Source organism: Amia ocellicauda, chromosome 14 (assembly GCF_036373705.1).
Source record: "Amia ocellicauda isolate fAmiCal2 chromosome 14, fAmiCal2.hap1, whole genome shotgun sequence".
NCBI classification, from domain to species: domain Eukaryota; kingdom Metazoa; phylum Chordata; class Actinopteri; order Amiiformes; family Amiidae; genus Amia; species Amia ocellicauda.
The window spans coordinates 19,156,967-19,696,339 of NC_089863.1; the positions used below are offsets into that span (position 1 = coordinate 19,156,967).

At 42.7% G+C, this 539,373-nt stretch overlaps 11 protein-coding genes, 2 long non-coding RNA genes, 51 other non-coding genes and 20 pseudogenes across 77 annotated transcripts; 20 read left to right on the forward strand and 64 right to left on the reverse strand.

Annotated features, from left to right (window-relative positions):
- Positions 1–18,064: 18,064 nt before the first annotated feature.
- LOC136769099 (U4 spliceosomal RNA) lies at positions 18,065–18,206 on the reverse strand. Its single transcript, XR_010822079.1, has one exon. It is a non-coding gene; the product is annotated as a U4 spliceosomal RNA (small nuclear RNA).
- A 1,670-nt stretch (positions 18,207–19,876) lies between these two features.
- On the reverse strand, positions 19,877–20,018 carry LOC136769100 (U4 spliceosomal RNA). The gene has a single exon (XR_010822080.1). It is a non-coding gene; the product is annotated as a U4 spliceosomal RNA (small nuclear RNA).
- Positions 20,019–21,688: 1,670 nt separating this feature from the next.
- On the reverse strand, positions 21,689–21,830 carry LOC136769101 (U4 spliceosomal RNA). Its single transcript, XR_010822081.1, has one exon. It is a non-coding gene; the product is annotated as a U4 spliceosomal RNA (small nuclear RNA).
- A 1,670-nt stretch (positions 21,831–23,500) lies between these two features.
- On the reverse strand, positions 23,501–23,642 carry LOC136769143 (U4 spliceosomal RNA). The gene has a single exon (XR_010822121.1). It is a non-coding gene; the product is annotated as a U4 spliceosomal RNA (small nuclear RNA).
- A 1,670-nt stretch (positions 23,643–25,312) lies between these two features.
- LOC136769102 (U4 spliceosomal RNA) lies at positions 25,313–25,454 on the reverse strand. The gene has a single exon (XR_010822082.1). It is a non-coding gene; the product is annotated as a U4 spliceosomal RNA (small nuclear RNA).
- A 1,670-nt stretch (positions 25,455–27,124) lies between these two features.
- LOC136769144 (U4 spliceosomal RNA) lies at positions 27,125–27,266 on the reverse strand. The gene has a single exon (XR_010822122.1). It is a non-coding gene; the product is annotated as a U4 spliceosomal RNA (small nuclear RNA).
- Positions 27,267–28,936: 1,670 nt separating this feature from the next.
- Positions 28,937–29,078, reverse strand: LOC136769145 (U4 spliceosomal RNA). The gene has a single exon (XR_010822123.1). It is a non-coding gene; the product is annotated as a U4 spliceosomal RNA (small nuclear RNA).
- Positions 29,079–30,748: 1,670 nt separating this feature from the next.
- LOC136769146 (U4 spliceosomal RNA) lies at positions 30,749–30,890 on the reverse strand. The gene has a single exon (XR_010822124.1). It is a non-coding gene; the product is annotated as a U4 spliceosomal RNA (small nuclear RNA).
- A 1,670-nt stretch (positions 30,891–32,560) lies between these two features.
- LOC136769103 (U4 spliceosomal RNA) lies at positions 32,561–32,702 on the reverse strand. The gene has a single exon (XR_010822083.1). It is a non-coding gene; the product is annotated as a U4 spliceosomal RNA (small nuclear RNA).
- A 1,670-nt stretch (positions 32,703–34,372) lies between these two features.
- On the reverse strand, positions 34,373–34,514 carry LOC136769104 (U4 spliceosomal RNA). The gene has a single exon (XR_010822084.1). It is a non-coding gene; the product is annotated as a U4 spliceosomal RNA (small nuclear RNA).
- Positions 34,515–36,184: 1,670 nt separating this feature from the next.
- On the reverse strand, positions 36,185–36,335 carry LOC136769158 (uncharacterized; annotated as a pseudogene).
- Positions 36,336–42,343: 6,008 nt separating this feature from the next.
- On the reverse strand, positions 42,344–42,489 carry LOC136769151 (U4 spliceosomal RNA). The gene has a single exon (XR_010822125.1). It is a non-coding gene; the product is annotated as a U4 spliceosomal RNA (small nuclear RNA).
- Positions 42,490–44,159: 1,670 nt separating this feature from the next.
- On the reverse strand, positions 44,160–44,301 carry LOC136769106 (U4 spliceosomal RNA). The gene has a single exon (XR_010822086.1). It is a non-coding gene; the product is annotated as a U4 spliceosomal RNA (small nuclear RNA).
- Positions 44,302–45,971: 1,670 nt separating this feature from the next.
- LOC136769107 (U4 spliceosomal RNA) lies at positions 45,972–46,113 on the reverse strand. Its single transcript, XR_010822087.1, has one exon. It is a non-coding gene; the product is annotated as a U4 spliceosomal RNA (small nuclear RNA).
- Positions 46,114–47,783: 1,670 nt separating this feature from the next.
- On the reverse strand, positions 47,784–47,925 carry LOC136769108 (U4 spliceosomal RNA). The gene has a single exon (XR_010822088.1). It is a non-coding gene; the product is annotated as a U4 spliceosomal RNA (small nuclear RNA).
- A 1,670-nt stretch (positions 47,926–49,595) lies between these two features.
- On the reverse strand, positions 49,596–49,737 carry LOC136769109 (U4 spliceosomal RNA). Its single transcript, XR_010822089.1, has one exon. It is a non-coding gene; the product is annotated as a U4 spliceosomal RNA (small nuclear RNA).
- A 1,670-nt stretch (positions 49,738–51,407) lies between these two features.
- On the reverse strand, positions 51,408–51,538 carry LOC136769154 (uncharacterized; annotated as a pseudogene).
- A 6,032-nt stretch (positions 51,539–57,570) lies between these two features.
- Positions 57,571–57,716, reverse strand: LOC136769153 (U4 spliceosomal RNA). Its single transcript, XR_010822127.1, has one exon. It is a non-coding gene; the product is annotated as a U4 spliceosomal RNA (small nuclear RNA).
- Positions 57,717–59,386: 1,670 nt separating this feature from the next.
- LOC136769110 (U4 spliceosomal RNA) lies at positions 59,387–59,528 on the reverse strand. Its single transcript, XR_010822090.1, has one exon. It is a non-coding gene; the product is annotated as a U4 spliceosomal RNA (small nuclear RNA).
- A 1,322-nt stretch (positions 59,529–60,850) lies between these two features.
- On the reverse strand, positions 60,851–60,992 carry LOC136769111 (U4 spliceosomal RNA). The gene has a single exon (XR_010822091.1). It is a non-coding gene; the product is annotated as a U4 spliceosomal RNA (small nuclear RNA).
- Positions 60,993–62,314: 1,322 nt separating this feature from the next.
- LOC136769112 (U4 spliceosomal RNA) lies at positions 62,315–62,456 on the reverse strand. The gene has a single exon (XR_010822092.1). It is a non-coding gene; the product is annotated as a U4 spliceosomal RNA (small nuclear RNA).
- Positions 62,457–63,778: 1,322 nt separating this feature from the next.
- On the reverse strand, positions 63,779–63,907 carry LOC136769161 (uncharacterized; annotated as a pseudogene).
- An 11,329-nt stretch (positions 63,908–75,236) lies between these two features.
- On the reverse strand, positions 75,237–75,378 carry LOC136769113 (U4 spliceosomal RNA). The gene has a single exon (XR_010822093.1). It is a non-coding gene; the product is annotated as a U4 spliceosomal RNA (small nuclear RNA).
- A 1,668-nt stretch (positions 75,379–77,046) lies between these two features.
- LOC136769114 (U4 spliceosomal RNA) lies at positions 77,047–77,188 on the reverse strand. The gene has a single exon (XR_010822094.1). It is a non-coding gene; the product is annotated as a U4 spliceosomal RNA (small nuclear RNA).
- A 1,663-nt stretch (positions 77,189–78,851) lies between these two features.
- On the reverse strand, positions 78,852–78,993 carry LOC136769115 (U4 spliceosomal RNA). Its single transcript, XR_010822095.1, has one exon. It is a non-coding gene; the product is annotated as a U4 spliceosomal RNA (small nuclear RNA).
- Positions 78,994–80,315: 1,322 nt separating this feature from the next.
- On the reverse strand, positions 80,316–80,405 carry LOC136769168 (uncharacterized; annotated as a pseudogene).
- A 7,546-nt stretch (positions 80,406–87,951) lies between these two features.
- On the reverse strand, positions 87,952–88,093 carry LOC136769117 (U4 spliceosomal RNA). Its single transcript, XR_010822097.1, has one exon. It is a non-coding gene; the product is annotated as a U4 spliceosomal RNA (small nuclear RNA).
- Positions 88,094–89,415: 1,322 nt separating this feature from the next.
- On the reverse strand, positions 89,416–89,557 carry LOC136769118 (U4 spliceosomal RNA). The gene has a single exon (XR_010822098.1). It is a non-coding gene; the product is annotated as a U4 spliceosomal RNA (small nuclear RNA).
- A 1,670-nt stretch (positions 89,558–91,227) lies between these two features.
- On the reverse strand, positions 91,228–91,378 carry LOC136769159 (uncharacterized; annotated as a pseudogene).
- A 3,470-nt stretch (positions 91,379–94,848) lies between these two features.
- Positions 94,849–94,914, reverse strand: LOC136769149 (uncharacterized; annotated as a pseudogene).
- A 1,322-nt stretch (positions 94,915–96,236) lies between these two features.
- LOC136769160 (uncharacterized) lies at positions 96,237–96,387 on the reverse strand (annotated as a pseudogene).
- A 3,470-nt stretch (positions 96,388–99,857) lies between these two features.
- LOC136769150 (uncharacterized) lies at positions 99,858–99,923 on the reverse strand (annotated as a pseudogene).
- A 1,322-nt stretch (positions 99,924–101,245) lies between these two features.
- On the reverse strand, positions 101,246–101,387 carry LOC136769119 (U4 spliceosomal RNA). Its single transcript, XR_010822099.1, has one exon. It is a non-coding gene; the product is annotated as a U4 spliceosomal RNA (small nuclear RNA).
- Positions 101,388–102,709: 1,322 nt separating this feature from the next.
- On the reverse strand, positions 102,710–102,851 carry LOC136769120 (U4 spliceosomal RNA). Its single transcript, XR_010822100.1, has one exon. It is a non-coding gene; the product is annotated as a U4 spliceosomal RNA (small nuclear RNA).
- A 1,322-nt stretch (positions 102,852–104,173) lies between these two features.
- On the reverse strand, positions 104,174–104,315 carry LOC136769121 (U4 spliceosomal RNA). The gene has a single exon (XR_010822101.1). It is a non-coding gene; the product is annotated as a U4 spliceosomal RNA (small nuclear RNA).
- A 1,322-nt stretch (positions 104,316–105,637) lies between these two features.
- LOC136769123 (U4 spliceosomal RNA) lies at positions 105,638–105,779 on the reverse strand. The gene has a single exon (XR_010822103.1). It is a non-coding gene; the product is annotated as a U4 spliceosomal RNA (small nuclear RNA).
- Positions 105,780–107,101: 1,322 nt separating this feature from the next.
- LOC136769125 (U4 spliceosomal RNA) lies at positions 107,102–107,243 on the reverse strand. Its single transcript, XR_010822104.1, has one exon. It is a non-coding gene; the product is annotated as a U4 spliceosomal RNA (small nuclear RNA).
- A 1,322-nt stretch (positions 107,244–108,565) lies between these two features.
- On the reverse strand, positions 108,566–108,716 carry LOC136769165 (uncharacterized; annotated as a pseudogene).
- A 2,592-nt stretch (positions 108,717–111,308) lies between these two features.
- Positions 111,309–111,370, reverse strand: LOC136769166 (uncharacterized; annotated as a pseudogene).
- Positions 111,371–112,692: 1,322 nt separating this feature from the next.
- Positions 112,693–112,834, reverse strand: LOC136769126 (U4 spliceosomal RNA). The gene has a single exon (XR_010822105.1). It is a non-coding gene; the product is annotated as a U4 spliceosomal RNA (small nuclear RNA).
- Positions 112,835–114,156: 1,322 nt separating this feature from the next.
- On the reverse strand, positions 114,157–114,298 carry LOC136769127 (U4 spliceosomal RNA). The gene has a single exon (XR_010822106.1). It is a non-coding gene; the product is annotated as a U4 spliceosomal RNA (small nuclear RNA).
- A 1,322-nt stretch (positions 114,299–115,620) lies between these two features.
- Positions 115,621–115,762, reverse strand: LOC136769128 (U4 spliceosomal RNA). The gene has a single exon (XR_010822107.1). It is a non-coding gene; the product is annotated as a U4 spliceosomal RNA (small nuclear RNA).
- Positions 115,763–117,084: 1,322 nt separating this feature from the next.
- Positions 117,085–117,226, reverse strand: LOC136769130 (U4 spliceosomal RNA). Its single transcript, XR_010822109.1, has one exon. It is a non-coding gene; the product is annotated as a U4 spliceosomal RNA (small nuclear RNA).
- A 1,322-nt stretch (positions 117,227–118,548) lies between these two features.
- Positions 118,549–118,690, reverse strand: LOC136769131 (U4 spliceosomal RNA). The gene has a single exon (XR_010822110.1). It is a non-coding gene; the product is annotated as a U4 spliceosomal RNA (small nuclear RNA).
- A 1,670-nt stretch (positions 118,691–120,360) lies between these two features.
- LOC136769162 (uncharacterized) lies at positions 120,361–120,489 on the reverse strand (annotated as a pseudogene).
- An 8,983-nt stretch (positions 120,490–129,472) lies between these two features.
- LOC136769169 (uncharacterized) lies at positions 129,473–129,562 on the reverse strand (annotated as a pseudogene).
- Positions 129,563–137,128: 7,566 nt separating this feature from the next.
- Positions 137,129–137,270, reverse strand: LOC136769132 (U4 spliceosomal RNA). The gene has a single exon (XR_010822111.1). It is a non-coding gene; the product is annotated as a U4 spliceosomal RNA (small nuclear RNA).
- A 1,670-nt stretch (positions 137,271–138,940) lies between these two features.
- Positions 138,941–139,082, reverse strand: LOC136769133 (U4 spliceosomal RNA). The gene has a single exon (XR_010822112.1). It is a non-coding gene; the product is annotated as a U4 spliceosomal RNA (small nuclear RNA).
- A 1,670-nt stretch (positions 139,083–140,752) lies between these two features.
- LOC136769134 (U4 spliceosomal RNA) lies at positions 140,753–140,894 on the reverse strand. Its single transcript, XR_010822113.1, has one exon. It is a non-coding gene; the product is annotated as a U4 spliceosomal RNA (small nuclear RNA).
- A 1,668-nt stretch (positions 140,895–142,562) lies between these two features.
- LOC136769135 (U4 spliceosomal RNA) lies at positions 142,563–142,704 on the reverse strand. Its single transcript, XR_010822114.1, has one exon. It is a non-coding gene; the product is annotated as a U4 spliceosomal RNA (small nuclear RNA).
- Positions 142,705–144,374: 1,670 nt separating this feature from the next.
- On the reverse strand, positions 144,375–144,516 carry LOC136769136 (U4 spliceosomal RNA). Its single transcript, XR_010822115.1, has one exon. It is a non-coding gene; the product is annotated as a U4 spliceosomal RNA (small nuclear RNA).
- Positions 144,517–146,186: 1,670 nt separating this feature from the next.
- LOC136769137 (U4 spliceosomal RNA) lies at positions 146,187–146,328 on the reverse strand. The gene has a single exon (XR_010822116.1). It is a non-coding gene; the product is annotated as a U4 spliceosomal RNA (small nuclear RNA).
- A 1,670-nt stretch (positions 146,329–147,998) lies between these two features.
- On the reverse strand, positions 147,999–148,088 carry LOC136769170 (uncharacterized; annotated as a pseudogene).
- A 4,372-nt stretch (positions 148,089–152,460) lies between these two features.
- Positions 152,461–152,534, reverse strand: LOC136769147 (uncharacterized; annotated as a pseudogene).
- Positions 152,535–154,202: 1,668 nt separating this feature from the next.
- On the reverse strand, positions 154,203–154,292 carry LOC136769171 (uncharacterized; annotated as a pseudogene).
- A 4,379-nt stretch (positions 154,293–158,671) lies between these two features.
- On the reverse strand, positions 158,672–158,745 carry LOC136769148 (uncharacterized; annotated as a pseudogene).
- Positions 158,746–160,413: 1,668 nt separating this feature from the next.
- LOC136769138 (U4 spliceosomal RNA) lies at positions 160,414–160,555 on the reverse strand. The gene has a single exon (XR_010822117.1). It is a non-coding gene; the product is annotated as a U4 spliceosomal RNA (small nuclear RNA).
- A 1,670-nt stretch (positions 160,556–162,225) lies between these two features.
- On the reverse strand, positions 162,226–162,367 carry LOC136769139 (U4 spliceosomal RNA). Its single transcript, XR_010822118.1, has one exon. It is a non-coding gene; the product is annotated as a U4 spliceosomal RNA (small nuclear RNA).
- A 14,975-nt stretch (positions 162,368–177,342) lies between these two features.
- Positions 177,343–177,488, forward strand: LOC136769155 (U4 spliceosomal RNA). Its single transcript, XR_010822128.1, has one exon. It is a non-coding gene; the product is annotated as a U4 spliceosomal RNA (small nuclear RNA).
- A 4,729-nt stretch (positions 177,489–182,217) lies between these two features.
- Positions 182,218–442,946, reverse strand: LOC136767321 (E3 ubiquitin-protein ligase TRIM39-like; annotated as a pseudogene).
- On the forward strand, positions 223,372–234,915 carry LOC136767886 (zinc-binding protein A33). Its single transcript, XM_066721947.1, has 9 exons — positions 223,372–223,487; positions 227,184–227,288; positions 227,507–227,551; positions 228,455–228,583; positions 228,953–229,075; positions 229,513–229,533; positions 229,893–229,919; positions 231,519–231,545; positions 233,679–234,915. Exons 1-9 carry the CDS (start codon positions 223,409–223,411, stop codon positions 234,221–234,223), a joined length of 1,101 nt encoding a protein of 366 aa, XP_066578044.1. The 5' UTR covers positions 223,372–223,408; the 3' UTR covers positions 234,224–234,915.
- On the forward strand, positions 241,140–247,324 carry LOC136767896 (zinc finger protein 239). Its single transcript, XM_066721960.1, has 2 exons — positions 241,140–241,292; positions 245,703–247,324. The coding sequence occupies exon 2, from the start codon at positions 245,890–245,892 to the stop codon at positions 246,886–246,888; it is 999 nt and encodes a 332-aa protein (XP_066578057.1). The 5' UTR covers positions 241,140–241,292; positions 245,703–245,889; the 3' UTR covers positions 246,889–247,324.
- On the forward strand, positions 255,531–271,326 carry LOC136767885 (zinc finger protein 391). 7 transcript variants are annotated; one of them, XM_066721946.1, is made up of 11 exons: positions 255,531–255,958; positions 259,882–261,152; positions 267,542–267,587; positions 268,182–268,235; positions 268,499–268,527; positions 268,938–268,997; positions 269,189–269,217; positions 269,399–269,427; positions 270,408–270,434; positions 270,624–270,656; positions 270,913–271,326. In XM_066721946.1, exons 2-3 carry the CDS (start codon positions 260,074–260,076, stop codon positions 267,564–267,566), a joined length of 1,104 nt encoding a protein of 367 aa, XP_066578043.1. In that variant the 5' UTR covers positions 255,531–255,958; positions 259,882–260,073; the 3' UTR covers positions 267,567–267,587; positions 268,182–268,235; positions 268,499–268,527; positions 268,938–268,997; positions 269,189–269,217; positions 269,399–269,427; positions 270,408–270,434; positions 270,624–270,656; positions 270,913–271,326. The 7 variants fall into 7 exon arrangements, 4 of the variants coding, with proteins under 4 accessions (XP_066578043.1, XP_066578042.1, XP_066578039.1 ...); XM_066721942.1 differs by having other exon boundaries at positions 255,533–255,958; positions 268,182–268,222; XM_066721943.1 differs by lacking the exon at positions 255,531–255,958 and adding an exon at positions 256,354–256,368 and having other exon boundaries at positions 268,182–268,222.
- LOC136769200 (small nucleolar RNA SNORD74) lies at positions 267,394–267,471 on the forward strand. The gene has a single exon (XR_010822158.1). It is a non-coding gene; the product is annotated as a small nucleolar RNA SNORD74 (small nucleolar RNA).
- Positions 268,044–268,109, forward strand: LOC136769206 (small nucleolar RNA SNORD75). The gene has a single exon (XR_010822164.1). It is a non-coding gene; the product is annotated as a small nucleolar RNA SNORD75 (small nucleolar RNA).
- On the forward strand, positions 268,797–268,874 carry LOC136769198 (small nucleolar RNA SNORD79). Its single transcript, XR_010822156.1, has one exon. It is a non-coding gene; the product is annotated as a small nucleolar RNA SNORD79 (small nucleolar RNA).
- Positions 269,034–269,117, forward strand: LOC136769201 (small nucleolar RNA snR60/Z15/Z230/Z193/J17). The gene has a single exon (XR_010822159.1). It is a non-coding gene; the product is annotated as a small nucleolar RNA snR60/Z15/Z230/Z193/J17 (small nucleolar RNA).
- On the forward strand, positions 269,252–269,336 carry LOC136769202 (small nucleolar RNA snR60/Z15/Z230/Z193/J17). Its single transcript, XR_010822160.1, has one exon. It is a non-coding gene; the product is annotated as a small nucleolar RNA snR60/Z15/Z230/Z193/J17 (small nucleolar RNA).
- Positions 270,471–270,545, forward strand: LOC136769199 (small nucleolar RNA SNORD47). Its single transcript, XR_010822157.1, has one exon. It is a non-coding gene; the product is annotated as a small nucleolar RNA SNORD47 (small nucleolar RNA).
- On the forward strand, positions 270,722–270,797 carry LOC136769196 (small nucleolar RNA SNORD81). The gene has a single exon (XR_010822154.1). It is a non-coding gene; the product is annotated as a small nucleolar RNA SNORD81 (small nucleolar RNA).
- On the forward strand, positions 275,351–297,325 carry LOC136767858 (zinc finger protein 239-like). Of its 4 annotated transcripts, XM_066721904.1 has the most exons (3): positions 286,890–287,109; positions 293,037–293,103; positions 295,592–297,325. In XM_066721904.1, exon 3 carries the CDS (start codon positions 295,786–295,788, stop codon positions 296,761–296,763), a length of 978 nt encoding a protein of 325 aa, XP_066578001.1. In that variant the 5' UTR covers positions 286,890–287,109; positions 293,037–293,103; positions 295,592–295,785; the 3' UTR covers positions 296,764–297,325. The 4 variants fall into 4 exon arrangements, with proteins under 4 accessions (XP_066577999.1, XP_066578001.1, XP_066578000.1 ...); XM_066721902.1 differs by lacking the exons at positions 286,890–287,109; positions 293,037–293,103; positions 295,592–297,325 and adding exons at positions 275,351–275,569; positions 280,578–282,820; XM_066721903.1 differs by lacking the exon at positions 293,037–293,103 and having other exon boundaries at positions 286,898–287,109.
- Positions 302,965–308,491, forward strand: LOC136767877 (zinc finger protein 180-like). Its single transcript, XM_066721932.1, has 2 exons — positions 302,965–303,197; positions 306,511–308,491. The coding sequence occupies exon 2, from the start codon at positions 306,705–306,707 to the stop codon at positions 307,851–307,853; it is 1,149 nt and encodes a 382-aa protein (XP_066578029.1). The 5' UTR covers positions 302,965–303,197; positions 306,511–306,704; the 3' UTR covers positions 307,854–308,491.
- LOC136767767 (zinc finger protein 271 pseudogene) lies at positions 314,812–321,684 on the reverse strand (annotated as a pseudogene).
- LOC136767808 (zinc finger protein 436-like) lies at positions 335,276–338,881 on the reverse strand (annotated as a pseudogene).
- LOC136767841 (E3 ubiquitin-protein ligase TRIM39) lies at positions 347,409–373,880 on the forward strand. Its single transcript, XM_066721876.1, has 11 exons — positions 347,409–347,696; positions 350,044–350,148; positions 359,756–359,842; positions 361,791–361,937; positions 365,108–365,191; positions 365,731–365,835; positions 366,031–366,153; positions 367,735–367,761; positions 368,152–368,178; positions 371,056–371,082; positions 372,875–373,880. The coding sequence occupies exons 1-11, from the start codon at positions 347,564–347,566 to the stop codon at positions 373,408–373,410; spliced, it is 1,401 nt and encodes a 466-aa protein (XP_066577973.1). The 5' UTR covers positions 347,409–347,563; the 3' UTR covers positions 373,411–373,880.
- Positions 378,724–408,401, forward strand: LOC136767843 (nuclear factor 7, brain-like; annotated as a pseudogene).
- On the reverse strand, positions 383,739–385,589 carry LOC136767967 (uncharacterized). Its single transcript, XR_010821914.1, has 3 exons — positions 385,449–385,589; positions 385,012–385,088; positions 383,739–384,015 (listed from the first exon to the last, which is right to left on the reverse strand). It is a non-coding gene; the product is annotated as an uncharacterized LOC136767967 (long non-coding RNA).
- On the forward strand, positions 409,426–438,476 carry LOC136767872 (zinc-binding protein A33-like). Of its 3 annotated transcripts, none has more exons than XM_066721924.1 (10): positions 409,426–409,525; positions 424,905–425,041; positions 426,462–426,596; positions 427,472–427,558; positions 429,260–429,406; positions 429,626–429,709; positions 432,452–432,478; positions 432,858–432,884; positions 434,851–434,877; positions 436,591–438,476. In XM_066721924.1, the coding sequence occupies exons 2-10, from the start codon at positions 424,936–424,938 to the stop codon at positions 437,133–437,135; spliced, it is 1,185 nt and encodes a 394-aa protein (XP_066578021.1). In that variant the 5' UTR covers positions 409,426–409,525; positions 424,905–424,935; the 3' UTR covers positions 437,136–438,476. The 3 variants fall into 3 exon arrangements, with proteins under 3 accessions (XP_066578021.1, XP_066578023.1, XP_066578022.1); XM_066721926.1 differs by having other exon boundaries at positions 426,492–426,596; XM_066721925.1 differs by lacking the exon at positions 409,426–409,525 and adding an exon at positions 423,765–424,213.
- A 1,855-nt stretch (positions 442,947–444,801) lies between the features above and the next one.
- On the reverse strand, positions 444,802–444,943 carry LOC136769142 (U4 spliceosomal RNA). Its single transcript, XR_010822120.1, has one exon. It is a non-coding gene; the product is annotated as a U4 spliceosomal RNA (small nuclear RNA).
- A 7,157-nt stretch (positions 444,944–452,100) lies between these two features.
- Positions 452,101–458,985, forward strand: LOC136767968 (uncharacterized). The gene is made up of 2 exons (XR_010821915.1): positions 452,101–452,420; positions 456,346–458,985. It is a non-coding gene; the product is annotated as an uncharacterized LOC136767968 (long non-coding RNA).
- Positions 458,986–460,756: 1,771 nt separating this feature from the next.
- LOC136767876 (zinc-binding protein A33-like) lies at positions 460,757–482,765 on the forward strand. Its single transcript, XM_066721930.1, has 10 exons — positions 460,757–460,879; positions 466,893–467,029; positions 468,579–468,683; positions 469,541–469,627; positions 474,023–474,169; positions 474,573–474,656; positions 478,621–478,647; positions 479,042–479,068; positions 481,796–481,822; positions 482,211–482,765. Exons 2-10 carry the CDS (start codon positions 466,924–466,926, stop codon positions 482,753–482,755), a joined length of 1,155 nt encoding a protein of 384 aa, XP_066578027.1. The 5' UTR covers positions 460,757–460,879; positions 466,893–466,923; the 3' UTR covers positions 482,756–482,765.
- Positions 482,766–489,051: 6,286 nt separating this feature from the next.
- Positions 489,052–492,848, forward strand: LOC136767322 (E3 ubiquitin/ISG15 ligase TRIM25-like). The gene is made up of 5 exons (XM_066721092.1): positions 489,052–489,057; positions 490,478–490,493; positions 490,733–491,307; positions 491,561–491,656; positions 491,917–492,848. The coding sequence occupies exons 1-5, from the start codon at positions 489,052–489,054 to the stop codon at positions 492,037–492,039; spliced, it is 816 nt and encodes a 271-aa protein (XP_066577189.1). The 3' UTR covers positions 492,040–492,848.
- A 4,177-nt stretch (positions 492,849–497,025) lies between these two features.
- LOC136767817 (zinc finger protein interacting with ribonucleoprotein K-like) lies at positions 497,026–501,862 on the reverse strand. The gene is made up of 2 exons (XM_066721829.1): positions 500,909–501,862; positions 497,026–499,513 (listed from the first exon to the last, which is right to left on the reverse strand). The coding sequence occupies exons 1-2, from the start codon at positions 501,192–501,194 to the stop codon at positions 498,321–498,323; spliced, it is 1,479 nt and encodes a 492-aa protein (XP_066577926.1). The 5' UTR covers positions 501,195–501,862; the 3' UTR covers positions 497,026–498,320.
- A 552-nt stretch (positions 501,863–502,414) lies between these two features.
- On the forward strand, positions 502,415–529,054 carry LOC136767831 (zinc finger protein 723-like). 3 transcript variants are annotated; one of them, XM_066721863.1, is made up of 3 exons: positions 502,415–502,896; positions 518,519–519,475; positions 528,798–529,054. In XM_066721863.1, exons 1-3 carry the CDS (start codon positions 502,632–502,634, stop codon positions 528,920–528,922), a joined length of 1,347 nt encoding a protein of 448 aa, XP_066577960.1. In that variant the 5' UTR covers positions 502,415–502,631; the 3' UTR covers positions 528,923–529,054. The 3 variants fall into 3 exon arrangements, with proteins under 3 accessions (XP_066577960.1, XP_066577959.1, XP_066577961.1); XM_066721862.1 differs by lacking the exon at positions 528,798–529,054 and having other exon boundaries at positions 518,519–521,971; XM_066721864.1 differs by lacking the exon at positions 518,519–519,475 and having other exon boundaries at positions 502,428–502,896.
- The last annotated feature ends 10,319 nt before the right edge of the window (positions 529,055–539,373 follow it).

The window sequence follows — 539,373 nt, forward strand, 5'->3', positions numbered from 1 at the left end:
ACATTGCAACCCGACCAGAAGGATTCTCCTAGGGTCCAAGTGTCCCGGAGATCTTTATATTCTTTTTGGAACGGGATGCCGCACTCCTGCAAACAAATAATGTCCGCCTTCATTCCAGCCAGAGAGTTTAAAACATCGGTCCTCTTTTTCACCTCAGCAATGCTCCTCACATTTATTGAAATAATAGTTAATGCCATAATGGCTGTGAGGGCAATTACCCGCTCCTTAACAATCATGTAAAGAAACCTTTCCCTTCCCCACTCCTCTCTTCTCCCTCACCTAGCTTAGCGCTAGCACCCATCATTTCAATCATTTGCCTCACCGCTTGATCCTCTAGGAGGACTATGGGGGGGGCTCGGCTCCCGCCACCCGGTAAGGCTGGCGAAACTCCACTGGGCTCAGGGACCGTGGTGCTGGAGGTTCTCCCTGGTTCCTTTGAGGCCGAGGCCCGACGAACAGATGGCAGGGCAGAGGCTTTATGTACAACTGGGGAGAAAACTGTGTAGACCCCGCTAGTTGTTCTTTTAACTAATGATGGGGGAGGGGGTGGTCTCTCCCTTCCCGGCTGTCTGCCGCCGCAGGCCTCCTCCCCCAGCGCCAGTGACCTTGCCATTACTTCCCTGATGTCTTTATGGGAAAGGACACTGGCGCCGACTCTCGTCTCTTGAGGACCTGCGGCTCTCCCACTACTATTTTATTGGATTTAGTATTTTCTTTTCATCAATAAAAACAATTCGATTTTTAATACTTATGATTAAAAACATTGACATATCAATCCTTAAAATCACTTAAAAATTTTAAAATCTTTGTGATTTTAACAAAACTAAAACAATTAACTTTAAAATAAACGTGCTCAAATCAAATAAACAAAACGTGATAAAAGCAAAAAATTGCACACCAACAAAAGAGTCAGATACATTGAAAATAACTGAAAATGCATTAGACAAAATAAAGAAACAATTAAAAAGGAAAAAATAAAAAACAAACAAAAAAAGTCTAATGCATTTTAAATTAAACCCAAAACGGTCAATGTATCTGACAACAAAATATAACAAAACTATACCAGAAACCCTAAACAATTGTGATTTAAAAACAACTAAGTCTTTAAAAACAATTAAGATTTGTTATTTAAAATCTTCTTTTAAAAACAATCATTCATAAAATCTTTAAAAGATCTTTAAAAGATCTTGGACTCGGGCTCCAGCAGGGGGAACTAACCGTCCCCGGAGGTGGGTCCCATCATGGGATCCTGAGCTCCCCCAGATCTTGTATACGCCAGTTCTTAAAGGCTTCCTCCTTGCCCCTCTGATGGACCTCCAGATTGACGTAGTCTTTTACAAACACCATGCCCCTCCGCGCGATGACGATCGGGTCCAGCTCCTGCTTATTAAACAAACAGATGTTCCGTCCCTCCCACAGTGCCTGCTTCACTGCGCAGACGACACGCCACCAGCACCTCAGGGTTGATGTTGAAATTCCCCTTGCCGGACCGTATAGGATCTGCTGGGCGGTCGCCCGCGCAGGAACGGCGAACCTGTGGAGGAACGGAGAAAACAGGAGCCAGACCCTGTGGGCGGAGGGGCACTCACTAAAAATGTGAGCCTCCGTCTCCTTCCCCAAGCAACCCTTATAGGGGCAGGTGTCATAAGGAGCTATGCCCCTTCTGTGCATGAACACTCGGGTGGGGAGACACCGACTCACAGCCATCCAGGAGACATCTTTCTGCGTGTTCGTGAGGCAAACGTGCGTAGCGTTAGCCCAGATAAACCGGCAGGTTTCGGGAGGGAAATCTTCTATCCGGCTGGTCTCCTGGGCAGATCTCATCTGACTACAGATGGTCTTATAATCCCAGGAGGCCAGCACGACTTTATGGAGGCCTACTTCGAGCGCAAAGGCTCGGAGCGCCCTGTAGAACGGCGGGGGATCCCACGAGTGCGGCTTGGTGTTGTCCATGGCGCAGAGGCCGAATGGTCTCAGGCTGCTGGCAAAATAAAAGCGGTTCATGAAACTCACTTTCTTGCCAGCAGCCTGGATGTTCTTGACCACATAGGCCAGCCCCTGCGCCTTTATCAGCCGCACAACGTCCGGGACCCCCCTGCCTCCATCCAGGGTACCCTTCACCATCTGCACTCTTTTCAGCCTCTCCATTTTGCTCCCCCAGACAAACCGAAATATAATTCGGGTCACTAGTTTTGCGATAACCTTGTCTGGGGGGAAGATCATTCCTACGTAGAGGAGTATCGGGAAGAGGATGGCCTTTACGACCAGCACCTTACCAGCCATCGTCAAGGTCCTTGTGCTCCAGCCGTGGATCTTCCTTTGGACCTTTGCTATGGCCTCCTCCCAGCTCCGGGTGCCCGTGTTGGTCCCGTCGATCGTGATCCCCAGAACCTTGATAAACGGCTTCACAGGGAACACGGTCGGCGGGCCCCGGCCGACAGGCCATGCCCTGGAGAGGTAGACCTCGCTCTTGGCCTTGTTCACAGCGGCCCCCGTCGCCCTGCAGAAGCCGTCCAGCAGTTCCTCGACCCTGGCCACGGACGGAGCGTCCGTGCAGACCACGGCCACGTCGTCCATATAGGCCAGGGCCTTCAGTTGCTCTCCGCCGGAACCCGGGAGATGGAAACCTGTCACCCGGACGTCCCGGCGGATCGCCTGCATGAACGGCTCCAAGCAGAGGACGTACAGCAGGGCCGACAGGGGACAACCCTGCCGGACCCCCGACCTGACCGGAAATGGTTCGGTCAGGTGGCGGTTCACAAGGACCCTGCTGCTTAGGCCGCTGTAGATGATCTTGACCCACTTCCTCAGGCCAAGAGCGAGACCCATCCTCTCCATAACGAGCTGCAGGTATTCGTGGCCCACTCTGTCGAAGGCTTTCTCCTGGTCCAAGCTGATTAGGACCAGGGGAAGCCCTCTCTCGTTCGAGTAGGCCACGACATCCCTGAGCAGCATGGCGTTGTCGGCCGCCGATCTCCCCCGGGCACCACAGACCTGGTCGGGACCCACGACTTGAGGGAGTGGCCGCTGCAGCCGGAGCGTCAGTGCTTTGGCCAGTATCTTGTAGTCGGTGCACAGGAGGCTGACTGGCCGCCAGTTCCTCAGATCTTTTGGGTCTCCCTTCTTGTGAAGAAGGGAGAGGATACTTTTCTTCATCGAAGGGGCCAATCTGCCCTCTCTGTACATCGACCCCAGGACCTGGCCCAGATCTTCCTTAAGCACCTCCCAAAAGATCTTATAGAACTCAGCAGGGATCCCATCGGGACCCGGTGTCCTTCCAGAGTTAAGACTCTTTATCACCTGGGAGAGTTCAGTGGTGGTGATCTCTGGATCCTCCTCCTCCTCCTCGTCCCCCTCATTGCGGGACTCCAACAGGGACAGAAAGTGATGGATCAGATTTTGATCCACCACCTTCTGGTCGTACAACTCCCTGTAGAAATCCCGCACCACTGTCTCAACAGCCTCTCTGCCCTCCACCTCTTGCCCCGAGGAGTCGATCATGGAGGACATTGCAGGCCGCCTCTCCTTCGTTTTCTTGAAGAAGAAGCGGCTGCATTTCTCATCGTCCTCCATGATGCGGACCCTGGAAAGGACCTTGATCTTTTCTTGCTCCTCCCGATAGAGGGCGGAGAGACTCAGTTTGACCCGGGCCACCTCCTCAGCTAGGTCGAAGCCTCTGAGCTGTAAAAGACTCAGGCGCTGGAGGCGGGCGTTTAGATGGGAATATCTCGCCCGCCTCTTGCGAGCTTTCCGTTTCCCCAGCTGAATGAAGTAGCCCTTGGTTCTTTTCTTCATCATCTCCCACCACTCTATGGGAGAATCAAAAAGGTCCTTCAGGGTCCTCCACTCCTCGAGGCGTCTGCTAAAGGTCTTAATCACACGAGGGTCATCGAGCAGAGAGGTGTTGAGCTTCCAGACCCCAGGCCCCGACTCCCGTGTGCTCGGAATGAGCACCTCTGTCGTCAGGAGCCTGTGGTCTGAAAAGAAGACCGCCTCCGAAGACATGGCGGTCCTCTCCAGTGGCTTACTGAGGAGGACGAGATCTATCCTGGAGAAGGAGGAGCCAGAAGAACTCACCCAGGTGAACAAGGGGACCAGGTCCCGACCTGCGTCGCAGAGTTCAAAGTCCTCCACGAACGCAGCGAGGTCCCTGCTGGATCTATCGTTGCGGGGCTTACTCCGGTCTACATCCCTCAGAGCACAGTTGAAATCACCTGAAATGATAACTGGCAAGGTGCCGATCAGGAGCGGGCGTAGCTGAGGGAGAAAGAGGACTCTCTCTCTCTGGCTGGTGGGGGCATAGACATTGACCAGCCTCAATACAGCCCCCTTGTATTTAAAATCGAGGCTGGCCAGTCTGCCCGCCTCTATAACCTTGAATGTTTTAACTATTAAGAAGGGGTTTTTCAGGAGTACGGCAATCCCGTCCGCTCGGGACACATTGGACCCCGACCAGAAGGATTCTCCTAGGGTCCAAGTGTCCCGGAGATCTTTGTATTCTTTTTGGAACGGGATGCCGCACTCCTGCAAACAGATAATATCCGCCTTCATTCCAGCCAGAGAGTTTAAAACATCGGTCCTCTTTTTCACCTCAGCAATGCTCCTCACATTAATTGAAATAATGGTTAATGCCATAATGGCTGTGAGGGCAATTACCCGCTCCGTAACAATCATGTAAAGAAACCTTTCTCTTCCCCACTCCTCTCTTCTCCCTCACCTAGCTTAGCGCTAGCACCCATCATTTCAATCATTTGCCTCACCGCTTGATCCTCTAGGAAGACTATGGGGGGGGCTCGGCTCCCGCCACCCGGTAAGGCGGGCAAAACTCCACTGGGCTCAGGGCCCGTGGTGCTGGAGGTTCTCCCTGGTTCCTTTGAGGCCGAGGCCCGACGAACAGATGGCAGGGCAGAGGCTTTATGTACAACTGGGGAGAAAACTGTATAGACCCCGCTAGTTGTTCTTTTAACTAATGATGGGGGAGGGGGTGGTCTCTCCCTTCCCGGCTGTCTGCCGCCGCAGGCCTCCTCCCCCAGCGCCAGTGACCTTGCCATTACTTCCCTGATGTCTTTATGGGAAAGGACACTGGCGCCGACTCTCGTCTCTTGAGGACCTGCGGCTCTCCCACTACTGCCGGGAGGGCATACCTGACCCCTCCCCTGGGAAAGTCTCAGTTGTGGGGCAGGAGGAATGTTATTTCTAGGGGGCCTCTCATCCACCAGGCTGCCCACTTGGGGCAGTGGAGAAGGCCCACTGCTCTCCTCTCCGGAGTCAGAGTGGGGCGTGTAGAAATTAGAGGGAGAGGTCTCTGCAGCGGGGGAGGAGCCGGCAGGGGGGATAGAATCTGCAGAGTGGATCCTTTTTTTCATCATACCCCCCCTACCCATGCTCCTCTTCTCTGCCCTCCTCCTCTTCCCCGCTACCACTGTCCACTCCCCCTCTGCCTCCACTTCTGATCCAGAGTCAGAGAGGGAGCCTATGAGGCTCCTGAGGATTGTTTCCTCTCTACCCTCATCTTGGGGTATCACCTTTGGAGGAGCCTCCACTTGATTTTCTCTCTCTCCACCACCCCCAAGGGCCCGCGCCCTATTTGCATAGGAGGAGGGACAATTCCTGAAGAGATGCCCTCCCCCACCGCACAGGTTGCAGGCCCTCTCCTGCTTGCAGGCCCTGGTCTGATGTTCTCCGCCGCAGACCTTGCACTTGACAACAGTGCAGGCTGCGGCTAAATGACCCAGGGCCCCGTAGTTCCTACATAATTTGGGCATGCCATGGTAGAAGACAAGCCCCCTATTTGCTCCTAATACCACGGTGCTTGGCAGATGGCGTACTCCGCCGATGGCGGCCACTTCCACCTGCAGGCGCACCTGCCACCGCCGAGCACCGGTCCAGACCCCATCCTCATCATTAACTCTCCTGCTTTCAGACAGGATCTCACAGTGTCTCCTCAGCCATACTTCTACATCATACTCTGCCACTGCTTCGTTATAGAACTGAATAGTTACTATTTTGATCTCTCTATCTGACAGGGCGTCGACCACAAAGTCACTCAGGGGCATACTGTCTTTTTTCTCCCTATACAAATTCCAGAAACTCTCCAGCACTTGAGGGTTCTTAAAGCTCACCTCAAACACGTCCCTAGGTCCAGGCAGTTTAACCACACAGTTCAGCTCAGAAGGGGCAAAGCCCAGGCCCCTCTGCAGCACGGACCTGCTGAACTCCAGCCGGGTGAGGGCCGCGGTCTCGGCTCCAGCCTCACGGCTGAAGCGCACCGCATTATGGCGCCTCACACCGGCGGTTCGCTGGGCCATGCTGCGCTTTCCTACCTGGGAGAAGGGTCGGGAGGCTCTCAATCCGGAGGTCGGGGCAAGTCCACCTGGCTGGGGAGCAGCTTCCACCTCCGGGGCTCTTGCAGGGAGCGGGCCTTGCGGGGAGAAGTCCGGGCCCTGGCTGCAGGAGGCCTCCCTCAGGGACGTTGCCGATCGGCCTGGTCGGTCCCTGGAATCCGAGGCCTCTCCTGGATCCTGGCTGGTGACGTCAGCAGGGAGCAGTCCTGGTCAGGCCGGGCTCCGGGTAGATGGTCGGCCGGGCTTCTGTGTGGGACCCACTCCGTGAGGAGTCCGCCGACTCCTCTGGCTAGGTCCCCTGTCGCTCCCGGTCCGTCCCAATCTCCACTCGCCTCGGCCTCCGGACCGCTCCAAGGACCCAGGACTCTGCAGCTCTGTCAACCGGCACCTCCCCGTCTCGTCTGGTCTGGCCTGATGGATCAGCTCCCTGCAAGGAAATACTATTTTATTGAATTTAGTATTTTTCTTTTCATCAATAAAAACAATTCAATTTTTAATGCTTGTGATTAAAATCATTAAAATAACAGTCCTTAAAATCACTTAAAATTTTTAAAATCTGTGATTTTAACAAAGAACAAAACAATTAACTTCAAATTAAACGTGCTCAAATCAACAAGACAAACGTGATAAAAGCAAAAACTGCTCACCAACAAAGGGTCAAATACATTGAAAATAACTGAAAATGCATTGAACAAAATAAAGAAACAATTTAAAAAGTAAAAATAAAAAACAAACAAAAAAAGTCCAATGCATTTAAAATTAAATCCAAAACGGTCAATGTATTTGACAACAGAATATAACAAAACTTAAACCAAAAAACCCTGAACAATGTGATTTAAAAACAACTAAATCTTTAAAAACAATTAAGATTCATTTTTAAAATCTTTTTTAAAAACAATCATCCATAAAATCTTTAAAAGATCTTGGACTCGGGCTCCAGCAGGGGGAACTGACCGTCCCCGGAGGTGGGTCCCATCATGGGATCCTGAGCTCCCCCAGATCTTGTATGCGCCAGTTCTTATAGGCTTCCTCCTTGCCCCTCTGATGGACCTCCAGATTGACATAGTCTCTTACAAACACCATGCCCCTCCGCGCGATGACGATCGGGTCCAGCTCCTGCTTATTGAACAAACAGATGTTCCGTCCCTCCCACAGTGCCTGCTTCACTGCGCAGACGACACGCCACCAGCACCTCAGGGTAGATGAAGAGATTCCCTTGGCCGGACCATACAAGATCTGCTGGGCGGTCGCCCGCGCAGGAACGGCGAACCTGTGGAGGAACGGAGAAAACAGGAGCCAGACCCTGTGGGCGGAGGGGTACTCACTAAAGATGTGAGCCTCCGTCTCCTTCCCCAGGCAACCCTTATAGGGGCAGATATCATAAGGAGCTATGCCCCTTCTGTGCATGAACACTCGGGTGGGGAGACACCGACTCACAGCCATCCAGGAGACATCTTTCTGCGTGTTCGTGAGGCAAACGTGCGTAGCGTTAGCCCAGATAAACCGGCAGGTTTCGGGAGGGAAATCTTCTATCCGGCTGGTCTCCTGGGTAGATCTCATCTGACTACAGATGGTCTTGTAATCCCAGGAGGCCAGCACGACTTTATGGAGGCCTACTTCGAGCGCAAAGGCTCGGAGCGCCCTGTAGAACGGCGGGGGATCCCACGAGTGCGGCCTGGTGTTATCCATGGCGCAGAGGCCGAATGGTCTCAGGCTGCTGGCAAAATAAAAGCGGTTCATGAAACTCACTTTCTTGCCAGCAGCCTGGATGTTCTTGACCACATAGGCCAGCCCCTGCGCCTTTATCAGCAGCACAACGTCCGGGACCCCCCTGCCTCCATCCAGGGTACCCTTCACCATCTGCACTCTTTTCAGCCTCTCCATTTTGCTCCCCCAGACAAACCGAAATATAATTCGGGTCACTAATTTTGCGATGACCTTGTCTGGGGGGAAGATCATTCCTACGTAGAGGAGTATCGGGAAGAGGATGGCCTTTACGACCAGCACCTTACCAGCCATCGTCAAGGTCCTTGTGCTCCAGCCGTGGATCTTCCTTTGGACCTTTGCTATGGCCTCCTCCCAGCTCCGGGTGCCCGTGTTGGTCCCGTCGATCGTGATCCCCAGAACCTTGATAGACGGCTTCACAGGGAACACGGTCGGCGGGCCCCGGCCGACAGGCCATGCCCTGGAGAGGTAGACCTCGCTCTTGGCCTTGTTCACAGCGGCCCCCGTCGCCCCGCAGAAGCCGTCCAGCAGTTCCTCGACCCTGGCCACGGACGGAGCGTCCGTGCAGACCACGGCCACGTCGTCCATATAGGCCAGGGCCTTCAGTTGCTCTCCGCCGGAACCCGGGAGATGGAAACCTGTCACCCGGACATCCCGGCGGATCGCCTGCATGAACGGCTCCAAGCAGAGGACGTACAGCAGGGCCGACAGGGGACAACCCTGCCGGACCCCCGACCTGACCGGAAATGGTTCGGTCAGGTGGCGGTTCACAAGGACCCTGCTGCTTAGGCCGCTGTAGATGATCTTGACCCACTTCCTCAGGCCAAGAGCGAGACCCATTCTCTCCATGACGAGCTGCAGGTATTCGTGGCCCACTCTGTCGAAGGCTTTCTCCTGGTCCAAGCTGATTTGGACCAGGGGAAGCCCTCTCTCGTTCGAGTAGGCCACGACATCCCTGAGCAGCATGGCGTTGTCGGCCGCCGATCTCCCCCGGGCACCACAGACCTGGTCGGGACCCACGACTTGAGGGAGTGGCCGCTGCAGCCGGAGCGTCAGTGCTTTGGCCAGTATCTTGTAGTCGGTGCACAGGAGGCTGACTGGCCGCCAGTTCCTCAGATCTTTTGGGTCTCCCTTCTTGTGAAGAAGGGAGAGGATACTCTTCTTCATCGAAGGGGCCAATCTGCCCTCTCTGTACATCGACCCCAGGACCTGGCCCAGATCTTCCTTAAGCACCTCCCAAAAGATCTTATAGAACTCAGCAGGGATCCCGTCGGGACCCGGTGTCCTTCCAGAGTTAAGACTCTTTATCACCTGGGAGAGTTCAGTGGTGGTGATCTCTGGATCCTCCTCCTCCTCCTCGTCCCCCTCATTGCGGGACTCCAACAGGAACAGAAAGTGATGGATCAGATTTTGATCCACCACCTTCTGGTCGTACAACTCCCTGTAGAAATCCCGCACCACTGTCTCAACAGCCTCTCTGCCCTCCACCTCTTGCCCCGAGGAGTTGATCATGGAGGACATTGCAGGCCGCCTCTCCTTCGTTTTCTTGAAGAAGAAGCGGCTGCATTTCTCATCGTCCTCCATGATGCGGACCCTGGAAAGGACCTTGATCTTCTCTTGCTCCTCCCGATAGAGGGCGGAGAGACTCAGTTTGACCCGGGCCACCTCCTCAGCTAGGTCGAAGCCTCTGAGCTGTAAAAGACTCAGGCGCTGGAGGCGTTTAGATGGGAATATCTCGCCCGCCTCTCGCGAGCTTTCCGTTTCCCCAGCTGAATGAAGTAGCCCTTGGTTCTTTTCTTCATCATCTCCCACCACTCTATGGGAGAATCAAAAAGGTCCTTCAGGGTCCTCCACTCCTCGAGGCGTCTGCTAAAGGTCTTAATCACACGAGGGTCATCGAGCAGAGAGGTGTTGAGCTTCCAGACCCCAGGCCCCGACTCCCGTGTGCTCGGAATGAGCACCTCTGTCGTCAGGAGCCTGTGGTCTGAAAAGAAGACCGCCTCCGAAGACATGGCGGTCCTCTCCAGTGGCTTGCTGAGGAGGACGAGATCTATCCTGGAGAAGGAGGAGCCAGAAGAACTCACCCAGGTGAACAAGGGGACCAGGTCCCGACCTGCGTCGCAGAGTTCAAAGTCCTCCACGAACGCAGCGAGGTCCCTGCTGGATCTATCGTTGCGGGGCTTACTCCGGTCTACATCCCTCAGAGCACAGTTGAAATCACCTGAAATGATAACTGGCAAGGTGCCGATCAGGAGCGGGCGTAGCTGAGGAAGAAAGAGGACTCTCTCTCTCTGGCTGGTGGGGGCATAGACATTGACCAGCCTCAATACAGCCCCCTTGTATTTAAAATCGAGGCTGGCCAGTCTGCCCGCCTCTATAACCTTGAATGTTTTAACTGTTAAGAAGGGGTTTTTCAGGAGTACGGCAATCCCGTCCGCTCGGGACACATTGGACCCCGACCAGAAGGATTCTCCTAGGGTCCAAGTGTCCCGGAGATCTTTGTATTCTTTTTGGAACGGGATGCCGCACTCCTGCAAACAGATAATATCCGCCTTCATTCCAGCCAGAGAGTTTAAAACATCGGTCCTCTTTTTCACCTCAGCAATGCTCCTCACATTAATTGAAATAATGGTTAATGCCATAATGGCTGTGAGGGCAATTACCCGCTCCGTAACAATCATGTAAAGAAACCTTTCTCTTCCCCACTCCTCTCTTCTCCCTCACCTAGCTTAGCGCTAGCACCCATCATTTCAATCATTTGCCTCACCGCTTGATCCTCTAGGAAGACTATGGGGGGGGCTCGGCTCCCGCCACCCGGTAAGGCGGGCAAAACTCCACTGGGCTCAGGGCCCGTGGTGCTGGAGGTTCTCCCTGGTTCCTTTGAGGCCGAGGCCCGACGAACAGATGGCAGGGCAGAGGCTTTATGTACAACTGGGGAGAAAACTGTATAGACCCCGCTAGTTGTTCTTTTAACTAATGGTGGGGGAGGGGGTGGTCTCTCCCTTCCCGGCTGTCTGCCGCCGCAGGCCTCCTCCCCCAGCGCCAGTGACCTTGCCATCACGTCCCTGATGTCTTTCTGGGAAAGGACACTGGCGCCGACTCTCATCTCCTGAGGTCCTGCGGCTCTCCCACTACTGTTTATTGGGTTGAAGTATTTTACATTGCATGAAATAAAAACAATTCAATATTTAATACTTATGATTAAAATCGTTAAAATACCAATCCTTAAAATCACTTAAAAATTTTTAAAATCTTGTGATTTTTAACCAAACTAAAACAATTAACTTTAAAATAAACGTGCTCAAATCAAATAAACAAAACGTGATAAAAGCAAAAAAATTGCACACCAACAAAAGAGTCAGATACATTGAAAATAACAGAAAATGCATTGAACAAATTAAAAAAACAATTAAAAAGGAAAAAATAAAAAACAAACAAAAAAGGTCCAATGCATTTTAAATTAAACCCAAAACGGTCAATGTATCTGACAACAAAATATAACAAAACTATACCTAAAAAGCCCTAAACAATGTGATTTAAAAACAACTAAATCTTTAAAAACAATTAAGAATCATTATTTAAAATCTTCTTTTAAAAACAATCATTCATAAAATCTTTAAAAGATCTTGGACTCGGGCTCCAGCAGGGGGAACTAACCGTCCCCGGAGGTGGGTCCCATCATGGGATCCTGAGCTCCCCCAGATCTTGTATGCGCCAGTTCTTAAAGGCTTCCTCCTTGCCCCTCTGATGGACCTCCAGATTGACGTAGTCTTTCACAAACACCATGCCCCTACGCGCGATGACAATCGGGTCCAGCTCCTGCTTATTGAACAAACAGATGTTCCGTCCCTCCCACAGTGCCTGCTTCACTGCGCAGACGACACGCCACCAGCACCTCAAGGTAGATGTAGAGATTCCCTTGGCTGGACCGTATAGGATCTGCTGGGCGGTCGCCCGCGCAGGAGCGGCGAACCTGTGGAGGAACGGAGAAAACAGGAGCCAGACCCTGTGGGCGGAGGGGCACTCACTAAAGATGTGAGCCTCCGTCTCCTTCCCCAGGCAACCCTTATAGGGGCAGGTGTCATAAGGAGCTATGCCCCTTCTGTGCATAAACACTCGGGTGGGGAGACACCGACTCACAGCCATCCAGGAGACATCTTTCTGCGTGTTCGTGAGGCAAACGTGCGTAGCGTTAGCCCAGATAAACCGGCAGGTTTCGGGAGGGAAATCTTCTATCCGGCTGGTCTCCTGGGCAGATCTCATCTGACTACAGATGGTCTTATAATCCCAGGAGGCCAGCACGACTTTATGGAGGCCTACTTCGAGCGCAAAGGCTCGGAGCGCCCTGTAGAACGGCGGGGGATCCCACGAGTGCGGCCTGGTGTTGTCCATGGCGCAGAGGCCGAATGGTCTCAGGCTGCTGGCAAAATAAAAGCGGTTCATGAAACTCACTTTCTTGCCAGCAGCCTGGATGTTCTTAACCACATAGGCCAGCCCCTGCGCCTTTATCAGCCGCACAACGTCCGGGACCCCCCTGCCTCCATCCAGGGTACCCTTCACCATCTGCACTCTTTTCAGCCTCTCCATTTTGCTCCCCCAGACAAACCGAAATATAATTCGGGTCACTAGTTTTGCGATACCCTTGTCTGGGGGGAAGATCATTCCTACGTAGAGGAGTATCGGGAAGAGGATGGCCTTTACGACCAGCACCTTACCAGCCATCGTCAAGGTCCTTGTGCTCCAGCCGTGGATCTTCCTTTGGACCTTTGCTATGGCCTCCTCCCAGCTCCGGGTGCCCGTGTTGGTCCCGTCGATCGTGATCCCCAGAACCTTGATAAACGGCTTCACAGGGAACACGGTCGGCGGGCCCCGGCCGACAGGCCATGCCCTGGAGAGGTAGACCTCGCTCTTGGCCTTATTCACAGCGGCCCCCGTCGCCCTGCAGAAGCCGTCCAGCAGTTCCTCGACCCTGGCCACGGATGGAGCGTCCGTGCAGACCACGGCCACGTCGTCCATATAGGCCAGGGCCTTCAGTTGCTCTCCGCCGGAACCCGGGAGATGGAAACCTGTCACCCGGACGTCCCGGCGGATCGCCTGCATGAACGGCTCCAAGCAGAGGACGTACAGCAGGGCCGACAGGGGACAACCCTGCCGGACCCCCGACCTGACCGGAAATGGTTCGGTCAGGTGGCGGTTCACAAGGACCCTGCTGCTTAGGCCGCTGTAGATGATCTTGACCCACTTCCTCAGGCCAAGAGCGAGACCCATCCTCTCCATAACAAGCTGCAGGTATTCGTGGCCCACTCTGTCGAAGGCTTTCTCCTGGTCCAAGCTGATTAGGACCAGGGGAAGCCCTCTCTCGTTCGAGTAGGCCACGACATCCCTGAGCAGCATGGCGTTGTCGGCCGCCGATCTCCCCCGGGCACCACAGACCTGGTCGGGACCCACGACTTGAGGGAGTGGCCGCTGCAGCCGGAGCGTCAGTGCTTTGGCCAGTATCTTGTAGTCGGTGCACAGGAGGCTGACTGGCCGCCAGTTCCTCAGATCTTTCGTGTCTCCCTTCTTGTGAAGAAGGGAGAGGATACTCTTCTTCATCGAAGGGGCCAATCTGCCCTCTCTGTACATCGACTCCAGGACCTGGCCCAGATCTTCCTTAAGCACCTCCCAAAAGATCTTATAGAACTCAGCAGGGATCCCGTCGGGACCCGGTGTCCTTCCAGAGTTAAGACTCTTTATCACCTGGGAGAGTTCAGTGGTGGTGATCTCTGGATCCTCCTCCTCCTCCTCGTCCCCCTCATTGCGGGACTCCAACAGGGACAGAAAGTGATGGATCAGATTTTGATCCACCACCTTCTGGTCGTACAACTCCCTGTAGAAATCCCGCACCACTGTCTCAACAGCCTCTCTGCCCTCCACCTCTTGCCCCGAGGAGTCGATCATGGAGGACATTGCAGGCCGCCTCTCCTTCGTTTTCTTGAAGAAGAAGCGGCTGCATTTCTCATCGTCCTCCATGATGCGGACCCTGGAAAGGACCTTGATCTTCTCTTGCTCCTCCCGATAGAGGGCGGAGAGACTCAGTTTGACCCGGGCCACCTCCTCAGCTAGGTCGAAGCCTCTGAGCTGTAAAAGACTCAGGCGCTGGAGGCGGGCGTTTAGATGGGAATATCTCGCCCGCCTCTCGCGAGCTTTCCGTTTCCCCAGCTGAATGAAGTAGCCCTTGGTTCTTTTCTTCATCATCTCCCACCACTCTATGGGAGAATCAAAAAGGTCCTTCAGGGTCCTCCACTCCTCGAGGCGTCTGCTAAAGGTCTTAATCACACGAGGGTCATCGAGCAGAGAGGTGTTGAGCTTCCAGACCCCAGGCCCCGACTCCCGTGTGCTCGGAATGAGCACCTCTGTCGTCAGGAGCCTGTGGTCTGAAAAGAAGACCGCCTCCGAAGACATGGCGGTCCTCTCCAGTGGCTTGCTGAGGAGGACGAGATCTATCCTGGAGAAGGAGGAGCCAGAAGAACTCACCCAGGTGAACAAGGGGACCAGGTCCCGACCTGCGTCGCAGAGTTCAAAGTCCTCCACGAACGCAGCGAGGTCCCTGCTGGATCTATCGTTGCGGGGCTTGCTCCGGTCTACATCCCTCAGAGCACAGTTGAAATCACCTGAAATGATAACTGGCAAGGTGCCGATCAGGAGCGGGCGTAGCTGAGGGAGAAAGAGGACTCTCTCTCTGGCTGGTGGGGGCATAGACATTGACCAGCCTAAATACAGCCCCCTTGTATTTAAAATCGAGGCTGGCCAGTCTGCCCGCCTCTATAACCTTGAATGTTTTAACTATTAAGAAGGGGTTTTTCAGGAGTACGGCAATCCCGTCCGCTCGGGACACATTGGACCCCGACCAGAAGGATTCTCCTAGGGTCCAAGTGTCCCGGAGATCTTTGTATTCTTTTTGGAACGGGATGCCGCACTCCTGCAAACAGATAATATCCGCCTTCATTCCAGCCAGAGAGTTTAAAACATCGGTCCTCTTTTTCACCTCAGCAATGCTCCTCACATTAATTGAAATAATGGTTAATGCCATAATGGCTGTGAGGGCAATTACCCGCTCCGTAACAATCATGTAAAGAAACCTTTCTCTTCCCCACTCCTCTCTTCTCCCTCACCTAGCTTAGCGCTAGCACCCATCATTTCAATCATTTGCCTCACCGCTTGATCCTCTAGGAAGACTATGGGGGGGGCTCGGCTCCCGCCACCCGGTAAGGCGGGCAAAACTCCACTGGGCTCAGGGCCCGTGGTGCTGGAGGTTCTCCCTGGTTCCTTTGAGGCCGAGGCCCGACGAACAGATGGCAGGGCAGAGGCTTTATGTACAACTGGGGAGAAAACTGTATAGACCCCGCTAGTCGTTCTTTTAACTAATGGTGGGGGAGGGGGTGGTCTCTCCCTTCCCGGCTGTCTGCCGCCGCAGGCCTCCTCCCCCAGCGCCAGTGACCTTGCCATCACGTCCCTGATGTCTTTCTGGGAAAGGACACTGGCGCCGACTCTCATCTCCTGAGGCTCTCCCACTACTGCCGGGAGGGCATACCTGACCCCTCCCCTGGGAGAGTCTCAGTTGTGGGGCAGGAGGAATGTTATTTCTAGGGGGCCTCTCATCTACCAGGCTGCCCACTCGGGGCAGTGGAGAAGGCCCACTACTCTCCTCTCCGGAGTCAGAGTGGGGCGTGTAGAAATTAGAGGGAGGGGACTCTGGAGCGGGGGAGGAGCCGGCAGGGGGGGGAGAATCTGCAGAATGGGCCCTTTTTTTCATCATACCCCCCCTACCCATGCTCCTCTTCTCTGCCCTCCTTCTCTTCCCCGCTACCACTGTCCACTCTCCCTCTGCCTCCACTTCTGACCCAGAGTCAGAGAGGGAGCCTATGAGGCTCCTGAGGATTGTTTCCTCTCTACCCCCATCTTGGGGTATCACCTTTGGAGGAGCCTCCGCTTGATTTTCTCTCTCTCCACCACCCCCGAGGGCCCGCACCCTATTTGCATAGGAGGAGGGACAATTCCTAAAGAGGTGCCCTCCCCCACCGCACAGGTTGCAGGCCCTCTCCTGCTTGCAGGCCCTGGTCTGATGTTCTCCGCCGCAGACCTTGCACTTAACAACGGTACAGGCTGCGGCTAAATGACCCAGGGCCCCGCAGTTCCTACATAATTTGGGCATGCCATGATAAAAGACAAGCCCCCTATTTGCTCCTAAAACCACGGTGCTTGGTAGATGGCGTACTCCGCCGATGGCGGCCACTTCCACCTGCAGGCGCACCTGCCACCGCCGAGCACCGGTCCAGACCCCATCCTCATCATTAACTCTCCTGCTTTCAGACAGGATCTCACAATGTCTCCTCAGCCATACTTCTACGTCGTACTCTGCCACTGCTTCGTTGTAAAACTGAATAGTTACAATTTTAATCTCTCTATCTGTCAGGGCGTCGACCACAAAGTCATTCAGAGGCATGCTGTCTTTTTTTTCCCTATACAGGTTCCAAAAACTCTCCAGCACTTGAGGGTTCTTAAAGCTCACCTCGAACACGTCCCTAGGTCCAGGCAGTTTTACCACGCAGTTCAGCTCAGAAGGGGCAAAGCCCAGGCCCCTCTGCAGCACGGACCTGCTGAACTCCAGCCGGGTGAGGGCCGTGGTCTCGGCTCCAGCCTCACGGCTGAAGCGCACCGCATTATGGCGCCTCACACCGGCGGTTCGCTGGGCCATGCTGCGCTTTCCTACCTGGGAGAAGGGTCGGGAGGCTCTCAATCCGGAGGTCGGGGCAAGTCCACCTGGCTGGGGAGCAGCTTCCACCTCCGGGGCTCTTGCAGGGAGCGGGCCTTGCGGGGAGAAGTCCGGGCCCTGGCTGCAGGAGGCCTCCCTCAGGGACGTTGCCGATCGGCCTGGTCGGTCCCTGGAATCCGAGGCCTATCCTGGATCCTGGCTGGTGACGTCAGCAGGGAGCAGTCCTGGTCAGGCCGGGCTCCGGGTAGATGGTCGGCCGGGCTTCTGGATGGGACCCACTCCGTGAGGAGTCCGCCGACTCCTCTGGCTAGGTCCCCTGTCGCTCCCGGTCCGTCCCAATCTCCACTCGCCTCGGCCTCCGGACCGCTCCAAGGACCCAGGACTCTGCAGCTCTGTCAACCGGCACCTCCCCGTCTCGTCTGATCTGGCCTGATGGATCAGCTCCCTGCAAGGAAAAAAGAAAGACTGTCAAATACAGCTCAAAAAGCCCCCTGCTGGACAAAGGTTTCTCTCACTATTGGAGGGAAACCCGAGTCCAAGATGTCATTTAGTATGTTTTGTTCATTTTCCTGTTTAGGCAGACTTGTGCTACTTTGAGGATGACTTGAATTCACTTTCCTTGTACAATAGCCTGGCGTTATTTCAATCATGTGAATGCCTCAAGCGGTCTACTAATAGCATTGTTTAATTGAGGAACTTCAAGTCAGACTTGCACCATTCATACAATCATGCTATACGCAATCAGAATCCGACTTCAGATTTGCGTCATATAATGGTTGTATGTGACAGCTGGAATGACGTCAGACGTCGTAACATTGACATTATTCTGAGGTCATTCCAACTTTCATAGACAAGCATTGTATGAGCACAATCTGATGTCTAGGCAACGTCATTCCAACTAACTGTGGCACCTGGAAAGGACCACGGCATATGACATCTTCTTCAGTAAACCTTATTCAGAAACAAATCGAAGCAGGGAAGCTTTTTTCGGTACAATAGCTTGAAATGGTTCAATGCTTCGGAAAGCTTACTTTCCCCCATCACTAGTTTTCAGCGATCCTTTATAAAGATCTTGATTGAGCCTGATGGGAATCATTGCGTTTCTATCATTTGAAAGATGATACAGGGAGTCCAGCGTACAGCGTTTAAATTGAGGAACGCATTAGCTACGCTCCTCGGATACCTTGACCTACACGTTGTAGCCAGTCGTGAATCTTCTGTTTTTCCACAAGAAAACCAGTCTCCCAGGAGACTGTCAAAAATTGCCGGCACCAGCTATATTTCAAGCCAGTGCAAGCGGGGTATTGGGTAAAGTTTTCAACTAGCAATAATCGCGCCTCGGATCAACCTCATCAGCTACGATACTGCCACTGCGCAAAGATAAAGCACTGTCAGGGACGCAAAACCAACCGTCTTACAACACGAAGCAAGCGTGTCGTGGTGATGTCTCTTAAATATACATTATATTTTAAATACAATGATATTGAAGTATATAAAGGGTCATTATATAAGCATAAACAACGTAATTGGGATGTATGAGAAAACAGTTCAGTCAAGGGCATTACATACATCTTTTAAAGATAACCGGGACATCATGGGATATAATATTATGCAAATGTAGAGGATGGAAGGAGGGTAGATTCTTGTGCTTGTAAGTAATGCTTGTGGGAAGCACCGGCACTTCTGATGTGAATCTTTTCCCATTAAGTTCAACGCGTTGAATGTTGCCTAATGCCTATGACACACATTTAGTTGAGGATCATTGTACCAGTGACACGGAGTCTGAAGCAGAAGTTGCCAGTGCAGACCCTCTGAATCACTGATGGTATGTCAGCAGCACTCTTGAACACATATATGTCAATGTGTGTCGCACCCTTCATTGTGACGATGCTTCCCTTTTTGAACTAAATATCAGAAAATGTTGGCAGTGAATAGGAAAACGAATTTTTGTGATATCAGAATCTTTCCATTGCTGCACGGCTTGACAAGTGGAAGACATAGAAGACTGTGAAGCAGGTGATATCCACGGGGCCACCAAGTTTTCACCACGAAAGTGTTATCAACACTGCAGAAAATTGGACGTTGACATAACTTGATTTTTATTTCAGTTTTTTTCTTTATCAAGTTTCTTAGTGTATACTGTGCTTAACTCGAAACTTCCTTTTTTAAAGGATTGCAAGACTCGGATTGGGCAAATGATTCGTTCAGTTACGTAACTGATAGCTCAGCTGGAACAAGAAACAGAATGGGTAGGGAGTCCTGCAGGACCAGGGCTGTGAACCACTGGCCTAGCTACATGGCAATGTGGGATTATTTGATGCAGTTACCCCAGTTTTATGGCTGTGTTTCTGTGTGTCATTTAGTATGTTTTGTTCATTTTCCTGTTTAGGCAGACTTGTGCTACTTTGAGGATGACTTGAATTCACTTTCCTTGTACAATAGCCTGGCGTTATTTCAATCATGTGAATGCCTCAAGCGGTCTACTAATAGCATTGTTTAATTGAGGAACTTCAAGTCAGACTTGCACCATTCATACAATCATGCTATACGCAATCAGAATCCGACTTCAGATTTGCGTCATATAATGGTTGTATGTGACAGCTGGAATGACGTCAGACGTCGTAACATTGACATTATTCTGAGGTCATTCCAACTTTCATAGACAAGCATTGTATGAGCACAATCTGATGTCTAGGCAACGTCATTCCAACTAACTGTGGCACCTGGAAAGGACCACGGCATATGACATCTTCTTCAGTAAACCTTATTCAGAAACAAATCGAAGCAGGGAAGCTTTTTTCGGTACAATAGCTTGAAATGGTTCAATGCTTCGGAAAGCTTACTTTCCCCCATCACTAGTTTTCAGCGATCCTTTATAAAGATCTTGATTGAGCCTGATGGGAATCGTTGCGTTTCTATCATTTGAAAGATGATACAGGGAGTCCAGCGTACAGCGTTTAAATTGAGGAACGCATTAGCTACGCTCCTCGGATACCTTGACCTACACGTTGTAGCCAGTCGTGAATCTTCTGTTTTTCCACAAGAAAACCAGTCTCCCAGGAGACTGTCAAAAATTGCCGGCACCAGCTATATTTCAAGCCAGTGCAAGCGGGGTATTGGGTAAAGTTTTCAACTAGCAATAATCGCGCCTCGGATCAACCTCATCAGCTACGATACTGCCACTGCGCAAAGATAAAGCACTGTCAGGGACGCAAAACCAACCGTCTTACAACACGAAGCAAGCGTGTCGTGGTGATGTCTCTTAAATATACATTATATTTTAAATACAATGATATTGAAGTATATAAAGGGTCATTATATAAGCATAAACAACGTAATTGGGATGTATGAGAAAACAGTTCAGTCAAGGGCATTACATACATCTTTTAAAGATAACCGGGACATCATGGGATATAATATTATGCAAATGTAGAGGATGGAAGGAGGGTAGATTCTTGTGCTTGTAAGTAATGCTTGTGGGAAGCACCGGCACTTCTGATGTGAATCTTTTCCCATTAAGTTCAACGCGTTGAATGTTGCCTAATGCCTATGACACACATTTAGTTGAGGATCATTGTACCAGTGACACGGAGTCTGAAGCAGAAGTTGCCAGTGCAGACCCTCTGAATCACTGATGGTATGTCAGCAGCACTCTTGAACACATATATGTCAATGTGTGTCGCACCCTTCATTGTGACGATGCTTCCCTTTTTGAACTAAATATCAGAAAATGTTGGCAGTGAATAGGAAAACGAATTTTTGTGATATCAGAATCTTTCCATTGCTGCACGGCTTGACAAGTGGAAGACATAGAAGACTGTGAAGCAGGTGATATCCACGGGGCCACCAAGTTTTCACCACGAAAGTGTTATCAACACTGCAGAAAATTGGACGTTGACATAACTTGATTTTTATTTCAGTTTTTTTCTTTATCAAGTTTCTTAGTGTATACTGTGCTTAACTCGAAACTTCCTTTTTTAAAGGATTGCAAGACTCGGATTGGGCAAATGATTCGTTCAGTTACGTAACTGATAGCTCAGCTGGAACAAGAAACAGAATGGGTAGGGAGTCCTCCAGGACCAGGGCTGTGAACCACTGGCCTAGCTACATGGCAATGTGGGATTATTTGATGCAGTTACCCCAGTTTTATGGCTGTGTTTCTGTGTGTCATTTAGTATGTTTTGTTCATTTTCCTGTTTAGGCAGACTTGTGCTACTTTGAGGATGACTTGAATTCACTTTCCTTGTACAATAGCCTGGCGTTATTTCAATCATGTGAATGCCTCAAGCGGTCTACTAATAGCATTGTTTAATTGAGGAACTTCAAGTCAGACTTGCACCATTCATACAATCATGCTATACGCAATCAGAATCCGACTTCAGATTTGCGTCATATAATGGTTGTATGTGACAGCTGGAATGACGTCAGACGTCGTAACATTGACATTATTCTGAGGTCATTCCAACTTTCATAGACAAGCATTGTATGAGCACAATCTGATGTCTAGGCAACGTCATTCCAACTAACTGTGGCACCTGGAAAGGACCACGGCATATGACATCTTCTTCAGTAAACCTTATTCAGAAACAAATCGAAGCAGGGAAGCTTTTTTCGGTACAATAGCTTGAAATGGTTCAATGCTTCGGAAAGCTTACTTTCCCCCATCACTAGTTTTCAGCGATCCTTTATAAAGATCTTGATTGAGCCTGATGGGAATCGTTGCGTTTCTATCATTTGAAAGATGATACAGGGAGTCCAGCGTACAGCGTTTAAATTGAGGAACGCATTAGCTACGCTCCTCGGATACCTTGACCTACACGTTGTAGCCAGTCGTGAATCTTCTGTTTTTCCACAAGAAAACCAGTCTCCCAGGAGACTGTCAAAAATTGCCGGCACCAGCTATATTTCAAGCCAGTGCAAGCGGGGTATTGGGTAAAGTTTTCAACTAGCAATAATCGCGCCTCGGATCAACCTCATCAGCTACGATACTGCCACTGCGCAAAGATAAAGCACTGTCAGGGACGCAAAACCAACCGTCTTACAACACGAAGCAAGCGTGTCGTGGTGATGTCTCTTAAATATACATTATATTTTAAATACAATGATATTGAAGTATATAAAGGGTCATTATATAAGCATAAACAACGTAATTGGGATGTATGAGAAAACAGTTCAGTCAAGGGCATTACATACATCTTTTAAAGATAACCGGGACATCATGGGATATAATATTATGCAAATGTAGAGGATGGAAGGAGGGTAGATTCTTGTGCTTGTAAGTAATGCTTGTGGGAAGCACCGGCACTTCTGATGTGAATCTATTCCCATTAAGTTCAACGCGTTGAATGTTGCCTAATGCCTATGACACACATTTAGTTGAGGATCATTGTACCAGTGACACGGAGTCTGAAGCAGAAGTTGCCAGTGCAGACCCTCTGAATCACTGATGGTATGTCAGCAGCACTCTTGAACACATATATGTCAATGTGTGTCGCACCCTTCATTGTGACGATGCTTCCCTTTTTGAACTAAATATCAGAAAATGTTGGCAGTGAATAGGAAAACGAATTTTTGTGATATCAGAATCTTTCCATTGCTGCACGGCTTGACAAGTGGAAGACATAGAAGACTGTGAAGCAGGTGATATCCACGGGGCCACCAAGTTTTCACCACGAAAGTGTTATCAACACTGCAGAAAATTGGACGTTGACATAACTTGATTTTTATTTCAGTTTTTTTCTTTATCAAGTTTCTTAGTGTATACTGTGCTTAACTCGAAACTTCCTTTTTTAAAGGATTGCAAGACTCGGATTGGGCAAATGATTCGTTCAGTTACGTAACTGATAGCTCAGCTGGAACAAGAAACAGAATGGGTAGGGAGTCCTGCAGGACCAGGGCTGTGAACCACTGGCCTAGCTACATGGCAATGTGGGATTATTTGATGCAGTTACCCCAGTTTTATGGCTGTGTTTCTGTGTGTCATTTAGTATGTTTTGTTCATTTTCCTGTTTAGGCAGACTTGTGCTACTTTGAGGATGACTTGAATTCACTTTCCTTGTACAATAGCCTGGCGTTATTTCAATCATGTGAATGCCTCAAGCGGTCTACTAATAGCATTGTTTAATTGAGGAACTTCAAGTCAGACTTGCACCATTCATACAATCATGCTATACGCAATCAGAATCCGACTTCAGATTTGCGTCATATAATGGTTGTATGTGACAGCTGGAATGACGTCAGACGTCGTAACATTGACATTATTCTGAGGTCATTCCAACTTTCATAGACAAGCATTGTATGAGCACAATCTGATGTCTAGGCAACGTCATTCCAACTAACTGTGGCACCTGGAAAGGACCACGGCATATGACATCTTCTTCAGTAAACCTTATTCAGAAACAAATCGAAGCAGGGAAGCTTTTTTCGGTACAATAGCTTGAAATGGTTCAATGCTTCGGAAAGCTTACTTTCCCCCATCACTAGTTTTCAGCGATCCTTTATAAAGATCTTGATTGAGCCTGATGGGAATCGTTGCGTTTCTATCATTTGAAAGATGATACAGGGAGTCCAGCGTACAGCGTTTAAATTGAGGAACGCATTAGCTACGCTCCTCGGATACCTTGACCTACACGTTGTAGCCAGTCGTGAATCTTCTGTTTTTCCACAAGAAAACCAGTCTCCCAGGAGACTGTCAAAAATTGCCGGCACCAGCTATATTTCAAGCCAGTGCAAGCGGGGTATTGGGTAAAGTTTTCAACTAGCAATAATCACGCCTCGGATCAACCTCATCAGCTACGATACTGCCACTGCGCAAAGATAAAGCACTGTCAGGGACGCAAAACCAACCGTCTTACAACACGAAGCAAGCGTGTCGTGGTGATGTCTCTTAAATATACATTATATTTTAAATACAATGATATTGAAGTATATAAAGGGTCATTATATAAGCATAAACAACGTAATTGGGATGTATGAGAAAACAGTTCAGTCAAGGGCATTACATACATCTTTTAAAGATAACCGGGACATCATGGGATATAATATTATGCAAATGTAGAGGATGGAAGGAGGGTAGATTCTTGTGCTTGTAAGTAATGCTTGTGGGAAGCACCGGCACTTCTGATGTGAATCTTTTCCCATTAAGTTCAACGCGTTGAATGTTGCCTAATGCCTATGACACACATTTAGTTGAGGATCATTGTACCAGTGACACGGAGTCTGAAGCAGAAGTTGCCAGTGCAGACCCTCTGAATCACTGATGGTATGTCAGCAGCACTCTTGAACACATATATGTCAATGTGTGTCGCACCCTTCATTGTGACGATGCTTCCCTTTTTGAACTAAATATCAGAAAATGTTGGCAGTGAATAGGAAAACGAATTTTTGTGATATCAGAATCTTTCCATTGCTGCACGGCTTGACAAGTGGAAGACATAGAAGACTGTGAAGCAGGTGATATCCACGGGGCCACCAAGTTTTCACCACGAAAGTGTTATCAACACTGCAGAAAATTGGACGTTGACATAACTTGATTTTTATTTCAGTTTTTTTCTTTATCAAGTTTCTTAGTGTATACTGTGCTTAACTCGAAACTTCCTTTTTTAAAGGATTGCAAGACTCGGATTGGGCAAATGATTCGTTCAGTTACGTAACTGATAGCTCAGCTGGAACAAGAAACAGAATGGGTAGGGAGTCCTCCAGGACCAGGGCTGTGAACCACTGGCCTAGCTACATGGCAATGTGGGATTATTTGATGCAGTTACCCCAGTTTTATGGCTGTGTTTCTGTGTGTCATTTAGTATGTTTTGTTCATTTTCCTGTTTAGGCAGACTTGTGCTACTTTGAGGATGACTTGAATTCACTTTCCTTGTACAATAGCCTGGCGTTATTTCAATCATGTGAATGCCTCAAGCGGTCTACTAATAGCATTGTTTAATTGAGGAACTTCAAGTCAGACTTGCACCATTCATACAATCATGCTATACGCAATCAGAATCCGACTTCAGATTTGCGTCATATAATGGTTGTATGTGACAGCTGGAATGACGTCAGACGTCGTAACATTGACATTATTCTGAGGTCATTCCAACTTTCATAGACAAGCATTGTATGAGCACAATCTGATGTCTAGGCAACGTCATTCCAACTAACTGTGGCACCTGGAAAGGACCACGGCATATGACATCTTCTTCAGTAAACCTTATTCAGAAACAAATCGAAGCAGGGAAGCTTTTTTCGGTACAATAGCTTGAAATGGTTCAATGCTTCGGAAAGCTTACTTTCCCCCATCACTAGTTTTCAGCGATCCTTTATAAAGATCTTGATTGAGCCTGATGGGAATCGTTGCGTTTCTATCATTTGAAAGATGATACAGGGAGTCCAGCGTACAGCGTTTAAATTGAGGAACGCATTAGCTACGCTCCTCGGATACCTTGACCTACACGTTGTAGCCAGTCGTGAATCTTCTGTTTTTCCACAAGAAAACCAGTCTCCCAGGAGACTGTCAAAAATTGCCGGCACCAGCTATATTTCAAGCCAGTGCAAGCGGGGTATTGGGTAAAGTTTTCAACTAGCAATAATCGCGCCTCGGATCAACCTCATCAGCTACGATACTGCCACTGCGCAAAGATAAAGCACTGTCAGGGACGCAAAACCAACCGTCTTACAACACGAAGCAAGCGTGTCGTGGTGATGTCTCTTAAATATACATTATATTTTAAATACAATGATATTGAAGTATATAAAGGGTCATTATATAAGCATAAACAACGTAATTGGGATGTATGAGAAAACAGTTCAGTCAAGGGCATTACATACATCTTTTAAAGATAACCGGGACATCATGGGATATAATATTATGCAAATGTAGAGGATGGAAGGAGGGTAGATTCTTGTGCTTGTAAGTAATGCTTGTGGGAAGCACCGGCACTTCTGATGTGAATCTTTTCCCATTAAGTTCAACGCGTTGAATGTTGCCTAATGCCTATGACACACATTTAGTTGAGGATCATTGTACCAGTGACACGGAGTCTGAAGCAGAAGTTGCCAGTGCAGACCCTCTGAATCACTGATGGTATGTCAGCAGCACTCTTGAACACATATATGTCAATGTGTGTCGCACCCTTCATTGTGACGATGCTTCCCTTTTTGAACTAAATATCAGAAAATGTTGGCAGTGAATAGGAAAACGAATTTTTGTGATATCAGAATCTTTCCATTGCTGCACGGCTTGACAAGTGGAAGACATAGAAGACTGTGAAGCAGGTGATATCCACGGGGCCACCAAGTTTTCACCACGAAAGTGTTATCAACACTGCAGAAAATTGGACGTTGACATAACTTGATTTTTATTTCAGTTTTTTTCTTTATCAAGTTTCTTAGTGTATACTGTGCTTAACTCGAAACTTCCTTTTTTAAAGGATTGCAAGACTCGGATTGGGCAAATGATTCGTTCAGTTACGTAACTGATAGCTCAGCTGGAACAAGAAACAGAATGGGTAGGGAGTCCTGCAGGACCAGGGCTGTGAACCACTGGCCTAGCTACATGGCAATGTGGGATTATTTGATGCAGTTACCCCAGTTTTATGGCTGTGTTTCTGTGTGTCATTTAGTATGTTTTGTTCATTTTCCTGTTTAGGCAGACTTGTGCTACTTTGAGGATGACTTGAATTCACTTTCCTTGTACAATAGCCTGGCGTTATTTCAATCATGTGAATGCCTCAAGCGGTCTACTAATAGCATTGTTTAATTGAGGAACTTCAAGTCAGACTTGCACCATTCATACAATCATGCTATACGCAATCAGAATCCGACTTCAGATTTGCGTCATATAATGGTTGTATGTGACAGCTGGAATGACGTCAGACGTCGTAACATTGACATTATTCTGAGGTCATTCCAACTTTCATAGACAAGCATTGTATGAGCACAATCTGATGTCTAGGCAACGTCATTCCAACTAACTGTGGCACCTGGAAAGGACCACGGCATATGACATCTTCTTCAGTAAACCTTATTCAGAAACAAATCGAAGCAGGGAAGCTTTTTTCGGTACAATAGCTTGAAATGGTTCAATGCTTCGGAAAGCTTACTTTCCCCCATCACTAGTTTTCAGCGATCCTTTATAAAGATCTTGATTGAGCCTGATGGGAATCGTTGCGTTTCTATCATTTGAAAGATGATACAGGGAGTCCAGCGTACAGCGTTTAAATTGAGGAACGCATTAGCTACGCTCCTCGGATACCTTGACCTACACGTTGTAGCCAGTCGTGAATCTTCTGTTTTTCCACAAGAAAACCAGTCTCCCAGGAGACTGTCAAAAATTGCCGGCACCAGCTATATTTCAAGCCAGTGCAAGCGGGGTATTGGGTAAAGTTTTCAACTAGCAATAATCACGCCTCGGATCAACCTCATCAGCTACGATACTGCCACTGCGCAAAGATAAAGCACTGTCAGGGACGCAAAACCAACCGTCTTACAACACGAAGCAAGCGTGTCGTGGTGATGTCTCTTAAATATACATTATATTTTAAATACAATGATATTGAAGTATATAAAGGGTCATTATATAAGCATAAACAACGTAATTGGGATGTATGAGAAAACAGTTCAGTCAAGGGCATTACATACATCTTTTAAAGATAACCGGGACATCATGGGATATAATATTATGCAAATGTAGAGGATGGAAGGAGGGTAGATTCTTGTGCTTGTAAGTAATGCTTGTGGGAAGCACCGGCACTTCTGATGTGAATCTTTTCCCATTAAGTTCAACGCGTTGAATGTTGCCTAATGCCTATGACACACATTTAGTTGAGGATCATTGTACCAGTGACACGGAGTCTGAAGCAGAAGTTGCCAGTGCAGACCCTCTGAATCACTGATGGTATGTCAGCAGCACTCTTGAACACATATATGTCAATGTGTGTCGCACCCTTCATTGTGACGATGCTTCCCTTTTTGAACTAAATATCAGAAAATGTTGGCAGTGAATAGGAAAACGAATTTTTGTGATATCAGAATCTTTCCATTGCTGCACGGCTTGACAAGTGGAAGACATAGAAGACTGTGAAGCAGGTGATATCCACGGGGCCACCAAGTTTTCACCACGAAAGTGTTATCAACACTGCAGAAAATTGGACGTTGACATAACTTGATTTTTATTTCAGTTTTTTTCTTTATCAAGTTTCTTAGTGTATACTGTGCTTAACTCGAAACTTCCTTTTTTAAAGGATTGCAAGACTCGGATTGGGCAAATGATTCGTTCAGTTACGTAACTGATAGCTCAGCTGGAACAAGAAACAGAATGGGTAGGGAGTCCTGCAGGACCAGGGCTGTGAACCACTGGCCTAGCTACATGGCAATGTGGGATTATTTGATGCAGTTACCCCAGTTTTATGGCTGTGTTTCTGTGTGTCATTTAGTATGTTTTGTTCATTTTCCTGTTTAGGCAGACTTGTGCTACTTTGAGGATGACTTGAATTCACTTTCCTTGTACAATAGCCTGGCGTTATTTCAATCATGTGAATGCCTCAAGCGGTCTACTAATAGCATTGTTTAATTGAGGAACTTCAAGTCAGACTTGCACCATTCATACAATCATGCTATACGCAATCAGAATCCGACTTCAGATTTGCGTCATATAATGGTTGTATGTGACAGCTGGAATGACGTCAGACGTCGTAACATTGACATTATTCTGAGGTCATTCCAACTTTCATAGACAAGCATTGTATGAGCACAATCTGATGTCTAGGCAACGTCATTCCAACTAACTGTGGCACCTGGAAAGGACCACGGCATATGACATCTTCTTCAGTAAACCTTATTCAGAAACAAATCGAAGCAGGGAAGCTTTTTTCGGTACAATAGCTTGAAATGGTTCAATGCTTCGGAAAGCTTACTTTCCCCCATCACTAGTTTTCAGCGATCCTTTATAAAGATCTTGATTGAGCCTGATGGGAATCGTTGCGTTTCTATCATTTGAAAGATGATACAGGGAGTCCAGCGTACAGCGTTTAAATTGAGGAACGCATTAGCTACGCTCCTCGGATACCTTGACCTACACGTTGTAGCCAGTCGTGAATCTTCTGTTTTTCCACAAGAAAACCAGTCTCCCAGGAGACTGTCAAAAATTGCCGGCACCAGCTATATTTCAAGCCAGTGCAAGCGGGGTATTGGGTAAAGTTTTCAACTAGCAATAATCACGCCTCGGATCAACCTCATCAGCTACGATACTGCCACTGCGCAAAGATAAAGCACTGTCAGGGACGCAAAACCAACCGTCTTACAACACGAAGCAAGCGTGTCGTGGTGATGTCTCTTAAATATACATTATATTTTAAATACAATGATATTGAAGTATATAAAGGGTCATTATATAAGCATAAACAACGTAATTGGGATGTATGAGAAAACAGTTCAGTCAAGGGCATTACATACATCTTTTAAAGATAACCGGGACATCATGGGATATAATATTATGCAAATGTAGAGGATGGAAGGAGGGTAGATTCTTGTGCTTGTAAGTAATGCTTGTGGGAAGCACCGGCACTTCTGATGTGAATCTTTTCCCATTAAGTTCAACGCGTTGAATGTTGCCTAATGCCTATGACACACATTTAGTTGAGGATCATTGTACCAGTGACACGGAGTCTGAAGCAGAAGTTGCCAGTGCAGACCCTCTGAATCACTGATGGTATGTCAGCAGCACTCTTGAACACATATATGTCAATGTGTGTCGCACCCTTCATTGTGACGATGCTTCCCTTTTTGAACTAAATATCAGAAAATGTTGGCAGTGAATAGGAAAACGAATTTTTGTGATATCAGAATCTTTCCATTGCTGCACGGCTTGACAAGTGGAAGACATAGAAGACTGTGAAGCAGGTGATATCCACGGGGCCACCAAGTTTTCACCACGAAAGTGTTATCAACACTGCAGAAAATTGGACGTTGACATAACTTGATTTTTATTTCAGTTTTTTTCTTTATCAAGTTTCTTAGTGTATACTGTGCTTAACTCGAAACTTCCTTTTTTAAAGGATTGCAAGACTCGGATTGGGCAAATGATTCGTTCAGTTACGTAACTGATAGCTCAGCTGGAACAAGAAACAGAATGGGTAGGGAGTCCTGCAGGACCAGGGCTGTGAACCACTGGCCTAGCTACATGGCAATGTGGGATTATTTGATGCAGTTACCCCAGTTTTATGGCTGTGTTTCTGTGTGTCATTTAGTATGTTTTGTTCATTTTCCTGTTTAGGCAGACTTGTGCTACTTTGAGGATGACTTGAATTCACTTTCCTTGTACAATAGCCTGGCGTTATTTCAATCATGTGAATGCCTCAAGCGGTCTACTAATAGCATTGTTTAATTGAGGAACTTCAAGTCAGACTTGCACCATTCATACAATCATGCTATACGCAATCAGAATCCGACTTCAGATTTGCGTCATATAATGGTTGTATGTGACAGCTGGAATGACGTCAGACGTCGTAACATTGACATTATTCTGAGGTCATTCCAACTTTCATAGACAAGCATTGTATGAGCACAATCTGATGTCTAGGCAACGTCATTCCAACTAACTGTGGCACCTGGAAAGGACCACGGCATATGACATCTTCTTCAGTAAACCTTATTCAGAAACAAATCGAAGCAGGGAAGCTTTTTTCGGTACAATAGCTTGAAATGGTTCAATGCTTCGGAAAGCTTACTTTCCCCCATCACTAGTTTTCAGCGATCCTTTATAAAGATCTTGATTGAGCCTGATGGGAATCGTTGCGTTTCTATCATTTGAAAGATGATACAGGGAGTCCAGCGTACAGCGTTTAAATTGAGGAACGCATTAGCTACGCTCCTCGGATACCTTGACCTACACGTTGTAGCCAGTCGTGAATCTTCTGTTTTTCCACAAGAAAACCAGTCTCCCAGGAGACTGTCAAAAATTGCCGGCACCAGCTATATTTCAAGCCAGTGCAAGCGGGGTATTGGGTAAAGTTTTCAACTAGCAATAATCACGCCTCGGATCAACCTCATCAGCTACGATACTGCCACTGCGCAAAGATAAAGCACTGTCAGGGACGCAAAACCAACCGTCTTACAACACGAAGCAAGCGTGTCGTGGTGATGTCTCTTAAATATACATTATATTTTAAATACAATGATATTGAAGTATATAAAGGGTCATTATATAAGCATAAACAACGTAATTGGGATGTATGAGAAAACAGTTCAGTCAAGGGCATTACATACATCTTTTAAAGATAACCGGGACATCATGGGATATAATATTATGCAAATGTAGAGGATGGAAGGAGGGTAGATTCTTGTGCTTGTAAGTAATGCTTGTGGGAAGCACCGGCACTTCTGATGTGAATCTTTTCCCATTAAGTTCAACGCGTTGAATGTTGCCTAATGCCTATGACACACATTTAGTTGAGGATCATTGTACCAGTGACACGGAGTCTGAAGCAGAAGTTGCCAGTGCAGACCCTCTGAATCACTGATGGTATGTCAGCAGCACTCTTGAACACATATATGTCAATGTGTGTCGCACCCTTCATTGTGACGATGCTTCCCTTTTTGAACTAAATATCAGAAAATGTTGGCAGTGAATAGGAAAACGAATTTTTGTGATATCAGAATCTTTCCATTGCTGCACGGCTTGACAAGTGGAAGACATAGAAGACTGTGAAGCAGGTGATATCCACGGGGCCACCAAGTTTTCACCACGAAAGTGTTATCAACACTGCAGAAAATTGGACGTTGACATAACTTGATTTTTATTTCAGTTTTTTTCTTTATCAAGTTTCTTAGTGTATACTGTGCTTAACTCGAAACTTCCTTTTTTAAAGGATTGCAAGACTCGGATTGGGCAAATGATTCGTTCAGTTACGTAACTGATAGCTCAGCTGGAACAAGAAACAGAATGGGTAGGGAGTCCTCCAGGACCAGGGCTGTGAACCACTGGCCTAGCTACATGGCAATGTGGGATTATTTGATGCAGTTACCCCAGTTTTATGGCTGTGTTTCTGTGTGTCATTTAGTATGTTTTGTTCATTTTCCTGTTTAGGCAGACTTGTGCTACTTTGAGGATGACTTGAATTCACTTTCCTTGTACAATAGCCTGGCGTTATTTCAATCATGTGAATGCCTCAAGCGGTCTACTAATAGCATTGTTTAATTGAGGAACTTCAAGTCAGACTTGCACCATTCATACAATCATGCTATACGCAATCAGAATCCGACTTCAGATTTGCGTCATATAATGGTTGTATGTGACAGCTGGAATGACGTCAGACGTCGTAACATTGACATTATTCTGAGGTCATTCCAACTTTCATAGACAAGCATTGTATGAGCACAATCTGATGTCTAGGCAACGTCATTCCAACTAACTGTGGCACCTGGAAAGGACCACGGCATATGACATCTTCTTCAGTAAACCTTATTCAGAAACAAATCGAAGCAGGGAAGCTTTTTTCGGTACAATAGCTTGAAATGGTTCAATGCTTCGGAAAGCTTACTTTCCCCCATCACTAGTTTTCAGCGATCCTTTATAAAGATCTTGATTGAGCCTGATGGGAATCGTTGCGTTTCTATCATTTGAAAGATGATACAGGGAGTCCAGCGTACAGCGTTTAAATTGAGGAACGCATTAGCTACGCTCCTCGGATACCTTGACCTACACGTTGTAGCCAGTCGTGAATCTTCTGTTTTTCCACAAGAAAACCAGTCTCCCAGGAGACTGTCAAAAATTGCCGGCACCAGCTATATTTCAAGCCAGTGCAAGCGGGGTATTGGGTAAAGTTTTCAACTAGCAATAATCGCGCCTCGGATCAACCTCATCAGCTACGATACTGCCACTGCGCAAAGATAAAGCACTGTCAGGGACGCAAAACCAACCGTCTTACAACACGAAGCAAGCGTGTCGTGGTGATGTCTCTTAAATATACATTATATTTTAAATACAATGATATTGAAGTATATAAAGGGTCATTATATAAGCATAAACAACGTAATTGGGATGTATGAGAAAACAGTTCAGTCAAGGGCATTACATACATCTTTTAAAGATAACCGGGACATCATGGGATATAATATTATGCAAATGTAGAGGATGGAAGGAGGGTAGATTCTTGTGCTTGTAAGTAATGCTTGTGGGAAGCACCGGCACTTCTGATGTGAATCTTTTCCCATTAAGTTCAACGCGTTGAATGTTGCCTAATGCCTATGACACACATTTAGTTGAGGATCATTGTACCAGTGACACGGAGTCTGAAGCAGAAGTTGCCAGTGCAGACCCTCTGAATCACTGATGGTATGTCAGCAGCACTCTTGAACACATATATGTCAATGTGTGTCGCACCCTTCATTGTGACGATGCTTCCCTTTTTGAACTAAATATCAGAAAATGTTGGCAGTGAATAGGAAAACGAATTTTTGTGATATCAGAATCTTTCCATTGCTGCACGGCTTGACAAGTGGAAGACATAGAAGACTGTGAAGCAGGTGATATCCACGGGGCCACCAAGTTTTCACCACGAAAGTGTTATCAACACTGCAGAAAATTGGACGTTGACATAACTTGATTTTTATTTCAGTTTTTTTCTTTATCAAGTTTCTTAGTGTATACTGTGCTTAACTCGAAACTTCCTTTTTTAAAGGATTGCAAGACTCGGATTGGGCAAATGATTCGTTCAGTTACGTAACTGATAGCTCAGCTGGAACAAGAAACAGAATGGGTAGGGAGTCCTGCAGGACCAGGGCTGTGAACCACTGGCCTAGCTACATGGCAATGTGGGATTATTTGATGCAGTTACCCCAGTTTTATGGCTGTGTTTCTGTGTGTCATTTAGTATGTTTTGTTCATTTTCCTGTTTAGGCAGACTTGTGCTACTTTGAGGATGACTTGAATTCACTTTCCTTGTACAATAGCCTGGCGTTATTTCAATCATGTGAATGCCTCAAGCGGTCTACTAATAGCATTGTTTAATTGAGGAACTTCAAGTCAGACTTGCACCATTCATACAATCATGCTATACGCAATCAGAATCCGACTTCAGATTTGCGTCATATAATGGTTGTATGTGACAGCTGGAATGACGTCAGACGTCGTAACATTGACATTATTCTGAGGTCATTCCAACTTTCATAGACAAGCATTGTATGAGCACAATCTGATGTCTAGGCAACGTCATTCCAACTAACTGTGGCACCTGGAAAGGACCACGGCATATGACATCTTCTTCAGTAAACCTTATTCAGAAACAAATCGAAGCAGGGAAGCTTTTTTCGGTACAATAGCTTGAAATGGTTCAATGCTTCGGAAAGCTTACTTTCCCCCATCACTAGTTTTCAGCGATCCTTTATAAAGATCTTGATTGAGCCTGATGGGAATCGTTGCGTTTCTATCATTTGAAAGATGATACAGGGAGTCCAGCGTACAGCGTTTAAATTGAGGAACGCATTAGCTACGCTCCTCGGATACCTTGACCTACACGTTGTAGCCAGTCGTGAATCTTCTGTTTTTCCACAAGAAAACCAGTCTCCCAGGAGACTGTCAAAAATTGCCGGCACCAGCTATATTTCAAGCCAGTGCAAGCGGGGTATTGGGTAAAGTTTTCAACTAGCAATAATCGCGCCTCGGATCAACCTCATCAGCTACGATACTGCCACTGCGCAAAGATAAAGCACTGTCAGGGACGCAAAACCAACCGTCTTACAACACGAAGCAAGCGTGTCGTGGTGATGTCTCTTAAATATACATTATATTTTAAATACAATGATATTGAAGTATATAAAGGGTCATTATATAAGCATAAACAACGTAATTGGGATGTATGAGAAAACAGTTCAGTCAAGGGCATTACATACATCTTTTAAAGATAACCGGGACATCATGGGATATAATATTATGCAAATGTAGAGGATGGAAGGAGGGTAGATTCTTGTGCTTGTAAGTAATGCTTGTGGGAAGCACCGGCACTTCTGATGTGAATCTTTTCCCATTAAGTTCAACGCGTTGAATGTTGCCTAATGCCTATGACACACATTTAGTTGAGGATCATTGTACCAGTGACACGGAGTCTGAAGCAGAAGTTGCCAGTGCAGACCCTCTGAATCACTGATGGTATGTCAGCAGCACTCTTGAACACATATATGTCAATGTGTGTCGCACCCTTCATTGTGACGATGCTTCCCTTTTTGAACTAAATATCAGAAAATGTTGGCAGTGAATAGGAAAACGAATTTTTGTGATATCAGAATCTTTCCATTGCTGCACGGCTTGACAAGTGGAAGACATAGAAGACTGTGAAGCAGGTGATATCCACGGGGCCACCAAGTTTTCACCACGAAAGTGTTATCAACACTGCAGAAAATTGGACGTTGACATAACTTGATTTTTATTTCAGTTTTTTTCTTTATCAAGTTTCTTAGTGTATACTGTGCTTAACTCGAAACTTCCTTTTTTAAAGGATTGCAAGACTCGGATTGGGCAAATGATTCGTTCAGTTACGTAACTGATAGCTCAGCTGGAACAAGAAACAGAATGGGTAGGGAGTCCTCCAGGACCAGGGCTGTGAACCACTGGCCTAGCTACATGGCAATGTGGGATTATTTGATGCAGTTACCCCAGTTTTATGGCTGTGTTTCTGTGTGTCATTTAGTATGTTTTGTTCATTTTCCTGTTTAGGCAGACTTGTGCTACTTTGAGGATGACTTGAATTCACTTTCCTTGTACAATAGCCTGGCGTTATTTCAATCATGTGAATGCCTCAAGCGGTCTACTAATAGCATTGTTTAATTGAGGAACTTCAAGTCAGACTTGCACCATTCATACAATCATGCTATACGCAATCAGAATCCGACTTCAGATTTGCGTCATATAATGGTTGTATGTGACAGCTGGAATGACGTCAGACGTCGTAACATTGACATTATTCTGAGGTCATTCCAACTTTCATAGACAAGCATTGTATGAGCACAATCTGATGTCTAGGCAACGTCATTCCAACTAACTGTGGCACCTGGAAAGGACCACGGCATATGACATCTTCTTCAGTAAACCTTATTCAGAAACAAATCGAAGCAGGGAAGCTTTTTTCGGTACAATAGCTTGAAATGGTTCAATGCTTCGGAAAGCTTACTTTCCCCCATCACTAGTTTTCAGCGATCCTTTATAAAGATCTTGATTGAGCCTGATGGGAATCGTTGCGTTTCTATCATTTGAAAGATGATACAGGGAGTCCAGCGTACAGCGTTTAAATTGAGGAACGCATTAGCTACGCTCCTCGGATACCTTGACCTACACGTTGTAGCCAGTCGTGAATCTTCTGTTTTTCCACAAGAAAACCAGTCTCCCAGGAGACTGTCAAAAATTGCCGGCACCAGCTATATTTCAAGCCAGTGCAAGCGGGGTATTGGGTAAAGTTTTCAACTAGCAATACTGTTTATTAGGTTTAGTATTTTTACATTTCTTAAAATAAAACAATTTCAATTTTAATGCTTGTGATTAAAATCATTTAGAATATCAATTCTTAAAATCACTTAAAATTTTTAAAATCTTGTGATTTTTTTGACAAAACTAAAACAATAAACTTTAAAATAAACATGCTCAAATCAAATAAACAAAACGTGATAAAAGCAAAAAAATTGCACACCAACAAAAGAGTCAAATACATTGAAAATAACAGAAAATGCATTAAACAAATTAAAAAAACAATTAAAAAGTAAAAATAAAAAACAAACAAAAAAAGTCTAATGCATTTTAAATTAAACCCAAAAACGGTCAATGTATTTGACAAAAAAATATAACAAAACTATACCTAAAAAGCCCTAAACAATGTGATTTAAAAACAACTAAATCTTTAAAAGCAATTAAGATTCATTATTTAAAATTTTCTTTTAAAAACAATCATTCATAAAATCTTTAAAAGATCTTGGACTCGCAGCAGGGGGAACTAACCGTCCCCGGAGGTGGGTCCCATCACGGGATCCTGAGCTCCCCCAGATCTTGTATGCGCCAGTTCTTAAAGGCTTCCTCCTTGCCCCTCTGATGGACCTCCAGATTGACGTAGTCTTTCACAAACACCATGCCCCTCCGCGCGATGACGATCGGGTCCAGCTCCTGCTTATTGAACAAACAGATGTTCCGTCCCTCCCACAGTGCCTGCTTCACTGCGCAGACGACACGCCACCAGCACCTCAAGGTAGATGTAGAGATTCCCTTGGCTGGACCGTATAGGATCTGCTGGGCGGTCGCCCGCGCAGGAACGGCGAACCTGTGGAGGAACGGAGAAAACAGGAGCCAGACCCTGTGGGCGGAGGGGCACTCACTAAAGATGTGAGCCTCCGTCTCCTTCCCCAAGCAACCCTTATAGGGGCAGGTGTCATAAGGAGCTATGCCCCTTCTGTGCATAAACACTCGGTTGGGGAGACACCGACTCACAGCCATCCAGGAGACATCTTTCTGCGTGTTCGTGAGGCAAACGTGCGTAGCGTTAGCCCAGATAAACCGGCAGGTTTCGGGAGGGAAATCTTCTATCCGGCTGGTCTCCTGGGCAGATCTCATCTGACTACAGATGGTCTTATAATCCCAGGAGGCCAGCACGACTTTATGGAGGCCTACTTCGAGCGCAAAGGCTCGGAGCGCCCTGTAGAACGGCGGGGGATCCCACGAGTGCGGCCTGGTGTTGTCCATGGCGCAGAGGCCGAATGGTCTCAGGCTGCTGGCAAAATAAAAGCGGTTCATGAAACTCACTTTCTTGCCAGCAGCCTGGATGTTCTTGACCACATAGGCCAGCCCCTGCGCCTTTATCAGCCGCACAACGTCCGGGACCCCCCTGCCTCCATCCAGGGTACCCTTCACCATCTGCACTCTTTTCAGCCTCTCCATTTTGCTCCCCCAGACAAACCGAAATATAATTCGGGTCACTAGTTTTGCGATACCCTTGTCTGGGGGGAAGATCATTCCTACGTAGAGGAGTATCGGGAAGAGGATGGCCTTTACGACCAGCACCTTACCAGCCATCGTCAAGGTCCTTGTGCTCCAGCCGTGGATCTTCCTTTGGACCTTTGCTATGGCCTCCTCCCAGCTCCGGGTGCCCGTGTTGGTCCCGTCGATCGTGATCCCCAGAACCTTGATAAACGGCTTCACAGGGAACACGGTCGGCGGGCCCCGGCCGACAGGCCATGCCCTGGAGAGGTAGACCTCGCTCTTGGCCTTATTCACTGCGGCCCCCGTCGCCCTGCAGAAGCCGTCCAGCAGTTCCTCGACCCTGGCCACGGACGGAGCGTCCGTGCAGACCACGGCCACGTCGTCCATATAGGCCAGGGCCTTCAGTTGCTCTCCGCCGGAACCCGGGAGATGGAAACCTGTCACCCGGACGTCCCGGCGGATCGCCTGCATGAACGGCTCCAAGCAGAGGACGTACAGCAGGGCCGACAGGGGACAACCCTGCCGGACCCCCGACCTGACCGGAAATGGTTCGGTCAGGTGGCGGTTCACAAGGACCCTGCTGCTTAGGCCGCTGTAGATGATCTTGACCCACCTCCTCAGGCCAAGAGCGAGACCCATCCTCTCCATAACAAGCTGCAGGTATTCGTGGCCCACTCTGTCGAAGGCTTTCTCCTGGTCCAAGCTGATTAGGACCAGGGGAAGCCCTCTCTCGTTCGAGTAGGCCACGACATCCCTGAGCAGCATGGCGTTGTCGGCCGCCGATCTCCCCCGGGCACCACAGACCTGGTCGGGACCCACGACTTGAGGGAGTGGCCGCTGCAGCCGGAGCGTCAGTGCTTTGGCCAGTATCTTGTAGTCGGTGCACAGGAGGCTGACTGGCCGCCAGTTCCTCAGATCTTTCGTGTCTCCCTTCTTGTGAAGAAGGGAGAGGATACTCTTCTTCATCGAAGGGGCCAATCTGCCCTCTCTGTACATCGACCCCAGGACCTGGCCCAGATCTTCCTTAAGCACCTCCCAAAAGATCTTATAGAACTCAGCAGGGATCCCGTCGGGACCCGGTGTCCTTCCAGAGTTAAGACTCTTTATCACCTGGGAGAGTTCAGTGGTGGTGATCTCTGGATCCTCCTCCTCCTCCTCGTCCCCCTCATTGCGGGACTCCAACAGGGACAGAAAGTGATGGATCAGATTTTGATCCACCACCTTCTGGTCGTACAACTCCCTGTAGAAATCCCGCACCACTGTCTCAACAGCCTCTCTGCCCTCCACCTCTTGCCCCGAGGAGTCGATCATGGAGGACATTGCAGGCCGCCTCTCCTTCGTTTTCTTGAAGAAGAAGCGGCTGCATTTCTCATCGTCCTCCATGATGCGGACCCTGGAAAGGACCTTGATCTTCTCTTGCTCCTCCCGATAGAGGGCGGAGAGACTCAGTTTGACCCGGGCCACCTCCTCAGCTAGGTCGAAGCCTCTGAGCTGTAAAAGACTCAGGCGCTGGAGGCGGGCGTTTAGATGGGAATATCTCGCCCGCCTCTCGCGAGCTTTCCGTTTCCCCAGCTGAATGAAGTAGCCCTTGGTTCTTTTCTTCATCATCTCCCACCACTCTATGGGAGAATCAAAAAGGTCCTTCAGGGTCCTCCACTCCTCGAGGCGTCTGCTAAAGGTCTTAATCACACGAGGGTCATCGAGCAGAGAGGTGTTGAGCTTCCAGACCCCAGGCCCCGACTCCCGTGTGCTCGGAATGAGCACCTCTGTCGTCAGGAGCCTGTGGTCTGAAAAGAAGACCGCCTCCGAAGACATGGCGGTCCTCTCCAGTGGCTTGCTGAGGAGGACGAGATCTATCCTGGAGAAGGAGGAGCCAGAAGAACTCACCCAGGTGAACAAGGGGACCAGGTCCCGACCTGCGTCGCAGAGTTCAAAGTCCTCCACGAACGCAGCGAGGTCCCTGCTGGATCTATCGTTGCGGGGCTTACTCCGGTCTACATCCCTCAGAGCACAGTTGAAATCACCTGAAATGATAACTGGCAAGGTGCCGATCAGGAGCGGGCGTAGCTGAGGGAGAAAGAGGACTCTCTCTCTCTGGCTGGTGGGGGCATAGACATTGACCAGCCTCAATACAGCCCCCTTGTATTTAAAATCGAGGCTGGCCAGTCTGCCCGCCTCTATAACCTTGAATGTTTTAACTATTAAGAAGGGGTTTTTCAGGAGTACGGCAATCCCGTCCGCTCGGGACACATTGGACCCCGACCAGAAGGATTCTCCTAGGGTCCAAGTGTCCCGGAGATCTTTGTATTCTTTTTGGAACGGGATGCCGCACTCCTGCAAACAGATAATATCCGCCTTCATTCCAGCCAGAGAGTTTAAAACATCGGTCCTCTTTTTCACCTCAGCAATGCTCCTCACATTAATTGAAATAATGATTAATGCCATAATGGCTGTGAGGGCAATTACCCGCTCCGTAACAATCATGTAAAGAAACCTTTCTCTTCCCCACTCCTCTCTTCTCCCTCACCTAGCTTAGCGCTAGCACCCATCATTTCAATCATTTGCCTCACCGCTTGATCCTCTAGGAAGACTATGGGGGGGGCTCGGCTCCCGCCACCCGGTAAGGCGGGCAAAACTCCACTGGGCTCAGGGCCCGTGGTGCTGGAGGTTCTCCCTGGTTCCTTTGAGGCCGAGGCCCGACGAACAGATGGCAGGGCAGAGGCTTTATGTACAACTGGGGAGAAAACTGTATAGACCCCGCTAGTCGTTCTTTTAACTAATGGTGGGGGAGGGGGTGGTCTCTCCCTTCCCGGCTGTCTGCCGCCGCAGGCCTCCTCCCCCAGCGCCAGTGACCTTGCCATCACGTCCCTGATGTCTTTCTGGGAAAGGACACTGGCGCCGACTCTCGTCTCCTGAGGACCTGCGGCTCTCCCACTACTGCCGGGAGGGCATACCTGACCCCTCCCCTGGGAGAGTCTCAGTTGTGGGGCAGGAGGAATGTTATTTCTAGGGGGCCTCTCATCTACCAGGCTGCCCACTCGGGGCAGTGGAGAAGGCCCACCACTCTCCTCTCCGGAGTCAGAGTGGGGCGTATAAAAATTAGAGGGAGGGGACTCTGGAGCGGGGGAGGAGCCGGCAGGGGGGGGAGAATCTGCAGAATGAATCCTCTTTTTCATCATACCCCCCCTACCCATGCTCCTCTTCTCAGCCCTCCTTCTCTTCCCCGCTACCACTGTCCACTCTCCCTCTGCCTCCACTTCTGACCCAGAGTCAGAGAGGGAGCCTATGAGGCTCCTGAGGATTGTTTCCTCTCTACCCCCATCTTGGGGTATCACCTTTGGAGGAGCCTCCGCTTGGTTTTCTCTCTCTCCACCACCCCCGAGGGCCCGCGCCCTATTTGCATAGGAGGAGGGACAATTTCTAAAGAGGTGCCCTCCCCCACCGCACAGGTTGCAGGCCCTCTCCTGCTTGCAGGCCCTGGTCTGATGTTCCCCGCCGCAGACCTTGCACTTAACAACGGTACAGGCTGCGGCTAAATGACCCAGGGCCCCGCAGTTCCTACATAATTTGGGCATGCCATGATAAAAGACAAGCCCCCTATTTGCTCCTAAAACCACGGTGCTTGGTAGATGGCGTACTCCGCCGATGGCGGCCACTTCCACCTGCAGGCGCACCTGCCACCGCCTAGCACCGGTCCAGACCCCATCCTCATCATTAACTCTCCTACTTTCAGACAGGATCTCACAGTGTCTCCTCAGCCATACTTCTACGTCGTACTCTGCCACTGCTTCGTTGTAAAACTGAATAGTTACAATTTTAATCTCTCTATCTGTCAGGGCGTCGACCACAAAGTCATTCAGGGGCATGCTGTCTTTTTTCTCCCTATACAGGTTCCAAAAACTCTCCAGCACTTGAGGGTTCTTAAAGCTCACCTCGAACACGTCCCTAGGTCCAGGCAGTTTTACCACACAGTTCAGCTCAGAAGGGGCAAAGCCCAGGCCCCTCTGCAGCACGGACCTGCTGAACTCCAGCCGGGTGAGGGCCGCGGTCTCGGCTCCAGCCTCACGGCTGAAGCGCACCGCATTATGGCGCCTCACACCGGCGGTTCGCTGGGCCATGCTGCACTTTCCTACCTTGGAGAAGGGTCGGGAGGCTCTCAATCCGGAGGTCGGGGCAAGTCCACCTGGCTGGGGAGCAGCTTCCACCTCCGGGGCTCTTGCAGGGAGCGGGCCTTGCGGGGAGAAGTCCGGGCCCTGGCTGCAGGAGGCCTCCCTCAGGGACGTTGCCGATCGGCCTGGTCGGTCCCTGGAATCCGAGGCCTCTCCTGGATCCTGGCTGGTGACGTCAGCGGGGAGCAGTCCTGGTCAGGCCGGGCTCCGGGTAGATGGTCGGCCGGGCTTCTGGATGGGACCCACTCCGTGAGGAGTCCTCCGACCCCTCTGGCTAGGTCCCCTGTCGCTCCCGGTCCGTCCCAATCTCCACTCGCCTCGGCCTCCGGACCGCTCCAAGGACCCAGGACTCTGCAGCTCTGTCAACCGGCACCTCCCCGTCTCGTCTGGTCTGGCCTGATGGATCAGCTCCCTGCAAGGAAAAAAGAAAGACTGTCAAGTACAGTTCAAAAGCCCCCTGCTGGACAAAGGTTTCTCTCGCTATTGGCTAGCAACTAGCAATAATCGCGCCTCGGATCAACCTCATCAGCTACGATACTGCCACTGCGCAAAGATAAAGCACTGTCAGGGACGCAAAACCAACCGTCTTACAACACGAAGCAAGCGTGTCGTGGTGATGTCTCTTAAATATACATTATATTTTAAATACAATGATATTGAAGTATATAAAGGGTCATTATATAAGCATAAACAACGTAATTGGGATGTATGAGAAAACAGTTCAGTCAAGGGCATTACATACATCTTTTAAAGATAACCGGGACATCATGGGATATAATATTATGCAAATGTAGAGGATGGAAGGAGGGTAGATTCTTGTGCTTGTAAGTAATGCTTGTGGGAAGCACCGGCACTTCTGATGTGAATCTTTTCCCATTAAGTTCAACGCGTTGAATGTTGCCTAATGCCTATGACACACATTTAGATGAGGATCATTGTACCAGTGACACGGAGTCTGAAGCAGAAGTTGCCAGTGCAGACCCTCTGAATCACTGATGGTATGTCAGCAGCACTCTTGAACACATATATGTCAATGTGTGTCGCACCCTTCATTGTGACGATGCTTCCCTTTTTGAACTAAATATCAGAAAATGTTGGCAGTGAATAGGAAAACGAATTTTTGTGATATCAGAATCTTTCCATTGCTGCACGGCTTGACAAGTGGAAGACATAGAAGACTGTGAAGCAGGTGATATCCACGGGGCCACCAAGTTTTCACCACGAAAGTGTTATCAACACTGCAGAAAATTGGACGTTGACATAACTTGATTTTTATTTCAGTTTTTTTCTTTATCAAGTTTCTTAGTGTATACTGTGCTTAACTCGAAACTTCCTTTTTTAAAGGATTGCAAGACTCGGATTGGGCAAATGATTCGTTCAGTTACGTAACTGATAGCTCAGCTGGAACAAGAAACAGAATGGGTAGGGAGTCCTCCAGGACCAGGGCTGTGAACCACTGGCCTAGCTACATGGCAATGTGGGATTATTTGATGCAGTTACCCCAGTTTTATGGCTGTGTTTCTGTGTGTCATTTAGTATGTTTTGTTCATTTTCCTGTTTAGGCAGACTTGTGCTACTTTGAGGATGACTTGAATTCACTTTCCTTGTACAATAGCCTGGCGTTATTTCAATCATGTGAATGCCTCAAGCGGTCTACTAATAGCATTGTTTAATTGAGGAACTTCAAGTCAGACTTGCACCATTCATACAATCATGCTATACGCAATCAGAATCCGACTTCAGATTTGCGTCATATAATGGTTGTATGTGACAGCTGGAATGACGTCAGACGTCGTAACATTGACATTATTCTGAGGTCATTCCAACTTTCATAGACAAGCATTGTATGAGCACAATCTGATGTCTAGGCAACGTCATTCCAACTAACTGTGGCACCTGGAAAGGACCACGGCATATGACATCTTCTTCAGTAAACCTTATTCAGAAACAAATCGAAGCAGGGAAGCTTTTTTCGGTACAATAGCTTGAAATGGTTCAATGCTTCGGAAAGCTTACTTTCCCCCATCACTAGTTTTCAGCGATCCTTTATAAAGATCTTGATTGAGCCTGATGGGAATCGTTGCGTTTCTATCATTTGAAAGATGATACAGGGAGTCCAGCGTACAGCGTTTAAATTGAGGAACGCATTAGCTACGCTCCTCGGATACCTTGACCTACACGTTGTAGCCAGTCGTGAATCTTCTGTTTTTCCACAAGAAAACCAGTCTCCCAGGAGACTGTCAAAAATTGCCGGCACCAGCTATATTTCAAGCCAGTGCAAGCGGGGTATTGGGTAAAGTTTTCAACTAGCAATAATCGCGCCTCGGATCAACCTCATCAGCTACGATACTGCCACTGCGCAAAGATAAAGCACTGTCAGGGACGCAAAACCAACCGTCTTACAACACGAAGCAAGCGTGTCGTGGTGATGTCTCTTAAATATACATTATATTTTAAATACAATGATATTGAAGTATATAAAGGGTCATTATATAAGCATAAACAACGTAATTGGGATGTATGAGAAAACAGTTCAGTCAAGGGCATTACATACATCTTTTAAAGATAACCGGGACATCATGGGATATAATATTATGCAAATGTAGAGGATGGAAGGAGGGTAGATTCTTGTGCTTGTAAGTAATGCTTGTGGGAAGCACCGGCACTTCTGATGTGAATCTTTTCCCATTAAGTTCAACGCGTTGAATGTTGCCTAATGCCTATGACACACATTTAGTTGAGGATCATTGTACCAGTGACACGGAGTCTGAAGCAGAAGTTGCCAGTGCAGACCCTCTGAATCACTGATGGTATGTCAGCAGCACTCTTGAACACATATATGTCAATGTGTGTCGCACCCTTCATTGTGACGATGCTTCCCTTTTTGAACTAAATATCAGAAAATGTTGGCAGTGAATAGGAAAACGAATTTTTGTGATATCAGAATCTTTCCATTGCTGCACGGCTTGACAAGTGGAAGACATAGAAGACTGTGAAGCAGGTGATATCCACGGGGCCACCAAGTTTTCACCACGAAAGTGTTATCAACACTGCAGAAAATTGGACGTTGACATAACTTGATTTTTATTTCAGTTTTTTTCTTTATCAAGTTTCTTAGTGTATACTGTGCTTAACTCGAAACTTCCTTTTTTAAAGGATTGCAAGACTCGGATTGGGCAAATGATTCGTTCAGTTACGTAACTGATAGCTCAGCTGGAACAAGAAACAGAATGGGTAGGGAGTCCTCCAGGACCAGGGCTGTGAACCACTGGCCTAGCTACATGGCAATGTGGGATTATTTGATGCAGTTACCCCAGTTTTATGGCTGTGTTTCTGTGTGTCATTTAGTATGTTTTGTTCATTTTCCTATTTAGGCAGACTTGTGCTACTTTGAGGATGACTTGAATTCACTTTCCTTGTACAATAGCCTGGCGTTATTTCAATCATGTGAATGCCTCAAGCGGTCTACTAATAGCATTGTTTAATTGAGGAACTTCAAGTCAGACTTGCACCATTCATACAATCATGCTATACGCAATCAGAATCCGACTTCAGATTTGCGTCATATAATGGTTGTATGTGACAGCTGGAATGACGTCAGACGTCGTAACATTGACATTATTCTGAGGTCATTCCAACTTTCATAGACAAGCATTGTATGAGCACAATCTGATGTCTAGGCAACGTCATTCCAACTAACTGTGGCACCTGGAAAGGACCACGGCATATGACATCTTCTTCAGTAAACCTTATTCAGAAACAAATCGAAGCAGGGAAGCTTTTTTCGGTACAATAGCTTGAAATGGTTCAATGCTTCGGAAAGCTTACTTTCCCCCATCACTAGTTTTCAGCGATCCTTTATAAAGATCTTGATTGAGCCTGATGGGAATCGTTGCGTTTCTATCATTTGAAAGATGATACAGGGAGTCCAGCGTACAGCGTTTAAATTGAGGAACGCATTAGCTACGCTCCTCGGATACCTTGACCTACACGTTGTAGCCAGTCGTGAATCTTCTGTTTTTCCACAAGAAAACCAGTCTCCCAGGAGACTGTCAAAAATTGCCGGCACCAGCTATATTTCAAGCCAGTGCAAGCGGGGTATTGGGTAAAGTTTTCAACTAGCAATAATCGCGCCTCGGATCAACCTCATCAGCTACGATACTGCCACTGCGCAAAGATAAAGCACTGTCAGGGACGCAAAACCAACCGTCTTACAACACGAAGCAAGCGTGTCGTGGTGATGTCTCTTAAATATACATTATATTTTAAATACAATGATATTGAAGTATATAAAGGGTCATTATATAAGCATAAACAACGTAATTGGGATGTATGAGAAAACAGTTCAGTCAAGGGCATTACATACATCTTTTAAAGATAACCGGGACATCATGGGATATAATATTATGCAAATGTAGAGGATGGAAGGAGGGTAGATTCTTGTGCTTGTAAGTAATGCTTGTGGGAAGCACCGGCACTTCTGATGTGAATCTTTTCCCATTAAGTTCAACGCGTTGAATGTTGCCTAATGCCTATGACACACATTTAGTTGAGGATCATTGTACCAGTGACACGGAGTCTGAAGCAGAAGTTGCCAGTGCAGACCCTCTGAATCACTGATGGTATGTCAGCAGCACTCTTGAACACATATATGTCAATGTGTGTCGCACCCTTCATTGTGACGATGCTTCCCTTTTTGAACTAAATATCAGAAAATGTTGGCAGTGAATAGGAAAACGAATTTTTGTGATATCAGAATCTTTCCATTGCTGCACGGCTTGACAAGTGGAAGACATAGAAGACTGTGAAGCAGGTGATATCCACGGGGCCACCAAGTTTTCACCACGAAAGTGTTATCAACACTGCAGAAAATTGGACGTTGACATAACTTGATTTTTATTTCAGTTTTTTTCTTTATCAAGTTTCTTAGTGTATACTGTGCTTAACTCGAAACTTCCTTTTTTAAAGGATTGCAAGACTCGGATTGGGCAAATGATTCGTTCAGTTACGTAACTGATAGCTCAGCTGGAACAAGAAACAGAATGGGTAGGGAGTCCTCCAGGACCAGGGCTGTGAACCACTGGCCTAGCTACATGGCAATGTGGGATTATTTGATGCAGTTACCCCAGTTTTATGGCTGTGTTTCTGTGTGTCATTTAGTATGTTTTGTTCATTTTCCTATTTAGGCAGACTTGTGCTACTTTGAGGATGACTTGAATTCACTTTCCTTGTACAATAGCCTGGCGTTATTTCAATCATGTGAATGCCTCAAGCGGTCTACTAATAGCATTGTTTAATTGAGGAACTTCAAGTCAGACTTGCACCATTCATACAATCATGCTATACGCAATCAGAATCCGACTTCAGATTTGCGTCATATAATGGTTGTATGTGACAGCTGGAATGACGTCAGACGTCGTAACATTGACATTATTCTGAGGTCATTCCAACTTTCATAGACAAGCATTGTATGAGCACAATCTGATGTCTAGGCAACGTCATTCCAACTAACTGTGGCACCTGGAAAGGACCACGGCATATGACATCTTCTTCAGTAAACCTTATTCAGAAACAAATCGAAGCAGGGAAGCTTTTTTCGGTACAATAGCTTGAAATGGTTCAATGCTTCGGAAAGCTTACTTTCCCCCATCACTAGTTTTCAGCGATCCTTTATAAAGATCTTGATTGAGCCTGATGGGAATCGTTGCGTTTCTATCATTTGAAAGATGATACAGGGAGTCCAGCGTACAGCGTTTAAATTGAGGAACGCATTAGCTACGCTCCTCGGATACCTTGACCTACACGTTGTAGCCAGTCGTGAATCTTCTGTTTTTCCACAAGAAAACCAGTCTCCCAGGAGACTGTCAAAAATTGCCGGCACCAGCTATATTTCAAGCCAGTGCAAGCGGGGTATTGGGTAAAGTTTTCAACTAGCAATAATCGCGCCTCGGATCAACCTCATCAGCTACGATACTGCCACTGCGCAAAGATAAAGCACTGTCAGGGACGCAAAACCAACCGTCTTACAACACGAAGCAAGCGTGTCGTGGTGATGTCTCTTAAATATACATTATATTTTAAATACAATGATATTGAAGTATATAAAGGGTCATTATATAAGCATAAACAACGTAATTGGGATGTATGAGAAAACAGTTCAGTCAAGGGCATTACATACATCTTTTAAAGATAACCGGGACATCATGGGATATAATATTATGCAAATGTAGAGGATGGAAGGAGGGTAGATTCTTGTGCTTGTAAGTAATGCTTGTGGGAAGCACCGGCACTTCTGATGTGAATCTTTTCCCATTAAGTTCAACGCGTTGAATGTTGCCTAATGCCTATGACACACATTTAGTTGAGGATCATTGTACCAGTGACACGGAGTCTGAAGCAGAAGTTGCCAGTGCAGACCCTCTGAATCACTGATGGTATGTCAGCAGCACTCTTGAACACATATATGTCAATGTGTGTCGCACCCTTCATTGTGACGATGCTTCCCTTTTTGAACTAAATATCAGAAAATGTTGGCAGTGAATAGGAAAACGAATTTTTGTGATATCAGAATCTTTCCATTGCTGCACGGCTTGACAAGTGGAAGACATAGAAGACTGTGAAGCAGGTGATATCCACGGGGCCACCAAGTTTTCACCACGAAAGTGTTATCAACACTGCAGAAAATTGGACGTTGACATAACTTGATTTTTATTTCAGTTTTTTTCTTTATCAAGTTTCTTAGTGTATACTGTGCTTAACTCGAAACTTCCTTTTTTAAAGGATTGCAAGACTCGGATTGGGCAAATGATTCGTTCAGTTACGTAACTGATAGCTCAGCTGGAACAAGAAACAGAATGGGTAGGGAGTCCTCCAGGACCAGGGCTGTGAACCACTGGCCTAGCTACATGGCAATGTGGGATTATTTGATGCAGTTACCCCAGTTTTATGGCTGTGTTTCTGTGTGTCATTTAGTATGTTTTGTTCATTTTCCTATTTAGGCAGACTTGTGCTACTTTGAGGATGACTTGAATTCACTTTCCTTGTACAATAGCCTGGCGTTATTTCAATCATGTGAATGCCTCAAGCGGTCTACTAATAGCATTGTTTAATTGAGGAACTTCAAGTCAGACTTGCACCATTCATACAATCATGCTATACGCAATCAGAATCCGACTTCAGATTTGCGTCATATAATGGTTGTATGTGACAGCTGGAATGACGTCAGACGTCGTAACATTGACATTATTCTGAGGTCATTCCAACTTTCATAGACAAGCATTGTATGAGCACAATCTGATGTCTAGGCAACGTCATTCCAACTAACTGTGGCACCTGGAAAGGACCACGGCATATGACATCTTCTTCAGTAAACCTTATTCAGAAACAAATCGAAGCAGGGAAGCTTTTTTCGGTACAATAGCTTGAAATGGTTCAATGCTTCGGAAAGCTTACTTTCCCCCATCACTAGTTTTCAGCGATCCTTTATAAAGATCTTGATTGAGCCTGATGGGAATCGTTGCGTTTCTATCATTTGAAAGATGATACAGGGAGTCCAGCGTACAGCGTTTAAATTGAGGAACGCATTAGCTACGCTCCTCGGATACCTTGACCTACACGTTGTAGCCAGTCGTGAATCTTCTGTTTTTCCACAAGAAAACCAGTCTCCCAGGAGACTGTCAAAAATTGCCGGCACCAGCTATATTTCAAGCCAGTGCAAGCGGGGTATTGGGTAAAGTTTTCAACTAGCAATAATCGCGCCTCGGATCAACCTCATCAGCTACGATACTGCCACTGCGCAAAGATAAAGCACTGTCAGGGACGCAAAACCAACCGTCTTACAACACGAAGCAAGCGTGTCGTGGTGATGTCTCTTAAATATACATTATATTTTAAATACAATGATATTGAAGTATATAAAGGGTCATTATATAAGCATAAACAACGTAATTGGGATGTATGAGAAAACAGTTCAGTCAAGGGCATTACATACATCTTTTAAAGATAACCGGGACATCATGGGATATAATATTATGCAAATGTAGAGGATGGAAGGAGGGTAGATTCTTGTGCTTGTAAGTAATGCTTGTGGGAAGCACCGGCACTTCTGATGTGAATCTTTTCCCATTAAGTTCAACGCGTTGAATGTTGCCTAATGCCTATGACACACATTTAGTTGAGGATCATTGTACCAGTGACACGGAGTCTGAAGCAGAAGTTGCCAGTGCAGACCCTCTGAATCACTGATGGTATGTCAGCAGCACTCTTGAACACATATATGTCAATGTGTGTCGCACCCTTCATTGTGACGATGCTTCCCTTTTTGAACTAAATATCAGAAAATGTTGGCAGTGAATAGGAAAACGAATTTTTGTGATATCAGAATCTTTCCATTGCTGCACGGCTTGACAAGTGGAAGACATAGAAGACTGTGAAGCAGGTGATATCCACGGGGCCACCAAGTTTTCACCACGAAAGTGTTATCAACACTGCAGAAAATTGGACGTTGACATAACTTGATTTTTATTTCAGTTTTTTTCTTTATCAAGTTTCTTAGTGTATACTGTGCTTAACTCGAAACTTCCTTTTTTAAAGGATTGCAAGACTCGGATTGGGCAAATGATTCGTTCAGTTATGTAACTGATAGCTCAGCTGGAACAAGAAACAGAATGGGTAGGGAGTCCTCCAGGACCAGGGCTGTGAACCACTGGCCTAGCTACATGGCAATGTGGGATTATTTGATGCAGTTACCCCAGTTTTATGGCTGTGTTTCTGTGTGTCATTTAGTATGTTTTGTTCATTTTCCTGTTTAGGCAGACTTGTGCTACTTTGAGGATGACTTGAATTCACTTTCCTTGTACAATAGCCTGGCGTTATTTCAATCATGTGAATGCCTCAAGCGGTCTACTAATAGCATTGTTTAATTGAGGAACTTCAAGTCAGACTTGCACCATTCATACAATCATGCTATACGCAATCAGAATCCGACTTCAGATTTGCGTCATATAATGGTTGTATGTGACAGCTGGAATGACGTCAGACGTCGTAACATTGACATTATTCTGAGGTCATTCCAACTTTCATAGACAAGCATTGTATGAGCACAATCTGATGTCTAGGCAACGTCATTCCAACTAACTGTGGCACCTGGAAAGGACCACGGCATATGACATCTTCTTCAGTAAACCTTATTCAGAAACAAATCGAAGCAGGGAAGCTTTTTTCGGTACAATAGCTTGAAATGGTTCAATGCTTCGGAAAGCTTACTTTCCCCCATCACTAGTTTTCAGCGATCCTTTATAAAGATCTTGATTGAGCCTGATGGGAATCGTTGCGTTTCTATCATTTGAAAGATGATACAGGGAGTCCAGCGTACAGCGTTTAAATTGAGGAACGCATTAGCTACGCTCCTCGGATACCTTGACCTACACGTTGTAGCCAGTCGTGAATCTTCTGTTTTTCCACAAGAAAACCAGTCTCCCAGGAGACTGTCAAAAATTGCCGGCACCAGCTATATTTCAAGCCAGTGCAAGCGGGGTATTGGGTAAAGTTTTCAACTAGCAATAATCTGTTTATTTGGTTAAAGTATTTCACATTTTACAAAATTATAAACAATTCCAATTTTAATACTTATGATTAAAATCGTTTAAAATATCAGTTCTTAAAATCACTTAAAATTTTTAAAATCTTTGTGATTTTTAACAAAACTAAAACAATAAACTTTAAAATAAACGTGCTCAAATCAAATAAACAAAACGTGATAAAAGCAAAAAATTGCACACCAACAAAAGAGTCAAATACATTGAAAATAACAGAAAATGCATTAAACAAATTAAAAAAACAATTAAAAAGTAAAAAATAAAAAACAAACAAAAAAGTCTAATGCATTTTAAATTAAACCCAAAACGGTCAATGTATTTGACAAAAAAATATAACAAAACTCTACCAAAAACCCTAAACAGTGTGATTTAAAAACAACTAAATCTTTAAAAACAATTAAGATTCATTATTTAAAATCTTCTTTTAAAAACAATCATTCATAAAATCTTTAAAAGATCTTGGACTCGGGCTCCAGCAGGGGGAACTAACCGTCCCCGGAGGTGGGTCCCATCATGGGATCCTGAGCTCCCCCAGATCTTGTATGCGCCAGTTCTTAAAGGCTTCCTCCTTGCCCCTCTGATGGACCTCCAGATTGACGTAGTCTTTCACAAACACCATGCCCCTCCGCGCGATGACGATCGGGTCCAGCTCCTGCTTATTGAACAAACAGATGTTCCGTCCCTCCCACAGTGCCTGCTTCACTGCGCAGACGACACGCCACCAGCACCTCAAGGTAGATGTAGAAATTCCCTTGGCTGGACCGTATAGGATCTGCTGGGCGGTCGCCCGCGCAGGAACGGCGAACCTGTGGAGGAACGGAGAAAACAGGAGCCAGACCCTGTGGGCGGAGGGGCACTCACTAAAGATGTGAGCCTCCGTCTCCTTCCCCAAGCAACCCTTATAGGGGCAGGTGTCATAAGGAGCTATGCCCCTTCTGTGCATAAACACTCGGGTGGGGAGACACCGACTCACAGCCATCCAGGAGACATCTTTCTGCGTGTTCGTGAGGCAAACGTGCGTAGCGTTAGCCCAGATAAACCGGCAGGTTTCGGGAGGGAAATCTTCTATCCGGCTGGTCTCCTGGGCAGATCTCATCTGACTACAGATGGTCTTATAATCCCAGGAGGCCAGCACGACTTTATGGAGGCCTACTTCGAGCGCAAAGGCTCGGAGCGCCCCGTAGAACGGCGGGGGATCCCACGAGTGCGGCCTGGTGTTGTCCATGGCGCAGAGGTCGAATGGTCTCAGGCTGCTGGCAAAATAAAAGCGGTTCATGAAACTCACTTTCTTGCCAGCAGCCTGGATGTTCTTGACCACATAGGCCAGCCCCTGCGCCTTTATCAGCCGCACAACGTCCGGGACCCCCCTGCCTCCATCCAGGGTACCCTTCACCATCTGCACTCTTTTCAGCCTCTCCATTTTGCTCCCCCAGACAAACCGAAATATAATTCGGGTCACTAGTTTTGCGATACCCTTGTCTGGGGGGAAGATCATTCCTACGTAGAGGAGTATCGGGAAGAGGATGGCCTTTACGACCAGCACCTTACCAGCCATCGTCAAGGTCCTTGTGCTCCAGCCGTGGATCTTCCTTTGGACCTTTGCTATGGCCTCCTCCCAGCTCCGGGTGCCCGTGTTGGTCCCGTCGATCGTGATCCCCAGAACCTTGATAAACGGCTTCACAGGGAACACGGTCGGCGGGCCCCGGCCGACAGGCCATGCCCTGGAGAGGTAGACCTCGCTCTTGGCCTTATTCACAGCGGCCCCCGTCGCCCTGCAGAAGCCGTCCAGCAGTTCCTCGACCCTGGCCACGGACGGAGCGTCCGTGCAGACCACGGCCACGTCGTCCATATAGGCCAGGGCCTTCAGTTGCTCTCCGCCGGAACCCGGGAGATGGAAACCTGTCACCCGGACGTCCCGGCGGATCGCCTGCATGAACGGCTCCAAGCAGAGGACGTACAGCAGGGCCGACAGGGGACAACCCTGCCGGACCCCCGACCTGACCGGAAATGGTTCGGTCAGGTGGCGGTTCACAAGGACCCTGCTGCTTAGGCCGCTGTAGATGATCTTGACCCACTTCCTCAGGCCAAGAGCGAGACCCATCCTCTCCATAACAAGCTGCAGGTATTCGTGGCCCACTCTGTCGAAGGCTTTCTCCTGGTCCAAGCTGATTAGGACCAGGGGAAGCCCTCTCTCGTTCGAGTAGGCCACGACATCCCTGAGCAGCATGGCGTTGTCGGCCGCCGATCTCCCCCGGGCACCACAGACCTGGTCGGGACCCACGACTTGAGGGAGTGGCCGCTGCAGCCGGAGCGTCAGTGCTTTGGCCAGTATCTTGTAGTCGGTGCACAGGAGGCTGACTGGCCGCCAGTTCCTCAGATCTTTCGTGTCTCCCTTCTTGTGAAGAAGGGAGAGGATACTCTTCTTCATCGAAGGGGCCAATCTGCCCTCTCTGTACATCGACCCCAGGACCTGGCCCAGATCTTCCTTAAGCACCTCCCAAAAGATCTTATAGAACTCAGCAGGGATCCCGTCGGGACCCGGTGTCCTTCCAGAGTTAAGACTCTTTATCACCTGGGAGAGTTCAGTGGTGGTGATCTCTGGATCCTCCTCCTCCTCCTCGTCCCCCTCATTGCGGGACTCCAACAGGGACAGAAAGTGATGGATCAGATTTTGATCCACCACCTTCTGGTCGTACAACTCCCTGTAGAAATCCCGCACCACTGTCTCAACAGCCTCTCTGCCCTCCACCTCTTGCCCCGAGGAGTCGATCATGGAGGACATTGCAGGCCGCCTCTCCTTCGTTTTCTTGAAGAAGAAGCGGCTGCATTTCTCATCGTCCTCCATGATGCGGACCCTGGAAAGGACCTTGATCTTCTCTTGCTCCTCCCGATAGAGGGCGGAGAGACTCAGTTTGACCCGGGCCAACTCCTCAGCTAGGTCGAAGCCTCTGAGCTGTAAAAGACTCAGGCGCTGGAGGCGGGCGTTTAGATGGGAATATCTCGCCCGCCTCTCGCGAGCTTTCCGTTTCCCCAGCTGAATGAAGTAGCCCTTGGTTCTTTTCTTCATCATCTCCCACCACTCTATGGGAGAATCAAAAAGGTCCTTCAGGGTCCTCCACTCCTCGAGGCGTCTGCTAAAGGTCTTAATCACACGAGGGTCATCGAGCAGAGAGGTGTTGAGCTTCCAGACCCCAGGCCCCGACTCCCGTGTGCTCGGAATGAGCACCTCTGTCGTCAGGAGCCTGTGGTCTGAAAAGAAGACCGCCTCCGAAGACATGGCGGTCCTCTCCAGTGGCTTGCTGAGGAGGACGAGATCTATCCTGGAGAAGGAGGAGCCAGAAGAACTCACCCAGGTGAACAAGGGGACCAGGTCCCGACCTGCGTCGCAGAGTTCAAAGTCCTCCACGAACGCAGCGAGGTCCCTGCTGGATCTATCGTTGCGGGGCTTACTCCGGTCTACATCCCTCAGAGCACAGTTGAAATCACCTGAAATGATAACTGGCAAGGTGCCGATCAGGAGCGGGCGTAGCTGAGGGAGAAAGAGGACTCTCTCTCTCTGGCTGGTGGGGGCATAGACATTGACCAGCCTCAATACAGCCCCCTTGTATTTAAAATCGAGGCTGGCCAGTCTGCCCGCCTCTATAACCTTGAATGTTTTAACTATTAAGAAGGGGTTTTTCAGGAGTACGGCAATCCCGTCCGCTCGGGACACATTGGACCCCGACCAGAAGGATTCTCCTAGGGTCCAAGTGTCCCGGAGATCTTTGTATTCTTTTTGGAACGGGATGCCGCACTCCTGCAAACAGATAATATCCGCCTTCATTCCAGCCAGAGAGTTTAAAACATCGGTCCTCTTTTTCACCTCAGCAATGCTCCTCACATTAATTGAAATAATGGTTAATGCCATAATGGCTGTGAGGGCAATTACCCGCTCCGTAACAATCATGTAAAGAAACCTTTCTCTTCCCCACTCCTCTCTTCTCCCTCACCTAGCTTAGCGCTAGCACCCATCATTTCAATCATTTGCCTCACCGCTTGATCCTCTAGGAAGACTATGGGGGGGGCTCGGCTCCCGCCACCCGGTAAGGCGGGCAAAACTCCACTGGGCTCAGGGCCCGTGGTGCTGGAGGTTCTCCCTGGTTCCTTTGAGGCCGAGGCCCGACGAACAGATGGCAGGGCAGAGGCTTTATGTACAACTGGGGAGAAAACTGTATAGACCCCGCTAGTCGTTCTTTTAACTAATGGTGGGGGAGGGGGTGGTCTCTCCCTTCCCGGCTGTCTGCCGCCGCAGGCCTCCTCCCCCAGCGCCAGTGACCTTGCCATCACGTCCCTGATGTCTTTCTGGGAAAGGACACTGGCGCCGACTCTCGTCTCCTGAGGACCTGCGGCTCTCCCACTACTGCCGGGAGGGCATACCTGACCCCTCCCCTGGGAGAGTCTCAGTTGTGGGGCAGGAGGAATGTTATTTCTAGGGGGCCTCTCATCTACCAGGCTGCCCACTCGGGGCAGTGGAGAAGGCCCACCACTCTCCTCTCCGGAGTCAGAGTGGGGCGTATAAAAATTAGAGGGAGGGGACTCTGGAGCGGGGGAGGAGCCGGCAGGGGGGGGAGAATCTGCAGAATGAATCCTCTTTTTCATCATACCCCCCCTACCCATGCTCCTCTTCTCAGCCCTCCTTCTCTTCCCCGCTACCACTGTCCACTCTCCCTCTGCCTCCACTTCTGACCCAGAGTCAGAGAGGGAGCCTATGAGGCTCCTGAGGATTGTTTCCTCTCTACCCCCATCTTGGGGTATCACCTTTGGAGGAGCCTCCGCTTGGTTTTCTCTCTCTCCACCACCCCCGAGGGCCCGCGCCCTATTTGCATAGGAGGAGGGACAATTTCTAAAGAGGTGCCCTCCCCCACCGCACAGGTTGCAGGCCCTCTCCTGCTTGCAGGCCCTGGTCTGATGTTCCCCGCCGCAGACCTTGCACTTAACAACGGTACAGGCTGCGGCTAAATGACCCAGGGCCCCGCAGTTCCTACATAATTTGGGCATGCCATGATAAAAGACAAGCCCCCTATTTGCTCCTAAAACCACGGTGCTTGGTAGATGGCGTACTCCGCCGATGGCGGCCACTTCCACCTGCAGACGCACCTGCCACCGCCTAGCACCGGTCCAGACCCCATCCTCATCATTAACTCTCCTACTTTCAGACAGGATCTCACAGTGTCTCCTCAGCCATACTTCTACGTCGTACTCTGCCACTGCTTCGTTGTAAAACTGAATAGTTACAATTTTAATCTCTCTATCTGTCAGGGCGTCGACCACAAAGTCATTCAGGGGCATGCTGTCTTTTTTCTCCCTATACAGGTTCCAAAAACTCTCCAGCACTTGAGGGTTCTTAAAGCTCACCTCGAACACGTCCCTAGGTCCAGGCAGTTTTACCACACAGTTCAGCTCAGAAGGGGCAAAGCCCAGGCCCCTCTGCAGCACGGACCTGCTGAACTCCAGCCGGGTGAGGGCCGCGGTCTCGGCTCCAGCCTCACGGCTGAAGCGCACCGCATTATGGCGCCTCACACCGGCGGTTCGCTGGGCCATGCTGCACTTTCCTACCTTGGAGAAGGGTCGGGAGGCTCTCAATCCGGAGGTCGGGGCAAGTCCACCTGGCTGGGGAGCAGCTTCCACCTCCGGGGCTCTTGCAGGGAGCGGGCCTTGCGGGGAGAAGTCCGGGCCCTGGCTGCAGGAGGCCTCCCTCAGGGACGTTGCCGATCGGCCTGGTCGGTCCCTGGAATCCGAGGCCTCTCCTGGATCCTGGCTGGTGACGTCAGCGGGGAGCAGTCCTGGTCAGGCCGGGCTCCGGGTAGATGGTCGGCCGGGCTTCTGGATGGGACCCACTCCGTGAGGAGTCCTCCGACCCCTCTGGCTAGGTCCCCTGTCGCTCCCGGTCCGTCCCAATCTCCACTCGCCTCGGCCTCCGGACCGCTCCAAGGACCCAGGACTCTGCAGCTCTGTCAACCGGCACCTCCCCGTCTCGTCTGGTCTGGCCTGATGGATCAGCTCCCTGCAAGGAAAAAAGAAAGACTGTCAAGTACAGTTCAAAAGCCCCCTGCTGGACAAAGGTTTCTCTCGCTATTGGCTAGCAACTAGCAATAATCGCGCCTCGGATCAACCTCATCAGCTACGATACTGCCACTGCGCAAAGATAAAGCACTGTCAGGGACGCAAAACCAACCGTCTTACAACACGAAGCAAGCGTGTCGTGGTGATGTCTCTTAAATATACATTATATTTTAAATACAATGATATTGAAGTATATAAAGGGTCATTATATAAGCATAAACAACGTAATTGGGATGTATGAGAAAACAGTTCAGTCAAGGGCATTACATACATCTTTTAAAGATAACCGGGACATCATGGGATATAATATTATGCAAATGTAGAGGATGGAAGGAGGGTAGATTCTTGTGCTTGTAAGTAATGCTTGTGGGAAGCACCGGCACTTCTGATGTGAATCTTTTCCCATTAAGTTCAACGCGTTGAATGTTGCCTAATGCCTATGACACACATTTAGTTGAGGATCATTGTACCAGTGACACGGAGTCTGAAGCAGAAGTTGCCAGTGCAGACCCTCTGAATCACTGATGGTATGTCAGCAGCACTCTTGAACACATATATGTCAATGTGTGTCGCACCCTTCATTGTGACGATGCTTCCCTTTTTGAACTAAATATCAGAAAATGTTGGCAGTGAATAGGAAAACGAATTTTTGTGATATCAGAATCTTTCCATTGCTGCACGGCTTGACAAGTGGAAGACATAGAAGACTGTGAAGCAGGTGATATCCACGGGGCCACCAAGTTTTCACCACGAAAGTGTTATCAACACTGCAGAAAATTGGACGTTGACATAACTTGATTTTTATTTCAGTTTTTTTCTTTATCAAGTTTCTTAGTGTATACTGTGCTTAACTCGAAACTTCCTTTTTTAAAGGATTGCAAGACTCGGATTGGGCAAATGATTCGTTCAGTTACGTAACTGATAGCTCAGCTGGAACAAGAAACAGAATGGGTAGGGAGTCCTCCAGGACCAGGGCTGTGAACCACTGGCCTAGCTACATGGCAATGTGGGATTATTTGATGCAGTTACCCCAGTTTTATGGCTGTGTTTCTGTGTGTCATTTAGTATGTTTTGTTCATTTTCCTGTTTAGGCAGACTTGTGCTACTTTGAGGATGACTTGAATTCACTTTCCTTGTACAATAGCCTGGCGTTATTTCAATCATGTGAATGCCTCAAGCGGTCTACTAATAGCATTGTTTAATTGAGGAACTTCAAGTCAGACTTGCACCATTCATACAATCATGCTATACGCAATCAGAATCCGACTTCAGATTTGCGTCATATAATGGTTGTATGTGACAGCTGGAATGACGTCAGACGTCGTAACATTGACATTATTCTGAGGTCATTCCAACTTTCATAGACAAGCATTGTATGAGCACAATCTGATGTCTAGGCAACGTCATTCCAACTAACTGTGGCACCTGGAAAGGACCACGGCATATGACATCTTCTTCAGTAAACCTTATTCAGAAACAAATCGAAGCAGGGAAGCTTTTTTCGGTACAATAGCTTGAAATGGTTCAATGCTTCGGAAAGCTTACTTTCCCCCATCACTAGTTTTCAGCGATCCTTTATAAAGATCTTGATTGAGCCTGATGGGAATCGTTGCGTTTCTATCATTTGAAAGATGATACAGGGAGTCCAGCGTACAGCGTTTAAATTGAGGAACGCATTAGCTACGCTCCTCGGATACCTTGACCTACACGTTGTAGCCAGTCGTGAATCTTCTGTTTTTCCACCAGAACACCAGTCTCCCAGGAGACTGTCAAAAATTGCCGGCACCAGCTATATTTCAAGCCAGTGCAAGCGGGGTATTGGGTAAAGTTTTCAACTAGCAATAATCGCGCCTCGGATCAACCTCATCAGCTACGATACTGCCACTGCGCAAAGATAAAGCACTGTCAGGGACGCAAAACCAACCGTCTTACAACACGAAGCAAGCGTGTCGTGGTGATGTCTCTTAAATATACATTATATTTTAAATACAATGATATTGAAGTATATAAAGGGTCATTATATAAGCATAAACAACGTAATTGGGATGTATGAGAAAACAGTTCAGTCAAGGGCATTACATACATCTTTTAAAGATAACCGGGACATCATGGGATATAATATTATGCAAATGTAGAGGATGGAAGGAGGGTAGATTCTTGTGCTTGTAAGTAATGCTTGTGGGAAGCACCGGCACTTCTGATGTGAATCTATTCCCATTAAGTTCAACGCGTTGAATGTTGCCTAATGCCTATGACACACATTTAGTTGAGGATCATTGTACCAGTGACACGGAGTCTGAAGCAGAAGTTGCCAGTGCAGACCCTCTGAATCACTGATGGTATGTCAGCAGCACTCTTGAACACATATATGTCAATGTGTGTCGCACCCTTCATTGTGACGATGCTTCCCTTTTTGAACTAAATATCAGAAAATGTTGGCAGTGAATAGGAAAACGAATTTTTGTGATATCAGAATCTTTCCATTGCTGCACGGCTTGACAAGTGGAAGACATAGAAGACTGTGAAGCAGGTGATATCCACGGGGCCACCAAGTTTTCACCACGAAAGTGTTATCAACACTGCAGAAAATTGGACGTTGACATAACTTGATTTTTATTTCAGTTTTTTTCTTTATCAAGTTTCTTAGTGTATACTGTGCTTAACTCGAAACTTCCTTTTTTAAAGGATTGCAAGACTCGGATTGGGCAAATGATTCGTTCAGTTACGTAACTGATAGCTCAGCTGGAACAAGAAACAGAATGGGTAGGGAGTCCTCCAGGACCAGGGCTGTGAACCACTGGCCTAGCTAAACTAGCCAACTTTCATAGACAAGCATTGTATGAGCACAATCTGATGTCTAGGCAACGTCATTCCAACTAACTGTGGCACCTGGAAAGGACCACGGCATATGACATCTTCTTCAGTAAACCTTATTCAGAAACAAATCGAAGCAGGGAAGCTTTTTTCGGTACAATAGCTTGAAATGGTTCAATGCTTCGGAAAGCTTACTTTCCCCCATCACTAGTTTTCAGCGATCCTTTATAAAGATCTTGATTGAGCCTGATGGGAATCGTTGCGTTTCTATCATTTGAAAGATGATACAGGGAGTCCAGCGTACAGCGTTTAAATTGAGGAACGCATTAGCTACGCTCCTCGGATACCTTGACCTACACGTTGTAGCCAGTCGTGAATCTTCTGTTTTTCCACAAGAAAACCAGTCTCCCAGGAGACTGTCAAAAATTGCCGGCACCAGCTATATTTCAAGCCAGTGCAAGCGGGGTATTGGGTAAAGTTTTCAACTAGCAATAATCGCGCCTCGGATCAACCTCATCAGCTACGATACTGCCACTGCGCAAAGATAAAGCACTGTCAGGGACGCAAAACCAACCGTCTTACAACACGAAGCAAGCGTGTCGTGGTGATGTCTCTTAAATATACATTATATTTTAAATACAATGATATTGAAGTATATAAAGGGTCATTATATAAGCATAAACAACGTAATTGGGATGTATGAGAAAACAGTTCAGTCAAGGGCATTACATACATCTTTTAAAGATAACCGGGACATCATGGGATATAATATTATGCAAATGTAGAGGATGGAAGGAGGGTAGATTCTTGTGCTTGTAAGTAATGCTTGTGGGAAGCACCGGCACTTCTGATGTGAATCTTTTCCCATTAAGTTCAACGCGTTGAATGTTGCCTAATGCCTATGACACACATTTAGTTGAGGATCATTGTACCAGTGACACGGAGTCTGAAGCAGAAGTTGCCAGTGCAGACCCTCTGAATCACTGATGGTATGTCAGCAGCACTCTTGAACACATATATGTCAATGTGTGTCGCACCCTTCATTGTGACGATGCTTCCCTTTTTGAACTAAATATCAGAAAATGTTGGCAGTGAATAGGAAAACGAATTTTTGTGATATCAGAATCTTTCCATTGCTGCACGGCTTGACAAGTGGAAGACATAGAAGACTGTGAAGCAGGTGATATCCACGGGGCCACCAAGTTTTCACCACGAAAGTGTTATCAACACTGCAGAAAATTGGACGTTGACATAACTTGATTTTTATTTCAGTTTTTTTCTTTATCAAGTTTCTTAGTGTATACTGTGCTTAACTCGAAACTTCCTTTTTTAAAGGATTGCAAGACTCGGATTGGGCAAATGATTCGTTCAGTTACGTAACTGATAGCTCAGCTGGAACAAGAAACAGAATGGGTAGGGAGTCCTCCAGGACCAGGGCTGTGAACCACTGGCCTAGCTAAACTAGCCAACTTTCATAGACAAGCATTGTATGAGCACAATCTGATGTCTAGGCAACGTCATTCCAACTAACTGTGGCACCTGGAAAGGACCACGGCATATGACATCTTCTTCAGTAAACCTTATTCAGAAACAAATCGAAGCAGGGAAGCTTTTTTCGGTACAATAGCTTGAAATGGTTCAATGCTTCGGAAAGCTTACTTTCCCCCATCACTAGTTTTCAGCGATCCTTTATAAAGATCTTGATTGAGCCTGATGGGAATCGTTGCGTTTCTATCATTTGAAAGATGATACAGGGAGTCCAGCGTACAGCGTTTAAATTGAGGAACGCATTAGCTACGCTCCTCGGATACCTTGACCTACACGTTGTAGCCAGTCGTGAATCTTCTGTTTTTCCACAAGAAAACCAGTCTCCCAGGAGACTGTCAAAAATTGCCGGCACCAGCTATATTTCAAGCCAGTGCAAGCGGGGTATTGGGTAAAGTTTTCAACTAGCAATAATCGCGCCTCGGATCAACCTCATCAGCTACGATACTGCCACTGCGCAAAGATAAAGCACTGTCAGGGACGCAAAACCAACCGTCTTACAACACGAAGCAAGCGTGTCGTGGTGATGTCTCTTAAATATACATTATATTTTAAATACAATGATATTGAAGTATATAAAGGGTCATTATATAAGCATAAACAACGTAATTGGGATGTATGAGAAAACAGTTCAGTCAAGGGCATTACATACATCTTTTAAAGATAACCGGGACATCATGGGATATAATATTATGCAAATGTAGAGGATGGAAGGAGGGTAGATTCTTGTGCTTGTAAGTAATGCTTGTGGGAAGCACCGGCACTTCTGATGTGAATCTTTTCCCATTAAGTTCAACGCGTTGAATGTTGCCTAATGCCTATGACACACATTTAGTTGAGGATCATTGTACCAGTGACACGGAGTCTGAAGCAGAAGTTGCCAGTGCAGACCCTCTGAATCCCTGTTGGTATGTCAGCAGCACTCTTGAACACATATATGTCAATGTGTGTCGCACCCTTCATTGTGACGATGCTTCCCTTTTTGAACTAAATATCAGAAAATGTTGGCAGTGAATAGGAAAACGAATTTTTGTGATATCAGAATCTTTCCATTGCTGCACGGCTTGACAAGTGGAAGACATAGAAGACTGTGAAGCAGGTGATATCCACGGGGCCACCAAGTTTTCACCACGAAAGTGTTATCAACACTGCAGAAAATTGGACGTTGACATAACTTGATTTTTATTTCAGTTTTTTTCTTTATCAAGTTTCTTAGTGTATACTGTGCTTAACTCGAAACTTCCTTTTTTAAAGGATTGCAAGACTCGGATTGGGCAAATGATTCGTTCAGTTACGTAACTGATAGCTCAGCTGGAACAAGAAACAGAATGGGTAGGGAGTCCTCCAGGACCAGGGCTGTGAACCACTGGCCTAGCTAAACTAGCCAACTTTCATAGACAAGCATTGTATGAGCACAATCTGATGTCTAGGCAACGTCATTCCAACTAACTGTGGCACCTGGAAAGGACCACGGCATATGACATCTTCTTCAGTAAACCTTATTCAGAAACAAATCGAAGCAGGGAAGCTTTTTTCGGTACAATAGCTTGAAATGGTTCAATGCTTCGGAAAGCTTACTTTCCCCCATCACTAGTTTTCAGCGATCCTTTATAAAGATCTTGATTGAGCCTGATGGGAATCGTTGCGTTTCTATCATTTGAAAGATGATACAGGGAGTCCAGCGTACAGCGTTTAAATTGAGGAACGCATTAGCTACGCTCCTCGGATACCTTGACCTACACGTTGTAGCCAGTCGTGAATCTTCTGTTTTTCCACAAGAAAACCAGTCTCCCAGGAGACTGTCAAAAATTGCCGGCACCAGCTATATTTCAAGCCAGTGCAAGCGGGGTATTGGGTAAAGTTTTCAACTAGCAATACTGTTTATTGGGTTGAAGTATTTTACATTGCATGAAATAAAAACAATTCAATATTTAATACTTATGATTAAAATCGTTAAAATACCAATCCTTAAAATCACTTAAAATTTTTAAAATCTTGTGATTTTTAACCAAACTAAAACAATTAACTTTAAAATAAACGTGCTCAAATCAAATAAACAAAACGTGATAAAAGCAAAAAATTGCACACCAACAAAAGAGTCAGATACATTGAAAATAACAGAAAATGCATTGAACAAATTAAAAAAACAATTAAAAAGGAAAAAATAAAAAACAAACAAAAAAGGTCCAATGCATTTTAAATTAAACCCAAAACGGTCAATGTATCTGACAACAAAATATAACAAAACTATACCTAAAAAGCCCTAAACAATGTGATTTAAAAACAACTAAGTCTTTAAAAACAATTAAGAATCATTATTTAAAATCTTCTTTTAAAAACAATCATTCATAAAATCTTTAAAAGATCTTTAAAAGATCTTGGACTCGGGCTCCAGCAGGGGGAACTAACCGTCCCCGGAGGTGGGTCCCATCATGGGATCCTGAGCTCCCCCAGATCTTGTATGCGCCAGTTCTTAAAGGCTTCCTCCTTGCCCCTCTGATGGACCTCCAGATTGACGTAGTCTTTCACAAACACCATGCCCCTCCGCGCGATGACGATCGGGTCCAGCTCCTGCTTATTGAACAAACAGATGTTCCGTCCCTCCCACAGTGCCTGCTTCACTGCGCAGACGACACGCCACCAGCACCTCAAGGTAGATGTAGAAATTCCCTTGGCTGGACCGTATAGGATCTGCTGGGCGGTCGCCCGCGCAGGAACGGCGAACCTGTGGAGGAACGGAGAAAACAGGAGCCAGACCCTGTGGGCGGAGGGGCACTCACTAAAGATGTGAGCCTCCGTCTCCTTCCCCAAGCAACCCTTATAGGGGCAGGTGTCATAAGGAGCTATGCCCCTTCTGTGCATAAACACTCGGGTGGGGAGACACCGACTCACAGCCATCCAGGAGACATCTTTCTGCGTGTTCGTGAGGCAAACGTGCGTAGCGTTAGCCCAGATAAACCGGCAGGTTTCGGGAGGGAAATCTTCTATCCGGCTGGTCTCCTGGGCAGATCTCATCTGACTACAGATGGTCTTATAATCCCAGGAGGCCAGCACGACTTTATGGAGGCCTACTTCGAGCGCAAAGGCTCGGAGCGCCCTGTAGAACGGCGGGGGATCCCACGAGTGCGGCCTGGTGTTGTCCATGGCGCAGATGCCGAATGGTCTCAGGCTGCTGGCAAAATAAAAGCGGTTCATGAAACTCACTTTCTTGCCAGCAGCCTGGATGTTCTTGACCACATAGGCCAGCCCCTGCGCCTTTATCAGCCGCACAACGTCCGGGACCCCCCTGCCTCCATCCAGGGTACCCTTCACCATCTGCACTCTTTTCAGCCTCTCCATTTTGCTCCCCCAGACAAACCGAAATATAATTCGGGTCACTAGATTTGCGATACCCTTGTCTGGGGGGAAGATCATTCCTACGTAGAGGAGTATCGGGAAGAGGATGGCCTTTACGACCAGCACCTTACCAGCCATCGTCAAGGTCCTTGTGCTCCAGCCGTGGATCTTCCTTTGGACCTTTGCTATGGCCTCCTCCCAGCTCCGGGTGCCCGTGTTGGTCCCGTCGATCGTGATCCCCAGAACCTTGATAAACGGCTTCACAGGGAACACGGTCGGCGGGCCCCGGCCGACAGGCCATGCCCTGGAGAGGTAGACCTCGCTCTTGGCCTTATTCACAGCGGCCCCCGTCGCCCTGCAGAAGCCGTCCAGCAGTTCCTCGACCCTGGCCACGGACGGAGCGTCCGTGCAGACCACGGCCACGTCGTCCATATAGGCCAGGGCCTTCAGTTGCTCTCCGCCGGAACCCGGGAGATGGAAACCTGTCACCCGGACGTCCCGGCGGATCGCCTGCATGAATGGCTCCAAGCAGAGGACGTACAGCAGGGCCGACAGGGAGGTCCCTGCTGGATCTATCGTTGCGGGGCTTACTCCGGTCTACATCCCTCAGAGCACAGTTGAAATCACCTGAAATGATAACTGGCAAGGTGCCGATCAGGAGCGGGCGTAGCTGAGGGAGAAAGAGGACTCTCTCTCTCTGGCTGGTGGGGGCATAGACATTGACCAGCCTCAATACAGCCCCCTTGTATTTAAAATCGAGGCTGGCCAGTCTGCCCGCCTCTATAACCTTGAATGTTTTAACTATTTAGAAGGGGTTTTTCAGGAGTACGGCAATCCCGTCCGCTCGGGACACATTGGACCCCGACCAGAAGGATTCTCCTAGGGTCCAAGTGTCCCGGAGATCTTTGTATTCTTTTTGGAACGAGATGCCGCACTCCTGCAAACAGATAATATCCGCCTTCATGCCAGCCAGAGAGTTTAAAACATCGGTCCTCTTTTTCACCTCAGCAATGCTCCTCACATTAATTGAAATAATGGTTAATGCCATAATGGCTGTGAGGGCAATTACCCGCTCCGTAACAATCATGTAAAGAAACCTTTCTCTTCCCCACTCCTCTCTTCTCCCTCACCTAGCTTAGCGCTAGCACCCATCATTTCAATCATTTGCCTCACCGCTTGATCCTCTAGGAAGACTATGGGGGGGGGCTCGGCTCCCGCCACCCGGTAAGGCGGGCAAAACTCCACTGGGCTCAGGGCCCGTGGTGCTGGAGGTTCTCCCTGGTTCCTTTGAGGCCGAGGCCCGACGAACAGATGGCAGGGCAGAGGCTTTATGTACAACTGGGGAGAAAACTGTATAGACCCCGCTAGTCGTTCTTTTAACTAATGGTGGGGGAGGGGGTGGTCTCTCCCTTCCCGGCTGTCTGCCGCCGCAGGCCTCCTCCCCCAGCGCCAGTGACCTTGCCATCACGTCCCTGATGTCTTTCTGGGAAAGGACTCTTGCGCCGACTCTCGTCTCCTGAGGACCTGCGGCTCTCCCACTATTGCCGGGAGGGCATACCTGACCCCTCCCCTGGGAGAGTCTCAGTTGTGGGGCAGGAGGAATGTTATTTCTAGGGGGCCTCTCATCTACCAGGCTGCCCACTCGGGGCAGTGGAGAAGGCCCACCGCTCTCCTCTCCGGAGTCAGAGTGGGGCGTATAGAAATTAGAGGGAGGGGACTCTGGAGCGGGGGAGGAGCCGGCAGGGGGGGGAGAATCTGCAGAATGAATCCTCTTTTTCATCATACCACTAAAGATGTGAGCCTCCGTCTCCTTCCCCAAGCAACCCTTATAGGGGCAGGTGTCATAAGGAGCTATGCCCCTTCTGTGCATAAACACTCGGGTGGGGAGACACCGACTCACAGCCATCCAGGAGACATCTTTCTGCGTGTTCGTGAGGCAAACGTGCGTAGCGTTAGCCCAGATAAACCGGCAGGTTTCGGGAGGGAAATCTTCTATCCGGCTGGTCTCCTGGGCAGATCTCATCTGACTACAGATGGTCTTATAATCCCAGGAGGCCAGCACGACTTTATGGAGGCCTACTTCGAGCGCAAAGGCTCGGAGCGCCCTGTAGAACGGCGGGGGATCCCACGAGTGCGGCCTGGTGTTGTCCATGGCGCAGAGGCCGAATGGTCTCAGGCTGCTGGCAAAATAAAAGCGGTTCATGAAACTCACTTTCTTGCCAGCAGCCTGGATGTTCTTGACCACATAGGCCAGCCCCTGCGCCTTTATCAGCCGCACAACGTCCGGGACCCCCCTGCCTCCATCCAGGGTACCCTTCACCATCTGCACTCTTTTCAGCCTCTCCATTTTGCTCCCCCAGACAAACCGAAATATAATTCGGGTCACTAGTTTTGCGATACCCTTGTCTGGGGGGAAGATCATTCCTACGTAGAGGAGTATCGGGAAGAGGATGGCCTTTACGACCAGCACCTTACCAGCCATCGTCAAGGTCCTTGTGCTCCAGCCGTGGATCTTCCTTTGGACCTTTGCTATGGCCTCCTCCCAGCTCCGGGTGCCCGTGTTGGTCCCGTCGATCGTGATCCCCAGAACCTTGATAAACGGCTTCACAGGGAACACGGTCGGCGGGCCCCGGCCGACAGGCCATGCCCTGGAGAGGTAGACCTCGCTCTTGGCCTTATTCACAGCGGCCCCCGTCGCCCTGCAGAAGCCGTCCAGCAGTTCCTCGACCCTGGCCACGGACGGAGCGTCCGTGCAGACCACGGCCACGTCGTCCATATAGGCCAGGGCCTTCAGTTGCTCTCCGCCGGAACCCGGGAGATGGAAACCTGTCACCCGGACGTCCCGGCGGATCGCCTGCATGAATGGCTCCAAGCAGAGGACGTACAGCAGGGCCGACAGGGAGGTCCCTGCTGGATCTATCGTTGCGGGGCTTACTCCGGTCTACATCCCTCAGAGCACAGTTGAAATCACCTGAAATGATAACTGGCAAGGTGCCGATCAGGAGCGGGCGTAGCTGAGGGAGAAAGAGGACTCTCTCTCTCTGGCTGGTGGGGGCATAGACATTGACCAGCCTCAATACAGCCCCCTTGTATTTAAAATCGAGGCTGGCCAGTCTGCCCGCCTCTATAACCTTGAATGTTTTAACTATTTAGAAGGGGTTTTTCAGGAGTACGGCAATCCCGTCCGCTCGGGACACATTGGACCCCGACCAGAAGGATTCTCCTAGGGTCCAAGTGTCCCGGAGATCTTTGTATTCTTTTTGGAACGAGATGCCGCACTCCTGCAAACAGATAATATCCGCCTTCATGCCAGCCAGAGAGTTTAAAACATCGGTCCTCTTTTTCACCTCAGCAATGCTCCTCACATTAATTGAAATAATGGTTAATGCCATAATGGCTGTGAGGGCAATTACCCGCTCCGTAACAATCATGTAAAGAAACCTTTCTCTTCCCCACTCCTCTCTTCTCCCTCACCTAGCTTAGCGCTAGCACCCATCATTTCAATCATTTGCCTCACCGCTTGATCCTCTAGGAAGACTATGGGGGGGGGCTCGGCTCCCGCCACCCGGTAAGGCGGGCAAAACTCCACTGGGCTCAGGGCCCGTGGTGCTGGAGGTTCTCCCTGGTTCCTTTGAGGCCGAGGCCCGACGAACAGATGGCAGGGCAGAGGCTTTATGTACAACTGGGGAGAAAACTGTATAGACCCCGCTAGTCGTTCTTTTAACTAATGGTGGGGGAGGGGGTGGTCTCTCCCTTCCCGGCTGTCTGCCGCCGCAGGCCTCCTCCCCCAGCGCCAGTGACCTTGCCATCACGTCCCTGATGTCTTTCTGGGAAAGGACTCTTGCGCCGACTCTCGTCTCCTGAGGACCTGCGGCTCTCCCACTATTGCCGGGAGGGCATACCTGACCCCTCCCCTGGGAGAGTCTCAGTTGTGGGGCAGGAGGAATGTTATTTCTAGGGGGCCTCTCATCTACCAGGCTGCCCACTCGGGGCAGTGGAGAAGGCCCACCGCTCTCCTCTCCGGAGTCAGAGTGGGGCGTATAGAAATTAGAGGGAGGGGACTCTGGAGCGGGGGAGGAGCCGGCAGGGGGGGGAGAATCTGCAGAATGAATCCTCTTTTTCATCATACCACTAAAGATGTGAGCCTCCGTCTCCTTCCCCAAGCAACCCTTATAGGGGCAGGTGTCATAAGGAGCTATGCCCCTTCTGTGCATAAACACTCGGGTGGGGAGACACCGACTCACAGCCATCCAGGAGACATCTTTCTGCGTGTTCGTGAGGCAAACGTGCGTAGCGTTAGCCCAGATAAACCGGCAGGTTTCGGGAGGGAAATCTTCTATCCGGCTGGTCTCCTGGGCAGATCTCATCTGACTACAGATGGTCTTATAATCCCAGGAGGCCAGCACGACTTTATGGAGGCCTACTTCGAGCGCAAAGGCTCGGAGCGCCCTGTAGAACGGCGGGGGATCCCACGAGTGCGGCCTGGTGTTGTCCATGGCGCAGAGGCCGAATGGTCTCAGGCTGCTGGCAAAATAAAAGCGGTTCATGAAACTCACTTTCTTGCCAGCAGCCTGGATGTTCTTGACCACATAGGCCAGCCCCTGCGCCTTTATCAGCCGCACAACGTCCGGGACCCCCCTGCCTCCATCCAGGGTACCCTTCACCATCTGCACTCTTTTCAGCCTCTCCATTTTGCTCCCCCAGACAAACCGAAATATAATTCGGGTCACTAGTTTTGCGATACCCTTGTCTGGGGGGAAGATCATTCCTACGTAGAGGAGTATCGGGAAGAGGATGGCCTTTACGACCAGCACCTTACCAGCCATCGTCAAGGTCCTTGTGCTCCAGCCGTGGATCTTCCTTTGGACCTTTGCTATGGCCTCCTCCCAGCTCCGGGTGCCCGTGTTGGTCCCGTCGATCGTGATCCCCAGAACCTTGATAAACGGCTTCACAGGGAACACGGTCGGCGGGCCCCGGCCGACAGGCCATGCCCTGGAGAGGTAGACCTCGCTCTTGGCCTTATTCACAGCGGCCCCCGTCGCCCTGCAGAAGCCGTCCAGCAGTTCCTCGACCCTGGCCACGGATGGAGCGTCCGTGCAGACCACGGCCACGTCGTCCATATAGGCCAGGGCCTTCAGTTGCTCTCCGCCGGAACCCGGGAGATGGAAACCTGTCACCCGGACGTCCCGGCGGATCGCCTGCATGAACGGCTCCAAGCAGAGGACGTACAGCAGGGCCGACAGGGGACAACCCTGCCGGACCCCCGACCTGACCGGAAATGGTTCGGTCAGGTGGCGGTTCACAAGGACCCTGCTGCTTAGGCCGCTGTAGATGATCTTGACCCACTTCCTCAGGCCAAGAGCGAGACCCATCCTCTCCATAACAAGCTGCAGGTATTCGTGGCCCACTCTGTCGAAGGCTTTCTCCTGGTCCAAGCTGATTAGGACCAGGGGAAGCCCTCTCTCGTTCGAGTAGGCCACGACATCCCTGAGCAGCATGGCGTTGTCGGCCGCCGATCTCCCCCGGGCACCACAGACCTGGTCGGGACCCACGACTTGAGGGAGTGGCCGCTGCAGCCGGAGCGTCAGTGCTTTGGCCAGTATCTTGTAGTCGGTGCACAGGAGGCTGACTGGCCGCCAGTTCCTCAGATCTTTCGTGTCTCCCTTCTTGTGAAGAAGGGAGAGGATACTCTTCTTCATCGAAGGGGCCAATCTGCCCTCTCTGTACATCGACCCCAGGACCTGGCCCAGATCTTCCTTAAGCACCTCCCAAAAGATCTTATAGAACTCAGCAGGGATCCCGTCGGGACCCGGTGTCCTTCCAGAGTTAAGACTCTTTATCACCTGGGAGAGTTCAGTGGTGGTGATCTCTGGATCCTCCTCCTCCTCCTCGTCCCCCTCATTGCGGGACTCCAACAGGGACAGAAAGTGATGGATCAGATTTTGATCCACCACCTTCTGGTCGTACAACTCCCTGTAGAAATCCCGCACCACTGTCTCAACAGCCTCTCTGCCCTCCACCTCTTGCCCCGAGGAGTCGATCATGGAGGACATTGCAGGCCGCCTCTCCTTCGTTTTCTTGAAGAAGAAGCGGCTGCATTTCTCATCGTCCTCCATGATGCGGACCCTGGAAAGGACCTTGATCTTTTCTTGCTCCTCCCGATAGAGGGCGGAGAGACTCAGTTTGACCCGGGCCACCTCCTCAGCTAGGTCGAAGCCTCTGAGCTGTAAAAGACTCAGGCGCTGGAGGCGGGCGTTTAGATGGGAATATCTCGCCCGCCTCTCGCGAGCTTTCCGTTTCCCCAGCTGAATGAAGTAGCCCTTGGTTCTTTTCTTCATCATCTCCCACCACTCTATGGGAGAATCAAAAAGGTCCTTCAGGGTCCTCCACTCCTCGAGGCGTCTGCTAAAGGTCTTAATCACACGAGGGTCATCGAGCAGAGAGGTGTTGAGCTTCCAGACCCCAGGCCCCGACTCCCGTGTGCTCGGAATGAGCACCTCTGTCGTCAGGAGCCTGTGGTCTGAAAAGAAGACCGCCTCCGAAGACATGGCGGTCCTCTCCAGTGGCTTGCTGAGGAGGACGAGATCTATCCTGGAGAAGGAGGAGCCAGAAGAACTCACCCAGGTGAACAAGGGGACCAGGTCCCGACCTGCGTCGCAGAGTTCAAAGTCCTCCACGAACGCAGCGAGGTCCCTGCTGGATCTATCGTTGCGGGGCTTACTCCGGTCTACATCCCTCAGAGCACAGTTGAAATCACCTGAAATGATAACTGGCAAGGTGCCGATCAGGAGCGGGCGTAGCTGAGGGAGAAAGAGGACTCTCTCTCTCTGGCTGGTGGGGGCATAGACATTGACCAGCCTCAATACAGCCCCCTTGTATTTAAAATCGAGGCTGGCCAGTCTGCCCGCCTCTATAACCTTGAATGTTTTAACTATTAAGAAGGGGTTTTTCAGGAGTACGGCAATCCCGTCCGCTCGGGACACATTGGACCCCGACCAGAAGGATTCTCCTAGGGTCCAAGTGTCCCGGAGATCTTTGTATTCTTTTTGGAACGGGATGCCGCACTCCTGCAAACAGATAATATCCGCCTTCATGCCAGCCAGAGAGTTTAAAACATCGGTCCTCTTTTTCACCTCAGCAATGCTCCTCACATTAATTGAAATAATGGTTAATGCCATAATGGCTGTGAGGGCAATTACCCGCTCCGTAACAATCATGTAAAGAAACCTTTCTCTTCCCCACTCCTCTCTTCTCCCTCACCTAGCTTAGCGCTAGCACCCATCATTTCAATCATTTGCCTCACCGCTTGATCCTCTAGGAAGACTATGGGGGGGGCTCGGCTCCCGCCACCCGGTAAGGCGGGCAAAACTCCACTGGGCTCAGGGCCCGTGGTGCTGGAGGTTCTCCCTGGTTCCTTTGAGACCGAGGCCCGACGAACAGATGGCAGGGCAGAGGCTTTATGTACAACTGGGGAGAAAACTGTATAGACCCCGCTAGTCGTTCTTTTAACTAATGGTGGGGGAGGGGGTGGTCTCTCCCTTCCCGGCTGTCTGCCGCCGCAGGCCTCCTCCCCCAGCGCCAGTGACCTTGCCATCACGTCCCTGATGTCTTTCTGGGAAAGGACACTGGCGCCGACTCTCGTCTCCTGAGGACCTGCGGCTCTCCCACTATTGCCGGGAGGGCATACCTGACCCCTCCCCTGGGAGAGTCTCAGTTGTTGGGCAGGAGGAATGTTATTTCTAGGGGGCCTCTCATCTACCAGGCTGCCCACTCGGGGCAGTGGAGAAGGCCCACCGCTCTCCTCTCCGGAGTCAGAGTGGGGCGTATAGAAATTAGAGGGAGGGGACTCTGGAGCGGGGGAGGAGCCGGCAGGGGGGGGAGAATCTGCAGAATGAATCCTCTTTTTCATCATACCCCCCCTACCCATGCTCCTCTTCTCAGCCCTCCTTCTCTTCCCCGCTACCACTGTCCACTCTCCCTCTGCCTCCACTTCTGACCCAGAGTCAGAGAGGGAGCCTATGAGGCTCCTGAGGATTGTTTCCTCTCTACCCCCATCTTGGGGTATCACCTTTGGAGGAGCCTCCGCTTGGTTTTCTCTCTCTCCACCACCCCCGAGGGCCCGCGCCCTATTTGCATAGGAGGAGGGACAATTCCTAAAGAGGTGCCCTCCCCCACCGCACAGGTTGCAGGCCCTCTCCTGCTTGCAGGCCCTGGTCTGATGTTCCCCGCCGCAGACCTTGCACTTAACAACGGTACAGGCTGCGGCTAAATGACCCAGGGCCCCGCAGTTCCTACATAATTTGGGCATGCCATGATAAAAGACAAGCCCCCTATTTGCTCCTAAAACCACGGTGCTTGGTAGATGGCGTACTCCGCCGATGGCGGCCACTTCCACCTGCAGGCGCACCTGCCACCGCCGAGCACCGGTCCAGACCCCATCCTCATCATTAACTCTCCTGCTTTCAGACAGGATCTCACAGTGTCTCCTCAGCCATACTTCTACGTCGTACTCTGCCACTGCTTCGTTGTAAAACTGAATAGTTACAATTTTAATCTCTCTATCTGTCAGGGCGTCGACCACAAAGTCATTCAGGGGCATGCTGTCTTTTTTTTCCCTATACAGGTTCCAAAAACTCTCCAGCACTTGAGGGTTCTTAAAGCTCACCTCAAACACGTCCCTAGGTCCAGGCAGTTTTACCACACAGTTCAGCTCAGAAGGGGCAAAGCCCAGGCCCCTCTGCAGCACGGACCTGCTGAACTCCAGCCGGGTGAGGGCCGCGGTCTCGGCTCCAGCCTCACGGCTGAAGCGCACCGCATTATGGCGCCTCACACCGGCGGTTCGCTGGGCCATGCTGCACTTTCCTACCTTGGAGAAGGGTCGGGAGGCTCTCAATCCGGAGGTCGGGGCAAGTCCACCTGGCTGGGGAGCAGCTTCCACCTCCGGGGCTCTTGCAGGGAGCGGGCCTTGCGGGGAGAAGTCCGGGCCCTGGCTGCAGGAGGCCTCCCTCAGGGACGTTGCCGATCGGCCTGGTCGGTCCCTGGAATCCGAGGCCTCTCCTGGATCCTGGCTGGTGACGTCAGCGGGGAGCAGTCCTGGTCAGGCCGGGCTCCGGGTAGATGGTCGGCCGGGCTTCTGGATGGGACCCACTCCGTGAGGAGTCCTCCGACCCCTCTGGCTAGGTCCCCTGTCGCTCCCGGTCCGTCCCAATCTCCACTCGCCTCGGCCTCCGGACTGCTCCAAGGACCCAGGACTCTGCAGCTCTGTCAACCGGCACCTCCCCGTCTCGTCTGGTCTGGCCTGATGGATCAGCTCCCTGCAAGGAAAAAAGAAAGACTGTCAAGTACAGCTCAAAAAGCCCCCTGCTGGACAAAGGTTTCTCTCGCTATTGGAGGGAAACCCGAGTCCAAGATCAGAATCCGACTTCAGATTTGCGTCATATAATGGTTGTATGTGACAGCTGGAATGACGTCAGACGTCGTAACATTGACATTATTCTGAGGTCATTCCAACTTTCATAGACAAGCATTGTATGAGCACAATCTGATGTCTAGGCAACGTCATTCCAACTAACTGTGGCACCTGGAAAGGACCACGGCATATGACATCTTCTTCAGTAAACCTTATTCAGAAACAAATCGAAGCAGGGAAGCTTTTTTCGGTACAATAGCTTGAAATGGTTCAATGCTTCGGAAAGCTTACTTTCCCCCATCACTAGTTTTCAGCGATCCTTTATAAAGATCTTGATTGAGCCTGATGGGAATCGTTGCGTTTCTATCATTTGAAAGATGATACAGGGAGTCCAGCGTACAGCGTTTAAATTGAGGAACGCATTAGCTACGCTCCTCGGATACCTTGACCTACACGTTGTAGCCAGTCGTGAATCTTCTGTTTTTCCACAAGAAAACCAGTCTCCCAGGAGACTGTCAAAAATTGCCGGCACCAGCTATATTTCAAGCCAGTGCAAGCGGGGTATTGGGTAAAGTTTTCAACTAGCAATAATCGCGCCTCGGATCAACCTCATCAGCTACGATACTGCCACTGCGCAAAGATAAAGCACTGTCAGGGACGCAAAACCAACCGTCTTACAACACGAAGCAAGCGTGTCGTGGTGATGTCTCTTAAATATACATTATATTTTAAATACAATGATATTGAAGTATATAAAGGGTCATTATATAAGCATGAACAACGTAATTGGGATGTATGAGAAAACAGTTCAGTCAAGGGCATTACATACATCTTTTAAAGATAACCGGGACATCATGGGATATAATATTATGCAAATGTAGAGGATGGAAGGAGGGTAGATTCTTGTGCTTGTAAGTAATGCTTGTGGGAAGCACCGGCACTTCTGATGTGAATCTTTTCCCATTAAGTTCAACGCGTTGAATGTTGCCTAATGCCTATGACACACATTTAGTTGAGGATCATTGTACCAGTGACACGGAGTCTGAAGCAGAAGTTGCCAGTGCAGACCCTCTGAATCACTGATGGTATGTCAGCAGCACTCTTGAACACATATATGTCAATGTGTCACACCCTTCATTGTGATGATGCTTCCCTTTTTGAACTAAATATCAGAAAATGTTGGCAGTGAATAGGAAAACGAATTTTTGTGATATCAGAATCTTTCCATTGCTGCACGGCTTGACAAATGGAAGACATAGAAGACTGTGAAGCAGGTGATATCCACGGGGCCACCAAGTTTTCACCACGAAAGTGTTGTCAACACTGCAGAAAATTGGACGTTGACATAACTTGATTTTTATTTCAGTTTTTTTCTTTATCAAGTTTCTTAGTGTATACTGTGCTTAACTCGAAACTTCCTTTTTTAAAGGATTGCAAGACTCGGATTGGGCAAATGATTCGTTCAGTTACGTAACTGATAGCTCAGCTGGAACAAGAAACAGAATGGGTAGGGAGTCCTCCAGGACCAGGGCTGTGAACCACTGGCCTAGCTACATGGCAATGTGGGATTATTTGATGCAGTTACCCCAGTTTTATGGCTGTGTTTCTGTGTGTCATTTAGTATGTTTTGTTCATTTTCCTGTTTAGGCAGACTTGTGCTACTTTGAGGATGACTTGAATTCACTTTCCTTGTACAATAGCCTGGCGTTATTTCAATCATGTGAATGCCTCAAGCGGTCTACTAATAGCATTGTTTAATTGAGGAACTTCAAGTCAGACTTGCACCATTCATACAATCATGCTATACGCAATCAGAATCCGACTTCAGATTTGCGTCATATAATGGTTGTATGTGACAGCTGGAATGACGTCAGACGTCGTAACATTGACATTATTCTGAGGTCATTCCAACTTTCATAGACAAGCATTGTATGAGCACAATCTGATGTCTAGGCGACGTCATTCCAACTAACTGTGGCACCTGGAAAGGACCACGGCATATGACATCTTCTTCAGTAAACCTTATTCAGAAACAAATCGAAGCAGGGAAGCTTTTTTCGGTACAATAGCTTGAAATGGTTCAATGCTTCGGAAAGCTTACTTTCCCCCATCACTAGTTTTCAGCGATCCTTTATAAAGATCTTGATTGAGCCTGATGGGAATCGTTGCGTTTCTATCATTTGAAAGATGATACAGGGAGTCCAGCGTACAGCGTTTAAATTGAGGAACGCATTAGCTACGCTCCTCGGATACCTTGACCTACACGTTGTAGCCAGTCGTGAATCTTCTGTTTTTCCACCAGAACACCAGTCTCCCAGGAGACTGTCAAAAATTGCCGGCACCAGCTATATTTCAAGCCAGTGCAAGCGGGGTATTGGGTAAAGTTTTCAACTAGCAATAATCGCGCCTCGGATCAACCTCATCAGCTACGATACTGCCACTGCGCAAAGATAAAGCACTGTCAGGGACGCAAAACCAACCGTCTTACAACACGAAGCAAGCGTGTCGTGGTGATGTCTCTTAAATATACATTATATTTTAAATACAATGATATTGAAGTATATAAAGGGTCATTATATAAGCATAAACAACGTAATTGGGATGTATGAGAAAACAGTTCAGTCAAGGGCATTACATACATCTTTTAAAGATAACCGGGACATCATGGGATATAATATTATGCAAATGTAGAGGATGGAAGGAGGGTAGATTCTTGTGCTTGTAAGTAATGCTTGTGGGAAGCACCGGCACTTCTGATGTGAATCTTTTCCCATTAAGTTCAACGCGTTGAATGTTGCCTAATGCCTATGACACACATTTAGTTGAGGATCATTGTACCAGTGACACGGAGTCTGAAGCAGAAGTTGCCAGTGCAGACCCTCTGAATCACTGATGGTATGTCAGCAGCACTCTTGAACACATATATGTCAATGTGTGTCGCACCCTTCATTGTGACGATGCTTCCCTTTTTGAACTAAATATCAGAAAATGTTGGCAGTGAATAGGAAAACGAATTTTTGTGATATCAGAATCTTTCCATTGCTGCACGGCTTGACAAGTGGAAGACATAGAAGACTGTGAAGCAGGTGATATCCACGGGGCCACCAAGTTTTCACCACGAAAGTGTTATCAACACTGCAGAAAATTGGACGTTGACATAACTTGATTTTTATTTCAGTTTTTTTCTTTATCAAGTTTCTTAGTGTATACTGTGCTTAACTCGAAACTTCCTTTTTTAAAGGATTGCAAGACTCGGATTGGGCAAATGATTCGTTCAGTTACGTAACTGATAGCTCAGCTGGAACAAGAAACAGAATGGGTAGGGAGTCCTGCAGGACCAGGGCTGTGAACCACTGGCCTAGCTACATGGCAATGTGGGATTATTTGATGCAGTTACCCCAGTTTTATGGCTGTGTTTCTGTGTGTCATTTAGTATGTTTTGTTCATTTTCCTGTTTAGGCAGACTTGTGCTACTTTGAGGATGACTTGAATTCACTTTCCTTGTACAATAGCCTGGCGTTATTTCAATCATGTGAATGCCTCAAGCGGTCTACTAATAGCATTGTTTAATTGAGGAACTTCAAGTCAGACTTGCACCATTCATACAATCATGCTATACGCAATCAGAATCCGACTTCAGATTTGCGTCATATAATGGTTGTATGTGACAGCTGGAATGACGTCAGACGTCGTAACATTGACATTATTCTGAGGTCATTCCAACTTTCATAGACAAGCATTGTATGAGCACAATCTGATGTCTAGGCAACGTCATTCCAACTAACTGTGGCACCTGGAAAGGACCACGGCATATGACATCTTCTTCAGTAAACCTTATTCAGAAACAAATCGAAGCAGGGAAGCTTTTTTCGGTACAATAGCTTGAAATGGTTCAATGCTTCGGAAAGCTTACTTTCCCCCATCACTAGTTTTCAGCGATCCTTTATAAAGATCTTGATTGAGCCTGATGGGAATCGTTGCGTTTCTATCATTTGAAAGATGATACAGGGAGTCCAGCGTTTAAATTGAGGAACGCATTAGCTACGCTCCTCGGATACCTTGACCTACACGTTGTAGCCAGTCGTGAATCTTCTGTTTTTCCACCAGAACACCAGTCTCCCAGGAGACTGTCAAAAATTGCCGGCACCAGCTATATTTCAAGCCAGTGCAAGCGGGGTATTGGGTAAAGTTTTCAACTAGCAATAATCGCGCCTCGGATCAACCTCATCAGCTACGATACTGCCACTGCGCAAAGATAAAGCACTGTCAGGGACGCAAAACCAACCGTCTTACAACACGAAGCAAGCGTGTCGTGGTGATGTCTCTTAAATATACATTATATTTTAAATACAATGATATTGAAGTATATAAAGGGTCATTATATAAGCATAAACAACGTAATTGGGATGTATGAGAAAACAGTTCAGTCAAGGGCATTACATACATCTTTTAAAGATAACCGGGACATCATGGGATATAATATTATGCAAATGTAGAGGATGGAAGGAGGGTAGATTCTTGTGCTTGTAAGTAATGCTTGTGGGAAGCACCGGCACTTCTGATGTGAATCTATTCCCATTAAGTTCAACGCGTTGAATGTTGCCTAATGCCTATGACACACATTTAGTTGAGGATCATTGTACCAGTGACACGGAGTCTGAAGCAGAAGTTGCCAGTGCAGACCCTCTGAATCACTGATGGTATGTCAGCAGCACTCTTGAACACATATATGTCAATGTGTGTCGCACCCTTCATTGTGACGATGCTTCCCTTTTTGAACTAAATATCAGAAAATGTTGGCAGTGAATAGGAAAACGAATTTTTGTGATATCAGAATCTTTCCATTGCTGCACGGCTTGACAAGTGGAAGACATAGAAGACTGTGAAGCAGGTGATATCCACGGGGCCACCAAGTTTTCACCACGAAAGTGTTATCAACACTGCAGAAAATTGGACGTTGACATAACTTGATTTTTATTTCAGTTTTTTTCTTTATCAAGTTTCTTAGTGTATACTGTGCTTAACTCGAAACTTCCTTTTTTAAAGGATTGCAAGACTCGGATTGGGCAAATGATTCGTTCAGTTACGTAACTGATAGCTCAGCTGGAACAAGAAACAGAATGGGTAGGGAGTCCTCCAGGACCAGGGCTGTGAACCACTGGCCTAGCTAAACTAGCCAACTTTCATAGACAAGCATTGTATGAGCACAATCTGATGTCTAGGCAACGTCATTCCAACTAACTGTGGCACCTGGAAAGGACCACGGCATATGACATCTTCTTCAGTAAACCTTATTCAGAAACAAATCGAAGCAGGGAAGCTTTTTTCGGTACAATAGCTTGAAATGGTTCAATGCTTCGGAAAGCTTACTTTCCCCCATCACTAGTTTTCAGCGATCCTTTATAAAGATCTTGATTGAGCCTGATGGGAATCGTTGCGTTTCTATCATTTGAAAGATGATACAGGGAGTCCAGCGTACAGCGTTTAAATTGAGGAACGCATTAGCTACGCTCCTCGGATACCTTGACCTACACGTTGTAGCCAGTCGTGAATCTTCTGTTTTTCCACCAGAACACCAGTCTCCCAGGAGACTGTCAAAAATTGCCGGCACCAGCTATATTTCAAGCCAGTGCAAGCGGGGTATTGGGTAAAGTTTTCAACTAGCAATACTGTTTATTAGGTTTAGTATTTTTACATTTCTTAAAATAGAACAATTTCAATTTTAATACTTATGATTAAAATCGTTTAAAATATCAGTTCTTAAAATCACTTAAAATTTTTAAAATCTTGTGATTTTTTTAACAAAACTAAAACAATAAACTTTAAAATAAACGTGCTCAAATCAAATAAACAAAACGTGATAAAAGCAAAAACTGCACACCAACAAAAAAGTCAAATACATTGAAGATAACAGAAAATGCATTAGACAAAATAAAGAAACAATTAAAAAGTAAAAATAAAAAACAAACAAAAAAAGTCTAATGCATTTTAAATTAAACCCAAAAAACCGTCAATGTATTTGACAACAAAATATAACAAAACTATACCTAAAAAAACCCTAAACAATGTGATTTAAAAACAACTAAGTCTTTAAAAACAATTAAGATTCATTATTTAAAATCTTCTTTTAAAAACAATCATTCATAAAATCTTTAAAAGATCTTGGACTCGGGCTCCAGCAGGGGGAACTAACCGTCCCCGGAGGTGGGTCCCATCATGGGATCCTGAGCTCCCCCAGATCTTGTATGCGCCAGTTCTTAAAGGCTTCCTCCTTGCCCCTCTGATGGACCTCCAGATTGACGTAGTCTTTCACAAACACCATGCCCCTCCGCGCGATGACGATCGGGTCCAGCTCCTGCTTATTAAACAAACAGATGTTCCGTCCCTCCCACAGTGCCTGCTTCACTGCGCAGACGACACGCCACCAGCACCTCAAGGTAGATGTAGAGATTCCCTTGGCTGGACCGTATAGGATCTGCTGGGCGGTCGCCCGCGCAGGAACGGCGAACCTGTGGAGGAACGGAGAAAACAGGAGCCAGACCCTGTGGGCGGAGGGGCACTCACTAAAGATGTGAGCCTCCGTCTCCTTCCCCAAGCAACCCTTATAGGGGCAGGTGTCATAAGGAGCTATGCCCCTTCTGTGCATAAACACTCGGGTGGGGAGACACCGACTCACAGCCATCCAGGAGACATCTTTCTGCGTGTTCGTGAGGCAAACGTGCGTAGCGTTAGCCCAGATAAACCGGCAGGTTTCGGGAGGGAAATCTTCTATCCGGCTGGTCTCCTGGGCAGATCTCATCTGACTACAGATGGTCTTATAATCCCAGGAGGCCAGCACGACTTTATGGAGGCCTACTTCGAGCGCAAAGGCTCGGAGCGCCCCGTAGAACGGCGGGGGATCCCACGAGTGCGGCCTGGTGTTGTCCATGGCGCAGAGGTCGAATGGTCTCAGGCTGCTGGCAAAATAAAAGCGGTTCATGAAACTCACTTTCTTGCCAGCAGCCTGGATGTTCTTAACCACATAGGCCAGCCCCTGCGCCTTTATCAGCCGCACAACGTCCGGGACCCCCCTGCCTCCATCCAGGGTACCCTTCACCATCTGCACTCTTTTCAGCCTCTCCATTTTGCTCCCCCAGACAAACCGAAATATAATTCGGGTCACTAGTTTTGCGATACCCTTGTCTGGGGGGAAGATCATTCCTACGTAGAGGAGTATCGGGAAGAGGATGGCCTTTACGACCAGCACCTTACCAGCCATCGTCAAGGTCCTTGTGCTCCAGCCGTGGATCTTCCTTTGGACCTTTGCTATGGCCTCCTCCCAGCTCCGGGTGCCCGTGTTGGTCCCGTCGATCGTGATCCCCAGAACCTTGATAAACGGCTTCACAGGGAACACGGTCGGCGGGCCCCGGCCGACAGGCCATGCCCTGGAGAGGTAGACCTCGCTCTTGGCCTTATTCACAGCGGCCCCCGTCGCCCTGCAGAAGCCGTCCAGCAGTTCCTCGACCCTGGCCACGGACGGAGCGTCCGTGCAGACCACGGCCACGTCGTCCATATAGGCCAGGGCCTTCAGTTGCTCTCCGCCGGAACCCGGGAGATGGAAACCTGTCACCCGGACGTCCCGGCGGATCGCCTGCATGAACGGCTCCAAGCAGAGGACGTACAGCAGGGCCGACAGGGGACAACCCTGCCGGACCCCCGACCTGACCGGAAATGGTTCGGTCAGGTGGCGGTTCACAAGGACCCTGCTGCTTAGGCCGCTGTAGATGATCTTGACCCACTTCCTCAGGCCAAGAGCGAGACCCATCCTCTCCATAACAAGCTGCAGGTATTCGTGGCCCACTCTGTCGAAGGCTTTCTCCTGGTCCAAGCTGATTAGGACCAGGGGAAGCCCTCTCTCGTTCGAGTAGGCCACGACATCCCTGAGCAGCATGGCGTTGTCGGCCGCCGATCTCCCCCGGGCACCACAGACCTGGTCGGGACCCACGACTTGAGGGAGTGGCCGCTGCAGCCGGAGCGTCAGTGCTTTGGCCAGTATCTTGTAGTCGGTGCACAGGAGGCTGACTGGCCGCCAGTTCCTCAGATCTTTCGTGTCTCCCTTCTTGTGAAGAAGGGAGAGGATACTCTTCTTCATCGAAGGGGCCAATCTGCCCTCTCTGTACATCGACCCCAGGACCTGGCCCAGATCTTCCTTAAGCACCTCCCAAAAGATCTTATAGAACTCAGCAGGGATCCCGTCGGGACCCGGTGTCCTTCCAGAGTTAAGACTCTTTATCACCTGGGAGAGTTCAGTGGTGGTGATCTCTGGATCCTCCTCCTCCTCCTCGTCCCCCTCATTGCGGGACTCCAACAGGGACAGAAAGTGATGGATCAGATTTTGATCCACCACCTTCTGGTCGTACAACTCCCTGTAGAAATCCCGCACCACTGTCTCAACAGCCTCTCTGCCCTCCACCTCTTGCCCCGAGGAGTCGATCATGGAGGACATTGCAGGCCGCCTCTCCTTCGTTTTCTTGAAGAAGAAGCGGCTGCATTTCTCATCGTCCTCCATGATGCGGACCCTGGAAAGGACCTTGATCTTCTCTTGCTCCTCCCGATAGAGGGCGGAGAGACTCAGTTTGACCCGGGCCACCTCCTCAGCTAGGTCGAAGCCTCTGAGCTGTAAAAGACTCAGGCGCTGGAGGCGGGCGTTTAGATGGGAATATCTCGCCCGCCTCTCGCGAGCTTTCCGTTTCCCCAGCTGAATGAAGTAGCCCTTGGTTCTTTTCTTCATCATCTCCCACCACTCTATGGGAGAATCAAAAAGGTCCTTCAGGGTCCTCCACTCCTCGAGGCGTCTGCTAAAGGTCTTAATCACACGAGGGTCATCGAGCAGAGAGGTGTTGAGCTTCCAGACCCCAGGCCCCGACTCCCGTGTGCTCGGAATGAGCACCTCTGTCGTCAGGAGCCTGTGGTCTGAAAAGAAGACCGCCTCCGAAGACATGGCGGTCCTCTCCAGTGGCTTGCTGAGGAGGACGAGATCTATCCTGGAGAAGGAGGAGCCAGAAGAACTCACCCAGGTGAACAAGGGGACCAGGTCCCGACCTGCGTCGCAGAGTTCAAAGTCCTCCACGAACGCAGCGAGGTCCCTGCTGGATCTATCGTTGCGGGGCTTACTCCGGTCTACATCCCTCAGAGCACAGTTGAAATCACCTGAAATGATAACTGGCAAGGTGCCGATCAGGAGCGGGCGTAGCTGAGGGAGAAAGAGGACTCTCTCTCTCTGGCTGGTGGGGGCATAGACATTGACCAGCCTCAATACAGCCCCCTTGTATTTAAAATCGAGGCTGGCCAGTCTGCCCGCCTCTATAACCTTGAATGTTTTAACTATTAAGAAGGGGTTTTTCAGGAGTACGGCAATCCCGTCCGCTCGGGACACATTGGACCCCGACCAGAAGGATTCTCCTAGGGTCCAAGTGTCCCGGAGATCTTTGTATTCTTTTTGGAACGGGATGCCGCACTCCTGCAAACAGATAATATCCGCCTTCATTCCAGCCAGAGAGTTTAAAACATCGGTCCTCTTTTTCACCTCAGCAATGCTCCTCACATTAATTGAAATAATGGTTAATGCCATAATGGCTGTGAGGGCAATTACCCGCTCCGTAACAATCATGTAAAGAAACCTTTCTCTTCCCCACTCCTCTCTTCTCCCTCACCTAGCTTAGCGCTAGCACCCATCATTTCAATCATTTGCCTCACCGCTTGATCCTCTAGGAAGACTATGGGGGGGGCTCGGCTCCCGCCACCCGGTAAGGCGGGCAAAACTCCACTGGGCTCAGGGCCCGTGGTGCTGGAGGTTCTCCCTGGTTCCTTTGAGGCCGAGGCCCGACGAACAGATGGCAGGGCAGAGGCTTTATGTACAACTGGGGAGAAAACTGTATAGACCCCGCTAGTCGTTCTTTTAACTAATGGTGGGGGAGGGGGTGGTCTCTCCCTTCCCGGCTGTCTGCCGCCGCAGGCCTCCTCCCCCAGCGCCAGTGACCTTGCCATCACGTCCCTGATGTCTTTCTGGGAAAGGACACTGGCGCCGACTCTCGTCTCCTGAGGACCTGCGGCTCTCCCACTACTGCCGGGAGGGCATACCTGACCCCTCCCCTGGGAGAGTCTCAGTTGTGGGGCAGGAGGAATGTTATTTCTAGGGGGCCTCTCATCTACCAGGCTGCCCACTCGGGGCAGTGGAGAAGGCCCACCACTCTCCTCTCCGGAGTCAGAGTGGGGCGTATAAAAATTAGAGGGAGGGGACTCTGGAGCGGGGGAGGAGCCGGCAGGGGGGGGAGAATCTGCAGAATGAATCCTCTTTTTCATCATACCCCCCCTACCCATGCTCCTCTTCTCAGCCCTCCTTCTCTTCCCCGCTACCACTGTCCACTCTCCCTCTGCCTCCACTTCTGACCCAGAGTCAGAGAGGGAGCCTATGAGGCTCCTGAGGATTGTTTCCTCTCTACCCCCATCTTGGGGTATCACCTTTGGAGGAGCCTCCGCTTGGTTTTCTCTCTCTCCACCACCCCCGAGGGCCCGCGCCCTATTTGCATAGGAGGAGGGACAATTTCTAAAGAGGTGCCCTCCCCCACCGCACAGGTTGCAGGCCCTCTCCTGCTTGCAGGCCCTGGTCTGATGTTCCCCGCCGCAGACCTTGCACTTAACAACGGTACAGGCTGCGGCTAAATGACCCAGGGCCCCGCAGTTCCTACATAATTTGGGCATGCCATGATAAAAGACAAGCCCCCTATTTGCTCCTAAAACCACGGTGCTTGGTAGATGGCGTACTCCGCCGATGGCGGCCACTTCCACCTGCAGACGCACCTGCCACCGCCTAGCACCGGTCCAGACCCCATCCTCATCATTAACTCTCCTACTTTCAGACAGGATCTCACAGTGTCTCCTCAGCCATACTTCTACGTCGTACTCTGCCACTGCTTCGTTGTAAAACTGAATAGTTACAATTTTAATCTCTCTATCTGTCAGGGCGTCGACCACAAAGTCATTCAGGGGCATGCTGTCTTTTTTCTCCCTATACAGGTTCCAAAAACTCTCCAGCACTTGAGGGTTCTTAAAGCTCACCTCGAACACGTCCCTAGGTCCAGGCAGTTTTACCACACAGTTCAGCTCAGAAGGGGCAAAGCCCAGGCCCCTCTGCAGCACGGACCTGCTGAACTCCAGCCGGGTGAGGGCCGCGGTCTCGGCTCCAGCCTCACGGCTGAAGCGCACCGCATTATGGCGCCTCACACCGGCGGTTCGCTGGGCCATGCTGCACTTTCCTACCTTGGAGAAGGGTCGGGAGGCTCTCAATCCGGAGGTCGGGGCAAGTCCACCTGGCTGGGGAGCAGCTTCCACCTCCGGGGCTCTTGCAGGGAGCGGGCCTTGCGGGGAGAAGTCCGGGCCCTGGCTGCAGGAGGCCTCCCTCAGGGACGTTGCCGATCGGCCTGGTCGGTCCCTGGAATCCGAGGCCTCTCCTGGATCCTGGCTGGTGACGTCAGCGGGGAGCACTCCTGGTCAGGCCGGGCTCCGGGTAGATGGTCGGCCGGGCTTCTGGATGGGACCCACTCCGTGAGGAGTCCTCCGACCCCTCTGGCTAGGTCCCCTGTCGCTCCCGGTCCGTCCCAATCTCCACTCGCCTCGGCCTCCGGTCATTATATAAGCATAAACAACGTAATTGGGATGTATGAGAAAACAGTTCAGTCAAGGGCATTACATACATCTTTTAAAGATAACCGGGACATCATGGGATATAATATTATGCAAATGTAGAGGATGGAAGGAGGGTAGATTCTTGTGCTTGTAAGTAATGCTTGTGGGAAGCACCGGCACTTCTGATGTGAATCTTTTCCCATTAAGTTCAACGCGTTGAATGTTGCCTAATGCCTATGACACACATTTAGTTGAGGATCATTGTACCAGTGACACGGAGTCTGAAGCAGAAGTTGCCAGTGCAGACCCTCTGAATCACTGATGGTATGTCAGCAGCACTCTTGAACACATATATGTCAATGTGTGTCGCACCCTTCATTGTGACGATGCTTCCCTTTTTGAACTAAATATCAGAAAATGTTGGCAGTGAATAGGAAAACGAATTTTTGTGATATCAGAATCTTTCCATTGCTGCACGGCTTGACAAGTGGAAGACATAGAAGACTGTGAAGCAGGTGATATCCACGGGGCCACCAAGTTTTCACCACGAAAGTGTTATCAACACTGCAGAAAATTGGACGTTGACATAACTTGATTTTTATTTCAGTTTTTTTCTTTATCAAGTTTCTTAGTGTATACTGTGCTTAACTCGAAACTTCCTTTTTTAAAGGATTGCAAGACTCGGATTGGGCAAATGATTCGTTCAGTTACGTAACTGATAGCTCAGCTGGAACAAGAAACAGAATGGGTAGGGAGTCCTCCAGGACCAGGGCTGTGAACCACTGGCCTAGCTACATGGCAATGTGGGATTATTTGATGCAGTTACCCCAGTTTTATGGCTGTGTTTCTGTGTGTCATTTAGTATGTTTTGTTCATTTTCCTGTTTAGGCAGACTTGTGCTACTTTGAGGATGACTTGAATTCACTTTCCTTGTACAATAGCCTGGCGTTATTTCAATCATGTGAATGCCTCAAGCGGTCTACTAATAGCATTGTTTAATTGAGGAACTTCAAGTCAGACTTGCACCATTCATACAATCATGCTATACGCAATCAGAATCCGACTTCAGATTTGCGTCATATAATGGTTGTATGTGACAGCTGGAATGACGTCAGACGTCGTAACATTGACATTATTCTGAGGTCATTCCAACTTTCATAGACAAGCATTGTATGAGCACAATCTGATGTCTAGGCAACGTCATTCCAACTAACTGTGGCACCTGGAAAGGACCACGGCATATGACATCTTCTTCAGTAAACCTTATTCAGAAACAAATCGAAGCAGGGAAGCTTTTTTCGGTACAATAGCTTGAAATGGTTCAATGCTTCGGAAAGCTTACTTTCCCCCATCACTAGTTTTCAGCGATCCTTTATAAAGATCTTGATTGAGCCTGATGGGAATCGTTGCGTTTCTATCATTTGAAAGATGATACAGGGAGTCCAGCGTACAGCGTTTAAATTGAGGAACGCATTAGCTACGCTCCTCGGATACCTTGACCTACATGTTGTAGCCAGTCGTGAATCTTCTGTTTTTCCACCAGAACACCAGTCTCCCAGGAGACTGTCAAAAATTGCCGGCACCAGCTATATTTCAAGCCAGTGCAAGCGGGGTATTGGGTAAAGTTTTCAACTAGCAATAATCGCGCCTCGGATCAACCTCATCAGCTACGATACTGCCACTGCGCAAAGATAAAGCACTGTCAGGGACGCAAAACCAACCGTCTTACAACACGAAGCAAGCGTGTCGTGGTGATGTCTCTTAAATATACATTATATTTTAAATACAATGATATTGAAGTATATAAAGGGTCATTATATAAGCATAAACAACGTAATTGGGATGTATGAGAAAACAGTTCAGTCAAGGGCATTACATACATCTTTTAAAGATAACCGGGACATCATGGGATATAATATTATGCAAATGTAGAGGATGGAAGGAGGGTAGATTCTTGTGCTTGTAAGTAATGCTTGTGGGAAGCACCGGCACTTCTGATGTGAATCTTTTCCCATTAAGTTCAACGCGTTGAATGTTGCCTAATGCCTATGACACACATTTAGTTGAGGATCATTGTACCAGTGACACGGAGTCTGAAGCAGAAGTTGCCAGTGCAGACCCTCTGAATCACTGATGGTATGTCAGCAGCACTCTTGAACACATATATGTCAATGTGTGTCGCACCCTTCATTGTGACGATGCTTCCCTTTTTGAACTAAATATCAGAAAATGTTGGCAGTGAATAGGAAAACGAATTTTTGTGATATCAGAATCTTTCCATTGCTGCACGGCTTGACAAGTGGAAGACATAGAAGACTGTGAAGCAGGTGATATCCACGGGGCCACCAAGTTTTCACCACGAAAGTGTTATCAACACTGCAGAAAATTGGACGTTGACATAACTTGATTTTTATTTCAGTTTTTTTCTTTATCAAGTTTCTTAGTGTATACTGTGCTTAACTCGAAACTTCCTTTTTTAAAGGATTGCAAGACTCGGATTGGGCAAATGATTCGTTCAGTTACGTAACTGATAGCTCAGCTGGAACAAGAAACAGAATGGGTAGGGAGTCCTCCAGGACCAGGGCTGTGAACCACTGGCCTAGCTAAACTAGCCAACTTTCATAGACAAGCATTGTATGAGCACAATCTGATGTCTAGGCAACGTCATTCCAACTAACTGTGGCACCTGGAAAGGACCACGGCATATGACATCTTCTTCAGTAAACCTTATTCAGAAACAAATCGAAGCAGGGAAGCTTTTTTCGGTACAATAGCTTGAAATGGTTCAATGCTTCGGAAAGCTTACTTTCCCCCATCACTAGTTTTCAGCGATCCTTTATAAAGATCTTGATTGAGCCTGATGGGAATCGTTGCGTTTCTATCATTTGAAAGATGATACAGGGAGTCCAGCGTACAGCGTTTAAATTGAGGAACGCATTAGCTACGCTCCTCGGATACCTTGACCTACACGTTGTAGCCAGTCGTGAATCTTCTGTTTTTCCACAAGAAAACCAGTCTCCCAGGAGACTGTCAAAAATTGCCGGCACCAGCTATATTTCAAGCCAGTGCAAGCGGGGTATTGGGTAAAGTTTTCAACTAGCAATAATCGCGCCTCGGATCAACCTCATCAGCTACGATACTGCCACTGCGCAAAGATAAAGCACTGTCAGGGACGCAAAACCAACCGTCTTACAACACGAAGCAAGCGTGTCGTGGTGATGTCTCTTAAATATACATTATATTTTAAATACAATGATATTGAAGTATATAAAGGGTCATTATATAAGCATAAACAACGTAATTGGGATGTATGAGAAAACAGTTCAGTCAAGGGCATTACATACATCTTTTAAAGATAACCGGGACATCATGGGATATAATATTATGCAAATGTAGAGGATGGAAGGAGGGTAGATTCTTGTGCTTGTAAGTAATGCTTGTGGGAAGCACCGGCACTTCTGATGTGAATCTATTCCCATTAAGTTCAACGCGTTGAATGTTGCCTAATGCCTATGACACACATTTAGTTGAGGATCATTGTACCAGTGACACGGAGTCTGAAGCAGAAGTTGCCAGTGCAGACCCTCTGAATCACTGATGGTATGTCAGCAGCACTCTTGAACACATATATGTCAATGTGTGTCGCACCCTTCATTGTGACGATGCTTCCCTTTTTGAACTAAATATCAGAAAATGTTGGCAGTGAATAGGAAAACGAATTTTTGTGATATCAGAATCTTTCCATTGCTGCACGGCTTGACAAGTGGAAGACATAGAAGACTGTGAAGCAGGTGATATCCACGGGGCCACCAAGTTTTCACCACGAAAGTGTTATCAACACTGCAGAAAATTGGACGTTGACATAACTTGATTTTTATTTCAGTTTTTTTCTTTATCAAGTTTCTTAGTGTATACTGTGCTTAACTCGAAACTTCCTTTTTTAAAGGATTGCAAGACTCGGATTGGGCAAATGATTCGTTCAGTTACGTAACTGATAGCTCAGCTGGAACAAGAAACAGAATGGGTAGGGAGTCCTCCAGGACCAGGGCTGTGAACCACTGGCCTAGCTACATGGCAATGTGGGATTATTTGATGCAGTTACCCCAGTTTTATGGCTGTGTTTCTGTGTGTCATTTAGTATGTTTTGTTCATTTTCCTATTTAGGCAGACTTGTGCTACTTTGAGGATGACTTGAATTCACTTTCCTTGTACAATAGCCTGGCGTTATTTCAATCATGTGAATGCCTCAAGCGGTCTACTAATAGCATTGTTTAATTGAGGAACTTCAAGTCAGACTTGCACCATTCATACAATCATGCTATACGCAATCAGAATCCGACTTCAGATTTGCGTCATATAATGGTTGTATGTGACAGCTGGAATGACGTCAGACGTCGTAACATTGACATTATTCTGAGGTCATTCCAACTTTCATAGACAAGCATTGTATGAGCACAATCTGATGTCTAGGCAACGTCATTCCAACTAACTGTGGCACCTGGAAAGGACCACGGCATATGACATCTTCTTCAGTAAACCTTATTCAGAAACAAATCGAAGCAGGGAAGCTTTTTTCGGTACAATAGCTTGAAATGGTTCAATGCTTCGGAAAGCTTACTTTCCCCCATCACTAGTTTTCAGCGATCCTTTATAAAGATCTTGATTGAGCCTGATGGGAATCGTTGCGTTTCTATCATTTGAAAGATGATACAGGGAGTCCAGCGTACAGCGTTTAAATTGAGGAACGCATTAGCTACGCTCCTCGGATACCTTGACCTACACGTTGTAGCCAGTCGTGAATCTTCTGTTTTTCCACAAGAAAACCAGTCTCCCAGGAGACTGTCAAAAATTGCCGGCACCAGCTATATTTCAAGCCAGTGCAAGCGGGGTATTGGGTAAAGTTTTCAACTAGCAATACTGTTTATTAGGTTTAGTATTTTTACATTTCTTAAAATAAAACAATTTCAATTTTAATGCTTGTGATTAAAATCATTTAGAATATCAATTCTTAAAATCACTTAAAATTTTTAAAATCTTGTGATTTTTTTAACAAAACTAAAACAATAAACTTTAAAATAAACGTGCTCAAATCAAATAAACAAAACGTGATAAAAGCAAAAAAATTGCACACCAACAAAAGAGTCAAATACATTGAAAATAACAGAAAATGCATTAAACAAATTAAAAAAACAATTAAAAAATAAAAATAAAAAACAAACAAAAAAGTCTAATGCATTTTAAATTAAACCCAAAACGGTCAATGTATTTGACAAAAAAATATAACAAAACTCTACCAAGAACCCTAATCAGTGTGATTTAAAAACAACTAAATCTTTAAAAACAATTAAGATTCATTATTTAAAATCTTCTTTTAAAAACAATCATTCTTAAAATCTTTAAAAGATCTTTAAAAGATCTTGGACTCGGGCTCCAGCAGGGGGAACTAACCGTCCCCGGAGGTGGGTCCCATCATGGGATCCTGAGCTCCCCCAGATCTTGTATGCGCCAGTTCTTAAAGGCTTCCTCCTTGCCCCTCTGATGGACCTCCAGATTGACGTAGTCTTTCACAAACACCATGCCCCTCCGCGCGATGACGATCGGGTCCAGCTCCTGCTTATTGAACAAACAGATGTTCCGTCCCTCCCACAGTGCCTGCTTCACTGCGCAGACGACACGCCACCAGCACCTCAAGGTAGATGTAGAAATTCCCTTGGCTGGACCGTATAGGATCTGCTGGGCGGTCGCCCGCGCAGGAACGGCGAACCTGTGGAGGAACGGAGAAAACAGGAGCCAGACCCTGTGGGCGGAGGGGCACTCACTAAAGATGTGAGCCTCCGTCTCCTTCCCCAAGCAACCCTTATAGGGGCAGGTGTCATAAGGAGCTATGCCCCTTCTGTGCATAAACACTCGGGTGGGGAGACACCGACTCACAGCCATCCAGGAGACATCTTTCTGCGTGTTCGTGAGGCAAACGTGCGTAGCGTTAGCCCAGATAAACCGGCAGGTTTCGGGAGGGAAATCTTCTATCCGGCTGGTCTCCTGGGCAGATCTCATCTGACTACAGATGGTCTTATAATCCCAGGAGGCCAGCACGACTTTATGGAGGCCTACTTCGAGCGCAAAGGCTCGGAGCGCCCTGTAGAACGGCGGGGGATCCCACGAGTGCGGCCTGGTGTTGTCTATGGCGCAGAGGCCGAATGGTCTCAGGCTGCTGGCAAAATAAAAGCGGTTCATGAAACTCACTTTCTTGCCAGCAGCCTGGATGTTCTTGACCACATAGGCCAGCCCCTGCGCCTTTATCAGCCGCACAACGTCCGGGACCCCCCTGCCTCCATCCAGGGTACCCTTCACCATCTGCACTCTTTTCAGCCTCTCCATTTTGCTCCCCCAGACAAACCGAAATATAATTCGGGTCACTAGTTTTGCGATACCCTTGTCTGGGGGGAAGATCATTCCTACGTAGAGGAGTATCGGGAAGAGGATGGCCTTTACGACCAGCACCTTACCAGCCATCGTCAAGGTCCTTGTGCTCCAGCCGTGGATCTTCCTTTGGACCTTTGCTATGGCCTCCTCCCAGCTCCGGGTGCCCGTGTTGGTCCCGTCGATCGTGATCCCCAGAACCTTGATAAACGGCTTCACAGGGAACACGGTCGGCGGGCCCCGGCCGACAGGCCATGCCCTGGAGAGGTAGACCTCGCTCTTGGCCTTATTCACAGCGGCCCCCGTCGCCCTGCAGAAGCCGTCCAGCAGTTCCTCGACCCTGGCCACGGACGGAGCGTCCGTGCAGACCACGGCCACGTCGTCCATATAGGCCAGGGCCTTCAGTTGCTCTCCGCCGGAACCCGGGAGATGGAAACCTGTCACCCGGACGTCCCGGCGGATCGCCTGCATGAACGGCTCCAAGCAGAGGACGTACAGCAGGGCCGACAGGGGACAACCCTGCCGGACCCCCGACCTGACCGGAAATGGTTCGGTCAGGTGGCGGTTCACAAGGACCCTGCTGCTTAGGCCGCTGTAGATGATCTTGACCCACTTCCTCAGGCCAAGAGCGAGACCCATCCTCTCCATAACAAGCTGCAGGTATTCGTGGCCCACTCTGTCGAAGGCTTTCTCCTGGTCCAAGCTGATTAGGACCAGGGGAAGCCTTCTCTCGTTCGAGTAGGCCACGACATCCCTGAGCAGCATGGCGTTGTCGGCCGCCGATCTCCCCCGGGCACCACAGACCTGGTCGGGACCCACGACTTGAGGGAGTGGCCGCTGCAGCCGGAGCGTCAGTGCTTTGGCCAGTATCTTGTAGTCGGTGCACAGGAGGCTGACTGGCCGCCAGTTCCTCAGATCTTTCGTGTCTCCCTTCTTGTGAAGAAGGGAGAGGATACTCTTCTTCATCGAAGGGGCCAATCTGCCCTCTCTGTACATCGACCCCAGGACCTGGCCCAGATCTTCCTTAAGCACCTCCCAAAAGATCTTATAGAACTCAGCAGGGATCCCGTCGGGACCCGGTGTCCTTCCAGAGTTAAGACTCTTTATCACCTGGGAGAGTTCAGTGGTGGTGATCTCTGGATCCCCTCCTCCTCCTCGTCCCCCTCATTGCGGGACTCCAACAGGGACAGAAAGTGATGGATCAGATTTTGATCCACCACCTTCTGGTCGTACAACTCCCTGTAGAAATCCCGCACCACTGTCTCAACAGCCTCTCTGCCCTCCACCTCTTGCCCCGAGGAGTCGATCATGGAGGACATTGCAGGCCGCCTCTCCTTCGTTTTCTTGAAGAAGAAGCGGCTGCATTTCTCATCGTCCTCCATGATGCGGACCCTGGAAAGGACCTTGATCTTCTCTTGCTCCTCCCGATAGAGGGCGGAGAGACTCAGTTTGACCCGGGCCACCTCCTCAGCTAGGTCGAAGCCTCTGAGCTGTAAAAGACTCAGGCGCTGGAGGCGGGCGTTTAGATGGGAATATCTCGCCCGCCTCTCGCGAGCTTTCCGTTTCCCCAGCTGAATGAAGTAGCCCTTGGTTCTTTTCTTCATCATCTCCCACCACTCTATGGGAGAATCAAAAAGGTCCTTCAGGGTCCTCCACTCCTCGAGGCGTCTGCTAAAGGTCTTAATCACACGAGGGTCATCGAGCAGAGAGGTGTTGAGCTTCCAGACCCCAGGCCCCGACTCCCGTGTGCTCGGAATGAGCACCTCTGTCGTCAGGAGCCTGTGGTCTGATAAGAAGACCGCCTCCGAAGACATGGCGGTCCTCTCCAGTGGCTTGCTGAGGAGGACGAGATCTATCCTGGAGAAGGAGGAGCCAGAAGAACTCACCCAGGTGAACAAGGGGACCAGGTCCCGACCTGCGTCGCAGAGTTCAAAGTCCTCCACGAACGCAGCGAGGTCCCTGCTGGATCTATCGTTGCGGGGCTTACTCCGGTCTACATCCCTCAGAGCACAGTTGAAATCACCTGAAATCAACTAGCAATAATCGCGCCTCGGATCAACCTCATCAGCTACGATACTGCCACTGCGCAAAGATAAAGCACTGTCAGGGACGCAAAACCAACCGTCTTACAACACGAAGCAAGCGTGTCGTGGTGATGTCTCTTAAATATACATTATATTTTAAATACAATGATATTGAAGTATATAAAGGGTCATTATATAAGCATAAACAACGTAATTGGGATGTATGAGAAAACAGTTCAGTCAAGGGCATTACATACATCTTTTAAAGATAACCGGGACATCATGGGATATAATATTATGCAAATGTAGAGGATGGAAGGAGGGTAGATTCTTGTGCTTGTAAGTAATGCTTGTGGGAAGCACCGGCACTTCTGATGTGAATCTTTTCCCATTAAGTTCAACGCGTTGAATGTTGCCTAATGCCTATGACACACATTTAGTTGAGGATCATTGTACCAGTGACACGGAGTCTGAAGCAGAAGTTGCCAGTGCAGACCCTCTGAATCACTGATGGTATGTCAGCAGCACTCTTGAACACATATATGTCAATGTGTGTCGCACCCTTCATTGTGACGATGCTTCCCTTTTTGAACTAAATATCAGAAAATGTTGGCAGTGAATAGGAAAACGAATTTTTGTGATATCAGAATCTTTCCATTGCTGCACGGCTTGACAAGTGGAAGACATAGAAGACTGTGAAGCAGGTGATATCCACGGGGCCACCAAGTTTTCACCACGAAAGTGTTATCAACACTGCAGAAAATTGGACGTTGACATAACTTGATTTTTATTTCAGTTTTTTTCTTTATCAAGTTTCTTAGTGTATACTGTGCTTAACTCGAAACTTCCTTTTTTAAAGGATTGCAAGACTCGGATTGGGCAAATGATTCGTTCAGTTACGTAACTGATAGCTCAGCTGGAACAAGAAACAGAATGGGTAGGGAGTCCTCCAGGACCAGGGCTGTGAACCACTGGCCTAGCTAAACTAGCCAACTTTCATAGACAAGCATTGTATGAGCACAATCTGATGTCTAGGCAACGTCATTCCAACTAACTGTGGCACCTGGAAAGGACCACGGCATATGACATCTTCTTCAGTAAACCTTATTCAGAAACAAATCGAAGCAGGGAAGCTTTTTTCGGTACAATAGCTTGAAATGGTTCAATGCTTCGGAAAGCTTACTTTCCCCCATCACTAGTTTTCAGCGATCCTTTATAAAGATCTTGATTGAGCCTGATGGGAATCGTTGCGTTTCTATCATTTGAAAGATGATACAGGGAGTCCAGCGTACAGCGTTTAAATTGAGGAACGCATTAGCTACGCTCCTCGGATACCTTGACCTACACGTTGTAGCCAGTCGTGAATCTTCTGTTTTTCCACAAGAAAACCAGTCTCCCAGGAGACTGTCAAAAATTGCCGGCACCAGCTATATTTCAAGCCAGTGCAAGCGGGGTATTGGGTAAAGTTTTCAACTAGCAATACTGTTTATTAGGTTTAGTATTTTTACATTTCTTAAAATAAAACAATTTCAATTTTAATGCTTGTGATTAAAATCATTTAGAATATCAATTCTTAAAATCACTTAAAATTTTTAAAATCTTGTGATTTTTTTAACAAAACTAAAACAATAAACTTTAAAATAAACGTGCTCAAATCAAATAAACAAAACGTGATAAAAGCAAAAAAATTGCACACCAACAAAAGAGTCAAATACATTGAAAATAACAGAAAATGCATTAAACAAATTAAAAAAACAATTAAAAAATAAAAATAAAAAACAAACAAAAAAGTCTAATGCATTTTAAATTAAACCCAAAACGGTCAATGTATTTGACAAAAAAATATAACAAAACTCTACCAAGAACCCTAATCAGTGTGATTTAAAAACAACTAAATCTTTAAAAACAATTAAGATTCATTATTTAAAATCTTCTTTTAAAAACAATCATTCTTAAAATCTTTAAAAGATCTTTAAAAGATCTTGGACTCGGGCTCCAGCAGGGGGAACTAACCGTCCCCGGAGGTGGGTCCCATCATGGGATCCTGAGCTCCCCCAGATCTTGTATGCGCCAGTTCTTAAAGGCTTCCTCCTTGCCCCTCTGATGGACCTCCAGATTGACGTAGTCTTTCACAAACACCATGCCCCTCCGCGCGATGACGATCGGGTCCAGCTCCTGCTTATTGAACAAACAGATGTTCCGTCCCTCCCACAGTGCCTGCTTCACTGCGCAGACGACACGCCACCAGCACCTCAAGGTAGATGTAGAAATTCCCTTGGCTGGACCGTATAGGATCTGCTGGGCGGTCGCCCGCGCAGGAACGGCGAACCTGTGGAGGAACGGAGAAAACAGGAGCCAGACCCTGTGGGCGGAGGGGCACTCACTAAAGATGTGAGCCTCCGTCTCCTTCCCCAAGCAACCCTTATAGGGGCAGGTGTCATAAGGAGCTATGCCCCTTCTGTGCATAAACACTCGGGTGGGGAGACACCGACTCACAGCCATCCAGGAGACATCTTTCTGCGTGTTCGTGAGGCAAACGTGCGTAGCGTTAGCCCAGATAAACCGGCAGGTTTCGGGAGGGAAATCTTCTATCCGGCTGGTCTCCTGGGCAGATCTCATCTGACTACAGATGGTCTTATAATCCCAGGAGGCCAGCACGACTTTATGGAGGCCTACTTCGAGCGCAAAGGCTCGGAGCGCCCTGTAGAACGGCGGGGGATCCCACGAGTGCGGCCTGGTGTTGTCTATGGCGCAGAGGCCGAATGGTCTCAGGCTGCTGGCAAAATAAAAGCGGTTCATGAAACTCACTTTCTTGCCAGCAGCCTGGATGTTCTTGACCACATAGGCCAGCCCCTGCGCCTTTATCAGCCGCACAACGTCCGGGACCCCCCTGCCTCCATCCAGGGTACCCTTCACCATCTGCACTCTTTTCAGCCTCTCCATTTTGCTCCCCCAGACAAACCGAAATATAATTCGGGTCACTAGTTTTGCGATACCCTTGTCTGGGGGGAAGATCATTCCTACGTAGAGGAGTATCGGGAAGAGGATGGCCTTTACGACCAGCACCTTACCAGCCATCGTCAAGGTCCTTGTGCTCCAGCCGTGGATCTTCCTTTGGACCTTTGCTATGGCCTCCTCCCAGCTCCGGGTGCCCGTGTTGGTCCCGTCGATCGTGATCCCCAGAACCTTGATAAACGGCTTCACAGGGAACACGGTCGGCGGGCCCCGGCCGACAGGCCATGCCCTGGAGAGGTAGACCTCGCTCTTGGCCTTATTCACAGCGGCCCCCGTCGCCCTGCAGAAGCCGTCCAGCAGTTCCTCGACCCTGGCCACGGACGGAGCGTCCGTGCAGACCACGGCCACGTCGTCCATATAGGCCAGGGCCTTCAGTTGCTCTCCGCCGGAACCCGGGAGATGGAAACCTGTCACCCGGACGTCCCGGCGGATCGCCTGCATGAACGGCTCCAAGCAGAGGACGTACAGCAGGGCCGACAGGGGACAACCCTGCCGGACCCCCGACCTGACCGGAAATGGTTCGGTCAGGTGGCGGTTCACAAGGACCCTGCTGCTTAGGCCGCTGTAGATGATCTTGACCCACTTCCTCAGGCCAAGAGCGAGACCCATCCTCTCCATAACAAGCTGCAGGTATTCGTGGCCCACTCTGTCGAAGGCTTTCTCCTGGTCCAAGCTGATTAGGACCAGGGGAAGCCTTCTCTCGTTCGAGTAGGCCACGACATCCCTGAGCAGCATGGCGTTGTCGGCCGCCGATCTCCCCCGGGCACCACAGACCTGGTCGGGACCCACGACTTGAGGGAGTGGCCGCTGCAGCCGGAGCGTCAGTGCTTTGGCCAGTATCTTGTAGTCGGTGCACAGGAGGCTGACTGGCCGCCAGTTCCTCAGATCTTTCGTGTCTCCCTTCTTGTGAAGAAGGGAGAGGATACTCTTCTTCATCGAAGGGGCCAATCTGCCCTCTCTGTACATCGACCCCAGGACCTGGCCCAGATCTTCCTTAAGCACCTCCCAAAAGATCTTATAGAACTCAGCAGGGATCCCGTCGGGACCCGGTGTCCTTCCAGAGTTAAGACTCTTTATCACCTGGGAGAGTTCAGTGGTGGTGATCTCTGGATCCCCTCCTCCTCCTCGTCCCCCTCATTGCGGGACTCCAACAGGGACAGAAAGTGATGGATCAGATTTTGATCCACCACCTTCTGGTCGTACAACTCCCTGTAGAAATCCCGCACCACTGTCTCAACAGCCTCTCTGCCCTCCACCTCTTGCCCCGAGGAGTCGATCATGGAGGACATTGCAGGCCGCCTCTCCTTCGTTTTCTTGAAGAAGAAGCGGCTGCATTTCTCATCGTCCTCCATGATGCGGACCCTGGAAAGGACCTTGATCTTCTCTTGCTCCTCCCGATAGAGGGCGGAGAGACTCAGTTTGACCCGGGCCACCTCCTCAGCTAGGTCGAAGCCTCTGAGCTGTAAAAGACTCAGGCGCTGGAGGCGGGCGTTTAGATGGGAATATCTCGCCCGCCTCTCGCGAGCTTTCCGTTTCCCCAGCTGAATGAAGTAGCCCTTGGTTCTTTTCTTCATCATCTCCCACCACTCTATGGGAGAATCAAAAAGGTCCTTCAGGGTCCTCCACTCCTCGAGGCGTCTGCTAAAGGTCTTAATCACACGAGGGTCATCGAGCAGAGAGGTGTTGAGCTTCCAGACCCCAGGCCCCGACTCCCGTGTGCTCGGAATGAGCACCTCTGTCGTCAGGAGCCTGTGGTCTGATAAGAAGACCGCCTCCGAAGACATGGCGGTCCTCTCCAGTGGCTTGCTGAGGAGGACGAGATCTATCCTGGAGAAGGAGGAGCCAGAAGAACTCACCCAGGTGAACAAGGGGACCAGGTCCCGACCTGCGTCGCAGAGTTCAAAGTCCTCCACGAACGCAGCGAGGTCCCTGCTGGATCTATCGTTGCGGGGCTTACTCCGGTCTACATCCCTCAGAGCACAGTTGAAATCACCTGAAATCAACTAGCAATAATCGCGCCTCGGATCAACCTCATCAGCTACGATACTGCCACTGCGCAAAGATAAAGCACTGTCAGGGACGCAAAACCAACCGTCTTACAACACGAAGCAAGCGTGTCGTGGTGATGTCTCTTAAATATACATTATATTTTAAATACAATGATATTGAAGTATATAAAGGGTCATTATATAAGCATAAACAACGTAATTGGGATGTATGAGAAAACAGTTCAGTCAAGGGCATTACATACATCTTTTAAAGATAACCGGGACATCATGGGATATAATATTATGCAAATGTAGAGGATGGAAGGAGGGTAGATTCTTGTGCTTGTAAGTAATGCTTGTGGGAAGCACCGGCACTTCTGATGTGAATCTTTTCCCATTAAGTTCAACGCGTTGAATGTTGCCTAATGCCTATGACACACATTTAGTTGAGGATCATTGTACCAGTGACACGGAGTCTGAAGCAGAAGTTGCCAGTGCAGACCCTCTGAATCACTGATGGTATGTCAGCAGCACTCTTGAACACATATATGTCAATGTGTGTCGCACCCTTCATTGTGACGATGCTTCCCTTTTTGAACTAAATATCAGAAAATGTTGGCAGTGAATAGGAAAACGAATTTTTGTGATATCAGAATCTTTCCATTGCTGCACGGCTTGACAAGTGGAAGACATAGAAGACTGTGAAGCAGGTGATATCCACGGGGCCACCAAGTTTTCACCACGAAAGTGTTATCAACACTGCAGAAAATTGGACGTTGACATAACTTGATTTTTATTTCAGTTTTTTTCTTTATCAAGTTTCTTAGTGTATACTGTGCTTAACTCGAAACTTCCTTTTTTAAAGGATTGCAAGACTCGGATTGGGCAAATGATTCGTTCAGTTACGTAACTGATAGCTCAGCTGGAACAAGAAACAGAATGGGTAGGGAGTCCTCCAGGACCAGGGCTGTGAACCACTGGCCTAGCTAAACTAGCCAACTTTCATAGACAAGCATTGTATGAGCACAATCTGATGTCTAGGCAACGTCATTCCAACTAACTGTGGCACCTGGAAAGGACCACGGCATATGACATCTTCTTCAGTAAACCTTATTCAGAAACAAATCGAAGCAGGGAAGCTTTTTTCGGTACAATAGCTTGAAATGGTTCAATGCTTCGGAAAGCTTACTTTCCCCCATCACTAGTTTTCAGCGATCCTTTATAAAGATCTTGATTGAGCCTGATGGGAATCGTTGCGTTTCTATCATTTGAAAGATGATACAGGGAGTCCAGCGTACAGCGTTTAAATTGAGGAACGCATTAGCTATGCTCCTCGGATACCTTGACCTACACGTTGTAGCCAGTCGTGAATCTTCTGTTTTTCCACAAGAAAACCAGTCTCCCAGGAGACTGTCAAAAATTGCCGGCACCAGCTATATTTCAAGCCAGTGCAAGCGGGGTATTGGGTAAAGTTTTCAACTAGCAATAATCGCGCCTCGGATCAACCTCATCAGCTACGATACTGCCACTGCGCAAAGATAAAGCACTGTCAGGGACGCAAAACCAACCGTCTTACAACACGAAGCAAGCGTGTCGTGGTGATGTCTCTTAAATATACATTATATTTTAAATACAATGATATTGAAGTATATAAAGGGTCATTATATAAGCATAAACAACGTAATTGGGATGTATGAGAAAACAGTTCAGTCAAGGGCATTACATACATCTTTTAAAGATAACCGGGACATCATGGGATATAATATTATGCAAATGTAGAGGATGGAAGGAGGGTAGATTCTTGTGCTTGTAAGTAATGCTTGTGGGAAGCACCGGCACTTCTGATGTGAATCTATTCCCATTAAGTTCAACGCGTTGAATGTTGCCTAATGCCTATGACACACATTTAGTTGAGGATCATTGTACCAGTGACACGGAGTCTGAAGCAGAAGTTGCCAGTGCAGACCCTCTGAATCACTGATGGTATGTCAGCAGCACTCTTGAACACATATATGTCAATGTGTGTCGCACCCTTCATTGTGACGATGCTTCCCTTTTTGAACTAAATATCAGAAAATGTTGGCAGTGAATAGGAAAACGAATTTTTGTGATATCAGAATCTTTCCATTGCTGCACAGCTTGACAAGTGGAAGACATAGAAGACTGTGAAGCAGGTGATATCCACGGGGCCACCAAGTTTTCACCACGAAAGTGTTATCAACACTGCAGAAAATTGGACGTTGACATAACTTGATTTTTATTTCAGTTTTTTTCTTTATCAAGTTTCTTAGTGTATACTGTGCTTAACTCGAAACTTCCTTTTTTAAAGGATTGCAAGACTCGGATTGGGCAAATGATTCGTTCAGTTACGTAACTGATAGCTCAGCTGGAACAAGAAACAGAATGGGTAGGGAGTCCTCCAGGACCAGGGCTGTGAACCACTGGCCTAGCTAAACTAGCCAACTTTCATAGACAAGCATTGTATGAGCACAATCTGATGTCTAGGCAACGTCATTCCAACTAACTGTGGCACCTGGAAAGGACCACGGCATATGACATCTTCTTCAGTAAACCTTATTCAGAAACAAATCGAAGCAGGGAAGCTTTTTTCGGTACAATAGCTTGAAATGGTTCAATGCTTCGGAAAGCTTACTTTCCCCCATCACTAGTTTTCAGCGATCCTTTATAAAGATCTTGATTGAGCCTGATGGGAATCGTTGCGTTTCTATCATTTGAAAGATGATACAGGGAGTCCAGCGTACAGCGTTTAAATTGAGGAACGCATTAGCTACGCTCCTCGGATACCTTGACCTACACGTTGTAGCCAGTCGTGAATCTTCTGTTTTTCCACAAGAAAACCAGTCTCCCAGGAGACTGTCAAAAATTGCCGGCACCAGCTATATTTCAAGCCAGTGCAAGCGGGGTATTGGGTAAAGTTTTCAACTAGCAATAATCGCGCCTCGGATCAACCTCATCAGCTACGATACTGCCACTGCGCAAAGATAAAGCACTGTCAGGGACGCAAAACCAACCGTCTTACAACACGAAGCAAGCGTGTCGTGGTGATGTCTCTTAAATATACATTATATTTTAAATACAATGATATTGAAGTATATAAAGGGTCATTATATAAGCATAAACAACGTAATTGGGATGTATGAGAAAACAGTTCAGTCAAGGGCATTACATACATCTTTTAAAGATAACCGGGACATCATGGGATATAATATTATGCAAATGTAGAGGATGGAAGGAGGGTAGATTCTTGTGCTTGTAAGTAATGCTTGTGGGAAGCACCGGCACTTCTGATGTGAATCTTTTCCCATTAAGTTCAACGCGTTGAATGTTGCCTAATGCCTATGACACACATTTAGTTGAGGATCATTGTACCAGTGACACGGAGTCTGAAGCAGAAGTTGCCAGTGCAGACCCTCTGAATCACTGATGGTATGTCAGCAGCACTCTTGAACACATATATGTCAATGTGTGTCGCACCCTTCATTGTGACGATGCTTCCCTTTTTGAACTAAATATCAGAAAATGTTGGCAGTGAATAGGAAAACGAATTTTTGTGATATCAGAATCTTTCCATTGCTGCACGGCTTGACAAGTGGAAGACATAGAAGACTGTGAAGCAGGTGATATCCACGGGGCCACCAAGTTTTCACCACGAAAGTGTTATCAACACTGCAGAAAATTGGACGTTGACATAACTTGATTTTTATTTCAGTTTTTTTCTTTATCAAGTTTCTTAGTGTATACTGTGCTTAACTCGAAACTTCCTTTTTTAAAGGATTGCAAGACTCGGATTGGGCAAATGATTCGTTCAGTTACGTAACTGATAGCTCAGCTGGAACAAGAAACAGAATGGGTAGGGAGTCCTCCAGGACCAGGGCTGTGAACCACTGGCCTAGCTAAACTAGCCAACTTTCATAGACAAGCATTGTATGAGCACAATCTGATGTCTAGGCAACGTCATTCCAACTAACTGTGGCACCTGGAAAGGACCACGGCATATGACATCTTCTTCAGTAAACCTTATTCAGAAACAAATCGAAGCAGGGAAGCTTTTTTCGGTACAATAGCTTGAAATGGTTCAATGCTTCGGAAAGCTTACTTTCCCCCATCACTAGTTTTCAGCGATCCTTTATAAAGATCTTGATTGAGCCTGATGGGAATCGTTGCGTTTCTATCATTTGAAAGATGATACAGGGAGTCCAGCGTACAGCGTTTAAATTGAGGAACGCATTAGCTATGCTCCTCGGATACCTTGACCTACACGTTGTAGCCAGTCGTGAATCTTCTGTTTTTCCACAAGAAAACCAGTCTCCCAGGAGACTGTCAAAAATTGCCGGCACCAGCTATATTTCAAGCCAGTGCAAGCGGGGTATTGGGTAAAGTTTTCAACTAGCAATAATCGCGCCTCGGATCAACCTCATCAGCTACGATACTGCCACTGCGCAAAGATAAAGCACTGTCAGGGACGCAAAACCAACCGTCTTACAACACGAAGCAAGCGTGTCGTGGTGATGTCTCTTAAATATACATTATATTTTAAATACAATGATATTGAAGTATATAAAGGGTCATTATATAAGCATAAACAACGTAATTGGGATGTATGAGAAAACAGTTCAGTCAAGGGCATTACATACATCTTTTAAAGATAACCGGGACATCATGGGATATAATATTATGCAAATGTAGAGGATGGAAGGAGGGTAGATTCTTGTGCTTGTAAGTAATGCTTGTGGGAAGCACCGGCACTTCTGATGTGAATCTATTCCCATTAAGTTCAACGCGTTGAATGTTGCCTAATGCCTATGACACACATTTAGTTGAGGATCATTGTACCAGTGACACGGAGTCTGAAGCAGAAGTTGCCAGTGCAGACCCTCTGAATCACTGATGGTATGTCAGCAGCACTCTTGAACACATATATGTCAATGTGTGTCGCACCCTTCATTGTGACGATGCTTCCCTTTTTGAACTAAATATCAGAAAATGTTGGCAGTGAATAGGAAAACGAATTTTTGTGATATCAGAATCTTTCCATTGCTGCACAGCTTGACAAGTGGAAGACATAGAAGACTGTGAAGCAGGTGATATCCACGGGGCCACCAAGTTTTCACCACGAAAGTGTTATCAACACTGCAGAAAATTGGACGTTGACATAACTTGATTTTTATTTCAGTTTTTTTCTTTATCAAGTTTCTTAGTGTATACTGTGCTTAACTCGAAACTTCCTTTTTTAAAGGATTGCAAGACTCGGATTGGGCAAATGATTCGTTCAGTTACGTAACTGATAGCTCAGCTGGAACAAGAAACAGAATGGGTAGGGAGTCCTCCAGGACCAGGGCTGTGAACCACTGGCCTAGCTAAACTAGCCAACTTTCATAGACAAGCATTGTATGAGCACAATCTGATGTCTAGGCAACGTCATTCCAACTAACTGTGGCACCTGGAAAGGACCACGGCATATGACATCTTCTTCAGTAAACCTTATTCAGAAACAAATCGAAGCAGGGAAGCTTTTTTCGGTACAATAGCTTGAAATGGTTCAATGCTTCGGAAAGCTTACTTTCCCCCATCACTAGTTTTCAGCGATCCTTTATAAAGATCTTGATTGAGCCTGATGGGAATCGTTGCGTTTCTATCATTTGAAAGATGATACAGGGAGTCCAGCGTACAGCGTTTAAATTGAGGAACGCATTAGCTACGCTCCTCGGATACCTTGACCTACACGTTGTAGCCAGTCGTGAATCTTCTGTTTTTCCACAAGAAAACCAGTCTCCCAGGAGACTGTCAAAAATTGCCGGCACCAGCTATATTTCAAGCCAGTGCAAGCGGGGTATTGGGTAAAGTTTTCAACTAGCAATAATCGCGCCTCGGATCAACCTCATCAGCTACGATACTGCCACTGCGCAAAGATAAAGCACTGTCAGGGACGCAAAACCAACCGTCTTACAACACGAAGCAAGCGTGTCGTGGTGATGTCTCTTAAATATACATTATATTTTAAATACAATGATATTGAAGTATATAAAGGGTCATTATATAAGCATAAACAACGTAATTGGGATGTATGAGAAAACAGTTCAGTCAAGGGCATTACATACATCTTTTAAAGATAACCGGGACATCATGGGATATAATATTATGCAAATGTAGAGGATGGAAGGAGGGTAGATTCTTGTGCTTGTAAGTAATGCTTGTGGGAAGCACCGGCACTTCTGATGTGAATCTTTTCCCATTAAGTTCAACGCGTTGAATGTTGCCTAATGCCTATGACACACATTTAGTTGAGGATCATTGTACCAGTGACACGGAGTCTGAAGCAGAAGTTGCCAGTGCAGACCCTCTGAATCACTGATGGTATGTCAGCAGCACTCTTGAACACATATATGTCAATGTGTGTCGCACCCTTCATTGTGACGATGCTTCCCTTTTTGAACTAAATATCAGAAAATGTTGGCAGTGAATAGGAAAACGAATTTTTGTGATATCAGAATCTTTCCATTGCTGCACGGCTTGACAAGTGGAAGACATAGAAGACTGTGAAGCAGGTGATATCCACGGGGCCACCAAGTTTTCACCACGAAAGTGTTATCAACACTGCAGAAAATTGGACGTTGACATAACTTGATTTTTATTTCAGTTTTTTTCTTTATCAAGTTTCTTAGTGTATACTGTGCTTAACTCGAAACTTCCTTTTTTAAAGGATTGCAAGACTCGGATTGGGCAAATGATTCGTTCAGTTACGTAACTGATAGCTCAGCTGGAACAAGAAACAGAATGGGTAGGGAGTCCTCCAGGACCAGGGCTGTGAACCACTGGCCTAGCTAAACTAGCCAACTTTCATAGACAAGCATTGTATGAGCACAATCTGATGTCTAGGCAACGTCATTCCAACTAACTGTGGCACCTGGAAAGGACCACGGCATATGACATCTTCTTCAGTAAACCTTATTCAGAAACAAATCGAAGCAGGGAAGCTTTTTTCGGTACAATAACTTGAAATGGTTCAATGCTTCGGAAAGCTTACTTTCCCCCATCACTAGTTTTCAGCGATCCTTTATAAAGATCTTGATTGAGCCTGATGGGAATCGTTGCGTTTCTATCATTTGAAAGATGATACAGGGAGTCCAGCGTACAGCGTTTAAATTGAGGAACGCATTAGCTACGCTCCTCGGATACCTTGACCTACACGTTGTAGCCAGTCGTGAATCTTCTGTTTTTCCACAAGAAAACCAGTCTCCCAGGAGACTGTCAAAAATTGCCGGCACCAGCTATATTTCAAGCCAGTGCAAGCGGGGTATTGGGTAAAGTTTTCAACTAGCAATAATCGCGCCTCGGATCAACCTCATCAGCTACGATACTGCCACTGCGCAAAGATAAAGCACTGTCAGGGACGCAAAACCAACCGTCTTACAACACGAAGCAAGCGTGTCGTGGTGATGTCTCTTAAATATACATTATATTTTAAATACAATGATATTGAAGTATATAAAGGGTCATTATATAAGCATAAACAACGTAATTGGGATGTATGAGAAAACAGTTCAGTCAAGGGCATTACATACATCTTTTAAAGATAACCGGGACATCATGGGATATAATATTATGCAAATGTAGAGGATGGAAGGAGGGTAGATTCTTGTGCTTGTAAGTAATGCTTGTGGGAAGCACCGGCACTTCTGATGTGAATCTTTTCCCATTAAGTTCAACGCGTTGAATGTTGCCTAATGCCTATGACACACATTTAGTTGAGGATCATTGTACCAGTGACATGGAGTCTGAAGCAGAAGTTGCCAGTGCAGACCCTCTGAATCCCTGTTGGTATGTCAGCAGCACTCTTGAACACATATATGTCAATGTGTGTCGCACCCTTCATTGTGACGATGCTTCCCTTTTTGAACTAAATATCAGAAAATGTTGGCAGTGAATAGGAAAACGAATTTTTGTGATATCAGAATCTTTCCATTGCTGCACGGCTTGACAAGTGGAAGACATAGAAGACTGTGAAGCAGGTGATATCCACGGGGCCACCAAGTTTTCACCACGAAAGTGTTATCAACACTGCAGAAAATTGGACGTTGACATAACTTGATTTTTATTTCAGTTTTTTTCTTTATCAAGTTTCTTAGTGTATACTGTGCTTAACTCGAAACTTCCTTTTTTAAAGGATTGCAAGACTCGGATTGGGCAAATGATTCGTTCAGTTACGTAACTGATAGCTCAGCTGGAACAAGAAACAGAATGGGTAGGGAGTCCTCCAGGACCAGGGCTGTGAACCACTGGCCTAGCTAAACTAGCCAACTTTCATAGACAAGCATTGTATGAGCACAATCTGATGTCTAGGCAACGTCATTCCAACTAACTGTGGCACCTGGAAAGGACCACGGCATATGACATCTTCTTCAGTAAACCTTATTCAGAAACAAATCGAAGCAGGGAAGCTTTTTTCGGTACAATAGCTTGAAATGGTTCAATGCTTCGGAAAGCTTACTTTCCCCCATCACTAGTTTTCAGCGATCCTTTATAAAGATCTTGATTGAGCCTGATGGGAATCGTTGCGTTTCTATCATTTGAAAGATGATACAGGGAGTCCAGCGTACAGCGTTTAAATTGAGGAACGCATTAGCTACGCTCCTCGGATACCTTGACCTACACGTTGTAGCCAGTCGTGAATCTTCTGTTTTTCCACAAGAAAACCAGTCTCCCAGGAGACTGTCAAAAATTGCCGGCACCAGCTATATTTCAAGCCAGTGCAAGCGGGGTATTGGGTAAAGTTTTCAACTAGCAATACTGTTTATTAGGTTTAGTATTTTTACATTTCTTAAAATAAAACAATTTCAATTTTAATACTTATGATTAAAATCGTTTAAAATATCAGTTCTTAAAATCACTTAAAATTTTTAAAATCTTGTGATTTTTTTAACAAAACTAAAACAATAAACTTTAAAATAAACGTGCTCAAATCAAATAAACAAAACGTGATAAAAGCAAAAACTGCACACCAACAAAAAAGTCAAATACATTGAAGATAACAGAAAATGCAATAGACAAAATAAAGAAACAATTAAAAAGTAAAATAAAAAACAAACAAAAAAGTCTAATGCATTTTAAATTAAACCCAAAACGGTCAATGTATTTGACAAAAAAATATAACAAAACTATACCAGAAACCCTAAACAATTGTGATTTAAAAACAACTAAGTCTTTAAAAACAATTAAGATTTGTTATTTAAAATCTTCTTTTAAAAACAATCATTCATAAAATCTTTAAAAGATCTTTAAAAGATCTTGGACTCGGGCTCCAGCAGGGGGAACTAACCGTCCCCGGAGGTGGGTCCCATCATGGGATCCTGAGCTCCCCCAGATCTTGTATACGCCAGTTCTTAAAGGCTTCCTCCTTGCCCCTCTGATGGACCTCCAGATTGACGTAGTCTTTTACAAACACCATGCCCCTCCGCGCGATGACGATCGGGTCCAGCTCCTGCTTATTAAACAATACTGTTTATTAGGTTTAGTATTTTTACATTTCTTAAAATAGAACAATTTCAATTTTAATACTTGTGATTAAAATCATTTAGAATATCAATTCTTAAAATCACTTAAAATTTTTAAAATCTTGTGATTTTTTTAACAAAACTAAAACAATAAACTTTAAAATAAACGTGCTCAAATCAAATAAACAAAACGTGATAAAAGCAAAAACTGCACACCAACAAAAGAGTCAAATACATTGAAAATAACAGAAAATGCATTAGACAAATTAAAAAAACAATTAAAAAGTAAAAATAAAAAACAAACAAAAAAAGTCTAATGCATTTTAAATTAAACCCAAAAACGGTCAATGTATTTGACAAAAAAATATAACAAAACTATACCTAAAAAGCCCTAAACAATGTGATTTAAAAACAACTAAATCTTTAAAAGCAATTAAGATTCATTATTTAAAATTTTCTTTTAAAAACAATCATTCATAAAATCTTTAAAAGATCTTGGACTCGGGCTCCAGCAGGGGGAACTAACCGTCCCCGGAGGTGGGTCCCATCACGGGATCCTGAGCTCCCCCAGATCTTGTATGCGCCAGTTCTTAAAGGCTTCCTCCTTGCCCCTCTGATGGACCTCCAGATTGACGTAGTCTTTCACAAACACCATGCCCCTCCGCGCGATGACGATCGGGTCCAGCTCCTGCTTATTGAACAAACAGATGTTCCGTCCCTCCCACAGTGCCTGCTTCACTGCGCAGACGACACGCCACCAGCACCTCAAGGTAGATGTACAGATTCCCTTGGCTGGACCGTATAGGATCTGCTGGGCGGTCGCCCGCGCAGGAACGGCGAACCTGTGGAGGAACGGAGAAAACAGGAGCCAGACCCTGTGGGCGGAGGGGCACTCACTAAAGATGTGAGCCTCCGTCTCCTTCCCCAAGCAACCCTTATAGGGGCAGGTGTCATAAGGAGCTATGCCCCTTCTGTGCATAAACACTCGGGTGGGGAGACACCGACTCACAGCCATCCAGGAGACATCTTTCTGCGTGTTCGTGAGGCAAACGTGCGTAGCGTTAGCCCAGATAAACCGGCAGGTTTCGGGAGGGAAATCTTCTATCCGGCTGGTCTCCTGGGCAGATCTCATCTGACTACAGATGGTCTTATAATCCCAGGAGGCCAGCACGACTTTATGGAGGCCTACTTCGAGCGCAAAGGCTCGGAGCGCCCTGTAGAACGGCGGGGGATCCCACGAGTGCGGCCTGGTGTTGTCCATGGCGCAGAGGCCGAATGGTCTCAGGCTGCTGGCAAAATAAAAGCGGTTCATGAAACTCACTTTCTTGCCAGCAGCCTGGATGTTCTTGACCACATAGGCCAGCCCCTGCGCCTTTATCAGCCGCACAACGTCCGGGACCCCCCTGCCTCCATCCAGGGTACCCTTCACCATCTGCACTCTTTTCAGCCTCTCCATTTTGCTCCCCCAGACAAACCGAAATATAATTCGGGTCACTAGTTTTGCGATAACCTTGTCTGGGGGGAAGATCATTCCTACGTAGAGGAGTATCGGGAAGAGGATGGCCTTTACGACCAGCACCTTACCAGCCATCGTCAAGGTCCTTGTGCTCCAGCCGTGGATCTTCCTTTGGACCTTTGCTATGGCCTCCTCCCAGCTCCGGGTGCCCGTGTTGGTCCCGTCGATCGTGATCCCCAGAACCTTGATAAACGGCTTCACAGGGAACACGGTCGGCGGGCCCCGGCCGACAGGCCATGCCCTGGAGAGGTAGACCTCGCTCTTGGCCTTGTTCACAGCGGCCCCCGTCGCCCTGCAGAAGCCGTCCAGCAGTTCCTCGACCCTGGCCACGGACGGAGCGTCCGTGCAGACCACGGCCACGTCGTCCATATAGGCCAGGGCCTTCAGTTGCTCTCCGCCGGAACCCGGGAGATGGAAACCTGTCACCCGGACGGTTAGCAATAATCGCGCCTCGGATCAACCTCATCAGCTACGATACTGCCACTGCGCAAAGATAAAGCACTGTCAGGGACGCAAAACCAACCGTCTTACAACACGAAGCAAGCGTGTCGTGGTGATGTCTCTTAAATATACATTATATTTTAAATACAATGATATTGAAGTATATAAAGGGTCATTATATAAGCATAAACAACGTAATTGGGATGTATGAGAAAACAGTTCAGTCAAGGGCATTACATACATCTTTTAAAGATAACCGGGACATCATGGGATATAATATTATGCAAATGTAGAGGATGGAAGGAGGGTAGATTCTTGTGCTTGTAAGTAATGCTTGTGGGAAGCACCGGCACTTCTGATGTGAATCTTTTCCCATTAAGTTCAACGCGTTGAATGTTGCCTAATGCCTATGACACACATTTAGTTGAGGATCATTGTACCAGTGACACGGAGTCTGAAGCAGAAGTTGCCAGTGCAGACCCTCTGAATCACTGATGGTATGTCAGCAGCACTCTTGAACACATATATGTCAATGTGTGTCGCACCCTTCATTGTGACGATGCTTCCCTTTTTGAACTAAATATCAGAAAATGTTGGCAGTGAATAGGAAAACGAATTTTTGTGATATCAGAATCTTTCCATTGCTGCACGGCTTGACAAGTGGAAGACATAGAAGACTGTGAAGCAGGTGATATCCACGGGGCCACCAAGTTTTCACCACGAAAGTGTTATCAACACTGCAGAAAATTGGACGTTGACATAACTTGATTTTTATTTCAGTTTTTTTCTTTATCAAGTTTCTTAGTGTATACTGTGCTTAACTCGAAACTTCCTTTTTTAAAGGATTGCAAGACTCGGATTGGGCAAATGATTCGTTCAGTTACGTAACTGATAGCTCAGCTGGAACAAGAAACAGAATGGGTAGGGAGTCCTCCAGGACCAGGGCTGTGAACCACTGGCCTAGCTAAACTAGCCAACTTTCATAGACAAGCATTGTATGAGCACAATCTGATGTCTAGGCAACGTCATTCCAACTAACTGTGGCACCTGGAAAGGACCACGGCATATGACATCTTCTTCAGTAAACCTTATTCAGAAACAAATCGAAGCAGGGAAGCTTTTTTCGGTACAATAGCTTGAAATGGTTCAATGCTTCGGAAAGCTTACTTTCCCCCATCACTAGTTTTCAGCGATCCTTTATAAAGATCTTGATTGAGCCTGATGGGAATCGTTGCGTTTCTATCATTTGAAAGATGATACAGGGAGTCCAGCGTACAGCGTTTAAATTGAGGAACGCATTAGCTACGCTCCTCGGATACCTTGACCTACACGTTGTAGCCAGTCGTGAATCTTCTGTTTTTCCACAAGAAAACCAGTCTCCCAGGAGACTGTCAAAAATTGCCGGCACCAGCTATATTTCAAGCCAGTGCAAGCGGGGTATTGGGTAAAGTTTTCAACTAGCAATAATCGCGCCTCGGATCAACCTCATCAGCTACGATACTGCCACTGCGCAAAGATAAAGCACCGTCAGGGACGCAAAACCAACCGTCTTACAACACGAAGCAAGCGTGTCGTGGTGATGTCTCTTAAATATACATTATATTTTAAATACAATGATATTGAAGTATATAAAGGGTCATTATATAAGCATAAACAACGTAATTGGGATGTATGAGAAAACAGTTCAGTCAAGGGCATTACATACATCTTTTAAAGATAACCGGGACATCATGGGATATAATATTATGCAAATGTAGAGGATGGAAGGAGGGTAGATTCTTGTGCTTGTAAGTAATGCTTGTGGGAAGCACCGGCACTTCTGATGTGAATCTTTTCCCATTAAGTTCAACGCGTTGAATGTTGCCTAATGCCTATGACACACATTTAGTTGAGGATCATTGTACCAGTGACACGGAGTCTGAAGCAGAAGTTGCCAGTGCAGACCCTCTGAATCACTGATGGTATGTCAGCAGCACTCTTGAACACATATATGTCAATGTGTGTCGCACCCTTCATTGTGACGATGCTTCCCTTTTTGAACTAAATATCAGAAAATGTTGGCAGTGAATAGGAAAACGAATTTTTGTGATATCAGAATCTTTCCATTGCTGCACGGCTTGACAAGTGGAAGACATAGAAGACTGTGAAGCAGGTGATATCCACGGGGCCACCAAGTTTTCACCACGAAAGTGTTATCAACACTGCAGAAAATTGGACGTTGACATAACTTGATTTTTATTTCAGTTTTTTTCTTTATCAAGTTTCTTAGTGTATACTGTGCTTAACTCGAAACTTCCTTTTTTAAAGGATTGCAAGACTCGGATTGGGCAAATGATTCGTTCAGTTACGTAACTGATAGCTCAGCTGGAACAAGAAACAGAATGGGTAGGGAGTCCTCCAGGACCAGGGCTGTGAACCACTGGCCTAGCTAAACTAGCCAACTTTCATAGACAAGCATTGTATGAGCACAATCTGATGTCTAGGCAACGTCATTCCAACTAACTGTGGCACCTGGAAAGGACCACGGCATATGACATCTTCTTCAGTAAACCTTATTCAGAAACAAATCGAAGCAGGGAAGCTTTTTTCGGTACAATAGCTTGAAATGGTTCAATGCTTCGGAAAGCTTACTTTCCCCCATCACTAGTTTTCAGCGATCCTTTATAAAGATCTTGATTGAGCCTGATGGGAATCGTTGCGTTTCTATCATTTGAAAGATGATACAGGGAGTCCAGCGTACAGCGTTTAAATTGAGGAACGCATTAGCTACGCTCCTCGGATACCTTGACCTACACGTTGTAGCCAGTCGTGAATCTTCTGTTTTTCCACAAGAAAACCAGTCTCCCAGGAGACTGTCAAAAATTGCCGGCACCAGCTATATTTCAAGCCAGTGCAAGCGGGGTATTGGGTAAAGTTTTCAACTAGCAATAATCGCGCCTCGGATCAACCTCATCAGCTACGATACTGCCACTGCGCAAAGATAAAGCACTGTCAGGGACGCAAAACCAACCGTCTTACAACACGAAGCAAGCGTGTCGTGGTGATGTCTCTTAAATATACATTATATTTTAAATACAATGATATTGAAGTATATAAAGGGTCATTATATAAGCATAAACAACGTAATTGGGATGTATGAGAAAACAGTTCAGTCAAGGGCATTACATACATCTTTTAAAGATAACCGGGACATCATGGGATATAATATTATGCAAATGTAGAGGATGGAAGGAGGGTAGATTCTTGTGCTTGTAAGTAATGCTTGTGGGAAGCACCGGCACTTCTGATGTGAATCTTTTCCCATTAAGTTCAACGCGTTGAATGTTGCCTAATGCCTATGACACACATTTAGTTGAGGATCATTGTACCAGTGACACGGAGTCTGAAGCAGAAGTTGCCAGTGCAGACCCTCTGAATCACTGATGGTATGTCAGCAGCACTCTTGAACACATATATGTCAATGTGTGTCGCACCCTTCATTGTGACGATGCTTCCCTTTTTGAACTAAATATCAGAAAATGTTGGCAGTGAATAGGAAAACGAATTTTTGTGATATCAGAATCTTTCCATTGCTGCACGGCTTGACAAGTGGAAGACATAGAAGACTGTGAAGCAGGTGATATCCACGGGGCCACCAAGTTTTCACCACGAAAGTGTTATCAACACTGCAGAAAATTGGACGTTGACATAACTTGATTTTTATTTCAGTTTTTTTCTTTATCAAGTTTCTTAGTGTATACTGTGCTTAACTCGAAACTTCCTTTTTTAAAGGATTGCAAGACTCGGATTGGGCAAATGATTCGTTCAGTTACGTAACTGATAGCTCAGCTGGAACAAGAAACAGAATGGGTAGGGAGTCCTCCAGGACCAGGGCTGTGAACCACTGGCCTAGCTAAACTAGCCAACTTTCATAGACAAGCATTGTATGAGCACAATCTGATGTCTAGGCAACGTCATTCCAACTAACTGTGGCACCTGGAAAGGACCACGGCATATGACATCTTCTTCAGTAAACCTTATTCAGAAACAAATCGAAGCAGGGAAGCTTTTTTCGGTACAATAGCTTGAAATGGTTCAATGCTTCGGAAAGCTTACTTTCCCCCATCACTAGTTTTCAGCGATCCTTTATAAAGATCTTGATTGAGCCTGATGGGAATCGTTGCGTTTCTATCATTTGAAAGATGATACAGGGAGTCCAGCGTACAGCGTTTAAATTGAGGAACGCATTAGCTACGCTCCTCGGATACCTTGACCTACACGTTGTAGCCAGTCGTGAATCTTCTGTTTTTCCACAAGAAAACCAGTCTCCCAGGAGACTGTCAAAAATTGCCGGCACCAGCTATATTTCAAGCCAGTGCAAGCGGGGTATTGGGTAAAGTTTTCAACTAGCAATAATCGCGCCTCGGATCAACCTCATCAGCTACGATACTGCCACTGCGCAAAGATAAAGCACCGTCAGGGACGCAAAACCAACCGTCTTACAACACGAAGCAAGCGTGTCGTGGTGATGTCTCTTAAATATACATTATATTTTAAATACAATGATATTGAAGTATATAAAGGGTCATTATATAAGCATAAACAACGTAATTGGGATGTATGAGAAAACAGTTCAGTCAAGGGCATTACATACATCTTTTAAAGATAACCGGGACATCATGGGATATAATATTATGCAAATGTAGAGGATGGAAGGAGGGTAGATTCTTGTGCTTGTAAGTAATGCTTGTGGGAAGCACCGGCACTTCTGATGTGAATCTTTTCCCATTAAGTTCAACGCGTTGAATGTTGCCTAATGCCTATGACACACATTTAGTTGAGGATCATTGTACCAGTGACACGGAGTCTGAAGCAGAAGTTGCCAGTGCAGACCCTCTGAATCACTGATGGTATGTCAGCAGCACTCTTGAACACATATATGTCAATGTGTGTCGCACCCTTCATTGTGACGATGCTTCCCTTTTTGAACTAAATATCAGAAAATGTTGGCAGTGAATAGGAAAACGAATTTTTGTGATATCAGAATCTTTCCATTGCTGCACGGCTTGACAAGTGGAAGACATAGAAGACTGTGAAGCAGGTGATATCCACGGGGCCACCAAGTTTTCACCACGAAAGTGTTATCAACACTGCAGAAAATTGGACGTTGACATAACTTGATTTTTATTTCAGTTTTTTTCTTTATCAAGTTTCTTAGTGTATACTGTGCTTAACTCGAAACTTCCTTTTTTAAAGGATTGCAAGACTCGGATTGGGCAAATGATTCGTTCAGTTACGTAACTGATAGCTCAGCTGGAACAAGAAACAGAATGGGTAGGGAGTCCTCCAGGACCAGGGCTGTGAACCACTGGCCTAGCTAAACTAGCCAACTTTCATAGACAAGCATTGTATGAGCACAATCTGATGTCTAGGCAACGTCATTCCAACTAACTGTGGCACCTGGAAAGGACCACGGCATATGACATCTTCTTCAGTAAACCTTATTCAGAAACAAATCGAAGCAGGGAAGCTTTTTTCGGTACAATAGCTTGAAATGGTTCAATGCTTCGGAAAGCTTACTTTCCCCCATCACTAGTTTTCAGCGATCCTTTATAAAGATCTTGATTGAGCCTGATGGGAATCGTTGCGTTTCTATCATTTGAAAGATGATACAGGGAGTCCAGCGTACAGCGTTTAAATTGAGGAACGCATTAGCTACGCTCCTCGGATACCTTGACCTACACGTTGTAGCCAGTCGTGAATCTTCTGTTTTTCCACAAGAAAACCAGTCTCCCAGGAGACTGTCAAAAATTGCCGGCACCAGCTATATTTCAAGCCAGTGCAAGCGGGGTATTGGGTAAAGTTTTCAACTAGCAATAATCGCGCCTCGGATCAACCTCATCAGCTACGATACTGCCACTGCGCAAAGATAAAGCACTGTCAGGGACGCAAAACCAACCGTCTTACAACACGAAGCAAGCGTGTCGTGGTGATGTCTCTTAAATATACATTATATTTTAAATACAATGATATTGAAGTATATAAAGGGTCATTATATAAGCATAAACAACGTAATTGGGATGTATGAGAAAACAGTTCAGTCAAGGGCATTACATACATCTTTTAAAGATAACCGGGACATCATGGGATATAATATTATGCAAATGTAGAGGATGGAAGGAGGGTAGATTCTTGTGCTTGTAAGTAATGCTTGTGGGAAGCACCGGCACTTCTGATGTGAATCTTTTCCCATTAAGTTCAACGCGTTGAATGTTGCCTAATGCCTATGACACACATTTAGTTGAGGATCATTGTACCAGTGACATGGAGTCTGAAGCAGAAGTTGCCAGTGCAGACCCTCTGAATCCCTGTTGGTATGTCAGCAGCACTCTTGAACACATATATGTCAATGTGTGTCGCACCCTTCATTGTGACGATGCTTCCCTTTTTGAACTAAATATCAGAAAATGTTGGCAGTGAATAGGAAAACGAATTTTTGTGATATCAGAATCTTTCCATTGCTGCACGGCTTGACAAGTGGAAGACATAGAAGACTGTGAAGCAGGTGATATCCACGGGGCCACCAAGTTTTCACCACGAAAGTGTTATCAACACTGCAGAAAATTGGACGTTGACATAACTTGATTTTTATTTCAGTTTTTTTCTTTATCAAGTTTCTTAGTGTATACTGTGCTTAACTCGAAACTTCCTTTTTTAAAGGATTGCAAGACTCGGATTGGGCAAATGATTCGTTCAGTTACGTAACTGATAGCTCAGCTGGAACAAGAAACAGAATGGGTAGGGAGTCCTCCAGGACCAGGGCTGTGAACCACTGGCCTAGCTAAACTAGCCAACTTTCATAGACAAGCATTGTATGAGCACAATCTGATGTCTAGGCAACGTCATTCCAACTAACTGTGGCACCTGGAAAGGACCACGGCATATGACATCTTCTTCAGTAAACCTTATTCAGAAACAAATCGAAGCAGGGAAGCTTTTTTCGGTACAATAGCTTGAAATGGTTCAATGCTTCGGAAAGCTTACTTTCCCCCATCACTAGTTTTCAGCGATCCTTTATAAAGATCTTGATTGAGCCTGATGGGAATCGTTGCGTTTCTATCATTTGAAAGATGATACAGGGAGTCCAGCGTACAGCGTTTAAATTGAGGAACGCATTAGCTACGCTCCTCGGATACCTTGACCTACACGTTGTAGCCAGTCGTGAATCTTCTGTTTTTCCACAAGAAAACCAGTCTCCCAGGAGACTGTCAAAAATTGCCGGCACCAGCTATATTTCAAGCCAGTGCAAGCGGGGTATTGGGTAAAGTTTTCAACTAGCAATAATCGCGCCTCGGATCAACCTCATCAGCTACGATACTGCCACTGCGCAAAGATAAAGCACTGTCAGGGACGCAAAACCAACCGTCTTACAACACGAAGCAAGCGTGTCGTGGTGATGTCTCTTAAATATACATTATATTTTAAATACAATGATATTGAAGTATATAAAGGGTCATTATATAAGCATAAACAACGTAATTGGGATGTATGAGAAAACAGTTCAGTCAAGGGCATTACATACATCTTTTAAAGATAACCGGGACATCATGGGATATAATATTATGCAAATGTAGAGGATGGAAGGAGGGTAGATTCTTGTGCTTGTAAGTAATGCTTGTGGGAAGCACCGGCACTTCTGATGTGAATCTTTTCCCATTAAGTTCAACGCGTTGAATGTTGCCTAATGCCTATGACACACATTTAGTTGAGGATCATTGTACCAGTGACACGGAGTCTGAAGCAGAAGTTGCCAGTGCAGACCCTCTGAATCCCTGTTGGTATGTCAGCAGCACTCTTGAACACATATATGTCAATGTGTGTCGCACCCTTCATTGTGACGATGCTTCCCTTTTTGAACTAAATATCAGAAAATGTTGGCAGTGAATAGGAAAACGAATTTTTGTGATATCAGAATCTTTCCATTGCTGCACGGCTTGACAAGTGGAAGACATAGAAGACTGTGAAGCAGGTGATATCCACGGGGCCACCAAGTTTTCACCACGAAAGTGTTATCAACACTGCAGAAAATTGGACGTTGACATAACTTGATTTTTATTTCAGTTTTTTTCTTTATCAAGTTTCTTAGTGTATACTGTGCTTAACTCGAAACTTCCTTTTTTAAAGGATTGCAAGACTCGGATTGGGCAAATGATTCGTTCAGTTACGTAACTGATAGCTCAGCTGGAACAAGAAACAGAATGGGTAGGGAGTCCTCCAGGACCAGGGCTGTGAACCACTGGCCTAGCTACATGGCAATGTGGGATTATTTGATGCAGTTACCCCAGTTTTATGGCTGTGTTTCTGTGTGTCATTTAGTATGTTTTGTTCATTTTCCTATTTAGGCAGACTTGTGCTACTTTGAGGATGACTTGAATTCACTTTCCTTGTACAATAGCCTGGCGTTATTTCAATCATGTGAATGCCTCAAGCGGTCTACTAATAGCATTGTTTAATTGAGGAACTTCAAGTCAGACTTGCACCATTCATACAATCATGCTATACGCAATCAGAATCCGACTTCAGATTTGCGTCATATAATGGTTGTATGTGACAGCTGGAATGACGTCAGACGTCGTAACATTGACATTATTCTGAGGTCATTCCAACTTTCATAGACAAGCATTGTATGAGCACAATCTGATGTCTAGGCAACGTCATTCCAACTAACTGTGGCACCTGGAAAGGACCACGGCATATGACATCTTCTTCAGTAAACCTTATTCAGAAACAAATCGAAGCAGGGAAGCTTTTTTCGGTACAATAGCTTGAAATGGTTCAATGCTTCGGAAAGCTTACTTTCCCCCATCACTAGTTTTCAGCGATCCTTTATAAAGATCTTGATTGAGCCTGATGGGAATCGTTGCGTTTCTATCATTTGAAAGATGATACAGGGAGTCCAGCGTACAGCGTTTAAATTGAGGAACGCATTAGCTACGCTCCTCGGATACCTTGACCTACACGTTGTAGCCAGTCGTGAATCTTCTGTTTTTCCACAAGAAAACCAGTCTCCCAGGAGACTGTCAAAAATTGCCGGCACCAGCTATATTTCAAGCCAGTGCAAGCGGGGTATTGGGTAAAGTTTTCAACTAGCAATACTGTTTATTGGGTTGAAGTATTTTACATTGCATGAAATAAAAACAATTCAATATTTAATACTTATGATTAAAATCGTTAAAATACCAATCCTTAAAATCACTTAAAATTTTTAAAATCTTGTGATTTTTAACCAAACTAAAACAATTAACTTTAAAATAAACGTGCTCAAATCAAATAAACAAAACGTGATAAAAGCAAAAAATTGCACACCAACAAAAGAGTCAGATACATTGAAAATAACAGAAAATGCATTGAACAAATTAAAAAAACAATTAAAAAGGAAAAAATAAAAAACAAACAAAAAAGGTCCAATGCATTTTAAATTAAACCCAAAACGGTCAATGTATCTGACAACAAAATATAACAAAACTATACCTAAAAAGCCCTAAACAATGTGATTTAAAAACAACTAAATCTTTAAAAACAATTAAGAATCATTATTTAAAATCTTCTTTTAAAAACAATCATTCATAAAATCTTTAAAAGATCTTTAAAAGATCTTGGACTCGGGCTCCAGCAGGGGGAACTAACCGTCCCCGGAGGTGGGTCCCATCATGGGATCCTGAGCTCCCCCAGATCTTGTATGCGCCAGTTCTTAAAGGCTTCCTCCTTGCCCCTCTGATGGACCTCCAGATTGACGTAGTCTTTCACAAACACCATGCCCCTCCGCGCGATGACGATCGGGTCCAGCTCCTGCTTATTGAACAAACAGATGTTCCGTCCCTCCCACAGTGCCTGCTTCACTGCGCAGACGACACGCCACCAGCACCTCAAGGTAGATGTAGAAATTCCCTTGGCTGGACCGTATAGGATCTGCTGGGCGGTCGCCCGCGCAGGAACGGCGAACCTGTGGAGGAACGGAGAAAACAGGAGCCAGACCCTGTGGGCGGAGGGGCACTCACTAAAGATGTGAGCCTCCGTCTCCTTCCCCAAGCAACCCTTATAGGGGCAGGTGTCATAAGGAGCTATGCCCCTTCTGTGCATAAACACTCGGGTGGGGAGACACCGACTCACAGCCATCCAGGAGACATCTTTCTGCGTGTTCGTGAGGCAAACGTGCGTAGCGTTAGCCCAGATAAACCGGCAGGTTTCGGGAGGGAAATCTTCTATCCGGCTGGTCTCCTGGGCAGATCTCATCTGACTACAGATGGTCTTATAATCCCAGGAGGCCAGCACGACTTTATGGAGGCCTACTTCGAGCGCAAAGGCTCGGAGCGCCCTGTAGAACGGCGGGGGATCCCACGAGTGCGGCCTGGTGTTGTCCATGGCGCAGATGCCGAATGGTCTCAGGCTGCTGGCAAAATAAAAGCGGTTCATGAAACTCACTTTCTTGCCAGCAGCCTGGATGTTCTTGACCACATAGGCCAGCCCCTGCGCCTTTATCAGCCGCACAACGTCCGGGACCCCCCTGCCTCCATCCAGGGTACCCTTCACCATCTGCACTCTTTTCAGCCTCTCCATTTTGCTCCCCCAGACAAACCGAAATATAATTCGGGTCACTAGATTTGCGATACCCTTGTCTGGGGGGAAGATCATTCCTACGTAGAGGAGTATCGGGAAGAGGATGGCCTTTACGACCAGCACCTTACCAGCCATCGTCAAGGTCCTTGTGCTCCAGCCGTGGATCTTCCTTTGGACCTTTGCTATGGCCTCCTCCCAGCTCCGGGTGCCCGTGTTGGTCCCGTCGATCGTGATCCCCAGAACCTTGATAAACGGCTTCACAGGGAACACGGTCGGCGGGCCCCGGCCGACAGGCCATGCCCTGGAGAGGTAGACCTCGCTCTTGGCCTTATTCACAGCGGCCCCCGTCGCCCTGCAGAAGCCGTCCAGCAGTTCCTCGACCCTGGCCACGGACGGAGCGTCCGTGCAGACCACGGCCACGTCGTCCATATAGGCCAGGGCCTTCAGTTGCTCTCCGCCGGAACCCGGGAGATGGAAACCTGTCACCCGGACGTCCCGGCGGATCGCCTGCATGAATGGCTCCAAGCAGAGGACGTACAGCAGGGCCGACAGGGAGGTCCCTGCTGGATCTATCGTTGCGGGGCTTACTCCGGTCTACATCCCTCAGAGCACAGTTGAAATCACCTGAAATGATAACTGGCAAGGTGCCGATCAGGAGCGGGCGTAGCTGAGGGAGAAAGAGGACTCTCTCTCTCTGGCTGGTGGGGGCATAGACATTGACCAGCCTCAATACAGCCCCCTTGTATTTAAAATCGAGGCTGGCCAGTCTGCCCGCCTCTATAACCTTGAATGTTTTAACTATTAAGAAGGGGTTTTTCAGGAGTACGGCAATCCCGTCCGCTCGGGACACATTGGACCCCGACCAGAAGGATTCTCCTAGGGTCCAAGTGTCCCGGAGATCTTTGTATTCTTTTTGGAACGAGATGCCGCACTCCTGCAAACAGATAATATCCGCCTTCATGCCAGCCAGAGAGTTTAAAACATCGGTCCTCTTTTTCACCTCAGCAATGCTCCTCACATTAATTGAAATAATGGTTAATGCCATAATGGCTGTGAGGGCAATTACCCGCTCCGTAACAATCATGTAAAGAAACCTTTCTCTTCCCCACTCCTCTCTTCTCCCTCACCTAGCTTAGCGCTAGCACCCATCATTTCAATCATTTGCCTCACCGCTTGATCCTCTAGGAAGACTATGGGGGGGGGCTCGGCTCCCGCCACCCGGTAAGGCGGGCAAAACTCCACTGGGCTCAGGGCCCGTGGTGCTGGAGGTTCTCCCTGGTTCCTTTGAGGCCGAGGCCCGACGAACAGATGGCAGGGCAGAGGCTTTATGTACAACTGGGGAGAAAACTGTATAGACCCCGCTAGTCGTTCTTTTAACTAATGGTGGGGGAGGGGGTGGTCTCTCCCTTCCCGGCTGTCTGCCGCCGCAGGCCTCCTCCCCCAGCGCCAGTGACCTTGCCATCACGTCCCTGATGTCTTTCTGGGAAAGGACTCTGGCGCCGACTCTCGTCTCCTGAGGACCTGCGGCTCTCCCACTATTGCCGGGAGGGCATACCTGACCCCTCCCCTGGGAGAGTCTCAGTTGTGGGGCAGGAGGAATGTTATTTCTAGGGGGCCTCTCATCTACCAGGCTGCCCACTCGGGGCAGTGGAGAAGGCCCACCGCTCTCCTCTCCGGAGTCAGAGTGGGGCGTATAGAAATTAGAGGGAGGGGACTCTGGAGCGGGGGAGGAGCCGGCAGGGGGGGGAGAATCTGCAGAATGAATCCTCTTTTTCATCATACCACTAAAGATGTGAGCCTCCGTCTCCTTCCCCAAGCAACCCTTATAGGGGCAGGTGTCATAAGGAGCTATGCCCCTTCTGTGCATAAACACTCGGGTGGGGAGACACCGACTCACAGCCATCCAGGAGACATCTTTCTGCGTGTTCGTGAGGCAAACGTGCGTAGCGTTAGCCCAGATAAACCGGCAGGTTTCGGGAGGGAAATCTTCTATCCGGCTGGTCTCCTGGGCAGATCTCATCTGACTACAGATGGTCTTATAATCCCAGGAGGCCAGCACGACTTTATGGAGGCCTACTTCGAGCGCAAAGGCTCGGAGCGCCCTGTAGAACGGCGGGGGATCCCACGAGTGCGGCCTGGTGTTGTCCATGGCGCAGAGGCCGAATGGTCTCAGGCTGCTGGCAAAATAAAAGCGGTTCATGAAACTCACTTTCTTGCCAGCAGCCTGGATGTTCTTGACCACATAGGCCAGCCCCTGCGCCTTTATCAGCCGCACAACGTCCGGGACCCCCCTGCCTCCATCCAGGGTACCCTTCACCATCTGCACTCTTTTCAGCCTCTCCATTTTGCTCCCCCAGACAAACCGAAATATAATTCGGGTCACTAGTTTTGCGATACCCTTGTCTGGGGGGAAGATCATTCCTACGTAGAGGAGTATCGGGAAGAGGATGGCCTTTACGACCAGCACCTTACCAGCCATCGTCAAGGTCCTTGTGCTCCAGCCGTGGATCTTCCTTTGGACCTTTGCTATGGCCTCCTCCCAGCTCCGGGTGCCCGTGTTGGTCCCGTCGATCGTGATCCCCAGAACCTTGATAAACGGCTTCACAGGGAACACGGTCGGCGGGCCCCGGCCGACAGGCCATGCCCTGGAGAGGTAGACCTCGCTCTTGGCCTTATTCACAGCGGCCCCCGTCGCCCTGCAGAAGCCGTCCAGCAGTTCCTCGACCCTGGCCATGGACGGAGCGTCCATGCAGACCACGGCCACGTCGTCCATATAGGCCAGGGCCTTCAGTTGCTCTCCGCCGGAACCCGGGAGATGGAAACCTGTCACCCGGACGTCCCGGCGGATCGCCTGCATGAACGGCTCCAAGCAGAGGACGTACAGCAGGGCCGACAGGGGACAACCCTGCCGGACCCCCGACCTGACCGGAAATGGTTCGGTCAGGTGGCGGTTCACAAGGACCCTGCTGCTTAGGCCGCTGTAGATGATCTTGACCCACTTCCTCAGGCCAAGAGCGAGACCCATCCTCTCCATAACAAGCTGCAGGTATTCGTGGCCCACTCTGTCGAAGGCTTTCTCCTGGTCCAAGCTGATTAGGACCAGGGGAAGCCCTCTCTCGTTCGAGTAGGCCACGACATCCCTGAGCAGCATGGCGTTGTCGGCCGCCGATCTCCCCCGGGCACCACAGACCTGGTCGGGACCCACGACTTGAGGGAGTGGCCGCTGCAGCCGGAGCGTCAGTGCTTTGGCCAGTATCTTGTAGTCGGTGCACAGGAGGCTGACTGGCCGCCAGTTCCTCAGATCTTTCGTGTCTCCCTTCTTGTGAAGAAGGGAGAGGATACTCTTCTTCATCGAAGGGGCCAATCTGCCCTCTCTGTACATCGACCCCAGGACCTGGCCCAGATCTTCCTTAAGCACCTCCCAAAAGATCTTATAGAACTCAGCAGGGATCCCGTCGGGACCCGGTGTCCTTCCAGAGTTAAGACTCTTTATCACCTGGGAGAGTTCAGTGGTGGTGATCTCTGGATCCTCCTCCTCCTCCTCGTCCCCCTCATTGCGGGACTCCAACAGGGACAGAAAGTGATGGATCAGATTTTGATCCACCACCTTCTGGTCGTACAACTCCCTGTAGAAATCCCGCACCACTGTCTCAACAGCCTCTCTGCCCTCCACCTCTTGCCCCGAGGAGTCGATCATGGAGGACATTGCAGGCCGCCTCTCCTTCGTTTTCTTGAAGAAGAAGCGGCTGCATTTCTCATCGTCCTCCATGATGCGGACCCTGGAAAGGACCTTGATCTTTTCTTGCTCCTCCCGATAGAGGGCGGAGAGACTCAGTTTGACCCGGGCCACCTCCTCAGCTAGGTCGAAGCCTCTGAGCTGTAAAAGACTCAGGCGCTGGAGGCGGGCGTTTAGATGGGAATATCTCGCCCGCCTCTCGCGAGCTTTCCGTTTCCCCAGCTGAATGAAGTAGCCCTTGGTTCTTTTCTTCATCATCTCCCACCACTCTATGGGAGAATCAAAAAGGTCCTTCAGGGTCCTCCACTCCTCGAGGCGTCTGCTAAAGGTCTTAATCACACGAGGGTCATCGAGCAGAGAGGTGTTGAGCTTCCAGACCCCAGGCCCCGACTCCCGTGTGCTCGGAATGAGCACCTCTGTCGTCAGGAGCCTGTGGTCTGAAAAGAAGACCGCCTCCGAAGACATGGCGGTCCTCTCCAGTGGCTTGCTGAGGAGGACGAGATCTATCCTGGAGAAGGAGGAGCCAGAAGAACTCACCCAGGTGAACAAGGGGACCAGGTCCCGACCTGCGTCGCAGAGTTCAAAGTCCTCCACGAACGCAGCGAGGTCCCTGCTGGATCTATCGTTGCGGGGCTTACTCCGGTCTACATCCCTCAGAGCACAGTTGAAATCACCTGAAATGATAACTGGCAAGGTGCCGATCAGGAGCGGGCGTAGCTGAGGGAGAAAGAGGACTCTCTCTCTCTGGCTGGTGGGGGCATAGACATTGACCAGCCTCAATACAGCCCCCTTGTATTTAAAATCGAGGCTGGCCAGTCTGCCCGCCTCTATAACCTTGAATGTTTTAACTATTAAGAAGGGGTTTTTCAGGAGTACGGCAATCCCGTCCGCTCGGGACACATTGGACCCCGACCAGAAGGATTCTCCTAGGGTCCAAGTGTCCCGGAGATCTTTGTATTCTTTTTGGAACGGGATGCCGCACTCCTGCAAACAGATAATATCCGCCTTCATGCCAGCCAGAGAGTTTAAAACATCGGTCCTCTTTTTCACCTCAGCAATGCTCCTCACATTAATTGAGATAATGGTTAATGCCATAATGGCTGTGAGGGTAATTACCCGCTCCGTAACAATCATGTAAAGAAACCTTTCTCTTCCCCACTCCTCTCTTCTCCCTCACCTAGCTTAGCGCTAGCACCCATCATTTCAATCATTTGCCTCACCGCTTGATCCTCTAGGAAGACTATGGGGGGGGCTCGGCTCCCGCCACCCGGTAAGGCGGGCAAAACTCCACTGGGCTCAGGGCCCGTGGTGCTGGAGGTTCTCCCTGGTTCCTTTGAGGCCGAGGCCCGACGAACAGATGGCAGGGCAGAGGCTTTATGTACAACTGGGGAGAAAACTGTATAGACCCCGCTAGTCGTTCTTTTAACTAATGGTGGGGGAGGGGGTGGTCTCTCCCTTCCCGGCTGTCTGCCGCCGCAGGCCTCCTCCCCCAGCGCCAGTGACCTTGCCATCACGTCCCTGATGTCTTTCTGGGAAAGGACACTGGCGCCGACTCTCGTCTCCTGAGGACCTGCGGCTCTCCCACTATTGCCGGGAGGGCATACCTGACCCCTCCCCTGGGAGAGTCTCAGTTGTTGGGCAGGAGGAATGTTATTTCTAGGGGGCCTCTCATCTACCAGGCTGCCCACTCGGGGCAGTGGAGAAGGCCCACCGCTCTCCTCTCCGGAGTCAGAGTGGGGCGTATAGAAATTAGAGGGAGGGGACTCTGGAGCGGGGGAGGAGCCGGCAGGGGGGGGAGAATCTGCAGAATGAATCCTCTTTTTCATCATACCCCCCCTACCCATGCTCCTCTTCTCAGCCCTCCTTCTCTTCCCCGCTACCACTGTCCACTCTCCCTCTGCCTCCACTTCTGACCCAGAGTCAGAGAGGGAGCCTATGAGGCTCCTGAGGATTGTTTCCTCTCTACCCCCATCTTGGGGTATCACCTTTGGAGGAGCCTCCGCTTGGTTTTCTCTCTCTCCACCACCCCCGAGGGCCCGCGCCCTATTTGCATAGGAGGAGGGACAATTCCTAAAGAGGTGCCCTCCCCCACCGCACAGGTTGCAGGCCCTCTCCTGCTTGCAGGCCCTGGTCTGATGTTCCCCGCCGCAGACCTTGCACTTAACAACGGTACAGGCTGCGGCTAAATGACCCAGGGCCCCGCAGTTCCTACATAATTTGGGCATGCCATGATAAAAGACAAGCCCCCTATTTGCTCCTAAAACCACGGTGCTTGGTAGATGGCGTACTCCGCCGATGGCGGCCACTTCCACCTGCAGGCGCACCTGCCACCGCCGAGCACCGGTCCAGACCCCATCCTCATCATTAACTCTCCTGCTTTCAGACAGGATCTCACAGTGTCTCCTCAGCCATACTTCTACGTCGTACTCTGCCACTGCTTCGTTGTAAAACTGAATAGTTACAATTTTAATCTCTCTATCTGTCAGGGCGTCGACCACAAAGTCATTCAGGGGCATGCTGTCTTTTTTTTCCCTATACAGGTTCCAAAAACTCTCCAGCACTTGAGGGTTCTTAAAGCTCACCTCAAACACGTCCCTAGGTCCAGGCAGTTTTACCACACAGTTCAGCTCAGAAGGGGCAAAGCCCAGGCCCCTCTGCAGCACGGACCTGCTGAACTCCAGCCGGGTGAGGGCCGCGGTCTCGGCTCCAGCCTCACGGCTGAAGCGCACCGCATTATGGCGCCTCACACCGGCGGTTCGCTGGGCCATGCTGCACTTTCCTACCTTGGAGAAGGGTCGGGAGGCTCTCAATCCGGAGGTCGGGGCAAGTCCACCTGGCTGGGGAGCAGCTTCCACCTCCGGGGCTCTTGCAGGGAGCGGGCCTTGCGGGGAGAAGTCCGGGCCCTGGCTGCAGGAGGCCTCCCTCAGGGACGTTGCCGATCGGCCTGGTCGGTCCCTGGAATCCGAGGCCTCTCCTGGATCCTGGCTGGTGACGTCAGCGGGGAGCAGTCCTGGTCAGGCCGGGCTCCGGGTAGATGGTCGGCCGGGCTTCTGGATGGGACCCACTCCGTGAGGAGTCCTCCGACCCCTCTGGCTAGGTCCCCTGTCGCTCCCGGTCCGTCCCAATCTCCACTCGCCTCGGCCTCCGGACTGCTCCAAGGACCCAGGACTCTGCAGCTCTGTCAACCGGCACCTCCCCGTCTCGTCTGGTCTGGCCTGATGGATCAGCTCCCTGCAAGGAAAAAAGAAAGACTGTCAAGTACAGCTCAAAAAGCCCCCTGCTGGACAAAGGTTTCTCTCGCTATTGGAGGGAAACCCGAGTCCAAGATCAGAATCCGACTTCAGATTTGCGTCATATAATGGTTGTATGTGACAGCTGGAATGACGTCAGACGTCGTAACATTGACATTATTCTGATCATTCCAACTTTCATAGACAAGCATTGTATGAGCACAATCTGATGTCTAGGCAACGTCATTCCAACTAACTGTGGCACAAGGAAAGGACCACGGCATATGACATCTTCTTCAGTAAACCTTATTCAGAAACAAATCGAAGCAGGGAAGCTTTTTTCGGTACAATAGCTTGAAATGGTTCAATGCTTCGGAAAGCTTACTTTCCCCCATCACTAGTTTTCAGCGATCCTTTATAAAGATCTTGATTGAGCCTGATGGGAATCGTTGCGTTTCTATCATTTGAAAGATGATACAGGGAGTCCAGCGTACAGCGTTTAAATTGAGGAACGCATTAGCTACGCTCCTCGGATACCTTGACCTACACGTTGTAGCCAGTCGTGAATCTTCTGTTTTTCCACAAGAAAACCAGTCTCCCAGGAGACTGTCAAAAATTGCCGGCACCAGCTATATTTCAAGCCAGTGCAAGCGGGGTATTGGGTAAAGTTTTCAACTAGCAATACTGTTTATTGGGTTTAGTATTTTTACATTTCATCAATAAAAACAATTCGATTTTTAATACTTATGATTAAAAACGTTTTAAAATATCAATTCTTAAAATCACTTAAAATTTTTAAAATCTTGTGATTTTTTTTTTAACAAAACTAAAACAATAAACTTTAAAATAAACGTGCTCAAATCAAATAAACAAAACGTGATAAAAGCAAAAACTGCACACCAACAAAAAAGTCAAATACATTGAAGATAACAGAAAATGCAATAGACAAAATAAAGAAACAATTAAAAAGTAAAAATAAAAAACAAACAAAAAAGTCTAATGCATTTTAAATTAAACCCAAAACGGTCAATGTATTTGACAAAAAAATATAACAAAACTATACCAGAAACCCTAAACAATTGTGATTTAAAAACAACTAAGTCTTTAAAAACAATTAAGATTTGTTATTTAAAATCTTCTTTTAAAAACAATCATTCATAAAATCTTTAAAAGATCTTTAAAAGATCTTGGACTCGGGCTCCAGCAGGGGGAACTAACCGTCCCCGGAGGTGGGTCCCATCATGGGATCCTGAGCTCCCCCAGATCTTGTATACGCCAGTTCTTAAAGGCTTCCTCCTTGCCCCTCTGATGGACCTCCAGATTGACGTAGTCTTTTACAAACACCATGCCCCTCCGCGCGATGACGATCGGGTCCAGCTCCTGCTTATTAAACAAACAGATGTTCCGTCCCTCCCACAGTGCCTGCTTCACTGCGCAGACGACACGCCACCAGCACCTCAGGGTTGATGTTGAAATTCCCCTTGCCGGACCGTATAGGATCTGCTGGGCGGTCGCCCGCGCAGGAACGGCGAACCTGTGGAGGAACGGAGAAAACAGGAGCCAGACCCTGTGGGCGGAGGGGCACTCACTAAAAATGTGAGCCTCCGTCTCCTTCCCCAAGCAACCCTTATAGGGGCAGGTGTCATAAGGAGCTATGCCCCTTCTGTGCATAAACACTCGGGTGGGGAGACACCGACTCACAGCCATCCAGGAGACATCTTTCTGCGTGTTCGTGAGGCAAACGTGCGTAGCGTTAGCCCAGATAAACCGGCAGGTTTCGGGAGGGAAATCTTCTATCCGGCTGGTCTCCTGGGCAGATCTCATCTGACTACAGATGGTCTTATAATCCCAGGAGGCCAGCACGACTTTATGGAGGCCTACTTCGAGCGCAAAGGCTCGGAGCGCCCTGTAGAACGGCGGGGGATCCCACGAGTGCGGCCTGGTGTTGTCCATGGCGCAGAGGCCGAATGGTCTCAGGCTGCTGGCAAAATAAAAGCGGTTCATGAAACTCACTTTCTTGCCAGCAGCCTGGATGTTCTTAACCACATAGGCCAGCCCCTGCGCCTTTATCAGCCGCACAACGTCCGGGACCCCCCTGCCTCCATCCAGGGTACCCTTCACCATCTGCACTCTTTTCAGCCTCTCCATTTTGCTCCCCCAGACAAACCGAAATATAATTCGGGTCACTAGTTTTGCGATACCCTTGTCTGGGGGGAAGATCATTCCTACGTAGAGGAGTATCGGGAAGAGGATGGCCTTTACGACCAGCACCTTACCAGCCATCGTCAAGGTCCTTGTGCTCCAGCCGTGGATCTTCCTTTGGACCTTTGCTATGGCCTCCTCCCAGCTCCGGGTGCCCGTGTTGGTCCCGTCGATCGTGATCCCCAGAACCTTGATAAACGGCTTCACAGGGAACACGGTCGGCGGGCCCCGGCCGACAGGCCATGCCCTGGAGAGGTAGACCTCGCTCTTGGCCTTATTCACAGCGGCCCCCGTCGCCCTGCAGAAGCCGTCCAGCAGTTCCTCGACCCTGGCCACGGACGGAGCGTCCGTGCAGACCACGGCCACGTCGTCCATATAGGCCAGGGCCTTCAGTTGCTCTCCGCCGGAACCCGGGAGATGGAAACCTGTCACCCGGACGTCCCGGCGGATCGCCTGCATGAACGGCTCCAAGCAGAGGACGTACAGCAGGGCCGACAGGGGACAACCCTGCCGGACCCCCGACCTGACCGGAAATGGTTCGGTCAGGTGGCGGTTCACAAGGACCCTGCTGCTTAGGCCGCTGTAGATGATCTTGACCCACCTCCTCAGGCCAAGAGCGAGACCCATCCTCTCCATAACAAGCTGCAGGTATTCGTGGCCCACTCTGTCGAAGGCTTTCTCCTGGTCCAAGCTGATTAGGACCAGGGGAAGCCTTCTCTCGTTCGAGTAGGCCACGACATCCCTGAGCAGCATGGCGTTGTCGGCCGCCGATCTCCCCCGGGCACCACAGACCTGGTCGGGACCCACGACTTGAGGGAGTGGCCGCTGCAGCCGGAGCGTCAGTGCTTTGGCCAGTATCTTGTAGTCGGTGCACAGGAGGCTGACTGGCCGCCAGTTCCTCAGATCTTTCGTGTCTCCCTTCTTGTGAAGAAGGGAGAGGATACTCTTCTTCATCGAAGGGGCCAATCTGCCCTCTCTGTACATCGACCCCAGGACCTGGCCCAGATCTTCCTTAAGCACCTCCCAAAAGATCTTATAGAACTCAGCAGGGATCCCGTCGGGACCCGGTGTCCTTCCAGAGTTAAGACTCTTTATCACCTGGGAGAGTTCAGTGGTGGTGATCTCTGGATCCTCCTCCTCCTCCTCGTCCCCCTCATTGCGGGATTCCAACAGGGACAGAAAGTGATGGATCAGATTTTGATCCACCACCTTCTGGTCGTACAACTCCCTGTAGAAATCCCGCACCACTGTCTCAACAGCCTCTCTGCCCTCCACCTCTTGCCCCGAGGAGTCGATCATGGAGGACATTGCAGGCCGCCTCTCCTTCGTTTTCTTGAAGAAGAAGCGGCTGCATTTCTCATCGTCCTCCATGATGCGGACCCTGGAAAGGACCTTGATCTTTTCTTGCTCCTCCCGATAGAGGGCGGAGAGACTCAGTTTGACCCGGGCCACCTCCTCAGCTAGGTCGAAGCCTCTGAGCTGTAAAAGACTCAGGCGCTGGAGGCGGGCGTTTAGATGGGAATATCTCGCCCGCCTCTCGCGAGCTTTCCGTTTCCCCAGCTGAATGAAGTAGCCCTTGGTTCTTTTCTTCATCATCTCCCACCACTCTATGGGAGAATCAAAAAGGTCCCTCAGGGTCCTCCACTCCTCGAGGCGTCTGCTAAAGGTCTTAATCACACGAGGGTCATCGAGCAGAGAGGTGTTGAGCTTCCAGACCCCAGGCCCCGACTCCCGTGTGCTCGGAATGAGCACCTCTGTCGTCAGGAGCCTGTGGTCTGAAAAGAAGACCGCCTCCGAAGACATAGCGGTCCTCTCCAGTGGCTTGCTGAGGAGGACGAGATCTATCCTGGAGAAGGAGGAGCCAGAAGAACTCACCCAGGTGAACAAGGGGACCAGGTCCCGACCTGCGTCGCAGAGTTCAAAGTCCTCCACGAACGCAGCGAGGTCCCTGCTGGATCTATCGTTGCGGGGCTTACTCCGGTCTACATCCCTCAGAGCACAGTTGAAATCACCTGAAATGATAACTGGCAAGGTGCCGATCAGGAGCGGGCGTAGCTGAGGGAGAAAGAGGACTCTCTCTCTCTGGCTGGTGGGGGCATAGACATTGACCAGCCTCAATACAGCCCCCTTGTATTTAAAATCGAGGCTGGCCAGTCTGCCCGCCTCTATAACCTTGAATGTTTTAACTATTAAGAAGGGGTTTTTCAGGAGTACGGCAATCCCGTCCGCTCGGGACACATTGGACCCCGACCAGAAGGATTCTCCTAGGGTCCAAGTGTCCCGGAGATCTTTGTATTCTTTTTGGAACGGGATGCCGCACTCCTGCAAACAGATAATATCCGCCTTCATTCCAGCCAGAGAGTTTAAAACATCGGTCCTCTTTTTCACCTCAGCAATGCTCCTCACATTAATTGAAATAATAGTTAATGCCATAATGGCTGTGAGGGCAATTACCCGCTCCGTAACAATCATGTAAAGAAACCTTTCTCTTCCCCACTCCTCTCTTCTCCCTCACCTAGCTTAGCGCTAGCACCCATCATTTCAATCATTTGCCTCACCGCTTGATCCTCTAGGAAGACTATGGGGGGGGCTCGGCTCCCGCCACCCGGTAAGGCGGGCAAAACTCCACTGGGCTCAGGGCCCGTGGTGCTGGAGGTTCTCCCTGGTTCCTTTGAGGCCGAGGCCCGACGAACAGATGGCAGGGCAGAGGCTTTATGTACAACTGGGGAGAAAACTGTATAGACCCCGCTAGTCGTTCTTTTAACTAATGGTGGGGGAGGGGGTGGTCTCTCCCTTCCCGGCTGTCTGCCGCCGCAGGCCTCCTCCCCCAGCGCCAGTGACCTTGCCATCACGTCCCTGATGTCTTTCTGGGAAAGGACACTGGCGCCGACTCTCGTCTCCTGAGGACCTGCGGCTCTCCCACTACTGCCGGGAGGGCATACCTGACCCCTCCCCTGGGAGAGTCTCAGTTGTGGGGCAGGAGGAATGTTATTTCTAGGGGGCCTCTCATCTACCAGGCTGCCCACTCGGGGCAGTGGAGAAGGCCCACCACTCTCCTCTCCGGAGTCAGAGTGGGGCGTATAAAAATTAGAGGGAGGGGACTCTGGAGCGGGGGAGGAGCCGGCAGGGGGGGGAGAATCTGCAGAATGAATCCTCTTTTTCATCATACCCCCCCTACCCATGCTCCTCTTCTCAGCCCTCCTTCTCTTCCCCGCTACCACTGTCCACTCTCCCTCTGCCTCCACTTCTGACCCAGAGTCAGAGAGGGAGCCTATGAGGCTCCTGAGGATTGTTTCCTCTCTACCCCCATCTTGGGGTATCACCTTTGGAGGAGCCTCCGCTTGGTTTTCTCTCTCTCCACCACCCCCGAGGGCCCGCGCCCTATTTGCATAGGAGGAGGGACAATTCCTAAAGAGGTGCCCTCCCCCACCGCACAGGTTGCAGGCCCTCTCCTGCTTGCAGGCCCTGGTCTGATGTTCCCCGCCGCAGACCTTGCACTTAACAACGGTACAGGCTGCGGCTAAATGACCCAGGGCCCCGCAGTTCCTACATAATTTGGGCATGCCATGATAAAAGACAAGCCCCCTATTTGCTCCTAAAACCACGGTGCTTGGTAGATGGCGTACTCCGCCGATGGCGGCCACTTCCACCTGCAGGCGCACCTGCCACCGCCGAGCACCGGTCCAGACCCCATCCTCATCATTAACTCTCCTACTTTCAGACAGGATCTCACAGTGTCTCCTCAGCCATACTTCTACGTCGTACTCTGCCACTGCTTCGTTGTAAAACTGAATAGTTACAATTTTAATCTCTCTATCCGTCAGGGCGTCGACCACAAAGTCATTCAGGGGCATGCTGTCTTTTTTCTCCCTATATAGGTTCCAAAAACTCTCCAGCACTTGAGGGTTCTTAAAGCTCACCTCGAACACGTCCCTAGGTCCAGGCAGTTTTACCACGCAGTTCAGCTCAGAAGGGGCAAAGCCCAGGCCCCTCTGCAGCACGGACCTGCTGAACTCCAGCCGGGTGAGGGCCGCGGTCTCGGCTCCAGCCTCACGGCTGAAGCGCACCGCATTATGGCGCCTCACACCGGCGGTTCGCTGGGCCATGCTGCACTTTCCTACCTTGGAGAAGGGTCGGGAGGCTCTCAATCCGGAGGTCGGGGCAAGTCCACCTGGCTGGGGAGCAGCTTCCACCTCCGGGGCTCTTGCAGGGAGCGGGCCTTGCGGGGAGAAGTCCGGGCCCTGGCTGCAGGAGGCCTCCCTCAGGGACGTTGCCGATCGGCCTGGTCGGTCCCTGGAATCCGAGGCCTCTCCTGGATCCTGGCTGGTGACGTCAGCGGGGAGCAGTCCTGGTCAGGCCGGGCTCCGGGTAGATGGTCGGCCGGGCTTCTGGATGGGACCCACTCCGTGAGGAGTCCTCCGACCCCTCTGGCTAGGTCCCCTGTCGCTCCCGGTCCGTCCCAATCTCCACTCGCCTCGGCCTCCGGACCGCTCCAAGGACCCAGGACTCTGCAGCTCTGTCAACCGGCACCTCCCCGTCTCGTCTGGTCTGGCCTGATGGATCAGCTCCCTGCAAGGAAAAAAGAAAGACTGTCAAATACAGTTCAAAAGCCCCCTGCTGGACAAAGGTTTCTTCTCGCTATTGTGCTTGTAAGTAATGCTTGTGGGAAGCACCGGCACTTCTGATGTGAATCTTTTCCCATTAAGTTCAACGCGTTGAATGTTGCCTAATGCCTATGACACACATTTAGTTGAGGATCATTGTACCAGTGACACGGAGTCTGAAGCAGAAGTTGCCAGTGCAGACCCTCTGAATCACTGATGGTATGTCAGCAGCACTCTTGAACACATATATGTCAATGTGTCACACCCTTCATTGTGATGATGCTTCCCTTTTTGAACTAAATATCAGAAAATGTTGGCAGTGAATAGGAAAACGAATTTTTGTGATATCAGAATCTTTCCATTGCTGCACGGCTTGACAAGTGGAAGACATAGAAGACTGTGAAGCAGGTGATATCCACGGGGCCACCAAGTTTTCACCACGAAAGTGTTGTCAACACTGCAGAAAATTGGACGTTGACATAACTTGATTTTTATTTCAGTTTTTTTCTTTATCAAGTTTCTTAGTGTATACTGTGCTTAACTCGAAACTTCCTTTTTTAAAGGATTGCAAGACTCGGATTGGGCAAATGATTCGTTCAGTTACGTAACTGATAGCTCAGCTGGAACAAGAAACAGAATGGGTAGGGAGTCCTCCAGGACCAGGGCTGTGAACCACTGGCCTAGCTACATGGCAATGTGGGATTATTTGATGCAGTTACCCCAGTTTTATGGCTGTGTTTCTGTGTGTCATTTAGTATGTTTTGTTCATTTTCCTGTTTAGGCAGACTTGTGCTACTTTGAGGATGACTTGAATTCACTTTCCTTGTACAATAGCCTGGCGTTATTTCAATCATGTGAATGCCTCAAGCGGTCTACTAATAGCATTGTTTAATTGAGGAACTTCAAGTCAGACTTGCACCATTCATACAATCATGCTATACGCAATCAGAAACCGACTTCAGATTTGCGTCATATACTGGTTGTATGTGACAGCTGGAATGACGTCAGACGTCGTAACATTGACATTATTCTGAGGTCATTCCAACTTTCATAGACAAGCATTGTATGAGCACAATCTGATGTCTAGGCGACGTCATTCCAACTAACTGTGGCACCTGGAAAGGACCACGGCATATGACATCTTCTTCACTAAACCTTATTCAGAAACAAATCGAAGCAGGGAAGCTTTTTTCGGTACAATAGCTTGAAATGGTTCAATGCTTCGGAAAGCTTACTTTCCCCCATCACTAGTTTTCAGCGATCCTTTATAAAGATCTTGATTGAGCCTGATGGGAATCGTTGCGTTTCTATCATTTGAAAGATGATACAGGGAGTCCAGCGTACAGCGTTTAAATTGAGGAACGCATTAGCTACGCTCCTCGGATACCTTGACCTACACGTTGTAGCCAGTCGTGAATCTTCTGTTTTTCCACCAGAACACCAGTCTCCCAGGAGACTGTCAAAAATTGCCGGCACCAGCTATATTTCAAGCCAGTGCAAGCGGGGTATTGGGTAAAGTTTTCAACTAGCAATAATCGCGCCTCGGATCAACCTCATCAGCTACGATACTGCCACTGCGCAAAGATAAAGCACTGTCAGGGACGCAAAACCAACCGTCTTACAACACGAAGCAAGCGTGTCGTGGTGATGTCTCTTAAATATACATTATATTTTAAATACAATGATATTGAAGTATATAAAGGGTCATTATATAAGCATAAACAACGTAATTGGGATGTATGAGAAAACAGTTCAGTCAAGGGCATTACATACATCTTTTAAAGATAACCGGGACATCATGGGATATAATATTATGCAAATGTAGAGGATGGAAGGAGGGTAGATTCTTGTGCTTGTAAGTAATGCTTGTGGGAAGCACCGGCACTTCTGATGTGAATCTTTTCCCATTAAGTTCAACGCGTTGAATGTTGCCTAATGCCTATGACACACATTTAGTTGAGGATCATTGTACCAGTGACACGGAGTCTGAAGCAGAAGTTGCCAGTGCAGACCCTCTGAATCACTGATGGTATGTCAGCAGCACTCTTGAACACATATATGTCAATGTGTGTCGCACCCTTCATTGTGACGATGCTTCCCTTTTTGAACTAAATATCAGAAAATGTTGGCAGTGAATAGGAAAACGAATTTTTGTGATATCAGAATCTTTCCATTGCTGCACGGCTTGACAAGTGGAAGACATAGAAGACTGTGAAGCAGGTGATATCCACGGGGCCACCAAGTTTTCACCACGAAAGTGTTATCAACACTGCAGAAAATTGGACGTTGACATAACTTGATTTTTATTTCAGTTTTTTTCTTTATCAAGTTTCTTAGTGTATACTGTGCTTAACTCGAAACTTCCTTTTTTAAAGGATTGCAAGACTCGGATTGGGCAAATGATTCGTTCAGTTACGTAACTGATAGCTCAGCTGGAACAAGAAACAGAATGGGTAGGGAGTCCTGCAGGACCAGGGCTGTGAACCACTGGCCTAGCTACATGGCAATGTGGGATTATTTGATGCAGTTACCCCAGTTTTATGGCTGTGTTTCTGTGTGTCATTTAGTATGTTTTGTTCATTTTCCTGTTTAGGCAGACTTGTGCTACTTTGAGGATGACTTGAATTCACTTTCCTTGTACAATAGCCTGGCGTTATTTCAATCATGTGAATGCCTCAAGCGGTCTACTAATAGCATTGTTTAATTGAGGAACTTCAAGTCAGACTTGCACCATTCATACAATCATGCTATACGCAATCAGAATCCGACTTCAGATTTGCGTCATATAATGGTTGTATGTGACAGCTGGAATGACGTCAGACGTCGTAACATTGACATTATTCTGAGGTCATTCCAACTTTCATAGACAAGCATTGTATGAGCACAATCTGATGTCTAGGCAACGTCATTCCAACTAACTGTGGCACCTGGAAAGGACCACGGCATATGACATCTTCTTCAGTAAACCTTATTCAGAAACAAATCGAAGCAGGGAAGCTTTTTTCGGTACAATAGCTTGAAATGGTTCAATGCTTCGGAAAGCTTACTTTCCCCCATCACTAGTTTTCAGCGATCCTTTATAAAGATCTTGATTGAGCCTGATGGGAATCGTTGCGTTTCTATCATTTGAAAGATGATACAGGGAGTCCAGCGTACAGCGTTTAAATTGAGGAACGCATTAGCTACGCTCCTCGGATACCTTGACCTACACGTTGTAGCCAGTCGTGAATCTTCTGTTTTTCCACAAGAAAACCAGTCTCCCAGGAGACTGTCAAAAATTGCCGGCACCAGCTATATTTCAAGCCAGTGCAAGCGGGGTATTGGGTAAAGTTTTCAACTAGCAATAATCGCGCCTCGGATCAACCTCATCAGCTACGATACTGCCACTGCGCAAAGATAAAGCACTGTCAGGGACGCAAAACCAACCGTCTTACAACACGAAGCAAGCGTGTCGTGGTGATGTCTCTTAAATATACATTATATTTTAAATACAATGATATTGAAGTATATAAAGGGTCATTATATAAGCATGAACAACGTAATTGGGATGTATGAGAAAACAGTTCAGTCAAGGGCATTACATACATCTTTTAAAGATAACCGGGACATCATGGGATATAATATTATGCAAATGTAGAGGATGGAAGGAGGGTAGATTCTTGTGCTTGTAAGTAATGCTTGTGGGAAGCACCGGCACTTCTGATGTGAATCTTTTCCCATTAAGTTCAACGCGTTGAATGTTGCCTAATGCCTATGACACACATTTAGTTGAGGATCATTGTACCAGTGACACGGAGTCTGAAGCAGAAGTTGCCAGTGCAGACCCTCTGAATCACTGATGGTATGTCAGCAGCACTCTTGAACACATATATGTCAATGTGTGTCGCACCCTTCATTGTGACGATGCTTCCCTTTTTGAACTAAATATCAGAAAATGTTGGCAGTGAATAGGAAAACGAATTTTTGTGATATCAGAATCTTTCCATTGCTGCACGGCTTGACAAGTGGAAGACATAGAAGACTGTGAAGCAGGTGATATCCACGGGGCCACCAAGTTTTCACCACGAAAGTGTTGTCAACACTGCAGAAAATTGGACGATGACATAACTTGATTTTTATTTCAGTTTTTTTCTTTATCAAGTTTCTTAGTGTATACTGTGCTTAACTCGAAACTTCCTTTTTTAAAGGATTGCAAGACTCGGATTGGGCAAATGATTCGTTCAGTTACGTAACTGATAGCTCAGCTGGAACAAGAAACAGAATGGGTAGGGAGTCCTCCAGGACCAGGGCTGTGAACCACTGGCCTAGCTACATGGCAATGTGGGATTATTTGATGCAGTTACCCCAGTTTTATGGCTGTGTTTCTGTGTGTCATTTAGTATGTTTTGTTCATTTTCCTGTTTAGGCAGACTTGTGCTACTTTGAGGATGACTTGAATTCACTTTCCTTGTACAATAGCCTGGCGTTATTTCAATCATGTGAATGCCTCAAGCGGTCTACTAATAGCATTGTTTAATTGAGGAACTTCAAGTCAGACTTGCACCATTCATACAATCATGCTATACGCAATCAGAAACCGACTTCAGATTTGCGTCATATACTGGTTGTATGTGACAGCTGGAATGACGTCAGACGTCGTAACATTGACATTATTCTGAGGTCATTCCAACTTTCATAGACAAGCATTGTATGAGCACAATCTGATGTCTAGGCGACGTCATTCCAACTAACTGTGGCACCTGGAAAGGACCACGGCATATGACATCTTCTTCACTAAACCTTATTCAGAAACAAATCGAAGCAGGGAAGCTTTTTTCGGTACAATAGCTTGAAATGGTTCAATGCTTCGGAAAGCTTACTTTCCCCCATCACTAGTTTTCAGCGATCCTTTATAAAGATCTTGATTGAGCCTGATGGGAATCGTTGCGTTTCTATCATTTGAAAGATGATACAGGGAGTCCAGCGTACAGCGTTTAAATTGAGGAACGCATTAGCTACGCTCCTCGGATACCTTGACCTACACGTTGTAGCCAGTCGTGAATCTTCTGTTTTTCCACCAGAACACCAGTCTCCCAGGAGACTGTCAAAAATTGCCGGCACCAGCTATATTTCAAGCCAGTGCAAGCGGGGTATTGGGTAAAGTTTTCAACTAGCAATAATCGCGCCTCGGATCAACCTCATCAGCTACGATACTGCCACTGCGCAAAGATAAAGCACTGTCAGGGACGCAAAACCAACCGTCTTACAACACGAAGCAAGCGTGTCGTGGTGATGTCTCTTAAATATACATTATATTTTAAATACAATGATATTGAAGTATATAAAGGGTCATTATATAAGCATAAACAACGTAATTGGGATGTATGAGAAAACAGTTCAGTCAAGGGCATTACATACATCTTTTAAAGATAACCGGGACATCATGGGATATAATATTATGCAAATGTAGAGGATGGAAGGAGGGTAAATTCTTGTGCTTGTAAGTAATGCTTGTGGGAAGCACCGGCACTTCTGATGTGAATCTTTTCCCATTAAGTTCAACGCGTTGAATGTTGCCTAATGCCTATGACACACATTTAGTTGAGGATCATTGTACCAGTGACACGGAGTCTGAAGCAGAAGTTGCCAGTGCAGACCCTCTGAATCACTGATGGTATGTCAGCAGCACTCTTGAACACATATATGTCAATGTGTCACACCCTTCATTGTGACGATGCTTCCCTTTTTGAACTAAATATCAGAAAATGTTGGCAGTGAATAGGAAAACGAATTTTTGTGATATCAGAATCTTTCCATTGCTGCACGGCTTGACAAATGGAAGACATAGAAGACTGTGAAGCAGGTGATATCCACGGGGCCACCAAGTTTTCACCACGAAAGTGTTGTCAACACTGCAGAAAATTGGACGTTGACATAACTTGATTTTTATTTCAGTTTTTTTCTTTATCAAGTTTCTTAGTGTATACTGTGCTTAACTCGAAACTTCCTTTTTTAAAGGATTGCAAGACTCGGATTGGGCAAATGATTCGTTCAGTTACGTAACTGATAGCTCAGCTGGAACAAGAAACAGAATGGGTAGGGAGTCCTCCAGGACCAGGGCTGTGAACCACTGGCCTAGCTACATGGCAATGTGGGATTATTTGATGCAGTTACCCCAGTTTTATGGCTGTGTTTCTGTGTGTCATTTAGTATGTTTTGTTCATTTTCCTGTTTAGGCAGACTTGTGCTACTTTGAGGATGACTTGAATTCACTTTCCTTGTACAATAGCCTGGCGTTATTTCAATCATGTGAATGCCTCAAGCGGTCTACTAATAGCATTGTTTAATTGAGGAACTTCAAGTCAGACTTGCACCATTCATACAATCATGCTATACGCAATCAGAATCCGACTTCAGATTTGCGTCATATAATGGTTGTATGTGACAGCTGGAATGACGTCAGACGTCGTAACATTGACATTATTCTGAGGTCATTCCAACTTTCATAGACAAGCATTGTATGAGCACAATCTGATGTCTAGGCGACGTCATTCCAACTAACTGTGGCACCTGGAAAGGACCACGGCATATGACATCTTCTTCACTAAACCTTATTCAGAAACAAATCGAAGCAGGGAAGCTTTTTTCGGTACAATAGCTTGAAATGGTTCAATGCTTCGGAAAGCTTACTTTCCCCCATCACTAGTTTTCAGCGATCCTTTATAAAGATCTTGATTGAGCCTGATGGGAATCGTTGCGTTTCTATCATTTGAAAGATGATACAGGGAGTCCAGCGTACAGCGTTTAAATTGAGGAACGCATTAGCTACGCTCCTCGGATACCTTGACCTACACGTTGTAGCCAGTCGTGAATCTTCTGTTTTTCCACCAGAACACCAGTCTCCCAGGAGACTGTCAAAAATTGCCGGCACCAGCTATATTTCAAGCCAGTGCAAGCGGGGTATTGGGTAAAGTTTTCAACTAGCAATAATCGCGCCTCGGATCAACCTCATCAGCTACGATACTGCCACTGCGCAAAGATAAAGCACTGTCAGGGACGCAAAACCAACCGTCTTACAACACGAAGCAAGCGTGTCGTGGTGATGTCTCTTAAATATACATTATATTTTAAATACAATGATATTGAAGTATATAAAGGGTCATTATATAAGCATAAACAACGTAATTGGGATGTATGAGAAAACAGTTCAGTCAAGGGCATTACATACATCTTTTAAAGATAACCGGGACATCATGGGATATAATATTATGCAAATGTAGAGGATGGAAGGAGGGTAGATTCTTGTGCTTGTAAGTAATGCTTGTGGGAAGCACCGGCACTTCTGATGTGAATCTTTTCCCATTAAGTTCAACGCGTTGAATGTTGCCTAATGCCTATGACACACATTTAGTTGAGGATCATTGTACCAGTGACACGGAGTCTGAAGCAGAAGTTGCCAGTGCAGACCCTCTGAATCACTGATGGTATGTCAGCAGCACTCTTGAACACATATATGTCAATGTGTGTCGCACCCGTCATTGTGACGATGCTTCCCTTTTTGAACTAAATATCAGAAAATGTTGGCAGTGAATAGGAAAACGAATTTTTGTGATATCAGAATCTTTCCATTGCTGCACGGCTTGACAAATGGAAGACATAGAAGACTGTGAAGCAGGTGATATCCACGGGGCCACCAAGTTTTCACCACGAAAGTGTTGTCAACACTGCAGAAAATTGGACGTTGACATAACTTGATTTTTATTTCAGTTTTTTTCTTTATCAAGTTTCTTAGTGTATACTGTGCTTAACTCGAAACTTCCTTTTTTAAAGGATTGCAAGACTCGGATTGGGCAAATGATTCGTTCAGTTACGTAACTGATAGCTCAGCTGGAACAAGAAACAGAATGGGTAGGGAGTCCTCCAGGACCAGGGCTGTGAACCACTGGCCTAGCTACATGGCAATGTGGGATTATTTGATGCAGTTACCCCAGTTTTATGGCTGTGTTTCTGTGTGTCATTTAGTATGTTTTGTTCATTTTCCTGTTTAGGCAGACTTGTGCTACTTTGAGGATGACTTGAATTCACTTTCCTTGTACAATAGCCTGGCGTTATTTCAATCATGTGAATGCCTCAAGCGGTCTACTAATAGCATTGTTTAATTGAGGAACTTCAAGTCAGACTTGCACCATTCATACAATCATGCTATACGCAATCAGAATCCGACTTCAGATTTGCGTCATATAATGGTTGTATGTGACAGCTGGAATGACGTCAGACGTCGTAACATTGACATTATTCTGAGGTCATTCCAACTTTCATAGACAAGCATTGTATGAGCACAATCTGATGTCTAGGCGACGTCATTCCAACTAACTGTGGCACCTGGAAAGGACCACGGCATATGACATCTTCTTCACTAAACCTTATTCAGAAACAAATCGAAGCAGGGAAGCTTTTTTCGGTACAATAGCTTGAAATGGTTCAATGCTTCGGAAAGCTTACTTTCCCCCATCACTAGTTTTCAGCGATCCTTTATAAAGATCTTGATTGAGCCTGATGGGAATCGTTGCGTTTCTATCATTTGAAAGATGATACAGGGAGTCCAGCGTACAGCGTTTAAATTGAGGAACGCATTAGCTACGCTCCTCGGATACCTTGACCTACACGTTGTAGCCAGTCGTGAATCTTCTGTTTTTCCACCAGAACACCAGTCTCCCAGGAGACTGTCAAAAATTGCCGGCACCAGCTATATTTCAAGCCAGTGCAAGCGGGGTATTGGGTAAAGTTTTCAACTAGCAATAATCGCGCCTCGGATCAACCTCATCAGCTACGATACTGCCACTGCGCAAAGATAAAGCACTGTCAGGGACGCAAAACCAACCGTCTTACAACACGAAGCAAGCGTGTCGTGGTGATGTCTCTTAAATATACATTATATTTTAAATACAATGATATTGAAGTATATAAAGGGTCATTATATAAGCATAAACAACGTAATTGGGATGTATGAGAAAACAGTTCAGTCAAGGGCATTACATACATCTTTTAAAGATAACCGGGACATCATGGGATATAATATTATGCAAATGTAGAGGATGGAAGGAGGGTAGATTCTTGTGCTTGTAAGTAATGCTTGTGGGAAGCACCGGCACTTCTGATGTGAATCTTTTCCCATTAAGTTCAACGCGTTGAATGTTGCCTAATGCCTATGACACACATTTAGTTGAGGATCATTGTACCAGTGACACGGAGTCTGAAGCAGAAGTTGCCAGTGCAGACCCTCTGAATCACTGATGGTATGTCAGCAGCACTCTTGAACACATATATGTCAATGTGTGTCGCACCCTTCATTGTGACGATGCTTCCCTTTTTGAACTAAATATCAGAAAATGTTGGCAGTGAATAGGAAAACGAATTTTTGTGATATCAGAATCTTTCCATTGCTGCACGGCTTGACAAGTGGAAGACATAGAAGACTGTGAAGCAGGTGATATCCACGGGGCCACCAAGTTTTCACCACGAAAGTGTTATCAACACTGCAGAAAATTGGACGTTGACATAACTTGATTTTTATTTCAGTTTTTTTCTTTATCAAGTTTCTTAGTGTATACTGTGCTTAACTCGAAACTTCCTTTTTTAAAGGATTGCAAGACTCGGATTGGGCAAATGATTCGTTCAGTTACGTAACTGATAGCTCAGCTGGAACAAGAAACAGAATGGGTAGGGAGTCCTGCAGGACCAGGGCTGTGAACCACTGGCCTAGCTACATGGCAATGTGGGATTATTTGATGCAGTTACCCCAGTTTTATGGCTGTGTTTCTGTGTGTCATTTAGTATGTTTTGTTCATTTTCCTGTTTAGGCAGACTTGTGCTACTTTGAGGATGACTTGAATTCACTTTCCTTGTACAATAGCCTGGCGTTATTTCAATCATGTGAATGCCTCAAGCGGTCTACTAATAGCATTGTTTAATTGAGGAACTTCAAGTCAGACTTGCACCATTCATACAATCATGCTATACGCAATCAGAATCCGACTTCAGATTTGCGTCATATAATGGTTGTATGTGACAGCTGGAATGACGTCAGACGTCGTAACATTGACATTATTCTGAGGTCATTCCAACTTTCATAGACAAGCATTGTATGAGCACAATCTGATGTCTAGGCAACGTCATTCCAACTAACTGTGGCACCTGGAAAGGACCACGGCATATGACATCTTCTTCAGTAAACCTTATTCAGAAACAAATCGAAGCAGGGAAGCTTTTTTCGGTACAATAGCTTGAAATGGTTCAATGCTTCGGAAAGCTTACTTTCCCCCATCACTAGTTTTCAGCGATCCTTTATAAAGATCTTGATTGAGCCTGATGGGAATCGTTGCGTTTCTATCATTTGAAAGATGATACAGGGAGTCCAGCGTACAGCGTTTAAATTGAGGAACGCATTAGCTACGCTCCTCGGATACCTTGACCTACACGTTGTAGCCAGTCGTGAATCTTCTGTTTTTCCACCAGAACACCAGTCTCCCAGGAGACTGTCAAAAATTGCCGGCACCAGCTATATTTCAAGCCAGTGCAAGCGGGGTATTGGGTAAAGTTTTCAACTAGCAATAATCGCGCCTCGGATCAACCTCATCAGCTACGATACTGCCACTGCGCAAAGATAAAGCACTGTCAGGGACGCAAAACCAACCGTCTTACAACACGAAGCAAGCGTGTCGTGGTGATGTCTCTTAAATATACATTATATTTTAAATACAATGATATTGAAGTATATAAAGGGTCATTATATAAGCATAAACAACGTAATTGGGATGTATGAGAAAACAGTTCAGTCAAGGGCATTACATACATCTTTTAAAGATAACCGGGACATCATGGGATATAATATTATGCAAATGTAGAGGATGGAAGGAGGGTAGATTCTTGTGCTTGTAAGTAATGCTTGTGGGAAGCACCGGCACTTCTGATGTGAATCTTTTCCCATTAAGTTCAACGCGTTGAATGTTGCCTAATGCCTATGACACACATTTAGTTGAGGATCATTGTACCAGTGACACGGAGTCTGAAGCAGAAGTTGCCAGTGCAGACCCTCTGAATCACTGATGGTATGTCAGCAGCACTCTTGAACACATATATGTCAATGTGTGTCGCACCCTTCATTGTGACGATGCTTCCCTTTTTGAACTAAATATCAGAAAATGTTGGCAGTGAATAGGAAAACGAATTTTTGTGATATCAGAATCTTTCCATTGCTGCACGGCTTGACAAGTGGAAGACATAGAAGACTGTGAAGCAGGTGATATCCACGGGGCCACCAAGTTTTCACCACGAAAGTGTTATCAACACTGCAGAAAATTGGACGTTGACATAACTTGATTTTTATTTCAGTTTTTTTCTTTATCAAGTTTCTTAGTGTATACTGTGCTTAACTCGAAACTTCCTTTTTTAAAGGATTGCAAGACTCGGATTGGGCAAATGATTCGTTCAGTTACGTAACTGATAGCTCAGCTGGAACAAGAAACAGAATGGGTAGGGAGTCCTGCAGGACCAGGGCTGTGAACCACTGGCCTAGCTACATGGCAATGTGGGATTATTTGATGCAGTTACCCCAGTTTTATGGCTGTGTTTCTGTGTGTCATTTAGTATGTTTTGTTCATTTTCCTGTTTAGGCAGACTTGTGCTACTTTGAGGATGACTTGAATTCACTTTCCTTGTACAATAGCCTGGCGTTATTTCAATCATGTGAATGCCTCAAGCGGTCTACTAATAGCATTGTTTAATTGAGGAACTTCAAGTCAGACTTGCACCATTCATACAATCATGCTATACGCAATCAGAATCCGACTTCAGATTTGCGTCATATAATGGTTGTATGTGACAGCTGGAATGACGTCAGACGTCGTAACATTGACATTATTCTGAGGTCATTCCAACTTTCATAGACAAGCATTGTATGAGCACAATCTGATGTCTAGGCAACGTCATTCCAACTAACTGTGGCACCTGGAAAGGACCACGGCATATGACATCTTCTTCAGTAAACCTTATTCAGAAACAAATCGAAGCAGGGAAGCTTTTTTCGGTACAATAGCTTGAAATGGTTCAATGCTTCGGAAAGCTTACTTTCCCCCATCACTAGTTTTCAGCGATCCTTTATAAAGATCTTGATTGAGCCTGATGGGAATCGTTGCGTTTCTATCATTTGAAAGATGATACAGGGAGTCCAGCGTACAGCGTTTAAATTGAGGAACGCATTAGCTACGCTCCTCGGATACCTTGACCTACACGTTGTAGCCAGTCGTGAATCTTCTGTTTTTCCACCAGAACACCAGTCTCCCAGGAGACTGTCAAAAATTGCCGGCACCAGCTATATTTCAAGCCAGTGCAAGCGGGGTATTGGGTAAAGTTTTCAACTAGCAATACTGTTTATTAGGTTTAGTATTTTTACATTTCTTAAAATAGAACAATTTCAATTTTAATACTTATGATTAAAATCGTTTAAAATATCAGTTCTTAAAATCACTTAAAATTTTTAAAATCTTGTGATTTTTTTAACAAAACTAAAACAATAAACTTTAAAATAAACGTGCTCAAATCAAATAAACAAAACGTGATAAAAGCAAAAACTGCACACCAACAAAAAAGTCAAATACATTGAAGATAACAGAAAATGCATTAGACAAAATAAAGAAACAATTAAAAAGTAAAAATAAAAAACAAACAAAAAAAGTCTAATGCATTTTAAATTAAACCCAAAAAACGGTCAATGTATTTGACAACAAAATATAACAAAACTATACCTAAAAAAACCCTAAACAATGTGATTTAAAAACAACTAAGTCTTTAAAAACAATTAAGATTCATTATTTAAAATCTTCTTTTAAAAACAATCATTCATAAAATCTTTAAAAGATCTTGGACTCGGGCTCCAGCAGGGGGAACTAACCGTCCCCGGAGGTGGGTCCCATCATGGGATCCTGAGCTCCCCCAGATCTTGTATGCGCCAGTTCTTATAGGCTTCCTCCTTGCCCCTCTGATGGACCTCCAGATTGACGTAGTCTTTCACAAACACCATGCCCCTCCGCGCGATGACGATCGGGTCCAGCTCCTGCTTATTAAACAAACAGATGTTCCGTCCCTCCCACAGTGCCTGCTTCACTGCGCAGACGACACGCCACCAGCACCTCAAGGTAGATGTAGAGATTCCCTTGGCTGGACCGTATAGGATCTGCTGGGCGGTCGCCCGCGCAGGAACGGCGAACCTGTGGAGGAACGGAGAAAACAGGAGCCAGACCCTGTGGGCGGAGGGGCACTCACTAAAGATGTGAGCCTCCGTCTCCTTCCCCAAGCAACCCTTATAGGGGCAGGTGTCATAAGGAGCTATGCCCCTTCTGTGCATAAACACTCGGGTGGGGAGACACCGACTCACAGCCATCCAGGAGACATCTTTCTGCGTGTTCGTGAGGCAAACGTGCGTAGCGTTAGCCCAGATAAACCGGCAGGTTTCGGGAGGGAAATCTTCTATCCGGCTGGTCTCCTGGGCAGATCTCATCTGACTACAGATGGTCTTGTAATCCCAGGAGGCCAGCACGACTTTATGGAGGCCTACTTCGAGCGCAAAGGCTCGGAGCGCCCTGTAGAACGGCGGGGGATCCCACGAGTGCGGCCTGGTGTTATCCATGGCGCAGAGGCCGAATGGTCTCAGGCTGCTGGCAAAATAAAAGCGGTTCATAAAACTCACTTTCTTGCCAGCAGCCTGGATGTTCTTGACCACATAGGCCAGCCCCTGCGCCTTTATCAGCCGCACAACGTCCGGGACCCCCCTGCCTCCATCCAGGGTACCCTTCAACATCTGCACTCTTTTCAGCCTCTCCATTTTGCTCCCCCAGACAAACCGAAATATAATTCGGGTCACTAGTTTTGCGATAACCTTGTCTGGGGGGAAGATCATTCCTACGTAGAGGAGTATCGGGAAGAGGATGGCCTTTACGACCAGCACCTTACCAGCCATCGTCAAGGTCCTTGTGCTCCAGCCGTGGATCTTCCTTTGGACCTTTGCTATGGCCTCCTCCCAGCTCCGGGTGCCCGTGTTGGTCCCGTCGATCGTGATCCCCAGAACCTTGATAAACGGCTTCACAGGGAACACGGTCGGCGGGCCCCGGCCGACAGGCCATGCCCTGGAGAGGTAGACCTCGCTCTTGGCCTTGTTCACAGCGGCCCCCGTCGCCCTGCAGAAGCCGTCCAGCAGTTCCTCGACCCTGGCCACGGACGGAGCGTCCGTGCAGACCACGGCCACGTCGTCCATATAGGCCAGGGCCTTCAGTTGCTCTCCGCCGGAACCCGGGAGATGGAAACCTGTCACCCGGACGTCCCGGCGGATCGCCTGCATGAACGGCTCCAAGCAGAGGACGTACAGCAGGGCCGACAGGGGACAACCCTGCCGGACCCCCGACCTGACCGGAAATGGTTCGGTCAGGTGGCGGTTCACAAGGACCCTGCTGCTTAGGCCGCTGTAGATGATCTTGACCCACTTCCTCAGGCCAAGAGCGAGACCCATCCCCTCCATAACAAGCTGCAGGTATTCGTGGCCCACTCTGTCGAAGGCTTTCTCCTGGTCCAAGCTGATTAGGACCAGGGGAAGCCTTCTCTCGTTCGAGTAGGCCACGACATCCCTGAGCAGCATGGCGTTGTCGGCCGCCGATCTCCCCCGGGCACCACAGACCTGGTCGGGACCCACGACTTGAGGGAGTGGCCGCTGCAGCCGGAGCGTCAGTGCTTTGGCCAGTATCTTGTAGTCGGTGCACAGGAGGCTGACTGGCCGCCAGTTCCTCAGATCTTTCGTGTCTCCCTTCTTGTGAAGAAGGGAGAGGATACTCTTCTTCATCGAAGGGGCCAATCTGCCCTCTCTGTACATCGACCCCAGGACCTGGCCCAGATCTTCCTTAAGCACCTCCCAAAAGATCTTATAGAACTCAGCAGGGATCCCGTCGGGACCCGGTGTCCTTCCAGAGTTAAGACTCTTTATCACCTGGGAGAGTTCAGTGGTGGTGATCTCTGGATCCTCCTCCTCCTCCTCGTCCCCCTCATTGCGGGACTCCAACAGGGACAGAAAGTGATGGATCAGATTTTGATCCACCACCTTCTGGTCGTACAACTCCCTGTAGAAATCCCGCACCACTGTCTCAACAGCCTCTCTGCCCTCCACCTCTTGCCCCGAGGAGTCGATCATGGAGGACATTGCAGGCCGCCTCTCCTTCGTTTTCTTGAAGAAGAAGCGGCTGCATTTCTCATCGTCCTCCATGATGCGGACCCTGGAAAGGACCTTGATCTTCTCTTGCTCCTCCCTATAGAGGGCGGAGAGACTCAGTTTGACCCGGGCCACCTCCTCAGCTAGGTCGAAGCCTCTGAGCTGTAAAAGACTCAGGCGCTGGAGGCGGGCGTTTAGATGGGAATATCTCGCCCGCCTCTCGCGAGCTTTCCGTTTCCCCAGCTGAATGAAGTAGCCCTTGGTTCTTTTCTTCATCATCTCCCACCACTCTATGGGAGAATCAAAAAGGTCCCTCAGGGTCCTCCACTCCTCGAGGCGTCTGCTAAAGGTCTTAATCACACGAGGGTCATCGAGCAGAGAGGTGTTGAGCTTCCAGACCCCAGGCCCCGACTCCCGTGTGCTCGGAATGAGCACCTCTGTCGTCAGGAGCCTGTGGTCTGAAAAGAAGACCGCCTCCGAAGACATGGCGGTCCTCTCCAGTGGCTTGCTGAGGAGGACGAGATCTATCCTGGAGAAGGAGGAGCCAGAAGAACTCACCCAGGTGAACAAGGGGACCAGGTCCCGACCTGCGTCGCAGAGTTCAAAGTCCTCCACGAACGCAGCGAGGTCCCTGCTGGATCTATCGTTGCGGGGCTTACTCCGGTCTACATCCCTCAGAGCACAGTTGAAATCACCTGAAATGATAACTGGCAAGGTGCCGATCAGGAGCGGGCGTAGCTGAGGGAGAAAGAGGACTCTCTCTCTCTGGCTGGTGGGGGCATAAACATTGACCAGCCTCAATACAGCCCCCTTGTATTTAAAATCGAGGCTGGCCAGTCTGCCCGCCTCTATAACCTTGAATGTTTTAACTATTAAGAAGGGGTTTTTCAGGAGTACGGCAATCCCGTCCGCTCGGGACACATTGGACCCCGACCAGAAGGATTCTCCTAGGGTCCAAGTGTCCCGGAGATCTTTGTATTCTTTTTGGAACGGGATGCCGCACTCCTGCAAACAGATAATATCCGCCTTCATTCCAGCCAGAGAGTTTAAAACATCGGTCCTCTTTTTCACCTCAGCAATGCTCCTCACATTAATTGAAATAATGGTTAATGCCATAATGGCTGTGAGGGCAATTACCCGCTCCGTAACAATCATGTAAAGAAACCTTTCTCTTCCCCACTCCTCTCTTCTCCCTCACCTAGCTTAGCGCTAGCACCCATCATTTCAATCATTTGCCTCACCGCTTGATCCTCTAGGAAGACTATGGGGGGGGCTCGGCTCCCGCCACCCGGTAAGGCGGGCAAAACTCCACTGGGCTCAGGGCCCGTGGTGCTGGAGGTTCTCCCTGGTTCCTTTGAGGCCGAGGCCCGACGAACAGATGGCAGGGCAGAGGCTTTATGTACAACTGGGGAGAAAACTGTATAGACCCCGCTAGTCGTTCTTTTAACTAATGGTGGGGGAGGGGGTGGTCTCTCCCTTCCCGGCTGTCTGCCGCCGCAGGCCTCCTCCCCCAGCGCCAGTGACCTTGCCATCACGTCCCTGATGTCTTCAACTTTTCAACTAGCAATAATCGCGCCTCGGATCAACCTCATCAGCTACGATACTGCCACTGCGCAAAGATAAAGCACTGTCAGGGACGCAAAACCAACCGTCTTACAACACGAAGCAAGCGTGTCGTGGTGATGTCTCTTAAATATACATTATATTTTAAATACAATGATATTGAAGTATATAAAGGGTCATTATATAAGCATAAACAACGTAATTGGGATGTATGAGAAAACAGTTCAGTCAAGGGCATTACATACATCTTTTAAAGATAACCGGGACATCATGGGATATAATATTATGCAAATGTAGAGGATGGAAGGAGGGTAGATTCTTGTGCTTGTAAGTAATGCTTGTGGGAAGCACCGGCACTTCTGATGTGAATCTTTTCCCATTAAGTTCAACGTGTTGAATGTTGCCTAATGCCTATGACACACATTTAGTTGAGGATCATTGTACCAGTGACACGGAGTCTGAAGCAGAAGTTGCCAGTGCAGACCCTCTGAATCACTGATGGTATGTCAGCAGCACTCTTGAACACATATATGTCAATGTGTCGCACCCTTCATTGTGATGATGCTTCCCTTTTTGAACTAAATATCAGAAAATGTTGGCAGTGAATAGGAAAACGAATTTTTGTGATATCAGAATCTTTCCATTGCTGCACGGCTTGACAAATGGAAGACATAGAAGACTGTGAAGCAGGTGATATCCACGGGGCCACCAAGTTTTCACCACGAAAGTGTTATCAACACTGCAGAAAATTGGACGTTGACATAACTTGATTTTTATTTCAGTTTTTTTCTTTATCAAGTTTCTTAGTGTATACTGTGCTTAACTCGAAACTTCCTTTTTTAAAGGATTGCAAGACTCGGATTGGGCAAATGATTCGTTCAGTTACGTAACTGATAGCTCAGCTGGAACAAGAAACAGAATGGGTAGGGAGTCCTCCAGGACCAGGGCTGTGAACCACTGGCCTAGCTACATGGCAATGTGGGATTATTTGATGCAGTTACCCCAGTTTTATGGCTGTGTTTCTGTGTGTCATTTAGTATGTTTTGTTCATTTTCCTGTTTAGGCAGACTTGTGCTACTTTGAGGATGACTTGAATTCACTTTCCTTGTACAATAGCCTGGCGTTATTTCAATCATGTGAATGCCTCAAGCGGTCTACTAATAGCATTGTTTAATTGAGGAACTTCAAGTCAGACTTGCACCATTCATACAATCATGCTATACGCAATCAGAATCCGACTTCAGATTTGCGTCATATAATGGTTGTATGTGACAGCTGGAATGACGTCAGACGTCGTAACATTGACATTATTCTGAGGTCATTCCAACTTTCATAGACAAGCATTGTATGAGCACAATCTGATGTCTAGGCAACGTCATTCCAACTAACTGTGGCACCTGGAAAGGACCACGGCATATGACATCTTCTTCAGTAAACCTTATTCAGAAACAAATCGAAGCAGGGAAGCTTTTTTCGGTACAATAGCTTGAAATGGTTCAATGCTTCGGAAAGCTTACTTTCCCCCATCACTAGTTTTCAGCGATCCTTTATAAAGATCTTGATTGAGCCTGATGGGAATCGTTGCGTTTCTATCATTTGAAAGATGATACAGGGAGTCCAGCGTACAGCGTTTAAATTGAGGAACGCATTAGCTACGCTCCTCGGATACCTTGACCTACACGTTGTAGCCAGTCGTGAATCTTCTGTTTTCCCACAAGAAAACCAGTCTCCCAGGAGACTGTCAAAAATTGCCGGCACCAGCTATATTTCAAGCCAGTGCAAGCGGGGTATTGGGTAAAGTTTTCAACTAGCAATACTGTTTATTAGGTTTAGTATTTTTACATTTCTTAAAATAGAACAATTTCAATTTTAATACTTATGATTAAAATCGTTTAAAATATCAGTTCTTAAAATCACTTAAAATTTTTAAAATCTTGTGATTTTTTTAACAAAACTAAAACAATAAACTTTAAAATAAACGTGCTCAAATCAAATAAACAAAACGTGATAAAAGCAAAAACTGCACACCAACAAAAAAGTCAAATACATTGAAGATAACAGAAAATGCAATAGACAAAATAAAGAAACAATTAAAAAGTAAAAATAAAAAACAAACAAAAAAGTCTAATGCATTTTAAATTAAACCCAAAACGGTCAATGTATTTGACAAAAAAATATAACAAAACTATACCAGAAACCCTAAACAATTGTGATTTAAAAAACAACTAAGTCTTTAAAAACAATTAAGATTTGTTATTTAAAATCTTCTTTTAAAAACAATCATTCATAAAATCTTTAAAAGATCTTTAAAAGATCTTGGACTCGGGTTCCAGCAGGGGGAACTAACCGTCCCCGGAGGTGGGTCCCATCATGGGATCCTGAGCTCCCCCAGATCTTGTATACGCCAGTTCTTAAAGGCTTCCTCCTTGCCCCTCTGATGGACCTCCAGATTGACGTAGTCTTTTACAAACACCATGCCCCTCCGCGCGATGACGATCGGGTCCAGCTCCTGCTTATTAAACAAACAGATGTTCCGTCCCTCCCACAGCGCCTGCTTCACTGCGCAGACGACACGCCACCAGCACCTCAGGGTTGATGTTGAAATTCCCCTTGCCGGACCGTATAGGATCTGCTGGGCGGTCGCCCGCGCAGGAACGGCGAACCTGTGGAGGAACGGAGAAAACAGGAGCCAGACCCTGTGGGCGGAGGGGCACTCACTAAAAATGTGAGCCTCCGTCTCCTTCCCCAAGCAACCCTTATAGGGGCAGGTGTCATAAGGAGCTATGCCCCTTCTGTGCATAAACACTCGGGTGGGGAGACACCGACTCACAGCCATCCAGGAGACATCTTTCTGCGTGTTCGTGAGGCAAACGTGCGTAGCGTTAGCCCAGATAAACCGGCAGGTTTCGGGAGGGAAATCTTCTATCCGGCTGGTCTCCTGGGCAGATCTCATCTGACTACAGATGGTCTTATAATCCCAGGAGGCCAGCACGACTTTATGGAGGCCTACTTCGAGCGCAAAGGCTCGGAGCGCCCTGTAGAACGGCGGGGGATCCCACGAGTGCGGCCTGGTGTTGTCCATGGCGCAGAGGCCGAATGGTCTCAGGCTGCTGGCAAAATAAAAGCGGTTCATGAAACTCACTTTCTTGCCAGCAGCCTGGATGTTCTTAACCACATAGGCCAGCCCCTGCGCCTTTATCAGCCGCACAACGTCCGGGACCCCCCTGCCTCCATCCAGGGTACCCTTCACCATCTGCACTCTTTTCAGCCTCTCCATTTTGCTCCCCCAGACAAACCGAAATATAATTCGGGTCACTAGTTTTGCGATACCCTTGTCTGGGGGGAAGATCATTCCTACGTAGAGGAGTATCGGGAAGAGGATGGCCTTTACGACCAGCACCTTACCAGCCATCGTCAAGGTCCTTGTGCTCCAGCCGTGGATCTTCCTTTGGACCTTTGCTATGGCCTCCTCCCAGCTCCGGGTGCCCGTGTTGGTCCCGTCGATCGTGATCCCCAGAACCTTGATAAACGGCTTCACAGGGAACACGGTCGGCGGGCCCCGGCCGACAGGCCATGCCCTGGAGAGGTAGACCTCGCTCTTGGCCTTATTCACAGCGGCCCCCGTCGCCCTGCAGAAGCCGTCCAGCAGTTCCTCGACCCTGGCCACGGACGGAGCGTCCGTGCAGACCACGGCCACGTCGTCCATATAGGCCAGGGCCTTCAGTTGCTCTCCGCCGGAACCCGGGAGATGGAAACCTGTCACCCGGACGTCCCGGCGGATCGCCTGCATGAACGGCTCCAAGCAGAGGACGTACAGCAGGGCCGACAGGGGACAACCCTGCCGGACCCCCGACCTGACCGGAAATGGTTCGGTCAGGTGGCGGTTCACAAGGACCCTGCTGCTTAGGCCGCTGTAGATGATCTTGACCCACTTCCTCAGGCCAAGAGCGAGACCCATCCTCTCCATAACAAGCTGCAGGTATTCGTGGCCCACTCTGTCGAAGGCCTTCTCCTGGTCCAAGCTGATTAGGACCAGGGGAAGCCTTCTCTCGTTCGAGTAGGCCACGACATCCCTGAGCAGCATGGCGTTGTCGGCCGCCGATCTCCCCCGGGCACCACAGACCTGGTCGGGACCCACGACTTGAGGGAGTGGCCGCTGCAGCCGGAGCGTCAGTGCTTTGGCCAGTATCTTGTAGTCGGTGCACAGGAGGCTGACTGGCCGCCAGTTCCTCAGATCTTTCGTGTCTCCCTTCTTGTGAAGAAGGGAGAGGATACTCTTCTTCATCGAAGGGGCCAATCTGCCCTCTCTGTACATCGACCCCAGGACCTGGCCCAGATCTTCCTTAAGCACCTCCCAAAAGATCTTATAGAACTCAGCAGGGATCCCGTCGGGACCCGGTGTCCTTCCAGAGTTAAGACTCTTTATCACCTGGGAGAGTTCAGTGGTGGTGATCTCTGGATCCTCCTCCTCCTCCTCGTCCCCCTCATTGCGGGACTCCAACAGGGACAGAAAGTGATGGATCAGATTTTGATCCACCACCTTCTGGTCGTACAACTCCCTGTAGAAATCCCGCACCACTGTCTCAACAGCCTCTCTGCCCTCCACCTCTTGCCCCGAGGAGTCGATCATGGAGGACATTGCAGGCCGCCTCTCCTTCGTTTTCTTGAAGAAGAAGCGGCTGCATTTCTCATCGTCCTCCATGATGCGGACCCTGGAAAGGACCTTGATCTTCTCTTGCTCCTCCCTATAGAGGGCGGAGAGACTCAGTTTGACCCGGGCCACCTCCTCAGCTAGGTCGAAGCCTCTGAGCTGTAAAAGACTCAGGCGCTGGAGGCGGGCGTTTAGATGGGAATATCTCGCCCGCCTCTCGCGAGCTTTCCGTTTCCCCAGCTGAATGAAGTAGCCCTTGGTTCTTTTCTTCATCATCTCCCACCACTCTATGGGAGAATCAAAAAGGTCCCTCAGGGTCCTCCACTCCTCGAGGCGTCTGCTAAAGGTCTTAATCACACGAGGGTCATCGAGCAGAGAGGTGTTGAGCTTCCAGACCCCAGGCCCCGACTCCCGTGTGCTCGGAATGAGCACCTCTGTCGTCAGGAGCCTGTGGTCTGAAAAGAAGACCGCCTCCGAAGACATGGCGGTCCTCTCCAGTGGCTTGCTGAGGAGGACGAGATCTATCCTGGAGAAGGAGGAGCCAGAAGAACTCACCCAGGTGAACAAGGGGACCAGGTCCCGACCTGCGTCGCAGAGTTCAAAGTCCTCCACGAACGCAGCGAGGTCCCTGCTGGATCTATCGTTGCGGGGCTTACTCCGGTCTACATCCCTCAGAGCACAGTTGAAATCACCTGAAATGATAACTGGCAAGGTGCCGATCAGGAGCGGGCGTAGCTGAGGGAGAAAGAGGACTCTCTCTCTCTGGCTGGTGGGGGCATAAACATTGACCAGCCTCAATACAGCCCCCTTGTATTTAAAATCGAGGCTGGCCAGTCTGCCCGCCTCTATAACCTTGAATGTTTTAACTATTAAGAAGGGGTTTTTCAGGAGTACGGCAATCCCGTCCGCTCGGGACACATTGGACCCCGACCAGAAGGATTCTCCTAGGGTCCAAGTGTCCCGGAGATCTTTGTATTCTTTTTGGAACGGGATGCCGCACTCCTGCAAACAGATAATATCCGCCTTCATTCCAGCCAGAGAGTTTAAAACATCGGTCCTCTTTTTCACCTCAGCAATGCTCCTCACATTAATTGAAATAATGGTTAATGCCATAATGGCTGTGAGGGCAATTACCCGCTCCGTAACAATCATGTAAAGAAACCTTTCTCTTCCCCACTCCTCTCTTCTCCCTCACCTAGCTTAGCGCTAGCACCCATCATTTCAATCATTTGCCTCACCGCTTGATCCTCTAGGAAGACTATGGGGGGGGCTCGGCTCCCGCCACCCGGTAAGGCGGGCAAAACTCCACTGGGCTCAGGGCCCGTGGTGCTGGAGGTTCTCCCTGGTTCCTTTGAGGCCGAGGCCCGACGAACAGATGGCAGGGCAGAGGCTTTATGTACAACTGGGGAGAAAACTGTATAGACCCCGCTAGTCGTTCTTTTAACTAATGGTGGGGGAGGGGGTGGTCTCTCCCTTCCCGGCTGTCTGCCGCCGCAGGCCTCCTCCCCCAGCGCCAGTGACCTTGCCATCACGTCCCTGATGTCTTCAACTTTTCAACTAGCAATAATCGCGCCTCGGATCAACCTCATCAGCTACGATACTGCCACTGCGCAAAGATAAAGCACTGTCAGGGACGCAAAACCAACCGTCTTACAACACGAAGCAAGCGTGTCGTGGTGATGTCTCTTAAATATACATTATATTTTAAATACAATGATATTGAAGTATATAAAGGGTCATTATATAAGCATAAACAACGTAATTGGGATGTATGAGAAAACAGTTCAGTCAAGGGCATTACATACATCTTTTAAAGATAACCGGGACATCATGGGATATAATATTATGCAAATGTTGAGGATGGAAGGAGGGTAGATTCTTGTGCTTGTAAGTAATGCTTGTGGGAAGCACCGGCACTTCTGATGTGAATCTTTTCCCATTAAGTTCAACGTGTTGAATGTTGCCTAATGCCTATGACACACATTTAGTTGAGGATCATTGTACCAGTGACACGGAGTCTGAAGCAGAAGTTGCCAGTGCAGACCCTCTGAATCACTGATGGTATGTCAGCAGCACTCTTGAACACATATATGTCAATGTGTCGCACCCTTCATTGTGATGATGCTTCCCTTTTTGAACTAAATATCAGAAAATGTTGGCAGTGAATAGGAAAACGAATTTTTGTGATATCAGAATCTTTCCATTGCTGCACGGCTTGACAAATGGAAGACATAGAAGACTGTGAAGCAGGTGATATCCACGGGGCCACCAAGTTTTCACCACGAAAGTGTTATCAACACTGCAGAAAATTGGACGTTGACATAACTTGATTTTTATTTCAGTTTTTTTCTTTATCAAGTTTCTTAGTGTATACTGTGCTTAACTCGAAACTTCCTTTTTTAAAGGATTGCAAGACTCGGATTGGGCAAATGATTCGTTCAGTTACGTAACTGATAGCTCAGCTGGAACAAGAAACAGAATGGGTAGGGAGTCCTCCAGTACCAGGGCTGTGAACCACTGGCCTAGCTACATGGCAATGTGGGATTATTTGATGCAGTTACCCCAGTTTTATGGCTGTGTTTCTGTGTGTCATTTAGTATGTTTTGTTCATTTTCCTGTTTAGGCAGACTTGTGCTACTTTGAGGATGACTTGAATTCACTTTCCTTGTACAATAGCCTGGCGTTATTTCAATCATGTGAATGCCTCAAGCGGTCTACTAATAGCATTGTTTAATTGAGGAACTTCAAGTCAGACTTGCACCATTCATACAATCATGCTATACGCAATCAGAATCCGACTTCAGATTTGCGTCATATAATGGTTGTATGTGACAGCTGGAATGACGTCAGACGTCGTAACATTGACATTATTCTGAGGTCATTCCAACTTTCATAGACAAGCATTGTATGAGCACAATCTGATGTCTAGGCAACGTCATTCCAACTAACTGTGGCACCTGGAAAGGACCACGGCATATGACATCTTCTTCAGTAAACCTTATTCAGAAACAAATCGAAGCAGGGAAGCTTTTTTCGGTACAATAGCTTGAAATGGTTCAATGCTTCGGAAAGCTTACTTTCCCCCATCACTAGTTTTCAGCGATCCTTTATAAAGATCTTGATTGAGCCTGATGGGAATCGTTGCGTTTCTATCATTTGAAAGATGATACAGGGAGTCCAGCGTACAGCGTTTAAATTGAGGAACGCATTAGCTACGCTCCTCGGATACCTTGACCTACACGTTGTAGCCAGTCGTGAATCTTCTGTTTTCCCACAAGAAAACCAGTCTCCCAGGAGACTGTCAAAAATTGCCGGCACCAGCTATATTTCAAGCCAGTGCAAGCGGGGTATTGGGTAAAGTTTTCAACTAGCAATAATCGCGCCTCGGATCAACCTCATCAGCTACGATACTGCCACTGCGCAAAGATAAAGCACTGTCAGGGACGCAAAACCAACCGTCTTACAACACGAAGCAAGCGTGTCGTGGTGATGTCTCTTAAATATACATTATATTTTAAATACAATGATATTGAAGTATATAAAGGGTCATTATATAAGCATAAACAACGTAATTGGGATGTATGAGAAAACAGTTCAGTCAAGGGCATTACATACATCTTTTAAAGATAACCGGGACATCATGGGATATAATATTATGCAAATGTAGAGGATGGAAGCAGGGTAGATTCTTGTGCTTGTAAGTAATGCTTGTGGGAAGCACCGGCACTTCTGATGTGAATCTTTTCCCATTAAGTTCAACGCGTTGAATGTTGCCTAATGCCTATGACACACATTTAGTTGAGGATCATTGTACCAGTGACACGGAGTCTGAAGCAGAAGTTGCCAGTGCAGACCCTCTGAATCACTGATGGTATGTCAGCAGCACTCTTGAACACATATATGTCAATGTGTGTCGCACCCTTCATTGTGACGATGCTTCCCTTTTTGAACTAAATATCAGAAAATGTTGGCAGTGAATAGGAAAACGAATTTTTGTGATATCAGAATCTTTCCATTGCTGCACGGCTTGACAAATGGAAGACATAGAAGACTGTGAAGCAGGTGATATCCACGGGGCCACCAAGTTTTCACCACGAAAGTGTTATCAACACTGCAGAAAATTGGACGTTGACATAACTTGATTTTTATTTCAGTTTTTTTCTTTATCAAGTTTCTTAGTGTATACTGTGCTTAACTCGAAACTTCCTTTTTTAAAGGATTGCAAGACTCGGATTGGGCAAATGATTCGTTCAGTTACGTAACTGATAGCTCAGCTGGAACAAGAAACAGAATGGGTAGGGAGTCCTCCAGGACCAGGGCTGTGAACCACTGGCCTAGCTACATGGCAATGTGGGATTATTTGATGCAGTTACCCCAGTTTTATGGCTGTGTTTCTGTGTGTCATTTAGTATGTTTTGTTCATTTTCCTATTTAGGCAGACTTGTGCTACTTTGAGGATGACTTGAATTCACTTTCCTTGTACAATAGCCTGGCGTTATTTCAATCATGTGAATGCCTCAAGCGGTCTACTAATAGCATTGTTTAATTGAGGAACTTCAAGTCAGACTTGCACCATTCATACAATCATGCTATACGCAATCAGAATCCGACTTCAGATTTGCGTCATATAATGGTTGTATGTGACAGCTGGAATGACGTCAGACGTCGTAACATTGACATTATTCTGAGGTCATTCCAACTTTCATAGACAAGCATTGTATGAGCACAATCTGATGTCTAGGCAACGTCATTCCAACTAACTGTGGCACCTGGAAAGCACCACGGCATATGACATCTTCTTCAGTAAACCTTATTCAGAAACAAATCGAAGCAGGGAAGCTTTTTTCGGTACAATAGCTTGAAATGGTTCAATGCTTCGGAAAGCTTACTTTCCCCCATCACTAGTTTTCAGCGATCCTTTATAAAGATCTTGATTGAGCCTGATGGGAATCGTTGCGTTTCTATCATTTGAAGGATGATACAGGGAGTCCAGCGTACAGCGTTTAAATTGAGGAACGCATTAGCTACGCTCCTCGGATACCTTGACCTACACGTTGTAGCCAGTCGTGAATCTTCTGTTTTTCCACAAGAAAACCAGTCTCCCAGGAGACTGTCAAAAATTGCCGGCACCAGCTATATTTCAAGCCAGTGCAAGCGGGGTATTGGGTAAAGTTTTCAACTAGCAATAATCGCGCCTCGGATCAACCTCATCAGCTACGATACTGCCACTGCGCAAAGATAAAGCACTGTCAGGGACGCAAAACCAACCGTCTTACAACACGAAGCAAGCGTGTCGTGGTGATGTCTCTTAAATATACATTATATTATATCTTGGTCTCGGGTTTCCCTCCAATAGCGAGAGAAACCTTTGTCCAGCAGGGGGCTTTGAGCTGTATTTGACAGTCTTTCTTTTTTCCTTGCAGGGAGCTGATCCATCAGGCCAGACCAGACGAGACGGGGAGGTGCCGGTTGACAGAGCTGCAGAGTCCTGGGTCCTTGGAGCGGTCCGGAGGCCGAGGCGAGTGGAGATTGGGACGGACCGGGAGCGACAGGGGACCTAGCCAGAGGAGTCGGAGGACTCCTCACGGAGTGGGTCCCACCTAGAAGCCCGGCCGACCATCTACCCGGAGCCCGGCCTGACCAGGACTGCTCCCTGCTGACGTCACCAGCCAGGATCCAGGAGAGGCCTCGGATTCCAGGGACCGACCAGGCCGATCGGCAACGTCCCTGAGGGAGGCCTCCTGCAGCCAGGGCCCGGACTTCTCCCCGCAAGGCCCGCTCCCTGCAAGAGCCCCTGAGGTGGAAGCTGCTCCCCAGCCAGGTGGACTTGCCCCGACCTCCGGATTGAGAGCCTCCCGACCCTTCTCCCAGGTAGGAAAGCGCAGCATGGCCCAGCGAACCGCCGGTGTGAGGCGCCATAATGCGGTGCGCTTCAGCCGTGAGGCTGGAGCCGAGACCGCGGCCCTCACCCGGCTGGAGTTCAGCAGGTCCGTGCTGCAGAGGGGCCTGGGCTTTGCCCCTTCTGAGCTGAACTGTGTGGTTAAACTGTCTGGACCTAGGGACGTGTTTGAGGTGAGCTTTAAGAACCCTCAAGTGCTGGAGAGTTTTTGGATTTTGTATAGGGAGAAAAAAGACAGTATGCCCCTGAATGACTTTGTGGTCGACGCCCTGACAGATAGAGAGATCAAAATAGTAACTATTCAGTTCTATAACGAAGCAGTGGCAGAGTATGATGTAGAAGTATGGCTGAGGAGACACTGTGAGATCCTGTCTGAAAGCAGGAGAGTTAATGATGAGGATGGGGTCTGGACCGGTGCTCGGCGGTGGCAGGTGCGCCTGCAGGTGGAAGTGGCCGCCATCGGCGGAGTACGCCATCTGCCGAGCACCGTGGTATTAGGAGCAAATAGGGGGCTTGTCTTCTACCATGGCATGCCCAAATTATGTAGGAACTGCGGGGCCCTGGGTCATTTAGCCGCAGCCTGTACCGTTGTTAAGTGCAAGGTCTGCGGCGGGGAACATCAGACCAGGGCCTGCAAGCAGGAGAGGGCCTGCAACCTGTGCGGTGGGGGAGGGCACCTCTTTAGGAATTGTCCCTCCTCCTATGCAAATAGGGCGCGGGCCCTCGGGGGTGGTGGAGAGAGAGAAAATCAAGCGGAGGCTCCTCCAAAGGTGATACCCCAAGATGGGGGTAGAGAGGAAACAATCCTCAGGAGCCTCATAGGCTCCCTCTCTGACTCTGGGTCAGAAGTGGAGGCAGAGGGAGAGTGGACAGTGGTAGCGGGGAAGAGGAGGAGGGCAGAGAAGAGGAGCATGGGTAGGGGGGGTATGATGAAAAAAAGGATCCATTCTGCAGATTCTCCCCCCCCTGCCGGCTCCTCCCCCGCTGCAGAGTCCTCTCCCTCTAATTTCTACACGCCCCACTCTGACTCCGGAGAGGAGAGTAGTGGGCCTTCTCCACTGCCCCGAGTGGGCAGCCTGGTGGATGAGAGGCCCCCTAGAAATAACATTCCTCCTGCCCTACAACTGAGACTCTCCCAGGGGAGGGGTCAGGTATGCCCTCCCGGCAGTAGTGGGAGAGCCTCAGGAGATGAGAGTCGGCGCCAGTGTCCTTTCCCAGAAAGACATCAGGGACGTGATGGTAAGGTCACTGGCGCTGGGGGAGGAGGCCTGTGGCGGCAGATAGCTGGGAAGGGAGAGACCACCCCCTCCCCCACCATTAGTTAAAAGAACAACTAGCGGGGTTTACACAGTTTTCTCCCCAGTTGTACATAAAGCCTCTGCCCTGCCATCTGTTCGTCGGGCCTCGGCCTCAAAGGAACCAGGGAGAACCTCCAGCACCACGGGCCCTGAGCCCAGTGGAGTTTTGCCAGCCTTACCGGGTGGCGGAAGCCGAGCCCCCCCCATAGTCTTCCTAGAGGATCAAGCGGTGAGGCAAATGATTGAAATGATGGGTGATAGCGCTAAGCTAGGTGAGGGAGAAGAGAGGAGTGGGGAAGAGAAAGGTTTCTTTACATGATTGTTACGGAGCGGTATTATTTGTTTGCAGGAGTGCGGCATCCCGTTCCAAAAAGAATATAAAGATCTCCGGGACACTTGGAACCTAGGAGAATCCTTCTGGTCGGGGTCCAATGTGTCCCGAGCGGACGGGATTGCCGTACTCCTGAAAAACCCCTTCATAATAGCTAAAACATTTAAGGTAATAGAGGCGGGCAGACTGGCCAGCCTCGATTTTAAATACAAGGGGGCTGTATTGAGGCTGGTCAATGTCTATGCCCCCACCAGCCAGAGAGAGAGAGTCCTCTTTCTCCCTCAGCTACGCCCGCTCCTGATCGGCACCTTACCAGTTATCATTTCAGGTGATTTCAACTGTGCTCTGAGGGATGTAGACTGGAGTAAGCCCCGCAATGATAGATCCAGCAGGGACCTCGCTGCGTTCGTGGAGGACTTTGAACTCTGCGACGCAGGTCGGGACCTGGTCCCCTTGTTCACCTGGGTGAGTTCTTCTGGCTCCTCCTTCTCCAGGATAGATCTCGTCCTCCTCAGTAAGCCACTGGAGAGGACCGCCATGTCTTCGGAGGCGGTCTTCTTATCAGACCACAGGCTCCTGACTACAGAGGTGCTCATTCCGAGCACACGGGAGTCGGGGCCTGGGGTCTGGAAGCTCAACACCTCCCTGCTCGATGACCCTCGAGTTATTAAGACCTTTAGCAGACGCCTCGAGGAGTGGAGGACCCTGAAGGACCTTTTTGATTCTCCCATAGAGTGGTGGGAGATGGTGAAGAAAAGAACCAAGGGCTACTTCATTCAGCTGGGGAAACGGAAAGCTCGTGAGAGGCGGGCGAGATATTCCCATCTAAACGCCCGCCTCCAGCGCCTGAGTCTTTTACAGCTCAGAGGCTTCGACCTTGCTGAGGAGGTGGCCCGGGTCAAACTGAGTCTCTCCGCCCTCTATCGGGAGGAGCAAGAGAAGATCAAGGTCCTTTCCAGGGTCCGCATCATGGAGGACGATGAGAAATGCAGCCGCTTCTTCTTCAAGAAAACGAAGGAGAGGCGGCCTGCAATGTCCTCCATGATCGACTCCTCGGGGCAAGAGGTGGAGGGCAGAGAGGCTGTTGAGACAGTGGTGCGGGATTTCTACAGGGAGTTGTACGACCAGAAGGTGGTGGATCAAAATCTGATCCATCACTTTCTGTCCCTGTTGGAGTCCCGCAATGAGGGGGACGAGGAGGAGGAGGAGGATCCAGAGATCACCACCACTGAACTCTCCCAGGTGATAAAGAGTCTTAACTCTGGAAGGATACCGGGTCCCGACGGGATCCCTGCTGAGTTCTATAAGATCTTTTGGGAGGTGCTTAAGGAAGATCTGGGCCAGGTCCTGGGGTCGATGTACAGAGAGGGCAGATTGGCCCCTTCGATGAAGAAGAGTATCCTCTCCCTTCTTCACAAGAAGGGAGACACGAAAGATCTGAGGAACTGGCGGCCAGTCAGCCTCCTGTGCACCGACTACAAGATACTGGCCAAAGCACTGACGCTCCGGCTGCAGCGGCCACTCCCTCAAGTCGTGGGTCCCGACCAGGTCTGTGGTGCCCGGGGGAGATCGGCGGCCGACAACGCCATGCTGCTCAGGGATGTCGTGGCCTACTCGAACGAGAGAGGGCTTCCCCTGGTCCTAATCAGTTTGGACCAGGAGAAAGCCTTCGACAGAGTGGGCCACGAATACCTGCAGCTTGTTATGGAGAGGATGGGTCTCGCTCTTGGCCTGAGGAGGTGGGTTAAGATCATCTACAGCGGCCTAAGCAGCAGGGTCCTTGTGAACCGCCACCTGACCGAACCATTTCCGGTCAGGTCGGGGGTCCGGCAGGGTTGTCCCCTGTCGGCCCTGCTGTACGTCCTCTGCTTGGAGCCGTTCATGCAGGCGATCCGCCGGGACGTCCGGGTGACAGGTTTCCATCTCCCGGGTTCCGGCGGAGAGCAACTGAAGGCCCTGGCCTATATGGACGACGTGGCCGTGGTCTGCACGGACGCTCCGTCCGTGGCCAGGGTCGAGGAACTGCTGGACGGCTTCTGCAGGGCGACGGGGGCCGCTGTGAATAAGGCCAAGAGCGAGGTCTACCTCTCCAGGGCATGGCCTGTCGGCCGGGGCCCGCCGACCGTGTTCCCTGTGAAGCCGTTTATCAAGGTTCTGGGGATCACGATCGACGGGACCAACACGGGCACCCGGAGCTGGGAGGAGGCCATAGCAAAGGTCCAAAGGAAGATCCACGGCTGGAGCACAAGGACCTTGACGATGGCTGGTAAGGTGCTGGTCGTAAAGGCCATCCTCTTCCCGATACTCCTCTACGTAGGAATGATCTTCCACCCAGACAAGGTTATCGCAAAACTAGTGACCCGAATTATATTTCGGTTTGTCTGGGGGAGCAAAATGGAGAGGCTGAAAAGAGTGCAGATGGTGAAGGGTACCCTGGATGGAGGCAGGGGGGTCCCGGACGTTGTGCGGCTGATAAAGGCGCAGGGGCTGGCCTATGTGGTTAAGAACATCCAGGCTGCTGGCAAGAAGGTGAGTTTCATGAACCGCTTTTATTTTGCCAGCAGCCTGAGACCATTCGGCCTCTGCGCCATGGACAACACCAGGCCGCACTCGTGGGATCCCCCGCCGTTCTACAGGGCGCTCCGAGCCTTTGCGCTCGAAGTAGGCCTCCATAAAGTCGTGCTGGCCTCCTGGGATTACAAGACCATCTGTAGTCAGATGAGATCTGCCCAGGAGACCAGCCGGATAGAAGATTTCCCTCCCGAAACCTGCCGGTTTATCTGGGCTAACGCTACGCACGTTTGCCTCACGAACACGCAGAAAGATGTCTCCTGGATGGCTGTGAGTCGGTGTCTCCCCACCCGAGTGTTCATGCACAGAAGGGGCATAGCTCCTTATGACACCTGCCCCTATAAGGGTTGCTTGGGGAAGGAGACGGAGGCTCACATCTTTAGTGAGTGCCCCTCCGCCCACAGGGTCTGGCTCCTGTTTTCTCCGTTCCTCCACAGGTTCGCCGTTCCTGCGCGGGCGACCGCCCAGCAGATCCTATACGGTCCAGCCAAGGGAATCTCTACATCTACCTTGAGGTGCTGGTGGCGTGTCGTCTGCGCAGTGAAGCAGGCACTGTGGGAGGGACGGAACATCTGTTTGTTTAATAAGCAGGAGCTGGACCCGATCGTCATCGCGCGGAGGGGCATGGTGTTTGTGAAAGACTACGTCAATCTGGAGGTCCATCAGAGGGGCAAGGAGGAAGCCTTTAAGAACTGGCGCATACAAGATCTGGGGGAGCTCAGGATCCCATGATGGGACCCACCTCCGGGGACGGTTAGTTCCCCCTGCTGGAGCCCGAGTCCAAGATCTTTTAAAGATCTTTTAAAGATTTTATGAATTATTGTTTTTAAAAGAAGATTTTAAATAATGAATCTTAATTGTTTTTAAAGATTTAGTTGTTTTTAAATCACATTGTTTAGGGCTTTTTAGGTATAGTTTTGTTATATTTAGTTGTCAAATACATTGACCGTCTTTGGGTTTAATTTAAAATGCATTAGACTTTTTTTGTTTGTTTTTTATTTTTTCCTTTTAATTGTTTCTTTATTTTGTCTAATGCATTTTCTGTTATTTTCAATGTATTTGACTCTTTTGTTGGTGTGCAGTTTTTGCTTTTATCACGTTTTGTTTATTTGATTTGAGCACATTTATTTTAAAGTTAATTGTTTTAGTTTTGTTAAAATCACAAAGTTTTTAAAATTTTTAAGTGATTTTAAGGATTGATATGTCAATGTTTTTAATCATAAGTATTAAAAATTGAATTGTTTTTATTGATGAAAAGAAAATACTAAATCCAATAAAATAGTAGTGGGAGAGCCGCAGGACCTCAGGAGATGAGAGTCGGCGCCAGTGTCCTTTCCCAGAAAGACATCAGGGACGTGATGGCAAGGTCACTGGCGCTGGGGGAGGAGGCCTGCGGCGGCAGACAGCCGGGAAGGGAGAGACCACCCCCTCCCCCACCATTAGTTAAAAGAACAACTAGCGGGGTCTATACAGTTTTCTCCCCAGTTGTACATAAAGCCTCTGCCCTGCCATCTGTTCGTCGGGCCTCGGCCTCAAAGGAACCAGGGAGAACCTCCAGCACCACGGGCCCTGAGCCCAGTGGAGTTTTGCCCGCCTTACCGGGTGGCGGGAGCCGAGCCCCCCCCATAGTCTTCCTAGAGGATCAAGCGGTGAGGCAAATGATTGAAATGATGGGTGCTAGCGCTAAGCTAGGTGAGGGAGAAGAGAGGAGTGGGGAAGAGAAAGGTTTCTTTACATGATTGTTACGGAGCGGGTAATTGCCCTCACAGCCATTATGGCATTAACCATTATTTCAATTAATGTGAGGAGCATTGCTGAGGTGAAAAAGAGGACCGATGTTTTAAACTCTCTGGCTGGAATGAAGGCGGATATTATCTGTTTGCAGGAGTGCGGCATCCCGTTCCAAAAAGAATACAAAGATCTCCGGGACACTTGGACCCTAGGAGAATCCTTCTGGTCGGGGTCCAATGTGTCCCGAGCGGACGGGATTGCCGTACTCCTGAAAAACCCCTTCTTAACAGTTAAAACATTCAAGGTTATAGAGGCGGGCAGACTGGCCAGCCTCGATTTTAAATACAAGGGGGCTGTATTGAGGCTGGTCAATGTCTATGCCCCCACCAGCCAGAGAGAGAGTCCTCTTTCTCCCTCAGCTACGCCCGCTCCTGATCGGCACCTTGCCAGTTATCATTTCAGGTGATTTCAACTGTGCTCTGAGGGATGTAGACCGGAGTAAGCCCCGCAACGATAGATCCAGCAGGGACCTCGCTGCGTTCGTGGAGGACTTTGAACTCTGCGACGCAGGTCGGGACCTGGTCCCCTTGTTCACCTGGGTGAGTTCTTCTGGCTCCTCCTTCTCCAGGATAGATCTCGTCCTCCTCAGCAAGCCACTGGAGAGGACCGCCATGTCTTCGGAGGCGGTCTTCTTTTCAGACCACAGGCTCCTGACGACAGAGGTGCTCATTCCGAGCACACGGGAGTCGGGGCCTGGGGTCTGGAAGCTCAACACCTCTCTGCTCGATGACCCTCGTGTGATTAAGACCTTTAGCAGACGCCTCGAGGAGTGGAGGACCCTGAAGGACCTTTTTGATTCTCCCATAGAGTGGTGGGAGATGATGAAGAAAAGAACCAAGGGCTACTTCATTCAGCTGGGGAAACGGAAAGCTCGCGAGAGGCGGGCGAGATATTCCCATCTAAACGCCCGCCTCCAGCGCCTGAGTCTTTTACAGCTCAGAGGCTTCGACCTAGCTGAGGAGGTGGCCCGGGTCAAACTGAGTCTCTCCGCCCTCTATCGGGAGGAGCAAGAGAAGATCAAGGTCCTTTCCAGGGTCCGCATCATGGAGGACGATGAGAAATGCAGCCGCTTCTTCTTCAAGACAACGAAGGAGAGGCGGCCTGCAATGTCCTCCATGATCAACTCCTCGGGGCAAGAGGTGGAGGGCAGAGAGGCTGTTGAGACAGTGGTGCGGGATTTCTACAGGGAGTTGTACGACCAGAAGGTGGTGGATCAAAATCTGATCCATCACTTTCTGTCCCTGTTGGAGTCCCGCAATGAGGGGGACGAGGAGGAGGAGGAGGATCCAGAGATCACCACCACTGAACTCTCCCAGGTGATAAAGAGTCTTAACTCTGGAAGGATACCGGGTCCCGACGGGATCCCTGCTGAGTTCTATAAGATCTTTTGGGAGGTGCTTAAGGAAGATCTGGGCCAGGTCCTGGGGTCGATGTACAGAGAGGGCAGATTGGCCCCTTCGATGAAGAAGAGTATCCTCTCCCTTCTTCACAAGAAGGGAGACACGAAAGATCTGAGGAACTGGCGGCCAGTCAGCCTCCTGTGCACCGACTACAAGATACTGGCCAAAGCACTGACGCTCCGGCTGCAGCGGCCACTCCCTCAAGTCGTGGGTCCCGACCAGGTCTGTGGTGCCCGGGGGAGATCGGCGGCCGACAACGCCATGCTGCTCAGGGATGTCGTGGCCTACTCGAACGAGAGAGGGCTTCCCCTGGTCCTAATCAGTTTGGACCAGGAGAAAGCCTTCGACAGAGTGGGCCACGAATACCTGCAGCTTGTTATGGAGAGGATGGGTCTCGCTCTTGGCCTGAGGAGGTGGGTTAAGATCATCTACAGCGGCCTAAGCAGCAGGGTCCTTGTGAACCGCCACCTGACCGAACCATTTCCGGTCAGGTCGGGGGTCCGGCAGGGTTGTCCCCTGTCGGCCCTGCTGTACGTCCTCTGCTTGGAGCCGTTCATGCAGGCGATCCGCCGGGACGTCCGGGTGACAGGTTTCCATCTCCCGGGTTCCGGCGGAGAGCAACTGAAGGCCCTGGCCTATATGGACGACGTGGCCGTGGTCTGCACGGACGCTCCGTCCGTGGCCAGGGTTGAGGAACTGCTGGACGGCTTCTGCAGGGCGACGGGGGCCGCTGTGAATAAGGCCAAGAGCGAGGTCTACCTCTCCAGGGCATGGCCTGTCGGCCGGGGCCCGCCGACCGTGTTCCCTGTGAAGCCGTTTATCAAGGTTCTGGGGATCACGATCGACGGGACCAACACGGGCACCCGGAGCTGGGAGGAGGCCATAGCAAAGGTCCAAAGGAAGATCCACGGCTGGAGCACAAGGACCTTGACGATGGCTGGTAAGGTGCTGGTCGTAAAGGCCATCCTCTTCCCGATACTCCTCTACGTAGGAATGATCTTCCACCCAGACAAGGTTATCGCAAAACTAGTGACCCGAATTATATTTCGGTTTGTCTGGGGGAGCAAAATGGAGAGGCTGAAAAGAGTGCAGATGGTGAAGGGTACCCTGGATGGAGGCAGGGGGGTCCCGGACGTTGTGCGGCTGATAAAGGCGCAGGGGCTGGCCTATGTGGTTAAGAACATCCAGGCTGCTGGCAAGAAGGTGAGTTTCATGAACCGCTTTTATTTTGCCAGCAGCCTGAGACCATTCGGCCTCTGCGCCATGGACAACACCAGGCCGCACTCGTGGGATCCCCCGCCGTTCTACAGGGCGCTCCGAGCCTTTGCGCTCGAAGTAGGCCTCCATAAAGTCGTGCTGGCCTCCTGGGATTACAAGACCATCTGTAGTCAGATGAGATCTGCCCAGGAGACCAGCCGGATAGAAGATTTCCCTCCCGAAACCTGCCGGTTTATCTGGGCTAACGCTACGCACGTTTGCCTCACGAACACGCAGAAAGATGTCTCCTGGATGGCTGTGAGTCGGTGTCTCCCCACCCGAGTGTTCATGCACAGAAGGGGCATAGCTCCTTATGACACCTGCCCCTATAAGGGTTGCTTGGGGAAGGAGACGGAGGCTCACATCTTTAGTGAGTGCCCCTCCGCCCACAGGGTCTGGCTCCTGTTTTCTCCGTTCCTCCACAGGTTCGCCGTTCCTGCGCGGGCGACCGCCCAGCAGATCCTATACGGTCCAGCCAAGGGAATCTCTACATCTACCTTGAGGTGCTGGTGGCGTGTCGTCTGCGCAGTGAAGCAGGCACTGTGGGAGGGACGGAACATCTGTTTGTTTAATAAGCAGGAGCTGGACCCGATCGTCATCGCGCGGAGGGGCATGGTGTTTGTGAAAGACTACGTCAATCTGGAGGTCCATCAGAGGGGCAAGGAGGAAGCCTTTAAGAACTGGCGCATACAAGATCTGGGGGAGCTCAGGATCCCATGATGGGACCCACCTCCGGGGACGGTTAGTTCCCCCTGCTGGAGCCCGAGTCCAAGATCTTTTAAAGATCTTTTAAAGATTTTATGAATTATTGTTTTTAAAAGAAGATTTTAAATAATGAATCTTAATTGTTTTTAAAGATTTAGTTGTTTTTAAATCACATTGTTTAGGGCTTTTTAGGTATAGTTTTGTTATATTTAGTTGTCAAATACATTGACCGTCTTTGGGTTTAATTTAAAATGCATTAGACTTTTTTTGTTTGTTTTTTATTTTTTCCTTTTAATTGTTTCTTTATTTTGTCTAATGCATTTTCTGTTATTTTCAATGTATTTGACTCTTTTGTTGGTGTGCAGTTTTTGCTTTTATCACGTTTTGTTTATTTGATTTGAGCACATTTATTTTAAAGTTAATTGTTTTAGTTTTGTTAAAATCACAAAGTTTTTAAAATTTTTAAGTGATTTTAAGGATTGATATGTCAATGTTTTTAATCATAAGTATTAAAAATTGAATTGTTTTTATTGATGAAAAGAAAATACTAAATCCAATAAAATAGTAGTGGGAGAGCCGCAGGTCCTCAGGAGACGAGAGTCGGCGCCAGTGTCCTTTCCCAGAAAGACATCAGGGACGTGATGGTAAGGTCACTGGCGCTGGGGGAGGAGGCCTGCGGCGGCAGACAGCCGGGAAGGGAGAGACCACCCCCTCCCCCACCATTAGTTAAAAGAACGACTAGCGGGGTCTATACAGTTTTCTCCCCAGTTGTACATAAAGCCTCTGCCCTGCCATCTGTTCGTCGGGCCTCGGCCTCAAAGGAACCAGGGAGAACCTCCAGCACCATGGGCCCTGAGCCCAGTGGAGTTTTGCCTGCCTTACCGGGTGGCGGGAGCCGAGCCCCCCCCATAGTCTTCCTAGAGGATCAAGCGGTGAGGCAAATGATTGAAATGATGGGTGCTAGCGCTAAGCTAGGTGAGGGAGAAGAGAGGAGTGGGGAAGAGAAAGGTTTCTTTACATGATTGTTACGGAGCGGGTAATTGCCCTCACAGCCATTATGGCATTAACCATTATTTCAATCAATGTGAGGAGCATTGCTGAGGTGAAAAAGAGGACCGATGTTTTAAACTCTCTGGCTGGAATGAAGGCGGATATTATCTGTTTGCAGGAGTGCGGCATCCCGTTCCAAAAAGAATACAAAGATCTCCGGGACACTTGGACCCTAGGAGAATCCTTCTGGTTGGGGTCCAATGTGTCCCGAGCGGACGGGATTGCCGTACTCCTGAAAAACCCCTTCTTAACAGTTAAAACATTCAAGGTTATAGAGGCGGGCAGACTGGCCAGCCTCGATTTTAAATACAAGGGGGCTGTATTGAGGCTGGTCAATGTCTATGCCCCCACCAGCCAGAGAGAGAGAGTCCTCTTTCTCCCTCAGCTACGCCCGCTCCTGATCGGCACCTTGCCAGTTATCATTTCAGGTGATTTCAACTGTGCTCTGAGGGATGTAGACCGGAGTAAGCCCCGCAACGATAGATCCAGCAGGGACCTCGCTGCGTTCGTGGAGGACTTTGAACTCTGCGACGCAGGTCGGGACCTGGTCCCCTTGTTCACCTGGGTGAGTTCTTCTGGCTCCTCCTTCTCCAGGATAGATCTCGTCCTCCTCAGCAAGCCACTGGAGAGGACCGCCATGTCTTCGGAGGCGGTCTTCTTTTCAGACCACAGGCTCCTGACGACAGAGGTGCTCATTCCGAGCACACGGGAGTCGGGGCCTGGGGTCTGGAAGCTCAACACCTCTCTGCTCGATGACCCTCGTGTGATTAAGACCTTTAGCAGACGCCTCGAGGAGTGGAGGACCCTGAAGGACCTTTTTGATTCTCCCATAGAGTGGTGGGAGATGATGAAGAAAAGAACCAAGGGCTACTTCATTCAGCTGGGGAAACGGAAAGCTCGCGAGAGGCGGGCGAGATATTCCCATCTAAACGCCCGCCTCCAGCGCCTGAGTCTTTTACAGCTCAGAGGCTTCGACCTAGCTGAGGAGGTGGCCCGGGTCAAACTGAGTCTCTCCGCCCTCTATCGGGAGGAGCAAGAGAAGATCAAGGTCCTTTCCAGGGTCCGCATCATGGAGGACGATGAGAAATGCAGCCGCTTCTTCTTCAAGAAAACGAAGGAGAGGCGGCCTGCAATGTCCTCCATGATCGACTCCTCGGGGCAAGAGGTGGAGGGCAGAGAGGCTGTTGAGACAGTGGTGCGGGATTTCTACAGGGAGTTGTACGACCAGAAGGTGGTGGATCAAAATCTGATCCATCACTTTCTGTCCCTGTTGGAGTCCCGCAATGAGGGGGACGAGGAGGAGGAGGAGGATCCAGAGATCACCACCACTGAACTCTCCCAGGTGATAAAGAGTCTTAACTCTGGAAGGACACCGGGTCCCGACGGGATCCCTGCTGAGTTCTATAAGATCTTTTGGGAGGTGCTTAAGGAAGATCTGGGCCAGGTCCTGGGGTCGATGTACAGAGAGGGCAGATTGGCCCCTTCGATGAAGAAAAGTATCCTCTCCCTTCTTCACAAGAAGGGAGACCCGAAAGATCTGAGGAACTGGCGGCCAGTCAGCCTCCTGTGCACCGACTACAAGATACTGGCCAAAGCACTGACGCTCCGGCTGCAGCGGCCACTCCCTCAAGTCGTGGGTCCCGACCAGGTCTGTGGTGCCCGGGGGAGATCGGCGGCCGACAACGCCATGCTGCTCAGGGATGTCGTGGCCTACTCGAACGAGAGAGGGCTTCCCCTGGTCCTAATTAGCTTGGACCAGGAGAAAGCCTTCGACAGAGTGGGCCACGAATACCTGCAGCTTGTTATGGAGAGGATGGGTCTCGCTCTTGGCATGAGGAAGTGGGTCAAGATCATCTACAGCGGCCTAAGCAGCAGGGTCCTTGTGAACCGCCACCTGACCGAACCATTTCCGGTCAGGTCGGGGGTCCGGCAGGGTTGTCCCCTGTCGGCCCTGCTGTACGTCCTCTGCTTGGAGCCGTTCATGCAGGCGATCCGCCGGGACGTCCGGGTGACAGGTTTCCATCTCCCGGGTTCCGGCGGAGAGCAACTGAAGGCCCTGGCCTATATGGACGACGTGGCCGTGGTCTGCACGGACGCTCCGTCCGTGGCCAGGGTCGAGGAACTGCTGGACGGCTTCTGCAGGGCGACGGGGGCCGCTGTGAATAAGGCCAAGAGCGAGGTCTACCTCTCCAGGGCATGGCCTGTCGGCCGGGGCCCGCCGACCGTGTTCCCTGTGAAGCCGTTTATCAAGGTTCTGGGGATCACGATTGACGGGACCAACACGGGCACCCGGAGCTGGGAGGAGGCCATAGCAAAGGTCCAAAGGAAGATCCACGGCTGGAGCACAAGGACCTTGACGATGGCTGGTAAGGTGCTGGTCGTAAAGGCCATCCTCTTCCCGATACTCCTCTACGTAGGAATGATCTTCCCCCCAGACAAGGGTATCGCAAAACTAGTGACCCGAATTATATTTCGGTTTGTCTGGGGGAGCAAAATGGAGAGGCTGAAAAGAGTGCAGATGGTGAAGGGTACCCTGGATGGAGGCAGGGGGGTCCCGGACGTTGTGCGGCTGATAAAGGCGCAGGGGCTGGCCTATGTGGTCAAGAACATCCAGGCTGCTGGCAAGAAAGTGAGTTTCATGAACCGCTTTTATTTTGCCAGCAGCCTGAGACCATTCGGCCTCTGCGCCATGGATAACACCAGGCCGCACTCGTGGGATCCCCCGCCGTTCTACAGGGTGCTCCGAGCCTTTGCGCTCGAAGTAGGCCTCCATAAAGTCGTGCTGGCCTCCTGGGATTATAAGACCATCTGTAGTCAGATGAGATCTGCCCAGGAGACCAGCCGGATAGAAGATTTCCCTCCCGAAACCTGCCGGTTTATCTGGGCTAACGCTACGCACGTTTGCCTCACGAACACGCAGAAAGATGTCTCCTGGATGGCTGTGAGTCGGTGTCTCCCCACCCGAGTGTTCATGCACAGAAGGGGCATAGCTCCTTATGACACCTGCCCCTATAAGGGTTGCTTGGGGAAGGAGACGGAGGCTCACATCTTTAGTGAGTGCCCCTCCGCCCACAGGGTCTGGCTCCTGTTTTCTCCGTTCCTCCACAGGTTCGCCGTTCCTGCGCGGGCGACCGCCCAGCAGATCCTATACGGTCCAGCCAAGGGAATCTCTACATCTACCTTGAGGTGCTGGTGGCGTGTCGTCTGCGCAGTGAAGCAGGCACTGTGGGAGGGACGGAACATCTGTTTGTTCAATAAGCAGGAGCTGGACCCGATCATCATCGCGCGGAGGGGCATGGTGTTTGTGAAAGACTACGTCAATCTGGAGGTCCATCAGAGGGGCAAGGAGGAAGCCTTTAAGAACTGGCGCATACAAGATCTGGGGGAGCTCAGGATCCCATGATGGGACCCACCTCCGGGGACGGTTAGTTCCCCCTGCTGGAGCCCGAGTCCAAGATCTTTTAAAGATCTTTTAAAGATTTTATGAATTATTGTTTTTAAAAGAAGATTTTAAATAACGAATCTTAATTGTTTTTAAAGATTTAGTTGTTTTTAAATCACATTGTTTAGGGCTTTTTAGGTATAGTTTTGTTATATTTTGTTGTCAAATACATTGACCGTTTTGGGTTTAATTTAAAATGCATTAGACTTTTTTTGTTTGTTTTTTATTTTTCCTTTTTAATTGTTTCTTTATTTTGTCTAATGCATTTTCAGTTATTTTCAATGTATTTGACTTTTTTGTTGGTGTGCAGTTTTTGCTTTTATCACGTTTTGTTTATTTGATTTGAGCACGTTTATTTTAAAGTTAATTGTTTTAGTTTTGTTAAAATCACAAAGATTTTAAAATTTTTAAGTGATTTTAAGGATTGATATGTCAATGTTTTTAATCATAAGTATTAAAAATTGAATTGTTTTTATTGATTAAAAGAAAATACTAAATCCAATAAAATAGTTGATCCGAGGCGCGATTATTGCTAGTTGAAAACTTTACCCAATACCCCGCTTGCACTGGCTTGAAATATAGCTGGTGCCGGCAATTTTTGACAGTCTCCTGGGAGACTGGTTTTCTTGTGGAGAAATAGAAACTGAAGTATTTTTGTGTGGAAATATCGTGTGAATAAAGATAAAACCAGAGTCTTTATGAAAGAGTCGCTGCAAACCCCGTCGTAACCAGATATAAATGTCTTGTGGATTTGTCATTTCACTTTGCGTCTACACTTAATTAATTTATATATATATATATATATAATGATATATATATATATCATTGATATTGTGTTGGTTTTTGCACTCCCTTCACTCTCCCACTACTGCATTTGTGTGTTTTATGTTACATCCCTCTTATCCCCTTATCAGCCACTTGGGGTCGTAACATAATTGGTGGCTCGTCCGGGAGGTCTATTCTTTCCCGTAGTTGCACGCAAATAGTGGTGGTGTTTGTGTGGGTGTCGTGCTGTGCAGGTGGTGTGTTTATATTATTGGTATTGGTTTTTGCGGTGTATTTTGTCACAATTATGGCAAGTTTTGATTTAAGTGCTTTTCTGAGTGTCCCGTCTCTGGATCAGCTTGATGTGTGTCTCAAGGCTGATTTATATGCTATCGCGGATCACTTCTGTTTCACAGTTCCGAGGAACATTGTTAAAGCTCAGCTTAGACAGATCGTCATGGATAGTAAAATACTGTTTTATTGTGTATAGTATTTTACATTTTCATATAAAAACAATTCAAATTTTTAATACTTGTGATTAAAAACTTTTAAAATCAATTCTTAAAATCACTTAAAATTTTTAAAATCTTTGTGATTTAACAAAAAACAAAATAATTAACTTCAAATAAACATGTGCACAAAACAACAAAACAAACGTGATTAAAGCAAAACTGCTCACCAACATAAAAGTCAAATACATTGAAAATAACTGAAAATGCATTGGACAAAATAAAGAAACAATTAAAAAGATCGTCATGGATAGGTTGGCGGAAGGGCGAGTGCTCATCGTGCCTCCGGTGTTGCCCGATCCTGCCTCTTCCCCGGTCACCCTGGTGATGCGCACGGTGGCCCCGGTGGTGTGGCCCGTGCCCGGTCTGAAGGAGTGTGCGGGCAGCGCGGATGTGGAGGCACATGCTGCCATAGAGGCCAAGGCTCTGGTGACAATGCTACACTTTGACCCCCTCTCCCCGGGGTTTTCTGGGTCCGCGGCGAGTGGTAGACTAAAGATCCGTCTGGCGCGTCTTCATCTAGAGACGCAGGACAGGGAACGGCAGGCTGAACATAATCTGTGGCTGGAGATCCGCAGGATGAAGATCGAGGCAGAGAAAGAGGTACAGCTGTGGAAGCTTGAACTGGAGGCGACGTCCCTCGCAGCTGGCACTGCGGGGCGGGCACTTTCTCCGGTAGCCTGGCATGCATCTTCTCCGCCAGCTCATCCCGCTGACACCTTTGATCTAACTAAACAAATCGCTTTAGTTCCCCCATTCCGTGAAACAGAAGTCGATTCCTATTTCGGTGCATTCGAGCGCATTGCGTCTTACCTGCGATGGCCTAAAGACACGTGGCCTCTTTTGCTGCAGTGCAAGTTGTCCGGGAAAGCACAAGGGGTGATGTCTGCTCTCTCTCTGGAGGACAGCTTGTGTTATGACACTGTTAAGGCTACAGTGCTCCGTGCTTATGAGCTTGTACCTGAGGCTTACAGACAAAGGTTTGGGGACCTCAAGAAGTCTCCTAACCGGACTTTTGTGGAGTTTGCTAGGGAAAAAGAAACCCTGTTTGACAGATGGTGCACTGCCAGTAAGGCTACTGATGTAGTTTCACTCCGAGAGTTAGTGTTACTGGAGGAATTTAAAAATAGCTTACCTGACCGTTTGGTTACTTATCTAAATTAACAAAAGGTAACATCATTGGCACAAGCAGCTGTGTTAGCTAACGAGTTTGTATTAACACACAAAAGTGTTTTTGTATCGTCCCGTAGAGCGGCTACCTCCACTCCCGGCTCCCCGGCTCTGATCGGTCGTCCCACAGTGGGTCTTCCCCACAAGAGAGAGGAGCTGGAGTGTTTTTATTGTCACCAGTTGGGCCATATTGTTGCCGATTTCCCAGCCCTGAAACGCAAATCGCAGCCACCTTCCTGTCCACCAAAAGCAGTGGGCTTGATTAAGATAATTTCTCGCCCCACGACAGTTAGGTCTGAGGTTACGTGTATTTCTGATTCACCACATCTCAGTTACAAATGGTCTAGTGTCATTGACAGGCGATCAGGAAGATCAGCGACCTGTTCGCATTCTGAGAGACACTGGTGCCGCGCAAACATTTATAGTGTCTGATCTCTTGCCCTTCTCCGATGACTCGTCCTGTGGGGCGAGTGTGTTGGTTCAGGGCATTCGGGGACGTGATCAACCTGTCCGACTCGGTTCTTGCCCCAGGGTTTGTAAACGGTAGCTTGAGTTCCCCCTTGTGTCCAAATGAATCCAATGTGGGAGCATTGCTTGCTGAAACGAATGTCCAGGCTTTGCAGTTGAATGTCACCCGTGAACAGCTTGTTGTCTCACAGCAGGCGGATTCCAGTCTTATTAAGTGTTTTTCTGCCACTGTTGCTCCAGAAGGAGTTATCAATGAAAACGTGACTTATTTTGTTGATGACGGTCTTCTAATGCGTAAGTGGACCCGCTTCATTAAAGATAGTGATTCGGGTACAGTGTATCAAATCGTTGTCCCCACTTCCTATCGTCAGCATGTTTTGTCACTTGCTCATGATTACCCATTGTCTGGTCATTTAGGGATCATGAAAACCTATGACCAGGTTCTTTGGCATTTCTTTTGGCCAGGGTTGAAGGCAGATGTGGCACGGTTCTGCCGTACATGTCATGTATGTCAAACTATCGGTAAACCTAATCAGGTAATTCCTCCTTCTCCTCCATGTCCTATCCCTGTCCTGGGGGAACCATTTGAGCATGTGTTGGTCGACTGTGTAGGACCGTTACCAAAATCGAAGTCTGGCAACCAGTTTTTGCTTACAATGTGTAATGTGCAATGTGTATTGCTACCTGATATCCCGAGATATCTACCTGATATCTACGCAGAATTACAGCTCAGTCTGTTGTAAAAGCCCTAATTAAGTTTTTTTTTACATTTGGGCTCCCGAAAATTGTACAGACAGACCAAGGCACAAATTTTCTCTTGAATGTTTTCAAGCAGGTATTACAGTCCCTCTCCATTGTACACCGTGTCTCTAGTGCATATCATCCGGAGTCACAAGGTGTGCTAGAGCGTTGGCATCAGACACTTAAATCTATGCTGCACCACTGACTCCTCCACACCCACAAATGTGCTGGATAATGTTAGTCGTTTTCGTGAGCGGTTACATAAGGCGTGCGCTCTAGCAAGAGACTCCCTTTCCTCTTCACAGAGGAAAATGAAGTGTCACTATGATGAGCACGCTGTCACACGTTCTCTACAGCCAGGTGACCAGATTCCGGTTTTGTTGCCTATTCCAGGGTCCTCTCTGCCCGGTTTTCAGGTCCATACCTGGTTGATAAAAAGTTAAGTGACACTGATTATGTGGTTCAAACTTCCGACCGCAGGCGCCAGTCTCGAGTGTGCCACATTAACATGTTAAAGTTATATCACTCGAGACTGACTGCTCCAGTAAAGTCATCAGAGAAGATTGCAGAGCCTCTGCTGTCCCAGCCTCTGTGGTTGACTCTATGGAGGTTAGTTTTGGTGATGAGGATGGCTTGGTGTTGCGAAACACTCCTCAGCAGTGCGCTCAGTTGCTTAATTCTGAAATGTTGCTGGTTTTCCCTTCCCAATTAGACCATCTACCTAGTGAGCAAAGAGAGGACATTATGGAATTAATCAAGGATGTCCCCACTCGCACTACAATTTTGGAACACGATTTAAACGTGGGACACGCTGCTCCTATTAAACAACATGCCTATCACGTTAATTCTACCAAAAGGAACATCATGAAACAGAAGGTAGTATATCTGCTAGAAAATGGTCTTGCTACAAGGAGTTCTAGTCCCTGGAGTTCCCCTTGTATTTTGGTCCCAAAACCCAATGGTACCTTCCGATTTTGTAAGGATTACCGGAAGGTGAATGCCATGACTGTCACAGATTCGTTCCCGTTACCAAGATTAGATGATTGCATAGATAAGGTTGGTTCCGCCATCTTTGTCAGTAAGCTGGATCTCCTGAAAGGTTACTGGCAGGTACCATTAACCCCTCGTGCCTCTGAGATCTCTGCTTTCATGACCCCAGATAACTTTCTGCAGTACTCGGTCATGCTCTTCGGCATGCGCAACGCTCCTGCCACTTTCCAGCTTTTGGTGAATTTAATCTTGTCTGATGTTCCACACTGTGATGCATATCTGGATGACTTAGTCGTCTATTAATCTGACTGGTCGTCTCATATCATAATGTTATGAGCTGTATTTGAGCGTTTAGCCCAGGCATCATTAAAACTCAACCTGGCTAAATGTGAATTTGGAAAAGCTATGGTTTCCTACCTTGGCAAACAGGTTGGCCACGGTCAGGTGCGTCCACTGGACGCCAAGGTATCTGCTATTGTCTCCTTTCCCACGCCCACGACCCGGCGTGAGTTATATATATATCTCATTGATATTGTGTTGGTTTTTGCACTCCCTTCACTCTCCCACTACTGCATTTGTGTGTTTTATGTTACGTCCCTCTTATCCCCTTATCAGCCACTTGGGGTCATAACAGGGAAGAAGCTGTCAAATCACAGATGTGCAATAATAATTTATTTTGACAAAAATAGGAAACTAATATCATTTAATTATATTACTGAAAATAAGTAATATTAAGCTTCTGCTGGATTACAGTAAGAAACAGATAATACCCATTTTCATCTTTCTCCTCACAGTACAGCTTATAGGCCAGTCTTATCAGGCAGGAAGCGGTGTGTCTCTCTCTGTCTCTTCTCTCCAGCTCTGTCTTGTGTCTCGTTGCAGGATGAAGAAGTTAAGAGAACTCATATTCTCTTTGTTTTCCCTTTTTATAAGGTTTCCTTCCAACCAATAGCATTTTGCCACCACCATGACTTGGGTGTCTTATGCTAAAGTAATCTAGAAGTGGGGGTCATTTTGAATTTGGCTAAGAGCCAATCAGAGGACCGGTCCTTTTTGGTCTCTGGTCATAAAGATAGGGTTACCAGGGCTACCAGGGGCTACCAGGGGAAAGGGAGGAGGTCTGTTTCCTCTACCAAACCAGATGGTATAGAATTTCCCATACATAATAACAAATAATATCTTACAAGTGGGTATAGTCAACATGAAGATGAAGAGGTTACATTTCACCATCCCGTTTAAAATGCTTTTGCCTTATAGGTGCTCTATAAGCTTAACAGGGGTGCTTGCAAATCTCTAGTCTGTTTCAGATTTCACAGTTGATGAATGCACACTGTTTCGTGAGGATGTGAACAGTGGCTAAAATCCCTAAAGCAGTGTGAGTGATGAATCATGGGGTGCTGGTTTCTTCAGTATTTTTTAAGCGCATCTGTCACATGAGTGATCTATCACTGTAGCATATGCAACCTTTCATGTCAGTGATAAGCAATAAACAGAAATAGTTGACACTCTTATACTCTTAAAAGTGTAAGCAGATGCTTTATTTAGTAGAGAAATGTTCTTTAACTCACTTGTATCAAGAAAGTTTTCTTCTCTGGTCAAATGGTCCCTGCTGTTGGGTAAAGCAGGAGATTTTCATGTAGAAATTGTATCATTGTACGTTTTTCCCTTGACAAGCAGCATTTGCCACCTTCAGTGTCACCCACCAGAATTTCCAGGAACCCCAAAAATAAACTTAGATTTCTTATCACAGCCTAACCCAACCATTTCCAAGCAACCAAACAAACTCATTTAACCCCTGTGCTGAAATAAGCCACCTTTAGAATAAAAGTTTTCACATTCTGGAACAAACTCCCCAGCAATGTGGTTGAAGCTGAAAATTTGGGAATAGACTGGATAGGATCCTTGGATCACTTAGTTATTAGTTTTCTCCAAACAAGCACAATGGGTCGAATGGCCTCCTCTATTTGTAAACTTTCTTATGTTCTTATAACCTCTACAGAACAAGTAACAAATCTAGGTTAAACATGTGAAACAATGAAAAAGCAATGAAGAATCAATTTTTCTTAAAAGCCTGTTTTGCAAGTACCAGAATTCACAAACCAGGACATACTTCTCTCTTCTTTTTCAAGAAAGAAAATGCCATATAGAGAATGTGAAGAGAATATAATCACTGAGACATCCTTCAAATTAAGGGAGCTTAGTGTCCTGGAATGAGACAGAATTCAGTCCTAAATTGGCTGATTCTTTTGTTTTGTTTTCTTGAGAAATCAATGTTGTGTGAGCAGTGTGTGAGCTGGAACTGCCCATTCGGAGTTTATTTCTTTCCACTCCATTCTGTTTTGTACAGCACAAGATTTACCAGACCTTCCTAGTTAATAAGGGTCGTGCCAGCTCACATGCCACCAGGTTTATATACCTGTATTTAATCCAGTGGGTCTGGGGCTCAGACAGTGCTGACCCCTCTTCTGTGGTAGTGTATTTAGTGGGGAGTGCCGTTTAATACAATAATAAAACACACTATAAACTCATCATATTTATTGGAAGTTTAATTTTAATCTGCCGAAATTCCAGCCTCCTGACTGATTCTCTTCCACCCATTTTAGACATTCTCTTCTGTCACATTTTGGGCTCCTTATCATTATTATTATTATGTTTTGTTCCTTTTAACATTCTGTGTCTATTTGTTAGAATTAAAATAATTAAACTAATCAGATTTACTGTTGTCAACACTTTATTCAAGGGGAGGGGAAGATAGTTATGTTACTGCAGTTCAGCCTTATGGAGCATGTGCTTTGTTTGCAGCACAGGATACAGGTTTGTACTTTATGATTTGCGGGTCAAAGCTTTGATTTGGTCTAGCCCATAGTTTACTGATTAAGTAGTACAGTACATTGGCACTCCATTGAAATAACAAGCAGATTACCTATAGAAGCCTTTATGCTACTATATGGACATCCTATAGATACATTATAGCTTATTATAACATATCTGGAATATTTCTTACATAGAATCTGATGTGAATATCTGTAGAATCCTAGTTATATTTACAGAACCCTACATGTTATAATGCCTTAAATACTATCCACAGCATGTTGTGTTTTGTTTAGGATTCTGTAGAGAGTATCTGTCGATTTCTATGGCACTTTTATATGATTCTGCAGATATTTCTATAGATTTGCATAGATATTGTTTAAAGTTATTCATTTGAAATGTTGTACATATTCCTTCTGTCAATATCCCTTCTGACAATAGATGTACAATTATATTCTCTATCAGTGTAACACACAACAAAAGGTCAAATTGATATCAAAACCGCTAACTGAAACTATTTTAAAACAGACTTTCTATAGGGACTGTATGTTACAACATGTTATGAATTCAGAAATGTGTATAAATAGTTCTGGGTATACCTCACTTGTTGACAAATGATGTGTTCCTAAATGTAAACTGAAATGAAATGTATTTACACATTCTAAGAAATAATTTTGAATATGACAATTAGTAATAAAGCGATGCATGTCCCGTTAAATTAATGTCCATAGTTGCTGCCGCCTAATCAGCCTGGTAATGCACCTTAATAGACTGATTGATTGAGATGATTAAAGGAATTGGGAGCTTATTAATCAATACGTGCTTTAATTAAGCAGACTGCATGACCACTTTGCGCTGGGAGTAATGAAGTGCAGCCTTAAAAAGCAACTCTCATACCCTGCTAACACACAATGTTGTCACAATGTTGTAGCAATGTAATTTATAGTGTTATGGCAATGTTGTGTGTTAGCTGGGATAAAACACAGGGACCTAGTTAAAGACGGTAGAAAGATTTATGTAGCAGATAAGAAACATAACGTAGAATTTGATGTGAAGTTCGCCAAAATAATGTTTTCTATATTTTTGTTTCTTGTATTCTATAATACTAAATATAAAAAAGCAGGGTTCTGGGTAAATATTGACCACTAGTGGTCAGAGGCAGTCTCTGTGTGGTGTTTGTCAGCCTCCTGTCATCTTCTCTTCAGTCCTGTTTTATGAACTGGAGAGACAGGCGGGTGAAAACGTCTCTCTGCTCCTTTTACTGTAATAAACATCTTAATTGGAATTCAATGATGAACACAATGTTATATAATCAATATAATGGCAAAACGGAGTTGTATAAACTGATTTATGTTTACTTGGGATTGTATTGTATTGTATTATTTCATTTAATTGCAAATGGAGGTGGCTATGTGTATTTTAAATAACAGTTTTGCATATGGAGTTGGAGAGTGAACTCATCGCATCCCTCTGACGGTTTATGTATTGTGTCTTTTTACCCAGTAAACATTTGAGCTCCAGTAGGCCGTGTCTGCTGCATTATTTCCACCGCACAAATAATGTCAAAGAAGTTGAGCAACTGCATAACGTCAATGAGGTTACTAAGATACCCCAAAATATCACAGACTCCTTCTTTGTCATCAGTTCTCTATATGACCTGGAATTAAAATGTTTTTTGTTTTTTTTAAATCAGCTTCACATAAACTGTGCTGAACCTGGCCTGCCCGGAGCAATACGCAGATGTGCAAACTGCACATGATTTACACAATCTTGCTGCAACAGAAATACAAAGAGATTACAGAGGAGATTAAGAAACCTCAAGAGGCACTAAAGTCAAGGTAAATCAGCGCAGGAGACACTGCAAGATCAACCCTGAAGGTCACCAGTGGAAATTAGAATCAGGGGCACTGAGATCTGAAAACAGGAGGACATGCTTTACACAGAGAGGGATGGGGGTCTAAGGTCATCACTACCAGGATACAAACATATTTAATGATCTCATAAATAAGGCAAGACTGAATGCTGGTAAGATTTGTCTCATATAGAAACATGTAAACATATTAATAGCAGGAGGGGAATAAAAGGCTTCAACCCAGTAGCCTGGTTGATTTTATCTTGTTACATTAAAACAACATTATACTACAAAATGTTTGTGTTGCTGTGTTTCATTGACATACCAGCACAGAAACAAACATTTTACCACCTTCATTTCATTGTGAGTTGTAGGTCAGTCTGTAGGTCAGCTGTACATGACAACTCACCAGCTGGAGATAATCAGGTCCCTGTCCTTCACTGTCAGAAGGTTAATAATCAGACAGCAGTTGTGTTGTGTTGGTGGCTGAATGATGATTCTTTAGATCTGCTCCATTGAAATGACTGGACTGACTGCTGGAGGTTTCAGATTGTCTCCGGCTGGCAGGTCATTTCAGTTCACCTGGGAATTTCACACCTGATATAACTGGTCTGAATATCATTGTTATTACTCTCACTGGTTACTGTTTCTGCTCCACACCACAGATAATCTGCCCCTTCAGTCTGTGTGATGGACAGGAGAGATGATCAGTGGGGCTGCATTTTTACCTCCAATATGGAAGTAGGGGCTGAAATATGGATAGAGTTTCTCAGTGAAGGTGTCAGTGAAAGTGTAGATATGAGACCTGGCCTCCACATTGTAAAAGGAGACCTGCCCCCCCTCATAATCCAAAAACACCCCCACCTTCCGGGGCTTCAGGCTGAGGAGGAGGAGGAAAGGGGGGTCAGCAAGAGCCTGGTACTCATTCCCAAACCTCAGCCACACAGTCCAGTAACCATTCTTAGGAGTATATGTAATATCCCCCTTCCTATTGATGGACTCTCTGGCGACTCCTAAAACCCACTTAGTTTTCTCCCCCACCTCCACCTCCCAGTAGTGTCTCCCTGAACTGAGACCTTCCTTTCCCAGGACACTGGGACAGGGATCAAATCTCTCTGGGTTGTCAGGGAGAGCCTGTCATTTGTCTCCCAGTCTCACTTGTTTCCCATCCTCAGACAGGATGAGACTGGGCTGAGCTGTATTGGGGTCCAGAGTCACATCCACTGTGGAGCAGAGAGGACATGATGAATACAGTCTCACTGGTTTACATTTTAGTTTCTTCATTTGTATTTAAAACATTGTGTGAGAGAGACAGAGAGATGATAATATCAGTTATTTTACGAATCTCCACTGCTGCCTTAAAATAAAAGTCACAATTTATGTTGTTTTAATTCCTCTCCAGTCATGTTAGCTTTGATCCCCAGAGTCACTGAACCACATACAATGAAGGCTGATGAGCTGTTAGGCCTTCATTCACAAATAATGCATCTCTACTTCAAAATCGATTTTAATCGCATTCAATGTCAGTGAATATCAGTGCACATCATTAATGAGGAGTTTATATAATCTGCACTGCCTTTCCATTTGTCTTATTATGGCAACATGAATTGAGTTGTTGTTGGTTTGTGATGACATTTCTATTTGCCAGATGAGTAATTCTGTGCCAATAGCTGCTGAAGTGACTCCCAGGTTAATGGCTGCAGGTGTTGTTTGTGAGCACATTGCCACACATTGTCTGTGTTCCTGTTTGTAAAGCACTGGGGCTCAACACTGTAACACAACACCCTGTCTGCCTTTTTCATTCACAGCTGAGAAGCCAGTCCAGAAGCTCATTGTGTCAGACACTTTACCAGTCTAACACTGGAGGACGACAATGTAAGGAGAAACATCACAGAGCAGACACAGTAGAGGCAATAGATAAAGGTCCCTATTTAGTATTGTTCACAAACTCCAAACACAATTGTGAGACAGTGTTTCAGACAGTAAAGGGCTCCAGAGTCAGGTGACCAAACAGACTTATGTGATGTTGAATGATGGTTACTTAATCCACCCGCTGTGCTGTGATTGGCTGGGCGCTGTCTGATGAGCATTAGTCCACGCCTACAACATGACTTCTAAATCACTTGCACCCTAGTGACAGTGGCCGGGTTTCCCCCGCAAGACTGTTGCAGATTACCTGTATTATTTAATAGAATGTATTATGCAGGGTTCTAACATTAACACACTCTGACTGGTCAGACTGATCAGATGTCTTGTTTTCTTTGGTCCCTACTTTCTATATTTGTTTTATTTATTTAGTAGTCCTTCCTCCTTATTGTAGCATTAAATATTTAAGGATCTAGCAGCTTGATGACTCTGCAACAGACAATATAAACTGGAGCAAGTCCATGTAAGCCTTTAAACACCATTAACAAAACCTTGTATTGAAGGTGATGTGATGCTGGAACGTTTCTTTGTGCCAGTCAACAGTCTGGCTGATGCATTTTGCATCAACTGCATCCGCAAAAGCAATTTATTGGACAGTCCCAGATACAGAGAATTACAGTAGTCCAGTCTGGATGAGATAAACGCATGAATCACAGTTTCCATATCTTTAAAAGACAAGAAGCCTTTCAATTTGGCAAGACCCCTCAATTGATAGAAGCTACCCTTCAATACGGCATTGATTTGTTTATCAAATTTCAGCTCAGAATCAAAGATCACACCAAGGTTTCTTGCCTTAGTGTTAACATTGTGGTAGCACTGTGAAGTAGTGGTTAGGGCTTTGGACTCATAAGTGGGAGGATGTGGGTTCAAATGATGTGGAGCAGCGCTGTTGTACCATTGAACAAGGTACTTTACTTAGATTTCTCTAATAAAATACCCAAATGTAAGTTGCCCTGTAATGTAAGATTGGTGGCTAAAGGATGAAGATGAAAGGAAAGCTGATTGTGTTACTTAGATTACCACTTCAGATGACAAAAAATGTATTAAAAAAATATTACCTTCAGCTTCATGAATCCATTTCCACACTGAAAAAGAGAGGCAGACTGATTTGTATCACCCTCATACATATTTATGTATATATTTTTCTGCATTGTTCTCTATAAGCCAGCAGGGCTTATTAATTGAAGCCCACAAGGTTCTGAATTATCAGTTATAACTAATTATTTGTTTGTCTGAACCAGTGGGACCTATTCAACACATTGGCAGTAGACAGTGATTTACAGAGACCTATGAGGCCCACAGTCCTGCAGCTGAGGAGCCCTGACTTAAATCTGGATTAGTGCACTTCCACTGCAACCCATTCTGATGCCTCTTTGGGTCTCATAGAGACAAAAATATGGATATTTAACACACAATACCCCTAATTATTTATATGGATTCCAACACTATGCATTGCTGATATCCAACAAGTTGACCAGTAAAGGGCACTTAACCTTCAGTAATGAATGTAAATGTAATAGTCTATACTAAATATATATTTATTGAGAGTGTTAGTTAGTTAGGTAGTGCAAAGTCCTTATTTATTTCTGTGAAATCTAGGATTATTTTGAAACCAGAAACATAAATCACATCATGCAGTTTCCCTATTAGATGGTCAGTTACATGTATTGTTCGATTTACCTGATTCACTGACAACCCCCTGTTTTCCTGTTGAGAAGCAGATACAGTGTTACAGGTCTGTTGTGTTTCTATCCACTGTTCTAATGTGATGAGACTTTCTGAACATCAAAGACAACACTAGTACTCATACACAACACATCACATTTGATTTGATTATAAACAAATGGAAATAATGTCTTCTGCTTTCCATACTATGGTGCTGAAATGTTCTTATAAACACAAAACTCCAAAACCCATCTAATATTTCCTGGACTGAAAATATATAGTTTATATTAGTGACAAGGTGTTGCTTCTTTACAAAATATGTTTATGAATTGGTTATGTTATATAATAAAAATACATAAAAATAAAAAATACTGAAATATCAATAACTGTTAAAAACAAGCGCAACTTACTCGAATATACAATTTCACATCTTGTCATATTGCTTTACATGAAATAAAGACGAATGGGTTACTTTGTGGGTTCAGAAAACACATGCACTTTACTGGCTCTAATGCTATATTAATTTGACATGATTTCCAGGATATCTAAGTAAATTCTAGTACTAAAACGAGAAACTGTCCATCCATTTTCCATGTGTGAGTAAAGGCACAAAAATGTGAAATAAAGGTCAGTGCAAGACTGATAAGAGTGTCAGTGATCATCACAAGTTATTACAGTTTGACCCTGTATAATAGAGTTTGACTGTTAGGACTTCATACAGAAATCTGTTTAAAACATTATTGATTATTAGTGTGTATTCTGCTATATTTGTATTGTCAAGTGTGCTTAATCTGGTAAAATTAGATAATAACTAATTTTGCCTTTACTCAAATATCTTTTTCCTTTATCAGGGGCAATCTAGCACTGTAATTGTCTGTGTCCGTGAAAACTGTGCTTCTGTGACACAGTTGAAATATTTATTTATTTATTTAGAGGATCATGCAGGAAAACCTAACATGACAGTAAAGGTGAATATGTAGGTTGGAAAGTAATTTCTAAAACCATAATAAAGCACCCAATTTGATTGTCACCAATAAAGTTACTAAATAAACCATTGTAAAGGGGTTTCTCTAGTAAGATATTATTTGTTAGAATGTATTTTTCTATGGGAAATTCTATGCTATCTGGTTTGTTAAAGGAAACAGACCTCCTCCCTTTTGTCCTAGTTCCCTACATTCCAAAAGATACCTGTCCTCTGATTGGCTCCTAGTCAAAGGCAGGCGTCAACTGCTCCTGTGTTCCGCTTGTGGCACATGAGATGGTTCCTGCACCCCATGGTGTATATAGTGTGTTTGTACGACATTTTAAGTTGTCAGCACAGTGGAGCTCTCTGCTCTGTATTGTTCAGTTGAGAAGGATGCTCCTGTGCTGTGTGGAGGCAGCGTGAATGTTCCTGCTGCCACGCTATACATACTGTTGTTTTCAGCTCGACTTCTCTGATTGACTAGCCGGCTGTGTATTACATTGATTTTTTTGTGGGTCTGTGGCCCTGCTCCTGTTGGATCAGGGGTCCACAGCCATGATAATGCATTTTTCAATGCATAATTCTGACAGCACTTGTAAAATTAGTCCTCTAATCCTGCTAGATAGCACTTCAGCTTATTATGCTCCTCACGTTCTTGATTGTTTTCCTCCTTGCTCCCTTTGATTACATTATTCAGACATTCAAAAGCACTCTATGGCAAACACACATAGATATACATGAATACACACCATCACAGCCTGTCTTCAAACTGCTGTATCTGCTCTGTAGATTGGAGATTTCATTCTCCTTGTTCTGCAGTTGTTTCCTCAGCTCTAGGTGACAAAGACAACAACAGCATTACTGTATATTACTGAACACACTATGACATCATAAATGGACCTACTTCACCCCTGGATTAGTATCAGAACACCCCCATTCACAAACATTACATTCCCAGCTCTCAACAGCAGTCCTAGTGCATGTCAAATTACAAAAACTAAAAATGTATACAAAAATAATGATACGTGTGGTGATTGGGCAAGAGCACAGCATTGAACACAGGGTATATAGAATGTAAGAACACTATGTTGATCAATCAAACAAGACAGACACTCATTCCAGTTGTACATTATCCCTAATAAAAGAAGAACAAATTGGACCAACATGACATTTCTGAGTTCTATCGATTTTGAAATCCTGCTACTAATATAGTGTTTCAATTTGAATGCCTAATAATTATAATGACATAAGACAACTGATAATAAAACCCTTTCTTTTAAAAAAAACACCAGTGGAATTCAGAAAAATGTCCATACAAGACTTCAGGATGTTTTATTTGCTGGCCTTAAACCTAAAAAGAGTGCTCTATATCACGATCCTATTGTAGCTTACTGGATTATGAACTGGAGAACTGCAGAGCAGCATAATGGGAATTAAAATCAATTGGCATCTACACTACCCTCTCTGGCACAACAAAAATCTTCTTTCCAGGAAACAGACTTTTCAAACTCTTGGTCTAACAAAGGTATTAACAAGTTTAGGGGATTAAATTAGATTAAATGGGATGGTCTTCTCAGTTTCCAAGGACTTTATTTACTTTTTAATTTACCTGGGACACCTTTTCACATTTGTTCAGCTCTGCACGCTCATGGGGTACTTTAATACATGTCTGACGGGAATGCCCTCATGTTTATATAGTTTTTTGTTCTGGGGTCATGTGACTTTACTTTATCCAAAGTAATCAGCAAGGCGTTACTGCTAGAACCACAAGATTAACTACTTAAGGATGAATCTGTCCTTCACTTATGTGAACACATATGCAAGATTAGGTTGGCTGGATTAACAGCAGCAAAACAATGACAGTTCAACTCTGGCTCCCACCTCTCCCTGCCACAATGGCTATTTAATAACAAAACTACTGGGTGCCAGTTTTCTGCTCTCTGACAGAAACTTTCTGTGTCTCTCTGTGGTATTAGACCCCTTGCCTCTGATTTTGTTTTGTGGCCAGTAAACACACTGATCTTTCAGATGCATTTTATATTTAATACTGAAATAATTACCAGTTTTCAGCTTGGTCCAGTTTGTTTGTAGATCATACAATTCTGTTTCCACTGCCTCCTTTATTGATTTCATTTGAGAAGCTGTAAAGATGAAGAGATTGAAACCAGGGCAGACCCTGACTATTGAACATTCACTTTGGGGTGTCATTACTTTCCCCTATGACACTGAACTTTTATTTTATACAGAAAGCAGACAGCAGATCAGTGTTGTGATGTGTTAGAATACTATTCTTATTTGTTCTTTCTGATTTTCTTTGTCACTGGAGTTGACCATCCCAGATATAAACCGTTTGAAGGCTGAAGGAAGAGTGCAGGGGCAGCAGAATGGTCTTTAGCCTGCGCCACAGTGAATTACTTTACAATGTAATGTCCTTTCATTTAGCTCTGCAGTGTCTTTGAATGGGGCGTTACCTGGCATGATCAGATAACATGGCATCTAACAGTCCATCACCAATCATGAATGAACCCATAAGATTCCTTGTGATAATCTGTCATCTGGCGATATTATTATTATTGTAATAAACCTAAGTATTGTCTATCAGTACATTGTAAAACATTTTCAAATATAATAGTTTCATAGTATAAATGAACATCATATAACACTTCAGACATTAGTTCAAGCTCTACTCTAGCTAGGCATCTGAGGGTGAATTCCCTATAAAGACTCACAGTAAGCCAGGAGACCAGGGAGAAGGATCAGCAGACACACCCAGAGCAGCCACTCTCTCCTGTGACCAGATCCTCTGCTGGCTTCTCTCTCCTGAGACCCTGGAAACACACACACAAATACCAATTACAGTCAATGCTCAATTTCACTTCTGAGACTAATGTCCAGCACATTGTTCTTTCTTTGATGTGTTTCTCCTTTAGTGTGATTCAGACAACATTGACAACAGACAACGTTGACTGCAGTCGCAAGTATCTTATAACAATGTAAGACATTATTATGTTGCACAAAATTATGCATAGTCCTCCATCTAATCTTCAATTGACTTGAGATTATGTTACCCAATTTAATATTAAAAAATCTATTTAAAATAGATACTCAATTAATAATCCATTAGCTCTTTTGGTGGTGAGTTCTAAAACAACAATTATCACCTAGTTTCAAAGCTTTGACACCACTTGAAACACACCTGTGAAACTTTGTGCACATTATTGCCTTATTTCCTACTTTTATAGTTGATCAACAGCACACAGTTGCATGGTTGTTACAAATAATAAACCCCATGATACTGTGAGAAAAAGGGACTGGGTCCCTTTAAAAACATGGCAGCTGTGCCTAGACACTGCATTGTCCAGAATCCACTGCTCTGGCATTATTGAGGAAGGTGGAGCCAAGTGGTATATAAGGAAGCAGTGCAGAGCAGTCAGGCTGGTGGCTGGGTGGAAGAAGGTTGTATTGGTCTGCTTGAACAGAAGAACAGAAGAACAGAAGAACAGAAGAACAGAAGAACAGAAGAACAGAAGAACAGAAGAACAGAAGAACAGAAGAACAGAAGAACAGAAGAACAGAAGAACAGAAGAACAGAAGAACTTTCCCAACATTGCTAGGGGTTAGATACACAACCCCATGTTCAATGTAAGAACAGTAGAGGTGAGGAGTTCGATTTGTGTTTAGTTTATTTAACTGTTTTGAATACTGTTTGTAATTTATTCTCTATTTACTGGTGTAAAAGTATGTATGACTGTGAGAGACAAGCCGGGAAACCTGTACTCCCCTGCTCAAGACTGATACTCCAGCAGGGGCGCTACATCCTACACTCCCTGCTATAAGCAGAGCTGATTGTGAAGCGAGTAACTGCTGCCTTGATCTTGAGAAGACACACCCTAGTGGCCCAACTACAGTTGGGGTCAGTCACACTTGGTGGTAGAGTGGGATTTCTGAGACAACGGCCAGCAACTCCATCTCACTCATGTTAAGGAGGGAACATGGTGGAGCTAGATACTCTCGTCAGAGCACTGGTAGCAGCAACAGCAGCACAGCAAGAGAATACCAGGGTGCAACAGCAGACCAACCGTATTCATGCTCAGCGGCTTGAGGTTACCTGGCAGGAAGTGGCCTCTATAACGGCCCAACTGGTTACAATGGCGACTCCTAGTGCTGGAGCTATAAGTCCCTCCCATGTCTTGACGACAAAGGAAGATGATATGGAGGCCTTCCTTGCTGGCCTTTGAGAGGACTGCTTCCAGGGAGGTGTGGCCCCAAGCTAAATGGGTGGGGATTGTGGCACCTTTGCTGTTCGGGGAAGCCCAAAAAGCCTACCATGATATGGCTCCAGATCTTGCAGACGACTACAAGCACCTCAAAGCCGAGATCCTGGCTCAGGCTGGGTCACTTCAACTGTAAGGGCTCAAAAGTACTACGCCTGAGCTTATGTTTCCAGGATCCCACCCAGATCACAAATGTTTGACCTGATTCACCTGGTGACCCGATGGCTACAACCTGAGCTTAATAGTGCTGAAAAGATGATGGAAATATTAGTCATGGACAGGTACCTGTGAGCTCTGTCTGCCCCCTTGAGAAAATGGATGGGTCAGGGAGACCCAGCCAATGTTAATGAGTTTATGAATCTGGTCTAGTGTCAGCTTGCCACAGAGGAGCTCTCGTGCCAGCCCCAGCCCCAAGCCTCCAGGAGCAGCACTTCATGGAAACCCAGACCTATGGGGAAGGCAGGGAAACAACCGGCAGTGCTGGGGGGAGGGGGCGAAGAGCAGCCTAGTGCCGTGAAGGGACTGTGGATAGAGCGGGAGGTGGCTCAGGGGGGCCTGATTATAGTCGGTACAGGTGTTTTAAGTGTAATAACTTAGTCAAGTCACATAGCAAAAATGTGCTCCACAGTAGAAAATATGGAATGCAATGTTTTAAATAAATTTTGCAGAAAAATTATTGTCAAAACTACCAGAGAGGACCACCCCTACTTAATCAAAATAAAAGTGAACGGGAAGTGGGCCTAGGCCCTCGCAGATTCAGGCAGCGCATTAATGCTGGTCACACCCGGATTTCTGACTGAGGCCCACTTAGACAAAGGGCTCCAGACTAGTGTTATCTGTATCCATGGGGATCTCAAATATTACCCAACTGCACTAGTCACTATTGAGTGTGGTTCCTGGAACACTGAGCTATGGGTTGGAGTAGTGCCTCGTCTACCCCTTCTAGGACGAGACTTACCAGGTTTCCAGGAACTGGTACAATTTCAGGGGGAATTGGTGATGCCCAAAATCTATAATGAGATCAAAGTGGAGCCTGCAGGGAGTCTATGCTGCCTCTCCCCTTTAAAAACTTGGCAGCTGGGCCAGCATTTTCCAGAATCCACTGCACTGGCATTAGTGTAAGTCGTAATGTAAGTCACCCTGGATAAGAGCGTCTGCTAAATGACAAATAATGTAGTGGGGAAGGCGGAGCCACGTAGTGTATAAGGAAGCAGTGCACAGCAGTCAGGGTGGTGATTGTGGGGAAGAGGGTTATGTTGGTCTGCTCAAACAAAGGACAAAGGAAGCTTATGTTTTGGCAAAAAACATATATATAATACAAAGTGGAGAAGAAATTGGCTATATATTAGCCATCCATCCCCAATAAGAGAACAGTCTCCCTAACATCGCTGATCAGAACACAAACCTCTCTTCTCCAATTTCTTCAGTTCCTCCTTGATTCTCGCCTTGATCTCAGTCACAGCTTTGTGCAGTCTCTCTGAAGAATCGTTGTGAAAATTAATATCAGTCCAGTCCTTACTTTGTGGAGGGTTGCACAAGGATGGATAACTCTACAACAGGATAGAGGATAAATTAGTCTTTAGTGCAGTGAGAGGAGACTGTGGGAGGACTGGGAAAAACATTATCACCCAGCGACTCTTAACTGAAGCCATATTTTAAAATGCATCAGGACAACAAAGGCAATTTCCAGTTGCTCAAACAATAGTATTTCAGCAATCGCTTAAATATTTAAAAAATATTCAGTCATAAAGATTCAGTAGATTAATGCATATTCATGAGACAGTTTATTAGTTTATTAAAGTTTTTTTTCAAGTTTGTCAAATAACTGAAGATTTGGGTTCCATATTTGGAGAACAGAAGGTTTACTGAGATTCTTTAATTATTATTGTTTTATTAATACTGAGTATTACAGTCTCTGATTAATGGTAATTTCATAATTGTTTCTCAGTAAATACAGTGACCTGTAGGAAGTAGATGTGGTCCTCCTCAGTGCATCTGCTCTCCAGCTTAGTGATTTCCTGCTTCAGCTTTTTAATGAGTGCTTCAGCCCCCTTCTCTGCCACTCTCTGCTTCTGATCAATCAGCTCTCACAGCTCAGACTGGCTTCTCTTAATGGAGCGCACCAGAGCACCGAAGACCTGCTCACTGTCCTCAACCTCTTTCTTGGCATCAAGCTGAGGGGACACAGGAACATACAGAAGAGCAGGACACAGTGTCAGTGAGACACACAGACATTCATTCAGTTATTAGCGGAGACCTCGCTGGGAGCTGAGACAGCATCAGACACATTCTGTTCAATCAGCTCTATTCCTTTGTTTGAACAGTCTCCCTGAGAGGGAGCAGTACAGCCCTCAATGAGAAACAAAACAAGAAAATCTAACAGAGAAAGTAGTGAACCAATACCAGCACTATAGTCTGTATGAGAGAGAGAGAGAGCAGTGCAGCCCGCATTGCCACATTCAATTCAGTATAATTAGACTCCTGACAGGACTCACTCTGCTGAGCTCCACCAACTGTCTGATCTCCTCCACCTTCTTCTGTCCAGTCTGGATCATCTGTTGTACTTTTGCCTCCATCTTCCCCAGCTGAGCCTGTGGACAGACACAGAACACAGGCACTTTAAGATTCATGTTGGCTCACTTAGTGGGATAATAAATCAAATAAGGGAACAATGCAGGAATGGAAGGCATTACAAGTGTCTAATTTCTCATTCAAATCTGAATGACAAAACGCCTCAGCTCACTGTAAATTGTCGGCAAAACTCACAAGTGATAAGGGACTCATTATCAACAGAGATTAAACAGCACATAAACATGTGCCAAGAGTAGGCAACTTCATCACTTTTACTACATGCATTGATGGAATTAAATCCATCCTCTAATACATGTGTTTATACTCACCTTCTTCTCACTGCATTCTTCCTCTAAAGTGAAAGTTGTGGTGATGACATGATAAGGACAACTTGTTACGGTAATGACATTTAAAGAGTTAAGAATGGATTTGAAACATTATTTAACAGACAAATAACACTGCAGATTCTCAAAAATGTTTTTATTGTAAATATTTGTATTTCAGAACACGCAATCATAAAAATGACTGCTTTTTAACATTCTAACAAAACAAAGTTGTTACAGTAATTACAATTTTGAGCATTTGTAGGTGTAGGAAAAATGTAGGTCTACACATCCTGACCTCTTTTTATTTTGAAGACAGAAACCATAAAGTAATTGACATTTACATTAATTTATTTAAAAATACATGTACTTATCATGCTAAACCATGTTAAGGTAATGACGAATAATAAACCTAACTCATGATTTTCATTTGACATTTTAAGTAATTTTTAAAACAAGTGTTTGAAAGAGATCTACTCAATTTGGAAAATGATATTACCTCTTCTTATTTTCACATGATCAAGGGGTATGTACAGTTAGGTCCATAAATATTTGGACAGTGACACAATTGTCATCATTTTGTCTGTGTACACCACCACAATGGATTTGAAAGGAAACAATCAAGATGTGCTGTTACTGGTTCCCTTGTATTTATTGATGATGTGACTGCTGAGAAAAGCAGCAGGATGAATTCTGAAGTGTTTAGGGCTATATTATCTATTCAGATTCAGCCAAATGCTTCAAATCTCATTGGACGGCAGGAACTAAAGACAGCTGCAGTGCAGGCCTGGCAGAGCATCACCAGGGAAGAAACCCAGCATCTGGTGATGTCTATGGGTTCCAGACTTCAGGCAGTCATTGACTGCAAAGTATTGAAAGCCCCTAAAATTGGGGGACCACACATATAAATGGGTGTAATTCCTACACTGTTCACCCAATTTGGATGTAACTACCCTCACATTAAAGATGAAAGTCTACACATTAAAGCATATCTTGATTTTTTCCTTTCAAATCCATTGTAGTGGTGTACACAGCCAAAATGATGACAATTGTGTCACTGCTGTTTGTTTTTGTGTTTCTCTTTTTGTTTTTGTGTTTTTCTTTTGGAATTTGTGTTTTTCTTTTTGTTTTTCTTTTTTTTTCTTTTTGCAATTGCATGTTTCTTTTTGCATTTGTGTTTTGCACTTCAGGGCCTCCGTAATTGTGGGATAGTGCTGTGTATCGTTTTAAAAACAAAGACAGAAAAAAACACCACGAGCGATAGAGCCTGATGTGAAAGTGATTTTTGTGGCTATTTTATTATTTCTGCTTTACATGATTGGCATTATAAATACATGTGTCTGTTAAGAAATATCAGGAAGACAAAATTTCATTCAGACAAGCATTATGTTACCGTAAGAACTTTTCGTGCAACAATACAAATAATATTTGCTATTTTGTATTAATTATTTTTGTTATTGTAATTATTGTAATTATCATCAAGATATGTGCTGGTAGATATGTCTTGTAAACGGAACAACTTGACTCCCTTGACTTATTACTCTTACTACAGATTTGTAACTGCAAACGACACTTTTTGTCGTATTATTTTTAATTGATTTAGCAGATGCCCTTAACCAGGGCAAGTTACAGTTGAAACAAAATACACACATTTCATGATTAATCATACAGTAACAGCAGCTACAATAGGGGAGAATGGGGTAAGATGAGCCACCCCAAGTATCTAAGCAACCATAAACAAAATAAATCATGTGACAACATTGTCAGAAAGACGCAACCACTTCATTCAATCTATGGTAGAAGAGAGATCATTGAGAATGTGGAAAGTGATTTATGTCCAAAAATGTGACAGACAGGGCTGAAGAAAATCATAGAAGTTAGCCTTAGCTTGTTGTGTGAACCAGTTTTTTCAAAATGGTGGTGGTGGGGTAAGGGCTGGATAAGGGCGTCTGCCAATAAATAATAATAATAATAATAATAATAATAATAATAATAATAATAATAAAATGAGTCACCAGGCCTGGGGCAAGTTGAGCCATTGACTCATCTTACCCCATACTTATGTCATGTGCAATGCATTATGCTTCCTGTCAACATGCCATACAACTCCAAAATGAATGTACAGACATGATTTATTTCTGATATTACATTTCATGATGCCACGATTTTATGAAAGGAAAATGGACAGGGGATCAACTTCTCTTGAAGATTTAGAGCAAGCAATAGTGTGGAAGAAATAGGGAGTCAAACATTGGTTGGATGAGTCTTAAAATAAGTCTTGATAAAAGAAAGGAAGGAGATTTCAAGACAGGATATGCGAGATTAACACGATTGCACATGGTGTTTACTGTTCCACAACTTTTTAATACACTCGGATATTAATAGCATAAAACTGTAATTTGTGAGATTATATCTTCTGACATAATGTAGCTGATGTCTTCCCTGTCTGTCAAGTCCAGCGCACAAAGAGTAGTGTTTCCTCAGTGGGTGATGCTTACGGACGTCTGGCAGCTGATAGTTAACTGGCCACAAAACACGGGTGCTGAAGCCAGTGGAAACGGGGCACAACCCACATAGCACATGACGTTGGACCGACGTCGGATTATGGTTGGCATGGTCGGACAGCAGTAGGTCGGGGAGGTGGAGGATGACCAACGTTGGATTATGGTTGTCACGGTTGGACTGCTGTTACGGTCGGCGAGATGGATCATGTTCGGACAGATACGATATCAGTGCAACTTGTTTCAATGCATTGACTTTTAAACTTTAAAATATCATACGTATGAATAATAATGATAGTAAATATTTTTGATACTGTGAATAATAATCATAGTAAATATATTTGATGCTGTGAATAATAATCATAGTATATTTGATGCTGTGAATAATAATCACAGTAAATATATTTGACACTGTGAATAATAATCATAGTAAATATATCTGATGCTGTGAATAATAATCAGTAAATATATTTGATGCTGTGAATAATAATCAGTAAATATATTTGATTGAAAGTGCATGAGCCCACAGGTGTCTCCTCAGATGACATCACACCGGAGAGCCGCTTTAAAGTAAGTTCAATTATTATTTAAATTTACAGTTTAAATGTATTGAAAAGTAGAATATGTAATTGTCAGAAGTACCGGTTGTATGTATGACACATTAACTGTGGTTATTTTCTAAATAACATTTTTAAAATATCAATGATAGGCTTCTAATTGTCTGTATCGCGGAATGGCTTAAAGTGTAAATGACAATATATAGCCAGTTGAGTAATGAATTATGTACCGAATGTATTTCAATTGGTAACTAATTTGTCAGAAGTGAAAAACAGAAGTGTTCACATTTTCTCCACATTGTATTTTTCTTCAGTGAGCCGGTTTCACTAAGTCCAGGTGTTGTGAGTGAAGATGCCACAGAAACGAGTTGTTTGTTGGTATTTGTAAGAGGACACTGAATCAGCCACACATGTAACTTAATGGCTACAGGACAGAAGGGAACATGCATACTGACAATTAAAATTACAGTTATAAGAATGAATACGGCTTAAATGCCTTGTAGTTTAGCTATTTTTTGTTTATCTGTTTATCTAAAATTGATCAGACGTGTATCGTTTATTCTTTTAAATGTTTAATCTACTATTTGTGAATAAAATTGGTGCGTGTTATTCCTTAATAATCCCAGCAGGCACTCCACGTTATTTCAACGTTGTTGAAATATATAATTTTAATGGAAATAAAGCATTTTCAATATATTTGTAACTTGTGCGTTATAATTTATTTACACAGCAATAATAATAATAATAATAAAGTCAACAATAATAATAGTACCAATAATACTAGGATGATTAAAGCAACATTTTGGCCCCCAAAAAATTAATAAATAAAACCCAACAAATTAGTTATTTTATAACCCAATTTATTGGGTAAAACTTGCTACCCAATGCATTGGGTTAAAATGTCGGTGCTATATCAACCCACCATTGGGCTATGTGTTGGGTCATTTTTAACTCAACTGATTTTAGTGAGTATGGAGGAAGGGTTTCTCAAGTAAGAGTGTATATATATTTTTTGTGTAGGCTATTGAAAGGGTCTTTGCTGCTTAAATATTTAACTGCTATATACTGTAGAAAATGATGAAGGTATATAATTAGAATTTAAGCGCATTCCCCAAAAGGAAAAATATTTTTGAGTTTCGTTAATTTAAAAAAGTAATTAACGGCTAGTTTTACTAGCAAAATATTTCAGTGCAGGATAACAAAATTGTATTATGTGTGCATTAATCGAATGTATTATCAAAATAGTAACTACAATTAAAATATTTTATCAGTGACCGTTGATGAAATTTGAATGTCGGTGCATAGTTTGTTTTTTTCTTTTTTTTTAACTTCAACTTTAATTCAACTGGAGACCTGTATAAAACATATTGGAAAACTGTAGGTGTGTATAAAAGTGCTTTTTTTTATAGCATTTTTAAAATCTGTTTTTCAGGTTTAATATACATTGTAGAAATTCTACACAAATAATGTGTTAATAGTACTATGACACATTTTGTGTTATTTTCTACACAATATGTGCAGGGTACATGAAAATAAAGAAATTTCAGCCAACATGGAGTTGTACAATGTTTTTTTCCTCTACTGTTTTTGTATAGATAACACAAAGAAAGTGTATTTTAGTTGTTTTCTTATCTTCTCCCCCCAGATTAACTCTCTGTCATCACTCACCCTCTCTCTTTCTGTGGTTGTTTGCATTTGCTGATTAAATTGATGTTGAAGGAATGTTGACAATTGAATCCAACCAATTTGCCAACTAAATTTCAATGTTGTATACATTAGATTACATTAGAAAAAACGTTGTTTCAACGTCATATTTCAACGTTGAATATACATTGAAAATTGATTGGATTTGCAAATGGAATCGACGTTGAATTTTCAACGGTGAATCAACTGCGGTTGATTCAGTGGCTACTGCACATTTACTTATTTCACTGGTCTTGGTTCTGCTGAACATGTATAAGACTTAAGGTTTTCAAATAAATGTGTGTATTGGATAATACAAATTTTAGAAATACTGTCAAGCTTCCTGCATCAGTACCTCACAGGGAGAGAAAACGAAGCAGCATTGACACACAGTGTGACTGTATCTGCTCTTCTGCAATATATTTCTACAACAGCAAGACCCGGCTCTGAAACACTGCGGCTACAGGACGAGGACGAGCAACACTGGAAACAGGATGAGAACAAATGATACTTTTGGGATGAACATTTGCATGTCAAAACACGGATGTACCGACCGACATTGGATCGTCGTTTTGCTCATCGGGCTAGTGTTGGCCCGACGTCATAGTGCTGTGTGCTATCTGGGAAGTTATAAACCCTGTGTGATTGTAAACTTAGCATGCTACTTTATAAGCAGTTACATCTCCTGATTGAGGACCTAACAACTAGTCACTATCCATTTACTAACAGCAACACCAACAGTGGCCGTTCTAGACCATTTCAGCTGGGGGGGCCTGGCCGGAGCCAGTTGTATTATAGGGGGCCATCATCATCCCCGCGGTTAGCCGAATTAGTAGGGGGTGCTGACGGTGTTTTGTCCGTCCGTGTTAAATCCCCTGTATTATAGCAAGTTGCTTGATCCATGTATCTTCACACATAAAACACTTACAATTTACGGATAAAATGCCTATTTAAGCATTTTACGATATCAGTGATTAGTAGAAAACTGGAACCAACACCTGCATTAATAACGCGGTCATCTTGAGGTCTGCTATTCTGTTGGTGTTAACTCTCAAGATTACTTTCGCTTTCATGTTGTCGTGATGACGTACGACATTGTCAGTATCCTGCGCTTCATCGCAAATTCAATGTGTGTGTAGATGTTTAATCTCTCTTCCTCTTAGATACAAATTACAGTCAGTAACAACGATACTCTTACAATCTTAAAGTGCATGTTTTGGCATTTTCAGTTTATATTTATTATGAATACATTTTAAATTGAAGATTTCTTTCTTCTTTTTTAAAACAAAAGTACAAGTTGTACTGTGTCAGATTCAGTCCCTTTCTGTGCCATCCGTCCTGCTGTGTGAGGGCAGAGCTCCCTCAGTGCCTCACCTGCTCTCCCTCTCAGAGGACACAGCCTCTGCCCGTCCCTCAGGAGCGCCTCTCTCTCCCTCCCTCGCCTGCACCGCACTGGCCCTCTGTCTCAGCCTGCAGTGGAGCAAATGGCGCTGAACTCGCTGAACTTCCTTAATGAGCCACAAAACTCTGTTTTTAACTGTCACTTTCATTTTCAGTTTGACAGCTTGCACATAATTGATTATCGTCATCCAAACTGGGTTTTATAATATAATATAATATATAGCCTAGTTTTCTGTGCTATCATGCATTCTTGCTCTGCTGTGGGCTCCTATAATACAACGGATGAGGTTTTTAATCAGTACCTATGTGGGAGGCAAAAGTCCTCCATTTTAAGATTTTTGTTTTTTGGGGGTAGTATTATAACCAGCTACATCAGAGGCGTCATGCCGCTTAATGTTTTGAGAGAACAGTCGGAAAACAATAACTTTTATAACAAATGGCTGGTATTCAGTGCTTTTAACTACATCTATAGGGTACTCTGTTATTTTAATCAAGTGCACTTTAATGTACTGCTCTACATACATATTCAGTAGTATTTTGCTTACCTCCTGGCGTCTCTCGGCTTCGGTCCAGAAAGCATCTCTAACAAGCGCCAGGTCTGCTGAGCGAGTCCTCTGCTTCTACAGCCATTGTCATCAGGTCATTGAAGTGTCTTGTGTCATGGTGGTTTCTAGACAGCTTTTTACAAACTTTAAAGCAGAGAAGTTTCTCCCGTTATTATTATTATTATTATTATTATTATTATTATTATTATTATTATTATTATTATTATTATTATTTCTAATTCTTGGCAGAAGCCCTTATCTAGGGCGACTTACAACATAAGTGAAAATCAAAGTGCAAGAATACAGTTAACCAATTTATACAGTTAAGTACAATAAGTGCGGACATACATCCAAGAAAGTAAAGCTAAGTGCTGTCAAGATGTAGGGTCACAGTCAAGGGTTACGGGAAAGGGAGCAAGGAGGAAGTCAGTCAATAACGCAAGAAGCATGATCAAATGCTATGAAGTGCTATCTAGCAGGGATAGAGGACTAATATTACAAGTGCTGTCGGAAAAGATGCGTCTTGAGTAAGTGCCAGAATGAGGTCAAGGACTCTGTTTTGACTTCGGTGGGCAGGTCGTTCCACCACTTAGGGTCCAGGGATGAGAAGGAGCGGCTCTGGAGGAAGGAGAGTGGAGAGGAGGCAGAGTTAGCCTTCTTGGACTGGAGGAGCACAGTGGTCTGGAGGGGATGTATGGAGAGACGAGTGTCTGAAGGTATCTTGGTGCAGTGTGGTCAAGACAGCGGTAGGTGAGGGTCAAAGTCTTGAACTGAATGTGTGCCGCTATCGGGAGCCAGTGGAGGGAGCTGAGCAGTGGAGTATCGTGTGTGAACCGGGGCCGTTACTGTAAGATGTTACAGAAATGTCAGGACTAGTTTGTATAACTTTGCAATTTCTTTTTATGCATTTAGCAATTTACCACTGAGAAACTGATAGATGTCTTGTAGCATAGTTGATGGATGTGACTCCTTCTCAAGTCTGTGGATCAGAAGCACGTACAGTGAGGGAAAAAAAGTATTTGATCCCCTGCTGATTTTGTATGTTTGCCCACTGACAAAGAAATGATCAGTCTATAATTTTAATGGTAGGTGTATTTTAACAGTGAGAGACAGAATAACAACAAAAAAATCCAGAAAAACACATTTCAAAAAAGTTATAAATTGATTTCCATGTTAATGAGGGAAATAAGTATTTGACCCCTTCGACTTAGTACTTGGTGGCAAAACCCTTGTTGGCAATCACAGAGGTCAGATGTTTCTTGTAGTTGGCCACCAGGTTTGCACACATCTCAGGAGGGATTTTGTCCCACTCCTCTTTGCAGATCCTCTCCAAGTCATTAAGGTTTCGAGGCTGAGGTTTGGCAACTCGAACCTTCAGCTCCCTCCACAGATTTTCTATGGGATTAAGGTCTGGAGACTGGCTAGGCCACTCCAGGACCTTAATGTGCTTCTTCTTGAGCCACTCCTTTGTTGCCTTGGCTGTGTGTTTTGGGTCATTGTCATGCTGGAATACCCATCCACGACCCATTTTCAATGCCCTGGCTGAGGGAAGGAGGTTCTCACCCAAGATTTGACGGTACATGGCCCCGTCCATCGTCCCTTTGATGCGGTGCAGTTGTCCTGTCCCCTTAGCAGAAAAACACCCCCGAAGCATAATGTTTCCACCTCCATGTTTGACGGTGGGGATGGTGTTCTTGGGGTCATTCCTCCTTCTCCAAACAGGGCGAGTTGAGTTGATGCCAAAGAGCTCGATTTTGGTCTCATCTGACCACAACACTTTTACCCAGTTCTCCTCTGAATCATTCAGATGTTCATTGGCAAACTTCATACGGGTCTGTACATGTGCTTTCTTGAGCAGGGGGACCTTGCGGGCGCTGCAGGATTTCAGTCCTTCACGGCGTAGTGTGTTACCAATTGTTTTCTTGGTCACTATGGTCCCAGCTGCCTTGAGATCATTAACAAGATCCTCCCGTGTAGTTCTGGGCTGATTCATCACCATTCTCATGATCATTGAAACTCCACAAGATGAGATCTTGCATGGAGCCCCAGACCGAGGGAGACTGACAGTTATTTTGTGTTTCTTCCATTTGCGAATAATCGCACCAACTGTTGTCACCTTCTCACCAAGCTGCTTGGCGATGGTCTTGTAGCCCATTCCAGCCTTGTGTAGGTCTACAATCTTGTCCATGACATCCTTGGACAGCTCTTTGGTCTTGGCCATGGTGGAGAGTTTGGAATCTGATTGATTGATTGCTTCTGTGGACAGGTGTCTTTTATACAGGTAACGAGCTGTGATTAGGAGCACTCCCTTTAAGAGAGTGCTCCTAATCTCAGCTCGTTAGCTGTATAAAAGACACCTGGGAGCCAGAAATCTTGCTGATTGATAGGGGATCAAATACGTATTTCCCTCATTAACATGCAAATCAATTTATAACTTTTTTGAAATGCGTTTTTCTGGATTTTTTTGTTGTTAGTCTATCACTGTTAAAATACACCTACCATTAAAATTATAGACTGATCATTTCTTTGTCAGTGGGCAAACATACAAAATCAGCAGGGGATCAAATACTTTTTTCCCTCACTGTACCAAACAAGTACTCCATCAATTATGCACATGTTGCCAGTTCAGGAATAATTTTTTGGGGGTTAGACGGTCTTGGCATGGCTGCCAGACAGTTGTTCCCTCATTCAAGAGTGGAAAGCCAAATCTCATTTAAATGTATCACTCACACAATAGTTGTAAACTACTGAAAGAGACAATGTTCAAATTAAACAACCTTAAAGGTCAACCTGTTTCCACATGAAAACATTAATCTGTGGCCATGTTCTTCCAATACAGGATGATGCTTGTTCTCACCTACAGGGTGCACTGAAGGAGTCAATACAACCCAGTTGAGAAACCTCCATTAAGCTACATAGGAAACATCATCACTTCCTCATCACCCACTTAAGCCATGAACAACTCCAGCACCTCTCCATGTGGCATTGACTTCACTGCTGACCAGATCTTCCTCCCTGTGCTCTACGGCTGTGTCTTCTGCATCGGGTTGCCCACCAACTGCCTGGCGCTCTATGGCCTGTACCGCCTGATCAGGGCCGACTACACCCTGCCCGTCTACGTCATCAACCTCCTGCTGTCCGACCTCCTACATATCGCCACCCTGCCCTTCTGGATTGACTACTACAGCAGGGGGCACGTGTGGCGTTTTGGGAAGGTCGCTTGTGAAATCATAAGCTGCATGTTGTCCATTGGCCTGTTTGTCAGTATCTTCTTCATGTGCTGCACCGCACTGGAGAGATACCTGGTCATCGTCCACCCCTTTTGGTTTCAGAGCCAGCGCAAGATCAGAAACGTCTACCTGCTGAGCCTGGTCATATGGGTCTTCTTCATTTCTTCAGTTACTGTGGGCTTTAGCCTCGGATTTAAGGGTGATGCTACAGGAAGCCTTTGCAGCGAGCACTTCCCTGCCAATACAGAGTTTGCAGCCTATCGGTTGGTTTCCATCCCCATCACCTTCCTCCTACCCCTCCTGTTCCTGCTGTTCGTGTTGTTCCGAGTCCGGCGCAGCCTGGCCCAGTCGCTGTCCATCCCAGAGCAGGAGAAGAGAAGGTTCACAGGGCTGCTAATCCTGATCATGCTCATGTTCCTTCTGATCTTCGGGCCATACCACCTGGCCATAGGCGTCAGATACACTTGGGTGATTGTTGCCACAAACAAGTGCCAGTTTGAATCAAAGATCTTCCTCGGTTTACAGATCTCCTGGGGACTGATCAGTGTGAATGCTCTTCTGGACCCTGTCATGTACATCTTCATCTACAAGAACACCAGGAAGAGAATGCTGGACTGCTGCCTTTGTTTTCAGAGGATAAGCAGGTCCACGAATAACAACAACACACTTATAGGGGACCTTAATAGCAGGCCACCAGTCCAGACAGTGTCATAACACGACTACATGACGAGCTCTCAAACACTGCACTTAATTAGGAAATACAGCATATGTAAGGTATAAGTCACTCAACACTGCTGTCAAACTGCTTTTAAGTAGACTAGACCATTAATTAGACTATTAAGAAGTGCAAATGTTCTGCATCTTTCTAGATTTCACTGCATTTGAAAGAATAAGAAGATGAAGATATAGTGTCACAGAAGGTGAAACTCCGTAAATACACTAATTATCTAATTATATATCTTTTGAGCACTTTACTGTATTTTTCTTTTAATCATGTGGTTTTGGAGTGTGGTTCATGATTATTTTGCTTTTTCGTTCTTTTACTGTTATTGAAACCTCTGTTGCCGTTCGTCCCCCAAGATGCAATCAAGATCAATAATAATTGGCAAGTTTCTATGAGTGCTTGTCCTCACCATTTGTGTTCAACTTTGTGGACGGTCTACAGAGAGAGAGAGAGAGAGAGAGAGAGAGAGAGAGAGAGAGAGAGAGAGAGAGAGAGAGAGAGAGAGAGAGAGAGAGAGAGAGAGAGAGAGAGAGAGAGAGAGAGAGAGAGAGAGAGATTTTATTATTAATGCCCATTTTTATTAAAGGCATTTTAGCATAGATTGTATACTGCTCTTGAGATTCTCACTGTGATTATTTATTCTGTATTTATTGTGCCAGGCAGCTACAGACTTCATGCCCTGTTCTGCTGATTGATTGTGTGAACTTATTGAAGTTATTGGTGTGCTCAGATCCAATGGTCCTGCATGGGGAGGGTGTGGTTGAGTTATCGGACTCATCAGAGTGGCGTAGTCCTTTAGTTAGTGTCCTGAATTATAATACACATAATAGATCAGGACAATAACTCAGTTCAGGGCTGTGTTGGAGAGTTGTATGCCATCCTGCCACATTGACTGACAGACTAGATTAATAGGGTTTGGTTCCCTCATCTGCAAACTAATTTGAATGGCACAGGTCACCTTTTGTCTGAATAAGGAACCCAGGACAGAAGATAACACACACAAAGAAAGCAGTATGATGAATCATGTAAACATAGAAACCAATGGCATGGCAGTCAAACTATGTACACACCCCCTTGACATATCACCACAGTATACTGTTTACAGTAATTTCTGAAGAAAAATAACCAAGGATGTTTTAAAATATCACAGTTTCAGATCAAAGATTGCCTTTACAGTGTCTCTCAAAAGTTTTCACTCCCCTTGGACTTTTTCACATTTAATTGTGTTACAACATGTAATTAGAATGGATTTAATCAGGAGTTTTTGATCTGATCAACAAATGTCCCTAATGTCAAAGTGAAAAATATAATCTGCAAATTGTTCTAAATTAATTACAAATACAAAACAGAAAATAACTGAATGCATAAGTAATTATCCCCTTTGCTATGAGTAAAGTCCATTATTAAGAAATAGAGAAAATATGGCACAACTGTGAATCAGCCAAGATCAAACCGTCCTCAAAAACTGAGTATCCGGGCGAGAAGGGCACTAGTCAGGGAGGCCATCAAGAGGCCTATGGCAACTCTAAAGGAGTTACAGTCTTCCACAGCTGAGCTGGGACACGCTGTGCATACTGCAACAATAGCCCGGGTGCTTCGCAAAAGTGGCCTTTATGGGAGAGTGGCAAATGAAAAACATTATTGAAAAAAATGACAACACATTTTGGCTACAGTTTGCCAAAAGCCATGAGGGACACTCTGAGACCAAGTGGAGGAAGATTCTATGTTCTGATGAGACAAAAATAGAGCTTTTTGGCTCCTTCTCATCCCTGGCCCCTAAGTGGTGGAACGACCTTCACACTGAAGTCCTTGACCTCCTTCTGGCACTTACTCAAAACATATCTTTTCAGACAGTACTTAATATCATTATCTCTCTGGTAAGATAGCACTTATACAACATTTATCATACTACTTGACTTGCATTACTAGTACTTGTATTGTTTATTTTGATTTCCCCTATGCTCCCTTCCCCTGGCCCTTGACTGTGACCTAACATCTTGTCTGCACTTATCAGCTTTTACAATCCAGGATGTAAGACCTCATATATTGTGTAAATTGGAATTTGTAAAATGTATTATGCTTTGAATTGCACTGTATTATGTGAATTGGAATTTGTAATATTTTATGCCTTCTACTGCGCTGTATTTTTGCACTTTGTATTGCGCTTATATTTTGTAAGTCTCCCTGGATAAGGGTGTCTGCTAAGAAAGAAAGAAAGAAAGAAAGAAAGAAAGAAAGAAATAATAATAATATTGTTTGGCACAAGCCTAACACCGCACGTCATCCTGAGAACACCATCCCAGTGGTGGCAGCATCATGCTATGGGGATGCTTCTCAGTGTCAGGGCCTGGAAACCTAGTAAAGATAGAGGGCAAAATGGATGCAACAAAGTACAGAGAAATCCTGGAAGAAAACCTGCTGAACTTGGGACTTGGGAGCAATAACCCCAAACATACAGCCAAAGCCACACTGTGTCTTAAAAATAAAAAGGTCAATGTCCTGGAGTGGCCCAGTGTGGAAGAACAATCATCTTCAATCAGGTTGGAGCATTAGTTGCAATGCCTTTAATACACGCAGCGTGGAGAGGAACAGTGAATCAAGAAGATCCCAAAGTCACTCTGCCTTCATTTTAAAAGTCAGAGGCTTTTATACACAAAAAACAAAGATCTGGTTACAATCACAAAGTCATTACTATATTATCTTAGAGAGTTAGCTAAGCAGAATATATATCATTATAAGACAGAGTTCATAGGTCAACACATGGATTAGGGAGCAGGCACTTCAATCATACTGTTTGACATTGTCTCCAAGATTCTCATTGTAAATAACAAACAGAAATCAAGCTTCCTTCTGGCCTGTCCTTCTGGCTTAACATTATCTTTCTTAAGTATACAAGAGAGTAAAACAGGTATGAGAGAGAATTTCTAACTTTCCTTCCACACCAGTCAAAGCCCGGACCTCAATCCAATTTAGAATATGTGGAAAGAGTTGAACATTGCTGTTCACCAAAGGTCCCCATCCAACTTGATGTAGCAATTTTGCAAAGAAGAATGGGCAAACATTGCTGTGTCCAGATGTGCAAAGCTGGTAGAGACTTATACACATATACTCCTGATTAAATCCATGATGTCATGTTGTAACACAATGAAATGTAATATTCTTCATGTGTTAGTATAAGTTGATAAGTATGCTCAGTTAAATTACATTATTGGAAACTTTTAACACTTAAAATTGTAATCTTCACCAAACTTCAATCCATTATTATCACACACCCTTATTCAGGGTGACTTTTGTTACAATATATGACATTATTTTTAACACTGCTGGGTATTTACTGGAGCAATCTAAGTAAAGTACCTTGCTCAAGGGTACATCAGCAGTGTACCCAAGCTGGGATTGAACCAATGACCCTCTACTCCAGAGTCCAAAGCCCTGAAGGAGCTGTTTCAGGATGTAATGTTTCATCACTTTGCAGACTGTGAATAAGAGCATAAGCTACAAGAGCACAATGTTTGTCTTCTGTGATGCTGTCATACTCTAATACTTATTTTATCATTAATTATCTTCAAAATGTACCGTCAACCTCCACAAATACATTTACCTGTAAAATTAGTAATTTTATAATAAATATTTTTCCAGTGGTGTGGTGGTTAGTGTTGCTGCCTCACAGCTCCTGGGTTTTGAGTCCTGGTGTGGGGGCCTGTCTGAGTAGAGTTTCTCCCTGTGTCCGTGTGGGTTTTCTCCGGGCACTCCGGTTTCCTCCCACCATCCAAAGACATGCTGAGTGGTCTCTCTGAATTGCCCTGTGCGGGTGTATATGTCTATGTGTTTTGCCTGGCGATGGACTGGCATCCTGTCCTGGGTATATTCCTGCCTTGCACCCTATGCCTGCTGGGATCAGCTCCAGCTTCCCCGTGACCCTTGCCAGGATGAGTAGTTTCAAAAATGGATAGATGTTTTTCCATTTTCCAGAACTGATGTGATTGCTGTGGCTCTGATTGTTTGGTTTTAGTCATACAGTTAATCAAAAACATCATATGAATCAGAATACCAACTATTTGACCTGTCTGTCAAAAGCAGTTTTTTTTTTTTAACCGACACAAATCAATTGCATACATTTCAGCTTTTAAAGCACACAATTAGCTTCCACTGTATATAGGCTCATGCTTTCTATTAAAAAAGAATTGTTGGCTGATAACTGGTCAACTTGTCATCTCAGGCATCTCACCTTATTTAATAAAATCTCTTTTCAATCCCAACAGAAATTGATTGGGTGTAGGTTTGTATGTATTTATCTAATTTGTATGTAAAGATTTTAAACACCCTTTTTAATATAATTTTCAATCAATCAATCCATAATACTCTTCATTGCCATACAAATAACTTAATTCAGCTGGCACATCTTGACCCTGGTCTGTACATGTCTGCAGGTTACTTTGTGCTTTGTTCTTTTTGATGAGATAAATGCAGACCTTCACTTACATATACAAGTACATAGAAAGTGTTCCCTTTTCTTCAATTGTTTTGTTTTAGGTGAAAAAAGGGAGATGGGGTGACAATGAAAACTCAAAACTATACACAGAGGAAGCCTATTGTGTGATTCCAAGAACTTAAATTAATTCAACTCATATATATCAGATAAAGGAAATATTATCAGAACAGTATTACAGAAGGTGCCACTTGTCCGATTTGTCATTTTCTTTATACATTGATGGTTTGATGTGATTATGCAATGTGATTATTATTGTTATTATTCCTGTATGTATTCCAGATGTATTCACTATCTGTAGTAATTTCTGATTATTATAATTATGTGTTGTTATTATTATTAATAATAATTAATTCAGTATTTTATTAATTTTTGCATGTTTCTTTAAGAAAACAATTAACATTAATGACACCTAACTGATTGGACATTCTAAAAACAAACTGTGGTGCCCAGAACTGTCCACAGTATCCAGATGAGGTCTAACAAGTGCATTGTACAGTCTGAACATTACTGCCCTTGTTTTAAATTCTACACTTTTGACAATATACCCTTATATTCTGTTTGCCTTTTTTATTGCTTTCCCACATTGTTTGGATGGAGAAAGTGAGGAGTCCACATAGACTCCTAGGTCTTTCTCATGTGTTACTTCATCTAGTTCTATTCCTCCCATAGTGTAATTATAGTGGACATTTTTGTTACCTGCATGTAATACCTTGCACTTGTCCACATTGAATTTCATCTGCCAGGTGTCGGCCCACAACTGAATATTATTTAAGTCCCTTTGAATAGCCTGTTCTGCTGAGCCACATACTTTAGTATCATCTGTAAATTTGACAGATCATTAATATAGACTAGAAACAGCAAAGGCCCTAATACTGATCCCTGTGGAACTCAACTAACAACCTCACTGCAGTTAGAAGCAACCCCTCTAATCGACACCCTCTGCTTCTTATACATCAACCAGTTCATAATCCATCTACTTACATTACCCTGAATGCCTACAGCATCCAATTTGAGGATCAGTTTTTGGTGTGGAACCTTATCAAAAGCTTTTTGAAAATCTAAGTATATCATATCATATGCTTTCACATGATCTACAACTGCAGTTGCATGTTAAAAAAACTCAAATAAATTAGTAAGACATGATCTGCCTCATCTAAACCCATGTTGACTATCACCAAGAATATGGTTTTCACTGAGATGCTCCTCTATTTTCTGTCTAATCATTTATTTTCCAAAATTTTACAGATAATGCATGTGAGACTGATTGGTCTGTAATTTCCTGGCTCAGTTTTGTTCCCTCTCTTATGGATAGGTATTACATTTACAGTTTTCCACTCAGTTGGCACATATGAAGAATAGTGTCCAGCATGCCTGTTGGGTGCTGAGACATTTGGCTGCCTGAATGTACTCCAAATAGCAGTGGTCACTCAAAGGGTGAAATGGTGTCCAAAAGGAGGTTAATGGCACAGTCCCTGGACTGATGCGGTGGTAAACGGGAGGCCTGGGTTTTGCTGTGTGTAGCCCTGCAGGGAGGAGACAGGAATTTGGTAAAACAGTTCTGTACCCAGGAAATGATGTCCCAGACAGTCAATTAAATGACTGGATTGTGGTGAGTGAGCCATGGCAGGCTGAGAATGATGTCTGTGCCAGGAGAGTCAATCACCAGAAAGGGTAGTTGTTCTGAATGAAGCAGACTGATGGACATGGTGATGGGCTGGTTGTTGACAGCATGGACATGGAGAGGAGGTACACACGGTGAGAGGGGAATTTAGTGTTTAATCACTGTCGTCCTGTTGATGAAACTCCCCGCAGAACCAATCAAGTCAAGCAGTCAAGCAGAGCAAACACAATTACATGTTTATCACAGAGCTAGATCCAAGCCTGAACATGACATTGAGCCAAAGTGACTAGTGTGCTCTCACAGGGTCATCAGGGGAGTTTGAGGAGGAGCCAGGACGACTTGGACACGCATCCTGAAAATGCCCAGACTGTCCACAAGTGAGACAGAGCCACTGCTGTACTCTTCATTGTCTTTTTTCGGTGGACCGGTGGGTTCTGCCCAGTTGCATGGGCTCCATTTCCGTGGCTGAGTCTGGCAGTCAGACAAGACACAGCTGGAGTGGACCATGTTCCCCTCGTCTTCATCATGTTGTCGAGCCTGACTGAACAGGTCATCCAGTTCCAAATTGAGAGCTTCATCTCAGCACTCAAGTCCTGGTGCAGTCCCTGACGGAACACTGTGATAAGAGTCCAATCACCCCATCTGCTGCTTGCTGCCAGGGTGCGGAATTTGGAATTTCTTCAGCAGACTAGGTGCCCTGGTGCAGCATGAGGAGTTCCCCAGTGTCTCTCCCTTCTGCTCTATGGTGAAAGACATCCATGAAGTGAGCAGAAAAGGCAGTCAGGGACCGTGTTATCTCACCTTGCTGCTCCCAGACAGTGGATACCCACCTGAGCGATTTCCCGTTGAGGGGTGTGACAATGAAGGTAATCTTAGCCTCCTCGATGGGGAAGGACATGGGTAGGTTGGCGAAATACAGCGTACATTGCTGAAAAAATTGGAAGCAGGCAATTGCAATGGTAGTTGCTTGAGAAGCTGGTCCAGAGTAGCCTCAACTTGCCAGAGCATCTGCTCATGCTCACCGAGCATGGCCCCCAGGGTGGAGAGGACAGTCAGCACTGCTGGGTCCATTTGTGGGCAAAGTCTTCTGTCGCATTCCATAGGGTGTGGGAAGGCAGGGAGGTAGAGGACCCAAGAGCAGAGTGTGGAAGAGGTGGTCAGAAACAGGCAGAGTCAAGTACCAGCAAAATAGGGTAAATGAAGGCAAGGCAAAGGCATAGTCAAGGTCACAGGCAAGGTTCAATTGATCAGGCAAACAGGCTGTCAAGGGCAATCCAGGAGTCGTAGTCAAAAGAAGGAGTCAGAAGTTGTGGAAACAGAAAATCAAAACACATGGGAATTGCTCGGAAATGCAACACAAAGAAATACAAGACTTTGCGTCGAGTGAGAGCCAGGGAGGGGTTTAATAAATTCCTGTGTTGTTCACAAAATGAAATGTGTACATCAAAACAATACAATTTATCATCTAGCGGAAAGCTCACATTATCCATTATCCATTTTACAACAGTACAATAAATATAAATATCAATAAATTGGGTTTTACCCATAGTGCCGATTCACTGCCTTTGTTATCCTATTTGATAGTAAATCTGTAACAACAAACATGTAACTGGCTTTACAGTAAGAGCTGCATATATTTTGTTTCAGTGGACTCACCCGAAAAACATCTACAGCAAAAACTTAAATTCTTAATAGACAATGCTTAGCCTGGACTTTGATCCCCTCTGCACAATAGTTGGCCATGTGATAAATCATGGATTTACAATAAGAGAAGCTAGACAGAGAGTATAGCCTAATCATAAGAGAATAGGAAAGAGACCATACATCTAATGTCTGGATTTTATTACTGTATATTGGTAAGTGCAGTTTTGCTGTCATTCAATTCCTGCATCTATATCTGTCAAGATTCAATTTTCACAAAGATTTGTCAGGAATCCCTCTCCTGGTGGCCAAGGACTGATCTTCATGGCTCAAAAGAAAGCAGCTTTTGTAGATAGGGTGGTTGCCAACAATGGCATCTGTTAAAGGGAGGTCCAGAGCTCAATCAGACAAGATAATTAAAATGAAAATTCTTTCACTATATAAATAGTGTGAGCCTAGCAACCGTTGACGTTGTCTTGGAATCAACCAGCTGACAGTGAAGCAGGTGTACAGGGTGCCTTATGAATGGAATAACAACAAGGTAAAGGAGATGAGACAGCAGCATGTTCAAGCAAGTCATTTCAGCACTCCTTACAATACTGCTCTAATAGGTTACTATATGAAGTATACAAGGTCTTATTTTTTCACAGAATAATGGAGCTTGAGGCCAGTACCTCTCCACATGATTTCATGTATATGGATGGGGGTAGCTTCAATTTGACCAGCAAAGGTGACAGGGGAGGAATATCATTGGTCATAGAGCCACAGTGGATGTACACAGTCAGTGAGCAGGAAAAACATATGATGTGTGCAGTTATCTCCAGAAATTGGGCTATTTGCTATATCCCCACCATTGGGCCATACACCTCAACATGCCTATTTGCATTTTTATGTACAATGTACTACAGTCTTGTAACCGTGTAGTTGTAATATGGGACCATGTTAGCTCCCACCACTCTGCTCTTGTTAGGGAGAGGTCTGATGCTCATCCACATCTCCATTCATAAAATGCCATACAGGAGTTTTTATCTGACTGGTGATTACCCAATGACACTGCTAGATGCCATGAATGCTGCTTGTCAGGCCCTCACAGCAGATGCTTGTCAATGACGGCTATGTCATGCATGAGGTTTCCCCCCAAGATGTATTATGAGGGAAAATCATTGATGTGTTGCTTAGAAAATATGGCCTGACAGAGAGCAGAGGCTGGATACAGAATTAACAAAGGGCAATGTTTGAGTAATGCTACCACTCTTGTCAGGACTGGTACCGAAAAGGACCGGAGGGATTAGGATCCAATAGTGGTGTCAGACTAATCAAAGGGCTTTAGCAAAGCAATAGTCAGGGTCACGGAAGGTAGGTCGATCGATCAGGCAAACGTCAATAGCAGGGCAATTCCAGGGACATAAAACAGAGAGAAGGCAAAGGTTGATACACGGGAAAACACAATGGAAATGCTCAGATGCTCAGAAATCCTGCTGGCAAGGCAGGAAAAATGGGCAAGCGTAAGGATCTGAGCGACTTTGACAAGGGCCAAATTGTGATGGCTAGACGACTGGGTCAGAGCATCTCCAAAACTGCAGCTCTTGTGGGGTGTTCCCTGTCTGCAGTGGTCAGTACCTATCAAAAGTGGTCCAAGGAAGGAAAAGCGGTGAACCGGCGACTGGGTCATGGGCGGCCAAGGCTCATTGATGCACGTGGGGAGCGAAGGCTGGCCCATGTGGTCCGATCCAACAGACTGTAGCTCAAATTGCTGAAAAAGTTAATGCTGGTTCTGATAGAAAGGTGTCAGAACACACAGTGCATCGCAGTTTGTTGCGTATGGGGCTGTGTAGCCGCAGATCAGTCAGGGTGCCCATGCTGACCCCTGTCCACTGCCGAAAGCGCCTACAATGGGCACGTGAGCATCAGAACTGGACCACGGAGCAATGGAAGAAGGTGGCCTGGTCTGATGAATCATGAGTTTGAGGTGTTGACTTGGTCTCCAAATTCCCCAGATCTCAATCCAATCGAGCATCTGTGGGATGTGCTGGCCATACAAATCTGATCCATGGAGGCCCCACCTCGCAAATTAAAGGATCTGCTGCTAACGTCTTGGTGCCAGATACCACAGCACACTTTCAGAGGTCTAGTGGAGTCCATGCCTCGATGGGTCAGGGCTGTTTTGCAGCAAAAGGGGGACATACACAATATTAGGCAGGTGGTCATAATGTTATGGCTGATCAGTGTATATGTATGGACACACAATTACACATTTATAGATATTTCATCACAACAACGGAAAACACTATCTCCCTAAACAAGCACATCAAAAATTAATATTATTCACTACTTTAAACATGTAATGTCTGTTATTGACAGGTTAGAAAGAAACCAAAATAAAATAAAACAAACTAAAACAAAAGTTTATACTGTCTTCTAGGATAACAAGACACAAATATGTAGGCTAACAATCACCCACTTCTGTTCTTAACAGCAACCAAGATAACTTGATATATCCCATACTAATAAAGAACAGGAAAATAAAAATAATGTCCTTAATATATACAATAAAACAAAATCATATTGGGAAAAAAATATATAGCAGTCCATCCAAACTAAATGTATATTAAGCGTCAAGGTATGCATTCACTTCTTTAAACATAGCTAGTCATGTATGCTTTCTTTCACCCTTTCCCACCCATAGCTGGTATAGTATCCACAAGACATCCATAAGCTAAACAAGCATAGACATCATATAAAAACAAATGTTATCTTTGTTTGTCTGCAAATCTTTTTAATTTTGCATCTGTTGTTGTTAGACAGTTTCTAATTTAAAGTCAATGCCTGGTCATCAGCTACATATATCACACTGAAAATGAACAGGATATGCTGAGTTTACAAAAGCAAATGAGGAAACGTAAAACAGCCACTGTTCAGTTTCTCGCTTCCCAACACCTTCCTGTGTGGTTTCTGTGTGACACAATGTTCACGTAGCCAAGCTGACGTGCCATAACTTTCTAAAACACAGTCAGCTGAAGTCAACTGCAGAGTTATTCAACTGATAGCCTTATCAATAAAGTGGTTAAATTCACTTTAAGTAAACTTCACTCCAAGTACCACCAATGTATTACCAATTTTAGGAGTTTCACCTCTATGGCAAGCCAAATTATCATTATCTTTAAACAATTTAGAGATATCTGAAAACCATTTAGAGATATCTAAATAAGGTGCTTTTTAAAGATATCTCTAAATGATTTGAAGATATCCTCAAATTACTTTCTATTCATTTAGAGATATCTGCAAATCATTTCATGATATCTTCAAATGACTTCCTGTATTTTCGGTGAGATTATCACTTCCTGTTTCCTCATTCAGTTACATAGAAATGAATGAACAAGTTAACAGGAAGTGATAATCTTGGGCTACATACAGAAAGTGATTTGAAGATATCTCGAAATGAACAGGAAGTCATTTAGAGATATCTCTAAATGATAATTTGTCTTGCCATACACCTCCACAAACTGGTACTGGTTAGATATAGGGACTGGAGTGAAGAAAGAGGCATACATTATAATTATATTTGTGATAAATTAGAACAGAAAGTAACACTTCACAATAAATACCCCATATCAGACATTAACTATGTTAGTTAACATGAACAAACCAGTAACTAATGCATGAACATGTCATGAAAAAAAATGTGGTAACGGTAACTTATTATTTAAATACTGCATGAATTCATGTATTGGTTTGTCTTTCTTCATGTCTGAATATTTGGAGGCAGTAACGTGAACAAATTACTTAGTTAATACTCATGTCAAGGACATCATATTAAGATGTTTGTTAATCCTAAGAGTTGTCAAAATAGTCAACAGATTTTCCACAACGAATGTAATGATCTTATGAAATAACATTACATACCTTTGTTAACATAAAGGAAAATATTGATATATTCACAAAATATGATCAGTTCTTATTCATGTTAAGTAATTAATCAGCAAATGGTTTATTAGATGTTTTCTGGGACCCATGCATCATGGTCACCGGCGTTGTTTTCCAACAAGCAAACCACGCAATTGCGTGGGGCCCCACGAGGCTAGGTGCCCCCCTGATGCTTAGTAGCAGTGTTACATTACAGGCTGAATTGTAACTTGCAACAAATTCCTTATTTTTTCAGATGAAAAATAATATATATATATATACATATATACACAGTGAGGGAAAAAAAAGTATTTGATCCCCTGCTGATTTTGTACGTTTGCCCACTGACAAAGAAATGATCAGTCTATAATTTTAATGGTAGGTGTATTTTAACAGTGAGAGACAGAATAACACCAAAAAATCCAGAAAAACACATTTCAAAAAAGTTATAAATTGATTTCCATGTTAATGAGGGAAATAAGTATTTGACCCCTTCGACTTAGGACTTGGTGGCAAAACCCTTGTTGGCAATCACAGAGGTCAGACGTTTCTTGTAGTTGGCCACCAGGTTTGCACACATCTCAGGAGGGATTTTGTCCCACTCCTCTTTGCAGATCCTCTCCAAGTCATTAAGGTTTCAAGGCTGAGGTTTGGCAACTCGAACCTTCAGCTCCCTCCACAGATTTTCTATGGGATTAAGGTCTGGAGACTGGCTAGGCCACTCCAGGACCTTAATGTGCTTCTTCTTGAGCCACTCCTTTGTTGCCTTGGCTGTGTGTTTTGGGTCATTGTCATGCTGGAATACCCATCCACGACCCATTTTCAATGCCATGGCTGAGGGAAGGAGGTTCTCACCCAAGATTTGACGGTACATGGCCCCGTCCATCGTCCCTTTGATGCGGTGCAGTTGTCCTGTCCCCTTAACAGAAAAACATCCCCAAAGCATAATGTTTCCACCTCCATGTCTGACGGTGGGGATGGTGTTCTTGGGGTCATTCCTCCTCCTCCAAACAGGGCGAGTTGAGTTGATGCCAAAGAGCTCGATTTTGGTCTCATCTGACCACAACACTTTCACCCAGTTCTCCTCTGAATCATTCAGATGTTCATTGGCAAACTTCAGACGGGCCTGTACATGTGCTTTCTTGAGCAGGGGGACCTTGCGGGCGCTGCAGGATTTCAGTCCTTCACGGCGTAGTGTGTTACCAATTGTTTTCTTGGTGACTATGGTCCCAGCTGCCTTGAGATCATTAACAAGATCCTCCCGTGTAGTTCTGGGCTGATTCATCACCGTTCTCATGATTACTGAAACTCCACGAGGTGAGATCTTGCATGGAGCCCCAGACCGAGGGAGACTGACAGTTATTTTGTGTTTCTTCCATTTGCGAATAATCGCACCAACTGTTGTCACCTTCTCACCAAGCTGCTTGGCGATGGTCTTGTAGCCCATTCCAGCCTTGTGTAGATCTACAATCTTGTCCCTGACATCCTTGGGCAGCTCTTTGGTCTTGGCCATAGTGGAGAGTTTGGAATCTGATTGATTGATTGCTTCTGTGGACAGGTCCCTTTAAGAGAGTGCTCCTAATCTCAGCTCGTTACCTGTATAAAAGACACCTGGGAGCCAGAAATCTTGCTGATTGATAGGGGATCAAATACTTATTTTACTCATTAACATGCAAATCAATTTATAACTTTTTTGAAAAGTGTTTTTCTTGATTGTTTTGTTGTTATTCTGTCTCTCACTGTTAAAATACACCTACCATTAAAATTATAGACTGATCATTTCTTTGTCAGTGGGCAAACGTACAAAATCAGCAGGGGATCAAATACATTTTTCCCTCACTGCATATCCACAGCAGGATTCAAACCTAGGTCTCCTGCACCACAGTGCAGAGACCTTACCCAGCTCTAAATGGGTAAACTTCAGAACATATATATGAATATAGGTTCGAATCCCGCTGTGGCTGCCCCATGAGCAAGTGCTATGAGAATAAAAGTGTCATCATAATTTAGAAAGTCTAAAGGATGTAATTTGCACATCCTTCTTTAAAATCTTTATTTTATTCAGTTTGTGTTGTGTATTTATTAATATTTATTAATACTACCTTTATTTTTTATTTGTGTAGTAACTAGTTCTACAGTTTGGTTGAATAATAAAACAGAATAGCGGGTCAAAGCCCCTGACTGATCCTGTCAGCATTGTCATGGATTTCATAGAGCCCTGCACACCCCGTCTGCACGTCTATCTATTTACAAACAGTAATTTCATTCAGCCTCATGACACATTTGAGCCACCGTAACTCTGCCAGCTTCAGTCAGTGAAAGACCGCAAAGTGAAGAAGTTCTAGAAGGTAAGAAAATTCTTCACTCTCCTATTTTAACTTTAGTTTGAGTGCACTGATGATACTCTAGCCCACCCTTACAATGACACAGGATTGTGGCAGACAATGGTGTGTGAGGTGACTCTAAAATGGTCATGACAGGTAGAGGTGGAGGGGCCCCTAAACTGAGCTTTAATTGCAGCCACATAATTGATAAACTTCGCCCCTGATCATGGTTAATGAGATCATAATTAATTTGTGTGTAATTAATTCCTAAGGTGCCAGTCATCAAGAATGTTCATTTAGTACAAAATTGTGCTGAGTTTCTGCATATTTCCATGATAAAAAATGTTAACATTGCTGGTAAATGCTTGCTTCCTTACCAGACAATATGTGTCCTAGAAATCCAGGCCATTTACAGTATTGTAAAATAAAATCATAATGTGTTATTATACTGTAAATAAATAAACAGGTATAATATACAGGTGTATTTAAAACAATTGTTTTAAGGTGTCCATTAATTCACAACAGACTTACAATGAGAAGTATCATGTTTGCATTGGCTATGTGACACGCCCTACAGTCTGTCCACTGTAAGATTAAATATTAAAATATTGTTGACAGCTATTGACAACAGTAATACTAAGTTCCAACTTCGAAAATAGTCCTAAACCAAATATTCCTGTATAATTACAAACCACGTACATATTTCTACATTTTTAATTTTCTAGTATGCAAGAAACATTTGACCACAGTAGAGTGACGTAAACTCCTAGTAAGTTCTCCGCATTCAGGACTGCCAATAAAACGAAGGCAAGTTCCTGTCTGTCACAAAATCACAATGTCTGGCTACAGAGTAACAGCTGTGGACACTGAAAGCATTTATGAGACTATGGATCTGAGGTCAGTTGGTCCTCATTCACCCACCAGAAAGCCTGAACCTGCAATGTTCCTGAGGAGAGAAACAGAAGGTATAGATAACAAGCCATTCTTAAAAAAATGTATTATTTGGCATTATCCAGTTTAATGTCAGGGTATCACCTATTAACAATTGTCATATGGTTTATTGCTTTTTTGAATGACAGGTTTTGTCAGTAACACTTTTAAATAAGTATAGATTACACAACATAAGACAACATAAGTACTGTAGTCACCCACATTGAGCAGGCGCCTGGGTTTGCTGAGGATTCAAAAGTTCTCTGAAACAGCCTTATATGCAGCCTAATCAAGGTTCTGTATTTATAGGTATCTTATGATATCCTACTTTCTTACTGTTTCATGTAATACTCTAAACTAGTGTAATTTACTGTAAGTAAAACAAAGTTAGTCAGAGTAGATCTTAAAATCTACAATTTCACTTTGATATTTTTAATTATTCTGAAGAAAAATAGTAATTAGAAAGCAGTAAGGATTCATTTTACTGTATTTTATATAGTAATCAATTACATTCACTGTATGTGTAATCTGTTAAATGTTACTATATTGATGGACAAGTCTTCTGACAGAAAGGTCTTCAGTCCACTAATACATCCAAGTTGTTAATTTCATCTTGATTGTCAGCAGGGTTAGGTGAAGGTCAGCTCATGAGAAATTAAGATGTGAAGACATGATGTTTCCCACAACCAAACTAAATGCTTATCTGTGACATTAATTGTGCGATACGACAGTTATGTTCCAGAATGCATTTCAACTCCTTTCTTGAAGCCTTCTAAAAATGTCATATATTAAGTCATCATTTTCAATTAGCCCTGCCATTCAAATTCCAGCCCTCTGTTGATGTGCTTTTTATTTATTCAAAATTACAATTGACCACTTAATACAATTAATACATACAGTGGTTATAGGAATTATTCACCTGCCTTGGATTTTGGATGTGGGTGCTGCTCAGCACCTGGTTTCAAGGTCTTGTTCCCTCCAAATTCGGTGGATTTTAGTTAAAATTGGCAATTACACACTCTTAAAGGACAATGAACAAAAGGACAGTGTGCTTCTAGTTAATACAATTCAACTCACACACAGAAGAAAAAGAATGATTATACATTTTAAGAACAGCAATGGTATATATAATAAAGAAAGTCATGATTCTAGAAATATTAACCCTTCACACTGTTCCATAGAGACCAGATTTGTGGAGTACCTGATCTGTTGTTGACACACATGGACAGTTGTGGAAATCAAAGGGGAAAAAATCTCATTCGACTGCATCAAAACTTCAGTTTCTAACACAACAAAATGTGAAAAAGTCCAGGGAGGGTGAATACTTTCTATAGCCACTTTATATGCTGGATTGTACATCATCTATTTGATTTTGTTTTGATTTAATTTTTCAATACAACATTTTGTCATGCTTTTCAAAAACTATAATAGCTATAATACTGCTATACTGTTGAGAAAGCTACCCGTTTTGAAAAATATATACATACATACATAATATGTTACTAAAAACAGAATTGTGCTATGATTATATTCACTACCCTTTTTCTGCTATTTTCCTTCTGTAATATTAGTAATTTTGAGGTTCATCCTCTGTACGGTAAAATAGCTCCTTCTTCAAAACCAATGCTTTTAGTATCAGCTACACATAACATCCTCTTCCATCTCATGTTTACAAAATAAAATAAGGAAACTCAAAAAACAGTCCAAGTCATCAGTTTCTAGATTGATCAACCTGCTGTTTTTTGTTCCAACCGAGCTCTTAATTATATTATTGAGCCTTTTATTGCATTGTTAGATCAATTAAGGATTCAATTAAGAAATTAAAACCTGCAGGGCAGGGGGTCCTCCAGGACCGGTTTGGGAATATTAGCCTTAGGTAGTATGAATATTGTTTAAGAATTTGACCTACGGATTGACTAGTACAAATTTGCACCCTATCGTCGATTAATGTATTGTTAGAAGCAATGTACTATAATTTATAAATCAAAACGCGATTATAAAGCAAAACAATTTCGTAATTTGCAATTTGCGGTAAATCAGTTCTGTGTCTGTATTCATAAAACATATCAGAATTACTCCTAGGAATGTATCTTAAATCAACTGCAATCATGATGACAAAAGGGTCTTAAATTATCCCTTGTGTTTATGATGGACCTCGTGGTACCCTTTAATGAAAATAAACTGACGAAGAACCCAAAGGTTCTACATAGAACCGCTAAAGAACCTTAACTTTTTAGAGAGTAGTAGGTAGAAGTTAGTCATATAGTCTCTTACACCTACATTTAGCTGGGAGTAGGATCCAATCGTAGGACTCTTTTTGTTTTATCATTTTTAGGACAGTTTAGATTACAATAGGGCTCACTGTGACGTATTTTCTTCATTTTGGGAAAAAAGAAAACAACAAAAAACCCGAGATCACATGTAGACACGCAGAAGCGAGAAGACAATATGAATATGCACACAATACAAGTGTTTTCCCTTCATTCCTTCATTAAGAGGACGTTAAGGTGCTAAATGGAATTAAAATTCATAATCACAATCATAAAAAATATATACAACATCTTCAACGTAACACTGTCATTCCGTTGTACATAGGAATGATAATACTGGGGTATATTCATAAAGGCTTTTACACTGATTCGCTACTTCAGACACTTTTCCTTTATTTTTTACTTTCATTCGAGTGAAAAAAATGGTCGGGATATACAATCGGTGTAATGTGAAACCCTTAATGAATACAGACTAGCATTGATTATGAATTCATTAGGGTAGCATTGATTATACAGGTAATTATTGATTATGAATGCGGCTTGTTTTGGGGATATTTGCGGCGCAGTGGTGGGGAAATCAATAAACTGTCGCGGGTGCTGTTAATACCATTATGGTCTGATGGAAAATTGTGCTTGTTGAAGGCATTGATGATGGTCCCCAATCACCACTGCTACATTGTTCACGATCCAGACACCGCAACATTGTCACCACCTGTATCTCTGCTGACAGGGGCGCATTTCTCCCTAGGTCTCCTAAATATTGGTCGAGCTAGGATTACTTTTCATTGTAAAGGATCTCTATGAATAGTTTTTTACACCTAAGAGTAAAAGTGGGACGAAAATTGACGTCACTATTAGATAGATATTTCAGGCACTTAGGACCGATTTATCACTCAGATGCTTTATGTATGTTAAGTGCATGTTAACTTTAATTTGTATGTTATTCAATACAGAAAAAGTGTCTGAAATAGTGAATCGGTGTAAAACCCTTCATGAATGTAGCCCAGGGTTACCATGTGGATAATGTCCTATGTAACAGAAGGATAGTGTTCAATTTAAGATGTTTAATGTATATTTTATGATTGTGGTTATGAATGTTAAGTTAATCTAGCATTTGAATTCTGTGTAGCACCTTAACGTCCTCGTAATGAAGGAATAATGGCAAAACTCGAATTATTTTGTGTCAAATTATAAACAAATAAAAGGCTTATTCGTATTCGTATACTTGTATTTTCGCTTCTGCTTGTCTACATGTCACAGTCAGCTGTTTTCTGATCTATACTGTAGTGAAAATTAGCTAACCGTTTGTCTTACGATTGTATCCTACTGCCAGCTAAAATTAGGCGCATGAGACTTTGTAACTAACTCCCCCAAACCCCTACTAAGACAATAATCGGTTGCATTATCTAATCATATATTGAAATCACAGTAAAAAATGCCCATTCTCAACTTTCTTTCCAGGGCCTCAAGACAGCTCTACCGAGAAAGTGTCTCTGTACAAGAGGATCTCACTGCTCCTTGCCTGTGTGTGGATCCTCACCCTCATCTCTGGACTGGCTGTGTACTGTGAGTATTGAACAAGCAGGGGTTATTATCTGATTATGACAGACTGCAGCTGTGCTCATAGAATTCACTGTTTCAGTATAGTCTTTCAGTCTTTTTCTTGCTCAATCAGCTAACAGTATTTGTTTGACAACTTTGACAGCAGCAGAACAGCCTCATTGCCTTAAATATGGGTCTTACAGAATTTAATGTTGTTGAATCTGTTTGCGCTTCATTTTCAGTTCACCATCCTGCAACAGAAAAGGAGCTGCAAACAGAAAACAGAGGTAAGATGATAGTGATTAAGAAAAAAGGTTACTGTATAGGATTTATAGTACTTCTCCAAATAATATGATTTAAAGAGTATTTGTTTTCTTGTTATAAATAAATGTCTGTGTGTTATTATTATTATTATTATTATTATTATTATTATTATTATTATTATTATTATTAATAATAATAATAATAATAATAATAAATACTACTACTACTAATAATAATAATAATAATAATAATAATAAATACTACTACTACTACTACTACTAATAATAATAATAATAATAATAATAATAATAATAAATACTACTACTACTACTACTACTACTACTACTACTACTACTAATAATAATAATAATAATAATAATAATACACAAATAAAGTCCAGGGATCGTCGCTAGCCTTCAGGTTTTAGGGGGGCTACAGTTTTCTCCAGTAAGAGCAGGGGGGGTTGTACTGATGGTGTTTCTTTCTCCAGGAAGAGCGGGGATGTGAGGGGGGCGGTGCTGATAGTGTTTTCACCAGTAAGAGTGTGTGGGGGGCGGGGGTTGCTGGCATATGATGTTTATATATTCCCTGCTTATGCTCAGGTAAGAAATCAGGCCAGCTGACATATCCTCTCTCCCCAAAGCAGAACTGAAGACACAGCATGAGACTTTTCAGAGAGAGTATTCCATCTTTTTAAAAACTACGAGACCACAATAGACAGTTATTATACTCACAGACAATATTCAAAATAATAATATAGTGTGATATGTATCACCAAGAGGCGAGGGAGCAACTGCGGAACAAAGAGAATAGATAGAAAACTCCAAACTACAGAGCAACTGATCAGACTTTCTCCTAGGTTAAGTGCAGGCTTTCCTCAGCAGGTAATCATCTAAGATCAGTTTACACATCTGCTGTCTCCTCAGCAGGACTGAAGAGAGAACAGGAAGCCCTTCAAGCAGAGCATTCAAACCTTTTGCGAGAGCATTCAGAACTCCTGAAGAACTACAAGACTGTGACAGACAGTCATCTCCTCACAGAGCGGACAAACACTGGTGAATATTCTGATTTAATTTCAGATGACAATCAAAGCTAACTTAAAAGACAATCAAATGTGTGTGTGTGGTAAGTATGGTATTTTAAATTATGGTCCTATATACTCTCCTCATATGAAACCACTGGTAAATACATTTTATTAGCAATTATACTTGCAAAGAATCTTAGTCTTTGGCTTCACTGTACAATAATTTTTAAATAAATCAAGACTGGCTTTGAGGCATGTCAATAGTCTACATCTCACAAGGAGAATTTACAAGAGAGCTCCAGGCTGAACCATGGCTTTTCAAGCATGGTAATGAACCCCTAGTATAAGGGTCCAATACTTCTGACCTACAGTTAAATATATTGCTGTGTGTATCACCCAGAGCTGAGGAAGCAACTGGAAAACAAGGAGAGTGAATACAACAAACTGCAGGGCAGCTACAGCAGTATGAAGGCAAGTTATCTCCCCATAGAGATGTGCTTCTCCAATGACACCAGCAAAACTGGTAATTATTGTTTATTCTTTCCCTGTTTAAATAGCTTTTAGTGTGATTTTCATAATTTTTCAAGCATGTGCTTTTGAATCACATATCCAATACCATGAGTAGTATATTTCGGACAAAAAAGCAAGTAGTATACATGGTTGGTTACTCTGTGTGTGGAATATTAATTTCCAGTTACAACGATTAACTGAGCAACAGTTTACAGATGCAATTGTTATATGTACATTTTTTAAAATAAAAATCAATAGCAGTAAATTTGAATTATTATTAGCCATATTACATTTTGCCCTGATCTTTTGATCTTTGGTTTTTGCACTTCCTATTATACATGCAACATAAAATCAGACATCTGTGCAAAATGGGTGTGGAGCACTCTTATCACAGTACAATATCCCTTGATGTGAAATGTTCAAGACTTGTTCTTTTTCTTTCAATCAAAGGTATGTTTTCTGAATACTCAAGTAAGTTGGACCTGTTTATTTTCATTTTGACTTCATTTATATTACTTGATTTACATTAAGCTGAAAGTATACAAATGTTTTGTAACAACATCACAGCAAGAGTAAATAAGCAATACAGATATAATTTGTAAAACATTGTCAAAAATACTAAAATGTATTACAATATAAATGTATTTAGTACTGTTAATTTATCAATAAAGGAAATATTCGGGGGTTACATGTTGCTTCGAACAGATGGCATTATTTGAATTAGTGTATATTACTATGCGATATTGTGTAAAATTAAGCTGGGAGGTACAGAAATAAACTCTACAGAAAAAATTAATTGCAACTGTAACACAGTATCTGATTCTCAACAGGAAAAGAAGGACTTGTTCTTAAACCAGGTAAATCAAACAAATAATGGTCATATCAATTAGTATAAAAACTCAGTCATGTATGAAAGCCATAAGCATATATTAAACTAGCAACTATATTAACTAGAGTTAATTTAAACAACTAACCAATAGGGAGTCTTTAGATTTTAACTTTCTTAAGAATTTCAGGTTTCCAATGTTTCATTGAATATAATATTTAAAATCAAATAAATAAATAATTCATTGAGTCAGGAGGGACTAAATTATATTTTTGTTGGGCAACAAAATCATCTACAAAAGTCAGTCGTATCATATATAAGTAGGCTGCTTAGCAATAGTCCTCAAGGATTGCATATGTGAGATCTGCTATACACACTTCCCCTGCTCACCTCCAGAGGTCGGCCTCTCCAGATTACTTTCCACCTTTGCAATATCTCCAGGCTTCGTGTTTTATTGTCACACTCCAGCACTGAAACCCTGATCCATGCCTTGGTCACTTCTCGATTGGACTACTTCAATTCTCTCCTTACTGGTATCCCTATTAAACTCACCAATAGACTACAATCAGTCCAGAACTCTGCTGCCAGAATACTCACCTGCACTAGATCATCTGAACATATCACACCAGTCCTCATCCATTTACACTGGCTCCCTGTGCACTACCATATTGTCTTTAAGTCACTCCTCCTTACTTACAAAGCCCTCCATAACCTGGCACCTATCTACCTGTTGGACCTTCTCCCAGCCTATGCCCCTTCCCGCTCCCTCCGTTCCTCCGTTCTACCATGTCTGCCCAGGCCTGCTTGGCACCCAGGCTCTGGAATGCACTCTCCTCACACATAAAACAAGCACTCTCATTTTATTCAAACACCTTTTAAAAACTCAGCTTTAGTCTACCTTCTACAGCCATATGGCTACATTTAAGCTAGTTTCCTTTGTAACTGCCAGTCTTTATGTATTTCTCCATTTTAATCTATGTTTATTGTATTAATTGATTAGGTCAACTTTTTGTGTAAGATGTCCTTGAATGTCTAGAAAGGCGTCCGCCAAATAAAATGTATTATTATTATTACTAATCAGTTCCTTCCTGAGCACCATGTGCCAATGATTCAATTAACTTTCCTCTTCACCTAGTGCCATAGTTTAACACCCTCATCTTTCATTCGCTCTTCAAGCCCATCCAATGCTTCCAGCTCCCCTCTGCCCAGTACTTATATACCCCTTGTATTCACTCACCCTTTGTGATATTTTGGTTACAATCAATATGCCTTTTTTACTTGCCTTGCATTTACTTGTACCCTTTGACCTTTCCCTGTCGGTTTTGACCCCTCTTTCCTGGATTGCTCTTGCTGGACTGTTTGCTTGATCACCTGCCCCATCTGGCCCTTGACCCCTCACTTGTCAGACCTTTCTCTGTGCTATCACACTTGAGTACACCCCCTCAGTTCCATGCAGTGCATTACAGCATGATTGCACATGTCTTCTGTACACCCATTTAGTGGGTCACATTCACTGGCTCATTTAAATGCATCAAGGACCATAGACTTAAGAACAAAATATATTAAATGCATCTTTTGTTATAATATATACATAATACAATTTGATTACTGAAATGTGTTTGTCTTTTAGTGTGGAAGTGGCTTCGTGAAGCAGCAGGTACTATTTTCATTTAATTTCACCCAAAACATACCGTAACATGAAGGAGTTATGGCTCAAAATTGATTGTGTTCAAGCACTGTTATATTCTTTTCCTACAGTCAATATCTCCTCCTCATACCAATCTTGGTATCATTTGAAAGCCCCAAGTCTCTAGTTTCCTCTGATGTTTCTGTCTATAAAAAAAGCCAGAGTTATTAATAGATATATCCCAACATGCTAGTGGGTTGAAAACAATGAGGCTGAGTATTAAATATGATCATGGCATATATACTGTGTGTATATACACTCACCTAAAGGATTATTAGGAACACCTGTTCAATTTCTCATTAATGCAATTATCTAATCAACCAATCACATGGCAGTTGCTTCAATGCATTTAGGGGTGTGGTCCTGGTCAAGACAATCTCCTGAACTCCAAACTGAATGTCTGAATGGGAAAGAAAGGTGATTTAAGCAATTTTGAGCGTGGCATGGTTGTTGGTGCCAGACAGGCCGGTCTGAGTATTTCACAATCTGCTCAGTTACTGGGATTTTCATGCACAACCATTTCTAGGGTTTACAAAGAATTGTGTGAAAAGGGAAAAACATCCAGTATGCGGCAGTCCTGTGGGCGAAAATGCCTTGTTGATGCTAGAGGTCAGAGGAGAATGGGCCGACTGACTCAAGCTGATAGAAGAGCAACTTTGACTGAAATAACCACTCGTTACAACCGAGGTATGCAGCAAAGCATTTGTGAAGCCACAACAAGTACAACCTTGAGGCGGATGGGCTACAACAGCAGAAGACCCCACCGGGTACCACTCATCTCCACTACAAATAGGAAAAAGAGGCTACAATTTGCACAAGCTCACCAAAATTGGACAGTTGAAGACTGGAAAAATGTTGCCTGGTCTGATGAGTCTCGATTTCTGTTGAGACATTCAGATGGTAGAGTCAGAATTTGGCGTAAACAGAATGAGAACATGGATCCATCATGCCTTGTTACCACTGTGCAGGCTGGTGGTGGTGGTGTAATGGTGTGGGTGATGTTTTCTTGGCACACTTTAGGCCCCTTAGTGCCAATTGGGCATCGTTTAAATGCCACGGCCTACCTGAGCATTGTTTCTGACCATGTCCATCCCTTTATGACCACCATGTACCCATCCTCTGATGGCTACTTCCAGCAGGATAATGCACCATGTCACAAAGGTCGAATCATTTCAAATTGGTTTCTTGAACATGACAATGAGTTCACTGTACTAAAATGGCCCCCACAGTCACCAGATCTCAACCCAATAGAGCATCTTTGGGATGTGGTGGAACGGGAGCTTCGTGCCCTGGATGTGCATCCCACAAATCTCCATCAACTGCAAGATGCTATCCTATCAATATGGGCCAACATTTCTAAAGAATGCTTTCAGCACCTTGTTGAATCAATGCCACGTAGAATTAAGGCAGTTCTGAAGGCGAAAGGGGGTCAAACACAGTATTAGTATGGTGTTCCTAATAATCCTTTAGGTGAGTGTATATATATATATATATATATATATATATATATATAGATAGATAGATAGATAGATTCTATATTATATTGATTAACACTGTAAGTTGATGGTATTGATTCTGTTACCTGAATATGCTATACTTCCTTTGTCTTACTGGCTAAAGGCTACATAAATAAATAAATAAATAAATAAATAAATCATGTATATTGAAAGTGGTTAGGTGATTTTGCTTAGGGGATTTCTTGGCAGAAGTTACACTTCATTTGCTGTAATTATCCATCCAATTTAGACTTGTACGCCCCTCATCTTCATAGAAGTATAAAACTGTCCAAACTATAAAGAATTTTCATGAGGACAATATACTGGGTTCATAACACTGCTTTTGGGATCTGTCAATACCAGACCTTACATCGTTAGTACATACAAGACCAGCTCCATGGCTGTAAGCAGACTGCACAGACATGTGCAATGGCATTGCAAAGAGGTTTTGGAGCATATTATAATTATATACTGATTAAATACAATCAGAGTGGAAAGGTAAACATTTTTTTTTTAATTAAATTAAATTTAAAATAATCAACGTAAGTGAAACTGATTTTACCTCACATTGGTCACTGGTCCTTGTTCTTTGCTCTGTACTGAATAGTGGATGTGACTCTGGACCCCAATACAGCAGAAGCTCGTCTCATCCTATCTGAAGATAAGAAACAAGTGAAATATGGAGACCAACGGCAGGCTCTGCCTGACAATAGAGAGAGATTTAATCCTATTGTCAATGTCCTGGGCAAAGAGGGATTTACCTCAGGGAGACACTACTGGGAGGTGGAGGTGGGGATGAAGACTGAGTGGGATTTAGGTGTTGCTGAAGAGTCCATCAACAGGAAGGGAAGGATTTCACTAGCCCCCGAGAATGGTTACTGGACTGTGTGGCTGAGGAATGGGGATGAGTACAGGGCTCTTGAAGACGACTCCATCCCTCTTAACCTCAGCCTGAGGCCTAGGAAAATTGGTGTGTTTGTGGATTATGAGGCGGGGCAGGTCTCCTTTTACAATGTGGAGGCCAGGTCTCATATCTACACTTTCATTGACACCTTCACTGAGAAACTTTATCCCTTTTTCAGCCCAACAACCTATAAAACTGGTAGAAAATACATTCCATTAATCATCTCTCCTGTGAGTAACACAGACTAAAAGTCAAATTATTTCATTTTATATTATGTGTTTATATGAAAACATAACTATACAGGCAGTCCTGCACTTATAAGCAGGATAGGTCCCAGGAAAAGGTGCTATGAGTCAAAATTATAAAAGTCGAATCTGATTAACCCATAGAAACAATGTAATAACAAACGGTTACCTTTCTCACCAAGTGCCCAATTCCCAACCTTTTTATAGCAATTACTATATTTAATGAGCTACCTATATGCCCCTTCTTATGTATGATATAGCTACAATATATATAGATGCAGCATATGTATGTAAACACACTCACATGCTTTTACCAAGGATGTCGGTCTACAACTTTGTCAGCTATACCCTCTTGTAACTATTCCCCCAATCAAGGTAGCCTACTTATGGTAAACTGGTATATGGTACTGAGGCATGCTTCTTAACAGTAATATATTAATAGTATTTTATTCAAATATCCCTTTTTCCGATTTGCTTTATATCCCCCCTTTCAGAGGTCATCCTTGTATCACCAATTTATAAACACCTGGAAGTATTTCATTCTGATCAATGAAGCCTGTGGTGAAATCAGTCCTTAAGTCCTTCTATTCTTCTAATTGTGCATTATTAAGTTCTATTCATATTAGTAATGTATTATATTTTTCAATTATATATTGATAGGTTGGCTATATAAAGTACTTGTAACTTCTTTTTAATCTTATTATACAGTATATATTTTTTACTAATCAAAAATAATGCATATCTATATCCTTATGTAAGCATCCTAACTCAATAAAGTTGTTCTACATATACATCTGTGTCTTCAGTGTATCCTTTTAATTCTGATTTATGCCTCTTTGGGTCTAATTTTCTTCATTTGTTTGGGGGAGCTGACTAGGTGTTTTTTTTTTTTTCATTGAAACATTAATCCTGGCTGTTTTCCATTCTTTTTAAACATTGTTCTTTCTTTTTAATACTAAATATATGTTAGTAGTTTTTATGTAAAAATCTTTTGTTTACAGTCTGTTAAATATGCAAGGTATGATATTTTACTGAATTAATCCACTTATAGCTATATCAGTAACTTTTGGAGGCAACACATTAAAAGGTTTGATAAAGGGATACTTAGCTTAAGGTTTTAGTTTTTCCCCAAAATGATCTGAAATTAAATTCAAGATGTCTTGAAATAATATAAATATATCTCAAAATATTTAAAGATATCTTGAAATGCATTTCATGATATCCCTAAATAATAATTTGGCTTTAATTTAATTAATTGGTCTTCTATGTTAAAATTAATTCATTATTTTTACACGATACAACTAGTTTGTATTAGACACCCATCTATTGTTTTAAAAAGGCCATTATATAGATATAGAAATACACTCACCTAAAGGATTATTAGGAACACCATACTAATACTGTGTTTGACCCCCTTTCGCCTTCAGAACTGCCTTAATTCTACGTGGCATTGATTCAACAAGGTGCTGAAAGCATTCTTTAGAAATGTTGGCCCATATTGATAGGATAGCATCTTGCAGTTGATGGAGATTTGTGGGATGCACATCCAGGGCACGAAGCTCCCGTTCCACCACATCCCAAAGATGCTCTATTGGGTTGAGATCTGGTGACTGTGGGGGCCATTTTAGTACAGTGAACTCATTGTCATGTTCAAGAAACCAATTTGAAATGATTCGACCTTTGTGACATGGTGCATTATCCTGCTGGAAGTAGCCATCAGAGGATGGGTACATGGTGGTCATAAAGGGATGGACATGGTCAGAAACAATGCTCAGGTAGGCCGTGGCATTTAAACGATGCCCAATTGGCACTAAGGGGCCTAAAGTGTGCCAAGAAAACATCCCCCACACCATTACACCACCACCACCAGCCTGCACAATGGTAACAAGGCATGATGGATCCATGTTCTCATTCTGTTTACGCCAAATTCTGACTCTACCATCTGAATGTCTCAACAGAAATCGAGACTCATCAGACCAGGCAACATTTTTCCAGTCTTCAACTGTCCAATTTTGGTGAGCTTGTGCAAATTGTAGCCTCTTTTTCCTATTTGTAGTGGAGATGAGTGGTACCCGGTGGGGTCTTCTGCTGTTGTAGCCCATCCGCCTCAAGGTTGTACGTGTTGTGGCTTCACAAATGCTTTGCTGCATACCTCGGTTGTAATGAGTGGTTATTTCAGTCAAAGTTGCTCTTCTATCAGCTTGAATCAGTCGGCCTATTCTCCTCTGACCTCTAGCATCAACAAGGCATTTTCGCCCACAGGACTGCCGCATACTGGATGTTTTTCCCTTTTCACACCATTCTTTGTAAACCCTAGAAATGGTTGTACGTGAAAATCCCAGTAACTGAGCAGATTGTGAAATACTCAGACCGGCCTGTCTGGCACCAACAACCATGCCACGCTCAAAATTGCTTAAATTACCTTTCTTTCCCATTCAGACATTCAGTTTGGAGTTCAGCAGATTGTCTTGACCAGGACCACACCCCTAAATGCATTGAAGCAACTGCCATGTGATTGGTTGGTTAGATAATTGCATTAATGAGAAATTGAACAGGTGTTCCTAATAATCCTTTAGGTGAGTGTATATCGCCACCGGAACACCTTGCAATCCCACAATACACTTCTGAGACATTAGTATTACTGATTTTATCAATTTATTATAAATTACAATAATAATAATAATAATAATAATAATAATAATAATAATAATAATAATAATAATCGCAACCAAACCAGGCCTCAGGCTTGATGTGCTCATGAATATTCATGAATCCATTAATAGACTCAACACTTCGGTGCTCTAATTGCATTTCTTTTTTTAAATAAAGCTTTGAATATGAAATGAGGCATATTTTCCATGATCTACGCTGCGTCCAAAACCACATACTACGCACTAAAGTTCAACTTTTTTTTAAGATTGTAGATGAACAGAACGCACAAATTTGGGCCATTCTGAAAGCTGTGTGTGGCCTGTGGGCTGCCTATTGAGTACCACTGGTATAGACTTCACAGAGAGTTCTGGGAGAAGTGGGATTATAAAGAGGAGCTAAGTGAAGAGGGAAACGAAGATCTGGTGAGTTCATTGAAACATGAGGAGAATCAGGGAAGATTAATTGAAAAGTTGGAGCACAGGAGACATCTAGTGCTGATGATCAGACTGCAGGCCTGACAGATGTATTATGCATTGTGTGCGAGTGCTGAAAAACAAAAGCCATACGAAATTCAAAACCAAAACCGAACTCTTTGTGGAGCCTAATGTAGTGGTTTCAGAAAATCCAAGGATACACCGATGAAGAGTGTTTATTATATAAAATAATAAATACAAGTAAACTTACAGCTCTCCTCTCACATGATGTGTAGAAAAAGAACTGAGGATATGAATTGAAGAGGCCTTTTTGCATCTTCAGGTAGACAATAGGTTGAAGTCTTTTCTGTCAGAGGTGACTACTTCTTGTTAAAATACAGTTGTACAAGTAGATTTACCACATGCATATTAATTAACATAGGCCTGAGTCTGTTACTGATGTTGAATTGTTTGATGTGTTGATTGGTGTTGGTCAGCTTACTTCAGGCAACAGATGTAATTAAGGACATTGTTTTATGTCCTCAACCAAATACCTGTGCCCTGCTTTACCTGATTGATAGTCCACAGAAAGGAGTAAATCCAAACTAATGATGGGTTTAGACAAAACAGAATTAACAACATGAAACTATTAATAGTATAATGAAAATAATAAATGTATATTTTGCCACTAAAGCTGCACAAGGGACATGGTGCAGAGGGAACCAGGAAAGCAGCAGGGGAGCAAGGCAGAAGAAGCCCCCCAGCAAGTGTTGACAGAGGGAGCAGGGGCAGAGGTCGAGGTTGTGGAGGAACCCCCTCCATTATGGAAGGGCCCCGGTGGGGTTCTCCAGAGGCTTCAGGGACTGGCTACTAGCTCCTGGACCTGGAGGTGGCCAAGTTGTAGGAGTTTTCCCCTTTGGGCAAGTCTGCAGCAAGTCATGCTTCAGGTGTGACACTCAAGATAATGGAAATAGTGTAGGCAGGGCTTCCTTCTTTTGGCACAGTATCAGCAGGGCTCCTTTCTGGCCTAGCAGCAGTGCTACAGCACCTCAGGGTGGAGAATGCAAAGTTCTGTTGGCCCCAGCCACAACACATGTTATATAGATCAGTGTTCTTCATTGCAAGGCCCGCAGCCTGTTGGCAGCCCCTGGTGGCCTTCTGTGCGGCCCATGATGTGCCCCCCAACAATACAAAAAACATCACATCACGCTGTGATCAAAAAGATAAAACAGCAGGTTTTGCTGTAGAAAATTAAGAGGTTGCAGTAGAGTGGTGTGGCAGACGCAGACACAGAACCACAGCTCAAAAAAGAAAGGTACATGCTTTGGAAGCAGGAAACAGACAATTTCAAGAAAAATGTACAGACAAGTTTTTTTTCGTGTTGAACGAATCTGGCACAAAGCCACTTTGTTTATTTTGTAACCAGACATGTTCTGTTTTTAAGCACAATAATCTTGAATGCCATCATACAACAACACATGCCAATTGTAATGATAAATACCCACCTGGTAGTAACCTACGGGCAAATAAAAATCAAGCATCTCAAAACTTCGCTTAAAGGCCAGCAAAAATTGCTTCAGATATCTAGGTCTGTTTGCAAGAGTTTGACGGAAGCATAGTTTGAAATCATGTGGATTGCAGCTAAGAAAGCTTAAGAAAGCTTTTACCGATGCAGACATTGTCAAGGAAAGCTTTTTGGAATCTGAGGAAATAATGTATGCAAACTTCAGCAACAAAGATGCAATCCTAAATTAAATGAAAAGGACTACAGCTGTCTGATACAACCGTAATGAGAAGAGTTGAGGAAATCGCAGCAGACATTCAGCATCAGCTAACTGAAGAATATCTCAGCTGCATCATGTTTTAGCCCTGGATGAAAGCACAGATGTGTGTGACACCACACAGTTCTGTGTATGGGTTTGTTTCCCAAAGGAGGAATTGTTTTGTGAGGAACTTTTGTGTTTGATACCATTGAAAGACCAGGGGGGAAAATATTCATAATGTTTTACTGGACTTTTTTTCCAAGAATGACTTGAACTGGTCCAAGCTGGCGTCTGTATATATGGTGGTGATGGTGCTCCAAATATGCGAGGAAAGGAGAACAGCCTCGTTGGTCTGATGAGAAAGAGAGAGGAAATACCCAATTTTGCCACTTTTCATTGCATCATACATCAGGAGGCACTCAAAGTGAAACTAAAAATATCTGAAATGCAAAGTGTGATGCAGCTGGTTGTCAAGGTGGTCAATTTCATTGTAACAAGAGCACTGAATCACAGACAGTTTCAAGCACAACTGGATGAGTACGAGACGAATTATGGCGACTTGGTTCTGCACAGCAAGGCAAAATGGTTGTCACGTGGTGGACTCCTGGAGGAATTTTTAAGTGTTCTTCCTCAGATTCAGGAATTTGTTGAAAGCAAAGGGGAGAGGGAGGAAGGTTAGAAGACCCAGTGTGTGGGTGGGTTATGAAGCTGGCATTTTTGACTGACATCACCTGCCAACTGAACACACTGAATCTCCAACTGCAAGGGAAACATAAACTTCCAGGTAACATGCTGCATAATGTAACGGCATTTCAAAACAAGATCACAGCACTGTTCATATCTGAAAGAGAGTTTGTGCACTTTCAAAAACTCAAAGTAATCACAATGCAAGATCCCGAGCTGTTGAAACATTTCAACTACAATTAATTTGTGCAGGTATTGGAGGAATTGAGGGCAGAGTATGAATCTAGATTCAAACATGTGAATGAGTACAAGGACTTTTTCAACTTCATTGAAAGCCTGTTCAATGTGCCAGCATCAATATTGTCACCTTTATCACAGAACTATGTTCTGACTGTGCGAAACTGGAGAGTGAAATTATTGGGCTTCAGACAAATGACATCCTTCGGCCTGAACTTCAGTCAGGTGTTCATTGTTTCTGGAACATGGTTCCTGACACAGAATATCCAGCTGCCAAACACTGTGTGAAAAGAGTGCTGTCCTTTTATGTCAGTACATAAACGTGTGAAGCAACCTTTTCAACAATGAACATTGTGAAAAGAAAACAGAGGAACAGACTGACAAATGAACATTTGGGGTGCCCCACAAGGACTGCTGTGATGGATTACAAATACTGTATGGAAAGGGTCAAGGAGCATCAGGCACACTTCTGCTCATCCAGCTTTTAATGTAAGTTTTGAAAATCGAATGTATTATTATTATTATTATTATTATTATTATTATTATTATTATTATCTGTATTATTTTGCTTAAAACATTAATAGGTGGCATCAGATTACATTTTTGTTTTCTAATAATTAGGCCTACATTGTTTCATTGTACATGCAGACTTCTATTTCGATAACATAATTATATTATGGATTGCATTTTTTTGTCTTGTAGGTGGTGTGGCGGCCCTCACACTGATGTCTTATTGGCCAAAGTGGCCCCTTATGGAAAATTTGTGAACAACACTGATATTAGTGATGTGCAGTTCGCGAATGGTTTAGATTAATCGTGTTGGCTAAATAATGTTAATGCTTCAAACTGTTGTTATCTAAAGGATTTTAAATATATATTTGTCACAACTGTATTGACTTGTCCTGGCTTTTGTGGTGTGCAATGAACGACTCGTTATTTCCGGTTGAGGTCTATCTAACCCGTCCTGATTCGGGCTGCATTGGTGCGAGTCAGTGAATCAGTGAATGAAACGGATGAAATGAATCGATTCAACCGAATGGAACTGAATCACATGAATCGAGTCTCTGAAACAATCGAACTGACGTCACTAACTGATACCGAAAAAGAGACCAAATCGCCGCCGGAACCCCTTGCAATCCCACAATACACCACTTCGGCAAAGATGGGAGATTCCCAGGTTAAGTGGGCGGCGTTGACCAGCCTGTTTTGGTGCAAGATCTTTGTTCATGGAAAACGAGGTGCTGAGACGCAGCAGAGAGAGTGGACTGAGTGTGACTGGCGCTGCGGAAGGAGCTCACCAAGAGAGGAAGCAACCACCCAACGGTAACTAACCGTCTGTTTCATTGAATAATAGGTCAATTGTGCAACAATGTAGACATCTAGTAGCTCACAAACAACGCAGCTGCTCTTCAGCTCACGCACGTCATACCAAAACACAAGCAATGGCGCTGTTTCTGCGCCGCACGGAGCCCTCGCTCTCGCACAGGAAGCGCCCCGCAGCCGCGTGTTCCCACGGCAGGATCGGGATCCTGTGGGTCATCAGAGCTGCTCTGCGCCCTCGGCTCGTTTCCACTGTATCCGACACGGGAAATCCCACCAGCCCCCGCGCAAACCAGGACGGAACTACGAACCAAGATGCCGCATCGATAACGAATCGCTCGGCTTCGCTGGCCTTTCACGCTCTGAGGGTCGTATGCTGATATATAATAACCGATATAAATCAGTTGTTGACAGATAACTTTATCCAATGCAATTAGTATGACTTGTAAGCCCATTTTAATACATAATTTAGATTGCAATAAGACACAGCTTTGTACTACACGTTTCAGTTTACTCTTATTTTTTATACGGGTATAACTCTTGTTACCTTATATCTACAATACTTCAGACATGCATATCTATCCCTGACTAAACTATTGCCATATTATTTGATGCAAATAGTTCTGCCTCTTAACAAGGCTGAAGGTAACTGAAGGTAGCTTGGTGCAGTGTGGTTGAGACAGCAGTAGGTGAGGGTCAGTGTCTTGAACTGAATGTTGGGAGCCAGTGGAGGGAGCGGAGCAGTGGAGTAGCGTGTGCGAATGAGCTGGAGTGGCAGGTAGTAGTTACAGGCAGGCGGGCCAGGAGGGAGTTGCAGTAGTCCAGGTGGGAGAGGACCAGTGACTAGATGAGCAGCTGAGTCGAGTAGTTGGTGAGGAAGGGTCGGCTGTGGCGTATGTTGCTCAGGAGGAATCTGCAGGTGTTTGTCAGTGTGATGATGTGCTGGGTGAGAGGGAGAGATCAGTAGAAGGTGAGGAAGAGTGGGGGGAAAAAGAGAAGGTCCAATTTGGAGAGGTTGAGCTTGAGGTGGTGCAAGTGCATCCAGGCGGAGATACCAGACAAACCAGAAGATATGCGTGAGGGGATGAGAGGGTCAGAAAAGGGAAAAGACAGGAAGATCTGGGCATCATCAAGTGGTAGGAGAAACTATGGGATGTGATGAGGGGGCCAAGGGAGCGAGTGTAGAGAGAGAACAGGAGCGGGCCCAGGACGGAGCCTTGGGGAACACCTGTGAGGAGAGGTTGGGTGGTGGATGAGGAGCCTCACCTCACTGAGGTAGGAGGAGAACCAGATGAGAGCAGTCCCAGATATCCCAAGGTCAGCGAGGGAGGACAGGAGGATGTAGTGATCAACAGTGTCAAATGCTGCAGAGAGATCGAGGAGGATGAGGACTGAGGAGAGGGAGGCGCCCGAGCACAGCTGAGGGAGTCAGTGAGCCAGGAGAGCCATCTCAGTGGAGTGAGCTGTGCGGAAGCCGGATTGCAGAGGATCCAGGAGTTAGTGATGCATACAGCAGAAGCATTACTTGGTTAATGTATATTGTTTTTGCATTACACCCAGGTATGAGTGGAAATGTGAAATATTGGTGTGATAAGACACTTTATAATTTGCAATCCTAATTATAATTACCGTTCCAGAGTTTGGGGTTGCTTGTTTTCAAAAGAAAAGCAATTTTTTGTCCATTAAAATAACATCAAATTGATCAGAAATACAGTGTAGACATTGTTAATGTTGTAAACGGCTATTGTATCTGGAAATGGCTGATTTGTAGTGGAATATCTACAGAGGCATACAGAGGCCAATTATCAGCAACCATCAGTCCTGTGTTCCAATGGCATGTTGTGTTTGCTAATCCAAGTTTATAATTTTAAAAGGGTAATTGATAATCAGAAAACCCTTTTGCAATTATGTTTGTCCAGCTGAAAACTGCAGATTAAATAAGCAATAAAACGGGCCTTCTTTATACTAGTTGATTATCTGGAGCATCAGCAAATTGTGTGTTTGATTACAGGCTCAAAATGGCCAGAAACAAAGAACTTTCTTCTGAAACTCATCAGTCTATTCTTGTTCTGTGAAATTATGGCTATTCCGTGTGAGAAATTACCAAGAAACTGAAGATCTCATACAACGCTGTGTACTACTCCCTTTACAGAACAGGGTAAACTCTCTAACCAGGATAGAAAGAGGAGTAGGAGGCCCTGGTGCACAACTGAGCAAGAGGACTAGTTTGAGAAACAGATGCCTCAAATGGTGCTCAAATGGCAGCTTCATTAAATAGTACCTGCAAAAAACACCAGTCTCAACGTCAACAGTGAAGAGTTGCAAAGAAAAAGACATATCTCAGACTGGCCAATAAAAAGAAAAGATTAAGATGGGCAAAAGAACACAGACACTGGACAGAGGAAGATTGGAAAAAAGTGTTATGGACTGACAAATCTAAGTTTGGGGTGTTCAGATCACAAAGAAGAACATTTGTTTGATGCAGACCGAATGAAAAGATGCTGGAGGAGTGTTTGATGCCATCTGTCAAGCATGGTAGAGGCACAGTGATGGTCTGAGGGTGCTTTGGTGGTGGTAAAGTGGGATATTTGTCCAGCATAAAAGGGATCTTGAAGAAGGAAGGTTATCACTCCATTTTGCAATGCCATGCCATACCCTGTGGACGGTGCTTGATTGCAGCCAGTTTCCCCCTACAACAGGACAGGACCCAAAGCACAGCTCCAAACTATGCAAGAACTATTTAGGGAAGAAGCAGTCATCTGGTATTCTGTCTACAATGGAGTGGCCAGCACAGTCACCGGATCTCAACCCTATTGAGCTGTTGTGGGAGCAGCTTGACTGTATGGTATGTAAGAAGTGATGTCTTCAGATTACCTTGACAAATTGACAGCTAGAATGCCAAAGGTCTGCAAGGCTGTATTTGCTGCAAATGGAGGATTCTTTGACGAAAGTAAAGTTTGAAGGACACCATTATTTCAATAAAAAAACATGATTTCATGATTTTGCCGTTTCCTGTTTTCATGGAAATCCAAGGACAATTCAAGTGACCCCAAGCTTTTGAACAGTAGTGTACATTTTCAACTTTTATTTATTTCCAGATTATTCACTATAACAGACTTTGAGTAATGGGTTAAAAAAAAAAATCACACTCTAGAAAGTATGTATATGTCACAAGCTATTGGAGGCAACATAGCTGTGCACCTGACAGGTCTCAACTACACCAGTTTTATGTATAAAGAAGTCACGCCACCAAGTATCCCCCCCACATTCGGGCTCGGCCCAAGACCCAGGACACTAACACAGGCTCAGGTACAATAATGTTTATTTATGTAGCAACAATAAAACACACAATTGATGCAGGGCATGAAGACTGCATTTCAAGAAAACAATCAAAAAATAACTATATGCTAAAAACTAACCTGAAACTGATAATAAAACTACAGGGTTTTCCTAAAACCCTAACCTAAATAAACCAGGGAACCAGCCCCAGGGAAATCAATCCCTCTCTTGATCTGGCTACCACATGTCAGGTCTTCTTCCTCACCTCTGAAGGTTATCTATCTTTCTGCCACTGTGGGCTGCCGTCTCCCCCTTTGTTTTTTTTAATCCACGACATCTGTCTCATCTGCTGCAGCTCTATGCGGGACCATAAAGTGTGTCCGTGCTTCACTGGTCTGTCTCATCTTGGGGAAATCTACATGATGTCAGCACATTGGCTTTGCCAAAAGCGCTATACTCGGGGTGGCATCTGGCAAGTGATCAAGGGTGCCTTTCTTACGTCTCATCTGTTTTTCGCTCACCTGACCACTTCTTTGGCTACATCCGGGGCATCTGGCTCCCCCGCACATGGTCAAGGATGTCATCATGCGCTCACCTGCCTGGAGCACACCGGTAGGGAGCCGGGTCATACAGGAGTGAATCCATGTGTGGAGTATTCGTGGTGCTTGGCTTAAGAGGAAAATATATCATGAAACGCACGTGTATAGAATAATCTAGAAAAATTATCTATAAGTGCAAACAAAACCACAGTGTATGGATATCAAATGCAATATACAAAATAAAGATTCTAGAAAAATTAGTGAATCAGTGAAATAAATCAAATAAAAAGTGCATAAGTAATTAGTGTAAATTGGTCAATTACCACCTGTGATGCATACATTTTTACTAATAAATAATTCCATGTGATTTGATTTTACTCTGGCTTTGATGTTTGATTATTTTTTGTTAAATGTGATAGAAATGTGTTTTCTGCACATTTGCATTATGAAACCCCCATGTCACTTTTACTGTTGTAACAGTTTGCTTTATGTAGGTGCATTATACACACTGCCTGGTACTATTCTGACCTGTTCTAGAGATCTGTCCTGTTGCTGTTTAAAGTGTTTTTAATCTCCTGTCTTGTCTCTCCCCCAGGAGCTGTAGAGGCCAGCGCTCTCCCTGATTCTGGGGAAAGGGCTCACATTGAGCAGCAGCACTGAGAGCAGGAGTGGGGATCCAAACTAAATCTAAAGACTTTGAGCCCACAGCTACTGAAGACAAACAGGCTGACTGAGCAGCACAGGAGCAGAAAGAGTGAGGAGGAGCTCAGGGGACTGGAGTCATGGCAGAGCCACAGACTGAGATTTCAACACAGGGACTCGGGGCACTGAGATCCGAGTGTGGACCCAGTCAGGTATCCCATCACATTAAAACAGAGGATGATACACTGGAATCTGTTTACACAATGGATCCAGAAATGCAGACTCTTTTCAGAGACACCCTCTGTAATGTGAAACCTGAGGATATTATGGAAAGCATCTGTAAGCTGGAACCTGAGCTCCCTGTAGATGGACTGTGTGAAACAGAATCCATTGCCTTGAGGAAGAGGCTCAGTGGAAAGTGTGACAGTCCTGTGAAGGGGGAGAGCCATCCGTTACAGTGCAGACGGCTGCGTCCCCGCCCGCAGCATTCACGACTCCCCAGCTCCCCCAGCCCCTCTTCCTCACCGCCCCCACATTCATCAGGGAAACATAAGCACCTCCATTCCTGCCCTCAGTGTGGGAAGAGCTTCCTTCATTCAGGAAGTCTTCGTAAGCACCAGCGCCTTCACACAGGAGAGAGACCATTCAGCTGCAACCAGTGTGGGAAGAGCTTCATGCAGGCACAACGCCTCAAGGAACATCAGCGCGTTCACACAGGAGAGAGACCATACTGCTGCACACTGTGTGGGAAGAGGTTTGGTTGGATAGCAGACCTTAAATCCCACCAGCTTGTCCATACAGGAGAGCGAAGGTACAGTTGCACCCAGTGTGGGAAGAAGTTTGCTAGGTCAGCAGCTATTAAATCTCACCAGCTCATTCACACAGGAGAGAGACCATACGGCTGCACCCACTGTGGGAAGATGTTCACTCGGGCAGCACACGTTAAAACACACCAGCGCATTCACACGGGAGAGAAACCATATTGCTGCACCCAGTGTGGAAAATGCTTCGCTAGGTCAGATAAACTTAAAATCCACGAGCGAATTCACACAGGAGAGAGACCCTACTTCTGCACCCAATGTGGGAAGTTGTTCAGATGTTCATCATCCTTGATAAGTCATGAGAGAATTCACAAGTGAGTAGTGAACAGTGGGGAGAGACACTGTCCCCAACTCCACCCTTTTCCCTCCTAGTTTCAGTAAGTGTCCACTACACTGAGACTACATCCCAAACCTGTCCTCCTTCCCTTTCACTTCACTGACACACTAACACTGCATCATCATTCTCTTCAATGGAATTACACTTCTGTGACATTGTGATGCAGAACAGTGCGTGTACAATAGGAATGGTGTGCAGAGACGAGCGAAAATTACAGTTCAACACTCCCAGGCCAACATCACTCTTTCTTTACCTATGAGCAGGTCATCATTTTTTGCATTTAGCTGGAAAAGTTTGTATCTTTGTTGCTGTAGTTTGCATTAAAAATATACTTTGCTTACTTGTTACATGTCCTAATTTTGTATATAGTTTTGTTAATTCATGGAGGTGTTTTTGGAATAAAACATTTAAAGAACAGTGTAATTTCTCGCTTTGATTGTTTGTGGATGTTCTGTGCAAAGAACTGTAAGTTTGCTATTCATTCATCTTAAATGGTAGCCTAATACCCGATCATATTATCCAAACATTGGAGCCTAAAAAAGCCTCCCGTCCTTTCATTTAGAAAGCTTGAAGGCAGGAAAGTATGGTGAAAATGTTGATTTGATATAGTGTGTGAGTGCTCAAAAACAAATGACATACGAAATCCGAAACCAAAACCTAGCTTTTAGAGCCTAAACTAACGCATCTAAAATGGGTATCCTTGTCTGATACCCACTTACTAATACATGAAAGCTCCATGCTCAAAGATTGTTCAGTGGTTTTCTTATCTCTATGATTAAACCAATCATGTAGCATCATCTGCATAAATTAATATTTGGCTTGAACAGGTCAAACTTATGTCATTAATGTATCCTAATAACAAAAGCAGACCTAGGATACTACCTTGAGGAACATCACATTTTATTTTAGTGGCTGTCGACAGTGTTCCTCCCACATCAACCACTTTGTTTCTACCTGTTAAGTAATCCTTCGTTCAACTAATGAAAACCCACAATAATTACCAAGTCATCAATTTCCTTTTTCATAAAATCTGTCAAATACAAAATACAAGTGTCTGTCTTAAACCATAATTATCATTATGTTCATCAATTTACTGTAAAATCTGAACAAATATAGCTTTTGCTAGAAAAAAAATAAAATTGATATTGGCCCAAAATTACCTGGTTCCATCCTACTACGCTTCTTATATAGGGGATTCATTCTGGCATGTTTTATATTTCGTGGCACCACCCTAATTCAAATAGAAAGATTAATATAAGTTAAACATGGAGCAATTATTCAATGCTTTACTGCATCCCTTAACAATCTCACTGGAATCTAATCTAAATCAGTTGCTTTACTATAATTGTCAGAAAGTGTCCGTTTACATAATCCCCTAGCGCTTCTGTTGTAGACACTTTTGGTTAGACAGATTTTTGTCATCATAGATGCCTTTTTCTTTGCGAGTGGGGCATTGCCTGAGCTCCTGGAGTCCATTCTTCCATATGTGGTTTAACAAACGCAGTGAAGTTGATTTACCCTGAATTAAGCTCTTAATTGATATCAGTCCAGGATTTTTGGTTCTTGCAACACTTATGTCTGATTTAATTTTCTTGATAACTTAAGCCAGGTGTCACTTATTGCAGATAACTGCACATTCCCATTTGGATTCAAAAGGACACCCAGTGGCATACCAAAATTAGGATTTGGTGATAGCAAAAGAGCATGCTGCCTATTTCTGTACTGCTGAACAGCAGCTAATTATAGAAGGGTATGAGTAGACAATAAACATAATTTTGAATAAATACAATACTGGTGTGTCTGCAAAAGCCAGGGTCTTTATAATATAAAAACAAAAATGCCCCTTCTCTACATGCAGTCATCTTGTCACATAAACAGAACAAGCTTGTGTTATTATAGACAACCAAACAATCAATATTGACTTACCTGTCACAAAGGATTCCACCACGACATGCAGAATGGAAAGAACATACATTCAAATGAGATCTCATAACATCAATACAATCTTACCAAACATTTAACATTCAGCCAACAAGGACAATAACAGTGCTCTTAATATAAAATAGATCTCTGTAAATACTTATCTGTATATAACCCTGGGGTTATGTTGTGGGTGGTGGATGTATGTGGATTGTGTGGAGGCAGGTGGTTGTGTGGATTTGCTGTGGGAATGAGGTTACAGAAACCTGTTATACCAGTTATTTTAGGGCAGCCCAGGAGTAATTAGGGGGTAGGGCTTAGGGCCACCCCCTAATTATTCCTGGGCTGCCCTGAAATCAGACCCGGCCCGCGGGGCACTTCAATCCGGCCAGTGAGACATTTTTAAAATTTAATGAAATCTCATTATCTTTGAGTTGCAATTTGTTTGCTGAAAAATGTATAAATCATTCTGTGCTATACAAACAAGATCCGATAGACGGCGCTGTACCATAGAAGCTGCTGTATTAAGCCTACATTCAGTCACTCAGTCAAAAAGCGCTCAACGTTGACGTGAAAAATAAGTGGGGCGAAAAGTGGACTTGGAATGTCGTGTGTTCCAAGGAGGAATGGACACCAACATACTTCTTCACTAATGTTGGACAGAAGGCGGTGTGTCTGATATGCCAAGACAGTATTGCAGTTTTTAAGGAATACAACCTCAGTCGTCATTTTTCAACCAAGCATGCTAACTACGCATGTAATCTGTCCTCCCAGGAAAAGGCAAGCAAGGCCTCTAAACTCGCCACAAACTTAAAAGGACAACAACATATTTTTACGAAACAGTGTTCTACCTCTACTCAAGAAGCAGTAACTAAGGCAAGCTATATAGTGGCACATAAAATTGCAAAGCATAGCAAACCTTTTGCTGAAGGGGAGTTTGTGAAAGACTGTATGGTGGAGACTGCTAGCATACTTTGTCCCGATAGTAAAAGCCAATTCGAGAAAATTAGCTTATCACGCCGAACCATCACTAGGCATGTAGAGGTGATGGGAGAGGAGCTAACCTCCGAGCTGAAAAAAAAGCAGATGGCTTCAATCTTTTTTCTATCACTGGATGAGAGTACTGACATCAGAGACACTGCTCAACTTTTAATTTTTGTCAGAGGAATAAATGATCAATTTGAAATAACAGAGGAACTTCTTGGAATGGAATCGATAATGGGAACAACCAGGGAATCGGACTTATATGACAGGGTGTCTGCCTGCTTGGAAAAAATGAATTTACCATGGAGTAAACTGACAAACGTCACAACAGACAGATCACCAAATCTAACTGGTAAAAACATTGGTCTACTAAAAAGATTACAAGACAAAGAAAAAGAAAAAAGCCCAAACTCGCAGGAATTGATATTTCTCCAATGTATTATTCACCAGGAAGCCCTGTGTAAAAGTGTTTTAAAGCTCGAACGTGTCGTCAAAGTGGTTGTGAAACTTGTAACTGTGATAAGGGCAAGGGGGCTTAACCATCGTCAGTTCATTCATCTGCTCAATGACACAGAGGCGGAGCACCAGGACTTGTTGTATCATTCAAATGTGTGCTGGCTAAGCCTGGGGAAAGTCTTTTGCCATTTGTGTGGGGGAGCCGAGAGAGGAGATTTGTATGTTCATGGATACTATTGGTAAAGCTGACGACTTCCCCGAGTTACAAGACACAGACTGGCTGGCTGCCTTTGCTTTCAGTGTGTGGACATACTTAGGCATCTGAACGATCTAAATGTGAAACTCCAGGGAAAGGGTGTTTTTGTGCATGAACTGTATTCCAATGTGAAAGCATTCAAGGCCAAACTTATGCAGCCGTGCTCTCGCTCATTTCCCAACACTGGCAGAACTGGATGCGCCCCCATCGCAGTGCCGCACTGAGACGTACAGCAGCACTTTGGTCGATCTGCATGCCGAGTTTTCCTCCGCTTCTCAGACTTCACCAAGATTGAGACTGAGCTGGAGCTTGTATCATGCCCCCTGTCTTTCGACAGTGAGAAAACACCACCAGACACACAACTGGAACTCATCGACATCCAATGTGACAGTGCTTTGAAGGAGAAGTACAAAACAGACACAATAGACCAGTTTTATGGCTCACTGAATGAAACACAGTTTCCAAACATTAAAAAGCAAGCCCAAAGGATGCTTGTTTTATTTGGCTCCACATATGTGTGTGAACAAGCGTTCTCGGTCATGAACTACAACGAATCCCGTCACAGGTCAAATTTAACAAATGACCACTTGTCAGTTGTTCTGAGGATTTCTACGTCAAAAATGACACCTGACTTTGATGCCCTTGCCAAGAGAGGTGACCAGACCCATTGCTCACATTAAGACTTAGGTAAGACTTATGCTTGTTTTCTCTGCAATGCATTTGGATACTGGCTTTTCCTTAATCTGCTGTCAAAAACAGGCCATTCATTATGAACTGAATGCTCTTACTAATTCTAACTCAAATTGTCATTTTAGAAATGTAGTTTTTTTTTTACAGTGCTGTATATCAGGCATTTGCTGTCATATGTCATATGTGCCTACTTTTGATTCCAGTCTAAAAAACATTCCTTTATAAAGTATGCACTTACTTTTGTGGCTGTGAGTTTAATTGTACCTTAAAATGTTAGAGATGTGGGATCTACCACCAGGGAAGGGTTGTGTTTTTCTGCATTCTCTTGGAAAATAAAAACATGTATTCACAATAAAACAAGGGTAGAGATGGTTCAGTGACAGAAGTGTACATCTACTGTACAGTAGAAGTTGTGTGTCAATGTGAAAAATAACAAAGGCTTCTCATGTTTTTCATGCAATAATATGTGGCCCTTCACTTGGTTTCAAAAACTCAATGTGGCCCTCAAGCCAAAAAGTTTGCTCACCCCTGTCATACATGCTGGAAAGTAAAAGCCAAGTGCGGTCAAGATATTAGGTCACAGTCAAGGGGTACAGGAAAGGGAGCAACGGGGGAAATCAATCAATAATACAAGTATTAGTAATGCAAGAAGCATGGTAAAATGTTGCAAAATGTATTATGCTTTGTAATTGCTTTGTATTATGTTAATCTGAATTTGTAATGTTTGATGCCTTGTATTGTGCATATATTTTGTAAGTCGCCCTGGATAAGGGTGTCTGCTAAGAAATAAATAAAAATAATAATAATAACAAATTACGGTTGAGGATACAGAATTAATTGTTGAGACAAATTACAGAAATTCACTACTTATCCATCCATCCATGGAATCCATACAGGACAACCATGGTTAAAACGAAAAATAATATATTTGAAATGGCTAGGGATTTCTATACTCAGCTATCTCTACTACATTCAAAGGACACTCAACCAGTCGACCATTATGTATGTAGATCATTACACTTACATTTAAAATAACTTACAATACCCTATAGATATAGTTAAAAGCATTAAATACCAACCATTTATAACAATCGGAATTTGTTATTCAACTGTGCCCCCCAAACACATCGACCTGCATGACACCCCTGGGTACAAACTGACGCTAAAAGATATCTGTCTTCCAGATGGTTCAGAAATGAAGAGGTGATATTTTCCAAGACATGAAGAAAGGTCGATAGCAATTTTTTCCTTGGTTTGATCACTTCAGATTCAAACCGGTTTATGAAGCCATTCTATTTGCATCTTTTGATAAGGTTCCACAGCAAAGACTGATCCTGAAATTGGAAGCTGTAGGCATTCAGGGTAATGTAAGTAGATGGATTATGAACTGGTTGATGTTTAGGAAACAGAGGGTGTCAATTAGAGGAGTTGCTTCTAACTGGAGTGAGGTTGTTAGTGGAGTTCCACAGGGATCAGTACTAGGGCCTTTGCTTTTTCTAATCTATATTAATGATCTGGACTCTGGGATAGTTAGCAAACTTGTCACTTGATACTAAAATAGGTGGCTCAGCAGATACAATCTCAGCAGCACAGGCTATTCAGAGGGACTTAGATAATATTCAGTTGTGGGCCGACACCTGGCAGATGAAATTCAATGTGGACAAGTGCAAGGTAATACATGCAGGTAACAAAAATGTCCACTATAATTACACTATGGGAGGAATAGAACTAGATGAAGTAACGCATGAGAAAGACCTAGGAGTCTATGTGGACTCCTCACTTTCTCCATCCAAACAATGTGGGGAAGCAATAAAAATGACAAACAGGATGTTAGGGTATATTGTCAAAAGTGTAGAATTTAAAACAAGGGCAGTGATGTTCAGACTGTACAATGAACTAGTTAGACCTCATCTGGATACTGTGTACAGTTCTGGGCTCCACACTTCAAGAAAGATATCGCTGCTCTAGAGGCAGTTCAGAGGAGAGCAACCAGACTTATTCCAGGTCTGAAGGGAATGTCCTACTGAGAGACTGAGGAACTGAACCTTTTCACCCTGGAACAGAGGAGACTACGTGGGGACTTGATCCAAGTCTTCAAAATCATGAAAGGCATCGACCACATCAAACCAGAGGAGCTTTTCCAGATCAGCAGGGACACACGCACCCGGGGACACAACTGGAAATTGGGCTTCAAGGCATTAAAAAACGAAAAACAGGAGACACTTCTTCACACAGAGAGTCGCCACAATCTGGAACAAACTCCCCAGCGATGTGGTAGAAGCTGAAAATTTGGGAACATTTAAAAATAGACTGGATAGGATTCTTGGATCACTCAGTTATTAATGGACACCAAACGAGCACGATATGTCGAATGGCCTCCTCTCGTTTGTAAACTTTCTTATGTTCTTATCTCTAAAGTACAGTTTCACCTCAAGCAAGAATAATGAAGGAAATGCTTGCCACTGTGAGCAGGATTTGAACCTGGGTGGGGATGACCTTAACCACTTGGCCATCATAGCTCACTCTTCTTTGAGACTGCAGTCTATGAGGATATAATATTAAGGATACCTGTGCTAAAAACACAAGCTTTGGTTATTTGCTGCTAATCAAGTGACCGATTTGTTTTGCTCTTCAGATATGTTGGCAGTAAGTGGACTTAAGTCAATTGAGATAATTTTTTAATATATGATAAATGTTCCCAATTTTTGTATTTTATTCTGCTTTTGCTTTCATAGGGCAGAGAATATGTTCACTGCAGGCAAGGCACAAAGACTGCCTCAATAATACCACATATAGGAGATATACAAAAGGGGGGGAGAGATCCAAGCTAATAGTATGCATGCTTGCTTGCTTGTTTAGTGATATGACTCAGAAGAAAAATGTGTAGTTATAAAATAAAGTAATTAAGGTGCCCAATAAAAATATATTAACATGATAAGTTAATAACTGCAATTGAGGAAAACAGAAAAATAAAGAAAACCATTCAATTAATAAATAATGACTAAGCCTTTGCCCCCTCCTGTGACATTTACTAGTACTATTATATAAGAAAAACATTTGGACATGAATATTATACACTAAAGTTTTGCTACTGAAATAAATGTTATTCTTGAGTCAATATTGTTGCTGGAATTAACGTGTTCCCAAGCAAAGACCTGAGCTGACAGTTTGTCTGATGAAATGCAGAGGGAGAGACATGCAACTGCAGTTGAAGTATAATGTCACCTTACTGCTCAAAAGTCACTTATTAGTTTGGTGTGATTTTTATTAATCATGTTCAAAGCACGTATCACACCTGGAACCCGGCCCATTGTCATATCCATTGAGTGTAAAGGTTTAATTGGACCGGCCTAGTCGAATTGGTCCGGGAAATTATACAATACTTTCTTTTTGTTTCGGGTAATTTGGCAATTTTCCCGGTGCTCCAGGTGGCCAGTCTGCTACTGACTGTATGTCGGCATCTGCTAATAAATAAATACATTGACTACATATATACAGATGGGTAACAAATTAAAGGAAAAAACAACAGTGTCTCACTAATGTGTTGGGCCACCACAAGCCCACAAACAGCTTCAATGCACCTTGGCAGAGATTCTACCAGTCTCTGAACTCTACTGGAGGGATGAACACCATTGTCCCAAAAGATATTCCCCCATTTGGTGTGTTGATGATGGTGGTGGAGAGCGCTGTCTAACACATTGGCCCAAAATCTCCCATAGGTGTTCAACTGGGTTGAGATCTGGTGACTGCGAAGGCCATAGCATATGATTCACATCATTTTCATTCTCATCAAACCATTCAGTGAGACCTCATACCCTGTGGATGGGGGCATTGTCATCTGACTGTGACATTTGCAGGCCACATGGGCCTTATATTAATATCCTCTGTAAGAGATACTGAATCTGGTTTAAACTGGGAGAAAAAAAAATGCTTGTTACATTCGCCAAAATATGCAGTATACAACTGGAGCTCACAACAATGAATTCTGCATCCCATCATGCTTCACGTTCGCCCGACGTTCCACTGACTTTGGTCACAGTACATATACATTACACTGAATCATTCATCTTCACACTCTGTACTGTACTACTTACTAGTCACAAAATAAGTATGTCGCATGCACTATGTAGTAGGGTAGTATGCGAAGTCGAATGCAGCCGGCATCTTTGGTCGCCTTCGTGGAGCGCAGATTTCCGCAGTTCTGCACAGGAACGCAGAGATGCGCATTCTTCGAGTGCTGCTGCGTGACGTCACTACGCCCCACCCGCAGAAATCGGATCAGAATCGGCGCTGAGAAGTCGCTGCGGTAGGCGAGCCCCCAGGTAGCGCTCAATGCTGTGAAACAAAGAGACATGTTGAGCTGAATGAAAAGTACAGCTGCCCCCTTTTTAGCGAGGTGGACGATCGACGCATTAGCATTGTCAATGCTTTATTAAATGTATTAATCAATTATTTTAACAATGTAAATATGTTGCCTAATAAAGCTGTAACCCAAATGATTGGCAATTCAATTAAAACAAAATCAACAATTTAAAAAAGCATGTAGTTCAATAACATCGATTACTGCAGGGTTTGCGATGGGATGCGTGTGACGTCAGACGGCAGCAGGCTGTGGGATACCTTTGTTAATAGCGCCAAAGATCCCGTCTAGAGGGAGCAGGAGAGGAGCTGTGTGTGACTGGGGCTGCGGGAGGAAGCAGCACTTTATCAAGAGCCGCGGACACAGAGCGAGGAGGCAACTAAAGGTAAACATCGACCCGTGATGTTACACTAATGAGGTGAAACGTCGGTTCAGAGATTGACCTGCGCATTGTGCAACAATGTAGACATCTAGTAGCGAACAAACGACGCATCTGCGCACACCTCGGCAGCTGCTCTTCAGCTCACGCACGTCATACCAAAACACAATCAATGGCGCTGTTTCTGCGCCGCACGGAGCCCTCGCTCTCGCACAGGAAGCGCCCCGCAGCCGCGTGTTCCCACGGCAGGATCGGGATCCTGTGGGTCATCAGAGCTGCTCTGCGCCCTCGGCTCGTTTCCACTGTATCCGACACGGGAAATCCCACCAGCCCCCGCGCAAACCAGGACGGAACTACGAAGCAAGATGCCGCATCGAAAGCATCGATAACGAATCGCTCAGTAGATCAATAAATAAGTACGATACATGAACATGTTAGAGGTTTTATTTGTTGGGATAAAGCAAAAAATGTTTTTTTTTTAATAAATTGGAATATGAACACGGTTGGAATAGTTATATTCCAGATAACTTTATCCAATGGAATTGACATGGCTTTAAGCACATTTTAATGCATATGGGTTTCAATTATGCACAGCTTGTACTATACTTTTCAATCGAGTCAACTGTATAATACGTCTTGTTATACCTGTCCCTGCACTTACGCTACCGTGCAATACCCGATCACTGAGGTGTATTGCCATGTGTTCTGATCCAGTTCGTTCTGCCTGTTACTGTAGTTACCTTTATTAGGTTAGGTCTGAAGTCATCATACTTTGTCATATTTACAGCCGTACTGTAACTTATTAGATACTATAGGTTACAACAACTGTACGTCGCCATTGATAGACATCTGTTAATAAATAAATAGTTGCAAACTAGTTCAAGCGTTACACTAGAATGACCGATCTTGGTTTTCTGAAACCTGTTCTATAATATGTATTCAGTTTTAATATTTATATTTGTTTAAATATGTTAAATATACCAAGTACTATACTACAGTCTGTAATTATATTGTTACCGGTGAAAGCTGAGCCCTCTCTTCAACGAGTCTTACTCTTAGCAGATATCTGCACAATGCACAGGTATGTGGATGTCGGATACTTAACTTTATTTAAAAATAAAACTACTTCATTTCAGTTTCATAAACATTGCGTGTGAAATTGGCATAATTAATTAAAATTGAGATAATTTCTCATTCATTACAATATACAATATTTTACGGAATAAATTGTGTTTAATGAGACGTCAAGGCATGCAACATAAAATGCTTACTTAGCATAGAGGCCACGATCTGGTTTTAAAATGTAATCAACCTTTTCAGTTGTTTATTATAATGATGTCTACCCAACTTCATTTTATACATTACACATTTTCTTCCAAAATTGCTTCTGCTCCCTAAAACGATGGCTTTTTCGTCTAAGTACGTGCTTTGTGTTTTTCCGGACAGCCATCTTGGATCCGGTCTCCGCTACGTCTAACACCCCGTAATTAATTTTTAAGAAAATAAAAACAAATACCTGAATATGAGATCCCACTATAGCAAAAAAAAATGATTTTAGTTTTTTATAACAACTATAATCATGCGAATTATAATTTTCACATCATGCAGCAGGGTCACCTGTCTTGCTTTGCATGTCTACGATTGGCCAATGAAGTACAAGGCGGGTTTACAAGAAATGGGATGGTGTTGCCGAAAACAAATTGAGTCTTGAGATCTTCATATGAATTTATTGCAGACAAAATCACTTAACCTGAACATTTTTTTTTTAAAACAAACAAATAAAAAATTCAATATAAATCACTAACAGTGAACGGCTGCAGCGGTGGCTCTGTGCTGTGATGACGTCTGCAAGATGGCGTCGTCCTTTTCATACCTAAATGACGTAATTTGCAGTCTAGGATTGGGCTTTAATGGTACTTTACTGTATTCTGACTCTTGCATCCGGGGTTGTTTTTGCAGTGACTCTAGGTAGGAGTGTAAGAATCAATTAAGTGTAGGAAACAGTAGGTTTGACACCATCGGTATGTTATAATATGGGACAGTGGACAAACTAACAAAGGGGCATTAACAAAATAAGGACTTAAGATCTGATTAACATTGATGATATAACTGAAGTATGCTAGATATGTTAGATATGATAATTAAACTGCGTTGCATTATTAAATAAAGTGCAATTGTGTTTAAATCTGACCTGTGTAGATGCTTAGCATATCAAGAAATATACATTATGAAATATACATCACAACCTTATGTAGCTTCTTAAGAACCAATACATTTACATATGAATACGGCTACAACACTCTGGGATCTATGATTTACTCAAACTGTTCTTCACATTCAGTGTTAGCATTTTTTGATGGATAACCTACATAAGCTTAATGTTGCTAAATTAATCAAACATCTAGAACATTGTGTCTGCCATCAACTTTTATTTTTTATGGGATTCCTTTAAAAAAAAAAAAAAAAAACTAGTTAAGACTGTTGTCAAGGAGGGAAACATTATTGAATGAATCCATTATTTGCATTTTATTACACTTTACAAACTAATTGGATGCCATGTATCGTGTTGTTTGCTTATATTATCATTTTCGTGACGTCAGAATTCTTGAAGCAGGAGAAATTGGGGTCTATTGCTGCGTTCCAGACAAAATCGGATGTGGGAAATTCCTACTCCGTATTTCCCGACTTCTGATCGCAAAGTGTTCCAGTGTTGGGAGCTTGAAAAAATTTGATATAAACAAAGAAAACTTGAGAAGCTGGTGTTTGTTTTGCAGGTATACAAACAGTTGAAATGTCAACACAGAAGCATACAGTGAGAGGTTGTGGCCTTGTCTCATCCTAAAACAGATTCATATCCCTATCTACTTGGACTGCAGTGCAAATAGAAGTGAATACAAATTATTTCACCTATACCACATACATATATCATACAGTGTTAATATTGTAGAATGCCATACTGATAGTTATTGTTCTATGTTGAACATCTATGCTTGCCAACTAAGCAACGATTAACCTGTGTGGTTACAGAGCTCTCTCTGCAAGCATAATAGGTTTTGTTATTATACCATGTAACAAATTTGACTCAACAATTTATTTAATAACTTAAGATGATTGTTTACATTTACGGTGTATACAACCATGTGTGCCGCCATGTTTGCGTGACATCATATAACAGTCTCTCTGTGAAGTCGGAGCTCTTCAGTTCCACCCAAGTTTACTAGTTGGAACTCCGACATTGAGTGGCATTCCTGTGCACTTTTCCTCGTAGGAAGTTGGAAAGTCCAACTTTCCGAGTTGTCTGGAATGCAGCATTAGACCACTACTTTGGTGGTATAAGTTTACAACAGTTCTGGTCAGTGGTTTGATAGTGCAGTGATATTATGTTTGTTTTGTATTCCATATGTTCAGTAGGAAAAAAATAAGATAGTTACCCAAAGCAGTTGTAGTCTTTTCAACTCTTTAACCTCACCCCTTTTTATCGATAACTTTGACTACATGGTTGTAACTAAGCAGGCTTCCTATAGAAATGATAGAACTACCAGGCATCACTGTCCGTTTGTTTCCATGGGGTGCGTTCACACTACGCAGACTTTCATCATTCTGCACAGAATCTGACAGTTTAGTCAATAAATGATCAGACTTTTCTAGATTATGCAGTATAACAGTCTGAGTAGCAGGTTAAAACATGTATGTGAGAGATTTATTAAATACATTTGCATTACAGCCCTGTTCTTTCTGCACAATTATTTTACTGTTGGAACCGTTTGCTTGATATTGTCCTCTTTTGGAAATTAGTGCTTTCATTTTGTCAGCGTGTTTGGTATAGGTGCATTATACACACTGCCTGGATGCTATTCTGACCTGTTCTAGTGGTCTGTCCTCAGAGCAGCTGTTTACAGTGGTGTTCAACTGTCTTGTTCCTTCCCCAGGAGCTGTAGAGGCCAGCGCTCTCCTTGACTCTGGGGAAAGGGTTCCCATTGAGCAGCAGCACTGTGAGCAAGAGTGGAGACCCCAACTAAAAGAAGACTTAGAGCCCAGAGCTACTGAAGACAAACAGGGTCTGACTGAGCAGCACAGGAGCAGACAGTGAGGAGGAGTTCAGGAGACTGGAGTCTGACCACATGGCAGAGCCACAGATTGAGGGTTTACCACTGGGATTTGGGGCACTGAGATCCGAGTGTGGACCCAGTCAGTTATCCCATCACATTAAAACAGAGGATGATACACTGGAATCTATTTACACAATTGATCCAGGAATGCAGACTCTTCTCAGAGACACCCTCTGTAATGTGAAACCTGAGGATATTATGGAAAGCATCTGTAAGCTGGAACCTGAGCTCCCCATGGATGGACTGTGTGAGACTGAATCCATTGCCTTGAGGAAGAGGCTCAGTGGAAAATGTGACAGTCCAGTTAAGGGGGAGAGCCAGCTGTCACAGTGCAGACAGCTGCGTCCCCGACCGCAGCGTTCATGTCTGCCCAGCTCTCCCCACCCCTCTTCCTCACCAACCCCACCTTTGCCTGGGAAACATCAGCACCTCCATCCCTGCCTTCAGTGTGGGAAGAGCTTCCCTCATGCGGGAAGTCTTCGTAAGCACCAGCACATCCACACAGGAGAGAGACCGTACAGCTGCACCCAGTGTGGGAAGAGGTTCGTTCGAATGGGTCACTTAAAAAAACACCAACGCCTTCACACAGGAGAGAGACCATACAGCTGTACCCAGTGTGGGAAGGGATTCACTCAGGCACAACACCTTAAAGATCATCAGCGCGTTCACACAGGAGAGAGACCATACTGCTGCACGCTGTGTGGGAATAGGTTTGGTTGGATAGCAGACCTTAAATCCCACCAGCTTATCCACACAGGAGAGAGACGGTACAGTTGCACTCAGTGTGGGAAGAAGTTTGCTAGGCCAGCAGAGATTAGATCTCACCAGCGTGTTCACACAGGAGAGAGACCGTATGGCTGCACCCACTGTGGGAAGATGTTCACTCGGGCAGCACACGTTAAAACACACCAGCGCATTCACACAGGAGAGAAACCATATTGCTGCACCCAGTGTGGAAAATGCTTCACTAGGTCAGATAAACTTAAAATGCATGAGCGAATTCACACAGGAGAGAGACCCTACTTCTGCACCCAATGTGGGAAGTTATTCAGTCGTCCATCATCCTTGAGAAGTCATGAGAGGATTCACAAGTGAGTAGCGAACAGTGGGGAGAGAGCATTATTGATATTATTATTGTTACAGTGTGAATAGATACTAGATGGAATATCGTCATGTTGCTCAAATTTCCCTATGATTGACCTGTGTGGAAAGTCTGCTTTATCATGGGAGTGGAAATTTAAGACAGATTGGGAATCTTGTTTCTCACTGACACTGTCTCAAACCCCACCCTTCTCCCTCCTAGTTTCACTAAGTGTCCACTACACTGACATTGTGTTCCAAACCTGGAACACTTTACTGACACTGCATCACTGCTCCCTTCTTCAATGGATGTACACTTCCTGTGACGTTGTTCTGTCATCACAGTGTGTGTACATAGGAATGGTGTGCAGAGAGGAGCAAAAAGTAGTTCAGCACTCCCAGGCCAACATCACTCCACCCTGCAGTCATTCTTTACCTAACTAGCTACTTCATTCATTCATTGATAGCATTTATTTTTATATTATTTACATTTTGTATTATGTGTAATTGTTTTGCTTTCAATCTGTAATGAGCTCTGTGGCTACCCTGTGAACAGCGCCATACTAAATACAAATTAATTGATAATTAGGCTACACACACAGTGAGAATCTTGCAAGTGAAGTCGTTTGATCTATGAGGTTGTAGTGGATAATTTAACTTTGTTTTCTTTGTTGTTAATGTCATGTTACTTTCTTTGTGTATAAAGCTATAATTCGTTTGAACATACTACATTTATATCAATGAAATGCTTTCATTATTAGTTTCTTTGAGGTGTATATAGCTTGTCTTTGGGTTATTTCAATCAACAACAACAGTATAAAGGTGGTGTGTTTTGGGTATTTGGTTGATGATTACATTTACTGCCTGGACTATGTTGGCCAGAAGAAAGGCTGATCTCTTTTTGACCAGTGCCATATAAACAGTTTTCATCAAATCGCAAACAACTACAACATTAATAAATAATCTGTTATATGGTAATTATTGTGCATATGCTAATGCTATTTGTATGATTTGATTTCAACAAGGTGTAGGTTGAGACTGCATCATGTTGTCCATCTCTAGAGATCCAAAAGGATTCTCAGAGTCACTGTTTAATTTAATTATTTTCTCTGCTTCATGTGAGAGCAGAACTCTGTTTATTTTGTTTGTAATAAACTTGTTACTTTTTAACTGATGTCTGCTGAGAATTTCTGAACCCCCTACATGCTGATATTTGATATTTGTTTGTATGCAAGGTGATTAAAACTTAGAGAGGACATGTAACCATAATTTAGATCATTACATTCTGCATTTCAAGACAGAACCCTGTCTCTCTTACCTCACCAAAATGGTGTTTCTCTTTAAAAAGCACAACCCATGAATTTCTGTTTGTGTTGAGCAGTGCCTGATGGGAGGATTTGAGTTTGTTTGAGCACAGATTACAGGTGTATGAGTTGAGGCAGTATAAACTTGCTTTTATTTACTTGGTCATCAAATTTGTTTTTGTGAAAAAAACTAAAAGAAAACAGTTCGGTAGTCAACTGAGTAGCCAGTATGAGAAACAGTCAAATGAGTGGCAAATAATTGCTTATCATGTTTGCTTCAGGAAGAAATAGACAGTAGAAATATGATCACTGCTCTACTAAATTGAAAAGACATCAGTGTATATAGATATAAACTGGTAATATCAATTCAATTAAAACTATATATTCCACCCAAATAAAAATTATGGAGATGCAGTAAATTATCATATGATTCTGTATTCAAAATGTTTTTTCACCCAATTATAAACTATTAAATTGCAGTGTATTGTATTACTATTATATCCTCTATTAGGCAGTATCTGCAATATTGTAAACTATGGAAGACAACCAAGGATTAATGTAATTAATCTAATCAATATTTACCAACAATGAAGTCTGGGGAAATTATCAAATCTGTCATGTCTGACAGCAATATCTCAGAATATTGCAATAAAGTATTGTGGTAGTGAAGGAGGTATGACCAGCACTGCTGGCATCTCAGGCGGGGTTTAGAAAACATGGAGGCAGGGAAGTATGGTGAAAAACAGTGAATTACTATATATAGTTCGTGAGTGCTCAAAACCGAAAACAAAACTCAGCCTAAACTAGGAAGTGTAAGTGGGTCCTTCTCTAAACATACATGAGTACAAATAATGAACATAAGACATAAAAGGTCAATTGCAATTAAATGAGAGTAGTATACTAACTGGAGATGATCCTGTGGTTAGTATTCCGCTTCGTACTAATCTAGTACATAATTTAAATACCAATTGCAACAAACTTGGTGGCTGTAGTTAGCCCCCAGTGGCAGACTAAAATATATCTCTTATGCAACAAACCACGAAATATAGCCCTATAAAGGAGACTAATTGTAGCTCCCTATTCATGACCTTGACTACACCACCCTTTAGTTTGGGGGGTTTCTAGCATTATTTTGAGAAGGTCCATTTACACACATGCATAGGAAAGAATATATAGTTAATGTAAAATACAAGTCCTATATCCTAGATTGTAATAGCTAACGAGTGCAGACAAGATGTGCTGAAGTAATAGTTAAGAGCTAAGGGGAATGGGGCATAGAGGAAATCATAATAATCAGCACATGTACTAACAATGTAAAAGCAAATAGTATGACTTGGTGCAGTAGGTGAGGGTCAATGTCTTGAACGGGTTGCGAGATATAATTAGGAGCTATTGGCAGGAGTGGAGCAGTGGAGTAGCGTGTGTGAATCGGGGCAGAGAGACACCAGATGAGCAGCAGAGTTCTGGATGAGCTGAATTGGGTGGATAGTAATTTCAGGCAGGAGGGAGTTGCAGTAGTCCAGGAGGGAGAGGACCAGGGACTGGATGAGCAGCTGAGTCGAGTGGTTGGTGAGGAAGGGTCAGATTCAGTGTATGTTGCTCAGGAAGAATCTACAGGTGCGTGTCAATGTGGTGATGTGCTGAGTGTAGGAGAGCGCAGGATCGAGGGTGACTCCTAGATTTTTAGCAGAAGAAGAGAGAGAGGGCATCATAGATTTTAAGGGAATTGAGATGGAAAGATAAGAAGGTGAGGGGGAGGAGAGGAAAAGAGGAGATCAGATTTTATGAGGTTGGGCTTGAGGTGGTGCGAGTGCATCCAGGTGAAAATAGCAGACAGACAGGAAGAGATGCGAGAGGGGATGAGGGAGTCAGAAGAGGGAAAAGACAAGATCTGGCTCATTTCAGCTGTATTTTAAAAATATAGAACACAAAGGGACTATGATGTATTCAGGCCACACTGGCCTTATATTATTATCCTCTGCAAGAGATACTGAATCTGGTTTAAACTGGAACACTATACTAAATTAAATAATGACATTTTCATTTCATAATTGAAGAGCAATTGTTGGATGATGGACTACAAGCATTACATTGTTCGGAAGGTTGATTATTTTTTTGAGTATGCCTGGGAGAGAGTAATTAGGAAATCCCTCGGTCTCTGCAAACAGAGTAGTAGGGAGCTCTAAGACAATTCATTCAAGCTACAAAGGGGAAGTCTCCTGGCACTCCATTGGTCTCTTATGTTAAAAACAATTCATTTGTATATCAGGATGCAGCTAGATTGTAAATAGAGACTGCATTAGGAGGGATCCTCTTAATCATGGCAATATGATTAAGAGCTCCATATGTTTATTAATTTCAGTAGTTTACAATTAAGATTAAAAATAAATCAATACATTTTATCCACCTGCAATTACTAATGTGAGGGGCAAACCAAACCGTAACCCAACTGCACTTCTGCTCCTCAGTCCAACAGGTTTCACTGTATTTTCTTAGAGTGATGCAACATTATGTGACATTCCTGTTTTGGATGCCATATTTTTCAAGTTTGATATAATACATTAACTTCAATTGATAATACATCTGATGGACACACCTAAAGACTAGCAAATATGGACATTTGGAAGTTATTTTATGAAAGTTATTGTTGGAAGGCTGTAACTCTTTTAATGTTGCCATAGGCCTATTGGTAGCCTCCCTGACTAGTGCCCTCTTGCCCGGATAGTCAGTTTTTGAGGATGGCCTGATCAAGGTGATTCACAGTTTTTCTGTATTCTCTCCATTTCTTAATAATGGACTATACTGCCCTTCGGGGGATATTCAATGCCTTGGAAATATTCTTATATCCTACCCCTGATTGGTGCTTTTGAAGAACCTTATTCCAGATTTGCTTTGAATGTTCCTTCATCTTCATGATGTAGTTTTTGTTAGTAATTGTACTAACAGGCTGTGGGACCTCCCAGAGACAGGTGTATGTAACCTGGAATCATGTGACACACCTTAATTACACAGAGGTGGACTCTATTCAGTTAATTATGTGACTTCTAAAGACAATAAGTTTCATCACAGCTCAATCAGGTGTCATACCAAAGGGGGTGATTACTTATGAATTCAATTATTTTCTGTTTTTTATTTGTAATACAATTAGAACAATTTGCAGATTATATTTTTCACTTTGGATATTTTCTATGTTTATCAGTGGCAAAAATTCCTGATTAAATCCATTCTGATTTCAAACAAGAGCGGTGAATACTTTTGAGAGCCACGTTCAATATGCATAATGCATACTACTGAAATGTTGTAATATAGAACGTGCAGTATGGTAGTGGCTTCGAATACAGCTTTAATGTTCTCAAATCTCAAACGAATCTAAGGACACCGCTATTAATTAACTCATACCCCGCGACTGGCTCAATCACGCACTCCTGCCCCATGTTCCCGTGCGGGACCAACCCCTGCCCACGAAGTAACTATACGCACAAAACAGTTACACAAGGGCTGCGTCCCAAACCGCACCCTCGCTCCTACACCGTTCGACACGTGTACACTTAGTGTGACGTTGCACTGACGTCACAGAGTTGCACTCGAGTGAGGAGGGCGCAGGTGAAGCTAAAAGCGCTCAATAGGACTAACTTCAGCTCCAGAATTCAGCGTCACCATTACCATTACTTTAATTTCATGGTAGTTAAATTACTTTGGCCGATTATCACTGATCATGATTATTGTACTTTTTTCTTAGCATTAGTCACAGATTTAGACTCTGGTTTTCTTTTGAAGCGCTAGAACTGAATGCAGTCAGCGCAGGACTTGTCTGCCAAGGTGACTGTGGCCGAAAAGGAAGAATGTAACGGGTTCGCCGTATTGCCGCCAAATCTCACGATAACATCCCGCCTCCTATCACGACTCCGCCTCCGCAGGCTTGTGAGCTCATGCATATTCATGAGCCGCCACTTCAGCCATAGAGCGTTCTTGTCAGGCCCACAATGCACTCTTCCTCAAAGGCGGAAGAAAAGGGGGGGCTGACGATCCTGTTTAAATAGAGGATCTGTGAGGGAACAGTCCCTCTCATTTTCCTGTTCACGGCACAGAGTGAGTAAGGATATATATGCTGTCGGAAGTTATTTTTACTGTAATATTTCCCCTCCTCACTCGTCGTGTCAGATTTTGCATTAATGTTATGCAGTTTGAATGTATATTTGTTTAACCTGTTGTTTCTCGCGTTACCTCTTATCCGTGGGCCTAGACAGGTCTGCACCACGTGTTGTATTGGATTCTGTTAAATTGCGGGAGAAAAGTATATAATCTTGCTTGTTGCAGGCGAAAGGTCCATTATTAAGCGTCTATTTAATTTGATTCAACCTTTATTTAATCACTTTTTAAAATTTGGTCTTGTGTACATATAGTCTAATTGCTTTAGATACGTTTACATGTGCTATTTGGAGGTTTCCTTTTTAAGGGAGGCCGAGCAGTAGCTCATCTTTACGCACAGTCTTTAATATAAATATACCTTTTTGAAGAACTTGCAGGGCTCAATCCCTTGAACCTATTTAGCGTGGGTTTTTTCCCCTCCCCATCTCTCCTGAACTTCATCTACTTTTAAGTGCAGTTAAAGTACGAGCTGCTAAATGTCTTCCCTTAACACAATTGGACACAATTAGATTTTGAAAAAATCTATTGCATCCTTATTACCTAGTGGGATTTTGTTACACGTGACTTATTTGAATAATCTTAAAAGGCATTTTAATTCCAAAACTATCGGTCATGGTTTAGTGGCGTAGTTGTCTTGTAATTCCATCATTTGCAAATCTGTAGTAAAGAGATTATCTCATTACCCATTTAAAATGGTCTATGTAGACATGATTAGACATGTGGCCTTTTAACATTTTCTCTCATGAATATAGATGTATACACGCGTTTTATATACATGTGAATCTACATTAACCCATGTGTGCACATGATGAAAATGTATGTTGGTAGGGACATCTGAGCTAAGTTGATGAAATGCCAACCACTCTGACTTTTGTGCATGGGCTCAGCTTGTTTTTGCCTTAAACTGTTGTGGAATTGAAGGTGACGTACTGTTTTGCTTTTCCAAGGGAGTGGACGGTGAATAAAATTTGAAGATGACCTCCAAATATCAAGGTAAACATGTTTTCAATTGGCTTGACTTAATTTGGCAAATAACTTGATGTTTAATGCTTAATGGATTACATTTTTCTTAAATATGTATTGGTGCAATTGATGCTTGAAGCCAAGATGTTCAGGATTAAATTAAGTTGTGCTGTAACCTTGGCTCTGAAATGTTCAGTAAATGCATGTTGCCAGGTGCAGCTATATAGAACTGCTTCAGGAAAAGTAAACCTCTTTGAAGATGCATCATTCTGCCTAATGGCAAATGACATCTGAAACGCACATAACATTTTGTGCAGCTTTTTAGCGCACTTATTTATAAATACAAACTTTTTAGAGCATTTAGTGGACAACTTGTGAGTGAGGTTGCAATTGTGGCCCTTATTCACCCTTGTGGACTGAAATCCTGTAAGCCCATTTCTTCTCACCAGAGTGCTGCACCACTATTGATGGGTTTATGGTTTGAAAAGCCTGGGATGAATTGTGTAAGAGTAGTGGACAGAAATGCTTTCTGAGAACTTGACAACTGAGGCTTTTCTTTTTATATAGCAGTGTATATAACTGTATTTGTAAATTGCTAAAACTTTTTTTTTTTTTTTTATGCAGGTCCTAAATGGTGCAATTTGGGATTTGGAACCTAAAATTAGGTATTTCTGATTTGTAAGTTTAGTTTATCTAGTGGGGCATTGATGCTTGCAAAAGTCAAACTGAACTGTTTGAATTATAATTCGATTGAGTGACTTTGATATTTGCTGTGCCCTGTGAATGGTTGTGCCACTGTGATGACATTTTATTTGCTACTCTTGACCCACAAGGATGATGAGACTTGCATCCACCATTTGCAAGAAATCTGAGGCACTTAACTAATGTATTGGCCTTGTTTGCTGTAGCTTCCGAATCTAATGAATTGTTCTTGTTTGTAGGTGAAGAATGTGAAGATCTGTGACCAAAGGTAAATAATTGGGATAACTTAATATGCATCTACTGTTCTTTGTCCTGTAGTGAATTGGTTTTGAAGTAGATTTGACTGGCTTGGGTTCTGAAGGCTAATATGATATACCTTACAGTACATAGAGTAAATTGAGTGATCTTGTAAACCTCCATAATTCCTTAAGCAAAGATTGAAAGGCATGTGAGGAACCCCAACATTTTTGACAACCAAACAACATAATTAAACACTCCAGTTATGTTGTTCCATATGGAAATCATAAATAAGCCATGTACTGTTCATGATGATTGTTAAAAACAATGGGAATCTCTCTGATAAAGACTGAAAGAACTCTTGTAACTGAAACATTACAGTGTTTTATATAGTGGTATTAAATCATTCAATATCTTTGCTAACTATAAATTGTTCTGCAGGTCTGCTTTACCTTTTGAGGAGATGGAAGAAATGCTGGCTAAATGGCAGGCTTAACATGGGTAAGTTCTACCTGGTAAATCTGAAGAATATTTGTTATGATACAATGATGATCCCATAGTTCAACAGATACCCTGTGATGAACAAAGTGCATTGTCTTTCGCTCCTAACTGATGTATTGATGTCACTTCATAGGCTCTTGACTAGTCTTGGAGTATTTCTAATTGACTTCCCAATTTCTCTTGCTATACAGGCAGAAGCATTTTGATGGCCAATTCAGTGGTAAGAGTCCTACTAATAAATTAATTTCCATGCTTTGATACAATGATGATCCCATAGTTCAGCAGATAAACCGTGAAGAACAAACTGCATTTGTCTTTCGCTCTTATCTGATGCATCTAAACAACCTGTAATGTAAGTAGTTATTTTGGTGTTCTGAATTCTCTTATTGCTTTCTTTGCAGGTGTACATGGTATAACTGAACCAAAGCTGGTATGTAATTTAATTCCTGCAAGGATTTCTGATCTCTGGAATGATGAATTTTGAACCAGGTCTCTGATCATGTTGATGACTTTTGTATTATTCTGACCCAGAGATCTAAAGACTACAATGAATGCTTCTGCCAACTTTAGTGAACTTCAAAAGTAATTTCCACTATAGAAACTGAATTATTAAATTGGGATATTGCCTTGGAATGTATACTACCTAAGCACCGCTATGCAAGATGTCTGGGCAAACTTGCTTTTTTTTTTTTTTTTTTGCACCCATCAGGCTGCTCAGGTCCAATTAAATTTTGTGAGAAAATAACAATTCAGACCATGTTGTTAAAGTTGAAATAACTTGAATAACTAAATTTGCAAGAAAAGATTAACAAAGCAGTATTCCAAAAAATATAGCTGTACTGATGTCTTCATTGGAATATGCTCAATTATTCAGCTCTGTCCAGTGACTTGCCTGTATGGTCTAAGGGTATATAGGAGCCATGTATAGTTACAATAATTAATACAAAATGTTAGTATTTAAGAAATGCAGAGTTGGATAAATTTTAAAACTTGAAAAGTTTTCTGCTAAATTACTTCAAATTGTGAAGTCTGTTTTGATTGTCATGGTTTTCCTATGATCTATATGATGAATAACTTGACTGACTTTACCATTAAGTCTATTAGCTCTAACTGACCTGGTCCATTGTGAACTTTTTTTGTTCCCCGCCCCACTGGTTAGTTGAGTGTGCTCATAGTCTTAATCTTTGCAGGATTTTGAAGATGCAGACTGCACCCTTGTACTCTGCTGTACTCCTAACTGATGGCTAATGTAAAGCCTTAGTCCTTCCTTATTTCATACATCCTTAGTAGCTATGTTCAGTAATGATAGTATCAAATGTCTGACCTGAAGAATAATTATAAATTAAAGAACCCACAAGATGCTGATACTATCAGGAATGTCATTAACTTCTATTTTGTTTTCTCCTTTAGATCAGTTGAAATGGTGTCTTCAAACTGGTAAGAGATTTTGCAGTTCAAATGTATTTAATCTCAAACCTGTGATGAACAGATTCTGCCAAATGAAGTCTATGATTATACTCCATACCGTTCCACTTCTATTCTGAGGTTAATTTGACACTGCCAGATTAGATTGGTGATCTCCCAGTTTTATTAATGCTGTATTTTTGTGGGTTTCTTCTCCTGTAGGCTTTTGCCATGAAGTGATCTAAAGGATTTAAGGTATAGTTGGATTTTATTTCCAAATGTGTATGCAATATTAAAAGCTGAATTCCAGAATTTATTTGGGGATGAAATGATGATCTTTATTCTTGAACTCTCTCCCTGATATCATGATGATTGTCAGAATTCTGAGTTCGTCCCAAGCTTAGCTGAGCAACCAATGTGTAAAGGTTCTAGTTCTGTAAATCCTGCGGTCGGAGCTGGGCTGCAGAAAACCCGTTTTGATGTTTGCCTAAACAAAGGTTCTATTTTCCAGAATGGTCTGCTGCAGCAAGACTATGATTGACAGCTGGTGGAGGGGGAAGACCCTTATCTATAGTAGCTGCCAATTTCCCTGAAGATCTATGTGGAATTGGCATCTGGGGTTTTAAAACTCTTTCCAATGTTGACTTAAAAAGAAAAGAAATTAGTATACCATCAGACTGTAATTGAACTACTGCATACAAGTTCAACATTTTAGATTTGGCATTATACTTCCCCACCTAGTGTTCAACTTTATGGAATGCATAAGTTTGGGCCATGAGAAGTTTGGCCATTCAAATCACTTGCCTTTGACTACTAAATACTAAATGGAATAATTGAGGACTACTTTGTTTTCAACAATTCTGTGAATCTGGTATGAGAATTCTAATTCTGTATCTAAATTACATTAAATCAATTTTGAATATCAGTTTGTGTAAGTTTGCTTTCTTCCCCAATGTTTTTCTGTTGTATTTGTGCAATTTAACTAATGCTGTACTGCTACCCTGTTACTAGTTTAATGTTTGTCCATGGTATGTGTGCAGATGGAAACATTACCACAAAATGGGGGAGCAGTGCTTCTGTTCTGGATGAAGCTACACTCCTACTTGGTAAACTTTTGGGAATTGTACACCATATGTTATCCACCAGAAAATCACACTTGAAATGAAAACTTTTCTAATAAGTGAAAACCTTACATTTTAAAGTGGCAGGAGACAAATTTATATATATTTAGAAACTCTGTGTTCCATCCTGCCATAGTCTCCTATTACTGATCAGTCCCATAGAAGGAATTGAGACCATTGTATTCACCCTGCTGTGAAGCAATGCTTAGGTTGAACTTTACTTGAAAAGGGTGATGTAGATACAAGACTGGCTATTAAAACTTGGTGGTCTGGTTATCCAGTGCATCTTGAAGTGTCATTTGGAGAGCGCTCCTTTTATGAGCGCTCATAAAAAGACCACCTTTATTTATTGAGGTCTAGAGGATAAAATTGAGCAAAAAGGTCATATTTTAAGACACAACTGATTTATACTGCCAACATGACCTGGTAATTCAAATTGTACATGTTGGCATATGTAATGATTATTCTTTTGCCACCGATGCCAATTTTGGCTACACTCTCGGGTTTTTTTTTTTTTTTTTTTCTTTAAACTTATCTGGGGTTACCTGCAGATAAATAGGTGATAAAAAGCTGTTTGACATTTGGCATTTTTTTCTCTCCATAGTTTGCTGGCTATAACCAATTTCTCAATGACTTGCCAATATTCCTCCTGCTATTCTGAAACACCACTGCCAGTCCTTGCAATATGCTGCTTTAAAATATTTTTAATTCACTCTTTTCCATGCCACTAGACAAAGCTAAAAACCCCTCCCTAGCCCTCCTCTGAAGTAATTAAATTATGTTGCATTACATTGCCTTTAAATAGAGTGGGTGTGTTTGATACTGCTTATTATTCTACTGATAGTTATTTATAATATGTAATTATAAAATAATAATTATGTGCTGTGACTCTAATGGATGAAAAGTTTAATGAAAATGCTAAAATCGTATGTACTTCTATTCGAGATATATGTATGAAACATTTCTGACTGTTTCCATGGACTAATTTTGTTATGTGTCGTGCTGGTGCTGAAAGCTGTGATGTTTAGAATCAAACAAAGTTCTTGCACAAATGTCATTTCAACCCACTTACTCAAGCAGACCAACCAATTTTCCACACATGCAAATGCTACTGTCTGAGATAAGCTTATATCATATAGCTTATATCCTGAAATGGTCGCTGGTAGATAACTGGTTCTTTTATTGTGGGTTTCAAGGTAAGTTTTTGATGGACGTTTCATGGTTAATGGAAATGCGGAACGCTTTTGTTTCCTATTATCATTATGCTCTCTGTATTGTTGTAGGTCTGTTGTGCACTCTACAGTACTGTGCATCATGTAATCCTGTATAAAACACTTCTATTCACAGCTTGCTGCTCCATCAGTGACATGAAAAACCACTTGGTAATCATTAAAACAAACTATTAAAAGCTTTGTCTGTTGTCGTTCGCCACAGGACAGCCACCCAAATCTCAGCTCATCTAAGTATCCTTTTCTTCACATGTTTACTTGTTTAGCTAAGAGATGTCTGTATTGAACCTGTATTGTAGTAAGGGCAGCGACTGTCAGTTAATTAGTGACTTACTTAGCACACTTCAAAGCGCACATCAAAGCAGTTTCTGTAAATCAGAAGCAGTTACATTGTAGGCTTTCATTATTAGCATTGTTGTGAGCTATTGATCAGTGTAACTGAGTCTGGCACTGGCCTTGTCTGTATTCAGATCTAAAGCAATACACATATTAATCAAGTGGGCGGCGCTGCCTTCTCATATCTCTTACAATGTATATGCTGGACACTTCTAAAGACTAGCAATTATGGACATTCGGAAGTTTATTTGTGAAAGTTACTGTTGAACCGCTGTAAAATGGTTTAATGCAGGATTTACAAAATGGTAAGAACAGATTGATATTAAGACCATGTTTATGTGCAACACCCGGGAGACATGGTTCATAAAATGCTCGGTTTTTGTTTATTTAAAAATAAATACATAAACAAATAAATAAGGGTAATTGTGCTGATCAGTGATGAGCATTCCGACTCATTCGGCTCAGCTCACCAAAAAGAGCGGGCTCTTTTGGCTCCCAATCTTCTCTTTTATTATTATTATTATTATTATTATTATTATTTCTTGGCAGATGCCCTTATCCAGGGCGACTTACAACATAAGTGCAAAAATATAGTAAGTACAAGGCATCAATCATTACAAATTCAATTTAACTAAACCATAGCAATTCAAATTACATTGAACAAATTACAATTTACACAAATACTGTTAGTGAGGTCCTACATCCTGGATGGTGAAAGCTAAGTGCTGTCAAGATGTAGGGTCACAGTCAGGGGTTATGGGAAAGGGAGCAAGGATGAAAACAATCAAGAACACGAGAAGCATAATAAAAACTGCTATCTAGCAGGGATAGAGTACTAATATTACAAGTACTCTCTGTAAAGATGCGTCTTGAGTATGTATATATATTTTATTTTTTCATGTCAAACAGTTTGCGATAGTTTGACTATGATTGGTGTTAAAACAATTCTAATTAAATTATTAAATGAAATCATACTCTACCTTAACCACAATGTATTTAAAAATGCATTGGGTTGTTATGAAAAAGAATGCCATAAACATGTGCATTTAAAGTATAACTTTTTAATGTATATAAATGTAACAATTCAAAACGAATACAATCTGAACAACATAATACTAGAATATTGCAGCATATCCTCATTTTCCAGCTGTTTTCACAGCTGTCCTTGCTCTCTCGGCTGGAGTGTGTGACTGAGCGGGTTGGCTCGGCCCGCCCTCACGCGTCTTTTCATTGGTTGACACTGTGTCTGATTGACAGGAACAACACGTGAGACTGTTAGTCTGATCTTATTTTTTAATATATTTTTATAAATAGATTCGGCTCTTCTGATACGACAGCCGGCTCTGGTATCTGTAAAGAGATCTTCAACTCGTTGAGGAGGGGGCTCACCTAACAAATTATATATCTAAAGACTAGTACTGTACTAGGTATATTGGCAATCTTTATTTTTAAATAATAATATATATTAAATGTTTTCATATAGGTTTAAGAAAACGAAGATCGGTTTAAGCAGTACAGTACAGTACTAGAACGAACAGTTAATATTTATTTTTAAATGATTTATGTATGCAGCCTATATACATAATAATATATTTATTTATTAGCAGAGGCCGTTTTCCATTGCGAGGTTGTTATAATCTATAGGCCTACAGTATTTTAATAATCAGTACAAAGATGAAGTATTATAACATCAGACCTAATCAAAGTAACAATAATACTCAATAACTACAATACAAAGACTGGGCCATTGGAAGATAGGGTACGGGTTAAATGAAATTAAGGGTCAGTACAAATTGGATTAGATAATATGGCAATAGTTACATCCCGGTTAGATAAGTATATTGTAACGAGACCCGCTTTTCTGGCCCTCATCGAGGTTCCACCACTATGCAGCAATAACGGAGGAGGCACAGGGTGCAATCAAAAATGAACTTTATGTGCAGGAACAGAGGCACAGGTTTGACTGGAGCTGACTGATTAAACTGAACTTGAATCTGACTGCGACTGAATCTTAATTGAATCTTGAATCTCCCGCTGAACATAGTCAGCTAATATTACAGTGATCGGCTAACATTACAGTAACTTCAATGACAATGACAGCGTGCATTTAATTTAACAGACAAAACAACTATGTGTTTGTAAACAATTTTTGTTGTTATAATATTTTATTGAAATAAAGTTTAAACACAAATAAACAGCTGTGTTGCATCTCCTCTTCTGTCCCTAGGCAATATGGCCGCCAGCTCGCATACTGTCCCCCATAGTTCTGGGACAGGTGGACAAATCTAGAGATTCTATATCTATGACCTTTGCAAGTAGTTCAGTCCTGTGTGGCGCAGGGAGTTGTGGGATTTAGGTGGTGTGGATAGATTGGAAACAAACCGAGGTGCGGAGACGGAGGCTGCGGGAGAGGAGCTGTGAGAATGAGGAGCAGTTTATGAGGAGCCGTGAACACACACAGAGAGAGAGAAAGCAACTGACGGTAAAACTATATCATTGTATCGTAAAATCAATGCAGTTGTTTCTCCGCCGTCCACTGTCTCGTCTGTTTTGCTTTTCTGGCGTGTGCAGACAAACGCGCTCTCCAGAGCTGCGCGCACAGCAACCGGCTGCACCGGATTCATGCGTGTTGCATCGTGGAGGAGACCCTGCACAGCCATTTAAGTACAGGCACACGCATGTAACCACTGCTCTGACATGCCTTGTCGTGCGGAGCTCCGACAGGGCCTCAGGGCAACACGCGTGATCCATGCAGACAGAAAGTAAACACACGTGGACCTGGACACTGACGAGTTTGCACAGACGAGCGCAGATAACAAAAGAGAGGGAGGGAGGGAGAGAGAGAGGATGTGGGTGAAGACATGGCTGCGCAGAGGAGGGCAATAGCCTGTAGCTCTGCTGTGAGAGCTGGAGGTGAGCAGCAGTCACAGGCTATATCCATCCCACAATATGATCATTGCAGTGTAATAGAGGACAAACCGCAGTTTTTATCCACAAGGGGACACCACAACTGAGCAGAGCGTGTAATATTAGGCTTCTAGGCTCCCTCTTATGATTGTAACTCGCTATTAAATCAATCCTACATTAATAAATATCAGTATACTCAATGCTTGTGACAGTAAATACTACTGATCATATTGCTGTAGATCATGGGATAAAATTAACTTTTTTGGCCACTAGCCAGCCACTTGGTATTTTTGCCAGCCAAAGGCAAACCTCACCAGAAATAAATGAGGGTGCGTTGTGTACATGTTAAAACATGACATTTTTTTGGGGGGTAATTAATCAATCACAATAACAAAAGCGAATCCCACACTTGCATAGACTCTTAGACAGGTGCATATGAGGGAAAAGGATCTGGATAGAAAAACATGCTCCCACACAGTTTCTTTTTGCAAGTGTTATAAGGTCAAAACATTGCATTCTATTGAATTATAACACTTTGCTAGTAAGACAGTGTGCGGGAGCTTATTTTTCAAATTAATCAATCACATATGCAATAACATGACGGCTAATGGGAATTGGTATCAACACACTAAAGTAACACATGGGAATGGGTGTTATATGGTGACACATTATTGCTCTTAACACTCCTCTTCCTCTTCACTGCTACTCCCTTCTCTGGGTTTCCACACGGTCATTGAAAGTCTCTCTCTCATCTGCACTCTGAACACTGCTCTCGCAGTAGTGCATAACTTGACACCTGCCTTATCAGCTGAGAGCGCCAGGGCCGAGAGAGATCTTTTGTATTGGGTGACGCTTTATAGGAAAGTGACGTAGAATCTTTTGGCCGTTCATCCAATCAAAAGCTTCAAAAGATGCAAGCTCTGCAAAGTTTGTAGGCTGCCCTTCCCAAGGGAGGAGGCCATCATGGAGGCAGATGTCTGGTCCTGTTACAGCATACAAATGGTACAATCTTGTGATTTTCTTAACAACGAGGTAGCATCTTTAGTTTTGAGAAGAGAAACAGGAAATCCACACACAGACAAACCCATGGGTGGATACATTCGGAAAAACCTATGGGCGATAGATTCGGACAAACCCATTTCTCTTATCATACAGAAACAGAAGTCAAAGTGGAAAGGAGAATAACTTCAATAGGATGTAGGCTGCTAGGCTACATTAAGCTAATTTGCTCAGTCTGTATACATGCCATTTCTAATGCTAACATCAATATAAAACATTATATAATTATCACAAAACACTTTCTTCAACTTTCCTATAAAGAGTCTTCTTATCTGTAACTGACCGATCAATATGTTTTTCTTTTTCATTTCTAATACATTTTCATTCAATTGCTAGTTTAGCAATGTGAGCTGCAACGAAAATGCCTTACCTTGTGGCAATGTTTTCTGGTCACAACAGCGAAATACAAAATGTATAAGACCTATCCCTAGCTACTGTATAGTCTACTTGACTAAACGATTCACTTTTCCACGTTTCCAAACCCCACTCAACACTCAGACTGCTGGTCTATGTTCGGAAACACACCTGTGGGCTCGAGTTACAGTGGATAAAATGCATATCAGTCACTTGCTGTGTGTGTATATAATATGAATGTGTTTGTTGCTCCTCTTTCCTTTTTTGTCATTGCTAGTGTCGCAGAAGGGTGTTTGGCTTTTAGGTGGGTTAGCTGTAGATTGTAGCTTAATTGCACTGCACACATTATACACGCATGTGCTTCTCTGTAAGGAAGCCATGGGGCGTGTTGTATTGCAGATTTCCGCACACATGCTCAGACCTGCAGAATTCCACCGATTGTGCGTGTATGAACTTTGTCAATGCAACTATTATAATTAGAAAACACTTTGATCCAGGTCATTAAAAAGTCAGTAATTATGATTATGAAAAGTCATTTGAAAGTCATTATCTTTCCACATCCTTAACCTGCAGGAACCTAGCTTCTGCTCATTGCTTTCTATGAAATATGTCCTCCTAGACCGAAGGCTGTCCAACAACACAAAAGTCAAACACCTCAACCTTTCCAGTTTTTATTGAAATGTACACAGTTTAATGTGTTAGTGTACTGTGACATTAAAGCATAGAACAAATAAACAGATTAAAAATAAATATTTTGTTTAACAAACTTTATCCCCTTAAACTGACAAACCCCTCTGGTACCCTTAAAAGGGCACCAAAACTGTGTGCTTCTCTTTAATCCCATGATTACTCTTCACTGTTGTGTTTTCTGGCAAGTGTTTGGTATCCCATGGAAGCTGAGACACTCGGCTTTCTAACGATGTGACACATTCACTGATGTGAACCTTTAGGTTTTTAGACCCCCTGCATTTACACCCCTTACACCCCATCTGAGTAGGAATACAAATACAATACTAAGACAATAGTGACAATTTTGATATATTGTGGAACCAGACAGTCTACTGATCAAAACAAGAGCATCCACATTTCAGTAGAAGCAACACACACTGCCCACTAATACACAACGGTTTTACATAATTGGATCTGAACTTCTCTGTTTTTGATTGATAGAAGCCTATTTGCAAAGAAATCTGATTGAAACTGAGTGATCTGTGACCATCTGAATGAAACCCCCCCCCCCCCCCCCCCCACCCCCGGAGCAGACTGCTGTGAATGAATCTCCCCAATTTTAGGGGCTCAAAAGTAATTGGACAGACTAACATAATGATGAATTAAATTGTGAGTTTCAATACTTGGTTGCAAATGCCTGAAGTCTGGAGCCCATAGACATCACCAGATGCTGGGTTTCTTCCCTGGTGATGCTCTGCCAGGCCTGCACTGCAGCTGCCTTTAGTTCCTGCTTGTTCTTGGGGCATTTTGCCTTCAGTTTTGCCTCAGAAATCAAAACAAACCAATCAGAGAGATCAAAGAAACATTAGGTGTAGCCAAATCAAATATTTGGTACATTTTAAAAAAGAAAACGCACTGGTGAGCTCGGGAACTGAAGCCAAAATGATGACAATGTCCAAATATTTATGGACCTAACTGTAACTCTGAAATGTATATTATTTTCCAGTTTTTGGTAATCTAAACTTTTTTTTCAACCGCTGTCAGTTTACAGCTTATCTTTGTACAATTTCAGGTTGTTCACTGGACTTGAACTTGTTAAATTTCAATAAAAAGTGGAAAAAACAGGGGTTAATTGAAGAAAAAGGCACATTTTTTATTTATTATTTGTCCTTATCCAAGGTATGCAGGGTTCTCAAGCACTAAAATACAATGTGATGTATAATATTATATAATTGTATAATAATATACAAATTCAACAAATATGTGTTAGTATAGAAAATGTACTTTTGACAACTTTTATTAGATATTGTTAAGTACATCATTAGGAAATAAACTATAAAGAAGTGAGAAAACAGACCGACTAAGCTTTATTCTTTGTAATCTGGACTGTTATTCCTAAATTAAATTCATCTTTAGATTTGAGTCCCACAAATCCAGGACTATGGTTATTCGACTACAAGTCTGATGCGTTTCGATTATAAATGCAACATACTTTTTCTGTTTTTAGATGTATATAAAATCATTCATGCATTTAGATCCCACTCATGCTTCCTTAACAGATAATCCACCACTGATTAGTCCTTCCCAGTTTGACATCATATCCCAGTCTTTTCCGTATTACACATGCAATACTCTGGTCGATCTTACAATGACAGGTGATACTATTCCATCACCCGATTGCGAAACGTACAGTATACATCACCTACAATAACAACACGCTGCTCAGTATAACGCACACACTATCATACCCCCAGATTGCAAACTTGTCTCTGTATCCCAATACAATACAAACAACAAAAACCCAGGACCTTTAACACTTGAAAACTCAAATCTCTCTAGACTCACTCTATTCATTATAGTGGTGACTATTGATACCTGTACAGTACACTCATTTACACGGTCATATTGGAAATTCCTAAACTCACCCTTTGTCTTGTTCTGTACTGGCACCAAAATTCAGGACACCAAAGACGTTAACCTGTTTGTAAAATGCCAACTGAAGAGTCTAAATAATCGATTGAGAGATGCATGGTCATTATGGGCAGCCGCACAGTAGAGGTATTTTTTGTTTGTGAATCAAGTCGGAATGGAATTGTGAAATATCGGTGTGATGAGACCCTTGATATTTTTGCAGAGTTATATTAAAGTTAAATTGATTCTATAGAGATTATGTGCTATAACAGTTTATAACCTATTAACCAAAATGTCTATCACTCTGTAGAAGGCATGTGCTAATATTGCTAACAAAGAAATCAGTTTGATGTGATTTTACTGATGACTTTTTTTTTTTTACATGTTATGATAAATGTGTGTGAGAAATAAATTTGCACTACTGCTCTGTTCTTTCTGCACTATGAAATGCCCATGTCACTTTTATTTTGTCAGGATGTTTGGTATAAGTGCATTATACACACTGCCTGCATGCTGTTCCGACATGTATTCATGGTTTGCCCTCAGAGCTGCTGTTCTCAGTGCTGTTCTACCTGTCTTCTCTCCTCCAGGAGCTGTAGAGGCCAGCGCTCTCCCTGACTCTGGGGAAAGGGCTCCCATTGAGCAGCAGCACTGTGAGCAGGAGTGGAGCTCCAGTCTGAGGCAGGACACAGAGCCCACAGATACTGAAGACAACCAGGGCCTGACTGAGCAGCACAGGAGCAGACAGAGTGAGGAGGAGCTCAGGGGATTGGAGTCTGGCCACATGGCAGAGCCGCAGACTGAGGGGTCGACACAGGAACTTGGGGCACTGAGATCTGAGTGTGGACCCAGTTTAGTGTCTCTGCACATTAAAACAGAGCATGATACACAAGAATCTGTTTACACAAATCCAGGAATACAAACTTGTTTCAAAGATATCCTCTGTAATGTGAAATCTGAGGACATTATAGAAAGCATCTGTAAGCTGGAACCTGAGCTCCCTGTAGATGGACTGTGTGAAACAGAATCCATTGCCTTGAGGAAGAAGCTCCGTGGAAAGTGTGACAGTCCAGTGAAGGAGAGCCAGACATCACAGTGCGGATCGCTGCATCTCCGACCACCCAACTCCCCCAGCCCCTCTTCCTCACCTCCCGCACCTTTGCCTGGAGAACATCAGCACCTCCATTGCTGCCCTCAGTGTGGGAAGAACTTCACTCAGGCAGAACGCCTTAAAAAACATCAGCGCATTCATTCTAGAGAGAGAGCATATTGCTGTAACCAGTGTGGGAAGAGCTTTTTACGGGTGGGACAACTCAAAATTCACCAGCGCACTCACACAGGTGAGAGACCGTACTGTTGCTCCCAGTGTGGGAAGAGTTTCATTCAACCAGGAGACCTAAAAAAGCACCAGCGCACTCACACAGGAGAGAGACCGTACTGCTGCATACAGTGTGGGAAGAGCTTCACTCAGAGAGGACATCTTAAGAAACACCAGCACATTCACACAGGAGAAAGACCATACAGCTGCCCCCAGTGTGGGAAGAGCTTCGTGCTGGCAGGACAGCTGAAAATTCACCAGCGCACTCACACAGGTGAGAGACCGTACTGCTGCTCCCAGTGTGGGAAGAGTTTCATTCAACCAGGAGACCTGAAAATACACCAGCGCATTCACACAGGAGAGAGACCGTACTGCTGCACAATGTGTGGGAAGAGTTTCATTCAACCGGGAGACCTAAAAAAACACCAGCGCACTCACACAGGAGAGAGACCATATTGCTGCTCCAAGTGTGGGAAGAGTTTTATTCAACCAGGAGACCTAAAAAAACACCAGCGCATTCACACAGGAGAGAGACCGTACTGCTGCACAATGTGTGGGAAAAGCTTCACTCATGCAGGAAACCGTAATGCTCACCAGCATATTCACACAGGGGAGAGACCATACTGCTGCTCCCAGTGTGGAAAGAGTTTCAATCAGGCACAACACCTTAAAATCCACGAGCGCATCCACACAGGAGAGAGACCGTACTGCTGCACCCAGTGTGGGAGGTTGTTCATTTGTTCAACAGCCTTGAGAAGTCATGAGAGGACTCATAAGTGAGTAGCGAACAGTTGGGGGGGAGAGCATTATTTTTGTTAAAATATTAATACATAATAGAATCATCATGTTGCTCAAACTGTCCTATGTGTGGCCTGTGTGGAAAATCGGCTTTGACTAGGGAATGAAAATTTAACAGACCAACACGGTCTCAAACTTAGCTACTAGCTACTTCACGTATTCATTAATTGATAGGTGTTTGTTTATTTTTATTTCATTTTATTCCTGTCCGTGATTATATGTGGCATACAGAGGATCTTGCAAGTAACATTTGAGAATTCAATGAAGTGGTTTGTGATATGAGCTAGTATTTGGACATTTTACTTTTATTTGCTTTGCTTATTAATAATCTGTTATCTGTTATTATTTGTACAATTATATTTCAATCACTTTTGGTAGGTTGAGACTGCAACCTGTTGTCTATCTCCGGAGATGCAAAAGGGCTCTCCAAGTCACAATCTCTAGTTCTTTCCTCTACTTCATGTCAGAGTAAAACTCTGGCTAGCCTATTTGTTTTTTAGTAAACTTTTGTTTACAATTTGCTGACAATTTCAGAAACTCCTACAAGCAGGCCTGTCGTGATTATTTGATTCCTTAATTGTAGCACCGCTGCACCATGAGGGGTTAATGGGGTAAAGGCGGTGGGGTGGAGTGCCAGTGTGTGAATGTGTGTTCAGTACATGATATCAGTGTGTATTGCAGTAAATAATAAATAAAACACTCTGTTTAACCTTTAAATATGAGTTGGGCTTATTACTTGGAAAACACCTTAAGCGTTACAATATGTTTCCATCCAAATTGTTACCACAATTAATGAATTCTAAGAAATGTCACAACAAATAGATTGCAAATTAGGCGTTTCCATCAGTTGGATGTCTCCCCTATGGGGTGCACCAGTGCTTTTGCTGCTTAATTTCAGTATGTTTAAACATGTTCTGTCATGGAGTATGTGCTACATTATTATTATTTATTGGACAAATGCATTTCCATTGCCTATTTGTCACAAATTCTTTATTGACGAAAGGAAAAAACAGCTCAAGCATTTGTAAAATCTTTTTAGTGATATTGTAAGTTGTCGAATTTTGTCATTTCCATCCAGCTTTTCTTTGCCGATGTCAGGCCACTGCCCACTGGTAGGACAACACACAAATTTGCTTTGTAGCACCTGCCAGATGGCTTTGCACACTTCAGACAGAATGCAAGAAACTGTTGTTGCTCCCATCCTGTAGCTTGCAGACACAGTTTGCTGAGAGCTGCCGGAGGCAAGGATTCTGAGCGCCACGGCCAATCGCTCAGCTGTGCTTATTGGCGAGTGGTGGGTCCATTGATGAACAATGTACAGCTCTAGATGCTGGAGCAGGTCAGAGAAACAATGTGGTGACATATGAAAGTATTTAAAATGCATCTCCTCATACACAAAACGCATCTGTGTACATAATGAGTATTGTGTCCCTCAAATTGCACTTTTTGTTAATTCACATTTTATCCCACGAAATGTCCATGTATTTCGAACTTGGCAATTTTGGACGAAAGGTAAAATGTACATTACTTTCCGTGGACAGATTGAACAATTAGCATCATGATCAAACAGGTGACTGATCAAGGCATTGATCCAGAGACCCGGGTTTAAAACATGATCAGGAATGTTAGAAACTTGAGCCGATCAGATAAGCTCTATATCAAGTGCAAATCTAATACAATAAATAATGATAATAATGAATGTATGATTTATAGAAAATCATGTGTTTCACCAACCAACATGATTATAAATCTATCACAAATACTTATTTGATTACAAAACCAATATTGTCGGCTATATTTATTATATTATTCAGTACGCTGTAGCCTATCACATAAACTGCGGGTCTGACGGTTGGAGAAGAACGTATTTATAGCTCATATATTTTGAGCAGTTTAACAGCTGAAACGCCATATAGGTATTTCATTCAAATATTTAGTAACATAAGAACGGATATGCAGGAGAAATTCACATATGCAGAGATGTGTGTATGTATGTTCTAGTGTTAAGTCTCTAACCAGATATAGCAAGATAATATAGATCTGCACATACAGGATGCAATTTGTATTTGTGTGTGTTCGTGTAGTTTCATGTCATTAACAGTATGTATTCATTTACATCCATACAATCGTAGGTGCACCATAGAACTCGGGTTTCCTGTAGATTGTGGTGTGTTAATTCGACACTGACCCCTATGGACACATCAACCTTACGTGCAAGTATGTTGGCAGACAGCTGTGCGACCGCCTGCGCATGACGCCCGCACATGTACACAGAGATGCAGACGCAGAAGCAGAAACCAGCCTTCAGAAGTGTTAGTGTTCAATCCCACACATCACGCAATTCACAAGCTCACCACCTGAATACTAAGCCCTCACATTCCCCAGCAATCAGCCACTTTACATTCCTCAGCACTATGTGCGCTTGCTCTGTCTTCCTCAAATCCCATTGGACCAGCACTCTCTTTCACTGGCCTCTGTTCTCCTCTGCTACACATAAATACCCGTCTGTGACTCCACTCATTGCTAAGTCTAGTCTTCTTTCCAGTTGCGATTGTTAGTGGTCCCTTTGATTATTGTTGGCCTGTTTTTGACCTCCTTATGTACCTCAACCTTCGATTCCCAGATTCTCCCAACCAGCCTGTTTGCCTCATCGTTGACCCTTGCTTGCCTTATCAACTTCGCCTTTGGATCCTCCTGGACATTGTTGTTTGCCGGTATTGACCCTCACCTGTCCCTGGATTCCCTTTACTCCACGCCTGGGTTCCTCCTGCCCAAGATGCTTCGTTAGTTAGACTGGAGCACACTGGATTCAGATTCAATCAAAAATGGTTATATTTTAAAAATATACTACTTGAGGCTCCGTACAAATTTGTACCAAAACTAAGCAAATTGAGGACCGACAAACATTGGCAAAAATGGTTTAATAGAGGTATGCAAAAAAAAAAAAAAAAAGTTTTGTATAGCACATACAAAAAGGATGGAGATTAAATAAAATTCAAAGAATATATAGAACTACAAAGAGATGTTAAGTAAGGGATCAGGAAAGCAAAGCGTGAAATAGAAAGAAACACAGCTCTTGGTGCTAAAACTAATGCAAAAAGCATTTTTCAAAATTACAACAACTAGGCCGAAAAACTAACAAGATGTGGCAAATGATTTAAATGAGTATTTCACAGAGGCTTATACAAAATAAAAAATGCATAACATGCTACAAGTTAACAATCAGTCCAGTCAAACTCTAAGAGAGATCGGGATAAATGAGGAGGAGGTACTAAAGGGACTAGCAGAATTAAAAACCAACAAATCACCTGGTCCAGAATATATATTTCCAACAATACTTAAACAAATGAGGGACATGTATATTAACTAAAATATTCCAAATGTCACTGAGAAGAGGGGATGTGCCAAGTGACTGGAAAACTGCTAATGTCTTACCTATCCACAAGAAAGGGGACAAAACTGAGTCAGGAAATGAGAGACCAATCAGACCAATTGTATGAAAATGATTTTATAGAAAATCAAGGAGCATCTTAATATAAACCATATTCTTGGAGATAATCAACATGGGTTTAGATGACAGATCTAAACCCTTCAGATAATATTCAGTTATCTATGGCAGATGAAATTCAATGTGTTACATGCAGGTTACAAAAATGTCCACTATAATTACACTATGGGAGGAATAGAACTAGATGAAGTAACACATGAGAAAGACCTAGGAGTCTATGTGGTCTCATCACTTTCTCCATCCAAACAATGTGGGGAAGCAATAAAAAAGACAAACAGGATGTTAAATTATATTGTCAGAAGTGTAGAACTGAAAACAAGGGCAGTGATGTTCAGACTGTACAATGCACTAGTTAGAGCTCATCTGGATACTGTGGACAGTTCTGGGCTCCACACTTCAAGAAAAATATCGCTGCTCTAGAGGCCGTTCAGAGGAGAGCAAGCAGACTTATTCCAGGTTTGAAGGGAATGATCTACTGAGAGACTGAGGGAACTGAACCTTTTCACCCTGGAACAGAGAAGACTAGTGGGGACTTGATCCAAGTCTTCAAAATCATGAAAGGCATCGACCACATCAAACCAGAGGAGCTTTTCCAGATCAGCAGGGACACACGGACCCGTGGACACAAATGGAAATTGGGCTTCAAGGCATTCAAGATGGAAAACCGGAGACACTTCTTTGCACTGAGTTGTCACAATCTGAAACAAACTCCCCAGCAATGTGGTTGAAGCTGAACATTTGGCAACATTTAAAAATAGACTGGATAGGATCCTTGGATCACTCAGTTATTAAATGAAATTAAGGGTCAGTACAAATTGGATTAGATAATATGGCAATAGTTACATCCGGGTTAGATAAGTATATTGTAACGAGACCCGCTTTTCTGGCCCTCATCGAGGTTCCACCACTATGCAGCAATAACGGAGGAGGCACAGGGTGCAATCAAAAATGAACTTTATGTGCAGGAACAGAGGCACAGGTTTGACTGGAGCTGACTGATTAAACTGAACTTGAATCTGACTGCGACTGAATCTTAATTGAATCTTGAATCTCCCGCTGAACATAGTCAGCTAATATTACAGTGATCGGCTAACATTACAGTAATTTCAATGACAGCGTGCATTTAATTTAACAGACAAAACAACTATGTGTTTGTAAACAATTTTTGTTGTTATAATATTTTATTGAAATAAAGTTTAAACACAAATAAACAGCTGTGTTGCATCTCCTCTTCTGTCCCTAGGCAATATGGCCGCCAGCTCGCATACTGTCCCCCATAGTTCTGGGACAGGTGGACAAATCTAGAGATTCTATATCTATGACCTTTGCAAGTAGTTCATTCCTGTGTGGCGCAGGGAGTTGTGGGATTTAGGTGGTGTGGATAGATTGGAAACAAACCGAGGTGCGGAGACGGAGGCTGCGGGAGAGGAGCTGTGAGAATGAGGAGCAGTTTATGAGGAGCCGTGAACACACACAGAGAGAGAGAAAGCAACTGACGGTAAAACTATATCATTGTATCGTAAAATCAATGCAGTTGTTTCTCCGCCGTCCACTGTCTCGTCTGTTTTGCTTTTCTGGCGTGTGCAGACAAACGCGCTCTCCAGAGCTGCGCGCACAGCAACCGGCTGCACCGGATTCATGCGTGTTGCATCGTGGAGGAGACCCTGCACAGCCATTTAAGTACAGGCACACGCATGTAACCACTGCTCTGACATGCCTTGTCGTGCGGAGCTCCGACAGGGCCTCAGGGCAACACGCGTGATCCATGCAGACAGAAAGTAAACACACGTGGACCTGGACACTGACGAGTTTGCACAGACGAGCGCAGATAACAAAAGAGAGGGAGGGAGGGAGAGAGAGGATGTGGGTGAAGACATGGCTGCGCAGAGGAGGGCAATAGCCACGTTTAGCTGCACATCCGCCTGTGCCTGGACTAGTTTCAGGAGCACAGTTTCGGATATCGTATCGGCTGAGTCCCAAACTGGTCCGGTCAGTACTGTGACGTCACTGACGAGAGTCTGCGTGTGACGTCACGGTCTGCGCAGACGGAGCGTGGACAGCTGTAGCATTGGAGCTGCAGACTCAGCAGAACAAACACGGAGTCGCTGCTGAGAGAAGTGAGTCCTAATCACAGAAGTTCATGCAATCAAAGTTCCCTTCGTGCTGCACCAGCTTCATACTTTACAGTGTAATCAGAAAATGGGCCATTTAATCAGTTCATATCAGATTAAGTAGCTTTACGATCCGTTAATAATCTTTAATTAATAGAAATCTGTATTCCTACTCATTGTTTGGACACTTAAGGGTTAAATACTCACATACTGATTTTGTTTGTGTGTACAATATTATATTTACACTGGTTTCAAATCTACATTAAACCTGTGCATTCAGAGAAATACACGTACAATATGTTGTATGTATTATTGTGGATTTCCTTGCCGGGTGTGGAATTTACAAATTCACATAATACGTGGAAATGAGGTTATAATGTATACGTACACCACTTCACATGCATATTCTTTTATTGTTGAACTGTCAATCTTTATACAATATATTATTTCTGTTGTACTTTGCATATCTAGCATGAAATTAATAAGATCCTTCATGCCATGACTCAGGGTGATTCACATGCAGTGTCTCTGTCTCCGATTGAAACTCGTCTTTGTTGTTTTGAAGCCGCGGCTGCACCAGCGCAGTCCCTCTTGAGCAGCTGCGCGGCTGTGCGGACTTTGCAGCCGGTGGATGCGTCGCATTGTGACGTTTTGAGTTCTGAGTTCTGAGTTCTGAGTTCATGCAGACGGGTAACTTGGACAGTTTCGTCGCAGAGTCTGCGAAAAGTCTGCGCAGACTCGGCACAGTCTGCGTGTCGTGAACGCGGCCATTGTAACTACAGTAATGGCGGCCGCTGTCGATGCGAGAGATGCGGTAGAAACAGCGGAAGGATGAAATTCTGAAAGTTGAAGACGAGATGTTATCTACAGCAGTGTTACATGAAATGCCTTTTATTGAGGAATGTAAAATTGGTTTAGAGAGAGAGAAGTTAGAGTTGGAAAGAGAAAAGTTAGCGTTAGATAGGAGAAAATATGAAAATGAATTTGATATAGAAAGACAGAGACTGTGTTTAGAGAGAGAGAAAGTGAATATACAAAAGGATTTGGAAATGGAGAGAATTGAACTACAGGAGACAAGCACGGAGGTTTGATGTTACACGACATGCAAAATTAGTACCACCATTTCAAGAAAAAGACATTGATCAATACTTTCAGTGTTTTGAAAAGGTTGCAGAGAATTTTGAGTGGCCTAAAGACAAGTGGCTTGTGTTATTGCATTGTGTGTTACTAGGTAAAGCACAGAAAGCTCATGCTTCATTGCCAGTGGATAAGGCCAATGTTTATGACGAACTTAAAGTAGCAATTCTGAAGGCTTATGAATTCGTTCCAGAAGTGGAAGTTCAGAAATTGGAAAAGAATGATAAACAAACCTATGTTGAGTTCTCCAAAGAACAAGAGTCCTGGTTTGACATATGGTGTAATGCAATTGAAATTAATGAGGATCATGGTAAACTGAGACAGATGGTTCTTATAGAGCAATAGAACAAAACTTGTATGCCTGACAGTGTTAAGACTTACTTGGATGAGCAAAAGGTTCGAGTCCTGTATGAAGCAGCGGTGTGTGCTGATGATTATGTTTTGACACATAAACATAAGTTTTTAAAAGCACCTCTGTCACCTATCAGTAAGAACATGGATGGTGAAAAAGGTTTTATAGACCAGAGAGTAACGGATAGAAAGTTTGAAAATACACTCACCTAACGGATTATTAGGAACACCTGTTCAATTTCTCATTAATGCAATGATCTAACCAACCAATCACATGGCAGTTGCTTCAATGCATTTAGGGGTGTGGTCCTGGTCAAGACAATCTCCTGAACTCCAAACTGAATGTCTGAATGGGAAAGAAAGGTGATTTAAGCAATTTTGAGCGTGGCATGGTTGTTGGTGCCAGACGGGCCGCTCTGAGTATTTCACAATCTGCTCAGTTACTGGGATTTTCACGCACAACCATTTCTAGGGTTTACAAAGAATGGTGTGAAAAGGGAAAAACATCCAGTATGCGGCAGTCCTGTGGGCGAAAATGCCTTGTTGATGCTAGAGGCCAGAGGAGAATGGGCCGACTGACTCAAGCTGATAGAAAAGCAACTTTGACTGAAATAACCACTCGTTACAACCAAGGTATGCAGCAAAGCATTTGTGAAGCCACAACACGTACAACCTTGAGGCGGATGGGCTACAACAGCAGAAGACCCCACCGGGTACCACTCATCTCCACTACAAATAGGAAAAAGAGGCTACAATTTGCACAAGCTCACCAAAATTGGACAGTTGAAGACTGGAAAAATGTTGCCTGGTCTGATGAGTCTCGATTTCTGTTGAGACATTCAGATGGTAGAGTCAGAATTTGGCGTAAACAGAATGAGAACATGGATCCATCATGCCTTGTTACCACTGTGCAGGCTGGTGGTGGTGGTGTAATGGTGTGGGGGATGTTTTCTTGGCACACTTAAGGCCCCTTAGTGCCAATTGGGCATCGTTTAAATGCCACGGCCTACCTGAGCATTGTTTCTGACCTTGTCCATCCCTTTACGACCACCATGTACCCATCCTCTGATGGCTACTTCCAGCAGGATAATGCACCATGTCACAAAGGTCGAATCATTTCAAATTGGTTTCTTGAACATGACAATGAGTTCACTGTACTAAACTGGCCCCCACAGTCACCAGATCTCAACCCAATAGAGCATCTTTGGGATGTGGTGGAACGGGAGCTTCGTGCCCTGGATGTGCATCCCACAAATCTCCATCAACTGCAAGATGCTATCCTATCAATATGGGCCAACATTTCTAAAGAATGCTTTCAGCACCTTGTTGAATCAATGCCACGTAGAATTAAGGCAGTTCTGAAGGCGAAAGGGGGTCAAACACAGTATTAGTATGGTGTTCCTAATAATCCTTTAGGTGAGTGTAGATCTGTGTTATTCCAGCAACCTAAATCTAGGTCTGGGCCTGTGTGTTTCTATTGTTATCTCATATCTGTCTGTTCTATGTTGAAACGAAAGCATGAAGCTGAGTTAAAGTCCATTGCTTTGATCGCTCATCATATGAGAGATTATGTAGTCAAAAGCATCAGCACAGGGGGTAGTTGTGGTTGTACCCATGGGTGTTGTTGGTGCTGATTCAGTCCCTTTAAACAGGGTTTATTTGACTTCAGATTTGTTGTCTGGTCCTGTCACAGTTGGTGTTGCCCCACAGTTACCTGTTCGTGGTGTGACTTTGTTGTTAGGTAATGACCTAATGGGGAATAAAGTCACTGTCCATCCTGAGATGGTTAGTGACCCTGTGGTTGCCAATTGCCCTGATTTGTTGCAGGAGAAGTATCCTGATCTTTTTCCCGCAAGTGCGTTTACCAGGGCAATGGCTGCTAGAAAAGCCTCTGTAGATGAGGTACAGTTGGATGACATTGATTAGTCTCAGACAGGACCTGTTCCTGTTTTTCTGAAGAAAGCCTCTAAGGAAGGGGTAAATAGTAGTGGCATTGATTTGTCGCAGTTTAAAGGTGTTTCTAAGGGTGAGGAGCCGGACATTGATTTGTCAGACATTTTTCATTCAATATGTGAACAATAGTCATGGACAGAGTGATGGCTCTGGTGATGTATTGTCTCGTTCCACTTTGATATCACATCAAAAAGATTATATTGATTTGATGTCTATTTATTCTCAGGCATTGAATGAGATTGAAGCTGGTAAGGTGCCGATTTCTTATCTGAAAGATAACGTACTGATGCGTAAGTGGAGGCCTTCTGATACACCTGCTGGTGATACATGGAGGGTTGTGCATCAGATTGTATTATCAACTCAGTATCGACAGGAATTGCTTTGTCTGGCCCATGAAGGCCCACTGGCTGGTCATTTTGGAATTTTAAAAACGATTGACCGTGTTATGAAACATTTCTGTTGGCCTGGTTTGAAGAATGATGTGAGGCAGTTTTGTCGCACATGTCATGTATGTCAAGTGGCAGGTAAGCCTAATCAGAAGATTCCAAAGGCTTCCCTACAACCTATTCCTGCTTTTGGGGAACCATTTAGCCATGTTATTGTTGATTGTGTAGGGCCATTGCCTAAGACGAGAGCAGGCAACCAATATCTGTTAACCATCATGTGCAGTGCCACTAGTTTTCCTGAAGCTATTCCTCTCAGAAACATTACTGCACCTGTCATCATGAAGGCTCTTGTCAAATTTTTAATTTTAGTGGGGTTGCCAAAGTCAATACAGTCAGACCAAGGGACTAATTGTATGTCTGGTATCTTTCAACAGGTGATGTATATTCTTAAGATTCAACAGAATATCTCCAGTGCTTACCATCCTGAGTCACAAGGTGCCCTTGAGAGGGTCCATCAGACATTTAAGACCATGATGAAGATGTATTGCTTAGCCAATGAAAGGGACTGGGATGAATGTGTTCCCATGTTGTTGTTTGCTTATCGAGAGACTGCAAGATTCCTTGGGGTTTAGTCCGTTTGAACTTGTCTTTGCACATAAAGTCTGTGCGCCACTGAAATTGTTAAAAGAAAGATGGCTGGCAGATGGTGAAGCAATTGGTCTCTTGAAATATGTATCAGATTTTAAGGACAGGTTATATAAAGCTCGTTTGGTTCCCCAAGAAAATCTGAAAAAGGCACAGCAACACATGAAAACCTGGTATGACCGTGGTACACGTGTTCGCAAGTTTGTACCAGGCAGTAAAGTGCTTGTGTTACTGCCTATGCGAGGAGATTCCCTTCGGGCTCAGTATTGTGGTCCGTATGTGATAGAAAAAAAGATAGGTGAATTAGATGATGTGGTGAGTACACCTGACAGAGAAAGGAAAAAGCACTTTGTCATGTAAATATGCTTAAAGAGTATTTTGAGCATAGCAAAAAACAATCTGAGAAGAGCATTGGTGTTGTGTCAAGTGAGCCGGTTATAGCAAATAATGATGAAAATGAAGAAGACAGTGATTTTGGTGTCACTTCCTCCGGAACATCTGTAAAACTTGGAAATTGTGCTGAATAATATTGAACCAAAGATAGGTAATTTGACACCAGAACAACAAGAAGACATGATGCTACTTTTTGAAGAATTTAGGCAGGTATTTCCTGATGTGCCATCTAGGACACATTATTTAAGTCATGATGCTGATGTAGAGAATGCTTCTCCTGTAAAACAGCATCCTTATAGGGTAAGTCCTCAAAAGTTAGCCCTTATGAGATCGGAGGTTGACTATATGTTGAGTAATGTAATTATACAGCCAAGCCAAAGTGAGTGGAGTTCACCCTGTATTCTTGTACCCAAGCCGGATAATTCTGTCCATTTTGTGATTGATTATAGGTGGGTGAATCTTGTCAGTAAGGATGACACCTTTCCTATCCCAAGGATTGATGACTGTATAGATCAGGTAGGCTTAAATATGTAAGCAAGTTTGACTTGTTGAAAGGTTATTGGCAAGTGTACACAGTTTAATGTGTCTGTATACTCTGAAATTAAAGCATAGAACAAATAAACAAATGGAGATTAGGAAGAAATATTTTATTTAACAAACTTTATCCCCTTAAACTGACAAACCCTTCTGGAACCCTTAAAAGGCACCAAATCCGTGTGCTTCTCCTTAATCCCATGATTACTCTTCACTGTTGTGTTGTTTGGTATCCCATGAAAGCTGAGACTCTCAGCTTTCTAACAATGTGACGCATTCTCTGATGTGAACATTTTGGTTTTTATATATGCATTCTGAAATGGGGGGGGTGGGGGGATATCTGAGTAGGAATAAAAAATCTAAGACAATATTGACAATTATGATCTATTCCGGAACCAGACAGTCTACTGATCAAAACAAGAGTGTAGCGTAAGGTACACTTATAAATTTCAATTAAAGAAGTGAATTTATAGTATCACCTTATCACGAATCCTGGAATCTTGTAGAACTCAATTTCTGTAATAATTGGACGCAGACACCAATTCCAAAGATATAAATTGTCAAATTTATTCAAAACAAAGACTAAATGTAGCACTACACTAATTATACAAAAGGGAAAAACTAATTAAAATTCAACTCTAGATCAACAAATCAAAGACAAATCACTTCCGTGACCAAATCAAAGACCATGGGATCGCATATGATAACACAAATCGTTAAACAAAAAAGGTTATAAACACATTGACTACAATACCGGTTAGTAAGACGAAGGTGAGTCTCTCGTTAGTATTATTAGTCAGACATTAAATAACTACGCAGGTTGGTATTTATGTCAGGTAACTTCACTTTATATATATATATATATATATATATCAGTCTCATTTACGTTTAGGTGCCGAGAAAGATCCTATCATTACTTGTTACCACGATTTCCCTTAACTGATTATTATTAAATGATTAAGGATAGGCAGGGCCACCAATAATCTAATGTCTATTAACTTGTGTCAATTTCAGACTAAACAGTTAAACAGGAATGAGAAGATATTTCTCGGCGTTGACAGATTTTATTTCTAAAATTATCAACAAAACAGTTTAATGCAACACATTTATATTTAAGAAAACTAAATGATATTACACATTCTAGAGTTATGAATCACAGATTAACATTTCTAATTGATTTCTCAAATGTCATGAATCACAAACTCCAAACTGTTAAACTTATCTGAACTTCGTCGCAGAGAGGCCTCTCTGTCTTCGGGCTCAGATAACAGCACAGTGTGGTTTGGAACAAAGGCAGTCCGGTTCGGCTTTGTCCAAGAACTTCCACTCAGTCGATGCACCTGGAAGTTGGGGTTTCGCGAAAGTAGTCGTTTCCAAACAGATTTTCCACTAAAGCACTAAAATACAATGTGATGTATAATATTATATAATTGTATAATAATATACAAATTCAACAAATATGTGTTAGTATAGAAAATGTACTTTTTGACAACTTTTATTAGATATTGTTAAGTACATCATTAGGAAATAAACTATAAAGAAGTGAGAAAACAGACCGACTAAGCTTTATTCTTTGTAATCTGGACTGTTATTCCTAAATTAAATTCATCTTTAGATTTGAGTCCCACAAATCCAGGACTATGGTTATTCGACTACAAGTCTGATGCGTTTCGATTATAAATGCAACATACTTTTTCTGTTTTTAGATGTATATAAAATCATTCATGCATTTAGATCCAACTCATGCTTCCTTAACAGATAATCCACCACTGATTAGTCCTTCCCAGTTTGACATCATATCCCAGTCTTTTCCGTATTACACATGCAATACTCTGGTCGATCTTACAATGACAGCTGATACTATTCCATCACCCGATTGCGAAACGTACAGTATACATCACCTACAATAACAACAAAATTCAGGACACCAAAGACGTTAACCTGTTTGTAAAATGCCAACTGAAGAGTCTAAATAATCGATTGAGAGATGCATGGTCATTATGGGCAGCCGCACAGTAGAGGTATTTTTTGTTTGTGAATCAAGTCGGAATGGAATTGTGAAACATCGGTGTGATGAGACCCTTGATGTTTTTGCAGAGTTATATTAAAGTTAAATTGATTCTATAGAGATTATGTGCTATAACAGTTTATAACCTGTTAACCAAAATGTCTATCACTCTGTAGAAGGCATGTGCTAATATTGCTAACAAAGAAATCAGTTTGATGTGATTTTACTGATGACTTTTTTTTTTTTTTTTTTACATGTTATGATAAATGTGTGTGAGAAATAAATTTGCACTACTGCTCTGTTCTTTCTGCACTATGAAATGCCCATGTCACTTTTATTTTGTCAGGATGTTTGGTATAAGTGCATTATACACACTGCCTGCATGCTGTTCCGACATGTATTCATGGTTTGTCCTCAGAGCTGCAGTTCTCAGTGCTGTTCTACCTGTCTTCTCTCCTCCAGGAGCTGTAGAGGCCAGCGCTCTCCCTGACTCTGGGGAAAGGGCTCCCATTGAGCAGCAGCACTGTGAGCAGGAGTGGAGCTCCAGTCTGAGGCAGGACACAGAGCCCACAGATACTGAAGACAACCAGGGCCTGACTGAGCAGCACAGGAGCAGACAGAGTGAGGAGGAGCTCAGGGGATTGGAGTCTGGCCACATGGCAGAGCTGCAGACTGAGGGGTCGACACAGGAACTTGGGGCACTGAGATCTGAGTGTGGACCCAGTTTAGTGTCTCTGCACATTAAAACAGAGCATGATACACAAGAATCTGTTTACACAGATCCAGAAATACAAACATGTTTCAAAGATATCCTCAGTAATGTGAAACCTGAGGATATTATGGAAAGCATCTGTAAGCTGGAACCTGAGCTCCCTGTAGATGGACTGTGTGAAACAGAATCCATTGCCTTGAGGAAGAAGCTCCGTGGAAAGTGTGACAGTCCAGTGAAGGAGAGCCAGACATCACAGTGCGGATCGCTGCATTTCCGACCACCCAACTCCCCCAGCCCCTCTTCCTTACCTCCCGCACCTTTGCCTGGAGAACATCAGCACCTCCATTGCTGCCCTCAGTGTGGGAAGAACTTCACTCAGGCAGAACGCCTTAAAAAACATCAGCGCATTCATTCTAGAGAGAGAGCATATTGCTGTAACCAGTGTGGGAAGAGCTTTTTGCTTGTGGGACAACTCAAAATTCACCAGCGCACTCACACAGGTGAGAGACCGTACTGCTGCTCCCAGTGTGGGAAGAGTTTTAATAAACCAGGAGACCTAAAGAAACACCAGCACATTCACACAGGAGAAAGACCATACTGCTGCCCCCAGTGTGGGAAGAACTTCATGCTGGCAGGACAACTGAAAATTCACCAGCGCACTCACACAGGTGAGAGACCGTACTGCTGCATAATATGTGGGAAAAGCTTCACTCGTGCAGGAAACCTTACTGCTCACCAGCATATTCACACAGGGGAGAGACCATACTGCTGCTCCCAGTGTGGAAAGAGTTTCAATCAGGCACAACACCTTAAAATCCACGAGCGCATCCACACAGGAGAGAGACCGTACTGCTGCACCCAGTGTGGGAGGTTGTTCATTTGTTCATCAGCCTTGAGAAGTCATGAGAGGACTCATAAGTGAGTAGCGAACAGTTGGAAGAGAGAGCATTAATAATAATAATAATATTAAAATATTAATACATAATAGAATCTTCATGTTGCTCAAATTGTCCTATGTGTGGCCTGTGTGGAAAATCGGCTTTGACTTGGGAATGGAAATTTAACAGACCAGCACGGTCTCAAACCCCACCATTCTCCCTTCTGCACAGGGCATCATTTTCTGAACAGCTAGATATGATCAGGCTCAGTATTTTGCATATAAATATATAAATATTCTGCGTTCCTGTCACATGTCTTTGTTTTGTACCTAACTAGCTAGTTCTTTCCTCCACTTCATGTCAGAGCAAAACTCTGGCTAGCCTATTTGATTTTTAGTAAACTTTGTCTGCTGACAATTTCAGAAACTCCTACAAGCAGGCCTGTCGTGATTATTTGATTCCTTAATTGTAGCACCGCTGCACCATGAGGGGTTAATGCGGTAAAGGCGGTGGGGTGGAGTGCCAGTGTGTGAATGTGTGTTCAGTACATGATATCAGTGTGTATTGCAGTAAATAATAAATAAAACACTCTGTTTAACCTTTAAATATGAGTTGGGCTTATTACTTGGAAAACACCTTAAGCGTTACAATATGTTTCCATCCAAATTGTTACCACAATTAATGAATTCTAAGAAATGTCACAACAAATATAATGCAAAATAAGGTGTTTCCATCAGTTGGGAGTCTCCCATATGGGTGCACCAGTGCATTTTTTGCTTAATTTCAGTATGTTTAAACATGTTCTGTCATGGAGTATGTGCTACATTATTATAATTTATTGGACAAATGCATTTCCATTGCCTATTTGTCACAAATTCTTTATTGACAAAAGGAAAAAACTGCTCAAGCGTTTGTAAAATCTTTTTAGCGATATTGTAAGTCGAATTTTGTCATTTCCATCCAGCTTTTCTAATGAGAGAATACTAGGGGTGTAATGGTACACGTATCTATACCGTACCGGACCGAAATGAAATGGAAAAAAAAATTGAAACACAAGGTTAATAAAACAATGTAAGAACCCTTTAATAATCACAGGCACTGACTGATATAAAACTAAAATACTTGACCTATTTCTATTATTGGGTTTTCATGTGATTTCTTTTGTATTGTGATTCCGGTTAGATAAAAGCACACCAAGACCCAGTCCCGAAGAAGGGCAAAGTCTGGGCACCCCCTGGGCTACACTACCAATTGAGGAGCTGGATAACATAAATTCGACCACCCCTACACACCAGTTTAGATCCTCAACCCCTGTCCAACATCTGACCTCCCAGCAGCCTACCCAAAGACATCCTACACCCAGTGCTAGGCCACTTGACTTGTCCTACTCCTCTGGGCCACCTGGGAAATGTAGTGATGATGAGGGTATGTCCAGAGCAGAATCCACAGTGAGTGCCTCTTCTAGCCAGCGGACGAAGAGGAAGAGACTGTGGGGAGGGGAGGACATCCTTGCCACTTTACGCCAGGAGCAGATGGCAAGCAGTACTGCACTGGTGTCACAGCTGAGTACAAACCCAGGGTTTTTCACGTTTGCCCTCACAGTTGCAGACTCGCTGCGCAAAATTCCAGCCGGGCGGGTGAAGGTAACAAAAGTGAAACTCTTTACAGTGCAGTGGAGAAGCACATGATGTAACATATTGGGACACTGGCTATTTTCTGCTGGTTTATTGTTGACTTTTTACTAGATTTACTGTTTGTACCATTTATAAGCCTGTTGGGTTTGATTGATTTGATTCTGCACTTATAGAACCTTGTTTATGTTAAACACATACTTCAGTTACTGTCTTCATTCTAAGATCCAAAAAGTTGTACTGCTAACAACAGCAGTTTTTCAAGTAAAGGAAGAGGCTCACACTGTTATTTTTCTCTGAATTGTATTTATTGCATTACATTTAATTGACCACATCTCAAGATTGCATCCTGCCAGGGCACCATTCCTGCAGGTGTTTGAAAGAACCCCTTCAGGTCCCTCCGAACACCAACAGCAGCTCGTGAAGCCCTACTCCTAGACAGGGGTCCGGGGTTGATAAGCCCATTGTCGTCTGCCACATGTCTTCTCCATTCCCCATCCTGTATCTCACCAGATACTGTAAGAGAGTCTTGAAAATTGCGTTGGAGATATCTGGCTGCTGATGTGTTGGTGACGTCAGTGCAAATAAGGTAATTGTGGAGGGCAACACATGCCTTGACCACATCCATCATCGTCCCAGGAAGGTAAGTGGGTGGAGGAAATGTCCAGTCTGCCCTTTAACAGCTGGTCTCCGAAATGGCTCTCCTGAAAAACGCCTCCATCACTCTCTCATCCTTATGACCCCACATCAACCAGTGTAAATTTGTAATTGGCATCGCACATCGCCATGAGCATCAATAGCCCCGACACAATTTGGACCACTGCCCACTGGTAGGACAACACACAAATTTGCTTGTAGCGCCTGCCGGATGGCTTTGCACACCAGACAGAATGCAAGTGTGGAAGAAGAACAATCGTCAATCAGGTTGGAGCGTTAGTTGCAATGCCTTTAATACACGCAGCGTGGAGAGGAACAGTGAATCAAGAAGATCCCCAAGTCGCTCTGCCTCCATTTTAAAAGTCAGAGGCTTTTATACACAAAAAACAAAGATCTGATTACAATCACAAAGACTATATTATCTTAGAGAGTTAGCTAAGCAGAATATATATCATTATAAGACATAGGTCAACACATGGATTAGGGAGCAGGCACTTCAATCATACTGTTTGACATTGTCTCCAAGATTCTCATTGTAAATAACAAACCTTCTGGCTTGACCTTATCTTTCTTAAGTATACAAGAGAGTAACATAGATATGAGGGAAAGAATTTCTAGCTTTCCTTCCCACGAAATGCCCACGTATTTTGTGCTTGGCAATTTTGGACGAAAGGTAAAATGTACATTGCTTTCCGTGGACAGATTGAACAATTAGCATCATGATCAAACAGGTGACTGATCAAGGCATTGATCCAGAGACCCGGGTTTAAAACATGATCAGGAATGTTAGAAACTTGAGCCGATCAGATAAGCTCTATATCAAGTGCAAATCTAATACAATAAATAATGATAATAATGAATGTATGATTTATAGAAAATCATGTGTTTCACCAACCAACATGATTATAAATCTATCACAAATACTTATTTGATTACAAAACCAATATTGTCAGCTATATTTATTATATTATTCAGTACGCTGTAGCCTATCACATAAACTGCGGGTCTGACGGTTGGAGAAGAACGTATTTATAGCTCATATATTTTGAGCAGTTTAACAGCTGAAACGCCATATAGGTATTTCATTCAAATATTTAGTAACATAAGAACGGATATGCAGGAGAAATTCACATATGCAGAGATGTGTGTATGTATGTTCTAGTGTTAAGTCTCTAACCAGCTATAGCAAGATAATATAGATCTGCACATACAGGATGCAATTTGTATTTGTGTGTGTTCGTGTAGTTTCATGTCATTAACAGTATGTATTCATTTACATCCATACAATCGTAGATGCACCATAGAACTCGGGTTTCCTGTAATTTATGGTGTGTTAATTCGACACTGACCCCTATGGACACATCAACCTTACGTGCAAGTATGTTGGCAGACAGCTGTGCGACCGCCTGCGCATGACGCCCGCACATGTACACAGAGATGCAGACGCAGAAGCAGAAACCAGCCTTCAGAAGTGTTAGTGTTCAATCCCACACATCACGCAATTCACAAGCTCACCACCTGAATACTAAACCCTCACATTCCCCAGCAATCAGCCACTTTACATTCCTCAGCAATATGTGCGCTTGCTCTGTCTTCCTCAAATCCCATTGGACCAGCACTCTCTTTCACTGGCCTCTGTTCTCCTCTGCTACACATAAATACCCGTCTGTGACTCCACTCATTGCTAAGTCTAGTCTTCTTTCCATTTGCGATTGTTAGTGGTCCCTTTGATTATTGTTGGCCTGTTTTTGACCTCCTTATGTACCTCAACCTTCGATTCCCAGATTCTCCCAACCAGCCTGTTTGCCTCATCGTTGACCCTTGCTTGCCTTATCAACTTCGCCTTTGGATCCTCCTGGACATTGTTGTTTGCCGGTATTGACCCTCACCTGTCCCTGGATTCCCTTTACTCCACGCCTGGGTTCCTCATGCCCAAGATGCTTCGTTAGTTAGACTGGAGCACACTGGATTCAGATTCAATCAAAAATGGTTATATTTTAAATATATACTACTTGAGGCTCCGTACAAATTTGTACCAAAACTAAGCAAATTGAGGACCGACAAACATTGGCAAAAATGGTTTAATAGAGGTATGCAAAAAAAAAAAAAGAAAGTTTTGTATTGCACATACAAAAAGGATGGAGATTAAATAAAATTCAAAGAATATATAGAACTACAAAGAGATGTTAAGTAAGGGATCAGGAAAGCAAAGCGTGAAATAGAAAGAAACACAGCTCTTGGTGCTAAAACTAATGCAAAAAGCATTTTTCAAAATTACAACAACTAGGCCGAAAAACTAACAAGATGTGGCAAATGATTTAAATGAGTATTTCACAGAGGCTTTTACAAAATAAAAAATGCATAACATGCTACAAGTTAACAATCAGTCCAGTCAAACTCTAAGAGAGATCGGGATAAATGAGGAGGAGGTACTAAAGGGACTAGCAGAATTAAAAACCAACAAATCACCTGGTCCAGAATAAATATTTCCAACAATACTTAAACAAATGAGGGACATGTATATTAACTAAAATATTCCAAATGTCACTGAGAAGAGGGGATGTGCCAAGTGACTGGAAAACTGCTAATGTCTTACCTATCCACAAGAAAGGGGACAAAACTGAGTCAGGAAATGAGAGACCAATCAGACCAATTGTATGAAAATGATTTTATAGAAAATCAAGGAGCATCTTAATATAAACCATATTCTTGGAGATAATCAACATGGGTTTAGATGACAGATCTAAACCCTTCAGATAATATTCAGTTATCTATGGCAGATGAAATTCAATGTGGACGTGTGCAAGTGCAAGGTGTTACATGCAGGTTACAAAAATGTCCACTATAATTACACTATGGGAGGAATAGAACTAGATGAAGTAACACATGAGAAAGACCTAGGAGTCTATGTGGACTCATCACTTTCTCCATCCAAACAATGTGGGGAAGCAATAAAAAAGACAAACAGGATGTTAGATTATATTATCAGAAGTGTAGAACTGAGAACAAGGGCAGTGATGTTCAGACTGTACAATGCACTAGTTAGAGCTCATCTGGATACTGTGGACAGTTCTGGGCTCCACACTTCAAGAAAAATATCGCTGCTCTAGAGGCCGTTCAGAGGAGAGCAAGCAGACTTATTCCAGGTTTGAAGGGAATGATCTACTGAGAGACTGAGGGAACTGAACCTTTTCACCCTGGAACAGAGAAGACTAGTGGGGACTTGATCCAAGTCTTCAAAATCATGAAAGGCATCGACCACATCAAACCAGAGGAGCTTTTCCAGATCAGCAGGGACACACGGACCCGTGGACACAAATGGAAATTGGGCTTCAAGGCATTCAAGATGGAAAACCGGAGACACTTCTTTGCACAGAGTTGTCACAATCTGAAACAAACTCCCCAGCAATGTGGTTGAAGCTGAACATTTGGCAACATTTAAAAATAGACTGGATAGGATCCTTGGATCACTCAGTTATTAAATGAAATTAAGGGTCAGTACAAATTGGATTAGATAATATGGCAATAGTTACATCCGGGTTAGATAAGTATATTGTAACGAGACCCGCTTTTCTGGCCCTCATCGAGGTTCCACCACTATGCAGCAATAACGGAGGAGGCACAGGGTGCAATCAAAAATGAACTTTATGTGCAGGAACAGAGGCACAGGTTTGACTGGAGCTGACTGATTAAACTGAACTTGAATCTGACTGCGACTGAATCTTAATTGAATCTTGAATCTCCCGCTGAACATAGTCAGCTAATATTACAGTGATCGGCTAACATTACAGTAACTTCAATGACAGCGTGCATTTAATTTAACAGACAAAACAACTATGTGTTTGTAAACAATTTTTGTTGTTATAATATTTTATTGAAATAAAGTTTAAACACAAATAAACAGCTGTGTTGCATCTCCTCTTCTGTCCCTAGGCAATATGGCCGCCAGCTCGCATACTGTCCCCCATAGTTCTGGGACAGGTGGACAAATCTAGAGATTCTATATCTATGACCTTTGCAAGTAGTTCAGTCCTGTGTGGCGCAGGGAGTTGTGGGATTTAGGTGGTGTGGATAGATTGGAAACAAACCGAGGTGCGGAGACGGAGGCTGCGGGAGAGGAGCTGTGAGAATGAGGAGCAGTTTATGAGGAGCCGTGAACACACACAGAGAGAGAGAGAAAGCAACTGACGGTAAAACTATATCATTGTATCGTAAAATCAATGCAGTTGTTTCTCCGCCGTCCACTGTCTCGTCTGTTTTGCTTTTCTGGCGTGTGCAGACAAACGCGCTCTCCAGAGCTGCGCGCACAGCAACCGGCTGCACCGGATTCATGCGTGTTGCATCGTGGAGGAGACCCTGCACAGCCATTTAAGTACAGGCACACGCATGTAACCACTGCTCTGACATGCCTTGTCGTGCGGAGCTCCGACAGGGCCTCAGGGCAACACGCGTGATCCATGCAGACAGAAAGTAAACACACGTGGACCTGGACACTGACGAGTTTGCACAGACGAGCGCAGATAACAAAAGAGAGGGAGGGAGGGAGAGAGAGGATGTGGGTGAAGACATGGCTGCGCAGAGGAGGGCAATAGCCTGTAGCTCTGCTGTGAGAGCTGGAGGTGAGCAGCAGTCACAGGCTATATCCATCCCACAATATGATCATTGCAGTGTAATAGAGGACAAACCGCAGTTTTTATCCACAAGGGGACACCACAACTGAGCAGAGCGTGTAATATTAGGCTTCTAGGCTCCCTCTTATGATTGTAACTCGCTATTAAATCAATCATACATTAAAAAATATCAATATACTCAATGCTTGTGACAGTAAATACTACTGATCATATTGCTATAGGTATATTGAAACATTTTTGTTGTGTCTACTGTTTCATTCTGCTACTTGTTCTGCTACCATATTCATTACGTTCTCCTGCTGAGTTCTACATTCCACCCGATAGGTGGCAGTATACCTTATACAACGTACATAATCATACACTGTACTCTCTTGTGGGACAGATACAGTACAGATGTAAAGGGAAGGTGCTGCCATATTGAACTGGTTCTGAGATTAAAGGAAAGTGAATTGCAATCTGCTCGCTCTCATATTTTATTTATACCATCCGTCGGTACAGTTTTCCTTTTTTAATTTTTTCTCCTCCTAGCAGTATCTGATATCCCGTTTCCGCTAGCCACGTTTAGCTGCACCTCAGCGTGGCCGTGCCGGGGGGTTTCCACTAGGGCTCAGCTGCACCTCCGCCTGTGCTGGACTAGTTTCAGGAGCACAGTTTCGCACATTGTGTCGGCTGAGTCCCAAAGTGGTCCGGTCAGTACTGTGACGTCACAGGCGCAGCGCGTCTGTATTCTGACATTGTAACTACAGTAATGGCGGCCGCTCTCAATGCTAGAGATGCCGTAGAAACTTCTCACAAGAAGAAATGTGTGTGTTTACCTTGGGAAAACGATTTATCTGCAACAGTAATTAATGCACGGTGGAAAAGTGCCACACAGGATTAATTACTTGGCACAGAAAGACATTTAAGAGGGTTTGAAAAGATATCGAATATCCTGCCGGAGAAAGGACTGTATGAGACTGCATACAATGTGCCCTGACGAAATAACAATGCTTTTTTTGTTATAAATACACGTAAACATTAAATATTCGTCTTGGATTTAAATTAAATGTCCAATGTCTTGTAAATTCCCTCAAAATTATTTAAATGTCACGGTTTTTAGCTTCCCCCTGTTTACACTATCTTAAAATTATTAAAATGTTTAAAAAAGAGGCTAATTTTTATGTGATCAATCGTATCGCATATCTTAATTATATTTGTAATACATCATTATCGCTATAACTATATATTCATGGTCCACCAGGCACCAAATATTTCGGTCAAAAGCCCTTGAGCTAGTAGTTTGATTTGACAAATAAACTGCCTGTTGATTTAGGTATAGGGTTTCACCAAAACGGGTCTGTATAGAAACAGTCCAATAGAAATGCCAACAAATCACATTGATTACCTTTACCTAAGGTTTCAAAAGGTAAATCAATCGGCACCAAGACGACACTTAGATGATAGATTAGTGTGTTTGTCTATATTACATATTGATCGTTGTTTTTAGCCAGACCCCTGGGGTATTCTTGTGTAAGTGTGAAAATACGAGCCTGTGAATTTGAGTCTTTTTGACCAAGTTTACAGTAATTCCAATGGAGAGCACCGCAGCTCTTTAGTGTTTTCGATTTTAATGGGATTTTTTCATTCGATTAAAAATGCAGATGGTTCAGATTGTTATTTTGCAACATTAACCAAAATAACTAAGTCCATACACATGCTTTATGTTTGCAAATAGTAATTTTGTCTGCAATACATTAATTTAAGATACCAAACCTAAACTCAGACTTGTTTTTAGAAATGCCAACTCATTTCTTGTAACCCCCCCCTGTACTTCTTCATTGGACAGTTTTGGCATACATAGCCATCTGCTATCCGTTGTGTTGTTTGCCAAGTGTTTGGAATTCCATGAAAGCTGAGACTGTCAGCTTTCTAACGATGTGACGCATTCTCTGATGTGAAAATTTTGGTTTTTATACCCCCTGCATTTACACCCCCTGCATTCTGAGATGGGGGTACATTGTATGATGCACTTAATTCTTTGTTATGAAATGCTTTGGAAAGGTGTTCTGCTATATACAATTGAAATGGATCTTATTTAAATGAGGCTAAAGATTCTCATTGCCCAATTTAAAAAGGGACACATTCCAAAAATGATGGCGTTGAAGTGCTATTACTATTTTTTAAATTTGTAAATTTACAGTAAAATATTATCTGTAGGCAAACATTTAATGAGGGACAAAAATAACCTGCATATTTATCATCTTTTTGGTCAATGTTTTTCTTGTCTTGGTTTATTCAGCTTTATAATGAGCAGCAGAAGTCCTATTAGCAGACTGGAGCTCATGTGCTCTCCAGACAACAAAGTGATGGGGTGGTGGGGTTCTATCTATACACCTCTTGTATTGTGGATTGCTGTTAGTTTTGTTGGCATGTTTGAAAAATGTAATTACAACAATAAATAAAATATTGTTTTATAAACATTTAAAACTGTACACAATTTTAAATCCCAAATTTTTCATTGGCACTTAGCGACGTAAATAAAAGTTCCCCATCACTGTATTAGGGTAACTTAGTGATATCACTGGCTGGTGCTCTTCCTCTGATTATAGATTATGACTTTACAAATGCAGCATTGTTAAAATCAAGTGCTGAATGGATTTTTTGCAGGATTAAGATTTTTCTTACATGTTATGATAAATGTGTGTGAGAAATAAATTTGCATTACTGCTCTGTTCTTTCTGTACTATGAAATGCCCATGTCACTTTAATTTTGTCAGGATGTTTGGTATAACTGCATTATACACACTGCCTGCATGCTGTTCCGACATGTATTCATGGTTTGTCCTCAGAGCTGCTGTTCTCAGTGCTGTTCTACCTGTCTTCTCTCCTCCAGGAGCTGTAGAGGCCAGCGCTCTCCCTGACTCTGGGGAAAGGGCTCCCATTGAGCAGCAGCACTGTGAGCAGGAGTGGAGCTCCAGTCTGAGGCAGGACACAGAGCCCACAGATACTGAAGACAAACAGGGCCTGACTGAGCAGCACAGGAGCAGACAGAGTGAGGAGGAGCTCAGGGGATTGGAGTCTGGCCACATGGCAGAGCCGCAGACTGAGGGGTCGACACAGGAACTTGGGGCACTGAGATCTGAGTGTGGACCCAGTTTAGTGTCTCTGCACATTAAAACAGAGCATGATACACAAGAATCTGTTTACACCATAGATCCAGGAATGCAAACTTGTTTTAAAGACATCCGCAGTAATGTGAAATCTGAGGATATTATAGAAAGCATCTGTAAGCTGGAACCTGAGCTCCCTGTAGATGGACTGTGTGAAACAGAATCCATTGCCTTGAGGAAGAGGCTCCGTGGAAAGTGTGACAGTCCAGTGAAGGAGATCCAGACGTCACAGTGCAGACTGCTGCATCTCCGACCGCCCAGCTCCCCCAGCCCCTCTTCCTCACCTCCCCCACCTTCACCTGGAGAACATCAGCACCTCCATTGCTGCCCTCAGTGTGGGAAGAACTTCACTCAGGCAGAACACCTTAAAAAACATCAGCGCATTCATTCTAGAGAGAGAGCATATTGCTGTAACCAGTGTGGGAAGAGCTTTTTGCTTGTGGGACAACTGAAAATTCACCAGCGCACTCACACAGGTGAGAGACCATACAGCTGCTCCCAGTGTGGGAAGAGTTTCAATCAACCAGGAGACCTAAAGAAACACCAGCGCACTCACACAGGAGAGAGACCGTACTGCTGCTCCCAGTGTGGGAAGAGCTTCACTCAGACAGAACATCTTAAGAAACACCAGCACATTCACACAGGAGAAAGACCATACAGCTGCCCCCAGTGTGGGAAGAGCTTCATGCTGGCAGGACAACTGAAAATTCACCAGCACACTCACACAGGTGAGAGACCGTACTGCTGTTCCCAGTGTGGGAAGAGTTTCATTCAACCAGGAGACCTAAAAAAACACCAGCGCATTCACACAGGAGAGAGACCGTACTGCTGCACAATATGTGGGAAAAGCTTCACTCATGCAGGAAACCGTAATGCTCACCAGCATATTCACACAGGGGAGAGACCATACTGCTGCTCCCAGTGTGGAAAGAGTTTCACTCAGGCACAACACCTTAAAATCCACGAGCGCATCCACACAGGAGAGAGACCGTACTGCTGCACCCAGTGTGGGAGGTTGTTCATTTGTTCATCAGCCTTGAGAAGTCATGAGAGGACTCATAAGTGAGTAGCGAACAGTTAATAATAATAATAATAATAATAATAATAATAATATTACTAGTTTAATAATAATAATACATGATAGAATCTTCATGTTGCTCAAATTGTCCTATGTGTGGCCTGTGTGGAAAATCAGCATGGAAATTTAACAGACCAACACAGTCTCAAACCCCACCCATCTCCCTTCTGCACAGGGCATCATTTTCTGCACAGCTAGATATGACCAGTCTTTTGCATACATTTTTCATAAAAATATATAAATATTCTGCATTCCTGTCAGATGCCCTAGTTTTGTACCTAACTAGCTACTTCATTTATTCATTCATTGATAGCTGTTTGTTTTGTATTTCATTTTATTCCTGTCCGTGATTATACGTGGCATACAGAGAATCTTGCAAGTAACATATTTGAGAATTCAATGAAGTAGTTTGTGATATGAGCTAGTATTTGGACATTTTACTTTTATTTGCTTTGTTACTGTTGTCATTTAAAACCAGCAGTGTGAACAGAGGGGATAAAAGGTGAAAAGAAACCGTGGTAATGTCACAAGGTAGTGAATGTGTGTTCAGTACCCGATATCAGTGTGTACTGCAGTAAATAATAAATAAAACAATCTGTTTAACCTATAAATATGAGTTGGGCTTATTACTTGGAAAACACCCTAAGCGTTACAATATGTTTCCATCCAAATAAGGGAATTAGACTGTAATTAATGGATTCTTAAGAAATGTCACAACAAATAGAATGTAAATTAGGCGTTTCCATCAGTTGGATGTCTCCCCTATGGGGTGCACCAGTGCTTTTGCTGCTTAATTTCAGTATGTTTAAACATGTTCTGTCATGGAGTATTCACTACATTATTATTATTTATTGGACAAATGCATTTCCATTGCCTATTTGTCACAAACTCTTTATTGACAAAAGGAAAAAAACAGCTCAAGTGATTGTAAAATCTTTTTAGTGATATTGTAAGTTGTCGAATTTTGTCATTTCCATCCAGCTTTTCTAATGAGATAAAGCACATAAAAATGCATGGATGGAAACATGGCTTTGTGTTTCCCCATTGCATATTATCTTTTGAAAATAAAATCAAGTGTTCTTGTACATGAATTAGCTGTATTGAACCACTATTTTGTTACATTGTGTAGGCATACAGAATAGCATTAGAGAAAGCTATATAAAATAAATACATGTGCAGCAAAGCGAGAGCTGAAAAAACTTAAAATTAAACTTTAAATGTAATTGAACTGATCAAGGTCAAGTGAAGTCAAGGTAAACTTTATTATCCCACAAGGGGAAATTCATATGGTCATACACATCCCATTTAAAACACAAAAATACACTATACATGCACTAACACACACACATACACATCAATGAAATATTCTGTGCAATACTAAAAATATAAAATATCATATACAATATACAATCCAAATATACAATATGCACATCAAAATACCCAAACCCAATAATGTAGTTGGACATCTATCTATCATTTAATAATCTAATTGCTGTAGGCACAAATTATTTACTGTACCTTGTTCTAATTTTCTGCTGCATGATTTTGCCATTTGACCTGCTACTCCTCCAGAATTTCAGATAGAGAGGATGGATTGGATCCTTGAGGATCTGATCAGCCTTTTTTTAAATAAGGCCAATATACAACTGTGCTACAGACACCTGATCGACCCCAATGATCCCACTTGCTATCTTGATCATGTGCTGCAATTTGGCATGATCTTGAACACGCATGTTTCCGAAGGTGCAGATCAGGCCAAAGTACAGAATACTCTGCAAAACAGATTTATAGAACATATGGAGGATACGACAATCTACTCTAAAATGATTCAGTTTCTTAATAAAGAACAACCTCTGTTGTAGTTTCTTATCCAAAATAGGGGGGGGTGGAAGTTTTGTATGATCAGGAACTATTGTAACCTACACCGGGGCGAATTGTCAGGGATGAATTATCATGGACCCGAGGATGTGCTTTCACTGTGATTGTGCAATGAGCCAAGTCCGCAACCGCGTTATACAATTATACAATTTTTATGAAAATGCATTAAGTAAGATTGCCTATAATGAGAGACACCTGTATTAGCCTTACACTATAATAGTGGAATAAAATTAACAAAAAATAATTGAATCAGGATTTGTATTTGTATGAGCTGTTACTTAATTGAACCCTTAATTTAAGTAATTTCCAAAATCAGAGCCTTTCATTTAAAACAGGAGGTTTTTAAATGGTTTAAACTTGTATAAGGAACTTATCTTATTAAAGAGATTTAAAGACTCAAATGTAATCAAATGACTTCAATTAAAACGTTAATTAAATAAGTGAGACCTCGGTTGGAACAAAAAACAGCAGGGTAGGGGGTCCTCTAGCACCCTGTCTCTCTTACCTCACCAATATAGAGTTATTCTTTAACCACTCCAATTCCAGATGAAAAAATTTAAACCCTTCCCAGGTTCCAGATTTTGAAAATGATGATGCTTTAACACCTGTAATTGTTTTAAAATGTAAATATATGATTAATGAAATACAACAAAATCAACCAAAGTGTTTCATTAACCCCATATCCTGCTGTGTACTACATATCCATGTTCAGTAAAGAGATACAAAAAAAAAGTTTGGACAGAGAAAACTATGGAAGCGTATTGCTGCCACACACACACAAAAAAAATACGTATTTTGGGGGCATGTTGCTGCCAGGGTTTTTTTTTGGGGGGGGGACGTGTTGTTGCCATGAGTATGGGTAACCTCGTGATATGACAGAACTGGATAGGAAGGATAGAAATTTACTAGCATATTAATTGTGTGAGACATTGTAACATGACTCCTTCAGGATCCAGTGTGTGAAGAAGGCATCTGGTTTCTTGAGTTTCCACAAAGCCTTGCTGAATGCATTTAAGGTGCATCATTTTATATCCATGTAGCTTCCCGTGTTTACCTATTTCTGACATCACAAAAAATGATACTTCAAGTAAAGCGGCCATGTTTTTCAATTAAAACCCTTCTGAATGTTCTCATACTGAGCACAGCTCCGTTTATGAGTGACTCAAACAGTGTAATATATCTTCATGCTTTAGTCCAAGGTTAAAGTAAAAATGGACAATGTCTGACACACTTGCAATTCCTGTTTATCTAGTCAAACGGGAATCATATGGTATATGAGCACGTTACAAGTGACTTAACCACTCATCAAAAAAGTCAATACAGTGTTAAGTCATGTTGTGAAACCAGGTTTATTAGAAATGTTCAATACAATAAGCTTGGGGGGATGCACTACAAATGCGCTATAGGGCATTGCGCAGCATTGCAATGGATCTAGTACTAGTTGAGGCAGTGTAAATGTGCTTTTATTTACTTGTTCATCAAATTAGATTTTGTTCAAAACCTAGTTCTGTTGTGAAGTGAGCAGCCAGTTCGAGATACATTGTCAAATGAGTGGCCACTTATTTTGGTATGCGCGTTTGCTTGAGAATACGGTAGACATGAACGCTGTGCTAAGAAATTGAAAATACAGTGTACAGAGATATATGGTTTTAATGGAATACATTATTACTGCACTATATCTTGCACCCAAATCAAAACAATTAAAATGCAGTTGTGACCGACCCAGGGTCAGATTGTTAAACACGCACAAAATAGGACCAGGTAGATGGTTCTCCAAAAATGAACTCATTTATTTAAGTTCGATAGTCTTCAAAACAAATGAACAAACAAAACACTGCAACCTACTTAGTATTTTAAAGCCAGCAGGAAAACAGACTACCTCTCATCAGCAACCCAACTTTCCAACTGTTCTCTCTCCACCTTTATACCCAAGGATCAGAGCTCATCCCCCTGAACAGAACATTAATGGAATTAACATCAATACAAATATAAAACATTTTAAACAATTCCTATTACAATTAATCACATAAGTTATATCTAATGAAATAAAAGAAAAAAAGCCAACATTACAGTTTTTTACGATTGCTTAAAAAAACGATTTTGAAAACAGGGCTCATTTTGTCAAAACAGTACACAGAATTCACAAAACCACATATATATATGTACATGAATATATTGACCAAACACAACACACAACAGCAGTACTGCATATTTATATTTAAATATTTATTTCTCTCCACATTGTAAAATCAGTCAATACATCCATGCCTTTCCAAAGGTTTCATTTTGCACTGAAAATCAGAACAGAACATATTATATATAGAATATAGTACATAAACACAGCAAGAACATTTATAGAGACAAAAAAGAAAGCATGAATTAAAAAAAAAACCCTAAGCATCATCTCTAGATCCTAGCTGGATCTGGTCATAGCACTTCATCCACATCACAGGTCCTCTCTCGCAAGACAGCAAGGGGAGAATGTTCTTGAATGGCGAATCCATCCTTGCACAGACCCTGCATCAATTTGTCGCAGGCCTCCTCCATGGCTTGAATGAGGGGTATCCTGACATAGGGCTGGAGATCGTAAACCTTCCACCGCCATGCCGAAAAAACTCCTCAATGGGGTTAAGGAAGGGAGAGCATGATGAGAGGTATTGGAGTGAAAATTGTGGATGCTGATGAAACCAGTTTTGGACCAGAGCAGATCGGTGGAAAGATACATTGTCCCAGATGACAATGTATCTTATCTGCTCTGTATCCATTTGGTCTTCTGCTGTGACAATGTTGTGTAGTCTGTCTAAAAATGTGAGTATGTGGGCCATGTTGTAAGGACCTAAGTTGGCATGGCGGTGGAGGACCCCATTCTGCGTGACTGCAGCCCACATTGTAATGTTACCACCACGTTGGCCCGGGACATTCAAAATAGCTCTGTGGCCAATGATGTTTCTCCCTCTTCTTCTCACTTTTGTCAGGTTAAACCCAGCCTCATCTATGAAGAAAAATTCATACGGCAGTGCATCAGCATCCATTAGCAAAACTCTGAAAAAAAATACAACATTGTGTAGTTCAGTATAGGCCTACTATAAATGTACATGTAAAAAGGTTCTGTGTGCAGTGCACAATACTGAAGTGTACATTACTTACTTCTACATATTCATGCCACAGGTCTTTTACTCTCTCAGAATTTCTTTCAAATGGCACTCGGTAGAGTTGTTTCATCTGTATGTGATGTTTTTAAGGATTCGCCCGAGTGTTGATAGAGAGACCTGATGGACATTATTGAAAAATGTGTGGTCATTGATTGTGTTTGTTTGAGGCGTATCGCATTATTGGCCAAAACCATCTTTACGATAGCTCTCTTGTTCCTGTTGGAATATGGGGGCCCTTCCTCCTTGACGTTCTCGATCAAAATACATGTAAAATGTCACAGGACCGCATACAAGGCATTGTTTCAAACATGGAATGCAGTGAGTGGGTACCAAAAAGTACTGATGTAGTGCATATAGAAGGCTACATTACTGTAGACAGTACAGAAAAGTTATTTTTCACCTGTGCTCTTGTTGAAATGTCCGAATTACTGTTGCAACAGTATATCTGCTGAGGTTGGGCTGAACTCTCTGTCCAGCCTCTCTCAGTGTCAACCTATGGTTTACAACATGGTCAACCAATGTTGCTCGAATCTCATCTGATAAATGTGGTCCTCGTCTTCTTTGTCCACATCCTCCTCCAGGTCTACCTCTACCTCTTCCTCTTCCTCTCCCTACCCCTCTTCCTCCACATGCTCCCCCTCTCATTCTCCCTCTCCCTCTTCCTCTTACTGCAACATTGCCTTCCATTTTGTTAGATGTTAGATTGCTGTGTCTAATGTAGAGAAGTGTGTGTAGTGTTTTGTAAAAAGTGTGAGTCTGAGAATGTGCTTATAGTTGTGCAGATCTGGGCTGAGGTTTTGCTCCTTGAGTGTCAGGTTTCACTAACTGTGTGTTATTTTTTATTTTAGTGTGTAAGCAATCAAACTGTAATACATAGATAAACCCTCCTTTACCAATAAACACATTAACTATTTCCATGTGGCAAGAAACTTGTGCTGCTACCTTAATACATTAAATACAGTAATTTCAAAATATAAATTGGCCCTCTCCATGATGGCTTCTGTAATGCCATTCTGCCCTTCACAAGCATCGGGGATTGCAACACCAACTCTCATAACCCTGCTCCAGGCCCCCCTTCTTCTCAACAGGTAAGTTTGTGATTTAATAATACAAACCATTTCCCCTTTTTAAAATATTGTATTTCAAACTAATTACAATTAATAACATTTTAAATGTTTGACTTTTCAAAAAAGTACAAGAACAGACAATCATACTAAAACAGTTATGATCAATGATTATGGGATGGGTTCACTCCTTCACAAGAGTAAATTCTCATGATTCTGTAATCAAAACTATGTATTTCACACAGATTTTGCAGTTGATTATATAATCCATTATTATCTGCAAATCGTATGATATTGAAAACTATTCAAAACTAAGGATTAATGTAATTAATATGATCAATGTTTACTAATAATGAAATCTAGTAAAATGATCAAATCTGACAAGCAACCTCTCAAAATATTAAAAATACGTATGTACAACCTGGTCAATTTTGGAGGGAATATTGTCAGGTATGATGGAAATTGGAGTGATATTTACCATAGAACTTTAACAATGTAATACATTTCTGAGTTGATCATTTCACCTCACTAATGTTGGATGAACAATTTCTCAGATATAAAACATTTTTGAAAACTGTTCAGTGTTGAAGAGAACATCCGCAGGTATGTGAAGAAAGTCCGCTGTAGGATGTTTTAAATATGTTCTCTCAAAGTGGTCAAATTACATGGGATAAATCAACACAGCAATGTTTAATCATGAATTTCTCAAAGTATTCAAAAATAAGTATTTGAAAACTGTTCAGGGTTGCAGATACTTTCCTCAGGTAATACTATACAAATTATGAAACATAGCTACTGTAGGTGTTTTTAGATAAGCACAGGTAAAACAAATACTGACACAACTACATATGATTAATAATATCTCCAAACTTTCAAAACAAGGTTTATTTGAAAACTGGTGAGTTTTAAGGATATTCTCCGCAGGTATTAATGTAGCATCTAGTGAAGGGTGCTTTAAATTTGAGATATCATATTGGACACAAGTGGGCAAAATGTTACTTTTAGTACATCAATTTAATATTGAAAATTAAATATTAAAATTCAATCACCTCCTGCTTGCTTAACTTCCCACACTGGGAGTAACAGTACAGTTTTTCTCCTGTGTAAATTCACATGTGAATATGAAAGTCTCTTGTCTGACTGGAGCTCTTTCCACATTGTGAATGCACTGGTGAGATTTAAGGCTATCTGCACGAATAAAGCTCTTTGTACACATTGTACAGCAGTACGGCTTTTCTCCTGTGTGAATGCGCTGGTGAGATTGAAGGCTTCCTGCTTGAGTGAAGCTCTTTCCACACTGAGAGCAGCAGTATGGTTTCTCTCCTGTGTGAATGCGCTGGTGAGATTGAAGGCTTCCTGCTTGAGTAAAGTTCTTCCCACAGACTGTGCAGCTGTATAGTTTCTCTTCTTTATGAATTCGCATGTGAGTATGAAAGCTTGAAATCCGGTTGAAACTCTTCCCACACTTTGTGCAGCAGTACGGCTTCTCTCCTGTGTGAATGCGCTGGTGAGATTGAAGACTTCCTGCACGACTGAAGCTCTTTCCACACTGTGAGCAGCAGTATGGCTTCTCCCCTGTGTGAATGCGCTGGTGAGCTTGAAGGCTTCCTGCTTGAGTGAAGCTCTTCCCACAGACTGTGCAGCAATATGGTTTCTCTCCTCTATGAATACGCATGTGAGTATGAAAGCTTGTTATCCGGCTGAAGCTCTTTTCACACTGGGTGCAACAGTACGGCTTCTCTCCTGTATGAATACGCTGGTGACATTTAAGGCTTCCTGCATAACTGAAGCTCTTCCCACACAGTGTGCAGCAGTACGGTTTCTCTCCTGTGTGAATGCGCTCATGCGCTTTAAGACTTCCTGCCAGAGTGAAGTTCTTCCCACACTGGGGGCAGCAGTACGGATTATCTCCTGTGTGTATGCGCTTGTGAGATTTAAGCTTTTCTGCACGACTGAAGATCATTCCACACTGGGAACAGCAGTATGGTTTCTCCCCTGTGTGAATGCGCTGGTGAGATCGAAGGTTCCCTGCTCGAACGAAGCTCTTCCCACAGTCAGAGCAGCAGTATGGTTTCTCACCTGTGTGAATGTGCTGGTGAGATTTCAGGTGTGATGATTTATTGAAGCTTTTTCCACACTGTGAGCAGCAGTATGGTTTCTCTCCACTATGAATTCGCATGTGAGCATTAAAGTTTGATGTCTGACTGAAGCTCTTCCCACACTGGGTGCAGCAGTGCGGCTTCTCCCCTGTGTGAACATGCTGGTGGTATTTAAGGCTTCCTGCACGACTAAAACTCTTCCCACACTCAGAGCAGCAGTACGGTTTCTCACCTGTGTGAATTCGTTGGTGATATTTAAGGGTTTCTGCACGAACAAAGTACTTCCCACACTGGGGGCAGCAGTACGGCTTCTCTCCTGTGTGAGTCCGCTGGTGAGATTTAAGGTTTCCTGAATGGCTGAACCTCTTCCCACACTGGGGACAGCAATATGGTTTCTCACCTGTGTGAATGCGCTGGTGATTTGTAAGGTGTCCTGCTTGACTGAAGTCCTTCCCACACTGGTGGCAGGTATGGCAGCCCTGATGTTTCTGAGTTTGCTGTGAGCTGGGAGTGTGGGACTTAGTTGTGTCCTGCACCCTCCATCTGCACTGTGACGATGAGCTCTCATCCTTCACTGCACTGTCACTCCCTCCACTGAACCCATTGTTGAAGGCAACTGATTCTGTTTGACACCGTCCATGTACAGGGGGCTCAGGTTCCAGTTTGCTGAGGCCTTCTGCAATATTCTCTATTTTAACATTACAGGTTTCATCTTTCACATGAGAATGCATATCTATCTCCAGTTCATTGTCCTCAGTCTTAATGTGCTCAGCACCAGGTCCGCACTCAGATCCCATTGCCTCAGTCCCTGTGTTGACCCCTCAATGTGTGACTCCAGTCCCCTGAGCTCCTCTTAACTCTGTCTGCTCCTGGGCTGCTCATTCAGAGCTTGTCTTCAGTAGCTGTGGGCTCTGTGTCCTGCCTCAGACTGAAACCCCACTCCTGCTTACAGTGCTGCTACTCAATGGGAGCACTTTCCCCAGAGTCAGGGAGAGCACAGACCTCTACAACTCCTGGGGAAGAGACAAGACAGGAGAACAGAATTTACTAAAATAGCTCTGCATCAAGCAAACACAAGCCTTTCATAGTGCAGCAACAGGGATGTAATGTTAAAGTGAAGGTTATGAGGTAACAATTTAATAAACACAAAGTCATCAAGAAAATAAATCCATGATCACAGATTACTTATTTAATGATTGATCAGCAATATTTGTATGCAATCTGTGAAAGATGGATGCAGTCAAGCCAGTTATCTGAAAACAACTAACAAAATCTAAGGAATATTTGATATTACCCTACAACACACAGCTGCAGTGGTTTAGCTTTTCTAAGACTAATGCTTATCTTGATCTGTAAATGCATCTGTTGATATGAATTTGCATTAATTTGCTGCTATTATTGTACAAATCCAATTAATTTTGTTGGATGGCATTGAAATGTCTTTTCACAGCTTTACGGTGTCATGGTTCGTAGCTAGGTGGATTTTTCATAGGTCGATATGTCGGTTATGTAATTAATGCCAGCAGAAAAGGGTTCTACCGATTACTAATGCCTTGTTGAATAAGTTTGCAGTCATGTGACATTGATTTTGCAGGAAATTATGTAAATTTTAATATTTTTATATATTTTGTTCGCTACAAAGTCAGTTGGATGGAAACGCACCTTGGCTTGGAAAATACTTGCATACTTTAAGTGATCTTCAGAATTAGTGCACAAAACATGTTCCATAAGTGGATTGAAACAAAGCTACTGACAAGGTTTGCCAAATGCAAATGCAAACTTTTTCCAAAATGTTTTGAGGCATTTGTTTGTGCTAATATTCCTTTTGGGGGGAAATTATCACAAACTTCAGTAGTTTCACAACACCGATTTGCGTGGGGTCGGGCGAATGTGATTTATTCGATTTTGGCTTATTCTCTTGGCTACGGGAATGACGGTCCGGAGCCGATCCGGACCGTCAAACACCCCCCCTTTTACAGGGACTGAGCCGAGGAACTGCTGGGATGCAAGAGAATGAAGCGCTGGAGGTGGGCGTTGATGACGGGGTATTTATGCGCTTTGACCGGAAGCGAGTGTGATCACATCGGAGTTGTTCACTCCCAAAATTAATTTATAAATTCCACTTCAGTAGTTTCATAACACCGATTTGCGTGAGGGCGGGCGAAAGTGGCTTATTCTATTGGCTACAGGAATGACGGTCCAGAGCCGGTAAGTAATGCGGCTCCCTGTACCGCCTACGCAGGTTTTTAAAAGCAAGGTCTAGCTTGGCTAGTTGAATCTAGTTGAAATGTCGGATGGAATGCGATTTTGTAATCAATTGTTAGATGAAGCGTAGCAGACTGGTTAAGGTGTCCATTTATGGAAGTGTGAGGTGGCCAGAGCGATGGGTGATGATACTTGCCGATTAAGCTGGTTAATGTTTTTTGAAAAAGCGAGATGGTGAAAGACCACACTACACATTGAGGTAATGAGCGCGAGGGGCAGTACGTAGTGTGAGGGAGAGAAGAACGAGGGAACCTGGGTCAGGTCACTGAGCATGGACCCAGCCAGCACAATGTGGATGCAATGGAGGGCAGAAGGAGGTATGAGGCTAAACTGAGCCAGGCTTGAAGCCAAAGTGTTGAAATAAAATGGCAGTTGAACGGATCGGAGGGGTGGCCCTGGGTCCAAGCAGAACTGAGGAGGGGGTGGAGCTGTGACAGTGTGGTCGAAGAGAGCACAGTAGGACAAATGGGGAACAAAACTTGCGCTGCGTACAGTGTAATGTTATTCTCTCCTATGATTATAACTCAATAAATCTTAAATCAATCAATCATTATACCTAATGTATGTAAAAATACAATTATTTAAAAGCTACTTTCAAATATTACCTTGTTCTCCTTTGGGTTTCCCCCCCTCCTACCAGTATCATGGAAACCCCCCTCATGTTGGTCATGTTTCTGGTGTTACACTGCACTGCAGTGGCCATTTGCTCCGCCTGCGGCACCGAAAGTTTCAGTTGTACCGCTGAGACAGGCTGGGACAGGCACTAGTACTATGATTTGATAAAAAATGCCAGTCAATTTAAAGTAGACAGATTCAACAATATGGAATATTTGGTGCTAATAAATCAATTTTTACTAATCCAAGCAGACCCACATTCACTTCAACACTACCGACCTATTTCAAACCTTCCCTTTCTAAGGTTCCAGAGACAGTAGCTGCACACCAATTGCAAGCTTTTTAAACTAATAATCATATTAATGAAAAAAAAAAAATCAGGCCACAGTAGAGAAACAGCCCTGTTAAAAGGAATAAACAACGTGTTTCAGTCCTCCGACTTAGGCCATGCCACTGTTATTATTTATTGCTAGACTTAAGTGCGGCTTTTGACAACTGATCTCCAAATTCTGGTTTAAAGCACATCTGTCAAACAGACTCCCATATGTACAGATTAATGAAAACCACTCATATTTAGCTGAGGTTAAGTATGGAGTACCACAGGGCTCAGTCCTCGGACCCATACTTTTTCATTGTACATGCTCCTTTAGGTGATATCTTTCAATGCTATAATATTGAATTTAACAGTTATGCAGACATCACACTGCTATATTTGTCAGTAAAAAAGTACACTTTACATTCTGTCCACAAAATTGCGAATACTCATTATGTGCATGAAATGGCATTTCGTGAATCACATGACTCGATTTGTGACATCATCGTGACACCTGACAAGAATTGGCGAATCGGATGAGAGTGAGGCCGCATGGTTTTTTTGAGGGATCCTGCTGCTCATAGCGTTGCTGCCGGACTGCGGTCACACACGACTCCTGGAGATTTTGTCATCGCCTCAATACAGTCTTTTTCAGGAGACGCCATTGAAGTCACTGCCTCGGTCAGGCCGTCGGTACCTCAGCATGATTTAGATCAGCGACAGCATCTGTGAACCTCTGAATACGCAAGTCGACTTTGTATTTTGGAGACTTCTCTCGTCTACATAATTTTCCTTAGCGTCGATTGTTTTTTGGATGTTTACTTTTGCTTTTAAACTGTCCTGTCATTAATGGGCTACATTATGAAAAATGTATCGCATACATGTATGGTCACTGTACAAACTGGTGTAGCGAAAAATCAAAATGTCCTCCAGGGTTATTAAAACGGGTGTATAGCAAACAGTGCTGTAGGCCTGCTCATCCGGGAGCTGCGTGGGTTTATTACACGAAGGTACAGATTAAGACGTTTTTAGTTTATTTCAAGTTAAATGTCAGAATCCCCTTTTAAACCCCAATTACAGAGCTGGCCGCTAAGATAAAGACATACACAGTAGTAATAGTCCGAGATGTATTTTACACTGCAAACCCAACCAGACAAAGTAGAAAGATCACCTCTGCATCGAGAACTACAACAGCATACATACGTGCATTTGAAAGGGCTTTTATATTGATTCAACACCGCACAGCACCATCGGCTGATTCGCTTTCTGTGGCTGGTCGGCAAAAAAAGTGAATTTCCCTTCCTGCTCTATCGCACTTAAGAAAGTGTGCCGTATCTATATGGGTGTTGGATGAGCAGTGTTGAATGCCATCAAAATCCGGCGTGCTTTACGATAGGAACAACTACCTGGGTTACCTTCCCATTTGCGCTTTATCCTGGGAATGGGTAAACTTTGTGTCTTTTCCCAATCACTTATTTTTAAGATGAATAAACTGTTAATTTGTACGTGAACTACTCTACATCCGTGGGTAATGTATGTCGTATGCCTGTGCCACAGGAGTGCACATGTAGTTTTAACCTGTTCGTATATATTTATGTTCGCAACCTCCACACACGTGCCTGGCTTTACTTGAAATCAATAAGGCCCCAGCAATGCATGTATTACCAAGCATTTCTTAGGTCGAGACATACTTAGGTTCTGAAATAAGTTGTTGCAGGGATTTACACGTAACGTTGCTCTCCCATTTACTTTGAATAATTAAACTTGGTTTCTGAAAACTGCGTTAAACGTAAGGAAAATGTATAGTAGCATATCAGGTTAATCAGCATTTCTGTACATTTTAACTTATGTCTACCTAATAGGGCCGAAAGAAAAAAGGCAACGAGAAGTAAAACCTTATTATGAACAATACTTTACTGATCGTCAGCCCCTTTGCTCTGTGTCATGGCAGGCGAGACAAGCGAATATTTAAAAATTATTTGTTTCCCAGTGATTTACAGTATTTGAGGGTCTGCTCTATCTTCAGTAAAGTATCGCGTCTTCTACAACCTGGACACTCTTTTGCAAGCTCTCTGTTCACACAAAGAAAACACAACGTACAGAATCGTATTCAGTTAGTTAAGGAAGAGACCGGCTATACTTTCGCAAGCTAATATGTATTATTATTAATAATGATGATGATGATACATGATATCAGTAAGTTAATTCCTGAAACAACGACTCTCCCCGTTATTAGACAATGAATTAAAGTTAGCTAGTTACCCTGCTCAGCGCCGCTCATTCACTGCCTGCTCTTCTGTCTCAGACCCTCGTTCTCTCCTTGTCCGGTGTCGGACACCAAAGCTCACAGGTCGTGATCGCAGATTTCCGCACTTCTGCACAGAAATGAGGAGATTCGCGTTCTTCGAATGCTGCTGCGTGACGTCACTGAGCCCCACTCCAGAAATCCAGAATCTCCGCAGATCGGCGCTGCTCCCAAAAGTTGCTGTGAGACAAAGAGACGCTGCAGAGATCAAGAGGGACGTGCTAAGAGGAATGAAAACTACTGCTGCCTCCTAGTTAGCGGAGGTGAACGTCAACGCATCATTACATAATGAAGCTGTGAGCTATGGAAGCATATAGTGGATTTAATGAAATACACACATAAATAAATCATGAAATGATATGTATATATTTTGTCATTTATTTTTTTCAATATACAGACTATTTGTTTATTTCATATTTTCATTGTCCACAACTCAATCATGAAATAAATAAAACATTACATTGCTGTTGGTTCATTGTACAAAGTTTTGTCCCGCCCTGCCTGGAAAGCAGATTCAAATATGCCATTGGTCAATATTCTTTTGTGCTGTGCTTGATTGTGTGTTACTGCATCTGAAAATCCTGCGGGAGGCATTTAAAAATGTATACATGTTGAAATATAGATGATATGTATTTAATAATGTATCTATTTTATTTCAACATTGATTTATGTATGTATTTAAATGATTCCACTATATGCTTCCATAGTGAACAACATTGTCAACACCAAAAATATAGAATTATAGAATTGCAACACCTAAATGGTATTTTGCGCAGGAATGTATTTCAGTTTGTAACTAATTTGTCAGAAGTGAAAAACGGAAGTGTTCACATTTCATTCGCCTTGTATTTTTCTTCAGTGAGCCGGTTTAATCAGTTTTGACCACTTCTTAAGGTCATTGTGTGAAGATGCCACAGAAACGAGTTTGTTTGTATTTGTAAGAGGACACTGGATTAGCCACAAATGTAGCTTAATGGCTACAGGACAGAAGGGAACATTTCACACAACTATTTTAAAAGTGGTCAAAACGGACAATTAAAATGTAGTCATAAGAATGAATACGGCTAATTGAATGCCTTGCAATTTACAGTTGATTTTCAGCTGTTTATCTAGAATTGAGCCAGACGTGTCCAGAGGATTGAAGAACTCACAACGCTGGTCTTGCTTCTGAGTGACTAATTATTCATATTATTATTTATGTGTATGTATTATCGACTATTTATTGTTCACAGGGTTTTACTTGGTTATTCTAAGTTTACAATTCTATTGCGTTTGGTTTGTGTGATATTGGAGTGAGTTTATTTTGTGTTATGTGTTTGGGAGAGCACGGCTACACCCCCAGCCCTGCACCTTTTGCATGGTTGTGATTTTTTAAGTTTTCTGTAATTGTCTGTCTTGGGGTTTACAGTGGGGGGAAAAAAGTATTTGATCCCCTGCTGATTTTGTACGTTTGCTCACTGACAAAGAAATGATCAGTCTATCATTTTAATGGTAGGTGTATTTTAACAGTGAGATACAGAATAACAACAAAAATATCCAGAAAAACGCATTTCAAAAAAGTTATAAATTGATTTACATGTTAATGAGGGAAATAAGTATTTGACCCCTTCGACTTAGTACTTGGTGGCAAAACCCTTGTTGGCAATCACAGAGGTCAGACGTTTCTTGTAGTTGGCCACCAGGTTTGCACACATCTCAGGAGGGATTTTGTCCCACTCCTCTTTGCAGATCTTCTCCAAGTCATTAAGGTTTCTAGGCTGAGGTTTGGCAACTCGAACCTTCAGCTCCCTCCACAGATTTTCTATGGGATTAAGGTCTGGAGACTGGCTAGGCCACTCCAGGACTTTAATGTGCTTCTTCTTGAGCCACTCCTTTGTTGCCTTGGCTGTGTGTTTTGGGTCATTGTCATGTTGGAATACCCATCCACGACCCATTTTCAATGCTCTGGCTGAGGGAAGGAGGTTCTCACCCAAGAGTTCATGGTACATGGCCCCGTCCATCATCCCTTTGATGTGGTGCAGTTATCAAAAAAAAAAAAAAAAAGCATAATGAGAGAGTGTGGTGGATTCCAAGGGGATCGAGATGGGGAGGTCAGCAGAAGGTGAGGAAGAGTGGGGGAAAAAAGAGGAGATCTGATATGGAGAGGTTGAGCTTGAGGTGGTGCGAGTGCATCCATGCAGAAATGGCAGACAAGCAGGAAGAGATGCGTGAGGGGATGAGAGGGTCAGAAGAGGGAAAAGACAGGAAGATCTGGGCATCATCAGTGTAGAAGTGGTAGGAGAAACCATGGGAAGCGATGAGGGGGCCCAGGGAGCGAGTGTAGAGAGAGAACAGGAGCGGGCCCAGGATGGAGCCTTGGGGAACACCTGTGAGGAGAGGTTGGGGGGTGGATGAGGAGCCTCGCCATGTCACTTGGTAGGACCGGTCGCTGAGGTAGGAGGAGAACCAGGCGAGAGCAGTCCCAGAGATCCCAAGGTCAGCGAGGCAGGAGAGGAGGATGGAGTGATCAACTGTGTCAAATGCTGCAGAGAGGTCAAGGAGGATGAGGACTGAGGAGAGGGAGGCGCCCGAGCACGGCTGAGGGAGTCAGTGACAGCCAGGAGAGCCGTCTCAGTGGAGTGAGCTGTGCGGAAGCCGGATTGCAGAGGATCAAGGAGTGAGTGTTGGGACAGAAAGTCCGAGATCTGACGGTGGACCGCCCGCTCGAGAGTCTTGGAGAGGAAGGGAAGTAGGGAGACAGGGCGATAGTTCGGAGGAGAGGTGGCATCAAGGGTTGGTTTCTTGAGCAGTGGGATGACAGCAGCTTGTTTAAATGCAGAGGGGAAACAGCCAGAGAGGAGTGAGGAGTTGAGGATCATTAACAAGATCCTCCCGTGTAGTTCTGGGCTGATTCCTCACTGTTCTCATGATCATTGAAACTCCACGAGGTAAGATCTTGCATGGAGCCCCAGACCGAGGGAGACTGACAGTTATTTTGGGTTTCTTCCATTTGCGAATAATCGCACCAACTGTTGTCACCTTCTCACCAAGCTGCTTGGCGATGGTCTTGTAGCCCATTCCAGCCTTGTGTAGGTCTACAATCTTGTCCCTGACATCCTTGGACAGCTCTTTGGTCTTGGCCATGGTGGAGAGTTTGGAATCTGATTGATTGATTGCTTCTGTGGACAGGTGTCTTTTATACAGGTAACGAGCTGAGATTAGGAGCACTGCCTTTAAGAGAGTGCTCCTAATCTCAGCTCGTTACCTGTATAAAAGACACCTGGGAGCCAGAAATCTTGCTGATTGATAGGGGATCAAATACTTATTTCCCTCATTAACACGCAAATCAATTTATAACTTTTTTGAAATGCATTTTTCTGGATTTTTTTGTTGTTATTCTGTCTCTCACTGTTAAAATACACCTACCATTAAAATTATAGACTGATCATTTCTTTGTCAGTGGGCAAACGTACAAAATCAGCAGGGGATCAAATACTTTTTTCCCTCACTGTATTGTGAGGAAATCGTGAACACCAACACAATCAAAAGATAGGGTGGGTGTGTGGGTGTGTGGAACACTCAAAGATAACTTCAATACTAAAGCCCTGAACTTCGGATCGAGGTGTTACACTTAGTGATGCGGTTAGGTCACTGCACTCTGGGTTGGGAGACCGAGGCTCAAATCCCGTTGTAATCAGAACCATCGATACAATATGATCGCATTTCTTAATTAGTAAAAACATTTACTTTAAATGCTTTAGTTTATTGTTTTTTAATTGAATCGATGTTAATGACCATAAAACGTGGTGGTGTTCTATATAATTGTTCCCAGATTTATGCAGATATTATATAGAGCTCTGTGCTGGCCAACAATATACCGTGGGTATATACACATATATTAATCATTTAGCAGCCTATATTATTTATAAGCTGCTGGAACATGTACTGTGGTTGATCTTGCTGGGAACGTGGAGAAGGAAAATTAATTATTGGATAAGAAGCGGCCTGTGAGTGTGAACTGGGATATTTAGTTGTCACGTCTACATTTGAATATCAAGGTTTCAAGCATAAAGTCTTAAACTGGATCTGGTTATTTATTTTTATTCACAGGCTGATCCCTTTTGTCCAATTTATGGAGGGGAAAGGAAAATATGCCCCTCACAATGTTTTAACTACACTTTATTCCCACAACAACACTTGTCAAAAAACAAACAAACAAACAAAAAAACATTAAATGGTAATAAAGGAGGGGGTGGGGTGCTGGATGAATGTTATAACTGAAATAACCCAAACGGCAGTCTGCGAATTACGTCACGGTCACCAGCTTCATAATTTACAGTATAATCAGAAAATAAATTAATCATTAAATAAATGTATATGATTAAGTAGCTTTACGACCCTTTAATTGTTATCTTACATTAGAAGAAATATGTATTCCTACTCATTGTTGGGACACTTAAGGGTCAAATACTCATACAAATTACAACAGTTTTTTGTGGTCCAATATTATATTTGCACTGATTTCCAATATATATGAATAGTACCTTGAGAGATATACACATGTAGAATATATTGCACGTATTATGGATTTCCTTGCCAGGTGTGCAACAAATGTACATAATATGTTGACATTTTGTTATAATGTATATTCACATCACTAAAACATGCATATTGTTTTATTTTTTAACTGTCAGACTTTAAAAATATGATGTGTGTTGTACTTTGCCATATCGAGCATTAATTCATACGATCCTTCATGACAGGAGCGCATTCACAGCCCAGACTGGGTGGCGCTGTCCTTGCAGGAGCTCCGTCTCTGGCTGAAGCGCGTCTTTGTCACACAGCGCTCGTTGACTGCTCTGAAGCCGCGGCTGCGCAGATAAATAAGATGGTGACGTCTTTTCCGGCTGAGTTCACGCAGACGACAAATTTGGACAGGTTTGTGGCAGAGTCTGCGCAGATTTAGGAATGTCTGCGTGTCTTAAAAGATATCCTAGAATACCGAGTATCCCAGGATGCGTTTTGTCCTTTCCTGTCTCACAGGCGCTTCCCGGGGCAGCAGTCCCCAACCAAAGTGCAGTAGAAACGCGGGTAGCCGTGTTTAGTTCACGCAAGCGTGGAGAGAGTGCGCAGACGCGGGAGAGGAGGCTGTATTGAACTGGCGCTGCGGAAGGAACGGGCAGTTTATGAAGAGCCGTGGAGACAAAGGCTGCGTTCACGACACTTTTGTGCAGTGATGGGCATTCCGGCTGGTTCGGCTCAGCTCAGCAAAAAGAGCTGGCTCTTTTGGCTCCCAAATGGCTCTTGAAAAAATACAAAACTTTTTTTTTTTCAAGTCAAACTATTCTAATTAAATTATTAAATGAAATCATACTCTACCTTAACCACAATGTATTTAAAAATGCATTGGGTTGTTATGAAAAAGAATGCCATTAAACATGTGCATTTAAAGTATAGCTTTTTAATGTATATAAATGTAACAATTCAAAACGAATACAATCTGAACAACATAATACTAGAATATTGCAGCATATCCTCATTTTCCAGCTGTTTTCACAGCTGTCCTTGCTCTCTCGGCTGGAGTGTGTGACTGAGCGGGTTGGCTCGGCCCGCCCTCACGCGTCTTTTCATTGGTTGACACTGTGTCTGATTGACAGGAACAACACGTGAGACTGTTAGTCTGAGCCAGGGGTTTTCAAACCGGTCCTGGAGTACCCCCTGCCCTGCTGTTTTTTTTTCCAACCGAGCTCTTAATTGCTTAATTGTATCCTTAATTGACCTAACAAAGCAATATACCATTAAAATAAGTAATCTGTTAGGTCAATTAAGGATACAATTAAGCAATTAAGACCTCGGTTGGAAAAAAAACCAGCAGGGCAGGGGGTACTCCAGGACCGGTTTGAAAACCCCTGGGCACACAGTCAGAACCAATGTGTGCGCTTGAGCATTTAGGCCTATATTATTTTATTTATTTTTTCTTTCTTTGAATTAGTTAATTCTATTCATTTAAATCTTTTGATTATTCATATATTTTTTATATATATATTTATCAATAGATTCGGCTCTTCTGATATGCGGGGGGGGGGGGGGGGGTCTGCGTGTGACGTCACGGTCTGCGCAGGCGGAGCGTGGACAGCTCTGGCTCTGGAGCTGCAGACTCAGCAGGACAAACACGGAGTCGGTGTTGAGAGAAATCAGTCCTATTCACAGAAGTTCATGCAATCAAAGTTCCCTTCGTGCTGCTCCAGATTCATTCTTTACAGTTTAATCAGAAAATTTGCCATTTAATCAGTTCATATCAGATTACGTAGCTTCACGACCCGTTAATAATCTTTAATTAGTAGAAATCTTTATTCCTACTCATTGTTGGGACACTTAAGGGTTAAATACTCACATACTGATCAAATTAACTACAACAAATTTTGTTTGTGTGTACAATATTATATTTATACTGGTTTCGAATCTACATTAAACCTGTGCATTCAGAGAAATACACATGTACAATATTTTGTATGTATTATTGTGGATTTCCTTGCCAGATGTGCATCTTACAAATTCACATAATACGTGGAAATTAGGTTATAATGTATACGTACACCACTAACCATGCATATTCTTTTATTGTTGAACTGTCAATCTTTAAAATATTATATTTCTATTGTACTTATCTAGCATGAAATTCTTAAGATCCTTCATGTCATGACTCAAGGGCGATTCACACCCCCTGACTAGGTGGCGCTGTCCATGCAGTGAGCTCTGTCAATTTCAAATTCAAATTCAAAAAGAGCTTTATTGGTATGACAAGATTACACCCATTTTGCCAAAGCAAGTAAAGGGGGTTCTACTGCAAAACATAGAACAGTGCAGTGAGGAATAATACTGTATACATACAATACACACAAGTTTACAGACATTACATACATTAATATACATCGATCACAACATTTACAAAACAATTCTGCATTAATTGGTATTATATATGTATACATAGTATACAGTGTCTTTTACACTCTCTCTCAGTTTGTGGCAGGTAAGCACATAGTCGGCAGCCAGCTCTGCTGTATGTTCATCCTCTCCTAACAGGATTTTTATTTTGCCTTCATCACTGAGCTCTTGGAAGCCTGTGACCTGGGCTGAGAATATCGGGAGGTGCGTGTCCCTGGTTGTGGAGTATTTGGTACAGTGCAGCAGGAAGTATGTCTCGTCCTCCACCTCCCCCTGCTCACACTGTCCACACAGTCTCTCCTCTCTGGGCTTCCAGGTCTGCCTGTGTCGCCCTGTTTCTATTTCCAAGCTGTGGGCACTGAGTCTGTACTGGCTCAGGGTTTGTTTCTGATTGGGGTCCTTCACTCTCACCAGGTATGGTGCCAGGCTGTAGCCCCTCTGTGGAGAGCGGTAACACTGTCGTTTGTGCTGCTGTTCAGTTTCTGTGTGCCACCTCCAGGTATTGTGCTCTCATCTTCTTGGTGATGTTGATCATGTTGCCCGCTGTCTGCCCACTGGGGCTGGTGTGGCTCTGCTCAGTGAGGGGCCATGCCAGGGTACGAATGGTATATTGTTTAGGGCCATGCTCCTGGCTTCTTAGTGCTGTGTGGCAGTAGGAGTGAGGGTGGCTGTTGTTGAGGTGGACCCAGTACTTCAATGCCCTCTTGTGCACAGTGAGCATTAGGGGGAGGCGGCCCAGTTCAGCGTTATTGGCCTTCACCTGGGAAACATCAGCACCGCCATTCCTGCCCTCAGTATGGGAAATCTTCATGTTCTTCAGCTCCTTCACACAGGAGAGAGACTGTACTGCTGCACCCAATGTGGGAAGAGTTTCACTAAGGTAGAACATCTTAAAAACCATTAGCGCATTCATACAGGTGAGAGACCATACTGCTGCACCCAGTATGGGAAGAGCTTCATTCAATCGGGGGACCTAAAAAAACACCAGTGCATTCAGACAGGAGAGAGACCATACTGCTGTTCCCAATGTGGGAAAAGCTTCATTCAAATAGGAGACCCAAGAAAACACCAGGGCATTCACACAGGAGAGACAGTACTGCTGCACTGAATGTGGGAGGAGCTTCACTCAGGCAGAATACCTTACATCTCACCAGTGCATTCACACAAGAGAGATCATACTGCTGTTCCCAGTGTGGGAAGAGCTTCACTCGAGCAGGAGATCTTAAGGTTCACCAGCATAGTCACACAGAAATCAAACTTTAAAAGACATGAGGACTCAGAAGTGAGTATTCAACAGTGGTGGGGAGGGCATTATTATTGTTGTTATTATTATTAAAGTATCACTAGTTAAGTTGCTCAAATTGCCCTATGAGTATTCATTCTCATTGGAATTAAAATTTAACAGACACTCCATTGTTTAGTTCTCAAATGCCACCTTTCACCTTCCTAGTTTTGGTAAGTGTCCACTACACTGACACTGCATCTCAAACCTGTCCTCCTTCCATTTTCTAAATGTACACTTCAATGACACTGCATCCCTGCTCTCTTCTCTCTGCAATGGATGTAAATGTCCTGTGACATTGTTCTGTCATCACAGTGTGTATACGTAGGAATGGTGTGCAGAGAGGAGCAAAAAGTTCAGTTAAACACTTAGGTCAGCACCACTCAGCCCTGCAGCCTTCTTTCAGGGCATACTTTTCTGCATACAACTGGATATGTTTCTGTTTTTGTCCCATGTATTTTGCATTAAAAAAATACATACTTTGCTCACTTGAAACATGTCCTAGTTTGTACCTAGCTAATTACTAAATTTATTCATTAATTGATAGCTATTAAAAAAAAAAATCAGTCAGTGACTATACATGGCATGTCTAGTTTTTTTTATTTTGCTTGTTTTCAAACTGTAAAGCGCTCTGTGGATACCCTGTGAACAGCGCTGTATTAAAAAACAAATTGATCAATATATGAACATGCACAGAGAGAATCTTACAAGTATCATTTGAGAATTCAGTGAAGTGGTTTGATCTATGGGCGTGTAGTGGGAATTTTCTACTCTATTATTTTCTTTATATTTTTAATGTTATGTTGTTGAAGGGTCATTCTACACTATTAGGGATAATTGGCTAAAAATAAAATAAATAAAATCGATAAAATTCTCTGCAAAAAATTTGATTGTCTTACTGTTTATTTGTACATACTAAGGATTAGGGCTGCAACAAACGACTATTTTGATAATCGATTAATCTGTTGATTATTACTCTGATTAATTGGATTAAAACAAATCCAGCATTAAATGCAAGTGTTGTATTAAAATAAAGTTTTGAGTTTTTCCTCATCTTGCATAAGGCTCTCTTTAAAACAAATTAGTTATTAAACCAAAAGAAAACATACAGTCCATAACTATGTGGACAGTGACACAATTTTCATCATTTTGGCTCAAGGGCCCAAGAACAAGCAGGATCTAAAGGCAGCTGCAGTCCAGGCCTGGCAGAGCATCACCAGGGAAGAAACCCAGCATCTGGTGATGTCTATGGGTTCCAGACTTCAGGCAGTCATTCACTGCAAATGATTTGCAACCAAGTATTTAAACTCACAATTTAATTCATGATTATGTTAGTTTGTCCTAATACTCCTGAGCCCCTAAAATTGGGGGGGGATCACATATAAAAATGGGTGTAATTCCTACACCGTTCACCCAATTTGGATGTAACTACTCTCAAACTCTCAAAGATGAAAGTCTACACTTAAAGCACATATTTCCTTTCAAATCCATTGAGGTGGGGTACAGAGCCAAAATGATGACCATTGTGTCACTTCCCAAATATTTATGGACCTAACTGTATGTGCACAAAATAAAGGGTTTTAATGTATATAGTGCATATAGCATATAAGAGGTGTTTTTACATTGTTCTCAAAACACAGAGCTCTTTTACTCTTCAGTTTGAAAAGTGCTAAACTGTTTTGATAAATAATAAAAAAATAAACAAAAGACATTAAAATCAGTGTTTACAGAATTTTCTACATCACATAGCTTAATGGCATTCCAATACTGGTCTTTGGAGGTAGAATACTTTTTTTCTGAAATGAGAGAATATGAGTATGCATAGTAGCACAACTGCATGATGCATCCGATATTTACGTGCATGAATAGAGAAAATAACAAGTGTGTTCATATTCACTTTCCCACCTTGAATACTGACTTTGATTTGATCTGATTTTACGCTGTTAAAAATTACATTGACCAGTGAAACAAGAGGAAGATGTGCATTGGTGGAAAAGCTTATGATCTGTATGTAAAACAACAAATTAATTATATATATATATATATATATATATATATATATATATATATATATATATATATATATATATATATATTGTATGTAAACGCTCCTTATTTCTTCAGCATCCCCGTTGCAAACTCAAAATGAAAGTCGTGTTTTCTATTTGTTGTTTCATTTACAATATATATTTATATTTTGAATTCCTTATTTATGGCACTAATTTGATCATATGTGTAGTCCAAGCTTTCTCCAACACTGTGTCACGACTGAGAAGCGCCCCTAAACATAGTTTACAGAAAGGTCTTAAAAATCACAGCGTGACTGCTGATACCTGACACCTGACATTAAATTAAAGTGATGCATGAAAACTGACATAAAATAAGCATGATGCTTGATGCTAAACAAGAGTGACACCCAATGGGTGATATCAAATATGAGTGATATTGATACTAACCTTACCAAGTGCTGATCGCAAAACGAAGTGATGTGTGAGAACTGACACTGAGGAGTGAGGATGTCCTAATATGGACAATGTACATGTACAGTGTACAAGAACACCATCCCCACCGTCAAACATGGAGGTGGAAACATTATGCTTTGGGGGTGTTTTTCTGCTAAGGGGACAGGACAACTGCACCGCATCAAAGGGACGATGGATGGGGCCATATACCGTCAAATCTTGGGTGAGAATCTCCTTCCCTCAGCCAGGGCATTGAAAATGGGTCGTGGATGGGTATTCCAGCATGACAATGACCCAAAACACACAGCCAAGGCAACAAAGGAGTGGCTCAAGAAGAAGCACATTAAGGTCCTGGAGTGGCCTAGCCAGTCTCCAGACCTTAATCCCATAGAAAATCTGTGGAGGGAGCTGAAGGTTCGAGTTGCCAAACGTTAGCCTCGAAACCTTAATGACTTGGAGAGGATCTGCAAAGAGGAGTGGGACAAAATCACTCCTGAGATGTGTGCAAACCTGGTGGCCAACTACTGACCTCTGTGATTGCCAACAAGGGTTTTGCCACCAAGTACTAAGTCGAAGGGGTCAAATACTTATTTCAAATCAATGCAAATCAATGTATAACTTTTTTGAAATGCGTTTTTCTGGATTTTTGTTGTTGTTATTCTGTCTCTCACTGTTAAAATACACCTACCATTAAAATTATAGACTGATCATTTCTTTGTCAGTGGGCAAATGTACAAAATCAGCAGGGAATCAAATACTTTTTTCCCCCACTGTGTATATATATATATATATTATATATATATATTTTTTTTAAATACATTGAAGTAAGATTTTTGCGACCATGCGGGGGATGGAGCCTCAATGCATTTTATTGCTTCTGATATGTCAAAGTGACCACATGTGGAAAATTAAGCCATCCTCTCAACAGTAGTTGTCGGGTATTTGTCTGGGAATGTCAGGTCAGTGGAACATCATTGCTAGCAATGATGATGCTGCTAGTCCATTTCTATGAAAATATGGCAAGCCAAGTTATCATTTAGAGATATCTTTAAATATAATATTTACAGACATCTTTCAATGAATTAGATCTCTAAATTAAGTTATCTTTAAATGTTCTGAAGATTAATTGCAGATATTTTGAATGGGGTATTGCTGCAGACACCGAGACATTGGAATGGGGGAGGAGTAACTGTCAATCAGTTTGTATGCAGCCAATTACTTTGCAGGACATGCTTGTCAATCACTTTTTATGCGGCCAATCACCTTCTTAATTTCTTTGTAAGCACTTCAAGGAAGAGGGAGAAAAACAATCTTCTCATGTTAGATCAAATGATATGTTTACACTGTGGAGCTAAATGTCGGTTGCCAGTGATGTACATCATTTGACAATATTTGTTTAATATGATGTATGATAAAGAGGCACATGACATGACACACATTAAGTTTCTTGCCTCGGGGTGCATATGATGTTTTACAACGTTATGCGTTATCTGGAATTAAACTTGTTCACGTTACTTTTGATGAGCTGAGCATGGAAATACATAAATGCACGTAATTACATAGAATGTAATAGGCTAATTTTCTATTTCAAATTAAACCTTATGGTTAATATACGTGAATGCATTAAGTTTAGCAAATGTTACTCATACAGTATTGTGAAATGTAAGAAACTGGAAAGGTTGTGTACTATTAGAGCAGTAGATGTTCAAACAGCCGCACAGAGACTGACGAGCCGGTTCACGTCAATACGAAACTGCTTAGTTACCGCGTGCACTGCTCAATAATCGGATAAAAAATAAAATAAAAACGATTCTGCTTCGTACAATGCCTTTTCATGATCCGGATCCAGTGAGCCCAGATCCGATCCGGTTTTCTGATCCTGTTAGTACAACCGGTCCCTGGCCTGCAGCTATACCCTACTCAAAATATCTGCAATTAATCTTCAAAATATTTAAAGATATTACATCACAATACATACTTGGATATTTTAAACTTTGAAAGATATCTAAAATTAATTGATCTCTAATTAATTTAAATATCTCTAAATATTTATATAAATGATACCGTACCTTAAACATGATGTCCAGAGTTTCCTGCTGCTGTATTATATAAGCATGCTGCCTGGCCCAACAAATGCTTGAACATCGAATAAAAACTACCAAAAAAAAAACCATATGAGCACAAGCGGTTTCAATCTCGTCCCCCAAGTTTATGCAAGCACCATATTTCAGTATACATTTTTTTTTTCTTTTACAAATATTCCCCAACATAAAACCAATGACATCTTATTATCAATTACTTTTTAAAGTAAAATGACAAACAGAACAAAATTTCAATGTACTATTTCTAAGTCACTAATATGACAGAATTGCTCAGGGGGTTGAATACTTTTGCAAGGCACTATTTAAAATGTACTTTCACAGTGAGCTTCTGTGCATTTGTTTTGCCATACTTCCTCTCTGGACTTTATATTTCTTCAAATTTTGCATGATAAGGTCTTTCTCAGTAAAATTGAAAAAAAAAATACTGTTTCAAACCACTGCTCTTATATAAATCTCCGCTAAAAACAACAGTTGAAAGAAATCAGCAAGTGGAATCTCTGTTGACCAGCCATATAAAAAATGTACAGTCACGTCCCCTCATCTATATTTTTCACCTCCTTCTCCTCTTCCAAATTTAATTTGGTCTACATGTACAGATTGCCCAATTAAAAGTTGTATCAGTCTTAGAAGCCATAAAATCTTAAACAATTCTTCTGGGTTTAAAACAATTTTTTATTGGTTAATATTAACACCAACATAATGAAACATGATGAAACAAAGGGCTGTTTTCACAAACTAAGATTAACCCTGGACTACCCAATGAATGGGTAAGGTAATCCAAGATTTGTCCATATCAGGGTCTCTAAAACTGCAATTAAGTAATTTATATGACCCTAGAAGTACTGAAAGTGAGAAGAGAATTTTTACTTTTAGTTTTTCAAACTCCTGCTTGCTTAACTTCCCACACTGGAAGCAGCAGTACGGTTTCTATCCAGTGTGAATTCATATGTAAATATGAAAGTCTGTTTTCTGATTGGAGCTCTCCCGACATTGTGAATGTACTGGTGAGATTTAAGGCTTCCTGCTTGAGTGAAGCCTTTTCCACACTGGGAGCAGCAGCAGTATGGTTTCTTCTATGAATTCGCTTGTGAGCATGAGAGCTTGATAGCCGACTGAAGCTCTTCCCACACTGGGAGCAGCAGTATGGTTTCTCCCCAGTGTGAATGCGCTGGTGAGATTTAAGGTTTCCTGCATGGCTATAGCTCTTCCCACACACTGTGCAGCAGTACGGTTTCTCTCCTGTGTGAATGCGCTGGTGAGATTTAAGGCTTCCTGCCAGAGCAAAGCTCTTCCCACAATGGGAGCAACAGTATGGCTTCTCTCCTGTGTGTGTGAGCTCATGAGATTTAAGGTTAGTTGCACGATTGAAGATCTTTCCACAGTGGGAGCAGCAGAACGGCTTCTCTCCTGTGTGAATGCGCTGGTGACATTTCAGATGTGATGATTTACTGAAAGTCTCTCCACACTGTGGGCAGCAATATGGTTTCTCTCCACTATGAATTCGCATGTGAGCATGAAAGTTTGATGTACGGGTGAAGCTCTTCCCACACTGGGTACAACAGTATGGCTTTTCCCCTGTGTGAACCTGCTCATGTAATTTTACGCTTGCTGCTCGACTGAAGCTTTTCCCACACTGGGAGCAGCAGTATGGTTTCTCCCCTGTGTGTGTGCGCATGTGATATTTAAGACTTTGTGCACGAATGAAGCCCCTCCCACACTGGGAGCAGCAGTACGGCTTCTCTCCTGTGTGAGTGCGCTCGTGACATTTAAGGCTTCCTGGATTTTGATAGCCCTTCCCACACTGGGAGCAGCAATACGGCTTTTCTCCTGTGTGCATGAGCTTGTGAGATTTAAGACTTCCTAAATGTCGGAAGCTCTTCCCACACTGAGAGCAGCAATATGGCTTCTCACCTGTGTGAATGCGCTGGTGATTTATAAGGTGTCCTGCTTGACTGAAGTTCTTCCCACACTGGTGGCAGATATGGCAGCCCTGATGTTTCTTAGTTTGTTGTGAGCTGGGAGTGTGGGACTTGGAGGGTGCAGGACACAACGGTCTGCACTGCGACGATGGGCTCTCCTCCTTCACTGCACTGTAACTCCCTCCACTGAGCACATTACTGAAGGCAATTGTTTCTGTTCCACACAATCCATGTACAGGGAGGTCAGGTTCCAATTTGCTGAGACCTTCTGTAGTATTCTCTATTTTAACACTACAGATTTCATCTTTCAAAGGAAAATGCATATCTATCTCCAGTTCATTGTCCTCAGTCTTAATGTGCTCAGACACCACATTGGGTTCACACTGTTTTCTGGTAGAGTCCAGCTCAGCACCAGCTGCACTGGGTCCACACTCAGATCCCAGTACCCCGAGTCCCTGTGTTGACCCCTCAGCCTGAGGCTCTGCCATGTGGCCAGACTCCAGTCCCCTGAGCTCCTCCTCACTCCCCTGGTTGTCTTCAGTATCTGTGGGCTGTGTGTCCTGCCTCAGACTGGAGCTCCACTCCTGCTCACAGTGCTGCTGCTCAATGGGAGCCCTTTCCCCAGAGTCAGGGAGAGCGCTGGCCTCTACAGCTCCTGGGGGAGAGACAAGACAGGAGAACAGAAGTTACAAAAGTTACAAAAATAGCTGAATGGACCTCATAACTAACACTATCACAATTTTATAAACACAAAAGTCATCCAGAAAAGAAATCCATGATCACATAAATTACTTGTTTATTTATTTATCAGCAATATTTGTATGCAAACTGTGAAATATGTCTGTAGACAAGCCAGTTATCTGTATAAAACTAACAGAATGTAAGGGGTAATGTCAAATATTCAATAACACACAGCTGCAGTGGTTTAGCTTTTCTTGCTTATCTTGATCTGTAAAAGCATCTCTTGATATGAATTTGCATTAATTTGTTGCTATTATTGTAGAAATCTCATTTATTTTGTAGGTTATAGCATTGAAATGTGTTTTCACAGCTTTACAGTGTCATGGTTCATAGCTAGGTGAATGTCATCAGCCTCCAGCTGACAGGGGGACAGTTGCTTTATGCTATACAGGTGATAAGTGGTCTAAAGTTTTGTGTGCTCAACAGACACAGCCAGCCACCCGCAACAACCATTAACACCTTATTTAAAATATAGTGTATTAACAACACTAAACACTGATACATGCAATCCAGAGGGCTAGGTTTATCTACATCAATCAGTTGGTGTTCGTGTAAATGCTTAGGAAAATGCAAATTACACTTAAAATATCGGAACATGCATTTAATTACACATCCTAACACATTATTGTAAAAGAAAATTGGGGTATTTTAGCAAATAGGAGAATAGGCCATTTTGTCACTTACCCAACTATGTTATAGATAGATTAAGTAATATTAACTGTTAACTATTAAATAGTTTGGAGATTGGAGTTCTGTTAAAGTAAATCAACAGATTTAAACGTCCTATAATAACTAAGACTTGCAGACAAGACTTTTTATGCATTGACTTTACGTTTCAACTTTTTTTCTTCATTGTATGCCTAGGACAACTGTTTTGTCCTTAATTTTATTACATATTAAGGAATCGATCCATTTCACTTTAATTAGAAACAGTAAAACTGTGATTCCGATTAGTATCAAAAAATAAATATTCAATATTTATGCGATAAAAAAGACTTTGGAGTCAAAACACTGTAACCAAGAAGCATTTCACTGAGCTAACTCACAATAAACATCTGCTATTCAAGACATTGATGGGTATAATTTATTTTGCACCCACTGTAATTTATCTTTAGACTACACTCGACAGGCAATAGGCCGACAATTATTACCAGGGGGAAAAAAACGAAAGGCTGAGATTAACAGATATTAAACAACCTCATTCAATAAAAACGTCAGGGAAAGAAAGTTATGATCAACAGTCAGGTTTCCATTCAACTTTTTTGTAGACACGTCCCGCTGAATAAAAACAACTTTACGACAGGCTTGATGAACACCGCAAATGTGGATTGAATTTCGTAAACGACGACAAAAAGATTTTACGTTCGACAGAGGTGCGTTTTTCACAAAGGAAAACGCATAAGCATAAGGTGAAGACACTTGAAAGAAAATCGTTTTGGTAGTTACTAATATAACAGTTATGCCTTACAAAGTGTTGCAACCCATGAGCATCCTATCTTAAAGCAGCATAGACACCCTTAGGTGGTGAAAATGGGAACAACTACCTCGAAGTTTACCTTCTGGGATATGTGCGGCTTATAAAAAAGGCAACGAGAAGTAAGCCCTTATTGTATTATAAACAATGGCTCACTTATCATCAGCGCATTCGCTCTTTGTCCTGGGAAGGGTTCTGGCGAGACATGACGTCACTTTTCCAGATGTGCACTTTGAGGGTCCGCTGGCCGCTGCATCTTCCACAGCCTGCACGCCGCTTTACACACACAAGAACCACAGCGCGGGCCTAAAGGCTGGCGAGGGAAGAAACCGCTATAGTACTTTACTAATATCATGCATCATCATTATTAGTAGTAAGTTAATTGCTGAATCAACTCCTCTCCCCGTCAGTAGACAATGAAATAAAGTTAGTTACAGGGCGCAGCGCCACTCTGTCTCCGCGGCTCTTCCCTCAGCGCCGGCCACTTCCGAAACCTCCTGCCGCCTTCACGACCCCTGGACTTTGCTGCAGTCTGCGCAGACTCGACCCCAGCTCCCGCATCCACAGGCTTTGTCTGCACAGCTGCGCAGCTTCTCAAGAGGAACTGCGCAGGCGCAGCCGCGGCTTCAGAGCAGTCAACGAGCGCTGTGTGACAAAGACGCGCTTCAGCCAGAGACGGAGCTCCTGCAAGGACAGCGCCACCCAGTCTGGGCTGTGAATGCGCTCCTGTCATGAAGGATCGTATGAATTAATGCTCGATATGGCAAAGTACAACACACATCATATTTTTAAAGTCTGACAGTTAAAAAATAAAACAATATGCATGTTTTTGTTGGGGGTACGTATGTAGTATAACCTAATTTCCATCTATTATGTGCATTTGTAAGTTGCACACCTGGCAAGGTACATAATTATTAATATTATTATTTTTATTTCTTGGCAGACGCCCTTATACATAATACATACAAAATGTTTTACATGTGTATTTCTCTCAAAGCACACATTTAATGTAGATTGGAAACCCGTGTAAATATAATATAGTACACAAAAAAGTTGTAATTAATTTGATCAGTATGTGAGTATTTAAACTTTAAGTCTCTCAACAATGAGCAGGGATAAAGATTTCTACTAATGAAATATAAAAAATACAGAGTCGTAATGCAACTTAATCTGATATAAACTGAATAAATGTCCCCACCTCTGCTTCATGTTGAAGTAATCTATATAAAACATGGGCTCAACACTACTACAAACAAACACAAACACGGAGAGATCCGAAATTCAGCTGACTGATATCACTAACATCATTTTCACGGTTTCAATTGCATTCAAGGAAATGATCAAATAATATTGGATTACTTCAACATGCTGTCCATGGGTATACTGTTGGAAATGGAGCTAATCTGTGTTTGTTTATAGCACTCTATAGCATTCTTGGAAAAGTAAAGGAAATTTGTATACTTGAGATCAAAAACACTATGGTTTGTTAAACTATTAAATGGTACAAACTGTATACTCAATCATACTCTGCTGACCCCCACATATTCAGTATACCTTCTTATAAATTATATATTCTAAATGTACATAGTCTAATTAAATAGATTTAATTAATACTGCATAATTACTAGCAAGTATAATGCATAATTAGAAATTCCCCAGACAGCTTGCAAGCATGCACTTAATGTTGTCTGCTACTGTTCCAGTTACTATCACTTGTTCCCTTAACTGCATATTAAATCTTGGCTTTGCTAGCCAATTATTTGCAGAGGCATTGAAGGGTGTCACAAAGATTCAAGTAAAAGGTTTGTTAATCTCTTTATATTGTGTTAAGGCAGCACTCATTATGAATACTTATGACCATTCCATTATATGATAACATTGTATTATACTCTAGATTTCAAATGTACCAAAAGAAGGATTTCCCAAACAGTGTAAAGCATTCCTCAATTGCATGTTCTACTTCACCACCATGCCTTACTTTAACTTTGAATAGTTTATCATGGGGGAATCTGGAGATAATCACCATAATGAAGATGATGGGGAACTTGTATCACTGCATAACTGTATTTTGTTTTGTTTGTAGCAAGTGGGGAGATTGCATTAGGCCCACACTTGGAGGACGTGTCCAGATGTGGAAGGTAATGCTAAATGTATGAAGGTTTAATAACATTTATTTTGTCTCTCTTGTTCTGCAAGTGCAGGTAACTGTGTTTTGATTAAACAAGTTTCTCCTGGTTATTCATTATTTAAGAAATGATGACTCTGCATGCTGTTCCCAGCATATGAATAATCACGTTCAATTATTTCAAGGTAATGGGAAATGTCAGCACTGTATTGTTTCCAAACATATAATATGGAGAGATGTACTGTAAGCTGTAACAGTTTTTCAGAGGAAGCTCCAGAGCTTAACGTGTTCTGTAAACGTGTTCCTTCATTTAAGATCCTGACCCTTAAGACTACTCTCTTACTGATTGAAATGACACGACTCCAGCGGGAATTGTTCAGGACAAGCAAAGGACATTTCTTCAAAGCACTCCACAAGGAGTTTCTTGGCCATGGCTATAATTTCCCAGCTGAGAGGATCCGTAAGAAATTGAAGAACCTCCTAGTCATATAAAAGAGAGTCTAGCACCTGAGCAGAGTGACTGGCCAACTAATGGAGTCCTTTGAGGTAGGTAAATCTAATTAAACTGCATTCTTCTACCAAGTGCCAACCTTTAGGCAGGATGCTTTCTATAACTATTGTTTAATGCAGTACATTCTACTTCTTGAGTGCCAGGTATGTGATTTGCATTCAAGAAGCCCTTATTTGAGAATTTTGTTGTATTTTACAGGCTATCTTCAGTCTATTCTCCAAAACTGTGGGAGAAGCACCACCAACTGGCACCATTTCATTTTAAGCACACCACTATTTCCCACAGCTGCACATTCATTCCCATCAGTAAAACCTCACACATCATCTCTCCCAGCAGCCTGCACAGACTCCACTACCATTCCTTCCCAAACTGAAACACTCAACACACCATGCCTCACCAGCCCTCCACCCAGTGTCACTCCATCCACTTCTACATCACAGACTCAACCCACTCAGGCAACATACACACATTCCTACAACAGTATGAGCATCATGTTGAAAGACTTGCAGCTGTCATTCAGTCACTGCTGGAGAGAAGGGAAGATGAGCAGGAAAGAAGGAGAAAAAGGTTGTGGGATGGAAGAAAATAATAGAGAGACACTGACATGTTGGCCTGTTTAAAACAAATTTCATCCACATTGCGGAGCATCTCTGCCAATCAGGCCCCCATCATTGTACTGCTTGCAAAATGAACTTGATTATACACACTGACTTGTAATGTTATTTTCTTTTCTGCAGATAAGTAAGCCTGCATTTGGCAAAACATAGTTGCATTGTGACTGACATGTAGATTGTTTCTGTAGGTGTGTAAAAGTGCAGTTAATTGGGAAGCCTGATGCTTCAAGGGGAACCCAAGAGAATTACAATTGGAGTGATTGAATTTGTTTTATTTATTGATGATACTATGTTTGAAGAGAACAAAACCACAGAAAAGTAGACATTATTAGACAATACTTGGACTGAGAAAACAAATGTATAAGTCGCTCAACCAAATAATAAATGTTCCCTACAGAACACACCAACTGCATAGTTGCCCTTGTTTTATTTATTTTACAACCAGCCTATTAAATTTACAGTGATGCAACAATTTAATTTATCTTATTTACTCCACGGATATCATTTGGTGGCTTGTGTGGTTGGTTGACATAATTGGCTACATTGTCAACTAAAGCCTGCTCTATTTGTAGTTCACACTCTCTCTCCAGACAGATATTGTGTAGATTGCAGCATGCTTTAACAGCTAAACTGAGCTGATGGAGATTGAAAGGGTTATACATGCACAATCTTCATCTTGAGCAGGCCAAAAGCTCTTTCGATCATCATCCATACTGTTAAATGGCCACAGAATGGCGTCATGAGGAATTGTGAGAGCGGATAAGCAGCATCACAGATGATGCGCAGATCACTAGGTAGAAGTGATTGAGGGTTTTCCAGTGAGGTTCATAGAGTAGAAGCGTTTTCCATTGAAATATGTCTCTGGGCTTTCAACTCCTTGTGGCTTTTCAGTGGTAATGTGGCATCGATTACTGCACACAGTGTGTTGGGAAACCAGCTCTTAGAAACCCTTGTTCAATATTATGGACAGCAAGATCCATGGGCCAGGATATGTTCCATGAGAGGTGGCTTGATATTAGAGAACACATCTCATGGACATGTATTAATTAGTCACTTGCCTGTGTTGAATCTAACTGCCACTCCTCTGAGGCAAGCATTGTATAGTGGAATGGCCATTGTCTACCTTTTGGGTCAGAGTAGTATGGTTGTAGTTCTCTTACCAGCATTTGTAATGGAAGGTAACATAACAGATTTGTAGAAAAGTGTTACTATTTTGTTAGATATATATATTATCACAGTTGCTTGTGTCACATTCTCTGCATGACATTTCCCCTGTTGCCACTAGATGTCACCCTTGTTCTTTGCACTAGTCACTTCTCCAAGCTCCCTTCATTCTTTCCACATTCCTGAAACACGTACTTATGCTATCACCTTGTCTCCCATTTGCCCTGGTTTTCCTCCTCTCTATAAAAACCCCTCACAAACACTAAGCTATCGCAAAGTATTATTTTACGCCCTGTACCAATTCCGAGCCTTCTACTAACTGTGTTGCCTTCTTTAGTTATCGACCTTAGCCATTTCCCTCTCAACTTCTGATTATTGGATTACCTACCCTGTACTGTTTGCCTGATCCCTGACCTCTCGCCTGTCTCTTCGACCTACCCTTTCGGATTCCCTTTGACGTTCCTGTTTGCTGAGTAATTGACCCCTTCACAGTTTCTGGGCTCCCCTCGCTCAGCAACTGGGTCCTTACTTCCCATAGTCCCGCCCGTGACAACTTGCATTTGTATTGTAATTATAGTACATTTTTACAATATGCTGCCCACATCCACTTGGCCAGATGCAAGTTGAAAGGTGCTCTGGAAGTCAGTCAGTATAATGAGGCACCACTTCAATGACATTAATGTCTAATTTTAGCTACATCCCTGGAATCATAACATATATACAGAATTCCACTTATTATATTGATAACCTCGTACTGTAGAAACATATATTAAACTGTAGCTTTCACTTCATAGGTTTGATGCAGATTACATTTTGCAAAGTAATATGTACTGTCAGGTATGAAACCATGATTAACATTAAACAAACTTTTGAATTGTGATTAGACCAGGGACAAATGTGGTTACTAGTGGTCTTTGATTTGTAATACACTTTACAATGATTTTATTATTGTTTACACACAATTATACTTCCCACATGTTCAAATATGTGTTCAAACAGTAACGGCTAAACATGTAAAAGTAATGCTGACTGGTTGAAATAAACTTAAAACAGCTATGTTATATTCAGCAGGTGTAATGGGTTATTGATAAAAAGCTATCCAGGACTGGGAATCACCGACTTTTAATTCAGGATAATATTTCAGCTTTAATTACTGGATGTTGAAGTGAGATATTTGTCCAGAAGTGCAAGTATTTCAACTATTTTTGTCACAGATCAAAACACTGTCTAACAACCCCTTTGTGAGAAGGGGGGTGGGACCTGCCCATTAGGATACTAATACATTTGTCTCACAGAACATATATTCATATTATTGCTTTATAGCATGTTCTACTATACATTGTCTGATTACACAGTAACTTATGAACTGGTGGATCATGAAGGAAACGTCGATTGCATCAACTTTTCTTTCATTTCAACATTATTAATTACCGTAACGACCGCCCCATACTGGGGCTGATATCTATTTGAGTTCACTGCCACCACCTTTGTTTATACCCTGTAGGTCCGTTAATAAGGGTTAAAACAAGAAAGAGGGAGACCAATGTTAGCATATAACTTCAGGTATAAAAGAGAATACCAGAGAGCAATTTATAAAATTAGAAAATGATTTATACACCATATAAAAAGAAAAAGGGATACTGAATTAAGATTATGTTGTGGGTTGTGAAAGGGCAGTAAACTCTGACACTCACTAAAAATAAAGCTCCACAAAACACACCACCCCACACTGTAGAAATAACTTAACATTTATTCAAATAGATGAACCACTCAAAAGATATAAATACACAACCAAGCAATGTAAAGAAACACCCAATAAACACACCATAAAAGAATATAGACCCCAATTGATCTACACTCTCATCCAACCCTATAGATGTAAGCAGCAAAGCACCCTTCTTCACAAATATTTTAATAGGTAATTGCTAAATAACCTTGGATAGTTACTGGTTAAAATAGGCGAGTCTGCTTCTATTGGCTAGAAAGACTGAAGTGGGTTTGGCACAGTGCATAACTGACAGTTGGTCTGTTCGTCTGTAAGTTCACTGGTCCATTTTGAAATTTGTCTGTTTATATTAATGAATACCCAGATTAATTACATAGTTGATAAATGTAATTGATTAATTGATTAATTGACACAAATTTGTCCTGGTCTCCCATACTTATTGTCAACTGAAACATACTTAAAGTGTGCTTTACTACTTCTTTTTCAAAAGTGTTCTGATTGAAAGTCTATCAATTTAGTCCAGAAAACATCAGTGTTGTTGGTCGCATGAACTTTATGGATCACACAGAAAACAAACAGGAAGTTATAGTAAGACAGAAACTGCAGAGTGACTGTACTTGGATTTTAAGTTTCCTCATTTTATTTAGTAAGATCAGCATGTCATATTTTTAGGTGTGGTGAGAAGGGAAGTTGTGTGTAGCTGATAAAATAAAGTTGGCTCTACAGCACAGAAGCCTTTAAATATATATTTTATTTTTTTCAGGGAGAAAAATATAAACAAAAATAAATTGTTATAATAAGACGTAATTTTTATGATTTATTTATTATTTGGTCCACCACTGAGAAGTCTTCACATTTCAGGAGGATTATTTTGGCAAGCCACATATTATTTAAAAATATGTGGAAATTATTTTTGTGATTTTTAAAAAGATATCTTTTCATTTGGCTTAATTTCATTTTAATTTCAAAATAAACATCTTGCATATATTTTTAAATCATTCTGTATTTGGTAGGCATACAAAATGTCTTAGTATGACCGCATGTCTATTTTGGTTTGTGTGGAATTCTTTCAGACGTCTTTCTAGCTTTTGAATTTGAGATCTTAAATTTCTGCAGATATCTGAAAATAAGTACAAACATCATTTGGATATATCTTTAATTAATTTTAAGCTCTTGGTGTATTCATTTCAGATTTTTGTTTCATTTTCAAGTATTTTCAAAATCAGCTAAATGAGAACTCAATGTTTTAAGGGTATCTGCAAATAAATTTTGAGATCTAAATGCGATTAGAAGATACCTCAAAATCTGAATGAAATGTAATGAGATTTCTAATCAATAACTTAGCTTGCCATATGTTTTAGCTATTATAGATTTTGAAGAGCATGATATCAACATTACTAATTAAATGAAGTCACGCATTGATGAATGTGTGTCCAACCAGCCTTTGTGTGTTAATGTTCGCCAATAGCACTTACTGAGAGTGAAGAACTGAAAAGCACAACTGCTCTGAATGATGCAGGTGGGGTGAAGAGAAAATCAGGATGCAAAATAGATTTAGTATGAAGTTTAAAAAAGACTTAGATTAGCAAAAAACACAGGAAAGCAGATTCTGTTTGGTCATGTGAAATGGTTTCCTCTTTTATAGAGCATTTAAAGTAATTCCACCCCATTCTGTTGATGAACTCTCTGGAAACTCTTACAGTCCAGTCAGTCTCCTCCACATCCACCTCCAAGCAGAGTCTCTCTGAACTGCAATATCTGACACAATAATGCAATTCTCTGTCTCAGCACTGTTGGGGAAGCCTGTCTTTCATCTAAATGTCTTACTGGTTTTATATCCACAGACAGGGTGATGCTGGGATGAGCTGTATGAGGGTCCAGAGCCTTATTAAGGTTTACTGTAGTATATTGTGGTATAATGTGTAGGCAAACAAGGTAAAATCATGGTGAAATATGGACAGGTACAGTCATGCTAGTGATGCAGGATGTTGGCATTGTGAAGATATTCTAGGGCATGCCATTATCATTATATAATGATTAAATACGAGAACTAGGCATTTTTTATTTGTGTATTTTATGTAGACTTGCTATACCCTAAATAGGCCTAATGATGAATCCCAGTCTAAGCCTCTCATGTTTTATTTATGTGTGGGAGCTGCCTTTGTAAGAATCTACATGTGACCCTGTTTGCCTCTCCAGAACAGAGCATGTCCTTCAATCACATACAAACTATTCTCACTCCCACATTTGCATTGGCATTATACATGTGTACTTTAATATTGTAAGATGGGTAACCCTGGGTCGCCTTACTCTGGCGTGGGTAGAGGCTCAAGCAGACCACTTTCCTTTCAATTCAGAGTTTTATTTGAACACACTACTTTAATGTTAATTTAGCTTTTGAGACTACAGTGCTTTCAGATATTTTCTCTCTCTCCATTTACTTATCCTAGAGAATCTAGTTGTGTTTTTTGAACAGATTTGCTATGTTGCTAGAAATGCTATAATGCAATAACTAGTGACAAATAAAATGTATATGTGTTAACCAAATAGCACATTCATTCATAAACAATTTACTAATCAGGTAATGTACTCTTATAATTAGGAAAATTAAATCTGTATCGCATTATTATTATTATTATTATTATTTTTATTACATTTACTCCAGCTTACAGTAGCGAAAAGAGGACGGTATTTATTAAAAACAATGATGAGCTCATCACAGTAAAGTTGATGACCCCCCTCCCGCTCTGGCTCTTGCTGAACATTATTTTCTGGAAGTAGCCTTCTATTCTGAAACGTATACTCTTGGACAAACAGAACTCATTGGCTCAGTTGCCTCATGAGTTTGTCACATGAGTAGGTATGTAATTGTGTTAAAACGTTTGTGTAACATGCAAAATGTGTGAGTGTGGGCAGCCCTGCCAGTGTGGTCAGGAATAAAGCAGCAATACATTCACAGAGAAATGTTGTCTGACAGCAGTATAGCAGATATGAAGAAAAACAACCTCTGGGAGAATGTGGAGCTAAAATCTGTTAATCCTGCGTCAATGATGAAACAACCTGAACCAGAGACATCCCTGCCAAGAAGCACTGAAGGTACAGTTCAGCATCCAATCTAAAAACACAATCAGACTTTCTAATTATGAATATTTTCTCTTTATGCAAGTGCCAATATCTGTTATGTTGGAATTTAATCTCCCAAGAAGTATAATTAATCATAATACTGCTTATTCCTGCATTTAATTGGACTCACTTGTACAAACCTTGGACCACAATTTGGGGTGTCCCAATGAGATGCAGCTGATTATCTGGGTATGCTTGGTTTTATAAATTAATAATCCAGAACATATCTACTATATTTATCTATATTAAATAATATATTAGAATCATATTAAAATAATTTCCTTATTATTGATATCCCCCTTTGAAAAAATGATATCACACATAATTACATGCCAAGCAAAAATAAATATAACATTTCACATTCCTTCCACATTTAAAACAGCACGATGAAGTGTGAAGCTGGGCTCGAAACATCTTTACTATCCGGCTGCTGTATTGCAGTTCTGTAACTTTAACTCAAAGCAGGAAGAGTAAAACAAATTTCTTTAGAATGACAACAGCAGTCAAAAGCAATTAAGAGCAAGAGACGTTTGTATCGAAATGTTTTAGATGGACTGGCGTTCAGGGAAATCTCATGATGACTGTAACACCACTGTGTCATGACTCAAATTCAAATGTGAAATCTGTCATAGTTCAGCCTTGTACCCAGAAAATTAAAATAGAGCAATACAGTAATATTTATTAATCTCTCTTAACCTGAACCTAATGAGTACAGAATAGTAAATTCAGATGGTGGAGTTCACATGTAATCTAGAGAGGTTTACAGATATCATTTTAATTTGGGAAACATTTAAACTGGGGATCTGTAATATTTCATAATTGAAGAGAAACAAGCAATGGATTAAGGAATTGAAAAATGCATGCTATGCATCAACATCCATTTTGAGTCAAAGTTTCAGTTTCAGAAATATACAGTTTCTTGAATGGTGAAATAAGTCATTCTTCATATGGAGAAGTTTTCACATAATGCCAATCCATTAAATAAATCTGAATCAAAGATATCAATATGTATGCACTTTTTATACAATTTTTTTCCAGTTTTTATGTAAATTTACACATTTTTGACTTATCAAAGTAGCAATGGTGGCTCTACCATGTTTGGTACAAACTAAATTGCATCCAGCACTACATCAAGGCGCCATGTGGGCAGTGAAGGGGCGAGGGGAGGCCGCAGCCTGTGTGCTCCCTTCAGAAACTGTGCCACCAGAAAATGAGACCCAGGGGACTCACATCAATCCAGACATGACATGCGGAGATGGCCACCAGATACACTTTGAACGTGGACGGGGACTTGCCTTGGTCCAACAGCTCAACTAAAAATTGCAATATGACCCCAATGAGGCAGGTAACTGTGTCCTGACACCATCTTGACCCCGAATACAGCGGTTTGAATACTGTGACCTCATAGAGGGAGCTCTCGCTGACTGAATAGTGGCTACTACCACGGAGGTTGGCGTACCAGAGTGTACCATGCACCTGGGACAACAAGTCCAATCGTTTGGGGAGCTGCCAGGGCTCTCTGTCCAGGACAGGTCCGTGAACCAGAGTCTACGAGGCCACCAGGGCGCTATCAGCAGAACAGAAACAAATATTTCTAAAAATGTGTAAAACTTTTATAAAAAATGTCAAATAAAATAACTGGTTGGGACAAGTACCCACCTGCCTTGCAATAGCAATCCTAAATTTTAGTAAAGGTGTAACCAATTTCCTTCAAAATCACGCACCAAGTGAAGCTGGGTTGATATAAAAGTTGATCAATCAAAGGCCTTGAATATCCCATATAGCAAAACAATTAAGAAGTGGAAGGTGTGTGGCACCACGAAGACCCTGCCTAGATCAAGCCATCCCTCCAAACTGGATGACCAAGAATGAAGGAGACTGATTTTTTCCCTCCAAGTCCTAATTATTATGTGCTGTAACATAGTTCCTCTTTGTAGACTAGAATCTCAGCATGAAAGTCACATCTTTATTTTTAATTTCCTTAAATCAACAATATGCTCCATGTTATAACTCTAAATGTAGTTGTACAGGCACTCCCTGGGTTACGTAACACCTGACTTCCATACATTCGACTGGGCTCCCAGAAATTAAACAAAACGTTTCTCATAGACCCCGTTATGATCATTTTGTGCTAGATCCATAAAGAGCAAGTAGTGCATTTCTGACTTACACAGAGAGTTCCATAATGAAACCCTTACATAAGATGGGGAACATCTGAACTCTCCTTCTGACATACAGAGCCAAACTGAATCAATTAAAAAACATTGTCAAAGTGATTATTTTAAAATAAGTCTTAGGAGGAACCTGCTCTTTTTCCCAGGACCTCAGAAGAGCAGTGATGGGAGAGTGTCTCTGTACAAGAGGATCTCACTGCTCCTTGCCTGTGTGTGGATCCTCACTCTCATCTCTGGACTGGCTGTGTACTGTGAGTATTGAACAAGCAGGAGTTCACTGTCAGAGCTGCTCCCACTCTGGACTGGACAGCAGGCTGACCATGAGGAATCTAGACAGGGTGACACCTGTGAAGTCTGTACAATTTTACGACATGGGGTCTCACGCTTCAATCAGCCAGATAGCCATCAGACATTCAGAACAAAACACATTTAAAAAAGCATTTAGCATTTAAGTTAAACCCATTTGGAAGCAACTGTTATAAATTTCACTACACTAATGCAAATAACAGAATTAAAAGCATTGTAACTGAATGCTTCCTATGAAAACAATAAGCCTGACTCACCTATGCAGACAGCTGTAGCTATCATCAGGCCACTGCTTACTTTGTCCAGCTCTGAAGCTCTTTGTACTTTATGAAGTTAAGATGGCATAGGCAGTCTGATAGTTTGGAGTGTAAAAGCCAGGGTCCATCCATAATCATTGTCCTGCTCTGTTCCAGGGTGGTCAGTAGTCTAGATGGCTGCTCATGTCAAAGTGACAGCCGGAAGTCCCGCCCTCCCTACGTACCATAGACTGGAAGGCCCACCTCACCTTCCGGTTACCCCCACATTTGAACCGGACCTTCTCTCTCCTTCCCAGCACCCTCTGAGTTACCCTTTGACCCTCCCTGTCAGCCATCTTGGATGGCAGCTATTTGTAAGGTCATAGGTCATCTGGTAAGATGGCAGCCATCTTGGATGGCAGCCATTTGTAAGGTCATCTGGTAAGATGGTAGCCATCTTGGATGGCGGCCATTTGTAAGGTCATAGGTCATCTGGTAAGATGGTCGCCATCTTGCTAGGGTGACATCCATCATGGTGAGGGTCCGAGGGTACCTCACCCTGCTGGTGTGGAGGTGTAATGTTTAATAGCATAAACTGTGTTTTTAAGGTTATATTGTTTTATGATACTGCTTTAGTAATTTAAAAAATAAGAAAAGTTTTAAATACATATACATTTTTAAGGTTATATTGTTTTATGATACTGTTTAAGTACATAAAATGAGAATATATATATTAGGTTATATTGTTTTATGATACTGTTTTAATAAATTAAAAAATACAAGTTTTAAATACATATATATTTTTAAGGTTATATTGTTTCATGATACTGTTTTAGTAATTTAAATAATAAGAAAAGTTTTAAATATATATACATTTTTAAGGTTATATTGTTTTATGATACTGTTTAAGTAAATAAAAAGAGAATATATATATATTAGGTTATATTGTTTTATGATACTGTTTTAGTAATTTAAAAAATAAAAGTTTTAAATACATATATACTTCTGAGGTTATATTGTTTTATGTTACTGTTTTAGTAAATTAAAAAATTAAAAAAAATAAAAGTTTTATACATATTAGGTTATATTGTATACATTTGAGAAAAATAAAAGTTGTAAATACTCATATATATTTTATTTTAGATTATAATGTTTGATTATACTGTTTTAGTAAATTAAAAAAGAAAAATTAATATTTACCCAGAGTGGGATTTGAACCCACATGGACATACGTCCATGTGTTTTTAGTTTATATGTTTTATGATTAGGCTTAGGATGATACTGTGTTGGCAAAATAAAAAGGTAAGAAAAAATCAATTAAGAAATGTATAGACTTACATATATTGCATGTCATTACATATATATGTGTATATATATATCCTAAAGAGATTTAGGTATATATGTGTGTTTAAGTTTATATATATAGTTTATATTTATCAAAAGAAACTAAAGTCAAATACACCACTTTTCTTAGAGAACAACAGTGACATGTATAATATTATATCTGTACATTTTGACCAGCCTTAACATGTATCATATTTAAGAATATACTGCATTTAATTTCATTACACATACATACATATATATATACATACATATATACATATAACATATATATATATAACATATATATATATATATATATATATATATATATATATATATATATATATATATATATATATATATATATATATATCTTATGTTGTATTTATCAATAGACACTAAAGACTAGTGAAGCACAGAGAGAGACACAGTGAAGCACTATTTGTGAATACTCATATGTATAAAATTATATATAATATCATTTGTTTGTGCTCAAATGTATAGAATTAATAAAATACACAAACACACACACACAATGGCGACTTTTATTGTGACAAACAAGCATTTCACAACATGGAACAAACCTACGAATACATGGTGACAACTGCAAGCAAGAAACACATACAAAACACAAAAATAGTGACCACATTGCAAGGATATAATAATCACAAAAGGTATTTTACTGCAAATGTTAAGTTTTGTAAACTTATATATATATATATATATATATATATATATATATATATAACGTCTAGGAGTAATCTGCAAACTACATAGTGAAAATGCAATCAGTCTTCAGGAAACGCACACAGCAGACTGAAATAAGCACAACGTCATATTTAGACGACCCAAAACTGTATTCTACTAAACCCTGAAACTCTGAAAAATCACTACAAATTCTATGTTTGTAAAATGGCTTATTTCACAGACACAGAAACAAATAGGCTCACCCTCAACATAGTCCAACACTTACACAAAGTATGATGTAAACTTACAGGTTTACCAGTAGCACAGGGGTATTATTAATCTATTCATGCAACTTTTAGACACTTGTCTAATACAGAGCCAACAACGGCATTGAGAGCGGGTAGCAGGGCTTAGACAATGCTGTGCGCTGGGATTTAAAATGATTCTGTAGGCCAGGGCTTCAAAACCCAATTTTAACATGGTCCAATTAGCCTCCAACCCCTGAAATGCAAATGTTTTTTGTATCATATGTATTACTGTTGTATTACTATGTACATTAATGTGGTTTATACTTTTGACATAATTATCATATTTTTAAGTACAAATTAATAAATACAAATAACAAATACTATACACTCACCTAAAGGATTATTAGGAACACCATACTAATACTGTGTTTGACCCCCTTTTGCCTTCAGAACTGCCTTAATTCTACGTGGCATTGATTCAACAAGGTGCTGAAAGCATTCTTTAGAAATGTTGGCCCATATTGATAGGATAGCATCTTGCAGTTGATGGAGATTTGTGGGATGCACATCCAGGGCACGAAGCTCCCGTTCCACCACATCCCAAAGATGCTCTATTGGGTTGAGATCTGGTGACTGTGGGGGCCAGTTTAGTACAGTGAACTCATTGTCATGTTCAAGAAACCAATTTGAAATGATTCGACCTTTGTGACATGCTGCATTATCCTGCTGGAATTAGCCATCAGAGGATGGGTACATGGTGGTCATAAAGGGATGGACATGGTCAGAAACAATGCTCAGGTAGGCCGTGGCATTTAAACGATGCCCAATTGGCACTAAGGGGCCTAAAGTGTGCCAAGAAAACATCCCCCACACCATTACACCACCACCACCAGCCTGCACAGTGGTAACAAGGTATGATGGATCCATGTTCTCATTCTGTTTACGCCAAATTCTGACTCTACCATCTGAATGTCTCAACAGAAATCGAGACTCATCAGACCAGGCAACATTTTTCCAGTCTTCAACTGTCCAATTTTGGTGAGCTTGTGCAAATTGTAGCCTCTTTTTCCTATTTGTAGTGGAGATGAGTGGTACCCGGTGGGGTCTTCTGCTGTTGTAGCCCATCCGCCTCAAGGTTGTACGTGTTGTGGCTTCACAAATGCTTTGCTGCATACCTCGGTTGTAACGAGTGGTTATTTCAGTCAAAGTTGCTCTTCTATCAGCTTGAATCAGTCGGCCCATTCTCCTCTGACCTCTAGCATCAACAAGGCATTTTCGCCCACAGGACTGCCGCATACTGGATGTTTTTCCCTTTTCACACCATTCTTTGTAAACCCTAGAAATGGTTGTGCGTGAAAATCCCAGTAACTGAGCAGATTGTGAAATACTCAGACCGGCCCGTCTGGCACCAACAACCATGTCACGCTCAAAATTGCTTAAATCACCTTTCTTTCCCATTCAGACATTCAGTTTGGAGTTCAGGAGATTGTCTTGACCAGGACCACACCCCTAAATGCATTGAAGCAACTGCCATGTGATTGGTTGGTTAGATAATTGCATTAATGAGAAACTGAACAGGTGTTCCTAATAATCCTTTAGGTGAGTGTATAATAATAGTAACAATAATGCAAAAACATATTAAGCAATCATATTTTTACTTACAAAATAATATATATAAAATAACAATATAATAATAATAATAATAATAATAATAATAATAATAATAATAATAATAATAATAATTTTAAAACATATTAAACAAAACTCACCCTGACTTTGTCACAACCGCAGGATGGGGAACCTCTGCTGTAGACCCTCATCCACTCTGTCAAGAGTTTGTAGGTGACTTGTAACACAAGGGCAGAAACATGAAAACTCTTGGTGGGGTGTTTCTGTCCAGTGGTCTGATCTGATACAACTTTCTACTACATTTCATATTCTATTAAAATAGAACAAATTAGTAGTTAAAAAAAAAGTGTTAAATCTGCTCCTCTTATGAGTGTCTCTACAGCCCCTCCTTGCTCCCTTGCATTACAGAGCATGACACGTGCTCTTCACATTGAAATTCACATTCATGTTGATGTAGGACTCGTCAACACAAAACTGTACAAAAATACATGAAATACATAAACAATACAAACATTAAGAACAGAAACCACTTTCAATCTGACATTTCACAGTATAGAAATTAAATCAATTTGAATGACCTCATGGCTTTCCTCAGGCTCGGAGCCAGGCCCGGTCTTGCCCTCAGCGTCAGAAGCTGAGCGCTCTCTGTAAGACTCAGAGTATCGTTCAGCTGTGAGCGGTGGAGAGGGGAAAGGGAGATGCAGAGCAGGCAGGGTGTCTGTGAGACGGGTCTCTGTCCTGCTTGTCCTGCAGAGCCTCTCTTATCTGAAATGGCACTGGACACACCCAAAGCAGCAACGCCCCCAGACAGCAGCTCCTTAAGAGAGGACACTGTCAAATTTAACATTCAATAAAAGTCCACTGTTTTGACCATTTTCAGTTAATCAGTTACATAATCCTCAGCATCAAATGCATTGAGACCATACACAGCTTCCAGATGACTTGTACTTTAAGATAAGTTGTATATTTAGGCTACCCTGTTATTGCTTGAATAAAATGTTTTTTTATGAGAGCAGTAAGAAAAAGGGGGAACAAAGATATATCATTGAATTAATAATTTTAAGCACTCTTGCTATTAGAAATAACTAAGATGAAGGCCTAAACTGGCTATTTAGTAACTGTTTTAAAAATAAATGTGAGTGTGCTAAAGAAACTTCTCATTTCTGTCATTACAGTGAAATAACAGGAATACGTAGTATATACCTAACAATTGCTTAGATTGAAATGCTTTTCTTTATGAAATGTAAGATGAGTGCTCAGAACAATTAGACATCTATATGTTATGTTGACAGTTTATGGCTGTGCTTTGCCATTAATCCAGATTTCACCTTGTTCTCTATGGGTTGGTTTCAGAGTATGATTAGCACTAGTTTAAGTACATTACTCAGAATATGGCACTCACCATTGTTTGATATACAAAATGATTTAGCCTGAAGGACAATAAACCATTGGTATATAGTACTATACTAGGCTAGCAAAAGTAATTTACCCATGTACATAAACAACTCACAGTCTGAATTAAACCTTCTTGGCTCGGTCTCACATGTACCAACTTTTAAAATCTCAATTTGACTTACTAGTAAAATTAACAAAGTGAGAGGGATTTAACCAAAGACGAAGAACTGTCTATTTTTTTAATTAAACCTTAATCATTTTTGCCATTATCAATATGTTGAATACCTAAAATGTGCACATAACAGAAATATTTACACAGGCATGTGTTCCCTTATGAGACTAGTGAAGGCTTAAAAGTGATAATAATAAAAAGAAAGAAATGTGTCAATATTGGTCTCTTAAAGGGAACTGTATAGAAAAAACTAATTTATGCTATTAAAATAAGTAAACTGAATATGGCACACAAAGACTGTGCGGCAATAATTAAACTGCTCTGTAGTAAAAACCATGAAACTGGGTCTGATTACATATTCCTTCTTTTATTGTTATTCTTAGTTTTCTCTCTGGATTAGTGTCCTGGAGAAGGACAGCACATACTTATCAGATTGGGTGGGAAACGGCAGAGCCCTGAATGTGGTTATCAGTAGCAAGCGATGGCTACGTTCTAGATAAGGCCCTACAACCAGGCCTGGCCATAACACCCCAACGACAGAGCCAGAGAGCTCGTGTTTATGTAGTAGGCCTACGAACCCAGTACTCAGAGTGTTTTTTAAAATTATTTAAAACCGTCCTATACTTTCTCACTCTATATTGATACAAGTACATTAAGTAAAAAAATAAACACACTTTGATGTTGTGGTATTGCATGAGCATTTCACTTCTTTTCTACGGATTATATCTGCTTAGAAATGTTCAGTCCTGATCATTTAGACAATCTCATTCTTAAACATGAACTATTTATCTAAATTGTGTATATATGGATTACCTTTAAATATGTGTATATCTTACTGTCTGTCTGGCTAAATGGAATGAGTATTTTGTACTTTATTATTTTACCATGCTACACTTACTATGCTCTCTTGTAATCTTAGTCTGTATTGCAGTTTGGGGTGTACAGTATTTCACCATATTCAAACAAAACAGTTATTCAGTTATGAAATCTTCAGATTACCATTTTTTGTTCAAAAACAATGTAAACAAGTTGAAATCTTTTCATGTCAAGGTAAACATGTTAATACTGGTTTATCCACAGAGAGATATATAGCTTATATAGCTATATATATAGCTTTAATGTAATTATAAATATTGTCATACATGAGCTGATGTCCTTAATAATAATAATAATAATAATAATAATAATAATAATAATAATAATAATAATAATAATAATAGAGAAAGTCAAGAAGTCAAGAAACACACACAAAATGAATGAAAGAACCCAACACACACAATAACCTATTTAACATTTTTACAACCACAGAAGGTGACTAGTCAGCTTTTCTCTTGAATGTTTAAAAAATAAGGATTTGGTATAGCTCTAATGTTGTTCTCTACTTGTTAGTACATTTGTTCTAATCATTAATAGTCTTGAAGCATTCCCAGTGTGAAATACATAGAGACACTAAACTATCTCAGTCAAGTGAAAATAGGTACACTCCATAGAATGGGATATATTTTCTTTCATTTTGTGTGTTGGGTTCTTTCATTCATTTTGTGTGTGTTTCTTGACTTCTTGACTTTCTCTATTATTATTATTATTATTATTATTATTATTATATTGTTATTTTATATATATATTATTTTGTAAGTAAAAATATGATTGCTTAATATGTTTTTGCATTATTGTTACTATTATTATATAGTATTTGTTATTTGTATTTATTAATTTGTACTTAAAAATATGATAATTATGTCAAAAGTATAAACCACATGAATGTACATAGTAATACAACAGTAATACATATGATACAAAAAACATTTGCATTTTTGGGGTTGAAGACTAAATGGACCATGTTAAAATGGGGTTTTGAAGCCCTGACCTACAGAGTCATTTTAAATCCCAGCGCACAGCATTGTCTAAGCCCTGCTACACGCTGGTCAAAATGTACAGATATAATATTATACATGTCACTGTTGTTCTCTAAGAAAAGTGGTGTATTAGACTTTAGTTTCTTTTGATAAATATAAACTATATATATATAAACTTAAACACACATATATACCTAAATCTCTTTAGGATATATATATACACATATATATGTAATGACATGCAATATATGTAAGTCTATACATTTCTTAATTGATTTTTTTCTTACCTTTTTATTTTGCCAACACAGTATCATCCTAAGCCTAATCATAAAACATATAAACTAAAAACACATGGACGTATGTCCATGTGGGTTCAAATCCCACTCTGGGTAAATATTAATTTTTCTTTTTTAATTTACTAAAACAGTATAATCAAACATTATAATCTAAAATAAAATATATATGTGTATTTACAACTTTTATTTTTCTCAAATGTATACAATATAACCTAATATGTATAAAACTTTAATTTTTTTAATTTTTTAATTTACTAAAACGAATCATTAAACATTATAACCTAAAATAAAATATAAAAACATATTTTCTTAATCTCTTTTTATTTACTAAAACAGTATCATAAAACAATATATATATATATAAAACATTTTGTATTCTCTTTTAATTTACTAAAACATCATAAAACAATATATACTAAATATATATATGTATTTAAAACTTTTCTTATTCTTTAATTTTAATTTAATTTTGTATTCTCTTTTAATTTACTAAAACAGTATCATAAAACAATATAACCTAATATATATGTATTTAAAACTTATTATTTTTTAATTTACTAAAACAGTATCATAAAACAATATAACCTCAGAAGTATATATGTATTTAAAACTTTTATTTTTTAATTTACTAAAACAGTATCATAAAACAATATAACCTAATATATATATATATATATATATATATATATATATATATATATATATTCTCTTTTCATTTACTTAAACAGTATCATAAAACAATATAACCTTAAAAATGTATATATACTTAAATTTTTCTCATTTTTTAAATTACTAAAACAGTATCATGAAACAATATAACCTTAAAAATATATATGTATTTAAAACTTGTATTTTTTAATTTACTAAAACAGTATCATAAAACAATATAACCTAATATATATATTCTCTTTTTATTTACTTAAACAGTATCATAAAACAATATAACCTTAAAAATGTATATGTATTTAAAACTTTTCTTATTTTTTAAATTACTAAAACAGTATCATAAAACAATATAACCTTAAAAACACAGTTTATGCTATTAAACATTACACCTCCACACCAGCAGGGTGAGGTACCCTCGGACCCTCACCATGATGGATGTCACCCTAGCAAGATGGCGACCATCTTACCAGATGACCTATGACCTTTCAAATCGCTGCCATCCAAGATGGCTACCATCTTACCAGATGACCTATGACCTTACAAATGGCCGCCATCCAAGATGGCTGCCATCTTACCAGATGACCTATGACCTTACAAATGGCTGCCATCCAAGATGGCTGACAGGGAGGGTCAAAGGGTAACTCAGAGGGTGCTGGGAAGGAGAGAGAAGTTCCGGTTCAATGGTGGGGGTAACAAGAAGGTGATGTGGGCCTTCCGGTCTATGGTACGTCTGGAGGGCGAGACTTCCGGCTGTCACTTTGACATGAGCAGCCATCTAGACTACTGTGGTCTTCCAAATCAGGCTCTCAATCCAGTCCAATGATCAAAAGCCAGTACACTACATATTAAGCACACAAAAGCAGAATTCTTTACAACAAATGGTAAACATTCACCCAGTCACCCTCCACATCTTTCTCTCAAAGTATTTAACAACACAGTGCTCATGGCATGGTCCTTTTGTAGGGAGGACAAAGTATATACGGATATATCCATCCATTACTGTCACAATATTTGTTGATTGTGTGTTTGGTTTATTTTCAGTTTTCTTTGGTTCAGTAGACGAGCAAGCTTTCCTCAGGGTGAGAGGACGGCACAGTGAGCAGGAGAACAGCAACGCTGAGATAACTGGTATTCACATCTACTTATCTGTGCTGTCATTTCTTTATGCTTTTATCATTAAATCATTAAATATTACTAAGAATAATAATACATTTGTAAAAAGTTTACAATAAATTTGTGTTAAGTGCTTATTATAATTAAAATCTAATGCCAGGGTTCTTAATCATATGTCTAATACAGGGGTTTTCAAACCGGTCATGGAGTACCCCCTGCCCTGCTGGTTTTTGTTCTAACTGAGGTCTTAATTGCTTAATTGAATCCTACATTGACCTAACAAAGCAATATACTGTGACAGGCCTCTGTCTGCCAGGGCACGGCTGCTGCTGACGCCGCTGGTTAGGTGCTCATGTGCTGCAGCTGTGTTGTCGCTCCCTCGCTAACAGGCTGCGGACTCACGGCCGAGAACAATGAGCACCAAGGTGATTGTGACGTCAGCGGCAGCGCCCCTGTCTATTTAATATCACTCCCTCACTGGGGTAGGGAGCTAACCGATGAGAGGGAGGACTGAGTCTGCAACCCCCTGACTGCCCAGAGCACCCCATTTATTTGGACATTTATTTTCTTGTTTTGCTTTTGTTTTCATCCTGATTGCCTGTGTTTCCCCCTAGTTGGGAACAAAAACCAGCAGGGCATGGGGTACTCCAGTACCGGTTTGAAAAACCCTGGTCTAATAAATACATTTGAGAACTGGACATAATGACAAACAAAGTCAAAGAAAAAATTAAGAGCATTTAAATCAGATTTTAATGTGTGTGTACTATGTTGTATACTACTCTTGAATAACCTATTGTGCAGTGTATATATTATATTATATTATCGGGAGGAGCGAGGATTTAATTAAAGGGGCGGAGCATGTCCCTGTCCCCCTTACCAGATCTTAGACTATACAAACCCAACAAAACAAGCATTACTATCACTGTATATTGAATCAAGCAGGTCTATATATGCAAGAAAGAAAACATGTACAGATACGAAATAAGAAAACATGCCATATGTAACGCTGTTTTGTGGAGTTCCTGTTTTCACTGCACTTGTCCATGTCTATCGTGTCACTGTTAGCAACAGCAGAGCTAGCAGCAGGTGTATGGGATTCAGCCACAACATCTGGATGACAGTGAGAAGTAGCTTGTTAGTGGACACATGAGGAAATGATACTATTTGTCTTGTCTCGCTCCTTGTGTGTTTGGGCACCAGACTTGTACATTCTATATTTTTTTCCTACAAAGTTTAAACTAGGCTATGCTAGACTAGATATTGACCGGACACATGGCAAATGTCAATCATATATATGTGTGTATGTATATATATATATATATATATATATATATATATACACACACACCGATCAGCCATAACATTATGACCACCTGCCTAATATTGTGTAGGTCCCAAAACAGCCCTGACGCGTCGAGGCATGGACTCCACTAGACCTCTGAAGGTGTACTGTGGTATCTGGCACCAAGACATTAGCAGCAGATCCTTTAAGTCCTGTAAGTTGCGAGGTGGGGCCTCCATGGATCAGACTTGTTTGTCCAGCACATCCCACAGATGCTCGATTGGATTGAGATCTGGGGAATTTGGAGGCCAAGTCAACACCTTGAACTCATGATTCATCAGACCAGGCCACCTTCTTCCATTGCTCCGTGGTCCAGTTCTGATGCTCACATGCGCATTGTAGGTGCTTTCGGCAGTGGACAGGGGTCAGCATGGGCACCCTGACTGGTCTGCGGCTACGCAGCCCCATACGCCACAAACCGAGATGCACTGTGTGTTCTGACACCTTTCTATGAGAACGAGCATTCAATTTTTCAGCAATCTGAGCTATTTGAGCAATTTGATAATGTTATGGCTGATCAGTATATATGTAAAAGACTAAACCACGTGTGAAGTGGATCCATTTATTATGTTATACTGTGTTCTAAAATATAATTATGCTGTTGTTGTCTTTGTCACCTAGAACTGAGGAAGCAACTGCAGAACAAGGAGAATGAAATCTCCAATCTACAGACAAACCATTCCAGCCTCCAGCAAGAGTTTTCAGACTTTTCGAGAGATGTTAAGAAAATTATAGAGGGTTGTGCCCTCTCACAGAGATCCAACACTGGTGAATATTCACTGCCACACTTCATTATAATCCTGTTGTCTTGTATTATTATTATAATTTTTAGTCATTCAAGTTTAAACACTATATATTACATAGATCGGAGACGTGTTATTGTGGTTCGATCTATCCTCCTTTTATTAGGGGAAATGTACACCAGGGGTGGGTGTGTGTCTTGCTTGATTGATCAACATGCGGTCCTCACGATCTGTATACCCTGTGTTCAATACTGTGCTCTCGCCCAATCACCACACACATCATTATTTGCTTATAAACTATTCAATATTCAATGAACTTAGACTGCTGTTGAGAACTGTGAACTTGTATTCATGTATATTTCTGTGTTGCCATTGAGACAAGTTCCTACACCCCCTTCCCAAGTTTCTTATTCCATTTGCACGAGGGTGTTACTGACTGCAATGGGTGGAGGTCCCCATTTTCTTTTTGAGCCTCTGCCCCCGACAGTGTCTCTGCACATCCCTCCTTCAGGCTCATTCTCAAGATTTGTACCATGAAATAATCATATGTTTTTCCGAGCTGGCTTCATCACTATTTGAAAAGAAGGTTCTAACTCCCGGTGTCTTATGGACAGATCAGGGGTTTTCAAACCAGTCCTGAAGTAGCCCCTGCCCTGCTGCTTTTTAATTTAAGTTCTTAATTACTCAATTGAATGCTATATTGCTTTGTTAGGTCAATTAAGGATTCAATTAAGCAATGAAGACCTCAGTTGGATCATAAACCAGCAGGGCAGGGGGTACTCCAGGACCGGTTTGAAAACCACTGCCCCAGATAATTGTAACACTGCCACCCACTCTTCAGTAATGATCTCTCAGCTTAGTAAATTTTTTTATGTAATATGGTTGAGGTAAAGAGTTCTTCCTTTCAGGTATTGTCGGTGTCTGTTTTCTTTGAATACCATTAGTGTCACAACTTCTTTTGGAATTTCTTGTTTGCACTTATCTAAATATCTCTCATTGTCAAAGGGGATTTGAGACAATGTGTCGGCATCGTTATTGACTTTGCCATGTCTCTATTTAATATCAAAATGTAAGTCTGCTACTTCACCTACTCAGCGGTGTCCAGTAGCATTGAGTTTAGCAGTACTCATCACATAAGTTACTGGATTGTTATCTGTGAAGATAGTCTTCTCTTCTGGGGACTCTGCAAGCTCCTTCAGTTGCTCCCTGCTGATGTTGCACAACAGTAATGTTCCAGACAGTTTCTATGCGGGTGATATCTTCAGCCATCCTGTTGATCGTGGTCCGAGCCGCTCCAGTTTTCTCTGGAACTTTCCCAACAGCACAGCACTTCCCCTGGCTGCTCTTGCTACGGATTTCATTGGAAATGGCCGACTCGTTTCCTCTCTCCCTCTGCTGACTGTCACTCGCACTGCAGACTTTCTTGCTCTGCTGTCTACCGGTTCAGATCATGTGTATTTGCAGCAATATCACACACTGATCCTGGGCGAAACCCCTAGAATCTGTTATAGGTCTAGGGATGGCAAGACATGTTGCCAGATTACTGAAAAATAAAGAGACCTAGACATTTCACCTTTCTTTTCCAAGATGGCTCCTTTATTATGTGAAAAGTTTGCATATTAATCAGAATACCTTTCCTAGTTACATCATTTTCCATTTATCTTACAGCACACACACTTCACAATAGAAAACAATGCACCTTCATCATCTGGCCCATAAACTCACAGATTAATTTAGATTTTTACAGTCAAAACTAAGTTATAACCACAAATTAATATCTCTGTTATGATTAAGGTAGTATATTGTTCAGATTAATGTATTTTACCAATAGTACAGATTCAGTATTTAGTTCACATTTTACCTTTTAACCTTGTTCTTTGTGTAACATGTGGTAAAGCATTATTATCAGTAAACACTTATTTTCATAGTTTTAAAACTAAACAAGCAAAATAAACGAATGGCACAATGTAAAGAGCAGTTCACCATCTTTGTATTTTACCAGTTTAGTAAGAATTAGTTTTAGTGAGAATCAGACTTACTGAGAATCCACAAGAATATGACAGAGAGTTGTCCAGCATTGGTGAATATTCAGATTGCACTGCTAATCTTCATTACAATCCAGTTGTCTGCTACAAATAAATAATTATCCATAAATAAATAATTAACTATCATATACATTACATTGCCAAAAGTATGTGGACACCTGCTGATCGAACATCTTATTCCAAAATCATGGGAATTAATATGCAGTTAATCCACCCTTTGCTGCTGTAAAAGCCTCAACTCTTCTGGGAAGGCTTTCCACTGGATGTCAGGGCTCGATGTCAGGCCAGTCAAGTTCTTTCACACAGATCTCTACAAGTCATTTCTGTATTGCCCTCACTTTGTGCACGGGGGCATTGTCATGCTGATAGAGGACAGGGCCTCCCCAAACTGTTGCCACAAAGTTGGAAGCGCAAAATCATTTAGAATGTAATTGTATGCTGTAGTGTTAATATTTCCCTTCAGTGGTATCAACGGACCCAGCCCTGAACCTTGAAAAACAGCCCCAGACCATTATTCATCCTCAACAAACATTACAGTTGGCACTATGCATTTGGACAGGTAGTGTTCTCCTGGCATCTGCCAAACACAGATTCGTCCTTCAGACTGCAGATGGTGAAGCGTAATTCATCACTCCAGAGAACGTGTTTCCACAGCTCCAGAGTCCAATGGTGGGGAGCTTTACACCACTCCACCTGACACTCCAGCATGGTGATCTTTGGCTTGTGTGTGGTTGCTCTACCAATGGAAACTGGGGCAGTTGATCGGGGCAGCACTAGCAGGGCAGACATTTGATGAACTGACTTGTTAGAAGGGTGGCATCCAATGGCAGAGATACATTGAAAGTCACTGCCAATGCTTGTCTAAAGACATTGCATGGTAATCCAGTATAAGATTGTTAAGCGAAAAAATAGTTGACACTCAAGAGTTTTCTGCTTCTTCATTATAAATGATCTGTTCTGAAAATAAAGGACAAAGACAATCTGCTCTGCATCCTTACACTTTTTAAAGGCAAGTTCTCAATACAGCAACTAAAACCATATATACAATACTTGATATAATATCCCCTGAGGCTAAACCTCATGTGAAGTTGATCCATTTGTGATGTCATACTGTGTACTAAGATATACTTCTATTGTCTTTGACACCTAGAACTGAAGAAGGAACTGCAGAACAAGGAGAATGAAATCTCCAATCTACAGAGCAGATACAGCAGTTTGAATGCCAGCTGTGATGGTTTGTATTCATGTATATCTCTGTGTGTAGTAATTGAACATTTACTTTACTTAAATTACTAAATGGAAGTGGGAAAGGCATGGGTATTAACAGTAGATAAGACTGACTCCTGGCTGTAACAAGTCAGTTATATGTTGGAGCTCTAAGGTAACACAGTCTCTCACATTATTTTTTCTTCATATGAATTTACACTGGCTTAGACATGTTTGAAATATCTGAATTGTGATGGAGGTATGTGTTACTGACTGCACTGGGAGTGGGGTGCGTTTTGAGCCATTGACCGCGTCTCTGCTTCAGGCTCATTCTCAGTATTTTTACCATGGAATATCCCTATGTACACTGGTTCAATAACTAGGTGACACTGTGCTATGAAACATAACATAATCTCTGTCCCCGAGGAGTGAGGAAGCACCTGCAGAACAAGGAGAGTGAAAACTCCAAACTGCAGGACACTTAATATGAAGGCAAGATGTCTCCAGTGTGAAGAAGAGCATTAAATAATCTCAGGCCAGTTTACACCTCTTCTGTCTCCCATGCAGGACTGCAGAGAAAACAGGAGACCCTTCAGACAAACCATTCCAACCTCCTGCAAGAGCATTCAGATCTACTGAGAAACCACAAGAATATGACAGAATCCAACACTGGTGAATATTCAGATTCCACTTCTATATTCATTATAATCCAGTTGTTCTCTATAAATAAATAATAATAAAAAACGAAACAAGTAAATATCATATATATCTAGACAATTGGTCAGAACATTGGGTGAAATAGGTTAATTATTAGTTATATCATGCTGTGGTCTGTAGAATAAATCTATTGCTGTCTGTGTCGCCCAGAACTAAAGAAGGAAGTGCTGGATGAGAAGATTGAGAAATCCAAATTACAGAGCAGATACAATAGTATGAAGGCAGGTTATCTCCCCATAGAGATGTGCTTCCCCAATAACAGAAGCAAGACTGGTGAGTTTGTCTTGATCTTTCCTTTTGTTTTAAAATAAATACTATAGTAGAAATTGCATTTCATTAGTTTTATTTTTTCATCTTGATAGTTACATACATTTTCATTTTCAAGTGTGGAATGTTTGTTTCAACTGAGCATTAAATCTAACCAACAATATCTAACCAACATATTACAGATATTAGCATCTGGGAATCAGGAAGCAATAAAACAAGCAAAGAAAAGTAGTTTCAGCATCATTTTCAACACAAGGCATAATAATTGTTTGCTATTGAAAGAAGAGAGCTTTTGAAAGTTTGAATGATGTCATCAAAACACTTCACTTATAAGTTTAAAGGTTCAGAAAGTGGAAACGATATATTGTAGAGAAACCCCTTTAAAATTGTTAATTTAGTAACTTAATCATGGTTTTAGAAATTACTTCCGAACCTACATTTTCCCCTTTTTCAAATCACATCTGCCAAATATCCTTTTCTGTGTTATTGAGATTTCCAGTGTGATCCTCTAAATTTAAAACATAATTGAACTGTGTCACAGAAGCACAGTTTGCATGGACACAGACAATTACAGTGCCAGGTCACTCTCCTGATCAGATCATGATGAAGGAAAAAGATGAAGGTCTGTTGTGCTTCTGAAGCAGACTGTGCACAATATACAGACATCCCGAGAGAAAGGAAATTATTAGAGTGATTAGTGAGAAGTGATTAGAGCTACCACACAAAGTATAAATATAACATTGGAGGATTCAGAAGGACATGATGGAGTTATGTGCTGTATTGAAGGAACAGATTAAATGAATGAACTGAAGAGGGAATGGATTCTGTTAGTAAGCAGCTGGACCTTAATCTAAAGGTAGTGTTTGAACAAAATGAAGTGTTGAGTAGGAGGGTTAAAGTACAAAAGAAAATAGTTGTACCTGAAACACCAGTAGAGGCGCAGTTGGGTGGTAATGATCAAAGTGGTTTCACTACAGATTTGTAAAATTACAAGTACAATTATTTCCCTTTTTTGGTAGACCTGAAGACAAAATATCCCTTTTTATATATTGGCAAAATGTGATTTTCTCGCATTAAGGCCATTGACTAATGTTGAAATATTAGCTACACTTCGTAACATGTTTTATGGTGTTGCTAGAGAATGGTGGGGCATTGCTAGGGAGCAGGTAACTAGTTCTTGTATCTGAGGACTATCAAGATGAGATCACTGGTCGTGTAAGGAGCGTATGCAGTGGGCAGATGAGTCTATTCAAGATTTTGCTTTAACTTTTCGAGCATTGTGGAAGAGGTGGAAATCTAATATTCAGGAAAGTGATGTTGTAAAGCTTCTGCTGAACAAATATGAATCCATATCTGGTTAGTCACTGACAGGGAAGGGCTCATTCAGTTCATGATTTTCAGTTAGTAAATTAGAAAAGGATAGAGTATTAAAAAGGAGTTTAGATGGACAGTTTCAAATACTATTTCTCTCTATCTCTAACTACAAGGAAATCCATCTGTTTCTACTTCTGATGGAAAGCTTTTTTCTCAATAATATTGCAACATGTGAAATGATAAATACTGATGAACTATTCATTCTGTTTTCAGTCAATGGTGTATTATCTGAATATTCAAGTAAGTTGGACTTTAACAATTATTTAAATTTAAATTTAATTTGATAAAAGGTAAATTGGAAGATTATATTTGATCAGTGGTAAATTAAAAGATGATTGTTTTAACAGTGCCAAATAATAAACATTTCTTGTGAAGAAACAAAACTTAATAACTCATTAAATTGATGTTTGTTTTAGTAATGTAAGACAGTTTGGGAGTTTTATTTTGATTTAAACATGTCTCTACAATCTTCACATTATATGGAAAGAAGATACCATTTATGTTTATAATCAAATTTGAAGTGTTGAGTACATGTAAAAGTGTTATCTTTGATGTTCAGAAAGTCCAAGTAAATAAGAGCTGTTTGTAGAAAGACAATACAACTGTAACACGATATCTGCTTCTCAACAGGAAAGGAGGGAGTTGCCCTTAAACCAGGTAAATCACTTAACAAATGTGAATGACTTTCCACTAGGGAATCTGTGTGATGTGATGTAGTTCCCTTTCAAATATCTAGTAATGCGGCTTTCTGATAATTTTCCACTTGTTGGACATCAGCGGTACATATTCTTACAATTCTTTCAAATAATTTGGGATATTGAGTGTTATACAGTGCCAGCTTTGCACACCTAGATTTGACCATTGCTCTTTACAAAACTGTTCAAGCAGTTTCAAGGACTTTGCTGTACTTTACTCATTAAATTTTCCCTTCTATGCTGTTAAGTGCCCTAGTCCCTACTGATGATAAACATCCCCATAACATGATTCTGCTACCACCATGCTTCACAGTAGGGATGGCGTTCATTGGGTACTCTTTGCCACATGACTACAGAATCTCCTGAATGTTTTTGGCATACTTCAAAGAGGACTCATGTTGGGCTTTCTTGAGTACCATACAGGTCAGATTTGTGGAGTGCTTATGTTATAGTTGTCACATGTTCATTTGGACATATGTTCGTCTTGGACATATAGGCCTGTAACTCTTGCAGAGTTGCCATTGGCTTCTTGGCAAACTCTCTGATCAGTCTCCTTCTGGCTCAGTCATCTAGTTTGGGGGGAAGGTTTATTTTAGGCAGGGTCTTGGTGGTGCCATATACCATCCACTTCTGAATAATCATCTCCATCGTGCTACTAGGGATATTCAAGGCCTTTGCCATTTTTTATACCCATTCTCTGATTGGCAGTGTATTTTTCCCTGGCACTCCCCCTGCACCTTAGTGCACAGGCAGGCACTGACACAGTACCAGATTTATTTCTGTCAGTATTTAGATATATACTTCAAGCTATATACTGTAACTCTATATCCCTATAGTGAAGCTCCTGATTGTTTCAGCTGCATACTCTATTGTCTTTATTCACAGATTCCCTCTGGCGTAAAGCTTACTAATAAGCTCTCTCCAGTGATGTGCTGTACTGCCACCTGGTACATTCCTCAGTACTACAACTGGTTCTGGGTCCCTGAATGGGAGTGCCTCCTGGCTGTCTGATGTGTCAGTGGGTGAGTGAGGGTTCCCTCTTTGAGGTAGAGGTAGTATTCTTACTGCTGGTAGTCCTTACACACATGGTGTCTGGACAGAGAGCATGACCCAGTCACCTGCCCTTAGGAAGTGATTTCACATTTGCTGGTCATGCTGTTGAATGATGGAAAGTCAAGGTTCAGCGTATAACTAGGAGCCACAACCGCTTGTATGGAGACCTTTTTGTGGCCTCCCAGTTCTTGGAGGGTACACATAGGCTTCAGCCTCCCCCCTCTCTTTCTCTCCCTGGTTGGCACCTTGATGTAGGGCTGGACACACTTTCCATAGTCCCATGAGCTACTTCACTCAGCTGAGCTAAAGCTGGTCTTTTTGAGGACTGCTTTTAATGATGGCCATTGTGTCTGTAACACACATGAGCGAGCTGCATGAACTTTCAGTGCATCCCTCTTGTTCCCAGCTTGTTGGAGATGGCTACAGGGATATGCTCCAGCTTAACCCTGCTTTTCTCTCCCTCTTCCATATCAATGGAATTAGGCCAGTGGAATTAATGGCATTCCATCCTCCTCCCTTCTCTTTGGAGGAGGAGAGACATTATTTTATTGTTTTTATTCATTTATTGGCAAACACCCTAATCCAAGGCAATTTACAAGTTACATGTGCAATAAAACAGTTCAGTAATATGTTACAAAATTCAAATAAAGCACAATACAGGTACAGTTTAAATATGACAGAAGTATAGAAGTTAAAAAGTAGATTATATATATACAGTTAATATAAAATACAAAGCATACATCCATAACAGGAGGGACCAACAGACACATGATGTTGTAAAGCATTTGCCTTTTGCATTTGCTTTGCCCTGTGAGGGCGTTGCAGTGCTACATGGACCGCACCAGAGGGGTCCATCCGTCACACAGACCAGTTGATTGTGTCTTATGGTGCATGGACACTGTGACTGGCCCTGTCCAAACAACACCTGTCCCAGTGGATTGTTCATGCGATTGCCATGGCCTATGATTCTGGATGCATCCCAGTGCCTGAGAACCTGGTACCACTTTGATTGCCATTTATGCAGCTGTATGCTGGGCTTTGCCGCACTACTTCATTCGGTCCTACGGACTGGATATGAGAGGCCCGTTTCACTCTATAGGGCATCTGGTGTTGATTCAGCTGAGCCCAGTAGCAGGGGGAGGGCTGCCTTGTGTGCTTGTGAATAGTCAATGAGGAGGAGCATCATGCACTGATTGTAACACATTTTTAAGAGAAAATCCAATAGATTCCAATAGATATTAGTTTTAATATATGTAGATCTAACTTCTAATTTAATAGCTTGTATGTATAGTTGCAATGTACTGTGTTGGAGTGCACTTAAAATCACAAATATGGTTTACATTAATTATTTAATTACCCTTAATTGTTTTTTTTAATTATTATTTTAACTTATATGACATTAGCTATTTATCAGCTATATTACCAACAGCATCAATAAATAATGAAGTAAACAAAATCAATCATGTCTCCCTGGTGTTACACATATGTAAACATTGTATTAATATATACATACTGTTCTTACCATAATGTAATGTAAATCCTACATAAAATTATTCGCCAGCAGTTCAACAGTAACTTTCACACAAAAAATCTGAATGTCTATTTTTGCTTCTCTTTAGATAAGTCCATCAAATATCACTCCAAGTTAAAACTTAAATAGCTTAATAGTTTTATATTGAATAAGGCCCCCTGGATTAAAAATGCACTATATGTTGAGACATATATGCATAAGTATTGTAACATACATTGTCAGAATGATATTAAGAAATCTGCTTCTCTTTTTCAGTGTGGACATGGCTTCATGAGGCAGCAGGTAATATTTTGTTTGTTTTTAATTGTTTAATGATTCATGACCAAACTACCATTACATGCTACCATTTTGGTTTATTACCGATGTGATACATCTAGAGTATGTATAAGATACAGTGAAATACCTGATACTTACAATAAGGAGGAAGGAACATGGAATAAAAATAAAAATAAATAGAAAGTATCTACCAAAGAAAACAAGACATCTGAATAACAGTTTGACCAGTCAAAATCAGTTAATGATAAGTTTCCTGCATACTACATGCTATTAAAAAATATATAGGTATTGCATCTAAAAATTATCTGACTTGTAGGGGAAGCCCAACCATTATACATGTTTGTAAATTGGAATTTGTAAATTGTATTATGCTTTGCACTGTACTGTATTTTTGCACTTTGTATTGCTCTTATGTTTTGTAAGTCACTATTGATTAGAAAAACATAATAATAATAATAATAATAATAATAATAATAATAATAATAATAATAATTAATGGAGTTGTGGCATTCACTTACATTTCTGGTGCCTTCTTCTCCACAACCGTAATGCCCACTGTTACAGAATTGGGCTTAAATGACACTAGTATGGAGTACTAATCACATTGTTAGACTCAGCTGCTACACCTAACAGTATGGCCACCATAGGCCACTGATATATAATGTATGTGCCATGTCTCACATGCTACACATAATCTGCACACTGGAATATAGTACACATATGAAACTTCACACATAAGTCCATGCCTATACATTGACCCTGTGGGCCAGGATTGCAGTTGGGTTCTGGTTTGCTTTGCTCCTTAAATTAGGAATATCGGGTGCACAAAATGTAATTTATGTTTAATCTTAATTGTAAAATACTGAAAATAATTAATACACTTTTCCATTTTATTTTATTTTTGGTGGAGGGGTGCATGCCATGCCCCAAACCCTGCCCATGGGGTGTACAAGTAAAAGATGCCTGTTGTTCCCAGCTTTTCTTCGATCTTTCTCTGGCAAAGCTTGCATTCAGCAATTGATTTCAACAGCACTGCATTTGTGTTAAAATTTAGTAAAGCCATGAACTATAATCAGAGGAAGAGCAAATTCTGAGTTTTACAAGATGCTAATATGATAGAGTTAAACAGAAAAATCTTGGATACTGTACTGTACACTCATACTGTGATCACTTTGCACTGAATGTCCTTGGCCTACCACCAGAGGCCCCATTGTCCACATTTGGATTGCTGCTCACCTTCAATTTGATCTGTTAAATTCTCTCATTATCATATCATTCAGCACACCTGTTCCCAGTTAACCCTGCCCTTTCCATCACTATTTATATCCCTCTAATTTTGCCCATATTATGATTCCTGGATTCCTTACTATAGTTTGTTTGCATGATTGCCTGACCTTCTGAATGACTTACCGACCATGACTGCTGTCTCATCTCTCTTGTACCTGTTGCCAGCCCATGACCCTGTGTTTGCCTGACCATTCTGTTTCTCTTCGCATCCGAGTCCTTGTCCCCTGTCAAAGTCTCTCGTCACACCTACCAACACATAAGGACATATAAACCACATTGAAACTGCAATAGTTGTCCTCTAAGTTATAACCTGATGAAGAAATTAAGAAGCAATAAAACCCAGTGTAGGAGACAGGTACGCATCTGGTCCTGGATGATTTACCAAGAACAGTATATCTACAAAGAAATCTTCTGAACTTTTTAGTCCAAATTAAACTCATTTGATTTGTTTGTGAATTAATTTTGTGACTTGTGTGTTTCTCAGTCCTCAGTTTTCTTCTCTTCTCCACAGTCAGTATCACTTTCAATCCCAATACTGCACATGCATCTCTCATCGTGTCTGAAGATGGGAAACAAATAAGACTGGGAGACAAAAGACAAAATCTCACCGATAGCCCAGAGAGATTTGATAATGTTATCAATGTCCTGGGCAGAGAGGGCTTCACTTCAGGACGACACTACTGGGAGGTGGAAGTTAGGAAAAAGATTTCATGGTTTGTTGGCGTGGCCAGGGAGTCTGTCAGCAGAAAGGGTTCAGTCATATTAACGCCTAAGAATGGCTACTGGACAGTAGAGCTGAGAAACAGAACTGAATTTAAAGCCAATGCTGACCCCTCTATCTCTCTCCCCCTGAGCCTGAAGCCCCAGAGGCTGGGGGTCTATGTGGATTATGAAAAGGGGCAGGTCTCCTTTTATAATGTGGAGGCTAGGACTCATATCTACACATTTACTGACACCTTCACTGAGAAACTCTATCCATTCTTCTGTCCTGGTAATCATGAGTATGGCAACAACCCAGATCCACTGACAATATCTCCAGTCTCTTAGAGTTAAAGTTTAGAGAATAGTTAAGGATGTAGAAGTTATTGCATCACTGTAGATAGCATTTAACTAAACATACAGAGCAAATATGTCACTGCATATTTTATGATAGCTTTATGATTGTCAGAGGCTCTTTGCTGCTGCCCAGCAAATGTGATTTTCTGGGAGTTTCTCCAAGTGTATTCTATTGTGAAAAACAATACATACACTGAAACCAACATGTAATTTTAACTAGGAAAGAGCAGACTTGCATTGAGAATATCAATCCATTAACACAGTGCATGAGTTTCTTTAGACAGAAAAGGAGTCAAGGCTGCATTAAGTTTTAGTGTTTGATTGTAATGCTGACAATCACCAGAGGTGACTTGTGAAAGGAGAGATGCTGTAATGCTTGCTGTGCTGTACAGAGTGCTTAAAATGATTCATTTTTAAATGTGATTCAAAAGATTAATAAATTAACATTACTTAAAAACGAATCCTTGTGGTATTTTAATTAAATCTGAAAACGAGTGGTATACGTTTTTAGTTGGCTGGAGACTCTTTCCAGGTGGATTGCTCAAATTAAAGCATGTTTTTTTTTTTAATTAATCATCAGTTATCCAGGCACTCTGATTATTACATTTCCTTCTGCGTTTTCTTACACCTATCACTTTACTAAAACAGAGTTCAATGTTTCTCCACATAGTTGGATTCTTTTTGGTTGTTTTTGTGTTAAAGTGTCCATAAGAACAAGAGAACATACAAAAAATTACAAACGAGAGGAGGCCCATCATGCTCATTTGGTGTCCATTAATAACTCAGTGATCCATGGATCCTATCCAGTCTATTTTTAAATGTTCCCAAACTTTCAGCTTCAACCACATCGCTGGGGAGTTTGTTCCAGATTGTGACAACTCTCTGTGTGAAGAAGTGTCTCCTGTTTTCTGTCTTGAATGCCTTGAAGCCCAATTTCCATTTATGTCCCCGGGTGCGTGTGTCCCTGCTGATCTGGAAAAGCTCCTCTGGTTTGATGTGGTCGATGCCTTTCATGATTTTAAAGACTTGGATCAAGTCCCCACGTAGTCTCCTCTGTTCAAGGGTGAAAAGGTTCAGTTCCTCAGTGTCTCAGTAGGACATTCCCTTCCGACCTGGAATAAGTCTGGTTGCTCTCCTCTGAACTGCCTCTAGAGCAGCGATATCTTTTTTGAAGTGTGGAGCCCAGAACTGTCCACAGTATCCAGATGAGCTCTAACTAGTGCATTGTACAGTCTGAACATCACTGCCCTTGATCTCAATTCTACACTTTTGACAATATACCCTAACATCCTGTTTGCCTTTTTTATTGCTTCCCCACATTGTTTGGATGGAGAAAGTGAGGAGTCCACATAGACTCATGGGTTTTCTCATGCGATACTTCATCTAGTTCTATAGTGTAATTATAGTGGACATTTTTGTTACCTGCATGTAATACCTTGCACTTGTCCACATTGAACTTCATCTGCCAGGCGTCAGCCCACAACTGAATATTATCTAAGTCCCTTTGAATAGCCTGTGCTTCCAAGATTGTATCTGCTGAGCCAACTATTTTAGTATCATCTGCACATTTGACAAGTTTGCTAACTATCCCAGAGTCCAGATCATTAATATAGATTAGAAAAAGCAAAGGCCCTAGTACTGATCCCTGTGGAACTCCACTAACAACCTCACTCCAGTTAGAAGCAACTCCTCTAATCGACACCCTCTGTTTCCTAAACATCAACCAGTTCATAATCCATCTACTTAAAGCTTCCAATTAGAGGATCAGTCTTTGGTGTGGAACCTTATCAAAAGCTTTCTGAAAATCTAAGTATATCATATCATGTGCTTTCATGTGATCTACAGCTGCAGTTGTGTGTTTGAGTCAATTTGCTGTCTTCCAGTCAATTGGCACATCCCCTGTTCTAAGTGTCATTTGCAATATTTTAGTTAGAGGCCTGATTGTTAACCTGTGGCATGTTATCTGTTTTTTCTTTTGTAAAAACCTGTGAAATACCCATTTACAACATTTGCCACATCTTGTTCGTTTTCCAAGATACTTCAATTTTTGCCCTTTAACTTCCTCCTTTATTGACGTCTTGCTGTTGTAGTGTTGAAAAAAGCTCTGTGCATTAGTTTGCTCTTTGCTTTCCTGATCCCTTTCTTAAGATCTCTTTGCAGCTCAACATTCTTTGTAATTTGTTTAATCTCCATCCCTATTGTATGCGCTATACAACATTTTCATTCTCTTGATATTTTTTTGCATACTTCTATTAAACTGTTTTGGCCAGTGTTTTTTGGTCCTCAATTTGGTCCTCAAGTTTTGGTACAAATTTCGCCTGAGCCTAAAGTAGGATATTCTTAAAATATAACCATCCATTTTCAAATGAATCTGTATCCAGTGTGCTCCAGTGCTGCCTCATACCTTCAAGATTTGCTTTTCTAAAAATGTCACAGAGGGTGCCAAGTATCCATGTGGTTCCTTAATTTCTTTATTTCACATATGTTTTTTTTTTATTTGTTGTTGATTTAACCTTTATTTTTCACTGATTTATTCCTTTCACTAATTGTTAATTTTTTTGCTGATTGTATTGATTGATTGTTTGCACTTGTTTTCACTTGTATGAATGCACAGGACATTGACAACAAATGCGGCGCACCTGTTTCACTGGGCATCGCCCCGCCCTTCACTCACAGCCACTACACCTGTCGACACTCAGCACAAGATAAAGGCTGGACTGGCCACAACAAAGGAGGGCAGCAGAGAGGCGCACAGAGAAAGGCCGCACAGAGAAAGGCCGCAGTGGTCACGGCCGCAGGGTGGGCAGACGACAGGCAGTAGAGACAGCACACGGGCTGTGAGGGTCGAGTCTGTGCGGGTTGTGGCAGGTCACTGTGGAGAACTGCTGGAAATCATAACAAATGAACAAAGTAACTCAAACAGTCTCGGAGTAATGAAGCAAAAGGTAGAACAAATTTACAGCTGTCCCTGGTCTCCCCTACTTATTGTAAACTGAACTATATTTAATGTGTACTTTACCACTTCTTTTGCAAAAGTTCTGATTGAAAGGCTATCAATATAGTCCAGAAAACTTCAGTGTTGTGTTATTTAGAAAGTTACAGAAACACAGTTTGGTTGCATGAACTTTATGGATCACACAGAAAACAAGCAGGAAGTTATAGTAAGACAGAAACTGCAGAGTGACTTTACTTGGATTTTAAGTTTCCTCATTATATTTAGTAAGATCAGCATGTCATGTTTTTAGGTGTGTTGAGAAGGGAAGTTGTGTGTAGCTGATCAAATAAAGTTGGCTGTGCAGTACAGAAGCCTTTAAATACATGTATTATTTTTTCAGGGAGAAAACAAATATAAACAAAATTAAACTGTAATAATAACACATCATTTATACCACTAATTTATTATTTGGTCCACCACTGAGAAGTCTTCACATTGCAGCAGGATTATTATGGCAAGCCAAATATAATTTTAAAATATGTGGACATGATATCTTTTAATTTGGTTTAATTTTATTTTATTTTCAAGATAAACATCTTGCATATATTTTTTAAATCATTTTGTATTTGGAAGGCATACAAAATATCTTAATATGACCTTGTCTATTTTGGCTTGTGTGGAATTCTTTCAGACGTCTTTCTAGCTTTCGAATTTGAGATCTTACATTTCTGCCGATATCTGAAAATCAGTAGAAACATCATTTGGATACATCTTTAATCCATTTTAAGCTCTTAAGTATTTTCAAAATCAGCTAAATAAGAACTCAATGTTTTAAAGATATCTGAAATGCATTTTGATATCTAAAAGTGATTAAAAGATACATCAAAATCTGAATGAAATGGAATGAGATTTCTAATCAATAACTTAGCTTGCCATATGTTTTAGCTATTATAGATTTTGAAGAGCATGCTATCAACATTACTAATTAAATGAAGTCACGCATTGATGAATGTGTGTCCAACCAGCCTTTGTGTGTTAATGTTCGCCAATAGCACTTACTGAGAGTGAAGAACTGAAAAGCACAACTGCTCTGAATGATGCAGGTGGGGTGAAGAGAAAATCAGGATGCAAAATAGATTTAGTATGAAGTTTCAAAAAGACTTAGATTAGCAAAAAACACAGGAAAGCAGATTCTGTTTGGTCATGTGAAATGGTTTCCTCTTTTATAGAGCATTTAAAGTAATTCCACCCCATTCTGTTGATGAACTCTCTGGAAACTCTTACAGTCCAGTCAGTCTCCTCCACATCCACCTCCAAGCAGAGTCTCTCTGAACTGCAATATCTGACACAATAATGCAATTCTCTGTCTCAGCACTGTTGGGGAAGCCTGTGTTTCATCTAAATGTCTTACTGGTTTTATATCCACAAACAGGGTGATGCTGGGATGAGCTGTATGAGGGTCCAGAGCCTTATTAAGGTTTACTGTAGTATATTGTGGTATAATGTGTAGGCAAACAAGGTAAAATCATGGTGAAATATGGACAGGTACAGTCATGCTAGTGATGCAGGATGTTGGCATTGTGAAGATATTCTAGGGCATGCCATTATCATTATTATCATTATTTGTGTATTTTATGTAGACTTGCTATACCCTAAATAGGCCTAATGATGAATCCCAGTCTAAGCCTCTCATGTTTTATTTATGTGTGGGAGCTGCCTTTGTAAGAGTCTACATGTGACCCTGTTTGCCTCTCCAGAACAGAGCATGTCCTTCAATCACATACAAACTATTCTCACTCCCACATTTGCATTGGCATTATACATGTGTACTTTAATATTGTAAGATGGGTAACCCTGGGTCGCCTTACTCTGGCGTGGGTAGAGGCTCAAGCAGACCACTTTCCCACTTTCCTTTCAATTCAGAGTTTTATTTGAACACACTACTTTAATGTTAATTTAGCTTTTGAGACTACAGTGCTTTCAGATATTTTCTCTCTCTCTCCATTTACTTATCCTAGAGAATCTAGTTGTGTTTTTTGAACAGATTTGCTATGTTGCTAGTAATGCTATAATGCAATAACTAGTGACAAATAAAATGTATCTGTGTTAACCAAATAGCACATTCATTCATAAACAATTTACTAATCAGGTAATATACTCTTATAATTAGGAAAATTAAATCTGTATCGCATTATTATTATTATTATTATTATTATTATTATTACATTTACTCCAGCTTACAGTAGCGAAAAGAGGACGGTATTTATTAAAAACAATGATGAGCTCATCACAGTAAAGTTGATGACCCCCCTCCCGCTCTGGCTCTTGCTGAACATTATTTTCTGGAAGTAGCCTTCTATTCTGAAACGTATACTCTTGGACAAACAGAACTCATTGGCTCAGTTGCCTCATGAGTTTGTCACATGAGTAGGTATGTAATTGTGTTAAAACGTTTGTGTAACATGCAAAATGTGTGAGTGTGGGCAGCCCTGCCAGTGTGGTCAGGAATAAAGCAGCAATACATTCACAGAGAAATGTTGTCTGACAGCAGTATAGCAGATATGAAGAAAAACAACCTGTGGGAGAATGTGGAGCTAAAATCTGTTAATCCTGCGTCAATGATGAAACAACCTGAACCAGAGACATCCCTGCCAAGAAGCACTGAAGGTACAGTTCAGCATCCAATCTAAAAACACAATCAGACTTTCTAATTATGAATATTTTCTCTTTATGCAAGTGCCAATATCTGTTATGTTGGAATTTAATCTCCCAAGAAGTATAATTAATCATAATTCTGCTTATTCCTGCATTTAATTGGACTCACTTGTACAAACCTTGGACCACAATTTGGGGTGTCCCAATGAGATGCAGCTGATTATCTGGGTATGCTTGGTTTTATAAATTAATAATCCAGAACATATCTACTATATTTATCTATATTAAATAATATATTAGAATCATATTAAAATAATTTCCTTATTATTGATATCATTTTTTCAAAGGGGGATATCACACATAATTACATGCCAAGCAAAAATAAATATAACATTTCACATTCCTTCCACATTTAAAACAGCACGATGAAGTGTGAAGCTGGGCTCGAAACATCTTTACTATCCGGCTGCTGTATTGCAGTTCTGTAACTTTAACTCAAAGCAGGAAGAGTAAAACAAATTTCTTTAGAATGACAACAGCAGTCAAATGCAATTAAGAGCAAGAGACGTTTGTATCGAAATGTTTTAGATTGACTGGCGTTCAGGGAAATCTCATGATGACTGTAACACCACTGTGTCATGACTCAAATTCAAATGTGAAATCTGTCATAGTTCAGCCTTGTACCCAGAAAATTAAAATAGAGCAATACAGTAATATTTATTAATCTCTCTTAACCTGAACCTAATGAGTACAGAATAGTAAATTCAGATGGTGGAGTTCACATGTAATCTAGAGAGGTTTACAGATATAATTTTAAATTGGGAAACATTTAAACTGGGGATCTGTAATATTTCATAATTGAAGAGAAACAAGCAATGGATTAAGGAATTGAAAAATGCATGCTATGCATCAACATCCATTTTGAGTCAAAGTTTCAGTTTCAGAAATATACAGTTTCTTGAATGGTGAAATAAGTCATTCTTCATATGGAGAAGTTTTCACATAATGCCAATCCATTAAATAAATCTGAATCAAAGATATCAATATGTATGCACTTTTTATACAATTTTTTTCCAGTTTTTATGTAAATTTACACATTTTTGACTTATCAAAGTAGCAATGGTGGCTCTACCATGTTTGGTACAAACTAAATTGCATCCAGCACTACATCAAGGCACCATGTGGGCAGTGAAGGGGCGAGGGGAGGCCGCAGCCTGTGTGATCCCTTCAGAAACTGTGCCACCAGAAAATGAGACCCAGGGGACTCACATCAATCCAGACATGACATGCGGAGATGGCCACCAGATACACTTTGAACGTGGACGGGGACTTGCCTTGGTCCAACAGCTCAACTAAAAATTGCAATATGACCCCAATGAGGCAGGTAACTGTGTCCTGACACCATCTTGACCCCGAATACAGCGGTTTGAATACTGTGACCTCATAGAGGGAGCTCTCACTGACTGAATAGTGACTACTACCACGGAGGTTGGCGTACCAGAGTGTACCATGCACCTGGGACAACAAGTCCAATCGTTTGGGGAGCTGCCAGGGCTCTCTGTCCAGGACAGGTCCGTGAACCAGAGTCTACGAGGCCACCAGGGCGCTATCAGCAGAACAGAAACAAATATTTCTAAAAATGTGTAAAACTTTTATAAAAAATGTCAAATAAAATAACTGGTTGGGACAAGTACCCACCTGCCTTGCAATAGCAATCCTAAATTAGTAAAGGTGTAACCAATTTCCTTCAAAATCACGCACCAAGTGAAGCTGGGTTGATACAAAAGTTGATCAATCAAAGGCCTTGAATATCCCATATAGCAAGACAATTAAGAAGTGGAAGGTGTGTGGCACCACGAAGACCCTTCCTAGATCAAGCCATCCCTCCAAACTGGATGACCAAGGATGAAGGAGACTGATTTTTTCCCTCCAAGTCCTAATTATTATGTGCTGTAACATAGTTCCTCTTTGTAGACTAGAATCTCAGCATGAAAGTCACATCTTTATTTTTAATTTCCTTAAATCAACAATATGCTCCATGTTATAACTCTAAATGTAGTTGTACAGGCACTCCCTGGGTTACGTAACACCTGACTTCCATACATTCGACTGGGCTCCCAGAAATTAAACAAAACGTTTCTCATAGACCCCGTTATGATCATTTTGTGTTAGATCCATAAAGAGCAAGTAGTGCATTTCTGACTTACACAGAGAGTTCCGTAATGAAACCCTTACATAAGATGAGGAACGTCTGAACTCTCCTTCTGACATACAGAGCCAAACTGAATCAATTAAAAAACATTGTCAAAGTGATTATTTTAAAATAAGTCTTAGGAGGAACCTGCTCTTTTTCCCAGGACCTCAGAAGAGCAGTGATGGGAGAGTGTCTCTGTGCAAGAGGATCTCGCTGCTCCTTGCCTGTGTGTGGATCCTCACTCTCATCTCTGGACTGGCTGTGTACTGTGAGTATTGAACAAGCAGGAGTTCACTGTCAGAGATGCTCCCACTCTGGACTGGACAGCAGGCTGACCATGAGGAATCTAGACAGTGTGACACCTGTGAAGTCTGTACAATTTTACGACATATGGTCTCACGCTTCAATCAGCCAGATAGCCATCAGACATTCAGAACAAAACACATTTAAAAAAGCATTTAGCATTTAAGTTAAACCCATTTGGAAGCAACTGTTATAAATTTCACTACACTAATGCAAATAACAGAATTAAAAGCATTGTAACTGAATGCTTCCTATGAAAACAATAAGCCTGACTCACCTATGCAGACAGCTGTAGCTATCATCAGGCCACTGCTTACTTTCTCCAGCTCTGAAGCTCTTTGTACTTTATGAAGTTAAGATGGCATAGGCAGTCTGATAGTTTGGAGTGTAAAAGCCAGGGTCCATCCATAATCATTGTACTGCTCTGTTCCAGGGTGGTCAGTAGTTTAGATGGCTGCTCATGTCAAAGTGATAGCCGGAAGTCCCGCCCTCCCTACGTACCATAGACCGGAAGGCCCACCTCACCTTCCGGTTACCCCCACATTTGAACCGGACCTTCTCTCTCCTTCCCAGCACCCTCTGAGTTACCCTTTCACCCTCCCTGTCAGCCATCTTGGATGGTGGCCATTTGTAAGGTCATAGGTCATCTTGGATGATATCAGCCATCTTGGATGGCAGCTATTTGTAAGGTCATAGGTCATCTGGTAAGATGGCAGCCATCTTGGATGGCAGCCATTTGTAAGGTCATAGGTCATCTGGTAAGATGGTAGCCATCTTGGATGGTGGCCATTTGTAAGGTCTTAGGTCATCTGGTAAGATGGTCGCCATCTTGCTAGGGTGACATCCATCATGGTGAGGGTCCGAGGGTACCTCACCCTGCTGGTGTGGAGGTGTAATGTTTAATAGCATAAACTGTGCTTTTAAGGTTATATTGTTTTATGATACTGTTTTAGTAATTTAAAAAATAAGAAAAGTTTTAAATACATATACATTTTTAAGGTTATATTGTTTTATGATACTGTTTAAGTACATAAAAAGAGAATATATATATTAGGTTATATTGTTTATTAAACTGTTTTAGTAAATTAAAAAATACAAGTTTTAAATACATATATACTTCTGAGGTTATATTGTTTTATGATACTGTTTAAGTAAATTAAAAAATAATAAGTTTTAAATACATATATATATATATATATATATATATTAGGTTATATTGTTTTATGATACTGTTTTAGTAAATAAAAAAGAATAAGAAAAGTTTTAAATACATATATATTTAGTATATATTGTTTTATGATGTTTTAGTAAATTAAAAGAGAATACAAAATGTTTTATATATATATATTGTTTTATGATACTGTTTTAGTAAATAAAAAGAGATTAAGAAAATATTTTTTTATATTTTATTTTAGGTTATAATGTTTAATGATTTGTTTTAGTAAATTAAAAAATTAAAAAAATAAAAGTTTTATACATATTAGGTTATATTGTATACATTTGAGAAAAATAAAAGTTGTAAATACTCATATATATTTTATTTTAGATTATGTTTGATTATACTGTTTTAGTAAATTAAAAAAGAAAAAATAATATTTACCCAGAGTGGGATTTGAACCCACATGGACATACGTCCATGTGTTTTTAGTTTATATGTTTTATGATTAGGCTTAGGATGATACTGTGTTGGCAAAATAAAAAGGTAAGAAAAAATCAATTAAGAAATGTATAGACTTACATATATTGCATGTCATTACATATATATGTGTATATATATATATCCGAAAGAGATTTAGGTATATATGTGTGTTTAAGTTTATATATATAGTTTATATATCAAAAGAAACTAAAGTCAAATACACCACTTTTCTTAGAGAACACAGTGACATGTATAATATTATATCTGTACATTTTGACCAGCCCTGTACTTTGTTACATTATGTTAATTATATTTGTTACATTAGTGAATGCTCAAACATAGCCTTAACATGTATCATATTTAAGAATATACTGCATTTAATTTCATTACACATACATACATATATACATATAACATATACATATATATATATATCTTATGTTTTATTTATCAATAGACACTAAAGACTAGTGAAGCACAGAGAGAGACACAGTGAAGCACTATTTGTGAGTACTCATATGTATAAAATTATATACAATATCATTTGTTTGTGCTCAAATGTATAGAATTAATAAAATACACAAACACACACACACAATGGCGACTTTTATTGTGACAAACAAGCATTTTACAACATGGAACATAGTCAGAAGTAGAAAAGGATACTGCAAAAAATGTTGTACAGATACTTGTAATTAATTTCTGGTTCACAACACCAACATTGGACAGAAAGAAACACTGACCTGTACGGAGTAATGTCATTCCATAACATTTCCAGCATATTCCATATATATTCTATTAAGTCTTTCACTGTTGGCTTCTTTTTCAAAGTTATACCTGATTCTGGCAACAAAGTATATCAGGTATCTACTGTAAATAAAGTGAGAAACACTTAAGTTTCTATTCCTTTGAAAAAACCTTATTTTTAAAACCTACAAATACATGGTGACAACTGCAAGCAAGAAACACATACAAAACACAGAAATAGGGACCACATTGCAAGGATATAATAATCACAAAAGGTATTTTACTGCAAATGTTAAGTTTTGTAAAATTATATATGTATATATCTATATATATATATATATATATATATATATATATATATATATATATATATATATATATATATATATATATATAACGTCTAGGAGTAATCTGCAAACTACATAGTGAAAATGCAATCAGTCTTCAGGAAACGCACACAGCAGACTGAAATAAGCACAACGTCATATTTAGACGACCCAAAACTGCATTCTACTAAACCCTGAAACTCTGAAAAATCACTACAAATTCTATGTTTTGTAAAATGGCTTATTTCACAGACACAGAAACAAATAGGCTCACCCTCAACATAGTCCAACACTTACACAAAGTATGATGTAAACTTACAGGTATACCAGTAGCACAGGGGTATTATTAATCTATTCATGCAACTTTTAGACACTTGTCTAATACAGAGCCAACAACGGCATTGAGAGCGGGTAGCAGGGCTTAGACAATGCTGTGCGCTGGGATTTAAAATGACTCTGTAGGCCAGGGCTTCAAAACCCCATTTTAACATGGTCCATTTAGTCTCCAACCCCAAAAATGCAAATGTTTTTTGTATCATATGTATTACTGTTGTATTACTATGTACATTAATGTGGTTTATACTTTTGACATAATTATCATATTTTTAAGTACAAATTAATAAATACAAATAACAAATACTATATAATAATAGTAACAATAATGCAAAAACATATTAAGCAATCATATTTTTACTTAAAAAATAATATATATAAAATAACAATATAATAATAATAATAATAATAATAATAATAATAATAATAATAATTTTAAATCATATTAAACAAAACTCACCCTGACTTTGTCACAACCGCAGGATGGGGAACCTCTGCTGTAGACCCTCATCCACTCTGTCAAGAGTTTGTAGGTGACTTGTAACACAAGGGCAGAAACATGAAAACTCTTGGTGGGGTGTTTCTGTCCAGTGGTCTGATCTGATACAACTTTCTACTACATGTCATATTCTATTAAAATAGAACAAATTAGTAGTAAAAAAAAAGTGTTAAATCTGCTCCTCTTATGAGTGTCTCTACAGCCCCTCCTTGCTCCCTTGCATTACAGAGCATGACACGTGCTCTTCACATTGAAATTCACATTCATGTTGATGTAGGACTCGTCAACACAAAACTGTACAAAGATACATGAAATACATAAACAATACAAACATTAAGAACAGAAACCACTTTCAATCTGACATTTCACAGTATAGAAATTAAATCAATTTGAATTACCTCATGGCTTTCCTCAGGCTCGGAGCCAGGCCCGGTCTTGCCCTCAGCGTCAGAAGCTGAGCGCTCTCTGTAAGACTCAGAGTATCGTTCAGCTGTGAGCGGTGGAGAGGGGAAAGGGAGATGCAGAGCAGGCAGGGTGTCTGTGAGACGGGTCTCTGTCCTGCTTGTCCTGCAGAGCCTCTCTTATCTGAAATGGCACTGGACACACCCAAAGCAGCAACGCCCCCAGACAGCAGCTCCTTAAGCGAGGACACTGTCAAATTTAACATTCAATAAAAGTCCACTGTTTTGACCATTTTCAGTTAATCAGTTACATAATCCTCAGCATCAAATGCATTGAGACCATACACAGCTTCCAGATGACTTGTACTTTAAGATATGTTGTATATTTAGGCTACCCTGTTATTGCTTGAATAAAATGTTTTTTTATGAGAGCAGTAAGAAAAAGGGGGAACAAAGATATATCATTGAATTAATAATTTTAAGCACTCTTGCTATTAGAAATAACTAAGATGAAGGCCTAAACTGGCTATTTAGTAACTGTTTTAAAAATAAATGGTTTTCTGTGAGTGTGCTAAAGAAACTTCTCATTTCTGTCATTACAGTGAAATAACAGGAATACGTAGTATATACCTAACAATTGCTTAGATTGAAATGCTTTTCTTTATGAAATGTAAGATGAGTGCTCAGAACAATTAGACATCTATATGTTATGTTGACAGTTTATGGCTGTGCTTTGCCATTAATCCAGATTTCACCTTGTTCTCTATGGGTTGGTTTCAGAGTATGATTAGCACTAGTTTAAGTACATTACTCAGAATATGGCACTCACCATTGTTTGATATACAAAATGATTTAGCCTGAAGGACAATAAACCATTGGTATATAGTACTATACTAGGCTAGCAAAAGTAATTTACCCATGTACATAAACAACTCACAGTCTGAATTAAACCTTCTTGGCTCGGTCTCACATGTACCAACTTTTAAAATCTCAATTTGACTTACTAGTAAAATTAACAAAGTGAGAGGGATTTAACCAAAGACGAAGAACTGTCTATTTTTTTAATTAAACCTTAATCATTTTTGCCATTATCAATATGTTGAATACCTAAAATGTGCACATAACAGAAATATTTACACAGGCATGTGTTCCCTTATGAGACTAGTGAAGGCTTAAAAGTGATAATAATAAAAAGAAAGAAATGTGTCAATATTGGTCTCTTAAAGGGAACTGTATAGAAAAAACTAATTTATGCTATTAAAATAAGTAAACTGAATATGGCACACAAAGACTGTGCGGCAATAATTAAACTGCTCTGTAGTAAAAACCATGAAACTGGGTCTGATTACATATTCCTTCTTTTATTGTTATTCGTAGTTTTCTCTCTGGATTAGTGTCCTGGAGAAGGACAGCACATACTTATCAGATTGGGTGGGAAACGGCAGAGCCCTGAATGTGGTTATCAGTAGCAAGCGATGGCTACGTTCTAGATAAGGCCCTACAACCAGGCCTGGCCATAACACCCCAACGACAGAGCCAGAGAGCTCGTGTTTATGTAGTAGGCCTACGAACCCAGTACTCAGAGTGTTTTTTAAAATTATTTAAAACCGTCCTATACTTTCTCACTCTATATTGATACAAGTACATTAAGTAAAAAAATAAACACACTTTGATGTTGTGGTATTGCATGAGCATTTCACTTCTTTTCTACGGATTATATCTGCTTAGAAATGTTCAGTCCTGATCATTTAGACAATCTCATTCTTAAACATGAACTATTTATCTAAATTGTGTATATATGGATTACCTTTAAATATGTGTATATCTTACTGTCTGTCTGGCTAAATGGAATGAGTATTTTGTACTTTATTATTTTACCATGCTACACTTACTATGCTCTCTTGTAATCTTAGTCTGTATTGCAGTTTGGGGTGTACAGTATTTCACCATATTCAAACAAAACAGTTATTCAGTTATGAAATCTTCAGATTACCATTTTTTGTTCAAAAACAATGTAAACAAGTTGAAATCTTTTCATGTCAAGGTAAACATGTTAATACTGGTTTATCCACAGAGAGATATATAGCTTATATAGCTATATATATATAGCTTTAATGTAATTATAAATATTGTCATACATGAGCTGATGTCCTTAATAATAATAATAATAATAATAATAATAATAATAATAATAATAATAATAATAGAGAAAGTCAAGAAGTCAAGAAATACACACAAAATGAATGAAAGAACCTAACACACACAATAACCTATTTAACATTTTTACAACCACAGAAGGTGACTAGTCAGCTTTTCTCTTGAATGTTTAAAAAATAAGGATTTGGTATAGCTCTAATGTTGTTCTCTACTTGTTAGTACATTTGTTCTAATCATTAATAGTCTTGAAGCATTCCCAGTGTGAAATACATAGAGGCACTAAACTATCTCAGTAAAGTGAAAATAGGTACACTCCATAGAATGGGATATATTTTCTTTCATTTTGTGTGTGTTTCTTGACTTCTTGACTTTCTCTATTATTATTATTATTATTATTATTATTATTATTATTATTATTATATTGTTATTTTATATATATTATTTTGTAAGTAAAAATATGATTGCTTAATATGTTTTTGCATTATTGTTACTATTATTATATAGTATTTGTTATTTGTATTTATTAATTTGTACTTAAAAATATGATAATTATGTCAAAAGTATAAACCACATTAATGTACATAGTAATACAACAGTAATACATATGATACAAAAAACATTTGCATTTTTGGGGTTGGAGACTAAATGGACCATGTTAAAATGGGGTTTTGAAGCCCTGGCCTACAGAGTCATTTTAAATCCCAGCGCACAGCATTGTCTAAGCCCTGCTACCCGCTCTCAATGCCGTTGTTGGCTCTGTATTAGACAAGTGTCTAAAAGTTGCATGAATAGATTAATAATACCCCTGTGCTACTGGTATACCTGTAAGTTTACATCATACTTTGTGTAAGTGTTGGACTATGTTGAGGGTGAGCCTATTTGTTTCTGTGTCTGTGAAATAAGCCATTTTACAAAACATAGAATTTGTAGTGATTTTTCAGAGTTTCAGGGTTTAGTAGAATGCAGTTTTGGGTCGTCTAAATATGACGTTGTGCTTATTTCAGTCTGCTGTGTGCGTTTCCTGAAGACTGATTGCATTTTCACTATGTAGTTTGCAGATTACTCCTAGACGTTATATATATATATATATATATATATATATATATATATATATAGATATATACATATATAATTTTACAAAACTTAACATTTGCAGTAAAATACCTTTTGTGATTATTATATCCTTGCAATGTGGTCCCTATTTCTGTGTTTTGTATGTGTTTCTTGCTTGCAGTTGTCACCATGTATTTGTAGGTTTTAAAAATAAGGTTTTTTCAAAGGAATAGAAACTTAAGTGTTTCTCACTTTATTTACAGTAGATACCTGATATACTTTGTTGCCAGAATCAGGTATAACTTTGAAAAAGAAGCCAACAGTGAAAGACTTAATAGAATATATATGGAATATGCTGGAAATGTTATGGAATGACATTACTCCGTACAGGTCAGTGTTTCTTTCTGTCCAATGTTGGTGTTGTGAACCAGAAATTAATTACAAGTATCTGTACAACATTTTTTGCAGTATCCTTTTCTACTTCTGACTATGTTCCATGTTGTAAAATGCTTGTTTGTCACAATAAAAGTCGCCATTGTGTGTGTGTGTTTGTGTATTTTATTAATTCTATACATTTGAGCACAAACAAATGATATTGTATATAATTTTATACATATGAGTACTCACAAATAGTGCTTCACTGTGTCTCTCTCTGTGCTTCACTAGTCTTTAGTGTCTATTGATAAATAAAACATAAGATATATATATATATGTATATGTTATATGTATATATGTATGTATGTGTAATGAAATTAAATGCAGTATATTCTTAAATATGATACATGTTAAGGCTATGTTTGAGCATTCACTAATGTAACAAATATAATTAACATAATGTAACAAAGTACAGGGCTGGTCAAAATGTACAGATATAATATTATACATGTCACTGTGTTCTCTAAGAAAAGTGGTGTATTTGACTTTAGTTTCTTTTGATATATAAACTATATATATAAACTTAAACACACATATATACCTAAATCTCTTTCGGATATATATATATACACATATATATGTAATGACATGCAATATATGTAAGTCTATACATTTCTTAATTGATTTTTTCTTACCTTTTTATTTTGCCAACACAGTATCATCCTAAGCCTAATCATAAAACATATAAACTAAAAACACATGGACGTATGTCCATGTGGGTTCAAATCCCACTCTGGGTAAATATTATTTTTTCTTTTTTAATTTACTAAAACAGTATAATCAAACATTATAATCTAAAATAAAATATATATGAGTATTTACAACTTTTATTTTTCTCAAATGTATACAATATAACCTAATATGTATAAAACTTTTATTTTTTTAATTTTTTAATTTACTAAAACGAATCATTAAACATTATAACCTAAAATAAAATATAAAAAAATATTTTCTTAATCGCTTTTTATTTACTAAAACAGTATCATAAAACAATATATATATATATATATATAAAACATTTTGTATTCTCTTTTAATTTACTAAAACATCATAAAACAATATATACTAAATATATATATGTATTTAAAACTTTTCTTATTCTTTAATTTTAATTTAATTTTGTATTCTCTTTTAATTTACTAAAACAGTATCATAAAACAATATAACCTTACAAATGTATATATACTTAAATTTTTCTTATTTTTTAAATTACTAAAACAGTATCATGACACAATATAACCTTAAAAATATATATGTATTTAAAATTTGTATTTTTTAATTTACTAAAACAGTATCATAAAACAATATAACCTAATATATATATTCTCTTTTTATTTACTTAAACAGTATCATAAAACAATATAACCTTAAAAATGTATATGTATTTAAAACTTTTCTTATTTTTTAAATTACTAAAACAGTATCATAGAACAATATAACCTTAAAAACACAGTTTATGCTATTAAATATTACACCTCCACACCAGCAGGGTGAGGTACCCTCGGACCCTCACCATGATGGATGTCACCCTAGCAAGATGGCGACCATCTTACCAGATGACCTATGACCTTTCAAATCGCTGCCATCCAAGATGGCTACCATCTTACCAGATGACCTATGACCTTACAAATGGCCGCCATCCAAGATGGCTGCCATCTTACCAGATTACCTATGACCTTACAAATGGCTGCCATCCAAGATGGCTGACAGGGAGGGTCAAAGGGTAACTCAGAGGGTGCTGGGAAGGAGAGAGAAGTTCCGGTTCAATGGTGGGGGTAACAAGAAGGTGATGTGGGCCTTCCGGTCTATGGTACGTAGGGAGGGCGAGACTTCCGGCTGTCACTTTGACATGAGCAGCCATCTAGACTACTGTGGTCTTCCAAATCAGGCTCTCAATCCAGTCCAATGATCAAAAGCCAGTACACTACATATTAAGCACACAAAAGCAGAATTCTTTACAACAAATGGTAAACATTCACCCAGTCACCCTCCACATCTTTCTCTCAAAGTATTTAACAACACAGTGCTCATGGCATGGTCCTTTTGTAGGGAGGACAAAGTATATACGGATATATCCATCCATTACTGTCACAATATTTGTTGATTGTGTGTTTGGTTTATTTTCAGTTTTCTTTGGTTCAGTAGACGAGCAAGCTTTCCTCAGGGTGAGAGGACGGCACAGTGAGCAGGAGAACAGCAACGCTGAGATAACTGGTATTCACATCTACTTATCTGTGCTGTCATTTCTTTATGCTTTTATCATTAAATCATTAAATATTACTAAGAATAATAATACATTTGTAAAAAGTTTACAATAAATTTGTGTTAAGTGCTTATTATAATTAAAATCTAATGCCAGGGTTCTTAATCATATGTCTAATACAGGGGTTTTCAAACCGGTCATGGAGTACCCCCTGCCCTGCTGGTTTTTGTTCTAACTGAGGTCTTAATTGCTTAATTGAATCCTACATTGACCTAACAAAGCAATATACTGTGACAGGCCTCTGTCTGCCAGGGCACGGCTGCTGCTGACGCCGCTGGTTAGGTGCTCATGTGCTGCAGCTGTGTTGTCGCTCCCTCGCTAACAGGCTGCGGACTCACGGCCGAGAACAATGAGCACCAAGGTGATTGTGACGTCAGCGGCAGCGCCCCTGTCTATTTAATATCACTCCCTCACTGGGGTAGGGAGCTAACCGATGAGAGGGAGGACTGAGTCTGCAACCCCCTGACTGCCCAGAGCACCCCATTTATTTGGACATTTATTTTCTTGTTTTGCTTTTGTTTTCATCCTGATTGCCTGTGTTTCCCCCTAGTTGGGAACAAAAACCAGCAGGGCATGGGGTACTCCAGTACCGGTTTGAAAAACCCTGGTCTAATAAATACATTTGAGAACTGGACATAATGACAAACAAAGTCAAAGAAAAAATTAAGAGCATTTAAATCAGATTTTAATGTGTGTGTACTATGTTGTATACTACTCTTGAATAACCTATTGTGTAGTGTATATATTATATTATATTATCGGGAGGAGCGAGGATTTAATTAAAGGGGCGGAGCATGTCCCTGTCCCCTTTACCAGATCTTAGACTATACAAACCCAACAAAACAAGCATTACTATCACTGTATATTGAATCAAGCAGGTCTATATATGCAAGAAAGAAAACATGTACAGATACGAAATAAGAAAACATGCCATATGTAACGCTGTTTTGTGGAGTTCCTGTTTTCACTGCACTTGTCCATGTCTATCGTGTCACTGTTAGCAACAGCAGAGCTAGCAGCAGGTGTATGGGATTCAGCCACAACATCTGGATGACAGTGAGAAGTAGCTTGTTAGTGGACACATGAGGAAATGATACTATTTGTCTTGTCTCGCTCCTTGTGTGTTTGGGCACCAGACTTGTACATTCTATATTTTTTTCCTACAAAGTTTAAACTAGGCTATGCTAGACTAGATATTGACCGGACACATGGCAAATGTCAATCATATATATGTGTGTATGTATATATATATATATATATATATATATACACACACACACCGATCAGCCATAACATTATGACCACCTGCCTAATATTGTGTAGGTCCCAAAACAGCCCTGACGCGTCGAGGCATGGACTCCACTAGACCTCTGAAGGTGTACTGTGGTATCTGGCACCAAGACGTTAGCAGCAGATCCTTTAAGTCCTGTAAGTTGCGAGGTGGGGCCTCCATGGATCAGACTTGTTTGTCCAGCACATCCCACAGATGCTCGATTGGATTGAGATCTGGGGAATTTGGAGGCCAAGTCAACACCTTGAACTCATGATTCATCAGACCAGGCCACCTTCTTCCATTGCTCCGTGGTCCAGTTCAGCTCACATGCGCATTGTAGGTGCTTTCGGCAGTGGACAGGGGTCAGCATGGGCACCCTGACTGGTCTGCGGCTACGCAGCCCCATACGCCACAAACCGAGATGCACTGTGTGTTCTGACACCTTTCTATGAGAACGAGCATTCAATTTTTCAGCAATCTGAGCTATTTGAGCAATTTGATAATGTTATGGCTGATCAGTATATATGTAAAAGACTAAACCTCATGTGAAGTGGATCCATTTATTATGTTATACTGTGTTCTAAAATATAATTATGCTGTTGTTGTCTTTGTCACCTAGAACTGAGGAAGCAACTGCAGAACAAGGAGAATGAAATCTCCAATCTACAGACAAACCATTCCAGCCTCCAGCAAGAGTTTTTAGACTTTTCGAGAGATGTTAAGAAAATTATAGAGGGTTGTGCCCTCTCACAGAGATCAAACACTGGTGAATATTCACTGCCACACTTCATTATAATCCTGTTGTCTTGTATTATTATTATAATTGTTAGTCATTCAAGTTTAAACACTATATATTACATAGATCGGAGACGTGTTATTGTGGTTCGATCTATCCTCCTTTTATTAGGGGAAATGTACACCAGGGGTGGGTGTGTGTCTTGCTTGATTGATCAACATGCGGTCCTCACGATCTGTATACCCTGTGTTCAATACTGTGCTCTCGCCCAATCACCACACACATCATTATTTGCTTATAAACTATTCAATATTCAATGAACTTAGACTGCTGTTGAGAACTGTGAACTTGTATTCATGTATATTTCTGTGTTGCCATTGAGACAAGTTCCTACACCCCCTTCCCAAGTTTCTTATTCCATTTGCACGAGGGTGTTACTGACTGCAATGGGTGGAGGTCCCCATTTTCTTTTTGAGCCTCTGCCCCCGACAGTGTCTCGGCACATCCCTCCCTCAGGCTCATTCTCAAGATTTGTACCATGAAATAATCGTATGTTTTTCCGAGCTGGCTTCATCACTATTTGAAAAGAAGGTTCTAACTCCCGGTGTCTTATGGACAGATCAGGGGTTTTCAAACCAGTCCTGAAGTAGCCCCTGCCCTGCTGCTTTTTAATTTAAGTTCTTAATTACTCAATTGAATGCTATATTGCTTTGTTAGGTCAATTAAGGATTCAATTAAGCAATGAAGACCTCAGTTGGATCATAAACCAGCAGGGCAGGGGGTACTCCAGGACCGGTTTGAAAACCACTGCCCCAGATAATTGTAACACTGCCACCCACTCTTCAGTAATGATCTCTCAGCTTAGTTAATTTTTTATGTAATATGGTTGAGGTAAAGAGTTCTTCCTTTCAGGTATTGTCGGTGTCTGTTTTCTTTGAATACCATTAGTGTCACAACTTCTTTTGGAATTTCTTGTTAGCACTTATCTAAATATCTCTCATTGTCAAAGGGGATTTGAGACAATGTGTCGGCATCGTTATTGACTTTGCCATGTCTCTATTTAATATCAAAATGTAAGTCTGCTACTTCACCTACTCAGCGGTGTCCAGTAGCATTGAGTTTAGCAGTACTCATCACATAAGTTACTGGATTGTTATCTGTGAAGATAGTCTTCTCTTCTGGGGACTCTGCGAGCTCCTTCAGTTGCTCCCTGCTGATGTTGCACTACAGTAATGTTCCAGACAGTTTCTATGCGGGTGATATCTTCAGCCATCCTGTTGATCGTGGTCCGAGCCGCTCCAGTTTTCTCTGGAACTTTCCCAACAGCACAGCACTTCCCCTGGCTGCTCTTGCTACGGATTTCATTGGAAATGGCCGACTCGTTTCCTCTCTCCCTCTGCTGACTGTCACTCGCACTGCAGACTTTCTTGCTCTGCTGTCTACCGGTTCAGATCATGTGTATTTGCAGCAATATCACACACTGATCCTGGGCGAAACCCCTAGAATCTGTTACAGGTCTAGGGATGGCAAGACATGTTGCCAGATTACTGAAAAATAAAGAGACCTAGACATTTCACCTTTCTTTTCCAAGATGGCTCCTTTATTATGTGAAAAGTTTGCATATTAATCAGAATACCTTTCCTAGTTACATCATTTTCCATTTATCTTACAGCACACACACTTCACAATAGAAAACAATGCACCTTCATCATCTGGCCCATAAACTCACAGATTAATTTAGATTTTTACAGTCAAAACTAAGTTATAACCACAAATTAATATCTCTGTTATGATTAAGGTAGTATATTGTTCAGATTAATGTATTTTACCAATAGTACAGATTCAGTATTTAGTTCACATTTTACCTTTTAACCTTGTTCTTTGTGTAACATGTGGTAAAGCATTATTATCAGTAAACACTTATTTTCATAGTTTTAAAACTAAACAAGCAAAATAAACGAATGGCACAATGTAAAGAGCAGTTCACCATCTTTGTATTTTACCAGTTTAGTAAGAATTAGTTTTAGTGAGAATCAGACTTACTGAGAATCCACAAGAATATGACAGAGAGTTGTCCAGCATTGGTGAATATTCAGATTGCACTGCTAATCTTCATTACAATCCAGTTGTCTGCTACAAATAAATAATTATCCATAAATAAATAATTAACTATCATATACATTACATTGCCAAAAGTATGTGGACACCTGCTGATCGAACATCTTATTCCAAAATCATGGGAATTAATATGCAGTTAATCCACCCTTTGCTGCTGTAAAAGCCTCAACTCTTCTGGGAAGGCTTTCCACTGGATGTCAGGGCTCGATGTCAGGCCAGTCAAGTTCTTTCACACAGATCTCTACAAGTCATTTCTGTATTGCCCTCACTTTGTGCACGGGGGCATTGTCATGCTGATAGAGGACAGGGCCTCCCCAAACTGTTGCCACAAAGTTGGAAGCGCAAAATCATTTAGAATGTAATTGTATGCTGTAGTGTTAATATTTCCCTTCAGTGGTATCAACGGACCCAGCCCTGAACCTTGAAAAACAGCCCCAGACCATTATTCATCCTCAACAAACATTACAGTTGGCACTATGCATTTGGACAGGTAGTGTTCTCCTGGCATCTGCCAAACACAGATTCGTCCTTCAGACTGCAGATGGTGAAGCGTAATTCATCACTCCAGAGAACGTGTTTCCACAGCTCCAGAGTCCAATGGTGGGGAGCTTTACACCACTCCACCTGACACTCCAGCATGGTGATCTTTGGCTTGTGTGTGGTTGCTCTACCAATGGAAACTGGGGCAGTTGATCGGGGCAGCACTAGCAGGGCAGACATTTGATGAACTGACTTGTTAGAAGGGTGGCATCCAATGGCAGAGATACATTGAAAGTCACTGCCAATGCTTGTCTAAAGACATTGCATGGTAATCCAGTATAAGATTGTTAAGCGAAAAAATAGTTGACACTCAAGAGTTTTCTGCTTCTTCATTATAAATGATCTGTTCTGAAAATAAAGGACAAAGACAATCTGCTCTGCATCCTTACACTTTTTAAAGGCAAGTTCTCAATACAGCAACTAAAACCATATATACAATACTTGATATAATATCCCCTGAGGCTAAACCTCCTGTGAAGTTGATCCATTTGTGATGTCATACTGTGTACTAAGATATACTTCTATTGTCTTTGACACCTAGAACTGAAGAAGGAACTGCAGAACAAGGAGAATGAAATCTCCAATCTACAGAGCAGATACAGCAGTTTGAATGCCAGCTGTGATGGTTTGTATTCATGTATATCTCTGTGTGTAGTAATTGAACATTTACTTTACTTAAATTACTAAATGGAAGTGGGAAAGGCATGGGTATTAACAGTAGATAAGACTGACTCCTGGCTGTAACAAGTCAGTTATATGTTGGAGCTCTAAGGTAACACAGTCTCTCACATTATTTTTTCTTCATATGAATTTACACTGGCTTAGACATGTTTGAAATATCTGAATTGTGATGGAGGTATGTGTTACTGACTGCACTGGGAGTGGGGTGCGTTTTGAGCCATTGACCCCGTCTCTGCTTCAGGCTCATTCTCAGTATTTTTACCATGGAATATCCCTATGTACACTGGTTCAATAACTAGGTGACACTGTGCTATGAAACATAACATAATCTCTGTCCCCGAGGAGTGAGGAAGCACCTGCAGAACAAGGAGAGTGAAAACTCCAAACTGCAGGACACTTAATATGAAGGCAAGATGTCTCCAGTGTGAAGAAGAGCATTAAATAATCTCAGGCCAGTTTACACCTCTTCTGTCTCCCATGCAGGACTGCAGAGAAAACAGGAGACCCTTCAGACAAACCATTCCAACCTCCTGCAAGAGCATTCAGATCTACTGAGAAACCACAAGAATATGACAGAATCCAACACTGGTGAATATTCAGATTCCACTTCTATATTCATTATAATCCAGTTGTTCTCTATAAATAAATAATAATAAAAAACGAAACAAGTAAATATCATATATATCTAGACAATTGGTCAGAACATTGGGTGAAATAGGTTAATTATTAGTTATATCATGCTGTGGTCTGTAGAATAAATCTATTGCTGTCTGTGTCGCCCAGAACTAAAGAAGGAAGTGCTGGATGAGAAGATTGAGAAATCCAAATTACAGAGCAGATACAATAGTATGAAGGCAGGTTATCTCCCCATAGAGATGTGCTTCCCCAATAACAGAAGCAAGACTGGTGAGTTTGTCTTGATCTTTCCTTTTGTTTTAAAATAAATACTATAGTAGAAATTGCCTTTCATTAGTTTTATTTTTTCATCTTGATAGTTACATACATTTTCATTTTCAAGTGTGGAATGTTTGTTTCAACTGAGCATTAAATCTAACCAACAATATCTAACCAACATATTACAGATATTAGCATCTGGGAATCAGGAAGCAATAAAACAAGCAAAGAAAAGTAGTTTCAGCATCATTTTCAACACAAGGCATAATAATTGTTTGCTATTGAAAGAAGAGAGCTTTTGAAAGTTTGAATGATGTCATCAAAACACTTCACTTATAAGTTTAAAGGTTCAGAAAGTGGAAACGATATATTGTAGAGAAACCCCTTTAAAATTGTTAATTTAGTAACTTAATCATGGTTTTAGAAATTACTTCCGAACCTACATTTTCCCCTTTTGCAAATCACATCTGCAAAATCTCCTTTTCTGTGATGTTGAGATTTCCAGTGTGATCCTCTAAATTTAAAACATAATTGAACTGTGTCACTGAAGCACAGTTTGCATGGACACAGACAATTACAGTGCCAGGTCATGTGAGGGTCCATTCAATTAAAAATTTTCAGAAAAAATAAATCATATACATATATATAAAAAAGATGTCACTCTGCCAAAAATATATACACCGATCAGCCATAACATTATGACCACCTGCCTAATATTGTGTAGGTCCCCCTTTTGACACCAAAACAGCCCTGACCTGTCGAGGCATGGACTCCACTAGACCTCTGAAGGTGTGCTGTGGTATCTGGCACCAAGACGTTAGCAGCAGATCCTTTAAGTCCTGTAAGTTGCGAGGTGGGGCCTCCATGGATCTGACTTGTTTGTCCAGCACATCCCACAGATGCTCGATTGGATTGAGATCTGGGGAATTTGGAGGCCAAGTCAACACCTTGAACTCGTGATTCATCAGACCAGGCCACCTTCTTCCATTGCTCCGTGGTCCAGTTCTGATGCTCACGTGCCCATTGTAGGTGCTTTTGGCAGTGGACAGGGGTCAGCATGGGCACCCTGACTGGTCTGCGGCTGGGCAGCCCCATACGCAACAAACTGCGATGCACTGTGTGTTCTGACACCTTTCTATGAGAATGAGCATTCACTTTTTCAGCAGTTTGAGCTACGGTTTTGCAGGTCTGGTCCCGATGTATGGATGTTATTTCTTATGTACAGATTTTGTATTGCATATATATATATATATATATATATATATATATATATATTATTTTTTATTTATTTTTTCCTGTGTTTAACGGTACCAGAGTAGAAGGACGGAATTATAATAATTAATAAAGCGTTGACACAGCTGGTCTGTATTGAATAGTGTGTCAGTATCACGGCTCAGGGACTGGCCCTACACCACAGAAATGAGCACATTGATGCACTAGATGTCATCGATCTTTAATTCGCTGCGAGTGACATTTTGAGTCCGCCAGCTTGGGTAATAATGACCCTTCTTCTTAACACACCAAAATGATAAAAGCATAGCCTATTAATAATAGAGTACAGCATACAATAAAACATAGTGAGCAACGTATACACTAGCCTTAGAGTGTACACTTTAATTTAGGCTTCATGAATGGTATCTTGATTAATGTCCAGATCGATGTCTCCCTCATTCGGCTCCAATACTAATGTGAAGGATCCGCTCTCATCTCTAACCAACTGGGCACACTGCGCATGTCTGACCACGGGACTTTAGTATATATATATTTCTTGCAGAGTTACATATTTTTTCTGGTATATTATATATCCACTTTGGTATATGATATATCCACTTTGATATATGATTTATTTTTTCTGTTAATTTTGAAATGATCGGCCCATCAAAAAAGAATGGTGGGGCATTGCTAGGGAGCAGGTAACTAGTTCTTGTATCTGAGGACTATGAAGATGAGATCACTGGTCGTGTAAGGAGCGTATGCAGTGGGCAGATGAGTCTATTCAAGATTTAGCTTTTGCTTTTCGAGCATTGTGGAAGAGGTGAAAATCTAATATTCAGGAAAGTGATGTTGTAAAGCTTCTGCTGAACAAATATGAATCCATATCTGGTTAGTCACTGACAGGGAAGGGCTCAATTCAGTTCATGATTTTCAGTTAGTGTATTAGAAAAGGATAGAGTATTACAAATGAGCTTAGATGGACAGTTTCAAATACTATTACTCCCTATCTCTTTGTTTATTGAACTACAAGGAAATCCATCTCTTTCTAGTTCAGGTGGAAAACTTTTTTCTCAATAATATGGCAACTTGTGAAATGATGAATACTGATGCTCTCTAACTGTTCATTCTGTTTTCAGTCAATAGTGTATTATCTGAATATTCAAGTAAGTTGGACTTTTGTTTTGAACAATGATTTTAATTTTAATTTCATTTGATTTAAGGTAAATTGGAAGTATATATTTGATCAGTGGTACATTAAAATACATTGATATCAACAGGGCAAATGAATAAGCATCCCTTGTATAGAAACAAACAAAAAACATGTATTTTAGCAATACAAGACAGTTTAGAAGTTGTATGTTGGTTTAAGCATTTCAATCACTGCAATCTTCACATTAAGCAGAAAACAGATACTATTATTTCAGTTTATTTATGATCAAATTTGAAGTATAATGTACATTGAAAAGTGTTGAAAGTCTAAACAAATAAGATCTGTTTGTGGAAATACAATACACCTGTAACACAGTATCTGCTTCTCAACAGGAAAGGAGGGAGTTGTCCTTAAACCAGGTAAATCACATAACAAATGTGAATGAATTTCCAATAGGGAAACTGCATGATGTGATGTAGTTCCCATTTAAATATGTATTAATGTTGCTTTCTGAATAATGGTCAACTTGTGGAACATCAGCGATATCTAGTGGCCCCCAACACCACCACTCCACCGGGGTCAACAGGCCTATTTCTCTCTTAGCATCACTCTCTAAAGTGGCATGAATACAATCTATTTGTTGAGCCTCGGTCAAGCCCTGAGCCCAGAGCATAGTCTGTACTTTAGTCTTCCGCTCCCCTTATTTTAAGCCTCCCTGCTGCCCATTAGACTTGGCCACTCATGGCATTCCCATAAATAAAGGCATAATTAAGCCATTAGCCATGGGTGCTACTGCTGCCCCCTGCTCTTCCATTCTGAACTTGGTGTTTACTGGGGATCCTGTCCTGCCGACTTATTCCGAAATGCCACAGATGGCCATGGGCAATACTGAATGATCTGTTACCTTGTCTACGCCACCTTTTTAGTGAGGTAAAGTCCTCAAATTCATAAAAAATAAAATCCTAGCAGATTCTGAAATCCCCATAAAACAGCATGGCAGAATTGAATTAGCATTTAGAAAGCAAATGTTTATTGTCACAGATTGACCTGCAAAGCACTTTGGGACACACTGCATTCAATATAAAATGCAACACATACATCCTAGTTCAAATAAATCACAAGAGCAGACATGATGCAGTGAAGCATTTTCCATTTGCATTTGCATTTGCTTTGCCCTGTGAGGACACTGCAGTACTGCTTGGACTGTACCAGGGGGGTCCGTTGCACAGACCAGTTTACACCCTGCCTGAACAACGCCTGTCCCAGTGGATTGTTGACTCTATTGCTGTGGCCTATGAATCCGCAATAATCCCAGTGCCTGAGCACTTGGTGACACTCTACTCGTGGTGTGGCTTCATCCTGGGCCCTTTTCAAGATGCCACTTTGACTGCCATTTATTTAATTAGGTTCGACAGACTGGATTTGAGAGGCCTGCCACTCTCTATAGGGCATCTTCTGCATCTGTTATACATTTGTACTGGTCTGCCAGCCTCTGTCTGTGCATCTTGGTAGGCTATTGGCCTTGGATGTCACTTATGTGGACGGTTTCCCTCCTGCTTGTGCAGTGGCAGTTGAGCATGACTGTGGGCCCTGGTTCCTGCTTTAGTCTAATTGGGGTTATACAGACACTTCTGGTCTCTTTTCTGTTTTTCTTCCCCAGTAGAGCGTGGCCTGTGAGCCCTGTGTTCTGTGTTGATCCCTTCCCCTCAGTTAGTCTCAAATTCCCAGTGCAGCATGGCCTGTGGTCCGGCTCCTGGTTCATTGTGATTGTTGAGGTGCAGGTCCCTGTTGGTTCACTGAGTTGTAATTTATTGATTGTTGAGGCCTTGTCAAGCTGTGGCCTCAGGGCTGGCTTCATTACCTGCATGCTGCTGGTCTGCCTGGCGATGGCGTGGATATACAGTACCCCCATCTCCCTTTGGGGAGTTTTCTCATCTTGAAAGATAACGAAAATGTTGCAAATACAATTCTGAGAAAGGGAAAACTACCCAAAAACTGCAAGGTCATGCGTGAGCCTTGGGACTCTGGAAAAAAAAGTTGTACTAGTTAAAGCAGTGACAATGTTCAGTGGCCTATAGCCTGTTTATTAGACAATGTGTTCATGAGATCCCATGGTAATAACATCTCATCCACCTCTGTGTAGTATTCTCTTTCTCAGATAACTATGGATTAAATCACTGTCGATTCCAACGTGTTGAATAATTCCCACTGGTTCAGATAAGTAAATGATGAGTTATAACTCATATTGCAGAACCTTGTGTGCTTTAATGAATAAGGCCTTAACAATGCAGAAAAATACAAACACAAACATATCATATTTGTAATGTAAACTGTCAGGGTGATATGAATCAGTCTGCTTCTCTTTTTCAGTGTGGACGTGGATTTGTGAAGCAGCAGGTAATATCTGTCATTAGAAATTATTATTTGTTTGATTTTAATTGTTTCATGATGCATGACAAGAAGGTTTAATAGTGTTAGAGGGAATTTCCTTTAGCCCTGCTTTTCCGGACCTAATCCTGACACCTCCAGTTATTTCAGTCATTTAATGGACATCTTCCTTAATTTCAAACTATTTAAATGTGATAAAGTAGTTTTCAGTAAAGTCACTGTTTCATGTGTCACTGCCATTACATTCTACCATTTTGGTAATACTTGATACTTAGTGTTACATTGAGGAGGAAGCATGGGAAATTATAGAATGAAATATAAAAAAAAATTGAAAGTAGTTACCAAAGACAACAAGACATCTGAATAAAAGTCTGACGTGTCAGAGTGTTTTAGTGGTAAATATCCTGCACACTACATACTATGAATTAATAATATAGATATTGCATCTGCAAAAGGTTAAACTTGTATGTGAAACCCAGCCACTGTCACTTGGGTGCAAGAGATTTAGAAGTCATGTTGTAGGCGTGGGCTAATGCTCATCAGACAGCACCCAGCCAATCACAGCACAGTGCTGGATTAAGTAACCATCATTCAACATCCGTCTGCACTAGAGAATTGAGTTCCTTGATACCAAGAAAAATAAGGAAGGTGACGACAGCATGCTATCAGTGACCCTGCAATGCAATCTTTTGAGATAATCTCAATTTGTGAGTTGTGCCTCAATTATATAGTTTATGATGATGTTTATGGCTTGAAGGTAATGATGATATTTAGTTTAGTTTTGCTTATTTATTTTCTTTAGTCATTTCCCTGGTATCTTCAGCTGTGTGTTTAGTCTAACCTTTATAAGTGAAACTTAAATGCCAGCTCATATCAATGGTTTGTGAGATATTGTATGTCAATGAGGACACAGTCCTATAATTCAGCCCATGTCCAGCGCTGATGCTGACTTGCCAGTTGAGCTGCCAAGTCACATGAGTCTGTTTGCTCACCTGACTTTGGTGCCCTTTACTGTCTGAAACACTGTCTCACAATTGTGTTTGGAGTTTGTGAACAATACTAAATAGGGCCCTTTATCTATTGCCTCTACTGTGTCTGCTCTGTGATGTTTCTCCTTACATTGTCGTCCTCCAGTGTTAGACTGGTAAAGTGTCTGACACAATGAGCTTCTGGACTGGCTTCTCAGCTGTGAATGAAAAAGGCTGACAGGGTGTTGTGTTACAGTGTTGAGCCCCAGTGCTTTACAAACAGGAACACAGACAATGTGTGGCAATGTGCTCACAAACAACACCTGCAGCCATTAACCTGGGAGTCACTTCAGCAGCTACTGGCACAGAATTACTCCTTCACCTGGCAAATAGAAATGTCACTGACATTGAGGAATGTATAGAGTTGCACAAATACAATATCTCAGTTTAAAATCAATTCTGAGTAGAGCTCCATTATTTCTGAATAAAGACCTAACCACTCTTCAAAGCTAACCTGACTGGAGAGGAATTAAATGCAATACAGATTGTGACTTTTATTTTAAAGCAGCAGTGGAAATTGTGATATTCTCATCTCTTTCTCTCTCACTCTCTCATAATGTTTTAAATATAAGTGAGAGAGGAAAATGTAAAAAATAAGTCACAACCAGTGAGACTGTATTCATCATGTCCTCTCTCCTCCACAGTGGATGTGACTCTGGACCCCAATACAGCTCATCCCAGTCTCATCCTGTCTGAGGATGGGAAACAAGTGAGACTGGGAGACAAACGACAGGCTCTCCCTGACAATCCAGAGAGATTCAATCCTGTTGTCAGTGTCCTGGGAAAGGAGGGTTTCAGTTCAGGGAGACACTACTGGGAGGTGGAGGTGGGGGAGAAGACTGACTGGGATTTAGGAGTCGCCAGTGAGTCCATCAACAGGAAGGGGGAGATTAAACTGAGCCTGTGTGGCTGAGGAATGGGAATGAGTACCAGGCTCTTGCTGACCCCTCTGTCCTCCTCCCCCTGAGCCCAAAGCCCCGGAAGGTGGGGGTGTTTGTGGATTATGAGGGGGGGCAGGTGTCCTTTTACAATGTGGAGGCCAGGTCTCATATCTACACTTTCACTGACACCTTCACTGAGAAACTCTATCCATACTTCAGCCCCTCTACCAATGAGGGAGGTAAAAATGCAGCCCCACTGATCATCTCTCCTGTCCATCACACAGACTGAAGGAGGCAGATTATCTGTGGTGTGGAGCAGAAACAGTAACCAGTGAGAGTAATAACAATTATATTAAGATCAGTTATATCAGGTGTGAAATTCCCAGGTGAACTGAATGACCTGCCAGCCAGAGACAGTCTGAAACCTCCAGCAGTCAGTCCAGTCATTTCAATGGAGCAGATCTAAAGAATCATCATTCAGCCACCAACACAACACAACTGCTGTCTGATTATTAACCTTCTGACAATGAAGGACAGGGACGTGTTTATCTCCAGCTGGTGAGTTTACAGCTTATCTAGTACATACTGACTTAAAATTCATTGTAAAATTGAATGAGGTAAAATGGTTTGTTTCTGTGCTGATTTGTCCCTGAAACACAAGCATTTTTTAAATATAATGTTCTTTTAACTTGGGAGGATTTATATTTTCTTTCTATTTTGTTTTCTTCTATTTGAGATAAATCTTACCAGCATTCAGTCTTGCTTTACTTAGGGGATCATTACATATGTTTGTATCCTGGTTGTGATAATGTTACTTTCAGAGCGGTCCTGACAGTCCCTCAGTATTGGCGCTGTGTGGTTTTGAGCCAGTGAGCTGCTGTGAGGTGACTGGACTGGACAGTGTCTGTGGTCCGTCTCACAGGACTGGCCTCTTCAACACTGGAGGCTCTGGGCTGACAAACAGAGCACGTGATCATTTCAGTTCACCTGGGAATTTCACACATTTACTGCTGCAATGTGATTGTCTGACCAGCAGGGATCAGGCTGTAGTCATGTGTGTATCAGGTAGTCAGTCTTCAACTGCAACTCTGGGCTGTATGTTCCAGACCCCCACCGCTCTCTGTGTAAAGCATGGCCTCCTGTTTTCAGACCTAAGTGCCCCTGATTCTAACAAAAATTATATATTAAAAATACAAAACTGATATATAATTGGAAAAGTCTCCATCCCTCTGAATTAATGCTTGGTGGAAGCACCTTTGGTCTGTTGAGATCGGTCTCTACTGACTTTGCACACCTAGATTTGGCAATATTTGAAAATGTTCATTTACAAAACTATAAAGAAGGTCTTATTCTCAGTTCAGCACCTTCTATAGGACACAAGGCAGCCCTGGCTCAACGGAGGAAGTTGGTATTCAATGAATGACACAAACCGTGTGTGAAGGCTCTAATGCCTGTGACCCTGTGAAGGATCCGCTCTCATCTCTAACCAACTGGGCACACTGCGCATGCCCAACCCAACATCTCCAGCATGGGACTTTGGTGTATACAGTGTATATATATATATATTTTGCAGAATTAATTTTTTTCTGGTATTTTATATATCCACTTTGGTATACGATTGTTTATTTCTGCTATGGTTTGTAGCTGTGTTTTTTAACCACTACACCAGCACATACACAGTAAAGAGCCCAGCCAAACGCAGCCAACTGTGCTAATTAGGTGTAGTCTATATGACTGAATTATTGGAATTAATTTAAAATAAATTGATACATTGATAAACAAACACTGTATTACATATGCTTTATTGGACATTCACTTAGGAGACTTTAAATGGAAATATTGTAAACACTAGTCGTCCAGCAGCACAGTAGCCCCGCCCACAATCACGGCGTCATCGATCGGACCCGCCCCCTGCGTGAATATCCACATCTACCGTTTCGCTTACTTTCATAATGCCCTTATCCTGTTCTAATTTAAAATCACGTGTATCAAACCTGCAGTAAAAAATATTTAGGTCATTTGCCATAACAGATTAATTAGCAACTGTCATATAATGACTGTAAGGCTTATATCCTGTTATTATTTGTAACCCCTTCCATGCTCTCCTAGCATCATTAAAAAACTTTCTAATTTATCTTTATATGCTACCTTACAATCAACAATCTTGCTTTTAATCTTTTTCTGCACTCTCTTCTTTTCCTCTCTACTTCCACCTGACTTAAACAAACACTTTTTCTGTTTAGGGAGTAGCTTAAGGTCCAGAGTCAACCAGGGCTTGTTGTTGGGAAAGACCTTAAAAGACTTTTTGGGAATTATCGCGCCCTCGCAAAACTGTATATATCCTGAAATAGCAAGTGCTGCATCGTCGAGGCTATCACTACGTTCCAGTCGGTGCACTCCAGGCAGTCCTGCAGGGCCTCAGTCGCAGCAGTAGTCTAGCTTTTAACCCTTTTCACCTTCTCACTCCGTAATCAGGGCTCGTAGGCAGGCACCAACTTTACCATATTATGGTCTGAGCTCCCCAGACCAGAAACTGCCTTGGAGTAAAAGGCTTCCTGGAAATTTCCGTAGCAATGATCGAGACATGCTTCATTGCGGGTGGGACAGGTGACATACTGCTGATATGTCGGTAAATATTGACTCAAACTGCAGAGATTGAAGTCCCCCATAATAAATTTGGCTGCATCAGGAGCCTCTGTCTCAGCCTGGGATACTAGTTTATGGATGATAGTGGCGGCAGCCTGCGTGTCAGAGGAGGGGGCGATAAACAACAAAAAGTCTGATTTGGTGTATCTCCCGGGGCAGATAGTATGGCCTTAGACTGAGCACTAATAGTTCAATGTCCTTTGTACAAACCTGATGCTTCGTTGTAATATGAGCAGGGTAACAATATTTCTTGTTGATGAACACACACACTCCTCCGCCCTTACTTTTCCTGGAGTTCAGGTTGCGGTCCATCCTCACAAGAGTGTAGCCCTCTAGGTCGACAGCTGAATCAGGGTCAGTCTCCATTAGCCAGGTTTCAGTCAGGCAGATAATACAGGATTGCTGGTAGTCGGAGAGGTACTGAGTGCAGGCCCGCAACTCATCCGCCTTATTCCTTATGCTCTGGAGATTGCCGAGCATAATAGATGGAAGTGGTGATCTATAAGGCTGCCTCTTAATCCGCTCCCAGATCCCACCTTTCCTGCCACGTTTCCTTGCTTTAATGATATTGCCTTTGACACACTCCGGTGGTAAAAGCGATGTGTCATTGTAGCGGAGATGCTTTGCAGAGGATCTAACATTGATCAAAACGTCCCTAGTATAAGTGAGTCGGAGTTCGGGCCCGTTGTTTGTATTTGTGATAAAACAATGCCTATTTTAATGCAGACTGCATACCGATTAAAAACAGAACATTACCACAAAAATATTAAATTTCAGTTTAAAAAAAGCCTTGGACAATAGGCCTATACATGCTTCTTTGGACTCTGTATGATTTCCTGTGCTGCCTCCTTATCTGTCCTTCATCCAAGCTGCACCCAGTTGAGAGAGAAGAGAAGCTGCTTAGAGGTGTGGTCACATCCCTGATCAGACCTATCCCAATGAGAGCGGACAATTGTCCTGTTACTGCCTGCAGTGGTCAATGGTCAGACAGTCCGGTTCAGGTCAAGACTTTATTCAGCTGTGACAACACAGAGACCCAACGCTCTGCAGCCAGTGTGACTCATGGAGATGCTTCATGAGCTCGGTCCTGGCATCACCCTGTAATCTGACACCTATTTATCAAATGAACTCTCAAGCTGCATTGTTGTGCAACACCTCCGTTCTGCTGGTTTAACATTAACATCCGGCTTTCAGAGGTGTTGTTTTCTAGTCTGCACATTTCTCTGTGGTAATTCGAGTGCCCTGAAATGAGGACCTCTCCTGTCTAGTCTCATAGTCTGTCTGCACCATAATGTTGTGCAGTGATATATCTCTTGCCATCCAGTGGAGATTAATAAAAAAAACTTTTTGACTCAGGCTGTCATTCCACAATGTGTTCTCCGAGTCTCTCCCTCTTGTCTCAATACACATTTTCTCTGCGGTATTTTAGGTAATCCACGAACAACTCCCAGAGCTCCCACTCCTGTATGATTTCCTGCGCTGCTCCCTTATCTGTCCTTTCTCCAGGCTGCACACAGCTGCGAGAGAAGAGAAGATGATTAGAGGTGTGGTCGCCTCCCTGATCAGGGGCAGCTGTGTCCATCTGATGATCAGCTCATAAAAAGCGAAACATGATACTGAGATGATAACTAAGTAAAAGTAAAAAGATAAAACCCAGTGAAATATACACAATACAATAATACATAATAATATTACTTGCAAACAATAATTATGGATCTTTGGCAACATCCATGACACAAGCTACCATGTATACACTTCTTTCATTACCATTTTTATAATGTATGTATGCATTTGTAAAGGAATTGTACAAATCCTCTATGGGATTGAGAAATGGGGAATAGGGTGGGAGATCCAGAACTGTAAACCAGTTGTGGACCTGTCCCAATGGAAAATCTCGCTGTTCCCAATGAGAACCTACATGTGCTGCTCAGCATCCTCTGGCCCTCTCAGCTCTGGCTGAAATACATTGTTATAAAGTGTGTTCAGGAAATGAAAGAGAGGGGCAGTGTGGTCCGGCTCCACGGTGGCATGGTGGTGGAGGACCCCATTGTGGCTCATGTGAAGGTTGTGCCAAATGTAGAGAATTGTGTGTTGTGTTTTGCCAAATGTGTGTTATAGAATTGCAATGGAAAAGAAAATGTGCCAGAAGTATTTCAGATTTGGTGTGTGGTTCTGTTAAATGAGTTACAGATCACAGTGCCTCAAGTTCTAGTGTGAGTGTGTAAACAATTAGGAAAAATGTGAATAATAATAATAATAATAATAATAATAATAATAATAATAATAATCATAATAATAACAACAACAACTCAGCACTGTGGACAGGATGGAAAGTTCAGACATGCTACAGCTTCTCCCTAATCTCTACATCTATACTTAGCACAGGGCAGAGGAGAAGGGGGAGAGGAAGTGGAGGAGGGAGGTGAGATGTTTGTCTTTCCTGCTAATTGTGAAATTGATGCTAGTTCCCTTTTTTACACTATTGAACAGCACTGTATTGTCCACAGTGGTGAGTAGTGGTGCTGACAGCTCCAGGACTCTGTAAATGTGATCTGATCTGGGTGTCTGAAACTGTTTTATCATCAAGAAGCCAACGCAGTCATACGCCTATGTCATGTAAGTACATCCAATCTGCTGCTTCATGCTCCGGCCGTCTCAGCTACATGCTGCTCTGAACAGCGACCCAGAAGAAACACACGGGCCGGTCCAGCGGGCCACCGGCACAGTGCATCACTTTTGCAGATATGTAGGTTAGAAGACACAAAATGAGTTGAGCTGATTCCTTAATTCAGGCCTGGTGTCCCATCCAGGGTGTACCCTGCACTGTGACACATATTTCTTATATATATAGTAGAAACTTTTTAAATTAAAAATCTATTAAAAATATTTTCAACCTATTAAAGATATATATATATATATATATACAAATTACAGGTTACAGTATATTTTAAATATCCAGAAAGAGACAATTTTTGACATATGAAAAATGTATGGAACCCATATTTCTACCAGATATTAAATGTGTGATCCTTATTGTTTTCATACTCCAAAATTGAGCCCTTTCTGCCCATTCAGAACAAATGTATATTTCTACCTCAAATTAGAAATCTCAGTGTGTTCTGTAGAGGAATTTAAAACACAACATGTATTCTTTTCCACAGTCCGTTCCCACTGCCTCTGCTCTGTCTGTCCTCTCACCTGCACTGTCCCTGGAGTGTCCACCCTGAACTGGAGACACAGGGGCTTTAAATACTCCATTCAATCATTCAATCCAACATTGCACTGCACGGGCACTGGGGGTAGAACAGAAATCTTAATCTTAATTTCATTTACATCCACGTACATTACAAATAGTTCCTGTGCATCCTAGGTGGTTCCGTGCTCTTAACAATGAAAGACTTCATTTAATACCAAAATGACACCATGCAACGTGTTTATAGTAGGGTTGGCAGTGCGCCGGGTTTGCTGGCTCCAATCTGCTGCTCCAGCTCCGCCTTAATTTAGGCAGATGAAGAATTTGGTTGGAATAAAATTATTTGGAAATACATCAAACTTCAGAGTTAAAATGTACTTTACTTCTTCTGCAAGTGGTTTATGAGATGCCCTGGGATTATAGAATCTGAGGGCACAGAATCACTTCCAGGAAGTGAGAGGTGTGAGAAAGTGAAGTTGTCATATAATTACACTTAATACAAAATAATGTATTATGTACTAATAGCTGGAGTGAGAACTGATATTATTTTATAACCCCCAACACACCACAATACCTATGAAGTTACATATTTTGCTAATTTAAGGAACCTGGACTTAATATCTGGGTGAGTTTCATGTAGGGGGAGAGTGGAGCAGCTCCATGACCTCCTCTCCGGCTCCAGCACTGCAGCTGGACACCCTAGTTAATCGATAAAACAGCCCCAATCGCACAAACTGAATAAACTCGTCCTATCCGTGCCGTGCCGTGCTCTTTAACAGCTCAAACCTGTACACGTTTACAGATCGACAGATATAAAAGAAGGTAAGACGTCAATAATGTGTTCATTGCATAAATAAGATGCATAACATTCCTCACTTGTTGATACTTAAAAATACCGCCTTAATTGCATTGATTTCAAACTGTTTTCGGTGCTGCTGAATTGAAACAGGTGATAATAACATGGATAATGGCGTTTAAAGCCCCTTTATTAAAACAAGATGCTTGATCCGTGCATCTTCACAGACAGAACAAAATAAACGGTAGTCTTAAAAAGCATTAAACGTACTTACAATTTACAGACAAGGTACCTATTGAAGTTTGAAAGAAAGTGTGTTTCACGATAGCATTAGCAGAAAAGTTGAAATGACTGATCTGATTCATGTCGGTTTGTAAAAACACATAAGGGCATCAAGCTCAGGCAGAAGGGGTTGTAGCACTTTGTGGTCTGAGGTCCCGACCTCGGCACAGTGTCCAGATCACGTAGCGCAAACTGGGATGGGATGTTTGAATTTATTTCTATATCGTCTGAAACCCGTTTACTGTCAAATATGTTGTCATCATGACCTTATAATAGTAATATTATAATTCTTATCACCCCTACTGTTTAATAATAATAATAATAATAATAATAATAATAATAATAATGTGTGTACTGTTATTATCCCGTACAATCACGGGGAAGGGATTAAGTATGTTAACCATTAAGTAGTCAATATAATTATGCCTTTTAGAAACAAAAACAACATGTTGAAGTGCTGATATGCGCACGGGTCCGAGGGCCTGGTCCGCACCACTGCACACTGGTGTTACAGCAAACTTTGAAAGCGAGTAGCATGACTTTTCCGTTTTTTGTGTGTTGTTTTGTTTGTTTTTTGTATTGTTTTTTGACACGCCACCTAAAACCCGTTTTCCAAACCGGTTATTATATGAACATCTTCATATTATTGTATCCTAAGGGATGTAATTAAGTCTGGTGACCACTGTGTAAAATACTGTTTATTTGGTTAAGTATTTCACATTTTACATAAATAAAAACAATTCCAATTTTAATACTTATGATTAAAATCGTTTAAAATATCAGTTCTTAAAATCACTTAAAATTTTTAAAATCTTGTGATTTTTAACCAAACTAAAACAATTAACTTTAAAATAAACGTGCTCAAATCAAATAAACAAAACGTGATAAAAGCAAAAAATTGCACACCAACAAAAGAGTCAGATACATTGAAAATAACTGAAAATGCATTGAACAAATTAAAAAAACAATTAAAAAAGAAAAAATAAAAAACAAACAAAAAAAGTCCAATGCATTTTAAATTAAACCCAAAACGGTCAATGTATCTCACAACAAAATATAACAAAACTATACATAAAAAAACCCTAAACAGTGTGATTTAAAAACAACTAAATCTTTAAAAACAATTAAGATTCATTATTTAAAATCTTCTTTTAAAAACAATCATTCATAAAATCTTTAAAAGATCTTTAAAAGATCTTGGACTCGGGCTCCAGCAGGGGGAACTAACCGTCCCCGGAGGTGGGTCCCATCATGGGATCCTGAGCTCCCCCAGATCTTGTATGCGCCAGTTCTTAAAGGCTTCCTCCTTGCCCCTCTGATGGACCTCCAGATTGACGTAGTCTTTTACAAACACCATGCCCCTCCGCGCGATGACAATCGGGTCCAGCTCCTGCTTATTAAACAAACAGATGTTCCGTCCCTCCCACAGTGCCTGCTTCACTGCGCAGACGACACGCCACCAGCACCTCAGGGTTGATGTTGAAATTCCCCTTGCCGGACCGTATAGGATCTGCTGGGCGGTCGCCCGCGCAGGAACGGCGAACCTGTGGAGGAACGGAGAAAACAGGAGCCAGACCCTGTGGGCGGAGGGGCACTCACTAAAGATGTGAGCCTCCGTCTCCTTCCCCAAGCAACCCTTATAGGGGCAGGTGTCATAAGGAGCTATGCCCCTTCTGTGCATGAACACTCGGGTGGGGAGACACCGACTCACAGCCATCCAGGAGACATCTTTCTGCGTGTTCGTGAGGCAAACGTGCGTAGCGTTAGCCCAGATAAACCGGCAGGTTTCGGGAGGGAAATCTTCTATCCGGCTGGTCTCCTGGGCAGATCTCATCTGACTACAGATGGTCTTATAATCCCAGGAGGCCAGCACGACTTTGTGGAGGCCTACTTCGAGCGCGAAGGCTCGGAGCGCCCTGTAGAACGGCGGGGGATCCCACGAGTGCGGCCTGGTGTTGTCCATGGCGCAGAGGCCGAATGGTCTCAGGCTGCTGGCAAAATAAAAGCGGTTCATGAAACTCACTTTCTTGCCAGCAGCCTGGATGTTCTTGACCACATAGGCCAGCCCCTGCGCCTTTATCAGCCGCACAACGTCCGGGACCCCCCTGCCTCCATCCAGGGTACCCTTCACCATCTGCACTCTTTTCAGCCTCTCCATTTTGCTCCCCCAGACAAACCGAAATATAATTCGGGTCACTAGTTTTGCGATACCCTTGTCTGGGGGGAAGATCATTCCTACGTAGAGGAGTATCGGGAAGAGGATGGCCTTTACGACCAGCACCTTACCAGCCATCGTCAAGGTCCTTGTGCTCCAGCCGTGGATCTTCCTTTGGACCTTTGCTATGGCCTCCTCCCAGCTCCGGGTGCCCGTGTTGGTCCCGTCGATCGTGATCCCCAGAACCTTGATAAACGGCTTCACAGGGAACACGGTCGGCGGGCCCCGGCCGACAGGCCATGCCCTGGAGAGGTAGACCTCGCTCTTGGCCTTGTTCACAGCGGCCCCCGTCGCCCTGCAGAAGCCGTCCAGCAGTTCCTCGACCCTGGCCACGGACGGAGCGTCCGTGCAGACCACGGCCACGTCGTCCATATAGGCCAGGGCCTTCAGTTGCTCTCCGCCGGAACCCGGGAGATGGAAACCTGTCACCCGGACGTCCCGGCGGATCGCCTGCATGAACGGCTCCAAGCAGAGGACGTACAGCAGGGCCGACAGGGGACAACCCTGCCGGACCCCCGACCTGACCGGAAATGGTTCGGTCAGGTGGCGGTTCACAAGGACCCTGCTGCTTAGGCCGCTGTAGATGATCTTCACCCACTTCCTCAGGCCAAGAGCGAGACCCATCCTCTCCATAACGAGCTGCAGGTATTCGTGGCCCACTCTGTCGAAGGCTTTCTCCTGGTCCAAGCTGATTAGGACCAGGGGAAGCCCTCTCTCGTTCGAGTAGGCCACGACATCCCTGAGCAGCATGGCGTTGTCGGCCGCCGATCTCCCCCGGGCACCACAGACCTGGTCGGGACCCACGACTTGAGGGAGTGGCCGCTGCAGCCGGAGCGTCAGTGCTTTGGCCAGTATCTTGTAGTCGGTGCACAGGAGGCTGACTGGCCGCCAGTTCCTCAGATCTTTTGGGTCTCCCTTCTTGTGAAGAAGGGAGAGGATACTTTTCTTCATCGAAGGGGCCAATCTGCCCTCTCTGTACATCGACCCCAGGACCTGGCCCAGATCTTCCTTAAGCACCTCCCAAAAGATCTTATAGAACTCAGCAGGGATCCCGTCGGGACCCGGTGTCCTTCCAGAGTTAAGACTCTTTATCACCTGGGAGAGTTCAGTGGTGGTGATCTCTGGATCCTCCTCCTCCTCCTCGTCCCCCTCATTGCGGGACTCCAACAGGGACAGAAAGTGATGGATCAGATTTTGATCCACCACCTTCTGGTCGTACAACTCCCTGTAGAAATCCCGCACCACTGTCTCAACAGCCTCTCTGCCCTCCACCTCTTGCCCCGAGGAGTCGATCATGGAGGACATTGCAGGCCGCCTCTCCTTCGTTTTCTTGAAGAAGAAGCGGCTGCATTTCTCATCGTCCTCCATGATGCGGACCCTGGAAAGGACCTTGATCTTTTCTTGCTCCTCCCGATAGAGGGCGGAGAGACTCAGTTTGACCCGGGCCACCTCCTCAGCTAGGTCGAAGCCTCTGAGCTGTAAAAGACTCAGGCGCTGGAGGCGGGCGTTTAGATGGGAATATCTCGCCCACCTCTCGCGAGCTTTCCGTTTCCCCAGCTGAATGAAGTAGCCCTTGGTTCTTTTCTTCATCATCTCCCACCACTCTATGGGAGAATCAAAAAGGTCCTTCAGGGTCCTCCACTCCTCGAGGCGTCTGCTAAAGGTCTTAATCACACGAGGGTCATCGAGCAGAGAGGTGTTGAGCTTCCAGACCCCAGGCCCCGACTCCCGTGTGCTCGGAATGAGCACCTCTGTCGTCAGGAGCCTGTGGTCTGAAAAGAAGACCGCCTCCGAAGACATGGCGGTCCTCTCCAGTGGCTTGCTGAGGAGGACGAGATCTATCCTGGAGAAGGAGGAGCCAGAAGAACTCACCCAGGTGAACAAGGGGACCAGGTCCCGACCTGCGTCGCAGAGTTCAAAGTCCTCCACGAACGCAGCGAGGTCCCTGCTGGATCTATCGTTACGGGGCTTACTCCGGTCTACATCCCTCAGAGCACAGTTGAAATCACCTGAAATGATAACTGGCAAGGTGCCGATCAGGAGCGGGCGTAGCTGAGGGAGAAAGAGGACTCTCTCTCTCTGGCTGGTGGGGGCATAGACATTGACCAGCCTCAATACAGCCCCCTTGTATTTAAAATCGAGGCTGGCCAGTCTGCCCGCCTCTATGACCTTAAATGTTTTAACTGTTAAGAAGGGGTTTTTCAGGAGTACGGCAATCCCGTCCGCTCGGGACACATTGGACCCCGACCAGAAGGATTCTCCTAGGGTCCAAGTGTCCCGGAGATCTTTGTATTCTTTTTGGAACGGGATGCCGCACTCCTGCAAACAGATAATATCCGCCTTCATTCCAGCCAGAGAGTTTAAAACATCGGTCCTCTTTTTCACCTCAGCAATGCTCCTCACATTGATTGAAATAATGGTTAATGCCATAATGGCTGTGAGGGCAATTACCCGCTCCGTAACAATCATGTAAAGAAACCTTTCTCTTCCCCACTCCTCTCCTCCCTCACCTAGCTTAGCGCTAGCACCCATCATTTCAATCATTTGCCTCACCGCTTGATCCTCTAGGAAGACTATGGGGGGGGCTCGGCTCCCGCCACCCGGTAAGGCGGGCAAAACTCCACTGGGCTCAGGGCCCGTGGTGCTGGAGGTTCTCCCTGGTTCCTTTGAGGCCGAGGCCCGACAAACAGATGGCAGGGCAGAGGCTTTATGTACAACTGGGGAGAAAACTGTGTAGACCCCGCTAGTTGTTCTTTTAACTAATGGTGGGGGAGGGGGTGGTCTCTCCCTTCCCGGCTGTCTGCCGCCGCAGGCCTCCTCCCCCAGCGCCAGTGACCTTGCCATCACGTCCCTGATGTCTTTCTGGGAAAGGACACTGGCGCCGACTCTCGTCTCCTGAGGACCTGCGGCTCTCCCACTACTGCCGGGAGGGCATACCTGACCCCTCCCCTGGGAGAGTCTCAGTTGTGGGGCAGGAGGAATGTTATTTCTAGGGGGCCTCTCATCTACCAGGCCGCCCACTCGGGGCAGTGGAGAAGGCCCACCACTCTCCTCTCCGGAGTCAGAGTGGGGCGTATAAAAATTTGATTGAGGTGACTCTGGAGCGGGGGAGGAGCCGGCAGGAGGGGGAGAATCTGCAGAATGAATCCTCTTTTTCATCATACCCCCCCTACCCATGCTCCTCTTCTCAGCCCTCCTTCTCTTCCCCGCTACCACTGTCCACTCTCCCTCTGCCTCCACTTCTGACCCAGAGTCAGAGAGGGAGCCTATGAGGCTCCTGAGGATTGTTTCCTCTCTACCCCCATCTTGGGGTATCACCTTTGGAGGAGCCTCCACTTGATTTTCTCTCTCTCCACCACCCCCGAGGGCCCGCGCCCTATTTGCATAGGAGGAGGGACAATTCCTAAAGAGGTGCCCTCCCCCACCGCACAGGTTGCAGGCCCTCTCCTGCTTGCAGGCCCTGGTCTGATGTTCCCCGCCGCAGACCTTGCACTTAACAACGGTACAGGCTGCGGCTAAATGACCCAGGGCCCCGCAGTTCCTACATAATTTGGGCATGCCATGATAAAAGACAAGCCCCCTATTTGCTCCTAAAACCACGGTGCTTGGTAGATGGCGTACTCCGCCGATGGCGGCCACTTCCACCTGCAGGCGCACCTGCCACCGCCGAGCATTATGGCGCCTCACACCGGCGGTTCGCTGGGCCATGCTGCACTTTCCTACCTTGGAGAAGGGTCGGGAGGCTCTCAATCCGGAGGTCGGGGCAAGTCCACCTGGCTGGGGAGCAGCTTCCACCTCCGGGGCTCTTGCAGGGAGCGGGCCTTGCGGGGAGAAGTCCGGGCCCTGGCTGCAGGAGGCCTCCCTCAGGGACGTTGCCGATCGGCCTGGTCGGTCCCTGGAATCCGAGGCCTCTCCTGGATCCTGGCTGGTGACGTCAGCGGGGAGCAGTCCTGGTCAGGCCGGGCTCCGGGTAGATGGTCGGCCGGGCTTCTGGATGGGACCCACTCCGTGAGGAGTCCTCCGACCCCTCTGGCTAGGTCCCCTGTCGCTCCCGGTCCGTCCCAATCTCCACTCGCCTCGGCCTCCGGACCGCTCCAAGGACCCAGGACTCTGCAGCTCTGTCAACCGGCACCTCCCCGTCTCGTCTGGTCTGGCCTGATGGATCAGCTCCCTGCAAGGAAAAAAGAAAGACTGTCAAATACAGCTCAAAAAGCCCCCTGCTGGACAAAGGTTTCTCTCGCTATTGGAGGGAAACCCGAGTCCAAGATCATATTATTGTATCCTAAGGGATGTAATTAAGTCTGGTGACCACTGTGTATCTTACACTTCTATAATGACTGATTTGCACAGTGTTGTTACAACAGGAATATTCACAGCAGGACATTTGCATTGGTCGCTCAACTCAGGGTGATCTCTGTATGGACCCTGTTGACATCCCTGCATCTATTCCGGTTGTTACAAAGCACACATAGCAAACAGAAATAGTCAATACTTTATATTCAAAATACTTTGTGGGCTTATTGCATATATCAATTTTATTATTTTTATTACAGCTAGGTCTCCTCAAGAGGAGTTTAAGCAGCGCTGTATGGGTTGGGGTGGGGGGTCTGAGCTCAGCCATATCCAGAAGCCTTAATGCCCTGCTCTGTTTCAAGAGCCAAGTTTAGCCATTTGGCATTCCTTTTAAGTGTATGTAGTCTGGTGATAACATAAAGCTGTTTTTTATGTTTATATATAGTGACAGACTGACAGACAGACACAGCATCACCCTGAACAGATCTGTCAAATCAACAGCTAGGACCTAACAGCATATAGCTTAAGCATCTAGGGTTTAAAATGGCATCGCAGATTCTCAGTCACCCGGCCTATAGTTCACTGATTATCTTTGAAACGTGAGCAGAAACAGGACCAGCGCAATTCAGATTAATATTCTATACATTGAGCTGATGTAGCATCATTTCCTTCCTTCCCACCTTGTGTATGTTATTAACAATAAAGAAGCATTTAATAACATAGATACCTCTCTGATTCTTATTTTGTACTAAAACATGTTCTTACCACCTTGTGTCTCTCCCTGCTAAATCTGATTTCGCTTTACTGTACAACTCGTACCCCAAATAACATTCAAAATAAGTAAAGTAGTTAAAAAGTCAAAAGTTATGCACATCAACCTGTTCGATGTGTCCCTATATACAAATTAAAGAAGTATTGTTTTAATGACCTCCTTGACTCCTGTACACTCTGAGTCATCCAACGTTTTGCTAAAAAGGGCTGATCTGACCGCGCTGGGGAGAAATCAGTGGGGGAGGAGAGTCCAGATAAGAAAATAAATAAAAAAAGCTCCGGCCTCTGTGGAGAGCCGCCTGAATGGCTGCGAGGAATGCGGCCCGTACGTTCACAGCCCCTCTCTGATCTGAACCTCCTGACACAGATCCTCCAGAGCAGACCGGACAGCACAATGTCACATTACAACGGTGCCAATGCAGGGTGTCTGTCTAGTTAGTTAGATAGTTGTATGAATTCTCAGCATTGACACTGTTAAGGCTGTACAGAAACGCACGAGAACTGCAAGGTCTTGATGTTTTTATTTTTCCTTACTAAGGTATTATCATTTCCAGACAGGATCAGTAAACTAAAGGAAAATTAAATTAAATGTTTATGCTTTAAAAGATTAATTTCACTTTACATTTGTATTGATTTGTATTACAAATAACTTCAATAATAACTAAACTAACCACCCACCACCGCCTGTCTGTGAGCGCACTAAAGACAAATTAAACTTTCCAAATAGTGACATTAAAAATACACTATATGAAAGTGTAAAGATTGCACCTAAGAGGGTTTTAAAATGAAATGATTGAGATTTAACAGATTAGTAATTGTAAGAATAAGAAGCATCTTAATGTTTACCTTGAATTCAGGGCAACACAGTTAATGAACGGGCAGGGCTATTAAGCCTGGTTGAACATTATTCAAAATACAACACTAGTGATCATCTGGAGCGTTACACAAATTGGGGGACAGGATTTCTCAGGCTTTAGGGAGATTGAACCACCGTCACACGTCCCACAGCACAGGACACTGACTCTCGTACCCCGTCAGCTGTCTGCATCACCCCTGAAATGAAAAGTACAGCCTCAACCACATCAGTTTTTCTGGTCTGTCAAGAAGTATGGTGCCATGTGTATCACCTTCTAACAGCATGTTTAATCAAATCTTATTGATTTGTTGTTTTATTCAGCACACAGTTTTTATACTGGTGGACATATTTGGCTTTTGGACCCGATGTACAAGCTATTTTTAAGCGGGATTTGACTTATCAGTAAAATACAGTCTAAAGACAAAGGTTCATTTTAACAAAGATCAAGATTTTATTTTATTTTATTGTTTGGGATTTATTCAACCTTAATCAAATGCATTATTATAAATCACAATGCTGAATACAAACAGGGAGCCTATAACAAATACTCAGGGGGAATCTGCTTTAGATTAGTATGTAATTTCAAATAACTAGACCAAATACCTCAAACACATCAGAAATAACTGTTTACAAAGACTTTCTGTCTTTATGACATTAGTCGGCTGAAAAAGGTTTTCAAGGTAAGATAAAAGAAACAAATGTGTAACTTTAAATTAAAAAACAACAACATTTTACTCATTTGTGACAATAAAGAAAACCTAAAACAAAGACCCAATAAATGCTTAGAAACAACAACACATTTGTGTCGTTCAGATAAGAAAACTGAATAGTGGGTGACCACAGCCCGGGTGGAAGCGATCTAACTGTGTCTGTGTGTTAAAAAGTCATGAAACATGATTGTGAAAACTCTGACTCATTACATAAGTTTGAATTACTATTTATTTATGTGTTTTCTTTACAGTTTTCTTTCTGGTTGAGCATCCTGAAAAGAACTGCACATTCTTACCAGATCAGGGGTTTGATATGAGAGAGCTGTGAACTCAGCGATCGGTAAAAAGCATCAGTCACAGTCTAGGGGCCCCAGGCCGGGGTGGAGCTGCTTATCAAAACCCCTGCAGGGGCAGAGCAGGCGCCTCTAAGAGCTCCTCTGGTTGGTAGCACAGACCGAGGACCTAGGTAGTAGGGGTGCTTTTTTGTTTAGTTGTATCATTGACTATATACCTAATATATTTATATTCCCATGTATTCTATATGTAACAATGTCCCATTCTTAAACATGACCATATTTTGGAGCGTCTGTAAACATTTGGCACATCTCACCGGCGTTGTTTTTAAATGGAGTTAGTATTGTGTACTTAATTATAGCACAGGGATCTGGTGTAATGTGAGTCTACAAGGCTGTTTGTGTTGTCTTTCCACCTCTATACAAACAAAACATGTATTTAGTTATTTCACCTTAAACATGATTACATATTTCAACGACCGTGTTTATATTGAGGTATTCACAGAGGGATCTAGCTTAGAATCTTTTATACCTTTGAACCTATAAACAGGTTCTGAAAACGAATAACCCCGTACAATGTATTCCGATGCTTTCCGGATTTTAACCCAGCGCACCGTCCACACAAAAACATTGTAATTCTTTAACATTAATAAATACACCCTATTTCACAGGATAAGACCATGAACATGTTTATTAACCAAACAAAACATGTAATTTGTATTTTATGTCGGGGGATGAGGCTTCGGGGGGTCCGCAGGTGTAATAAAGCCCGGAGCGTAGGCCCGGGGGTGAGCCGGGGAGGGAAGAGGTTCGCGGGCCCTGGCGGCCTCCTCGGTTTTTGGAGAAGACATTTTCTTTGTCTTCTGACCCGAGTCCCGCCCCGCGGCGCTCTTGGCTCTTGAAACAGAGCAGGGCATTAAGGCTTCTGGATATGCCTGAGCTCAGACCCCCACCCCAACCCATACAGAGCCGCTTAAACTCCTCTTGAGGAGACCTAGCTGTAATAAAAATAATAAAATTGATATATGCAATAAGCCCACAAAGTATTTTGAATATAAAGTATTGACTATTTCTGTTTGCTATGTGTGCTTTGTAACAACTGGAATTGACTTTGATATAGAAAATACATTTTTTATTGCACTGATGTTGTAAGTTGCCCTGGATAAGGGCGTCTCCCGATAAATAATAATGATGATATTAATGATACTAATATTATTATTATTAATAATAATAATAATAATAATAATAATAATAATAATAATAATAATAATAATTAAGCATTTCCCAAATATCAACATTTGTAGCGAAATAGTCAAATCTATCACATCAGTATGTCATGTATTTCAGTACACTGTGCATGTTTCAACACAATTGTACATTACTTAGATACAGACAATCAGTCTCATAAAGCAGTTTGCAAAACTAGTGCAATACATCTGGTGTCTCACATATCTGTACAATATCACTTAATTGCAAAAATGGTTTAAAACCATAAAAAGGAAGACTTAAAGTCAGACACCCAGATAAGAACTACATAGACTTTATACAGAATATCATTGAGAGATGTTACTGAATGACGTTACTCAGACAGGACAGAAGTGCCTGACCGCTGGCTTTGTACAGGCTTTCTGGTGATAAATTCTCAGTCATTAGGGGGTCTGTTTTGTGTTGTTGATAGAACCGTGCAGCTCCCTGCAAACCCCCACCGCAGTGCTGAGAGCAGGACGTCCTGCTTGTGAAGCCCCTCCACTGCAGTGTGATCCTGTCAGGGCATCAGTGCAATGACTGTGTAAACTGTTTTGGTGAAGCAAATTCTTAATATTCTTAATATTATTTCAAACATTTAACTTTGTCGGTTTGGTCTTAATAACTCACCCTGTTACTTTGGTTATTTATTTATGTATGTATGTATGTATGTATGTATGTATGTATGTATGTATTTATTTATCGTTTTTCTCTATTTCTAGCCCATCTCTCTTTTTCTGCGCCTGATTGTTTTGTGTTAACCCTATCTCACTACAGACCTGCTGGATTCACTCATGATCCGGTGTGACTCTAGTGTGACTGTGTCTCCCTGCGCTTGTCTCTCGCTGTCGTCTCTAAGGTTGCCGCTCCCTCTGGCCTCTGTCTGTATTGTGTTGATGTGCTGCTGGGTCGGTCTCACTCCCTGAGATGCTGAGCCTGCAGATTATTTTTCTAGAAAAAGTATAAATCTACTGTTTTAATAGACACATACTTAATGAATGATACATATTTAATATGTCTAAAGTTACTTTAGTATTTTTTAATTCATTTTTTTTCTTAACATCATAGGGTGCATTCTTTATTTCTGTAAGAAAGTTACTACTATAAGGCTTTTGTTTGGCCGTGGAGAGTTATCTAACTAGCAAAGAGCTGTGCTCAGTTAAATGTCGGTTATATACTGTTACAGTTATGTACTTCTTAAGTTAAATAAGTGTGGTTTAGTTTCATTTACTTACTATTGTTATTACATTGTGTTTTCGTTCTTTATGTCTGTACATAAGTTACTAGTTAGTTGTACTGAAGTCTGTTCAAATGTCTTACTGTCAATACAACCAAGACCATTAAGGTCTTCAGACCGCACCCCCAAACTATTGTAATGTACAAATTATATAAATATACATACACGCATAGATTTTTACTTAAATCATATTGTGTATTTACTTAATCTTATTGCATAAATGGCTTACATTAGACATTTATTGAAAATAATTTGATGTATTGTTACTAACATTACTACAAATGCTGCTTTTATTGAGTTTTATTGAAATTTCAGTTTCCACATATATATTCTATGATTCTTCTAAGGATTTCTTAAGTTAACTTAGTAACGTTACATTTCATTTACGTCACCGAGTGTTGTGAATACACACACACACACACACACACACACAGACACCCCTCTGTAAGAATGATACTACTTAAATGTATTGAAGGATGTTCAAACTTGATATTGTCAAGCTATTCTAATGTGTAAATTATATAAATATATATATATACACACACACACACACACACACACACATAGGTTTGTGCTTAGATCGTATTAAATGTATTTACTTAATCTTGATGCATGAATGGATTATATTACCTATTTATTTAAAATAATTTGATGTTTGGTTACTAATATTATTACAAATGCTGATTTTATTGAGATGTATTGAAATGTCCCAGTTTCTACATATATAGTCTATGCTTCTTATATAACATATATATTCTATAACTCTTCTATATTTAAGGATTTCTTAACATAGTAACGTTACATTTACATTACCGAGTGTTGTGAACACACACACATACACAAACACACCTTTAAAACTTCATAATTGTATTTATTCAATCTTTACATGGTATCTGTTCTTTAAATAATACGTTTGATATATGCTGGAAAATATTGGTCTTGGATAGGTGTAGTATTTACTGAGATTATACTGACTACTGAAAGTTTTAATTAACATTTTCTGTCTTACATTTCTTTTCATTTTGCTCATATTCAGGGTTTTCTAAAGTTCAGTCCATCTTGTGTCTCTCCAGCTGCCCACAGCCCCAGCACTTCTACAGATCGCTATCTCTCAACACATTCCCTTGTCCGGGGCCCGGGGGGCCCATCGCCTCCAATGTCAACAGAGCCGCTTCTTAAATTGAAAACAGACCCACCTGTCACCAGTGCCCTGTTAGCCCCGCCCCAAAATATGTAAATTCTTCTAACCAAACTCTAACCTGATAGGCTATTCCTTCAGTGCCCTGTCAACTCCGCCCCCAAATATACTAATTCTTGACCGATCCGAGGTTACTAAAGACGTAGATACCTCCACACCACCCCCACTTGCTCAAAAAGCTCCGGACCGACGGGACCCTTGTCCATTTGAAAGAGGTAACTGCTTTGGCCCTGTTGAAGAGACAGCTTCGCGGATCTTGCTTAAGTAGAAGTATCTATGTTACTAAAGAATCGGGAGGGCTTTAATAGAGCTCTTTTGGAGCTTCACTCGCTTAGGGAAAAATTGCTATTCTACTAAATAAATCGAGGGGACTTTAATCCAACTCTTTTGGAGCTTCACTAGCGTAGGGAAAAATATCTATGTTTTCTAAAGAATCTGAAGGGTATACATAGCGCTCTTTTGGAGCTTCACACGTATAGAGAAAAATAGCTATTTTACTAAAGAATCAGTCTGGCTTAAAGAACAGTTGAAGACCCCCCACCACCCTGCACATTCCTTCTGAATCCATCAATATGGTAATTATTTTGTGCCGCGGTACAAACAACCCCCCCACCCCCCTAGGAAGGACCCCACCTCCCCTAGGAAGCCCCCCCCCCCCAAGTTCAACTCAAGTTCAAGGTCAAAAGGTCAAATCCCTCGCAGCCCCCCTTCCGACAAAGTGCCCTTTATTACTACTCACATGAGTAGGTGTGTAATTGTGTTAATATGTTTGTGTCACATGAGTGGGTGTGTAATTGTGTTAAAACGTTTGTGTCACATGCAATATGTGTGAGTGTGGGCAGTCCTGCCAGTGTGGTCTTAAGCACTCAGGAATAAAGCAACATTACATTCCCCCTTATATCACAGAGCAACTTCGTCTGACCGCAGTATAACAGATATGAAGACAGACAACCTGTGTGAGAATTTGGACCTTAAATCTGCCAGTCCTTCATCGACGATGAAACAACCTGAACCAGAGACATCCCTGCCAAGAAGCACTGAAGGTACAGTTCAGCATCCAATCTAAAAACACAGTCAGATTTTCTGATTGTGATTTTTTTCTCTTCATACAAGTGTCAATATCTGTTATGTTGGAATTTAATCTCCCAAGAAGTATAATTAATCATAATTCTGCTTATTCCTGCATTTAATTGGATTCATTTGTACAAACTTAGGACCACAATTTGGGGTGTCCCAATGAGATGCACCTGATTATCTGGGTATGCTTGGATTTATAAATTAATAATCCAGAATATATCTACTATATTTATCTATATTAAATCATATATTAAAATCAGATTAAAATCATTTCCTTATTACTGATATCATTTTTCCAAAGGGGGGTATCACACATAATTACATGCCAACCAAAAATAAATGTAACATTTCACATTCCTTCCACATTTAAAACATCACGATGAAGAGTGAAGCTGGGCTCGAAACATCTTTACTATCCGGCTGCTGTTCTGGAGTGCAGTTCTGTAACTTTAACTCAAAGCAGGAAGAGTAAAACAAATTTCTTTAGAATGACAACAGCAGTCAAATGCACTTTAGAGCAAAATGTTTTAGATGGACTGGCATTCAGGTCAGTCTCATGATGACTGTAACACCACTGTGTCGTGACTCAGGTCAAATCTATTTTAGTTTAATGTGAAATCTGTCATAGTTCAGCCTTGTACCCAGAAAATGAAAATAGACCATTTAAATTAAGTAATATTTTTTCATCTCTCTCAACCTGAACCTAAATTAACATATCAAAGGCCTGGAATATCCCTTCCTAAGAATTGAAAGGTGCGTGGCACCACCAAGACCCTGCCTAGATCAGGCCATCCCTCCAAACTGGATGACCGAGGATAAAGGAGACTGATCAGGAAAAGGCTACCAAGAGGCCAATAGCAACTTTGCAAGAGCTACAGACCCTCTTAAAACTTCTTATATAATAATAAAATACAAAACTAACTTCAAGGCTTGCAGTCTCTCAAACGGTCACACAAACTACATTCAGAGAAAATGGTTTTGATTTCAGTTTTTTCCCCTCCAAGTCTTAATTATTATGTGCTGTAACAAGGTTCCTCATTGTAGACTAGAATCTCAGCATGAAATTTCACATCTGTTATTTTTCATATATGCTCCATGTTATAAATCTAAATGTAGATGTACAGGCACTCCCTGGATTATGTAACACCTGACTTCCATACATTCGACTGGGCTCCCAGAAAGAAAAAAACAAAGTATCCCATAGGCCCCGTTATGATAATTTTCTGCTAGATCAATAAAGAGCAAGTACTGCTTTTCTGACTTACCCAAAAAACTACTTACATAGAAAGTTGCATAATGGAACCCTTACATAAGATGGGGAACGTCTGTACTCTGACATACAGAGCCAAACTGAATCAATTAAAAAAAGTTGTTATTTTAAAATAGATCTTACGAAGAACCTGCTCTCTTTCCAAGGACCTCAGAAGAGCAGTGATGGGAGAGTGTCTCTGTGCAAGAGGATCTCACTGCTCCTTGCCTGTGTGTGGATCCTCACTCTCATCTCTGGACTGGCTGTGTACTGTGAGTATTGAACAAGCAGGAGTTCACTGTCAGAGCTGCTCCCACTCTGGACTGGACAGCAGACTGACAGTGAGGAATATTGCAGCTGTGCTGATAGAGGGCTCTCATCTAGACAGGGTGACACCTGTACAGTCTGTACACTTTTACCTCGACATGTGGCCTCACTCACGTGTCAATCAGCCAGATAGCCATCAGACATTTACAACAAAACACATTTAAAAGGCATTTTAAACCCATTTGGAAGCAACTGTGATAAAGTTCACTACACTAATGTAAAATAACATTTAAAAGCATTGTAACAGAATGCTTCCTATGATGTTTTTTTCTGACATTTACTGTAACACATTTTACCCTAAGTCTTCAGTTTGAGCATTCAAGTGAACAAAATATATATATATTCTGGTGAGGAAAACAATAAGCCTGGCCCTTTGTTTGGGGGTTGACTCACCTATGCACACAGCTGTAACTATTGTCAGGCCACTATTAATTTGTCCCGGCTCTGAAGCTCTGTATTTGATGAAGTTAAGATAGCTTAGGCAGTCTTATAGTTGGAGTGTGAAAGCCAGGGTCCATCCATAATCATTGTCCTGCTCTGTTCCAGGGTGGTCTTCCAAATCAGGCTATCAGTCCAGTCCGAAAATCCAAAGCCAGTACACTACATATTAAGCACACAAAAACAGAATTCCTTACAACAAATGGTAAACATTCTCCAAGTCGCCCTCCACATCTTTCTCTCAAGGTGTTTAACAATACAGTGCTCTGGGCATGGTCCTTTTGTAGGGAGAACAACTTATATACAAATATGTCTTTCTTCAAGTACTCTGCCCCTTACTGTGTCACAATATTTGTTGTTTGTTTGTTTGGTTTATTTTTAGTTTCCCGTGGTTCAGAAGACGAGCACACTTTCCTCAGGGTGAGAGGACGGCACAGTGAGCAGGAGAACAGCAACACTGAGATAACTGGTATTCACATCTACTTATATGTGCTGTCATTTATTTATACTTTTACATGTGGTCAACACAATAATGGAATATTACTAAGAATTATAATAAGTTTGAAATGAGTTTACAATAAGTTTGTGTTAAGTGCTGATTGTAGTTCAAATCTAATGTCAGGGTACTTAATCATATGTCTAATAAATACATTTGAGAACTGGATATAATGACAAAGTCATGTCCCTGTCCCCCTTACCAGATCATAGACTATACAAACGCTACAAAATAAGCATTACTATCACTGTATATTGAATCAAGCAGGTCTATACATGCAAGACAGAAAACATGTACAGATATGAAATTAGAAAACATGCCATATGTAATGCTGTTTTGTGGAGTTCCTGTTCTCGTTGCACTTGTCCATGTCTATTGTGTCACTGTTAGCAACAGCAGAGCTAGCAGCAGGTGTATGGGATTCAGCCACAACATCTGGATGGCAGCGAGAAGTAGCTTGTTAGTGGACACATGAGGAAATGATACTATTTGTCTTGTCTCGCTCCTTGTGTGTTTGGGCGCCAGACTTGTACTTTCTATCAGTTTTTCCTACAAGTTTAAACTATGCTACATTAGCTACCTACTGACATGCATGCAGCAGACAAGTAGACTATGCTAGACTAGATATAGACTGGACACATGGCACATGTAAATCAAATATATATATATATATATATATATATATATATATATATATATATATTAGGGCTGGGAGAATTAGCGTGTTAATCTTTGCAATTAATTTGAAATGTTTGAAACGCATTAAGAAAAAATAATGCAATTGACACGGCACTTTTTTGCCTTGTTTTAATGACTTTAATAACACAATGTCCGGAAAAAGAGAGCTGCTTTGTCCCCATATAATGTAAACCGACTGGTCTGTCTCAGTTGCTGGCTTAATGTAAAAGAGTAGACAAAATCTTGGGGTGAAAAAAAAAAAATCAAGATTTTCCTTTTGTTATTCATATTGCAAAGGCTTATGTACCTTTTTGAAATTCAACTGGCACTTTAACATTTTAACATTGTGTTTGATATTGTTGGTGCATATAAAGAAAATATTTATTTTGGCCAATTGGCTTACATTCTAAGCTAATCCAGTCTTTTTGAAAACCTTGATGGTTTTAATATTCAACTTGCACTTAAACACTTTGTTTATAATGTTGCTGCATTCAATATATTTGATGGGAATGACTACTCTGTAGTTCTGAGGACAGTCTGTTTACAGTTCACAATATATATTTGTTTGTTTTAATAATCTTTTCACACTACAATTTTAGGACAACTTGCTAAATGTGTTTTCATCAAGACAGTATGGATTAAAAAGTAAATTCAATAGTAAGAAGAACAAAAGATGATTGCAGCTCAATCCTTTTTTCAATATTATAAAGGAAAAAGCAGCGCTTGCAGCCAGTCCAGTGCAGTGAAAGGCTGGCAAACGACAGACACCAACTACTGCAGAAGCAGTGCCACCTCAATCAAAACACATACATTGTGAAATTAAATCATCAATAAGTGTAAAACGCATGTTTGGCTTTTAGGTAGCCTAATAGTCTGGAGAGGTGCAGGACAGCCCATATATATGTAAAAGACAAAACCTCATGTGAAGTGGGTCCATTTATTATGTCATACTGTGTTCTAATATATAATCATGCTGTTGTTGTTTTTGTCACCTAGAACTGAGGAAACAACTGCAGAACAAGGAGAATGAAATCTCCAATCTACAGACAAACCATTCCAGCCTCCAGCAAGAGTTTACAGACTTTTTGAGATATGTTAAGAATTTGTTAGAGATCAGTCTCCACACATACAGATCCAACACTGGTGAATATGCACTGCCATACTTCATTATAATCCTGTTGTCTTCTATTATTATTAAACTTGTTAGGGATTCAAGTTTAAACACTATATATTTGATCTGAACTAGGACTGCTGTTGAGAACTGTGAATGTAATGTATGTGAATGGAGGTATTCTATGGCTGAACATATATGATGTCATACTGTGTTAAATATATAATTCCATTGTGATCTTTGATATCTAGAACTGAGGATGGAACTGCAGAACAAGGAGAATGAAATCTCCAATCTACAGAGCAGATACAGCAGTTTGAATGCCAGCTGTGATGGTTTGTATTCATGTATATCTCTGTGTTTAGCAAATAGATAAGGTTGACTCCTGGCTGTAACAAGGGAACGGAGTCTCTCACTTAAATTATTCATCATATGAATTCACATTGGCTTGGACAAGTTAGAAATTTCTGAATTGTGATGGAAATGTGAAAGATTACCTCAGACCAGGGACGGGTAGAGATGGGGGAGCAGATTTAATTCCGTTTGTGCGCCTGCTAAATCATGCTGTATCAATAGCTGTAACTTTGTCTGCACCCACGCAGTATGTCCGCAGTATGGAGTTGATCCCCCCTTTGATGCAATAACAGCCTCCACTCTTCTGGGAAGGCTTTCCACTAGATGTTGGATCATTGCTGCAGGGATTTTCTTCCATTCAGCCACAAGAGCATTAGTGAGGTCGGGCACTGATATTGGGCGATCAGGTCTGACTCGAACTCTGCATTCCAATTCATCCCAAAAGAGTTCGATGGGGTTGAGGTCAGGGCTCTGTGCAGGCCAGTCAAGTTCTTTCACACAGATCTCAACAAACCATTTCTGTATTGCCCACACTTTGTGGACGGGGGCATTGTAATGCTGAAACAGGTCTGGGCCTCCCCAAACTGTTGCCACCAAGTTGGAAGCGCAAAATCATCTAGAATGTAATTGTATGCTGTAGTGTTAAGATTTCCCTCTAGTAGAATTAAGGGGACTATCACGAACCATGAAAAACAGCCCCAGACCATTATTCCTCCTCCACCAAACTTTACAGTTAGCACTATGCATTCGGGCAGGTAGTGTTCTCCTATGTTGTGCAAGAGCATTCAGACTTACTGAGAAACCACAAGAATATGACAGAGAGTCGTCTCCTCACAGAGATCCAACACTGGTGAACATGCAGATTTTACTGCCATACTTCATTACAGTCCAGTTGTTCTCTATCAATCAATAATAAATAAACAGTAAAATATGATATATATCTAGGCACTTGGTCAGAACATTGGGTGAAATAGGTTATTTTTTAATTATATCATACTGTGGTCTGTAGTATAAATCTATTGCTGTCTCTGTTGCCCAGAACTAAGAAAGGAACTGCTGGATGAGAAGATTGAGAAATCAAAACTACAGAGCAGATACAATAGTATGAAGGCAGGTTATCTCCCCATAGAGATGTGCTTCCCCAATAACAGAAGCCAGACTGGGGAGTTTGCCTTGATCTTTCCTTTTGTTGTTAAATAAATACTATAGTAGAAATTGCCCTTCATTAGTATTATTTTTTCATCTTGAAGTGTGGAATGTGTGTTTCAACTTGGCATTAAATCTAACCAACAATATCTAACCAACAGATTACAGATATAAGGGTCTGGAAATCAGGAAGCAACAAAACAACAAAAGAAAAGTAGTTTAAGCATCATTTTCAACACAAGGCATAATAAGATGTTTGTTGCAGAGAGCTCTTGACAGTTTGAATTATGTCATCAAAGAACTTCACTTTAAAGATTCAGAAAGTGGAAACTTGATATATTGTAGAGAAACCCCTTTAAAATTGTTCATTTAGTAACTTAATTATGGTTTTAGAAATTACTTACAAACCTACAATTTCCCCTTTTTCAAATCACATCTGCCAAATATCCTTTTCTGTGTTATTGAGATTTCCAGTGTGATCCTCTAAATTTAAACATAATTGAACTGTGTCACAGAAGCACAGTTTGCATGGACACAGACAATTACAGTGCCAGGTCACTCTCCTGATCAGATCATGATGAAGGAAAAAGATGAAGGTCTGTTGTGCTTCTGAAGCAGACTGTGCACAATATACAGACATCCCGAGAGAAAGGAAATTATTAGAGTGATTAGTGAGAAGTGATTAGAGCTACCACACAAAGTATAAATATAACATTTGAGGATTCAGAAGGACATGATGGAGTTATGTGCTGTATTGAAGGAACAGATTAAATGAATGAACTGAAGAGGGAATGGATTCTGTTAGTAAGCAGCTGGACCTTAATCTAAAGGTAGTGTTTGAACAAAATGAAGTGTTGAGTAGGAGGGTTAAAGTACAAAAGAAAATAGTTGTACCTGAAACACCAGTAGAGGCGCAGTTGGGTGGTAATGATCAAAGTGGGTTCACTACAGATTTGTAAAATTGCCAGTACAATTATATCCCTTTTTTGGTAGACCTGAAGACAAAATATCCCTTTTTATATATTGGCAAAATGTGATTTTCTCGCATTAAGGCCATTGACTAATGTTGAAATATTAGCTACACTTCGTAACATGTTTTATGGTGTTGCTAGAGAATGGTGGGGCATTGCTAGGGAGCAGGTAACTAGTTCTTGTATCTGAGGACTATGAAGATGAGATCACTGGTCGTGTAAGGAGCGTATGCAGTGGGCAGATGAGTCTATTCAAGATTTAGCTTTTGCTTTTCGAGCATTGTGGAAGAGGTGGAAATCTAATATTCAGGAAAGTGATGTTGTAAAGCTTCTGCTGAACAAATATGAATCCATATCTGGTTAGTCACTGACAGGGAAGGGCTCAATCAGTTCATGATTTTCAGTTAGTGTATTAGAAAAGGATAGAGTATTACAAATGAGCTTAGATGGACAGTTTCAAATACTATTACTCCCTATCTCTTTGTTTATTGAACTACAAGGAAATCCATCTCTTTCTAGTTCAGGTGGAAAACTTTTTTCTCAGTAATATGGCAACTTGTGAAATGATGAATACTGATGCTCTCTAACTGTTCATTCTGTTTTCAGTCAATAGTGTATTATCTGAATATTCAAGTAAGTTGGACTTTTGTTTTGAACAATGATTTTAATTTTAATTTCATTTGATTTAAGGTAAATTGGAAGTATATATTTGATCAGTGGTACATTAAAATACATTTATATCAACAGGGCAAATTAATAAGCATCCCTTGTAAAGAAACAAACAAAAAACATGTATTTTAGCAATACAAGACAGTTTAGAAGTTGTATGTTGGTTTAAGCATTTCAATCACTGCAATCTTCACATTAAGCAGAAAACAGATACCATTATTTCAGTTTATTTATGATCAAATTTGAAGTATAATGTACATTGAAAAGTGTTGAAAGTCTAAACAAATAAGATCTGTTTGTGGAAATACAATACACCTGTAACACAGTATCTGCTTCTCAACAGGAAAGGAGGGAGTTGTCCTTAAACCAGGTAAATCACATAACAAATGTGAATGGATTTCCAATAGGGAAACTGCATGATGTGATGTAGTTCCCATTCAAATATGTATTAATGTTGCTTTCTGAATAATGGTCAACTTGTGGAACATCAGCGATATCTAGTGGCCCCCAACACCACCACTCCACCGGGGTCAACAGGCCTATTTCTCTCTTAGCATCACTCTCTAAAGTGGCATGAATACAATCTATTTGTTGAGCCTCGGTCAAGCCCTGAGCCCAGAGCATAGTCTGTACTTTAGTCTTCCGCTCCCCTTATTTTAAGCCTCCCTGCTGCCCATTAGACTTGGCCACTCATGGCATTCCCATAAATAAAGGCATAATTAAGCCATTAGCCATGGGTGCTACTGCTGCCCCCTGCTCTTCCATTCTGAACTTGGTGTTTACTGGGGATCCTGTCCTGCCGACTTATTCCGAAATGCCACAGATGGCCATGGGCAATACTGAATGATCTGTTACCTTGTCTACGCCACCTTTTTAGTGAGGTAAAGTCCTCAAATTCATAAAAAATAAAATCCTAGCAGATTCTAAAATCCCCATAAAACAGCATGGCAGAATTGAATTAGAATTTAGAAAGCAAATGTTTATTGTCACAGATTGACCTGCAAAGCACTTTGGGACACACTGCATTCAATATAAAATGCAACACATACATCCTAGTTCAAATAAATCACAAGAGCAGACATGATGCAGTGAAGCATTTTCCATTTGCATTTGCATTTGCTTTGCCCTGTGAGGACACTGCAGTACTGCTTGGACTGTACCAGGGGGGTCCGTTGCATAGACCAGTTTACACCCTGCCTGAACAACGCCTGTTCAGTGGATTGTTGACTCTATTGCTGTGGCCTATGAATCCGCAATAATCCCAGTGCCTGAGCACTTGGTGACACTCTACTCGTGGTGTGGCTTCATCCTGGGCCCTTTTCAAGATGCCACTTTGACTGCCATTTATTTAATTAGGTTCGACAGACTGGATTTGAGAGGCCTGCCACTCTCTATAGGGCATCTTCTGCATCTGTTATACATTTGTACTGGTCTGCCAGCCTCTGTCTGTGCATCTTGGTAGGCTATTGGCCTTGGATGTCACTTATGTGGACGGTTTCCCTCCTGCTTGTGCAGTGGCAGTTGAGCATGACTGTGGGCCCTGGTTCCTGCTTTAGTCTAATTGGGGTTATACAGACACTTCTGGTCTCTTTTCTGTTTTTCTTCCCCAGTAGAGCGTGGCCTGTGAGCCCTGTGTTCTGGGCAGTGCAGGCATTTGTTGATCCCTTCCCCTCAGTTAGTCTCAAATTCCCAGTGCAGCATGGCCTGTGGTCCGGCTCCTGGTTCATTGTGATTGTTGAGGTGCAGGTCCCTGTTGGTTCACTGAGTTGTAATTTATTGATTGTTGAGGCCTTGTCAAGCTGTGGCCTCAGGGCTGGCTTCATTACCTGCATGCTGCTGGTCTGCCTGGCGATGGCGTGGATATACAGTACCCCCATCTCCCTTTGGGGAGTTTTCTCATCTTGAAAGATAACGAAAATGTTGCAAATACAATTCTGAGAAAGGGAAAACTACCCAAAAACTGCAAGGTCATGCGTGAGCCTTGGGACTCTGGAAAAAAAAAGTTGTACTAGTTAAAGCAGTGACAATGTTCAGTGGCCTATAGCCTGTTTATTAGACAATGTGTTCATGAGATCCCATGGTAATAACATCTCATCCACCTCTGTGTAGTATTCTCTTTCTCAGATAACTATGGATTAAATCACTGTCGATTCCAACGTGTTGAATAATTCCCACTGGTTCAGATAAGTAAATGATGAGTTATAACTCATATTGCAGAACCTTGTGTGCTTTAATGAATAAGGCCTTAACAATGCAGAAAAATACAAACACAAACATATCATATTTGTAATGTACACTGTCAGGGTGATATGAATCAGTCTGCCTCTCTTTTTCAGTGTGGACATGGATTTGTGAAGCAGCAGGTAATATTGTGATTCAATTTCTGTCATTAGAAATTATTATTTGTTTGATTTTAAGTGTTTCATGATGCATGACAACAAGGTTTAATAGTGGAATTTCCTTTAGCCCTGCTTTTCCGGACCTAATCCTGACACCTCCAGTTAGGTCAGTGATTTAATGGTCATCTTCCTTTATTTCAAACTATTTAAATGTGATAAAGTAGTTTTCAGTTACGTCACTGTTTCATGTGTCACTGCCATTAATGCTAACATTTTATTAATACTTGAAACTTAGTGTTACAAAAAGGAGGAAGAAACATGGACAATAAAAATATAATAAAATATAAAAAATAAATAGAAAGAAGTTACCAAAGACAATAAGACATCTGAATAAAAGTCTGACCTGTCAGAGTGTGTTGATGTAAGTATCCTATACACTACATGCTATGAATTAATAATATAGATATTGCATCTGCAAAAGGTCGAACTTGCAATGGAAACCCAGCCACTGTCACTAGGGTGCAAGAAATTTAGCAGTCATGTTGTCGACGGGGGCTAATGCTCATCAGACAGCGCCCAGTCAATCACCGCACAGTGGTGGATTAAGTAACCATCATTCAATATCCGTCTGCACTAGAGAATGAGTTTCTTGATACCAAAAGGATGGTGACGACAGCATGTGATCAGTGACCCTGCAATGCAATCTTTTGAGATAATCTCAATTTGTGAGGTGTACCACAATTATATAGTTTTTGATGCTTATGATGTTTATGGCATAATGATAAAGATATATTGTTTTGTTTTGCTTATTTTGTAATAACTTCAGTAGTAATTTCAGCTATGTGTTTAGCCTAACCTTTTCAAGTGAATCTCAAATGCCAGCTCATATTGATGGTTTGTGAGATACTGTGTGTCCATGATTCAGCCCATGTCCACCACTGATGCCAAGTCACATGAGTCTGTTTGCTCACCTGAATCTGGCTGTATGAAACACTGTCTCACAATTATGTTTGGAGTTTGTGAACAATACTAAATAGGGCCCTTTATCTATTGCCTCTACTGTGTCTGCTCTGTGATGTTTCTCCTTACATTGTCGTCCTCCAGTGTTAGACTGGTAAAGTGTCTGACACAATGAGCTTCTGGACTGGCTTCTAGCTGTGAAATAAAAGGCTGACAGGGTGTTGTGTTACAGTGTTGAGCCCCAGTGCTTTACAAACAGGAAAACGGACAATGTGTGGCAATGTGCTCACAATCAACACCTGCAGCCATTAACCTGGGAGTCACTTCAGCAGCTACTGGCACAGAATTACTCACCTGGCAAATAGAAATGTCATCAGAAACCAAGAACAACTCAATTCATGTTGCCATAATGAGACAAATGGAAAGGCAGTACAGATTATAAACTCCTCATTCATGATGTGCTTTGATATTCACTGACATTGAGGAATGTATGGAGTTGCACAAATACAATATCTCAGTTTAAAATTGATTTTGTAGTAGAGCTCCATTATTTCTGAATAAAGACCTAACCACTCTTCAAAGCTAACCTGACTGGAGAGGAATTAAATGCAATACAGATTGTGACTTTTATTTTAAAGCAGTAGTGGAAATTGTGATATTCTCATCTCTTTCTCTCTCACTCTCTCATAATGTTTTAAGTACAAGTGAAAGAGGAAAATGTAAAAAATAAGTCACAATCAGTGAGACTGTATTCAATATGTCCTCTCTGCTCCACAGTGGATGTGACTCTGGACCCCAATACAGCTCAGCCCAGTCTCATCCTGTCTGAGGATGGGAAACAAGTGAGACTGGGAGACAAACGACAGGCTCTCCCTGACAATCCAGAGAGATTCAATCCTGTTGTCAGTGTCCTGGGAAAGGAGGGTTTCAGTTCAGGGAGACACTACTGGGAGGTGGAGGTGGGGGAGAAGCCTATGTGGACTTTAGGAGTCGCCAGAGAGTCCATCAACAGGAAGGGGAATATTACAGTGAACCCTAAGAATGGTTACTGGACTGTGGTTCTGAGGAATGGGAGTGAGTACATGGCTGCTGCTGGCCCCTCTGTCCTCCTCCCCCTGAGCCCAAAGCCCTGGAAGGTGGGGGTGTTTGTGGATTATGAGGGAGGGCAGGTGTCCTTTTACAATGTGGAGGCCAGGTCTCATATCTACACTTTCACTGACACCTTCACTGAGAAACTCTATCCATTCTTCAGCCCCTCTATCAATGAGGGAGGTAAAAACGCAGCCCCACTGATCATCTCTCCTGTCCATCACACAGACTGAAGGAGGCAGATTATCTGGGGGAGCAGAAACAGTAACCAGTGAGAGTAATAACAATGATATTAAGATCAGTTATATCAGGTGTGAAATTCCCAGGTGAACTGAATGACCTGCCAGCCGGAGACAATCTGAAACCTCCAGCAGTCAGTCCAGTCATTTCAATGGAGCAGATCTAAAGAATCATAATTCAGCCACCAACACAACACAACTGCTGTCTGATTATTAACCTTCTGACAGTGAAGGACAGGGACGTGTTTATCTCCAGCTGGTGAGTTTACAGCTTATCTAGTACATACTGACTTAAAATTCATTGTAAAATTGAATGTGGTAAAATGGTTTGTTTCTGTGCTGATTTGTCCCTGAAACACAAGCATTATTTAAATATAATGTTCTTTTAACTTGATATCAATTTGCCTTACACTGATTATTGTATTACACTGATAGAGAAGATAATTGTATATAATCTATTGTCTCTGTTCTCTGTTAAGTAATTAGTAATCTGTTAAGTAATTGTTTTACAATATGTGAATCATGGTAATAATTGTGTGTGATGCATAAAGTTTTCAGTGGAAATCAATTTGAATTGAAAAGTCCTTCTGTAAATAATGTATAGGTTACCTGTAATATAACTATATGCAATTACATGGATATGTCTAACCCATGCATAACCTAGAGGTTTCTATACAGAATTGTGACATTTGTTCTATAGAATCATATGAGAATATCTACAGAATTGTATATGAATATCTATAAAAAGGCAGAAGGAATATGTACAGCATTCCAAATGAATAACTTCACAATATCTATGCAAATCTATAGAAATATCTGCAGAATCATATAAAAGTGACATAGAAATCAACATAATTTCATAGATACTCTCTATAGAATCATAAGCCTTTAGACAAAACACAACATACTGTAGATAGTATTTAATACATTATAACACGTTCTAAATACCTACCACAAAATTGTGTTGCTATAGAATTATATAGATATTTCTGTAGGGTTTTGTAAGTATGACTAGGATTCTATAGATATTCCTATACAATTCTATATAAAACATATTCCAGATATGTTATAATAAGCTATAATATATCTATAGGATCATCTATATGATGTCCATATAGTAGAATAAAGGTTTCTATAGGTAATTGCATGTTATTTCAATGGGGTACCACTGTACTGTACTACTTATAATCAGTAAACTATGGGCTAGACCAAATCAAAGCTTTGACCTGCAAATCATAAAGTACAAACCTGTATCCTGTGCTGCAAACAAAGCACATGCTCCATAAGGCTGAACTGCAGTAACATAACTACCTTCCCCTCCCCTTGAATAAAGTGTTGACAACAGTACATCTGTTTAGGTTCATTATTTTAATTCTAACAAAAAGACACAGAACATTAAAAGGAACAAAAAAAAAATAATAATAATTATAATTATATAATTATAATAATGATGGGGCCTAAAATGTGTTGGAAGAGAATATTTAGAATAGGCAAAAAAGCATTTGTCAGGAGGCAGGAACTTCAGCAGATTAAAATTAAACTTCCAATAAATATGGTGAGTTTATAGAGTTTTTATTATTGTATTAAACTGTGTTCCTCACTAAATACACTATAACAGAAGAGGGGTTGGCACTGTCTGAGTCCCAGTCCCACTTGATTAAATACAGGTATATAAACCTGGTGGCATGGCCTTTATTACCCAGGGAGGTTTGGTAAATCAGAATGGAATGGAAATAAATAAATTCCAGCTCACACACTGCTCACTCAACACAACACTGATTTCTCAAGAAAACAACAAACAAAAGAATCGGCCTATTTAGGACTGAATTCTGTCTCCTTCCACGACACTAAGCTGTCTTACTTTGAAGGATGTCTCAGTTATTATATTTTCTTCACATTCTCTATATGGCATTTTCTTTCTGGGAAAAGAAGAGAGAAGTATGTCCTGGTTTGTGAATTCTGGAAAGACTAACAAGTTTATGCATTATAAAAAATGTGATTCTTCATTGTTTTTTCGTTGCGTCACAGGTTTAAAATGAAAACCTAGATTTGTTACTTGTTCTGTAGAGGTTATAAGAATATAAGAACCTAAGAATGTTTACAAGCGAGAGGAGGCCATTCAACACATCTTGGTGTCTGTTAATAACGAAGTGATCCAAGTATACTATTCAGTCTATTTTTGAATGTTTGAATTTTCAGCTTCAACCACATCGCTGGGGAGTTTGTTCCCGAATGTGAAAACTGTAAAATCTGTTAAAAAGGGATTTAGGTACATCTTTTTCTAAAGGTGGCTTATTTCAGCACAGGGGTTAAATGAGTTTGTTTGGTTGCTTGGAAATGGTTGGGTTAGCCTGTGATAAGAAATCTAAGTTTATTTTTGGGGTTCCTGGAAATTCTGGTGGGTGACATTGAAGGTGGCAAATCCTGCTTGTCAAGGGGAAAAATGTACAATGATACAATTTCTACACGAAATCTCCTGCTTTACCCAACAGCAGGGACCATTTGACCACTTAAGAAAACTATCTTGATACAAGTGAGTTAAAGAACATTTCTCTACTAAATAAAGCATCTGCTTACACTTTTAAGAGTATAAGAGTGTCAACTACAGTGAGGGAAAAAAGTAACTGACAAAGAAATGATCAGTCTATAATTTTAATGGTAGGTGTATTTTAACAGTGAGAGACAGAATAACAACAAAAAAATCCAGACAAACGCATTTCAAAAAAGTTATAAATTGATTTGCATGTTAATGAGGGAAATAAGTATTTGATCCCCTATCAATCAGCAAGATTTCTGGCTCCCAGGTGTCTTTTATACAGGTAACGAGCTGAGATTAGGAGCACTCCCTTTAAGAGAGTGCTCCTAATCTCAGCTCGTTACCTGTATAAAAGACACCTGTCCACAGAAGCAATCAATCAATCAGATTCCAAACTCTCCACCATGGCCAAGACCAAAGAGCTGTCCAAGGATGTCAGGGACAAGATTGTAGACCTACACAAGGCTGGAATGGGCTACAAGACCATCGCCAAGCAGCTTGGTGAGAAGGTGACAACAGTTGGTGCGATTATTCGCAAATGGAAGAAACACAAAATAACTGTCAGTCTCCCTCGGTCTGGGGCTCCATGCAAGATCTCACCTCGTGGAGTTTCAATGATCATGAGAACAGTGAGGAATCAGCCCAGAACTACACGGGAGGATCTTGTTAATGATCTCAAGGCAGCTGGGACCATAGTCACCAAGAAAACAATTGGTAACACACTATGCCGTGAAGGACTAAAATCCTGCAGCGCCCGCAAGGTCCCCCTGCTCAAGAAAGCACATGTACTGGCCCGTCTGAAGTTTGCCAATTAACATCTGAATGATTCAGAGGAGAACTGGGTGAAAGTGTTGTGGTCAGATGAGACCAAAATCGAGCTCTTTGGCATCAACTCAACTCGCCGTGTTTGGAGGAGGAGGAATGACCCCAAGAACACCATCCCCACCGTCAAACATGGAGGTGGAAACATTATGCTTTGGGGGTGTTTTTCTGCTAAGGGGACAGGACAACTGCACCGCATCAAAGGGACGATGGATGGGGCCATATACCGTCAAATCTTGGGTGAGAACCTCCTTCCCTCAGCCAGGGCATTGAAAATGGGTCGTGGATGGGTATTCCAGCATGACAATGACCCAAAACACACAGCCAAGGCAACAAAGGAGTGGCTCAAGAAGAAGCACATTAAGGTCCTGGAGTGGTCTAGCCAGTCTCCAGACCTTAATCCCATAGAAAATCTGTGGAGGGAGCTGAAGGTTCGAGTTGCCAAACGTTAGCCTCGAAACCTTAATGACTTGGAGAGGATCTGCAAAGAGGAGTGGGACAAAATCACTCCTGAGATGTGTGCAAACCTGGTGGCCAACTACTGACCTCTGTGATTGCCAACAAGGGTTTTGCCACCAAGTACTAAGTCGAAGGGGTCAAATACTTATTTCCCTCATTAACATGCAAATCAATTTATAACTTTTTTGAAATGCGTTTTTCTGGATTTTTTTGTTGTTATTCTGTCTCTCACTGTTAAAATACACCTACCATTAAAATTATAGACTGATCATTTCATTTCATTTGTCAGTGGGCCAATGTACAAAATCAGCAGGGGATCAAATACTTTTTTCCCTCACTGTATTTCTGCATCTTCTTACACTTAGTGTAGTGTTAACTATTTCTGTTTATTGCTAATCACTGACATGAAAGGTTGCATATGCTACAGTGATAGATCACTCATGTGACAGATGTGCTTAAAAAATACTGAAGAAACCAAGCCCCCATGATTCATCACTCACACTGCTTTAGGGATTTTAGCCACTGTGTTCATCCTCGAGAAACACAGTGTGTATTCATCAACTGTCAAAACTGAAACAGACTAGAGATATGCAAGCACTCCTGGTAAGCTTGCAGAGCGCCTATAAGTCAAAAGCATTTTAAAAGGGATGGTGAAATTTAACCTCTTCATCTTCATGTTGACACACATACGATGTTAAACCTGCCTCTTCTGCACTTCCTGGTTTCAAGTTATAGGCAGACTCTCACCGAAGCGTGGGAATTATCAGAGCCAGATGCCAGGTGTGATCCATTTAAAGCACACGCACTAACAGTAAGCTATACCCACTACTATGCTTAGTGTTGCTTTGTGGATGATCCGGATATCTCACTGGTGTATTAAGGGTAAGTGAACCTATTCAACTGCCTAACACAACACAACACAAACATACTTTCAACAAAGCATTTCAAAGCCCGGTTCTTCTCAGAAGATCTCGTGGTACAACGTTAGCGTGTCTGACTCTGCATCAGAAGGTGCATTTTCTAATCACATCAGGGTCAGTCTTGTGTACAACAGGAAATTAATCTGGAAAAGACTAAAATACACTAAGCAATAATTAATGGAGAACCGGACAATGTGAATAAAACAGGACAATCTTATTGATTTTCCTTCAATTATATTTGGGTTAAGGCTCGACTGATTGTAACTACAATTATTATATGACACAGCACTCCAGTCACTGCTGATGGCTCACTGACACTGGGTTGCAGACTCTCCCACTGACATTCAGCACAGAGCCTTCTAGAACAGGGTCTGCACTTTAAGAGCTGCGCATGGCTTTTACTGCTAATGTCATTCTGTCATCTCAAGTGAAATATTCCTCAACTTGCACACTTGTGATCAGTGTTTACAAATGTATGATTTTAGAATTGACCTGCATAATATTTAAATCTAAATTAATACCAAAACCCACCTTCTTCTTTCTCCATTCTTCCCCTAAAGTGACAGTGCTGTGTTTCCGAGTGGTCTTTCTCAGGTCTTCTCAACAGAACAGCTCCAGGACTCTCTGGTGCTTCTTGCACAGCCCGTCTTCAATGTCGCTCACAGGCTCAATCAGTGTGTGTCTCCTGAAAGCAGCTCCTCCATAGTGCAGCTGCATGTGAATTTCACAGTTAGAGACCAGACACACCAGGCAGGATTTCACAGTTCTGAGCTTCCTCCCAGTGCAGATATCACAGGGCACTTCTCCAGGCTGAACAGAGCGCTCCTCCTCACCTTCTTCAGCTGCTCAGCTATCCCAGCAATGCAGGTGTTGACACAGATCAGGTCTGACAGGGAATGTCTTCTTACACAGAGGGCACTGGCACACATCACTGCTGTCCCAGTACCCTCCAATACATGCCATGCAGAAGTTGTGCCCACTGGGAGTGGTGACTGGGCTGGTGAATATATCCAGACATATCGAGCACTGGAACTGCTCCTCAGACAGGAGACTGCTGGGGGAAGCCATTCCTGAGGACAGAGGAGAGACGAGATGATCAAAGGAGGAGATCAGCAGCACCTGAGTACAAGCACAGAGCTGATCTAGAGGGACAGAGGCCCCACACAGAGACTCAGCAGCAGTGTGTCTCCATCTGCAGCACTAGACCAGAGCCAGGCACCAGCCAATGGCATCTAACTATCCAATCGCCCTGGATAAGGGCGTCTGCCAAGAAATAAAAAAATAAAAAATAATAATAAAAAAAAAATAATAATAATAATAACTAGCTTGTGCTATAAACTGAGAATATCATGGAAGAATGATCAAATTGAAGGGAATGGAGTGCAAACACATTACACATTTTGGGTTTAGTACTTGGTGTAGTTATTGGCTGTTAAGGGTGACAATATATAAAAGGTAATGATATATTTTGATAAGGCTCTTTACTGGACTCATTATATATAGATTTTTCTGTTTACTTTGTCTTAGTAGGGCACTGAAAACAAATCCAATCAGAAACGTTTGTGCAGGAAGAAGAAGTTTGAAACAAACCACATAAAACTAAAACAAAATGTCAAGAATTGAATTTATTCACACTGATAGATCACAAGCTACAGACACACACACGTTTGAACATGATTGCAAATATAGACAGCAGACACTGTATTATCTTGAACCTCTGTGTTGTCTCTGTTCCTGACAAGAGACATTGATAGATATCTATATATATAGAGAGATAGAAAACAAAAAACAAAACATGAACTTGAATTATGTCCAATACATTGTAAATCTTACAAGGGAGGAGATGTAGTTTTACAACAGTCCTATTAATACTACAGGGTCACTTTCAGGTCCAGTAGTTGTTTATGACTGCTTCTTTCTCACCAGCTCAATACAATATGAAGATGGAATTAGCTGAAGGAAATGTTTTGTGTATAATTATATCAAGGGTGATAATGATGTCAACCTAATAACTAAGGTAGTGACTATGCCAACCCAATAGTTAACAAGGGTGGGGAACTTGATCAAAAGTTCACTCTTAAGCTCTTTCCCACACAGGTCTGTTTGTGGCAGCAATCCTCGAAGCACACACAACACAATCCAGCAGGTAAATTAGTGTATTTCCTTTTCCTCATCACAAGCAACAGAAAACAAGAAGCAACTCTTCAGTAAAGGGCAACTGAGCAACCACAACACATGAGTGCAAGTTGGGGATCTTAGAATAAAATAAATCACTTAATAAATAACTGGCTGAAGCTGAATGAGACATTATAAAATCCATAAAAGCTCAAGAAAGAAAGGAAAACAAAAAGAACATCACATTATTGATTGTTATACAGCCTAGATTTAGGGGATGTAGTTAGTCAGTCTTCAAAATCATGAAAGGCATCGACCACATTAAACCAGAGGAGCTTTTCCAGATCAGCAGGGACACACGCACCCGGGGACACAAATGGAAATTGGACGGAAAACAGGAGACACTTCTTTACACAGAGAGTAGTCACAATCTGGAATAAACTACCCAGCGATGTATAAGTAAAAGAGAAATACCGATGACCAACGATGGGAGCATCTCCAACTGTCCACTGTGGCGCCATGACAGCGTCTTCAATAAGCTTTAAACTGCGCCGAATGAAGGCCTTGAGTCTATTGAACTGTATATGAGTCTTCATCCCGTCTCTTTTGACTAGAATAATTATGCACTGAAAATCATTAAAATAATACACAGATTCATTATAAATTAATTAAGTGTAGACACGATATGGATTTGTTATTTCACTTTGCACAAATCCACAAGACATTTATATCTGGTGATGACGGGGTTTGCAGTGACTCTTTCATAAAGAACCGGGTTTCTTTATCTGTTTTTCCACAAGAAAACCAATCTCCCAGGAGACTGTCAAAAATTGCCGGCACCAGCTATATTTCAAGCCAGTGCAAGCGGGGTATTGGGTAAAGTTTTCAACTAGCAATAATCGCGCCTCGGATCAACCTCATCAGCTACGATACTGCCACTGCGCAAAGATAAAGCACTGTCAGGGACGCAAAACCAACCCAATTACAACACGAAGCAAGCGTGTCGTGGTGATGTCTCTTATATTTTAAATACATTTATATCCATGTATATAATACCACATTATAAAAGTATACATATTTCCTTGGTATTTATGAGTAAACAAAATCAAATATCATGGTAGAAGAGCATGTAATAAATCTTCTACATGTAACGGGGCATCATGGGATACAGTAATATGCAAATATACATGTCAGAAGGAGGGGAGACTCTTGTGCTTGTAGTAGTTCTTGTGGTTTCCACTGGGAAATGAGGCCCATCATGAGCGTGGGAAACAACAACGACGACAACATCTTTGGATAAGTAGGCTAGCCGGCTAAGTTTCAGGATAACTTGGCATAAACTCGTGATTTTCCATTCTCTGAAGCGAGCAACATGTCCAGCATCTTGAACCTGGGGCCGGTTGCATAAACATAGATGAAGTCTTTGTCTTAGTCTGATAATAAGTCCTACTAAAGATAGACACTCAGTTAAGACCGTTGTATAAATCCGTCTTTCCTTAGACTGGTCTTACTCAGTCAATTATGCTGGGAATTTTAAGACATCTGAAGAGAAAAACAACATGGCGGACGTTTCTCTAACAGCAATGATCCCAATGAACTGAAAATCGATGCCAGTTATTGAAATATAATGCAGATAAGTATATGATCTGTGCTCCATTTCCAGTAACTTTCACTAACACATTCAAACACAAGCCGTGGGATAAAATGAAAAAGTGAACATCGTCAAGTCCCTCTCAAATTAAAGATGAAAGTCTACACTTTACAGTCTACACAAATGATGTCCTTGTCCAGATATTTATGGACCGAACTGTATTTAAAGGAGTTTATAATCTTCCATGTCCAGATTGTTCCAGATAAGAGGCTGCGATCAATGGGAGATCAGGCTTTTGCCAGTTATGCTCATCTTTGGCTAAATAATAAATACAAAAGAGAAATGGTGGCAGCAACAGGATATAAAAAGCAGCATTATTTTTTCCATAGTCAAAGTCCCATCTTAAATTCGACTTGCAGTTCAGTTCATCCAGATCCCGATGGATGACCAGACCGTGTTTGGGTGACGGCTCTCCACTCCCCCCTGGCTTTCTAAATCAAGATCCACATGGGGGGGGAAGGGGCTCTGCCACCACCAATGCTTTTCCCTAGCACTGAAATCAGACGCAGTCATTAACTTGTCTCACTCAGTTCCATTTCCTCCCTCCTTCCACAAACGCCGCCACTAACTAGCATGGTAACCCTGAGGAGTATAGAGGGTTCTGGCCCACAGCAATAATCGCAGCAATAGAACATTATTCTCACAGTGTGCATTCACGCATTCATGACCGCCAACTGCCCCACTGCCAGTGCCTCAATGCCTGTCTCCATGGTACATTTGCCCACTGCCATCTGTCATCCTTGGGAATATCCCCGGCCAGCACCATGTCCATGTCGTATACATCCCTGCTCGCTACTGTGGGCCCAGGCTGATACCCTGGCTGTACAGCCGGTGCTCCACTTCCTCCCCATGCTGTCTCTTTTTCTCTTTTGTTCTTCTCTCTGCTTTCCTTCTCTCCCTGCTTGGGCTCAAACACCCCCTTTACATCCCACAGTTGTCTACCTGGGAAACCAAGTGCAGGTGTTAATAGTTAATCATCAGAAAACTGGGTGGCTCCCCAATCAGTGTCGGCGTGCCTCCAGGTGGTTACAGCTCAAATGAAATGATTACAAACAGTCACAAAATAAACACAAACAGTCACATACACTGATGGAGAGATGTAGAGAAAGGAGGAAATGAAGAAAACTATCTGTACCTTTTTTCTTTAACTCTGTGCTTCTCATGTCTGGTCCCCCCAAGCTGAACTGAAATATTAACTGTACTCATAATTTGCTTAGTTAGACTTTTTAAATTGCTTGGCTTTCATAATATTGGGGAATTTAAATGCCTGATATCAATTTTATAGTAATATTGAAATCTCCAACTATTTTAAATCATTTAAAAGCAAACATTTAAATGAGCATCTGCTGTCCTCACTGAAGAACCAGTATATTCCCTGTCTTATATCTGTATCATGGCATTTTTATGCTTCCCACCTGGATGAGAGCAGATATATCGCTGCACAGACAGACTTGGAGACTAGAAGTTTTGCAGTGAATTTGCAGACTAGTAAGCAACACCTCTGAAAATTGGATGTTGATGTTAAACCAGCAGAAGCATGGCCAGATTACTGCACAGGCTAAGGCAGGGCACTTGCCCAGGGGCCTCTGACCACCAGGGGGCCCCCAACAAACCTTGGTGGTTTTCACTAGAGGATTCTTTTTACAAAAAGTAGTTTACGTTCCTGCATTGTAGAGACAACCGTACTTCCTTTTTCCTGTTGGGTCATAGAGGAAGAGAGCCAAGATAGTGAATTAGTGGAAAGCTGGACTGTAGCAAGAGCTGGAGATTGTATACAAATACCCTATTCATGTTTAAATATATACATACATACATACAGACAGACAGGTGACAAATTAAAGGAAAAAACAATGTCTCCGTAAGGTGTTGGGCCACAACAAGAAGCCAGAACAGCTTCAGTGCACCTTGGCACAGATTCTGCGAGTCTCTGGACTCTACTGGAGGGATGGAATATCATTCTTCCAACAGATATTCCCTCATTTGGGGTTTTGATGATGATGGTGGTGGAGAGTGCCGTCTAACACGTTGGTCCAAAATCTCCCTTAGGTGTTCAATTGGGTTGAGATCTGATGACTGCGAAGGCCAGAGCATATGATTCACATCATTTTCATACTCATCAAACCATTGAGCCCTTGTGCCCTGTGGATGGGGGAATTGTCATCCTGGAAGAGACCACTCCCATCAGGACAGAAATATGTCACTTAGATCCTTTCGTCTTGCCATCTTGATTCAAAATCAAGGTCAGCTGGGCATGCTCAGCATTTTTATACGTGTCACAGAACATGATAGGATGTTAATTGCTTAATTGTATCATGCAGTACACCTGTTTGGAGGCATCTGCATTCGTTATGTTCCTCCACTATTTAGTTTTTTCCTTTAATTTGTCACCCGTCTGTATATATTAGCAGAGGCGGAATTGGGGGGGCCCATAAGGCATTCGTGCCCAGGGGCCCAGAATGTATTTATCCCAGCCCAGAGCAGAAAGGAGGTGTCGCACAAACATGAGCCTTGAGAAATCATTTAATAAGCAGGTGTCAGATTACAGGGTGATGCCAGGCAAGTGTGGGACCGAGTCCATGAAGCATCTGAGTTACATGAATCACACTGGCTGCAGAGCGTTGTGTTTCTGTGTCGACACAGCGGAATAAAGTCTTTACATGAACCGGACTCTGAATGGTCTGACCATTGACCACTGCAGGCAGTAACAGGACAATTACACACACTAACACATTGCTGTACACTGGGCTGTATGTTGCTGTATTTTTTACTGTAAAATATATATTGTGATTAGTTCATTCTCTCCATCCATCTTCGAAACCACTTATGATGGTGAGGGCTGCGTGGAAGCCGGAGCCAAGCCCGGCAGGCATAGGGCACAAGGCAGAAATACACCCAGGACACACATACACATACCTACAGGGCAATTTAGCATGGTCAATTAACCTAACCCGCATGTCTTTGGACGGTGGGAGGAAACCGGAGTGCCCGGAGGAAACCCACAGGGACACAGGGAGAACATGCTGGAGAACATGCTCCCCACAGACAGTCCCCTCCGAGCCGGGACTCGAGCCTGGGACCCCTGGAGCTAACCACCGCACCACCATGCCATCCCACCAATTCTCTCATATTGCTGAATTTCAAATGTTACATTGAAATTTTGTTCTGTTTGATATTTTATTATCAAACACTGAAACTCAAAATCAATTATTGTAATGTGACATTGGTTTTATGTTGGGAAATGTTTCTAAGAATAAAAAGAAGTGAAATTATTTTCTTGCATAGGTATTCAGCTGTTACCAGGGAGAGGAGTGAGAGAAAGAAATAGAATGTGTTTTTTGATAAGCTAAATTTTATTTAGATTAAAATTAAAATTTTAAATCTTAATTACTTTAAATTACCCCTCCCTATGAAACCAAACACTTTCCAATCAATATATAAAAAACCATAGTCTGACCTTGTGCTTGGACTTGTTTTCTGTGAACTTAGTTTTTTTTTTGTTTTTGTTTTTTTAAGGACCGAGATTACCTTCTTGCATTTATTGCGCAAACTCTTGTATTAAGGCTTTCACATCTGATTGACTTGCTCGGTCACCCTCTATACTCAAAGACACATTGAACTAGGACACTGAGAGTTTTAGAGCCATTGCAACATCCAAAACACTAGGCAATATAGCATTGTGTTTATTTTTTTAGATCTCAGTTACAGTTTAATTGTACCACCAGTGATCTACTGTATTTTACATTGTGGGGTCTGCGGGGGCTTACGCTATGCCACTGGCTAAACCACCACCAAGTCCATTAGCACGATTTCATCCCTAGGGCTGCTTGATTAAATATAAAATGATCCTGAAGTCTGTGAAATGTTTCAGTCGAGCATAAGCAATTGATATTGTGATCAATTATAAACTCATTTAAGAACAAATACTTTTTTTAAGACATCTAACATTTAAAAGGGCTATTTTCAGAGGAGGTACAGGGGGTCTCATCCACTCTAAAGGCTGGAGGAATCCTGGAATGGGTCGTATACATGATAAATCAACACCATCACGCTTTTATTAATGAGTATTAATGCCTACCCAGGACAGTGATAACAGTCGTATTATAGTCATTAGTCATTTTTGCAATTATAAACATGATCAATTAATAAGCAGCCATGATCCAAGATGGTAATGAATGCAACGACAGACAAATATTTGTCACCTGTAAAGTACTTGTTCCAGCCAGAGGCAGGTAGACAAATGATAGACAGATCTGATGAGAAGGTAACCAAAGCCACAGAGGAAAGTTCACTTTGAATCAAGGTGGCAAGTTTACTGCAGAGCATCCCAAATGTACACGGTTCACACAACACACAGTCAAGTCGCAATAAAGCATCTGCAAGTAGCTAGAGGCCGGCAACACCAGGTCCCAGAACAGAGAGCAATGATCGTCCAAACCCGCTGCACACAGCAACAGGCAATGATAAGTCCCATTTCACAAAAGTTTGAAGGCAGGCACCAGCAGTAAGGGCACCAACCAAGTGCAGTCCCAGCCAGAACACGGTAATTGCAAGAGTTAGAGGGGTCAGACTTACAGCTCTATCTACACTGTTCCAGCCAAATCAAGGCAGCTTGGCAAAACTATAGACTCCGGCAGCAAACAACTTCAGGAGGAACAACAGTGCAACAGGGGGTCGGAGCACCCAGTGTGTCAATACAAGGCAAGTTTACAGCAAAATATGGTTCTTGACTCTCCAAGACTGTGTTTGGGCACCTCTGCTCTACAGTCATGCACGTCAGCCAGTGCTGTCTATGACCGATCACTAAAGACCCTCCTCAACAGGGGAGTGGAACACAGTCTGTACCTGATTGATTGATCTCCCACAAGGAGTTTCTCAGGTCCAATAGGAAACATCACAGCTGTTGCTCGTTAGACCAGAGATGTGTTAAATTCAGTGAACCTCCTTATCATACTGTCTGAATGTTAAGGTACACTTGACTGCCAGTCAAAACCATTCAGGTACATGTGGATTACTTCCCAAGTTCATCACAGCAACAGTAGGAACCCTTCATTGCATTACGAGCCCGGGAAGTAAAGTCACCGACACAATGCCAGATCGTTTGTCTTCAGTTTATTTTTGCAACAACACATACTTTTATACATGTCAGAAATCTGATTGCCAAGAGTTCCGGGGCAGGTACATACAGATATTACAAACATATTACAGATCTAGTTGCTAGGCAGACATGAAATGTGTTCGATCTCATAAGTCATAACATTCATAACACACTCAAGAGTTTTAGTTGACACAGCTGCACGGTTTGCCTAGTAGTAGATGATGTGGGACTCTATCTTATTTCTGGTTTATCTGAAGAGCAGCATGTATATTGTTTATGTTATTAGCTCTGAGCTGTTCCTCAAAGTATAATATAAATATAGGTTTTTTGCAGTTTGACATTTTCAAGATAGAGTAAAGAAGGCCATGAGTTCAATTGTCTAGACCTTCACAGAAATAGTTATGCGCGAGTATGTTATTTATGATATTATTTCTGCAACAATGACAAATTTCAGCCCCCCTTGCCACGGCAACATTTCCTCCAGTGAGATATTTTAACAATGTTAACTCTGCAACTTCTGTTAAAGGCTAATCCTACAATAAGAATACAATACAATGAGTTACATGGTTATAGTAGGTTAAATAATCATTATGCCCACCAAACTCAATTATCCCCAACAGTTAGTATATGCATATGTTATATAAAAATCCTTACACTGAACAAGTGTTTGTATGAGCATTTCTCACTTTAATTTAATTTAATTTGCTAATAAATCTGATTCCTGTATTAAGCATCCATTGTATGATAATTGGTTTTTTTCTCATTGTAGTCCCTGTACAGAGTTTAGGGGAATGCTGGTGTGAATAAATGTACACCTTTCAAGACTCAAATCCCACCTCTCCTTGATAGCCCAATCCTTTGAATGACCAATAGTGCTTTAGACGAGGTGACATTGTGTTAATGGATGGCAGCATAGCCAACAGAGCTGCAGGAAAGGCAGGGCAGAGCGGACTTATAATTGGCAAAATGGCCAGGTTTATTCAGTGAGTTTGTGTGATGAAGATGACCATTAAGCACGGTGTGGTGAGAGCGGACAATTGTCCTTGAAGACTCTGTATAGGATGTTGAAGAATGTGTTTTGTCATAATTATATAATGTTTTATATTAATACTAGCATTAGAAGTAGTTTGTATACAGACTGAGCAGATTCGATTTAGCAGGACAAGTAAAGGGTCAACAAGGTTGGTTTGTTAGAATCTCCTGTCAGTAATAAAAGATTACACAGTGCTGAAATAGCCTACAGATGTCTGCTGTGAATTTGTTTATGACTTAATCGTTTCTCAAGATAGGCAGGAATGTTTCTGTTACTGAGCGATTGACACTAGGTAAATGACCACCGTGGGATCGCATCTTCCTAGTGCACATCACAGACAGACATCTGCTTTTTGTATCCATCACCTCTTCACGGGAGGACAGATCGTAAACGGACCCGGACCTGTATCTTCTGATTGGATGAACGGCCATAAGATGTTACGTCATTTTTCCTATAAAGTTGTACTCATGTTTGTAAACATTAAGTCTCACTGAAGGAATTATTCCTGACGTGGGGCTTCCGAGCGGCTCGATTAAAGTTCTGTTTGCTTTGTCTCCGCGACTCTCCACTTATTTCTGAGACGGTTCTACAACTTGGCGTCACGAACGAGGATCTGAACTTGCCTCCACTCCCGGGACCAAAATATGGGTGAGTAGCTTTAAAATGACCACCCTGTATATTTAGATTTGATCTCGGGATTGTGTGAGGCTCTCAGATTGTAATTTAAAGAGAACCTGTGGAGAGGCAGATGTAAAACAAACAGAAAGGTTGACTGTACAGCGGAGGTTCACAGTAGGGTGAACTCCAGGTAAGACAGATCTGCGGGGAGAGATACCAAGGGAACCGAAAGGTACGACGAGGCCTGCTGAGCCCCAGGTTAAGCAAGGAAACCCTTGTACGCTGAGACAGTCAGTGGCAGTCAAAGCCAGACGGAACCTGAGGTACATAAAGCCCGGCGATATAGCCCCATCGTTGGCAAAGATAGGATTGGCATAATGGCGTTAAAATACGTGTCTGTATGTGAATTCCTACAAGTTTAAAATGTTAAACTTAAAATGGTAAAGGCAAGATAAAAAACCGACAAAGTTTCTATAATTCTTTGTCTGAATAATAAGAATTTAGAGAAGAAATTGATCATAATAGATCAAGAAAACCCCAAAGTAGTGTAATTCAAAGATTATTTTACATTTGATTTTTAATAATAACAATATAATAAATAAATAAATAAATGTTAAGGGCTGTTTGAGACGCTGCAGGGTCAACAAAACACACCACTAATCTAATATCTGAATTATCTTTGGATTTCAATCTGTATGTGCTTTGTGTGTTTATGTACATATATACACTCACCTAAAGGATTATTATGAACACCTGTTTAATTTCTCATGAATGCAATTATCTAACCAACCAATCACATGGCAGTTGCTTCAATGCATTCAAGCTGATAGAAGAGCAACTTTGACTGAAATAACCACTCGTTACAACCGAGGTATGCAGCAAAGCATTTGTGAAGCCACAACACATACAACCTTGAGGCGGATGGGCTACAACAGTAGAAGACCCCACCGGGTACCACTCATCTCCACTACAAATAGGAAAAAGCGGCTACAATTTGCACAAGCTCACCAAAATTGGACAGTTGAAGACTGGAAAAATGTTGCCTGGTCTGATGAGTCTCGATTTCTGTTGAGACATTCAGATGGTAGAGTCAGAATTTGGCGTAAACAGAATGAGAACATGGATCCATCATGCCTTGTTACCACTGTGCAGGCTGGTGGTGGTGGTGTAATGGTGTGGGGGATGTTTTCTTGGCACACTTTAGGCCCCTTAGTGCCAATTGGGCATCGTTTAAATGCCACGGCCTACCTGAGCATTGTTTCTGACCATGTCCATCCCTTTATGACCACCATGTACCCATCCTCTGATGGCTACTTCCAGCAGGATAATGCACCATGTCACAAAGGTCGAATCATTTCAAATTGGTTTCTTGAACATGACAATGAGTTCACTGTACTAAACTGGCCCCCACAGTCACCAGATCTCACCCCACTAGAGCATCTTTGGGATGTGGTGGAACGGGAGCTTCGTGCCCTGGATGTGCATCCCACAAATCTCCATCAACTGCAAGATGCTATCCTATCAATATGGGCCAACATTTCTAAAGAATGCTTTCAGCACCTTGTTGAATCAATGCCACGTAGAATTAAGGCAGTTCTGAAGGCGAAAGGGGGTCAAACACAGTATTAGTATGGTGTTCCTAATAATCCTTTAGGTGAGTGTATAAACATAATAGTCTGAAGGTTATGTACGGTAAATGTCTGTTTTGTATGCTTTGTATTTTTAATATTGTGCATAGTCCAGAATAAGACTGAGAAGGGAAGTAACCAATAATTCCAGAATTATATTTACAATTACGCAGTTATTGATGTTTTAACAACAGATTAATGAGGATTTAGACATTTAACTGTATACAGAGTGCATAAAGCATCAGAAATAAGAAATGAATAATGCATTCTATTATAAGAATAATGTTAAAGTAATAAAAAATATACACTAAATACATAGATTAATAATACTAATAAAGTAAATAAATAGTAATGGTGTCCTCTAAGACTCAGAAGAACAAGAATTTGTTTGTTAAAAATCATATTATGGACAAATTCTGTAAAGTCAAATTAAAGGAAAACTAAAGGCTGGAATCCACAGGAGCAGCACTCTGGTGCAGCCCTGAGTTACAGCCTGATGTAAAATCCATAGCAGGAGAATGTAAACAGTATAGTGACATATTATAGTCTTATTTTAGAAAATATTTGGTTATTGGTGCATTGCATAAAATACCTGAAATAAAAGTTAAAATTAGACCTTGGATTTAAGATGAGTGAATTAGTCAAAGGGTAAGAATTTTAAGGATACTATAGAAATATAAATTATGAGCATTGAATAAGTGAGCTAAAATTAGTATTGCATAATTTTGAAGGAGAAAATAAAACATAAAAATACTATTAGAATGAGTTTTACGAACCAGAAATAAAAAATTAAATGTTGAAAATTGAATTAGAGCTAATTTTTGAAATGGGAATCTGAGAAATTTGGTGAAGATATGAATACATAGATAACCAGATACTCCAGGAAATTAAAGGTGTGGTCATTTGGTAGCTGTGAGTTCCACAATGAAGAGTTTTTGAAATCCCCAGATATAAGATCCCTAAATACAAGGTGTAGGTAAGAAATGAACTATTGATCAGTTCAGTCTGGCTTTAGGAACAGTTCTTCTGAACCTGTACCGGTGTAGATTGGACTTCAATGGGAGGAAGTGACACAATAAAGACATATATGAACCGCGCAGGCGGACAGTCTTAGTGCCCACGCAGGCTCTTCATTGGTGAAATCATTGACTGAACAAATGTTTTGAAAATTGGTTTTCCTGAGGTATCTGGGAATCATTATTGAAATCAATTAAAATGCTTATTTTCTAAAAATATATTTTATTAGGAAAATATCTGAATTTATTAACTCAAATAATGGAGCAAAATATGTGTATAAATAGTAATAATACATGTCAATAAATATAACTTGAATTTTCTAGTAAGAAATTAGGAAAAGGAGAAAGAACAGCTGTTAGGATACAGAGTGATGTTTTCAGAGGGTCTGAGCGATGTTGATGAAGGTTTGAGGAAGTTGACAAGGGGTTTAAAAGTTGATGAGGCTTGGGAAGCTGTAAAAAGGGAGTTTGGTATGTGTGAAAGAAATGTGCTGCCACTTTCAGCACAAGAGTTTTGATGGCGATTGAATGGAATATGAGGGAAAATAAGGAAGTTACTTAAGGTATAACTTAATGTAAAATAAATAAATCATTGAATGAGATATAGTTTAAAATCTAAAGTCTTGAAACTGAATGGAAATACTGCTTCACAAACAGAAATACCCTATTAATCAGGAAGGGATTCACCCCCCCCAAACAAACAAACAAAAAAAAAAAAAAAGGGGGGGGGGGGGGGGGGGGGGTTGGGACAGTGAAAGTGTCTGTGAGGTCAGCTCCCCACTGAGAGAGATAAGAGAGCTGCCTTGTAACTAAATACAGATGTACTACTACAAACCAAGCAACATTGTCAACCGACAGTAATGTCCTGGGAAATCAAGAATAGTTACATTACTAATGCTAATAATACTGATGTTGATACAGATGAATAGGAAAATAACTACTATTATCTGTCTTCACAGGAACCAGCAACAATGAATTTCCCTCACATTTAGTCCACAGGTTCCCTACTCACATGCCATGACACATCAGTGTATAGTCTCCCCTCTCGCACTGGCCTCCGCTCTAAGTGCTGCGGCCCATAATCCGTCCTCATGGCCACTGATGTCAGTGTGTGTGGATGGACAGGAGGGATGGGGATGGTGGAAGCATATGATGCTTACCATAATATTGTGAAAGTGATAAACTAACTAACTCTGCTGATTCCAATTGACAACAGGAGGGTGGCGATGTCCAGGAATAGACGGACAGAGCATTAACAATGCATTTCTGATTGATTTCAGGTGCTGAAAATAATATAATTTTATCTTTCAGGAAAAGTTGGAGAAAGGCCTGAAGAAACAATATGGAAATAGATTGAAAAGAAACATGAATAGTCATACAACTCCAACCTCTTTTAAATCTAAGCGCAATTGAAGGATACAGAGTCTGGTTGGACTATGGGCATTTCATTAACTATCCTTTCCATAGTTTAATAGAGTGACTACTGGATTGAAAGAATTGTGCTGTTTGGATGTGTGACTGAAGTGTGAAATGATATGTGATGTTTCAATGTGATGTAAGTGGATACACACTGAATAATGCTACTATTGGTCTATTGTATTATTGTATATGGGAATTGAGTGAAAAACTAGTTCTAAAAATTGTATGTGATAACAAAGCCAATGCTTTGAAATGAACAAATAATACATATTTGCTCTAGTTAAAAAAAAAAAAAAAGGTTTTATTGCATAAGTCTATTGGGTGATAGAATTGGCTTTAGAGCAGTGCCAATTTGGTTCTGACTTTTGGGAAATATAATGATAATGTTTATGCAAAGATGTGTACAGCAGTCATTACAAGATTTAGTAGAATAAGGATGGAATTATAAAAGGAATTATATAATCTATTCTTAAAGATGAAGGTTTATTCGAAGTAAATTTATATATGGAGACAATGAATGTCCATTAATGGGTAAAATACAAATCAAGACACTGGCAATGTTGGAAGGAAATATTAGAGAAATAAATAATAATAATGAAAATAGGAATAATAGGAGTTGGTCCTAATGAAACTATGGAAATAATTTCAAATGATGGTTCATTTATAAAGAATGAATTGAGGAAAAGATTAATAACAGCCATCATTTACCTAACAACTATTAACTATGTTGTTGAAAGAGCTGCTGTAATAATTATTAAAATAGTCTCAGATATTTAAGTCAGATAAAAGCAAAGAGATAAGCACATTGTTTTGAAAGTTTGACAGCTCCACACAAAAGAGTATTTACACTAGGAAGTAAAATTGATTCAGTAACACAGGAGATATGATGCTGCTGACGACAGCTGAGTGCTGTACTGAAATAATCTGTGATAAATTGGGATCAAGATTATTATTTTGAATTGTCCCTTTACTGGAAACCTTATAGATTGTGTGAATGTCAACTACTGTCCATGTGATAGAGATGCCTTTTATAAGGAGGATCTCTGATGTTGTGCGAACCACACATTGTGTCTTCAGATGACTGATTTATTCCACATGGCAGATATGCACATTATGAATCGTGTCCTGAAGGAACCGATGTCTGACCCGTAGTGGCAGAGGTGCATATGGAGAAGACGCTGGTGTTCTCCTTGAGACACAGTAGGCCGAGGGCGCGGCTTTAAAGACAGCCTCACGGCATCTTGAACAGACCGATGTTGAGGTCCACAACGCTGAAGTGATGCTTGACTTAATGGAGAAATAAGTTAAAATACTGCTATTAAAGGTTGTCCAGATTATAGGAATCTGCAATACATTGTGAAAACAGCTCAAATGACATCTGCAGTAGCATATATTCTTGTATTGGTAGTTAATTTATAATGTACTTTTGGTGGAGATGTCAAATTACTCGAATAGAATAAGAGTCATGAAGTAAGAATAAGTCCATTGCCCTTCTCTTGAGATGTATGGAATGTACAATGTTTATAAATTAAAATGCAACAGAAATGTATGTGAATAACTGAATTTGTAAAAATAACATTTTTGCTGACTTTTGTATTCCTTTAGAAGCAAAACAATGTATGTATTATGTAACTGGGGATTGACCTTTATGACCTGGGGCAGGATGAAATATAATTTGAGATACACAGTAAAGCTCCAGGAAATTGTAGGTGGCCACTGCAATTTCCATAAGAGAGCTCAATATTCATTAAGGTATAGTTATGATATAATTGTTTGTCTGACCAGGCAAAGAAAAAGACATTCCTATCCCCTGATTATTTGAATACCTCACCGTACATACATACACACCTCGTAGGTGGCAGGTTGGGATGGATGGGAGCTGAAAACACAGCACTATACCACCTGCCCCTCAGGAGGAAGAAATTATTGTAACTGACAAACACGATTATTTTGGCTTCTATTCGCTTCGCTCTATTGCCAAAAAGGAGGGAATGAAGACTCTTTATAGGATGTTGAAGAAAGTGTTTTGTGATAATTATATAATGTTTTATATTAATACTAGCATTAGAAGTAGTTTGTATACAGACTGAGCAGATTAGATTTAGCAGGACAAGTAAAGGGTCAACAAGGTTGGTTTGTTAGAATCTCCTGTCAGTAATGAAAGATCACACAGTGCTGAAATAGCCTACAGATGTCTGCTGTGAATTTGTTTATGACTTAATCGTTTCTCAAGATAGGCAGGAATGTTTCTGTTACTGAGCGATTGACACTAGGTAAATGACCACCGTGGGATCGCATCTTCCTAGTGCACATCAAAGACGGACATCTGCTTTTTGTATCCATCACCTCTTCACGGGAGGACAGATCGTAAACGGACCCGGACCTGTATCTTCTGATTGGATGAACGGCCATAAGATGTTACGTCATTTTTCCTATAAAGTTGTACTCATGTTTTAAACATTAAGTCTCACTGAAGGAATTATTTCTGACGTGGGGCTTCCGAGCGGCTCGATTAAAGTTCTGTTTGCTTTATCTCCGTGACTTCTCCACTTATTTCCGAGACGGTTCTACAGTCCTGTTGCCGCCTGCAGTGGTCAATTGGTCAGGCAGAGTCAGGTTCAGGTCAAGACTTTATTCCGCTGTGTCAACGCAGAAAGACACAACACTCTGCAGCCAGTGTGACTCATGGAGACACTTCATCGGCTCACCCTGTAATCTGACAAACGATCTCTCAAGCTGCATCCCCTTTTCAGAGGTGTTGTTTACTAGTCTGCACATTTCTCTGTAGCAATGACAGCTTCTATAGCTTGGCACCTCGGCTGTTGTAAACCCCCTAGTCTCCTAGTCTATCTGGAGCGCATTTTTGTGCAGTGATATATCTGCTCCCATCCAGGAGGGGAAGAATAAAAGGTTACACATGATTTAGAGGTCAGACTGAAGGGAATATATTGGTTCCTTCAGTCAGGGGAGAAGATGCTCATATTTATGAAACTCTTAATATTGACTGTCTTCAGGGCATTATATGATTATTAATTAAATGATTATAATAATACAATTTCAAAAAGCAGTGTAAGCAAACATTGTAACAGTCAAGAAAAAATACTACATTGCAAAAAATATGGTCATGTCTGTTGTTTTGGTCTGGCCACAGATGTTCATCAACATCACTGGGGTTGTTCTCCCTGGTCAGAAAGTGGAGGAAATATCATCTGGCATGGCACAATAACCCCTGAAAGGACTCCACTGGGATGTCTCCAGAGGCCTCCACCTAACCCTAACCCTAACCCTCCTGCAGAAAGTCCATACGCTCATGGGAACGTACACCTCCCACCACAATGCTAGAAAAACAAAATCCTGATTGGGATTGAGAAATGGGGAATAGGGTGGGAGACCCAGAACTGTAAACCAATGACTGTTATGGAACCAGTTGTGGACCTGTCCCAATGGAAACTCACGCTGTTCCCAAATGAGAACCTACATGTGCTGCTCAGCATCCCCTGGCCCTCTCAGCTCTGGCTGAAATACATTGTTATAAAGCGTGTTCAGTAAATTAAAGAGAGGGACAGTGTGGTCCGGCTAGGATGGCATGGTGGTAGAGAACACCATTGTGGCTCATAGCTGTGCATTAGGTGACATTTCCCCCACACTGGCCAGGTACCGCTATGATGTTCCATCCTCTCCTCCTCCTCTCACTTTTCCTCTCCATGTCCCTCTCCTTCTCTCTCTCCCCCTCTCTGACGAGTTTTCTTCCATTGTTCTCCACACACACAGCAGTCCTCACCTGTGGCCTTTGGATCCATACAAAACTTCTGATTGCAAAGTGAACTCTTACGCAGTTGCACATGTGAAGAGTGAATGTGATCAATGGGTAATTGAGCTTATCTTTTTCATTTGCACAAAAGAGATTTGAGTAGTGAAGGTTGTGCCAAATGTACAGAATTGCGTGTTGTGTTTTGCCAAACATGTTATAGAATCTGCATGGAAACGAACATGTGCCAGAAGTATTTCAGATTTGTTGTGTGGTTCTGTTAAATTAGTTACAGATCACAATGCCTCAAGATCCAGTTTGAGTGTAAACACGTGGGAAAAAACTGTAATATTATTATTAACTCAGCACTGTGTGGACAGGATGGAAAGTTAAGACATGCTACAGCTTCTCCCTAATCTCTACATCTCTACTTAGCACAGGGCAGAGGAGAAGGGGAGAGGAAGTGGAGGAGGGAGGGGAGGAGATGTTTGTCTTTCCTGGTAATGTCGAAATTGAAACCAGTTCCCTTTTTTCCCTTATGAAGAGCACTGTACTGTCCAGAGTCCACAGTGGTCAGTATTGGTGCTGACAGCTCCAAGACCCTGTAAATGTGATCTGATCTGGGTGTCTGATTCTGTTTCATCATCAAGAAGCCGACGCATCACAAGCCTTCATCAAGTAAGTCCATCCAATCTGCTGCTTCGGCCTCTGGCCATCTCAGCTACTTGCTGCGACCCACAGAAATACATGGGCCGGTCCAGCGGGCCACCGGTACAGTGCATTTAACTGCTTAGACCTGCACAGTGAGCCGCATTTGCAGATTATGGGTTAGACGACACAAAATGAGCGGAGTGGATTCCATAATTCAGGCCTGGTGTCCCATCGAGGGTGTACCCTGCCCTGTGATGCATATTTATTGTATCTTCTGAAACATATATTGTAGAAACTTACTTAATTAATAATCTATTAAAAATATTTTCAACCTATTAAATATACAAAGTACAGACTACAGTATCTTTGAAAACCATCTCCTTTATTTTAAAATGCATGGAATCCATATTTCTAATAGATATGAAATGTGTGATCCTTATTGTTTTCATATTCAGAAATTGATCCCTTTATCCACATACGGAACAAATATCTTTACTACATATGGTAAATATCTGTGCGTTCTGTATGGAGTCTTCCAGTGGGTATTTGCTTGCTTGTTGCTCCAATGTTGTGCTGTAGGCGGGCTAGAATAATCAAATGGTTTACATGTACATGGTTTATTTAATACTTTCAAATCAATTAAAATGCAAAGGATTTATGACGGATTAAAATACATACAATCACAAAACACAAACAACCAGTGAGCAGTGCAGGTGAGAGGATCAGCAGTGAGGAATTTAAAACACATTTTTTTATTTTCCACACTCGCTCCCCACTGCCTCTGCTCTGTCTCTCCACTAAACTGCAGACACAGGGGCTTTAAATACTCCATTCAATTATTCAGACAAACATTGCAACTGCAAGGGGACTGGAGGGGAAGAACACAAATTAACATGTGAAATATGAAATACGTGCATATAATCAAAATAATCAAAGTGAAAAATTTGTAGTGGGCTGAGACTTCCTTGAACTGATTACATGCCTAATTGGAGCTTTTCAATTATTTTGAACACTTGGAGATTTCAAAATAAATTATGCCAGGGACTTGACTTTGTTGAAAAGTCAAGAAATTGTATTGTCACTGTCACGTTTAACCTCGGGGAGTCAAGAACAGGGGACCCAAGTGCAGTGCTGGATCGCAAGATGATTGGACAGGCGTGGGTCGGGTACTGGCGGATCAGGGCAATGGAGGCTAGACTGAGATGTGGTCATGGTCACGGGCAATGCTCGGAAGAACAGGGCTTGGAGGAACAAGGGCTCGGAATTTCAGTAGGAACTGACAAAACTTCGCCCCGACTGAGGGAAGTGAGGGGATATTAAAGGGAAGCAGGAACCAGGCTTGGGAGGTGCAGGGCGAATGGGAACAGAGGGATAGAACAGTGCACATGGGTGACCGGAATGTTAATAGACAGAGTGACGAGAGCAGGGAGAAGGCAGGGAAATGGCGGCGCCTAGTGGGGATAGAGGGGGGAGCGCTAGGGGACCATGACAGTCACATTATAGGTGAAATATCAATCCCTAAACAGACTGATGTAAATGCCCCCTGTGCTAGTATCAATGTATTAGTAAAGCATCAGTGTTTGTTCTGTACAATTCTTTATTTTAGTAACTGCTACACTGAGGCTTGCTGTGCTGCGATAAATAGTGAATAAAGGCTCAGAAAGCATTTATATCATTGAGTATCGTTTTCTCTAGGTGTCTGCCCGTTAATAGGACAGGGTTGCTGATTATCTCCCATTTATCATGAACAAACTGCAGCCAGTTGCACTAAAAAGGTCTTACTTTAAGTCTCAGCCTTAGTCTAAGTCCTGTGAAACTGCAATAGTTGAGCAACTAATCATAAGAAAATTGGTAATTCTGGGGGGAAATGCAGACAAAAATAAAGCCTTAAATGAAATAACACAGAGGAGAGGAGAGGAGAGGAGAGGAGAGGAGAGGAGAGGAGAGTTGCAACTGAAACATATACAAAACTTCACGCTGAATGCACCTAACAAAGGGATATATACACTCACCTAAAGGATTATTAGGAACACCATACTAATACTGTGTTTGACCCCCTTTCGCCTTCAGAACTGCCTTAATTCTATGTGGCATTGATTCAACAAGGTGCTGAAAGCATTCTTTAGAAATGTTGGCCCATATTGATAGGATAGCATCTTGCAGTTGATGGAGATTTGTGGGATGCACATCCAGGGCACGAAGCTCCCGTTCCACCACATCCCAAAGATGCTCTATTGGGTTGAGATCTGGTGACTGTGGGGGCCAGTTTAGTACAGTGAACTCATTGTCATGTTCAAGAAAGCAATTTGAAATGATTGGACCTTTGTGACATGGTGCATTATCCTGCTGGAAGTAGCCATCAGAGGATGGGTACATGGTGGTCATAAAGGGATGGACATGGTCAGAAACAATGCTCAGGTAGGCCGTGGCATTTAAACGATGCCCAATTGGCACTAAGGGGCCTAAAGTGTGCCAAGAAAACATCCCCCACACCATTACACCACCACCACCAGCCTGCACAGTGGTAACAAGGCATGATGGATCCATGTTCTCATTCTGTTTACGCCAAATTCTGACTCTACCATCTGAATGTCTCAACAGAAATCGAGACTCATCAGACCAGGCAACATTTTTCCAGTCTTCAACTGTCCAATTTTGGTGAGCTTGTGCAAATTGTAGCCTCTTTTTCCTATTTGTAGCGGAGATGAGTGGTACCCGGTGGGGTCTTCTGCTGTTGTAGCCCATCCGCCTCAAGGTTGTATGTGTTGTGGCTTCACAAATGCTTTGCTGCATACCTCGGTTGTAACGAGTGGTTATTTCAGTCAAAGTTGCTCTTCTATCAGCTTGAATCAGTCGGCCCATTCTCCTCTGACCTCTAGCATCAACAAGGCATTTTCGCCCACAGGACTGCCGCATACTGGATGTTTTTCCCTTTTCACACCATTCTTTGTAAACCCTAGGAATGGTTGTGCGTGAAAATCCCAGTAACTGAGCAGATTGTGAAATACTCAGACCGGCCCGTCTGGCACCAACAACCATGCCACGCTCAAAATTGCTTAAATCACCTTTCTTTCCCATTCAGACATTCAGTTTGGAGTTCAGGAGATTGTCTTGACCAGGACCACACCCCTAAATGCATTGAAGCAACTGCCATGTGATTGGTTGATTAGATAATTACATTAATGAGAAATTGAACAGGTTTTCCTAATAATCCTTTAGGTGAGTGTATAGCTGGAATGGGTGAGAAAGGGAATGAGGGTCAGGTGACAGTTGTAAGTGATTGGACTGTTAATTTAATTATTAGGTGGATGGAAAATTTAAGTGGGGAAGTAAATCAAGAACTAGGATGTGGGCGACATCTGGGGACAGTGAAGAGTTCAGCCTGTGATTGTGACACTGCCAAAATGACTAACTAAATGTAGACATGCATTGACGAATGTGTGCTCAACCAGCATTTGTGTGTTAATGTTGGGCAATAGCAGTTATTGAGAGTGAAGAACTGAAAACTGCTCTGAATGCAATTTGTATGGTACGATGAACAGAAAATCAGGATGCAAAATAGATTTAGAATGAGGTTTAAAAAAGAGGTTACTGAAGTTGAAACTGTTCCTGCAGAAACCATTTATATACTGAGGACTCTTAAATTAGCACCAAAAAAAACATCGGTCACAGGCAGGCAGATTCTGTTTGGTCTTGTGAAATGGTTTCCTCTTTTATATAGCATTATTCACCGATCAGCCATAACATTATGACCACTGACAGGTGAAGTGAATAACACTGATAATCTCATTATCATGGCACCTGTTAGTGGGTGGGAGATATTAGGCAGCAAGTGAACGTTTTGTCCTCAAAGTTGATGTATTAGAAGCAGGAAAAATGGGCAAGCGTAAGGATCTGAGCGACTTTGACAAGGGCCAGATTGTGATGGCTAGAAGACTGGGTCAGAGCATCTCCAAAACTGCATCTCTTGTGGGGTGTTCCCGGTCTGCTGTGGTCAGTACCTATCAAAAGTGGTCCAAGGAAGGAAAAGCGGTGAACAGGCGACAGGGTCATGGGCAGCCAAGGCTCACTGTTGCACGTGGGGAGCGAAGTTCTGGCCTGTGTGGTCCGATCCAACAGACGAGCTACTGTAGCTCAAATTGCTGAAAAAGTGAATGCTGGTTCTGATCAGAACACACAGTGCATCGCAGTTTGTTGCGTATGGGGCTGCGTAGCCACAGACCAGTCAGGGTGCCCATGCTGACCCCTGTCCGCTGCCGAAAGCACCTACAATGGACACTTGAACATCAGAACTGGACCACAGAGCAATGGAAGAAGGTGGCCTGGTCTGATGAATCACGAGTTCAAGGTGTTGACTTGGCCTCCAAATTCCCCAGATCTCAATCCAATCGTGCATCTGTGGGATGTGCTGGCCAAACAAGTCCGATCCATGGAGGCCCCACCTCGCAACTTACAGGACTTAAAGGATCTGCTGCTAATGTCTTGGTGCCAGATACCACAGCACACCTTCAGAGGTCTAGTGGAGTCCATGCCACGATGGGTCAGGGCTGTTTTGTCTGCAAAAGTGGCAAAATACACAATATTAGGCAGATGTTCATAATGTTATGGCTGATTGGTGTATGTAATTCCACCCCATTCTGTTGATGAACTCCCTGGCAACTCTTACAGTCCAGTCAGTCTCCTCCACATCCACCTCCAAGCAGAGTCTCTCTGAACTGCAATAACTGCCACAATAATACAATTCTCTGTCTCTGGACTGTTGGAGAAACCTGTCTTTCTCACTGGTTTTCTATCCACAGACAGGGTGATGCTGGGATGAGCTGTATGAGGGTCCAGAGCCTTATTAAGGTTTACTGTGGTATATACACCATAAGGTGAAATCTATTATTCTAGAAAAGGTAGGATTCTGGCATTGTGAAGATATTCTACAGCATGCCATTATTATTATAAAATACATAAATACAATCAAGAGAACTAGACATGTTATGTGTGTGTTTCTGGTAGACTTGTTATACCCTATAATGATGAATCCCAGTCTAAGCCTCTTGTGTTTTATTTATGTGTGGGAGCTGCCTTTGTAAGAGTCTACATGTGACCCTGTTTGCCTCTCCAGAACAGAGCATGTCCTTCAATCACATACAAACTATTCTCACTCCCACATTTGCATTGGCATTATACATGTGTACTTTAATATTGTAAGATGGGTAACCCTGGGTCTCCTTACTCTGGCGTGGGTAGAGGCTCAAGCAGACCACTTTCCTTTCAATTCAGAGTTTTATTTGAACACACTTCCTTATTCTCTCTCTCTCCCTCTCCCCCCCCCTCTCTCTCCTCTCTATCCATTTACCACTCCTAGAGAGTTCTTTGAATAACAGATTTGCTAATAAATTATAATTACAATTAATTATTAGCAGTATTAGCTAGTGACAAACAGAACATATCTGTATTAACCAAATAGCACATTCATTTATAAAAACAATATACTAATCAAGTGAACAAATATAATTAGGAAAATTAAATTGCATTATTATTTTTAGTGTTTTGTCATACATTTATTTACTATTATTGTATTTATTAAAAACAATGATGAGCTCATCAAAGAAACGTGCTCTGCCTCCCAATGCTGGGCTGCCAATTTTAAAGAAGTGCTTAGTGTGAACTCCCCACTTTGCAACCCCCCTCCCATTCTGGCTCTCACTCAACATTTTCTGGAAGTATCTGCTTTCTCTGGAAGGTCTACTTTTGGACAAACAGAACTCACTAGTCCACCTGCCTGAGATACAGCCATGTGTCACATGAGTAGGTGTGTAATTGTGTTAAAACATTTGTGTCACATGAGTAGGTGTGTAATTGTGTTAAAACGTTTGTGTCACATGAGTAGGTGTGAAATTGTGTTAAAACGTTTGTGTCACATGAGTAGGTGTGTAATTGTGTTAAAATGTTTGTGTCACATGCAATATGTGTGAGTGTGGGCAGCCCTGCCAGTGTGGTCTTAAGCACTCAGGAATAAATCAACAATACATTCCCCCTTATATCACAGAGCAACTTCGTCTGACCGCAGTATAACAGATATGAAGAAAGACAACCTGTGTGAGAATTTGGACCATAAACCTGCCAATCCTTCATCAACGATGAAACAACCTGAACCAGGGACATCCCTGCCAAGAAGCACTGAAGGTACAGTTCAGAATCCAATCTAAAAACACAGTCAGACTTTCTGATTGTGAATATTTTCTCTGTATACAAGTTTCTATATTTGTTAGGTTGGAATTTAATCTCCCAACAAATATAATTCAACATAATTCTGCTTATTCATGCATTTAATTGAATTAATTTTTGCAAGATGAAGATGCACCTGAGTATTTGGGTATGCTTGGTCTTATAAATTAATCCAGAATATATCTACTATATTTATCTATATTAAATCATATATTAGGATATCAGATTAAGATACTTTCCTTATTACTGATATCATTTTTTCAAAGGGGGATATCATATATAATCACATGCCAACCAAAAATAAATGTAACATTTCACATTCATTCCACATTTAAAACGGCACGATGAAGAGTGAAGCTGGGCTCGAAAGATCTTTACTATCCGGCTGCTGTAGTGGAGTGCAGTTCTGTAACTTTAACTCAAAGCAGAAAGAGTAAAAACATATTTCTTCAGAGTGACAACAGCAGTCAAATGCAATTAAGAGCAAGAGACGTCTGTATCAAAATGTTTTAGATGGACTGGCGTTCAGGGCAATCTCATGATGACTGTAACACTACTGTGTCATGACTCAAGTCAAATCTATTTTAGTTTAATGTGATGTCTGTCATAGTTCAGCCTTGTACCCAGAAAATTAAAATAGAGCATTTAAATTCTTTTTTTATTAATCTCTCTCAACCTGAACCTAATGTGTCCAGAATAGTAAATTCAGACGGTGGAGTTCACATGCAATCTAGATAGGCTTACAGATATCAATTTAATTCGGGAGACTTTTTAAACTGGGGATCTGTGATCTTCAGGCTTAAATTGTAAGAAAGAAACAAGGAATCTATTGAAAAATGCATGCTATGCATCAACATCCATTTTGAGCCCAAGTTTCAGTTTAAATATTGTTACTATGAAGTCCAGATATTGATATTGTAACGGTACGGGCTTTTTGTTTGCCATATTGTCGTGGGAGTTCACCACCAATGGCAGGAATGACGGAGAGGTTGCAGGGTTAACCACAAACAGGAATTTTATTGAACACAGGTAGTCTTCAGGCTGGAGCGACCCTCTGTCCCACTACTCCCTCTCACGCTCTCCACACACTCCTAATTCAACGCCAACTCGTCTCTGCAACAACTCCTCTGCGTGGGAACTGGGCACCCCTATTTATGCCCTCCGGCCCCGTGACTGTCTCCCCCAATCATGGCACCTCCTGTGTTCCCGTGCGGGGCTAGCCCTTAACCCTGGAACTTCCCCGCCATAACACAAGCATGCACACGAACACAACACGCACACACCACAAACAGCCCCACCCCCCAACACACAGACAGCACCCCCCCACACACACATACATATGTTATATATAGTGGGCAGCAGGAGAACACTCATGCCACTTTTGCTCTGCACAGGAGCAGTCTCACTCAACTAAAGTAAATGTGCTAATGTGCTTGTTCACATTGTCACATTGTCAAAGTGATTATTTAAAAAAAAGGTCTTCGGAGGAACCTGCTCTTTTTCCCAGGACCTCAGAAGAGCAGTGATGGGAGAGTGTCTCTGTACAAGAGGATCTCACTGCTCCTTGTCTGTGTGTGGATCCTCACTCTCATCTCTGGACTGGCTATGTACTGTGAGTATTGAACAAGCAGGAGTTCACTGTCAGAGATGCTCCCACTCTGGACTGGACAGCAGGCTGACACTGAGGAATACTGCAGCTGTGCTGATAGAGGACTCACATCTAGATAGTGTGACACCTGTGTGACACCTCAGGACACCTGAGTCCTGAACAATTTTACCTCACTCACGTTTTAATCAGCAATCAGACATTTAGAACAAAACACATTTAAAAAGGCATTTAACACTAAGATAAACCCATTCATATATAACTGTTTAATTCTGTTATTTGCACTACACTAATGTAAAATTACAGAATTAAAAGCATTGTAACTCGATGCTTTGTATGGTGGTTTTTGCTGACATTTACTGTAACTAATTTTACCCTAAGAAGTTCAGTCTGAGCATTCAAGTAAACAAAATATATATACTGGTGAGGAAAACAATAAGCCTAGTCCTTTGTTTGGGGGCTGACTCACCTATGCAGACAGCCGTAGCTATCATCAGGCCACTACTAATTTTCCCCAATGGCATAGGCAGTCTCATAGTTTGGAGTGTGAAAGCCAGGGTCCATCCATAAGCATTGTCCTTTTCTGTTCCAGGGTGGTCTTCCAAATCAGGCTTTCAGTCCAGTCCAATGATCAAAAGCCAGTACACTACAAAATAAGCACGCAAAGGCAGAATTCCTTGCAACAAATGGTAAACATTCACCCAGTCACCTCTACATCTTTCCCTCAAGGTGTTTAACAACACAGTGCTCTGGGCATGGTCCTTATAGGGAGAACAAAGTACATACACATATGTCTTTCTTCAAGTACTCTGCCCCTTACTGTGTCACAATATTTGTTGTTTGTGTGTTTGGTTTACTTTCAGCTTCCCTTGATTCAGTAGACGAGCAAACTTTCCTCAGGGTGAGAGGACGGCACAGTGAGCAGGAGAACAGCAACACTGAGATAACTGGTATTCACATCTACTTATCTGTGCTGTCATTTATTTATACTTTTACATGTGGTCAACACAATAATGAAATATTACTAAGAATTATAATAAGTTTGTAATAAGTTTACAATAAGTTTGTGTTTATTATAATTCAAATCTAATGTCAGGGAATCATATGTCTAATAAATACATTTGAGAACTGGACATAATGACATACAAAGTCAAAGAAAAAATTAAGAGAATTAAAATATAAAAATAATGTGAGTGTACAATTGTGTATACAACTCTTGCATAACCTATTGTTTGTGCATATATATTTGGACTGTCAAATGATAAATTTTTGTAATCGTCATAATCAATTGCATACTTAATCACATTTTAAAATGACATAAAACATTTACATTCTATATGAGTGTAATTCTAGCAGAATGGGTGTAAAATAACCCCAAGGAAATCTTTCAATCAAATCTTGTTTCCAGCAATCCAGTACAAAATTGTCAACAACAACAAAAAATGTCTCAAGAGTTTTCTCCTTTGTCATTATAAGTGTTCTGTACTGAAAAAGTTCCCCTTTAAATGCAGTTAAATCATCAGATTAACTAAACTGAAAAGTGAATACAGTTAAAAGAAAATCTGCACTTTTAGTAAAGCTTTTGAAGAGTTTTAAAGTCATAGGTCAGGGGAGGAGAGAGGGTTTACGTAAAGGGAGTGGAGCATGTCCCAGATCATAGAATATACAAACCCCAAAAAATAAGCATTACTATCACTGCATATTGAATGAAGCAGGTTGATATATGCAAAAAATAAAATGTGTATAGATATGAAATAAGAAAACGTGCCATATTGTATGCTGTTTTGTGGAGTTCCTTTTCTCGTTGCACTTGTCCATGTCTATCGTGTCACTGTTAGCAACAGCAGAGCTAGCAGCAGATGTACCAGCCATAACATCTGGATGACTTGTACTTTCTATCAGTTTTTCCTACAAGTTTAAACTAGGCTACACTAGCTAGCTACTGACATGCATGCAGCAGACAAGTAGACTATGCTAGACTAGATATAGACCGGACATGTGGCACACGTCAATCAGTATGGATTAGAAAGTAAATTCAGTAGTAAGAAGAACAAATGATGATTGCAGCTCAATCATTTTTTCAATATTAAATAGGAAATAACAGTGTGTGCAGCCAGGGGGCCCTCAAGGGGGTGCAGTGAAAGGCTGCTGCCTGGAAAGCGGCATACACCAACTACCGCAGAAGCAGTGGCACCTCAATCAAAACACACACATTGTGAAATGAAATCAATTTAAAATGGTGTGATTAGGCTGCCTGTCATAATTTTTACAATGGTTGTGTTGTGCTATCATTATTTTTTAAATCAACTACATTTTTAGTTTTAGGAAAATAAAACTGTAAAATTCATGTTTGGCTGTTAGGTAGCCTCATAGTTCAAACATGATGTGCTTCTATCATCTTGAAATTCAGGTTCACACTTATCACTTTTTGTCTGTTGAACCATCTGAAACAAGTTTTATAACTGAAACAGCCATTCATTAACCCACCTTTCTTCTCCATCACGATCACATCTGTGGTTCAACTATGGGTGCTCAAAACAGAGAAATGTGATTAATTGTATTAAAAATATTATATATATATATATATATATATATACACAGTATGTATATACACACCTACAGTTAGGTCCATAAATATGTGAACAGTGACACTGTCATCATTTTGACTGTACACCACCACAATGGATTTGAAAGGAAATGATCAGTATGTGCTTTAAGTGTAGACTTTCATTTTTAATGTGACGGTAGTTGCATCCAAATTGGGTGAACGGTGTAAGAATTACACCCATTTTTATATTTGATCCTCCCAATTTTAGGGGCTCTATATACAAGGGAACCAGTTCCGTCAGCAGCCATACATGCCCGTGCCCAAGGTTCTTTAGATGTTTCTGGCAAACTCTAATTTGCTCTTCCTGTTTTTGAGGCTTACCTATGGTTTACATCTTGTGGTAAACCCTCTGTATTTACTCTGGTGAAGTCTTCTCTTGATTGTTGACTGTGACACAGATACACCTACCTGCTGGAGGGTGTTCTTAATCTGGCCAACTGTTGTGAACGGGGTTTCTTCACCACAGTTGTTGTCCGTGGTCTTGCGTGCCTTTTGGTGTTCCTGAGCTCACCAGTGCATTATTTCTTTTTAAGAATGTACCAAATAGTTTTTGCTATCTCTCTGATTGGTTTGTTTTGATTTCTCAGCCTAATGATGGCTTGCTTCACTCACAGTGGCAGCTCTTTGGATTTCATATTGAGGGTTAACAGCAACATATTCCAAATGCAAATGACCCACTTGAAATCAAATCTAGATCTGCTTACCTGTAATTTAACTGAGGGAATAACGCACACCTGGCCATGGAACAGCTGAGACAGCTGAGCAGCCAATTGTGCAATTACTTTTGAGCCCCTAAAATTGGGTGACCACATATAGAAATGGGTGTAATTCCTACACCGTTCACCCAATTTGCATGTAACTACCCTCACATTAAAGATGAAAGTCTACACTTAAAGCAACTTTCAAATCCATTGTGGTGGCATACAGAGCCAAAATGATGACAATTGTGTCATTGTCCAAATATTTATGGACCTAACTGTGTGTGTATATATTTATATATATATATATATATATATATATATATATATATATATATATATATATATACACACACTCACCTAAAGGATTATTAGGAACACCTGTTCAATTTCTCATTAATGCAATTATCTAACCAACCAATCACATGGCAGTTGCTTCAATGCATTTAGGGGTGTGGTCCTGGTCAAGACAATCTCCTGAACTCCAAACTGAATGTCTGAATGGGAAAGAAAGGTGATTTAAGCAATTTTGAGCGTGGCATGGTTGTTGGTGCCAGACGGGCCGGTCTGAGTATTTCACAATCTGCTCAGTTACTGGGATTTTCACGCACAACCATTTCTAGGGTTTACAAAGAATGGTGTGAAAAGGGAAAAACATCCAGTATGCGGCAGTCCTGTGGGCGAAAATGCCTTGTTGATGCTAGAGGTCAGAGGAGAATGTGCCGACTGATTCAAGCTGATAGAAGAGCAACTTTGACTGAAATAACCACTCGTTACAACCGAGGTATGCAGCAAAGCATTTGTGAAGCCACAACACGTACAACCTTGAGGCGGATGGGCTACAACAGCAGAAGACCCCACCGGGTACCACTCATCTCCACTACAAATAGGAAAAAGAGGCTACAATTTGCACAAGCTCACCAAAATTGGACAGTTGAAGACTGGAAAAATGTTGCCTGGTCTGATGAGTCTCGATTTCTGTTGAGACATTCAGATGGTAGAGTCAGAATTTGGCATAAACAGAATGAGAACATGGATCCATCATGCCTTGTTACCACTGTGCAGGCTGGTGGTGGTGGTGTAATGGTGTGGGGGATGTTTTCTTGGCACACTTTAGGCCCCTTAGTGCCAATTGGGCATCGTTTAAATGCCACGGCCTACCTGAGCATTGTTTCTGACCATGTCCATCCCTTTATGACCACCATGTACCCATCCTCTGATGGCTACTTCCAGCAGGATAATGCACCATGTTACAAAGGTCAAATCATTTCAAATTGGTTTCTTGAACATGACAATGAGTTCACTGTACTAAACTGGCCCCCACAGTCACCAGATCTCAACCCAATAGAGCATCTTTGGGATGTGGTGGAACGGGAGCTTCGTGCCCTGGATGTGCATCCCACAAATCTCCATCAACTGCAAGATGCTATCCTATCAATATGGGCCAACATTTCTAAAGAATGCTTTCAGCACCTTGTTGAATCAATGCCACGTAGAATTAAGGCAGTTCTGAAGGCGAAAGGGGGTCAAACACAGTATTAGTATGGTGTTCCTAATAATCCTTTAGGTGAGTGTATATATATATAGTGACCAAGTGGGGTTGGACATGGTGTCAGGGCTCTCAGGCGACGTTTAAGGTCAGGGTATGGTGTAAATAAGTGTGAGTTTATTACAGTGCTTGGGTGCTCAAAACAACACAGACAAACCGAAACTGAAAGCAAAACCTAACTCTTCTTTGAGTTTACCTACAAATGAAACAGATCCCTAACTACACATACCTAATAGCCAATAGCAAACACAGACAAGACACAGGCCTACAACTAACAATCCAGTCAAAAATCCTTCCTTTTTTTATAGAGGGGCCAGTCAGATGGGAACAGCAAGTCATCTCTTCTGCCGATATCCTCCCTCCCCCAGGGTCCGGATAGGTGCAGGGCAGCCCATATATATATAAAAGACTAAACCTCATATGAAATCCATTTATTATGTTATACTGTGTTCTAAAATATAATTATGCTGTTGTTGTCTTTTACATCTAGAACTGAGGAAACAACTGCAGAACAAGGACAATGAAATCTCCAATCTACAGACAAACCATTCCAGCCTTCAGCAAGAGTTTTCAGACTTTTTGAGAAATGTTAAGAATTTTATAGAGATTAATCTCCTCACAAACAGATCCAACACTGGTGAATATGCACTGCCATACTTCATTATAATCCCGTTGTCTTTGATTATTATTATAATTGTTAGGCATTCAAGTTTAAACACTATATTAGTAGAAACATTTCAATATTAATAGAACTGAGACGTGTTATGGTGGTCCAATCTGTCCTCCTTTTACTTGGGACAATGTACAACAGGGATGGATATGTGTCTTGCTTCATTGATCAACATAAGGTGCTTATCAATATTTGCTTATAAACTATTCTGTTTTCATGATTTGACGTGAACTATGACTGCTGTTGAGAACTGTGAATGTAATGTTTGTGAATAGGGGTATTCTGAGACTAATCAATGGCTGAGGTGGGTCCATTTATGATGTCATACTTTGTACTAATATATAATTCCATTGTGATCTTTAACACCTAGAACTGAAGAAGGAACTGCAGAACAAGGAGAATGAAATCTCCATTCTACAGAGCAGATACAACAGTTTGAATGCCAGCTGTAATGGTTTGTATTCATGTCTATCTCTGTGTGTTGTATTTGAGACAGGTTAAGTTAGCTGCACAGTTAAACAGGTTTACGTCTTTGTAATTTGCTAATTGACACTGGATAAGGGGTGGGGATGAAGAGTAATAGGTGTGACTCCTGGCTGTAACAAGCAACAAAGCAAGCAAAAGAACACTAGTTTCAAAAGTGACACAAGACTTTCAGTATCATTTTCAACAGGAGCATAATAAGATGTGTGCCTCATTAAACTTTTGAAAGTCTGAATGATGTCATCAAAACATTGCAATAATAAATTAAAGGATTAAAAGTGGTAACTGGATATATTGTAGATAATCCCCTTTAAATGGTTAATTTAGTAACTTCATCAAGGTTTTAGAAATTACTTTCTAAGCTACATCTTCCCCTTTTGAAAATCACCTTTCCAACTTAGTCCTCTAAATAAAAAAAAGTTGTAACTGTGTCACAGAAGCACAGTTTTCATGGACAAAGACAATTACAGTGGCTCTCAAAAGTATTCACCCCCCTTGGACTTTTCCACATTTTATTGTGTTACAACATGAAATCAGAATGGATTAAATCAGGTGTTTTTGCCACTGATCAACACAGAAAATGTCCACAACGTCAAAGTGAAAAATATAATCTGCAAAGTGTTCTACATTAATTACAAATACAAAACAAATACTTGAATGCATAAGTAATCACCTCCTTCAGTCAATATTTGTTAGATGCACCTTTGGAAGTACAGTGTAATCAGGACTGCATGTAGCAAGGATGTGGCTGTTATAATGGGGGATTTCAATTTCCCAAACTTAGACTGGGAAAGCCCAGTGGGGACTACACAAGCAGAAATAGAAATGGTTGAGATGGTAAATGACTGCTTTCTAACTAAATTTGTCAGGGAACCAACCAGAGAGAGCGCATGTATTGACTTGATCTTTTCAAATGACCAAGATAGAGTCAGAGGGACAGTAGTTAGAGAACCAATGGCAAATTGTGATCACAATATGGTTAGCTTTGAGGCATTCTTTCATAAAACAAGGACTAAGTCTAAAACAATGGTCTACTATTGTAGAAAAGCAAACCTTGAAGGTATGAGGTGGCACTTAGAAGAGGTAGACTGGAGCACACTGGATACAGATTCAGTTGAAAATGGATGGTTATATTTTAAGAATATACTACTTGAGGCTCAGGAGAAATTTGTACCAAAACTTAGCAAATTGAGGACCAGAAAACATTGGCCAAAATGGTTAATAGAAGTATGCAAAAAAATATCAAGAGAAAGAAAATGTTGTATAGCGCATACAAAAAGGATGGAGATTAAACAAAATACAAAGAATATGTAGATTTGCATAGAGACCTTAAGAAAGGAATCAGGAAAGCAAAGAGGGAAATAGATAGAAACATAGCTCTTGGAGCTAAAGCTAATGCAAAGAGCTTTTTTCAACATTACAACAGCAAGAGTTCAATAAAGAAGGAAGTGAAACAGATAAAGGGCAAAAACGGAAGTATCTTGGAAAACAAACAAGATGTGGGAAATGTTCTAAATGAGTATTTTACAGAGGTTTTTATAAAAGAAAAAACAGATGACATGCCACAGGTTAACAATCAGTCCAGTCAAACCCTAAGAGAGATCAGGATAAATGAGGAGGAGGTACTAAAAGGACTAGCAGAATTAAAAACAAACAAATCTCCTGGGCCAGATGGTATATTTCCAACATTACTTAAAGAAATGAGGGAAATTATTTATAGGCCGCTAAGTCAAATATTCCAAATGATACTTACAAATGGTACAAAAGCGCAGCAAGGTGCAGAGAGGTGCTCTTTTAAAAGAGCAGACCCGTCGGGTGCAGAAAAAAGAAACAGGAGACAAGAGGACGAGAAGGCTCAAGGCAGAGATGTCATAGACAGTGGCATATCCAGATATTCGCAGGGGGGGGGCACAATGAGTCCGTAGCAGAATAAGTAATTCAAGACTCCATAAAATGTTGAAAATTGGAGACCTTAAATGCTTGATTCTGTGTCATTTAGTCGAAATCAGAGCGATTGTGACTATGGACACATCCAGCCAGACACATTTCTGGTGCTTCCCAATCACAGATCTACTCGGTGGAGCTCTGCCTGTAACTGAAACAGGAGGGGGTTGCACAACTTTAGATTTGTGCGCTGCTAGAAATATGCGTCTTAATTGGAAATCAGCTGTTTCCGCCGCTGAGTTTCTAAGTATTTTGAATTGCTATATTTTAGCTAAGTTGAATTTGTAATGATTGATGCCTTGTACTTCTCTGTATTTTTGCACTTATGTTGTAAGTCGCCCTGGATAAGGGCGTCTGCCAAGAAATAAAAATAATAATAATAATAGGTGAATACAAGTCTCCAGGAAATTATATATTTAAAAAATAATAATAATAATGTACACATGAAAAAATAACAAGTAGGAATCAAACCCAGATCATCAGGATGGCAGGGCCATTCCCTAACTACTGAACCAACTAATATATAATTCTAATATGAAACCTATTTTAATTGGATCCATGACAATTTGCCCCCATGATAATTGGTCCCCATGACAATTCGTCCCCACGACAATTCGCCCCCTCATTATACGTTCTCCACCTGAGCATTTGTAACCATTAGTGCATTCACTTATTGTAGAGCCATAGAACACACACATGTATCTATAGCAGGTAGGATATATATATATATATATATATATATATATATATATATATATATATATATATATATATATATATATAAATACAGACACACAACTATTTTGTATTATTTATTATACTTCATGTTTTTAATTGATAAATTAACTTGAGACTATAACCCCAATAATTAAGTTTTATACAAATAGTCACGACAGATACCGTTTAACTCCAGGAAAAATAATACTAATAATGTACACATAACAAATAACAAATCCCAATCAGGACTTGAACCCAGATGACCAGGTTTTCAGTGCTATTCCCTAACCACTGCACCAAGCAATATACATTATTAATATGAAACCTATTTTAAGTAGCCTTCAGCCCTCGCTGCCAGCTGTCATGACTATTTTTATAAAACTGAATTATTGAGGTTATAGTCTCAAATTAATGTATCAGTTCAAACAGACATTATAATAAATAATACAAAATAGTTGTGTGTGTATTTATATATATTTATATAGCCTGCCTACTATATATACACATATGTGTGTTCTCTGGCTCAATAAGTGAATGCACTCATGGTTACAAATGCTCAAGTGGAGAACATATAATGGTGGGGATGAATTGTCATGGACCCAGTTTCCATCCAAATGATGATAATGATAATCTAGTAGTTAACCACTACAGTAGTTGCTAGTTGTCAGCTAATGATTTCTGATAGTGTTGTACTTATTATTTAATTTAGTTTTATAGTGTGCACTGTGCAATATTGTATTTTCAGTACTGAGTACTTTTGGTGTGGGTGTTTTTTATCTAGACAGTTTATTAGTTATTGCTGTTATTTAAATGGTGCACTATTTAGCATTGTATTTATTACTAAATGTATTTCTTCAACATGTACAGTGTATGTTAATGTCAAAAAAATGTTGTGTGTGTCTTTTAGTTTTACCAAAGAGAGAATGTATCTGTGCCATAAAGATGGGCACCACTAAAATGTGCAGCGAGGTGGGGGCCCCACAATTAAATCTTACCAATGCCCTGGTCCAGCCCTGGTTTCAGCAATAGAGTAGAACTGTAATAAGTTGTGATGATCAGTGAAAATCTGTCAGTCTTGCACTGAGCTTTATCTCATGTGTTTTTGCATCTTTGTTTACACATGAAAAATATATGGACAGTGTCTAATACTATTACTATCTCAATTTCTCTGATTTATTGAACTACAAGGAAATCCATCTGTTTCTAGTTCAGGTGGAAAACTTTTTTCTCAATACTATGGCAACATGCTCTCTAACTGTTCATTCTGTTTTCAGTCGATGGTGTATTATCTGAATATTCAAGTAAGTTGGACTTTTGATTGTAACATTTTTATTATTATTCAATACCATTTGATTTAAGATAATTTGGAAGTTTATATTTTATCAGTGGTAAATTAAAATAAGATTGTTTTAACAGTGTCAATTAATAAACATATCTTGTAAAGAAACACAATTTAATTACTAATTAGATTTTTTATAGTAATATAAGATACTTTGGGAGTTTGATGTTGATTTAAACATTTTACTACAATCTTCACACTATATGGAAAGCAGATATCATTATCTAAGTGTTTATGATCAAAGTTGAAGTTTTGTGTATATGTAAAAGTGTTGTCTTTGTTGTTCAGAAAGTCTATATGAATAATGTAATGTAGAAACACAATACACCTGTAACACAGTGTCTGCTTATCAACAGGAAAGGAGGGAGTTGTCCTTAAACCAGGTAAATCACTTAACAAATGTGAATGACTTTCCAGTAGAGAAACTGCATGTTGTGATGTAGTTCCCATTCAAATATCTATTAATGTTGCTCTCAGAATAATAGTCAACTTCTTTGTCATGAGCGATGCATATTCTTACAATTATTTCAAATAATTAGGTATATAGGATCCGATATTCAAACTTAGCGCAATTTCCGCACATAATGAGAACCGCGCAAGAAAAATGCGACTTGGCCAAAAAAGGAGATATTCCAATATGGCGCAGATCTTTGCGCAACATTGGAATATAGCATTGTTTTCCTGTGTGCGCAAGCCTCTTTGCGCCTCCCAAACCCACCTGCACCACTTTTCAGTGTGCTATTATCCCCACTGTTTGAACACGGTTTTGTGAAGTTATTGGATGAATGCGCCGTGCTAATATACTGCAGACTGGTATATTCAGTCTAATTAAGTTTTTCATGCAATTCAATTTCGATTGCTATGCGCAGGTTTAATGTCGTCAGCCCGGAATACATTTGCATCTCATGTTTCCAATTACCGAGTCATTACCATATGTTAATAAGCCACAGCATTAAAACAACAGGACTCTGCAGGTGGATGAATGAAGACAGTTTGCTGGACAGATGCGAGTGCCATGTTTCATGTTCTGTTAATTGTACACACACACGCACACACACGCACACACACACACACACACACACACACACATATATCTAAATATAAATCACATCTGGACACATCCCTAATGCACACCTCCTAGGTCATATAGTAGTGCACACCTCTATTGTCCTGACAGGGCAAACAACGAGGCTCATACCGTATATTATTGCAGTACACACACAATATTGTGGACGTAGTATTAATAAATATTACTCAGAACATAATTGTCTTTATGTATGTAGGTCGTCACAGAATCAAACACAGTATTATGTACATGACTGCTACTGTGTGTCCAAAACAGGTGTGTAGCACCTAGTGCTGTGTAGCTGTGTATGCTTTTGATTTCCATAAGTAAACTTGTTTTTATATTTTAAGGGGGCCCAAACAGGCCATAATATATTGGTTTGTGTGTGCGAACTATATTGGTTTGATCGACACACCATACTCCACAAGTAGGGATTTCTTGAGTATCATACAGGTCAGATTTTTGGAGTGTTCAGGGCATAGCTGTCACATGTTGACCTTTATCATAGCAGCCTGTAGCTCTTGCAGAGTTGCCATTGGCCTCTTGGTAGCCTGTCTGATCAATCTCCTTGCTCAGTCATCATTTGGAGGGATTGCCTATTTTAGGCAGGGTCGTGGTGGTGCCTCATACCTTCCACTTATCAATAATAATATTCATCTTGCTCCAAGGGATATTCAAGGACTTTGATATTTTTTATCCTCATTTTCTGATCTGCACTGTATTTTTCCCTGCCACTCCCCCTGCACCTTAGTGCACAGGCAGGCACTGACACATTATCAGGTTTGTTTCTATCAGTATTTATCTATATACTTCAAGCTATATACTGTAATTCTATATATCCATATAGGGACTGTTTTGGGTGCCATTCTCTATCATGTCTTAATTCACAGATTCTCACTGGTGTAAAGCTTACTAATTAAGCTCTCTCCAGTGCTGTACTTCCACCTGGTACCTACCTGTGTCCAGTACTACAGCATGTCCTGGTAATATATAATGCTATATCAATGTGAGGTGATCAGCCCTGTATGCTGCGCTACACTGTCAGTTTTCTACCACCGTGAAACTTGTTGGGACAGGTTTTCCTCTGCATGATGGGATGCTTATAGTACTTTTGCCCCATGGCCATTCCGGTCCAGGGGGTTTCCACTAGGTATGGGCTCAAATTAGTGCCATAAGTAACGAATTCAAAACAAAAAATATTGTAAACAAAAATAAAGTTAAAAAAGATAAAGAAGATAAAAGATGAAAAAAGATAAAAAATAATAATCTAATAAAAAATAAAATTTCGAAATATAAATGTTTAGAATTGTAAACAAAAATAATTATGTCAAAAGCAAAAAATAATAATTGAAAGGAAATAATGTCAAAGCGAGAGCACTGGAGTCCCTGTCTTTGGCCCAATTCTATTAAGTCACAGCCCCCCCCCCCTTCTTTTCCAACACCCCTTGTTCAGAATACGTTCCCGTGGCTATGTGTCTGGATAGAGTGCATGCTCTTATATTTTGTAAGTCACCCTGGACAAGGGTGTCTGCTAATAAATAAATAAATAAATAAATTACCTGGTCACCTGCCCTATGGCAGTAATTCAGCATTTACTGCAAAAACTGTTGGATGTTGGCAAGTCATCATCCATGCTCAAAATAGGCTGAGTTACTATTCATTGTACTAGTTAAAGCATGCAGAGAGGGGGGTCTGCCTGAGTGATAACATGCAGCATCCTGTAGCCTGTTTATTAGACAAATGAGATCCCATGGTAATGACAATATCAAATCCACCTTTCTGAGGTATTATCTTTCTCTGATAACTGTGGTTGAATTAGCAACCTATTATTCTCTTTAAATCACTGCCTGCTTCCAATGTGTTAAATAAGTCTCACTGGTTCAGATAAACAAATTATTAGTTATAACTGATATTGCAGAACTTTGTGGGCTTCAATGAATGAGGCCCCTTGGCTTAAAATTGCAGAAAAATACAAAAAAATATGTATACTTTTTGTAAATTACACTATCAAGGTAATATAAATCAGTCTACTTCTCTTTTTCAGTGTGGATGTGGCTTTGTGAAGCAGCAGGTAATATTGTGATTCATTATCTGTCATTAGAAAATATTGTTTGTTTGCTTTTAATTGGTTCATGGTGCAAGACAAGAAGGTTTAATAGCATTAGAGGGAATTTCCTTTAGCCCTGCTTCTCCCTGGACCTAATCCTGACACCTCCAGTTCAGTGATTTAATATATTTCAATATACAAATATATTTCAGCCTTCCTTGTTTGTGGTTCAGTAACTCTGTGGTATCAAAGCTAACCTGACTGGAAAGGAAATAATTTTCATTTCATTTTAAGGCAGCAGTGGATATTCGTAAAAATCTCTAAATTTTTTAAATACAAATGAACAAGGAAAATGTAAAAAATAAGTCACAACCAGTGAGACTGTATTCATCATGTCCTCTCTGCTCCACAGTGGATGTGACTCTGGACCCCAATACAGCTCATCCCAGTCTCATCCTGTCTGAGGATGGGAAACAAGTGAGACATGGAAACAAACGACAGGCTCTCCCTGACAATCCAGAGAGATTTGATTCTGCTGTCAATGTCCTGGGAAAGGAGGGTTTCAGTTCAGGGAGACACTACTGGGAGGTGGAGGTGGGGGAGAAACCGAAGTGGGATTTAGGAGTCGCCAGAGAGTCTGTCATCAGGAAAGGGAGGATTACAGTGAGTCCTAAAAATGGATACTGGACTGTGTGGCTGAGGAATGGGAATGAGTACAAGGCTGCCACTCACCCCTATGTCCCTCTCCTCCTGAGCCTGAAGCCCCAGAAGGTGGGGGTGTTTGTGGATTATGAGGGGGGGCAGGTCTCCTTTTACAATGTGGAGGCCAGGTCTCATATCTACACTTTCACTGACACCTTCACTGAGAAACTCTATCCATACTTCAACCCTGGTCTCAATGGGGACGGTAAAAATGCAGCCCCACTGATCATCTCTCCTGTCCGTCCCACAGACTGAAGGAGGCAGATTCTCTGTCGGGGGAGGGGGGAAGGGGGGGTTGAGCAGAAACAATAAACAGTGAGAGTAATAACAATGATAAGATCAGTTATATCAGGAGATTCTATATGTGAGAGAATTTTGCGTTATTTAGGGGATCATTAAATATGTCTGTATCCTGCTTGTGATAATGTTAGTTCCAGAGCGGTCCTGACAGTCCCTCAGTATTGGCGCTGTGTGGTTTTGAGCCAGTGAGCTGCTGTGAGGTGACTGCACTGGACAGTGTCTGTGGTCCGTCTCACAGGACTGGCCTCTTCAACACTGGAGGCTCTGGGCTCCAGATAGTAACACACAGTTCTACCACGTTGTACCAACGTAAATTATGTTTCTACAAGGTTGTGGCAACTTTGTGTGTTAGCAGGGATTTAACTTGTTGAACTACAGGCAATTGTTCATTCTCAAAGTTAGAAAATTAAACAAATATTAAAGTGCAAGATGTGCCTACCACGGGACAATGTACTGTCTGCACATCTGGAGATAAGATTTTACTTTTTAAATGTGTGCAGCCTTAATAGAATTATGCTTGACATGCGTGTAGAAAATACGCATTTTAATAAAAATGATAATAAATACGATTTAATAATGACATTTTTATAAAAGCATAATAATAAGCAAAACGGTTTGTATTTGCAGTAATAAGTTATCCTATCCATATCCAAAGATAAATCATTGTAAATTACAAATAGTTTATGTATCCTACATAATGTATCCTGGTTCTCTGACTTTAACAATGAAATACATAATATAATGACAACATACAACATGTTAATAGTCTAAAACAAAACACATCGCATAAACTGGTGCGGTGCTCTGTAAAAGAGTGTGCTTTCAGGGGATCCTCACGTCATTTCAAACATTTAAACTGTTACAAACCGATAGATACGACTTAAAAGAAGGTAAGGCGTCAATAATGTGTTAATTGCAGAAACAAGATGCATAACATTCCTCCAGCATTGATACTTAAAAAGAACGACCTAATTGCATTGATTTCATTGTGTATTTTCGGTGCTGCGTTTCTCATGCATGGATACAAAAATGCAATGCATTTAAATCCCCTTTACTATAGCATATATATTATTATCTTGATCCATGTATCTTCACAGATAGAACAACATAAACTGTAGTATTTGTAAGCATGTAACGTACTTAAAATGTACAGAGAAGATACCTGTTTAAGTTTTCACATATCACTAATTAGCATAAAACTAAAAAATAACACCTGCATTAAAATGACTGAACGTGATGCACTTTTGACATTAACGCTTTATTGATATGTCTGATTGATGTCGGTTTGTAAAACAAAATAATGGTATCAAAATGCAGTTTCACTTGTTTAAAAATGCATCCACTACTACAAAATGCAAAGTATACATATACAAGAAAATTAAACTGAAACAAATCTTAATTACCATTTTAATTGCTTGTACTGTGAATAAAAATAAAAAAGGTAATGGAATAATTTTTAAAGTAACCCTCCCAACCCTGTCACTTACTTAATTGAACCCTTAATTTAACTAATAATTTCCAAAAAATGTTTTAGGCTAAGTATAGAATTGTATACTTATTAAAGAATCAACTCATTTCACAATTTAAATAAAGCAGATTGTTACTTCATTTAAGGGTTCAATGAAGTAATTGAGAGCTCAGTTGGAACAAAAACATGCAGGGTATATGTGTATATTATAAAAAGTTGGAGATTTCAAGTTCTATTTACAGTTTCATACATAATATGAAGTCTACACCTGTTTTAAACCATTTAAATTCTCAGATTAGGCAAATTATTAAATTAGGGTTCAATGAAGTACCCTACTAGTAATTATGTAATTGGGAGCTCAGCTAGAACAAAGACAGCAGAACATGGTGTCCCCAGGACCAGGATCAAGAACCACTGCTCTAGGCTGACAAACAGAGCATGTGATCATTTCAATTCACCTGGGAATTTCACACACTTACTGCTGCAATATGACTGTCTGACCAGCAGGGGTCAGACTGTAGTTATGTGTGTATCAGGCAGTCAGTTTTCAATTACAACTCTGGGCTGTATGTTCCAGACCCCCACCGCTCTGTGTGTAAAGCATGGCCTCCTGTTTTCAGACCTAAGTGCCCCTGATTCTAATTTCCACTATTGACCTTCAGGGTTGATCTTGCAGTGTCTCCTGCTCTGACTTACCTTGACTTTAGTGCCTTTTGAGGTTTCTTAATCTCCTCTGTAATCTCTTATGTATTTCTGTTGCAGCAAAATTGTGTAAATCATGTGCAGTTTGCAAGATCTGCATAATGCCCCAGGCAGGCCAAGTTCAGCACAGTTTTTGTGCAGCTGATTTTTTGAAAAATATTTTAATTCAAGGTCATATAGAGAAAAGAAGACAAAGAAGAAGTCTGTTATAATAATACACCTTACACTTATACAGCATTGTATCTAGACACCCAAAGCACTTTACATTTTAGGGGGTCTCACCTCCACCACCACTGATGTATAGCACCCAACTGGATGATGCACCTGCAGTCATGGTGCACCACTACACTCACCACACATCAGCTACTCAGTGGGGAGGTGGGCAGAGGGAGAGGTTAGTCATAGTTGTAAATGTGGACAGGATACCAGGGTAATACCCCTACACTTTTCTAAAAATACCCTGGGATTTTCAATCACCACAGAGAGTCATTACCTGAGTTTTATGTCTCAGCCAAAGGACTGTACTTATTCACAGTACTGTACTTGGGCACTGGGATCCACACAGACCACAGGGTGACGCCCGCTACTGCTCTCACCAACACCTCTACCAGCAGCAGCCTTAGTTTTCCAAGAAGGTCTCCCATCCAAGTACTGAGCAGGCCCACACCTGCATAGCTTCAATGGAGCGCTGGTGTTGAGCTGCAGGATGGTTTAGCTACTGACTCTTGGGGTTTGTGGTACCTCAGTAACCTCATTGACATTATGCAGTTGCTCCAAAACCAAGGGAGTTATCTTCAATATGATAGCATGTTCTTTAGAAAAGCTTTAGATGAGTCTTCCTGACTTGCTGTCTCCAGAGTACTTCGTTATAATTGCATAAAATACTTTGGCATTATTCTAAGGTAAATCTCTCACTATCAATACTGCAATATTTGAAACTTTGCAATGCTATAATATACTATGCAAAACTAGCCTATAACAAACTATACTATGCTATATTAATCTTCAAGGATATTAAATTAAATATGAAAAGATCAATCTATTACATTGTTAATACCACAAGAGTACTATTACTACTACCAATAATGAAAGTGTTATTTTTTTCTATACATTTCTATATTTGGGATTTGTGTTATTGGAGGAATCTGTACTTTAATTCTTGATCATTAATAAAAAAAAGTATCGGTTTTGTTTGTTTGATTGCCATGTAATTTGTGTGCATTTGTGTGCATCCTCGTGTGTGTTTGGGTGTATGGAGTATCTTAATTTTAACTCAGAGAGAACAATCCAATATATTGGAGGAATCCCTGTAAATAAATATATATAATATATAATATAATATAAACACTTCTACTGTCTTATAACTAGGGCCCTGTGTATGAGTTCACTCCCAGTACAAGGCGGTCATGTAGTCTGCTTAATTAAGTCAGTCAGTCTGTTAAGGGGCATTTCCAAGTTGATAAACGGGACATACATCTGTTTATTACTAATACATCATATTAAATATTATTTCTTAGAATATGTGAAGTGTCATGAGTTGGGTGTGACTGGCATTAATTACTTTATTATTGCATTATTGCTTTGTGGGTTTTCTTCACTGTTGATGATTATGTGCACTTTAGTCATCTTGATTATTTTCACGTATTAACCATTTTTCTTTTTTTGTTTTGTTCTTCCTTTATTTGATTGTTTTGAATTGCTTATTTGTTTCACGTGTGCTTATTTAAGTCAACAGCCAACCACACCGCCTGGTCCCATTCCTACATGAACGTCCCCACATCACCTCCCTAATTATAAGGGCAGGAGCTCAGTTCATTTGAAAGGCAGGGAAAGACATGCTCTGGAGAGGGTGAAGGTGCAGGCTGAAGGGGACTGGATCATAGGAAGAGCCAAGACAGATCGCTATAATGAGGATTTGGGGAACAAAGACTTGATGTTTGGAGACCGTAGGAGAAGGCGGATATTCCCTGTGTGGATAAGTACTTTATTGAAAAGAGATTGTGGAAAAGTAAGAAACTAGACAGGCATTTGGAGCACTTAATTTCATACACCAGAGGAAGTGCCAAGAAGCTTGGCCCCTCTAAGTGGAGTCTTAAATCACCCTCAGCACCCCCCACTAGCACCACGGAGAAAATGGTGCCCCCCCACTCGGCCACCACGTTGCCATTGTTCTAGAACCCCACTGATCTGGAAAAGGGTCAGTGATTATACTATATTGTTGCTGCTTCCCCTCGCTCCCCTCTGGTGGCTGTTTGTGGATTTGTAACCTGCAATGGGAAAGAGACATTGATATTACTTATTTGCACAGACTGCTTCTATTGATGAACATTACTTACCTTGATCTCTCTGGGTGATTGGTGAGCCAGTCCACGTTTTGCCAGCTCGTTACATGGATTACTGAAGCCCAGCCCACTGCTGTAAGAGGCTGACCTGGCCAGAGGGGCTGGACCATATTTGCATATTAGCTAAATATTTATTTTGCTCCACATTTAATATTTAGATTTATATTTTACATTTATATCTAGACTAAATATTTATTTCAAAGTGAAATGCTTAGTTTGCAAAGCCCATGTTTAGGCTTTAGCTAAATATTTAATCAAACAAATTCATGTTTGAAAAATTGAGATTTAGCATTTATTCAAAAAACTAAATACTTATCAATGTGGAAAAAACAAGATTTAAATGTGTGAAAAAGGGTTAGGGTTTGGGTTGTTGTTGGGGGGGAGTTAGGGTTAGAGTTGTTGTGGGAGGGGTTAGGGTTGTTGTTGGGCGGGGTTAGAGTTGTTGTGTGGGGGGTTAGGGTTAAGGTTAGGGTTGTTGTTCGGGGAGGTTAGGGTTAGGGTTAGGGTTGTTGTTGGGGGGGGTTAGGGTTAGGTTTGTTAGGGGGGGTAGTCTGTGTGGTGGCATCTTGGTGTCCCTTGAGCCTGACTGAGTTGAGAGAGTGGGTGTACAAGGTTCACTCTCATTAAACAAAAGAGGTGTTATGGTCACATAACGTGTTGCCCCTATCACCCACTAGGAGGAAGCAAAGAAACCAAAAAACAATCGGGAGATTCTGTAGTCATGTGGCAAAACGTTTTGTGGTCTAATAAAAAAAAAATGAAGCATTATTTGCGAGTGTGGTTAAACGAAAAATGTCTATGAGGTGCCATTAGGGACACTCAATTTTTCCAGCTTTTATTTAAATGTATGCAGTTTAATGTCTCAGTGTACTCTTAAATTAAAGCATAGAACAAAAACAACTGGAGATTTAAAAAAATCATGGAATGATTTTAAGATGATAAACCCCTCTGGTCCCATGAGTACTCTTCACTGTTGTGTTGTTTGCCAAGTGGTATCCCATGAAAGCTGAGACTCTCAGATTTCTAATGATGTGAACCATTCTCTGATGTGATAATGTAAGAATGTTTTTCTGCATTCTGAAATGGGGGTGGGGGGATACTTGGTCTGAATAGGAATACAAAATCTCAGAAAATATACTGATAATACTGATCAAAACAAGACCATCCACATTTTGGTTGAAGCAACACGCACCTGTAGAGAGCTTGAAATGTCAAGATGGAAAACTCTATCATTGGTTAAATGATGCCAGAAAAAATGTTCCTCAGTGATATCAATTTATAGTTGGAAATGTATTATTACAGCCAGACAGAGATAAAATGCAAATTACACAAACACATTTGTATCTGGCGGTTTGGTCTGTTATCTGGTTTTACCACAATCCTTACCCTTTTATGTTTAGAAGTGAAAGCTCAATGAAAATAAAAAGTTCAGTCACAGTGTAAGGGGTCTGCTATATTGCTTAGCGCTCTGATGGTTTGTTGAAGACAGTGAGAGGGTGTTGAACTGAGGCTGTCTGCTATCAGGCAAGATGTGTTATATGTGTTTGTACTAGTGCCAGAGCTCCACTAGCCAAACCACCAACTCTCCTCAGTGTCTCTCAGCTACCCTGGAGTTCATCATGACATCAGTGTTTGAAACTCTGCAGCACAGAGAAAGAGCACTTCAATATGAGAGCTCTTCTTGTCAGTCTCTAATGCTGTGTGTCTCTCTGTTTCAAAGCTGCAGAGGCTGTGCAGGCATGCAGGTGAGTCTGTTTGTGCTCCACATCCCCCGCAGTCTGGAGTGTCTTAAACAGATCTGTGAACACTGTGACAATAGTGCAGGACTGTGCAGACTGAGACACAGCCCCTGCTCACACAGCCTCAGCAAGGTGTCCCTCTAGGGTGGAGATGGAGGGGAATCCAAGCAGAGAGCAGCAGAGCATCACCCTCAACTGACACAGAAACGGTGCCATCAGCCCTGTGCTCAAACCAGAGCAGGGAGAGAAAAGTAGAAGGAACATTTCAGATACATTTTCTGTGTGGTGGAGGTAGGGAGTCCATAGAGGTTTGCAAAGCTGAAACAAAATTAGATTCTTATTAATTCTGAGCCTCTGAAATCCAGCTTTTTAGTTCTACTTAATCAGTGACAGCTAGTGATTATTGCAGAAGTTTCTATCATGTATTTACTTCACATTTTATTTTATATCGAGTATCCTGTTGTGTGCATCGTAACAGGGTTCTTTTGTGGTGATTCTATTGAGTTTGCCTTTCTGATGTAATCAGCTTCTGAGTAGATTTCCCAGATGTGAGTGATATGGAGTGAATTTTATGGGAATTCAAGCTGCCTGCCATGTGGGACCTCAGTAATACTGGCAGTGTATACTGCTGCTCCTTTAAGAGATCGGGCTACAGTCATACAGCACAACAGCACAACAGCACTGAGAGGGGAGGGCCTGGGTGGGGTTCAGCTACGCTGCTTCAGAGAAGTAGAAGTAAAACGGAGAGAGAGAGAGAGAGAGAGAGAGAGAGAGAGAGAGAGAGCAGCACGCTGGCACTGGGAAGAGCTACCCTATGTTTTTCCTTTTTCCTATCTTTTGTTTAGATGAGAAACCATTGCTGCAGTAAGAACCCGTGCCCCTGTGTGAGTGAAGTGGGAAGGAGTTGTCTTCTGCCTTCTGCTTTGTGGGATGCCCTTATTCTAATTGCACAGTAAGTACTAATACTGTACAAACGCAAGGATGTACAGGATTTACTGTTTGCAGTTCCAGGGCCTCTTGAAAACACACAGGACTCTTATGTATGAATCGGACTCAATGTTTAAAATCCGAAGCTATTTGCAACATGTTTCTGTCTCACAGAAGACCACAGGTATACAGATGTTGATGATTTAGGGTTCCACAGGTGTTTTCTCTCAGACTGTAAGCATCAAGCCTTAGACTAGAAGAAAAAGACTGGCTGCACTCTGGCTGATCTGTCAGTGTTTTTGGCTCTGTTTGGTCACCAGTGAGGAAAACTCAAATATGCATTATATGTATATTATTTCTTCATATATCTGTAATATATTTATTGTATAATTGTTTCAATACACTGTGTAATGTATTGTATCTTGCCCTGATTGCATGTAGCCATCTCTGTAGGTGTGTAGTGAACTGTATGTTTTCAGTCTCTCCTCTCCACTCCCAGTCCAGAGCACCAGCTGGTCAGCTGTCAGTGCTGGTGCCTGGCTCTCCTCTATAGAGCTTCAGATGGAGACACTCTGTCAGCTTCTTAGTCTCTTTGTGAGGCCTCTGTGCCTATAGCTGTGTGTGTGTGTGTGTGTGCATGTCTGTACCTGTATGTATCTATGTCTCTGTGGGAGTGTCTCTGTATCTGTGTAAATCTTTTTTTTTATTCCTTAATGTTGTGCTCTGTGCTCTACTGAGGTTCCTCTGTCCTCAGGAACGGCTTCCCTCAGCAGTCTCCTGTCTGAGAAGCAGTTCCAGTGCTCTATATGTCTGGATATATTCACCAGCCCAGTCACCACTCCCTGTGGGCACAACTTCTGCATGGCATGTATTGGAGGGTACTGGGATCGGAAATGTTTGTACGAATGCCCACTTTGTTTGAAACAGTTTAAAAGGAAACCTAAACTCCACATTAACACAGGCTTAAGACAAATCACTGAGCAGTTCAAGAGGAAACTGAACCCTCCCGAGGAGCGCTCTGCTCAGCCTGGAGAAGTGCCCTGTGATATCTGCACTGGGAGGAAGCTCAGGGCTGTGAAATCCTGTCTGGTGTGCATGGCCTCTTACTGTCAGACTCACCTGGAGCCCCATGAGAGAGTCAAAACACTCACGAGACATAAACTGATTGAGCCTGTGAGAGACATTGAAGACAGGCTGTGCAAGAAGCACCAGAGAGTCCTGGAGCTGTTCTGTAAAGAAGACCTTATCTGTATTTGTCACTTCTGCACTGAGACAGACCACAAGACTCACAGCACTGTCACTTTAGAGGAAGAATGTAGAAAGAAGAAGGTGGGTTTTTGAAATAAAGATTTTTCCATTAATTTACCATTTAAAACTCTGAGTACAACTTGTGTAGAAGTTGAGGAATATTTCACTTGAGATGACAGAATGACATTAGCAGTAAAAGCCATGCGCAGCTCTTGAAGTGCAGGACCCTGTTCTTGAAGGCTCTGTGCTGAGTGTCAGTGGGAGAGTCTGCAGCCCAGTGTCAGTGAACCATCAGCAGTGACTGGAGTGTCTGTGTCCCCCTGTCTGTCCACAGGCTCAGCTGGGGGAAACTGAGGCAGAAGTGCAACAGAAGGTCCAGGCCAGACTGAAGAAGGTGGAGGAGATTAGACAGTCGGTGGAACTCAGGAAAGTGAGTCCTGTCAGGGGTCTGATAAAACCCTACTGCACTGCTCTCTCTCAGGGAGACTGCAGGACTCAGTGCTGGGACACTGCTCTCTCCCAGGGGGACTGTTCCCACACAGGAGTAGAACTGATTTCCAAGAATGTGTCTGATACTGCCTCAGCTCCCAGTGAGGTCACAGTTAATAACTCACTGTCATTTGATTGAATGTCTGTGTTTCTCATTGAAACTGTGTCATGTTCGTCTGTGTGCTCCTCTGGTCCCCTCAGCTTGGTGCCCAGAGAGAGGCTGAAGACAGTGAGCAGGTCTTCAGGGCTCTGGTGTGCTCCATTGAGAGAAGCCAGGCTGAGCTGCTGGAGCTGATTGAAGAGAGTGGCGGAGAGGCGGGCTGAAGGGCTCATTGAAGAGCTGGAGCAGGAAATCACTGAGCTGGTGAAGACACGCAGAGATCTGGAGCAGCTCTCACACACTGAAGACCACATCCACTTCCTACAGGTCAGCACTGTGACATCACTTTATTCACAGTGACCTCTATCATCTCTATGATGATGAGTGTCTCCTCTCTCCTGCTGTAGAGTGTCCCAGCCCTGCACCCCCCTCCACACACCAAGGACTGGTCTTCCATCACTTTGACCTCTGACCTTTGTCTGGAGGCTGTCAGGAGAGCAGTGTCTCAGCTGGAGGAGAGACTCAAAGAAGAACTGAAGGATCTTTATGGGATTGGTAAGGCACAGTAAGGGAGGACAGGGATATGGTCTTAACCTGTGCTGAGTAACTATTATAAAGAAATTGTTGTCATCTCATTGGAATGGAGATCCTCCTAGCAATCGTCATCTATATCATTCTTTTCTGCATTATAGCATGACACCAAAAGTTTTATGTTTAACAGTTGTATTTTATATTCAGTCCAACACACTGTTTCTGTGACCAATAGATTTTGGTCCAGAGTGTTTTTCTTCCCATTATGCAGTGTGTGAATGAAGGCTGACGACCCGAAGCACTGGCTGTCCAGACAAAGGCTGCTCTGTCTGCACTGGACACAGACAGAGATGCTTCAACACCGCCAAGGGTGACCCCCATTTCACTTTATCTTATGATTTTATTAAGAAATGAGAGTCTTAGAGTACAAGCTTGTCCTTCATGGTTTGGAAGGTGTTTTTTCTTGTTTTGTTTCCAGAATAAAACTGGTATATTTTAAAAGTCCAGTTGTTTGACTCCTTGATTGACTACAGAAACAAAGCCAACACTTACAACAATGGGAAATGTACATTGATTTTCAAATGTAACTGCCATTAGAATTGATCCTTTCTTTAAGTGTAATAATTAAAGATCCTCAGACACTGGACAGCAGAGTAGTCAATGTCAGATATATGATATAAAACATAATGGATTATGTAACAGGTTTTACTACCTTGTGTAGTGCTGTAAATATGGTAGTGTACTAATCATATAAATGCATCACTCATACCATTGTATGAGCCGACACCTGGCAAATGAAATTCAATGTGGACAAGTGCAAGGTAATACATGCAGGTAACAAAAATGTCCACTATAATTACACTATGGGAGGAATAGAACTAGATTAAGTAACACATGAGAAAGACCAAGGAGTCTATGTGGACTCCTCACTTTCTCCATCCAAACAATGTGGGGAAGCAATAAAAAAGGCAAACACAATGCTAGGGTATATTGTCAAAAGTGTAGAATTGAGAACAAGGGCAGTGATGTTCAGACTGTACAATGCACTAGTTAGAGCTCATCTGGATACTGTGGACAGTTCTGGGCTCCACACTTCAAGAAAGATATCGCTGCTCTAGAGGCAGTTCAGAGGAGAGCAACCAGACTTATTCCAGGTCTGAAGGGAATGTCCTACTGAGAGACTGAGGAACTGAACCTTTTCACCCTGGAACAGAGGAGACTAGTGGGGACTTGATCCAAGTCTTCAAAATCATGAAACGCATCAACCACATCAAACCAGAGGAGAAGAAAGTTTATAAATGAGAGGAAGCCATTCGACCCATCTTGCTCATTTGGTGTCCATTAATAACTAAGTGATCCAAGGATCCTATCCAGTCTATTTTTAAATGTTCACAAACTTTCAGCTTCAACCACATTGCTGGGGAGTTTGTTCCAGATTGTAATAACTCTCTGTGTGAAGAAGTGTAAAAGAAAGACCAGAAATTAACAGTTGCTGTAAAATGCGTACCCAGGTTGATCCGGCCACCGCACGGGTCCTGGTGCCACACCCAAAAATGCAGGCCCCATCCCTGTTGCATCACACAGACAGCAGGTCACAGAGAGCTAAAGGCTGGGTGCTACGATGGAAAAGCATCCTGGGAGGCCTACAAGTTGAACATTTTAATGATGGCTTGGGCCAGTGCCTGGAGTCTAGGACAAAAAGCCACCCAGCTTTCAGCAGCATTGGAGGAGGAGGCACTCCAGATACTGTTGAACATTAGCGACAATTAACATTTTTATTATGAGTACGTCAGCCTGGCCTTGGATTACCGCTTCGTGGGGGCTGAACCTGCTCTACTTCTGTGTCAGCGGCTGTCCACAGGTCTATGCTACCCCAGGGAGCCACTAGGCCAGTATCCCTCTGATATCTGCCACTTGACCCGCAGTGGATATAGCAAATTCACCCCAGCTGTACAAGAGGGCCTGCTGGGCAAGAGTTCTCCTTCCTGGGCCCCAGGTCAGTCAGGCCAGCATTGATACACAATCAACCTCCGCCGACGCACTGAAGCAAGCCCTGTGCACTGCCCCCGTGCCTGACCCACAGAGACCCATCCTCGACACAGATGCCAGCGACTACACGATCGGTGAGGTGCTGACGGGGTAGGCATCACCCACCTGCTGGGCCCTGCTTTCCCATTCAGGGTCTGACTGGCAGGCCCGCCAAGAGCAAGACCCCGAGCTCTGCAAAGTCCTGCACTGGGTGCAAGAGGGCTGCAGACCGGACTAGGGGGAGGTCATCGCGGGGTCCACCTGCGGAGCTTGTGGGCCCAGTGGCTAGACTCGGTGGCAGATCGTTGTCCCAGGGGCTTGTGAGACAAGGTGCTGGCAGCTTACCACAGCACCCAGGAAACAGCCATTACGGGGTGACTAAAACTCTCCACTGCCTCCAACAGGACTTTTACTTTCAGCAATTCCGGCGTGATGTTGCCAATAAATGCTGTCGGTGCAATGCCTGCACCACCCATAAACGCCCCCAGGAGCAGTCACGAACCCCCCTCCAGCAGTACGTGGTTGGCGCGCCCATGGACCCATGGTGGTGGTGGATGTGCTGGGCCCCTTTCCATGCTCTACCAGGGGCAACCGGTATGTGCTGGTGGTGCTAGACGTGCCCAGAAACCTACGCCCTGCCAGATGCACTTCCGGGATGGGGACCTGGTGTGGGTCTTCAACCCGAAGTTGGTGAAGGGACGTTGCCCCAGACTGGACAGCAAGTGGGCGAGCTCCTGCGTGGTGGTGGAATTCTTCATTATTACATTGTGGTTTATTACTTTCATGTACATATGTTATTGTTATTGAACAAATCCATTAATTCCATTAATTGGTTTCCTACCTTGTTCACAGCTGCAAGGTGTTACAGCTGGATAAAGAGCTGGCTCTGTCACAAGCCAAGGCATGAGGTTGAATGAGGAAGATGGAACAGGTTGAGCCGGATTCTTTAGTCCAGGGATAAAGGGTGGTTTGAATGACTACCGTATTTACTTAAATAACTCGGGGCTCATAGATTGCAAATCAGTCCTTAGAGCTCTTCATACTCCCGCACTGCCTGCTAGTGTTGGTTTATAGTGACAGCAGTGTTTGAATTAGGTCTTAAAGAGCTTGTAAATTGACATTTTGGGGCTTTAACCTATATTGAAGGGAATGTAGAAGTGTGAGTTGCAAATTCTGTGTGGGGGTTTCTTTTTGTGTGTGTATCATTTGATTTCTAATCTAAAAAAATGTTTTGTTTTTAAGTGGAAATTGCAACTGCAAATTCTAAATGTCTAAACATGTTTGCATAATTCTGTATTTGTTTTAAAGGGGTTATTAATTACCAATAAATTATTGATTTGAATCCTGTTTTGGTATGGTAATGTTTCACTGTAGGCAGAATCACAGCTCAACAAACTCAGAAGAGACCTCATGTACGGTGTCCATATTAGGACATCCTCACTCCTCAGCATCAATTGTCATGCATCAACCATCAGTAAGTTTAGTGTTCAGCCGTCAATTATCAGTCATATTCGATATCACCCATCAGGCGTCAGTCTCATTTGGCATCAAGTATCATGGCTTTTTTATGTAAAATGTATCATTCCAATTTAATATCAGGTGTCACTCATATTTTGTGTCGGTTATCAGGTGTCAATTGAAAATAATATCAGGTATCATAAAATTTGAGTGACACCTGACATTAAATTCAAGTGAAACCTGATACCTGACACAAAAAACAAGTGACACCCGATACTAAATTAACGTGATCCCTGATATTAAATTTGATTGACAGCTGATTGGTGATATCAAATATGAGTGATAACTGAGGGCTGAACATTAACCTTACTGAGGGTTGATCGCTAAACTAACTGATGCTGAGGAGTGAGGATGTCCTAATATGGACACCGTACTCGTGATCATTAAGTAGTGTTTAATAAACGGCATTTATTAATCACAAATATTTTCTAAAATTCATATTGTCATTACTTTCTTACTACATCCACGTCTCTGGCATATTATGGTTTTTCGATGTGGTGACAGTTTGTTTACTATTATACTCTGGAAATGAAGGCATGTTCAGTATTAGAATGACAACAGACTGATAGAAATAGTACAAGAAAACAGTAACTAACTAAAAGTAACTAACTTAATATACATTCATAATTAATAATAATCCAATACATTCAACCCTCATTGCCCGCTCCCAAGCCCACAGTCATGTTTTCAAAATAAACATCACAATACAATTAATATACACATGCCTGGCATTCCATTTTGCCCTTGGAAGGGTCAGAACAGATTAGTAAATTAACTCCTGAACCTTCCATACAGATATTCCTTATAATTTATTGGTGACCATTTTTATTCTGACACCTGATGGGTGATTCTTTATAATTTATTGGTGACCGTTTTTTTCAGCACAGCTACTAGTGTATATCTGATAATCCTACAATGTTACGGGAATCCCACATAGATTAAATGAAACATCCCTTTATTGTTTAAAATGTTAGAAAAGTAATTTTTTTTTCTTGGTTGTTTTAAAAGCATGCTGTTTTTTCTTCAGATATTTGATGGTACGTGCTATACTCACAAACAGGCAATAACTTCATGTACAAGAGCTCCTTATTAACTGAAAAAACTGCAATAGAATGTATATTGATTTATTTGTTCAGAACAAATATATATATATATATATATAATAGTAACAAGATTAGAAGATCTATGTGTATTTCAACTATTACAATAACCATGTTACCAGTTACAATGTAACAGCAATGCTGATTAATAATCGGAAGTAATTCTTACTGATAAACACAGCAGAACACAGTAACCTGGGAAATCTCAGTTGAGACCCTGTAATACCATCCTGTGATCAGATTCACTCTTCACAGTTTTCCACCTGTTGCAGTAGAGTGAGTGTGAACTTTTACCCTTTTAAAGACCGGTGCCACACCTGTTGTCAAGCAGGTGTATGTTATTGCTGTGCTTTTTACAATGGAGGTACAGCTGATGACAAATTCAGATACAAAGTTGACTCCATAATCACAGGTAACACTGCCAATATGAAACCAGCCTTCAGGGGGTGCTTGCCACTGACAAGGAAAGTGGCAGAGAAACCATTGGAGTGGAGACAGTTGCTCTGGATGTTCAGACCTTGTGTGAAACTGAACAGTGTGGTGCTCAATTCAAATACAGTGCAGTTTCACCACTGTCATGCTGAAGATTTAAAAATTCATTAAGGATGTTTTCCTCTAATGGATAGTTTTGCTAACTGACATTTACAATATACCTGTGCATACTGATTTATTAAAGAACATATTCCCTTTCATGTCACTGTAACTGTGTCATTGTAATTCAGACTGAGTGCTGAAAAGTACCGAATTGTAATTGTAATTAAAACCTCTAATTTCTTCCTATAGCCCCTCCACTCGTTTTGGACTGTTTTACTAAAAATAGTTAGTGGGACCCCAGTTTGATTCTGGCCTGGGGTGTCTGCCTGTGTGCAGTTTGCATGTTCTCCCCATGTCTGTGTGGATTTTCTGTGGGCGCTCAGGTTTCCTCCCATGTTGTAAAGACATGCTGCTTAGGTTGATGGGCCTCTCTAAATTGCGGTTTGTGTGGGTCTGTGTTTGCCCTGTGATGGACTGCATCCTATCCAAAGTGTATTCTGCATTGTGCCCTTTGCTTGCTAGGTTAGGCTCACTGTGATCCTACTGGAGGAAGACCAAGACCTAATTTACTTAATTGAACTTATAATTTCCTATATCAGAGCTGAATAATTAATTTAAACATTTAGAGATTACATTATACAATTTTATATTGTATGTGGAATTATCCAGCTTTTTTATATTTTTTGTCAAATAACTCACATTTTGAGTTAAAACAGAAGTGATTCAGGACAAACATTATTAGGACAGCAGGACTAAGCTTGGGAACAACTGGGTGATATTTCTGGGCTCCCATCTTAACTTTTATTATGCAATCTCTCTGCTGTGTGAACCCTCTGGTGAGATTTCAACCTTCCTGCATGCCTGAAGCTCTTCCCACACTGCGAGCAACAGTACGGTTTCTCTCCTGTGTGAATGTGTAGATGAGATTTAAGGCTTCCCGATTGGCTGAAGCTCTTCCCACACTGTGGACAGCAGTAGGGTTTCTCTCCTGTATGACTTCGCATGTGACTATGCAGATGGGTTGACTGAATGAAACTCTTCCCACAATGAGAGCAGCAGTACGGTTTCTCTCCTGTGTGAACCCGCTGATGAGTTTTAAGGTTCCCTGCATATGTGAAACTCTTCCCACACTGAGAACAGCCATACGGTTTCTCTCCTGTGTGAATGCGTTGATGATAATTAAGACTTGTTGCCTGACTGAAGCCCTTTCCACAGTGGGAGCAGCAATATGGTTTCTCTCCTGTGTGAATGCGCTGGTGAATTTTAAGATATGTTGTCTTACTGAAGCACTTCCCACACTGCTTGCAGTAGTAAAGTCTTTCCCCTGTATTAATGCACTGGTGTTGCTTAAAGCACCCAAAGGTGCTGAAGGTCTTCCCACACTGGGGGCAAGGATGGCAGCCCTGAGGATTCTGAGTTTGTTGTGAAGGAGGAGTGTGGGAGATGGAGGATCTGGGACGTAGCTGACTGTGTTGTGTCGACGGCCTCTCAGCTCTAAGTGCTCTGTCACTCTCTCTACTGAGCGCCTTCCTCAGGGCAACAGATTCCATTTCTATGGGAAGTTCAGGTTCCAGTTTGCTGAGGCTGTTTGTAATATTCTCCAGTCTTACATTACAGAGTCTATCTTTCAAAACAGTATGCATTTCTACACCCAGTTCATTGTCCTCCGTCTTAATGTGCTCAGACACAACACTGAGTTCACATTCTGTACTGGTAGAGTGAAGCTCAGCACCAGCTGCACTGGGTCCACACTCAGATCCCAATGTTGACCCTTCAGTGTGTGGCTCTGCCCTGTGGCCAGACTCCAGTCCCCTGAGCTCCTCCTCACTGTGTCTGCTCCTGTGCTGCTCAGTCAGGCCCTGTTTGTCTTCAGTATCTATGGGCTGTGTGTCCTGCCTCAGACTGGAGCTCCACTCCAGCTCACAGTGCTGCTGCTCAATGGGAGCCCTTTCCCCAGAGTCAGGGAGAGCGCTGGCCTCTACAGCTCCTGGGGAGAGACAAGACAGGAGAATAGCAACTCTGAGGACAGACCACTAGTACGTACAGTCCATTAAATGAATTATTAATTTAAAACATTAAATGTTTAGAAATGTTACAGTTCAGAGTGTTACAAATATATACTAGTGAGTATTGTTTCCCCATATATGTTGTTTCTAGTTTGTTTCTATAATATTGTGCTAATGTGTATGCTCTTTTTTTAAATCACTGATGAAGTTTTTTTCTGTGGATAACATGGACAAACGGAATTCAGATTGAAAAAAAGATATAGTGTGTGGTGGGGAGGAGCACAGAGAGAGGGGATAAAAGGTGAGAGGAAGTGGAAGGAGGGGGCAGTGAGAGTGTGTATTGCAGTAAATAAGAAATACAATAATCTGCTGTTGCACCAGCAAGAATGAGGTAGGCGCGATCAAACTGTCAGCAAGAACAGTCTGTCAAGAACTACACATTATATAATTTTATTTTTTATGTGGAATTATCCAGCTTTTTCTAGTTTTTAAAATGTCAAATAAAGCAAATCTTGAGCAAAAGTGATTCAGAAGTTGTTTGGAACAAAAATTAGTAGGACATTATAGTAGGGATGCAGTGCATAAACCCCTCATTACAAAGAGAAATGCACATTTGAGAGTTCAGTGGTGCAAAATCCATATACACTGGTATACAGAGCTATGGAAAAAAGTGATATGGTCAGCTGAGTCATCTTTCACCATGTGCATGTGTGGCAACACCAAGATGAGGGGGTCCAAAGGCTCTGTTATGCTGTGCGGGGCATTTTCCTAACATGGTTTGTGTCCACTTGTCCCCTTAGAGGGAAGGATCACTGCAAATCATTACACTGTGATCACCTTTATCCTATGGTGAAACATTTCTATCCTGATGACAATGCCCCATCCACAGGGCATCCTCGCTGAATGGTTTGATGAGTATGAAAATTATATGAATCATATGCTATAACCGGTCATATTATTAACCATCATAATAATAGTAAGGATGTCTGATCTACGACTTGCGTCACAAAAGCATTACAAGCATGCAGCGAGAATCGGCAGGCGCGCTGCAAGTATCAGTGCGGACAAAACTGCGAATGTGAAAAGCATATCGAAGCAGTGCAGAAATTAATTGTAAACGCAAAATGATAAAGTGTGCATTACTCTTCCAGTTTGTAATTCTAAATGTGACAGCGAATTCACTGTAGAGAAATACCCAACTACAGATCTGTAGTGATTTGTGCCCGATCGCATCTCACACGTGTATATGTGAGAACGAGTTACAATCTCTGAGGCAAACACTTGAGTCAATGTGATCTTATAGCTGCTGTCTGCGTTACTGCACGACGCGCAAGATCATCATTGAACTGAACCCTCTATTCAATATATTCAATTACCGTCCGCTGCTGCCCGGGTCTCCCCCTCTCTCCTCCCGGCTCCTCGGCTCTGCACAGGCGGCCCGTCCGCTCCGGAGCTCCAGTGACACACAGCCGCCTCCCCCGCCACCATGAGCTCCTGCAGCCTCCGCCTCAGCGCCTCGTTTTCTCTCTGTCTGCGGGTTATTTCCACCCGGGACTCCGACACCGTCTCTTCCACCGCCTTCCAGATCTCACACAGGGCGGCTCTCATCAGCTCGGCCAGCGCCGAGGACAGGCGGCCGCTCAGAGCCGCGGACACCGACATTGGCCTTCAGTGCAGAGCGATACAATTAAGAAATTATAAACTATTCTGTTCAGTTCACGTTCATATGAAGAACACGGTTTACAAATACCTATATAATAAAACGGGTAACACCGGTTAATAGCGCAGAAGTTGTGGTTCTCCTCGGTTTAAAGTGAACTGGTCCCCAAAACCGTCCGACTGCTCAATTACGAAATAGAGGCTTTCTTATGATGTGACGTCATCGTAACATGTTAAAAGAAGCGACATCTTGGTGGGGTGAGAGAGATAGAAAGCATTTGTTTTTCCATAATATGATCTCTTGAAATATTATTATTATTATTATTATTATTATTATTGTTATTGTTTCTAAAGCCTATTTACTTCTACTAATAATAACTACGTTTCATGCCTTGCTTTATGATCTTTGTGTAGTACATTGGAATTCATGCATCAGGGCATTCATATGTTTAACAGCAGGTACTTTGAAATTAAACCAATCAGTCATGTTTTGGAATAATTCTAGCGGAGGCATAGGTTTCGTTTCAGAATTGGAGAAGACACGTCATTCAAAAATAGACTGGATAGGATCCTTGGATCACTTTGTTATTAATGTACACCAAACGAGTACGATGGGTTGAATGGCCTCCTCTCGTTTACAAACTTTCTGATGTTCCTGTCTCCTACACGTATGAAGCTGTGCATGAATCATTGAGGGGGACTATGTTATGTTCGCTCAACAATGGTGGGACATGTCCCCTCACTGTCCCCCCTAAACCTAAGCCCATGGATTGTATAGATGAGGTTTCAAAACTAGTCTTTGTTTTTGAAGGAAATACAAAGGTTGCTGTGTATCCTGAATGGGGGTGCAGCTTAGTGGTAAAGTGCATTTGGAATGCAGGAGATCCTGAGTTCAATCCTTTTCAGTTGATACACTTCACAAAGGCAAGGTACAGAAGAAATCATGTTCCTGAGATTAATCACTTCAAACTTCCTTAGGGTTCTTAGACACTCTGCCGTAACATTCTCAGAGATATGTGTGTGTATATATATATATATTTTTACAAGGAGTCCGGGCATACATCAAACCAATATGCCAAGCTATATGCAATAAAGGGGTAAACTACCAAGCATGGAGAAATTAAGGGTATTTGTATTATGTAGTAGAGTAATATTACGTTCTCACCCAACCAAGATGGCACCGCCTTTAACAAGATAATCCTGCGTTACGTCATAGGAATTCCTCTGATTCTTTGTTGAGCGGCGCCGGACGCGGGGGTGTGGTTTGCGCTTTATTTCAAGCCGAGAGAAGCAACAACAGATGATCTACGAGCTCAATAACAGCAGACATTGACTGCAGTTTCATTCGCATTGTATTTGACAACAACAGCGGTGTCTCTGAGTAGAAGATGATCTGAACCGGAGGCTTGTTTTCATTGTATCGCTCTGCACTGAAGGCCAATGTCGGTGTCCGCGGCTCTGAGCGGCCGCCTGTCCTCGGCGCTGGCCGAGCTGATGAGAGCCGCCCTGTGTGAGATCTGGAAGGCGGTGGAAGAGACGGTGTCGGAGTCCCGGGTGGAAATAACCCGCAGACAGAGAGAAAACGAGGCGCTGAGGCGGAGGCTGCAGGAGCTCATGGTGGCGGGGGAGGCGGCTGTGTGTCACTGGAGCTCCGGAGCGGACGGGCCGCCTGTGCAGAGCCGAGGAGCCGGGAGGAGAGAGACCGGTAAATGGCAAACTATGGAATTGTTTAAATAATTATTAATAATAATATTATTATGACACTTTCTGCAGAGTTGTGTGCTGTCCAATAATCCCTTGCATTACAGGCGTGCACAAGTGGGGAACATAGACTCGCAATTGTTTGTTGCACAGGTTAGGTTATTTAAGAACTATTTGCGAAATTCATGTTCATTGGGGGCGCATAGCGAATACAAATCTAATAATGTAATTTACTCCATGCATATTCTCCAAATATTACAACCTTGAGTGAATGAAACCTGAAACAAATGCAAGGTAATAATAAAACACATCTTATCGCACACCTTCTATGGAAATGTCCATTCGTTTAATGATATACTTGGTATCGCAAAAACACTAAACCTTTCCTGAAGGAAATCAAAACAAGTATTGTTGTGGACATTGTTTCTTGAACATTCATTCAGTTACCAAAAGCACTAGAATAAAACGCATCCCATCCACTTAATGGAACTATAATTCCAGCAGCCAGTTTAACATGTATTACACAATCCAGATTAAATCTGTACAATAAAGCCCAATAGGGCACAGTAGACATTAGAAATGCACTTTATGAAAGGATACTAGTGGAGGTACTTTAATACTAGTGTGGTTTGTTTGTTGTATTTAAACTATCCATCAAGACAAATCTAAAAGAAAGTGTCAGGCACCACTTAATACTAAACTGCTGTGATGGTTTCTTTACAGTAACTTAAAACTATCAAATGCATTTATGTTTTCAATTAATATGTGCATTTCACAGTTAAACATTATAATTTTACATGCTAATTTATGATGCATAAATGGGTTTTAAGCAAATGAACATTTAGAATGTTCCGTTTTAGCTAGAATTTTAAGACATTAATACATTTAATATTCGATCATATTCGAGACCTAAACGCACACAATTAATATCCTATACAATAATGATAAAATCTTGTAGTGATCCTGGCTTTTGTGTGTTATTGTGTTGGGTTAGGGAGGGATGTTTGTGGGTTATTGTCCGCAAAAACACTGGTTCCTGGCCGCACGGAGCCGCCTTTTCGAGCACCAAAAACTTGCCGGTCTGGCAAAGGCGCCGGGGGCGGGTAAAGTCGTCTCCACAAAAAGTTATTTATGGAGTTCAACCGCTATGTTTAAAATGCCAACAGAGACACGAGCAGTGAGGAGAGTTTTGATTAGAAATGAGCGAAATCAGGAGAGAGACACTTCAGTAACAATATGGTCTCACCAGGTTAGGAGTTGGCAAATGGCAACAATGAGAGACGACTGAGCGCAGCTTCAGTGAAAGGAAAGGTGATGATGGAGAGTTAATGCGACGATATAGATTGAAATGTTGTTTGTTAATTAACTGGTTATTATCTAGTCCTTACGGGCAGTTTCTTCACTGGCATAAATGCGGTGTGACTCCAAATCCAGCGCCTCTACGAATCTTGTGTCCCAGGGTTGGTTTGCGCATGATTCATAATTTATGAATACTTTCATTTTCTTAGCACGGGGGCGAATTACACAAACCATACATATTGTACAGTAAGAGAAGATCAAATGCACAGTAAGATCTGTTACAGTGATGAGCTTTGCGAACGATCACACGCCAGCAGTGCTGACAATGTATTATTATTATTATTATTATTATTGTGTATTTAACTTTCAGACCATAGGAGCATTGCTGCGTGTCTGGCAACAGGGACAATGCAACAGTGATTTGGGACCATCATCCCAGACTTCATCAATAAGCACAATTTCCCATCCAACCATTAACATCACCTGAGATCGTCTGACAGTTTATTGATCTGCCCGTGACTGCGCCGCTAATACCCCCAAAACAGCCGCATCCATAATCAATAGGCCAGCCTCTAGTCATTGTGTTTTAAACAAGAATAACAGTAAAAATACGCCACAAAATGAATGAAAATGTGAACTGTGTGCGCGGTGACGAATGCATGTAACTCTATCTTGTATTTTATTCAATACAGTAAAAGTGTCTGAAATAGCGAATTGGTGTAAATCATTTAATGCATCAATAAATATCAATACAAATAAAAGGCTGTTATCCGAGAATATTCGTATAGTTGTATTTGCGTTTCTGCTCGTCTACATGTGATCTCGCGTTTTTTGTTTAGCTTTTTACATTGAGTTTGATTGTGATGTATAATAGGGTTTAAAGTGGCAGTCCTCGGTGCTGATTATTACTGCTGTGTGTGACGCTTTATTGAGTTTGATTGGGATGTATAATAGGGTTTAAAGTGGCAGTCTCGGTGCTGATTATTACTGCTGTGTGTGACGCTTTATTGAGTTTGATTGGGATGTATAATAGGGTTTAAAGTGGCAGTCCTCGGTGCTGATTATTACTGCTGTGTGTGACGCTTTATTGAGTTTGATTGGGATGTATAATAGGGTATAAAGTCGCAGTCCTCGGTGCTGATTATTACTGCTGTGTGTGACGCTTTATTGAGTTTGATTGGGATGTATAATAGGGTTTAAAGTGGCAGTCCTCGGTGCTGATTATTACTGCTGTGTGTGACGCTTTATTGAGTTTGATTGGGATGTATAATAGGGTATAAAGTCGCAGTCCTCGGTGCTGATTATTACTGCTGTGTGTGACGCTTTATTGAGTTTGATTGGGATGTATAATAGGGTTTAAAGTGGCAGTCCTCGGTGCTGATTATTACTGCTGTGTGTGACGCTTTATTGAGTTTGATTGGGATGTATAATAGGGTTTAAAGTGGCAGTCTCGGTGCTGATTATTATTTTGTGTTTCTCTTCTACTCCGCGCTTGGGAACGCCCACACCAGTGACGTCAGCGTCCGGTTCCAAAACCGGTGGAAACGCGGGTTAACTAAAGATCAGCTGCTTCCCAGTCTGAGCAGCGGCTCCGGCTCCAGCACCGGCTCCTTGTCGGTGGAAAAGCGCGATGTGTGGCTCCCCCGGTCTCTGGGTGGCACAGCCGGAGAGCGGTGATTGGACGGTAGGGAGTCACCAGATAGTGGGATATATAAGGGCGTTTTGATGAGCTAGACAACTACACTTGAGGGAGTGTTTTAGAGAACCTGCATAGGAAAGATGAAAGTTGATGTACCTCTGGAGAAAGGTTAATAAAACCTCAGTTTTTGATTTGAAAAGCTCCCGTCACATTTATTTCGATAATGACCTGGGGCCTCATGTACAAAGACTTGCATTGAATTCATACTAAAACATTGCGTACAGACAAAGCTGTAAATGTGCGTACACACAAAAAAACAGATGTATGAATCTCGTATGCAGGATCCCACGCACATTCTCTTTGTACATCCCAATTAACATGAAATTGAGCACACATGCACGAGCACAACACCCCACCCTGTCTCCTCCCGTAATTAAATAAATTTAAATATGGTAATGAGTCCACTTTGGCAAAAGCCAGCAGCAAGAAACAAAACTTTACGGAAAGTGAATTGGAGGTGCTGCTATCGGAGGTAGAAACGAGAAAATAAAATATTTTTGGAACTTTGTCCTCCGGAATTAATAACAAAAGGAAAAAAACTGAGTGGGAGAGTTTGGCTGATGTCATCAATGCAGTGGGATCTGAAAATCGCTCTGTAAATGACCTTAAAAAGAAATGGTCTGATATAAAGGTGGAAGTTAAAATACTATTTTATTGGTAAAAGTATTTTACATTACAATAAAAAACATTCAAACAAATTTTAATACTCATGATTTTAAAAATTGTAAGTGATTTTAAGATTTTTTTTTTTTTTAATCATAGTGATTTAATATAACAAATAAACTCAAATAAACGTGCTTAAACAAAACAACAAAACAAACGTGATTAAAGCAAAAAATGCTACCAACAAAAGAGTCAAATACATTGAAAATAACTGAAAATGCATTGGCCAAAATAAAGAAACAATTAAAAAGGTAAAAATAAAAAACAAACAAAAAAGGTCCAATGCATTTAAAATTAAATCCAAAACGGACAATGTATTTGACAAAAAAATAGAACAAAACTAAACCAAAAAACCCCTAAACAATTAGTGATTTAAAAACAACTAAATCTTTAAAAACAGTTAAGATTCATTTTTAAAAGTCATTTTAAAAACAATCATTCATAAAATGGTTAAAAGATTTTGGACTCGGGCTCCAGCAGGGGGAACTGACCGTCCCCGGAGGTGGGTCCCATCATGGGATCCTGAGCTCCCCCAGATCTTGTATATGCCAGTTCTTATAGGCTTCCTCCTTGCCCCTCTGATGGCCCTCCAGATTGACATAGTCTCTCACTAGCACCATGCCCCTCCGCGTGATGACAATCGGGTCCAGCTCCTGCTTATTGAATAGACAGATATTCCGTCCCTCCCACAGGGCCTGCTTCACTGCGCAGACGACACGCCACCAGCACCTCAGGGTGGAAGATGTTAATCCCCTGGCAGGACCGTATAAGATCTGCTGGGCGGTCGCCCGCGCAGGAACGGCAAACCTGTGGAGGAACGGAGAAAACAGGAGCCAGACCCTGTAGGCGGAGGGGCACTCTCTAAAGATGTGAGCCTCCGTCTCCTTCCCCAGGCAACCCTTATAGGGGCAGGTGTCCTAAGGAGCTATGCCCCTTCTGTGCATGAACACTCGGGTGGGGAGACACCGACTCACAGCCATCCAGGAGACATCTTTCTGCGTATTCGTGAGGCAAACGTGCGTAGCGTTAGCCCAGATAAACCGGCAGGTTTCGGGAGGGAAATCTTCTATCCGGCTGGTCTCCTGGGTAGATCTCATCTGGCTACAAGATGGTCTTATAATCCCAGGAGGCCAGCACGACTTTATGGAGGCCTACTTCGAGCGCAAAGGCTCGGAGCGCCCTGTAGAACGGCGGGGGATCCCACGAGTGCGGCCTGGTATTATCCATGGCGCAGAGGCCGAATGGTCTCAGGCTGCTGGCAAAATAAAAGCGGTTCGTGAAACTCACTTTCTTGCCAGCAGCCTGGATGTTCTTGACCACATAGGCCAGCCCCTGCGCCTTTATCAGCTGCACAACGTCCGGGACCCCCCTGCCTCCATCCAGGGTACCCTTCACCATCTGCACTCTTTTCAGCCTCTCCATTTTGCTCCCCCAGACAAACCGAAATATAATTCGGGTCACTAGTTTTGCGATGACCTTGTCTGGGGGGGAAGATCATTCCTACGTAGAGGAGTATCGGGAAGAGGATGGCCTTTACGACCAGCACCTTACCAGCCATCATCAAGGTCCTTGTGCTCCAGCCGTGGATCTTCTTTTGGACCTTAGATATGGCCTCCTCCCAGCTCCGGGTGCCCGTGTTGGTCCCGTCGATCGTGATCCCCAGAACCTTGATAAACGGCTTCACAGGGAACACGGTTGGCGAGCCCCGGCCGACAGGCCATGCCCTGGAGAGGTAGACCTCGCTCTTGGCCTTGTTGACAGCGGCCCCTGTCGCCCTGCAGAAGCCGTCCAGCAGTTCCTCGACCCTGGCCACGGACGGAGCGTCCGTGCAAACCACGGCCACGTCGTCCATGTAGGCCAGGGCCTTCAGTTGCTCTCCGCCGGAACCCGGGAGATGGAAACCTGTCACCCGGACGTCCCGGCGGATCGCCTGCATGAACGGCTCCAGACAGAGGACGTACAGCAGGGCCGACAGGGGACAACCCTGCCGGACCCCCGACCTGACCGGAAATGGTTCGGTCAGGTGGCGGTTCACAAGGACCCTGCTGCTTAGACTGCTGTAAATGATCTTAACCCATTTCCTCAGGCCAAGAGCGAGACCCATCCTCTCCATGACGAGCTGCAGGTATTCGTGGCCCACTCTATCAAAGGCTTTCTCCTGGTCCAAGCTTATTAGGACCAGGGGAAGCCCTCTCTCGTTCGAGTAGGCCACGACATCCCTGAGCAGCATGGCGTTGTCGGCCGCCGATCTCCCCCGGGCACCACGGACCTGGTCGGGACCCACGACTTGAGGGAGTGGCCGCTGCAGCCGGAGCGTCGGTGCTTTGGCCAGTATCTTGTAGTCGGTGACTTGTAGAGGCTGACCGGCCGCCAGTTCCTCAGATCTTTTTGGTCTCCCTTCTTGTGAAGAAGGGAGAGGATACTCTTCTTCATAGAAGGGGCCAATCTGCCCTCTCTGTACATCGACCCCAAGACCTGGGCCAGATCTTCTTTAAGCACCTCCCAAAAGATCTTCTAGAACTCAGCAGGGATCCCGTCGGGACCCGGTGTCCTTCCAGAGTTAAGACTCTTTATCACCTGGGAGAGTTCAGGGGTGGTGATCTCTGGATCCTCCTCCTCCTCCTCGTCCCCCTCATTGCGGGACTCCAACAGGGACAGAAAGTGATGGATCAGATTTTGATCCACCACCTTCTGATCATACAACTCCCTGTAGAAATCCCGCACCACTGTCTCAACAGCCTCTCTGCCCTCCACCTCTTGCCCCGAGGAGTTGATCATGGAGGACATTGCAGGCCGCCTCTCCTTCGTTTTCTTGAAGAAGAAGCGGCTGCATTTCTCATCGTCCTCCATGATGCGGACCCTGGAAAGGACCTTGATCTTCTCTTGCTCCTCCCGATAGAGGGCGGAGAGACTCAGTTTGACCCGGGCCACCTCCTCAGCTAGGTCGAAGCCTCTGAGCTGTAAGAGACTCAAGCGCTGGAGGCGGGCGTTTAGATGGGAATATCTCGCCCGCCTCTCACGAGCTTTCCGTTTCCCCAGCTGAATGAAGTAGCCCTTGGTCATTTTCTTCACCATCTCCCACCACTCTATGGGAGAATCAAAAAGGTCCTTCAGGGTCCTCCACTCCTCGAGGCGTCTGCTAAAGGTCTTAATAACACGAGGGTCATCGAGCAGGGAGGTGTTGAGCTTCCAGACCCCAGGCCCCGACTCCCGTGTGCTCGGGATAAGCACCTCTGTCGTCAGGAGCCTGTGGTCTGAAAAGAAGACCGCCTCCAAAGACATGGCGGTCCTCTCCAGTGGCTTACTGAGGAGGACGAGATCTATCCTGGAGAAGGAGGAGCCAGAAGAACTCACCCAGGTGAACAAGGGGACCAGGTCCCGCCCTGCGTCGCAGTGTTCAAAGTCCTCCACGAACGCAGCGAGGTCCCTGCTCGATCTATCATTGTGGCGCTTACTCCGGTCTACATCCCTCAGAGCACAGTTGAAATCACCTGAAATGATAACTGGCAAGATGCCGATCAGGAGCGGGCGTAGCTGAGGGAGAAAGAGGACTCTCTCTCTCTGGCTGGTGGTGGCATAGACATTGACCAGCCTCAATACAGCCCCCTTGTATTTAAAATCGAGGCTGGCCAGTCTGCCCGCCTCTATAACCTTAAATGCTTTTACCTCTATGAAGGGGTTTATCAGGAGTACGGCAATCCCGTCCGCTCAGTACACATTGGACCCCGACCAGAAGGATTCTCCTAGGGTCCAAGTGTCCCGGAGATCTTTATATTCCTTTTGGAACGGGATGCCGCACTCCTGCAAACAGATGATATCCGCCTTCATTCCAGCCAGAGAGTTTAAAACATCGGTCCTCTTTTTCACCTCAGCAATGCTCCTCACATTTATTGATATAATAATTAATGCCATAATGGCTGTGAGGGCAATTACCCGCTCCGTAACAATCATGTAAAGAAACCTTTCTCTTCCCCACTCCTCTCTTCTCCCTCACCTAGCTTAGCGCTAGCACCCATCATTTCAATCATTTGCCTCACCGCTTGATCCTCTAGGAAGACTATGGGGGGGGCTCGGCTCCCGCCACCCGGTAAGGCTGGCGAAACTCCACTGGGCTCAGGGCCCGGGGTGCTGGAGGTTCTCCCTGGTTCCTTTGTGGCCGAGGCCCGACGAGCAGATGGCAGGCAGAGGCTTTGTGTACAACTGGGGAGAGAACTGTGTAGACCCCGCTAGTTGTTCTTTTAACTAATGGTGGGGGAGGGGGTGGTCTCTCCCTTCCCGGCTGTCTGCTGCCGCAGGCCTCCTCCCCAGCGCCAGTGACCTTGCCATTACGTCCCTGAGGTCTTTATGGGAAAGGACGCTGGCGCCGATTCTCCTCTCTTGACGACCTGCGGCTCTCCCACTACTGCCGGGAGGGCATACCTGACCCCTCCCCTGGGAGAGTCTCAGTTGTGGGGCAGAAGGGATGTTATTTCTAGGGGGCCTCTCATCCACCAGGCTGCCCACTCGGGGCAGTGGAGAAGGCCCACTGCTCTCCTCTCCGGAGTCAGAGTGGGGCGTGTAGAAATTAGAGGGAGAGGTCTCTGCAGCGGGGGAGGAGCTGGCAGGGGGGGGAGAATCTGCACAGTGGATCCTTTTATTCATCATACCCCCCCTACCCATGCTCCTCTTTTCTGCTCTCCTCCTCTTCCCCGCTACCACTGTCCACTCCCCCTCTGCCTCCACTTATGACCCAGAGTCAGAGAGGGAGCCGATGAGACTCCTGAGGACTGTTTCCTCTCTACCCCCATCTTGGGGTATCACCTTTGGAGGAGCCTCCACTTGATTCTCTCTCTCTCTCTCCACCACCTCCCCCACCGCACAGGTTGCAGGCCCTCTCCTGCTGCAGGCCCTGGTCAGATGTTCTCCGCCGCAGACCTTGCACTTAACAACAGTGCAGGCTGCGGATAAATGACCCAGGGCCCCGCAGTTCCTGCATAATTTGGGCATGCCATGGTAGAAGACAAGCCCCCTATTTGCTCCTAGTACCACGGTGCTCGGCAGATGGCGTACTCCGCCGATGGCGGCCACTTCCACCTGCAGGCGCACCTGCCACCGCCGAGCACCGGTCCAGACCCCGTCCTCATCATTAACTCTCCTGCTTTCAGACAGGATCTCGCAGTGTCTCCTCAGCCATACCTCTACATCATACTCTGCCACTGCTTCATTATAAAACTGGATAGTTACTATTTTAATCTCTCTATCAGTCAGGGCATCGACCACAAAGTCACTCAGGGGCATACTATCTTTTTTTTCTCTGTATAGATTCCAAAAACTCTCCAGCACTTGAGGGTTCTTAAAGCTCACCTCAAACACGTCCCTAGGTCCAGGCAGTTTAACCACGCAGTTCAGCTCAGAAGGGGCAAAGCCCAGGCCCCTCTGCAGCACGGACCTGCTGAACTCCAGCCGGGTGAGGGCCGCGGTCTCGGCTCCAGCCTCACGGCTGAAGCGCACCGCATTATGGCGCCTCACACCGGCGGTTCGCTGGGCCATGCTGCGCTTTCCTACCTGGGAGAAGGGTCCAGAGGCTGTCAATCCGGAGGTCGGGGCAAGTCCACCTGGCTGGGGAGCAGCTTCCACCTCCGGGGCTCTTGCAGGGAGCGGGCCTTGCGGGGAGAAGTCCGGGCCCTGGCTGCAGGAGGCCTCCCTCAGGGACGTTGCCGATCGGCCTGGTCGGTTCCTGGGATCCGAGGCCTCTCCTGGATCCTGGCTGGTGACGTCAGCAGGGAGCAGTCCTGGTCAGGCCGGGCTCCGGGTAGATGGTCGGCCGGGCTTCTGGATGGGACCCACTCCGTGAGGAGTCCGCCGTCTCCTCTGGCTAGGTCCCCTGTCGCTCCTGGTCCGTCCCAATCTCCACTCGCCTCGGCCTCCGGACCGCTCCGAGGACCCAGGACTCTGCAGCTCTGTCAACCGGCACCTCCCCGTCTCGTCTGGTCTGGCCTGATGGATCAGCTCCCTGCAAGGAAAAGAAAGAGACTGTCAAATACAGTTCGATGCCCCCTGCTGGACAAAGGTTTCTCTCACTATTGGAGGGAAACCTGAGTCCAAGACTCAAATCAATTAGAAATGTTAATCTGTGATTCATAACTCTAGAATGTGTAATATCATTTCGTTTTCTTAAATATAAATGTGTGTTGCATTAAACTGTTTTGTTGATAATTTTTGAAATAAAATCTGTCAACGCCGAGAAATATCTTCTCATTCCTGTTTAACTGTTTAGTCTGAAATTGACAGAAGTTAATAGACATTAGATTATTGGTGGCCCTGCCTATCCTTAATCATTGAATATTAATCAGTTAAGGGAAATTGTGGTAACAAGTAATGATAGGATCTTTCTCGGCACCTAAACGTAAATGAGACTGATATATATATATAACGAGAAGTTACCTGACATAAATACTAACCTGCGTAGTTATTTAAGTAGTCTGACTAACAATACTAATGAGAGACTCACCTTTGTCTTACTAACCGGTATTGTAGTCAATGTGTTTATAACCTTTTTTGTTTAACGATTTTTGTGAATTGAAATTTATAAGTGTACCTTACGCTACATATGCCAGCCCCTGCACCTTTATAAGCCGCACAACGTCCGGGACCCCCCTGCCTCCATCCAGGGTACCCTTCACCATTTGCACTCTCTTCAGCCTCTCCATTTTGCTCCCCCAGACAAACCGAAAAATATAATTCTGGTCACTAGTTTTGCGACGACCTTGTCTGGGGGGAAGTTAAGCAGGGAACTGCTGCACACCGACAAAGTGTGGGCAGAACAGGCAGTGGTACAGGGGTCGATGAACTTACACCCTTTGAGCAGAGAGTTGCCTCTATCATGGGTGTCACTGTACTCTCTGGAATAGTATCTGATGCTGTGGGAGACTCGGATATACTACAGGACTGCCACGAAGGTAACTCATTTCCAATTTTTTTGCTTAACTGTGGTACACATAGCTTACCAGCCTGCATTTAATTTTCAAATGCATGCAATGTAGCTGACCAAAAGTACACCAGAGATTTTACGTATCCATTGCATTTATGGCAAATGCGTGTACCCATTAATAAGGAACAGACTCAAATCTCAATTAACATGTGCCTGTGTTTATTTTGATTTATATGGTGCAACAGCAGGAACGTCCACTGGCACGCACTTGGAGTCCGCCCCCCCCTGAGCAGCCAGGGCCCATTTTGTCCAGCGTCTCCAGTGTCTCTTGCGTTTCCAGTGCTCCCCCCAGTGCTGAGGCCCATCCGTCTGGCCGCGTCTTGACGCATGCTGTTCTGGAGTCACAACAGCAAATCGTTATGGCCATCGGAGAAATTAAGTCACCTGAAAAATATCACTGATGTACTCACAGACAAGCCACTCATTAAAGGAATTGGTCAAAAAATGAACTTTGTCTCTGATTACCATTTATATTGTCGCAATCACATATTGACGGGCCTGAATGGCTTGTTGATTGGGCTGCACATACATTGGTCCTGGGTCGGGGTCATCTGGCGGTGCTGCCACCTCACCAAGTGGTATGCTGTGCCTGTGCGTGACATTGTGCAGCACACCACAGGCCAGCACGATGCGGCACACCTTGGCAGGCGGTATAACAGCATCCCCCCGGTCCTGTCAATGCAGCGCCACTGACATTTCAGCTGCCCAATGGCCCGCTCTACAACTGACCGAGTGCGAGAATGACCAAGAGCGCAGCTACAATGATGCCCAGTTTATGGGTTGGTGAGGGGGGTTAACAGCCACGTCTTTAGTGGATAACCGCGGTCTCCTGATGGGCAGTTGAATAATTAAACTGCAAAAACAATAATAAAAATAAAATTAAATAGAACCATAACCTAAAAGTGGGCACCAAGAGATATGTCACGAAGTTTTAGATGATACCATCCAGGTTGACTGCTTTGAGTCCTACAAGCAAGTGGACTCACTCACCAAGAAGCCACCCATCGCGCACCCTGCCAGCTTGGAGCCTCATCCCAACCATGCTGTTTGTAAGGATGTATGAATCATGGGTTGACCCAGGCCACCTTGCTACAATATTTGTTAGGTGCATTTGTGCATCACATATTATCTGCACGTTTATTGAATGGAAATGTTTCCGATTCACATATGCAAATTCTTCTTCAGATGGTGCCTTTATAGCAATGTGTGTGCAGTCGATCGCTCCGATTACATTAGGAAAACCGGCTATCGCTGCAAATTGAGCTTTAATGTTTGGCTGGTCAACTGCATCGTATGGGAACCTTATATACCTGGTAGACATGTGGATGATCCCGTCCCATACAGCTGGCATTGCGTGGCTCAAAGACGACTGGCTTCTTCCTGAGCGGTCTGCCAGTTCCCTTTGGAAAGAACCAGTTGCCAGGAAACCAAGTGCTGTCAGCCCCTGTAGGGGAAACGGGTATTGCGTGGCTCCTCGCTGTCTCTCTCTGCAAATCCGGACCCAACTCAGCACAGAGCTCCAAGAGGATAGCCCTTGGAAATCTAAAACGGCTGATAAGCCAGTCAGCATCGTTTGCCAGAAAATCATTGTGGTCCCTAAACACTCGTTATCCTCGGATTCTGCCATTAGCAAAGTCCTCTAATAAGGCCAACGCTGCCATTGCCATAGACTATGGGTTGTATCAATCTGCACATGCTTTTATACATTCTTACTTAATTGCATAATTGATAGAATATTCCCATAAGGCTCGTGTGACTATAGTATTTTAATTAGTTTATAAATTGCAAATTAATAGCAATGCTTCTCACAGGCTGTAGTGCGATAGACTTGTACAACAATTCGTAGTGTACTGTTTGCAACTTCACTTCATTGCCTGTAGGAGTCGCCAGCGGACAAAAACCATGAGAAATGTACGTACGCCAGACATGAAGTTGGCGTGGAGGAACGCACATTCTTGCGTTAATTTCACTGTTAGTACATCCGACCGCACTATGTGCAGTGTTATAGGGCAAACCGTATGTGACTAGTCTTGTTGGGGACTAGTCCCTCTTGCATAGCGGCGTAGGAATATGCCGTATGCAACAGGAGTGCCAGGACACTGTGCATGTGATTGTGGGAGGGTCCCTGCTAAAGTGAGTCCCTGTCATGCTTATGCTTTGTGTTGAGATGGGTTAATTGGGTTTGATTACATAGGGTGTACGACCGGGGATAGGTGTACTACCGGTAGGGGGGTTGGACCTATAGTTGGTTGGTCACGCATAGTCTGGGGTATATAGTGTTTAGTTCGTGGGGTTTGTGGGAGCAGCACCCCGAGGAGTGTAAGTGTGGAGCCGGCCCGGAGTGTTGGTCAAGCGCCCTGAGGCGAACCTCTCTGTGTGTAATAAACCCCTTTATTTGAGCATCACGACTGGTGTAAGATGTGACTCATTCCCCGCCGGACTTGTTACAATACCCATAGAGGTACACCTATGAGTGTTACTGATGAATTGTGGGAATAAGACAGGCTAGTACCAGCACATTATTTGATATTCAAGGCATTCAAGCTGCAAACAAAAAATTGCTATGTAATACCTTGCACTTGTCCACATTGAATTTCATCTGCCAGGTGTCAGCCCTCACCTGAATATGATCATTTAGAAACCATTGGAGTAATCATCTGAATACCTTCAACATGTGAAGGCAAGAATACCCTTAATTTGTTAATAACTCCCATGTGATCCCAGTATTTAGAAATTGGTGAGTTGAGGTGACCTATAAAATGAAGTGGATTGGGCCTCTCAAGGACCAGGGTTGGAGACCACTGCTATAAATCAACCAGTTCATAATCCATCTACTTACATTACCCTGAATGCCTACAGCTTTCAATTCGAGGATCAGTCTTTGGTATAGAACCTTATCAAAAGCTTTCTGAAAATCTAAGTATATCATATCATATGCTTTCACATGATCTACAGCTGCAGTTGCATGTTCAACAAAACTCTAATAATTTAGTAAGACATGATCTGCCTCGTCTAAACCCATGTTGACTATCTCCAAGAATATGGTTTTCATTAAGATGTTCCTCTATTTTCTAATCATCATAATTGTACAAGTGTGCAGGGGAGACTGATTGGTCTGTAATTTCCTGGCTCAGTTTTGTCCCCTTTCTTGTGGATTGGTATGACATTTGCTGTCTTCCAGTCAGTTGGCAAATCCCCTGTTCTAAGTGTCATTTGTAATAATCGAGTTAGCGGCCTATAAATAATTTCCCTCATTTCTTTAACTACTGTTGGAAATATCCCATCTGGCCCAGGTGATTTTTTTGTTTTTAATTCTGCTAGTCCATTTAGTACCTCCTCCTCATTTATCATGATCCCTCTTAGGGTTTGACTGGACTGATTGTTAACCTGTGGCATGTTATCTCTTTTCTTTTGTTAAAACCTCTGTGAAATGTGATTTCTAAGATGCTTTCATTTTTAGCATTTAGCAGTTTCACTTTCTTCTTTATTTACCTCTTGCTGTTTTTGAATAGAGAAAAGCTCTTTGCATTAGTTTTAGCTCTAAGAGCTATGTTTCTTTCTATTTCCCTCTTTGCTTTCCTGATTCCTGGCTTCAGGAAAAGCAATCTCTTTGCAGATCTATATATTCTTTGTATTTTTTGTCTTTCTTTTGTATGTGCTATATAACATTTTCTTTTGGAACAAGTTTTGGTACACATTTCTCCTGAGCCTCAAGTATTATATTCTTAAAATATAACCATCCATTTTCAACTGAATCTGTATCCAGTGTGCTCCAGTCTACCTCTTCTAAATGCCGCCTCATACAGTCAAGGTTTGCTTTTCTAAAATTGTAGACCATTGTTTAAGACTTGGTCCTTGTTTTTTTTAAAGAATGCCTCAAAGCTAACCATATTGTGATCACAGTTTGCCATTGGTTCTCCAACCAGTGACCCTCTGACTCTATCTTGGTCATTTGAAAAGATCAAGTCAATGCATGCGCTCTCTCTGGTTGGTTCCCTGACAAATTGAGTTAGAAAGCAGTCATTTACCATCTCAACCATTTCTATTTCTGCTTCTGTAGTCCCAACTGCGCTTTCCCAGTCTAAGTTTGGGAAATTTGAAATGCCTCATTATAACAGCCACATCCTTGCTACATGCAGTCCTGATTACACTGTACAATGCAACATCTTGCTGAATATCTGAGTTGGGTGGTCTGTAACACACTCCTACCACTAATCCTCCAGATCTTTTATTCAAAAGTTTAACTCACAAATATTGTTTCATTAGCAGGACATAATCTGAGTTCATTTCTGACATATACTGCTACCCCACCACCTCTTCAATTATGCCTGTCTCTCCTAAACTGTGTGTATCCTTTCAACTTGTATTCATCACCATCATTTTCTGTAAGCCATGTTTCTGTCACTTCTACAACATCATACTCACCGGCCAGCACTGTGGTTCTAGGTCTAACATCTTGTTCCTTATACTCCTGGCATTGAGGTACAAACATTTCAGAACTTTCCTACTAGCAGTTTTGCTTTGTTTTCTTTCCTTAGTGGAACATCTCCCATTGTCGGAGCTCCCTGCCCCCCTGGTCCCTAGTTTAAAAGATTCACCATAAATGTAAAGCCCTCTTCCCTTGACCAGGATTTTATATAGGCTATGCATCACATTTTAAAAGAGGTGTTCAAATTTTGTTGGTAAATTAGTTATGAATATGATTTGATTTATTTTATTTTTTTGTGATGACTTTGGTATGTGTGAAATTGTTAGAGATGTTTGTGCATTTCAGCCCTGTTGTTGCTGCGCTATGAAATGCATGCATTGCTTTTACAGTTGTCACCGTTTGTGTGATGTTGAGCAATATTTGTAACTTAGTGCTTTTGTCATGTTTACAAAGTATTTGGTATAGATACATTGTACAGTGTGCCTGGATGCTATTCAGATCTGTACTCGTGGCCTGTTCTCTGAGCTACTGTTCTCAATGCTGTTCTCCTGTCTTCTCTCCACCAGGACCTGCAAAGGCCAGCGCTCTCCCAGACTCTGGTGAAAGGGCTCCCACTGAGCAGGAGTGGGGCTCCAGTCTGAGGCAGGACACAGAGTCCATAGCTAGCGAAGACAAATTGGGGCTGACCAAGCAGCACAGGGGTGAAGAGGAGCTCAGGGGACTGGAGGCAGAGCCACAGACTGAGGGTTTATCACAGGGACTCTGGGCACTGGGATCTGAGTGTGGACCCAGTGCAGGTAGTGATGAATTGAGCTCTACTGGAACCCAGTGTGAACCCAGTGTGGCAACTGATCACATTAAGACAGAGGACAATGAACTGGATTTAGATGTGCATACACTTCTGAAAGATGACCTCTGTATTCTTAAACTGGAGAATATTACAGGAGACCTAGGTAAACCTGAACCCGAGCTCCCTGTAGATGGATTATATGAAACAGAATCTGTTGCCTTACAGAATAGGCTCAGTGGAGGGAATGACGAAGCAGTGAAGGATGAGAGCCCACCTTCACAGCACACACAGGTGTGTCCTAGACCCTCCAGCTCACACACCCGCCCCTCACAACAAACTGGGAAACATCAGGGCTGCCATTGCTGCCCCCAGTGTGGGAAGACTTTCAGTAACTATGCAAACTTTAAAATTCATAGGCGCACTCACACAGGAGAGAAACCTTACTGTTGCTCCCAGTGTGGGAGGAGCTTCAGTCAGGCAAACAACCTTAAATCTCATCAGCGCATTCATACAGGGGAGAAACCATACTGCTGTTCCCAGTGTGGCAAGAGCTTCAGTCAGGCAGCAAGTCTTAATTATCATCAGCGCATTCACACAGGAGAGAAACCGTACTGTTGCTTCCAGTGTGGAAAGAGCTTTGGTCATGCAGGAAGTCTTCAATCTCACCAGCGCATTCACACAGGGGAGAAGCCATACTGCTGCACCCAGTGTGGGAAGAGCTTCGGACATGCAGGTAGTCTTCAATCTCACCAGCGGGTTCACACTGGAGAGAAGCCATACTGCTGCTCCCAGTGTGGGAAGTGCTTCAGTCAAACCGCAAGCCTTTATTATCACCAGCGCATTCACACAGGAGTGAAACCATACTGTTGCTCCCAGTGTGGGAAGAGTTTCATTCATGCAGGTCACCTTACATCTCACTTGCGAATTCACACAGGATCACAGAATCTTGAATAATGAAAATAAAGCAAGAAGGTGAGCCCATAAAAATAAGCCAACACAACAGGGCTCTATTCCATAAGGAACAAAGGTTTGTGTTAACACATTTGAAAACTTTTAAAATTGATTTTTAAATAGCTTATAAAGTCCTAAAATAAATAGCAGGTCTCTGCACATGAAAAAGTCAGAGATTTGTTTTCATAATAGTGCATTGAAGCCCTATTTAATACAGTACATCTCCCTAAACTTGTATATAGGCACGATCATCTTGGCATCATTTGCCGAAGAGCCCAGACTTCTTATAGGTAAAGAGATTGTGACGTACAGCCTTTCATCTCCAGGACCACAATAAGACTGTCTGTATCACTGTCCTGCCAATTTCCCTCAATATCATTATCTTTTGTATCATAGTCTTGTTCATATGTGGTTGAATTTCTTTACATTTCCTGGAGTACTATAAAATGCAAACATCTGTATCGATTGTGTTGATTTATTATAAGCAGAGTTATTGTTGTGCCTGCAAATGTAAACCAAGTTGTAATGGCTCAGAAGTCATACAAAGTGATGCATTGGGGGAACAATATTATGAAACATCGTCTGCTTAATAAGAGCACAAAGCTGGAGCTGTATTACATTTACTTATGTATAAAAATATTGAATAATGCAATCAAACATTTGTAATAAGGAATATTTAGTTGTAATATTCACCCCACATTATATTTGATTTAAGTACAGGACTTAAGGGGACTTTTAATACATTTTTCAATAAACATGTTATGTTAATATTATACATATAAATGTACATTATAAAGTAAATTGAAATCAAATACAAGAAATATCACAATTAATGCAGTAAAATAACCATGACATGAAAACTAACTCCTACATCAAACAAGTAAACCAGTACATTGTAACTGTCAATAAGCAAAGTTAGCCATTAGAGCCCTGGTTCCCAACCTGGGGTTTATGCTTCCTTAGGGGGGTGTGGCATGGCAGTGACATCAAAACTAAAGTGTTGTGGGGGAAAGTATTAACATCCTATCCTGCCTTTGTCCTTGGTGTGCTGTTACTCCTAACTTGGTTACCAGCAGTTCACATTCCTTTCTTGCAATGTATTATATGCAATTTACCTTCCAATGCAACTGGCAATTCAGAGGTTAATGGTTATTATTCATGAGCTGGGAAGGCTTAGTTTAGAATGCCAATTAAATCATTGCTATAGTTATTAGAAATGTCCAGACAATGATTATAATATGTTAATAAGGCCCCTTGAGGGTATAAAAGTTTTGTTTTGTCTTAAAACTCTTGGGGAACAGTGTCATGCTGCCCTAAAATCCTTTGAGTTCTGTGTTGCACTGTTCCTCCCGTGCACGTAATAAATTCTGACTAGAACTCCCGAGATCGGCGTTGTTAAAAACAGACTAGATTTGAAAAACTGATCAAAGGAAAACAACTGCAGCCATCTCACTGAACAGTTGGCAGGAACTTTGAACTCATGTCTTATGTCAAGACTTATGTCAATAGGTGGAAATAAAAATGTGTCATTGTTACAAACAGGAAAAATATTAGTTCTGAAGGTTCATGGATGTGATTATTGTTTCAGCTGCATGTTGGGGATGTGAAGAGCTGACCTCATTGTCCCAGGGGTGTTACTTTGGGAAAGGTTTGGGAAACAATTACAAAGGACACAATTGCAAAACTGACATCAGGTCTTGATGAGGACATGCACTCTGTCACCAGCTGCAAGGCTGGACAGAGAATGGTAACCTCTGTGAGAACTGCTGGAATTGATCAGCAGCTGGTTTGAACTTATTTCCTCAGACAGGGCCTGTTTGTATCTGCCTTTCTTACTGTGTCTTGAGAAACCTGTAGCAAGCAGAGACACTCGGTTCCAAACACATTTCATTTTCCTTGCCTTGAACCTTTCAGGGGATGAGTTAAAACTGGTTAACACAATAAACCCTTCCTGTTGTTCCTAGGAGTAGTTCACAAGGTCACAGAAGTAATGAGGTGGAATGATACCTAATGGGCATGACAAAGAGGCATCGTATTTCCTCATCTATATTGTTTGTTCAGTAGCCAATATAATCTATTTTACTTGCATATTAATAATCAGTGAATATTAATGTCTTCTTTCAAGTAATCCCATATATGGACTTTTTCTTTATTCTGTTTTGAGGGCTTGACCTAAAAATGCCCACACCTCTTTTTTTGGGCATCCCCTGTATCTCTGTCACCTGCTGCTTTATATTATTTTATTACCATTCTCGAATAAACATCTTATTGATCTGCTGTGGCTCTGTGAATTCCTTCCAAATTGTATTCCTTATGAATTGGCAAGCCAGCAAGAAGGGAATTGCTCTAAACCAGGGGTGGCTAACCCTGGTCCCGGAGAGCTGTAGGTCTACAAGCTTTTGTTCTATCCAGAGTGTTAATTGAACCAAGTGTGGATCTTAATTAGGCAAAATGTCACTCAGTGTAAGGTATCCATGAATTGGTAATTTAGAAATCCTGCAGGATTGTGGCTCTCCAGGACCAGGGTTAGCCACCTCTGCTCTAAACCCAACAGCTGCTTTGATGGTGAGTATGTTTCATGTTGCAACTTACATGACTTAAAGTTATTGTTTCTAATAACTGTGCAGGGAAAGTCGTCAGGGTGGGCTTACACTAAGCACCACAGAATTTAACTCCCCTCATCCGTAGAAGAGTAAGGGAAAGGAATAGGCCATTAACCTCTCTTGAAAAACTTAAGATAACCAGGATTGTAGTAAATAGGGCTGGATATTGGTAATGAGATAATTGTCAGAACAGGAAGAAGGACATGCTTGATAGTGGCAGACTGCATTTGTTCTATAGAGCAATTGTCAGAGTTACAAGGTTAATTATGGTTGATATAGTATTGTAAGGGAGCCAATCAATTTGCCTTGGCTAGTACACAGCTTTACAGTGGACTGGAAAGTATACACAGGTGTATAATCGGAAACCCCCAACTCTGGAGGGGGTATGTCAAGAGATAAGAACATAAGAAAGTTTACAAAGGAGAGGAAGCCATTCGACCCATGGTGCTCATTTGGCGTGCATTAATAAGTGATCCAAGGATCTATGTTTAAATGTTCCCAACCACATCGCTGGGGAGTTTGTTCCAGATTGTGACACCTCTCTGTGTGAAGAAGTGTCTCCTGTTTCCGTCTTGAATGAATGAAGCCCAATTTCCATTTGTGTCCCCGAGTGCGTGTCCCACTGCTGATCTGGAAAAGCTCCTCTGGTTTGATGTGGTCGATGCCTTTCATGATTTTGAAGACTTGGATCAAGTCCCCACGTAGTCTCCTCTGTTCCAGGGTGAAAAGGTTCAGTTCCTCAGTCTCTCTGTAGGACATTCCCTTCAGACCTGGAATAAGTCTGGTTGCTCTCTGAACTGCCTCTAGAGCAGCGATATCTTTCTTGGAAGTGTGGAGCCCAGAACTGCACACAGTATCCAGATGAGCTCTAACTAGCGCATTGTTACAGTCTGAATATTACTGCCCTTGTTCTCAATTCTACACTTTTGACAATATACCCTAACGTTTTGTTTGCCTTTTTCATTGCTTCCCCACACTGTTTGGATGGAAGAAGTGAGGAGTCCACATAGACTCCTAGGTCTTTCTCATGCGTTACTACATCTAGTTCTGTTCCTCCCATAGTGTAATTATAGTGGACATTTTTGTAACCTGCATGTAATACCTTGCACTTGTCCACATTGAATTTCATTTGCCATGTGTCGGCCCACAACTGAATATTATCTAAGTCCCTTTGAATGGCCTGTGCTGCTGAGATTGTATCTGCTGAGCCACCTATTTTGGTATCATCTGCAAATTTGACAAGTTTGCCAACTATCCCAGAGTCCAGATGATTAATATAGATTAGAAAAAGCAAAGGCCCTAGTACTGATCCCTGTGGAACTCCACTAACAACCTCACTACAGTTAGAAGCAACTCCTCTAATCGACACCCTTTGTTTCCTATACATCAACCAGTTCATAATCCATCTACTTACATTACCCTGAATGCCTACAGCTTCCAATTTGAGGATCAGTCTTTGATGTGGAACTTTATCAAAAGCTTTAAATACACATTGTAGCAGGATAAGCGGGCGGGTCATAGATGATTACTATGTGCATGCTTGGTTTCTCTCCTTTCTGGCCAACAGGACCATGGACAGCAGCATGAGGCCGGCAGCACTTCCAGGATCAGGAGCTGACACCCACCATGGTTGATGTATGGAGGGTGATCAGTGCCAAAATTAAGATGAACATGATTATGAACATAAAGATGATTATGAAGATGAACATGAAGATGATTATGAACATGAAGAAGAACATGAAGATGATTATGAACATGAAGATGAACATGAAGATGATTATTAACATGATTATGAACATGAACATGAAGATGATTATGAGCACTGGATAGGACAATAAGCACACTGGCTACCGCCCACCAGCTCTGATTGACAGAGTTCAATGTTTTGTCACATCGAAAAAAAAAAAATACAAGAGACGCTACGAAATGTAGAAGCGCATTGAGAAATGTGAATAGCAAAGAGACAAACGGGAAATAAATATATACATGTTGAAACTAATGAATGTATAAATATATGTTTAAATAAATAAATAAATAGATGAATACATAAATAGATAGCCCTAAATGTCCATGTATTTGTATAATCGTGTATTTATTTTCTCTGTGTATGTATTTAAAATGTAAGCTTGGATAATCCTCCATACTCTGAAAAAATACCAGTCTCACAGTCGTGCGTCTTACCCAGTGCTCTGGAGCCTCGCTATGGCGCTGCGGCGAATGTGCATTGTGACGCGGCAGAGCGGGTTCGAGTCCCGCCCAGTCGTTACGTTATGAATATAGCCTTCCTATATCTTTATGTATGTGTACTATAGCTACACAATACATTGTATAAAGCCTAAAATTATTGCAATAGAGTCAAATCTAGGACTTATTCTAACACCTCCCTTTATATATAGATACCGTGTGAGCGAGTAGATTTTAAATTTTCCCGAAACAAAAAAAAAAAAAAAAAAAACAATATGGAAACTATTCAGTTTTAACTTCCATTGAAACACGTCTGTCCGCCATCGCTCTGCCTCTGACTTCTGACCACTTTCTATGGCAACATTGTAAAAGCGGACAGTCTGCATCTTCATCTTCATCAGTGGTATTTTTTGGGTCCAAATTATGATGTATGGATGATGTTTTTTAGGGCTATCTATTTATTTATTCGTCTATTTATTTGTTTATTTATTTCAACATGTATTTATACATTCATTAGTTTCAACATGTATATATTTATTTCCCATTTGTCTCTTTGCTATTCACATTTCTCAATGCACTTCTACATTTCGTAGCGTCTCTCTTCTTTTTCGATGTGACAAAACATTGAACTCTGTGAATCAGAGCTGGTGGGCGGGACCAGTGCGCTTATTGTCCTATCCAGTGCTCATAATCATCTTCATGTTCACGTTCATAATCCTCTTCATGCTCGTCTTCATAATCATCTTCATGTTCATCTTCAAGTTCATAATCATCTTCATGTTCATAATCACGTTCATCTTAATTTTGGCACTGATCACCCTCCATACTGATGCAATCAGCACAGGTGCAGCCCATCAGACCTGAGGGCTGCACTACGATGGGAGTTTAACCTACTCATATTTAACTCGGGGTTATCAAGGAAAGTCAGGGTTGACAAACTCTGATTGCCTAAAATGGTGTTAACCGGCACTGCGACGGTGGTTAAGATGTCGGTCAGTTGACTCGGTGTGACTGAACTGGAGTTTGTGCGCGTTCACGTGGGTGCGCATGCTCAGTGTGTGCGCAGTGTCCGTGCGCCGGACTGTCCCCAGAATAATGCAGCTGATAATGTCAGGATATGAGGGTTTAAAGAGAGGTTAGCGGCTCGAAGTAAACATTGCCGGCATTGTTGCGCAGTTTCTGCCTGCATTTGCATTGGCGTTTAGTCACAAAAAAGCAGGTGTTGATAGAAAAATATAAACTTTTAAACTGAACAAATTAGCAAACAAGAATAACAACAATTATATTAATTAATGATATTCGTTTTCTATTTGTAACAAATAAATTATTATTGCACACCTGTGACTTGACTGTGTCTTAACCTCTAAAAATAATCTTACTGAGGTATAAATAGGCCTATGAGATTTCAGTTCATTTATTGGATTAGCTGAAAAACCAAGCATAGAAAAAAAATCTTCTCACACTTATTATGCACTTGATAAATTTGTAAGATTAATTTAGCAGTTGGCTTAATTAAATTCAGTGATTTCGTTCAACTGTCACAAGTACAAAAAACAGACCACTTTTCATCTTAACTTTTCCAATAGCAGTCCCAGAAATAAATGTACTTATTTACCATTTACTTACTTCATGTACTTTACAACTACAGTGGGGGAAAAAAGTATTTGATCCCCTGCTGATTTTGTACGTTTGCCCACTGACAAATAAATGATCAGTCTATAATTTTAATGGTAGGTGTATTTTAACAGTAAGAGACAGAATAACAACAACAAAAATCCAGAAAAACGCATTTCAAAAAAGTTATAAATTGATTTGCATGTTAATGAGGGAAATAAGTATTTGACCCCTTTGACTTAGTACTTGGTGGCAAAACCCTTGTTGGCTATCACAGAGGTCAGACGTTTCTTGTAGTTGGCCACCAGGTTTGCACACATCTCAGGAGGAATTTTGTCCCACTCCTCTTTGCAGATGCTCTCCAAGTCATTAAGGTTTCGAGGCTGACATTTGGGAACTCGAACCTTCAGCTCCTTCCACAGATTTTCTATGGGATTAAGGTCTGGAGACTGGCTAGGCCACTCCAGGACCTTAATGTGCTTCTACTTGAGCCACTCCTTTGTTGCCTTGGCTGTGTGTTTTGGGTCATTGTCATGCTGGAATACCCATCCACGACCCATTTTCAATGCCCTGGCTGAGGGAAGGAGGTTCTCACCCAAGATTTGACGGTACATGGCCCCGTCCATCATCCCTTTGATGCGGTGCAGTTGTCCTGTCCCCTTAGCAGAAAAACACCCCCAAAGCATAATGTTTCCACCTCCATGTTTGACGGTGGGGATGGTGTTCTTGGGGTCATTCCTCCTCCTCCAAACACGGCAAGTTGAGTTGATGCCAAAGAGCTCGATTTTGGTCTCATCTGAACACATCACTTCCACCCACTCCTCTGAATCATTCAGATGTCCATTGGCAAACTTCAGACGGGCCTGTACATGTGCTTTCTTGAGCAGGGGGACCTTGCGGGCGCTGCAGGATTTCAGTCCTTCACGGCGTAGTGTGTTACCAATTGTTTCCTTGGTGACTATAGTCCCAGCTGCCTTGAGATCATTAACAAGATCCTCCCGTGTAGTTCTGGGCTGATTCCTCACCGTTCTCATGATCATTGAAACTCCACGAGGTGAGATCTTGCATGGAGCCCCAGACCGAGGGAGACTGACAGTTATTTTGTGTTTCTTCCATTTGCAAATAATCGCACCAACTGTTGTCACCTTCTCACCAAGCCGCTTGGCGACGGTCTTGTAGCCCATTCCAGCCTTGTGTAGGTCTACAATCTTGTCCCTGACATCCTTGGACAGCTCTTTGGTCTTGGCCATGGTGGAGAGTTTGGAATCTGATTGATTGATTGCTTCTGTGGACAGGTGTCTTTTATACAGGTAACGAGCTGAGATTAGGAGCAGTCCCTTTAAGAGAGTGCTCCTAATCTCAGCTCGTTACCTGTATAAAAGACACCTGGGAGACAGAAATCTTGCTGATTGATAGGGGATCAAATACTTATTTCCCTCATTAACATGCAAATCAATTTATAACTTTTTTGAAATGCGTTTTTCTGGATTTTTTTGTTGTTATTCTGTCTCTCACTGTTAAAATTAACAGTGGAGTATTTCTACAAGCAAACTTGCATAAGTGTGTTGATATTATGCTTTCCAAACAAAGAAAAGTATACATCACATTACGTTACACAAGCAGTGTTAAAACAAAAGTAATATTTATAGTCACCAAGTGGTGACAATGTGCAATGACCACTGTAACAGGACAATTCTCACGATTTATGGCTCACGGTCCATTACACCTATTCTCGACTGGCCCCCGCGACATAGTAGAGTGTTAAACCCTCTACACCAATAGACAGAGCTTCTTACCACGGGGGGATTAACACTATACTACCGAGGGGTTACGTCACTTTGTAACGATCTCATTATGACTCGAATGAGCCCCGTTATAACACTCACATATAGGGATGTTACGGTTATGGAGGCCCCGCCTCCAAGCCCGAGGCCCTGTGCAATTGCCTGCTCTGCCTATAGGTAGCACCTGCCCTGCATGTCAGATCAAATATGATATGATCAAATACCTGAACACTGATGCTGTGAAATGAAACTTTCACTAATGCAATCAAACATGAGGTGTGGGATGAAATGAAGAAAATGTTAACATCGTCAAACCGGTGTGTGCACTGTGTGGTCTGTAAAAGATGGGAGAAACGATTAAATAATATGCTAATTTAAGAGGAAACATCCGCGTACTAAACGCAAAGCAGCGCAGAGTTTATTATTATTATGTATTCCTTTGCCCTTATCCATGGCGAATTAGGATAGCAAATAGCAAAACAAAAGTGCTAAATACAGCACACAATTACTAATCGGTCATAATACAAATACAATTTTCGAAATTACAGAAGTGCAGATAAAATATAGAGCTGGTTATTGCAGTGTGCCGGGGGGTCTCTGTTTGTGGGGAATGCTGTGTGCGGGACAGCGTCAGTGTCGCAGAGACTCGGGCAGCACTTTCAATGGAAAGATAGACTTCAGTTCCAAGTTAGCCTGGGGGTGAGGAGGCTAACTTTTCAGTCTAAGTCTTAGTCAGTCTTAATTGTTATGCAACTGACCAACTTGCATAGACTAGTCTAACTGTCAAATTAAGACCAGTCTAATATAGTTTTATGCTACCGGCCCCAGTCTAATTGTTTAGACCAGTCTAATATAGTTTTATGCAACCGGCTCCTGGGCTATATAATCAGGAAACCTTTCCACTCCTTTGTCTCCATAGTTGGTTGGCGAAAGGACAAGGAGGGCGTGCTGCAGAACAAGAGCGAGAGCAAGAACAAACAAAACCAAATGCTGCTGACACGGTTAAGGACATTTCTTCTGGATGACAACCCCCCCTGGCATTGACCCTGGCCTGTGACCCGACGACAGATCTGGCAAGAGAGAACTGTTCATTTGCTTTTTCAAACTCATTGTCCTGGACAACCAGGAGCCTCTGGCAACTAAAAATAAATAGACATACTCCTGTCTTCCACCCCATCTTGCCTGTCTTCTCTGTGTGTTCTAATACCCCTACCACACATCCTGCTACAACATTTAAATCATACACTGTGCGCATTGAAATAACAGCAAGAAGACATTTGTAACCGGGAGATACAGTGCAGATCCCGGGCTGATGTGGAAGGGAAGGTCTCCCCACACTCGCCCAGATCAGAGTGGAGGTTTCTGTACCTCACAGGCCACCGTGAGCTGTGCTGCTGCACGTCTTGTGTTCAAGTACTGGCTACAGCAATGGGATGTGTAATGAAATCGGCACAAAAACACGATCGGCTTATGTGAACACGTAATCTGGAGTGACTTTCTACATTTGTGTAAGTTCCAAAGTGCAAAATAGTCCAAATAAAACTTTTGATGTCTATTGTGAGTAAAGCTCTGTTCATGCTTTGTTTATACAAAATGCACAGTAGGCTGCATAATGAACTCGACTTTCTTCTCTCCTCCCTCCCCTTGCTGTCCTCACCTACAATCCTCCTGGGAGACTTCAACATCCACCTCTCCAACCCTTCCCACTGTGCCGGATTTCTTCCTCTCCTTCACTCCTTTAACTTCTCTCTCTTCCCGTCTGCCCCCACTCATAGGGCTGGCCACCAGCTAGACCTCATCTTCTCTAGAGGCTGCTCCCCTTCCACACTCTCCGCGACACCCATGGACATCTCAGACCACCACTTCATCTCCTTCTCCCTTTCCCTCCCCTCCCTCCCCACTCCACCCACTCCCTCCATCACCTTCTGCCGAAATCTCCGCTCTGTCTCCCCCTCCACCCTTGCCTCCACTGCCCTCACTCTTTTACCTTCCATTGACTGTTTTTCCCATCTATCTGTCAACTGTGCTACCTCCTCTTTGTTCTCCTCCCTTGACTCTCTCTGTCCTCTCACGTCTCGTCCTGCCCGTCTCTCCCCTCCTCAGCCTTGGCTCTCTGCTGTTCTCCGTGCAACCCAAGCTAGTCTGCGTGCCGCCGAACAGAAGTGGAAAAGGACCAAACTCCCAGCTGCCCTCGAACTCTACCGCTCCCTACTGTCCACATTCTTGTCCTCTCTCACCTAAGCCAAGAAGTCTTACTTAGAATATCTCTTCGAATCCACTGTCAACAACCCCCGCAAACTCTACTCCACCTTCTCCTCCCTCCTTGCCCCCCCTCCTCCATCATCTCTCACTGCTGATGATTTCGCCTCCTTCTTCTCCTCCAAGATTGCAGACATCCACAGGCTCTTCAATACTCCACCCTCCTCTCCCATCACACCCAAACCTCCCACCGATCAAGCTTCCTTTTCTTCATTCTCACCTCTCTCAGATTCTGAAGTTTCTGTTCTCCTCCTACATCACAAACCTACAACGTATGCCCTGGACCCTCTCCCTTCTCACCTCTTCCAAGCGACCGCTCCTGATCTTCTCCCCTTCATCTCCTCCCTCCTCAACTCCTCACTCCTCTCTGGCTGTTTCCCTCTGCATTTAAACAAGCTGCTGTCATCCCACTGCTCAAGAAACCAACCCTTGATGCCACCTCTTCTCAGAACTACCGCCCCGTCTCCCTACTTCCCTTCCTTTCAAAGACTCTCGAGCGGGCGGTCCACCATCAGCTCTCTGCCTTTCTGTCCCAACACTCACTCCTTGAACCTCTGCAATCCGGCTTCCGCACAGCTCACTCCACTGAAACGGCTCTCCTGCCAGTCACTGACTCCCTCAGCCGTGCTCGGGCGGCCTCCCTCTCCACAGTCCTCATCCTCCTTGACCTCTCCTCAGCATTTGACACCGTCAATCACTCCATCCTCCTCTCCTGCCTCGCTGACCTTGGAATCTCTGGGACTGCTCTCACCTGGTTCTCCTCCTACCTCAGGGACCGGTCCTACCAAGTGACATGGCGAGGCTCCTCATCCACCCCCCAACCTCTCCTCACAGGCGTTCCCCAAGGCTCTGTCCTGGGCCGCCTCCTGTTCTCTCTCTACACTTGCTCCCTGGGCCCCCTCATCGCATCCCATGGTTTCTCCTACCACTTCTACACTGATGATGCCCAAATCTTCCTGTCTTTTCCCTCTTCTGACCCTGTCATCTCCTCTCGCATCTCTTCCTGCTTGTCTGCTATCAAGCTCAACCTCTCCAAATCAGATCTCCTCTTTTTCCCCCACTCTTTCTCACCTTCTGCTGACCTCTCCATCTCGATCCCCTTGGAATCCACCACACTCTCTCCTTCTTCTTCCGCTAATAAACTAGGAGTCACCCTCGATCCTGCGCTCTCCTACACCCAGCACATCACCACGCTGACACGCACCTGCAGATTCTTACTGAGCAACATACGCCGGATCCGTCCCTTCCTCACCGACTACTCGACTCAGCTGCTCGTCCAGTCCCTGGTCCTCTCCCGCCTGGACTACTGCAACTCCCTCCTGGCCGGCCTGCCTGCATCTACTACCCACTGCTCCAGTTCATCCAGAACTCTGCAGCTCGCCTGCTATTCTCTCTGCCCCTATTCGCACACGCTACTCCACTGCTCCGCTCCCGCCATGACGATACCGGCATGCATTCAGTTCAAGACACTGACCCTCACCTACCGCTGTCTCGACCACACTGCACCAAGTTACCTTCAGTCACTCGTCTCTCCATACATCCCCTCCAGACCACTGCGCTCCTCCAGTGCCGGAAGATTAACTCTGCCTCCTCTCCACTCTCCTTCCTCCAGAGCCGCTCCTTCTCATCCCTGACCCCTAAATGGTGGAATGACCTTCCCACTGAAGACGCATCTTTTCCAACAGTACTTATATTAGTATAAATAGTAGTATATATATTAGTCCTTTATCCCTGCTAGATAGCACTTCAAAGTTTTATTATGCTCCTTGTGCTTTTGATTGTTTTCCTCCTTGCAATACAGCGCTTCAAAACAAAAGGGTCAAATCGGGGCAAGGGTTGAGGCTGCTTCCCCACTAGATGCTGTGGCGGACACCACTGTTTGAATCCGAGCCACCTGCCTGACAGACACAATGACAACATGGCCGTGGGCTCAGTCAGTGTGCTGTGACATGAATGAGTGCAGCTCTGTGTGCACCGTGTTTATTTCTCATGTCAGAAGTGATCTGGCACAAGGGCTCACATTTTTGCATTCTGTATTAACAAGTAGGTCTTGTTTGGGATATGAAATTAGCCCACAATATTGATAGCGTCCCGTCTGCTCGATATGAATCCGATCCTCCCTTCGGCAACCATGTGCAAACCACGCCCTGCCCCTCCCCAAATCTGTGCCCCCCAACCCTGAAACAAAACCACACCCAAACCACGCCCACCATGCCCAAAATCTGTGCCCCCCAACCCTGAAACCAAACCACGCCCCGCCCCTCTGCAAATCTGTGCCCCCAACCCTGAAACCAAACTACACCCCCAAACCACGCCCACCCCTCCCAAAATCTGTGCCCCCCAACCCTGAAACCAAACCATGCCCATGGCGCATGCTTACAGCTTGCTCTTTTGACATCACATGCAGAGGTGCTCTTAGGCACAAGGAAAGCATGGGGGTCATGCCGGGCGTGCAGTGTGCTTTATGGGGGTTAGCTGTGTGTACATAGCCCAGGCAGAGGCTCTTCAGCAGCAGTGTTGTGAAGCAGTGTTTATGCATGCTGACTAGTGAAGCTGGAGACTATAGGACTGAGACATTCATCTTCATGTCCTCTAATAGAGGGGTTTGAAAAACTTTTATCACCCTCAGGCTGGGTTTATTGATTTTTGTTTCTTTTTTGTTGTCAATTTGTTTTCTGATTTAAGAAACATTTCCTTTTTGGTTTGTTTTATGTTTTGACTCTTCCTGCTGCCTTTCATAGTTCTTGTGTCTAATACATACACCAGACATCTTGCTGACTCCTTGTTTCTACATTGTGTGAAATTCATACTTGTAATGCATACAATAGCTTTTCCCATTGCAGGTCAAAACATTCATCTTATATCATTTGGACTGAAACTGAGTACCATGTACACAATGATTGCACATTAGAGATTGTATGAGCTATTCCAAATATATTTCATATTTTTTTGTTTAGTGTCCTTTATTTATTCAAATGTATTTTTTTTTCTTGCTCTCAGCATGCTGAAGAGGAACGGGCTGTGGCACAGACCAATATGAAAATAAACACACAAGTCTCAGGATTGAAAACCGTGCTTGAGTCTCATAAACTTGAATCCATTCAATATCTTGCAGGTAATATCTGCTAAAGTTCCCAAATTATTTTCCCAATGTTAATCTTACCATGAAGTTTCTCTATAAAATACATTATTACTAGTATCTTCAGAACTTTTCAAATCTTAATGTTGCAGTTTAAAGTAATTTAAGTTCTTAAAACTTTGTATGCGTTGTTTGACTTTTTCTGTGATCCTAGGATCAGTCTTCACCTGCCTGACCATAGCACTGGGGTTTTACAGAATATGGATATGACATTTTCCTTACAAAATCCACAGTCAGCCGGGCTTTGGAATCCTGATGCATTTCTGTTACACTATTAAAGTGACTCGTATACAAAGTGGCTTCATATTCAATGTTAAGGTTGCCTCCAATTTCCAGTCCATTTTGGATTGTTCTCCATCCTAATAATTCTTCTTGGTGAAATAACCTTCTTTCTTCAGAACCAAGAGAGCACCGTTAACTCTTACTACCAGTATTAGAAATGGTAGTTGAACTAGAAATAATAAAATCCTTGGAAATCTTGTATATTCTTGTCAATGAATCATTTTTTTCAAAAAGGTATTCATATTGTCTTATTCTCAATCACAGCAGTAATCCGTAGCATAATACTATTTACGAATGCTCACCTACATGTTCTAGAATTGGGTTCTGCACTATTGTATTGAAATATCTAGCACCCGTTAGCCTGTATTTTATATAAATATGTTTGCATTTTAATGGTTTACATAGCAATTTCTAAAATTTCTCAGGAATTAATTTGAAGGTAGTTACTTTAATAAATTACATGCTGAGCAACATTAACAGTTATCAAACCCTTCCACAGTATTTTTACATGGTACACTTAGAAATAAATATTCTGCTTTAATCCCAATATCGGTCAGACACTGCCGTTTTCTTTGGCATACAGTATAGGCATTAGTCAATGTCTGATTTACATGATGTATCAGACCTCACAGTCTTCCAGATCAAAACTACATGCTTGATGTGGGTGGGATGTCCTTACTGCCATCAGAAAGGTGTCAGCTGGATGAAAACACAGGTTTGGGTTACAGTATTCCCTTTTCAGAAGGAAGCACTACTGCCCATCCAGTCACAACAAGACTGCAATTGAAAGTAAATGTTGAGTAGCAGAAGTCTCTACCTTCTCTGTCATGTTATGGCCATAACTTTGACTAACAAACCTGCAATATAATAGGCCTTTAATGCAAATATTCAGATCCAGTTTCACTTCAGTGATTTTATTCATGTGAATGGTTATTAGACTTTCAAAACATGAGGGTTTCAAACAGTTCCTCTGACAGTGAGCAGCACTCTGGCCTGAAGACGCACACCTGGACCGAGAAGGACCTCCATAGCTGGAGAAGATGCTGAAAATGCATGCATTCAGCAACAGTTTTACTGAGAGTTGGAGCCCAGCTTTGGTCTTCAGGACTGAAGAGGGTCAGAAGATGGTGTGGAGAGGTATCTCCACATGGCTAATCCATGTAGCCGAGAAGTTAGGAGTCTCACATTGTGTCTTTAATCTTCTTGTGTTGTGTTAATGTCATGCTACGTTTATGTTGTTGTGATGTACAAATAACATTGGGTTGCAGATGTAACCTTGGTTATCTAAAATGAAGAAACAGTTCCCCAGAGGGAGTTGGGAAATTAGCTTTACCCTGGAAACACTTGAAATGCCTTATTTCAGAGTCGCCGAGAGGCCCACAGCTCCTGCTCCAGCTCCAGTACCCTGCGCACAGGTGTAGCGCCCTCTTTGCCTTTTCAACGAGACTCTGAGAGCCTTATCACTTCAGTGTGCTTTAGTTCTACACGCAAGATATATAAACATATTATTGCATAATATACTTATTACTGTTACATATATTATGATTATTATTCCTGCCGTACCGTGTCTGTGATACCAGCCCCATTTGGAAGCTGGCGGCTGCCCTTCCTGGACTCCTGAACAGTAGATGGGTAAGCAGGTGAAATTCAGGGCTCTTGGGTCCCCGCCGTTTCGCCATCTGTTTGGAGAAACGCTGCTACTTGGGCTCCAGCAGGCCTCGGCCCCACATGTTGTGTTTGTGTGTGTGTGTGTGTGTCTGTCTCTGTGTGTGTGTCTGTGTGTGTGTGTGTGTGTGTAATCAAATTGCACGGGACTTGCGAATCACACTTTACAAAACATAATGTTATCGCCTTTTGTTGTTTTTGTAAGTATCTATTTTCTCCTACTCATAAACAAAAAGTGATAACATTCCATGTTGTAAAGTATGATTCGCAATTCTCGTGAAATGTGATTAGGTTCCGGACATAATTTCAGATTAAAGGTATGTATTTAATTTGGGCGATATTCTACAACATTTCAAATTATAAATTATGCCTTGCATGTACATGCATTTTTTTAACTCCTTGCCACTCATTTTTCATTAAGTTATTAAAGTTATAGGCAGACAATGGAGCAGTCTTTAAACAATTTTAAATTAAGCAGATTAAATATATAAAAACTAGCCCTATTAAAACGACTGCCAGTAGTCTGGTGCTGTGATGTTAATATGAATTATGGCATGACAATGTGCTACCATAAGTGATGCAATTTGTATTTTGCTTTTACATCGTAAGACATATTATTTGCAATAACATATTAAATCAATAGGGACATTATTGTCACGTCCATAACGGTCACATCCATAACGCTACTTTGGGCAATTCTTATTAATAATGGGTAAAAGTTTTTATCCCATAACATAAGTTTAAAAAAGTTAGCTTTGCCTAGAAAGTTTGAAAAAAATGTAGTGTAGCATACAACTTTTATACTAACTTTACCAAGAAAACGTTATGGATGTGACATTGGTTTTATTTATAAACACTATTATTTTGAATGGCTGTAAAATAGTTTCCTTTTTTCTGTCAAATGTAATATTACTAACTTGGTATTACATACCCATTGAGTTCTAATTGGGTATATTTACACATGTATAAATAAAACATGTATCCTATAAATGAAACCAAAAATGAATGAAAATTAGACTTCTGTAAATGTTGCTTTTTTATTTTTCAACAGTAACTTTAAATGGCTGTAAAGTAAAGAAAAGGCAAGAAGTGAACCAAAATAATACAGAATGCACAAATATACACCTTTTAGTAAAAACTGAGAAATAAATATTTTTGATATAGGCATATTTTTTTTTTATGGCCAGGGTCACTTTATCGTGGAATTGCCCATTTGCTTATTGTAAAGAGCTGAGTTGTCTAATGACATTAGCTAGCAGACATTGGCTTTTGAACTGACTGTGAGAGAAACATTTAAAATACTGTACAAAGAGGATTATATTAGATGTTGTATTAATTCAGTATATTATTCAGTGGCTATAGCCTATCACATAAACTGCGGGTCTGGCGGTTGGAGAAGAACGCATTTATATCTCATTAATTTTGATGAATTTAACAGCTGAAACGCCATATATGCATTTAATTCAAATATTTAGTAACATATCAGGAGGAGAAATAGGATATGCAGGAGAAATTCACATACGCAGAGATGTGTGTATGTATGTTCTAGTATTAAAACTTTCAACTATAGCAAGACAATAGAGATCTGCACATACAGGAGGCAATTTGTATTTATGCGTGTGTAGTTTCTGTAATAATAATAAAATAATGTAATTAACAGTATGTGTTAATTTACATCCATACAATCGTAGGTGCACCTTAGAAATCTGTTTTGTTTCTGTAGATGGCGATGTGTAAATGGACACTGCCCCCTATGGACGCGCCAACCTTACTTGTGAGTGTGTTGTGACGCCCGTGCATGTCCGCAGAGACGCAGGTGCAGAAGCAGAAACCAGCCTTGACTTGCTACTACTAACGCTAGCTAGATAGCGAGCTACCTGAAATATGAGCTTGTTACATCGGGGCACTCATAGGCTTAACTTTAACAGGTGACTTTCTGCTGAAGTTGATAGGATGCTGTTGACTGATAGAAGATTTCTATAATAGCTGTATAAAGAGAACTGACCCGGCAATGCAAGTGCATGACTGCTCCTGTGCTGGTTGTGATTTAGGATGAGTTTATGGGTTTTTTCATGCTCTGATTGATCTGTATGCTTATTCTTCAATTATTGTTGTGTCCTCTTCCTTGTTGATTTGAATATTCTGAACATATTCTTCCACTGCATATTGCAATCCCTTTTGCCTCGATCTGGAGGATATCGCGGAGGTATTACTCCAGAAAGAATCGCACTGAGCGGTAATGTGCTGCTTTTCCCCTCCATGCTCGGTGTTACAGTAGATACCACTTACAGAGCAGCGCGGCTTGACGGGCGATGCAACAGTAACTAAGGCCGTGGGGAGCGACGGCTGGCCCGTGTGGTCCGATCCAACAGACGAGCTACTGTAGCTCAAATTGCTGAAAAAGTGAATGCTGCTTCTGATAGAAAGGTGTCAGAACACACAGTGCATCGCAGTTTGTTGCGTATGGGGCTGCGTAGCCGCAGACCAGTCAGGGTGCCCATGCTGACCCCTGTCCAATGCCGAAAGCGCCTACAATGGGCACGTGAGCATCAGAACTGGAGCACGGAGCAATGGAAGAAGGTGGCCTGGTCTGATGAATCACGAGGTCAAGGTGTTGACTTGGCCTCCAAATTCCCCAGATCTCAATCCAATCGAGCATCTGTGGGATGTGCTGGACAAACAAGTCCGATCCATGGAGGCCCCACCTCGCAACTTACAGGACTTAAAGGATCTGCTGCTAACGTCTTGGTGTCAGATACCACAGCACACCTTCAGAGGTCTAGTGGAGTCCATGCCTCGACGGGTCAGGGCTGTTTTTGTGGCAAAACTGGGACCAACACAATATTAGGCAGGTGGTCATAATGTTATGGCTGATCAGTGTATTATGACAGTAATTAACAAACTTAGCTTAATAAAATTAACAAAAATCAAGCAATTCCAAGCACTTTCTTCAAAATTCAAGCACTTTCACAACCTGGAAAATACCACATTCAAATTCAAGCATTTTCAAGGATTTCAAGCTCCTGGCGAACCCTGGGCAAGGAAAGCGTGTATGAAGAACCTTTTAATGAAGTGGAGAAGTCATCCAAAAGTTAAACAAATATCATCTTTATTACGAGCTCAGGAGAGCGACATAGGAGCAGTCTCCAAATGTCAGTCTCAAAGGTTTACGAGATTGTCAAAGGCTTTATACTTTTGAATCGTGGGCAGGGCATCATGGCCCTTGGGCAACTCCCATCACAGAAACAGATGGCACATGTCAGTTTTAAGTTAAGAAACAGAAAAACTAAGAAGCATCCATTATCTACGGTGGCCCTGAATTGCAAAACACAAGAAAAATTATTTGAGGACACAAAAAATATTTTGAGAACACACACACAAAAAAACACATAATTCTCAGAACGGTAATGACATCACACATGAGAAGGCAGAGTGAAGCAGGAGGAAGCTGAAGAGAAACGCTTGGAAATCGGTAAGGAGTTTGTTTTTAATCTTAAATGTGCTTATTATTGTAACATGTTAATTGACACATGCTGTACAGCAGGTAGCAACCTAGTGTTAGACAAAATGCATTTATTGCAGCTCTAGCTTTATATTTTGTTTGCGAGGTGCATGTTTGTTAAACCTTTTATTTAAGTGAATAATGGAAAGAATGGGGATTCATGCTTATCAGTAAGGTGTTTGTTTCTAAACGTCTCCATGGATTATTGTCATTAAGGAATCAGTGAAGGCAATACATTTATTCCACTTGCATTACAAATATTGGAGTTCTAAATAGAAAAGTTTATGTAGTATTTACCATCTTGGTCTTTTAATCCAAAACAGTAGACTGTAGGCACTTACTGTAAGGAGCAGTATGAAATCAGTAAATTTACCTGATTATTCAAATATCTACATAAAGTTTTCAATATAGCTTAGTATTTTTCTCTAAACATGCTATACGTTATTAATGACTTTTTTTGTTTTTACTGTTCATGGCTGTAAAACATTTGTAGAGATTGTATATTGGATTTAAATATATTTGTAATTAAATGCATTTGAAATAAATATATAGGCCAATACATTTTACAAGTAGCTTAAACAAATGCTGACAGTGATTGCAAATATGGATTACAGCATGCCAAATGCAAATGCTTGTAATTTGTAGTTG

Bases quoted from the DNA above. Each gene is read 5' to 3' on its own strand.
- LOC136767886 (XM_066721947.1), top strand. From the start codon at position 223,409: ATGGATCTGAGGTCAGTTGGTCCTCATTCACCCACCAGAAAGCCTGAA. The intron at 223,488-227,183 runs GTATAGATAACA...CTTTCTTTCCAG, and splicing joins CCTGAGGAGAGAAACAGAAG to GGCCTCAAGACAGCTCTACC. The intron at 229,920-231,518 runs GTAAATCAAACA...TTTGTCTTTTAG, and splicing joins AGGACTTGTTCTTAAACCAG to TGTGGAAGTGGCTTCGTGAA.
- LOC136767896 (XM_066721960.1), top strand. From the start codon at position 245,890: ATGGCAGAGCCACAGACTGAGATTTCAACACAGGGACTCGGGGCACTG.
- LOC136767885 (XM_066721946.1), top strand. From the start codon at position 260,074: ATGGCAGAGCCACAGATTGAGGGTTTACCACTGGGATTTGGGGCACTG. The intron at 261,153-267,541 runs GTGAGTAGCGAA...TGCTTTTCCAAG, and splicing joins AGTCATGAGAGGATTCACAA to GGAGTGGACGGTGAATAAAA.
- LOC136767858 (XM_066721902.1), top strand. From the start codon at position 280,772: ATGGCAGAGCCGCAGACTGAGGGGTCGACACAGGAACTTGGGGCACTG.
- LOC136767877 (XM_066721932.1), top strand. From the start codon at position 306,705: ATGGCAGAGCCGCAGACTGAGGGGTCGACACAGGAACTTGGGGCACTG.
- LOC136767841 (XM_066721876.1), top strand. From the start codon at position 347,564: ATGTTGTCTGACAGCAGTATAGCAGATATGAAGAAAAACAACCTCTGG. The intron at 361,938-365,107 runs GTGAATATTCAC...TTTGACACCTAG, and splicing joins CTCACAGAGATCCAACACTG to AACTGAAGAAGGAACTGCAG. The intron at 365,836-366,030 runs GTGAATATTCAG...TGTGTCGCCCAG, and splicing joins TATGACAGAATCCAACACTG to AACTAAAGAAGGAAGTGCTG.
- LOC136767872 (XM_066721924.1), top strand. From the start codon at position 424,936: ATGAAGACAGACAACCTGTGTGAGAATTTGGACCTTAAATCTGCCAGT. The intron at 429,407-429,625 runs GTGAATATGCAC...TTTGATATCTAG, and splicing joins CACATACAGATCCAACACTG to AACTGAGGATGGAACTGCAG. The intron at 432,479-432,857 runs GTAAGTTGGACT...GCTTCTCAACAG, and splicing joins TGTATTATCTGAATATTCAA to GAAAGGAGGGAGTTGTCCTT.
- LOC136767876 (XM_066721930.1), top strand. From the start codon at position 466,924: ATGAAGAAAGACAACCTGTGTGAGAATTTGGACCATAAACCTGCCAAT. The intron at 474,170-474,572 runs GTGAATATGCAC...TTTAACACCTAG, and splicing joins CACAAACAGATCCAACACTG to AACTGAAGAAGGAACTGCAG. The intron at 481,823-482,210 runs GTAATATTGTGA...TCTGCTCCACAG, and splicing joins GTGGCTTTGTGAAGCAGCAG to TGGATGTGACTCTGGACCCC.
- LOC136767322 (XM_066721092.1), top strand. The intron at 491,308-491,560 runs GTGGGTTTTTGA...GTCTGTCCACAG, and splicing joins AAGAATGTAGAAAGAAGAAG to GCTCAGCTGGGGGAAACTGA. The intron at 491,657-491,916 runs GTGAGTCCTGTC...TGGTCCCCTCAG, and splicing joins AGTCGGTGGAACTCAGGAAA to CTTGGTGCCCAGAGAGAGGC.
- LOC136767817 (XM_066721829.1), bottom strand. From the start codon at position 501,194: ATGTCGGTGTCCGCGGCTCTGAGCGGCCGCCTGTCCTCGGCGCTGGCC. The intron at 499,514-500,908 runs GTAATTGAATAT...GTCTCTCCCCAG, and splicing joins GACCCGGGCAGCAGCGGACG to GAGCTGTAGAGGCCAGCGCT.
- LOC136767831 (XM_066721862.1), top strand. From the start codon at position 502,632: ATGTCGGTGTCCGCGGCTCTGAGCGGCCGCCTGTCCTCGGCGCTGGCC. The intron at 502,897-518,518 runs GTAAATGGCAAA...TCTCTCCACCAG, and splicing joins AGCCGGGAGGAGAGAGACCG to GACCTGCAAAGGCCAGCGCT.